This window comes from Ambystoma mexicanum, chromosome 2p (assembly GCF_040938575.1).
Source record: "Ambystoma mexicanum isolate Mex_15411 chromosome 2p, UKY_AmexF1_1, whole genome shotgun sequence".
NCBI lineage: Eukaryota > Metazoa > Chordata > Amphibia > Caudata > Ambystomatidae > Ambystoma > Ambystoma mexicanum.
The window spans coordinates 72903576-73423848 of NC_090923.1; the positions used below are offsets into that span (position 1 = coordinate 72903576).

The following is a 520273-nucleotide window of genomic DNA, read 5'->3' on the forward strand; positions in this document are numbered from 1 at the left end:
AAAACGCAAACAACACACAACCCAGACACTGGAAGTTACCGCTCCGGACACAACAGGTATAGTGCACACGACAAAGCACATTCAGAAAGCCTAACCGCACAGATTCCAATTCCTCCTGGTTCTGCAAGCATCAACAGAAGAGCACAAGCACTATCCTATCGCTCTTCCCCAATAACCTGCCCCGCCCTCTTTCTTACAGAGCCACGTGAGCGCCTGTAGACTATGCAAGTGGCAGCGGTGCGCAATATGAATCCATATTATATAAATCCTAATAACATAGGACACCGCCCATCACTCTAGTCTACAGTAACCCAAAGAGGAAACAAATACATGTCAGAGGAAAGGCCATATCCCCTGTCCTGATGTCACAGCACGCCATTATGAATTCCATAATCCTCTGCCATGACGTCACAGCAGGAAACACAGCAGCCAATTCCTAAGGCTCGGAGTATTAGGTGGGAACGGATGATAAAAACGTTGTATATAATAATAATAATAATAATAATAATTAGGCTTTTTTATATGTCCACCCGGAAGACATGATCCCCAGCTCCCTGCCTTATGCTTTTGAGTATGAGGTCTAGCCGCCTGTGCTGCGGCGAGAGGCCCAGGCAGTGGGCCAGAGGTGCTATGGCGACTGCTTGTTTGCTCTCTGCAAGTCATTAGCCGTTGCGGCCTCATTGTTCTTCACCGGGGCCTTTGCATGACAATCACCGCCTCTGAATGGACGCGAAACTGAAGAAGAGTCGACGCTCGGGGCGGGTTTTTGTCTCTCTCCCGGCGCACAATGCCTTGGGTTTTTGGGTTTCTGATGTCAAATGAAAGGGCCTAGGGAGCGGCTGAAAACGTCTTACCTGCGGAGGTGGGGCGGGCCGAGGCACAGGAGCCGAGAGTCCGCCTGCGATTTGCGCACGTCACTGTGCGCAAGCCCTGAGTTCAGGGAACCCAGAAGAGGGATTCCGGGCGCGCAATCTATCTAACACCCCCCATGACAGGCGCGCGAGTGACAGTGGAGGCGACTGCGCGGGGACTTGCATGCTCTCCAATCACGGCAGGTCTGGCTTCCCAATTCCGACTTCAACATTTGAATTGCAATATTTATGCATGTGTGATGCCCTCTACCACTGGGCCCGACGCTCTTGCGTGCCTGTCTTCGCTCACACCACTCGGTTTCTTGCATCTCGCTAGATAAAAATGTTGCGTAACTTCTAAATATCTTGTATTTTTAATGTATAGCGTGCTCGCTCATTTGTGCCCCATTCACAATGTTCCCATTCCTACCCCCTTAAAAGAACAATGCAATTTTAATTTATTGCAACGAGTAATATTTTTTTGTTAGAGTTAGACTGACCACCCACTAACATCATTGTGATTGGTCAGTTTACTCATAAACGTTTTATCAACAGCCACGTTAACCCGCCGAGCTACCCTCAACGCTACTTCATCTTATAAGGGAAATATGTTTTTATAACCCGAACAGAAATGTTATTTGCCTCGATATCTGGTATGGTTTGGTATTGTTTTTTTTTATATATAGCGCCTATACACAGGCAAGTGTTTCAAGGCGCTCATTGTATGCCCCTCGCCAGAGCTCTTCCCCTTTCTTCTGCGTGTTAACACTGGACGAACACAGGGATTTTTCCCCTGATATTTATTTACCCGGTTTCAGTCTGGCTGCTAGGGTGAGAGTCTGTGAGACACAGGATACGCCCACCCAGCATGGCATGGAGAAATTAGCAGACTGGGCGCACACCTTCGCGACTCTTTCCTGGTGCACAGAAACACTTAGACATGTGTGGAGTATGGTGTGGGTGAAGAACTTTGTTTAGGCAGCATACACTCTGGTTTCAGATGAATTTGTTTAGGTGGGAAATATTGTGTAGTAGGCCATGAACTTGTTTCTTTTTAATTATACATGTTTTCCTGAGCATGACATTGTTTTTCTGGGAATGTAAAATAACACTTTTTTCATACTAATGCATCATGATGAAAATAAATTGCAGAGGGCAACGCAGGGTGGTTTGCTAAATACAAACAGAGGCTTTGTTATGGGAGCGCAAAAAGAGCACGTGCCCCCGCATCGAAGGGAGCCCCCGCATCGAAGGGAGCCCCCACCTCGAAGGGAGCCCCCACCTCGAAGGGAGACACCACCTGACGGCATGATGTAAAGACGCCACTTATTTTACTAAATTTAAATATCACGTCTTGATATCCCGTAGGGTGCTGCTGTGGTTGTGTGCCTGCTGTCTGGCTTTTCTTAACAACCAAGTTTTGATTTGACCAATTAATCCCGTGCAGCATTCTGTGCTCACCAGAGTGCATAACAGTGTGTGGTTTTTACTATAGGACAACTTGTGCTGGGGTCTATCTTTCTTTGGAGAATGCATTGATCACATATATTCAAGGTTGGACTGCATATTTATAATCTCAAGTGTCACGATGGTTCAGGCGATAGCTCAGTAAGTTAAGCACTCCTTGCAAAGATCTGTGTTCATATGCAAGATGACAGGTAGGTTTTGCCTATACTCTCTCTGAGGTTAATACACTTTAGTATACAAACTTTGATGATAGTAACAATTTGAGTGCCGCAAAACAACACACTAATGTCTGTCAGAGACTCCCAGGACTCCCCTTTGTTTTATTTTTCATATTTAAGTAACTTTGTATCTTACCCTAAGTTACTAGGGGAATCCAGACGTGGACCCCTTGCTCACTATTCTTAGAGAGGCACAGCTCCTCCCTACTGATGAGGTCCAACCAGACCGAAACACGTGTCTGGGGTTGCTGTTGGTACTCTTGTTCAGAGGAGAATTGCCTAGCATTTCGGTGCTGGACTGCCCCAGGACAGGACAAAGACTGATATGTTTGGGATATTTCTTCTCTGGGAAAGATAGTGAGCTAAAGACTCTGGGTAAGTCTCTCGTAACCAGGACAAATGGCTGGCAGAGGTACTCCCAGGACCCCCCTCGTTTTTTGTGTGCAAAACAACACACTTGCACCTGAAAGCACTAGGCATAACAAATAACACAGCATCAGTGTGGTGCTGGTTTAGATCTTGGCCCCTCTTGGCAAGTGTTATAAAAATTGCGCAACCAACCCCCAATGAAAAACACAAGGGGCCTCATCAGGAGTGTGGTGGTAATTCCACCAGAATTTTGCTTTTGCATAACTTAATCCTATACAGATTTTGCCATATTTGTTTATCATGTAATTTGTGACAAAGTCATGTCTACAACCCGATTATTCATTTTAGTTTGCAAAAGTCAAACATCCCCAAATAATTGCACTTTGCTGAATGACAAGAAATGGCAAAGTGATCAAGTGCAGAAGTGTAGAGTGGGCTTGCATCTTAGATTCGCCACCTAATCAAAATGTGTTATCTTGGGCAACTCATTTAATCTCGTAATACCTAAACTATCAAAAGTATCAGTCCTTAAATATTTAAAAATGGTAAGCCCCTAAATAGGACTTAGTTTTCTCTTTAACAAATCCACACTCTTGTGTTAACTGGCGACATTTGTGCTTCATATGTAATCATAATGACCGTTGTCATATTGCAAGCAGAACGTCAGAAAGTCCTATTCTAATCCCAGTGTACGTTCAGATACGGGCACCCTGACTGTCATTTCAATTCTGTTATCTTCTATCTCTGCTACACCAGGTTTGTCTTCCTTGTTCCTTCAAATCTGTCCTCTGTGTCCTTTTCTATTCTGGCATCTGTGTTCCTTTTTGAAACGGCTACTGATCTTTGCCCCACTTTTACAATACCGTCTTTATACGTTGATTGTGTCTGGTGTCGTAAAAATGGGTTATGTGGCTATGCTGGCACACAAGTACCCACATAAGGCAGCTAAAGTTGCCCTTGAAATGAACACTTGTTTATTGTTTTCTTTCAAGCCATCATAAAAGGATTCCTGGAACTTAAAGGGAGTTTCCAGAGTCATATTAATAGCAGCTAAGTGTGACGATTCACAGGATCTCGTCACTTCTCCCCAGAAGGGAGACCTTCCCTGTGAGGCTAGGGAGGTGAGCCTGCTACACAACATTCCCCCTAGGGGTGGCGGTAAGCGGGAAGTCACAGGGGGAGAGTCCCCTCTGGGAGACAAGGACTCCCGTTCCGTCAAGGAACTCCGGACTCCCTCTATGAAGAACAATTGAAACCATCAAGCTTCAGGAGAAACATCCACCACAAATCAATGTTTTTTATTGTAATGTCACATTAACTCAGACTCCCTCTGCCTACTGAATTCGCTCTCTCTACTGACCGCACGGCATTGAACCCAACCTGCTCATTCCATGGACTGCCTCTGCCTTATGAATTTGTTCTGTCTCCTGACTGCACAGTATTGAACACAACTTGCTTGTCTCACGGATTGCCTTTTACTTTCACACTATTGCCGCAGTACATTTGTCCCTCTACTTGAAACCTTACATGAGAATACTCTTAAGTGCACAGAACTATGGACGCCTTGCACTAATTCCCTCGTGCACCATCCCGTTACTAGTGCATCCCTCGTGCCATCCGGGCTTCTAGTCCCTTACTAACCCCCCCTTTTCCCTTACGTTTTCAGTTGCTTCTTGGAATTTTGGACACCCTCCTCAGCATCACTTTCCCTCTGATTGTTTCCTTCTATGGCTCTCTACGTAAGACCCCATGCTTTGTCAAACCTCCTTCTGTAAATTGGTGTCATAAATAATTACGAATCACTCCTGTTCTTGTGTTTCATAGTGGTGAGAACCAAAGTTGGAAGTATGAATTACATAATCCGGAAATAGACCAAGTCTGATGCCTAGACCAGTAAGGTTAGTTTTCCTGCCACGTATTCCGGTGGTTCTTGATTCTGTGACTTTATTGTAAGACCTGCTCCTTTCTCTTGCAGCCAGGAGCACGACTGGTGGTGTTTGCACCTTCCCGCTCTTTCAATTGATTTACTCCTCTGTTCTTGTGCATTCCCAATGAATAGAGGGGTCTGTATCATTGGAAAAATCAGCTTCATTGAGAAGACTTTGGCCAAATCTGGTTCAAGTTACGCTACGCAGCCGTACCCAATCCACCTACCTTCTCCTCTAGACGTGGTGAGGACACCTAGCTACTATGTGACTGTGAAAGCGCGGGGCCCACCACACAATTCTTACAGCCTCTGGCTACTGGCCTGATGCAGCTCCAACTAAGTCCTGTGTCAGCTCAGCTGACAGTGAATTTATGAACTATATCAGCGCGTTACTTCCATATATTTATGGTCACAAGCGCTGATATATTTCATACATAGTTATATTTTTGTGTAACACATAACTTGTATCCGCCGCGATACACATATGTGTTGCACATATCCGACCCGCCGTCTGTGTTAATGAACTCGGGTCCAACCCACTGAGGGAATAGCAAGGACCTAGTAGTCATTCGACGCACTCACCGAAGGGTGGTGTTGGAATTGGCACATTCTCGTTTAACATCAGGTCACCAGGGAGTAACAAAAACCCAGAGTCAAGTCATCCCAAGGTTTTATTTGCCTGTGGTTCATGCCGACATTTAACTTTGTGACAACTTGCTCCACGTGCCAAAAACCGGCTAGCCCAATGATTTCACCAGCACTGCTCCAACCTCTTCCCATTGTTGAGGTACCCTTTTCCTGCATTGGAATGGACATTGTTGGCCCATTGGAACCATCCAAACTGAAATAAATATATGGTACCCGGAAGCATTTGCCTTTAGGTATAACACATTGCAACACATTCTGAAACACCTCATTCCCTTACTATCCCAGGTGGGATTCACTAAAGAGATCTTAACAGATCAAGGGACAACCTTCATGTCCAAAATAATGGCAGAGGTGAAAGAAATATTGCAGATCAAAGCACTCTGCACGTCTGTTTATCATCCACAGACGGATGAACTGGTTGAAAGCTTCAACCAGACTTTAAAGAAAAATCTTGAAAAAGTTAGTTGAAGCAGACGGAAGAAATTGGAATACAATGATTCCATAGGCATTGTTTGCAGTAAAGAAATCACCTCCGACCTCTTTAGGATTCTCACCCTTTGAACTCCTTCCGTCCCAGGCTCTGGGAGACCTGGGAAGAAAGGGAAGTGGCAGTAGTACCTATATGTCAAACTACCCAATGTCAAAAACAAAACATTACAACAGTCCAAGAGGTAGTGACCAAACACTAAAAACAAGTCCAAGCCAACCAGAAGATCCAATATAACAAAAAGACTGTCCTTTATTCCTTTTCAGTGGGATGAAAAGTATTGTATTATTGTCATGATGCCTACCCCTGGGCATCCGGATCAAGCCCATCAGCCCCGGGAGCAGGCATCCAGACATTTACAAAAACCCCAGCAGCCCCAGCTAGGGGCTGTCTTGGTTCAGTCCTGGCGCCATAGGCACCAGGCTCATAATAAAAATCAGTCCTGGTGCCATAGGCGCCAGGCTCATAGACATTACTTACCTCATGCAGACCATGCTGCAAATAAATCCAAGCCAACGTGAGGCCTGGATGGGACTATTTTACTACAGGGACTATTTTTTACTCGGGTGTGGTCATGGGAGCCTAGTGACCACGTTCATGCACCTCGGCTGGTGAAGAAATTCCATCGGAACTTCCCAGACAAACCAGGGCCAAGGGGAAGAACAACTTTAGGAGGGGCCTTGGGGGGGAGTGCTGTCATGATGCCTACCCCCGGGCATCCGGATCAAGCCCATCAGCCCCGGGAGCAGGCATCCAGACATTTACAAAAACCCCAGCAGCCCCAGCTAGGGGCTGTCTGGGTTCAGTCCTGGTGCCGTAGGCGCCAGGCTCATAGACATTACTTACCTCATGCAGACCATGCTGCAAATAAATCCAAGCCAACGTGAGGCCTGGATGGGACTATTTTACTACAGGGACTATTTTTTACTCGGGTGTGGTCCTGGAGAACTTCTTTCCTGGGACTACTTTGGAGGCTATTTAAACCACGCCCGAACAGCAGCACATGCTTCGTGTTATTCTGCATCCAGCAGCGTGACTCTCACCGTGCCTGCAGCCAGCATCCAGTCTTCTGCCACGCCCGCGTGCCTGCAGCCAGCATCCAGTCTTCTGTCACGCCCGCCTCGAATCCGGAGCTCCTAGAATAAAGAGGAAGAAAAGGACAAGGTTAGAAAACGAACTTATTTCAAATTCCTCACCTGATTCCAGATCCATTTCATCTCCCGACCTGGAAAGTACATCAGTCCTGCATGCGTCGCTTCGCCAGCTCCAGCACGGTGCCATACTCACCAGCTCTCACAGCATCTTTCGATCCGGCACTGTCTCCATCATTTCTTCGCCGTACTCCGGCACCTAAGGGCACAAGAATAACAAGGTGAGCCAAGAGAATCAACAAATACCTCTTACCACCATAGACTTACCTGATTTACCACCGGCGGTATTATTCTCCATATCTTCATATGACGCATCTGTAAAGAGGGAGAAAAACAACACGTTAACGCATGCAAGAGTTACCGGACAGCGTTGGGTAACACAGACTCTTACCTGAACGCCAGCAGCAGCTACGAGACCTTCTTCTCACAAACTCAGTTGCAACTTAAGGAAGGAAGGGGACAAGAGTGAACATCGGGCACATTGAACTCTTTGAACTTGATACTTACCAATCCCGCCTGGGACTTCAGAGTCAATGCTTACCGGAACTCTCCCAACGCCTGCAAACCAGTGAAGTAACTGGTATCTACGCGTCCCTGCAAGACACGCAGGATGGAGAGCTCATCTTTTACAAACATAAGGTGAGGTTACTAAGGGGATATCGGAGGTGATTAGAGGGGGAGAGCGAGAACAGTTGGGAGGCCATCACTAAAACCCACAGGTGGCTAATCCCTGTCTCCACTTGCAGGAAAATACTTCTTCGGGTCCAGCAGACAAGACTAGGCGGGCCAGTCCAGACAGTCATCTCTGCACTACGCATCACGTTGACGGAGACCGCAGCTGTCCGGGTCCGATCGACACCCCTGTGGGGTCCAGGTGAGCATAACAGAACACAAAGCCTTTCTAAAAATACCCACCAGGGTGTTATGGAAACCTCGTAAACCGACCAACTGGCCCAATTATTGGGGGAATTTAGAGCGGAAGTACATGCCGCTCACCAAGAGACTAATGCCCTCAGGAGGGAACTGATTGTCTCAAAGGAGCGCACTGATGATCTGGCTAGGCAACTACTGCAAAACCAAGCTGGGCAAACGCCCCTACCTGGATATGGGGGAAAACCAACCCCCGTTTCATCAAGCAATCCTGTGCAAGTGGTTTTACCAGGAAACATTCCGTTAGCTCCACCCGAACGCTTTGCTGGGGACCCCAAAAGGTTCGCCATGTTTATGAACCAATGCCGCTTGCACTTTTTATGCAGACCAGGAGCCTTTCCAAATGACCAAGCCAAAGTAGCCTTTGTATTGTCATATCTTAGTGGCAGCGCAGCGGATTGGTCCATTCCATTAGTCAACCAGAATGATCCTCTTCTCTGGGATTTTCAGGGTTTTCAAAGGAGCATGGAAAAACTATTCGCCAGACACTCACAGGGTCAAGCCCTGGACAACGAACTTTTATCCTTATGACAGGGTAACCAGGATCTGCTAACCTATATTGCAACCTTCAATAGGTTGGTGGTGGAAACCGGGTGGCCGGAGGAAAAACGAATTACATTGTTTCACCGTGGACTTCGGGGAGAACTCAAAGATGTCTTGGCTCAAGTTGTGAACCCACCTCAGGATTGCACAGAATTTATAAACTTAGTGGTCCAGCTAGACCACCGACTTCAGAACCGAAAGACTGATCGAGCTAAGTTCGAGATCGGGTATTGGTTAAACCCAACGTTGCCCCTAAAGGAACAGATGCATCTGAACCGATGCAGATCGGGGGGGGTTAAAGGACCCTTAACTCAAAAGGAAAGAGAAAGAAGACGACAGATGCAGTTGTGTCTGTTCTGTGGAACCTCAGGACATTTTCTACGGGATTGCCCTACAAAACCACCCAAGAAGGTGGTAGGAGTTGCTGATAAAAGCCACATAGAGCCTGATTCGGGAAACGACCACGCCCGACAAGCGTAGAGGTCCGCTTGCCGAGCTTAAAGAAGGACACTCAGGACACTCAGACCTCACATCTGATCATCCCAATGGTCCTACTTGAGCCCAGGCAGCCATCACGTATGCACGCAGTAAGGGCATACATAGATAGCGGGGCCGTAGGAAACTATATGGACCACGAATTGGTGTCAAGGATGAATCTACCTCTTTTCAAAAAGACCACTTCGGATGTCATCACCACAGTTGATGGAATTGAGATTGCCTCAGGGCCTGTAACTCATTCCACTACAGAGATGACACTGTTGAGTCAAGATGGGCATCGAGAGACTATTGTGTTTGATCTAATCAAAGCCCCACAGTTCCAGATAATACTGGGGATGCCATGGTTGGAAACACATAATCCTTGTATAGAATGGCGAGAGAAGTGAATAACCTTCCCGGATTGTGCACACACCTGTTACCCGGAGAAAACTTTGAACAATGGCCTGGCTACAGTCGTTAACCCAATCGTGTAGTTACCTCAGGAATACCAAGAATTTCAGGATGTTTTTCAAAAAGAACAGGCCAATACATTACCTCCTCACAGATCATACGATTGTCAAATCGACCTCCTACCCGGTGCACAACCCCCATGCAGTAGAATCTACGCCCTCACGGAACCTGAAAATCGTCACCTACGGCAATACTTGGACCAATACCTTGCTAATGGCTTTATTCGTCCTTCCAAGTCTCCTACATCCTGAGCTTTATTCTTCGTGCCAAAAAAGGAAGGTGACCTTAGAACGTGCATAGATTACCGCGCATTAAATCAGACTGCGGTAAAAAACCGATATCCATTGCCTCTGATCCCCGAATTACTAGACCAAGTAAAGGATGCTTGTATCTACAGTAAGTTAGATCTCCGAGGGGCATATCATCTGGTACGTGTCAAGAAAGGCGACGAATGGAAGACTGCCTTTCGCACCAAGTACGGTTTATTCGAATATCAGGTGATGCCCTTCGGGTTGTGCAATGCACCAGCAGCCTTCCAGTATTTTATGAACGATGTCCCTCGTGAACTCATTGACGTCTGTGTCGTCGTATACATAGGTGATATTCTAGTGTACTCCTCCTCAGAATCAGACCATGTTAAGCATGTGCGTGCAGTCCTTGAGAAACTACGCCAGCACAAGTTATATGCAAAATTGGAAAAATGTGTTTTTCATGCTACAGAAGTTGAATTTCTTGGATTTATCCTGACTCCAAACGGAGTCCGAATGGACTCTCGAAAGGTGGACGCAATTCTCAAGTGGCCATCACCCAGTTCAGTCAAAGGGGTACAAAGCATGCTCGGATTTGCTCATTTCTACCGCAGATTCATTCCGAACTTCTCCCATGTTGTACACCCCATCACAGCACTTTTGCAAAAAAACAAATGCTTCTTGTGGACCGAAGAGGCTGAAAATGCCTTCCAAAAGCTGAAAGCGAAATTCACATCAGCACCTGTCTTAAAGCATCCACGCCCTGAGCATCCATACATAGTAGAAACTGATGCATCCAGTTTAGCCATGGGAGCTGTCCTGTCCCAGAAGGATCCTGAAACTGGTCAACTTCACCCAGTAGCGTTTTGGTCCAGAAAGTTCTCAGCACCTGAGTTAAACTATGCGATTACCGATAAAGAGCTATTAGCTATCAAATCCGCCTTTAAGGCTTGGCGGCACTACCTTCTTGGTGCCAGGCATACCATTACCGTAATCACTGATCACCGGAACCTGCAGTATTTAAAAACAGCCAAAGCCCAATCATCGCGACAGCTTCGATGGGCATTGTTCTTTGCCGAATTCGATTTCGTGATCACTTATCGACCAGGCCGCAAAAATGGCAAAGCAGATGCCTTATCCCGAATAGGGATGGGAGAAGCATATGCAAACCCGGAACCGGTGCCAATAATTCCTGAGCAAAGAATTCTTGGCATAACTACTCAACAGACACTAGAAGATATTCATTCAAAAATCTAACAACTCTTCGATCCAGCAACCCTGCAGGACTGGGTAAAGAAAGGCCCGGACTACTCAGTCGTCAATTACCTACCTTACTATCAAGGACGACTATTTCTACCACACAAGGAAATACAAGAACTAGTCATCTCCAATTACCATGACACCCTGATGGAAGGGTATCCAGGTATCGCAAAAACTGAAGCGAAAATTAAGAGACAGTTCTGGTGGCCCACTTGGCAAAAAGACGTAAAGTCATTTGTGATGTCTTGTGGCATTTGCGCCCAAAACAAAAGCCAGAAGAAAAAACCTGCTGGCCTTTTACAACCTTTGGATATTCCACCTACGCCATGGCACACCTTGTCTTTAGACTTTATTACAGATCTACCTCCATGTAATGGATTTAACACCATCCTAGTTATTGTGGATCTTTTTTTCCAAGATGGCCCACTTTATTCCTTTAAAAGGATTACCTTCCGCTTCAATTTTGGCCAAGGAGATCCTCGAAAACATTGTTGGAATACACGGATTTCCTTCCGTATTGGTCTCTGACCGAGGCAGTCAATTAATTTCACAATTTTGGAAGAAATGTTGTCAATTGGCGCAAATCGACGTGAGGTTATCAACCAGTCACCATCCCCAGACCGGTGGTCAGACGGAGAGGACCAACCAGACCCTTGAACAGTTTCTACGTTGCATGCTGCACCAGACCGAAAGCAATTGGAAGGATATTTTATGGATTTCCGAAAATGCATACAATAACTCAGTACATTCTGGAACCGGACAAAGCCCCTTCTATACTATATACGGACATCACCCTCGAACCTCAGAACTCGATTCGCCTCAGCACTTAGAAATGCCTGCAGTTAGTCATTTACACTCTACTATTACACAAGCCTTTAAGGAGGCAACAGAACATTTGAAACAAGCGAAAGAGAAATATAAGAAGAATGCTGATCAACATAGAAGCGATGCTCCACGATATCAGATTGGGGATCAAGTTTGGCTGGCTACAAAACACCTCTAAAAGGAACTCAGACTTTTAATCCTAGGTATTTGGGACCTTACACTATTAAGGCCATTATCAACCCAGTGGCCGTCAAGTTGGAATTACCCTCTAATATGCGGATCCATCCTGTCTTTCATGTTTCACTTCTGAAACCAGTTCAACCCGGGACAAGACTTGCTAAACCACCTGACCCCATCCTAATAGATGGAGAACCTGAATTCGAGGTAAAGAATATCCTGGACTCCAAGTTGGTTAAATCAAGACTTTTTCATTTAATCGACTGGAAAGGTTACGGACCACAGGAAAGGTCATGGGAGCCTAGTGACCACGTTCATGCACCTCGGCTGGTGAAGAAATTCCATCGGAACTTCCCAGACAAACCAGGGCCAAGGGGAAGAACAACTTTAGGAGGGGCCTTGGGGGGGAGTGCTGTCATGATGCCTACCCCCGGGCATCCGGATCAAGCCCATCAGCCCCGGGAGCAGGCATCCAGACATTTACAAAAACCCCAGCAGCCCCAGCTAGGGGCTGTCTGGGTTCAGTCCTGGTGCCGTAGGCGCCAGGCTCATAGACATTACTTACCTCATGCAGACCATGCTGCAAATAAATCCAAGCCAACGTGAGGCCTGGATGGGACTATTTTACTACAGGGACTATTTTTTACTCGGGTGTGGTCCTGGAGAACTTCTTTCCTGGGACTACTTTGGAGGCTATTTAAACCACGCCCGAACAGCAGCACATGCTTCATGTTATTCTGCATCCAGCAGCGTGACTCTCACCGTGCCTGCAGCTAGCATCCAGTCTTCTGCCACGCCCACGTGCCTGCAGCCAGCATCCAGTCTTCTGCCACGCTCGCCTCGAATCCGGAGCTCCTAGAATAAAGAGGAAGAAAAGGACAAGGTTAGAAAACAAACTTATTTCAAATTCCTCACCTGATTCCGGATCCATTTCATCTCCCGACCTGGAAAGTACATCAGTCTTGCACGTGTCCCTTCGCCAGCTCCAGCACGGCGCCATACTCACCAGTTCTCACAGCATCTTTCGATCCGGCACTGTCTCCATCATTTCTTCGCCGTACTCCGGCACCTAGGGGCACAAGAATAACAAGGTGAGCCAAGGGAATCAACAAATACCTCTTACCACCATAGACTTACCTGATTTACCACTGGCGGTATTATTCTCCATATCTTCATATGACCATCTGTAAAGAGGGAGAAAAACAACACGTTGACGCATGCAATAGTTACCGGACAGCGTTGGGTAACACAGACTCTTACCTGAACGCCAGCAGCAGCTAAGAGACCTTCTTCTCACGAACTCATTTGCAACTTAAGGAAGGAAGGGGACAAGAGTGAACATCGGGCACATTGAACTCTTTGAACTTGATACTTACCAATCCCGCCTGGGACTTCAGAGTCAATTGCTTACCGGAACTCTCCCAAAGCCTTCAAACCAGTGAAGTAACTGGTATCTACGCGCCCCTGCAAGACACGCAGGATGGAGAGCTCATCTTTTACAAACATAAGGTGAGTTTACTAAGGGGATATCGGAGGTGATTAGAGGGGGAGAGCGAGAACAGTTGGGAGGCCATCACTAAAACCCACAGGTGGCTAATCCCTGTCTCCACTTGCAGGAAAATACTTCTTCGGGTCCAGCAGACAAGACTAGGCAGGCCAGTCCAGACAGTCATCTCTGCACTACGCATCACGTTGACGGAGACCGCAGCTGTCCGGATCCGATCGACACCCCTGTGGGGTCCAGGTGAGCGTAACAATTATTACCTACCTCGGAGCCAAAAATGCTATATGGTTGCCCAACCGGACCGTAGACAGAAAATATACATTTACCATATTAACTTTTTAAAAGAATGGAAGGTGGACCCCGCTGAGAATATCTCAGTAACCATGGCCACCTTACTTGCAGATGAAAACAAGGAAACAGGTCTAATTTCTCCTGAACTGTGCCCAAGACAACGGGGAGTCATTCAAGACCTATTACTGCAATTCTCTGATGTTTTCAGTGATCAGTCAAAAAGGGTCCACAATTTTGTGTACAACAACCAGACTCCTCTAGGAAAGGTGGTCAATTGAAAACCTTATTGGAAACCACAGACCCAAAAAGAAACAATCATCAAGGAAGTTGAGAGTATGTTGGAGGCCAATATAATCAAGCCATCGGAAAGCCCCATGTCTTCGCAAATAGTCCTAGTCGCAAAACCTGAGAAATCATGGATGTTTGCATTGATATCAAAAAGTAAAATTTCTTCTCTGTTTGGCAATTCTCCCATGCCGAGGATTGATGATTTAATTGACAAAGGGTCAAGCACGGTACATCTCCATGATTGATCTCACTAAGGTCTATTAGCAAGTCCCCTTAAATCCATCCGACCAAGAAAACACAGACTTCTTCACTCCCCTGGCCTTCTTTAAGTTTAAAGTTCTTCCTTTTGGGCTACATGGCACCCCTGCGACAAAGGTAGGTTTATCCATAATTACCCAACTATTACATCATGTCAGATGGAGACAATTAAAAACACAGAGCCCCAAAAGTTAAAATGGGGAAAACAAGACCAAGATAGCTTTGAAATGTTAAAACAAATTCTGTATCGTGAGGCCATCCTTAAATTCCTGAATTTCAACAGGGAATTCCTTTTACAAACAGATGCCTCTAAGTTAGGCATTAGGGCAGTGCTCTCTCAGAACATCCTGTCCTGTATATTAGCAGGAACATCTTTCTGAGAGAGCTGAACTGCTATACTATTGAGCCAGAGGACCTAGCTATTAAGTAGGCAAAAACATATTTAAAGCACTATCTAACTGGATGCAAATTTCAGCTGGTAACTGACCATTACCCTCTAACGGTGTTAAGCCTTGCGAAAGACACAAATCGTCGAATAATGCAGTGGTTTTAAGACCTTCAACCCTAGTACTGTGCCATAGAACACCGAAAGGGAAAGGAGTAAGGGAACTTGGATTTCCTCAGCAGGTTTCCAATCTCTTGAGAAGGTGGAAGGCAGGCTCATAAGGGAAAGGGTATGAGACGATTCACAGGATCCAGTCACTTCTCCCCAGCAGGGATCCCTTCTCTGTGAGGCTAGGGATGTGAGCCCGCTATGCAACATTCCACCTAGGGGTGACGGTACGTGGGAATTCACAGAGAGAACCTCACGTCTTGGGGGCAAGTAGCCCTATTCCGTCAGGGAACTCCCTAACTCCCTCTATGAAGCGCCATTGAAACCATCAACGCTTCAGGAGAAACATCCTCCACAAATCAATGTTTGTTATTGTAATGTCACAAGAACTCACCACCAGACAAACAAATACCTGAGACCCCTAGAGCCAAATCCACTTCATGTTTTGAGGATGTTCACACAAAGCACATTTGAATGCAGTGAAGCTAGACTGAATTTACAAAGTCAATGGTTATCCTGAAAACCTGGTGTGTTTGGGATTCCCCAGGCCCTGGTTTGGAAAAACCTGCTCTATGCAACAAGTAGAAGGTATGTCTCTAAAAATGACAAATCAGTGTCTTAGCATGGACAGTAGGGGAGAAGAAAAGAAAAGCCTTGGATGAAGTGGTTTTTAAATGTATACCAATAGCAGCAGCTGGTGGTATAGCTGGAAAGCAGCGGAAGAGAGCCAAGGTAAGTTTCCGATGTCGGCACCACAAGGCCTTATAAGAGGCAAAACTGAGGCTGGATTCTCTATGCCATGACTTCCTCCATTGAGGTGGGCAGTGCTCTTAGACAGTCCTTTGTACTACTTGGAGTATGGTTTGTTCATGAGCTCTCCTTCATGAAACAGAATATGAAAGTGGTAACATCGTGTCATTAATAACTCTCACTGAACCAAAGCATCATGTCTTCGGAAAAGCCATCACTGGACATCACTGATTGGCACCATTGGACTCTTTGAAAGCCTCAGAATAGGGCAGTCAGGACATTTTCAGGTTGGAAACTCATCAATGCATCAAAGCTGATATGGTGGGATCCAATGGCTGCTGGTGAGTAGAGCTCAAGGTGCCCTGCTTTGCCTCTAAGGCCTTCCAATTGAAATCCTCATCATCGGGAGGATAGCTCAGGGGCAACATGCTCGCCTTGGAAGCAAGACGACAAGCAGCAACACAGGTTCGATCCCTGGGTTCACGCTTAGAAACATCTGGGTATTAAGCGCATTATAAATAACCTATCATATCATATATAAATAGGCAGACGTCCCTGTGCACTATCTTTTGGAAATACAAACCAGGAAAGTCATTATCATCTAACTTGTTAAAAATCTTTAAAACACATAAAACTAAATTAGGAGGTTATACCTTGACAAACAAGGTCACCCAGTTATAGAATTATCTAGAGGAACCAATCGGGATGTCACGCAAGCAACCCAAGTACAGGACACTCATATGAAGAGAGTGTTTTACGATTGGAATAGGGACGACCACTGTGCCTCATGTTAACATAGGAAAGGAGGGCTAGACTTGTCAGAACAGTAGCTCAAGGATCTGCCTCCTATGGCCCTCCAGATTTATTGTTTGGACTCCAACTCCCATCAGCTCTAGCCAGCGTAGCCCATGATGAGGGATCATTGGAGTTGCAGGCCTGTGATGCTGGACATGCATTGGAGGGACAGGGCCTCCCTGTCCTTGTCCTGTAGTCCTTTTTCATTTTTGTTCTGTATTGTTTTCTGCCCAGGAGTCCATGTGGGACTCCTGGCGGTGCAGCTCTTCCTGTTTTTGGTTTGGTGTACAGACCCATGGGATACCCTTATGGCACCCATGGGTGGAGGTGCAACCCTGTGCCCCTAGTGTATGTTTTTGCCTACTTAATGCTAGGTGCTCTAGCTCAATAGTGAGCTGAAGGCAGAATTCTGTAAGGGACAGAGAGAGTGCCACTCTCTCGAGGGTCTAAGGCAACAGGCCCTGTCCCAGGCACAAGGAGAAGTGCCTAGGACATTCCTGATTTATTGGGAGGGTGAGCTCCTTGTTAGTGTGAACCTGGTGCCCTAAAGAGGTTGGTGGTACCCCAGGTTTACAGGCCCTTCCTGCTGCAGTTGGCGCATGAGGTGCCCTTGGCTGGTCATCTTGGTACCAAGAAGACTAAGCAGAGGCTCTCTGCCCATTTCTACTGGCCTCGGATGGGAGTAGAAGTGGAGTCCCACTGCAGGACCTGCCCAACTTGTCAGTTGTCTGGCAAGACTGGAGGCAGTGTCATTGCCCCACTACAGCCATTGCCAGTGGTTGGCACACCATTTGACAGGGTGGGCATCAACATTGTCGGTCCCCTGGAACCTCCCACTTCAGGTGGACATCGGTTCATCCTGGTCTTGGTAGATTATGCCACCCGGTACCCTGAGGCTATACCCCTTCGGACTGTTACTGCCAAGGTGGTTGCCAGGGCTCTCCTGGGCATTTTCACCCGTGTTAGATTCCCTAAGGAGGCTGTCTCTGACAGAGGATCCAACTTCATGTCTAGTTACATGAAAACCATGTGGAAGAAGTGCAGAGTAACCTACAAGTTCTCCACCTCTTACCATCCCCAGACCAATGGTCTGGTTGAGAGATTTAATAAAACTCTCAAGGGCATGATAGGTGCTTTGGAAGAGCTCCTAAGGAGGAAATGGGATCTCCTCCTGCCATGCCTGCTGTTTGCTTACAGAGAGGTACCTCAAGAGGGTGTTTGTTTCAGCCCCTTTGAGTTACTCTTTGGACATCCCGTGAGGGGGCCCCTTGCCTTGATCAGAGAAGGTTTGGAAGCCACCCCTCCAGGTCCCGCCAAGCAAGTGAGGGACTTTGTGTTAGGCCTCAGACAGAGGATGACACTGATGATGGATCAGGTAACAGCGAATCTCAAGGCCAGCCAGGAATTGAACAAGTACTGGCATGACCTTAAAGCATCGCAAGTGGATTGGACTCCGGGACAGGAGGTCCTCGTGATGGAGCCCCAAGCCTCAGGCGTTGGCAGATAAATGGACTGGACCCTTCAGGATAATCTCCAAGATGGGCGAGGTCAATTATCTGGTTGACATGGGAGCCCCTGGGGTAGCCCCTCAGGTATTCCCTGTTAACAGGCTCAAGCCTTTCTACAGGCGAGCAGAAGTTTCATGTCTCTTGCTAGCTTCAGAGCAAGAAGAGGATGAGAGTGAGCCTCTTCCTGATTTGCTGCATAGCAACCCTCAGGATGGCTCAGTGGAGGGAGTACATCTCTCTCCAGATTTGACAACAGAGCAGCAGAGAGCCTGCAGGGCTTTGCTCCAGCAGTATGCCTCTCTGTTTTCCCTGACACCAGGCCTTACACCGTGGTGTAAGCACGAGATTGACACTGGTGACAGTGTGCCTGTCAAAAGCAGGAGCTACCATATGTCAGATACAGTTAAGAACCTCATCCAGGCTGAGGTCGCCTAGATGTTGGATCTGGGTGTTATTGAACCCTCAACCAGTCCCTGGTCCAGTCCAGTGGTCCTTGTCCCCAAGGCAAGTTCTCAGGCAGGTACCAAGGATTGGAGGTTCTGTGTGGACTACCGAGGAGTCAATGCCGTCACCAAAACTGACACGCACCCATTGCCCAGGGCTGATGAGCTTGTGGACACGATAGGTGCTGCCAAGTTTGTGAGCACCTTTGACCTTACCTCAGGCTATTGGCAAATAGCTCTGACGGACCATGCCAAGGAAAAGACGGCGTTTTCAACACCTGAGGGACTCTACCAGTTTAGGGACATGCCTTTTGGGCTGAAGAATGCCCCTGCCACCTTCCAGAGATTGGTCAACCATGCGCTCAGTGGGCTGGAAGCCTTTTGTGTGGCTTACTTAGACGACATTGCCATCTACAGTTCCACCTCGGAAGAGCATTTGACACATCTGGATAAGGTGTTGCAGGCCTTAAAAAGGGCTAACCTCACTATCAAGGCCACCAAGTGCCAGATAGCTCAGGGGAAAGTCACATATCATGAGGTAGGAGGGGGTCAAATCCAACCTCTCCCCAGTAAGGTACAGGATGTACAGGACTGGGAGACTCCCACTACTCAAACCCAGGTGAGAGCCTTTTTGGGCCTCACTGGGTATTATCGCAATTTCATGGCAGACTATGGAACCATAGCTGCACCACTGACAGCTCTGACTTCGCCCAAACAACCGAGGAAGGTTAATTGGACTGAAGACTGTCAGAGGGCCTTTGATGGCTTGAAAGAAAGTCTGTGTAGGGCACCTGTGTTGCGTGCGCCTGACTACAGCCGACCCTTTATCGTCCAGAATCATGCCTGTGACACCGGAATTTAAGCTGTCTTGTCCCAGTTAGATGACATAGGGAGGGAACATCCTATCATCTTCATCAGTAGACAACTCAAGGGTAGAGAACTTAGGTGGACTACTGTTGAGAAGGAATGTTTCAGTATAGTTTGGAGCCTTAGGCATTTTAGGCCCTACCTTACGGGGTCTACCTTCAAGGTCCAAACAGATCATAGGCCCCTGAAGTGGCTTATGCAGATGAAGGGTGAAAACCCGAAACTGCTCAGGTGGTCCATTAGCCTGCAAGGGCTAGACTTCACCATAGAGCACAGACCAGGGAAGAGTCACGATGATGCAGATGACCTTTCCAAAAGGTATGTTGACCGTCTGGATGAGGGTGTCTATCTCGTGGGAGATTAGGCACCCTAGCCTCAGTCTGGGGGGGGGCGACTGTGATGCTGGAAATGCATTGGAGGGACAGGACCTCCCTGAACTTGTCCTGTAGTCCTTTTTCATTGTGTTCTGTATTGTTTTCTGCCCAGGAGTCCATGTGGGACTCCTGGCAGTGCAGCTCTTCCTGTTTTTGGTTTGGTGTACAGACCCATGGGATACCCTTATGGCACCCACGGGTGGGGGTACAACCCTGTGCCCCTAGTGTATGTTCTTGGGCACCTGTGGGTGGCCCACAGAGCAGGGTATGGGCTGGTGGCATCTCCATGCTGAAGTTGACAGGTGCTCTGGGTATCCTCCATTTTGGGATACTAGGCCCTGCCATTGGAATTAGTTGATTCCTGATAGAAAACAAGATGGCCCCTGTGGCCTCTTGCTTTCTATTGCCTGTTACCTTGTTTTCCCAAAGTCCTGGGAAGCCCTGACTCGGTCCCTTCCCCCTGACTGGCTGTTGGGGGGAAGTTCCATATATGGTGTTGTTGTGAAGTCCAAGCCAGACTGGCTGGAGCCTTCCCAGTGACTGTATGTTGTGGGTACACCCTGTGGGTGGGACTTGGGTGAATGGAGTGTGTGACCAATATGCACTTCTTGTTGTGGCTGTCTGGTTTCTGGTATGAGAGACAAAGACTGAGAGAGCCCTGCCCGAAACTGGCCTGAATGCAGTGTGTAGTGTTGAATGGCTGGGTACTTGCCCTAATCCACATTCCTTGTTGTGAGTGTCTGAGAGAGAGGAGGATGGCCTGAATGCACTGTATGCCTGATTGGCTGACTGACTGCATGAATGCCCTTCTGTATGATTGGTTGCTGAGTGTGCCCCAGCAGTGTGGATGAGAGGCAGAATAGTATATCTGGGGATCTCTCACCACTGGACATTTTTCAGAAGCTGTGTCTACACTTGAAGAGTAACTGGAACTGCTGATCCTCGAAGTCCAGCTGGAAGAAGAAGACTTGCTGTTGCATTTGCTTCGACACGATCTGAAAGCTGCCGAATTCGTCGAAGACTGATCCGAGAGAGGACCTGGTAAGGCGCCCTGTTCCCATGCTCCGAGGGACCATCGAGCACCGCTAACCTTTGCCGAAGTTCCCTGGAAGTCAGAACCTCGAAAGGCTGCCGACCGGGGACGGGGACCGCTGAGGAGAACGAAGTGAAACACCGGACTTTGCCGCTGTCGAAGTCTATTTCCGTCGATCAGGGTTCGCAGGTTTGTGTAACCGCTGGAGGCCCATCGAAGCCGTGTTGCCCCAGACGAGGGGACCGCTTGACGCCCGACCGCCGACGACCGGAGCCGTCCGCTCCTTTGCCTAAGAACATTAGAATCGAAGGACTCCCTTGTCCGCCCTGACGACCACTTACTCCTGCCGGAGAAAGTCGAGGACGCCGACGCGCACGAGGAGAATCCGCTGGTGGGTTTCCCGCCACCTGAAGACCACAAAGACTTCGACGACGAGACACCCTTGCTAGGCCACAGTTCTTCAGAAACTCTTTGCAGTCCAAAACTTTCAAACGCCGAGGTGCCCCGAACACCTCATCCTCGCAGGATGTCGCCAACGAGCATCGTCTGGATCGACGCCGTGGTCTCGGCACTCTCGAACTTCTCATCAACGCCGTCGATGCCAAATTCACCTTGTTCGACGCCTCTCGACGATCCGTGACTCCTGCTTGAAAGGGGGTCGCTCAAGAAGGATCCGTCGACGCTTCTTCGAAGAACTCTGCTCCACCAGGTACATTGGGGGGGTAAAAACATTATAGGAGAGAATAAGACTATTGATCAGTATATGGACTGGGCTTGTGCTATATCTTTATTTTACACACAGAACTGTGCTTAACGGTAGAGGCCAGTATTCTGCCTATTGTTTCAACCATCTTGCTTTCCCTCCTATCTCTATTGCTGGTTTCCTTGTTATTTATCTGTGTGACATTCTAACAGTATAGTTGATGCACTTTAATGAGATCTGATAATATTGGTGGCACCACTTTAGAATTGTATATATTTACCATTGTTGATTTCTGAGTACAAAGTGAGTTATTGTGATAGTGTACATACCCTTGAATATTAATTATATAAAGACTGTGTTTTCAGTAATACAGTGTGTGGACATTCCTTTGTGGGGGCTTGGGGACTACACTGTACTTAAGAACCAGCCTGCATCACCTCCTGAGAAGCTAGGCCTTGATTGCTCGACCACGTCTACCAATATTAGAGAATCTTGGCTGGGGTCCTCTGTGCCTCCCCTCTACCATATAGAGAGTGAAAGTACAGACCCCCCCTCCAGTCTTTACAATGCCAAAACATCTGGAGAGCCAACGGTTGCACACAAACCAATGACTGTAGGATACAACTGCATAAGCAATCAGCCAGTGGAATGGATGTGGCGCAGTATATAATGTGACAAATCTAGCGATGTCGTCACTCCTTCCCTGGGGAGACAACACTCATGAGAGGGAAGTGGATTCACTAGGTAGAGTCTGGTATCCCCCTTTTTCCTTAGAGCTTGATAACTCCACCTTAATACCCCAATCCTCCATGGCATGTTGTCTAATCAAACAAGAATATCCTATCAGGGACAATACGTTCGGTTGCAAAGGCCCATTAACCAACCCACGTGTTCCAAATGAATATTCAACTGTTAGTGACATTGACTTTTTTAAATTAAAGCAGAACACTGAGACGAGGAAGGCGACTGGAGTAGTGAGAATTACTGGAGCCGACGAGCAACAGACAGGCTCTAGTTGTTGTGCGCATGAGATGGGTGCCAGCACATTCAAATAGAACACACCTGAACCGAACTGAGGACTCACTTCTCCCAACACGGGTTGGGACACTGAAAGCAAGGAAGCTGCATTCTGAAGCAGAAAAGCCGACAAGGACGCCATCCTGGAAAGTTGAGCAGACGAAGGTTCGCCGAGCTACCGTCGTGGACACCAGGAGCTGTCCCACAAAGAAGAAGGCAGAGCGGGAACCGGCGAGCCAACAAGACACTCGCAAGCACACTCGCAAGCAGCGAGAACATAAAGACGTCACGTACGCTGAAGCCGCCGTTGGAGGCTGGTAGGCCTAGAGGTGGAGATTAAGGTTAATGGGGCACTTCATGGCAGATACTGCGCACCGTTCAGCAACTGTTAATGATTAAGGGTGAGCCAATGGCATATGAAAAGATTTTTCAACAGATCAAATCGTCCCGCTCCTTGAGTTATATCTCTTAAGACAACAAGGGTGCACTAATACAATACTAATCTGGTGGAACAAAAAAACCTCTAACGGGCTGACTTACGACAACTGAGTAAGTGGAACTCACCCGATAGAAATGAACTGATTAGGTAGCGGAAACAACAATACCGCAATTGGCTGCTCTCTTCAAAGGCATTGCGCATGCGGCACGATGCTGAGATAATACTTAGTATAATGGCGAATAAGAACGGCAGAGATCACTCGGCTGTGCTTAACAATAATGATATCCACCAATGGGCTAGTCTGTGTCCAATAGTATCCAAATGCAGATGGGTCGAGCACTTGCTTTCTATCTTTGCCAAGGGTCTGCCAAGAAAAATGTATTCTTCTGAGCTTAGATATTTGAAACTTATCGTGGCGTTAGAAGCTGAGAAGTGTTCGTCGGATTCAAATAATCCAGACTCAAAATGGGATATTCAATTTGAAAAGCATGATATCATCTACCTTATCAAAAAATTGAACACCTCCTGGGCCGCTGGCCCGGATGGCCTCAATAATAACATCTTAAAACAAAACCCGGAATTATGGGCAGATTTCTGTTCTGTACTTTTTACACAAATCCTAGAATATAACGAATTGCCTAGGTCCTGAAGGACGGCATTGATTATCCCGTGTTTAATTAAGAAAGGCTGTAGGGAAACGCCTGTGAACTACCATCCTATTGCATTGCTCCACACCTTAGGAAAGCTATTTGCTTGTCTCCTACTGCGCCATCTGCTTGCATGGGCCAAAAAGGCTGGGCGGCTCCCTTCGAGGCAGACTGGCTTTGTAAGAGGAGTGGGGACAAGCCTCAACCTTTTCCTTCTGAGCTTGTGAAAGACCAAGACCCTGCGGTCTAAAAAATGTTTATGTCACTTTCATTGATCTTGAGCAGGCCTTTGACAGCGTCAGTAGGGAAAGGATTTTGGGCAAGCTGTTGTGTTAGGGGTGCCCGAGAGACCAGGTTGAGGCCATCAGATGCCTTTATTCTAATACGAGCATGAGCGTGAGACTCTCTACCCAGGGACATCTCGCTAAAGAAATTCAGACCTTCAGATGTCTTAAACAGCAATGTTCCTTGGCCCCTGCCTTGTTTGAACTTATTCTGTCTGATATCGAGGAAGATCAGGGCCCTATCAGGGCCTTCCCCCCATGTTCTACCAACAGCCCATTCTCTGGATTCTCTATGCGGATGACATTGTGCTCTTAGATCAGACTCCACATTGGTTTACAGCAGAGAATCCACAAGCTGGTAAAATATTTTGAGCGGAATGATCTAAGAATCAATGTAAAAAAATCGAAAATCATGATCTGGGAACCAAATAGGGGAAAAAGAATTAGGGGCTCTAATTGGAGGATAAACGAGATCCCACTTGAGTGTGTAGAAACTATGACCTATCTCGGGGTAACGCTCAACCGTAGTAGCATTGAAAAGCTATGGTTAGATGCTATCAAAAGGTTAATGACTCAGGGTCTAATTCTACATAGAAGATTGGGAAAGTTTTAATTGCGACCTGTACGTACCTTCTATAATCAGAAGGTGGTCCCGATTTTGATGTACGGGACTGAGGTCTTCCAAAAGATGGCCAAAAACATTCTGGGAAACCATTGAGGGCTATTTCCAGAAAAGAGTACTGTGCCTTCTTCAATCTACCCTGAATGTATTTATTAGATTTGAACTAGGGCTTCAATCTATACTATCTAGGATCAAATGGAAGAGACTCGCCTTCCATGGGAAATGTGTTGACCCGGAGGCACCTCTCCTGTTTAAAATATTAAAAACTAAGTGCACCAAAGGGAAGGAAGGTCCCCTGGATGGTTGGAAAGCAGAATGTGTAGCTTGGTTAGAGGACCTAGGTTTTTCCCGAGGAGGTTCTGCTAAGAACTCCGGGCAAAATAAAGAAGCAGCTTCTATACCAAGACTGGATTGACACAAATAAGCAAAGGGCAAAGTGCAAACTAGCCCTCCAGTTGAACCTGGAAGGTAGAGGGGTGAACCACCTGCCTCCATACCTATCCAAATTCCCTTGTCCATGGTACCGGAATCTTTTCCTTAGGTTTATATTGAATGACTTGCCCAACCGAGAAGTATTAAATCAGACAAAAGTGCTGGGTATGGACCCTCCTGCCTGTCGTTTCTGTGGCCAGAACCTTTTGCTTGAATCGCTTTAGCATCTAGTATTAGATTTCCATTCCTTGGTTAACCTGAGAAAAAGGTATTTCTATGATATACAAAAGGATTGGTGTAAAATCCTCCTGGTTGGTGATAACAAAATTGCCATTGTAGAGGAGCAGCTGAATGCCTCTGCTGGAAGTCCCACCCCCCATTTTGCCCATACGTTGGAAGCTGGAAATTGCGAAATGCACAACACCCGTGATTGTTCCAATTTCACAGAGAGTCTTTGAGAAAAGGTATCCATTAAGAAGACCCTATATGATGTACCCTCGTAGAGATGACAATATCCTGGAGGAGATCCCCGAAGGAATATGAGGATGAGAGAAAGAGAGGACGGTGACATCAGAAGAAATGAATATGATGCACTGAGAAGAATGGTTGAAGAAGAAGATGCATAGTGTTATATCCTGCATGTGTATGAATGAGGTCTGAGTCAGTGTAAGAGCTGTGTTGGAATGCTAGGGGAGCTTGGAGTGTTGGGGCACCTGGGGATTCCAGGAGAGACGGTTGGGAACTTGGAGCTGGGCAGGGGATTCTACATACCTGAGTCAGCCTGGTTCCTGCTCCTTGTTAATACTGGCTCAGGGTAGATCCTGCAGGAGACAGGATACATCATTTGGCGACGAGGATCAAAGTGAACCTTGGGAGTCAGCTGAGAGATCGAAGGCTCTAAGGAGAGAAATGCCCATTACCAGCACCAAACAGCTTTACGTTGATGAGCTGGTGAGGTTGGAGTGTGTGCCATGAAGGAGATGTTGGTTGTGGCACCAGAGGTGGCGAGGAGTTAATGAGCCCACCTATGGCGCATGAAGAGTAGCTAATAGCTGTGCCAAGCTATCTTAGGAGGTCTGGAGTACCAGCAAGATATATCCGGAGGCTGCCGTGGTGAACTGTGCATTACCATGGAGCTGAGCGCCGCTGCGCTCGTTCGGAGTGGACGTTTCTGGGATTTGCGGTCCGGAGAAAGGATCACTGATCAAGGTACTGTCGTGGCATGAAAAAAAAAATATGAACAAGTATAATTTTGGGCTGTTTTTGAGGCTGCCTGGGGACCGTGGGTGGTGCGCGCCCATTGTTGCTCCCTGCGTTCCAGCCGTGCCGTTGGCTGGAACGCACATGAAATGCCTTTGCCATAGTTCCGGTGCGTGGAGCTCCGGAGCTGTGTCCAACATGCGAGGCCTAGTTCAAGGAAGGGGCCTAAGGACGTTTCTTCAACTTGATGACGTTGGTATAGTGAGCGTTTGTTCCGGGTTCGGAACGCAGGACTCGGAGAAGTGATCGGTAATCCATGGTATATGGAGCGGAAGAGCGGAGGACTTCTAATGAGTTACGAGGCGCTGACATGTGAGTTTGCGAGCTGAAACGGAGACTGAGGTACATTTTAATACGGAACCGCAGAGATGCGGATTTGTGGGGGAACACCGACATATGCTCTGAAATTGATTTTGGCCTTTCAGGATTTACCAACATGACTGGCAGTGTTATCGAAGGACTAATTTAGTCCAGTGCTGGCCGCAGTGAGTGAAGGATTGACTAAGTTTCGGAATGTTTTCCTAAGGTTTTATCGGCATGTTTCTAAGAGATTGTTGAATATATTCATACTTCATGAGTGTAGTGAAGATGAATGCTTTGAGGCTGTATTGAGTTGTGAGCAGTGTGTGTTTCTGAGCACTGTTTTTGGGGAAAATGCATCATACAGCAAATAATTATTGGGAGTAGCATTTAAGAATGCAATTTTATTATGATGAAGAAGTTTTTCTTTTAATCGGGTACACAGAATTTTTTGAAGCACACTGAAGTGCAAAATGTGTTAGATATTCGTGAAAGGCAAACATTTGTAAAATGCAAATCTTGACATATAACTTTGGCAAATGTGCACTTTTGTAGAAAATGCACATGCTATGTTTTTCTTGGGGAATCATTGATCTTTTGTATGCATAATGTAATGTGCATTTTGGGGGAAATGCAAATTTTGGAAAAAGCACAATTTTTGTGAAATGCAGATTTGGACATTCAAAATTTGTATTGTGTGTTTGCATGTGTTGAAGTTTATGCGTGATTGTTGGATTAAGTTTGCATTTGTGGGCGCAAGTGAAGTTTGGGTATGTGACGCAAGGGTGCGCACTGTAATTTGGAGTTGTCTAGTTGGAGTGAGTGTGTGAGAAGCAGCACATGAGTCTTGTAGTGTGTGCGTGTAGGTGTCTCACGCTTGTAGATGTTGACGTGTGGGTGTGTACACGTTCGTAGTGGAGTATATTGCGCAAAATGGGAGTATATTATTGGGAGTTGCATGCATGTAATGGGGTTTGAGCTTATACACCCTGGCCAGGTGTATTTAGCAGTTGTATCAAAACCTTCAGTGGGAACCCCAAGGAGTTTGGACACAGTAGAGTGTTCCATTATTGGAGACCTAAGGGCATGGGGCCCGTTTTTTTTTTAGGTTGTTGTGGAGTTCAATGCAGTTGTGCGTATGTAAAAGGAAGGAAAAAGACTTTTTATTTTTCTCAAAGTTTGTGTATATTTACAACATCGGGGCTACACCGTTTTGTCTGCGTTGAAGGTAACCGCACGGCAAAATGTTTTCTTTGGTTGTGTTTAGGGTTGATTTTAGGAACTCTGTTGTTTCCTAGGTTGTTCCGTGATGCCAGGCGGTGCAAGCGGGAGGAGAAAATGTATTGTTTTTGCACGCCAGAAATGCATTTGGTATTAAATAATAGTGGAGGGCACACAGTTTGTAGCCAGTGTTAGGTAATGTTGAAGTTGTGGACTGTATACTGGCGTTTGGGTTTCTGTATTGATTTTTAGAATTTTTCAAGTCACACCATTGAATTTTTTCCACTTTGTGGTGTGTCTGAATTGTAGATTTTGGCAAAATTTTGAATTTGTACTACACTACTGTTTTCTTTTAATCTAGTAGTGTTTATTTTTACACCTGAGTATGGGGTTTTGCAAATGGTGAAAATTGCAATGCACTACTGTTCTTGTCATCTGGTAGTAAATTCATGTTACATTTTTACGTACCTTTTGTTATGTAATTTTTAAGCCACAATTTCTCCTGTTGTGCTTGTGTTTCTGTGATCTTTGTATCGTGTGTCATTTTTCATTCTTTTTTATGTTCTTTGTAGGGGAGAGGGGATGAAGCATTGCTATATTTTGTTTGGCATGTTTAGGACAATTGTGATGGCCTTTGTGTAAGTTTACAAGATTTGTTGGCTACACTATTTTGGCAGGTAAGTTAGCCTCTTTGGGAGCGTTTTGGTTTGTGCTCAGGTGTGGCAGACCTGAGGCCAGGAGTGGCAGTCTTGGTGGAAGGTGTTTTGTCTAGGAAGGTTGTTGTCTGTAGTTTTGGGTTTTGTTTGTCCCTTCAGGCAAGGTTGTGCTTGGTGGTGGCGGCACCTAGACCCTGGTGTGGCAGGCCAGGGTGGAAGGAGTACTAGTAATTTGTGGTTGTTAGTCCTAGCATGGTTGTGAGTTTGTGTGTTTTCTTTTGATTGAAAAAGGGGAAGGATGTGTTGTATCCTACATGTGTATGAATGAGGTCTGAGTCAGGGTAAGAGCTGTGTTGGAATGCTAGGGGAGCTTGGATTGTTGGGGCACCTGGGGATTCCAAGGGAGACGGTTAAGGACTTGGAGCTGGGCAGGGAACCAGGGAAGAAGCTACTTATGAGGAGCTCTCTCTCTCTCCTATATTCAATACTGAACCTGTAACTAAGAGAATAACGCGTGTTTCCTTTTCTACATACCTGAGTCCGCCTGGTTCCTGCTCCTTGTTAATACTGGCTCAGGGTAGATCCTGCAGGAGACAGGATACATCACACAGACCTTATAGAATCTGATGACGAAGTAAAGAATTGAGTAACCTTTAATATGCGGAAAGAGGATTGCACGTGTATAGAGCACTGCAGAAAATATTAGCTGTTTTATAACTGTACAGATGCAGAAACACAACTAGACTAAGCAATATTAAAGGCTGGCTATATGTAGTGAATAGACTGCAGGCCTTGCCGCCATTGTATAGAATTCTGGACATCGGTGTCACATATTTAGTAAGCTCAGACCCGTGAAGGAAGACGCATCAGAGGGCTGTGTCACAGTAAGAAAACAGCGGAAGATCGGGAAAGGCCTGAAATAGCTGTCTGGCCTGGTGTCAAAGGATGGAGCGGCCAAGTGCCGGTTATCTATCCTTGAAGAACAGTGAATGTGAGAAGTTGAATCAGCCCTTGTTTAGGTGCAATAAAGAACATCATGAGTGTCAAGTTTATTAATTTCAAGACAATTAAATGATGCAAAACAGGCCGCAATACGGTCTCTCGTCAAGTGAGTCGAGGATGGAAATAGGAGTTGGGGCATACAGACCTGAACTGCGACAAGAGTATGCCCATACTCCCTTTTATTCTCAGCAGCAGTGATACTTTGCAAGGACAAGTTCAAAGACAATCTAAATGGCAGATGTCATGTGCGATGAGAGATGTAGGGCTAATTGGGTGGGGAGACATAGTCAAGTCCATCCGCTGGCACCTGGGGTAACAATATACGTGCTGCTAGTGAGCCTAATGTTCCAGAAGGGTACAAACATAACAACCAATTGTAGAAGGCCATATAAGAGAAGGCCTTCTAGTTTGATAGCCAATGGTGTATCTAGTAACTGATAAATATGACTTGCACTAGGGGTGGGCATAAGTTGTTCACTGTAGAGACCCAATCACAACCCGATCACTTAAAAAATAACATGCTTAGATGTTCCCCTTAAGCCAATCACAACCCCTGTAGGTCTTACTTAGTTTGCCACGTAGTATGATGTCACGTATGACACATTTTTGCTATATAAATGTGTTTTTTATGCTAAAAGATTTTGAGCACGATCGAAAGTCTGTTGATGTGCGTTGTAACTCCCTGTTTTAGACAATTGAAAATAAAACAAGTGGAGGAGATATTTTGCCAACTTCCTGAGTCGGTCTTATTATTTGGTGTAAGAGTTATTCTGCATCCCCATCCTTGTATGACGTGTTGCTGATTTAAAAGGACCCCGCCGTGGATTCACCATTATAAGGGTTATAACATATTTAGAAGATGATTTGAGGTTGCCCAAAAATAAGCAAATAGCGGAGGCATGGTGAAGAAAGAGTGTGACATTGTGATACTATGAAACTGACATTGGGAAATTGTAAACTATGTCTATTAATTGTGGATGACTAATGGCTGGAATGTATTGATTTTAATGTGATGGAAAATGTAGTGTGTAAATGTGAAAGGTTTGAAATAAACCAACCAAATAAATAAAAAATGAAAAATGAAAAAATAAAAATGAAAGACTGCCAGGCTGGATCTGCTGAAATGTGTGGTTGGAGGAATCTTAGGGGAAGAGCTGTTCTCCCCTAAGTCTGTGGAACACATTAAAGCAGCGCTGAAAACCTGGAGAATTCTTGGGGAAAGGAAACCTCTTTTTCCTGGCAGAACTGTATTGATTTCCTTGTTCGTCACTTTAAGAACTTTGTTCGGAACTTTGGAAAGAGGCTGCAGGTGTTCTGCCAAAAGACATTCCCCGCTTCACGTTATATTGGGGTTAGTGTGTGAGGGCTGTGAAAAACCTGAGGCTATTTCACAGCCCCCTTCTGGGGAATTCTTTATTCATGGGATTAGAGGGTGAGTGCAGAAACACCGCTTTCCCCCTTCCCTATTTTCCATCTAGCCCCTCTTCCTTAGTCAAGAGATATTCACATACACATTTCATCTCCTCTTACCAAATACTGAGACGAAAAAGAACAAAGAAAGAGGAATGAAGATTTCCATTTGGATTAGCAAGATCATGGTTTCCTATGGGAATCCACCATATTGTCACACTAATGAGGCCAGGCATGATCAGGCACTTCACCCCAATCACGTACACCTGCAACCAATTGACACCACCCAGGTGTCTAAAAGGAGTGGCCCCGTACAGAAGTTGCTCTTGGGAAGCCAGGAGGGAGGATGCAAGGCTGAGACAGGCAGATGATCGCTACCCAAATCCCAAAAACTCCAGTGGCAAGCCTGGACATCAGAAGGAGCAGCTCAGCAGGGGCTGACAAGGACCAGGGTACAAAGCACAAAATGCAGAGGGGCTGTTCAACTGCAAAGAAATGCCAGAGAAAGCCTTTCGAGAAAACCGTGCTTGCGAGAAACCAGAAGGGTTTGTGTGGTGGAGCCAAAGAGCTGGAGAAAGTTTTCTATTTGTGTCAGGAAGTAGGACCCTCTCCTCTCGGGTGAATTAGATTGTTGGAGAGGAGCAGAGAGGCTGATGCAGAAGGCCTTGACCACAACCGAGTCGAAAGAAGTGGAGAGCCAGAACACTAACATTGAGTGCGTGAATGAAATAAATGTCCGGTTGCCGAAAGGCACCAAAGATAAAGAAGGAAGAGCAAGGTTTTATGGGACTTGTAGTCCAGTTGGAAAAGAAGTAAAATTAGTAACAGAGTGGTCCTGCGAATGAAGCACATTTTCGAATGACACTGTTTGAACTTCACAAGAAAAACCCCTAACAAGTGAAAAATATAAAATGAAATCTGAAAGCCAAGACAGGTTTGGGCCCGACAGAGGGGAACCTAAAGTGCAACCAATCAGGATGACCTTTAAAAGGGGTGAGCCCATATTCCAAGATGGCCGCCGGGAGGACGAGTCGCGTCTAACCCGCGCTCTCCCCGGGCCGCCTAAATAAGCACACTAAAAGCACGAAACGAGCGGAACCAGCGCGAGCGGATCACCCCCCATCGCCTCCCGTAGCTGATGATCCGACTGCAAGCCTGAAGGGACGCAGGGAAGCAGTGGAACCGGGAACGACTGCGATCGCCCATCCCCCTTCGGGAGCTCCCGCCTGCAGAGCCGGCAACGACGCCGGAACAGACAGGAAGATCGTGCCGACGAAGGAAGCGAGGAGCGGGAGCAGCGGGACGGGGAAGGGCTCCCCCCCCGGTGCGCATCTGATGCGCTCACAACGGGGGCAGAAAAGAAAGCGGCATACCAAGAGGACCGAGGAGCGGCCGCGCCGACCCCTCCCCCACCCCCCCGTTGGGAAGATACGGCGCCGGGCGGCCCCTGCGCCAGACACGGAGGCCGCGGGTGGAGAGGCCGCATCCCCCGAAGGAGGTGCACCCCCACGCAGAAGAGAGCCGGGAGCCCCCACTCGGCGAGGGAGTCGCGGAGCCCGAAGTGAAGAACCCCCAGAGGTGAGCGAGGTGAGTGAGGTGGCGGGGGGTGCCGGGTCCTGGGATCCCCCGGCGTGGTGGCAACCTCGCGGGGGGGGGGAAGAGGAACCGCTAACCAGCAGAGGAGCACGGGGGCGTAATCGACCCCATAGACTATGTGAAGACACCAGAAGGCAGCAGGCACCGGTCTCGAGGAGCGCAGCCCAAACAGCACAACACTTAGACCCATAAGGGATAGGAACACCAAGGAGAGCGGGCAGCAGCGGCATACACATTTGACGGAGGCGGCGCGCTTTCGGCGCGGAGGAAGGCAAGGCCTCCCGCGTAGACTGGCCACCACGGAGGCAGTGAGAGGCCGGAAAAGGGGACGCAGGCAGAAACGATCCCCGGCAGGGAGAGAGCCGTGGCGCCAGGGGAAGAGGCTGATCCAGAGGCACAGGTCCCCCCCCCCCGGAGCCCACAACCGAAGTGCTAAACGCCCCAAGAAGTTGGGCCCTGCCCCTTGGTACAGGGAAGGTAAACCCATAGAAGAGGGCAGAGGAACGTCTCCCCCGGCAACGGGAAGGGCATAAAAACGTACGCGGCAAGGAAAGCAGCGAGACCTGGGTGAGGCCCTCACGGTGGCCCGACGGAGCCGGGGGGATTCACTCACAAGGGAGTGAGGGAACACTCAAGCAGGCCCCACCAGATACCTGCATAGTCGGGAGAGACCCGCGAAGCTCCACTCCATCGGCACTACACCGGGAGCGCATCAGAGGGGACTTTCTACAGCTCAAAGGGGCAACTACGAAACATGTCTAGGGCAAAAAACAAGAAGATCGCTTCCCAACAGCCCCCTCAAAACACAAGGCAAGAAGCAAATATTTTACAACTGTGGTCAACGGAATCTACGCTACCAGCTAAAGGGAAACCGCAGGACAACCAAATAAGCGAAGACATGCCGCAGACAAACCCACACCACCCACCCTCAAAGGATGACATGCAAGCATGGTTCCAGGATCTGCAAGAAAAATTCATGGCGACAGTTCAGGAACAATTCACGACGATGAAAAACGACATGAAACAGGCGGTTCAGGACCTCAGGGTGGATGTGGCAAAATTGGAGGAAAGAACAGACTCCTTGGAGAGAATGGTCCAGGGAATCGAAGAGGAAACGCAGCAGGCAAGTGAAACTCAGGAACACCTGGTGAGACTTACCCATAACCTGGAGATACAATGCGAGGACCTGGAGAATCGCTCCAGGCGATTCAACATCCGCATAAAAAATATGGCAGAATCAGTCCTGGACAAAGATCTAAAGACTGCGGTGACGGAGGTGTTCAGAGACATTCTAGATGCCCCGGATACAGATTTAATCGGAGTGGACAGGGTTCACAGGGTGGGACCCAAGAGATCTGGAGCACCAGGAGAAAGACCTCGGGACGTCTTGGTGGCACTATCCTCATACCCACAAAAGGAGCAGATACTGAGGAAGGACAGAAATATGGACCACATCAGGATGAATGGGCAAGAAATTCTATTATACCAAGACTTGGCTCTGATTACACTGCAAAAAAGAAGGGCGATGGCCCCACTCATCAAGGCCCTGGTAGCAAAGGAAATCCGGTACAAGTGGACCTTCCCATTTGGACTACTCTTCACATGGGAAGGGAGGCAGCGAAGAGTAACCTCCTGGGAGGAGGGCTTAAACATATTGGGACTCCAAGACGAGGGGGAGGAAGTGGAACAAACAAGACCCAGCGGAGAGCAAAGGAGAAGACCCAAAGGATGGGAATCGATCAAAAAAAATAAGGCCAATCATGGGAAGAGAGGGCCTTAAGGAAATGCTACGCCCGGAGACAAAGAAGAAGAATGCAGGGGACCCACATGAGGTAACCAAGGAAGACAACAGCGAGGGGGTAGGGGAGAATAAGGACCGCTACATAGGGGGCAGAGACGGCGGCCCGGGACGGGCCCACATGCTTGGAATCCGGTAAGAACAATCGGAGATGAGGGGTTTAGGATCCCCCACAAAAGTTTCCCCCGGGAGGTTGAAGGGCAGGGAGCACTGGGCGCAACGCCCTTGCTACACTAGGGACCCTTGCCCTGCTCGGGGGCATGTTTTGTTCATGGTTAATCGTTGGGGAGGGGTGTTCAGGGGAAAGGGACAAGCAGACCGGGGACACAAAAACAGCACTCAGGGGAAGACAGGGTCCTCAAGCACAATGATAAAATTCCTTATGGAATGGGGAAAATCCGCATAGTAACGTATAACATAAGGGGAATGAACCACCCCACGAAAAGGGTAAAGCTGGATAAAATACTTAAAAATGAAGGGGCGGACCTCCTGCTCTTACAGGAAACCCACATAAGGACAAAGGACAAACAGAAAATTCGTATAAGGGGATGTAAAATTTGGGCCCAAGCCAACACGAAAGAAAAAAGAGCGGGGGTCCTGATAGCAGGAAGGGATGGAAGGGACGCGAAAATAGAGGACACCATGGCAGACAAGGAGGGAAGGTTCGTGTTTGCTAACGTGGTACTGGGGGTGCAGCGCCTAACCCTAGCGTCAATATATGCGTCCAATACGGGACAAGATGGTTTTTTGAGAGACACCCTGGGAAAACTTGAATCCTTCGCAAAGGGGGAGGTAATCCTGGGGGGCGACCAGAATATGGCTTGGGATCCACAACTGGACAGGAGCACAAGCTGTGCACACGGCCACATACTTTTCACATGTACATAACACAATGTCAAGAATTGATTACTTTTGGGTCTCAGTTGGGCTTCTGGGCAAGATCCAGGGACTGGAAAAGGGGGCAATCGCACTCTCAGACCATGCTCCCCTATGGTTGGAGGTGAAAATCCCGGGGAAATCTCAAGGGCTGTGGAAATGGAGGCTACCGGAGGACATTATACGGGATCCGGTTACGGGGGAGTCCATAAGGGAAATGATAGAAGAATATTTCACTCAGAATGACACGGGGGAGGTCTCAATGAGCACAGTCTGGGAGGCGTTCAAAGCAGTGATACGCGGGAAGATAATAGCACTGAAAACCACAAAGGAGAAGCAGAGGGCTATATGGGAAAAGGAACTGGAAAGATCAATAACAGAGCTACAAGGGAAAATAGTGGCACAGCCCACTAGAGCCCTGAAGAAGGCACTTAGACATACCCAAGGTCAACTCGAGATGCTCCGCACGAAAGGAGCGGAAAAAAGCCTACTATACCTAAGACAAAGGTACTACATAAAAGCAAATAAAGCAGATAGGATGCTAGCGAGACAACTCCGCGCAAAACAGAAAGACACCACGATCAAATGCATCACAGCCAAGACAGGGGAACTCCACACGCACACACAAGACATAGGGGAAGTGTTCAGAGAATACTACCAGGACCTCTACTCCACCGATCACCCACAGGCAGAAGCACAAGACACATATTTAGAATCCCTTACCATCCCACAAATCTCAGAAATAGACAGGCAGGAAAGCAATAGATAGCCTCCCAGTGAATAAAGCCCCAGGCCAGGATGGCTTCACGGCCCCCTTTTATAAAAAATATGCGAATATCCTGATCCCAGTCCTGACCAAGCTACTAAACTCATTTAAAGATAGTGGCACAGTGACCCCCACAATGAACGAGGCGAAGGTCCTAGTATTCCACAAACCAGGGAAGGACCCTATATACCCAGCCTCATATAGGCCCATCTCCCTAATTAACATCGACGCAAAAATCTACACGAAAATTTTAGCCACCAGGCTATCCCCTCTACTCCCGAAGTTAATACATATGGACCAGTCGGGCTTTATCCCAGGAAGACAAACTCACGATAACCTGAGAAGGATAATCCATCTAGTTGAAAAAATTGGGATAAAGCAGACCCCGGCTATACTTCTTGCAGTAGATGCGGAGAAAGCCTTTGATCGGGTGGAGTGGTCCATGCTCTTCAAGACACTTCAATCCATGGGGTTTGGGGAGATCTTCATAGCTAGAATAAGAGCGAACTACATAGCCCCAACCTGGAGAGTGGCCGTTAATGGGGAGGTAACGGAAACGGTACACATAGCCCGCGGAACAAAACAAGGCTGCCCGCTCTCCCCGTTGTTATACGCTATTTTTCTAGAACCCCTACTTTTGAAAATTCAGAGAAGATACACTTATCAAAGGGATAGACATGGCAGGCACACAACACAAGGTAACGGCATACGCAGACGATATGCTGCTAGCAATAGAAGAACCGGCCCGAACACTGGCGACAGCGGTGGGGGAACTAGAAGTATTCGGGACCATCTCAGGCCTAAAAATTAATAGAAATAAATCGGAAATTCTAATCCTGGCGGGAGACAGGGGGGAGATTGCTAGAGTAGCTGAAGCACTAAATCTCAAGATAGCAGAGGGTGGCATCAAATATCTGGGAATTACGCTCACACACAGGGTAGAACAGCTCTATGGGAAAAATTACCCGCAGCTCCTAACGAGCATCCGTAGGGATATTGAGAAATGGAACCCATTGCTAATATCGTGGTGGGGCAGGATCCAAGCGGTAAAGATGACCATCCTACCAAAGCTTCTCTATTACTTCCAGGCCCTCCCGGTAAGTGTACCCAGTTCATTCTTTAAAACTTTAACCCGGGTAATATCAACCTTCGTGTGGAAGGGGAAAACGCCAAGACTGGCTAGGGCGGTCATGTCCACACCAACCAGGGAGGGGGGCCTTGCGCTTCCTCACTTCCAAAAATACTTTCAAGCGGCACAGTTAAAGGTACTACGGGAGTGGTTAGGTGACGATCCACAACCGATTTGGGCAGCACAAGATAGAGCAGTGGCAAGAACCCCGTTAGTGGAACTACTCTGGAAACAAAAACAGCACAGACACCCCAACATTGAGATAAGTGAAATAATGAAAACAACGATGGAGGCGTGGGACACGCAAACTCGAAGAGGCATAATGACCACCACGCTAGGCCCATTCACCCGCATCTGTAGAAACCCGCAGTTCCCCCCGGGGATGGAGCAAGGGGCGTACGCTAGTTGGGAGGAGGAAGGAATAACAAAAATAGGGGAAATGTTCATCAATAATGAAATAAGATCATATGAATCCTGCCTCCCGCTTGCAGTACGCTCCACTCGGGAGAAATACAGGCACGACCAACTAAAACACTGGCTGGGATCCCCGGATATAACGAAGGCAGCAACGAGAGCTCTCACCCCATTTGAGAAATATATTACGACGAACTCAGGGGCAAAGAAATGGGTTTCCACTATATATTCCTTCATTAATACACAGGATGAAGAAATTAAGTGGTCATATATAATTAAATGGAGCAGCACACTGGGGTGGGAACCCACAAGGAAACAATGGGAAGACCTCTGGACCCTAATCCCAAAAATGACCAGATCTGCTCAAACAAGAGAAATGTGGATAAAAATAGTTGCACAGTGGCACTACACCCCAGAGAGACTTCACACTATGTTCCCGAAAACATCAAGCCGATGCTGGAGGGAATGCGGAGAGGAGGGAACATGGAAACACATCTGGTGGACATGCAAAGGAATAAGGCCCTTTTGGGAAGAAGTCAAGGGAGAAATGGGCAAAATATTTCCAGATGCGGGACAACTCGGAGAGGGGGTCTGGTTATGTGGAATAAGAGACGACATGGCAAGAAGATATAATAAAGCACAATGGAGAACTCTTATGGCTCTCCTTATAGCGGCATGGACAACAATAGCCCACAGTTGGAAAAACAAAGACACCCCGCTGATCTTTGCATGGCTCCAAAGAGTCTGGGCCCAGATGGCGATGGAAAAAATCACACACTCAATCCAGGGAACGAAAGACAGGTTCGCAAAAGAATGGGGCGGGGTTTTGGAATACCTCCAATCAGACTACATGGAACAGTGGTGCCCACACAATATCAAAATCTCCGACATCTTTAATGCTTAATGTAATCCCTGTTCTTCAGCACACTTGTCCCCGGGGAGGGAGGGGGGGCTAAGGGGGGGCCGTTGCAGTTATGTTGTTTAATTGTTGTTTATTGAAAATAATAAAGACAATTTAAAAAAAAAAAGGGGTGAGCGCTTTCAGCTTGTTCTTTCGCTGTCCCCGACTGCTGCCGTGAAGACTGACTCCTACACAAATACTTTGCAACGCACACATTTTTTTAATGATAAAATCACAACTATCAGAGAAGAACTTGCTGCTTCATGCACTATTGTAAAGACTGGTAGGGGGTGTCTGTACTTCTGCTCTCTACATGGTAGAGGAGAGGCACAGAGGACCCCAGCCAAGATTCTCTATTATTGGTACGTGGTCGAGCAATCAAGGCTTAGCTTCTCAGGAGGTGATGCAGGCTGGTTCTTAAGTAAAATGTAGCCCCCGAACTCCCACAAAGGAATGTCCACATACTGTATTACTGAAAACACAGTCTTTATATAATTAATATTCAAAGGTATTTACACGATCACAATAACGCACTTTGTGCTCGGAAATCATCAATGATAAATATATACAATTCTACAGTGCCAGTCCATATATTGTTCGATAGTCTTACTTCTTCCTATAAGGTTTTACCCCCCCAATGTACCTGGTGGAGTAGAGATCTCCAACGATGCGTCGACCAATCCTTCTTGAGTGACTCCCTTTAAGGCAGGAGCCACGGATCGTCGAGAGGTGTCGGGGAACTCCGCGTTCGGTATCGGGGAATCGACGGCCCTTCTTGAGTGCCCTCCCTTTAAGGCGGGAGTCACGTGTCGTCGAACGTCCGACGGTGAACAGGTTGAACTATGGCCGTGAAGTGGCAGCTGCGTTCCTTGCAGTGCTCATCGACGATAGAGCGTTGGCGTCCTGTAAGGAAGAGTTGTGCGGGGCACCTCGGTGACGATAGTTCTGGACCACAAAGAGATGATGAAGAACTGTGGCCCAGCAAGGGCGTCGAGTCGTCGGCGTCTCTGTGGTCCTTAGGTGGCGGGAAACCCACCGGTGGATGCTCCTCAGCGCGTCGACGGTCGGGCCTTCTCCAGCGGGAGACAAGCGGGTGACGATGCAGACGAGAGCGTCCGATGATCAATGGAAGTTCTTAAGCAAACGGGAGCACGGCGGCTCCGGTCGGTGACGGTGGTCGTCGACAGTGGCGGACAACAGTCCGGGCGCTTCTCCTTGGAGTTCCGCAGCAGTCCCCGTATCGGGTCGGCAGCCTGTCGAAGGTCTGTCTACCAGGGAGCTTTGGCAAAGATCAGCTGTGCACGATGGTCCCTCGTAGCTCGGGAAGAGGGCGCTTTACCAGGTCCTCTCTGGGTCAGTCCTTGGAAACACAGCAGCTTTCAGATTGTGAGGGAGAGCGACAGCACTCCTTCTCCTCCAGCGGGGCTTCAAGGTCAAGCGTCAGTTACTCCAGTTACTCGTCGTAGTGGACTTCAGCTTCTGAACACGATTCCTAGCAGTGAGAGATATACTGTTGATCTCCCATTCATTCTGCTGGGTCACATTCAAGCATCCAATCACGACTACGGGAATTCAGGCAGGCAGGCAGCCAATCAGGCACACGAGGTATTCAGGCCATCACTTCTCTCCAGACACTCACAACAAGTTATGTGTATTGGGACAAGTACCGAGCCATTCAACACTCCAAGCTGCATTCATACCGGTTTCGGGCAGGGTTGTATCAGTCATTGTGTCAACCACCAGATACTAGACACCCACAACACAGAATGCATATTTGTCACACACTCTATTCACCCAGGTCCCACCCACAGGAGGTACCCACAACATACATCACCGGGAAGGCTCCAGCTAGTCTGGCCGGGCCTTCACAACAACACCATATATGGCATTTCCACCCAACAGCTAGTCAGGGGGAAGGGACAGAGTCAGGGCTTCCCAGGACTTTGTGAAAACAAGGTAATGGGTAATAGAAAGCAAGAGGCCACAGGGGCCATCTTGTTTTCCATCAGGAATCAACTGATCCCAATGGCGGGGCCGGGGTATCCCAAAATTGAGGATACTCCGCGCACCTGCCAACTTCAGCATGGAGCTGCCACCAGCCCATACCCTGCTCTGCGGGCCACCCACAGGTGCCCAAAAACATACACTAGGGGCACAGGGTTGTACCCCCACCCATGGATGCCATAAGGGTATTCCATGGGTCCGTTCACCAAACCAAAAGAAAGAGAGCTGCACCGCCAGGAGTCCCACCTGAACTCCTGTGCGGAAAACACGACAGAACACACGATAAAAAGCAGTCAAGGACAAGGATACAGAGGCCCTGTCCCTCCGATGCATTTCCAGCATCACAACTATCCTGCCCCCCGTCTTAGATTCTCTGAGCCCTTCGATCTCTAGCTGGTCTACCTTTCCGGTTTTCTCAGAGTCTAAGATTATTTCAGCTACTTTACGCATAAAGTCAGCCTCCCCTGCAGATCCCATTCTTCTCAGCATTCTTAAAGTTATTATACTTTGTATTGCGCCGCCCCTTACACTGGCAGTTAATGGTTCACTTGCTAATGCTTCCATACCGACTGCATATGAACACGCCTTAATTATTCCTCTTTTAAAAAAACCCAACCTGGACTCATCCCCTCTCTTTAATTTTTGTCCTATCTCTCTTCTCTTATTCCCTATGAAGCTCCTGGAAGCCCTGGTCACTCCTCTTTTGCGTTCTTTTCTGGAGGACTCAGGGGCATTGGACCATTTCCAGTACGGGTCCGGCCGAGCATGGGCAAATTAGTCAGTCCTGGTGGTGGTGGTGAATGATCTGGCCCCGATTGTGGATCGAGGCGGTATGGGTGCAGTATTGGTGCCCTGATCCTGTGCCACATAACACTGTGGACCATGTGATCCTTAGGGATAGACTAGCATCTTCTGGAGTCTTGGGCCAGGTCCTTCACTGTTTGGGTCTTTTCTTTCTGAACTTTCCCAGTCCCACTCACCTCCTCCTTTAACGTCGGCAGTATTGCCTCTTGATTGTGGTGTCGCGCAGGGTTCGGCTCTTTCCCCTCTTCTCTTTAATCTCTATATCTTACCCCTTATTAAGCTTATACACTATTTTGGTTTTCTGTGTTTTTCGTATGCCAATGATAAACAAATCTTGGTGCGGCTCAATCTTTCTGTGCCGGCTACTGCGGAGCGTTGTCGCTCATGTCTCCTGGCAGTTCACTCCTGGATGTGTAATAACTGGCTCCATCTCAATGCAGATAAAACAGAGGTGCTCATAGTCGGGTCATCGCCTGAATCCTCAGCGTGTTCCTCAGCTTTCTGGCCACTGGAACTTGGCCCTCCTCCCCAGCCTTCCTTGGTTGTCAAGAACTTAGGCGTGAAGTTCTCGTCCTCGCTATCCATGCAGGATCAGATTAACACTGTGTGCCAATTGGTTCATTTTAAACTACGGACGCTGCATAAAGTTTTGCCTTACCTCCCTGTCTCACTTCGCCCTGTGGAAGTTTCCTCTCTTACCTCGGGGTCACTGGACTACTGTAATGCTCTGTTTCTGGCCCAACCAGCCTTCCTCCTTCATCGGTTACAGCTGCTCCAGAACACGGCCGCCGCTCCTCAGACTCTGGTATCTTGAACTTTTTGCATTGGCTCCCGGTGGCGAAACAACAAAAGTTTAAATGTTTATGCTTGGTCCATCGAGCCTTCTATGAGACAGGCCTGGGGTATTTGCAGGTCAAATTCAGACGCTATGTTCGATCTCGTTCTACCTCCATGCCGATCGCGGTGCCTCAATTTAGAAACGCTCGCCTGGGAGGTCGCTCTTTGTCTGTGGCTGCTGTCCTGTTGTGGAATTCCATTCGGCTGCGTCTTCGGGAGACCAGTGATCATCTGTCCTTTAGGCAAGCTCTAAAGACCTTCTTGTTCCCCGCCTAAGCTCTTTCCCTGCTGTTAGCGTTAGCAATGTGTTTAGTTTCCAGCCTGAGCAGTGGCTGCTGGTGAGTTTGAAAGGTGGTGGGGCGTAAATTTCCCAGGGGGACTTTTGGAGCGTGCAAGCCCAAACCACCTAAGGGGGGTACAGTGGGTTCTCCCCCAGCAAAATATTTTGAAAAATAGCCTCCAAAATGTGAAATTTACTTTCCAATCCCACTGAAATATGACAAAAAGCATTAGATTTTACCTACTAATGGTGGTACGTTATTCGTATGTGTGCAGGGGTGATGTTGTAATTTACAAGCTTGTATTGAGCTGGAAATATGGTGTATGCATAAAGAAATTCATTATATATAGACCGTAATGATAGAAACATTGCCGTATGCAGCACACAATCTGCACCAGTGCCATTAATAGAAATTAAAGTAGCTGCTCGACGTAGGGGAGTTTTAGAGGTTGGCTATAATGCAGCACAAAGAAAGCATGGCTACTTTTTAGTGTAGATACTACTTGGATGGTGAAGGAACAGGCTTCTCCTCGCGAAGTCCCCCAAAGGAGTTTCCGTCTGTTCTCTCAATTCCGAGGAGTGCATTGGAGCAGAAAATTCAGTTTGTCCTAAGCACACAGAAAGCAGGCACATGCGCATGTTGAGGTACGCAGAGGCAACCTGTTTCGGTATAAACTTGTTTATATTTAGTGGAAGCCATAACGTTTAGACGCATCATTTACAGTGCATAAGTTTATGTTTATATGGGAAGCCATCAGTCTAGGAGGCAGGCTCTGAATAGGGTGTGGAGGAGGGGGGGACGGAACAGTCTCTCGGGTTGTGCTTAGTGGCTGATGTGTAAATTGCTGCTCCACCCGCGGTGCTCCACACAGACCCCACCCACACGCCTCCTACAACTCACACCCATACCTGGGTTCTGCTTTTCCCCGCTCCACCACAAACCTGTGTTTTAGAAAAGTTCTATCAAGACTAAAAAATACACAGGGAAGTCAAATGCATTTAATGTCCACCTTAAGTGTAAGTCATTGTCCCCACAGCATGTAGGCTTGTGCACCCTCCCACTTCCAATCGCACACCATAACCTGCACAGAACTCCGAGATTACCGGACGGTTTCCTGGCGGGCTCCTCATCGTCTGGCATACTTAGGCCCATCTGGTATAGACCTATAAACCTATTATGGATATTGAGGGTAGTATCTTTTTACAATTAAAAAAAAGTGTTTCGAGCTTTCCAAATTACCCCCAATCTTACACAGGCGGCAGGTCTGTTCATTTCTGGGGATTCCCCCTTCTGGGGCCCCCGACGCCCAGTGCACACAGTTGTTTAAATCAGAGACACATAAAGTGGCCAGCTGAACGCTTCAGGTATCCTGGAAGTGTATCGTAGCATGTCATCTAAATACCTTATGCTGGCACGCAATGGTCTGCGGCCGCACTTCCCACCCAGTCAATGTACTCAAAGTTGCCGGCACCCTGAACCCCAAGACCAAACCTTGTCCTTTCATTTGGAGGGAGCCTTGGCCGATTCAGACTAAATAGTCAAGTTTAAAACAGCGTATTTAGAGAAATGTGGCCGACTAAACTTGACTGTTTCATCCGCATATGTTGCCCGCCGCCCGACATTCACCAGGATTTCAAACATGGTCCAGGACCAGGATTGGAATCCTGGTGAAGGCCGGGCCGCGGGCACAATGGTTGATGGGCAACAGCGCGAGCCGTGACATGGCACGGCACTGCATCTCGCCATGGTGTAGGCTGAGTGCCGCAGCCCGCAGCCACACACAACGCCATTAAGCTAAGCACTCTTAGTCTTCACCATGCCGCATGGTGACTGAAGATTAAGAGTTTAGCAGCACCATGCAAGCCGGCAACAGGCCAATTAACTCAAGTACTTACCTTAAATCAAAGTGTTGTTGGACTCTTCTTGGAGACTGGGCTGGAGTCTGGGGTTGACTTCCATCGGAATAGGGCAGGCAGCAGCCACAGCACACATGGATGGGCCTAGTAAGGGTTGGGGCAGCTGGGCCTGGGCGAGAAATCCACGGCACACGCACGACCACCACACCAGCAAGGCCCGGCCTAAGATTAGAAAGAACGAGAAAGAGACGGTTCCTCTCTCCCGCCGTTACACACCCTTTCTCTTAAAGGGGCTCCCTCCTTTTCCCTCGCAACAGTGCTCATGACCATCACCCGACTCCACACACGGATTGTCATTGGCTGATAATCCGTAACCTACCTGTTGCTATGCTGCATGGCCTGCTAGCATACAGGTAGGGAGGAGTTTACAGGACTCACTCTGGTGATGCGCTGTTTGCGCACAATACCAAGAGTGCGGGGCCACCCCTCCAGCGCCCCGCCAGCCTCCTGAATGGGAGAATAGTTACGTAGAGTGCGTGGAGCTACGAGCTCCACGCACTCTACATTGAAGAAATGTTACTAAATCGGGACACGCCCCTCTGGACTCTGCAGCAGCAGGCCAGGCCCAGGCCAGCAGCCCAGCATTGCAGAGCGGCAGATTAATAAATAAATAATTAATCTGCTGCTCTGCATAAGTTAAATTTGCATTTAGTCTCGAGAAGAAGAGAGAGACTCTCTTCTCTTCTTCTCTCTTTGTAGAGGGGGGGGCCAGCGGCCCCCAGCCCAATGGAAGCAGCCGCCACTGAGCCTGAGCGCTATGATGGACTTGTTGGTGAAGGTGCGCTATACAAATTTGGATAGCTTAACATAACAGCCCAACAGAGGGAAACCCTGTGTTGAAACAAATGTGATAGATTAACCGTTGAAGTGTTTCCGAATTTTAGTTTGATTATAAGAAAAAGGCAGAAACTTTTGTGATTGCTTATAGAACTACGATACACAAGTAACCTGTTACGTGCCAGGGGCACGATTGGAAAACCGTCAAAAGTCACAATGCAATAATGTCAGAGTGGTCAGGCATGAAGGAAGAGAAAGTAGTACTTTTCGAAAGCCTCTGTGGGCCTCATCACGAGTCTGGCGGTAACCCTTAAATGCAGCTGTAGCGCTATTACCGCTGCATTTAAGGTTCCGCCAGATCATGGCCTTGGCGGATTTGCCCCCAGCTCTGAACTGGGGGCAAATCCGCTGCAAATTTGCTAATTTTCAGCGCCATTACCGCCGCCGGGAAATCCGCCGGCGGTAATAGCGCGAAAATTCCTCATTGGGCCCAATGGGGAATGAGGAATTCCCAAATGGGCCCAATGGAAAATGGGACCATTCCGCCAAACCGGTGATCCGGCGCTATTTGCGCCGGGGGTTTTAGCGCTACCGCCCAACTCGTGATGAGGACCGAAAGGATGTGATGTAGGAACATTGGGGAAGGGAACCCCGTAAAGTTGAAAGTTGAAAACAAGAAGGACAGGACCCAGACTCGAGGCGAGGGAAGCGAGGTCTGACTTTGAACAGTTGTCATTTTTGATATCTATGTTGAATAGAAGTGAGGGAAGCCTCAAGAAGATTGTGTTTTGCATAACAAGACAAGATGTATTGTTGAAAAACACGGGCAGAAGGAACCGGGTGAAACTGTTAATTGTTTAAACTTTGGGGAATACAATAAATAGTACCAGCCAGTTGAACTTTGGGAAACCAGCCACCTGTTGGAAAAGTTCCTCCAAACACCCCCCTTCTGTGCTTTTAAACGTGGGGAAGGGAGTTAAGTACTGGCTTCACCACCATCATGACGTCCCCACTATATTTTTGGTTTGACCCATACCCCATTTTATATGAGCGTGAGGTCCAAGCTAGGTTTATAATCCTTATTTGACAAAGAGACTGACACAGACTCCTTTTCCTTTGTTGATGGTTGAGATCTCTCCCATCGTAGACTTAGGGCAAGGTAGGAAATGTCCAACCCCCCCCTTTACAAGGCCAATAAACAAATTGAACTTGAATCATTGTGTCGGTCTCATACTTTTGATACCACGCCTACCTCACAGGGCCATTTTAGGATTTTGGACACAGGACAGAGCACACTTTAATTTGCTTGGACATTCAGCCATAGACGTTCCTTGGTTTGGTTGAGGCAGGGAACCCCTGACTTAAGATAGGGATAGGGAGACTTTTCCGAGCCCCCTCTTTTCTTTTGTCAATAAAAGGCTGTAGTCAATACCAAACAAGCCACTGTGTCCGAGTCTTACTCTTGATCCCTTACAATAAGCAAACTTCAAGTATTACATGATGGAATTTAGCTGACAGCCCTGCCAAACCTGGAATCTTCCACCCACACATGTGTACTAGAGTTTAGTTTCTTCTAATAACTCGCTGCACCTGTTCCAAGTGATCTCTAGCACCGAAGCCTGTTGGCACCTTATTGCTTAGAAACGAACACACAGTAATGTTAGAGAAGGTGGCGAAGTCTGTTTATTGCAATTTTAAAGCATCCTTTGATTCATTTCACAAAAACGAAGCCTTGTACAGATGCATGTTCCCAAACCACATTGTGATGTCCAACACACGTTTCACACTAAGTGAGTGTCACCAGGGCCAAGTTTATGACAAAGAATTGTCAATTGTTGCCCCAGTTATGACTTAATAAAATATCTTCAGACTGCAATAAAACTTTGATTACTCACTCATGGAATTCGGTGTGCCAAAAATCAGGACTTTGTGTGACAAACTGCGTGCGGAATCCTGTTGGTTGATTCATGGAATCGACTGCACAGTACTTTTATTGTACTTTGCGTGGACTTCGCGCAGTCTCGGCATGTGCTTGCGATAGGCCGTGTGCCTTGCGCGACACACCATGCAGAGCATGGGCGTGGCTTGCGCAGAGGGCATGGTAGTGGGCGGAACACAGATAATGAGGAAGAACAAGGCAAAAATTGGGAATTACGTGGGACAGCCCCGCAGGCAGTCCATCACACGCCCACTATTGCATGTAACGAAACGTATTCATGGATCCCAGCGTGCAACCTCTCAGCGAGGAAATGGCCATGCAAAGACCTCATACTATCGGTCACCTGAAGGCAGGCGCACAGACACTTGTGCATAGGATTCACTGCACAGGAGTAAAATCGGGTGCCGGATTTAGGGGTGCGTGTACACAGCCGTGGTTCCAATCTGACTCAGGGGTGCATGTACGCAGTGTAGCAGGGTACACGTATGCAGTGTAGCAGGGTGCAGGAACGGCTTAGGGGGGTTCTCTCGCAGATTTTCTGAGTTTTACCTGAGGTACAATAAATCATACGCATGTTGTCGGGATGCCCGTAACAGTTACGGGGACCCTGCGCAGGTTCCCAGAGATGCATGCCTGCGTGCAGGGGACCCCCAAGCACTGTTTGAAGAGTCTGTGTATTCACGCCCGGGGGAGCACGCAAAGGTAGCTGTTCTGGCTGTTTTTGTTTTGCAGGTGAGCATGTCGGGGGCGTTCCGGCCGCGACTTGCGTATACGGTTACTTTCCGCATTCAATTCCATGAATACGCGGAGCGCGTGTTTTTCATTCTGTGTGCAGGCTCGCGCATTGTTTTTCTTGGCACACGGCCTTGGCGGGCTAAATGCGCCCTTTCCCATGAATCAGGGCCTTGATGTAAAGTCTTGAGAAGATAGAGCATGAGCGACAGGGTTAAAGTAATAGGAAATGGAAAATGAGACAACATCCTGCGAAGGTGTGATAGTCTACACATTAAAAAAATAATATAGCCTTATATACGGAGGGTGGGTTCATTATCCCAAATTATAATGACCCTTCTTGACCTCTATAAGGCTATTAGCACACAGTACATCTCTTGGCGTTTCAGTGGTGATGTAAAACAGACGTTAAAATAGTAACTACAGTCAAGAGCAAACAGTGCTAGTAAATTAAATGTGATTTTGTTCTGTGGTATTTGTTTGATTTAAATCTATATTTGTATGTAACCTTGATTAATTCGGAATCTTTGTACTATTTCTGCTGGGCTTGGTACCATCATCAGATCACACCGCTCCTGAAGAGTATAAGCCTGTCCTTGGGCTCGCGCTACCAAATAAGGTGGCGGCGGTGTGCCTTTTGGGCTGTGCCTGTTGACCTTGATGATTGGGTCAGGGCTGGTTAAGTAGGACTGTAGGGCTGAGTAGGTGATTCAGCCAATACTCACCCCTCTACTTCTGCAGGGCAGTAGTGGTTCCATCACAGCAACACCCAGGAATTATTAATTTCCATCGTTGTGAAAGAGGTATCAGCCGCAGGTGTAATGCCTTTTACTTTGTGTGCAATTCATTCTCCATCAGTAAATTCTTCTAATTGAAAACCTCAGCGGATCTGTGCAATGCGGCGTGAATGGGGCCGAGATAGCTTCTATAAAATGCCACGGGCGCTGTGTTTATGAGAACAGGTTAGCCAATACCGTTGCTCGATCGATAGCAACAGACATTATGGATTGCATTGACTCACTCTTTTATTATTTACTGCCACTTCTTATTTGTAGTTTGACCCCCAGAGTGAGTTTAAAATCCACTTCTACTAATAGCGCAAAGGCTAAAGGATGAGATTGTGCATATCACATTGCATAGCTTTGACTCGGGGTCAACAGATAACCAGGTGTTTATGGCTGTCAGTGATGTCAGCAGTGATTTCACTGATTCCTTGTATTGAAGAAGCAGCTGGCGTGCCGGTAGTCACTGTGGCGTGCTGCTAGTCACTATGGCATCCTGCTAGTCACTGTGGCATGCAGCTAGTCACTGTGGCGTCCTGCTAGTCACTGTGGCATGCAGCTAGTCACTGTGGCGTGCTGCTAGTCACTGGGGCGTGCTGCTAGTCACTGGGGCGTGCTGATAGTCACCGGGGCGTGCTTCTAGTCACTGTGGTGTGCTGCTAGTCACTGTGGTGTGCTTCTAGTCACTGTGGTGTGCTGCTAGTCACTGTGGCATCCTGCTAGTCACTGGGAAGTGCTGCTAGTCACTATGGCATCCTGCTAGTCACTGTGGCATGCAGCTAGTCACTGTGGCGTCCTGCTAGTCACTGTGGCATGCAGCTAGTCACTGTGGCGTGCTGCTAGTCACTGGGGCGTGCTGCTAGTCACTGGGGCGTGCTGATAGTCACCGGGGCGTGCTTCTAGTCACTGTGGTGTGCTGCTAGTCACTGTGGCGTCCTGCTAGTCACTGTGGCATGCTGCTAGTCACTGTGGCGTGCTGCTAGTCACTGTGGCGTGCGGCTAGTCACTATGGCATGCTTCTAGTCACTGTGGTGTGCTGCTAGTCACTGTGGCGTGGTGCTAGTCACTGTGGCATGCTGCTAGTCACTGTGGCATCTTGCTAGTCACTGGGGCGTGCTGCCAGTCACCGTGGCATGCTGCTAGTCACTGTGGCATCCTGCCAGTCACTGGGGCGTGCTGCTAGTCACTGTGGCATGCTGTTAGTCACTGTGGCGTGCTGCTAGTCACTGTGGCGTGTGGCTAGTCACTATGGCATGCTTCTAGTCAGTGTGGTGTGCTGCTAGTCACTGTGGCGTGGTGCTAGTCACTGTGGCATGCTGCTAGTCACTGTGGCATCTTGCTAGTCACTGGGGCGTGCTGCCAGTCACCGTGGCATGCTGCTAGTCACTGTGGCGTCCTGCCAGTCACTGGGGCGTGCTGCTAGTCACTGTGGCGTCGTGCTAGTCACTGTGGCATGCAGCTAGTCACTGTGGCGTCCTTCTAGTCACTGTGGCATGCGCCTAGTCACTGTGGCGTGCTGCTACTCACTCTGGCGTGCTGCTAGTCACTCTGGCGTCCTGCTAGTCGCTGGGGTGTGCTGCTAGTCACTGGGGCATGCTGCTAGTCACTGTGGCATGCGGCTAGTCACTGTGGTGTGCTTCTAGGCACTGTGGTGTGCTGCTAGTCACTGTGGCATGCTGCTAGTCACTGTGGCATTTTGCTAGTAACTGGGTCGTGCTGCTAGTCACTGTGGCGTGCTGCTAGTCACTGTGGCATCCTGCTAGTCACTGGGAAGTGCTGCTAGTCACTGTGGCGTCCTGCTAGTCACTGTGGCGTGCTGCTAGTCACTGTGGCGTCCTGCTAGTCACTGTGGCGTGCTGCTAGTCACTGGGGAGTGCTGCTAGTCACTGTGGCGTGCTGCTAGTCACTGTGGCGTCCTGCTAGTCACTGTGGCGTGCGGCTAGTCACTGTGGTGTGCTGCTAGTCACTGTGGCATGCTGCTAGTCATTGTGGCGTCCTGCTAGTCACCGGGGAGTGCTGCCAGTCACTGTGGCGTCCTGCTAGTCACTGTGGCATCCTGCTAGTCACTGGGGAGTGCTGCTAGTCACTGTGGCGTCCTGCTAGTCACTGTGGCGTGCTGCTAGTCACTGTGGCGGTCCAACCTTCTTCCAAAACGTCAGGCTAACCATCAATTAAGGGTATTTGTAGGATTTCCATAAACTTGTTGTAACATAATATTGCTAGCTGTACACAACATGTACAAAATGTGTAAATGTGCTATGTAGCCCCGAAAGAGAATTTAACCAGCATTGCCACCCTCACTCTAATGGTCCATGCAATAGTCCTCCATTGGTCCCTTCTGGCCGCATCCTTGAACCCTCCTCCCCACCAATTGTAGACCCAGTGGTGACCCCTTCAGTGCTGCTTTCCCCCTTTTGAGGTTCTCTCTGTGTGTGCTTTTTTTCTCTCACTGCCTCTCTCCTGCATTCTCCCATGCTCTTTCTCTCTCGTGCCCTCCCTCTGCTCTCTTTCGATTTCAATACGACTTCTCTCTCTCTCCCTCTCTCTTTCTCTCTCTCTCTCTCTCTCTCTCTTTCTCTCTCTCTCAATCCCTCTCTTTCTCACTTCATATCACTGTCCTACTCACTCTGGGTGATAGTCACTTTGAAAGGTGTGTGTTTTTTCTAGAGCCACCCCAGTTGTAGCTAACAGATAAAAATAAACAGATACATTGAAGGAAGGTGGTAGGTGTGCTGTATGTTTTTATTGTTAAAAGTAGGATGAGAGCAGCATCAACAAAGGAATCGGCCGAGGTGGGTCTGGCCTGGTATTTTGGACCTTATTACAAGTTGCCCGGAGCAGAATAAAACGTGCCAGTATTAACGTATACCAACAAGTTTCCTCAACGGCCAACTCCAAGTTGGCCGGCGAGCTGGAGGTCATTCTGGCACCTTACTGGCAGTTAATAACGGCTAATCTGCTCATGGAGTCCATTGGGACTCAATGTAATATAGATTTACCACTGAAACCGGCACTTGTAATCAGGCAGAAATACCACCTCAATATTTCCGTTTCCAGTATCCTAGCGGATTTACCGCCAGTATGCAGCAAACTTGTAATGAGGCCCAATTGTCTTTGCATGTGTCCTGCACTGACCACACTCTCTTTCCCTGAGCTTAATTTCTTCCCCTGTTTGGCTTGGTCCGGTTTCCCCACGACTCCCTTCTGCCTCCACCAACCACTGCGGTCAATCCTGCAGCTTTAGGGTCTCTCCCGGTAGACTTTGGTCAGACTTGGGGTCTTTCTGTCTCTGTCTTCTGTAGTCTTCTCCCCTTCTGTTACATATTAAAAAAGTGACATGCCCCCAAACCCTTGTGAACGTTTATTTAACTGTACAGAAAAGAGAAACAAGCGCTTCCCTTCTGTGACTGTACCTCTAATGCCCCCCCCCTCCTTGCCCGTGTAATGCAAAAAAGAGTCAGAAATGACCTTATTGTTAATTTTAAAAATGGAAAGCGGTGGTCTGAGCGACTATCGTACAGGATCCATTTCTAGTATTAACAGGAGGGTGGGAATGAATTTCGATAAAACAGGTGAAGTAGTTCAGAAATCTGGCCAAGAATACTGTTACCATTAATACCGGTGCAGCGGTAATGCGGTCATGTGTTTAAAGAAAAATATCTTGGAAATGATGGGGCTTTTTCTATGTGTTATTTATCAAAATTGGGTAAAAGTGAATTGTACCAGACAGATAAATGGGCATAGGAAGATGGCATGGGATTGTTAATGATTTGATGCCTTGAGGGCAATTTGAGGGTTCAAAAGTGAGGAATTCTAAAACAGTCCTGCAGTTCAGAACTTGAGAAATTGCTTCTTATGGATTTCCTCTGTGCCACTTAAGGTCCACTCTCCTCGAATTAGTATTGCTTTGTGGTGGTCTTGTAAATGTACCCATCGTGTACTCTCTACGGAAGGTACAGCACTCCGTGGCTTCCCAGCTAGGTTTACGCTCAGCTAGGTTTTCGCTGTACAAAACACAAATACAATTGGTCAGATTATAGGAAATTCTGCCAGCGATGGTGGCATTTTGGCAAAAGTATTCCCTAAGACGCTGATTTTGTGGAAGTGCCATGCAGGGGGTTTAAGGAACAGCATATAATACTCAAATCCCTTGACCAGACTCAAATGGCCAACAGGAAGTAACCCCTGTGAAGGCTCTTTTGAGACTTGACCTTCTCCAGATCTCCAGCTAGAAGGTGCTTATTGACTTTGGCCCTGCACTCCACACGGCCCGCTCATTAGGTGGAGCTTTTGATTTTAGGCACAGCGAGTGGGCGCTAAGAATGCGAGGGCAGGGTATTTTCAGATGGTGCCAGCCATGTTAGCAAGTTCTTGGGCCCAATGGCATACGAGTCATGGCCATCATACGCGCTCAGCTTCGGCACCAGCAGGAGTAAGGGGGCAGCAACCCTGTGGAGAATTTGCAAAGTTGGTTTGTGCCGATTTCGAGGTATGGTTAGCGAGGTCCAAAGAGTGATTAGGATTGGTAGCAGATAATAACATCTAAATTTTAATTGCAAGAATGTGGATCACGTAAACATGTGTGAACGGGTTGTGTAGTCCCAAAAAAGAATTTAACAGCAGCGTTACTCACCATGCCCCAGTGGTCCATGCACCACCCCTCCATTGGTCCCCACGGACTGCATCCCTGCGCCTGCATTGTCCCAATGCTGCCCCTTTTTGCCCGTTGTGTTCCCTGCATGCCCCTCATGCTTCCTACAGCCCATACTCTTTTTTTTTTCATCGTGTCTCGTTGGCCCCCACAGTGCAGCTCACATCTTCCCCATTTTCCCTCTCTGGACACTCTCTACTGCCCTCATTCTATGGCCGCCCTGTGCTCCGCCCACATGCACTTCCTCCCCTGCCACCTCTACCCCTTCCTCAAGGCTGCTTTACAATCATACACATACCTACACAGGCCAGATCGACTGGCTCTGCCCCAGAGGACTTAGTTTTGTTTTTTTAACTGGTTACATGTGGGCCCTTGGGGATTTGAGAAGAAATAATTCAGTAAATAGTGGCAGAGTGCAGCTAGAGGGACACACCTACATCAATCCCTCTGTGTTGACAGATGGGCATTGGGAAATCAGGGATCACAGGCCCTTCTTTCATTAATAGCAGCCCAAGAAGGGCACAATATCCAATACCTGTCTTTCTCCTTGGGTGTTGTAGTGCTGTCACTACCCCACCACCCCGCTCTCTGTGTTATGGCAGGTGTGAGCACACACATCCACCCTGTCTGCATGCTAACTGGGGGAAATGGAATGAGGCACTGCTGGCTCAAACATATAAAGGTCTGCATGGATTTCCCCATGCCCACTATAAGAGAACTCTTTTGGCTAAAAAGCATGAGATGGAAGAAGGTGTCTCTCATTAAATTATTCAGTTAAGGTTTAACTTCTTTATAATTATAGTTCATTAATTATAATTAACTATCTCCTTCAATGTTTACCAGGTGGCGCTAGGACTGTCCCACTAGAAGCAAATCCATTCACTGTGTGCTCTAGGATCTTGAAGCCTCTCGTATGCTAGATGAAATTACCAATAAAGATCTCAGACCAAATAACCGGACAGACTCAGAAAATGGGGCAAAAAACAACTTTATTCCCAGTTCAATAAAGCAGGGCGAACTGGCGAACAATGGATTGTTGCTCGCACACTCACACACAAAATTGATTATATAGAGGTTATTTACCCCAATATGCGTCATCTATGTGGGCATCTGCAAAATCTATTGAAGGGAAGGGTTGGTTAAGGGAACATATGTACCTATGGTATACATAGGGGTTAATGCTTAATTAGCTGCCCCTTATCTGTAGGGCACGCCTTGAACTACCTCTAAATATGTATAATACTGATCATAGCAAAGAAAATGGCAGCGGATTGGTCTATGCAATAGTGTATAGAATGTTTCCCCCTAGACCCTCTGATTGGTTGGCATGCTCACCCAACCTTGGACATTCGGCTCGTTAGCAGCACGTAAGCAAAATGAAACCCAGGTGCTCGAGTCACGTCAGCTTCCAATTAATCCATCATCTCTCATCAGTCCAACCATGAGCCAACGTTTCCCATCTGTAGTTGACCTTGTAGCCTGCTCTCTGTTCTGGGACATTCAGGGAGTGGAAGCACATCACTATCTTCATCAGAAGATTAATGAGTAGCCCTTGTTTTCAACTTCGGAATGACGTGTGGGGAGACTGCAAATGTGTCAATTTCGACCTTTTATTTGCTGCTATTTGATTTACTTATACTGGGTGTTCTTGCTTCCCGCTAGAGACTTGCTCACTCCATCTTGTATAGACCATACCTACTGTTAATTGTCCAATACTTGGCTCTTGCAAATGTTTTCTTCTTCTTTAATCTAACAGAAATATGTCTTACGTACAGGGCTTATCCGTCTGCCTCCCTTTGTGCCTTGCAATTATTCCTTAAAATAGCAGCCTTGATCGGAGGCCAACATAGACTACTCTTTATTTTGCACACAAAGCTATTTCTCCACCGTCTCCTGACTCTGCATCCCTGGTCTGTCTGTGAAGTTGCTGGATTGAGTCTAAACACGAGCCGACGTCCATCTTCCTATCATTGTTTTCCTAGCCATGTTATATTTTCCTCTATAGCAAGCTTCTATATATCTCATCTACTTTGCGTTACTGCGTATTTACACTTATTGGTTAGCAAGTTACTATATCTTCTTTGTATATATGATTACTTTTTCACTTCATACATGTTTCTCTTGTCACTGCAGTTTCATCGTTACTCTTGAGTGTTTTCTTATCGTTTCAGTATGTCCTTGTATATTTTCTTCATGACATCACTCTGTCCTTGTCAGATTTCACTTAGTGCTACATGATGTCCATTGGTGTGTGCTGACATCCTTCCACTCTTTCAGTGCGAGGGTACATTCGGTATGGGTGCCTGAGTGCATATCGTCTCTCATACACTCGATACAGGATAGGGAATAGACATGGGAGCCCACATACAGCTCTTCTCCTGCTGTTCCAATATGACGGCGGTGAGGGGGCGGGAGCTAGGGAAAACGCACCCCCCTGCTCCTCTACAAGTGTTTTCAGGATATTCACACAAAACACATTTAGGTACAGTGAATCTCATTGGGACTTATTTATATGGTCAGTGGTTATCCTGAAAATCCGGTGTTTGGGATCATGGGGACTTGACTTGGCGAACAATGATCTTTACAGCATAGGGAGAACCTCTTACAAATGACAAAGCAGCACCTCAGGATTGGCAGTAAGGGAGGGCAGGTGTAAGGCTTTGGATGAAGAGGTATGTAAATGAGTACGGAAGGCACCAGCGAGTGGTACAGCTGAATCAGGGTGGATGGGATGGATGGTGACGTGGCGATGACAGAAGCAAAGGACATCAAAAGTGGCAGAAATCAGAAGTCATGTAGGTTGCCTCCTCAATGCCATGACATCCACCATTCAAATGTACAGTGTCAGTGGGGTTGGCCTATGTGGGTTTGATCCCAATTTCTTCTTCATATAACAAAATACAAAAGTGGTAAACGTGTGTACTTGCCAACTTCCTCTTGCCACAAGCATCACGTCTTCCTGAAAACCCATCACTGGACCTCACTGATGGGTACGATTGCACTCTTTGACAGCCTCAGAAGATGGCAGTCAGGGACATTTTGAGGTTGCAATCAACACATCAAAGCAGAGACGACAGGATCCCGCTGGCTGCCAGTGAGTGTAGTTCAAGGTGCCCTTCCTTGCTTCTGAGGCCGTCTTGGTGAAAGGCCAGTCTATTGGAACACTATATTTTGGAGAATTAGCCAGCACAGTCATTATGATTTAACATGGAAAATCTGTTAAAATCTTCAAGACTTAAACCAAAATCGGGAGGTTGAACGTACCCGGGCATACAAGGTCACCCAGTTATAGAATTACCTATTCTAGAAGAATCGGTTTGGGGCATTGTGCAATCACCCCCAAGTAGTGAGGACTCCAAAAAAGAGTGTGCTCTTCCAACTAAAATAGGGGTGACCATTAAGCCTCACACGAAGACAGTTAAGGGGTATCCTATTTTTTTTTTTATTGTAAATTTTAGTTTTAAATCAAACTTTTATCACAACATTTTTCCTTAATTTTATCAGAACGTTTTAAGAAAATCAACATCTTCCAATTCAGTTTATTAGCCCAGACTTAAATTACGTTGTCCAAACAGGCGTCTAGAAAGTTTATTGTCGAACATGTCAAATGGATAGAGCTTCCACCTAAGATTCTTTGCCACCATTCATCCATGTTGTCATTTTTTGGTGCGAATTGCCCTAGGTGGATTGATCTTAAAGTCTTAAGTTCTGGGCATTCTGTTATTAGATGTTTTGATGATTCTGTATGTGACTTACAGAATCTGCAACCATCGTCCTCTGTTTTTTCGATATGACGTGCCACTAGCATTTGTTTTGTCTTTATAGCGTTTAGTCGCAGTTTCAGGAACGCCTTTCGGTAGTATCTGGAAGGAAATTTCTGTAGGTATTGGGGCAGGTTGTTTACTTTTCATAACTTGATTATGGTTTAGTGTGGATGAAAGATCTTTTAATTTAGCCATATTTGTTATCCAAATCCATTGTTGTAGCTTTTTGTTTGCAGTTTGCGGCTGATCCAATAGTATTTCAAGTTTGATGTCACTCGCATTTAGTACATCTTCGAGATTTTGTACCCAATTCTTGAGCAGTCCTGTATGTTCTGAGTTGTCTATACTCGCTAGTATTTTGTACGCCGGTGCAGGATTTGCAATCAGCATTTTTCTTAACATCGCAAGTGATTTCCATACTGCACAGTCATACAGTTCTTCTAGTGCAAGTTCGTGTCTTATTGCGACAATTGAGATGTAATTAGGCAAACTTAACACTTCCCTCTAATTTTGCCCAGATTTTGTGGTCCAGGTTCCACGCTGTTTCTGACCCATAAGTGATTCCTGGGACCGCCTTTTGCACGTAGAATTGCTGCACTGGAATTAGGCTGAACTTTCCATACAAGTTGTGGATTCTTGTTCCTTGTAGAGAGAGCGTGTTCATTTTTTGCAATAAGTGTAATGCCCAATTGTTTTCGCGGATTGACGTATTTATTTGAACTCCTAGATATCTTATTTCATTGACAACTTCGATTTCATCTTTGTTGATCCTCCAAACGAAGTCTCAATTTCTTTTTCCCTTTACTGGCCCAAATTTCATTATTTTGGTCTTGTTTACATTAATTCTTAATTAATTTGCCTTCATGTATTGATGCAGTCCCTGTAGTAGCCGCTGTAGCCCTATTTGTGTTCGATCAAGCAAAACTAAATCGTCTGCATAAGCCCTGTACCAGATTTGATGTCCATTTATTTTTGGCGAGAAACGATGTATTCTGGTTAGTGCGTCAGGGATGTCAGCAATGAATAATTTAAACAAGACTGCAGCTAGCGGGCAGCCTTGTTTCACACCTCTATTCATGCTTATTGCTTCGGTTAGTTCTCCTTTTCCGTTTATCCTTACACGTATTGAAGTTTTGGCGTGAAAGGCCATTATGGGGTGTAAGATGTTTGTTGGACATCCCCAGTTTTTAAGTTTTCTCCACAGAAGATCTCGATTTACTGTGTCGAACGCCTGTTGCATGTCTACGAAGGCCAGATTTAAGTTTGTTCTTTTTAATATAGTTTCTAGTTTTAATAGATTTACTATTGTCAGGTTGATCTCTGTTCCCACTCCTTTAGTAAACCCAGTTTGACGACTGTCCATGATTCCTTGCTCAGTGGCCCACGATGTTAGCTTCTGTTGGAAAAAGGTTGCCATTACTTTCCCAATTGTATCAAGAAGGGCAATGGGTTGGTAATTAGCTGGATCAGCCCGATCACCCTTCTTGAAAACTGGTACAACAATTGCATTTGTCCATGAGTCTGGGAGCAGTTTCTGTTTTGCAATTCTTTCAAACAGCATGGTAATGAAGATGGCCCATTCGGCTTTATGTGTCTTTAGTTGTACATTGGATATGCCGTCGGGCCCTGCGGCTCTTGAGTTGTTTAACTTAGAGATGGCGTTTTGAATGTCTTCCACAGTTTCTGCTACATTCCAGTGAGTTGGTTACTGGTTCATGTCCAATGCTGAGACTTGTTGGGATTGATTAAAAACACCCGTAAAGTGTTGTTGCCACGCTTCCTCAGACACTCCATTAGCAAGCGTATTTGTTTGATTTGCGTTGTTATTATTTAGAATGCGCCAGATCTCACGCGTGTTGTTAGATTGAATCAAGTTCAACATCAGTTCTCCACGTTCTTGGTCTCTTATATAGGCAAATGACTTGTGCCAATTTCGATATTTTTGTCGCCGCAATTTGATTTGTTGGGCAGTGTGCGCTCCCATATTTCGCTTCAGTTTTCGTATGTCTTTGTTTAGCAGTTTCTTTTGGCATTTAACTAAATTGCTCCATTCATGCTTGTGTGTGGACTTGTTGTTTAGAAATCTGTGACTGCTCCTTTGTTGGTAGGGCAGTATCAAATCATAATTAGTAGAATTTCTTTCTTTATTGGCGATAAATCGAAATTTCTCGGTGAGGCCTTTTATTTGTTGTTCGTTTAGGCGTAGCCGATTTCGCCTTTGATTTATTTCAACTGAATATTTGTACAGAGCTGCTTCTGTTTTTTGAAGTATAGGCCATGACATTTCCAAGATGTCATGGTCACTTCGGTCTGTCTGGATGATGCGTAACTTTGAGATTTTGGTCCAAACGTTTCTTGATGTCCAGATGTAGTCTAGAATTTTTTTGTGGCCAAAATTTCTCCAAGTGTACATCGGAGGCGTATCTCCCGGTATTTGTCCATTAACCAGATCTCAATCTCTTGCGTCCATTTCATAGTCCCAGCACGCTCTCCTTTCACTGCTAGTCCGTTTTTCTTTTATTTCTGATGAGATACGTTTTCTCTCGTCATTGAACCATGATAGGTTCATATCGCCACATATGATTATTGATAAGTCTTGGTACTTCTTTTGATGTTTATTGATTATTTGTGTTACTGATTGGATACATTTTTCGGTTGATATCTTGACAGAATTCCAATACAGATTAATTAGGAGAATGTATTTTCCTGCTATTTCTTGATTTGTTGACTTTCGAATGAGTGTGGTCTGTACAAGGCTGTTTGGGTTTTCAGTTTCACAGACTTCCCACGCGGTTCCATGTTTGACCATGGTTATCAGACCTGACTGCGGGCAACCTCTAGCATTTTTTTTAACCGGATTGAGCAGCGTCAGGTACCCATCCTTTACAGGCGGACTGCGTAGCCATGTCTCTTGTAGACAAATTAGAAAATTATCAGACAAATTGACTGGAAAGTCTTCAAAGAGGTGCTGGAAGCCCCGTGTGTTCCATGAGATTAATGTGACCAGCCCTTCTCGTTCTTTTCTTTCTACCTATTGATTTCTTATCCTTGATTCCACTTCGCTTTTTTGCGAGTTCACAGACTGCGTAATTTTCATCTGGTTTCTCAAGATGTTGCGGCGCTGTTCCATGGAGTCAGTTGCCATTTTTCTGTAGTTCGTGCTTTTGGAGTTATTAGAAATGGATAAATCTTCATCTGAGATCTCAAAACCCATGAACAGCAGTTCGTCTTTTGCTCCCAAGAGTGTTTTTCATACAGCTTTCGAGTTTATATGTAGCAGAACTTGGTCTCCGCGTTCTTCTGAAATGTATTCTACTATTCCTATGTCGTTTGTTGTGACTGTTCTCAGTATCGGCACTGAGTGCAATAATCTCATGACGTTGCCTCTATTCAGGTTTACGTCATTTTCCTCATGGAAGATGTTTTCAATCCGTATTATGCCAGACTTATCGTTTAGTTCAATTTGTTTAGATTTATCAGCTGCACGAGATTTAATCTGCGATTGTGCGCGTGTTAATTTTGGATTTAGTGAGCCATGATGTTTTGTCCCTTTTTCTTCCTCTTGCTAATTTCCGACTCATGTTGATTATTTGATTTTTTCGTGTTGATCAATTTTTCTCTGGCTTCATTTTTATTTGTTGGACGTTCATTTGGTTTCCTCAACAGACGTTTTCCAGCTCCTTTCATTGATTCTTTCATAATTGACCGACAGGTTTCATCCAGCTCCTGTAAATCTGCTGTTGATTCATCTACAAGGTCGTCAGTATAGGTTGAAAGATCGCAGAGATCCACCGAAGATTGTATCGAATGTACTGAAGCATTGTCTGAATCCAATCTCAATCTTTTTTTTGGGTTAGTCGCAACCGGTTTGTCTGTTATTCCTGTTATTTTTATTAATGCTTTTGCTTTTTCTAACCCTTTATTTGGTATCAGTTTTTCTCTTACAAATAAACTTTGTTTCACTGGTGTGGGTAGGTTGCGAATAAACTTTCTTGATCCACTGGAATGTTTTTTTATCACCTCTAGGTTTTTTTTTTTTTTTGGTTTTTTTCCTCTGCGGATTTTGTTTTGCCAAGTCTTGTTGGTCCTGTTTGGCATCACATATGATGGTTTTTGCTGTTCCTCCAAATATGCCATAGGTTGTTTTTTCAATCGAGATGTGAGAGGAGCCCGCGGATGGTTCGGGTTGTGCTTTTCCTGTTTGCCCGGTTTGTGTTTTGCTGAAAGGCGGCTTCACTGCTAACTTAATCTCTGCCGCCTTTGGCAGGGCGCTACCGCCCACCTTATTGTTCTGTTGGTCTTCGAATGATGAGTGTTCATTATTTTGGATTATTTGGCATTGTTCTTCTGTCTCTTGATTTTGCAGTTCTTTTGTAACATTTTTGTTGTTATATGTATTGTGTTTATTGGGGCTCCATCTATCACCCGGCGGCTGATTTGTCGTGTTCTGTTCGAGATCTATCATGCACGCCACGGGTTGCTTCTCTTTTTCGGTATGCCACGGTCCTAGCATCAGGCTTCCCTTTAAAGCATTCAGTAAAGAGCTTTTTTCTACACAATCATTCCTAATCTGTGTACTCAGCTCAGTGTACCGTGACCAATTTTTGGATGCTTCGTTTCCCATTTGTTGTCTTAGCTCACTGTTTGTATTTTCCATTTTGTTCACTTTCTCATTTAGATGATTGAGTAATGCATTATTGTTTTGTAGTTCGTCATGAAGGGAATCATATAGTTTTATGAAAGGAATTAGAGCCAACAAGGTGGCAGCAAGTACATTGTTGTGAATTTGTATGGCCGCCGCCGTAGATATGTTAGATTTCAATACTGACTCGTAATCGGAGTCATGATGTTTAGGCTCTGTCCTCTCTGTTTCCTTTTCAGTTTTTTCTTAGTTACAAGCTGCTTTTGCCGGCAGTGACTCTGGACTTGTGTTGGCGGCTGGCTGCGTTGTTGCAGGCGTTGAACAACTTATCAACAGATGAGAGGAGTTGGTTTGACGACCTCTTTTCCTCTGAAGATCATGTAGCTTGATAATAGAATTGGTAGTGGGAGTTTCCTGAAATTGGCTTTTTGGCGTTTGCCTTTCAATGATCGAAGTACTAGGTCCTATTTGACCGTGTTTTTCAGGTGATATTTGAGTGTTTGTAAAGTCTTTATTCTTTGCAATTTTTTGAGGAGACTCTGTTATTACTTGTCTGTCTTTGCCTTTGTGTTCTTCTATGAAGCTTTCAGCTAATTTGTGCTTCATCACTTCAAAGTCGGCTTTGAGACGCTCCGTTAAGCCTGCTTCCTGACCTGCAAAGTCAAATCCACTGCTCTGCTTGTGGCCATTTTTCCGTATGCATTCGTTATTAGAGTGGCCGTTGGTTTGTTTATTCACGATGACTTGTCCTTTTGGAAAACTTACATCCATATTAGTCCCCATTTCATTTGCTCTTTTTGTCTTGTCTTTTTTTTCTGTGCCTTTATTGTTCTGGTTTGGTATATTATGTCCCGATTGTCTTGAATTTTCTTTAATTTTGTTTTGTGTCATCCTCTCTTCCGCATCGTTTAACTTGCGGTCTGTGGGTGGATATATGAACCGCATTAGGCTCTCTTCGCCTGATCTTTCTGGGATAGCCAGTTGTAATAGTTTGTGATCCGTTACATCAAAAGGTGTGTCAAACAGCACTGTGTTGATTTCAATTGTATTTACAATTGATCCATCTTCTACAATTTCGATAGGAATAACGTTCGCGCAGCTCGCGTTGGTTATTTCTGCGCATTGATTTAATTCGACAATAGGCACGATCTTAGTCATCGCTGTTCCTGTGCTTCTCAAAATTTTTCCACAAGAGTTGGAATCAGAATTTGACTTGTTATCTGGCTTGTCACCCTCAGCTCGCCCTGATGCAGAATTGCCATTTTCCTCAAGACACCTTGTTTGGGTGTTTGTTATTGAAATTTTAGTCAGGTATTTGCTGGTTAATTGAGCAAGAGAGGGGAACTCAGAGACATTGTTAATTTGCTTTTGTGGGATTGGTGCTATTTGTGGACCGTGTGTTATCATATCAGACGTGTCTGTGTTTAGCTTTTGTTGTTTTTGGTTTGACCAATTGTACCCCTCCAGTTCACATTTTTTATTGTTAGTTAGTTTATCATCCAACGATATTGATTTATCTATAACTTGTGCACAGGACTTTAGTTTTGAACATGTCTGCGGCCCCGCCTCTGCCATTTCGTTATTTCTTACCTTTTTGTTACAGGAATCGGCAGGCGTCTCCTGTGCAGTGTTTTTCCTCGACCGCCGAACGCCAAAGCCGCCAAACAGCCAAACAGTGAGTAGATCACAGCCCTTCTGTCGCAGGGCTTACGCCGCAAGGGCGGCGCTGAGCAGCTGATGTCTCCGGCTGGTGGTCACGTGACAGTCGCGTCACGGAAAGGGGGAAACCTCGGTCTTGCAGCTTAAAGCGGCGGCGTCCTTTTCACCGCTCGCTTTGCTGCCCGTGCGTGTAGACAATTGCTGGAGATGCAGATCCAAAATTCAGTTCACAATGGAACTGTAGAAGTTGCGCCGCTACAGCCAAACAGTGAGTAGATCACAGCCCTTCTGTCGCAGGGCTTACGCCGCAAGGGCGGCGCTGAGCAGCTGATGTCTCCGGCTGGTGGTCACGTGACAGTCGAGTCACGGAAAGGGGGAAACCTCGGTCTTGCAGCTTAAAGCGGCGGCGTCCTTTTCACCGCTCGCTTTGCTGCCCGTGCGTCTAGACAATTGCTGGAGATGCAGATCCAAAATTCAGTTCACAATGGAACTGTAGAAGTTGCGCCGCCACAGGCAAACTATTTCTGAACACAGCTGCATGTAAACCAGTGACGGTAGGATCCGATGCCAAGAGCAATCAGGCGGCGGGATGGATGTGGAGCAGTATATAAGCAAACATCGAGTATAATGATATGATATGATAGGTTATTTATAACGCGCTTAATACTCAGAGGTTTCTAAGCACGGACCCAGGGATCGAACCTCTGGTGCCCTGTGTCGTCTTGCTTCCAAGGCGAGCACGCTGCCCCAGAGCTATCCTCCCGAGATGAGTACATGTAATGATATCATTGACTGCCCTCCCAAATCTGGAATCTGCCCTGAGAGTCCACCCACACACATGTTTGGTGAATGTATGGACAGAAGCCTGTGGAGTAGTTTCAGCCCCAGATACAAGTGAACTGCATCAGGCTAAGTTAGGTCCAAAGGTGGAGAACTATGGCCAACTAACTGGGCTCCATGGACAGGGCCCGGAGGTACATGCCCTTTTCAGACACTGTTCCTGAGGCAGTGGAGCGCAGTTTTGCCAAATGAGCGACCCGTTGTGGGGAACTCTGCATTTGGCAGATTGATTGAAGATGAAACTCCACTGCCAGTGCAATTCAAAAATATGTTGTAATGTAGAGTTGGACACTGATGGCACGGCGCAGGAGCAACATGTATATTGTGGAATGCAATATATGGGTGCAGGCCTCACGTGGAAAGCTACTTTGGAAATTTAAAAAGCACCATTTCTGTTCATCAGAGCTGACTTGAAGCTGTGCCTAGCCCAGAGACCTTGCCCCATTTAATCAAAAAGGTTAAGCACTGTTCACCCCAATTACATTTGCCAGACGCATTCTGTCAATCTCTTTGTTGTGATCACTTTTGCTTGGTACTTGCCCTTAAGCCCACACATATTTATTTTTTGTGGAGCAAACTTTGGCAGTCCTTACATTGGCAAATGGCAGGACAGCTCTGGAGTAGGACCACTGAAACATTGGAGCACATAATAAGTTGGGCGGTGCAGTAAAAATTTAAAGATCGCGGGAATACCATTACCGCTGCATTACAGCACCGCTAAACTACAAGTTTTGGCGGTAAGGTGAAATAAAACCCGTCCGCAAGAAGCTAGAGGTAATTTCCCCACCTTACTGCCCAGAACGGCCAATTCGGCGGTATTACTGCGGGTGGTATTACTGCCAAAATCCCCAATGGAGTCCTAGGGACTCCAATTAGTGGGGACATACAGCCCTTACCATCACTTTGTTAAGATAGGGCCAAATATACCAATAAAACGATAAACCTCAATAATTAGAGTAACACTGGGTACAGGAGAAAACCCAGCTTTATTCAAAAAACAAACGGCTGCTGGGAGAGCACATGAAGTACAATCTCAAAATGGCTCCAAGAACAATAACATTATGTATCAAAAACTCATAAATGATATCACAATTGGTTATTATCACAAAACTTCTATTCTAGTATTGGATTGGATGGTAAATTAGAGAATATATGGTTATATATAAGCAAATCTCGTTATAATTGGCTTCTTCCATAACTAGTGGCGCCTCCTAAGTTCAACCTTCTACAATGATACAGTTCTACTTAACATTTCATTGGTAGGCATCATACCATGATAGTCAGTACGAGGAACACAAGGAGACTGGACAGGGCTTAGCTCATCGACCTTGGCCACCGTCAAGCAGTGCAGAGGGACATGGTGGTGTACCACTTATAGTCTAGTTTAAAGAACATCCATCCACTCCCAGGCCTAAGTTTTCACTGTCATTCTTGTTCGTGGCCTTGGTGCGCTGCCTCTGTGTCTGGATGTGCTAAGGAAATGGCAGGTGCACTATCTAATTGGCCCTGGTATAAATGACCATTGTTTCAGTCACATGGTAGAGGACCACTGTTCGGAGTTCACTTTTGTCTGTTTATTGGATTTTCTGCTACTCTAACGTGTGCATGTTTTCCTTCGACAGCCACTCGGGCGCTGTGTATTTGTTCATTATGCGATCAATTGCCACGGTAGCTGCTTGCACCTGGCATTCAAGGATTTGTATATTTCTCATTGCTACCAACTCAAACGAATTGGCTAATTGGGAAATGCTACATGGTGGGATTTCAGCTTTCTAAGCAAAACTCCCCTCTGTGCATTGAGTTTGTTGTCTGGGGTTCATCTGGGCATTGTGAGGCTTGGAAACGTGTTATACATAATTTTATATCAGGCTGCAATATTTCAGAATTGAGGCCTAGCAAAGTTTGGTTTAAGCAATGGCATCACTTCTGTTCATTCGTCGCCATGTTGTTTTCTTAATATCTTGCATATTAGTATTCTTCATGTATACGTTAGTAGTGTTCTTCACCCCTTCACGCAAGTGTTCTTCGTTTCTACGTGCAAGTATTCTTCACGCCTATGTGCGAATATTCGTTGTGTCTTTTTTTTTTTGTAAACTCTTTTTATTGAAATTTGCAACGTAACATACACAGTGTAAAAGAACCCGCTCTCCAACCCCCCTCCCCCCCTCCCACTCCCACCCCCACTTCCCTTGGCAACTAGCTTAACCTTCTTAGTTCCCCCTTCACTCGGGTTGCAACTCAATGTTCATTGTAAGTCCAACAGTTTCAAACGTTGTGGGCAACACATCACTCTAAAATCGTCCTTAAGCACATTCAGAACATCTCCCCAGTCAGCCGCAATGGACTGGACCATGTCATTCATGGCATAGGATGCCCACTCCAGGGCTACGATTTCCCAAACCTTCCGGAGTCAGTCTTGACATCTAGGGACCTCCGGGCCTTTCCATCTTTGCGCAATTAACAACATTGCTGCCAAGGTCAAGATTGCTTTCGCCTTCTCCCTCCCTCTAGGTTCCCCTGCCCCCGAGGCGTCCCGTATGCCCAGGGGGACCTGGACTGGAGTTCCCACCTCCTCCCAACCAAAGGCTTGTTCCTGTGTCTCCCGTATTTCTTCCCAGAAAGCTCGAATCTTCGGGCACTTCCACCATATATGCTCCGCCGTGCCTGCCATCCCTCATCCCTTCCAGCACTCACCCGATACTGAGGGGTATATCCTATGTAGCCGGTCGGGAGTGTAATGCTACCCAAATAAAATCTTGTACCATGCCTCTTGTAATTGGGAAGCTTTGGCCAATCTGGGTATTCTCCTCCACAATCCTTCCCATTCCAACCTACCGATTTCTCGACCCAGGACCCGTTCCCATGCCTGCATATAAGCCCAAGGAGTTCCTGCATTTACTGCATGCAATATTTTGTAAATGTTGGAGATAAGCCCTTTGGAGCCATCATTAGTGTGAAGAAATTTCTCAAATTGGGTTGGATCCCGAGTAGCCGCCTTTCTGACCTCTGGGTGAACAACCCAGTGACGTATCTGCGCATATCGGAACCTGTCGCCCTCTTGTATAGCAAATTCCCTCTTGCAGTCGCTGAATGATAACACTTCCCCACCCCGGAACATGTCACACAATTTCCTACAGCCTCCTTCCCACCACTTTACGAATGCCCCTCTCTCCAAGCCCGGGGTGAAATTCCCATTTCCAAAAATGGGGGTCGAAGGGGATGGGAAAGTAATAAGTCCCCTGGTGCCTGTCAATCTATCCCATGTATCGGCCATTAGTTTAGTAATATAACTCTGGTAGAGATGCTTGGGTCTATGCTCCTTAGGGAGCCACAAAACCTCTGCTAGGTCTCGGTGCGCCACCGCCCTATCCATCCTCACCCATGATTTATCTTGCGTTCCTTCATCTCGCTTTAGCCACTCTCTTATGATGCGCAATTGTGCAGCATCATAGTATCGTAGAAAATCCAGCAATGCCATATCTCCCTCACCCCTGGGTGCCCTCAACAGTCTAGCCCCCAGCCTGGCTCTTTTCCCCTCCCAAATGAACTCTCTCGTCAACTGATCCAGTTTCTTGAAGAAACTAGCCGGGACCGGTTGAGGGATCGCCTGAAAAAGATACAACAAACGCGGGAGCGTGATCATCTTAACTGCGGCTATCCGTCCCATCCATGACACCCTCAGATTCCTCCATCGCAGAAAATCCCTCTCAATTGCCTTAAGGAGTGGAGGGAAGTTCGCTGCGTACCACCCCCCTAAAGTCGCCATGATCCTCACCCCCAGATATTGAATCGCTCCCGGACTCCACTGGAAGGAAGTATTCTCTCCTAGGCTCTCTTGATCAACTGCCCCTACCATTAAATTCAGGATTTCTGACTTATTAGTGTTGATTTTTAACCCCGAGGCTGCCCCAAAGGTGTCTAGTAGAGTCACGCTCGCCTGAATTGAATCCCTTGATGCCGACAGCATAAGCAGCATGTAGTCTGTGAAAGCCGCAACTTTCTGTTGCTCCCCCCCAAAAGGAATGATCTCCGAGGAGTCCCTGATTGCTCTCAATAAAGGCTCTAGATAAAGCGCATAAAGTATTGGGCAAAAGCGGGCATCCCTGTTTTGTTCCCCGCTGCAAGTGGATTACCCTTGAGGCTGCCCCATTCACCATAATCGTAGGGGCTTGATAATTGGCCCTCACCATTGTCATAAACTCCCCACCGAATCCCATTTTTTCCATAACCCGAAACAGAAATGACCACTCCAGCGGTCAAAAGCCTTCTCCGCGTCTAAAGCTACCAAGACCGCGGGAGTGTTTGTTTTCTGGACTTTTTCAATTATATGGGCCACTTGCCTGATGTTATCCGCAGTTTGCGTACCCCTATTAGGCAAGGGAGGATAGAATCGAGCCTATTTGCCAGGATCTTAGGGTAAACCTTAGCATCGATGTTAATCAAGGCAATGGGTCGATAAGACGTTTTATCCTCTGGGTTTTTGTGTGGTTTGAGGATAAGGGTGACCTTGGCCTCTTCCATGGACGGGGCAATTCTGCCATATCGGCGGAATTAATTGAACATTGAGGTCAAATGCGGCGTGAGCTGTCAAATGAACAGCTTATAAAAGGCCACAGTGTAGCCGTCCAGACCGGGGGCTTTATGTGCTGGAATGGAAGGCCTCTTATTACCCCCCCTAACTTCCTCCTCCGAGATTTCCCAATTCAGGGCATCCCTCGTATCTCTGCTAATTTCCCCCAAGTGCACCCTTCGCAGGAACTGCTCCTGCAGGTCGTTATCGGGGTGCTGTGAAGCGTACAGGGATCCAAAGTACTCCGCTAGGGTCTCCTGTAATTCCTCTTGCCTTGTGACCCGGGCCCCTGAGCCTGTCTGCAATGCTGTGATCGCATTTCTCGCCTTTTTGCCCCGTAGTAGACGTGCCAAGAGAGCGTCTGCTTTATTAGCCTTAGCATAATACCTTTGCCTGACGGCTAGTAGGGCTCCCTCTGCTTTTTTTGTACGCAGGAGGTTCAGCTGCCCCAGTGCCTTCCTGTACTCTCGCATAGCTTTTCGAGAGGGGATGTCACCCGCTGCCTGTCTAGCCGCCTCCACCTCTGCTTCCAATTGGGCTTCCAAGGCCTGCATCTTCTTCGCCCGGTGGGCTGATAAGGCTATAAATTCCCCCCTGAGAGTGGCCTTAAACGCATTCCACCTTATACCCTCGTCGGTGTCCTCTTTCCTGTTACTCTCAAAAAACACCTTGATTTTCTCTTCAATCCTCTCCCGTACCTCTGGGTCTCTCAGTATGGCTTCTGGTAATTTCCAGCCCCACAAACCCTTTGCCCTCCGACCCAACCCCATCACAGACCGTTTTATGATCTGCTATCCCAATCGGTACGGTGACGACCTCCCGGACACTCCCCAACAAGCTTACCAAAACCCATTTGTAATCAATCCTGGATTGTGACCCATGCACTCCCGACAGGAAAGTGTAACCGTCCTCCTCCCCTTTCAATTCCCTCCATACATCTCGCAACCCCATCCTGCCAATTCTTTCCTTCAATACTGCCGACATTACTGCCCCTCCCCCTCCTCCTTGCCTTCCAGATCTATCCCTCTCCCTGTCCCAAGCGATGTTAAGATCCCCCGACTTTGTTCCTCTAGCAATTTTAGAAAACGTTGTAGAAATAGCTCTTGACCGGAATTGGGCACGTACACTTCGGCCAAAGTATATGGGGCCTCCTGGAATTTCCCCCTGACTACTAAATATCTCCCTTCCTTATCACTAAACACGTCACAAACCCTGAAATCAACCGTTCTTCTAATGGCCAAAGCCACCCCCTTCGTTTTAGTTTGGCCAGAGGCATGGAGAATCTGATCGAAGCCACGCAGTTTTAGTCTACCTTGGTCTGTACGCTTTAAGTGCGTCTCCTGCAGCCCCATAAAGTCAGTTTTTTCTTTCCTTTTGAGGGGGGTGTTCAACCCCCTCACATTATGTGATAGCCACTTGAAGTGTTACCCTTCAGGGGCAGTTACCGCTACCTGGGAGTGCCCCCCTGCCCATCGCTTCATCCAACTGCTAGTTACCCTCTCCCAACTGCTCCCCCCCTTTAACCCCTTCTTCCCCCCTCCCCTCCTCCATCTCCTCCCTCCCCCTACCCCCGAAGGATAACACCTTCCCGCTCTCTCCCCGATCCAAATACGGGCATCAACGCCCTTTCAGATTCCAACATGCTTGCTCCCCTGGTAACCCGCCAGCTTACATCCTCCTTTTTGAGCCCCACCACCTCTGACATTCTCAATACAAATTAGGGCTTAAACTTATTCTCGCCGCTCGGCGCGCCCGGCTTCCCTTTATTCTGTGGGTCACCATGCCTTGATCCTCTACGCCTTTTATCGCCGACAGTTGTCCATTCCCATGGTTGAGGCCTAGGTCGGCCGTGCCCACTTTTCTGGCTCGTGGTAGCAGGGGTTTCCTCTAGGTCTAATCCCAATAGGACTGCCACCTCCTGTAGGGAAGTAACCCGCCACTGGGCTCCCTCCCAATGAAAAATCAAGCCAAGATCGGCCACCAGGGGGCTCACGGATAGGAATACTTTCCGTGTAGGCTCCGCGCAAGTGTCCCGAAAAGTGGATTGAGCCCCCACCATGAGACCTCCCTCGGCCATAACTTTGACGGAAATAGGCGTTGGAAGTGTTCTGGACATACTGGGAGAAAACCCGGACTGAAACAAAGTCTTTTTCGTGGAGAAACCCCCTTTCCAAGATGGGGCGCACGAAGGAAGGGCAGGCCTACGAGATCCTGCCGCGCCCGTGGGAAGACTGCTGAGGAGCGGGCCCAGTTTATGCAGTCTCCGCTGTCCCTTCATGCATGAGCGTGTGCCCAAGTCACACTAGAAGGAGACGACCGGCTTCATCCGCTCGAAGCTGTCCCGGCCCTTCAAGAGTGGACTCTCCTCCTACGAGCAGGGAAGGTGGCGGGCCCTCTCCCGAGTCGCAACTTGGCTGGGGGGCTGCGCAGGGCACCTGGCCCCGGAGAGAATAAGCAAGCCGATGCGCCTCGGGTCCTATCAAGGGTGCTAGAAGATTTCGAACAGGTCACGAGAGAGGGTTGGGCCCCTGACAGTTAGGGCGTGTGCCCTCCTCGGAACCCACGCATACTCCTGAACCTGCAAGATCCGGGGATGGTAGCTGTGCAGGCCTCAAACTGAAATCTCTCTGTCTTGGGTACTGCCCAAGCATCGTGCCGTCCTACACCACGGAGAGCTCCCCAGTTGGATGAAGCAAGAAGATCTGAAGGGCGATTAGTTACATAAGAGGGGCTAGCTGTTTACGGAGCTCTTAACATCATCCCCCCGACACGCTTAGGCACTGGAGGACGGAGCCCACATACACAAGCGTATACCTCTCAATAGACCATTCCGAAGGGGCTCTCTGTGTATGGCTGTGACCTACGCATCTCGCCTTTGGGGTCCCGCCACTCATGGAGCATAAGGGCAAATTGGCGAAATATAGGTTTACACCAACTCACGACTCCCTGAGGCCACCCGCCGAGTCCAAGATGTCGACTGTAGGATCTGACGCCGCTCCTACTAAGGCAGATGTTGCTGACCTGCTTTACGAGATGAGAAGCATGAGAGCAGATATAGGCAGCAAAATCGATAAAATTACACAAAGAATGGACAAAATGGACGACAGGCTGGAACAGGTCGAGCACAATCAAACCTCTCTGAACACGTTGGAGGCTCAAACGGATCACCGCATCGCAGAAATAGAACACAGGGAAGAACAAATACGCCTAAAGATAGATGATCTCGAAAATAGGGAGCGCCGCAACAACATTTGTGTGTTCAGCGCGCCCCAAAAGGATGGTGAAACCGATCTTGACCTAAAACAAACCCTACACAACATTCTTAAGCTCTTATTTAGAGATGAATTGGTGGATGAACCGAAAATTTACCGTATCCATAGGGTTGGAGGCAGATCAGTAGGCCCGAGATCAATACTGGCTCGTTTTCACAATTACGCGGACAGAGCTAGGATCCTAGAAAAGGCCAGACACGCACCACAGCTTTCACTGGGCGAAGCGAACATCTCAATCTACCGAGATCTATCATCGCTCACGTTGGCAATGAGGAAGAAATGTTCCCCAATTACACGGATGCTGAAGGACAAAGGTATCAAGTACCGGTGGGGCTATCCGTTCTCACTCACCTTTGATTGGGAGGCCTCGTCAACGAAACTAGTTTCGGAAAAGGACATTGCGGTCTGTATAGTGGACCTTTTGGATCCCCAGGAAGAAGGGCCCTCCCTTGCTGAATCGAAAGGAGGTGAGGGTGAGTGGCGTTTAAGGGCCCGCGGCACAAGAGGATTCAGGGATCTAGAAAATTCCAGAGAATGAACAATTCACAAGACATGGAACACTGACCCGGATTCCAGGCTGTCACGGTAAGCAGCACGTGGCAAAGGTACAATGGGGTGTTTGGTATGGTTGAAGCTGAGCGCTCGAGCGCTGCCCACGAGAAAGTGGAGGGTTTTCGGTATGTGGGTGCGGGGAGCTCACGCGCAGCAGGCGCCAGCGGTGCACCCGACCATGGGGTCAGACTTTAGATCCCACTGTGTGATTTCTGTTACGCGTTTGACAAACGGGGACCTACATGTTTAGGGTGCCTGGGTGGGAAGGTGGAGTAAAATGGACACTGGAACGATGCCTAAGAAGGGGGTCGGAATTGACACTTGTATATTGCTTTTGTGGTGTATAGATTGCACGGTTGGGGGCTCACTGTTAAATATGTTTATGTTAGGATAGGACCACTTGTTTCGCGGTTTCCATTGGTGGTCCGAGGCCGACCGGGTGATGTCAACCTGGACGGGTCGGACGCTGAATGTTGGGGGGAGGGGAGGGAGGAAAGGATGGGCTGGGAAGAAGACACACGATCCATGAGAAGACGGACCTGGGGGGCGGAAATACACAAGGTGGGACCATGAGGGGTCAGGGCGCGAATTGGAGGGGTCTCCTTTTGGCCTCTTCAGGACTCGCGGAGACCAGACGCACGAGTAATGAGCCATGCATTGCATTACCGAGCACGACACGGACCATAATGCAGACGACATAGCCGCTTAAGCACTCACATGACGCTCAGGATGGCACCTACACTCTTTAACAACACACTACGAATATGCACACTTAATGTGAAGGGACTAAATTCCCCACGAAACGATCCATGGTGGCCAGAGAATTCAGGAGGTCGAACGTAGATGTCCTTTTTCTGCAGGAGACACGATATCAAAGGGGGGAGGAGAGGGTGATTCCATCGCATGAAGTGGATCCTTCTTACTGGAGTTCTGGTATTTCAAAAAGAGCGGGAGTGGGGATTCTAATTGGCAGGGGCCTTAGGATGTTGACCCTTGAGACTTGGTCAGACAAGGAAGGAAGGGCGCTCGTGGTTGTGGGAAACATTCGAGGCACAATTGTCACCCTAGCCACGCTCTACGCACCAAACCAAGGGCAGAATAGGTTCCTCCATAAAATTACCAAAAAGGTTTTTAGTATGGCCAAGGGACACATAGTGCTAGGTGGAGATTTTAATAAATGGATGGACAGCTCTGTGGATAGACAGACCAGGTCTGAAGCACACGATCCACCCACCTCCCGAGATGTGGCTGAAATCAAAATAACCTTGGACTTATATGGCCTCACTGACAGCTGGCGCTATTTGCATCCACAGGATAGGGGCTTCACCTTTCACTCCCTCCCTCATGACACACTCACACGCATTGACTAAATTTTCCTCTCCGAGGGCCTCCTGCGAATACTTCACGCCGCGAATATACACCCCACGGCATGGTCGGACCACGACATGGTTACGGTCGACGTGTACTGGAACGATCTGGCCCCTCGGATTACTAAATGGAGATGTAATGACTCCTTATGGGCAGACTCGGTTTTCAAAGAAACTCTTGAAACTGAGATTGATCAATTCTTTGCCACAAATGACACGGGAGAGGTTGGGAAGACGTCCGTATGGGAAGCAGCCAAGGCCTCTTGGAGGGGGGTGCTCATTAGGGAGGGGGCCCGAAAAAAAAGAGAACGTGCACTGATAGAAAAGAATATTAGGGAGAAGCTCTCCACAGCCCAAAAGTTAGCACAATCCTCCCCATGTGAGAGACCCAAGCATCTTGCCGAAGCTAAGAAGCTCAGGGAGGAGCTGAAAATACGTATTGTGGGCAAGACAGCTGAAACCCTACAATACCTCAAACAAAAATATTATGAAAAAGGCGACAAGGCAGACGTCCTCCTGGCGGCTCGTCTCCGTACACAGAAGACAGAGAGATGGGTCAATCTCATCGAGAGGACTGACGGCACCCTCACAGACACGACAGCAACATCCCCCGAAGGCCTACAAGAGGCATTTGCCTTCTTTTATGAAGACTTATATACATGTGACCCTCCCCCCCTCCCGAGAGTATCGACACATACCTTGAAGAAGTGCAGATCCCCACGCTCACATCCGTGGAGGCCGAATCCTTAGACAGATTTTGTACTTTTTAAATAATGCCACACCTGAGATGTATGCTCCTATTCTCCTGACCACAATGTTTTGTACACAGCTACTTAATGGCACTCACAGAACACAATTTACTTAACTTTCTGTGTGAATTCTCTGTTTGGTATAATCGTACTATATTCTGATGCCTTAAAACACTGACTGTACTAGAGAATACTTCAACTCTGCCAACAGACCACATCAGTAGCATAAATGTGTACACATACGATTTCAAAGTTTCCGGTTCAAATATTAAGAACCCTTTTCTGTTATATATAGGTTCATGTAAAGGTAATATCCCTCTAACTAAATACAAATGTTGGTTGTATTCCTGAATACAGAATCTATGCTTTGCTTTGAATTAGGACAATCCTAGTGTTCAACATTGTTTAATTTTCTTTGATCCACACACCATGGCAATACGTTGCACAATGAGTTCTTTTTGCCTAAAGATGTCTATGTGATTTTCCTTTAGACTACATGTAAATAAACACATGTCCCCTGATTGAAAAGGGTGTATAACAATTGACATGACTTACTCTGTTTTGTTTTTCCATAGAAAAATGCGAGTCCATGTTTAAGTTCTTGCAGTCTTGGAATAGGGTGATTACTTTTAAAACACCACTACAGTTTACTCTAAATAAAACATTCTAAAATCGAAGAATTGTTCAAACTTGATTGGCGGCAACCAACCCCCCCTAGTTATACGAATCCTTAGACACACCAGTCACAGAGGAGGAAGTCTCGGACGCCATAAAACGCCTGAAGACAGGAAAGGCCCCTGGGGATGATGGTTTCACACCTGGATTTTATATGACATTCTCTGCACTCATTGCCCCCTTTCTTGCATCTTTGTTCAATAACATCTTCGATACAGGCCAAGCCCCCCATCCTTCTCTCAGGCCCTGCTTGCTGTCATTCCAAAGGAGGGTAGGGATCCCAAATATTGTAGCTCCTATCGTCCCGTCTCTCTTCTCAATATTGATGCTAAGGTATATGCTAGAGTCATTGCGGCCCGGCTTGAAACACACTTACCTCGGCTAATACACTGCGATCAAGTTGGCTTTGTTATTGGGAGACAGGGAGCGTCTACCATGAGGTAAACACTTCACCTAATTCACGAAGCACAAGGAATGGGTGGGGATCCGTCTCTGCTGCCACTGGACGCCGAGAAGGCCTTTGATAGGGTGTCATGGGAATTCTTAGAAAGGGTTTTGGTCTGGAACGAGCTCGGGGGCTATCCACGCTGGTTTCCCTTGGAAAGGGGAACAAGGCATGGCTGCCCACTGTCGGCAATACTATTTGTATTGTCCCTTGAGCCGCTGGCGCAGAGGTTAAGGAACGATGGTAAGGTTAAGGGAATCATAGTGGGTGATCGCGAGTATAAACTAGGCCTCTACGCTGACGAAATATTACTACACCTAACTGACCCACTTAATTTTGTCCCAGCTGCGTTCGATATAATTGAGGAATATGGCGAACTGGCCGGCCTGAAAATTAATACTGGAAAGTCAATCCTCCTCCCAATTGATAAAAGTAGAGACTCAGAGTCGGAGCGCTTTGCCCCTCTGGGTGTAAAAGTCAGCTTCTCCACACTCCGATATCTAGGAATCAATGTTACACGCGACTTGGATTCCCTATATGAGGCTAACTTCCCCCCTCTGTCACTTGTCCTTCAAAACGATACCCAAAGGTGGTCCAGACTTATCATCTCCTGGCTGGGCCGTCTAAACGCAATTAAAATGGTGATTCTTCCCAAAATACTTTATCTGTTCCAAATGCTCCGCAACAAAATGCCCCAAGAATACTTCACAGATACTAGAAAGTCCCTCCTAACCTTCCTGTGGAAAAATCAAAAGCCAAGGGTCCCCAGATCTCTGCTCCAGCTTCGAAAAGACAATGCAGGGGTGGGCCTCCCGAAAATAGAAACATATTATAGGGCAGCCCAACTGCGTGTGCTTGTCCCGCATGTCAGGCAGCAGTCAGAGCCGCAATGGATAGCCTTGGACAAGTACCATCTCCGCCCTTTCATTCTGGGTGAATGGCTGTGGGTTCCGGGTTCCCAGCTACGCAATAATGTCAAAAATCACCCCATTATTGGAACGATATGGGCAATATGGAAGCCAGGCAGGAAAATGGTGGGAGTTACAACATGGCCCTCTCCGTTGGGACACCTCTGGTCGCCAGGGATCTGGGATGCAATCCCGGACCCAGGGAGCTATGACACCTGGTATGACACTGGGCTGGAAAGGGCTGGTCAACTCTGGAGGAATGGCACCTTCATTACTATTCAGGAGCTTCAGGAGGCACTTGGCATAGGCTCGCTCTCAGTCTTCCTCTACCTTAGACTCAAGGGGGTGATGACAAGGTCAATATGGAAAGATCAGCTACAAAGGGACCTCACCCCGTTTGAGAGAATTCTTGACACCTGTACAACCTCTAGAGGTTTAATTAGTGCTATATACTCAGCGCTGATTGAGGTTGATATTACGCCATCCCTCATACTCAAGAACGGATGGGAATCAGATATGGGCAGGCAGATTTCACAAAACGTATGGTTACAAATTTGTAGACGAACGGCAAAATCATCTATATCCTGCCAATACAAATTGCATGCCATCAAGTTGATGTATAGATGGCAGTATGATCCGACACGGCTGGCCAAAATGTACCAAGGGGTAAGCCCACAATGCTGGAGGGGCTGTGGTAAGCGAGCAGACTACTGGCATATGTGGTGGGGATGTGAGGTGGTCCAAGCTTATTGGTCAGAAGTTCTCAGCTGGATCAGGGAATTGGATGGAGATGTATGGGAGAAACAACCACTCCTGATTCTGTTCGGCCTGGTTGAAACGGACGACACGACCTTGAAAGCTCCCAAAATGATACAAGGCCTTCTAATGGCCGCAAGAGCCTGTCTCACCATGGCTTGGAAGAGACCCAAGCTCCCTAGCAAAACTGAGTGGTTGGGGGTCGCATTGAACATATACAGAATGGACAATCTGACTGCGGCCCTGCAGGGGGATCGCACCACAGTTGAGGAAGCATGGTCTGAATTTTGTGCTAAGTATGTCACATAAATAGAATATGTGCAGAGCGTTAATATGCCCAGAGATAATCTATGCGATGATTCATGTTGTCTGCTATGTAGCAGGACGTTTTGTGCTCATGTGTCCCATGTTGTGTATGTGGAAACGGTTCTAATGGAACATCTAGTGTCTTCTAGCCCATCAGTCGGCGACATGAGAATTGGGGGGATCTATTCTCCAAGTCCTCCATCTGAATCTCAAGGTTTCTCGTGGCTACATCCAGCCGTTCTATAGCCTCGCTGTTAGCTGCAATGTCGTTGCCCATCTCCTGCAGGCCCTCCTCCAGCACATCCGTTCTCTCCCCCAGCTGACGCATCTCTTGCTTCATCTCCCCAATGACTTCATTCAGATTGTTGCGCATTAGCTGGAATTGTTCCTGAAAGGTCCTCGCCAGATTTGCCTGCAGGGCGTGCAACTCCCCAGAAAGTTCTTGTCTGGGCAGAGGTGTCAGATCCTCTGCTTCCCCTCGGGCAGTGTCCTCTCCCTTCTTCCCTTGGGTGGCCCCGGAGCCTTCTCTCGCCGCCTGAGCCGGCCACATCGCCTGGAGGGTGCCCAGGACTTCCCCCGAAGAGTGGGGAGCCCTCCCCCCATTCCCCTTAACTTTCGTGGACATATTATTAACTTCTCCGCTGTATGGAGGATCCCAGGCCGCTCGTCCCACCCCAAAGGACCTTAGCACCCGGCGGGGACAGACACACTGCAGGCGTTATTTATTTTACTTGGGGGTTAGGGGGCGTCCCTCCTCCTGGTGAACCCCACAGTCCCACCAGTTAGGCCCCTGTGTGTTACTCCACCAAAAACTCGCTGTGCGGGATCAGTACGGCTACTGCCAGCACCTGGGGGAGAGCCCCCTCGATGATCAGAGGTGCCCGTGACACTCCTCCTATCCCTCGGGCCGGGCCGCTCCGCTTTCCTCCTTGAGCCCCTCCGCTCCAAACGGGGCTCTAGCAGCCCAAACAATGGCTACCAACTTCACAAACAGTGATTCAGGGTCCTCTAGTGCAGGGGGCGTGTGCGAGACGGTCCTGTAGCTGATAAGTGCCACCGGGTGTATCACGCTGCGCTCATGGGTCACCCACCTTCTTCCCTGCCCGCGTACCTTCACACGCTGCCGGCAGAGTGTCACTCGATGCAGCCTGCAGACCATGAAATCCCGCCGGGACCCGCTCCACTCCTCGGGTCATGCAACAGTCCGGACCTTGCTACAGTGACCCCCAAACGTCGCCGGGTATTCAGCCTTGGCACGCGGGGATCACCGGTGGTGCGCCGCAATCAAACCTGTGGCCGCTGAAGTCTCTGCCAGCACTGCGGATCCCCCGCTCCCTCGCATGCCCGGGCCTGAGCCTCTCCTGGCGCCGAGCTCACCAGGGCTCCTCGCAGGGAGCCGGGTCAGAAGTCGCCACCGCTCCGATGGGCCCCTTTCCGAGGAGCTCCTCAGCTGTCGACATGCACTTCCCCAGGGAGATTGTATTGCCGGGGCTCCCTGTCTCTTTCAGGCACGCCACCCTCTCCTCCACTCGCTCCGAGAGCGATGGCTGCCGACACTCCACAAAAGTCCCGCATACCCGGGGGCTTCCGACTGGATATTCTCTGGAACAGTTTTCAGCCCCAGTCGGAGATGTTCCCACTTAACTTCTCATCCAGCGGCACCGCGGGGAAAAAGTACAGCGCTCACAGCGGGTCCGCAGCCAGGGTAATGGGCACCTTTCATCGGCCAGGTCCAGAGAGCGCCATCAGCACGACTACACTGTGCCGGCGGCCATCTTGGAATTTCGTTGTGTCTTTTATGCTCTTCGTGTGTTGCGTGTGCTTCGTGTGTGCTCATGTCATTACTCATGTCATCAATTTAATGATTCCCTACCTGTGTATATAATAAATGCAACTACCTTACACTCTACTTGTGTCACACCATCTATTCTACTCTTAACGGTGCTACATGGATATCAATGTTTTATTAACTGTTTATGGACTAGTACTCAGCTCGTATCTTCGGAAATGAGTGTGGGCGTGGCCACACCTGGTGCAACCCTCATCTCCATTATAACTACTTGTAATCACGCGGTAATAACGCAGGACCAAGTGGTGGCATCTCAGCATATTTACCACTAGACTTATAATGAGGCCCACTGTTTCTATATCTGTACACCGAAGTCTGTGGAAGAACCCAGAAAGCAAAACATCACATAAGAAATAGGGTTTAGACAGTGAAAAAAGCATCAGTATCAAATAGGATTTGTAACACTTTGTGCAGGATTTTTGATTGATTATTATATGCTTAGTATTGAAAAATGGAAACCCATACTGAACTGTATTCTTCAAAATGTCAAAATGACAATCCAGCTATACGTGCAGTAAAAGTAGTTTTGCCTTTTATATAGCCATGGGATCCGCATGTTGCATGCACTGCCATAAGGGTATGTTCTCGCTACAAGATGGCAACAGCCTGGAAATGGCGCCGATAGCCGGGCATATTATGGCAGTGACTAACAAAAGCCCATCTAATGCCTATACAAGAGCCAAAACTGTTGATTTTTTCAGTGATTTCTTTTAACAAGAATTCAGTGCAAGGAATAAGTGCAAGGAAACTAACTGCTTATAAATCAAGTAGCTGAAGGCACACTTACAGCAGTTTTTTTTAACATCAGCAGCTGGTTTGACTGGCTTGTAGCTGCAGTTAGACCAATGTCTTTCAGAGGGTGGCTTAGAAAGCAGAGAGCTAGTCTGAGAGAGATCGTAGGGTGATATGTATTGGGCACGAAGCGTCCAGTAGGGGGATGGAATGACCATAGGGCCCAGCATGGCCATGGGTAGACAATGGAAGGTTAAATAACCAAACAACAAACGCAGGCTGTGTGCCCCTCCTCGCATATCAACTCTCTCCGCTCCCATGACAATGGCTTTTGCTTAAAAGCCGCCCTTTCAGCACCACCTAATAGCCAAAACTTACAAGTCAACTATTTGATTGTACTTACATTGTAAACTGACTGTTTCCAAAATTGTTCAATGTTTATTTCTAATGATTTCCAGTATGCATTTTAGTCATAATAATAACATGACTATTATTTTTAGTGTGTACAAGTTTCCTAAACCTAGAATAAACAAGTACATTATTTCCTGAAAAAACATTATCTTACCTCAATGGACAGTCTGGTACACTCCTATTGTACTTTTTCAAAATATGTCTACGAAAGGGGAAGGCAATAAATAGCACCAGCAAGGGTTACAGCCTGCTTTGCATAAACACGAGCGACATTTGGGAACATGAGGATGAAAACAGTGTTATATATTTCAGAAATATGTATGTGATGAAAGGGTTGCATGCTTGATTCACTAAGTACATAATGCATATTGGTCTTGGTTTTCATTGCAACAGTCACCCTAACATTAACAGGTTTGTCTAATTGAAGCATATTTAGCCATTTTCAGCGAGACCAGGGATTTGGATGTGAGGGTAAAATGATAGACATCAATAGTCAGTTCCCAATGCACAGATATCCTAAGAGAATATATATAGATAAAGATATGTATAGATATATATTAGCTAGCCAAAATGTTATGGATTAGATTTTTTTATTTACTTCCTCTTCATTTTTTAGTTTGGTCTCCAGAGAGAGTTTAAAGTCCACTTCCATAAATAGCACGCATGTTAAAGGGTGAGATTGTGCATATCACATTGCATATCTTTAACACAGGGTCAGCAGATAAGCAGGTGTTTATGGCTGTCAGTGATGTCAGCAGGCATTTCTCTGATTGCTGTTGGCAGGGGGAGCGCTGCTGCTCACTACTAGCCACTGTAACCATCTACCAAGATTTTAGACTATCCATCAATTAAGCGTATTTTGCATCTTTTGATGAACCAGCTGCGATAAAGAATAACTAGCTGCACCCGGCGTATCATACACCGATCTACCGCTCTCTCTCTTTCTTTGTGCTCTCTAGGGCCCTATGGTATGTTACATTTCCGCCGCCTCCTTCCTCTCCACCACACAAATTCTCCAGAATTGCTGCAGCATAGTTATCCATGCTGGCAAAAAAGCTAGGGATTCTGAAGGCAGGAGACCCCCAAAAATGCTGGGAAATCACCCAACAGAGTCAATAGGAACACATCCGAGGAGGGAATGAGACCAAGACCAAGTGAGAGGGATATTAAAAGCTTTTAATCTAAAATTAGGTCATCCACGAAGGGGGAGGCCTAGGGGGCACATGACTGGTCACTAAGGGCAGGCACCTATAGGTGCTATAGGGTCAGAGGCGACTGATTGGCCTGAGGGCACGTGATGAGATGACGTGGTGTCTGGGGTCACTCGGTCAGCTGGGCTCATCAGCCTGGTATTCCATGTTGCCTTTTATGTAACCGTCGACATCCTAGCCGCGCAACATTTGCCCTTGTGGCCATACACTCTCATTCATTCGGGACTCTAATCTGTTTGTCCAGAGAAAAGGCCTGCATCTGAGCACTTGTGAAAATAGGGTTCAAAGGCAGGTTATTTATTAGTAGTCATGAATTACCCATCTCCCATCAAATGCGGTGCTCCCCTTGTTCAGACCACTCTGAATATACTGGCTAGGGGGTAGAGTTCATGGGGTTAGTGCCTGGTTGGAGGTGTCCATTTAATAACAACAAGGGGGAAATTGTAATAAATGGCTGAGGTGACTAGGTCACACAAGGTACATATTATGAGGGGCATGCATTTCATTGTGGGGGGGTTCAGTGATGGAGTATCTAAACATCACTAACTCTCTGTTACTCTCTGTTGGCACCTAGGTGAACTTGAAGGAATCGAGGCCCCTTTGCTGTCTGGTTTCATATTATACAATAGTTCAGGGTGCTTCAGAACACAATTTTTACATGTAGCTTTAACACGTGGCTGGCTATTTTACGCTCAAATTACATTAGGTTAGGACATGCTTTATCTTCCATTTTACTGGGCACTCTCATCATAACACAAAGGGAATGCAAAGAATTCATCAAGAAGTGATCAAGAAATAAGACATATCTTTGACTTGAGATTCACCTATTCGTAAACATACAAGTCACAGCTCAGTGTCTATGGGTGTGTCTATAGCTGGGGATGAGGCTAGCCAGGAGTGATCAACTTCTGTATTATGCTTACATGACACTATACATGTATTTACATTCGACTTTATAAAGGTGAGGTAGCATGGTGCTGGTGTGTACAGATTAGCATTTGGTTAAGTATTATACTGTTACAGACTATTGCTATGAGCATTTCAGAACCATGCATCGTGCTTTCATCATAGCGGGGTGACATAAGAACTTCTAATTACACACGTCTGTATTTATATTGTTCACTCATAGGCCTCCTTAGTCTACCATTATACTTGTACAATTTTGCATAGGAAGCTTACTTTTATCCATATTGAAAGAAAACATAGGCTCACGGCTTAAGGGTCTGCTTAACTGTTGGCTCTGCCCAAGAGGGCACTGGGATTATGTTTTTATGGCCGGGGTCTGTGGGGCAGGTTTATAGAGACAGATAGCTTTTGCTCTGGCCCCTGCTCTGGGCTGCATCTGGGCCAGTGAAGCGAGACGGAAGGCAGAAGATACAGTGTGGGTTTTGTTGCATTCTCGCAGCCAGCCTTCTCATGGGAACCGAACAGTCGCAGGGACGGCACAGGGGAGGAGGTGGGGGGGGGGGGCCTCGCTCGCGGTGCGCGCCTGACGGGGAGAGTTGCAAGCCTGAGTGAAACCTCCACGACTGTTTTAACTTTGCAAAATGGAGTCGGCGATTTACAAATTGGAGTCATATTCATCTCTGGTCTTATATTGTTGTAAGGGGTGTATGCATGGGGGTCACGTTCCTAGAGATATTCCCGCACGAAAGGATTCACAGTTCTTAAAGATACTCCCACACGAGTGCTCCGGGGACGGGGCCCTGGACCCAAAGCAGCCGTGACTGGGCCTACCCAGGAAGTGTAGGAATAGGGGAGGAGGGGGTCTAAAATGCCGCCTCCTTCCACTCAATTCGTAGAGAGTCCACCAGTGTTTTGCAAAAGCAAAAAGTTGGCAGACTACATAGGAATCCTTTATCAACGCTGCCCGACATGCATACATGGCAGACAGTGTTTATTGCATTTGCTTGGCCAATAGCATGTACGCACACTTTTTGCCCTCCCCTTTTGCAAATCAGAAAAATGTAGCGGCGAGAACCCGTTTATACCAAAGTGTAAATGTACAGGTTCCCGCCACAGAATTATGACGGGGTTCAGAAAATGCACTGACATCCTTAGAGTATTATATCTATTCTAGCCGTGCCTATTGTACCACACACCAATCTAGTGCCCTCATTTTTCCTTCCTCGCATGCCCCTCTCCATGTGGGTAAGATTTGCGTTTGCTAGGGGGACCCCTGCTGTTGCTGACCGAGGCATGTACAAATAAAAAAATATATCATGAGTGTATTGTTTTGCAAAAAGAGCTATTAAAAAAAATAAAAAAATAAATGATTTATTTCTACCAACATTTTAAACGGACTCATTTTACAATGTTTATTTCTAACAATCCCTTTCAAGATATATTGTAGTCATAATAAAAACATTAACACTTTTATTACTGAGCAAAGCACATTTTCAAAATCTGGAAAAAACACACACATTCTTTTCTGAAAGAAGGTAATGTACAGGGTTTCCCTGTATAAAACAAAACGAAGAAACAAAAAAAGAAGGTAATCATTGCAAAATGGCCAGTTTGATATTCTCCTGTTGTACTCCTTCGAAATTCAGGGGGCAAATAGCACAAGTGAGGGTTCCGGCCTGCTTAGCAGGAATTCAAAAGGCATATTAGAAACATAAGAGTGACCATAGCTTTTTAGATATAACACATATGTCTTTCATACAAGTGTTGTACGCTCGAATCACTAAATAAACAATGCACACTGGGATTGGGATGCATTTCATTTTTCGAAAGGCACCTTAACTGTAAAATGATTTCAACACTGAAGCTGAATTCGGACAGTATGATATGATATGATATAGCATTTATAACGCGCCTATACACAAGTGTTTCTAGGCGCGACGAGGCAAAGGAGGGGGGGACAGAGGGAAGACAGACAACGATCCTACTAGGCCAGGTGACATTCAGATCGCGCAAGTGCATGGGAAAGGGGCGGGGGGAGAGAGTGGGGGGGGAGGGGACGATGCAGTACATGGGATAAAAGAATAAATAACAATAGTAGAAGTAGAAGAATAGTATCAGAATTTAAGTGTGAGGCAGAATTGATACAATATCAATCACCCACATTACCCCCTATCTACCTAGCATATCATATCCACTGTTGATAAAATGCTATAAATCTAGTTGTTACAGTCTACAGTTATTCAAAGTAAAATGCTGTGCCTAACTATGCTGAAGGCTAATCCATAGGGTCTATGCAGGCATATAGCCCATAAGGTGCATACAGAGACAGACATAGTTCAGACGCCCAGTGGCAGTCTTCACCTACGTTGCGACCCACCGCTGCCCCCCGCCCCCTCACAGCCAAAGCAAGTCATTGCAGCCTTGGAGGTATCGTAAATACTCTGGAATTTGCAAAATACCAGCATTTTTACCACCCGCCACATTAGATGGTCAGATGTATTTACCTCCACAAGGGGATACGCTCGGCATCAAATTCCTCCCTATTACAAGACAGCGATGCACCCTGAAAATACCCTCTAGTCCACCCCCCCACCCCAAAGCTAGCGATAAACATCTTCCCATTCACACAACGATTTTAATTTTTTTAACTGTACAAATGTACAATACAAGAACATCCCCTCAATAGAGGGAACAATTATGTCACATCAGGTGGGGGTTGTAAGCGGTGAGAATGTTGGCACCTGATACCCATGTAATGCAGGAAAGGGTCCGAAATTTTAAAAAAACTGTTCACTGGTAATTTGAACCACTATATACAATAAGGTAATGCTCCAATCAGGACTACAGTGTCATCTGAGTGTTCCAGGGCTCTCCGCCTACAAAAACAAAACAAATCCCTTAGAGCGTGAAAGGAGGCGTTAAGAGCGCCCGTCTTAAGCCCACCCATTTAGGCTATGGGAGCATTGAAAATTAGCTCTTTCCTGATTGCAGGATTGCTGTATGGTGCCATGCCCCAGTACACACAGCAGACACGGTCGTCCTGATTGAAGCATTACTCTATGGCGCCATGCCCCCAGTACACTCGGCGGACACTGTCGTCCTGATTGAAGCATTACTCTATGGCGCCATGCCCTCAGTACACACAGCAGACACGGTCGTCCTGATTGAAGGATTACTCTATGGCGCCATGCCCTCAGTACACACAGCAGACACGGTCGTCCTGATTGAAGGATTACTCTATGGCGCCATGCCCTCAGTACACTCAGCAGACACGGTCGTCCTGATTGCAGCATTACTCTAAGGCGCCATGCCCTCAGAACACTCAGCAGCTCCGGATTGAAGCATTACTCTATGGCGCCATGCCCTCAGTACACTCGGCGGACACTGTCGTCCTGATTGAAGCATTACTCTATGGCGCCATGCCCCCAGTACACTCAGCGGACACTGTCGTCCTGATTGCAGCATTGCTCTATGGCGCCATGCCCTCAGTACACTCAGCGGACACTGTCGTCCTGATTGCACTATTGCTCTATGGCGCCATGCCCTCAGTACACTCAGCGGACACGGTCGTCCTGATTGCAGCATTACTCTATGGCGCCATGCCCTCAGTACACTCAGCGGACACAGTCGTCCTGATTGCAGCATTGCTCTATGGCGCCGTGCCCTCAGTACACTCAGCGGACGCGCGTGCCCCCAGTACACTCAGCGGACACTGTCGTCCTGATTGTAGCATTGCTTTATTGCGCCATGCCCTCAGTACACTCAGCGGACACTGTCGTCCTGATTGCAGGATTGCTCTATGGCGCCATGCCCTCAGTACACACAGCAGACACTGTCGTCCTGATTGCAGCATTGCTCTATGGCGCCATGCCCCCAGTACACTCAGCAGACACTGTCGTCCTGATTGTAGCATTGTTCTATGGCGCCGTGCCCCCAGTACACTCAGCGGACACTGTCATCCTGATTGTAGCATTGCTTTATTGCGCCATGCCCTCAGTACACTCAGCGGACACTGTCGTCCTGATTGCAGGATTGCTCTATGGCGCCATGCCCCCAGTACACTCAGCGGACACTGTCGTCCTGATTGTAGCATTGCTCTATGGCGCCATGCCCCCAGTACACTCAGCGGACACTGTCGTCCTGATTGTAGCATTGCCCTATGCCACCTTGCCCCCAGTACACTCAGCAGACACTGTCGTCCTGATTGCAGCATTGCTCTATGGCGCCATGGCCCCAGTACACTCAGCGTACACTGTCGTCCTGATTGCAGCATTGCTCTATGGCGCCATGCCCGCAGTACACTCAGCGGTTCTATGGCGCTATGCCCTCAGTGCATTCAGCGGACACTGTCATCCTGATTGCAGCATCGCTCTATGGCGCCATGCCCTCAGTACACACAGCAGACACTGTCGTCCTGATTGCAGCATTGCTCTCTGGCGCCATGCCCTCAGTACACTCAGCGGACACTGTGTCCTGATTGCAGCATTACTCTATGGCGCCATGCCCTCAGTACACTCAGCGGAAACAGTCGTCCTGATCGCAGCATTACTCTAAGGCACCATGCCCCAGTACACTCAGCAGCATTGCTCTATGGCAAAATGCCCCCGGTCATTCAGCAAATGTGTATGCCACCAGGTCACTCAGCGGACACTGTCGTCCTGATTGTAGCATTGCTCTATGGTGCCATGCCCTCAGTAAACTCAGCAGACACTGTCGTACTGAATGAAGCACTGCTCTATGGTGCCATGCCCTCCATACACTCTGCGGAAACTGTCCTGATTGTAGCATTTCTCTATGGCGCCATGCCCCCAGTTCACTCAGCGGACACGGTTGTCCTGATTGTAGCATTGCTCTATGGTGCCATGCCCTCAGTAAACTCAGCGGACACTGTCGTCCTGATTGTAGCATTGCTCTATGGTGCCATGCCCTCAGTCCACTCAGCGGACACAGTCGTCCTGATTGCAGCATTACTCTAAAGCACCATGCCCCAGTACACTCAGCAGCATTGCTCTATGGCGAAATGCCCCCAGTACATTCAGCAAACGTGTATGCCACCAGGCCACTCAGCGGACACTGTCGTCCTGATTGTAGCATTGCTTTATGGCGCCATGTCCCCAGTACACTCTGCGGACACTGTCAGCGGACACTGTTGTCCTGATTGCAGGATTGCTCTATGGCGTCATGCCCTCAGACCATTCAGCGGACACTGTCGTCCTGATTGTAGCATTGCTCTATGGCGCCATGCCCCCAGTACACTCAGCGGACACTGTCGTCCTGATTGTAGCATTGCTCTATGGTGCCATGCCCCCAGTACACTCAGCGGACACTGTTGTCCTGATTGTAGCACTGCTCTATGGCACCATGCCCCCAGTACACTCAGCGTACACTGTCGTCCTGATTACAGGATTGCTCTATGGTGCCATGCCCCCAGTACATTCAGCGGACACTGTCGTCCTGATTGCAGCACTGCTCTATGGCGCCATGCCCTCAAGAACACTCAGCAGACACGGTTGTCCTGATTGCAGCATTATTCTATGTCGCAGTGCCCCCAGTACACTCAGCGTACACTGTCGTCCTGATTGCAGGATTGCTCTATGGTGCCATGCCCCCAGTACATTCAGCGGACACTGTCGTCCTGATTGCAGCATTGCTCTATGGCGACATGCCCTCAGTACACTTGGCGGACACTGTTGTTCTGATTGTAGCATTGCTCTATGGCGCCATGCCCTCAGCACACTCAGCAGACACGGTTGTCCTGATTGCAGCATTACTCTTTGGCGCCATCCCCCAGTACACTCGGCAGACACTGTTCTGATTGTAGCATTGCTCTATGGCACCATGCCCTCAGTACACTCAGCGGACACGGTCGTCCTGATTGCAGCATTACTCTATGTCGCCATGCCCCCAGTACACTCAGCGTACACTGTCGTCCTGATAGCGGGATTGCTCTATGATGCTATGCCCCCAGTACACTCAGCGGACACTGTCGTCTTGATTGCAGCATTACTCTACGGCGACATACCCTCAGTACACTTGGCGGACACTGTTGTTCTGATTGTAGTATTGCTCTATGGCGCCATGCCCTCAGCACACTCAGCAGACACGGTCGTCCTGATTGCAGCATTACTCTATGTCGCCGTGCCCCCAGTACAGTCAGCGTACCCTGTCGTCCAGATTGCAGGATTGCTCTATGACCCCATGCCCCCAGTACACTCAGCGGACACTGTCGTCCTGATTGCAGGATTGCTCTATGACGCCATGCCCCCAGTACACTCAGCAAACACAGTTGTCCTGATTGCAGCATTACTCTATGGTGCCATGCCCTCAGTACACACAGCAGACATGGTTGTCCTGATTGCAGCATTACTCTTTGGCGCCATCCCCCCAGTACACTCGGCGGACACTGTCGTCCTGATTGCAGCATTACTCTATGGCGCCATCCCCTCAGCAAACTCAGCAGACACGGTTGTCCTGATTGCAGCATTACTCTATGACGCCATGCCCTCAGTACACTTGGCGGACACTGTCGTCCTGATTGTAGCATTGCTCTATGGCGCCATGCCCTCAGTACACTCAGTGGACACTGTCATCCTGATTGCAGGATTGCTCTATGGCGCCATGCCCCCAGTACACTCAGCAGAGACAGTTGTCCTGATTGCAGCATTACTCTATTGCCCCATGCCCTCAGTACACACAGCAGACACGGTTGTCCTGATTGCAGCATTACACTTTGGCGCCATCCCCCAGTACACTCGGCGGACACTGTCGTCCTGATTGCAGCATTACTCTATGGCGCCATCCCCTCAGCAAACTCAGCAGACACGGTCGTCCTGATTGCAGCATTACTCTATGACGCCATGCCCTCAGTACACTTGGCGGACACTGTCGTCCTGATTGTAGCATTGCTCTATGGCGCCATGCCCTCAGTACACACAGCAGACACATTCGTCCTGATTACAGCATTACTCTATGGCGCCATGCCCCCAGTACACTCAGCGGACACTGTCGTTCTGATTGCAGCATTGCTCTATGGCCCCCTGCCCCCAGTAAACTCAGCAGACATAGTCGTCCTGATTGCAGCATTACTCTATGGCGCCATGCCCTCAGTACACACAGTAGACACGGTTGTCCTGATTGCAGCATTACTCTATGGCGCCATCCCCCCAGTACACTCGGCGGACACTGTCGTCCTGATTGCAGCATTGCTCTATGGCGCCATGCCCTCAGTACACTCAGCGGACACTGTTGTCCTGATTGCAGCATTGCTCTATGGCACCATACCCCCAGTACACTCGGCGGACACTGTCATCCTGATTGCAGCATTGCTCTATGGCGCCATGCCCCCAGTACACTCAGCGGACACTGTCGTCATGATTGCAGCATTGCTCTATGGCGCCATGCCCCCAGTACACTCGGCGGACACTGTCGTCCTGATTGTAGCATTGTTCTATGGCGCCATGCCTTCAGTACACTCGAAGGACACTGTCGTCCTGATTGCAGCATTGCTCTATGGCGCCATGCCCCCAAGACACTCGGCGGACACTGTCGTCCTGATTGCAGCATTGCTCTTTGGCGCCATGCTCCCAGTACACTCAGCGGATACTGACGTCCTGATTTCAGCATTGCTCTATGGTGCCATGCCCCCAGTACACTCAGCGGACGCTGTCGTCCTGATTGCAGCATTACTCTATGGCGCCATGCCCCCAGTACACTCGGCGGACACTGTCGTCCTGATTGCAGCATTGCTCTATGGCGCCATGCCCTCAGTACACTCAGTGGACACTCTCGTCCTGATTGCAGCATTGCTCTATGGTGCCATGCCCTCAGTACACTCAGCGGACACTGTCGTCCTGATTGCAGCATTGCTCTATGGCGCCATGCCCTTTGTACACTCAGCAGACACTGTCGTCCTGATTGCAGCATTGCTCTATGGCATCATGCCCCCAGTACACTCAGCTGACACTGTCATCGTGATTGCAGCATTGCTCTATGGCGCCATGCCCCCAATACACTCAGCGGACACTGTCGTCCTGATTGCAGCATTGCTCTATGGCGCCATGCCCGCAGTACACTCAGCGGACACTGTCGTCCTGATTGCAGAATTGCTCTATGGCGCCATGCTCTCAGTACACTCAGCGGACACTGTCGTCCTGATTGCAGCATTGCTCTTAGGCGCTATGCCCTCAGTACATTCAGCGGACACTGTCATCCTGATTGCAGCATTGCTCTATGGCGCCATGCCCTCGGTACACTCAGCGGACACTGTCGTCCTGATTGCAGCATTACTCTATGGCGCCATGTCCACAGTACACTCAGCGGACACAGTCGTCCTGATTGCAGCATTACTCTAAGGGGCCATGCCCCCAGTACACTTAGCAGCATTGCTCTATGGCGAAATGCCCCCAGTACATTCAGCAAACGTGTATGCCACCAGGTCACTCAGCGGACACTGTCGTCCTGATTGTAGCATTGCTCTATGGCGCCATGCCCCAGTACACTCTGCGGACACTGTCGTCCTGATTGCAGCATTGCTCCATGGTGCCATGCCCCCAATACACTCAGCGGACACTGTCGTCCTGATTGTAGCATTGCTCTATGGTGCCATGCCCTCCGTACACTCTGCGGAAACTGTCCTGATTGTAGCATTGCTCTATGGCGCCATGCCCCCAGTTCACTCAGCGGACACTGTCGTCCTGATTGTAGCATTGCTCTATGGTGCCATGCCCTCAGTAAACTCAGCGGACACTGTCGTCCTGATTGTAGCATTGCTGTATGGTGCCATGCCCTCAGTACACTCAGCGGACACAGTCGTCCTGATTGCAATATTACTCTAAGGTGCCATGCCCCCAGTACAATCAGCAGCATTGCTCTATGACGAAATGCCCCCAGTACATTCAGCAAACGTGTATGCCACCAGGTCACTCAGCGGACACTGTCGTCCTGATTGTAGCATTGCTTTATGGCGCCATGTCCCCAGTACACTCTGCGGACACTGTCGTCCTGATTGCAGCATTGCTCTTTGGCGCCATTCCCCCAATACACTCAGCGGACACTGTTGTCCTGATTGCAGGATTGCTCTATGGCGCCATGCCCTCAGACCACTCAGCGGACACTGTCGTCCTGATAGCAGCATTGCTCTTTGGCGCCATGCCCTCAGTACACTAAGCAAACACTGTCGTCCTGATTGCACCATTACTCTATGGCGCCATGCCCTCAGTACACTAAGCGAACACTGTCATTCTGATTGCAGCATTCCTCTATGGCGCCATGCCCCCAGTACACTCAGCAGATGCTGTCATCCAGATTGCAGAATTGCTCTATGGCGCCGTGCCCTCAGTACACTCAGCGGACACTGTTGTCCTGATTGTAGCATTGCTCTATGGTGCCATGCCCTCAGTACACTCAGCGGACACAGTCGTCCTGATTGCAGCATTACTCTAAGGCGCCATGCCCCCAGTACACTCAGCAGCATTGCTCTATGGCGAAATGCCCCCAGTACATTCAGCAAACGTGTATGCCATCAGGTCACTCAGCGGACACTGTAGTCCTGATTGTAGAATTGCTCTAAGGTGCCATGCCCCCAATACACTCAGCGGACACTGTCGTCCTGATTGAAGCATTGCACTATGGCGCCATGCCCTCCATACACTCTGCGGAAACTGTCCTGATTGTAGCATTACTCTATGGCGCCATGACCCCAGTGCACTCAGCGGACACTGTCGTCCTGATTGTAGCATTCTCTATGGTGCCATGCCCTCAGAAAAACTCAGCGGACACTGTCGTCCTGATTGTAGCATTGCTCTATGGTGCCATGCCCTCAGTACACTCAGTGGACACAGTTGTCCTGATTGCAGCATTACTCTAAGGCGCCATTCCCCCAATACACTCAGTGGACACTGTTGTCCTGATTGCAGGATTGCTCTATGGCACCATGCCCTCAGACCACTCAGCGGACATTGTCGTCCTGATAGCAGCATTGCTCTTTGGTGCCATGCCCTTAGTAAACTCAGCAGACACTGTCGTACTGATTGACGCATTGCTCTATGGCGCCATGCCCTCCATACACTCTGAGGAAACTGTCCTGATTGTAGCATTGCTCTATGGCACCATGCCCCCAGTTCACTCAGCGGACACTGACGTCCTGATTGTAGCATTGCTCTATGGTGCCATGCCCTCAGTACACTCAGCGGACACAGTCATCCTGATTGCAGCATTACTCTAAGGCGCCATGCCCCCAGTACACTCAGCAGCATTGCTCTATGGCGAAATGCCCCCAGTACATTCAGCAAACGTGTATGCCACCAGGTCACTCAGCGGACACTGTCGTCCTGATTGTAGCATTGCTCTATGGCGCCATGCCCCCAGTACACTCTGCGGACACTGTCGTCCTGATTGCAGCATTGCTCTTTGGTGCCATGCCCCCAATACACTCAGCGGATAGTGTCGTCCTGATTGTAGCATTGCTCTATGGTGCCATGCCCTCAGTAAACTCAGCAGACACTGTCGTACTGATTGAAGCATTGCTCTATGGCGCCATGCCCTCCATACACTCTGCAGAAACTGTCCTGATTGTAGCATTGTTCTATGGTGCCATGCACCCAGTTCACTCAGCGGACACTGTTGTCCTGATTGTAGCATTGCTCTCTGGTGCCATGCCCTCAGTAAACTCAGTGGACACTGTCGTCCTGATTGTAGCATTGCTCTATGGTGCCATGCCCTCAGTACACTCAGCAGACACAGTCGTCCGGATTGCAGCATTACTCTAAGGCGCCATGCCCCCAGTACACTCAGCAGCATTGCTCTATGGCGAAATGCCCCCAGTACATTCAGCAAACGTGTATGCCACCAGGTCACTCAGCGGACACTGTCGTCCTGATTGTAGCATTGCTTTATGGCGCCATGTCCTCAGTACACTCTGCGGACAGTGTCGTCCTGATTGCAGCATTGCTCTTTGGCGCCATTCCCCCAATACACTCAGCGGACACAGTTGTCCTGATTGCAGGATTGCTCTATGGCGCCATGCCCTCAGACCACTCAGCGGACACTGTCGTCCTGATTGTAGCATTGCTCTATGGCGCCATGCCCCCAGTACACTCAGCGGACACTGTCGTCCTGATTGCAGCATTACTGTATGGCGCCATGCCCTCAGTACACTCAGCAGACACAGTCGTCCTGATTACAGCATTACTCTAAGGCACCATGCCCCCAGTACACTCAGTAGCATTGCTCTATGGCAAAATGCCCCCAGTACATTCAGCAAACGTGTATGCCACCAGGTTACTCAGCGGACACTGTCGTCCTGATTGTAGCATTGCTCTATGGCACCATGTCCCCAGTACACTCTGCGGACACTGTCGTCCTGATTGCAGCATTGCTCTATGGTGTCATGCCCCCAATACAGTCAGCGGACACTGTCGTCCTGATTGTAGCATTGCGCTATGGTGCCATGCCCTCAGTAAACTCAGCAGACACCGTCGTACTGATTGAAGCATTGCTCTATGGCGCCATGCCCTCCATACACTCTGCGGAAACTGTCCTGATTGTAGCATTGCTCTATGGCGCCATGCCCCCAGTTCACTCAGCGGACACTGTCGTCCGGATTGTAGCATTGCTCTATGGTGCCATGCCCTCAGTACACTCAGCGGACACAGTCATCCTGATTGCAGCATTACTCTATGGTGCCATGCCTCCAGTACACTCAGCAGCATTGCTCTATGGCAAAATGCCCCCAGTACATTCAGCAAACGTGTATGCCACCAGGTCACTCAGCGGACACTGTTGTCCTGATTGTAGCATTGCTTTATGGCGCCATGTCCCCAGTACACTCTGCGGACACTGTCGTCCTGATTGCAGCATTGCTCTTGGGCGCCATTCCCCCAATACACTCAGCGGACACTGTTGTCCTGATTGCAGGATTGCTCTATGGCGCCATGCCCTCAGACCACTCAGCGGACACTGTCGTCCTGATAGCAGCATTGCTCTTTGGCGCCATGCCCTCAGTACACTAAGCGAACACTGCCGTCCTGATTGCAGCATTACTCTATGGCGCCATGCCCTCAGTACACTAAGCGAACACTGTCGTCCTGATTGCAGCATTGCTCTATGGCGCCATGACCCCAGTACACTCAGCGGATGCTGTCGTCCAGATTGCAGAATTGCTCTGTGGCGCCATGCCCTCAGACCACTCAGCGGACACTGTCGTCCTGATAGCAGCATTGCTCTTTGGACCCCTTCCCCCAGTACACTCAGCGGACACTGTCGTCCTGATTGCAGCATTACTCTATGGCGCCATGCCCTCAGTACACTCAGCGGACACAGTCGCCCTGATTGCATCATTACTCTAAAGCGCCATGCCCCCAGTACACTCAGCAGCATTGCTCTATGGCAAAATGCCCCCAGTACATTCAGCAAACGTGTATGCCACCAGGTTACTCAGCGGACACTGTCGTCCTTATTGTAGCATTGCTCTATGGCACCGTGCCCCCAGTACACTCTGCGGACACTGTCGTCCTGATTGCAGCATTGCTCTATGGTGCCATGCCCCCAATACACTCATCGGACACTGTCGTCCTGATTGCAGCATTGCTCTATGGTGCCATGCCCTCAGTAAACTCAGCAGACACTGTCGTATTGATTGAAGCATTGCTCTATGGCACCATGCCCTCCATACACTCTGCGGAAACTGTCCTGATTGTAGCATTGCTCTATGGCGCCATGCCCCCAGTTCACTCAGCGGACACTGTCGTCCTGATTGTAGCATTGCTCTATGATACCATGCCCTCAGTAAACTCAGCGGACACTGTCGTCCTGATTGTAGCATTGCTCTATGGCGCCATGCCCCTAGTACACTCTGCGGACACTGTCGTCCTGATTGCAGCATTGCTCTATGGTGCCATGCCCCCAATACACTCAGCGGACACTGTCGTCCTGATTGCAGCATTGCTCTATGGTGCCATGCCCTCAGTAAACTCAGCAGACACTGTCGTACTGATTGACGCATTGCTCTATGGCGCCATGCCCTCCATACACTCTGCCGAAACTGTCCTGATTGTAGCATTGCTCTATGGCACCATGCCCCCAGTTCACTCAGCGGACACTGTCGTCCTGATTGTAACATTGCTCTATGGTGCCATGCCCTCAGTAAACTCAGTGGACACTGTCGTCCTGATTGTAGCATTGCTCTATGGTGCCATGCCCTCAGTACACTCAGCAGACACAGTCGTCCTGATTGCAGCATTACTCTAAGGCGCCATGCCCCCAGTACACTCAGCAGCATTGCTCTATGGCGAGATGCCCCCAGTACATTCAGCAAACGTGTATGCCACCAGGTCACTCAGCGGACACTGTCGTCCTGATTGTAGCATTGCTTTATGGCGCCATGTCCTCAGTACACTCTGCGGACAGTGTCGTCCTGATTGTAGCATTGCTCTTTGGCGCCATTCCCCCAATACACTCAGCGGACACAGTTGTCCTGATTGCAGGATTGCTCTATGGCGCCATGCCCTCAGACCACTCAGCGGACACTGTCGTCCTGATTGTAGCATTGCTCTATGGCGCCATGCCCCCAGTACACTCAGCGGACACTGTCGTCCTGATTGCAGCATTACTGTATGGCGCCATGCCCTCAGTACACTCAGCAGACACAGTCGTCCTGATTACAGCATTACTCTAAGGCACCATGCCCCCAGTACACTCAGTAGCATTGCTCTATGGCAAAATGCCCCCAGTACATTCAGCAAACGTGTATGCCACCAGGTTACTCAGCGGACACTGTCGTCCTGATTGTAGCATTGCTCTATGGCACCATGTCCCCAGTACACTCTGCGGACACTGTCGTCCTGATTGCAGCATTGCTCTATGGTGTCATGCCCCCAATACACTCAGCGGACACTGTCGTCCTGATTGTAGCATTGCGCTATGGTGCCATGCCCTCAGTAAACTCTGCAGACACCGTCGTACTGATTGAAGCATTGCTCTATGGCGCCATGACCTCCATACACTCTGCGGAAACTGTCCTGATTGTAGCATTGCTCTATGGCGCCATGCCCCCAGTTCACTCAGCGGACACTGTCGTCCGGATTGTAGCATTGCTCTATGGTGCCATGCCCTCAGTACACTCAGCGGACACAGTCATCCTGATTGCAGCATTACTCTAAGGTGCCATGCCTCCAGTACACTCAGCAGCATTGCTCTATGGCAAAATGCCCCCAGTACATTCAGCAAACGTGTATGCCACCAGGTCACTCAGCGGACACTGTTGTCCTGATTGTAGCATTGCTTTATGGCGCCATGTCCCCAGTACACTCTGCGGACACTGTCGTCCTGATTGCAGCATTGCTCTTGGGCGCCATTCCCCCAATACACTCAGCGGACACTGTTGTCCTGATTGCAGGATTGCTCTATGGCGCCATGCCCTCAGACCACTCAGCGGACACTGTCATCCTGATAGCAGCATTGCTCTTTGGCGCCATGCCCTCAGTACACTAAGCGAACACTGCCGTCCTGATTGCAGCATTACTCTATGGCGCCATGCCCTCAGTACACTAAGCGAACACTGTCGTCCTGATTGCAGCATTGCTCTATGGCGCCATGACCCTAGTACACTCAGCGGATGCTGTCGTCCAGATTGCAGAATTGCTCTATGGCGCCATGCCCTCAGACCACTCAGCGGACACTGTCGTCCTGATAGCAGCATTGCTCTTTGGACCCCTTCCCCCAGTACACTCAGCGGACACTGTCGTCCTGATTGCAGCATTACTCTATGGCGCCATGCCCTCAGTACACTCAGCGGACACAGTCGCCCTGATTGCATCATTACTCTAAAGCGCCATGCCCCCAGTACACTCAGCAGCATTGCTCTATGGCAAAATGCCCCCAGTACATTCAGCAAACGTGTATGCCACCAGGTTACTCAGCGGACACTGTCGTCCTTATTGTAGCATTGCTCTATGGCACCGTGCCCCCAGTACACTCTGCGGACACTGTCGTCCTGATTGCAGCATTGCTCTATGGTGCCATGCCCCCAATACACACATCGGACACTGTCGTCCTGATTGCAGCATTGCTCTATGGTGCCATGCCCTCAGTAAACTCAGCAGACACTGTCGTACTGATTGAAGCTTTGCTCTATGGCACCATGCCCTCCATACACTCTGCGGAAACTGTCCTGATTGTAGCATTGCTCTATGGCGCCATGCCCCCAGTTCACTCAGCGGACACTGTCGTCCTGATTGTAGCATTGCTCTATGATACCATGCCCTCAGTAAACTCAGCGGACACTGTCGTCCTGATTGTAGCATTGCTCTATGGCGCCATGCCCCTAGTACACTCTGCGGACACTGTCGTCCTGATTGCAGCATTGCTCTATGGTGCCATGCCCCCAATACACTCAGCGGACACTGTCGTCCTGATTGCAGCATTGCTCTATGGTGCCATGCCCTCAGTAAACTCAGCAGACACTGTCGTACTGATTGACGCATTGCTCTATGGCGCCATGCCCTCCATACACTCTGCCGAAACTGTCCTGATTGTAGCATTGCTCTATGGCACCATGCCCCCAGTTCACTCAGCGGACACTGTCGTCCTGATTGTAGCATTGCTCTATGGTGCCATGCCCTCAGTAAACTCAGTGGACACTGTCGTCCTGATTGTAGCATTGCTCTATGGTGCCATGCCCTCAGTACACTCAGCAGACACAGTCGTCCTGATTGCAGCATTACTCTAAGGCGCCATTCCCCCAGTACACTCAGCAGCATTGCTCTATGGCGAAATGCCCCCAGTACATTCAGCAAACGTGTATGCCACCAGGTCACTCAGCGGACACTGTCGTCCTGATTGTAGCATTGCTTTATGGCGCCATGTCCTCAGTACACTCTACCGGACAGTGTCGTCCTGATTGCAGCATTGCTCTTTGGCGCCATTCCCCCAATACACTCAGCGGACACAGTTGTCCTGATTGCAGGATTGCTCTATGGCGCCATGCCCTCAGACCACTCAGCGGACACTGTCGTCCTGATTGTAGCATTGCTCTATGGCGCCATGCCCCCAGTACACTCAGCGGACACTGTCGTCCTGATTGCAGCATTACTGTATGGCGCCATGCCCTCAGTACACTCAGCATACACAGTCGTCCTGATTACAGCATTACTCTAAGGCACCATGCCCCCAGTACACTCAGTAGCATTGCTCTATGGCAAAATGCCCCCAGTACATTCAGCAAACGTGTATGCCACCAGGTTACTCAGCGGACACTGTCGTCCTGATTGTAGCATTGCTCTATGGCACCATGTCCCCAGTACACTCTGCGGACACTGTCGTCCTGATTGCAGCATTGCTCTATGGTGTCATGCCCCCAATACACTCAGCGGACACTGTCGTCCTGATTGTAGCATTGCGCTATGGTGCCATGCCCTCAGTAAACTCAGCAGACACCGTCGTACTGATTGAAGCATTGCTCTATGGCGCCATGCCCTCCATACACTCTGCGGAAACTGTCCTGATTGTAGCATTGCTCTATGGCGCCATGCCCCCAGTTCACTCAGCGGACACTGTCGTCCGGATTGTAGCATTGCTCTATGGTGCCATGCCCTCAGTACACTCAGCGGACACAGTCATCCTGATTGCAGCATTACTCTAAGGTGCCATGCCTCCAGTACACTCAGCAGCATTGCTCTATGGCAAAATGCCCCCAGTACATTCAGCAAACGTGTATGCCACCAGGTCACTCAGCGGACACTGTTGTCCTGATTGTAGCATTGCTTTATGGCGCCATGTCCCCAGTACACTCTGCGGACACTGTCGTCCTGATTGCAGCATTGCTCTTGGGCGCCATTCCCCCAATACACTCAGCGGACACTGTTGTCCTGATTGCAGGATTGCTCTATGGCGCCATGCCCTCAGACCACTCAGCGGACACTGTCGTCCTGATAGCAGCATTGCTCTTTGGCGCCATGCCCACAGTACACTAAGCGAACACTGCCGTCCTGATTGCAGCATTACTCTATGGCGCCATGCCCTCAGTACACTAAGCGAACACTGTCGTCCTGATTGCAGCATTGCTCTATGGCGCCATGACCCCAGTACACTCAGCGGATGCTGTCGTCCAGATTGCAGAATTGCTCTATGGCGCCATGCCCTCAGACCACTCAGCGGACACTGTCGTCCTGATAGCAGCATTGCTCTTTGGACCCCTTCCCCAAGTACACTCAGCGGACACTGTCGTCCTGATTGCAGCATTACTCTATGGCGCCATGCCCTCAGTACACTCTGCGGACACAGTCGCCCTGATTGCATCATTACTCTAAAGCGCCATGCCCCCAGTACACTCAGCAGCATTGCTCTATGGCAAAATGCCCCCAGTACATTCAGCAAACGTGTATGCCACCAGGTTACTCAGCGGACACTGTCGTCCTTATTGTAGCATTGCTCTATGGCACCGTGCCCCCAGTAGACTCTGCGGACACTCTCGACCTGATTGCAGCATTGCTCTATGGTGCCATGCCCCCAATACACTCATCGGACACTGTCGTCCTGATTGCAGCATTGCTCTATGGTGCCATGCCCTCAGTAAACTCAGCAGACAGTCGTACTGATTGAAGCATTGCTCTATGGCACCATGCCCTCCATACACTCTGCGGAAACTGTCCTGATTTTAGCATTGCTCTATGGCGCCATGCCCCCAGTTCACTCAGCGGACACTGTCGTCCTGATTGTAGCATTGTTCTATGATACCATGCCCTCAGTAAACTCAGCGGACACTGTCGTCCTGATTGTAGCATTGCTCTATGGCGCCATGCCCCTAGTACACTCTGCGGACACTGTCGTCCTGATTGCAGCATTGCTCTATGGTGCCATGCCCCCAATACACTCAGCGGACACTGTCGTCCTGATTGCAGCATTGCTCTATGGTGCCATGCCCTCAGTAAACTCAGCAGACACTGTCGTACTGATTGACGCATTGCTCTATGGCGCCATGCCCTCCATACACTCTGCCGAAACTGTCCTGATTGTAGCATTGCTCTATGGTACCATGCCCCCAGTTCACTCAGCGGACACTGTCGTCCTGATTGTAGCATTGCTCTATGGTGCCATGCCCTCAGTACACTCAGCGGACACAGTCATCCTGATTGCAGCATTACTCTAAGGGGCCATGCCCCCAGTACACTCAGCAACATTGCTCTATGGCGAAATGCCCCCAGTACATTCAGCAAACGTGTATGCCACCAGGTCACTCAGTGGACACAGTCGTCCTGATTGTAGCATTGCTCTATGGCACCATGCCCCCAGTACACTCTGCGGACACTGTCGTCCTGATTGCAGCATTGCTCTATGGTGCCATGCCCCCAATACACTCAGCCGACACTGTTGTCTTGATTGTAGCATTGCTCTATGGTGCCATGCCCTCAGTAAACTCATTGGACACTGTCGTCCTGATTGTAGCATTGCTCGATGGTGCCATGCCCTCAGTACACTCAGCGGACACAGTCGTCCTGATTGCAGCATTACTCTAAGGTGCCATGCCCCCAGTACACTCAGCAGCATTGCTCTATGGCGAAATGCCCCCAGTACATTCAGCAAACGTGTATGCCACCAGGTCACTCAGCGGACACTGTCGTCCTGATTGTAGCATTGCTTTATGCCGCCATGTCCCCAGTACACTCTGCGGACAGCGTCGTCCTGATTGCAGCATTGCTCTTTGGCGCCATTCCCCTAATACACTCAGCAGACACAGTTGTCCTGATTGCAGGATTGCTCTATGGCGCCATGCCCTCAGACGACTCAGCGGACACTGTCGTCCTGATTGTAGCATTGCTCTATGGCCCCATGCCCCCAGTACACTCAGCGGACACTGTCATCCTGATTGTAGCATTGCTCTATGGTGCCATGCCCCCAGTACACTCAGCGGACACTGTCGTCCTGATTGCAGGATTGCTCTATGGTGCCATGCCCCTAGTCCATTCAGCGGACACTGTCGTCCTGATTGCAGCATTGCTCTATGGCGCCATGCCCTCAGCACACTCAGCAGACAGGGTCGTCCTGATTGCAGCATTACTCTATGTCGCCATGCCCCCAGTACACTCTGCGTACACTGTCGTCCTGATTGCAGGATTGCTCTATGGTGCCATGTCCCCAGTACATTCAGCGGAAACTGTCGTCCTGAGTGCAGCATTGCTCTATTGCGACATGCCCTCAGTACACCTGGCGGACACTGTCGTTCTGATTGTAGCATTGCTCTATGGCGCCATGCCCTCAGCACACTCAGCAGACACGGTTGTCCTGATTGCAGCATTACTCTTTGGCGCCATCCCCCCAGTACACTCGGCGGACACTGTTCTGATTGTAGCATTGCTCTATGGCACCATGCCCTCAGTACACCCAGCGGACACGGTCGTCCTGATTGCAGCATTACTCTATGTCGCCGTGCCCCCAGTACACTCAGCGCACACTGTCGTCCTGATTGCGGGATTGCTCTATGACGCTATGCCCCCAGTACACTCAGCGGACACTGTCGTCCTGATTACAGCATTGCTCTATGGCGGCATGTCCTCAATACACTTGGTGGACAATGTTGTTCTGATTGCAGCATTGCTCTATGGCGCCATGCCCTCAGGACACTCAGCAGACACGGTCGTCCTGATTGCAGCATTACTCTATGTCACCGTGCCCTCAGTACACTCAGCGTACACTGTCGTCCTGATTGCAGGATTGCTCTATGACGCCATGCCCCCAGTACACTCAGCGGACACTGTCGTCCTGATTGCAGGATTGCTCTATGGCGCCATGCCCCCAGTACACTCAGCAGACACAGTCGTCCTGATTGCAGCATTACTCTATGGCGCCATGCCCTCAGTACACACAGCAGACATGGTTGTCCTGATTGCAGCATTACTCTTTGGCGCCATCCCCCAGTACACTCGGCGGACACTGTTGTTCTGATTGTAGCATTGCTCTATGGCGCCATGCTCTCAGTACACTCAGCGGACACTGTCGTCCTGATTGCAGGATTGCTCTATGGCGCCATGCCCCCAGTACACTCAGCAGACACAGTCGTCCTGATTGCAGCATTACTCTATGGCGCCATGCCTTCAGTACACACAGCAGACATGGTTGTCCTGATTGCAGCATTACTCTTTGGCGCCATCCCCCCAGTACACTCGGCGGACACTGTCATCCTGATTGAAGCATTACTCTATGGCGCCATGCCCTCAGCAAACTCAGCAGACACGGTCGTCCTGATTGCAGCATTAATCTATGACGCCATGCCCTAAGTACACTTGGCGGACACTGTCATCCTGATTGTAGCATTGCTCTATGGCGCCATGCCCTCAGTACACACAGCAGACACGGTCGTCCAGATTGCAGCATTACTCTATGGCGCCATGCCCTCAGTACACTCGGCGGACACTGTCCTGATTGCAGCATTGCTCTATGGCGCCATGCCCCCAGTACACTCAGCGGACACTGTCGTTCTGATTGCAGCATTGCTCTATGGCCCCATGCCCACAGTACACTCAGCAGACACAGTCGTCCTGATTGCAGCATTACTCTATGGCGCCATGCTCTCAGTACACACAGTAGACACCGTTGTCCTGATTGCAGCATTACTCTTTGGCGCCATCCCCCCAGTACACTCGGCGGACACTGTCGTCCTGATTGCAGCATTGCTCTGTGGTGCCATGCCCTCAGTACACTCAGCGGACACTGTCGTCCTGATTGCAGCATTGCTCTATGGCACCATACCCCCAGTACACTCGGCGGACACTGTCGTCCTGATTGCAGCATTGCTCTATGGCGCCATGCCCCCAGTACACTCAGCGGACACTGTCGTCATGATTGCAGCATTGCTCTATGGCACCATGCCCCCAGTACACTCAGCGGACACTGTCGTCCTGATTGTAGCATTGTTTTATGGCGCCATGCCCCCAGTACACTTGGCGGACACTGTCGTCCTGATTGTAGCATTGTTTTATGGCGCCATGCCCTCAGTACACTCGAAGGACTCTGTCGTCCTGATTGCAGCATTGCTCTATGGCGCCATGCCCCCAGTACACTCGGTGGACACTGTCGTCCTGATTGCAGCATTGCTCTTTGGCACCATGCTCCCAGTACACTCAGCCGACACTGACGTCCTGATTGCAGCATTGCTCTATGGCGCCATGCCCCCGGTACACTCAGCGGACACTGTCGTCCCGATTGCAGCATTGCTCTATGGCGCCATGCCCTTGGTACACTCAGCGGACACTGTCGTCCTGATTGCAGCATTGCTCTATGGCGCCATGCCCGCAGTACACTCAGCGGACACTGCCGTCCTGATTGTAGCAGTGCTCTATGGCGCCATGCTCCCAGTACACACAGCGGACACTGTCGTCCTGATTGCAGCATTGTTCTATGGAGCCATGCCCCCAGTTCACTCAGCGGACACTGTCATCCTGATTTCAGCATTGCTCTCTGGCGCCATCCCCCCAGTACACTCGGCGGACACTGTTCTGATTGTAGCATTGCTCTATGGCACCATGCCCTCAGTACACCCAGCGGACACGGTCGTCCTGATTGCAGCATTACTCTATGTCGCCGTGCCCCCAGTACACTCAGCGTACACTGTCGTCCTGATTGCGGGATTGCTCTATGACGCTATGCCCCAGTACACTCAGCGGACACTGTCGTCCTGATTACAGCATTGCTCTATGGCGGCATGCCCTCAATACACTTGGTGGACAATGTTGTTCTGATTGCAGCATTGCTCTATGGCGCCATGCCCTCAGGACATTCAGCAGACACGGTCGTCCTGATTGCAGCATTACTCTATGTCACCGTGCCCCCAGTACACTCAGTGTACACTGTCGTCCTGATTGCAGGATTGCTCTATGACGCCATGCCCCCAGTACACTCAGCGGACACTGTCGTCCTGATTGCAGGATTGCTCTATGGCGCCATGCCCCCAGTACACTCAGCAGACACAGTCGTCCTGATTGCAGCATTACTCTATGGCGCCATGCCCTCAGTACACACAGCAGACATGGTTGTCCTGATTGCAGCATTACTCTTTGGCGCCATCCCCCAGTACACTCGGCGGACACTGTTGTTCTGATTGTAGCATTGCTCTATGGCGCCATGCTCTCAGTACACTCAGCGGACACTGTCGTCCTGATTGCAGGATTGCTCTATGGTGCCATGCCCCCAGTACACTCAGCAGACACAGTCGTCCTGATTGCAGCATTACTCTATGGCGCCATGCCCTCAGTACACACAGCAGACATGGTTGTCCTGATTGCAGCATTACTCTTTGGCGCCATCCCCCAGTACACTCGGCGGACACTGTTGTTCTGATTGTAGCATTGCTCTATGGCGCCATGCTCTCAGTACACTCAGCGGACACTGTCGTCCTGATTGCAGGATTGCTCTATGGTGCCATGCCCCCAGTACACTCAGCAGACACAGTCGTCCTGATTGCAGCATTACTCTATGGCGCCATGCCCTCAGTACACACAGCAGACATGGTTGTCCTGATTGCAGCATTACTCTTTGGCGCCATCCCCCCAGTACACTCGGCGGACACTGTCATCCTGATTGAAGCATTACTCTATGGCGCCATGCCCTCAGCAAACTCAGCAGACACGGTCGTCCTGATTGCAGCATTAATCTATGACGCCATGCCCTAAGTACACTTGGCGGACACTGTCATCCTGATTGTAGCATTGCTCTATGGCGCCATGCCCTCAGTACACACAGTAGACACGGTTGTCCTGATTGCAGCATTACTCTTTGGCGCCATCCCTCCAGTACACTCGGCGGACACTGTCGTCCTGATTGCAGCATTGCTCTGTGGTGCCATGCCCTCAGTACACTCAGCGGACACTGTCGTCCTGATTGCAGCATTGCTCTATGGCACCATACCCCCAGTACACTCGGCGTACACTGTCGTCCTGATTGCAGCATTGCTCTATGGCGCCATGCCCCCAGTACACTCAGCGGACACTGTCGTCATGATTGCAGCATTGCTCTATGGCACCATGCCCCCAGTACACTCAGCGGACACTGTCGTCCTGATTGTAGCATTGTTTTATGGCGCCATGCCCCCAGTACACTTGGCGGACACTGTCGTCCTGATTGTAGCATTGTTTTATGGCGCCATGCCCTCAGTACACTCGAAGGACTCTGTCGTCCTGATTGCAGCATTGCTCTATGGCGCCATGCCCCCAGTACACTCGGTGGACACTGTCATCCTGATTGCAGCATTGCTCTTTGGCACCATGCTCCCAGTACACTCAGCCGACACTGACGTCCTGATTGCAGCATTGCTCTATGGCGCCATGCCCCTAGTACACTCAGCGGACGCTGTCGTCCTGATTGCAGCATTGCTGTATGGCGCCATGCCCTCAGTACACTCAGTGGACACTCTCGTCCTGATTGCAGCATTGCTCTATGGTGCCATGCCCCCGGTACACTCAGCGGACACTGTCGTCCCGATTGCAGCATTGCTCTATGGCGCCATGCCCTTGGTACACTCAGCGGACACTGTCGTCCTGATTGCAGCATTGCTCTATGGCGCCATGCCCGCAGTACACTCAGCGGACACTGTCGTCCTGATTGTATCATTGCTCTATGGCGCCATGCTCCCAGTACACACAGCGGACACTGTCGTCCTGATTGCAGCATTGTTCTATGGAGCCATGCCCCCAGTACACTCAGCGGACACTGTCATCCTGATTTCAGCATTGCTCTCTGGCGCCATCCCCCCAGGACACTCGGCAGACACTGTTCTGATTGTAGCATTGCTCTATGGCACCATGCCCTCAGTACACCCAGCGGACACGGTCGTCCTGATTGCACCATTACTCTATGTCGTCGTGCCCCCAGTACACTCAGCGTACACTGTCGTCCTGATTGCGGGATTGCTCTATGACGCTATGCCCCCAGTACACTCAGCGGACACTGTCGTCCTGATTACAGCATTGCACTATGGCGGCATGCCCTCAATACACTTGGTGGACAATGTTGTTCTGATTGCAGCATTGCTCTATGGCACCATGCCCTCAGGACACTCAGCGGACACTGTCGTCATGATTGCAGCATTGCTCTATGGCACCATGCCCCCAGTACACTCAGCGGACACTGTCGTCCTGATTGTAGCATTGTTTTATGGCGCCATGCCCCCAGTACACTTGGCGGACACTGTCGTCCTGATTGTAGCATTGTTTTATGGCGCCATGCCCTCAGTACACTCGAAGGACTCTGTCGTCCTGATTGCAGCATTGCTCTATGGCGCCATGCCCCCAGTACACTCGGTGGACACTGTCGTCCTGATTGCAGCATTGCTCTTTGGCACCATGCTCCCAGTACACTCAGCCGACACTGACGTCCTGATTGCAGCATTGCTCTATGGCGCCATGCCCCCGGTACACTCAGCGGACACTGTCGTCCCGATTGCAGCATTGCTCTATGGCGCCATGCCCTTGGTACACTCAGCGGACACTGTCGTCCTGATTGCAGCATTGCTCTATGGCGCCATGCCCGCAGTACACTCAGCGGACACTGTCGTCCTGATTGTAGCATTGCTCTATGGCGCCATGCTCCCAGTACACACAGCGGACACTGTCGTCCTGATTGCAGCATTGTTCTATGGAGCCATGCCCCCAGTTCACTCAGCGGACACTGTCATCCTGATTTCAGCATTGCTCTCTGGCGCCATCCCCCCAGTACACTCGGCGGACACTGTTCTGATTGTAGCATTGCTCTATGGCACCATGCCCTCAGTACACCCAGCGGACACGGTCGTCCTGATTGCAGCATTACTCTATGTCGCCGTGCCCCCAGTACACTCAGCGTACACTGTCGTCCTGATTGCGGGATTGCTCTATGACGCTATGCCCCAGTACACTCAGCGGACACTGTCGTCCTGATTACAGCATTGCTCTATGGCGGCATGCCCTCAATACACTTGGTGGACAATGTTGTTCTGATTGCAGCATTGCTCTATGGCGCCATGCCCTCAGGACATTCAGCAGACACGGTCGTCCTGATTGCAGCATTACTCTATGTCACCGTGCCCCCAGTACACTCAGTGTACACTGTCGTCCTGATTGCAGGATTGCTCTATGACGCCATGCCCCCAGTACACTCAGCGGACACTGTCGTCCTGATTGCAGGATTGCTCTATGGCGCCATGCCCCCAGTACACTCAGCAGACACAGTCGTCCTGATTGCAGCATTACTCTATGGCGCCATGCCCTCAGTACACACAGCAGACATGGTTGTCCTGATTGCAGCATTACTCTTTGGCGCCATCCCCCAGTACACTCGGCGGACACTGTTGTTCTGATTGTAGCATTGCTCTATGGCGCCATGCTCTCAGTACACTCAGCGGACACTGTCGTCCTGATTGCAGGATTGCTCTATGGTGCCATGCCCCCAGTACACTCAGCAGACACAGTCGTCCTGATTGCAGCATTACTCTATGGCGCCATGCCCTCAGTACACACAGCAGACATGGTTGTCCTGATTGCAGCATTACTCTTTGGTGCCATCCCCCAGTACACTCGGCGGACACTGTTGTTCTGATTGTAGCATTGCTCTATGGCGCCATGCTCTCAGTACACTCAGCGGACACTGTCGTCCTGATTGCAGGATTGCTCTATGGTGCCATGCCCCCAGTACACTCAGCAGACACAGTCGTCCTGATTGCAGCATTACTCTATGGCGCCATGCCCTCAGTACACACAGCAGACATGGTTGTCCTGATTGCAGCATTACTCTTTGGCGCCATCCCCCCAGTACACTCGGCGGACACTGTCATCCTGATTGAAGCATTACTCTATGGCGCCATGCCCTCAGCAAACTCAGCAGACGCGGTCGTCCTGATTGCAGCATTAATCTATGACGCCATGCCCTAAGTACACTTGGCGGACACTGTCATCCTGATTGTAGCATTGCTCTATGGCGCCATGCCCTCAGTACACACAGTAGACACGGTTGTCCTGATTGCAGCATTACTCTTTGGCGCCATCCCTCCAGTACACTCGGCGGACACTGTCGTCCTGATTGCAGCATTGCTCTGTGGTGCCATGCCCTCAGTACACTCAGCGGACACTGTCGTCCTGATTGCAGCATTGCTCTATGGCACCATACCCCCAGTACACTCGGCGTACACTGTCGTCCTGATTGCAGCATTGCTCTATGGCGCCATGCCCCCAGTACACTCAGCGGACACTGTCGTCATGATTGCAGCATTGCTCTATGGCACCATGCCCCCAGTACACTCAGCGGACACTGTCGTCCTGATTGTAGCATTGTTTTATGGCGCCATGCCCCCAGTACACTTGGCGGACACTGTCGTCCTGATTGTAGCATTGTTTTATGGCGCCATGCCCTCAGTACACTCGAAGGACTCTGTCGTCCTGATTGCAGCATTGCTCTATGGCGCCATGCCCCCAGTACACTCGGTGGACACTGTCATCCTGATTGCAGCATTGCTCTTTGGCACCATGCTCCCAGTACACTCAGCCGACACTGACGTCCTGATTGCAGCATTGCTCTATGGCGCCATGCCCCTAGTACACTCAGCGGACGCTGTCGTCCTGATTGCAGCATTGCTGTATGGCGCCATGCCCTCAGTACACTCAGTGGACACTCTCGTCCTGATTGCAGCATTGCTCTATGGTGCCATGCCCCCGGTACACTCAGCGGACACTGTCGTCCCGATTGCAGCATTGCTCTATGGCGCCATGCCCTTGGTACACTCAGCGGACACTGTCGTCCTGATTGCAGCATTGCTCTATGGCGCCATGCCCGCAGTACACTCAGCGGACACTGTCGTCCTGATTGTATCATTGCTCTATGGCGCCATGCTCCCAGTACACACAGCGGACACTGTCGTCCTGATTGCAGCATTGTTCTATGGAGCCATGCCCCCAGTACACTCAGCGGACACTGTCATCCTGATTTCAGCATTGCTCTCTGGCGCCATCCCCCCAGGACACTCGGCGGACACTGTTCTGATTGTAGCATTGCTCTATGGCACCATGCCCTCAGTACACCCAGCGGACACGGTCGTCCTGATTGCAGCATTACTCTATGTCGCCGTGCCCCCAGTACACTCAGCGTACACTGTCGTCCTGATTGCGGGATTGCTCTATGACGCTATGCCCCCAGTACACTCAGCGGACACTGTCGTCCTGATTACAGCATTCCACTATGGCGGCATGCCCTCAATACACTTGGTGGACAATGTTGTTCTGATTGCAGCATTGCTCTATGGCACCATGCCCTCAGGACACTCAGCAGACACGGTCGTCCTGATTGCAGCATTACTCTATGTCACCGTGCCCTCAGTACACTCAGCGTACACTGTCGTCCTGATTGCAGGATTGCTCTATGACGCCATGCCCCCAGTACACTCAGCGGACACTGTCGTCCTGATTGCAGGATTGCTCTATGGCGCCATGCCCCCAGTACACTCAGCAGACACAGTCGTCCTGATTGCAGCATTACTCTATGGCGCCATGCCCTCAGTACACACAGCAGACATGGTTGTCCTGATTGCAGCATTACTCTTTGGCGCCATCCCCCAGTACACTCGGCGGACACTGTTGTTCTGATTGTAGCATTGCTCTATGGCGCCATGCTCTCAGTACACTCAGCGGACACTGTCGTCCTGATTGCAGAATTGCTCTATGGCGCCATGCCCCCAGTACACTCAGCAGACACAGTCGTCCTGATTGCAGCATTACTCTATGGCGCCATGCCCTCAGTACACACAGCAGACATGGTTGTCCTGATTGCAGCATTACTCTTTGGCGCCATCCCCCCAGTACACTCGGCGGACACTGTCATCCTGATTGAAGCATTACTCTATGGCGCCATGCCCTCAGCAAACTCAGCAGACACGGTCGTCCTGATTGCAACATTAATCTATGACGCCATGCCCTAAGTACACTTGGCAGACACTGTCATCCTGATTGTAGCATTGCTCTATGGCGCCATGCCCTCAGTACACACAGCAGACACGGTCGTCCTGATTGCAGCATTACTCTATGGCGCCATGCCCTCAGTACACTCGGCGGACACTGTCCTGATTGCAGCATTGCTCTATGGCGCCATGCCCCCAGTACACTCAGCGGACACTGTCGTTCTGATTGCAGCATTGCTCTATGGCCCCATGCCCACAGTACACTCAGCAGACACAGTCGTCCTGATTGCAGCATTACTCTATGGCGCCATGCTCTCAGTACACACAGTAGACACGGTTGTCCTGATTGCAGCATTACTCTTTGGCGCCATCCCCCCAGTACACTCGGCGGACACTGTCGTCCTGATTGCAGCATTGCTCTGTGGTGCCATGCCCTCAGTACACTCAGCGGACACTGTCGTCCTGATTGCAGTATTGCTCTATGGCACCATACCCCCAGTACACTCGGCGGACACTGTCGTCCTGATTGCAGCATTGCTCTATGGCGCCATGCCCCCAGTACACTCAGCGGACACTGTCGTCATGATTGCAGCATTGCTCTATGGCACCATGCCCCCAGTACACTCAGCGGACACTGTCGTCCTGATTGTAGCATTGTTTTATGGCGCCATGCCCCCAGTACACTCAGCGGACACTGTCGTCCTGATTGTAGCATTGTTTTATGGCGCCATGCCCCCAGTACACTTGGCGGACACTGTCGTCCTGATTGTAGCATTGTTTTATGGCGCCATGCCCTCAGTACACTCGAAGGACTCTGTCGTCCTGATTACAGCATTGCTCTATGGCGCCATGCCCCCAGTACACTCGGTGGACACTGTCGTCCTGATTGCAGCATTGCTCTTTGGCACCATGCTCCCAGTACACTCAGCCGACACTGACGTCCTGATTGCAGCATTGCTCTATGGCACCATGCCCCTAGTACACTCAGCGGACGCTGTCGTCCTGATTGCAGCATTGCTGTATGGCGCCATGCCCTCAGTACACTCAGTGGACACTCTCGTCCTGATTGCAGCATTGCTCTATGGTGCCATGCCCCCGGTACACTCAGCGGACACTGTTGTCCCGATTGCAGCATTGCTCTATGGCGCCATGCCCTTGGTACACTCAGCGGACACTGTCGTCCTGATTGCAGCATTGCTCTATGGCGCCATGCCCGCAGTACACTCAGCGGACACTGTCGTCCTGATTGTAGCATTGCTCTATGGCGCCATGCTCCCAGTACACACAGCGGACCCTGTCGTCCTGATTGCAGCATTGTTCTATGGAGGCATGCCCCCAGTACACTCAGCGGACACTGTCATCCTGATTTCAGCATTGCTCTCTGGCGCCATGCCCGCAGTACACTCAGCGGACACTGTCGTCCTGATTGCAGCATTGCTCTTAGGCGCTATGCCCTCAGTACATTCAGCGGACACTGTCATCCTGATTGCAGCATTGCTCTATGGCGCCATGCCCTCGGTACACTCAGCGGACACTGTCGTCCTGATTGCAGCATTGCTCTATGGTGCCATGCCCCCAGTACACTCAGCAGCATTGCTCTATGGCGAAATGCCCCCAGTACATTCAGCAAACGTGTATGCCACCAGGTCACTCAGCGGACACTGTCATCCTGTTGTACCATTGCTCTATGGCGCCATGCCCCCAGTACACTCTGCGGACACTGCCGTCCTGATTGCAGCATTGCTCTTTGTTGCCATTCCCCCAATACACTCAGCGGACACTGTTATCCTGATTGCAGGATTGCTCTATGGCGCCATGCCCTAAGTAAACTCAGCAGACACTGTCGTATTGATTGAAGCATTGCTCTATGGCGCCATGCCCTCCATACACTCTGCGGAAACTGTCCTGTTTGTAGCATTGCTCTGTGGTGCCATGCCCCCAGTTCACTCAGCGGACACTGTCGTCCTGATTGTAGCATTGCTCTATGGTGCCGTGCACTCAGTAAACTCAGCGGACACTGTCGTCCTGATTGTAGCATTGCTCTTTGTTGCCATTCCCCCAATACACTCGGCGGACACTGTTCTGATTGTAGCATTGCTCTATGGCACCATGCCCTCAGTACACCCAGCGGACACGGTCGTCCTGATTGCAGCATTACTCTATGTCGCCGTGCCCCCAGTACACTCAGCGTACACTGTCGTCCTGATTGCGGGATTGCTCTATGACGCTATGCCCCCAGTACACTCAGCGGACACTGTCGTCCTGATTACAGCATTGCTCTATGGCGGCATGCCCTCAATACACTTGGTGGACAATGTTGTTCTGATTGCAGCATTGCTCTATGGCGCCATGCCCTCAGGACACTCAGCAGACACGGTCGTCCTGATTGCAGCATTACTCTATGTCACCGTGCCCCCAGTACACTCAGTGTACACTGTCGTCCTGATTGCAGGATTGCTCTATGACGCCATGCCCCCAGTACACTCAGCGGACACTGTCGTCCTGATTGCAGGATTGCTCTATGGCGCCATGCCCCCAGTACACTCAGCAGACACAGTCGTCCTGATTGCAGCATTACTCTATGGCGCCATGCCCTCAGTACACACAGCAGACATGGTTGTCCTGATTGCAGCATTACTCTTTGGCGCCATCCCCCAGTACACTCGGCGGACACTGTTGTTCTGATTGTAGCATTGCTCTATGGCGCCATGCTCTCAGTACACTCAGCGGACACTGTCGTCCTGATTGCAGGATTGCTCTATGGTGCCATGCCCCCAGTACACTCAGCAGACACAGTCGTCCTGATTGCAGCATTACTCTATGGCGCCATGCCCTCAGTACACACAGCAGACATGGTTGTCCTGATTGCAGCATTACTCTTTGGCGCCATCCCCCCAGTACACTCGGCGACACTGTCATCCTGATTGAAGCATTACTCTATGGCGCCATGCCCTCAGCAAACTCAGCAGACACGGTCGTCCTGATTGCAGCATTAATCTATGACGCCATGCCCTAAGTACACTTGGCGGACACTGTCATCCTGATTGTAGCATTGCTCTATGGCGCCATGCCCTCAGTACACACAGTAGACACGGTTGTCCTGATTGCAGCATTACTCTTTGGCGCCATCCCTCCAGTACACTCGGCGGACACTGTCGTCCTGATTGCAGCATTGCTCTGTGGTGCCATGCCCTCAGTACACTCAGCGGACACTGTCGTCCTGATTGCAGCATTGCTCTATGGCACCATAACCCCAGTACACTCGGCGGACACTGTCGTCCTGATTGCAGCATTGCTCTATGGCGCCATGCCCCCAGTACACTCAGCGGACACTGTCGTCATGATTGCAGCATTGCTCTATGGCACCATGCCCCCAGTACACTCAGCGGACACTGTCGTCCTGATTGTAGCATTGTTTTATGGCGCCATGCCCCCAGTACACTTGGCGGACACTGTCGTCCTGATTGTAGCATTGTTTTATGGCGCCATGCCCTCAGTACACTCGAAGGACTCTGTCGTCCTGATTGCAGCATTGCTCTATGGCGCCATGCCCCCAGTACACTCGGTGGACACTGTCATCCTGATTGCAGCATTGCTCTTTGGCACCATGCTCCCAGTACACTCAGCCGACACTGACGTCCTGATTGCAGCATTGCTCTATGGCGCCATGCCCCTAGTACACTCAGCGGACGCTGTCGTCCTGATTGCAGCATTGCTGTATGGCGCCATGCCCTCAGTACACTCAGTGGACACTCTCGTCCTGATTGCAGCATTGCTCTATGGTGCCATGCCCCCGGTACACTCAGCGGACACTGTCGTCCCGATTGCAGCATTGCTCTATGGCGCCATGCCCTTGGTACACTCAGCGGACACTGTCGTCCTGATTGCAGCATTGCTCTATGGCGCCATGCCCGCAGTACACTCAGCGGACACTGTCGTCCTGATTGTATCATTGCTCTATGGCGCCATGCTCCCAGTACACACAGCGGACACTGTCGTCCTGATTGCAGCATTGTTCTATGGAGCCATGCCCCCAGTACACTCAGCGGACACTGTCATCCTGATTTCAGCATTGCTCTCTGGCGCCATCCCCCCAGTACACTCGGCGGACACTGTTCTGATTGTAGCATTGCTCCATGGCACCATGCCCTCAGTACACCCAGCGGACACGGTCGTCCTGATTGCAGCATTACTCTATGTCGCCGTGCCCCCAGTACACTCAGCGTACACTGTCGTCCTGATTGCGGGATTGCTCTATGACGCTATGCCCCCAGTACACTCAGCGGACACTGTCGTCCTGATTACAGCATTGCACTATGGCGGCATGCCCTCAATACACTTGGTGGACAATGTTGTTCTGATTGCAGCATTGCTCTATGGCACCATGCCCTCAGGACACTCAGCAGACACGGTCGTCCTGATTGCAGCATTACTCTATGTCACCGTGCCCTCAGTACACTCAGCGTACACTGTCGTCCTGATTGCAGGATTGCTCTATGACGCCATGCCCCCAGTACACTCAGCGGACACTGTCGTCCTGATTGCAGGATTGCTCTATGGCGCCATGCCCCCAGTACACTCAGCAGACACAGTCGTCCTGATTGCAGCATTACTCTATGGCGCCATGCCCTCAGTACACACAGCAGACATGGTTGTCCTGATTGCAGCATTACTCTTTGGCGCCATCCCCCAGTACACTCGGCGGACACTGTTGTTCTGATTGTAGCATTGCTCTATGGCGCCATGCTCTCAGTACACTCAGCGGACACTGTCGTCCTGATTGCAGGATTGCTCTATGGCGCCATGCCCCCAGTACACTCAGCAGACACAGTCGTCCTGATTGCAGCATTACTCTATGGCGCCATGCCCTCAGTACACACAGCAGACATGGTTGTCCTGATTGCAGCATTACTCTTTGGCGCCATCCCCCCAGTACACTCGGCGGACACTGTCATCCTGATTGAAGCATTACTCTATGGCGCCATGCCCTCAGCAAACTCAGCAGACACGGTCGTCCTGATTGCAACATTAATCTATGACGCCATGCCCCCAGTACACTCAGCAGCATTGCTCTATGGCGAAATGCCCCCAGTACATTCAGCAAATGTGTATGCCACCAGGTCACTCAGCGGACACTGTCGTCCTGATTGTAGCATTGCTCTATGGCGCCATGCCCCCAGTACACTTTGCGGACACTGTCGTCCTGATTGCAGCATTGCTCTATGGTGCCATGCCCCCAATACACTCAGCGGACACTGTCGTCCTGATTGTAGCATTGCTCTATGGTGCCATGCCCTCAATAAACTCAGCAGACACTGTCGTACTGATTGAAGCATTACTCTATGGCGCCATGCCCTCCATACACTCTGCGGAAACTGTCCTGATTGTAGCATTGCTCTATGGCGCCATGCCCCCAGTTCACTCAGCGGACACTGTTGTCCTGATTGTAGCATTGCTCTATGGTGCCATGCCCTCAGTACACTCAGCGGACACAGTCGTCCTGATTGCAGCATTACTCTAAGGCCCCATGCCCCCAGTACACTCAGCAGCATTGCTCTATGGCGAAATGCCACAGTACATTCAGCAAACTTGTATGCCACGAGGTCACTCAGCGGACACTGTCGTCCTGATTGTAGCATTGCTTTATGGCGCCATGTCCCCAGTACACTCTGCGGACACTGTCGTCCTGATTGCAGCATTGCTCTTTGGCGCCATTCCCCCAATACACTCAGCGGATACTGTTGTCCTGATTGCAGGATTGCTCTATGGCGCCATGCCCTCAGACCACTCAGCGGACACTGTCGTCCTGATAGCAGCATTGCTCTTTGGCGCCATGCCCTCAGTACAATAAGCGAACACTGTCGTCCTGATTGCAGCATTGCTCTATGGCGCCATGCTCCCAGTACACTCAGCGGACACTGTCGTCCTGATTGCAGCATTGTTCTATGGAGCCATGCCCCCAGTACACTCAGCGGACACTGTCATCCTGATTGCAGCATTGCTCTTTGGTGCCATGCCCGCAGTACACTCAGCGGACACTGTCGTCCTGATTTCAGCATTGCTCTATGGCGCCATGCCCTCGGTACACTCAGCGGACACTGTCGTCCTGATTGCAGCATTGCTCTATGGCGCCATGCCCCCAGTACACTCAGCAGCATTGCTCTATGGCGAAATGCCCCAAGTACATTCAGCAAACGTGTATGCCACCAGGTCGCTCAGCGGACACTGTCGTCCTGTTGTAGCATTGCTCTATGGTGCCATGTCCCCAGTACACTCTGCGGACACTGTCGTCCTGATTGCAGCATTGCTCTATGGTGCCATGCCCCCTATACACTCAGCGGACACTGTCGTCCTGATTGTAGCATTGCTCTATGGTTCAATGCCCTCAGTAAACTCAGCAGACACTGTTGTACTGATTGAAGCATTGCTCTATGGCGCCATGCCCTCCATACACTCTGCGGAAACTGTCCTGATTGTAGCATTGCTCTATGGCGCCATGCCCCCAGTTCACTCAGGGGACACTGTCGTCCTGATTGTAGCATTGCTCTATGGTGCCATGCCCTCAGTAAACTCAGCGGACACTGTCGTCCTGATTGTAGCATTGCTCTATGGTGCCATGCCCTCAGTACACTCAGCGTACACAGTTGTCCTGATTGCAGCATTGCTCTATGGCAAAATGTCCCCAGTACATTCAGCAAACGTGTATGCCACCAGGTCACTCAGCGGACACTGTCGTCCTGATTGTAGCATTGCTTTATGGCGCCATGTCCCCAGTACACTCTCCGGACACTGTCGTCCTGATTGCAGCATTGCTCTTTGGTGCCATTCCCCCAATACACTCAGCGGACACTGTTATCCTGATTGCAGGATTGCTCTATGGCGCCATGCTCTCAGACCACTCAGCGGACACTGTCGTCCTGATTGTAGCATTGCTCTATGGTGCCATGCCCTCAGTAAACTCAGCGGACACAGTCCTCCTGATTGCAGCATTACTCTAAGGCGCCATGCCCCCAGTACACTCAGCAGCATTGCTCTATGGCGAAATGCCCCCAGTACATTCAGCAAACGTGTATGCCACCAGGTCACTCAGCGGACACTGTCGTCCTGATTGTAGCATTGCTCTATGGCGCCATGCCCTGAGTACACTTTGCGGACACTGTCGTCCTGATTGCAGCATTGCTCTATGGTGCCATGCCCCCAGTACACTCAGTGGACACTGTCGTCCTGATTGTAGCATTGCTCTATGGTGCCATGCCCTCAATAAACTCAGCAGACACTGTCGTACTGATTGAAGCATTACTCTATGGCGCCATTGTAAAGACTGGTAGGGGGGTCTGTACTTCCGCTCTCTATATGGTAGAGGGGAGGCACAGAGGACCCCAGCCAAGATTCTCTAATATGGTAACGATGGACGAGCAATCAAGGCCTAGCTTCTCAGGAGGTGATGCAGGCTGGTTCTTAAGTACAGTGTATCCCCAAGCCCCCACAAAGGAATGTCCACACACTGTATTACTGAAAACACAGTCTTTATATAATTAATATTCAAGGGTTATGTACACTTATCACAATAACGCACTTTGTGCTCAGGAAAATCAGCAATGGTAAATATCTACAATTCTAAAGTGGTACCACTAATATTAGACCTCATTAAAGTGCATTCACAATACTGTTAAAATGGCACACAGATCAATAAGAAGGAAACCAGCAATAGAGAGAGGAGAGATAACAGAGGGTTGAAAAAATAGGCAGAATACTGGCCCCTACCACTGGACACAGTTCTGTGTGGAGATCCCCCCACCTGGGCAACCTGTAAAATAAAGAGATATAACACCAGCCCAGTCCATATATTGTTCAATAGTCTATTTCTCTCCTATAATGTTTTTACCCCCCCAATGTACCTGGTGGAGTCGAGTTCTTCGAAGAGGCGTCGACAGATCCTTCTTGAATGACCCCCTTTAAAGCAGGAGTCACGGATCGTCGAGAGGCGTCGAGAAGCGTCGAGGAACTCGGTGTTCGGTGTCGGGGAATCGACGGCCCCCCTTGAATGCCTTCCCTTTCAAGCGGGAGACACGGGGCGTCGAACGTCCGACAACAAACAAGGTAGAACGGCGTCGATGAGGCGGCAGGCTTCGATCCGAGCGGTGCTCGTCGGCGTCGAGACGTCGGCGTCCTGCGAGGAAGAGGTGTGCGGGGCACCTCGGCGACACTAGTTCTGGACCGCAAAGATTGTGGGTGACGGTGGCCCAGCAAGGGCGTCGAGTCGCTCGAGTCTTTGGGGTCGTGAGGTGGCGGGAAACCCACCGGCGGATTCTCCTCGGCGCGTTGGTCGTCCTCGACTTTCTCCGGCGGGACAAAGCGGCCGACGATGCGGACGAGGGAGTCCTTCAAGGCAAATGTTCTTAGGCAAGGAGCGGACGGCTCCGGTCGTCGGCGGCACGGCGTCAAGTGGTTCCCACGGCGGGGCAACACAACTTCGACGGGCCTCCAGCGGTTACACAGACCTGCGAACCCTGGTCGACGGCAATGGACTTCGACAGCGTCGATGTCCGGGTGCTTCACTTCGATCTCCTCGGCGGTCCCGTCTCGGGTCGGCAGCCTTTCGAGGGTCTGACTTCCAGGGCGCTTCGGCGAAGATTCAGCGGTGCTCGATGGTCCCTCGGAGCACGGGAAGAGGGCGCCTAGCCAGGTCCTCTCTCGGGTCAGTCCTCGACGATTTCGACAACCTTCAGTTCCGTCGAAGCAAATGCCACAGCAAGTCTTCTTCTTCCAGCTGGACGTCGAGGATCAGCAAATCCAGTTACTCTTGAGTGGAGACTCAGCTTCTGAATGCTTCTGAACAATTTCCAGTGGTGAGAGGTCCCCAGATATACTATCCTGTCTCTCATCCACACTGCTGGCACACACACAGCAGCCAATCACACAGAAGGGCATTCATGCAGTCAGTCAGCCAATCAGGCACACAGTGCATTCAGGCCACACTCCTCCCTTTCAGACACTCACAACAAGGAATGTGGATTGGGACAAGTACCCAGCCATTCAACACTACACACTGCATTCAGGCCAGTTTCGGGCAGGGCTGTCTCAGTCTTTGTCTCACATGCCAGAAACCAGACAACCACAACAAGAAGTGTATATTGGTCACACACTCCATTCACCCAGGTCCCACCCACAGGAGGTACCCACAACATACAGTCAAAGGGAAGGCTCCAGTCAGTCTAGCTGGGCCTTCACAACAACACCATATATGGAACTTCCACCCAACAGCCAGTCAGGGGGAAGGGACAGAGTCAGGGCTTCCCAGGACTTTGGGAAAAACAAGACAACAGGCAATAGAAAGCAAGAGGCCACAGGGGCCATCTTGTTTTCTATCAGGAATCAACTGATCCCAATGGCAGGGCCTGGGTATCCCAAAATGGAGGACGCCCAGAGCACCTGTCTAATTCAGCATGGAGCTGCCACCAGCCCATACCCTGCTCTGTGGGCCACCCACAGGTGCCCAAAAACATACACTAGGGGCACAGGGTTGTACCCCTACCCATGGGTGCCATAAGGGTATCCCATGGGTCTGTTCACCAAACCAAAAGAGAGAGCTGCACTGCCAGGAGTCCCAAATGGACTCCTGGGCAGAAAACATAACAGAACACACGATAAAAGGCAGAAAAGGACAAGGATTCAGAGGCCCTGTCCCTCTGATGCATTTCCAGCATCACAGCCATGCCCTCCATACACTCTGCGGAAGCTGTCCTGTTTGTAGCATTGCTCTATGGTGCCATGCCCCCAGTTCAGTCAGCGGACACTGTCGTCCTGATTGTAGCATTGCTCTATGGTGCCATGCCCTCAGTACACTCAGCAGACACAGTCGTCCTGATTGCAGCATTACTCTAAGGCGCCATGCCCCCAGTAAACTCAGCAGCATTACTCTATAGCGAAATGCCCCAAGTACATTCAGCAAACGTGTATGCCACCAGGTCACTCAGCGGACACTGTCGTCCTGTTGTAGCATTGCTCTATGGCGCCATGTCCCCAGTACACTCTGCGGACACTGTCGTCCTGATTGCAGCATTGCTCTATGGTGCCATGCCCCCTATACACTCAGCGGACACTGTCGTCCTGATTGTAGCATTGCTCTATGGTGCAATGCCCTCAGTAAACTCAGGAGACACTGTCGTACTGATTGAAGCATTGCTCTATGGCGCCATACCCTCCATACACTCTGCGGAAACTGTCCTGATTGTAGCATTGCTCTATGGCGCCATGCCCCCAGTTCACTCAGCGGACACTATCGTCCTGATTGTAGCATTGCTCTATGGTGCCATGCCCTCAGTAAACTCAGCGGACACTGTCGTCCTGATTGTAGCATTGCTCTATGGTGCCATGCCCTCAGTACACTCAGCGGACACAGTTGTCCTGATTGCAGCATTGCTCTATGGCAAAATGTCCCCAGTACATTCAGCAAACGTGTATGCCACCAGGTCACTCAGCGGACACTGTCGTCCTGATTGTAGCATTGCTTTATGGCGCCATGTCCCCAGTACACTCTCCGGACACTGTCGTCCTGATTGCAGCATTGCTCTTTGGTGCCATTCCCCCAATACACTCAGCCGACACTGTTATCCTGATTGCAGGATTGCTCTATGGCGCCATGCTCTCAGACCACTCAGCGGACACTGTCGTCCTGATTGTAGCATTGCTCTATGGTGCCATGCCCTCAGTAAACTCAGCGGACACAGTCCTCCTGATTGCAGCATTACTCTAAGGCGCCATGCCCCCAGTACACTCAGCAGCATTGCTCTATGGCGAAATGCCCCCAGTACATTCAGCAAACGTGTATGCCACCAGGTCACTCAGCGGACACTGTCGTCCTGATTGTAGCATTGCTCTATGGCGCCATGCCCCGAGTACACTTTGCGGACACTGTCGTCCTGATTGCAGCATTGCTCTATGGTGCCATGCCCCCAGTACACTCAGTGGACACTGTCGTCCTGATTGTAGCATTCCTCTATGGTGCCATGCCCTCAATAAACTCAGCAGACACTGTCGTACTCATTGAAGCATTACTCTATGGCGCCATGCCCTCCATACACTCTGCGGAAGCTGTCCTGTTTGTAGCATTGCTCTATGGTGCCATGCCCCCAGTTCAGTCAGCGGACACTGTCGTCCTGATTGTAGCATTGCTCTATGGTGCCATGCCCTCAGTACACTCAGCAGACACAGTCGTCCTGATTGCAGCATTACTCTAAGGCGCCATGCCCCCAGTAAACTCAGCAGCATTACTCTATAGCGAAATGCCCCAAGTACATTCAGCAAACGTGTATGCCACCAGGTCACTCAGCGGACACTGTCGTCCTGTTGTAGCATTGCTCTATGGCGCCATGTCCCCAGTACACTCTGCGGACACTGTCGTCCTGATTGCAGCATTGCTCTATGGTGCCATGCCCCCTAAACACTCAGCGGACACTGTCGTCCTGATTGTAGCATTGCTCTATGGTGCAATGCCCTCAGTAAACTCAGGAGACACTGTCGTACTGATTGAAGCATTGCTCTATGGCGCCATACCCTCCATACACTCTGCGGAAACTGTCCTGATTGTAGCATTGCTCTATGGCGCCATGCCCCCAGTTCACTCAGCGGACACTGTCGTCCTGATTGTAGCATTGCTCTATGGTGCCATGCCCTCAGTAAACTCAGCGGACACTGTCGTCCTGATTGTAGCATTGCTCTATGGTGCCATGCCCTCAGTACACTCAGCGGACACAGTTGTCCTGATTGCAGCATTGCTCTATGGCAAAATGTCCCCAGTACATTCAGCAAACGTGTATGCCACCAGGTCACTCAGCGGACACTGTCGTCCTGATTGTAGCATTGCTTTATGGCGCCATGTCCCCAGTACACTCTCCGGACACTGTCGTCCTGATTGCAGCATTGCTCTTTGGTGCCATTCCCCCAATACACTCAGCGGACACTGTTATCCTGATTGCAGGATTGCTCTATGGCGCCATGCTCTCAGACCACTCAGCGGACACTGTCGTCCTGATTGTAGCATTGCTCTATGGTGCCATGCCCTCAGTAAACTCAGCGGACACAGTCCTCCTGATTGCAGCATTACTCTAAGGCGCCATGCCCCCAGTACACTCAGGAGCATTGCTCTATGGCGAAATGCCCCCAGTACATTCAGCAAACGTGTATGCCACCAGGTCACTCAGCGGACACTGTCGTCCTGATTGTAGCATTGCTCTATGGCGCCATGCCCCGAGTACACTTTGCGGACACTGTCGTCCTGATTGCAGCATTGCTCTATGGTGCCATGCCCCCAATACACTCAGCGGACACTGTCGTCCTGATTGTAGCATTGCTCTATGGTGCCATGCCCTCAATAAACTCAGCAGACACTGTCGTACTGATTGAAGCATTACTCTATGGCGCCATGCCCTCCATACACTCTGCGGAAGCTGTCCTGTTTGTAGCATTGCTCTATGGTGCCATGCCCCCAGTTCAGTCAGCGGACACTGTCGTCCTGATTGTAGCATTGCTCTATGGTGCCATGCCCTCAGTACACTCAGCAGACACAGTCGTCCTGATTGCAGCATTACTCTAAGGCGCCATGCCCCCAGTAAACTCAGCAGCATTACTCTATAACGAAAGGCCCCCAGTACATTCAGCAAACGTGTATGCCACCAGGTCACTCAGCGGACACTGTCGTCCTGATTGTAGCATTGCTTTATGGCACCATGTCCCCAGTACACTCTGCGGACACTGTCGTCCTGATTGCAGCATTGCTCTTTGGCGCCATTCCCCCAATACACTCAGCGGACACTGTTGTCCTGATTGCAGGATTGCTCTATGGCGCCATGCTCCCAGTACACTCAGCGGACACTGTCGTCCTGATTGCAGCATTGTTCTATGGAGCCATGCCCCCAGTACACTCAGCGGGCACTGTCATCCTGATTGCAGCATTGCTCTTTGGCGCCATGCCCGCAGTACACTCAGCGGACACTGTCGTCCTGATTGCAGCATTGCTCTATGGCGCCATGCCCTCGGTACACTCAGCGGACACTGTCGTCCTGATTGCAGCATTGTTCTATGGAGCCATGCCCCCAGTACAATCAGCGGGCACTGTCATCCTGATTGCAGCATTGCTCTTTGGCGCCATGCCCGCAGTACACTCAGCGGACACTGTCGTCCTGATTGCAGCATTGCTCTATGGTGCCATGCCCCCAATACACTCAGCGGACACTGTCGTCCTGATTGTAGCATTGCTCTATGGTGCCATGCCCTCAATAAACTCAGTAGACACTGTCGTACTGATTGAAGCATTACTCTATGGCGCCATGCCCTCCATACACTCTGCGGAAGCTGTCCTGTTTGTAGCATTGCTCTATGGTGCCATGCCCCCAGTTCAGTCAGCGGACACTGTCGTCCTGATTGTAGCATTGCTCTATGGTGCCATGCCCTCAGTACACTCAGCAGACACAGTCGTCCTGATTGCAGCATTGCTCTATGGCGCCATGCCCTCGGTACACTCAGCGGACACTGTCGTCCTGATTGCAGCATTGTTCTATGGAGCCATGCCCCCAGTACACTCAGCGGGCACTGTCATCCTGATTGCAGCATTGCTCTTTGGCGCCATGCCCGCAGTACACTCAGTGGACACTGTCGTCCTGATTGCAGCATTGCTCTATGGTGCCATGCCCCCAATACACTCAGCGGACACTGTCGTCCTGATTGCAGCATTGTTCTATGGAGCCATGCCCCCAGTACACTCAGCGGGCACTGTCATCCTGATTGCAGCATTGCTCTTTGGCGCCATGCCCGCAGTACACTCAGCGGACACTGTCGTCCTGATTGCAGCATTGCTCTATGGTGCCATGCCCCCAATACACTCAGCGGACACTGTCGTCCTGATTGCAGCATTGTTCTATGGAGCCATGCCCCCAGTACACTCAGCGGGCACTGTCATCCTGATTGCAGCATTGCTCTTTGGCGCCATGCCCGCAGTACACTCAGCGGACACTGTCGTCCTGATTGCAGCATTGCTCTATGGTGCCATGCCCCCAATACACTCAGCGGACACTGTCGTCCTGATTGTAGCATTGCTCTATGGTGCCATGCCCTCAATAAACTCAGCAGACACTGTCGTACTGATTGAAGCATTACTCTATGGCGCCATGCCCTCCATACACTCTGCGGAAGCTGTCCTGTTTGTAGCATTGCTCTATGGTGCCATGCCCCCAGTTCAGTCAGCGGACACTGTCGTCCTGATTGTAGCATTGCTCTATGGTGCCATGCCCTCAGTACACTCAGCAGACACAGTCGTCCTGATTGCAGCATTACTCTAAGGCGCCATGCCCCCAGTAAACTCAGCAGCATTACTCTATAACGAAAGGCCCCCAGTACATTCAGCAAACGTGTATGCCACCAGGTCACTCAGCCGACACTGTCGTCCTGATTGTAGCATTGCTTTATGGCACCATGTCCCCAGTACACTCTTCGGACACTGTCGTCCTGATTGCAGCATTGCTCTTTGGCGCCATTCCCCCAATACACTCAGCGGACACTGTTGTCCTGATTGCAGGATTGCTCTATGGCGCCATGCTCCCAGTACACTCAGCGGACACTGTCGTCCTGATTGCAGCATTGTTCTATGGAGCCATGCCCCCAGTACACTCAGCGGGCACTGTCATCCTGATTGCAGCATTGCTCTTTGGCGCCATGCCCGCAGTACACTCAGCGGACACTGTCGTCCTGATTGCAGCATTGCTCTATGGCGCCATGCCCTCGGTACACTCAGCGGACACTGTCGTCCTGATTGCAGCATTGCTCTATGGCGCCATGCCCCCAGTACACTCAGCAGCATTGCTCTATGGCGAAATGCCCCAAGTACATTCAGCAAACGTGTATGCCACCAGGTCACTCAGCAGACACTGTCGTCCTGTTGTAGCATTGCTCTATGGCGCCATGTCCCCAGTACACTCTGCGGACACTGTCGTCCTGATTGCAGCATTGCTCTATGGTGCCATGCCCCCTATACACTCATCGGACACTGTCGTCCTGATTGTAGCATTGCTCTATGGTGCAATGCCCTTAGTAAACTCAGCAGACACTGTCGTACTGATTGAAGCATTACTCTATGGCGCCATGCCCTCCATACACTCTGCGGAAACTGTCCTGATTGTAGCATTTCTCTATGGCGCCATGCCCCCAGTTCACTCAGCGGACACTGTCGTCCTGATTGTAGCATTGCTCTATGGTGCCATGCCCTCAGTAAACTCAGTGGACACTGTCGTCCTGATTGTAGCATTGCTCTATGGTGCCATGCCCTCAGTACACTCAGCGGACACAGTTGACCTGATTGCAGCATTGCTCTATGGCAAAATGTCCCCAGTACATTCAGCAAACGTGTATGCCACCAGGTCACTCAGCGGACACTGTCGTCCTGATTGTAGCATTGCTTTATGGCGCCATGTCCCCAGTACACTCTGCGGACACTGTCGTCCTGATTGCAGCATTGCTCTTTGGTGCCATTCCCCCAATACACTCAGCGGACACTGTTATCCTGATTGCAGGATTGCTCTATGGCGCTATGCCCTCAGACCACTCAGCGGACACTGTCGTCCTGATTGTAGCATTGCTCTATGGTGCCATGCCCTCAGTACACTCAGCGGACACAGTCCTCCTGATTGCAGCATTACTCTAAGGCGCCATGCCCCCAGTACACTCAGCAGCATTGCTCTATGGCGAAATGCCCCCAGTACATTCAGCAAACGTGCATACCACCAGGTCACTCAGCGGACACTGTCGTCCTGATTGTAGCATTGCTCTATTGCGCCATGCCCCGAGTACACTTTGCGGACACTGTCGTCCTGATTGCAGCATTGCTCTATGGTGCCATGCCCCCAATACACTCAGCGGACACTGTCGTCCTGATTGTAGCATTGCTCTATGGTGCCATGCCCTCTGTAAACTCAGCGGACACTGTCGTCCTGATTGTAGCATTGCTCTATGGTGCCATGCCCTCAGTACACTCAGCGGACACAGTTGTCCTGATTGCAGCATTGCTCTATGGCAAAATGTCCCCAGTACATTCAGCAAACGTGTATGCCACCAGGTCACTCAGCGGACACTGTCGTCCTGATTTTAGCATTGCTTTATGGCGCCATGTCCCCAGTACACTCTCCGGACACTGTCGTCCTGATTGCAGCATTGCTCTTTGGTGCCATTCCCCCAATACACTCAGCGGACACTGTTATCCTGATTGCAGGATTGCTCTATGGCGCCATGCTCTCAGACCACTCAGCGGACACTGTCGTCCTGATTGTAGAATTGCTCTATGGTGCCATGCCCTCAGTAAACTCAGCGGACACAGTCCTCCTGATTGCAGCATTACTCTAAGGCGCCATGCCCCCAGTACACTCAGGAGCATTGCTCTATGGCGAAATGCCCCCAGTACATTCAGCAAACGTGTATGCCACCAGGTCACTCAGCGGACACTGTCGTCCTGATTGTAGCATTGCTCTATGGCGCCATGCCCCGAGTACACTTTGCGGACACTGTCGTCCTGATTGCAGCATTGCTCTATGGTGCCATGCCCCCAATACACTCAGCGGACACTGTCGTCCTGATTGTAGCATTGCTCTATGGTGCCATGCCCTCAATAAACTCAGCAGACACTGTCGTACTGATTGAAGCATTACTCTATGGCGCCATGCCCTCCATACACTCTGCGGAAGCTGTCCTGTTTGTAGCATTGCTCTATGGTGCCATGCCCCCAGTTCAGTCAGCGGACACTGTCGTCCTGATTGTAGCATTGCTCTATGGTGCCATGCCCTCAGTACACTCAGCAGACACAGTCGTCCTGATTGCAGCATTACTCTAAGGCGCCATGCCCCCAGTAAACTCAGCAGCATTACTCTATAACGAAAGGCCCCCAGTACATTCAGCAAACGTGTATGCCACCAGGTCACTCAGCGGACACTGTCGTCCTGATTGTAGCATTGCTTTATGGCACCATGTCCCCAGTACACTCTGAGGACACTGTCGTCCTGATTGCAGCATTGCTCTTTGGCGCCATTCCCCCAATACACTCAGCGGACACTGTTGTCCTGATTGCAGGATTGCTCTATGGCACCATGCTCCCAGTACACTCAGCGGACACTGTCGTCCTGATTGCAGCATTGTTCTATGGAGCCATGCCCCCAGTACACTCAGCGGGCACTGTCATCCTGATTGCAGCATTGCTCTTTGGCGCCATGCCCGCAGTACACTCAGCGGACACTGTCGTCCTGATTGCAGCATTGCTCTATGGCGCCATGCCCTCGGTACACTCAGCGGACACTGTCGTCCTGATTGCAGCATTGTTCTATGGAGCCATGCCCCCAGTACACTCAGCGGGCACTGTCATCCTGATTGCAGCATTGCTCTTTGGCGCCATGCCCGCAGTACACTCAGCGGACACTGTCGTCCTGATTGCAGCATTGCTCTATGGTGCCATGCCCCCAATACACTCAGCGGACACTGTCGTCCTGATTGTAGCATTGCTCTATGGTGCCATGCCCTCAATAAACTCAGCAGACACTGTCGTACTGATTGAAGCATTACTCTATGGCGCCATGCCCTCCATACACTCTGCGGAAGCTGTCCTGTTTGTAGCATTGCTCTATGGTGCCATGCCCCCAGTTCAGTCAGCGGACACTGTCGTCCTGATTGTAGCATTGCTCTATGGTGCCATGCCCTCAGTACACTCAGCAGACACAGTCGTCCTGATTGCAGCATTACTCTAAGGCGCCATGCCCCCAGTAAACTCAGCAGCATTACTCTATAACGAAAGGCCCCCAGTACATTCAGCAAACGTGTATGCCACCAGGTCACTCAGCGGACACTGTCGTCCTGATTGTAGCATTGCTTTATGGCACCATGTCCCCAGTACACTCTGCGGACACTGTCGTCCTGATTGCAGCATTGCTCTTTGGCGCCATTCCCCCAATACACTCAGCGGACACTGTTGTCCTGATTGCAGGATTGCTCTATGGCGCCATGCTCCCAGTACACTCAGCAGACACTGTCGTCCTGATTGCAGCATTGTTCTATGGAGCCATGCCCCCAGTACACTCAGCGGGCACTGTCATCCTGATTGCAGCATTGCTCTTTGGCGCCATGCCCGCAGTACACTCAGCGGACACTGTCGTCCTGATTGCAGCATTGCTCTATGGCGCCATGCCCTCGGTACACTCAGCGGACACTGTCGTCCTGATTGCAGCATTGCTCTATGGCGCCATGTCCCCAGTACACTCTGCGGACACTGTCGTCCTGATTGCAGCATTGCTCTATGGTGCCATGCCCCCTATACACTCATCGGACACTGTCGTCCTGATTGTAGCATTGCTCTATGGTGCAATGCCCTTAGTAAACTCAGCAGACACTGTCGTACTGATTGAAGCATTGCTCTATGGCGCCATGCCCTCCATACACTCTGCGGAAACTGTCCTGATTGTAGCATTTCTCTATGGCGCCATGCCCCCAGTTCACTCAGCGGACACTGTCGTCCTGATTGTAGCATTGCTCTATGGTGCCATGCCCTCAGTAAACTCAGTGGACACTGTCGTCCTGATTGTAGCATTGCTCTATGGTGCCATGCCCTCAGTACACTCAGCGGACACAGTTGTCCTGATTGTAGCATTGCTTTATGGCGCCATGTCCCCAGTACACTCTGCGGACACTGTCGTCCTGATTGCAGCATTGCTCTTTGGTGCCATTCCCCCAATACACTCAGCGGACACTGTTATCCTGATTGCAGGATTGCTCTATGGCGCTATGCCCTCAGACCACTCAGCGGACACTGTCGTCCTGATTGTAGCATTGCTCTATGGTGCCATGCCCTCAGTACACTCAGCGGACACAGTCCTCCTGATTGCAGCATTACTCTAAGGCGCCATGCCCCCAGTACACTCAGCAGCATTGCTCTATGGCGAAATGCCCCCAGTACATTCAGCAAACGTGTATGCCACCAGGTCACTCAGCGGACACTGTCGTCCTGATTGTAGCATTGCTCTATTGCGCCATGCCCCGAGTACACTTTGCGGAAACTGTCGTCCTGATTGCAGCATTGCTCTATGGTGCCATGCCCCCAATACACTCAGCGGACACTGTCGTCCTGATTGTAGCATTGCTCTATGGTGCCATGCCCTCAATAAACTCAGCAGACACTGTCGTACTGATTGAAGCATTACTCTATGGCGCCATGCCCTCCATACACTCTGCGGAAACTGTCCTGTTTGTAGCATTGCTCTATGGCGCCATGCCCCCAGTTCAGTCAGCGGACACTGTCGTCCTGATTGTAGCATTGCTCTATGGTGCCATGCCCTCAGTACACTCAGCGGACACAGTCGTCCTGATTGCAGCATTACTCTAAGGCGCCATGCCCCCAGTAAACTCAGCAGCATTACTCTATAGCGAAATGCCCCCAGTACATTCAGCAAACGTGTATGCCACCAGGTCACTCAGCGGACACTGTCGTCCTGATTGTAGCATTGCTTTATGGCACCATGTCCCCAGTACACTCTGTGGACACTGTCAACCTGATTGCAGCATTGCTCTTTGGCGCCATTCCCCCAATACACTCAGCGGACACTGTTGTCCTGATTGCAGGATTGCTCTATGGCGCCATGCCCTCAGTACACTAAGCGAACACTGTCGTCCTGATTACAGCATTACTCTATGGTGCCATGCCCTCAGTACACTAAGCGAACACTGTCGTCCTGATTACAGCATTACTCTATGGTGCCATGCCCTCAGTACACTAAGCGAACACTGTCCTCCTGATTGCAGCATTGGTCTATGGCGTCATGCCCCCAGTACACTCAGCAGATGCTGTCATCCAGATTGCAGAATTGGTCTATGGCGCCATGCCCTCAGTACACTCAGCGGACACTGTCGTCCTGATTGTAGCATTGCTCTATGGTGCCATGCCCTCAGTACACTCTGCGGACACAGTCGTCCTGATTGCAGCATTACTCTAAGGCGCAATGCCCCCAGTACACTCAGCAGCATTGCTCTATTGCGAAATGCCCCCAGTACATTCAGCAAATGTGTATGCCACCAGGTCACTCAGCGGACACTGTCGTCCTGATTGCAGGATTGCTCTATGGCGCCATGCCCTCAGACCACTCAGCAGACACTGTCATCCTGATAGCAGCATTGCTCTTTGGCGCCATGCCCTCAGTACACTAAGCGAACACTGTCGTCCTGATTGCAGCATTACTCTATGGCGCCATGCCCTCAGTACACTCAGCAGATGCTGTCGTCCAGATTGCAGAATTGCTCTATGGCGCCGTGCCCTCAGTACACTCAGCGGACACTGTCGTCCTGATTGCAGCATTACTCTAAGGCGCCATGCCCCCAGTACACTCAGCAGCATTGCTCTATGGCGAAATGCCCCCAGTACATTCAGCAAACGTGTATGCCACCAGGTCACTCAGCGGACACTGTCGTCCTGATAGTAGCATTGCTCTATTGCGCCATGCCCCGAGTACACTTTGCGGACACTGTCGTCCTGATTGCAGCATTGCTCTATGGTGCCATGCCCCCAATACACTCAGCGGACACTGTCGTCCTGATTGTAGCATTGCTCTATGGGGCCATGCCCTCAATAAACTCAGCAGACACTGTGGTACTGATTGAAGCATTACTCTATGGCGCCATGCCCTCCATACACTCTGCGGAAACTGTCCTGTTTGTAGCATTGCTCTATGGCGCCATGCCCCCAGTTCAGTCAGCGAACACTGTCGTCCTGATTGTAGCATTGCTCTATGGTGCCATGCCCTCAGTACACTCAGCGGACACAGTCGTCCTGATTGCAGCATTACTCTAAGGCGCCATGCCCCCAGTAAACTCAGCAGCATTACTCTATAGCGAAATGCCCCCAGTACATTCAGCAAACGTGTATGCCACCAGGTCACTCAGCGGACACTGTCGTCCTGATTGTAGCATTGCTTTATGGCACCATGTCCCCAGTACACTCTGCGGACACTGTCGTCCTGATTGCAGCATTGCTCTTTGGCGCCATTCCCCCAATACACTCAGCGGACACTGTTGTCCTGATTGCAGGATTGCTCTATGGCGCCATGCCCTCAGACCACTCAGCGGACACTGTCGTCCTGATAGCAGCATTCTTCTTTGGCGCCATGCCCTCAGTACACTAAGCGAACACTGTCGTCCTGATTACAGCATTACTCTATGGTGCCATGCCCTCAGTACACTAAGCGAACACTGTCCTCCTGATTGCAGCATTGGTCTATGGCGTCATGCCCCCAGTACACTCAGCAGATGCTGTCATCCAGATTGCAGAATTGGTCTATGGCGCCATGCCCTCAGTACACTCAGCGGACACTGTCGTCCTGATTGTAGCATTGCTCTATGGTGCCATGCCCTCAGTACACTCTGCGGACACAGTCGTCCTGATTGCAGCATTACTCTAAGGCGCAATGCCCCCAGTACACTCAGCAGCATTGCTCTATTGCGAAATGCCCCCAGTACATTCAGCAAACGTGTATGCCACCAGGTCACTCAGCGGACACTGTCGTCCTGATTGCAGGATTGCTCTATGGCGCCATGCCCTCAGACCACTCAGCAGACACTGTCATCTTGATAGCAGCATTGCTCTTTGGCGCCATGCCCTCAGTACACTAAGCGAACACTGTCGTCCTGATTGCAGCATTACTCTATGGCGCCATGCCCTCAGTACACTCATCAGATGCTGTCGTCCAGATTGCAGAATTGCTCTATGTCGCCGCGCCCTCAGTACACTCAGCGGACACTGTCGTCCTGATTGTAGCATTGCTCTATGGTGCCATGCCCTCACTACACGCAGCGGACACAGTCATCCTTTTTGCAGCATTATTCTAAGGCGCCATGCCCCCAGTACACTCAGCAGCATTGCTCTATGGCGAAATGCCCCCAGTACATTCAGCAAACGTGTATGCCACCAGGTCACTCAGCGGACACTGTCGTCCTGATTGTAGCATTGCTCTATGGCGCCATGTCCCCAGTACACTTTGCGGACACTGTCGTCCTGATTGCAGCATTGCTCTTTGGCGTCATTCCCCCAATACACTCAGTGGACACTGTTGTCCTGATTGCAGCATTACTCTATGGCGCCATGCCCTCAGTACACTCAGCGGACACAGTCGTCCTGATTGCAGCATTACTCTAAGGCGCCATGCCCCCAGTACACTCAGCAGCATTGCTCTATGGCAAAATGCCCCCAGTACATTCAGCAAGCGTGTATGCCACCAGGTTACGCAGCGGACACTGTCGTCCTGATTGTAGCATTGCTCTATGGTGCCATGCCCCCAATACACTCAGCAGACACTGTCGTCCTGATTGCAGCATTGCTCTATGGTGCCATGCCCTCAGTAAACTCAGCAGACACTGTCGTACTGATTGAAGCATTGCTCTATGGCACCATGCCCTCCATACACTCTGCGGAAACTGTCCTGATTGTAGCATTGCTCTATGGCGCCATGCCCCCAGTTCACTCAGCGGACACTGTCGCGGACACTGTCGTCCTGATTGTAGCATTGCTCTATGGTGCCATGCCCTCAGTACACTCAGCGGACACAGTCGTCCTGATTGCAGCATTACTCTAAGGCGCCATGCCCCCAGTACACTCAGCAGCATTGCTCTATGGCGAAATGCCCCCAGTGCATTCAGCAAACGTGTATGCCACCAGGTCACTCAGCAGACACTGTCGTCCTGATTGTAGCATTGCTCTATGGCGCCATGTCCCCAGTACACTCTGTGGACACTGTCGTCCTGCTTGCAGCATTGCTCTTTTGCGCCATTCCCCCAATACACTCAGCAGCATTGCTCTATGGCGAAATGCCCCCAGTGCATTCAGCAAACGTGTATGCCACCAGGTCACTCAGCAGACACTGTCGTCCTGATTGTAGCATTGCTCTATGGCGCCATGCCCTCAGTACACTCAGTGGACACTGTCGTCCTGATAGCAGCATTGCTCTTTGGCGCCATTCCCTCAGTACACTCAGTGGACACTGTCGTTGTGATTGTAGCATTGCTCTATGGCAACATGGCCCCAGTACACTAAGCGAACACTGTCGTCCTGATTACAGCATTGCTGTATGGCGCCATTCCACCAGTACACTCGGCAGACACTGTCGTTCTGATTGTAGCATTGATCTATGGCTCCATGCCCTCAGTACACTCAGAGGACACTATTGTCCTAATTTTAGCATTGTTCTATGGCGCCGTGTCCCCAGTACACTCGGCGGACACTGTCGTCCTGATTACAGTATTGCTCTATGGTGCCATGCCACCAGTACACTCGCCGGACACTGTCGTTCTGAATATAGCATTGCTCGATTGCGCCATGCCCTCAGTACACTCAGCGGACAATGTCGTCCTGATTATTTCATTGCTGTATGGCGCCATGCCCTCAGTACACTCAGCGGACACTGTAGTCCTGATTGAAGCATTACTCTATGGCGCCATGCCCCCAGTACACTCTGTGGACACTGTCGTCCTGATTGCAGCATTGCTCTATGGTGCCATGCCCCCAATACACTCAACGGACACTGTCGTCCTGATTGTAGCATTGCTCTATGGCGCCATGCCCTCAGTAAACTCAGCAGACACTGTTGTACTGATTGAAGCATTGCTCTATGATGCCATGCCCTCCATACACTCTGCGGACACTGTCGTCCTGATTGTAGCATTGCTTTATTGCGCCATGCCCTCAGTACACTGAGCAGACACTGTTGTCCTGATTGCAGGGTTGCTCTATGGCGCCATGCCCTCAGAACTCTCAGCGGACACTGTCGTCCTGATTGCAGCATTGCTCTTTGGCGCCATTCCCCCAGTACACTCAGCGGACACTGTCGTCCTGATTGTAGCATTGCTCTATAGCGCCATGCCCTCAGTAAACTCAGCAGACACTATCGTACGGATTGAAGCATTGCTCTATGGCGCCATGCCCTCCATACACTCTGCGGACACTGTCCTGATTGTAGCATTGCTCTATAGCGCCATGCCCCCAGTTCACTCAGCGGACACTGTCGTCCTGATTGTAGCATTGCTCTATGGCGCCATGCCTCCAGTACACTCTGTGGACACTGTCGTCCTGATTGCAGCATTGCTCTATGGTGCCATGCCCCCAATACACTCAGCGGACACTGTCGTCCTGATTGTAGCATTGCTCTATGGCGCCATGCCCTCAGTAAACTCAGCGGACACTGTCGTCCTGATTGTAGCATTGCTCTATGGTGCCATGCCCTCAGAAAACTCAGGGGACACTGTTGTCCTGATTGTAGCATTGCTTTATTGCGCCATGCCCTCAGTACACTCAGCAGACACTGTCCTCCTGATTGCAGGGTTGCTCTATGGCGCCATGCCCTCAGACCTCTTAGCGGACACTGTCGTCCTGATTGCAGCATTGCTCTTTGGCGCCATTCCCCCAGTACACTCAGCGGACACTGACGTCCTGATTGCAGCATTGCTCTATGGCTCCATGCCCAAAGTACACTCAGAGGACGCTGTCGTCCAGATTGCAGAATTGCTCTATGGCGCCGTGCCCTCAGTCCACTCAGCGGACACTGTCATCCTGATTGTGGCATTACTCTATGGGGCCATGCCCCCAGTAACCTCAGCGGACACTGTTGTTCTGATTGCAGCATTACTCTGTGGCACCATTGCAGCATTGCCCTATGGCACCTTGCCTCCAGTACACCCAGCGGACACTGTCGTCCTGATTGCAGCATTGCTCTATGGCGCCATGCCCCCAGTACACTCGGCGGACACTGTCGTCCTGATTGCAGCATTGCTCTATGGCGGCATGCCCCCAGTACACTCTGTGGACACTGTCGTCCTGATTGCAGGGTTGCTCTATGGCGCCATGCCCTCAGACCTCTTGGCGGACACTGTCGTCCTGATTGCAGCATTGCTCTTTGGCGCCATTCCCCCAGTACACTCAGCGGACACTGACGTCCTGATTGCAGCATTGCTCTATGGCTCCATGCCCAAAGTACACTCAGAGGACGCTGTCGTCCAGATTGCAGAATTGCTCTATGGCGCCGTGCCCTCAGTCCACTCAGCGGACACTGTCATCCTGATTGTGGCATTACTCTATGGGGCCATGCCCCCAGTAACCTCAGCGGACACTGTTGTTCTGATTGCAGCATTACTCTGTGGCACCATTGCAGCATTGCCCTATGGCACCTTGCCTCCAGTACACCCAGCGGACACTGTCGTCCTGATTGCAGCATTGCTCTATGGCGCCATGCCCCCAGTACACTCGGCGGACACTGTCGTCCTGATTGCAGCATTGCTCTATGGCGCCATGCCCCCAGTACACTCTGTGGACACTGTCGTCCTGATTGCAGCATTGCTCTATGGTGCCATGTGTGATGCTGGAAATGCATCAGAGGGACAGGGCCTCTGAATCCTTGTCCTTTTCTGCCTTTTATCGTGTGTTCTGTTATGTTTTCTGCCCAGGAGTCCATTTGGGACTCCTGGCAGTGCAGCTCTCTCTTTTGGTTTGGTGAACAGACCCCTGGGATACCCTTATGGCACCCATGGGTAGGGGTACAACCCTGTGCCCCTAGTGTATGTTTTTGGGCACCTGTGGGTGGCCCACAGAGCAGGGTATGGGCTGGTGGCAGCTCCATGCGGAATTAGACAGGTGCTCTGGGCGTCCTCCATTTTTGGGATACCCAGGCCCTGCCATTGGGATCAGTTGATTCCTGATAGAAAACAAGATGGCCCCTGTGGCCTCTTGCTTTCTATTGCCTGTTGTCTTGTTTTTCCCAAAGTCCTGGGAAGCCCTGACTCTGTCCCTTCCCCCTGACTGGCTGTTGGGTGGAAGTTCCATATATGGTGTTGTTGTGAAGGCCCAGCTAGACTGACTGGAGCCTTCCCTTTGACTGTATGTTGTGGGTACCTCCTGTGGGTGGGACCTGGGTGAATGGAGTGTGTGACCAATATACACTTCTTGTTGTGGTTGTCTGGTTTCTGGCATGTGAGACAAAGACTGAGACAGCCCTGCCCGAAACTGGCCTGAATGCAGTGTGTAGTGTTGAATGGCTGGGTACTTGTCCCAATCCACATTCCTTGTTGTGAGAGTCTGAAAGGGAGGAGTGTGGCCTGAATGCACTGTGTGCCTGATTGGCTGACTGACTGCATGAATGCCCTTCTGTGTGATTGGCTGCTGTGTGTGTGCCAGCAGTGTGGATGAGAGACAGGATAGTATATCTGGGGACCTCTCACCACTGGAAATTGTTCAGAAGCATTCAGAAGCTGAGTCTCCACTCAAGAGTAACTGGATTTGCTGATCCTCGACGTCCAGCTGGAAGAAGAAGACTTGCTGTGGCATTTGCTTCGACGGAACTGAAGGTTGTCGAAATCGTCGAGGACTGACCCGAGAGAGGACCTGGCTAGGCGCCCTCTTCCCGTGCTCCGAGGGACCATCGAGCACCGCTGAATCTTCGCCGAAGCGCCCTGGAAGTCAGACCCTCGAAAGGCTGCCGACCCGAGACGGGACCGCCGAGGAGATCGAAGTGAAGCACCCGGACATCGACGCTGTCGAAGTCCATTGCCGTCGACCAGGGTTCGCAGGTCTGTGTAACCGCTGGAGGCCCGTCGAAGTTGTGTTGCCCCGCCGTGGGAACCACTTGACGCCGTGCCGCCGACGACCGGAGCCGTCCGCTCCTTGCCTAAGAACATTTGCCTTGAAGGACTCCCTCGTCCGCATCGTCGGCCGCTTTGTCCCGCCGGAGAAAGTCGAGGACGACCAACGCGCCGAGGAGAATCCGCCGGTGGGTTTCCCGCCACCTCACGACCCCAAAGACTCGAGCGACTCGACGCCCTTGCTGGGCCACCGTCACCCACAATCTTTGCGGTCCAGAACTAGTGTCGCCGAGGTGCCCCGCACGCCTCTACCTCGCAGGACGCCGACGTCTCGACGCCGACGAGCACCGCCCGGATCGAAGCCTGCCGCCTCATCGACGCCGTTCTACCTTGTTTGTTGTCGGACGTTCGACGCCCCGTGTCTCCCGCTTGAAAGGGAAGGCATTCAAGAAGGGCCGTCGATTCCCCGACACCGAACACCGAGTTCCTCGACGCTTCTCGACGCCTCTCGACGATCCGTGACTCCTGCTTTAAAGGGGGTCATTCAAGAAGGATCTGTCGACGCCTCTTCGAAGAACTCGACTCCACCAGGTACATTGGGGGGGTAAAAACATTATAGGAGAGAAATAGACTATTGAACAATATATGGACTGGGCTGGTGTTATATCTCTTTATTTTACAGGTTGCCCAGGTGGGGGGATCTCCACACAGAACTGTGTCCAGTGGTAGGGGCCAGTATTCTGCCTATTGTTTCAACCCTCTGTTATCTCTCCTCTCTCTATTGCTGGTTTCCTTCTTATTGATCTGTGTGCCATTTTAACAGTATTGTGAATGCACTTTAATGAGGTCTAATATTAGTGGTACCACTTTAGAATTGTAGATATTTACCATTGCTGATTTTCCTGAGCACAAAGTGCGTTATTGTGATAAGTGTACATAACCCTTGAATATTAATTATATAAAGACTGTGTTTTCAGTAATACAGTGTGTGGACATTCCTTTGTGGGGGCTTGGGGATACACTGTACTTAAGAACCAGCCTGCATCACCTCCTGAGAAGCTAGGCCTTGATTGCTCGTCCATCGTTACCATATTAGAGAATCTTGGCTGGGGTCCTCTGTGCCTCCCCTCTACCATATAGAGAGCGGAAGTACAGACCCCCCTACCAGTCTTCACAGCTGGTGGCAGCGGTGGGATGCTTATGGTTTTAAGACTCAGTGTATAACCGTGCCACTTACAAAATATCCGCACTTTTGTTAGATTAAGGTTCGGGTGTGTTCCAAATAACTGCATTACAAGCAATGGAGTCCATTGCAAATGGTAAATTGACTCGGATGAGCTTAGAGGCTCTCCAGAGTGCTTGCGAAGCCAGGGAGTTAGACTTTGTGGATAAGTCTAGGGCTGAGCTGATAGCTGCCCTGGTGGATTACCAGACTGATGGTGAAACTCTTGAGGAAGGGGGGGATGCAACCAGTGAGGACTCTGCCCCTGGGGTTGTCGCTGAATCTGTTTCTGGGAATGCCACCATTCCTGCTGCCTCTGTTCCAAACCCCAGCAATTCCATGGAACTTGAGTTATTAAGGATGAAGTTAGCCTTTGAATATCGCAAGTTGGAAATAGAAGCTGAGCTTAAGAAAGAGGAGCTGGCACAGCAAGTGGAACTCAAGAATAGGGATCTTGCGCTCAAAGAAAAGGACACTGAATGTCAGAGAATCCAGTTAGAGAAAGCTCGAGTGGAGACTTCAGCTAGACCAATTGAGAGTGGCAGGTCCCCAGCCACCAAGTTTATGAAAGATTTGGTTGGTGTGTTTGTGGAGGGTTCAGATATCCTCCAATGGATTGAAGCGTTTGAAATGGCTTGTGCAATTCATGATGTAGATAAAAGAGATTGGGCTAAGTGTTTGTTAAGCAGAGTGCCTCAAACTGGATATGACTGTATTCTGAAGCTGAGTGTGGAAGAAAGGGGTCAGTATGAGTGTATGAAGTCTGCTTTGATTGCCAAGTTTGGCAAGACACCTGCCCAATACCTTAAAAGGTTCAGGGAATTTAAGAAAAGAGAGAATGTGTCTTGGGTTGACTGGGTGAGTACTGCGCACATGAACATGATGGGGTGGATTGATGGATACAAGGTGAAAACTTTTGTTGAGTTGTCCCACCTCTTGTTTTTTGAGCATTTTTCTGAAGCCTGTTCACCAGAGCTGCGTCAGTATGTGGCTGACCAGAACATTTTGGACCCCTTTAAGCTGGCTAGGTTGGCTGACAAGTGGGTCTCCCATCGGGTGTCCCCTAAGGACCCCAGTGGGAAGGACAAGGACAAAGAAAAGGGGGCCTCTCAGAAAGCTGAGGAGTCCCAAAAGCAGTCACAGTCGGGTAAACCAAAACCTTCCTCTCCTAAGACCCAAAAATCTAGTGGGGATACGTCCTCTGTGGGTGGGAATAAGAGTAGTGGTCCACCTGCTGCAAAGCAGGTTCCCAGTGGTTCCAGTACCGTACCCCGCACTCCTGGCACTTGTTGGGATTGTGGGGCTCTGGATCACAAAAGGGGTGACCCCAAGTGTAAAGGTAAGGCACTTGGAGTACAGGCTGTCAGCCTGACCTACCCTTACCCCGTGTCTGAGGTGGAGGCCACTGTCCTCCCCTCCTCTACCGGAATCACCTTTGGTGCTCCGGTAGAGATTTCCTTAGTGTCCCTTGGGGCCTGGGACCAGTACGCAGAAGTACTGGCGACTATCCCACAGAACACCCGTAGGTTTTTGAGAAGTGTCCTCTTGAATGGCCAGCCTTCTACTGGTTTGAGAGACACTGGGGCAAGCATGACAGTGGTGGACAGGGCCCTGCTCAAGCCAGAGGACTATGAAGGTGCTCCTCTGCAAACCACCAGATTAGCTGGTGGGCCTCCCAAATTATCACCTGTAGCCTTAGTCACACTCATGATTGGAGACAAGACAGCAAAGCTTCCTGTCCTGGTTCAGGACAATGTCCCTGCTAACATTCTGTTAGGTAATGATCTAGTGGAGTTGGGGTTGATCTCGGATGGTCTTCCCCTGACTGCTGCTGCGGTCACTAGGTCACAGGTGACACCGGGTCTGGCTGTGAGTCAGGTACCCGAGCCAAAGGCGAGGCCTAAGGCAAGAAGAAGGAAGACCAAGAAGGCCACCTCTGTGGAGGGAACACCTTCTCTTCCTGCTGTTCCGACAGCACCCATTGGGATCCATACTCCGGACGGGCTGGGTCCAGTGGAAAACCCAAACTCAACTCCTGTGGGAGAAGAGACAGAAGACTCTCCTGTGGGAGAGGTTCTCAACCCAGAGGAGCACCCCGACCTTCAATGCTTGTTAGCTGAAGGGGGACCCTCCCGGGCAGACTTCTGTAAAGGACAGAGAGAGTGCCACTCTCTCGAGGGTCTGAGGAAACAGGCCCTGTCCCAGGCACAAGGTGAAGTGCCTAGGACATTCAAGGTTTATTGGGAGGGTGAGCTCCTTGTTAGTGAGCCCACTAAGCCTGAACCTGGTGCCCGCAAGAGGTTGGTGGTACCCCAGGTTTACAGGCCCTTCCTACTGCAGTTGGCGCATGAGGTGCCCTTGGCTGGTCATCTTGGGACTAAGAAGACTAAGCAGAGGCTCTCTGCCCATTTCTACTGGCCAAGGATGGGGGTAGAAGTGGAGTCCCACTGCAGGACCTGCCCCACTTGTCAGTTGTCTGGCAAGACTGGAGGCAGGATCATTGCCCCACTGCAGCCATTACCAGTGGTTGGCACACCATTTGAGAGGGTGGGCATCGACATCGTCGGTCCCCTTGACCCTCCCACTTCAGGTGGACATCGGTTCATCCTGGTCTTGGTAGATCATGCCACCAGGTACCCTGAGGCAATACCCCTTCGGACTGTTACTGCCAAGGTGGTTGCCAGGGCTCTCCTGGGCATTTTCACCCGTGTTGGATTCCCCAAGGAGGTTGTCTCTGACAGAGGATCCAACTTCATGTCTAGTTACATGAAAACCATGTGGAAAGAGTGCGGGGTAACCTACAAGTTCTCCACCTCTTACCACCCCCAGACCAATGGTCTGGTTGAGAGATTTAACAAAACTCTCAAGGGCATGCTAGGTGCTTTGGAAGAGCCCCTAAGGAGGAAATGGGATCTCCTCCTGCCATGCCTGCTGTTTGCTTACAGGGAGGTACCTCAAGAGGGTGTTGGTTTCAGCCCCTTTGAGTTACTCTTTGGACATCCCGTGAGGGGGCCCCTCGCCTTGATCCGAGAAGGCTTGGAAGCCACCCCTCCAGGTCCCGCCAAGCAAGTGGGGGACTATGTGTTAGGCCTCAGGCGGAGGATGACACAAATGATGGGTCAGGCAACAGCAAATCTCAAGGCCAGCCAGGAATTGAACAAGTACTGGCATGACCTTAAAGCTTCGCAAGTGGATTGGACTCCGGGACAGGAAATCCTTGTGATGGAGCCTACCAAGCCTAGAGCTTTGGCAGACAAGTGGACTGGACCCTTCAGGATCATCTCCAAGATGGGCGAAGTCAATTATCTGGTTGACATGGGAGCCTCTGGGGTAGCCCCCCAGGTATTCCATGTCAACAGGCTCAAGCCTTTCCACAGACGAGCGGAGGTCTCATGTCTCTTGCTAGCTTCAGGGCAAGAAGAGGATGAGAGTGAGCCCCTTCCTGATTTGCTGCATAGCAACCCTCAGGATGGCTCAGTGGAGGGAGTACAACTCTCTCCCGATTTGACAACGGAGCAGCAGAGGGCCTGCAGGGCTTTGCTCCAGCAGTATGCCTCTCTGTTTTCACTGACACCGGGCCTTACACCGTGGTGTAAGCACGAAATTGACACTGGTGACAGCGTGCCTGTCAAGAGCAGGAGCTATCGTATGTCAGATACCGTCAAAAACCACATCCAGGCTGAGGTCGCCAAGATGTTGGATCTGGGTGTTATTGAACCCTCAACCAGTCCCTGGTCCAGTCCAGTGGTCCTTGTCCCCAAGGCAAGTTCCCAGGCGGGTACCAAGGATTGGAGGTTCTGTGTGGACTACCGAGGAGTCAATGCCGTCACCAAAACTGACGCGCACCCATTGCCCAGGGCTGATGAGCTCGTGGACACCATAGGTGCTGCCAAATTTGTGAGCACCTTTGACCTTACCTCAGGCTATTGGCAAATAGCTCTGACGGACCATGCCAAGGAAAAGACGGCCTTCTCAACACCTGAGGGACTCTACCAGTTTAGGGTCATGCCCTTTGGGTTGAAGAATGCCCCTGCCACCTTCCAGAGATTGGTTAACCATGCGCTCAGTGGGCTGGAAGCCTTTTGTGTGGCTTACTTAGACGACATTGCCGTCTACAGTTCCACCTGGGAAGAGCATTTGACACATCTGGATAGGGTGTTGCAGGCCTTGAAAAGGGCTAACCTCACTATCAAGGCCACCAAGTGCCAGATAGCTCAGGGGAAAGTTACCTATCTTGGTCATGAGGTAGGAGGGGGTCAAATCCAACCTCTCTCCAGTAAAGTACAGGACGTACAGAACTGGGAGACTCCCACTACTCAAACCCAGGTGAGAGCCTTTTTGGGCCTCACTGGGTACTATCGCAATTTCATGGCAGACTATGGAACCATAGCTGCACCCCTGACAGCTCTAACTTCGCCCAAACAACCTAGGAAGGTTAATTGGACTGAAGACTGTCAGAGGGCCTTTGATGGCTTGAAAGAAAGTCTGTGTAGGGCACCTGTGTTGTGTGCGCCTGACTACAGCCGACCCTTTATCGTCCAGACGGATGCCTGCGACACCGGAATTGGAGCTGTCTTGTCCCAGTTAGATGACAAAGGGAGAGAACACCCTATCATATTCATCAGTAGACAACTCAAGGGTAGAGAACTTAGGTGGGCTACTGTTGAAAAGGAGTGTTTTAGCATAGTTTGGAGCCTTAGGCGTTTTAGGCCCTACCTTACGGGGTCTACCTTCAAGGTCCAAACAGATCATAAGCCCCTGAAGTGGCTTATGCAGATGAAGGGTGAGAACCCGAAATTGCTCAGGTGGTCCATTAGCCTACAAGGGCTAGACTTCACCATAGAGCACAGACCAGGGAAGAGTCACGATAATGCGGATGGCCTTTCCAGAAGGTATGTTGACCGTCTGGATGAGGGTGTCTATCCCGTGGGAGATTAGACACCCTCCACCTCAGTCTGGGGGGGGCGACTGTGATGCTGGAAATGCATCAGAGGGACAGGGCCTCTGAATCCTTGTCCTTTTCTGCCTTTTATCGTGTGTTCTGTTATGTTTTCTGCCCAGGAGTCCATTTGGGACTCCTGGCAGTGCAGCTCTCTCTTTTGGTTTGGTGAACAGACCCCTGGGATACCCTTATGGCACCCATGGGTAGGGGTACAACCCTGTGCCCCTAGTGTATGTTTTTGGGCACCTGTGGGTGGCCCACAGAGCAGGGTATGGGCTGGTGGCAGCTCCATGCTGAATTAGACAGGTGCTCTGGGCGTCCTCCATTTTTGGGATACCCAGGCCCTGCCATTGGGATCAGTTGATTCCTGATAGAAAACAAGATGGCCCCTGTGGCCTCTTGCTTTCTATTGCCTGTTGTCTTGTTTTTCCCAAAGTCCTGGGAAGCCCTGACTCTGTCCCTTCCCCCTGACTGGCTGTTGGGTGGAAGTTCCATATATGGTGTTGTTGTGAAGGCCCAGCTAGACTGACTGGAGCCTTCCCTTTGACTGTATGTTGTGGGTACCTCCTGTGGGTGGGACCTGGGTGAATGGAGTGTGTGACCAATATACACTTCTTGTTGTGGTTGTCTGGTTTCTGGCATGTGAGACAAAGACTGAGACAGCCCTGCCCGAAACTGGCCTGAATGCAGTGTGTAGTGTTGAATGGCTGGGTACTTGTCCCAATCCACATTCCTTGTTGTGAGTGTCTGAAAGGGAGGAGTGTGGCCTGAATGCACTGTGTGCCTGATTGGCTGACTGACTGCATGAATGCCCTTCTGTGTGATTGGCTGCTGTGTGTGTGCCAGCAGTGTGGATGAGAGACAGGATAGTATATCTGGGGACCTCTCACCACTGGAAATTGTTCAGAAGCATTCAGAAGCTGAGTCTCCACTCAAGAGTAACTGGATTTGCTGATCCTCGACGTCCAGCTGGAAGAAGAAGACTTGCTGTGGCATTTGCTTCGACGGAACTGAAGGTTGTCGAAATCGTCGAGGACTGACCCGAGAGAGGACCTGGCTAGGCTTCCCGTGCTCCGAGGGACCATCGAGCACCGCTGAATCTTCGCCGAAGCGCCCTGGAAGTCAGACCCTCGAAAGGCTGCCGACCCGAGACGGGACCGCCGAGGAGATCGAAGTGAAGCACCCGGACATCGACGCTGTCGAAGTCCATTGCCGTCGACCAGGGTTCGCAGGTCTGTGTAACCGCTGGAGGCCCGTCGAAGTTGTGTTGCCCCGCCGTGGGAACCACTTGACGCCGTGCCGCCGACGACCGGAGCCGTCCGCTCCTTGCCTAAGAACATTTGCCTTGAAGGACTCCCTCGTCCGCATCGTCGGCCGCTTTGTCCCGCCGGAGAAAGTCGAGGACGACCAACGCGCCGAGGAGAATCCGCCGGTGGGTTTCCCGCCACCTCACGACCCCAAAGACTCGAGCGACTCGACGCCCTTGCTGGGCCACCGTCACCCACAATCTTTGCGGTCCAGAACTAGTGTCGCCGAGGTGCCCCGCACGCCTCTACCTCGCAGGACGCCGACGTCTCGACGCCGACGAGCACCGCCCGGATCGAAGCCTGCCGCCTCATCGACGCCGTTCTACCTTGTTTGTTGTCGGACGTTCGACGCCCCGTGTCTCCCGCTTGAAAGGGAAGGCATTCAAGAAGGGCCGTCGATTCCCCGACACCGAACACCGAGTTCCTCGACGCTTCTCGACGCCTCTCGACGATCCGTGACTCCTGCTTTAAAGGGGGTCATTCAAGAAGGATCTGTCGACGCCTCTTCGAAGAACTCGACTCCACCAGGTACATTGGGGGGGTAAAAACATTATAGGAGAGAAATAGACTATTGAACAATATATGGACTGGGCTGGTGTTATATCTCTTTATTTTACAGGTTGCCCAGGTGGGGGGATCTCCACACAGAACTGTGTCCAGTGGTAGGGGCCAGTATTCTGCCTATTGTTTCAACCCTCTGTTATCTCTCCTCTCTCTATTGCTGGTTTCCTTCTTATTGATCTGTGTGCCATTTTAACAGTATTGTGAATGCACTTTAATGAGGTCTAATATTAGTGGTACCACTTTAGAATTGTAGATATTTACCATTGCTGATTTTCCTGAGCACAAAGTGCGTTATTGTGATAAGTGTACATAACCCTTGAATATTAATTATATAAAGACTGTGTTTTCAGTAATACAGTGTGTGGACATTCCTTTGTGGGGGCTTGGGGATACACTGTACTTAAGAACCAGCCTGCATCACCTCCTGAGAAGCTAGGCCTTGATTGCTCGTCCATCGTTACCATATTAGAGAATCTTGGCTGGGGTCCTCTGTGCCTCCCCTCTACCATATAGAGAGCGGAAGTACAGACCCCCCTACCAGTCTTCACACCATGCCCCCAATACACTCAGCGGACACTGTCGTCCTGATTGTACCATTGCTCTATTGCGCCATGCCCTCAGTAAACTCAGCAGACACTGTCGTACTGATTGAAGCATTGCTCTATGGCGCCATGCCCTCCATACACTCTGCGGACACTTTCCTGATTGTAGCATTGCTCTATAGCGCCATGCCCCCAGTTCACTCAGCGGACACTGTCTTCCTGATTGCAGCATTGCTCTATGGCGCCATGCCCCCAGTACACTCAGCGGACACTGTCGTCCTGATTGCAGCATTGCTCTATGGCGCCATGCCCCCAGTACACTCTGTGGACACTGTCGTCCTGATTGCGGCATTGCTATATGGTGCCATGCCCCCAATACACTCAGCGGACACTGTCGTCCTGATTGTAGCATTGCTCTATAGCGCCATGCCCTCAGTAAACTCAGCAGACACTGTCGTACTGATTGAAGCATTGCTCTATGGCAGCATGCCCTCCATACACTCTGCGGACACTGTCCTGATTGTAGCATTGCTCTAGGGTGCCATGCCCCCAGTTCACTCAGCGGACACTGTCGTCCTGATTGTAGCATTGCTCTATGGTGCTATGCCCTCAGTAAACTCAGCGGACACTGTCGTTCTGATTGTAGCATTGCTCTATGGTGCTATGCCCTCAGTAAACTCAGCGGACACTGTCGTTCTGATTGTAGCATTGCTTTATTGCGCTATGCCCTCAGTACACCCAGCAGACAATGTCCTCCTGATTGCAGGATTGCTCTATGGCGCCATGCCCCCAGTTCACTCAGCGGACACTGTCGTCCTGATTGTAGCATTGCTCTATGGTGCCATGCCCTCAGTACACTCAGCGGACACAGTCGTCCTGATTGCAGCATTACTCTAAGGCGCAATGCCCCCAGTACACTCAGCAGCATTGCTCTATTGCGAAATGCCCCCAGTACATTCAGCAAACGTGTATGCCACCAGGTCACTCAGCGGACACTGTCGTCCTGATTGTAGCATTGCTCTATGGCGCCATGTCCCCAGTACACTTTGCGGACACTTTCGTCCTGATTGCAGCATTGCTCTTTGGCGCCATTCTCCAATACACTCAATGGACACTGTTGTCCTGATTGCCGGATTGCTCTATGGGGCCATGCCCTCAGAGCACTCAGCGGACACTGTCGTCCTGATAGCAGCATTGCTCTTTTGCGCCATTCCCCCAATTCACTCAGTGGACACTGTTGTCCTGATTGCAGGATTGCTCTATGGAGCCATGTCCTCAGACCACTCAGCGGACACTGTCATCCTGATAGCAGCATTGCTCTTTGGCGCCATGCCCTCAGTACACTAAGCGAACACTGTCGTCCTGATTGCAGCATTACTCTATGGCGCCATGCCCTCAGTGCACTAAGCGAACACTGTCGTCCTGATTGCAGCATTGCTCTATGGAGCCATGCCCCCAGTACACTCAGCGGATGCTGTCGTCCAGATTGCAGAATTGCTCTATGGCGCCGTGCCCTCAGTACACACAGCGGACACTGTCGTCCTGATTGTAGCATTGCTCTATGGTGCCATGCCCTCACTACACTCTGCGGACACAGTCGTCCTTTTTGCAGCATTATTCTAAGGCGCCATGCCCCCAGTACACTCAGCAGCATTGCTCTATGGCAAAATGCCCCCAGTACATTCAACAAACGTGTATGCCACCAGGTCACTCAGCGGACATTGTCGTCCTGATTGTAGCATTGCTCTATGGCGCCATGTCCCCAGTACACTTTGCGGACACTGTCGTCCTGATTGCAGCATTGCTCTTTGGCGCCATTCCCCCAATACACGCAGTGGACACTGTTGTCCTGATTGCAGGATTGCTCTATGGCGCCATATCCTCAGACCACTCAGCGGACACTGTCGTCCTGATAGCAGCATTGCTCTTTGGCACCATTCCCCCAGTACACTCAGCGGACACTGTCGTCCTGATTGCAGCATTACTCTATGGCGCCATGCCCTCAGTACACTCAGCGGACACAGTCGTCCTGATTGCAGCATTACTCTAAGGCGCCATGCCCCCAGTACACTCAGCAGCATTGCTCTATGGCAAAATGCCCCCAGTACATTCAGCAAGCGTGTATGCCACCAGGTTACTCAGCGGACACTGTTGTCCTGATTGTAGCATTGCTCTATGGCACCATGCCCCCAGTACACTCTGCGGACACTGTCGTCCTGATTGCAGCATTGCTCTATGGTGCCATGCCCCCAATACATTCAGCGGACACTGTCGTCCTGATTGCAGCATTGCTCTATGGTGCCATGCCCTCAGTAAACTCAGCAGACACTGTCGTACTGATTGAAGCATTGCTCTATGGCGCCATGCCCTCCATACACTCTGCGGAAACTGTCCTGATTGTAGCATTGCTCTATGGCGCCATGCCCCCAGTTCACTCAGCGGACACTGTCGCGGACACTGTCGTCCTGATTGTAGCATTGCTCTCTGGTGCCAGGCCCTCAGTACACTCAGCGGACACAGTCGTCCTGATTGCAGCATTACTCTAAGGCGCCATGCCCCCAGTACACTCAGCAGCATTTCTCTATGGCGAAATGCCCCCAGTACATTCAGCAAACGTGTATGCCACCAGGTCACTCAGCGGACACTGTCGTCCTGATTGTAGCATTGCTCTATGGCGCCATGTCCCCAGTACACTCTGTGGACACTGTCGTCCTGATTGCAGCATTGCTCTTTTGCGCCATTCCCCCAATACACTCAGCGGACACTGTTGTCCTGATTGCAGGATTGCTCTATGGCGCCATGCCCTCAGACCACTCAGTGGACACTGTCATCCTGATAGCAGCATTGCTCTTTGGCACCATTCCCCCAGTACACTCAGTGGACACTGTCGTTCTGATTGTAGCATTGCTCTATGGCGACATGCCCCCAGTACACTAAGCGAACACTGTCGTCCTGATTACAGCATTGCTGTATGGCGCCATGCCACCAGTACACTCGGCGGACACTGTCGTTCTGATTGTAGCATTGATCTATGGCTCCAGGCCCTCAGTACACTCAGCGGACACTCTTGTCCTAATTGTAGCATTGTTCTATGGCGCCGTGCCCCCAGTACACTCGGTGGACACTGTCGTCCTGATTACAGCATTGCTCTATGGTGCCATGCCACCAGTACACTCGCCGGACACTGTCGTTCTGAATATAGCATTGATCGATGGCGCCATGCCCTCAGTACACTCAGCGGACAATGTCGTCCTGATTATTGCATTGCTCTATGGCGCCATGCCCCAAGTACACTTGGCGGACACTGTCGTCCTGATTGCAGCATTGCTCTATGGCACCATGCCCTCAGTACACTCAGCGGACACTGTCATCCTGATTGTAGCATTGCTCTATGGCGCCATGCCCCCAGTACACTCTGTGGACACTGTCGTCCTGATTGCAGCATTGCTCTATGGTGCCATGCCCCCAATAAACTCAGCGGACACTGTCGTCCTGATTGTAGCATTGCTCTATGGCGCCATGCCCTCAGTAAACTCAGCAGACACTGTCGTACTGATTGAAGCATTGCTCTATGACGCCATGCCCTCCATACACTCTGCGGACACTGTCGTCCTGATTGTAGCATTGCTTTATTGCGCCATGCCCTCAGTACACTCAGCAGACACTGTCGTCCTTATTGCAGGGTTGCTCTATGGCGCCATGCCCTCTGAACTCTCAGCGGACACTGTCGTCCTGATTGTAGCATTGCTCTTTGGCGCCATTCCCCCAGTACACTCAGCGGACACTGTCGTCCTGATTGTAGCATTGCTCTATAGCGCCATGCCCTCAGTAAACTCAGCAGACACTGTCGTACTGATTGAAGCATTGCTCTATGGCGCCATGCCCTCCATACACCCTGCAAACACTGTCCTGATTGTAGCATTGCTCTATAGCGCCATGCCCCCAGTTCACTCAGAGGACACTGTCGTCCTGATTGTAGCATTGCTCTATGGCGCCATGCCCCCAGTACACTCTGTGGACACTGTCGTCCTGATTGCAGCATTGCTCTATGGTGCCATGCCCCCAATACACTCAGCGGACACTGTCGTCCTGATTGTAGCATTGCTCTATGGCGCCATGCCCTCAGTAAGCTCAGCGGACACTGTCGTCCTGATTGTAGCATTGCTCTATGGTGCCATGCCCTCAGTAAACTCAGCGGACACTGTCGTCCTGATTGTAGCATTGCTTTATTACGCCATGCCCTCAGTACACTCAGCAGACACTAACCTCCTGATTGCAGCATTGCTCTTTGGCGCCATTCCCCCAGTACACTCAGCGGACACTGTCGTCCTGATTGCAGCATTGCTCTATGGCGCCATGCCCTCAGTACACTAAGCGAACACTGTCGTCCTGATTGCAGCATTGCTCTATGGCACCGTGCCCTCAGTACAATCAGCGGACACTGTCTTCCTGATTGTAGCATTACTCTATGGCGCCACGCCCCCAGTAGACTCAGCGGACGTACAATGCCTCCAGTACACTCAGCGGACATTGTCGTTCTGATTGCAGCATTACTCTGTGGCACCATTGCAGCATTGCCCTATGGCACCTTGCCCCAAGTAAACTCGGCGGACACTGTCGTCCTGATTTCAGCATTCCTCTATGGCGCCATGCCCCCAATACACTCGGCGGACACTGTCGTCCTGATTGCAGCATTGCTCTATGGCGCCATGCCCCCAGTACACTCAGCGTACACTGTTGTCATGATTTCAGCATTGCTCTATGGCGCCATGCCCTCTATACACTCGGCGGACACTGTCGTCCTGATTGCAGCATTACTCTATGGCACCATGTCCCCAGTACACTCAGCAGACATTGCCATCCTGATTGCAGCATTACTCTATGGCGCCATGCCCCCAGTACGCTCAGCAGACACTGTCGTCCTGATTGGACCATTGCCTTATGCTGTAATCCACTGGGACATTTAGAAGGCACTGCAAACCTGTTTGAAGCATTACTCTATGGTGCAATGCTCCCAGTACACTCAGCACTGTTGTTCAGATTGGAGCATTACCCTATATTGTATTCCCATGGGACACTCAGCAGCCCTCTCAGCCTCTTTGGACCACTACCTAATAGTGTAGTCCCCTGGGAAGATACTGTCGTCCTGATTTGAGGATTACCCTACATTGTATTCGCGTGGGACACTCTGAAGGCACTGCCATCCTGATTGGAGCATTATCCTGTTGCGTAATCCCCCACAGCCCTCTCAACCTCAAGCTGCTGGGAGACTCGGAAGATACTGTCGTCCTCATTTGAGGATTACCTTATGGCGTTATCCCCCAAGTATCCTCATCAGATGCTGCCATCCTAGTTGGAGCTTTGCAATATTGGTTATCTCTTGAGTATGCGCCGCAGAAACGTCATCCTGATTGGAGAATTATCCTATGATGCCCTCTCCAGCACTTGCCCCTACCACTTCACTATCCCTTGACCCCTTACAGCTGAATGTACTACCTAAGAATGATGGGAGTGGTCCAAATCATCAGGTAGATGAAAAGTTGACTACCTCCCGTGTGATCTGTCACCAAACTGGTCCTCCCACCCAGTGGTCCAGATAATTTTTTAAAGTGGGAGTATTTGAACCCCTTTTTTTAAAAGTTGGGAGTAGAATGATTTTTTAGGTAGTATAATAGTACGTCCCATTCCCAGTGGGAGCATTTCATAAGCGAGTCCAAGTATGTTTTACTTGTAAAACAGAAATGTGTTGTAAGAAACATTTCTTTGCACCAAGTTATTCATGCACATGAAAAGGTGCATTTTTACCTCTTCAGATTAGGAGGTAACAGTAGCGCTTCATCCAGTGGCACTACATTTACTAGCGGTCCAAACATACCCATGTGGCTGTGAGGATGAAAGCAGGGGTACGTGCTCTGATGTGTCTGTTTCCAATTTTTGTTGGGAGTATTTTTACTATCCATTTTTGTTTTTAGTGAGGATTCGCCATTTGTTTTAGGGAGTAAAAGTGGCTGATAGACCCCTTATCTGTAGGCCTGATCTCACCACTCATGCTCACACTGTCACTCAATTTAGAAACAAGGTGCTGACATGCAACCCCTTACAAGGAGCTATTCATCCACTACCACTGAACCCCTCCACCCAATGTATGAAGTCTGCGGTTCTGAATAGTTCCATATCTGATAGCAGCGATTAACTCTGTTTACTCTACCCGGCCCTTAGATCCAACAGCAAGCTCTTCATAGCTTAGTTTAGGCCTAAAGAAATAAAAATATAAAAAAACAAATCCTGACAAAGGCTGCATCTATTCATTGTTCGGCAACAATACACACCTGGAGAATTGGAGCCTCTATTCGGGGAGGCCGGAAGTAGAGGAGCCTGACGATAAAGATCAGGAGAATTGCCTCCTTTTCACCTCGGTTATCTCAAAGTATTAAAATTGTAGGTAGCAAAATGAGGAGTCGGTGGAAAGCTGCTCACTCAGCACTGGAGAAATTGAACAGGTGTTGGTCATTTCAGCCGATCTGTTCACAAAGGACACCAGTGTGATAAATCTTCTCCCTGGCTGCTTTTAGTTTCAAAAAATATATTTCCAAACAATTAATGAACTTAGATAAGTGACGAGGACTTCCAGTGGATTTCATTAATCTCCACATGTGCTCTTTGCGCCACCTTGGTGGATATCCAGGTGGCACTAAATGACCTTTGGTCTATAAAAATCGATAACCTATGTCTTAAAGCTTATCCTCCCGCACACAGTCACCACCACCTGACATGCAAATTGCCTTTATTTGAAGATGACTAGCCCAACTAACAAATCTCTCTTTGAAAACCTCTCCCGCCTCTACAGACAATCCATTCACAAGGATCATACAACAGAAGAATTACCAAATCATCCTCCAATTCACGCAAACTCTTTACATCCTTCAGGATCTAGAAACCCCCTCGATCCCCCCACCACCATCCACAAAGATGACACATGGTGTAATATCGTTCAAGACACTCTCACCAACAAAATCACCCTACTACAGCAAAAGATCACAGTCAAGAAGGCTAACGCCACAGCCCCCCTGCCTCACCACCCCAGGAGATTCCTCCTTTGAAATTCCAACCCATCAATGATCACACCCTGGGTAAGATCATCAAAGTCTTCAAACCTACTTCATGCAAAGGGGATGCTTGCCCAGCCTCAATCGTAAAGGATGGTGCAGAATCCTTCCTCCCCCTTATCTCCACCATCATCAACTCCTCCTTTACCTCCTGCACTGTCCCCGTGGCCCTCAAAGAATCTTGGGTATCCCGATCTTCAAGAAACCCTCCCTTGACCCCACCATCCCCACTAACTACTGCCCCATCACCACTGTCCCTTTCGTGCTAAAGATCGACAGGACTTCCTGGAATCCCACTGCATCCTGGGCTCCCGACAGTCCAGATTCCAACCCAAACATGGAACAGAAAAAGCATTACTAGACCTCAAAAATCAACTTTATGATGCCAACGATCAAGGCAACTTCTCATTACTCATGCTGTGAGACCTCTCTGCTGCATTTGACCTTGTCAACCATAAAACACTATGGGCCTCATCACGAGTCGGGTTCTAACCCCGGCAGTATTACCGCCGGGGTATTAGCCCTATCGCCAAATCCCCCAGCACTATAAGCACCGGATCACGGGTTTGCCAGAACGGTAAATTCCCATTCCCCATTGGGCCCATTCAGGAATTTCCCATTCCCCATTGGGCCCAATGGGGAATGTTCGGCGCTATTAACGCCGGCGGTAATAGCGCCAAAAATCAGCAAAATCATGGCTGATTTGCCCCCAGCTCATAGCTGGGGGTAAATCCGCCAAGCCCGTGATTTGGTGGACCCTTAAATGTGGCTGTAGTAGCGTTACCGCTGCATTTAAGGGTTACGCGAAACTCGTGATTTGGCCCTATGTGAGCAGCTCACGTCCACAGCACACTCTCGCAGCCAAATGGGTCAGATCGTTCCTCGCTGACAGATCCTCCAGAGTTTTTACTGGAGAAGCATTGGCACGCCCCACTACCACAACATGTGGAGTATCACAAAGCTCATGCGTCTCCCCAACACTCTAGAACATTTATACCAAGCCCCTATTCGACCACCTTGGCTCGCTAGAAGTCTCATACACGAACTATGCGGACGACACCTAGCTCCTCGTCTCCCTCTCAGGCAACAACACACAGGATGCACTCAAGATTAACCTCCTCTATGAAACGATCCAAACCTGGATGGCCACACAGTGCCTCTGTCTCAACGATGAGAAGACAGAGCTCCTGCTCGTGGGCCCCCCGGCAAGATTATCAAAACTTCTGCAGACCTACAATTCCTTCTGCATCGATGGACATATAATCCCTGTTGCCTCCACCTTCAAAACTCTCAGCGTTTACCTTGATTCCACCCTCAACATGACACGTAAAACCAACCACATTGCCTCTCCTTTGTGGCATGCCCTATATAGTGCCTCTAATGCCTCTCCTTTGTGGCATGCCCTATCTAGTGCCTCTAATGCCTCTCCCTTGCGGCATGCCCTATATAGTGCCTCTAATGCCTCTCCTTTGTGGCATGCCCTATCTAGTGCCTCTAATGCCTCTCCTTTGCGGCATGCCCTATATAGCGCCTCTAATGCCTCTCCTTTGTGGCATGCCCTATATAGTGCCTCTAATGCCTCTCCTTTGTGGCATGCCCTATCTAGTGCCTCTAATGCCTCTCCTTTGCGGCATGCCCTATCTAGCGCCTCTAATGCTTCTCCTTTGTGGCATGCCATATCTAGCGTCTCTAATGCCTCTCCTTTGCAGAATGCCCTATCTAGCGCCTCTAATGCCTCTCCTTTGTGGCATGCCGTATCTAGCCTCTCTAATGCCTCTCCTTTGCAGAATGCCCTATATAGCGCCTCTAATGCCTCTCCTTTGTGGCATGCCGTATCTAGCGCCTCTAATGCTTCTCCTTTGTGGCATGCCCTATCTAGCGTCTCTAATGCCTCTCCTTTGCAGAATGCCCTATATAGCGCCTCTAATGCCTCTCCTTTGTGGCATGCCGTATCTAGCGTCTCTAATGCCTCTCCTTTGTGGCTGGCATGCACTATCTAGCACCTCTAATGCCTCTCCTTTGTGGCATGCCCTATATAGCGCCTCTAATGCCTCTCCATTGTGGCATGCCCTATATAGTGCCTCTAATGCCTCTCCTTTGTGGCATGCCCTATCTAGTGCCTCTAATGCCTCTCCTTTGCGGCATGCCCTATCTAGCGCCTCTAATGCTTCTCCTTTGTGGCGTGCCCTATCTATTGCCTCTAGTGCCTTGCCTCTAGTGCCTATCCTGTGTGGCATGCCCTATCTAGCGCCTCTAATGCCTCTCCTTTGTGGCATGCCATATCTAGCGTCTCTAATGCCTCTCCTTTGTGGCATGCCGTATCTAGCGTCTCTAATGCCTCTCCTTTGTGGCTGGCATGCACTATCTAGCACCTCTAATGCCTCTCCTTTGTGGCATGCCCTATATAGCGCCTCTAATGCCTCTCCATTGTGGCATGCCCTATATAGCGCCTCTAATGCCTCTCCTTTGTGGCATGTCCTATCTAGTGCCTCTAGTGCCTCTCCTTTGTGGCATGCACTATCTATCGCCTCTAGTGCCTCTCCTTTGTGGCATGCCGTATCTAGCGTCTCTAATGCCTCTCCTTTGTGGCATGCCCTATCTAGTGCCTCTAATGCCTCTCCTTTGTGGCATGCACTATCTATTGCCTCTAGTGCCTATCCTGTGTGGCATGCCCTATCTAGCGCCTCTAATGCCTCTCCTTTGTGGCATGACCTATATAGTGCCTCTAATGCCTCTCCTTTGTGGCATGCCCTGTATAGCGCCTCTAATGCCTCTCCTTTGCGGCATGCCGTATCTAGCGTCTCTAATGCCTCTCCTTTGTGGCGTGCCCTATCTAGCGCCTCTAATGCCTCATGCCCTATCTAGCGCCTCTAATGCCTCTCCTTTGTGGAATGCCCTATCTAGCGCCTCTAATGCCTCTCCTTTGTGGCATGCCCTATCTAGCGTCTCTAATGCCTCTCCTTTGTGGCATGCCCTATCTAGCGTCTCCAATGCCTCTCCTTTGTGGCGTGCCTTATCTAGCGCCTCTAATGCCTTATGCCCTATCTAGTGCCTCTAATGCCTCTCCTTTGTGGCATGCACTATCTATCGCCTCTAATGCCTCTCCTTTGCAGCATGCCGTATCTAGCGCCTCCAATGCCTCATGACCTATATCGCACCTCCAATGCCTCTCCTTGCAGCATGCCATATCTAGTGCCTCTAATGCCTCTCCTTTGTGGCATGCCCTATCTAGCGTCTCTAATGCCTCTCCTTTGTGGCATGCCCTATCTAGTGCCTCTAATGCCTCTCCTTTGTGGCGTGCCCTATCTATCGCCTCTAGTGCCTATCCTGTGTGGCATGCCCTATCTAGTGCCTCTAATGCCTCATGCCCTATCTAGTGCCTCTAATGCCTCATGCCCTATCTAGCGCCTCTAATGCCTCTCCTTTGTGGAATGCCCTATCTAGCGCCTCTAATGCCTCTCCTTTGTGGCATGTCCTATCTAGCGCCTCTAATGCCTCTCCTTTGCGGCATGCCGTATCTAGCGTCTCTAATGCCTCTCCTTTGTGGCATGCCCTATCTAGCGTCTCTAATGCCTCTCCTTTGTGGCGTGCCCTATCTAGCGCCTCTAATGCCTCATGCCCTATCTAGCGCCTCTAATGCCTCTCCTTTGTGGAATGCCCTATCTAGCGCCTCTAATGCCTCTCCTTTGTGGCATGTCCTATCTAGGAACTCTAATGCCTCTCCTTTGTGGCATGCCCTATCTAGCGTCTCTAATGCCTCTCCTTTGTGGCGTGCCCTATCTAGCGCCTCTAATGCCTCATGCCCTATCTAGAGCCTCTAATGCCTCTCCTTTGTGGCATGCACTATCTATCGCCTCTAATGCCTCTCCTTTGCAGCATGCCGTATCTAGCGCCTCTAATGCCTCATGACCTATATCGCACCTCTAATGCCTCTCCTTGCGGCATGCCATATCTAGTGCCTCTAATGCCTCTCCTTTGTGGCATGCCCTATCTAGCGTCTATAATGCCTCTCCTTTGTGGCATGCCCTATCTAGTGCCTCTAATGACTCTCCTTTGTGGCGTGCCCTATCTATCGCCTCTAGTGCCTATCCTGTGTGGCATGCCCTATCTAGCGCCTCTAATGCCTCATGCCCTATCTAGCGCCTCTAATGCCTCTCCTTTGTGGAATGCCCTATCTAGCGCCTCTAATGCCTCTCCTTTGTGGCATGTCCTATCTAGCGCCTCTAATGCCTCTCCTTTGCGGCATGCCGTATCTAGCGTCTCTAATGCCTCTCCTTTGTGGCATGCCCTATCTAGCGTCTCTAATGCCTCTCCTTTGTGGCGTGCCCTATCTATCAAAAACAAACAGGGTGATGGCTGGAAGGTTTAGAATGAATCTTAACCACTGGCAATGCTCTGGGCAACCCTCCAGACCACCGTTCTTCGCCTGCCAAGCCATTACAGAAGGGGAAAGACCATATACAAATCAGGCTTGGCCCCACCCCAAAAGGGGCAGTCCAGCCCAAACTGCTAGGCCACATCCCTTCTGCACGAGACCACAAGCATCCCCAAACATGTTTCGCCCTTGTTGGGGCTCATCAGTGAGGAGTAGCTTGGGTCTCTAGGTCCAGCAGGCACGGGACCCACGTCTGGGCATACCCGTCCCACTCGGGGTGACAAAGCAAAAACAAAGAGGTGATGGCTGGAAGGTTTAGAATGAATCTTAACCACTGGCAATGCTCTGGGCAACCCTCCAGACCACCGTTCTTCGCCTGCCAAGCCATTACAGAAGGGGAAAGACCATATACAAATCAGGCTTGGCCCCACCCCAAAAGGGGCAGTCCAGCCCAAACTGCTAGGCCACATCCCTTCTGCACGAGACCACAAGCATCCCCAAACATGTTTCGCCCTTGTTGGGGCTCATCAGTGAGGAGTAGCTTGGGTCTCTAGGCCCAGCAGGCACGGGACCCACGTCTGGGCATACCCGTCCCACTCGGGGTGACAAAGCAAAAACAAAGAGGTGATGGCTGGAAGGTTTAGAATGAATCTTAACCACTGGCAATGCTCTGGGCAACCCTCCAGACCACCGTTCTTCGCCTGCCAAGCCATTACAGAAGGGGAAAGACCATATACAAATCAGGCTTGGCCCCACCCCAAAAGGGGCAGTCCAGCCCAAACTGCTAGGCCACATCCCTTCTGCACGAGACCACAAGCATCCCCAAACATGTTTCGCCCTTGTTGGGGCTCATCAGTGAGGAGTAGCTTGGGTCTCTAGGCCCAGCAGGCACGGGACCCACGTCTGGGCATACCTGTCCCACTCGGGGTGACAAAGCAAAAACAAAGAGGTGATGGCTGGAAGGTTTAGAATGAATCTTAACCACTGGCAATGCTCTGGGCAACCCTCCAGACCACCGTTCTTCGCCTGCCAAGCCATTACAGAAGGGGAAAGACCATATACAAATCAGGCTTGGCCCCACCACAAAATGGGGCAGTCCAGCCCAAACTGCTAGGCCACATCCCTTCTGCACGAGACCACAAGCATCCCCAAACATGTTTCGCCCTTGTTGGGGCTCATCAGTGAGGAGTAGCTTGGGTCTCTAGGCCCAGCAGGCACGGGACCCACGTCTGGGCATACCCGTCCCACTCGGGGTGACAAAGCAAAAACAAAGAGGTGATGGCTGGAAGGTTTAGAATGAATCTTAACCACTGGCAATACTCTGGGCAACCCTCCAGACCACCGTTCTTCGCCTGCCAAGCCATTACAGAAGGGGAAAGACCATATACAAATCAGGCTTGGCCTCACCCTAAGTTACTAGGGGAATCCAGACGTGGACCCCTTGCTCACTATTCTTAGAGAGGCACAGCTCCTCCCTACTGATGAGGTCCAACCAGACCGAAACACGTGTCTGGGGATGCTGTTGGTACTCTTGTTCAGAGGAGAATTGCCTAGCATTTCGGTGCTGGACTGCCCCGGGGCAGGACAAAGACTGATATGTTTGGGATATTTCTTCTCTGTGAAAGATAGTGAGCTAAAGACTCTGGGTAAGTCTCTCGTAACCAGGACTAATGTCTGGCAGAGAGACTCCCAGGACCCGCCTTGTCAATTTGCATATTCAAGTAACCTTAGGTCTCACCCTAAGTTACTAGGGGAATCCAGACGTGGACCCCTTGCTCACTATTCTTAGAGAGGCACAGCTCCTCCCTACTGATGAGGTCCAACCAGACCGAAACACGTGTCTGGGGATGCTGTTGGTACTCTTGTTCAGAGGAGAATTGCCTAGCATTTCGGTGCTGGACTGCCCCAGGGCAGGACAAAGACTGATATGTTTGGGATATTTCTTCTCTGTGAAAGATAGTGAGCTAAAGACTCTGGGTAAGTCTCTCGTAACCAGGACTAATGTCTGGCAGAGAGACTCCCAGGACCCGCCTTGTCAATTTGCATATTCAAGTAACCTTGGGTCTCACCCTAAGTTACTAGGGGAATCCAGACGTGGACCCCTTGCTCACTATTCTTAGAGAGGCACAGCTCCTCCCTACTGATGAGGTCCAACCAGACCGAAACACGTGTCTGGGGATGCTGTTGGTACTCTTGTTCAGAGGAGAATTGCCTAGCATTTCGGTGCTGGACTGCCCCAGGGCAGGACAAAGACTGATATGTTTGGGATATTTCTTCTCTGTGAAAGATAGTGAGCTAAAGACTCTGGGTAAGTCTCTCGTAACCAGGACTAATGTCTGGCAGAGAGACTCCCAGGACCCGCCTTGTCAATTTGCATATTCAAGTAACCTTGGGTCTCACCCTAAGTTACTAGGGGAATCCAGACGTGGACCCCTTGCTCACTATTCTTAGAGAGGCACAGCTCCTCCCTACTGATGAGGTCCAACCAGACCGAAACACGTGTCTGGGGATGCTGTTGGTACTCTTGTTCAGAGGAGAATTGCCTAGCATTTCGGTGCTGGACTGCCCCAGGGCAGGACAAAGACTGATATGTTTGGGATATTTCTTCTCTGTGAAAGATAGTGAGCTAAAGACTCTGGGTAAGTCTCTCGTAACCAGGACTAATGTCTGGCAGAGAGACTCCCAGGACCCGCCTTGTCAATTTGCATATTCAAGTAACCTTGGGTCTCACCCTAAGTTACTAGGGGAATCCAGACGTGGACCCCTTGCTCACTATTCTTAGAGAGGCACAGCTCCTTGTTGAATTCAGGGTCCGGCCACAAATGACTCTGACGCTCAGTGAACTGTTAACTTATTTACTTAAGTTCATGTACATCAAATACAGTTCTTAGAGTCAGGTAAGTAAAAGGGGACATAGGACACCCACCGGCATCCTCTCTCAGGGCTTACATCCTTGCAACTAACAAACCTGGAACTCACTCATAGATAAACATTCTAAGCCCTGCATTCCATCTCAAGATTCTAGTCACTTGCACCAGATGAATGCAAAGTTAATCACAACACATCTTTCCCCTATAGGAACAACAACAAGAACAGTAAAGTATCGGTGGCAAGATCAATATTTCATCAAAAGATTTGTCCAGTAAAGTCCCACCTGAAAAACAAAAGATTATTCAAAGCATTTCATATATAACCACAACCAACATATGCCAAAACAATGGCACCAACGTCTAGGAACAACATTTCCCTTTTTATACAGACAGTGTAATGGACAGTAGTCCGCTCAATGGTTCACCACAACCATTGCACCTTTTCACACATGCAACACATGTAATGGACAGTAGTCCGCTCAACGGTTCACCACAACCATTGCACCTTTTTACACATGCAACACATGTAATGGACAGTAGTCCGCTCAACGGTTCACCTCAACCATTGCACCTTTTTACACATGCAACACATGTAATGGACAGTAGTCCGCTCAACGGTTCACCACAACCATTGCACCTTTTTACACATGCAACACATGTAATGGACAGTAGTCCGCTCAACGGTTCACCTCAACCATTGCACCTTTTTACACATGCAACACATGTAATGGACAGTAGTCCGCTCAACGGTTCACCACAACCATTGCACCTTTTTACACATGCAACACATGTAATGGACAGTAGTCCGCTCAACGGTTCACCTCAACCATTGCACCTTTTTACACATGCAACACATGTAATGGACAGTAGTCCGCCTGTGGAGAGAAATATGTTAAACTACATAACTCAATTAAAGAGAGAGACATGTACCTACAACATCACTCTAATAAACTAATATATATCAGCTCTAGTGTCTCAACTCTCATCGCCTGCACCTCTGCATTCTCTCCTACTTCACCATTGCATAGAGAGTAGCGGAGGAACACAGCGCTCCCATCCCCATCAAACTTCATAACTGAGTCAGGCCTCCCGCTGCAGCACTCATGCCGAACTCCAGGACTCCACTCAAGCCAACCGCAGCAACCTTCGGTTCCAGTGAAAGGTAAGCGCTGACATCGGATAACTTTGTCAGTGATCTCAGCTGCCTTCACTATGACCAATAGCTTGTAGCCTTGGCGCAACAGATGTTTGCACAGTCCATGGGCCCCAGGCCCCTCATAGATCCATTAACAACTTCCAACTCTTCTGAATGTCTGTACAGTCTCAATTCTCTTAAATGCTTTATGAGAGACCGCCACCTTGAACTTCACCATGTCAATGAATGAATGAACCTTGCTGCTCCAATGAACTTCACAGCTCCTTCTAATAACCATAAGTCTCACAGAGCCCACTGCACTTTACAGCAGACCGTTGTAACTTTCAACACTAGAACTTCTTGTCCCCACTGCCCTTTGCAGCACACCCTTGTCACTGAAGTGCCTCTTCACTCCCTATGCAGTGCCTCTTCACTGCCCCGTGCAGCACTTCACTGCCCTCGCAGCGCCTCACCTCTTCACTGCACCATGCAGCACTTCACAGCCTCTGCAGCGACCACTCACTGCCTCTTGCAGCGCCTCTTGACTGCCTCTTGCAGCACCTCTTAACTGCATCTTGCAGTGCCTCACTGCCCTTGCAGAATCTCTTCACTGCCTCATGCAGCACCTCTTCACTGCCTCACGCAGCACCTCTTCACTTCCTAACGCAGCACCTCACTGCCCCTGCAGCGCGTCTTCACTGCCTGTCGCAGCACCTCACTGCCCTTGCAGCACTTCTTCATGCAGCGCCTCACTGCCTCTGTAGCATCTCACTGCCCCTAGCAGCGCTTCACTGTCTCTGCAGCACCTCTTCACTGCCTGTTGCAGCGCCTAACTGCCCTCGCAGCACCTCTTCATGCAGCGCCACACTGCCTCTGCAACATCTCATTGCCCATTGTTGCGCCTCACTGCCCTGGCAGAACCTCTCCACTGCCTCATGCAGCACCTTTACATCCATAGCTGCTCTGTTATTCCAGTGCCTTCGTAGCGCCTCTGTCTGGGCCTTTCTTGCCCCCTCTGCCTCTGTAGCACCTCTGTCTGGACCTCAATTGCCCTCACTGCACTTGCAGTGCCTCACAGCCATCCAGCGCTCTTACCTGAGAAAGGATCACTTCTCTTAGGGGGGCGGTGGGTGTCTCCCTTTGGTGCTGTCCCCCCAGCACAGCCAGCTTCATCCTCGTCGCCAGTGTTGAATTCAGGGTCCGGCCACAAATGACTCTGACACTCAGTGAACTGTTAACTTATTTACTTAAGTTCAGGTACATCAAATACAGTTCTTAGAGTCAGGTAAGTAAAAGGGGACATAGGACACCCACCGGCATCCTCTCTCAGGGCTTACATCCTTGCAACTAACAAACCTGGAACTCACTCATAGATAAACATTCTAAGCCCTGCATTCCATCTCAAGATTCTAGTCACTTGCACCAGATGAATGCAAAGTTAATCACAACACTCCTCCCTACTGATGAGGTCCAACCAGACCGAAACACGTGTCTGGGGATGCTGTTGGTACTCTTGTTCAGAGGAGAATTGCCTAGCATTTCGGTGCTGGACTGCCCCAGGGCAGGACAAAGACTGATATGTTTGGGATATTTCTTCTCTGGGAAAGATAGTGAGCTAAGGACTCTGGGTAAGTCTCTCGTAACCAGGACTAATGTCTGGCAGAGAGACTCCCAGGACCCGCCTTGTCAATTTGCATATTCAAGTAACCTTGGGTCTCACCCTAAGTTACTAGGGGAATCCAGACGTGGACCCCTTGCTCACTATTCTTAGAGAGGCACAGCTCCTCCCTACTGATGAGGTCCAACCAGACCGAAACACGTGTCTGGGGATGCTGTTGGTACTCTTGTTCAGAGGAGAATTGCCTAGCATTTCGGTGCTGGACTGCCCCAGGGCAGGACAAAGACTGATATGTTTGGGATATTTCTTCTCTGTGAAAGATAGTGAGCTAAAGACTCTGGGTAAGTCTTTCGTAACCAGGACTAATGTCTGGCAGAGAGACTCCCAGGACCCGCCTTGTCAATGTGCCCTATCTATCGCCTCTAGTGCCTATCCTGTGTGGCATGCCCTATCTAGCGCCTCTAATGCCTCATGCCCTATCTAGCGCCTCTAATGCCTCTCCTTTGTGGAATGCCCTATCTAGCGCCTCTAATGCCTCTCCTTTGCAGCATGCCGTATCTAGCGCCTCTAATGCCTCATGACCTATATCGCACCTCTAATGCCTCTCCTTGCGGCATGCCCTATCTAGCGCCTCTAATGCCTCTCCTTTGTGGCATGTCCTATCTAGGGACTCTAATGCCTCTCCTTTGTGGCATGCCCTATCTAGCGTCTCTAATGCCTCTCCTTTGTGGCATGCCCTATCTAGCGTCTCTAATGCCTCTCCTTTGTGGCGTGCCCTATCTAGCGCCTCTAATGCCTCATGCCCTATCTAGAGCCTCTATGCCTCTCCTTTGTGGCATGCACTATCTATCGCCTCTAATGCCTCTCCTTTGACCTATATCGCACCTCTAATGCCTCTCCTTGCGGCATGCCCTATCTAGCGCCTCTAATGCCTCTCCTTTGTGGCATGTCCTATCTAGGGACTCTAATGCCTCTCCTTTGTGGCATGCCCTATCTAGCGTCTCTAATGCCTCTCCTTTGTGGCATGCCCTATCTAGCGTCTCTAATGCCTCTCCTTTGTGGCGTGCCCTATCTAGCGCCTCTAATGCCTCATGCCCTATCTAGAGCCTCTATGCCTCTCCTTTGTGGCATGCACTATCTATCGCCTCTAATGCCTCTCCTTTGCAGCATGCCGTATCCAGCGCCTCTAATGCCTTATGACCTATATCGCACCTCTAATGCCTCTCCTTGCCGCATGCCATATCTAGCGCCTCTAATGCCTCTCCTTTGTGGCATGCCCTATCTAGCACCTCGAATGCCTCTCCTTTGTGGCATGCCCTATCTAGTGCCTCTAATGCCTCTCCTTTGTGGCGTGCCCTATCTAGCGCCTCTGATGCCTCATGCCCTATTTAGTGCCTCTAATGCCTCTCCTTTGTGGCATGCACTATCTATCGCCTCTAGTGCCTCTCCTTTGTGGCATGCCCTATCTAGTGCCTCTAATGCCTCTCGTTTGTGGCATGCCCTATCTAGTGCCTCTAATGCCTCTCCTTTGTGGCATGCATTATCTATCGCCTCTAGTGCCTCTCCTTTGTGGCATGCCCTATCTAGTGCCTCTAGTGCCTCTCCTTTGTGGCATGCACTATCTATCGCCTCTAGTGCCTCTCCTTTGTGGCATGCCATATCTAGCGCCTCTAATGCCTCTCCTTTGTGGCATGCCCTATCTAGCGTCTCTAATGCCTCTCCTTTGTGGCATGCCCTATCTTGTGCCTCTAATGCCTCTCCTTTGTGGCATGCCCTATCTAGCGTCTCTAATGCCTCTCCTTTGTGGCATGCCCTATCTAGTGCCTCTAATGCCTCTCCTTTGTTGCGTGCCCTATCTAGCGCCTCTAATGCCTCATGCCCTATCTAGCGCCTCTAATGCCTCTCCTTTGTGGCATGCCGTATCTAGTGCCTCTAATGCCTCTCCTTTGTGGCATGCACTATCTATCGCCTCTAGTGCCTATCCTGTGTGGCTCTCGTTCCCTTTGAAACCAGGGCAGGTCGTTCCCACAGAAACTAGCCAGTCACAGTTGGGCTGGGGAAATTCTCCGGTGCCTTAGGTTTCCAAGCTTGGCGTCCAGTCTGCAAGCAAGTGGCTCTTTGCCCGAGCTTCCGGTGCCCTGTGCGCTCACCTGCGCGGTCCCCGGGAGGAACGCCTCTGTTTGCACAGCACTCGCCCGGCCGCAGCAGGAAATAGAAGCATTTGCATGCGGGCGGAGCAGCTCGGAGCACACGGCGCACCTGCTAGAACTCGAGGGGAGCAGGAAATCTCTGCCTGGGGGCGACTGATTAGTAGCTGGATCCCTGCCCCCTAGGAATACCCATGGTGCAGGCAGTGGGCACTGCCCAGGCTGCCCGTGGCCGCTGGCTCCTTTGATACCAGCTGGGGCTTGTCCTGGCAGCAGAGAAAAGGCTGGATGTGGGACACAGAGAGGAACGCCCTTCTGATGAGCACTGCGAGGTCTGCAAGGTATTCCAAGGCAATTTCATTCTGTTCGCGAACTTTGAATGTTCTTTTCCAAACTAACATTTTGTGTCCCACTATGAAAAAAAAAAAACACACCTTTATGTCAGCGCCCGCACGTGTCTCCCAGCCTCTACAGGGCTGGGACACATGTGTTACTTGCATGTTGTCGCATTTTATCTTGGTAATGTACCCTATAGTGCCTGTTGTCATCTTTTTAAAAATGCATGTTTTTGCATATCAGGAACTGAAGCCACTTCACATATGTGATAAAGTATCCACGACCTTGCGTTGCATGGAGATTGCAAGTCACAGAGGAGTGCCATGACCAAATCATGGAACGCAACAGTAGGCCAGCTCCTTTAGAAGGTCACAAACTCTGAGCGGAATTTCAGTATATCCTCAGGGAGTATTGTGTTCCATATAATACACTGACTTTTAGTATATCCTTAGGGAGTATTGTGTTGCATATAATACGCTGACTTTTAGTATATCCTTAGGGAGTATTGTGTTGCATATAATACGCTGACTTTTAGTATATCCTTAGGGAGTATTGTGTTCCATATAATACACTGACTTTTAGTATATCCTTAGGGAGTATTGTGTTGCATATAATACGCTGACTTTTAGTATATTCTTAGGAAGTATTGTGTTCCATATAATACGCTGACTTTTAGTATATCCTTAGGGAGTATTGTGTTCCATATAATACGCTGACTTTTTAGTATATCCTTGGGGAGTATTTTGTTCCATATAATACACTGACTTTTTAGTATATCCTTGGGGAGTATTTTGTTCCAAATAATACACTGACTTTTAGTTTATCCTTAGGGAGTATTTTGTTCCATATAATACGCTGACTTTTTAGTATATCCTTGGGGAGTATTTTGTTCCATATAATACACTGACTTTTTAGTATATCCCTGGGGAGTATTTTGTTCAATATAATACGCTAACATTTAGTGTATGCTTAGGGAGTATTGTGTTCCATATAATACACTGACTTTTTAGTATATCCTTGGGGAGTATTTAGTTCCATATAATACGCTGACTTTTAGTTTATCCTTAGGGAGTATTTTGTTCCATATAATACGCTGACTTTTAGTATATCCTTAGATTTTAGAAAATACACTTATGTGCAATATTAAACACTATTATAAAAAGGTAAACAAAAGTAAGATGTTTTTGTTTCTAATTGTAATGCAATTATGCCCAATGAGTTCCTGGGCATCTTCTCATTTTAGTGAGGTGGGTGGAGCTATGCTAATCATTCACATCTTTGGGAGTGGCACGGTGCCCAAGTGACCCTCGAGCCCACTGTGAAAGGTTGGCAAGGTGTGACGGGATGGGTGAAGTGGAAAAAGCGGGTTTAGAACTCCTGGTCCCAGTAGCAAAAACGAGAGCATTTTAGACCCTCTGAAATGGGGGCAGACTGTTGGTTTCCTGGTTTTACAGAGGTACATAGCTTCATTGTGCTGTAAAAGACTGTTACATATTATACAACTATTAGGCCATCATATGCTTTTCCAACTCCAATTGTGACATCACAACTCGCTGCTTATATTAGAATCCCCTACGTGTGATATCACAACTGGCAGATTATGCTAAAATACTCACGAGTGGGGACGTCACCACTATTAATTATATAATAATCCACTATTTGTGGCACCAAAACTGACCAATTGTATTGCAGTGCTTTTGTTGGAATGTCGGTGCTGTGAGGAATTCGACCATCCGCACGGTGGGGGGTGGTCGGTCATTTTTTCGAAAAAAAAATGTCGAAAAAAAATGTCGAATTCCGTTTTTTTAAATTATATATTTATTTTGGGGTTCGGGATAAAAAAAAATGGGTAAAACAAAAATAAAAAATTAAAAAGGGGGGTTTGGGTGGGACCCCCCGGTGGGACCCCCCCCATTTCGAAAAAAAATGCATTAAAAAGAAAATTCAAATATTTTTTTTTCGACATTTTTTTTGTTGAAAAAATGACTTTCGGCATTATTGGTTTCGACATTATGACTATAAACCATGGTGGGGGTGCGCTGACCTGGGCTTTTTTGAAATTTTACATGAAATTAAATTATGGTAGATCAACCGTGTGTGGAGCTAATCCAACACATTTTCCTATGCTCACCTCACAACATACACATAGACCAGTGTACTGGGTGGACACAGCCTACAGGCACTGTCCTCCCTGTCATATTTAGTTGGTATCTGACAGGTGGAGTACACAATGCATTTCAGAAGGGGAAGAGCCAAAACCTTCCTCCTGCCATGGCCAGGCTAATTAACTATCAAAGGCTCCATGGATCCACCCTGTCCGTTTGTTTACCCTCAGCAGATGATGGCAGCAATTAACATAATTTACATACTAATAGAGTATGCTTCAAACAGGCCCACATGGGGCCTAGCTGCAAAGGCTAAAACAAAGGAGACAGGAAGCCCCAACAGCCTTTTCATACCCACTGTGTTAACCTGAAGCCAGCTCCCGCCCTAAAGTATCAATGACAGTGAGCTGTCATGTCTGGGACTATGTGTTTACAATAGGCAACCCCTGCAGAGGGACCCCATTCAGACTGTACGAGAATGTGGTTTGTAGGAGACAGAAAGTCTATTCTCACCACAGTTTCAAGGGAGACCTGCTGCTTTAATCAGTAACCACAGAGAGCTCAGTTTACCAGAGAGACCCTTTGATCCACAACAGACAGGAAGATGGTTGGACTTAGTAGTACGTGTTTTCACCCCTTGACTTTTTCAGTTGCAAAGCACTCTGGTTATGACGTCATGCATACAGGATATTGTTGGTGGGGACCCATGCTTGGTTCATTGAGGTAAGCTTAGCCTACATCAATCACTGTGGTCCATTTGACTTTAAAAGAGGGCTGAGCCCCTCTTTTGGGCAGATCATCTAAAGACTTCACAAGGAGCAACAAGAATAACTCACTCAGCATTGGACCCTGGCTGAAGGTATAGTCTGCCTTACAGCTTCTGCCAGTGAAGAAAGGCCAAGATTTCCAAAGAGGGAATAAAGACCCCTCCCCTAATCATCTCCCAGGGAACAGACAGAGATACTAAATCCAGAGGACTCTCCAGCAGCTCCTGAACCGGGACCGAGCCAGCACACAGCGTGCCGTGCTAGGCTCTGCAGCAAGCTTGTAAGGTGAGAAGTGCCAGAGAGTCTCTGAACCAAACCCAGGACAAGGCTGGTGCCTGCAACACTTTCCTCAACTTTGGGCCGTCAGCCTTAAAGATGACACAAGCTCAGTGAAGAAGCTAGGAGGAGTGCATCAACAAGCATCAACCAGCCTCTGCCTTAGAGGACATTTTTGAGCCAGTTGAGCTGCAGACAACTTCACCGGTGACTGTTGTCACGCCCCAGTCGCTAACGTCGTCCGAGATGCCTCGACCAGTGCTTCAGACCCACCGACCAGCAATGAGATAACAATTCCTTATCCTGAGCTGCTGCGTAGGCTAACCTGCAGCCATTCGTCCAGCCTCGCAGCTATCTCCCATCTTGAACTCGGTCACAGAAGCTGCAAAGCGCCCTGAAACCAACTCTACACTGTTGAGCACCAAGAACTTCTACAAGCACAAGGTACATTGTGGTTCTCTTCCACTGGTCCTTCTCTGAAGGCCCCAAACAATTGCAATGAATTGCTTTACCGACTACCCTCCTGTCAGTATCCAGAGTGCATCCATTTTCTTAATTGAAACAGTCTGTCTTCTGCATTCGTCTACAGGGTGGGTTTTATTTTATAGTGTGCTAGAACTGTCTGCTGTGATAATAATAAAGTATATATTTCTATACAACCTTGTCTGGAGAGTCCCTTTTATCATTGGGTTATAATTGTATTTTCGCTGTGTTGCAACTTATCAACGATCCACGACCTTGCAGAGATAAGCCTTCCATTCCGTCCACGTTACCAAAATTAGACAAGGAGGTCTATAATTTTCTTGTCTTTCCAATCTGTTCGGATCCCTTCTGGTGTACTAGAGGTATGGGGCTGATTGATGGTTTAGTAACCGATATTCATCCCTGGACCACTGGTGCCCGGAAAGTTGATTTGTCACAGGCGCACACTAACATTGTCCACCCTATGAAAGCAAATATCGGGTACATTAACTTGCAGACAGCGGCACTTTCTAGAAACAACTTTTATTTGAACAATATTTAATTACATAATTATATCCCCAGACTACTTGATAATGGGGATCCCCATTTTTAGGTTGGCTTTTTAACGTGATAGATAAATCCTCAGGGGATGGGTAAAAACAGGGTTGTACAGGAACAGTACATTTCCTCAGGTAGATTCATACAGTACAGCGTGTGCATGAACTATGGAATTCACTCCTGGCCACGTTGGATGTCACCTCACTTTATTCTAACATTCCTTGTGAAGATGGAACAGCAGCATGCCTGAGTTTCCTGCAAAACACGACCAGCAAGACCGACAGCCCAGTTACCAGCAAGACCGACAGCCCAGTTACCAGCAAGACCGACACCCCAGTTACCATCACGACGACAGCCCAGTTACCAGCAAGACCGACAGCCCAGTTACCAGCACGACCGACAGCCCAGTTACCAGCACGACCGACAGCCCAGTTAGAGCCATAACAGATCTCATGAGGTTCATACTTGCACGCAATCATTTCTGCTTTAAAGGAAGACATTTCCTACAAAAGACTGGAATGCCCATGTTTTCACAGAAACTGCACCCCTAGTATGAAAACCTTTTAATGGCAGAATGCGAACTGTGGTTTTTACAAAAACAATACCAGAAACAACTAACACACGTGCAGCACATCAATGGCATTTTCATGATTGGGGGGGAAAGCAACGATTCCCTAAAACAATTCCAGGAATCTCTAAATGGCTTCCACCACTGCATTAAGTTCACCATGGAATGATCCAAGAAGAGGGTGCACTTCCTGGGCACCCCCTTTTCTGTTGGTAACAGCAGACACATAGCAACTGCTGTATACAGGAAGCCAACAGGCAGGAACAAGTATCTGCACAGGTCAAGGTTCCATTCAACACAAACAAAACAATCTGTTATCTACAATCGGTCGATCAGATACCAGTGTATAAGCTCCAACAGGAAGACAAGGGACAATCAACTTGCCGCACTCCATACATCCTCTTGCAAAAGGGCCACGCAGCCAGACAAATGAACAGAGAATTCGATCAGGCATTGAGAATACCCAGAGTAATCTCAACCTGAAAAATGCTGGTCTGCATGTAGATACAGGATTAGGGCAGGTTAGGGCCAAATTAAAGTCAACCACATCCACTGTTCCAGAAGACGACCTGCTGAGACCACCTTTCACATACAACTGTTGAATGATATGATATGGCATTTGTAACGCACCTATACAAATGTTTTTCAAGGCGCGACAAGGCAAGGAAGGGGGAACAGACGGAGGACAGAGACAACGATAGTACTAGGCCACGTGACATTATTGAGATTGCGCAAGTGCAGGGGAGGGGGAAGGGGAAGGTGCCAGGGGAAAGGGGATTGGGCAGTGCTGTACATGGGATCAAACCAATAACAAGAAGTGCGGCCAGCAGGTGGCAGGTGCAATTGTAAGTGCAGACAGCAGGTGTCCAAAAGTGCAGGTAGGGGGACTGTAGGGTTACAGATACAGACCCAATTGCAAGGGTTGTCCGGAGGCAGTGCGGGTGTGCAACTGGGCGGGCAGGGACCTGGGCCCGAAATCAGAGGGTAGCCAGGTGACCAGTGCAGTATCAGACAGGAAATCAGCAGGGGGGAGGAAGAGAGAAGGCAGAAGCAAATAGGAAGGTTTTGAGGTGCTTCCGGGAACCTGAGATGGTTTTCCTCAAGTTTCTGAGATGGTTTTCCTCAAGTTTCAGAGAGGTAGGGAGTCTGTTCCAGAGGGAGGCCCCAGCTGAGGAAAGAGATCTACCACCAACTCGTTACTTAGAGAAGCGACTGACTCTGAGGGAGTTGGAGGTGGAGGAGCGAAGATCTCGAGTAGGAAGGTATTTACGAAGAGAGAATTGGAGGCATTGAGGACCCAGGCCCCAGAAGGCCTTGTGGACAATGCAGAGGGACTGAACACAATATTTCGTAAACTCTGATGAGTAAGAGCACAGGCAGCTTGGATGTCTGAGCACAAATGATTGGTACCCATTATCGAGGAAGAAGCACGCTCTGTCAGTAGATGACATTTCACCATGGTAACCGTGGTGACATATTTTTGTACTTGCCAGTTTGTATGCAAGTGAGTGAGGCATTATGAAACATGAGGCACACCTAGGGTACAATTGGACATTGTGTCCTTGAAGCTTTTGAAGTATTTCGGTATTTGTCCTATCATATGCACTCAAGTGGACCTAAGTAACTCTGGCTGACCTAGTCTAAAACCCTAGCACACCTTGGAGGCTGCAAAAATCTGCACTCCCCTCCGGCAATGTTTTAGTTTTAACACACTGGGGCAGGGTACCGTTATTGTGCCACTTTGGGCATTACTACAACAGCAGGCAATTGTGTGGTTGCCACAAAGATGTTCTTACACATTTTATTTGAAAAATCTGGAAGATGGTGGAAACATTGAAAATGTAAGCTCATTGCATGTCTGATAAACCTTAGACTGTGAAAAAGCAGTGAAAAAAACATACTTTTTTTTCATACTGTGAGTCTTTGAAGCGTACATTTTGGAATTTTCTCTTCAATCGAATCACTGACTTTTTTGTATTGGGTCGAACTTTTTGGACTCCTCGTGCTTAAGTGTTTGAACACATAAAATACTGCATGCCCTGCTTGACATTCAATGTACCTGCCCCGCAGATGGGACCTGCTTCTAAGTAGTTGGGCATGTGTCTCTTTCATCTTCCTAATTGTATTACCCTATAAATAGAGGGGATGTGCAGAACTGAGATCCTCACCTACTTCTTCCTGCAGCCTATACAGGTTAAAGGGAGAGAGTCTTTGGTTTTTTACTATGTAGACGATGTGTACAGCTCCGTGTGTGTCTATTCTGTGATTTTATCATATGGCCAAAATCTGATGAAGAAGTCTATCAGACCTTTGAAAGCCTCTGCATCTATCACCCCAGCATAATATTTTCAGTTAGTCCAATAAAAGCTATCACAACTTGGATTTTGCTTGGGGTCGATAGGTAGATAGGATAGATCGATAGATAAGTAGATAGATAGATAGATAGATAGATAGATAGATAGATAGATAGATAGATAGATCGATAGATAATAGATAGCTGGGTAGATATATAGATAGATAGATAGATAGCTAGGTAGATAGATAGATAGAGAGATAGGTAGATAGATAGATAGATAGATAGATAGATAGATAGATAGATAGATAGATAGATAATAGATAGCTGGGTAGATATATAGTTAGATAGATAGGTAGATAGATAGATAGATAGATAGATAGATAGATAGATAGATACATGGGTAGATAGATAGATGGGTAGATAGATAGATCGATAGATAATTAGATACAAGGGGTGATAGATAGATGGGTAGATAGATGGGTAGATAGATAGATAGATAGATAGATAGATAGATAGATAGATAGATAGATAATAGATAGCTGGGTAGATAGATAGATAGATAGATAGATAGATAGATAGATACATGGGTAGATAGATAGATGGGTAGATAGATAGATCGATAGATAATTAGATAGATGGGTTGATAGATAGATGGGTAGATAGATGGGTAGATAGATAGATAGATAGATAGATAGATAGATAGATAGATAGATAGATAGATAGATAGATAGATAGATAGATAGTTTACTACCATCAATACCATTTTATATTAAGACACCCTGGAATTCCATTCCAGTATTTCAAACATTTCAAAAAAATGAGTATTGAAATGCTCAGGCTTTTAGCCTTGTGCTTTATCAGGTAATCTTTCAGTTCTCGATTTTTTTTTTTGGATTGTTATTAATTAAATACCGTTTTAACATTTTATAAGATTTTAAAAACTTCATCAAAAACACAATCTCTTAAAAACTTCATCAAAAACTCACAATACAGCTTTACACAAAACAGTCTGTCACATAAGATAACATATACACTTGTTCCTTTCTCTTTAATCTGCACCACAGCCACTCTTCCTAAGACTTTGAATGCTGCAATGGTCAGTAATGCCTCGTGTCCAGTGACCACTCTATGCCAATGTCATTGTGTACCAAACTTCCAAATAACAAGTGTCTTATGTCGCGTGTAGCTGTACATCCCTTTAGCAAACAACCCTGTGTCTGCATGGTATCTACCTCTTTACGCAGGTTGCACCTAATTAGCTCCAGAGATGTGTCTGCTCTCACATAGAACAATTCCTCCAGTTGGGGCGACGTTTATCTTAAACCAGAGGAATTGAGTCCTCCCGTCAGAATTCAGCAACTTTGTCAAGTATTTTTGCAACAGCCCCAATGACTTGTCTACCTTGCTGGGACTTTAGTACAAGCTACAACATCTCATCTCAGTTATTGTATTAGACTAATCTGCAGCAAGAAATAGGTTTTTAGCTTTTGCTGGATTAGACAGCAAACGGTATTCAGTGCCATTGGACTGTGCCATTATTTTTTCAGGGAACATGATATGATATTGCATTTATAACCCACATGTACACACGTGTTTCCAGGCGCCCCAAGATAAGACCAACGATCTTACTAGGCCTTGTGACATTCAGATCGTGCAAGTGTGACAGCGAGTGGTGCAGGGGGAGGAAGTGGGAGAAGTGCGGTCAGGACCAGAGGCTCTGGGTAAGTGCAGCCAGGGCAGTGCAGCTCTGGGGAAGTGCATGACGACAGGGTGCTGCAGCGGTTACATATTACAGCCCCTAAGTACGGAGTAGGCCAGGCGGCAGTACAAGGAGGACTGGTCGTAGAGGAGCCTGCTACCCAATGAGACTCTGAGGGTACCAGACAACCAGTCAGCACTTCAGACAGGAAGGCTAGCAGGGGAGCGAGCGAGAGAAGGCAGAGGAGAAAAGGAGGGCCTTGAGCTGCTTCTGGAACTTCAGGTGGTCCGTCTCAAATCTGAGAGAGGAAGGGGGGCCGTTCGAAAGGGAAGCACCTGCAGAGGAGAGAGAACTACCATCCACTCTCTGTCGGGAGAAGTGTTTGACCCTTAAAGAGTTGGAGGTAGCTGAGTGGGTATACACGCATTACACCGCAGTATTTTTCATCGTGTGTTTTTTCATCGCCGTTTGTATTTCGAAAAAAATCATCGTTTTTTTTGGGGGGGGTTAAAAAAATAAATATATGGTTGTGGAATGAAAAAAACGCGATGAAAAATGCTGCGGCGAAATCACGTAGAACCGATGAGTGACGGGCTCGAGAAGTTAGTTAAAGCGAGGTGGGTGTACTGCTGGCCCCGACCCCAGAAAGCCTTGTTGACGATGCAGAGGATCTCAAACTTATCCCTGGCAGCTACCGGGCATCCAGTGGAGTGATTACAGGGCTGGAGAGAGATGGCGCCTGGGCTTGAGGCCACGGATAGGTCTTGTAGTCCTGTTCTGGATTAGTTGCAGAAGACACAGAGCAGAGGCAGACAGATTGAGAAAGAGGCTGCTGCAGTAGTCCAGCCTGGAGAGAACCAGAGTTCTGGCGACAGTGAGCTTCTGGGGGAAAGTGAGAACTGGAAGAAAGGAGGTGCAGTTGGAAGTGGGCCTTCTTGGCAAGGTCCGTGAGGAGAGAAGGAGAGAGCGCAGTCGAAGATGACACCAAGGTTTTTTGCCTCACTGGAAGGCAAGGTAAGCGGGCCCAAGTAGGGCGGCCAGAATGAGTAAGGGAAAGCGGGAGCAGGAATTCCAATGACAAGGACCTCCTTCTTACTGACATTAAAGCAGAGAATGCTGGAAGAGCACCAACCCTGAATCGTGGATAGACAGTCACGAATGAGCGAGGAAGGAGAGGCAGCTGAGGGAAGCCTGAAGGAGAGATGAGTGTCATTTGCATAACACTGAAAGTTGGGGGAAAAGGTGGAGATCAGGTGGGCCAAAGGAGCCAGATAGACATTGAAGAGCCAGGGTGAGAGGATAGAGCCCTGGGGGACACCATATATAGAGAGAGTGGTGGTGGACCGGAAGGAGCCGAGTTGGACCTGAGAGGGTTGGTCGAAGAGGAAGAAGGTCAGCCATGCCAGAGCCTGATCCGAGATGCCCAGGTTCTCGCAAAGTCCATTGATCAGGGTGGAGTGATTGACTGTGTCAAAAGCAGAAGAAAGGTCAAGGAGGATGAGGACAGAAAGAGAGCTAGCATCAAGATTAGAGAGCAGATCTGCACGGGTGTTCAGGAGAGCAGTTTCCGAGCCTCTGGCTGCTCTGAAGCCAGACTGATGGTCGTGGAGGCAACCAACAGATTCAGTGTGGAGAGTAAGCCAGGAGATGACCAACTTTTCCAGGAGTTTGCCCAGGAAAGGAGTGGTAGAAATCGGGTGATAGTTTCCCGGACAGATAGGAGAGACAAAAGGCTTTTTTAGCAGGGGGTGCACAAGGGAGTGCTTGAGGGGAAAGATCCAGTGGCGAAAGAGTGATTGCAGAAATCAGCCAAGCCTGGAGCGAGGGTTTCAATGTGGTCCTTGATGGTTCTGGAGGAGCAGCGGAGCACCTGTTTGGATGAAACGTTCATAGATCAGACTTGTCTCGAAACATTGTCATGTGTCGTGAGAGAGAAGGAGGAAAAAGAAAGAGGAGAGGGAAAGATAGCCAAGGGGCCGGAGAGAGGTAGAGGGAGGGAAAGAGGAAAGTGAGGACAGGATGTCCTGAGTTTTAGTGGTAAAATGAGACACCAGCGCCATGCAGAGGGCCTGGGAGGGGACAGGAGAGGTGGAGACTGCAGTAGGATTGGCCAGCTCCTGCCAACAAACACCCTGATTCATGGAACAGTGCAAAGACACTTTGCACTGTTCCATGAATCAGGGTGTTTGTTGGCGTTGCAAAGTTACTTTGCACCAGTGAAAAGTCACTTTGCACCGTTCAAAGAATTCCATTAATCAGGCCCTTAATATCCCCTCTCAATTCATTAAATGGTGATCCCAAAACAGGGTCCAAAATTGTCTTCGACATAGTGAATACTTCCCAGTAATACCATTCCAGCAGGCCTGGACTGACACACCGGGACACCCGGACTTTCCCCGCTAGGCCGTAGGATATAGGGCCTCTTATTCTTGGTGGAAGGATCTGTGGTTATTTTCCATGATTTAGTTCAGCAGCGATAACCTTGCGCGGCGCAGGGCTGGCTCGCTTCACACCTGCGCATTATGGTGGTGGGAGGGCACCACACTGGCGATCGGCACGTGCCCTCATGTGCTGCTGCCTGCTGCTCGCATGCGCAGGTTCAGTCCTTAAGTCAGACAGCGAGACGTGAGCTCAGCAGCTGCCGGCCGCCTGTTGCCTCTCCTTCAAATTTCGGAAAAAGCCAAAAGGATTCGCTGGCAGTGCCAGCAGCCTGCAGAGCGAGTTGGGCAGCTTTTCCAATCCTGAAGCCCGACCATCTGACGTCCCCCGCACCCGTTACTTCCACTTGGGGTTTCAGCAACAGCTAGCGATGCCTGGTGTGCCATGGTTGGGATGCAGCTGGCAGCAGTCTCAGCTCTCCGGCCTCTGGATGCCGACTGGACGTCTCCATGTGAAGGTATGCGCATGCCTGCTAAAGAATCAACAGTCCACAAATTAATGTGAGCAACAACAATAAAATCTCATAGCATGGCCTAGTATGACGTACTGTGATATGATCGCATGACATGACGTTTGTCTGCAGTCCCCCCACCCTCCCCGCCCCCGTCGTGTACATTTAACTGGAACTTGTTCAAACTTTATTTGCTCATAAAAGCTGTTTGACCTGCCCAGTGCACTCTGTTTTCTGAACTGATAGTGAGCAATTATTATTCGGCCACGAGACCGTCTGCTCGAAACCCTCATGTGATTTGCTTAGAACACACCATTGCTTGTGACCATCAGGAAAAAATGGGGTGTAAAAAAAACACATGGTGAGAGGGCGCTTTAGAGGTGGAGAGGTGCGTTCTTCAATATGGAGCCTGTCTGGCTGCTGCCTTAAAGATGGAGACTTTGGGGGCCTACAGGAGCCTCAGATGCTGTCTGGGCCTTACGGGATAGAAGCGTTTTGGAGGCAGAAAGATGCTTTGGAAATCAGAGATGCTTTGGAGACAGATGTGAAGTGGGTCATTTTTTGCCTTCCGGTTTGCTTTCGAAACAAGCGGGATCGGACTGAAAGTGAGGTAAGGCTGAGACGAGAGTACAAGGGTGGCATGGCGTGGCTCACGGGGCCCAAGGACCCCAGACAGCACTGCTGGGGTTAAGGTTAGGCACTGAGGAAAGGTTAGATAAATGTTGCTTCCCAGCTGGCGCTCCACACGTGTGACAAAGACGGTTGGTAACAAAGCAGCTACTCGTTACCGAGTGTGACATCTCTAAGCACTGGTTTTAATTTTTGCCTGCTAGTTTATAGACTAACCTGTTGTGATAGGTATGAAGAAATCATTCAGCGCATCTAGAGGTTCGTCTATTGAAGCACATATCTGGCATCCAAAGCATGTTGCAATGTGTGTCTGCCATGCGTGGATTACAGACTTTATATTTTGTATTAAAGACGGATCCAAGTCCAAGGCAACAACTGCTGCTGGATCAGAAAGGAGACACTAAGGGCCTGATTCATTGAAGTGTATTATAATGGTGCAATCCCATAGGAAAACGTTCCATGAATCAGGCCCCAAAATGGCTACTTTACAAAGTAATTTCCCTTCGCCTAGCTTATGTGGTGAACTACACTTTTATTAAACATTAGGCAACTGTACTTGGAAGTAATGGCCATTCACTTTTCACTCCTATGGAGGGCCTTCCTGCATTTGGTCCGGGAGCGCACCCCGGCATGATGGCAATAGCCTGCTGCCATTCATAATATGGCACACAGCCGCTGTACTGCCAGCGAAGGCACACTTGGTCATCGCCGCCTGAGGACGGGTCCCAATGCTTTTGCACGCTAGCCATCTCACATATGCCTTTGCCCTAGTAAAGCCATCTAGAGGAGAGTGTTGTTTCTCGTTATATAAGGAGTCTGCAGCTCTACAGATGTTTTGTACTGCAACTCTGTAATTCCTCGGCATTGACTATGAAGGCTAGTAATGATGGAAGTTGTAGTGAAAAAGATGTGGGAGCCCAAGATTGCAGACCCAGGGTGTAAATGGTTAATTCATATGGTTTACGTTGCGCTCTGTTGAACTTTTTCAAGGATGGAATGCATGAGGATAAAGTGTATTTTTTAGATGTCCGACTACAACTGATAAACAGACACAAGGGATAGAATTAAGGCACATTGGAACATGAGCCATCACATTAGCACATGCACAAATTATATTTGAACTTGTGCTATCACATTAGCACATGTGTAAATACACCACAGCTAATTTGCACTGTAGCTAATATAGTTGCAAACATTCAAATACCTTCTGTTCAGGTCAACATGTTTTCTAGTATGGCCCCAGGGGTCTCATTACACAAACGTTGCACTCGGTAAAATTCGCACAAAAATAGCCTCTTTCAAGGAATTTTTCTCTAGGGTGAACTTTGTTGTAATGTTGACATGGCACAAATTTGCCCTGTTGCAAACATTTATCGAAATAATGTATTTTTGGCATTGGGGCAATTATTCCCCTTGTGCACATGTGGTTCAAAATCACGTTTGCACCAGAACAACTTTTCTGTAAAACAGCCTCTGGTATTATACACATTCTGTGATGCACATTATAAGTTGCAAGCCGCAGACATGGTTGCCTGCCCACGCCAGCAGAAGAAGGGTTAAAGCAAGGAAATGTTATGAATTCGAATGTGCAGGTTGCTGGGAATACGTAAGTACACTTCCAGGGTGTTTTATTTTGCACAGCAATGTGGTTTGCACATTTTATTCCTAGTGCTTTACTCACCTTCCCCCTTCTTCGCTACACGTGTTAATCAACAACTGAGAATGTGATTGTAGGATGGGTAAGGAGTTTGGCGGGCTCTGCCTGGGCTCTGAAGTTTTTCTTACGGTCTCCACGTTTAGTTTGCTCCTCCACACAATCATCACCATGGAAGAGGCATGCGTTGGGAACAGGGCTGGACTGGCCTATAGGGAGGGATCTCTGGATATTTCACAGTAGGCCTCTGCACCCTTGGCCTATTTTCCGTGGTAACCTATTTTATTTCCACATTTTCCCTTAGGAAAAGGGTTGGGCTTGCTGAAAATGTGTAATATGGGCCCACTTTGAACATTATTTCCAGGGCCTGTTTTGGTTCCCAGTCCACCCCTGCATTCCAGGAGAGAGACCAAGGCCAGTTCAAAACGTAATGACACTGGTACACAATTCGGAAGTCCCAGCATTTGCTTGCCAAATTAGTGACTCAATTGAACCCCAATGAAAGTCTCTAAATAAACGATTCATTTCGAGGCCGTAGAGTAGTGCTGGGATAATTTGTTATTTGTAATAAATCTACAATATCTTGCTTTGAGCTTTTTCATTTAGCCGAACTCTGGCCTTCGTTTTAATTCGGCCCATAAGTATTTCCTTCTTTGGACAAGTGTCAATGAGGAGATCTAAGTATTTCACGTGTGTCACAGGGCACATGTTTGCACCAGCAAATATCCATGAGGTTTCATATGGTGGTCTTTTGTAAGCCGGGTTATGTTGGTGTTGGCACTGTTTAAAATCGAATCATTGGCCTCTGCATATTTAACACTGGCTTTGATCAATTGCTTGAGTATTGATTGTCCTGGGAGGATAGCTCAGCGGCAACGTGTGCGCCTTGGAAGCAAGATGACACGAAGCAACCCAGGTTCGATCCCTGGGTCTGGCTTAGAAACCTCTGGGTGTTTAAGTGCTTCTAAATACGCAACTACAAAACAATTCCTGTAACAGCGCCTCCATGCCTGCGGGGCCTCCATGCCTGCGGGGTGTGTGAGCAGCTTTAAAAATGTAGGAATAAATAAACTGTAAAATAAAGACAAATAAAGACGTCCTTCCTGTCTTTATGCATTTGTAAATAAAAGACAGGCAAGAGGAGCCACCATGGCACATTCAATGTAGGCAGGCAGTGGAGTCCCTTGCGTGCTAAGGGCGTTTATGTTCCTCCTGAAGGAATCATTGTAGACCTCTCAGCGAGGTGTGGCGGGCGGTTTACATTCTGTTTCCGGTTCCGGAAAGATTGGAGGTCAAATCTCTCCATGTTGTTCTAGGGCCACGAGTGCTGGACACATCACTAAAAACTGGGCTTTCCAATCGGTGTTTGCAGCCTGGCAGGGGTGCACGCCCCAGCCAGCATGCATGCAAGAAGATAAGGGCGCGGCCTCTGACAGCATTTCTCTCTGCAACCTCGTTGCGCCACACATACGTCAGCTGTCATATAATAACAGGACCATGGCCCAGCGACATCACTAAATATGGCTGTGTTCCGCATTGGCTCGGGGTCAGGAGCCTCACGGTTGGAAACAGTCGTGTCTTTGCACCAGTGCCAAGCCTCATAGATTGAATGGTGCTGGCCTGCCATAAATACACAAACCTCTCATGGCACCGTGTTGGTACACTTCCAGTTCGGAGGGGAACTACTATGACATTAGATCATGACATGTATTGCCATGTCATGAGCTGTCATGTTGTGGTACAAGACAGGATATATCAAAACACGGCATGTCATGACATGATGCTTTCTGTTTTCAGGCACAATTAAAGTTCAAGGTTTTATCAAACAGAAATGACACATTTTTGATGTGAATACAGAACTGATTTTTCACCAATTCCTTCTCATTTTTAGTTGGGTCACCAGGTCCACAATGTTCAACTTGGAGACGGAATGTGGCTTATCAGTTGCAATTAATTCCCTTGTCTTTAAAGTCTGGCAGCTTTGAACCTTCCCAGCCAGCAGACAATACGGTTTATAGTGACATTTTCGAACGTCACATTTTCGAAATGCCATTTTGTCGACACAAAAATGCAGAAAAAAAAGAATTTCGAATGTTTTTTTTTTATTTAATTTTTTTAATGGGGGGTGAGGGGGACCCCCCCAAACCCCTGTTTTTTTTATTGACACTTTTTTTTTACTAACGAAACAAAAATAAAACATAAAATAAAAAAGAATACATTCGGATTTTTTTTACGCCATTTTTGTGTCGACAAAATGGCATGTCGAAAATATAACTGGATACCAGACAATACAGATGACGTACTTCTCTATGATATGGCATTTATAACGCGCCTGTACACAAGTGTTTCTTTTAACATAGTCTGGTTTCCTCTCTCCCCAGGAAACCGCATACATTGTTGTAGCTCCTCCTAGTCTTAGTGGCATTTTGTTTAGCGTAATATGACCGACAGCAGTTCCCTTCATAGATGCCATCTACCAGCGAACAATATCAAAGACTTGTTTCACTGTGGGTGGTCTCTTGAGGCATAGCTACCACAATGCATCATGAATAATGAGTTCATTTAGACTTCAGCATAAGTGACTGGTTTCCCTTGTCTAAAGTTCAGCCGGCAACTTGAACATCTGCCGGCATGCAACATTAATCCATTGCTTCAGACCTTTAGAGTTGGTTTGGCAGCTTGAATAACCATCTACCAAAATGCGACATTAATGAATGCCTTCCCTTCTTCAGACATGGGCTGTCAACCTGAACCACATCTTCCAGCATGCAACATGGATGACTCGTTTCAGTCCTTTCAACTTGGCTTGACAGCTTAAACGAACATCTACCAACATGAAACATTAATAGATCATGCAACATGAATGACTAGTTTCAGCCGAACAAACTTGAGTTTGCAACGTGAACCACATCTACCAGCATGCACTATGAATGTCTTGTGCTCTTTCTTTAGACTTTAGTTGCCAATATGGAGTACAGCTACCAATATGCAATATGAACACCTTGTTTCACCTTGGACCACATATACCAGCATGCAATGGGAACATAGTTTCTGCATGCAATGGGAACAGAGTTTCTCTGTTACAGTTCATTTATGCTTTAGCTAGCACTGCGGGCCACGGGACCACATACACCAGCATGCAATGGGAACAGAGTTTCTCTGTTACAGTTCATTTATGCTTTAGCTAGCGCTCCGGGCCACGGGACCACATACACCAGCATGCAATGGGAACAGAGTTTCTCTGTTACAGTTCATTTATGCTTTAGCTAGCGCTCCGGGCCACGGGACCACATACACCAGCATGCAGTGTGAATAGCGTATCTCTGTTACAGTTCATTTATGCTTTAGCTAGCACTGCGGGCCACGGGACCACATACACCAGCATGCAATGGGAACAGAGTTTCTCTGTTACAGTTCATTTATGTTTTAGCTAGCGCTCCGGGCCACGGGACCACATACACCAGCATGCAATGGGAACAGAGTTTCTCTGTTACAGTTCATTTATGCTTTAGCTAGCGCTCCGGGCCACGGGACCACATACACCAGCATGCAATGTGAACAGAGTTTCTCTGTTAAAATTAATTTATGCTTTAGCTAGCACTCAGGGCCACAGGACCACATATACCAGCATGCAATGGGAACAGAGTTTCTCTGTTACAGTTCATTTATGCTTTAGCTAGCACTCAGGGCCACAGGACCACATATACCAGCATGCAGTGTGAATAGCGTTTCTATGGTACAGTTCATTTATGCTTTAGCTAGCACTCCGGGCCACGGGACCACATACACCAGCATGCAATGGGAACAGAGTTTCTCTGTTACCGGGCCACGGGACCACATATACCAGCATGCAATGTGAACAGAGTTTCTCTGTTAAAATTCATTTATGCTTTAGCTAGCACTCAGGGCCACGGGACCACATATGCCAGCATGCAATGGGAACAGAGTTTCTCTGTTACAGTTCATTTATGCTTTAGCTAGCGCTCCGGGCCACGGGACCACATACACCAGCATGCAATGGGAACAGAGTTTCTCTGTTACAGTTCATTTATGCTTTAGCTAGCGCTCAGGGCCACAGGACCACATACACCAGCATGCAATGGGAACAGAGTTTCTCTGTTAAAATTAATTTATGCTTTAGCTAGCACTCAGGGCCACAGGACCACATACACCAGCATGCAATGGGAACAGAGTTTCTCTGTTACAGTTCATTTATGCTTTAGCTAGCGCTCAGGGCCACGGGACCACATATACCAGCATGCAGTGGGAACAGAGTTTCTCTGTTACAGTTCATTTATGCTTTAGCTAGCGCTCCGGGCCACGGGACCACATACACCAGCATGCAATGGGAACAGAGTTTCTCTGTTACAGTTCATGTATGCTTTAGCTAGCGCTCCGGGCCATGGCACCACATATACCAGCATGCAATGTGAACAGAGTTTCTCTGTTAAAATTAATTTATGCTTTAGCTAGCACTCAGGGCCACGGGACCACATATGCCAGCATGCAATGGGAACAGAGTTTCTCTGTTACAGTTCATTTATGCTTTAGCTAGCACTCAGGGCCACGGGACCACATACACCAGCATGCAATGGGAACAGAGTTTCTCTGTTACAGTTCATTTATGCTTTAGCTAGCACTCCGGGCCACGGGACCACATACACCAGCATGCAATGGGAGCAGAGTTTCTCTGTTACAGTTCATTTATGCTTTAGCTAGCGCTCCGGGCCACGGGACCACATACACCAGCATGCAATGGGAACAGAGTTTCTCTGTTACAGTTCATTTATGCTTTAGCTAGCGCTCCGGGCCACGGGACCACATACACCAGCATGCAATGTGAACAGAGTTTCTCTGTTAAAATTAATTTATGCTTTAGCTAGCACTCAGGGCCACAGGACCACATATACCAGCATGCAATGGGAACAGAGTTTCTCTGTTACAGTTCATTTATGCTTTAGCTAGCACTCAGGGCCACAGGACCACATATACCAGCATGCAGTGTGAATAGCGTTTCTATGGTACAGTTCATTTATGCTTTAGCTAGCACTCCGGGCCACGGGACCACATACACCAGCATGCAATGGGAACAGAGTTTCTCTGTTACCGGGCCACGGGACCACATATACCAGCATGCAATGTGAACAGAGTTTCTCTGTTAAAATTCATTTATGCTTTAGCTAGCACTCAGGGCCACGGGACCACATATGCCAGCATGCAATGGGAACAGAGTTTCTCTGTTACAGTTCATTTATGCTTTAGCTAGCGCTCCGGGCCACGGGACCACATACACCAGCATGCAATGGGAACAGAGTTTCTCTGTTACAGTTCATTTATGCTTTAGCTAGCGCTCAGGGCCACAGGACCACATACACCAGCATGCAATGGGAACAGAGTTTCTCTGTTAAAATTAATTTATGCTTTAGCTAGCACTCAGGGCCACAGGACCACATACACCAGCATGCAATGGGAACAGAGTTTCTCTGTTACAGTTCATTTATGCTTTAGCTAGCGCTCAGGGCCACGGGACCACATATACCAGCATGCAATGGGAACAGAGTTTCTCTGTTACAGTTCATTTATGCTTTAGCTAGCGCTCCGGGCCACGGGACCACATACACCAGCATGCAATGGGAACAGAGTTTCTCTGTTACAGTTCATGTATGCTTTAGCTAGCGCTCCGGGCCATGGCACCACATATACCAGCATGCAATGTGAACAGAGTTTCTCTGTTAAAATTAATTTATGCTTTAGCTAGCACTCAGGGCCACGGGACCACATATGCCAGCATGCAATGGGAACAGAGTTTCTCTGTTACAGTTCATTTATGCTTTAGCTAGCACTCAGGGCCACGGGACCACATACACCAGCATGCAATGGGAACAGAGTTTCTCTGTTACAGTTCATTTATGCTTTAGCTAGCACTCCGGGCCACGGGACCACATACACCAGCATGCAATGGGAGCAGAGTTTCTCTGTTACAGTTCATTTATGCTTTAGCTAGCACTCCGGGCCACGGGACCACATATACCAGCATGCAATGGGAACAGAGTTTCTCTGTTAAAGTTAATTTATGCTTTAGCAGCGCTCAGGGCCACGGGACCACATATACCAGCATGCAATGGGAACAGAGTTTCTCTGTTACAGTTCATTTATGCTTTAACTAGCGCTCCGGGCTACGGGACCACATACACCAGCATGCAATGGGAACAGAGTTTCTCTGTTACAGTTCATTTATGCTTTAGCTAGCGCTCCGGGCCACGGGACCACATATACCAGCATGCAATGTGAACAGAGTTTCTCTGTTAAAATTCATTTATGCTTTAGCTAGCGCTCGGGCCACGGGACCACATATACCAGCATGCAATGGGAACAGAGTTTCTCTGTTACAGTTCATTTATGCTTTAGCTAGCACTCAGGGCCACGGGACCACATATACCAGCATGCAGTGTGAACAGTGTTTCTCTGTTACAGTTCATTTATGCTTTAGCTAGCACTGCGGGCCACGGGACCACATACACCAGCATGCAATGTGAACAGAGTTTCTCTGTTAAAATTCATTTATGCTTTAGCTAGCACTCAGGGCCACGGGGCCACATATAACAGCATGCAGTGTAAATAGCGTTTCTCTGTTGCAGTTAATTCATGCTTTAGCTAGCACTGCGGGCCACGGGACCACATACACCAGCATGCAATGGGAACAGAGTTTCTCTGTTACAGTTCATGTATGCTTTAGCTAGCGCTCCGGGCCATGGCACCACATATACCAGCATGCAATGTGAACAGAGTTTCTCTGTTAAAATTAATTTATGCTTTAGCTAGCACTCAGGGCCACGGGACCACATATGCCAGCATGCAATGGGAACAGAGTTTCTCTGTTACAGTTCATTTATGCTTTAGCTAGCACTCAGGGCCACGGGACCACATACACCAGCATGCAATGGGAACAGAGTTTCTCTGTTACAGTTCATTTATGCTTTAGCTAGCACTCCGGGCCACGGGACCACATACACCAGCATGCAATGGGAGCAGAGTTTCTCTGTTACAGTTCATTTATGCTTTAGCTAGCGCTCCGGGCCACGGGACCACATACACCAGCATGCAATGGGAACAGAGTTTCTCTGTTACAGTTCATTTATGCTTTAGCTAGCGCTCCGGGCCACGGGACCACATACACCAGCATGCAATGTGAACAGAGTTTCTCTGTTAAAATTAATTTATGCTTTAGCTAGCACTCAGGGCCACAGGACCACATATACCAGCATGCAATGGGAACAGAGTTTCTCTGTTACAGTTCATTTATGCTTTAGCTAGCACTCAGGGCCACAGGACCACATATACCAGCATGCAGTGTGAATAGCGTTTCTATGGTACAGTTCATTTATGCTTTAGCTAGCACTCCGGGCCACGGGACCACATACACCAGCATGCAATGGGAACAGAGTTTCTCTGTTACCGGGCCACGGGACCACATATACCAGCATGCAATGTGAACAGAGTTTCTCTGTTAAAATTCATTTATGCTTTAGCTAGCACTCAGGGCCACGGGACCACATATGCCAGCATGCAATGGGAACAGAGTTTCTCTGTTACAGTTCATTTATGCTTTAGCTAGCGCTCCGGGCCACGGGACCACATACACCAGCATGCAATGGGAACAGAGTTTCTCTGTTACAGTTCATTTATGCTTTAGCTAGCGCTCAGGGCCACAGGACCACATACACCAGCATGCAATGGGAACAGAGTTTCTCTGTTAAAATTAATTTATGCTTTAGCTAGCACTCAGGGCCACAGGACCACATACACCAGCATGCAATGGGAACAGAGTTTCTCTGTTACAGTTCATTTATGCTTTAGCTAGCGCTCAGGGCCACGGGACCACATATACCAGCATGCAATGGGAACAGAGTTTCTCTGTTACAGTTCATTTATGCTTTAGCTAGCGCTCCGGGCCACGGGACCACATACACCAGCATGCAATGGGAACAGAGTTTCTCTGTTACAGTTCATGTATGCTTTAGCTAGCGCTCCGGGCCATGGCACCACATATACCAGCATGCAATGTGAACAGAGTTTCTCTGTTAAAATTAATTTATGCTTTAGCTAGCACTCAGGGCCACGGGACCACATATGCCAGCATGCAATGGGAACAGAGTTTCTCTGTTACAGTTCATTTATGCTTTAGCTAGCACTCAGGGCCACGGGACCACATACACCAGCATGCAATGGGAACAGAGTTTCTCTGTTACAGTTCATTTATGCTTTAGCTAGCACTCCGGGCCACGGGACCACATACACCAGCATGCAATGGGAGCAGAGTTTCTCTGTTACAGTTCATTTATGCTTTAGCTAGCACTCCGGGCCACGGGACCACATATACCAGCATGCAATGGGAACAGAGTTTCTCTGTTAAAGTTAATTTATGCTTTAGCAGCGCTCAGGGCCACGGGACCACATATACCAGCATGCAATGGGAACAGAGTTTCTCTGTTACAGTTCATTTATGCTTTAACTAGCGCTCCGGGCTACGGGACCACATACACCAGCATGCAATGGGAACAGAGTTTCTCTGTTACAGTTCATTTATGCTTTAGCTAGCGCTCCGGGCCACGGGACCACATATACCAGCATGCAATGTGAACAGAGTTTCTCTGTTAAAATTCATTTATGCTTTAGCTAGCGCTCGGGCCACGGGACCACATATACCAGCATGCAATGGGAACAGAGTTTCTCTGTTACAGTTCATTTATGCTTTAGCTAGCACTCAGGGCCACGGGACCACATATACCAGCATGCAGTGTGAACAGTGTTTCTCTGTTACAGTTCATTTATGCTTTAGCTAGCACTGCGGGCCACGGGACCACATACACCAGCATGCAATGTGAACAGAGTTTCTCTGTTAAAATTCATTTATGCTTTAGCTAGCACTCAGGGCCACGGGGCCACATATAACAGCATGCAGTGTAAATAGCGTTTCTCTGTTGCAGTTAATTCATGCTTTAGCTAGCACTCCGGGCCACGGGACCACATATACCAGCATGCAATGGGAACAGAGTTTATCTGTTACAGTTCATTTATGCTTTAGCTAGCGCTCCGGGCCACAGGACCACTTATACCAGCGTGAAATGTGAACAGAGTTTCTCTGTTACAGTTCATTTATGCTTTAGCTAGCACTCAAGGCCACAGGACCACATATACCATCATGCAATGTGAATAGCGTTTCTCTGATGACGAATGTCGGCCGTGCAAGGAAAGCATAACCCACTGTATTAAGGCAGGTCCTCCAGGGGACAAAAACAAGTTACAAACCCTTAGAATTTTATACAAAGCAACTATCAACAACAAGAAAAAGATTTTTTTCAATCAAGGTGGGGCACTCTCCTAGATGCCTGTAGAAACAATGATATGAGTACTGTTTGGAAACGTGTGGTGGGTAAAGCATCCAACGCACCAGGTGCCTTACAATGTAGTCTAGCTCCCGGCACCTGGTCGGGCACTGGGACTCACCAGGGACCTGTATTCGGGGCCCTTTGGATTCACATACCACTGTGAAGGAGGTAGAGAAGGCTATTCGTGCCCTAAGGAGTGGTTAAGTGCCCTCCCAGGTGGTATACCTATTGATCTCTTCAAAGAAGAACCTAAGATATGGGGGCCGGTTTTGTCTCGCGTCATCAATGCAGTAACCCAGCTAGGCACAATTCCCAACACATGGCGGGAAGAGGTCATTATTCCCATATATATAAAGGGAGAAAGAGAGTGCCCAGGGAATTACCACCCCATTTCATTGCTAGATGGTGCTGGGGAAATGTATGCCAAGGTCATCCTTGGTCGTCTTCAGGACTGGCAGGAATAATTTATCACCTTCAAGCTGGATTCCTAAAGGGCTTGAGCACCCCTGAGCAATGTTTCAGGCTTGACCTCATAGTGAAAAAAGTTCACAGTCCTAAACAATGCTAAATTGTTTGCTATTTTTGCAGATCGTCGAACAGCCTTTGACTGTGTACCCAGAAATCAATGATGGCAGGTTTTGCAAGAATATGAAGTCCCAGCAGCCCTCTTGTCCATCATCCAGGCATTATATTCCAACAATAAGGCCTCTGTGCGAAGTGGGGGTTGAGTGGTGAATGCACAGAGAGATTTGAGGCCCAGTGAGGAGTGAGGCATGGATGCGTGTTGGCCCCACTCCTCTTAGGATAGACAGCTCTCTATACGGAGCTCTTTTCTTGTGGATATGACACAGTGCCACTATCCACAGCGCTGATGGATATGAGGCAAGCTCTAGCCATATTTGCAAAGAAAGGTAGTGAACTTCGTTTGGAAATTAACAAAAGCAAAACAAAAACATTGGTCTTTAGGCACAGGTCAGCGAGGCACACAACTGTAAACATCGAAGTTGATGGTGAAACACACGAACAGGTCACGGCATAGGTTTATCTGGGTTTGGGGTTCGCTGAGAGTGGTTCTTGGACTGAACAAGCAACAAAAGGCACTGTGATTCAGGGAAAATACAGCAGCAGGATTAAGGAGTTCTCACAGTCCTATGGGGATCATGGTGGGAGCACTGACTCCAGTTTTAGAACTATTTAGGTTGCAGGCCGTGTCCCAGCATTCTCTGTATGGGGCAGATATCTGGGGTGGTACTAGATCAAGCGCTCTGGGAGTGGTGGAACACAACTTCTGGAAATCCCCGCTGATGCATCCAAGTGCTGCACCTGAGGCGATTATACCTCTCCCATCTCCCATCTTGAATGTAACCTTGGCCCTATTGGCAATTCCCCTAAAACCACTCGTATTTGGGTTCGTCTCTGCAAGGTGCCAAGTGTACCTAAATTCAAACAACTCCTCATTAACTTTCTGGCACTGGAAGTCAGCCGTTCAACTCCTTGGCTAAAACCAGTGGCGTCCTCAGGAATCCCATTTGTGGGGGAAAGGGGGTCACAGAGAGGGCCACAGACAAAAGTAGGGGGGGCCGCCTATGAAAAGGAATTTGTGACATCACAAACACTCCTGCCGAGAAGCTTTTGTGCACACCAACTACCAAACACCAGTGCACCTCCCCTCCCATCAGAATGTAGGCACAAAACCATTAAGTCACTAATGACCCATCATTCAAAGTTGTGTGGGCTACCTTCTGATTGGAGGGGCTGGACTTGACGGCAGAGGGAACTGAACAGCTCTTCATTGTTGATTGCTGCCCTGTGTGTGTGCCATGCGGGCGAACACAGCACTGCAGACAGTGCAGAGTGAGTAGCCCAGCTGACGTGGTGGGGGGTGGTGGTCAGGGGGGGCAGGATTTCAGAGGAGGGGCCTGAACCCCCCACCCCTCCTTGGGACGCCACTGGCTAAAACACGTAGAATTCTGGTGCAATAGACTGAGTCTTGGTGCTTTGTGGGATCAAGCGCCTGCCATGGAGGCGGACTCCAAGGAACTTGCCAAAGTGGCAGGCATCCAGGAATGTAGAAGAATCATGCAGGCCGCATGTCTTAAGCTCTCCTGTGGGCAGCGGTGCTTGAGGATTAAGCAAGACTTTGGCTATGAACAATACCTGGACGTTATAACTCCGATCTACTCCCGGTCACCCTTCTATGGGTAGCAGCATTTACAAAGAACTGGAGTGTGTTAAACGAGCCTGAATGTCTGCTATGCGGGGCCCCTCTTGAATCTGTTGCCCATGTTATGCTGCTATTTTTTTTAAGTGTATTCGCATTTTTATAGCGCGTGACAGCCCTTAGGCATCGTGGCGCTGTTACATAAAGTCTTACTGGTTACATAGGATAAGAATTGTCATTGTTACATAGCAGGCATAAAATACATTGCATAGTTTCGCTACATGGTTAAATGGCGATTAGAATTCCATAACTTCATTTCCTCCAGTTGGTTACACCGATAAGACGACATGGGAAGGTGGTTACAAGAGGAACCTATTCAGCTTTACAGGTTGGCGGGTGAGGGTAGACTGCAAGAGGGCTCAGAAGGCCAGTAGTGGCTAGATAAATAGAGTGGTCTTGAGGGATTTGCGAAAGATGGATAACCCATCAATGCCCCGGCTAAAATGATTTTAGAGCGAAGTACTTTCTATTTTTAAATTGAAAGGCATCTGTAGGACCTTTGACACGGTGGATCTCTGCAGAAATACTGGAGTGTTAAACTTGACATTCTTTGTTGCCAAATACCTACACAGGGCGTGGCTACCGAGATCAAGAGTGATTCCTACTCAGGGGGATATAATGACAGAGGGCGTGGCTACCGAGATCAAGGGCGATTCCTACTCAGGGGGATATAATGACACAGGGCGTGGCTACCGAGATCAAGAGCGATTCCTACTCAGGGGGATATAATGACACAGGGCGTGGCTACCGAGATCAAGAGCGATTCCTACTCAGGGGGATATAATGACACAGGGCGTGGCTACCGAGATCAAGAGCGATTCCTACTCAGGGGGATATAATGACACAGGGCGTGGCTACCGAGATCAAGAGCGATTCCTACTCAGGGGGATATAATGACACAGGGCGTGGCTACCGAGATCAAGAGCGATTCCTACTCAGGGGGATATAATGACACAGGGCGTGGCTACCGAGATCAAGAGAGATTCCTACTCAGGGGGATATAATGACACAGGGTGTGGCTACCGAGATGAAGGGCGATTCCTACTAAGGGGGATATAATGACACAGGGCGTGGCTACCGAGATCAAGAGCGATTCCAACTCAGGGGGATATAATGACACAGAGCGTGGCTACCGAGATCAAGAGCGATTCCTACTCAGGGGGACATAATGACATAGGGCGTGGCTACCGAGATCAAGCGCGATTCCTACTCAGGGGGATATAATGACACAGGGCGTGGCTACCGAGATCAAGAGTGATGCCTACTCAGGTGGGATATAATGACACAGGGCGTGGCTACCGAGATCAAGAGCGATTCCTACTCAGGGGGATATAATGACACAGGGCGTGGCTACCGAGATCAAGCGCGATTCCTACTCAGGGGGATATAATGACAGAGGGCGTGGCTACCGAGATCAAGCGCGATTCCTACTCAGGGGGATATAATGACAGAGGGCGTGGCTACCGAGATCAAGTGTGATTCATACTCAGGAGGATATAATGAACGAACTACATTTTAAATGTCTTCGTTTTAGTATAATTTTAGTAAGAATGACAGATTTCGTATGAATTCAAGTATATGAACAATGTCATTTTATCTTCATATGTTTATATATTTGAATGGTGTTTTTATATGGCTACACTTATGCAATGCGCTTTGATGGTTTGACCACGGAATAAAGCTTAATCATCATTTATGTTTCTCTGTTTCAGCTCACTTCATGCTTAAACTTGCACACAGGACCACAAATATCAGCATGCAATGTGAATTGCGTGTCATGCTTAAGCTAGCAAACAGGGCCACATATACTAGCATGCAATGTGAATAGCGTTTCATGCTGAAGCTAACACTCAGGACCACATATACCAGCATGCAATGTGAATACCACATATACCAGCATGCAATGTGAATAGAGTTTCTATTTCAGCTCACTTAAAGCTTAAGCTAGCACACAGAACCACATATACCAGCATGCAATGTGACGAACGTATCTCTGTTTCAGTTCAAGTCATGCTTGCGCTAGCAGACAGGACCACATATACCGGCAGGATGGGGTTGAAAGCCCGCAATCCTAATGTTTGAGGGAGAAAACACCAAAGATTATTTTTCCGAAATAATCTTTGGTCTTTTCTCCCCTGAACATTTACAACTTGGCCCTTACCACACCTACACCCCTACAGCCCTACACCCCTACTTACCTTGTGTCCCTGCAACACCTGTTCCCTTTCATTTCCGTGATTGGGAACCCGCACCACAGGGTCCCTTTTTTGTTTTTTTGGGATGGCCGCGGGGGAGACCCGTGCAACCCACGCTCGCAATATAGTGAGCAAGGGCAAGGGGGCACTCCCGCAGCCCTTTTTTTTAAATAAAAAAAAGTTTTTGGGATGGCTGTAGGGGACACCCCTGCAACACCCACTCACAATATAATGAACAAGTTGGGGGGACAACCCCGCAGCCCCCAGCACCGAATGCGTGATTTGGTCGAACTTTTCAGTCGCTCAGCATTTTCAAACGGCCGAAATTCAGCCAAATCAAGCATTCAGGCTTTTATGTTCGGTCTTTTTTGGCAAGTTCCATACTGGCATGCAATGTGAATAGTGTTTCTCTGTTTCAGCTCACTTCAGGCGTAAGCTTGCACACAGGACCACATATACCAGCATGCAATGTCAATAGCGTTTCTGTTTCAGCTCACTTAATGCTTAAGCTAGCACATAGGACAGCATATACCAGCATGCAATGTGAAGCGCATTTCTCTGTTTCAGTTCACTTCATGCTTAAGTAAGCACAGAGGACCACATATACCAGCATGCAATGTGAAGAGCGTTTCTCTATTTCAGCTCACTGCATGCTTAAGCTAGCACTCAGACCCACATATACCAGCATACAATGTGAAGAGCTTTTCTCTGTTTCTGATCACTTCATGCTTAAGCTAGCAGTCAGAACCACATACACCAGCATGCAAATCCATATACCAGCATGCAATGTGAAGAGCGTTTCTCTGTTTCAGCTCACTTAATGCGTATGCTAACACTCAGGACCACGTATACCAGCATGCAATGGAACGACTGTTTCATGCTTAAACTAGCACTCAGGACCACACATACCAGCATGCAATGTGAATAGCTTTTCTCTGTTTCAGCTCACTGCATGCTTAGGCTAACACTCAGGACCACGTATACCAGCATGCAATGGAACGACTGTTTCATGCTTAAACTAGCACTCAGGACCACACATACCAGCATGCAATGTGAATAGCTTTTCTCTGTTTCAGCTCACTGCATGCTTAGGCTAACACTCAGGACCACAGATACCAGCATGCAATGGAAAGCGCGTTTCATGCTCAAGCTAGTACTCAGGACCACACATACCAGCATGCAATGTGAAGAGCATTTCTCTGTTCCAGGTCACTTCATGCTTAGGCTAACACTCAGGACCACACATACCAGCATGCAATGTGAAGAGCATTTCTCTGTTCCAGGTCACTTCATGCTTAAGCTAACACTGCCGGACCACATAGCACTCAGGACACCATCTACCATCATGGATATCAGGTCTTTGTTTCAGTTCGTTTTCCCTTTACATTTCTGTTTCTCAATCCCACGTTTTGGGCCAAACCCCTGATTCGTGAAACTGCCCTCCTCTGTGGCATTCGGGTTCTTTCTCATACCACATCTTCGCCTTGGTCCTCCTGTCTCTCCCGCAGGCCTCACTGGCCCTGGTATTGGAGGCACTTTCGGGATTGCGACCCCGGGACTCTCCAGCTTGACTCTGCACCCGGGTTTGCCAGACCCTCAGCGGGCAGAATGCATCCCCTTCCTCCTCGGCTCCTCTCAACGCTGCTCGGGCCTCTTCCACTGTAGCGCCTCCCTCCACATCTGGCGAAAGGCCTCTCAAAGGCGTATGCAGGCTCACTTTACACTGCATACGCCGTGATGTGCCATAAAGCATGCTATGTCCCTCGTATCTCACGTGATGATATGTAATGTCAGGTGCTGATATATGCAGCTATGGCACGTCATGATATGTTAAGGTACGTCATGGTAGGTTTTGATATGTTCTGTGCTGATATGCCATGACATGTTTTGCTTGGCTGGGATTGGCTTTCCATGCAGCCTGCACCTGTGTGATTTCCATTGTTCTCGCAGTTTGGTGTTCCCAGTAAGCTTTACATTCCCAGTATAATTTCAGTTTGATATCTCTAGTGAGCACGACATTCCCGGTAACCTCCCATTCCCACCCTGTGTGAAATTCCTAGTAAGTTGCTTGTTTAAAATGTCTGATACACTCCCGGGTTCAGGGCCGGCCTTAGGACAGGGCGGGCCGGGCGACCACTGAGGGCGCCATAGCCCCCCAGGGCACCAGCTTCAAGCTGGCGTGATGGGAGAAGTCTCCTTTTGAAATTAAATGCGCTCGCGGGTGCTGGCCCCCCATTGAGATAATCAGCTGCCGGCAGGGACGCAGGAGCGGGACGGTTTTCATTAGAATAGGGCGCTGATGTTTGCATCAGCGCCTTATTCCAATGATTAACTCCCTGCTCCAGCGCGGGAGTGGAGAGATAATCATCTTAATAAGGTGCTGCATCACCCTATTCTTGGTAAATACGCCCGCTCCCGTGAGCACATTTAATTTCAAAAGGATGCCTTCTTCCACCACCGAAAACAAACATTTGGCGCCCCCCCCCTAATTTACCAGGGGCGTGGACGGGGGAAGGCAAATTGTTCTTTTTCTGCCCGGGGTACTGCCGCCTCTAAGGCCGGTACTGCCCGGGCTGACATTTCTCGTAAGCCACAGTTTACCATTACCATAAAGCTCCCAATATCACATTCCTGGTAAGGTTGCAGCTTGTTAGTCCAGTAAACTCAATTCCAGCGAACAGCACCGATAGTCCCCACATCGCGTCCCCAAAAAAGCACAACGATATAGCCTTTAGAGAAACCCTGCCGGGGCGGCTCAACCAGAAAAGACGCAATACATGTGCTCACAAGACATCAGGGCAAGCCGTGTGCTCAGGCTTGGGACCCACACACTCAGAAAAAAAGGTAGTTGTGCAAAACCATGGGGTGACAACAGCATTACTGTTTGGCACATTGTGGAGGCGCGGCTTCGCACAAGTCTTGCCCCGGCGAGATCCCGCGATAAACCTCTAAAAGTATTCTGCATCTGCAGAATACTTGTGGTGCTCCGTACGGAGTACCAAAGGCTTGTGTTTTCTTGCTGCCCAGGCAGCTCCTTATATCCTACCAGATCTGCCCTAGGCTATGCATGATTGTGAGGGCTTTGCTGCGCCCCTGGCCGGCTGGCGCCGACGGCTGTTAGCACCTCGTAGTGACCATTGTTGGTCACCTGCGACTTCCTGCCTTCCTGATGGTTTTGGCCAAAATGACCGAATCTATATGACCTACACCACCAAAAATTCGAAAATAGATACTACTAAATATCCTACTGACTAAATGTTTATAGGACATTTTGTAGTATCTATTTGGTGGTATAGGTAAAAAAAAAAAGCCTCCAGGACGTGTGTCCCGCGCAACATCCCTCTCACTATACTATACAGTACAGTGAGCGGGGGTTGCCAGGACACCCCTGCAGCTGACTGACAAGGGACTTCTAATACCCGTGTACGGTATGGTTGAGTCGGGGTAAGGGGATGAAATCCTTCTACTTCACCACCCGCTTCTGTTCCAGCCTGCCTCATCCCCAGCTCAACCAATCTGAGTGGCAGGAGTGTTCTGGCCACCTTATTGGCTGGAATGGAGGGAACCCTCAAGTCTATCATGGCTCTGGAAAGGGACCGGCGCTGTGATTGATCAAAGTATCTCCTCCCCTTATTGGCTGGAGATTTGCATCTCACGGTTTGAGCACAATTGTGCCAAATCTTTTGGCCGATAGGTGTCAAAACCTGAATTCCGTGCCATGCGCGGAATGGCAGACGGGCCCGATTTGAATGCCTAATCTGCTCTTCCAGTCCGTTGGGTGTGCATTACGCATGCATGAACTATATTTCATGTATGTCAGAAAATCAGGCCTGACAGCCTCTCAGATTAGCCAATGGTTACACCTCAAAATGTGCACTCTGCGCTAGCCATTGGTTAGTGATTATTGACTCTTGGCAAGTAAGAAATGAAGTGCTGTGTGTATTTGTAGCACTGGAGTGGCAAGTGGCTTTTTATGCCAGGTTAGTAGTTTGCAACTGGGAATGTGCACCCCGGAAATAGTGTAGACACGTGGTTTAAAGACCTCTGCATTGATGGAGCTGAAATGTGTAGTAACTATAGAAGAAATGTTCTTTTTCAGGTAGTAACCTCTCTTCTCCAACCTTATCATCAGTCTATAAATATGTACAATATGTTGATATATGTATGCAGTGCCTACTATGAGCTCGCCTTCGTGCCTAAAGGTCCTTGTAAACTTGTTTTCATTCCATTGTTGACCTAGTGCAGAAGGGAGTGTATTGACTTACCGGCTGATTTGGGCAAGGTCAAACTGAACGCTCTGCGCAGTGCTTAGTTAGGGAAATAGAATGCACCGGATAGCTCTGTCCTGTGCTCTAACAAGAAAAACACATCTCTTTTTTTCTGGACAGTCTTCAGCTCCTTCTTTGCCCTTTACACTATAATTGCTCTTCATAGAACACAGGCTGGTGTAGGTATAAGGAAGTGCGTTGTACATTTTCACTAAAATACTTTAGGCCTCATAACAACTTGGGTGGTATCCCGGTGGTAAATCTACCAGAATACTGCTCAACGTAATTACTGTTACCGCCACGTGCCAGTACACAAATGGCAGTGGCAGTGTAAATCCCCATTTTCTTTAGTCTATAAGACTCCATGGGGCATTTTCGGTGCAATTACTGCAGCGATAATTGTGTCTCGAAAATGGGCGGAAAGTTGGTGCATTCACCTCCAGCCATCGTTTCCCTGGTCTATTGACCGCTTACACATGTAGACGTTGCCCAGGTGTCTTGACCTCTTACTAGTATTCCCAGGTGCTTTGACCTCTTACACAGTTTGTCATTTCCCAGGTCTCCTGACCTCTTACACATGTACACGTTGCCCAGGTGTCTTGACCTCTTACTCGTATTCCCAGGTGCTTTGACCTCTTACACAGTTCGTCATTTCCCAGGTCTCCTGACCTCTTACACATGTGCACGTTGCCCAGGTGTCTTGACCTCTTACTCAATTCCCAGGTGCTTTGACCTCTTACACAGTTTGTCATTTCCCAGGTCTCCTGACTTCTTACATATGTGCAGTTGCCCAGGTGTCTTGACCTCTTACTCGTATTCCCAGGTGCTTTGACCTCTTACACAGTTCGTCATTTCCCAGGTCTCCCGAACTCTTACACATGTGCACGTTGCCCAGGTGTCTTGACCTCTTACTCGTATTCCCAGGTGCTTTGACCTCTTACACAGTTTGTCATTTCCCAGGTCTCCCGACCTCTTACACATGTGCACGTTGCCCAGGTGTCTTGACCTCTTACTTGTATTCCCAGGTGCTTTGACCTGGTTTCGTTCACATCATGTTGCCTTTTCCCACTTGGAAATTGCCACATAGCCATGTTTCGTTGCCCTTTATTGCACCGTTCTGCTGTTAGCGGCATCCTCCTCGCCCTCTTCATCCCTCTCCTGCTACTCATGCTACACTTCTCCACACTTCTCTCATGCTACTCTCTGCCTTCCTTATCACACCCTTGTATCTACATGCCGATTCCTCTAAAGCTTCCCTGATGCCCATTCTCATGATTGCCATCCTCGCCTCCGACAAGTGCACCATGTCCGTTGCAAAGTAGCCCGGCGTCCTCATGGTTATTAATGTGTGCCTTATGTACCCCATGCCCATCCCTTTCAAGAACTCTGCATGCAACCTCTTCCTGGATTCCTCCACTCCTTTTTGGCTGCGAGCCCCTTTCCAGCTCTGTCTCGGTATAATCTCCGACCAAGATAATTCAGGGGACTGCAACATATTGCCCACCCGTACCATCGTTCCTGCATCTTTTGCAGCAGCCCCCACCCCCCCTTCCTAAGTTAAATCGTTCCCACCCTGGTGTATCGCCAGTATGTCTGGTGCTCCGTACAATTTGATCTTCTCCCTCACGTCCAACTCCAACTGCCCCCAGAGCATACCTCCCTTTGCAAACCAATACAATTCAGAATTCTCAAGGCCCAAGTTGTGCCTCCATTCTCCTTTTCCTGCTCCTTACGCCGCTCTTGTGATAAAAGAGTGGCCCATCAGCCACGACATCTTGATCCTGAGGAGAGAATGAAAGAATCCATGTTAAGGCAATACTCTCGTCCATCATCCAAACGTATATCCCCCTTGGCCTAACTAACCCTAAATCACCCGCGAGCAGTGGCTCCCCTCTCCCGTATAGTTTCTTAGGTTCTCTTGCTTTGCAATGGCCCCTCTCCCAGGTGTCCCCAAATTCTCATGTGTTATTTCCCTTATGTCGCTTCCAACCTCCCGACCCTTTAGCCAACCACGTCACGGTAGAGTTCCCCAACTTAACCTCAGTATTACTGCTGGACTTCATGACGCCCTGGCTCCCTCAATGGTATCGCTTCTGCTGCCTCTCCTTCAAGCTCCTCATCTTATTATATTTTGTTTTATTTTTACCGCCCCCCTGTTGCTTCCCCTCGCTGTGTCTGATGTACAATCTGAACCTGTCCGATTTCCACCTCATGATGTTTCTTACTACCTCCTCCCTTAGCCCTTCGTCACGTGCAGCTGTTGCAGCACCATTTCTGAATGAGTAGGCTGTATATTTCCCACTCAGCAGATTTGTCTTGTCCACCGTCATCTCTACTACCCTCCTAAACTGCTATTAGGTCAGTGGAGTCCCGTCCTTCTGTACAAGGAGGTAGCCCTCCACTGCCGGTCTGACTTCCTCGTTTATACAACAGGTCAGTACTTGCTCACCCCAATCTGTTCAGTATAAACTCCTTCCCCTCCCCAGCCTTGTCTATCTTGAATGTCCTTATTTTTATCCTGATCCTTTCACCCTCCTCTGTTATGTCTTCCCGGAGTAGCGCCCCTTTACTACCATCTTTCTTTGATCTGGGTACAACCTCACTTATCCTCAATGCCACAACAAATGCTGAAGTGAAACAGACTTTGAATAAGATCTCCTCGACTGCTGAGCTGCACACTTCTCCCAATGTGTCCATTAACCCTTGCAAGGTCCCCACTGGGATGGATAGTCTGCTATCCTTCGCTCTTGTACTTCCTTTGCCCCATCCTTGGGCAGTCATTCTAAACTGAAAACCCGTTGTTGGGTTATACCCTCTCACCTTGTTCCTCCCCCATTCCCACGTCCCCATGGTTAATCCTTGCACGCCAGGGCGAATCTGGGTCCCCACATACTTGTTCCCCTCTGCTAACCTTGGAAATTAAGTACCACCACCCCCCCACACCCCCTCTACCTCATATCATATTTGTGTCCTTTCTCCCAGGCATTCTTAGCTCTTACCCCTGACCCGTCCTTCGATCTTCTCGGCCATCCTTGATCCAACTGCTGTGCCCTGTGGAATCCCTTGTCCTCAACTGCAGATCCTGGAAAAGGAGGGTGTCTGCCTGCGGGTTCCGGGGCAGTCCTTCCTTCTATTCTCCTTCCAAGTTCTTTTTTCACCTTGGGTCCCTCACCAACTCCCCATTTCTTTTTTACAAGGCAACCCCCTGTCTACCTCTGGTGACACCATATGTTTAGGGGGCAGTGTCCTCCCTAGGCTTGTTGTGCGCCGTGGCTAAGGCAGCATCCAGAAAAGCCTCCTGCAGGGCACGCAGCATTTACAATTACAATTAAATGCTACCTGCCTAGCACGCATGGCACTCAGCAGTTAAAGTTAAACACTGCCTGTGATGCGGGCTCGGCAGGCAGCATTCATTTATTTTGCAAGGCAGAGTGCAAAAATGCAGGGCAAAAGGAGGCGCGCATGCTTCTACAACTCCTTGCGCCCCACGCATTTGCACTTCTCTATGCAAATAACCAACATTTGGCAATGGGGAGCTGCCTACGTGTATGTGTACACATAACAACTCCCTGCTACCAAATTACGGGGAACTCCAAAATGAGCGCCTTTGTCATAAAAAATAAACATGGTTACAACAATGACATTTCCAGGAAAGATTTCTTTTTAACAAGCACTTCCTCTTGGGGAGGAGCTTTTTTTTTGCTACTACCTCCTATTTAGCCCAAGAAAGAGAAAGTTAAAACATGGGAAAATGCTTCAAATTTCATAAAGAGCAATTGTTTGCTTTTGTATGACACCTAATGCATGCTTGTGTTAAACCTGCTCCAGTATAACCAAGTTAATACTTTCCAATTAAATTCTTAACTTCTGAAGACAACCTTATTTAAATACTACAAAATTAAAAGCAATTAAATTTACTCAGTTTGTCTATTTACTGTTGTTAAGGTGATTATCACGTGAATGTTGCGTACCTGTCTGCTTGGTTGCTGATCTTGACGTGGCAGCCAGACTGACAACAGTTGCTTGATGAGCGAGTGACGCGAGGAACCAGCCTCTCCACCACCGAAGATTGATACTGGGTGGAAGATGGACCGACTTCCAACGTCACGGGATGCTCTCTCCTGATTAGCGTGACGTAGGGACAGTGCAAGCACTGGCAGGAGAGGCAGAAGTTCAAAGTCCTTAGTCTGAAGATTCTTGCCAAAGGGTGAAATCCAGAAGAGCCAGTCCCAGAAAAGATGAAGCTGATGCTTAGGCCGACCCTAGTCAATTGCTTGCCGGAGGTGATCAACGAGGAGAAGACAGAGGCTGACTCAAATCTGTCCACAGGAATGTGAGGGTCTTGCAGGCAATTGGAAACAGATTATGGTAGGACAGGCCAGACAGATGCCACAACTGATTGTCCAAAAGTCCGGGACTGAAACTGGAGAGGACTCAGGCAGGAGGAAGGGAAACTGATCCAAGAATAGGGACACCCAAGAACCAGGGAGAGAGACAGCAAACAGGGAAGGGAACCCAAAGGGAGCCCAGGAACAGGAAAAGGGAACCCACAGCAAAGCTAGGTCTGGACAAGTAAGTGTCCCCAAGGACCTACTGGAGAGGATGAACAGGAATGGGAAGGAAAAACCAGGGACCAGGGCTGCAGACAGGAGCAAAACAGGAAGGACTCGGGAGCCGAGCGAGCGGGCAACACGATCCGGAACAAACTGCGTTGAGACGCGACTTGCTCCTGATCACAGCTCCCTTTTATGGGTCACCGGCACCCGCGAGGCTTGAGACGCAAGCCGTCTCGTTGCCGGGTGCTGGCGGACCCAAAGCGAGGCTTGGAATGCAAGCCCTTCTAATCGCGAGGGCCCAATCCACGGCGCATGCGCAGAACCGTGACTGCGGTTTCCCGCGCATGCGCAGAGGGATTCCAGCGCGGACCCCCAACACTCTTCCCATGGCGGATCCCCATGCGCGAAAGCGCGGGTAGATACGCCAAGAGGAGGAGGGGAAAGCTGGTGCAGAGAATCCCGGTCTCCAGGTAAGTGGCGTGACACTATGCCCCCTCCCAGGAAGGCCCGGGGCCCCAGGTTTACAAGGAAACCGACCATAGAACTCACGCACAAGGCGGGGAGCGTGCACATGCTGGTGCGATTCCCAAGTGCGATCACAAGCCGGGTACCCCTTCCAATCCACCAAAAAGTGGAGCACCCCCCTACGATAGCGGGCATCGCAAATCTCCTGAACCTCAAATTCGGGGACACCTTGCACTAGGACAGAAGCTGGGCAAGGACAAGAACGACCATAGGTGTCGTCAACATAGGGTTTCAAAAGGGAGACATGAAAAACAGGGTTTACATGCCAAGAATGAGGCAACTGGAGGCGGAAGGCCACAGAGGACAGACGCTTGGTAATCTTAAACGGGCCAAAATATCGGGGAGCCAGCTTTACAGGCAAATTGCGAAGCGGCAGGTTTTTAGAGGACAACCAAACCCTATCCCCAACTTGAAAATCAGGTTCCTCACTCCTCCTCCTGTCAGCCTGAGATTTCATACAATCTTTTGCCTCCTTCAAAGTCTTGCGTGCCATTTCGTGTTGCTGTTGAATGGTTGATATCAGGGCATCAGCAGAAGGGACTGCACTGGAAGGCACGGGATGAAAAGGCATCAACTTCGGATGCAGGCCTGTTGAACAGTAGAACAGACTGACTCCAGTAGAGGAATGGACAGAATTGTTGTAGGACACCTCAGCAAGATCTAGAAACGCCTTCCAGTTGGACTGGGTAGCGTTAGCAAAACAACGGAGGTACTCTTCCAGAGTCTGATTAGTTCTTTCAGTGAGGCCATTGGTTTGTGGGTGATAACCAGAGCTCAAAGCTCTGTGGATGCCAAGATGACCACACACCTTGCTCCAGAAAGAAGAGAGGAATTGAGATCCTCGATCCAAAATGATCTTTTCAGGAAGGCCATGTAACCGATACACTTCATGTGGGAAGGCAGAAGCCATTTGGGTAGCCGTAGGTATCTTGTTGAAAGGGATGAAATGAGCATATTTAGTGAAACTGTCCACCACGACCATTATGCAAGTATACCCATCAGAGGGAGGCAGATCCACAATGAAATCAGTGGCGATGGTGTGCCATGGATATGGTGCTAATTCCGTCGGTAAAAGTAATCCCAAAGACCATCTCCCGGGATACCAGTTCTTGCGTTGCTCTAACTCCTCAATGACCCCCAATTAGCAAATCATGAAAGCCATGCAACATGCCATCACGAATCGCCCCCTTGGGAATGTACAGCCTTTTCTGGAAAAACAGGAGGCCATCATGTTCAGATACTGATGTTCGTCGAAGCAGAGCCGGCCGTTCGGGATCTGTTCAGGTGGCATCTGATATAGACTGTAGATGAGGAGACAACGTCAACAAGAATTGATGAGGAGAAATCAGTGGCTGATCCAGGCTGGAAATCCCTTCCTCCTTCTCCAGGGATCGGGACAAGGCATCCGCCTTCAGGTTTGAAGTACCGGGGACGTAAGTGACATGAAACACAAATGGGTAGAAAAAGAAGGCCCACCTGGCTTGACGAGGAGTTCGACATTGTAAGGAACGTAAGTACTGCAGATTGCGATGATCAGTACGGACCTCCACAGAAAAGCGACCCCCAAGTAGATGATGTCTCCATTCTTCAAATGCGGTTTTTATGGCCAACAGTTCTTTCTCAATAACCGCATAATTCCTCTCACTGGGGTTCAGCTTGCGTGAGAAGTAAGCCACTGGATGTTCAGCAGCGTCACGGGATCCTTCTGCGGGAGGACAGCCCCTACAGCGAAGTCCGAAGCGTCTGCCTCCACAATGTAGGGTAATTCTTCCTGAGGGTGACGCAGAATAGGAGCGGTCATGAAAGCTGACTTCAGGGTGTTGAATGCCCGTGTAGCAAGAGAATCCCACTTATAAGTAATCTTGCTGCTGGTCAACCTGGTGAGAGGCGCTGTGATTTGAGAAAAATGTGGGATAAAACGCCTGTAAAAATTAGCAAATCCCAAGAAGCGTTGTAAAGACTTTACATCATGGGGTTGTTTCCACTCTTGAATAGCTTGAACTTTCTTGGGATCCATTTCTATGCCAGTATGATTCATCACAAATCCCAGGAACTCTATTCTAGGTTGATGAAAGAAGCATTTCTCTGCTTTGGCGAACAAATGATTGAGAGATAAGCGACGAAGGACCTGACGTACATGCCCTACGTGTTCCTCAAAAGATTTGGAGAAGACCAAAATGTCGTCCAAATATATCCAGACCGAAATGCCTATCAGGTCACCGAAGATGTTATCCATGAATCGTTGGAAAATAGCTGGGGCATTGCACAGACCAAAGGGCATAACCCTGTATTCATAGTGCCCAAAAGGAGTCTTAAATGCAGTTTTCCATTCGTCCCCTTTCTTGATACGAACCAGATGATAGGCTCCTCGTAAGTCGAGCTTGGTGAAAATCCGGGCCGTGTGGAGGGTTTCCAGGATACTGCGAATCAAAGGTAATGGATATCGATCCTTTGTAGTTATATCGTTCAATTGCCGGTAATCAACACAGGGTCTCAAAGTGCCTTCCTTCTTTTTCACAAAAAACAAGGGGAATCCTGCAGGCGACTTGGACGGCGTTATGTATCCTTTTCTTAAACAATCCGACAAATAGTCCTGTAACACTTGTCTCTCGTCCTGAGTTAAAGCATACAGTTTCCCATGGGGAATCTCAAAGCCTGGCAACAAATCTATGGCACAATCAAAAGAACGATGAGGTAGCAAGGGTATATCCCCTGGCTCAGAAAATACATGTTCAAACTCGGCATATACTTGTGGAATCTGGGAAATGGAACAAAGACTAGCCCCCTTGCCAAGGGATTCCAAGGGAGTTGAGGAGACCTGAGTTGGAGCTGGCAGACTGCACTTCTGAACACAAAAGGTGGAAGAAAAGGACAGGGTGTGAGTTCTCCAATTAATAACTGGATTATGATGTTGCAGCCAAGGTAACCCCAAGACCAATTTGTAGGTAGGAGACTTAATCACATCCAGAGCGAGATTTTCCAGGTGGTCGGCAATCCGAAGAGTCAGACCCACTGTGTGTAGTCGGACGGGTCCAGAAGACAAAGGGGTACATCGATGACTTCCACGGGTAGGGCTGTGTGTCTGGACAGGAGCGGGATCTTGTTGATGGTAGCAAATGTTTCATCGATGTAATTGCCTGAGGCCCCACTATCCAACAACCCGAAAACTTCCAGGGTATTGCCTGGCAATTGTATTTGAATCTTCAAGGTCAGTAAAACAGCTGGTTGCATGGGGTGGAGCACAGAACAAGACGTGGAAAGGTCTGAAAAAGGGATGAGACCTGTCGTTGCCCTTCCAATACACAACAGGTCCTCTAGTTTTCCGCCTTCTTCTTCTGAGGGCGTAAAAGACACGTACCCAAGTAATGCCCAGCGGCCCGCAATAAAGACACAGGCATAATGTCCTTCTTCGTCTCCTCTCTTCCTCTGATAAAGGACCCCTCATGGCTCCCAATTGCATAGGCTCTGTTCCAGACTCCGTAGAACCAAACGATCCGGCATGTAAACTGGTCATTCTGGGATTAATTCTCTCAAACCAACGTCTCTCTGCCTTTCGTTCAGCTAGTCTTTGATCAATCCGGAGCACCTGATCGATTAGGCTTTGGAGGGTCTCTGGCTCTGGAATATGGAGTAGCTCATCCTTGTACTCCTCTCTCAGCCCTCGGCGAAACAGGGTCTTCTGTGTGATTTCTGGCCATTGAGAGTCGGTTGCCAGTTGTTTTATGTCCATCAGTTGGTTCTGCGCAGCTGAGGCCAGGTTAGGCATTTGAAAAACCTCCAGGAAAGCCTTCTCAAAGGCTACAAAATCATTTAACATAGGACTGTTAGTAGCCACAAAAGGTGTTGCCCAGGCGAGAGCATTCCCAGTTAAATTACCCAAGATGTATCCAATCTTGGCCTTATCGTTATTGAAATGAGTAGACCTGAAAAGAAAATGAATTTGACAGTGATTACAGAATTCCGCCACTCGTCGCGGATCTCCATCAAACTTGATTGGGGTTGTGTGCGCCAGAGAACCTTCAGCCTGTGAGGCACTCATTGCCCCTTGTGTAACCATTTGGCGTAATGCTTGATTCTCCTGGTGTAGCGCGGTCATCTCAGCTCTGAGAGCTTGTAACTCATTCCGCATGTCTTGAGAGTCCTCCATCTCCAAATCTGAAGGCAGACGTCTCAATCTGAATGTTGCGTACCTGTCTGCTTGGTTGCTGATCTTGACGTGGCAGCCAGACTGACAACAGTTGCTTGATGAGTGAGTGACGCGATGAACCAGCCTCTCCACCACCCAAGATTGATACTGGGTGGAAGATGGACAGACTCCCAAAGTCACGGGATGCTCTCTCCTGATTAGCATGACATAGGGACAGTGCAAACACTGGCAGGAGAGGCAGAAGTTCAAAGTCCTTAGTCTGAAGATTCTTGCCAAAGGGTGAAATCCAGAAGAGCCAGTCCCAGAAAAGATGAAGCTGATGCTTAGGCCGACCCTAGTCAATTGCTGGCCGGAGGTGATCAACGAGGAGAAGACAGAGGCTGACTCAAACCTGTCCACAGGAATGCAAGGGTATTGCAGGCAATTGGAAACAGATTATGATAGGACAGGCCAGACAGATGCCACAACTGATTGTCCAAAAGTCCGGGACTGAAACTGGAGAGGACTCAGGCAGGAGGAAGGGAAACTGATCCAAGAATAGGGACACCCAAGAACCAGGGAGAGAGCCAGCAAACAGGGAAGGAAACCCAAAGGGAGCCCATGAACAGGAAAAGGGAACCCACAGCAAAGCTAGGTCTGGACAAGCAAGTGCCCCCAAGGACCTACTGGAGAGGATGAACAGGAATGGGAAGGAAAAACCAGGGACCAGGGCTGCAGACAGGAGCAAAACAGGAAGGACTCGGGAGCCGAGCGAGCGGGCAACACGATCCGGAACAAACCGCATTGAGACACGACTTGCTCCCGATCACAGCTCCATTTTATGGGTCGCCGGCACCCGTGAGGCTTGAGACGCAAGCCATCTCGTTGCCGGGCGCCGGCGGACCAAAAGCGAGGCTTGGAATGCAAGCCCTTCCAATCGCGAGGGCCCAATCCACAGCGCATGCATGGAACCGTGACCGCGGTTTCCCGCGCATGCGCAGAGGGATTCCAGCGCGGACCCCCGACGCTCTTCCCGTGGCGGATCCCCATGCGCGAAAGCGTGGGTAGATACGCTAAGAGGAGGAGGGGAAAGCTGGTGCAGAGAATCCCGGTCTCCAGGTAAGTGGCGTGACAACTGTACTCACTGTTAAAGAACATGATTACTTCACCACGAAAACATGCATTGATATAACCACTATGTGCTTATATACCTTGTGAGGGGTCATTATTGCTTAGGATAAAGACCCCTCCCTCTGCCTATAAGACTATATTATTTCAGTCCCTGGACACACAGGGGAGCAGCAGATCCCCTGACCCTGCAGCGCCTGCTCTCAGGATTCTTCCTTCCTTCCCGCTTTGAAGGATTCTCCTCGCCTTCCAGGATTCTGCCCTCCTTCGAGGATTCATCCCGCCTTCCTAGGACCACACGCCTAACAGCTACTTCCATGACCACCCCTAGGCTTCCTCAATATGAGGTGTCCTCCGTGAAGGACGTACGAGGTAAAGGGCACTGCTTGTTTGTGTTTGTGCCTGTTTGTGCCTGGCATATTCAAGACAGAATCTTGCCACCTGCATTTGATCCACAAAGTAGTCGCTATACAATTACACGCCAAAGACTTTGCCACGTGTCTCCTCCCTCCACCACCCATCTCCACCCTCAGTAGGGTTCTAAGGTGCAAGTGCCTGAGCATGCTAGGCAAGTGACCTCATCAATATCCCTCTTCCGCCATACAATCCCCAAGGACCACACCCACATTCTCCCTCATGCTGGTCAATGCTTGCTCAGCAGCCACTCATGTCACAGAGATCGCCAACCTCATCTTATTCAACAACCTTGATGCCCTTCATCACTGAAACCTGGTCTACCAATCCTCCACAATGTTTTCAACGTCCCCCTACACTCCGGCTACTGCATCCAACATAATGACCAGCATTGGAAGGGCAGAACGCAGAGTAGCAATCATCCACAGGAGCAATTGGTCATGTTTCATCATCCTCTCTCCCAGAAGAACCTCATTCAAATCATTTGCCTGACAACATCTCCAACTTACTCTCTCTTCCCAATTAGCACCCATTAATAATGTCTTTCTGTGAGATGTTAATGTCCCAGAGTCTCATGCTGACAATCACAGTTGAAGTGCACTACTCGCAATAACCAGATCCATGGACCTTAAGCAAATTGTGCTCTCCCCCAGGCACAACAAAGGCAACACCTGTGAGAAACCTCCCATGCAGACTCAGAGAAACCTCTAATCAGGTGGCAAGGGGGGGCCATCACTTTTGGATCCCAACCCTGGGGGCGGACAAGCGAGGGAGGATCACCTGGGTAGGGGAGTCTGGGGTTGCAGCAGGAGAATACCCTGGCGAGATGAAGTATTCCAGTTGGATAAAAGGTGGAGAAATACCAAAAGCCTTTATAGGTTATGTAGACCCCATTATCCCTAACCCAAGAAAGAGACAAAACCAGAATCTTAATTCCAACGTTTCTTTGTCTTTTCCCCATTCAAATCATGGGAAGGGTTATACCGACCCGTACTCGCATATCCAGGCAGATAACATAGGGAATACATCATTACAAAAGGATTCACCTTTTCTCTACCACATTAGGGCCAAGGGGTGTTCCCCTATTCACTACCCATCACTTGGTATAGACCGTCCATGTCAAATTCAATTTGGCCCCAACTCCCCCCCCCATTTCCAAAAAATACTGAGATGAGGAAGAGGCAACTAAGATCAATGAAGATTACCCATAGGAATAACATGGTGAAAATAAGGACAACCTACCCTAGAAAGAACCCAAGCTGTCTCACTAATAGTCAGGCAGGGTCAGGCATTCACTAGTAACTATTCACACCTGACTCCACTTTACTGGGCTTTTTGCTATGAATGGTGTCTCATATAAAATGATGAGCGAGTAGGAGAGCAAGCAGAAGTGCGATTTCGAAGAAGAGCCGAGATGCCAGAGACCGGGTTGCTGAGATGCTAAGGAGCTGCAGTTCGTAAGTGCAGAAGCGTGGCGAGGGAGTCGTGTCTCCAGTGTGCCCAGGAGTGTCTGCGTATGGGAGCAGAGGGGCATGCTGGTATACTGCAGCAACTGTGGATGCAAGAACTCATTCCCCATGGCCGGTGAAGCAGCCCAGGAGTGTCCATGGGGCAGGTGGTGTGATCCTGACCTTGGAACGAAGAACTGTTGAGAACCCGACAGCGAAAAAGTCAGCTGGGTGAGTCGGAAAGCATTGCAGAGCGCGATACAAAGTGAAAAGTGTAAACACGTAAGAAAGAGGACCGCGTTTGTTAAAGCGTTCAAGTGAAGTTAAAGGGAAGACTTCAATGATGTGAAAGTAACAGTGTCATCTCGAAACTAGAGATATGCACATGTGTGAACTGATAAGTGAAATAAAATCAGTCATTGAACTGATATTCTATAAGGGGCCAGAAGCCCACAGAAAAGGTGCAAGAGCCTCAAAAGTGTAAAAAGGGGCAAGAAACCTACGGAAAAGGTGTAAGAGGCACGAAAGCAAAAGAAACTGGAAAAGGGGCCAGAAACCCACAGAGAAGCGGGCAAGAGGCACAGCCAAGAGGAGGATTAAAAGAAGGTGCAAGTGTTGATGGGAAAAGGAAAGTAATGCATGAAAGTGGTGCAGGAAGCACCCCCGGAAGATAGAAAGTGTAAGAATTAAGAAAAGAGCCTAGCATTTTTGAAGGCCTCTGATTCTACCCCATGAGCGAATGATGTGTAAAAGAGACTTTATGTGAAGTAAAGGCATATCCTGACCAGTTGAATTGGCGTTTGTGCCTAGACGGGGCTAAGCTTGAGGAAAGGTGCCCTGAGAAACTAAAAAGGAACTGTGAAATATGGTCTTTTGTTTTGAAAGCTGGAAGAGGCCTGAGCTTGGGAAAGGGATCCCTGAGAGGCCTATCAAGGAATCTGACTTTGTATTTTGTGTTTTAAAAGCTGGAAGAGGCCAGAGCTTGGGGGAAGGGAACCCTGAGGGGGCTATTGAGGAATCATATTTGTGGCATTAACCAAATTGTAAATTAAGAGGTGATCCCACGGAAAGTATAAGGAAGGAAATCCTGGAAGTTGCTCTGCGTGCCAGGGATGAAGGGGCGATAAATGAAAAAGAGTTTTTATTTTTGACGGCTGAGGCTCCTGGTCGCCCTATAGTGTCACTTTGCAGTTCAGTGCTGGAACCTATAGGTCAATCTTAGGACTTTTTCTTAAAATCACTTTCAGCATCCACCGATACTTATCTGGCTGATACAACGGATGCCATTACACTCTTGGAAGGTCAACCTTTTGATTACAAAACAGACATTTTGTTAACATTGGATGTGGAATCGCTCTACTCCAATATACCACTGAGTGAATCTCTCCATATCATCAAGGAATTTTTGGATCTCAGGCCGGGGGGTCAGCAAATTTCTAGTGACCTTCTAATAGAGCTATTGGATATAGCTTTATCTAAAAACTACTTCCGTTTTAAATCCAGCTACTACCTACAAATCAAGGGGACGGCTATGGGGGCAGCTTTTGCCCCCAACTATGCCACTCTTTTTATGTGGCATTTTGAAAAGCTATTCCTCCTTACTGACACCAACCCTTTTAGATCGGCCATCAGACTTTACAAGCGGTATATCGATGATATTATTATCGTATGGGACACTTCCAAAGGTGATCACTCTGAGTTTCATACATGAATAAATACATTGAACATTAATTTAAAATTTACCATGTCTGTTAGTAATTCATCTTTACCCTTTTTAGATCTTCTAGTTAAAGATGGAGGAGGTCACATTATTGTCGATCTGTATCGAAAAGATACTGACCGCAATACGATTCTCAGATTCGATAGTTTCCACCCTTAGTCTCTGTGCGAAAGTTATACCATATGGCCAATTTTTGAGGGCCAGGAGAAATTGTTCCAGGACAGAAGATTATACCATACAGGCAGACATTATTCAAGATAGATTATGTGCTGGAGGATATCCTTCCCACTTATTGCGACAATCTCGTAAAAGGCCAAATACCAACATCGGGAAACTCTTTTAACCAAACCTATTTGTGAGAATATTACTAAGGACCGAATAGTTTGTGCCATGACTTTTAATACCCATCACTATAGAATTAAGAAAATCATTTCTAAACATTGGCACCTTCTCCAAATGAATATTCCGAGTTTACAATGGCCCCTTTACGCTTTCAAAAAAGGAAAAAACTTAAAGAATTGGCTGACTAGGGCTGATCGAGCATCTATCGCCCCTAAACAGAATACCTTGACTAGCCTATGGGGGGCTACTCCTGTCAGAGGACATTTTCCTTGTGGCTCTTGTAGCCAATGCACATATACCTCAGCCTGTTCCACTGTCACTATAAACGGAAATATTTGGCAATTGAAGCAACACACTACATGTAATACAAACAATTTCATTTATGTCATATTCTGCCCTTGCCAAAGAACATATATAGGGAAAACATCGAGACCTATTAAGCTAAGGATTGGAGAACATAAATCTAAAATACGGACCAAGACTCTCACAGCCCCTTTAGTAATGCATTTTTTGGATAATAATCATAATTGTACTGACCTTACATGGTCAGTTTTGGAAAAAGTATTGGGTGTAGACGCGACTAACATAGCATCTAGATTGGTGCAACGAGAGCAGTGGTGGATGTACAATACCCACAGTTATGATCAGGGTCTAAATCGCCAAGAAGAGTGGCTTCATTGTATTCCATAAGATCTTCCACCACACTCCCAGTAATAGCCTAGTGATTGTGATTATTTATTTATTTATTAAGTCTCTTTGAGTTTCTGGGAGTTTAATATCTATTCTATGCCACTGAGATAAGCATTATATTGATGCTCCTTGCCTTTACCATACTCCCAGCTACAGTCATTTTGAGTTTGCCTATCTATTCATTCTTTTTTGAAGTTTTGGGCAGTGCTAGATCCACCTTACACCAATGAGACAACTATTAAACCGATGTTTCCTGGCTCAGCGCTATATTTATATATATATATATATATATATATATATATATATATATATATATATATATATATATATATATATATATATATTGTATATATGTATATGTATATAATTTTTTGAGTATTACATTTTCTTCGTCAATTATTCTATCTTTCTCTTATCACCATGTATAATTGTTTGTCATTTCGCCTTTTCTTTTTCTTTCTATATTTTTGCTTTTTTGGTTCATTTTCCGGCCATTAGTTTGGAGGCTTGGTTCCATTTGCCTTAGTCCATCCTTTACCTTTATTATCGAGTTGAGGCTTTTTTAGTCCCAGTCCTACTACTATCTCGTGTCAATTGATTTGAGGCACGTATATTCTGTGAGTCCGTACGGCACTGAACGCTAAGGGCTGAGTGCACAGCCTCAATCCTGTGCAACTTACTCTTCACCGTGCGCTTGATCCACAATTGATACAAACGGATTCCAGCGTGTTGCGCGGTAAGTTAACAAAGGTTGTTTTCCTTCCCCCCGCCCTTTTTCTATGTATTTATGGTGAAGGCGGCTACAATGCGAGTGCCGCCTGTTCTGAAACTAGAATTTCGGGTCGCATTTGTTTTTCACGTTGCTCCTGTGAATTTGCTTCCCATTGCGGGCTGATGCATGCATAGGGTTTTAAGGTCCCCCACCACCCCCCTGTTTTTTACTCGCCTTTGGTATAGCATGAGCTGGGGCATGCAGGGTGTCTTTTGGCGAACAATATAAACAATTGCGAGCTTATTTAGTTAATGCAATCATAGATGTTTGCATATTAAGTCATTCTATTCGGACAGCTTCCCTTTGTTGGTTACTTGGGGTTTGACGGCTGTTTTTGAAACACTCATTGAGATCCAGTTCCCATAGCATCGAAATGTGGATTCTGGTTCAGAGTTGAGCCATGGGGCTCAATAGACTTACATGATAGAGATTGTTCTGTTCAGTCTTTTGGCTATTCGAGGTAGATTCTTTTTCCAACATGATTTTTCCTCTATTTTAAAATAAATGTTGTTTATTCTAGAGGGAGCACCTGCGGCCGTAAATCTTCACGGCTATATGGACAGCGACTCCTCTGAGACATTTTGTACCCAATCTAACTTAATGATTATGATATCATTGAAGGCCATTTGGTTGATCTTTCGACTTATGGATTTTCATCCATGTTTATAAGGTCAGTATGGAGTTTATAGATCTAGACCTGGGCATGTCCCTTGCCAGATTGCTCAGTACAACTAGGTGGGAAATAAGGGTTTTCAAGTCCCTTTCTTTCCCTGTTTTTGTCTCTACAGATGATTAATTACGGGTTATCATCAGTACGTTATTGGGCAGCGCAATTGAATTAACTGTTTTCTGCGTCCCCCATGGACTGTCCAAGGTGAATTTGGTTAACTTGTTGTTGCTAGTCCTAACAAACTGAACTCGAATGGGTGATGGGTATATGTGGAGCCATGGTCAGGCTCAATCAAATTCTACTTTTTTGTTTTTAAAATTAAGTTTGTTTTTATTTTGTCTTTCTGTACCAGTATTTCTACTAGAGGCATAGATCTTCAATCAAAATTGAAAAATAATGTACCAACTATCATGTGACCGTCTGGTGTATTACTGTTTTTTATAAATGTTGTGGGCTGTTTAAAGATTAAATGTTATGCTACTAGTGTGCACTGATGAAGACGGCTATCAGCTTTCTCTATTTTTTTTTCTTTTCTTGTGTTCGATTAGATTGGTTTTCTGATGTCAAAACTACGTTGAGGATGATATCTTATAAATGAGATATTCGTAGTAGGCACTTAGCACTTTTCTGATAACCTTTATGCACTGATTCTTTTGTCCAACTGTTTTAGACATACAGTGGCTATATGTATTATATTTAGCAGTGCTTGATTAGATAGTTTTTTAGATTTATTTCTAGAACCTTTTTGATATATGTATTTATATGCATTTTAGAAAATGTTACTGTGTGGACAAATAAAATGGTTTTTATTGTCATTTTTGTACAAATTGAATAAAATATGTGAATTTGATTTTTGACCTGTCTATGCCTCCTATTACCCCTCTACCCACCTGAGCCATTGAATGATCCTGAAGAAAGCGGTTAACTGTTCATTCCCGCTGAAACCAGTTGACCTAGAAAGGTTTAGGGTGATGTCCTGATCCACTCGACTCACATAACAAACAGTGAGCACGGTTGAAGTGCATCATTTTAAGAATAACAGTGAATAGTGTGACAAAATTCACCACACTCTCACTCTTCTTGGTATAGACCTCGTAGAGATCACTGATAAATCACACTGAATGGAAGCACCATAAAAAAACATATAGTTGTCTTTGACTTCCAAACAGTGCACTCCTATTTTTAGCATTTGAGGAAAGTAGAGAGTAAGTATATGGCTAGACTTCTCTTCTACCCCCTCACCTAGACAGGCGACACACCAGTGCCCCACTAGGGACAGTACTATAAAGGGATAGTGCGAAACTCTCTGTAGGGACATTTAGTTATCTTTAGGAACCAGAGTTGGAGGAATGACTTTTGAATACATTTATTCTGTCTATAATGTGTTACAAGATTTATGGGTTACGACAGAATTTGAAAACCCCATGACTTCAGTTGTACTGAACTCTCTTGATACCATGTTTGTTTCACATATCCTAGACCTACTCTTTACAGGATCCTCCCTCAACACTGGTGCAGACCTTCTCCCACTCAACGGGTCTGACCAGGCTGCAATCATACAGCCGATCTTCCACTCCACCACGGCCCACACAGGGCACACCCTCATTCAGTTTGTCTCATTCAAAAACTTCCTGCTGAAAGAAAACTTTGCATACTTCTACACCACATGGAATGCCTCGGCCCTCCTAGTATTATTCAACAAATCTGCAATGAAACTGGTGTTCATTCGTGCCCCCCCGGCCACACGAAGATCAAACCATCTGCCCCTTGCTAAACCACTGAGCTTGCCTTCAACAAATGCTCAATCAGAGCCATAGAGAAATGGTGGTGCAACAAACATAACCCCAGAGATCTCACCGACCTCATATCTCTCGGCACCAACAATAGGATTCGGATCACCAAGGCCAAAGCTGATTACTAGTCCATCGCTATCGCAACGGTCTCTAACAGGAGCAAAGCCCCTTCAAAGTAGTTAAGCATTTGTACCAAGTCCTCAGCTGTCAGGAACACAGAAGATATTGTAAAAATAGAACAAATCTGAGAAATCCTTGAAAGATCCTCCCCTATTGTTATCCCGTCTGTATCCCATCATGTTCACTGTCACTTTAGACTAAATGCTTTCCTCTTTCTACCCCAAGACCTGCTAAATTGCTCACCTCCCTCAACTTTATCTTCTCTTCTGACAATATTATCCAGGCCTCCACCATTAAATGCTTTATTGGCCTGGCGTGGAAAGCATTCCTCAGCATCATTAATGCCTCAGTCACTGAAGGATAATTCCCGAACACCCTCAAGGCTGGTCTCATATGACCTCTTTCAAAAAATCCGACCCTAAACACAGACAACCTGACCCACAACCATCCCATTATGAACCTCCTGCTTAGCAACAAAATCTTGAGAAAAGTAGTCGCTATACAACTAGTGCGCAGAATCGAAAAACTACACCTCCTACACAACAATCAGCAGGGGCTTCGCCCCAAGTTCAGCATCGAGACAGCCAACATCTAGGTGGGTGGGCGATGCCTCCAAATAACATGTAATGGCTACTCATGCTTCCTTACCATACTTGATATCTCAGCTGCATTCTTCCTCTCCTTCCTTGCCAACAGGATTGGATTCTCTGGCACTGTCCTGAATTGGCTTACTTCCTACTTCTCACTCAGAAGCAACGCTGTCCAGAGGAACACAGTCCCGCATCATCCCACAGCCTCCTGCAGAGCCCCCGAGAATCCATCCTCTCACCAATCCTCTGTTACGCTCACCTGGCTCCCACAGGGGCGTCGATCTGAACTGTACAGCTGCGGTCTCCACCAAAGTGACGCATAGTGCCGAGATGACGGACTGGACTGGCCCACCTAGCTTCGTTTGCTTGGCCCGTAGGAATATTCTTCTGCAAATGGAGAAAGGGAATTAACCACCCGTGGAGTTGAGCGTTAACCCCCCCCACTCCCACTGTTCTCCGCACTGATCACCTTTGATGTCCCCTCTTATAGTCCCACCTGATGGTTTGGAAACATGAGCTCTCCATCCTGCATTGAGCGCAGGGGCGCGTAGATAATCAGTTGCTTCACTGGCTCGAAGGAATTGGTGAGTTCCAGAACAATATTGACTCTGAGATTCCCAGCAAGACGCCGTATGTAGTTCGTAAGAGTTCAAATGTCTGACTTTCACTCTGTCCGATTCCTTGCAGGTTGCAGCTTGACCCTAGCGAAGAGTTCCTCGTGGCAACCGGTAATATTCAGGTAAGGATTTGTATTATCCAACACAGTTCGATAAAATAATGTCAATATGTAACCTGTTGCTTTCTCCTTTATTCAGGCCCTGAGAGAAAGTATGAGGTCTCGGGGAATAATGCCTCCAGCGGTAAAATCAGGTAAGTCTATTGTGATGAGGAGGTTTCCCCTTGTTTGTCCCTTTGTTTCACCTTGCTGTCCTTTTGTTTCCCCTTAGGGGCCGGGGTTCGGCGAGGATGCAGTGGAAGCTGCGCCAACCCGTGAAGAGGAATAGTACCCCCGGTGGTAAAATCAGGTAAGTCTATGGGGGTAACTAATATTGCCTCTGTGTATTCCCTTGGCTCACCTTGCTGTTCTTGTCTTCCCCTTAGGTGCCGGAGTGCGGCGGGAACATGCAGAAGGATGCAGTGGAATGTGAAGATGCTGCGAAGGCCTGTGAGTTCAGCGTGGCGCTGCTGCAGGCGAGGTGACGCGCATAAAATAACTTCTTTCTTCCAGCTCGGGAATTCAGGTAAGGATCAAAGGTATTGCTCTTGTTCTAACCTTTTCTCCTTCTTTCTCCCTTTTTCTAGGAGCCCAGACTCGAGGCGGGCGTGGCAGAAGACTGGATGCAGACTTGCAGGCACGGTGAGCGTTACGCTGCTGGATGCAGAATAATGCGAAGCATGTGCTGCTCTTCGGGCGTGGTTTAAATAGCCTCCAAAGTAGTCCCAGGTAAGTATTCCTCCCCAGCCCCACCCGAGTAAAAAAATAGTCCCTAGGTAAAGTAATCCCTTCCAAGCCTCTTTTGGCTTGGAGCTCTTGCAGCATGGTCTGCATCAGGTAAGTTTGCAGCATGGTCTGCATCAGGTAAGTTTCAATCTATGAGCCTGGCGCCTATGGCGCCAGGACTGACTCTCCATATGAGCCTGGCGCCATAGACGCCAGGACTGCACCCAAATAGCCTCTAGCAGGTGTTGTTGGGCTTGCTTGGAATAACTTGATGCCTGCTTCCGGGGTTGCTGGACTTGGTCTGGGTCCCCGGGGGTAGGCATCATGACATCCTCTTTACCCTTTATATGGAGTCTTTAGGCACCCCCCACAAAGATCACAATATTGCCATCCACAAATACGCAGCTGATAATCAGTTATACATGAGAGTAATACGCTGACAGGACATCAGTTGTCTCCACGATTGCCTACCAGCATCCAGTCCTGAATGTCGACTGCCTAGCTCCAACATAACCCCTACAAGACCGAAATGCTCCTCATTGATTCTATCGCTAAACAACAACTAGTCCAACAACGACTGAATGATATATGACTAGAAAGGTATGATTCAGAGCTCCCGACTTTATCATCGACATCAGCCTGATCTTCCAAAAACAAATAGCCATGTAGGCCCAAACGGGCTGGCTCCAAACCGTTCGCAAAATCAAAACCTTCATGCCGCTGCAGGACTTCCAGACAGTAATGCATGCCCTTGTGGTGCATCAAGGTCACGTGCATCAATGAGTAAAACACTCTCCTGATGGGGAGCACAGCTTCTCATCTGGCATTCCAACACGCCACAGAATGCACTGTCACAGGTGCATGGCAGTTAGACCGAATCATCTTCGTCCACTGAAAACGACACTGGCTTCCTCATGGCCAGGATACTGCTCAAGACTGCATGTATCATCTACAAAGCACTCCCGAGTAGCACACCACCAGACCTGGGGGCTAAGCTATCTGGTGACAAACGCTCCGCGCACAGAAAATTGATCAACCAGCTTGAATCACAACTCGTCCGCAACAAAAGAGGACTTTCAAACAGTCGTCTCTTGTCATACACCTACCCTCTGGAACTCGATCCCGGTCTTGGCTTAGAAAACAATTCTCGAATTCCACCAACCTCTCAAACCGTGGCTTTTGCAACAATGCCTGACCAAGGACTAATCTTGATTGACACACAGACTAATGCACAGACCACAAATCACAGTACTGTGCGATTGTGAAATGGTGCCAACCTAATTGCTGGCTACGCACACCCTGTAAAGTGCTCTGTTGCTTTTGAGCTAGGTCAAAACTTTAAACAATAGAATTAATTTTTTCCACCAAAACAGAATTTAAGTTTTACTTGCCATAAAATGTGAACATAATGTCCTCCCTTCCTGTGTTCAACTAATACAGGGGTCTGCCACCTTTGGCTCTCCAGATGTCTTGGACTCCAACTCCCATCAGTCCCATCTAGCATAGTCAATTGGGAGGGCTCTTGGTATTTATCTGGAAAGTAGAAGGTTGCAGGCCCCTGACCTCATACTTATTTACCTTTCTCACAGTGGTGTGAGTTATCAGACTGTCTTCCCCTCTTGCTTCTGTTTCACTTCGATCACAACTGCCTGAGGATGTGGAATGGTTTTTACATTCAATTTCAATGTACTGGATACTGGCTCCCTGATGCAGCCAATACACGACAGAGCAGTCTTGCAAAACAGGCAATAAAACAACAAAAAATGAAAAACCATTGGGCCCCATTACGAGTTGGGCAGTATTCCGGTGGTAAATCTGATGGAAAACTGCCCATCGGAATTACTGTTTTCGCCACTTGATCCAGCAGAATTATCGCTGGATTCCAAGTGGCGGTGGCAGAGCTAATCCCCATTGGGTTCTATGGAGCATTTTTGGTGGAATTACCACAGCGGTAATTCCGCCGATTTTGCCGATTTTCAGCAGAAAGTGGGAGGATTTACCTCAAGCATGATTCTGGAGGTAAATCCCACACGCCAGTGCCATACTCGTAGTGCGGCTGTGTGGGAAAAGTGGCGGTAATTCCGTTACCACCAATTATGTCCTGCACCGCCGTACTTGTAATGAGCCTGAACGCCCAGCATTGAGATGGACGGATGCTGACTGATGTAAAAATGAAGTCTGGTAGCTAGCACCAAATAGTCCAGATGTGGCATGATTTTCGGCATAAAACGTGCCTGGTGTGGCATGATTACTGCCACCAAACATGTCTGATGGGGAATAATTAAGGACATGAAACTTGTTTGATGGGGACTTCGTTACTTCTTTGGGCCATCTTGCAGGATCCTCGCAATCCGGTTCAATCCAGTTGAAGTGCAATTAGCAAAGTTGCCCCAGAGAAAACACATAACCTTTTTATGCAATTATGCACTGGGGCAATGCTTGCCCTAGTCATAGTCCTTTGCCCGGGTGCAACAATGCATTGTAAGATTGTGTTTTTTCTCACTCGGGCAATGTTTACCCTAGGCTAATTCAGTTTAACCGGTGCAAAGTTTCTCTAATTCCATCAAAATATGGCTGTAGTGGCACGATGACCGACAAAAAAGTGCCCCATGGGGGGTTACCATTGTAACTGTGCCTACTGCTTGCTAATGTAACTGTACTCTTATGTAACATGATCAAAAACATACGCGCCCGTATGCCCCTGGGCCTGGTTGCTTTATAAATAAACCAAATACAAATACTTGACAATTGGCACAAAACGTGTCTGATGTGGCAATAACCATCTACTTGTATCTGTGTCACAGTCAGACAAGCTATGTATGGCAATCCTTTGTGTTGGCTGTAATATGCAGCAAAAAACAAGTTAGTTGGTGGACAGTGCCTACATAAGAGTCTCTGGGACCTCGCGGCACTTACAAGGCCCCTACTAAAAATGTGTACGGTTTATAAAATGAAGATAATGCTTACTTGTTTATATAGCGCTTTTTTGCCAAAGCGCTGTACGTAGAGCATATAGCGCGCCACTACCACACTGGGAAGAGGCTAATCGTAAAGCATATGCCTGTAGAAATTATAGGCGCTTTACAAACTGTGCCGGGTGATGTAACACACACCATTGCCCTAGGGTAGTTGGCAAAAGATGAGAACCATAATGACCACGGGTAATTATCTACATCTGTCATCCACTCTACCTGATCACCCCCTGGTCAACCTACATAACCTTCCGACTCCCCTTCAGGGAACTCCTTTGATCCCATCTTCCTGTCCTCCACCCACCCCATCCTTTGTTTTTCACTGTCACCTGTTTGCCAATGACACCACGATCTTTCCTTCCTTTTTCTCTTTCACCCTTGGCGCCCCTGAACACCTGCCCAGCTACCTCTCAGCCACCCACCGCCCGATAGCACTGCCCTGCTCAATGCTAAACTCCTCCGAGATGCAAGTTATCCATCTCCCGGCCTCCAAGACCAACACATTCCCACATCTCCGATCTCCTTCCCTCCGGGCTCCATCAAACCTTGTGGTCCAGTGTGAAAGTGGCCGACGGCTCCAACAGTTCCTGACGGGCACTGCCACTTCGGGCAGGGTTACCATCCACGTACACATATATCTTCTTGAGGCTGTGCCATTTGCTAGACAGAGCCGGAAAACAAGCACAAATGAATCTTATCCAAGGATTACCTCCCTCTGTTATCTGCACTGCTTCCTATGCTGCCCACTTCTGTCTACAATGCCATCACCATTGAAATATCCAAGCATACAAACGCTGGGATTAAAACCAGGACTGGATGAGCTGCCCGCCAAAGTACAGCTGGAATGCCCCACTCCTACATGTGACCTATTCTGAACCCCTTCCGAGGGAGTGAGTTATACTATAGTGATGTGCTCTTGTGAAATGAGTGAGTTTTCCTTCCACCAGCATCTTCTCCACATTCCACTCTGCAACTAATTTGCATGCCAGTGGGCCCCCAGGGCATGCGACACACTCCGCGCTGCACCCTCCATCACCACTTTCAGAAAGAGCCTCAAAGCCTACCTGAAAAGCGGGGGTGGGCCCTAGTATTGGAACACTCCTGGCGCTTCGCTCTGAGATAGATTTAATTAGGTAGTTAGATGCAAGTTCACGGGCAGTGGGAGGCGGTGCCCACACCTCTAAGTAGAGATTAAGAACAGGGGCCGATACCGAGCACTTAGCTTGTAGAGAGGGCTGAATAGCCGCACACTTGTTTGAGTGAGTTCAGTGGTATTTATTTAGAAGAGACATATACTCATATAGTTATCTAACCTCACCCGGAGCCGATACATGCACCCTCATCCAAGGACATCAAGGCCCAATCACCTACATGATAGCCTTGATGAAGACCCTAGAGGTCCAAACACGTGTCGGCTGACCACAAAAGACTATGGGCCTCATCACAAGTTGGGCGGTATTCCAGCCGTACTAGCGCCGGATCACAGGTTTGGCATTAACGGTAATTCCCCAACGCAATGCAGAATTTTCGGTACAATTACCGTCGGTGGTATTGCCACTCTGTAATTGCAGCGAATATCGGGAATTTTCCCGTGCATTTACCCCCAGTTCAGAGCTGGGGGTAAATGCAGCCAAATCTGTGATTTGGTGGACCGTTACCTGCGCCGGTAATAGGGTTATCGCCGCATTTAATGGATACCGCCGAACTCGTGATGAGGCCGTATATCTCTCTTCTAAATAAATACCACTGAACTCACTCAAACAACTGTGCGGATATTTATCCCTCTCTACAAGCTAAGGGCGAGTTATCCGGGACCCTGTTCTTCATCAAAACATACCTGTTTCCGCACACATAACCCCGACCCTCCACCTCCCCCTGCCACCGCCTGTCTGTTCTAATCTTCCGATCCTATCCTGAAAAAATGTTGTGACTACCCGCCTTCTCAACCTTTGAACCTTGTAAGGTGCTCCGAGACCCTATGGGTAGGGCTAGCGTTGAACAAAAATTCCAAATAAATAAATAAATAAATAAATAAATGCATAATACATAATCTGCCCGTTCACCTAAAATAATTGGGTTATAGGCTCTCTGGGGCCTTCAGAGGGCATTCAAGGATTCCTCCATGCCATCTCTCTGCTCTCCCGAATCAGGTTTGACCAGTGACACCATGTTGTTACAACAACATTGATCCAGTCCTGATTTTGTAGCCAAAGGTGGTTTGCATGCTGGGACTTGCGGCTATGCTTTTTCCATGATGGCTATGGGCCTCGATGTTCCAGTATGCAAAGTGACACTGATGGGGGAGTCAGAGATCCCTGATAAGCTCTTCTGTTCACTTGAGGCCTGAAACATTGCAGAACAGAAATAACGAGAGGGGGAGTGGGGGGTGGGGGGGGCAAGTTTCCAAAATCAATTTGCAGGACACTTTATACGCGCATGCTCATAGATAGGGTTTGCGATGATTTGTTCAAAAATGACTTTAGGGGCGCAGTGTTGCCTCGTACACCCACAAAGTGAAGGGATTTTTGTGCATAATTTTGTAGAAGCTTTTCAACACAGTGTACGGGTTTGTTGCATGCAGGTGGCCACTGGCGTGATGATGACTGCACATTGACACAAGTATTTTTTTTTAAAGTCAAATGCATTGTTCAAGTTATTTATTAATATCATAGTCTTGATGTGTTCCAGCACAGACCCATGACTCAATCTCTAACTCCTCTCTGGACACACACGGTGCCTATTCATTGTATCTTATATAACAAGCATTGGCTTTTGTGTAGGCATGCCAAAATGGTACTACCAGGACATAATATAGCAACAGCTTGCAACGCGTGTGAGAAGCTGGGCATAGAATGGCAGTGCCTATCTAGTACCCAGTCATTAGCTAAATCTGTTTTAGCTTGTTTGTTGGTTTTAGCAGGATTTCAATGCTATGAACAGTTGCAAAGACACACATATTACCTATGAATCAAATGGCTGAAGGCACACTCGGTTAAGATAATTGTTTTACAACAGGATCTTATTTACACCTTCAATTAAGCCATTAACTCTCGGATGACTGCTTACAGATGACAATGGGAACACCAATAATGGCACAATGTAATGTTACTGAACAATACAGGCAGCTCAAAAAGATCGCAGGCAGGTGTGATGTGGGCAGGGAGAGTCGGTTAATGGTTGGGAATGACCAGAGTGATTGGGATTGCCATGGGTGATGAGTAAGTCGACAAAAAGTCAAGAAAGGCCCATAAAATGTGTCCCGCCTGCAGCCCATCTCCTTCCTATCTGTACTCATATGCCAGTAGTTTTGGTTTAAGGTGGCATCAAGGCGCCACATGATATCCAAACTAAAAAGACATCATAAGTCTTTAATACCGGAAATACTGCAGTTGGTATCGCGTTGCAATAGGTTCATTGTGCTGCTCACCAACTCACCGGTCAACAATTGCAGTGATTACTGACATTTTGCACAAAAAGTGGAAATCAAAAGTATGTAAAACGCAAATAGTCTCCAATGTACAGAATGCACAGTCAAAAAGTTAGAAAATTGCAATTTCAAGTAAAAAGAAAACGAAGCATCACTTTTAGCATGTTGCAGTCTTTGAAATAGGCAAAATGTGCATGCAGACAACTAACTAGTGCACTTCCAACAACACAAGACATGTGGCTCAGATTACTGAGGAGAACGAGAGAGTGTGGGGTGCCTGTCCTAGAAGCAGTGGGGCCTAGCTGTCGAGTCTTGGGCTGGAGGGGATAGAGCTGAACCAAGGGAAGCCGCCTGAAGAGGCAGAGATGGGCTTGAGTCCAAGGCAGGGCCCGGCACACATTCAGAGAGTGAGGGAGGCCGGTGAAGATGAGGGTCAGTCAGTAGGCAGCCAGCACGGCCCCATCAGATGGGGTGCCACGGGGGGCTAAGCCCCTTTTTCTGCAGGGCGCTGCTGCCCCTGTTGGAGTCCTTCTGTTCTACAGTTCTTGACTCCTGACACGCTTAGTGGACCTAAGTAGTCCTGAAGCGAACCAGGGCCCCGGCTCTTGCGGGTGGAGACCCACTAACATCCATCTTTTTCCTGTCGCACCCATGTTGCTTGCGGGATGCTACACTCACCCTCTAAAAATGCCCCTGTCCTGCAAGATATGGGAGGGTCAGCCATCCTGGACTTGTCAAGGAAAGTGGCCCTTGTTATTGCAGTGGACTTGGTGTGGCATCGAAACTTCGCGCCCTATGCACGTGCCTAATGGGTAACCGGGCACTGCGGGAACATCCACGTTTGTAGGTGGCTGACAGAACGCAGTGACTGCATGCAGCCCCAAAAGTAGAGGTTGCTTCACACCTGCAACAAGGGGGCCTTCCAATTGAAGGAGGACACCTTTTAGTTTTTGCTTGAAAATGTCTAGGTTGGTGATGGACCTGATCACAAGGGGCAGTGCATTCCAATGGCGGGGGGAGGGCGGGTAGGGATGGTTGGCACCAGAAACAGGAGGGGACACAGGATTCTTTCAAACTGGTGACATTGTGGTGGGTTTGTGGTAGGCGCGGGCAGGGAAGGGTGCAGCGGGAGAATGTCTCGGATACATAGAGGAGCAAGTCCATGCATGACCTTTACCACTGAGGTCAGGACGTTGGCATGCAAACAGTGGTGAGTTCTCCAAGGGCGTGTGCCCCTCACCTGCCCCCCCACCCATATGTGAATGACTTGGTGTGCAAGGGCCACTTTAAGAGAAGCTCTTTGTTTTCTTATCCTAATCCTTCCTTATTTTCAAGTGGCCTGTTTGCAGTGTGCTTGCAAATAATTCACACCAGTCACCCAGGGTGAAAGGGAGTGGTTCCAGCAGTGCGAGCGGAACAGAGGGAGTGGTTCCTGCAGTGCGAGCGGGGCAAAGGGAGTCGCTCCTGCAGTGCGAGCGGGGCAGAGGGAGTGGTTCCTGCAGTGCGAGCGGGGCAGAGGGAGTGGCTCCTGCAGTGCGAGCAGGGCAGAGGGAGTGGTTCCAGCAGTGCGAGCGTGACAGAGGGAGTGGTTCCAGCAGTGCGAGCGGGGCAGAGGGAGTCGTTCCTGCAGTGCGAGTGGGGCAGAGGGAGTGGTTCCTGCAGTGCGAGCGGGGCAGAGGGAGTGTTTCCTGCAGTGCTCATGTGGCAGAGGGAGTGGCCCCTGCAGTGCAAGCGGGGCAGAGGGAGTGGTTCCAACAGTGCGAGTGCGACAGAGGAAGTGGTTCCAGCAGTGCGAGCGTGAAAGAGGGAGCGGTTCCAGCAGAGCAAGCGGGGCAGAGGGAGTGGTTCCTGCGGTGCGAGCGGGGCAGAGGGAGTGGTTCCTGCAATGCAAGAAGGGCAGAGAGAGTGGTTCCTGCAGTGCGAGAGGGGCAGAGGGAGTGGTTCCTGCAGTGCGAGCAGGGCAGAGGGAGTGGTTCCTGCAGTGCTAGCAGGGCAGAGAGAGTGGTTCCTGAAGGGCTCCCGTGGTAGAGGGAGTGGTTCCTGCAGTGCGAGTGTGACAGAGGGAGTGGTTCCTGCAGTGCGAGTGGGGCAGAGGGAGTGGTTCCTGCGGTGCGAGTGGGGCAGAGGGAGTGGTTCCTGCAGTGTGAGCAGAGCAGAGGGTGTGATTCCTGCAGAGCAAGCGGGGCAGAGGGAGTGGTTCCTGCAGTGCGAGCGGGGCAGAGGGAGTGGTTCCTCCAATGCAAGAAGGGCAGAGAGAGTGGTTCCTGCAGTGCGAGAGGGGCAGAGGGAGTGGTTCCTGCAGTGCGAGCGGGGCAGAGGGAGTGGTTCCTGCAGTGCGAGCAGGGCAGAGGGAGTGGTTCCTGAAGTGCTCCCGTGGTAGGGGGAGTGGTTCCTGCAGTGCGAGTTTGGCAGAGGGAGTGGTTCCTGCAGTGCGAGCGGGGCAGAGGGAGTGGTTCCTGCGGTGCGAGTGGGGCAGAGGGAGTGGTTCCTGCAGTGTGAGTAGAGCAGAGGGAGTGATTCCTGCAGTGCTAGTGGGGCAGAGGGAGTGGTTTCTGAAGTGCGAGCGGGGCAGAGGGAGTCGTTCCTGCAGTGCGAGTGGGGCAGAGGGAGTGGTTCCTGCAGTGCGAGCAGGGCAGGGGGAGTGTTTCCTTCAGTGCTCTTGTGGCAGAGGCAGTGGCGCCTGCAGTGCGAGCGGGGCAGAGGGAGTGGTTCCAGCAGTGCGAGTGTGAAAGAGGGAGTGGTTCCAGCAGAGCAAGCGGGGCAGAGGGAGTGGTTCCTGCAGTGCGAGCGGGGCAGAGGGAGTGGTTCCTGCAATGCAAGAAGGGCAGAGAGAGTGGTTCCTGCAGTGCGAGAGGGGCAGAGGGAGTGGTTCCTGCAGTGCGAGCGGGGTAGAGGGAGTGGTTCCTGCAGTGCAAGCGGGGCAGAGGGAGTGGTTCCTGAAGTGCTCCCGTGGTAGGGGGAGTGGTTCCTGCAGTGCGAGTGTGGCAGAGGGAGTGGTTCCTGCAGTGCGAGCGGGGCAGAGGGAGTGGTTCCTGCGGTGCGAGTGTGGCAGAGGGAGTGGTTCCTGCAGTGCGAGCGGGGCAGAGGGAGTGGTTCCTGCAATGCAAGAAGGGCAGAGAGAGTGGTTCCTGCAGTGCGAGAGGGGCAGAGGGAGTGGTTCCTGCGGTGCGAGTGTGGCAGAGGGAGTGGTTCCTGCAGTGCGAGCGGGGCAGAGGGAGTGGTTCCTGCAGTGCGAGCGGGGCAGAGGGAGTGGTTCCTGGGGTGCGAATGGGGCAGAGGGAGTGGTTCCTGCAGTACTAGTGGGGCAGAGGTTTTTTGTTTTTTTATGTTTCACCCCTGAAATATGTGGGGGTGGGGCCTTAAACAAGTAATTATCAATAGTAGTCATCAAGGGGGCTCACACCCCGGCACACTCCATACCTGCATATTTGGGGCAAGGATGCCCCAGGAAGCTAGTTGGGATCAATCCATTATTTGACAAATATCTAGTTTATTGACGGGGCAAATGTGTGGATGGGAGTCCCCCAAAGGTCTATGCACTTTGGTTCCTCAATCGGCTGCTGTCGGGAAAGACGTATTTATTTAAAATTACTACATAAGATAATCATTTGAGGAACTGATCAATGCATCGTTTTGGGCGAGCATGGAGGGCGAGGTATCGATCATAACCCCCGGCGTGTGCAGCTCATCCTTGGATTTAATGCATATGTTAGAAATAGAAAAAGAAGACTACTGTTTTTCAATGGAAGCTTCTAGTCGCAAGAATTTGGTTGATTCAGGCTTCACCAATTATTTCCCATCCAAGTATCAATGCTTCCAAAGAGGGTCTGGATGCGAGTGACGCTGGTCTGCACGCGTCCCTTTAAGCTGAATCATACTTGTGTATTATCTCAATAGTTGTGAAATGACACACCTTCCCAAGTCAGCAAATCATGCACAGGCTTCCTGTAAATACTAGGATCCGATTCATGGAAATGTGTGCCGCAATCCCGCAGGACAATGTGCGAGCCTGTGTGCAGAAAGAAAAATGCGCGCCCCGCGTATTCATGGAATTTACAGCGGAAAGTAACCGTATTCTCAAGACGCACACGTTAACGCTCCTGACACGCCCACAGGCAAAGCATAAACAGCCAGAACAGCTACTTTTGCGTGCTCCCCCGGCCGCGAATACACGCACCCTTCAAACAGTGCGTGGGGTCCTTCGTAAGCAGCCCTGCATCTCAGGGACCCTGCACAGGGTCCCCCGTAACTGTATCCAGCACCCTACAACATGCGTATAAAAAATCTTAACTCAGTAATAACTTGGGAAATCTGCGTGCAAACCCCCGCAAACCGTTCCTGCACCCCGCTAAACTGCGTACACGCACCCCTAAGTTAGATCAGAACCCCGGTTGAGTACACGCACCATGAACTCCGACATGCAAACCCCACCACTGTGTTGCGAATCCTACGTACAAGTGTACTTACGGCTGTCTTCGGGTGGCGGATAGTATGTAGGACTTGCCCTGCCCTCCATGAATATGTTTCGTGCCGCACAAGTGTGGGCATGCGAGGGGCTGTCTGCAGACCCTCCCTCGGAACGCCCACATTTTCGCAAGTTCATCCCCATTTCTAGTGTTCTGAGACCTGCCGAGCCTGTGCGAACTCCACGCAAGTCCAGGAAAGTACCGTGCACTTGCTTCCATGAATCGACAAAGGGGGATATGCATGCAGTTTGTCATGAAAGTATCCCTTTTTTCACGCAAATAATTCCATGTATCGGAGATGTGCATGAACCTTGCAGGGCTCCCCTCCACACAAGTGTAGAAGGGTTCAAAAGAGATGAAGATCCAGCATGTGGACTGTACGATTTAGAGTCACGGCCGGTCAGAGACTTAAGCCTCACCAGCAAGAGATTGACACTGTGTCGAAAGTAGCAGCCGATAGATCCAGGAGCACAGGTGCGCTAGATCTGTCAACTTCCACAAGCCGGAGGAGATAATCCCTTGCATTGCGGTGTCTGGTTTCAACACCTCTTAAAGGGCGAAAGCTGGACTGTTTCTCCAAAAGTAATTTATCTAGGCCATATTCAGGAATGTTGGGGCTGGAAGCACATACACATTTAGAGCCCCACCCATTTAGGGCCCTGCTAAAACCAAAGGAATTAAGGAGTCTGAAAATCTGACCCACCCCCAGATCTCGTCATTGTGATCAAAACCCAAAGCTTGATATTCTGCCTGTAAGAAACTCATGGTGGCAACAGTAAAGACAGACACTAGTGATCACAGTTCAAGGGTGATTATTAAACTGTTTCTGCAGGTTAAAAAAAGCCTATTCTAAACCTAAATCTAAGAAGGGAGCAAGCTATGACCATCAAATGAAAAATAAGGCAGCCCTAATGGTGTTGTGTCAAATAAAAGGGCCTATACTAAGAAAACCTTTTGCCAATCCTTACAACTAATACAAAAAGGGTGTGGGATAGTTTTCAAGAAAAGAAAGAAGTGTTCACAAACAATATGTCAGGAGGCAGTAGCCTGGGTCTCCCTTCTGCAGGTTTTGAGCACGGGGCAAGGCGGGATCTTGGAGCATAGTTCACTCTCGAGCTTGCCCAGCAGGAGACGACAGATCCACTTTCAGCTACCAGGGCTGTCAATGGCCAAGTCTCGTTTCTCCTCAAAGTCTCTTGCCTTCGAGGACCTGATGTAGTCACGATAACAAAATAAAGTTCCTTTAACAAATTATAGTTTGTATTCTTCTGACACTTAGGATGAGGATTTCTCACCCCTGGGTCCCCCTCTTCTTGGCGCAGACCCTTCTCAATTCTCAGCCTCCCTCCAACAGGTTCACTATGGTTTTTCTCGTTCACGATTCTTAATATCTTTATAAACAGTTCCAGTGGACATCCCTCTGCCGGGTTCACTTTTGTCAACACACTGGGGGTCATTACGAGGTTGGAGGTAGCCATGGCGCTATTAGCGCCATGGCTACCCCCTTACCGCATTCCGGGTCCGTGTTCCCGGAATAGGGACTTACCGGGTCATTCCGACCTTGGAGGACCCGGTAAGTCCCCATTCCGGGAACCATTCCCCATTCCCATTTGAGCCCCCGTAGGGCTCAATGGGAATGGGGATGGAGCTAATAATGGGCCCGCTATTATCGGGCCCGTTATTAGCTCTGAAGTCCCTTAACGGGTCCCTTCTATAACGCCTGGTAAAACCAGGCATTAAGGAAGGGACCCGCTAAGGGACCTCGTAGTAGGGCGGTAAGGGATTACCGGCACCGGTGCCCTTACCGGTGCCGGTAATCCCTTACCGCCGACCTCGTAATGACCCCCACTGTTTCTTGGGACTTTAGACTTTGCCCCCTTTTTGTCAGCCTCCCTCCGCCGGGTTCACTCTAGCCAACTTCCCATTTGTTTTCAACGTCTGCGGGATTCTTCCCTTGCTTTCTCACGAGACAGGATTCACTTTCCTTACTTTCTGGACAGTTCTTAGGTCAAAGGCCTTTGACTGTACAGGGATTTTGCTTGACCTCCTGTATGACCGCTTTGACCTATCTTGTCGGCTCTCCTACACCCTTCTGGTATCTGTAGTTTCATTCGGACAGGGCTTCACGAGAGTTTCTCGGAGCAGCACCCACGTGGAGCCAGTTCCTTTCTGTAGCTGGTCTCCCCTTTACAATTCTATAGTTCTTTGAACTTCTCTCACTTTGCCACTTTCATTCACCACTTTCATTCACCACAGCCCAGTTCTTATCGGCTCTGTGTTCGACTCACTGGCTGTCATGAACCGCTTGGCTTTCCTTGTAACTGGAGTCAAGGTTGCTACAACGGTAGTAGGAGTTTCCCTCGCTCCTGCTTATCATCGTTGACACGCTGGGTGTACCGTTGACCTCTGCTGCAACACACTTGTGCTAGTGTCCTCGGTTTTACAATTCCTTCTGCAGAGGTTTCGCGGGTCTGCATCGAAAAGGGCAAGGTTGTGTCTCTTCTTGTTAGCCTCTCGATTTTCGCCGCCTTTCTCCTCCTCTTGAGCCGTCGTTGTAGATTAGCTGTCTCGTTGTGCGTTCTGCTTTGCTCATACTGTGCTCTCTTGCTCTACCTTTTATCCCTGTGGGGAAGGGAAAGAGCCGTCAGGTGTGTGTGATTCTGATCAATTGCCTGACTTTGCCTGACGCTTGTATTGGGACATGTCAGGTAAACGGCTCTGGTGTTAGTCCGTTCTCTTGCGTGTTGTACGAAAGTGTTGATATCGGAAGGGGGGGGGGTAGTGGTTTTGAATGTCCGATGTGGTAGGATGAGGAAAAGGTGTTGAAAGAAGGGGGATACTGCATCCCACCCGTCAGTGTCCCACTTCCACTCCATGAGGACCCTACATCTAGGTGATCCGCCCTCACTGGTCCACCCCCAGGAACTGGATACAATAGCGATGGCCGTGTCCTGGCCACCTGGATGACAGATCCCCAGGGACTAGCTAGTGAGACACCTTAAGGTTTCTCACATCTGGCATCGACACAGGCGCCTGCACAGCAACCTTTGCCAATTTCTTTTCTACCAATTTTGCTTCCTCCACCTGACGCCTTTGGGCTGTTTCCCTTTCCTGCTCCTGGGACGACCTTCCAAGCATCTCAGCCTTATACCACCCCCCATCCTGGAGTTCAGAGAGGAATTTAATATTCTGCCCTTCCTACTTTCCACTATTGCCCCTGTCCCCCACTGCACCGTTTAACTTTACTTGTGCACCTCTACATGTTTTAATCCAGTGCTCCCTTTCTACCAGCGTGGCTCACACTTTAGAAATCCCTACACATGCATGCATACTGTATGTGCGTAATATCTGCACTACCAAAGGACCACTGGAGCCGCAATTAAGTTCACAAGTAAGTGCCAACATTAAGTTTATTTCATTATTTATTTTATTGTGCATTTGTAAGGTGTTTATACATCAAGTAAATTGTGTTTCAATGTCATGTAGGACCCACTGGTGCACAACGCCAAGGTGACTCTGCCCCCTGGTCACTGGTGGAACACCAGGGAGTGGGACATTCCACATAAACTCACATTCTACACGCAACCTCACACAATCTCGCATCACACTCACAGGCCTCCGCACATGCAGTCAGAGACAGTGGAAACCAGACACCACAATATCATTTTACGATAACATTTGAAAACTTGGCATAGGGGTACCATGGGAACACAAAGGGCGTCATTTATTTTACATGAAGTGCTAGTTGCATGCAAGCAGCTCTACAGATAATGATAATGATAATGGGTCTCATTACACGGTAGGCACTGCCTTGGTGGAAAGGGGAATTACCGCCTCATTCCAAGGTTGGCGGGGCGGTAATTCCCCCTTCCACCATTGCCCTTCCCCATTCCCATTTTTGCCCCATAGGGCATAATGGGAAAGGGGAAGGTGCTAATTACCGCACCGCAAATTGCGGTACCATAATTAGCTCCCTGGGTCCCTTTTGGGGTTGGTTTTTAACGCCTGCAAAAAGCAGGCGTTAAATTCCCCAACCCGCAAAGGGACCTCGTAGTAAGGCGGTAAGGATTTACCGGTACCGGTAAAATACCGGTACCGGTAAACCCTTACTGCCTACCGTGTAATGAGGCCCAATGATGTGTTATTTATATAGCGCCTTAATCCAAAGCTAAGCAAAGATAAGATTTTGAAGTGGGAGTAAAACTCCCTATTTTTTTAATTTTGGTTTTTAAGCGAGTAAAAATGTTTAACTGGAAAACGGAAATGTTTTTGTAATTTTTATTTTTTTGCAGCTAGTTAATTCATGCCCATTAAACAGACACTCCAGGATATTGTGTCATGAAGTGGCACATTTTTCAGCACAAAACTTTATTTATTGCAGCATTTTTGCAGCACATTTTTTATTGACTGGAGGGTGTAAGATTGGCACATTGCAAGAAAGAAGCAGTGTCCAAGGCTACAAGAGAGCCAGGGTGTCATTGATGTTAATTCCCCTTTTGTATCAATTTCAAATGAAGAGTCCCAGATATCTCTGGCGTGGCAGAGCAGTGTTTGTTTTGGCTATGTGTGCATGCCTATTGACAGTATTGTGATCGTTATCATTTGTAATGCTGACAATATCCCCCCTCTGTGTTTTTCAAACCCCACCCACACATCTCTCTCACCAACACACCTCACATGTCTCACAAATTCCCCATCACAACTTGCGTTCCAGACCCTCTCACTCTGTCATACGCATACTCATGTGCTCTGTCAAACTGCCAAGTCACAATTTGCACTCGCCAGTAGCTGCCACACTCCAAATCATACTCGCAACTCACACCGTACGCTCCCCAATTCCTCCCATTGTATACAGTGCTTCATTCTTTCATGCTACTTCTTGCACTCTTTCTCTCATTCTATCACACTTTCCCTTCATTCTTTCTCCCAATCTGCAGCTCACTTCCTCTTTCTGGCCAATCGCTCCCTCTCTGCTTTTTGGCTCACTGCTCCCCCTGAACTCACGCTCACCTCTAGTTTCTGTACCTCTGCTCCCTCTCTGATTTCTGGCCCATTGCTTCCTCTCTGCTCTCATGCCCACCGCTTCCCCCGCTGACTCACTGCTCTGCCTCTGCTTCTTGCCTACCACTCCACATCTCACGCATCAGCCCCCCCCCTCCTGTCCCTCTCATATTGTCACCATTTTAAAATAAAATTAAAAAGTAGTTTCAGGACCAGATCCTCAAAAAATGGGGCATCTAAAGAAAGAGCAGAGGATATGCTATTTTTAGATAACCCATTTTTAAAAAAAGAGCAGGTCACCTTATTCTCAAAGGTGACCTGCGCATTTTCACAGCTGTGGCACAAATGATGTGCTGGCCACTGGCCAGCCACTTTTTGTGTCGGAAGCGCTCTCCCAATAATGTCCTACAGGTCGCAGCGCATTCTTCGTGACAGGTTTAAGGGGCCTGCCCCTGTAAAATGCGACCCAAAAACTGCATTTCTATCCTATTCGAGGAACAGAAATGCAAGTGAGATAACAGCGGTTAATAACATTGCCGTCACAAAAGAAAAAAAGTAGGACCGGGTCAGGAGGACCCTCTCATGCAGTGGCACCGCCGTGTTGCTATTCAAAGTAGTTGCATAGATACCCTACAATTTCTGCACATTCAAAAGCGTATCTTGTTAGTAAATTTGAGATGCGCTTTTAAATGTGCAAAGACAGACCCTAATTTACGCAAAGGGGTGAAAAAGGCCACCTGAATTGGCGCATTCAGATGCCATAGTGGAGTGGGCTGCTCTTCTTTTGGCGTAAGTGATGAGATGTGCTTGCCCATTCCATTTCTTGCGTCAATTTTCTTTTTTTTGGAGAACCTTGCCCTGTGTGTCTTTTTTTTTAATGGTCGTTTTTGCTAAAATATCTGATTTCACAAAACAGCCGTTTTTGCGCTTTTTTTTAAAAATACTGCTGTTTTCTCAGCATTTAGAGGGATCGCTAAATCGCTATTAGCTGGAGGGTTTGATTAAAAGACACATCTTTACCTCTACGGATTATGCAGTGATAATAGTATGTTCTTCCTGTGGCACTGCGTACTACTAGTCCAAACACATACATGGAGCTGTGTGGGGGTAGAGCGGGGGCCCAAGGTCCTAAGTGTCTGTTTCATATGTTTTGTTCAGAGTATTTTTACTCCCTATTTTGATTTTTGGGGAGTGTTTGCATATATTTAGGGAGTAAAAGTGGCTGATACACCCCTTAACTGTAGGGCTGACTGCAAGGAGCAGCCAACGTTAGCACATACCTGCTGTTGGGCGACCTAAGTGCAATTTTCATTTCTTGCAAGGCAGAGCGCAAAAGTGTAGAGTAAAACCAGGTGAAACTTTTACGCTCCGTCTTGTAAAAACGAAAATGCTGCAAACACATTATTGCTTGCAGGTAGCATTGGCAAATGGATTCCATAGGAATCTGCCTGCTTTTGGCACGTGCTAAATGGAGGCGGAATGCACAGGGATCTGTTTGTTTTACGCCAGCAGGAATAACATCACATGGTGGCGTAAAACAAATTAACTTTCAAGATGAAGGGGGAAATCACGGTTCTATGTCATTTCATCAACAGTTGTTATTTCGATGTTTTTTTAACAAATATTTTTTTTGGGTGGATTCCACCCCCAAAGCCCCATCCCCTATTGTTTTTTTAACTATTCTGGACCCCCCCCCAACCCTTATATACACTTTCCCAACCCCCCCTTATATATTTGGATGAGTTTTTTCATTACAAATTATTTGTTAAAAAAACATTAAAATAACGACTGTCAATGAAAGGACGTTGTACCGAAATCACAGCAGCTCTACTTCGGGCTCTGTCTCCACCTAAATGGCACAGGTAGACCAGAGCATTGCCCATTTAAACATGCACTGCCCCCATGCCAATTCTAAGGGGACAGCAGAGTGATGAAGAACTTCTACTCCGCTGCCCTTCTTTCCAGATATTCAAATTAAGTGTGATATGGACAATGTCCAGTATTGCCTTGTGAGCCTGAAAATCAGTCAATATCAAAAAATATAACCGGTTCTTGACCAATCATATGCCAAGAAAGAAATCACAGGGGGATCCATAATATGCATAATGACTGTTCTTCTTTTCCCACCATGAGACTTTCACAGGTCAATCACATCCCTGCGAAAGTTACATTTTGCCTGTTGCAATTAATGTTTCTGTTTAATTCCGTAAAGCAAATGGGGGAGAGCGGTAATTGTGCCTTTAAGGAACAAGAAAGAAAATAATAAACTAAACTAAACTAAGAAAAACAAATGTGGAAAACCATCAGTAATACAAGTATTACGTAATGATTCAAAAATTGTCACAGGAAATGACTGCAAATTATATTAGAGGATGTGCTCATAATGCCTTTTTCAGCAGTGCGAGAGTGTGCAATTCTAATTCATTTCTTATTTGGCATCGGGAAAGTCACTCCGCGAGTTTTGGCCAGACGTAGGAGTAGCTTACTCCAGGCGTAAATTACGCGAGTTTTGGCCAGACGTAGGAGTAGCTTACTCCAGGCGTAAATTACGCGAGTTTTGGCCAGACGTAGGAGTAGCTTACTCCAGGCGTAAATTACGCGAGTTTTGGCCAGACGTAGGAGTAGCTTACTCCAGGCGTAAATTACGCGAGTTTTGGCCAGACGTAGGAGTAGCTTACTCCAGGCGTAAATTACGCGAGTTTTGGCCAGACGTAGGAGTAGCTTACTCCAGGCGTAAATTACGCGAGTTTTGGCCAGACGTAGGAGTAGCTTACTCCAGGCGTAAATTATGCGAGTTTTGGCCAGACGTAGGAGTAGCTTACTCCAGGCGTAAATTACGCGAGTTTTGGCCAGACGTAGGAGTAGCTTACTCCAGGCGTAAATTACGCGAGTTTTGGCCAGACGTAGGAGTAGCTTACTCCAGGCGTAAATTACACCAAAAACGGGCTTCTGTGTGAAGCATCTCCTAGGAAAGCAGTAGGCCTAATGATAATTGAGAATCAACTACACCTGCATGTGATTGTGATGTGTTATGTTATATGACATATGTATAGTGCCTATTACCATTGGTATGGCCTCAAAGCGCTGTGGGTTGAACATCCATGGATAACCGAGATGTGGGATGTGGAAGAGGATTCTAGAATGCATGTGTGCTTTTTTAGTCAGCACAGAGGCAGGTAGGGGTGGCTAAATCCCTGATAGCGTCCCATGGAGATCTAACTAGTGGCTGGCTGGGTGCTGTGATGGACTGTCAGGAGGGTGGCTGACTATGGGCCGAGCTTGATTGAATTGTGGGATTCAGCTGCATTCTATTGGCAGCGGTGATATGTGTTGTCAAGTCGAGTAGTGATTGTTGCAGATGCATCCAGGTGGCGGGCTGTGCCCCGGCAGGGACACAGCTATGTTCATTTCTGGTGGAGTGCTAGACGTACCAGTGAATCAAGGCTGATATCTATTTACCATGAGGTTATGCAGCTCGTATCATAAGGTCAGACTGGAGTCCTTTCCGTGGGGCCTGGGTGCGACTAGGCTGTCTCCTTGGGTGACTCATCCGGGGCCCCTGCCTTCCTGCCTGAGGTGATAGTTCATCCAGAAGGTGGACTAGGTCAGTCAGATGTAGACGGAAAGAGCCAGCTCTTGGGAGTCTTCCGGAAAACAAGGTGATGCTCTGTGCTGGCTGCGGATGTTACATGGAATGGAGTTCCAGACAGTGGGTGCTTGGACTGAGAAAGAAGATCCCCCTATTCTGGTCGATTTTGCGACTGGGATGACGAGGGGGAGGGCTGTGCCGGATCCCAGGCTTGTGGTGGGCCTGTAGGGTGTGAGTTTTTGTTGCAGAGATTCTGGTTCTGTGTTGTGGAGTGATGGGTGGGTGATGCACATTGCCTTGAAAGTGGATCGTTGCCTGATCGGCAGTCAGCGAAGGACACTGAGGGCGGGTGTGATGTGTTCTTTAAGGCCTAGGGCAAGAAGGAGCCTTGCTGCAGTGTTGTGTACCCCAGTTGGAGCTTCCTAAATTGTGATGCGGGGGCCCGGAGCTATAGGGTGTTAGCATAGTCTAAGTGTGAGAGACAGTGCTTTATGTGTGAGGAGGAATCGAGGGGGAATCACAGGGCGGGCCTATGTACTTGACAAGGAGGGTGGTAGTAGACCGAGACAAGAGGTGGCATGTTTTTTTAAGGGATGAAAAGGAGAGGCATGCACATTGCTAGCCTAGGTTTTGCTGCACCTGCCTCTCCTTTTGGCTCTTAATCTGCGGCGCCAACCCATGCAGCAGTCCTTCAGCTGTTGTGAAAGGGCTGCCTGTAGGTGTCGGCAACGCAGATTCAAAAACAAAGGAGAGGAGGGTGCATCAAAATTAATGCTAGTAATGTGCTCACCTCTCCCAGTGACCCTTGTAATAGTTCTGTGAGAGAGGCAGGTGCTTTGCTAGCACTCATTTGCTGCACCTGCCTCTCACTTTGTTTTTTACTTTGTGTCATTAGTGGGTGGAGCCCCAGTGGAGTCTGGCTAAGGGGATGCCTTTTGGAGACTACCAGGGCTCTGCTCCAGCTAGCTGCAGCCCACTTAAAGCCCTGCGACAATAGCTTTGATTAAAGAGCTTTCATGGGTCGTGAGACATTATGCATGATTATATGGTTCCCTCTCATACTCAGCTCTCAATGGGGGTTCACTGTATCAGGTCGGTGGGAGATTCTGGCCCATTGCTAGAACTTTTTTTGATGCACCTGTCTCTCCCTTTGTCTTGTAATTTGTGGCACCACCCCCTTCCGAAAACCCTTTCACTGTGCACTGTGAAAGGGCTGCCTGCAGCGGCCGGCACTAGTGGGAGGAGCCCCAGGCAGTGCTGTGGCCCAGGTGTACATTTTGGAAACTGACAGGACTCTGATCCGACTAGCTCCTGCCCACTTAAAGCCCTGTGACAAGAGCTTAGATTAGAGAGCTCTTATGAGCCCTGCGACATTGTACATTATTATATGTTTTCCCTCCCTCCTACCCATTTCTCATTGTGGGTTCACTGTATCAGACAGGTTTCATGAGAGAGAGCCATAGTGGACGCCACACGTGGACATCATGGATGAAACCACGGACAGCAGCATGACAGGGGAAGACATGACTGGTGACGGCTCAGCTGCGGAGGCAGAATTGGAGGTACTGTACTGTAATATTACTTATTTCCAGAACAATGGCGGGTAACATTATAGTGAAGTTAGAAGATGCCAAGCCAGGCCAGCAACTCTGATAGTCCGATAGGGATTAGGGAACGTCCCCTTGTTGTCGACTGACTGTGCCCCATTCCTGGTGGCCTTTCAGAGATCCCGGACTTCTTGGCAATAATTCCATGTCCTTATGTCCCAGGCTGTCGCCGCCCCAGAAAAGGACTTTATGGAGTGTGAGGTTTACAGACAGAGCATCCCCCATTCATGCGGAAAGCAGATAGGGGCATCTAAATGATGGGGTAGCACCCTATATTCATAGCTTCTGGCTGTACATTGGAGAGACACAGCATGATTTCACAGAAGTGCCCACGGCAGGAACGAACGAGAAAGAAGATGGAGGTGGAGCGTCTGTGCTGCTGGAATGGGAGTTCTCACCTTGAGTTGTGGCCTGGTGGCATTCGTGTATTTAATGCTTTTCATTGTTGCATTTGATGTATTGGACTCTGCAGCCAGGGGAGTTGCTAGGTCTGGAAAAGACCCGGGGCTACGCTACTGTCGGAACTGTTGGGACTGGGGGCTAGCTAGTCTTTTGGCTGTAGCTCCTGAGATTCTATCCGGTGCTACAACAAAAACATCAGGGACTATAGCCCCCTTAGCCACCCCCCCCCCCGTAGCTTCGCCCCTGTCTGTAGCATTTGCTAGCTATGCCTTGTTCTGATGCAGTAAAGTGTGTCTGTCTTTGCAATGCTTACACAATTGCTTTGGTGCAAACATGTATAGAAACGGTGCACATCTGGAGAACCACTTTTGGTCTGATGTTAATTACTATTGGTTCAAAACGTCACTCGCTGATGTAAAGTGTATGTAATGCGTGTATGTTTTGTGCACTGGACTTTGCGTATTCATTTAACAATGATTTCATGGTACAGATGAGACACACTCTTCATCTTATAACAATCTGTCGTGCCCGCTGACGAGCAGAACGGCTATCATTGGAGAAAGTATTAGGAAAAGTGCATCCCAGATTCACAAAGGGTTATGTTTTGATCCTTGGCAGTTTGCAAGTCTTTCCTTTATGCCTGCTCTAAAACTGCCTCTTCATTGGCCGGCTCTTTGATGCCATGTTCTCTTTTCTATGGACTGCTGACTGATCGTAGCCATCAGGCCAGAGGAAGAACACCTCCCAGCCAACCCCCAGCACACACCTGCTGAAAATGGGAGAGTTAACCAAGGCCTAAAGCAGTGGTCTTCACACTTTTTTTAGGCCTGCCCCCCCTCCCTGAGCAAAATACGGGAAGTCAGGCCCCCCCAAAAATGCCAAATGGACAGTAAATTCAAATGTCTGTGAACTATTGCACGCTGTCACAGTGCCCTACTCCCGGTATAGTACATGGGCTCCCTCACCTGCTCCCATCACAGTCTCTGGGCTCCTTCAACCCACTCCTTCCCAGTACCTGGGCTCTTCCCCACCCCACCACAGACCCTAGGCTCTCCCCACCTGGCTCCCACCACTATCCCTTGGCTCCCGCTCATCCTGCTACCAACACAGTCCCTGGGCTCCCCCACCCTGCTCCCAGCAGTCTCAGGGCCATTGGCGGCTGGTGATTTTTTTTTAATGAAGGGGCATACATATTGCCTCTAGATATGCCATAGCGACTGAGCATAGCAGGCGAGCCCGAATCAATCAAGGGGGGGGGTCGGTGTCTTGTCCCTGGGAATTTTTGTTTAAATAATAGGCAAACTGTTGCATTTTAGAGCATACTTTAAAATAAATTGGGTCAAAAGCCAAACAGTTTGCAATTGCCACTCTGGGGGGCAAGGGGGGCAAGCATGATATTTTTAGTTCACATGGATGCAAGATCAGGGACGTCATGTAGGAGTCGCCAGAGGTTTCCCCTGCTACCCCCAATTGTTATTTTTTTAACTGTCTTTTTTCCCAATGCAAGCTCCTGGGCTGTGGCCAGCGCCATGTGGCTCTTTGCTTCTTGGGTGGCTGGATTTCTTGTTCAGGCTTCTGAAATAGAAAAAGAAAAAAGAACGAGCGTTCCGCAAGTCTAACACTTTCAGCAGCGACCCTAAATAAGAAAGAAGAGGAATACCAAATAATGTGTCTTTCTGGAATTCTATACAATAATTGCTAGACTCATTAAACCTGTATTTCAGGCACACTTCAGGGGGTGAGTCACTGATTTAGTCTGTTCTTAAACACCTCAACTCAGCCTTTCATCCTTCTGAGGTCGGTCAGTGAGTACCAACACTGGTTGGGTAATATTATATTCATAGGTTTTCTAGATATAGTGCTTAAACGTAAGTGCTTTATAATAACACATCATTATCATTGGGCCATGGACTGCTTGCATTCACAGTAATTTGATAATATGGGCTTATACACACTGATATTAATGATACATAAGGTGATCCATTCTTGTATGATATGCATATCACATTACAGCAGAGGTCTTCAAACTGTGGGGCGCGCCACCCAAGGGGGGCGCGGCCGCATCCCAGGGGGGGCGCCAGAGCCCAGCATAAAATGTTAAAAAAAAAAATCTTTTTTTTTTTTAGATTGGAGGAAATGGGAAGGGGCAGCTCACATGGCCAGACTAGACCATAAAACGGTCTTAGGCACCAATGAAAAAATGGCCAACAGTTGCAAATGGATATTCAGTCCTTTAGTCACATACTGTTTGAATAGTACCCATGGGGTTGTTTTTTGTTCAAATGTAAACAAACTGTGACATTTAAAGAATATTTATTCAGCAACAATGGTCAAAACTACTAGCTGCATAGTGAAGAATTTCCTCAAACTGGCCCACATTGGCCAAAAAAGTGGCCCATTTTGACTGGCCTACACTAGCATTTTGCATTTTTGGTACGGTCTTCCCTGCCGGCTCATCCATAATGGGTGAGGGGGCGTCCACCCACTTGCCACCTCACCCATTATGGAGGAGCCAAGGAGCCAGCCCAGTAAAACACTGAACACTCCCTCAGCTGCTTTTTCCAGCTGAGGGAGTGCTCCTGGACTGGCTGAACTGTCAAAGGGATACACTGTTTGCCTTTGACAGTTCAGTTCCCCAGCCGCACATGCTCACTGAGCCATGCAAGGCTGGGGGTGTTTTGCTTCGCCAGCCTTGCATAGCTCATTGAAAATTCTGGCTGGGGGACTGCATGTATGTATGTGCGAGGGGGTGCTCCTGCGCCTCCTCGCACATACGGGCAGAGAAACCTGGAGTGGGGCATTTTAGCAACCACGCGCAGGCCCCTGCAGAAGGTACGTTTATGGCGATTTATTTCTTATTTTAATGTGTATGGATGTGTGTATGCTTGTGTTATGGGACTGTGGTGGGAGCAGAATGGGCAGCAGCACTGAGATAGTGGTGGGAGTAGGGTGGAGAGAACCCAGGGTCTGTACTGGGAGTATGGTGCGGTGACGGCACGCAAAAGTTCATAGCAATTTCTACATACTGTCCATCTGGCACTTTTGGGGGGGCCCGGCCTGCCCAAACTATGCTCAGTGGGGGCCCAGGCTAAAAAAGTTTGAAGACCACTGCATTACAGTGATATCGTAACCATATTTTTCGTAGTGCACTTAGAAACAATGCTATGTGAAGCTACTACCTGTTTTGTCAAGGGGTGAAAGGTCGTGTTCCATCGATTCCCGCAATATCACTTCTGGGTGGGGTCAAATTACATCACTTCCCTTCGACGCCAAGGGTCGAGTGATGTCACTTCCACTACCCCTGGCATTTTGGTGAAGTGACGTCCCTGTGCAAGTTTGGAAAGGAAATTAACCTCCATGAAAAAGTTGCCTTGGTAAGGCGCTCAATTTCATGACATCCTAAGCGTATGGTTAGCAGGCATGGCCCCACTCAGGGTAATCCATGGCTTGCCCCTACCAATTCCTGACCAATAAGATGGTGGGAAAATCATCCCATATCATGCACAATTACTTGCAGACTACCTCTCTAAATTACACTTCATAGAAAATACACACACACATTGCATCACTCCTGAAACCCCCCAACCCATGAGTGTATCTCAGTGACACGGCAACTTCTTTTGTTTCACAAGATTGCCATTACTCGGGGTGCATTTGTATGGGGTCCCATTACACTCTCAGATCAAGAACTCAAAATGGCACCTAACAAGAGTGCTGTAGTCTGAGCCGAGTGTGCACTGCAACCCCCAAATCGCCTTTCTGAAACAGCAACCCCATGGGCAGCAGCAGCCAGCAGCCAGCCATTGGTCTTGCACCCCAATACTAGACAGTAAAAGATGGCCCCCAGTAATTTCTTCTCTTCAGAACACAGCTAGGTTAAGTATACAACTTATCCTCCACCAACCTGTCACCAAACCTGAAAATGTTTAGGTGCTGTCCTTGCACGGATGGTGGTGGGGCTTCGCATGCCAGGGCTCAAGTCGAGGGCCCACTTTTTTGAGTGGGCAGACACCGTCCGCCAGTTATTTTAGAGGCCGCGGTCGCAGCTGAAGCACTTCCCCACTGCACCATATAACCCGATGAAATAGGCCAAACAACTAAAGGTGTCACAATTTGGGACTGCATGTTCCAGGGAACACATTGGCATTAGACACCTTTTAACATGTTCAAACATTATTAGAAGAAAATATCCTCCCTTGTTTTTGTGTGTGTGTTGATTTTATGAAAAGCAAATGCAATTCGTCCTGTGCAATTTGTTTGGTTATGCAAAGCCAATCGAATGGACTTTGCATATTTCACCTTGATATGTTCTTTTCTGGTGACCTGGCATCTTATTGCATATGCTAATGCGTCCCCTGACTTTTATTTTTAGGAATTGACCCCTGCATGATGTATGTCTATGAAGGGACCCAAGACATGCCAAGTTTCTCGACTAGCTAGGAGGGATATTTTGCTCCAGAAAGCGAGAGACAGGAATTTCCCTATATGATTGCATTGGGATTTAAATTATTTTAGACGGGACCGAGTGCTGGAGTTTGTATCCCTCAGCTGGAGACTCCTGCAAGTTGCGGCAGACTTGGGGCATGTATGGCTTGAACCACTGGACTGATGTGCCGGTCCCTTTTCCAGGCCCCCTCTGCGCGCCTCATTGATTTCTCTTCAGGAGAGGCCAGGGTTGAACCCCCACTCTCAATGGGGAGTGCACCGGCGTGCACAGTCCTCCACTCATTCGCGCACCCTCCCGGTTGCTTAGAACATTTGTGGAAAGTTCCTCGTCCTTCCTCGCTTTCACCTCACCGCGCCTGCACCACACTCTGGGGCAGCTCCTTGATGACTCCCGGCACTCTCCTTTCAGGACCAAAGCAACGGGTTCCCTTCTACAACAACACTCCCTCCGCTTACAGGGGCTAGCACTAGATCTCCAGTCCTATGCCCCCCCCCCAATTCATCGAATTCACCGCTCCCAGTCATCATACTTGCCACCCTACTGATTTGGGCTGTAGGCTACTATATTTTACGCAGACGGCATCAGGGCCTTTCAACTTTTTCAGTTAAAGGGGCCATGAACCTCACGGATGCCCCCAGCAACTGCCCCATGTTGCCATTTAGTAGTCTTATTAACACAGCAATATATTTCTCTCTATATTACTTTTGTTCTGAGGCTTGCCTTACAAGCTGAATCTGTGCAAGCCCTTGTGGCTGTCTCTTCGCTTGGGTGTACAGAAGTGTTATAACCTTATTGTGTTATCACACCGGTTCCTCGCAGCAGGCAGTTGCTGACATAGAAGGATTTATAGCTTTTCAGTTCCTTGCTGCCTGGCCATATCGTGATAATCAGTGGCTTTAACCTCCAGAGTATTTCTTTGTTATTTCATTGGGTAAAATTGATGTGACATCATTTCCTGTGATGTCATCATTATGCTACTTACTGTTTTTGAAATGTTAAGATTGCTACTGATTTTTTATCATAGAGAGTTGGCATGTTGGAGTATTGGGTGTCTGACCTTCACCAGAACATGGAGGTGCTGCACACAGCGGCTTCTAAACGACTCCAAGTGCACCACCACGTTGGGTGATATAGCGTGAGCTGTGGTGCTTACCTCCTCCCGGGGCTATCCACTCTCCGCAGAGGGGAAGAAAACTACGGTGCTGGCCTTTTCTGTACTCAGAGCCAAGACTATTGACAATCACTCTGAAATGTGGGTTAGGCTTACTGCCGAAGTATCTACTAGATCTTATCTCTAATAAGACCAATAGCCGATCTCTTAGGCCTAGCTCCCAGAAGCTAATGACCATACCCAGAAGTAAGACTAAGAAGATGGAAAAAGGAGCCTTTTCTATAGCTGCCCCTACGGACAATGAGAGTCTTTTCCCCCACTGCAGCTACGGACCCTATCCCCTTCACTTGCGGAGTGCTTCAGGGATCCTGCGTCTCACCACCTTTATATCATATGTCACAAAGCCCCTTTTCAATGCTCTTGACCTTCCGGGTGTCACCTACACTAACTATGCAGATGATACTCAGATCCTCCTCCCACTTACTGGAGATTATGACAAGGATTTGGCCTTGGTGCACAGGGTATATCACATCATCTACAGCATGTATATTGTTCCTTCCTGAATAACTCCTATGTATTTTATTGCTCTTATCCGTAACTAAGCTGTAAGTTGTTTTATGAAATGCGCCCTGATACCCACGTGCCTGGTGCACAATACAAATTATAAAACAAACAAACAAACAAATTAAACGCTCTTTCTTTAGATCCTCGAGGTCAAGTACTGTTTACAAGCTTTAAGAAAAAACGAAAAACCTGGCTATTTACTTAGCTCCTGCTCCAACTTCGCCATTTTGCTTTGCTTTAGCTACGGATCTTCTCGTGTTTTATTTGTTGGTCACGTCTGCACCCTAACGCCCAAGGGTTCATGGTTGCGCTATATAAATGCTATAAAGTAAAGTAAAAGTAAAGTAAAGACCACTGGATCAGTAACAGGCATGAAGGTCTCCCTTTGGGGGCACCCCTGCCAAACTCCCCCCCCCTCCCCCCCCGCTCCAGATGACCCTTTTTTTCACTATCCTTCCTGCAGAGCAAATCATTCTCTGTTGTTATCATGGGGCTGACCAGTCCCAGTGCCAGTGCCCAGAAGCAGTCAGGCTTCCACCCGCCCCTATACCATGGTTCCTTCAGACCTTTCCATTATCAGTCCACATTCCAAGGGGTCCCCAACTCAGTCTGAACCATTAGCAGTCTCAAGATACATGTGATATAACTGTGCAGGTGCAAATACAATATGAGAATTCTCTGCAGGTGGTACCATAGAAACATCAGGATATATGGCTCATTAGAACGGGGGAGGGGGGGCTATGCTACCCGATATGGCGGATGTGCACCCAGATGCAGGGAGAAAATGCACACTAAGATATTGGGAGTGGCTGCACGCCCCTTGCACCCGCAGCCGGTTCGTCTGTTCATGGCCCTGGAACGGCATGCATGCCATGGAGTTGGGAGGCCAGGACATTAAGCTGCTGAGGTAAAAGTTCTTTCATCCAGCGCATTGAGACTATAATAATGGCAAAAGGCGCTATATAAATTATACGTTTTTTATTTATTTTTTATTAATGCTTTTGGCTAATAAAATTAAGCTTTTTGCATGTACCTCACAATGAAATATAAAAAAATGCAATATAAAAGAAAACAGCAAACTGCACTTTACATATAGAATCATCAAAATATGAAATCATCAAACAATTCATTGAGTTATTAACATAAGTATAAATCCACATTTAAATTCTTGTCGCTACACCCATTAATAACAATAATGTTTGTCCGTACCTATTATGTTGGCAATAAGCAGTGGTACCCCATAGAAAGTTAAAGTCAATGGGCATCATTACGGGTCCGGTGGCCGGTAGCCGCTGTACCCATAATTAATTAACGGCACCTGACTTCCCGGTGCCACTGGGCTATTCCAAGTCAGACGCCAGTAATTTTGTTTGTCCACATTCCCATGGAGTCCCATTGTTAACAATGCTGCCGGTGCTCCTGTGAGAACTCTGCGAGCGGGTGCCGTCCCGCCCGGCAGGTCTGACCCTGACGGGTGGGTTGGCACCCGCCCGCAGAGTTGTACTGTTCCGGTCCAGTAACAATGCTGCCGGTGCTCCTGTGAGAACTCTGCGAGCGGGTGCCGTCCCGCCCGGCAGGTCTGACCCTGACGGGTGGGTTGGCACCCGCCCGCAGTGTTGTACTGTTCCGGTCCAGTAACAACGCTGCCGGTGCTCCTGTGAGAACTCTGCGAGCGGGTGCCGTCCCGCCCGGCAGGTCTGACCCTGACGGGTGGGTTGGCACCCGCCCGCAGAGTTGTACTGTTCCGGTCCAGTAACAACGCTGCCGGTGCTCCTGTGAGAACTCTGCGAGCGGGTGCCGTCCCGCCCGGCAGGTCTGACCCTGACGGGTGGGTTGGCACCCGCCCGCAGAGTTGTACTGTTCCGGTCCAGTAACAATGCTGCCGGTGCTCCTGTGAGAACTCTGCGAGCGGGTGCCGTCCCGCCCGGCAGGTCTGACCCTGACGGGTGGGTTGGCACCCGCCCGCAGTGTTGTACTGTTCCGGTCCAGTAACAACGCTGCCGGTGCTCCTGTGAGAACTCTGCGAGCGGGTGCCGTCCCGCCCGGCAGGTCTGACCCTGACGGGTGGGTTGGCACCCGCCCGCAGAGTTGTACTGTTCCGGTCCAGTAACAACAGTGCCGGTGCTCCTGTGAGAACTCTGCGAGCGGGTGCCGTCCCGCCCGGCAGGTCTGACCCTGACGGGTGGGATGGCACCCGCCCGCAGAGTTGTACTGTTCCGGTCCAGTAACAATGCTGCCGGTGCTCCTGTGAGAACTCTGCGAGCGGGTGCCGTCCCGCCCGGCAGGTCTGACCCTGACGGGTGGGTTGGCACCCGCCCGCAGAGTTGTACTGTTCCGGTCCAGTAACAATGCTGCCGGTGCTCCTGTGAGAACTCTGCGAGCGGGTGCCGTCCCGCCCGGCAGGTCTGACCCTGACGGGTGGGTTGGCACCCGCCCGCAGTGTTGTACTGTTCCGGTCCAGTAACAACGCTGCCGGTGCTCCTGTGAGAACTCTGCGAGCGGGTGCCGTCCCGCCCGGCAGGTCTGACCCTGACGGGTGGGTTGGCACCCGCCCGCAGAGTTGTACTGTTCCGGTCCAGTAACAACAGTGCCGGTGCTCCTGTGAGAACTCTGCGAGCGGGTGCCGTCCCGCCCGGCAGGTCTGACCCTGACGGGTGGGTTGGCACCCGCCCGCAGAGTTGTACTGTTCCGGTCCAGTAACAATGCTGCCGGTGCTCCTGTGAGAACTCTGCGAGCGGGTCCCGTCCCGCCCGGCATGTCTGACCCTGACGGGTGGGTTGGCACCCGCCGCAGAGTTGTACTGTTCCGGTCCAGTAACAATGCTGCCGGTGCTCCTGTGAGAACTCTGCGAGCGGGTGCCGTCCCGCCCGGCAGGTCTGACCCTGACGGGTGGGTTGGCACCCGCCCGCAGTGTTGTACTGTTCCGGTCCAGTAACAACGCTGCCGGTGCTCCTGTGAGAACTCTGCGAGCGGGTGCCGTCCCGCCCGGCAGGTCTGACCCTGACGGGTGGGTTGGCACCCGCCCGCAGAGTTGTACTGTTCCGGTCCAGTAACAACAGTGCCGGTGCTCCCGTGAGAACTCTGCGAGCGGGTGCCGTCCCGCCCGGCAGGTCTGACCCTGACGGGTGGGTTGGCACCCGCCCGCAGAGTTGTACTGTTCCGGTCCAGTAACAACAGTGCCGGTAGGCTTAACGGCACTGTTGTTACCGGACTGGCACAGTTATAATGAGGCCCAATATCTCTTTTTTAGAAGTGTGGATTGGAAACTGCCCCAAACATGCATTGCTGCAGCAGTCCTCACAAGGGCTTCTGCCCTCACAATCGTGGACCAAAACTGGTCCGTTGCAACGCTGTTTAGTGAAGTGCAAAAACGCTCATATACCATGCGATAAAAATTAGTGCACTTTTTACATGCAGTCGAAAGGTGCCTACTAGTTTCTATAGAATTAGCACACATACGCCATGTTCTTCTTTCACAGGGAATATTCTACCACGCACCAGTGTATTCCTTAACCAGCAGTATATGTAAGCGCAAGTACAAAATAAAGCGCCTTAATGTATATGTACATGCCGTAGTCAGACATTGACAAGGCTTTTGGATCTTCTAAACTCTGTGTGTACTCCCTGTAGCGTTTTTATTTTCTCTAGTATCCCAATGCATCTCACTCTATCCCATTCTGGTGTCTTGAGCTTAAGTTTGTGTAAGTAATAGCCTATATTGGGTTGCTCTGCCAGAGGCAGTCCAATATTCTCCAAATGGGTTTGTACAGAGTCAGTCAGTTCAAGATGGGCGCTATTGCACCTCCGATGATGAACGTGATCATTAGACTTCAGGAACATGGCTGGCAAATCCACTGAGCTGTAGCTTGATGTACGTTTACGAATAACGAGCTTCAGGTCAATTTCCTAGTTGTATATATTGACGTGGTGCCAAGTTCCATTCTCATAGAAGCTGTGGACACTGCTGGTGGTAAACCTAACAGTAATCTGAGTATTTTTCCTTCTAACTTATCCAGCCAACCCACATGCTTTTCTGGAATAGTTTCTAACCCATATCAAATATGTGAGATGATTGATTTAGTGAACACTTCCCTTAGTCCCTCAACAGAATCACCTGCAACTCTTTTAATAAATCCCTTCAAAATCAGCCATCGTCTAATTGCTTTTGCTTTAATAAAGGAATAATATTTGGAGGTGGTGGGGACACTATAGAATGGTAGACCTAGGTAGACATATGTGTTGACCAGCTCCAACTTAGTACCATTAATGTACCAGCTAAACCTGGTAATGCGAGAATATGCATAACTTTGGTCTTTGCATGATTAATCTTCAATCGGTTTGCTTCCTCAAACTGAGTCAGTGTGTCAATAGCTCTTTGCAAACCAAGTGGGGTGTGGTCAAGTAAAACTGTGTCATCAGCATAAGTGATCCACGCCACCGCAACCCCACCAACGCGTGGTGGAAATGGCAGATTCAAAATAGGCATCTCCCCCATGTCAGCCACATAGAGGTTGAATAGTAGGGGCGCAAGAACACACCCCTGCTTCAATCGACTATTGGTAGGCTTGGGATAGGCAAACCGTAACAATTGTGTCAGTGTATAAGACCCTTATGAAGTATAAAGTTGTTTATCTATACCCCATCTTCTCAGTTTAGACCATAAAATATGGCGATCGACACAATCAAATGCTGTCGAATAATAGAGAAAGCATAAGAAGAGGTCTCCTCCGTCTGTCCCATTTAAAACATCAGCCGCCAGAAAGTGCAAAATCCACATGCCCTGTTTAGTGGAGCAGCCTTTCCTAAACCCCAACTGATGGGGTTTAAGTGACTGTTTGGCGCTAATCCACTTGTTTAGCAAATTTAATAATAGCGTTGCAAACATGTTGCTGCTAGTGTCTAGCATGGCTAATTATTTGTAATTATTATGATCTGCTCGCTAGTCATGTTTATATATAGGCACCAGAACAGAATTAAGCCAGCTATGGTGGATATCTCCCCAAGTACATATTTTAGCATTGTGCTAGTCCACAGGGATATCTCTCTCAGGTGGTCAGGGCACGGCCATCTCCTTTGGATCTAGACCCTGAGGGTGGACCAGTGCGGGAGGATCAACTGGGTGAGCGATCTTCTGGGAGTGGGGGTGAGGCAACCGATGGTGAGATGTGGTATCCACCCCTTTCCCGTGCCCATACCCCATCCAATTTTATAGGATTCTACAATGTCCTAACGCCCCACCCCTTTCTACACAAACACTGGACCGAGGAAGATGGCAACTGAGAGGAAAGAGGCTAACACTTACATATCTCATTGGACATGTCCTGTTAATCAGGTCAGGTAAAGTCAGGCACTTGAACTTAATCACATACATCTGAGACCCATTAGTTCCCCACATGGATGAAAGGTGGAACATAGAGACACACTCTGAGCAAGGTGAGACACGAGAAGGAGCAGATCTTCCAGTGCAAAAGCAAATACACCATAGCAGGACAACCGATCGAGGGACCAGAGCGAAGGGTAAGGAAACCCGGAAGATCCCTGCAGGAGTTTGCTGCCTCCGCGAAACCGTGAATGAGATGAGGAGAAAGCCAAATCACAGACAAGAAGAAGCCTGCATTGTGTTTTAATGATGCCAGCTAACCTCCTGGGTGGACGACAGAGTTGGGGAGGCGAGGACAAGCCTGTGGTATCAACCTTGACTCGTGAATCAAAGCCACAGAGACGAGAAAGGAATGCACACAACTGGTGAGTTAGTAAAAGACATGAAAGGCTGGTTTCTGTCAAGGAAAGATTGAAGCCACAATACTGTATCTTACAATTGAAGGTTGCGTGCATGGCGATAAAACACAAAAGAAAGCAAACCAGTAATTAACTTTTAAGACAGAGTAGCGGAGCCGTCCAGCGAAAGGAAATAGCCCACTTGAAAGTCTCTGTGAAATGATTGATTTCTTGTTGTTAAGCGGAAGAGTGACAGAACTTTGAAATGCGCAATAGTCAAGATTAACCCAGACGAAAAGGCAAGTTAAAAGGTGATTTCTTTAAAAGGAAGATTTCTTATAACTTTTCTGATTGTGGTATGGATCTACCAATACCAAAAGACATTAGGGCAAATAACATTAAATGAGAACTGAAGTGAGAGTCGAAGTAGTCCTGCCGAGGTCTATGGTAAAAGCCTTGCACATTCAAAGGTCTTCGTCATCAGGGAACGGTCTGAGCCTGATGGAGGGACACCTTAAACATGAAATAAGTTTGGGGAAGGAAAGTTTTGGGATATGAAAGAATGTGAATGAAGCTTGGGGAAAGGAACCACTGCAAGTGCTGTGATTACAAAGTCCGAGCCCGGCTGAGGGAGATCTAAGCTGGATCAGGTACTTTTTAGTTGAAAGGTCTGAGTCCGACAGAGGGAGACCTACGTGAACTTTTGTCATAGCATGGGAATTAATGGATCACACCGACCTATTTCAGAGGATCCCGTTGTAGGGCCTGAAATAAATTGCTGCTCAATGCAAGTGATATAACTTTTGTTCTTTCTAGAAGCATTCATTTCTCCATGTAAATTAGTTTAATCACTTCACACACTCTGCAATAGGTGTTTGTGTGGAGGATCTCCATTATTGGGAAAGATTGGGCGGAATCATGAGTTCCACCACAGCAATGGGTAATAGCAGGAATGTTCATCCAATCAAAGGGGGAAGACCACTTCACCTTCTCTGAGCCACTCTTAGCACATGTAGGGGAGGCGTCAGCAAATCTGCGAGCCAGGGAGGCATACTGAATCGAGCAATGAAAGCCTGCAGTCCATTTTAGTCACCGGCACCTCAACTGCGGACCACCATCTTCTTCGCCCCTTTCCCACTTGACTTACTCATGGCCCTAGCTCCGCGTCAGCGCCCTCTGGCCACCGCCTCCCCGACCATTTACCTGCCCTTTCCATGCTCAAACGATATCTTCTTCCTCGCTGGATGACCGCAGCACAGACATTGGAAAAGCAAAGGGACTCAGTATGACCTCTCTTTACAATTTTTAGTGGCCATCTTTGTTTGTATTTTACCCCAGATGTTTTCTCTGGATGCTAATAGAGTTAATGGCCATTGAGGCAGACTCACCAGACCCGTAACTACACTAAACATTAGGTTAAAGGGCCGGTGGTAAATTGACAGCCAGGTAACCATGTAACCTGTAAGAGGATTCAATTCAATACTACAGCTAAGTCAATGCCTAGTCTGGGATACTGAATGGAAACCCTTATTGATATATCTTTATGTCCAGTTCATGTGTTCTGGATGACTACCCCTATATAACACCCCTCTCTTAGAATCCCCTGACCCCACTGAGCCAAGAAGTAGTTCTGTTTTGCAAGTTTAAAAGGTTTATTTGATAATTTAAACAATATATATATATATATCACGCTTTATAATAAATTAATAATTGAATACCACACTTAATCTGAGCAGTAATCAATAATGGATAGTCCGGCACTAGCACACTTCTTTATAATCAATGATGAGTGGTTATAGGATGGATAAGATAGCAACAATACTTTGATGGTTTCAAATGGATGCAATGTGGAATGAAATGCAGTACAGAAAATAACTTGATAGGATTTCAGCAAAAGACAATGTAATCACTTTCTTGGACAATTCAACCCCCCCCCTTTTATGCAATGCAAGGAAATGGAAGGAAAGCACACAGTTCTCAGAAATGCAATCAAATGTAATTCAGTTCACCCCAGCAAGCTTAGACTACAGAAGTTTGAAACACAGGCCCAAAATGCTTTTATATGTGCTGGCAATGAAGTGAAAAATATGCTAAAATGCTTTTAATTCCCTCTAGAGGTTCAGGATGAGTGGTATCTAGTTAATATTAGTCCAGGCTCACTCTAGAAATGATTCAGGGATGGTTCTTAAGAGGCAAACGAATTTTTAGCAAGGAAAGCAAAGAAGCTGCTGTTTTCACACGTGGAGAAATTTGCAAATCGCGGTAAAATTCGCGAGTGCGTTTTTCGCGATTGCGGCAAAAGTATAGAGAATAGGAATGCGGTTCTAGGTTCGTTGCAAAGCCAAGATTCCCAGCTTTCAGAGGAAAGTTACTGCAAGTCTCTAAGACAAACGGTCACAGAGATATGAGCGATATGGTAAAGGTCGTTTTTCAGATTTGAAATTTTAAAGTTCAAAAAGACAAGTGACAGCTTTGCAAATGACAGGTGACAGTTAGGAGGCCGTTCTACTTAGATTAAAATAGCTTGGATTAGATTATTTTAACTAAGAGATTGGTTCTGCACAGTTCTGCTAGGTACTCACAATATATTTAGAAATAGAATGGGCCTCACCACGGATCTGGTCAACAGGTTTTCTTCACTCGCCACGGACGGTCTCTGCGCACAGCGTCGGGGTCAGCTCTACTCTGCTGGTCTGGTCTGGGTCTCTGGTTCTGATCAGGTCTGTGGGTCCGGATACAGCGGTCTCCGGTTCAGCTGGTCTCTCTCTGGATACAACACTGCTCTCTGGCAAATGGCAAGAGTTCTTGCAAAGAATTCAAACAGCTCACCTGGCTGTGATAATGGCAATGATTTGAGGCCTGCTAAAGAGGGATTTAGCTTGTAGTTGACCTCTCTGCTACAAATTCTGAAGTAAAGTCTTGGTCTCTGAAGGTGGATAGATTGAAGTCTCTATGTTGGCTCTCTGGAGGTTGATGGAGGTAAAGTATGGATTTTCCCGGCAGAACGTCCCGCAGCAGATGGAATAGAATGTCCCTATCTGTCCTGACTGTCTGCTTTTATGTGTTTTGAAAGTGGGTGGATAGGCTAGCTTCCTAGGCCCTACCCCTCTCCACTTGTCATTGGCCACTTCCTCCTCTTCCCCTTGATTGGGGGAATGAAATGAAGTGTCATCATGATGAGGTCTGTTTATGATACAGAGAACCCACCCCTGTGAACTTTACACACAATCTATATTTGATCAAAAAGACATATTTCATAGCTACACAGTGGTTTGAAATTACATGCACCCATCATGCATATCACATGAGATATACCCTTCTCAAATCTGCTCTTCCTGAGAGCTTGCATTGAGAAATGGCAACATATTTCACTTTTTGGTCAAGTTATCAATATCAGATTCTTACTCAATTTTACCCAAATGTGTGCAAGGCATGTAGGCATTGATTGATGAAGTATCAGACTTTTCACATGCAGACATTTTAAGTAATACCCTCTTAACTGCTAGTTTGCCCCCAGAACATCACACAAATTGGAGTTTGGGCTTGAATTGAAGGTACATTTTTTAAATTAAGGCTCTCAAAGTTATACATTTCTGTCATTTGATTACAAAGAGTTATCAGTGTTTCTGTAATATATATATTTTGCTTTCAATTCAGTTCTCAGAGTGTTGGAGTCCGCCTCCAAGACTTGGGTGGGTCAGTCACATGTGTCTTCTGGCAGGCAGGCCTTTGTTGACAGGAAACAGTCAAAATCAACATATCCTATTCAATTGCAAGAGATTATTGTGTGGTCTCCAGGAGGCTCCCAGCCAGTCTGCCTTCTATCAATCAAGAGGTCATGTGAGATTCTAACTCCTGGTGTGAATCTCTGGAGGTGAGAGGGTTTCCCAGGCTTCAGGCCTCTGGGAACAGCAGATGGCTAATTTTGAATTAAAATGCAGCCTTTGAAGTCAGCTGAGTCAAATCCCTTTGTCAGCAACTGCACTCAGTTCTCCTGTCAGAGTTTAGACTGCTAGCGCCGCCTTGAGGATTTTGTTGGTACTGCATGCAATTTTGGGATCTTTCTTGGATTAATGCATTCTAAACAGGAATGGTTCTTACATGGTAGTAAATAATCCTTGCTTAACATTGTTTTGATGGGGCTCCTTACAGTAAGATGGTTATGTGGAACCCCACAAAAGGGTTGAATCTTTAAAGTGGTCCAATGAGCCACGATTTCAGCAACTTTTTGACATCAGTAACAGTGGATTTTGTTAACAAAGATCTTTCTTTACACTGGTGGGCGGCAAGTTAGGTAACCATTTTGGTGTGCGCACAAACTGCGTGGTTCTCCTGGATTCTGGCGCACTTGTGGGCTTTTTGGTCATCTTGGATTTTCTAAGCCCAGAGCGCCAAATGTTGTAGCATGATAGCTCAAACGTGGGTAAGGACACCCAACAAACCGTGGCCATTAACGCCATAGTCATTCCATTCGATTGACTGGAACATTAGAACCACTTGTTTTGTCTAACACATTTAGCGTCTAATTGGCGACCCCTCCACCATTTTTGATTAAGAACCATGAAGAAGTCAATGGATTGTGCTCCCCTGGGCTGAATGCAATCCGTGATATTTTGTACCATTTGCCTTTTGACCGCAGACTCCTGGCCAACTATAGTTGATTCATTAATGTTATGGTCAAATGCCCCATCTTTTTTAAATGACCCAATTTATTTTGTTCTAATACATTTATTTATGGGTGCGTCCCAGCTGCAAGAGGGAATTACATTTCTCTTCTTCTCTGTAAATAACCATATCTGTGCATCCCATTGGCTATTACTACAAGATTAGTTAATGGAAAAATGGAAAAAAAGACTCCAGGACTCTGCGCCAGTAAGTCACAGTTGATTGAAGTTTATTCCGTGCATGTGCCCTGGGCTAGTATTCAAGATTGAATTAACAGCTTGCAGCAAAACCAATGTGACATTGCATCTTATTCACTCTTAGAGTTAGTAGTATTCCTTTGAATGGGATTAATCCCACAATAACTTCCGTAATGGCGAAAAATCACTCGCGTCGGTTGGACTCGATTCAGAAGTGTTAGACTGGAGTCTTTTTTCCATTAACTATGAATTAACAGGTTAGGCTTTATACCGTTGCACTCCAGAGAACTGCGACATTTTTCTCTACATGGACTCACCACAACCCGGTTAATTTCTTTTCTATGATTTGAACATTGGATCAAGATATTTTGGTTTCTTAACGAGTCGCCCAGTAGACCAGCTTTACAAAAAGCCAAACCCTCCTATTAATACAAGATTAGCACCCAAATGCAAGATGATATGGTCATGCATAATACCAATTAAAAACTGCAATAAAAAACATCACTAACTATGACCTTAATGCTCTCTACTGTTTTCATCCCATACTCATTGGGACTTCCAGGAAGAGGAGTTTCTGCGCTGGCTGACTCCAGAGGAGCGGGAATGCCTCCAGTACCTCCTGGAGACAATCAAATCCTTGGAAGCGGGCTTAGGTGAGGATGGCACAGAGGATGGGCCCAGCTCTGAATTCAACAGCGGTGAAAATGCACATGATTATCCAGGTGAGATACTCACACATGCATTACATTTCTGTGGTGATTCAAGTTGGCACTAATGAAAAGTTCTGAGATGTACGAAATTGATTTAGATGCGATAGACGTGAAGGAAAAATCTACATATGCCGCACCATCTGATAGGATTGAACAGACAGTGATTTCCACGCCATGTGAGATTAATATGGTGCATAATACATCCATAGACTGTGGGGACCAGTTCGAGTTTGCTGAGCAAAATTAAGATAATAGTAGTCCAGTGAATAGGAGTACGACCGGTTTATAGTTTTTGGATCGAAACAAAACCATCGAAAATGACATCCATCGAAAGAAATGTAACAAAAACAAATGCATTGAATGCTATCTTTTACATGTAAAAGTACATATCCATCGAAACTTGTCCATCGAATATATAGGAATGGACAAGTTTCGATGGATATGTACTTTTACATGTAAAAGACAGCATTTCAATGCATTTTCTCCCCACATTGAAACATTACATGGAGCTGTCCGGTGCTGAAATCTTCAAAGTATTCCCCCCCAAGACCCCTAACCCCCATGGGCACCCCCCTAACCCAAACCCTAACCCAAACACTACCCTAACCATAACCCAAACCCTAATCCTAATTTTCGATTTAAAAAATCCAGCTAATTTTGTTCAATGAAAATGCATTTCGATGGAAAGTATATTTAATGAATAAAATTTGATGTATTTGAATTCGATGACTCCATTTTCAATGGATATACTAGATACCGTATGACCTCTATTACAATGTTTAACATCTTTGAAGATGTACTGCAGTGGTGGAAGATGTGAACGATTAGAGAACAAAATTGACGTACAATATGTACTCTTATATAAAAGTATTAATAATGCCCCAAAAGTCACAAAAAGAAACAAATAGCTCAAGCATTCATGTACAGTAATAAAGGAACGATGCCCCCAATGCATGTGTAATGCCTGAGATCGAAGCAACACGTATAATATCCAATGATGATCCTGTGTCTGATATCACTCGTCCAAAGACTACTGTGAGTGTGACAAAACAGCAAAATCAGCGTTTTTGTAAAGCCACCAACAAATTTGAAAAGCATAAAAATAGTAAATGCCGATGCTCTAACATAGACGGTGCATTGGAAGACATTGAATGTCTGTTTGTGAATGAGCACGTAGAGATACTAAGTGATGGGAATAGAGAAAACATTGACAGAAGCAACACCCACGAAATTACTTCTTTAACAACAAAATATAGTGAATCAAATACATATATATATATATAAATATATATATATACCTGCAACTAAAAAGCCAGATCAGCATAATCGCAGGATTTACACTGAGACTGATAAAATGTACGCAGCAGTATTCGAAGCGTTAGAACTCCAGGCTGTCCAATAAAGAATACCCTCACCCTCTGAACCGGCATTTATTCTAGACCTATTCCACTGCGTAGTAGCTCTTAGCACATCAAAATAGTAGATCAACATGAACATTCACTGATCTCAGTATCCAAAATCTGGTTTACTTCAGAGGATACGCTCCGGTACATTATTAATTATGAATCTGAACTCGTAAAACTGGGATTTAAAAGTAAAATTGTGCCAATCTCCCCGCAAAAAAGAGACTGATTAAACCCTCTGACCTCAAACTCACAGAGTCTCTATTTAGTTGCCAAAACTAAACCAGGAAGACGGGCCGACCAAATTGTTGCTGGAAAAACTAGTAATTTTGAAGGAAATAACAATGTTCATGTGAAAAGCCAGAGTGAACTCAATAGTGAGGGCTACTGGCATTGGTTGCTGACGATAATCATGTCCCACTTCACAACTATATGTCATTGACCTTGCTTTTTATGCTCTTGGCATACTAGGAGAAAAAGTCACTTAACGTCTGATGGTGGATTTTTGACCTATATTGAGTTATTCTGGTTGGTGGTGCTACAAGAAACCGGGTTAATAGAGAATGTGGAATTAGATGGACAGATTATCATCCAGCAAAAAGCCACTAAAGGTCGATTAGGTAGACCTAAGGGTGGCCTGCTGCTATCTCTTCGCCTCTCCTGGATTATGAAAGTCTTCTCCAATGGTATTGGTGGCAACTGCTTCATATCTGAGTAAACATTTTATTATAATAAACATTCATGATCCCATGGGGCAGTTGCCACAAAACAGAATGTGAGACCTGTTAAAAAGCTGATACAGGCGTGTTTTCCTAATGTCCCGCTAGTGATTGTGGGAGATTTTAATGCCCACATAGAAAATAATGAAAGTCTGTCTATGAGGTTAGTAAGCTTCTATCCTACTAAGTTACGCCCAATGAAGCAACAAGGAAAGGCTTGGGTAAAGCTCCTCTACTCTTATTCGATGGCAAAACTAAATGTAATTGTCAATGTTACTCAACTAGCGCATTTACCCGAATTAGTGGAAAAAGTGCACCCACGATTGACTATGTATTTGTGAAACCCAAATGCGATGTAAATTCTCTTAGATATGCCCATAGTATTGCGAGAAGAAAGCGACCACCTTGTCTGTCACTCTAGACATTGAACAAACTGGGACTCATAGTAATGACTACGATGAGAATGGAGACATTTTCACTAATAATAACCAAAACCGAATACAGTGGAATCCAAAAAATATGGACAAAGCAGATGCATTGGCTAAGCTGCTATTGCCAAAATGTATTGATCAACATAAAAATGGTCAAATAAATGTGACTTCTAGTATCATAGATGGCATCACTACACTTTTAAATGAGATTAAGACAACAACTGTACAACGTAGAGTTGCTAAAAGGGTGTCCCATCAAAGTTTTCGAAAAAATAGTTTCGAAATACAATAATTTGGAAACAAAAGCACCGAAAACATTTTTTTCGAATGCATTTTTTTTATGTACTTTTTTTTTTTGCTTTCATATAGTAAAAGTAGTGCTTTTTCCTCAAAAAACAAGGGTTTGAGGGTGCCCCCCCCCCAAAAAGGGCATTAAAAAAAAAAATTCCGATGCTTTTGAGTCAAAACTGTTGTATTTTATTTCGACACTATATGACTGTTGAAACTTTGACTATAAACAGCTAAAAGCCTTCAGGAGCACTAGAACCTGTCTGGCATCAAAAAGGTGCGCTTTAATAAAAATATTTAAAAGGCTAAAATATATTGAAATTTGCAAACAGCTTAAATACAGAGTGGGAAACACGCAGGTCCATTAAACAAGTACACATTTCGTATAAGAGATGGCTAAAAGCCTCCTGCATAACCTGTGAAAGAGGATGATGGCATCAATGTGTTAATCCTATTTTTAGTGGGAATACCCGAGGAGTTTGGGCAGTCATTAGAGGTGCAGTACATCGTGGGCCACCCCAACAAAGCATAGCAGAAAATGTATGGGTTAAACACATTGATACAACGCTAAACAGCCAGACCCCCACTAGATGCGACAATTGAATTACCATCATGTGTATGGAAATGAAAATCTTCAGTTAAAGATCTAACATTGATAATTAGTCAATTAAATTCATCTCGCGCAACAGGCCCGGATGGCATATGAAATAGTTTAATAAAATCAATCAGCTACATTTTGGGCCATGGCACTATATCTCCTCTTTGTGGGGATTGGACGTCCTGGGACACTACCCCGTCATGGAGCGCTAGCCATATTCTCCCCATATATAAAAAAGGGAGCTGGACAAGCCCGGCTAACTACAGGATGTTAGCAATGCTAAATATCCCTGGAAAACTGTTTGCAAAAGTCATTTGAGTAGAATTACCTACAAGGATTAGTACGAATAACATTCTTCCACCCAACCGTATTGGCTTTAGGCAAAACTCTAATACCACCCACAATGTATTAATGCTAGTGTCTGCAGTGGAGTATATGAACAAGATTTTAAAAGTCTGCAGTATACGGTGCATAGACAGATTTTAGCGTGGCCTTTGCCACCGTAATGCGAAATAGGCTGTGGTCCAAACTTACAGCATGGGGAATGCCAAAAGTTTGCTAAACATGCTAGTACTGCTATATCGCGACACTAGAATATGCATACATTTGAATGTCAAAGGCAAACTATCTGACTCGATTCCGACCAGCAGAGGAGTTAAGCAGGGTTGTACCCTGGCTGCCACCCTTTTTAATCTGTATTTGGCAGACCTCCATGCAGCTTTTCTCAACTCCAAGTCTTTCGCAATTAAGATTGGGACACAGAGAATAAACTGGCTGGGTTATGCTGATGGCTTACTATTTCTTGATCAAACACATAAATGGCATTAAGGTAAATATCAGCAAATGGAAAATCATGGTTTTTAAAGGGAAATGTACTGAACTTAGCTGTAAGTATATATGGAATTATGAGTTGCAACCACTCAAATGTGTAAAACAGTATAAATATCTAGGGGTGGTAATTGATGAGACATTAAGCTGGAAATTCCATTGGATAGAAACGCAAAATGAATGCATGAGACGTATTCAGTTCATTAACCAGCACCCTTTTGGACTAATGTAACAGTCAATTGCTGGGTATTCCATCCAAACAACTTCAGCGACTCCAGAAAGCACAGAACGCGGCTGTCAGGATGATATACAAGCTGAGCAGAACTGCTCATGTGTCTTCATTTCGTCGTGAGCTACGTTGGCTTTCAATTGAAGATCGCATCAGGTTTAAGGTAGCCTGTATTATTTTTAAATGTGTAAATGGTATCGCCCCTTTGTATCTGAGAGAGCTAATCCAGCCATATCACCCCGTGAGACAATTAAGCTCTAGTGATGGTCACCTTTTGGTTGTCCCCCATTTAGTATACAATTTCCCGGGCGACAGAAGATTTTCTGTTTTCGGCCCAAAATTGTGGAACTCCCTACGCTTAAAAATAAGGATGTGAGTTCACTTCTTCTGTTTCGCCGAGCACTAAAGACCTTTCTGTTCAGATAGAGAGGCCTTACAACTAGGGGGTCCTGTATGGACTTAGCTGTGTTCTCTGTGAATTTTTGTTGTCATCTGCGCCGCTAAACGGTTTACTCTGTTCTGTGTGCGTTATAAATACAAAAAAAAGAATAAGAAAAAAAGTGCATTTATTGGGCGGCAAGGAGGAGTGTCAATCCATACAATTATATTGTTATACACAGCAAAGATCATACCAGTTCTTATGAACAGAGTCGAAGTGTGGGACCATGGTCTAACCTCCAAAATGAATAATCTTGAAGCGAAAATGCTAGGGATATTATTTAGAATGCCCAAGAGCCTACCAGTTGAATACCCTAGACTTGAATTTAATATAAAAGGCATAATGGCTGTCTCCACATCTAGAGTAACCCTATGGTACGAAAAGCTCTTGATGTTAGAGAATAACACTATCATAGTGAGTTACTTAAGAGCTAACGCATCTATTGAAGCATATACTCATATGGGCACACTGTCCAAAATCAGAAAAATCCATGACAGATGGCTCCTAGGGTTTAGGAGAGACAGCCGTTTGAACCATCAGTGGTGATGTAAAAGGTGGTTAAAACAGAAACTGGAGGCATACAGCTATGAAGCAGATCATGTTAAACTAGCAACACATGTGAATAGCAGTCGCTTCATAGCATATATAATGAAGCAGGATGTTAGCCCAAATTATATAATGGCGTACACAAGTAGCTGGACCGTAAGATATTATCTGTTGATTAAATTAAATATATGTCTGTGCTTGAAATTACAGGGGCACCCACTAACATAAGGCGCGCAGACCGCTGGTGTTGACTATGTGGGGTCAACAGAACAGTCAGCAGAGCACATCTTAGTTGACTGAAAGTTTAACCACCTTACGCGCAGAATTGAATAAATGTTACAATAACAAATGCGATAGCACAATAACGGTGGACATGAGGAAGAAATGTATGAAGGGAAATGATATTCATTTTATCTATTTCTTTGTCAAATTTTTATGGAATGCCTAGAGATTTTAAATGAATTATCATGAGATGTTATATAATTCTATCTAAGGAAACTTTTTATATTGTAATATTCGATATTGTTGGATAATTAAGGATAGCGTATATTGAGTATATTATGTTCATTTATGTGGGAAGACGGGTGTCATGTTATGTAATCTTAGTTTGTGATATGGTAAATTCTGATGATTTTAATGAGCTATTGTAACAATGTTGTGTATATACAAAGCTGATTTGGCTAAAAGTATATCAACAAACAAATACAAATACCTCACATTTCTAATGTCCACCAAAGGAAATCCACCCTATCAAAGGCATTTGACAAATCTAAAAATACCATGTACACCGCATATCATTTTTTCTACTATGTTTTAATACTAAATGATTTAAAACTGCAATATTATCTGATGTACTATCACCTTTTATAAATCCTGTTTGGTGAAACAGAACTATCTTATTCGCATTAGCCCATTCTACATATTTTTCCAGTATTATCTTTCTAGAGAGTTTTGCAGCAGGATATTGTAAAGCCACTAACCTATAATTCTTCAGCTGAGATTTTTCACCCCCATCCTTCCAATTATTAGAAAGTACAGTACATTTATATAAATAGTAGAACAATGGAGCAACAACGTATGACTACAATTTGGATTAATTTTGCGTGAATCCATTGCTAATTGAAATTGGCCAGAGACCCTATACCTTTTCATGCTTTCTTTAAGACCTATTGGCTTATCCTTTGAGCACATTGCAGAAATCTTCACCTTTACAAATAGTCTCTCTAAAGAAATATTTACCCACCTTTATACAACCAGATTAAGTGCTTTAAACAATTATTATGTTGATATTTTTCAGAACCTGCTCATTACAGGAGCCCCACACTGTTATTTTACACAATATCTTAGATATCATCCTCTTAATACAAAAATCATCTTCCATATCATGTTGTAGTCAAAATAGATTGATCTTAGAGATTCAATATTTTCCTGAAGGGCACATTCTCAAAGTATTGCTAATGTCAATATTCTCATGGGGAGGTATTGTATATTCTAAATGCCAGTGGATCCAACCTAATTGGTGGTGAACCAAGTGATCATCACTTTATACATTAGGGAAAACATCCAAAGATAAAACGTGATTAAATGGTCTCATAGATAAAATACCAATATCCATGAAAGACCTAGCTTTGTGTTTTACAGAATTACTTACTGCTGGATTGTCCTTCTCAATACAGCCATTCACAATATGGAAATAACGTTCACTGCACATGTTAACTAGTGCAACACCTCTTTTATTGCCCTTACATCTGGGCCAATTAGCCCCTTGGAATATGCAATAGTTCATCCTGTATCTCAATGTATAATTTAAAACATCAATTAAATTATTATATCTATTACCGGGTGGAAAATATGTGTTAATGACTTCAACCGTATGAACAGCATTCATTTTATTTCCTATTCTCACACTTAATATATATTTTAACTCAAAATGTATTTGTTCAAGCAATCCTACCAAATCTGTTCTATGAATCATAATCAATCATTTCCAGGTTTTCCTTTTAAAGCAGGTTTATACACTCACAGAACATTTTAAAAGTTAAGGACAGTGGTTAACTAGATCACATGCAACATATTCTATTTTTGTATTGAAAATCCTCATTCACTTGATCAATCCTTAGCTTGAAGACATCTGCAATATTCCATGATATTATTTGTATATCTTTAACCTTGTACATCTTAATATTAGCGATCATTTCACATGTTCGATTGTAAAAAAAAACCTGATAGCCAATTCCAATTTAAATCTTCATCCAATTTACTTTGCTCAATCTCTTTATTGAATACATTGGACGTCCTTCTTTTACAATGGCTAATACTACTTTGTAGATCTAATTTAACTTCTTGATTTACACTCGATTTATCCTGACCTTCTCTTTGATTACTTTCATTTTCCACTACTGTTAAATTTAATTTCATAAGTACATATAGACTGATTCTTCTCCAATTCGGTTATATTGATCACCATTTTTTTAAATTAATATGCTACGTTCATAATCATATCAGTCCCTATTTTCAACTGACAATTAATATAACCTATACCAGGGACCCATTCTTAGTGAACATTCTTAAAGCTACCAGATCGATACCTTATTTTGTCATGATCTTGAATGAGGGATTCCATGTAACAAACTAAGAATTTTAGTTCTGTTGAAAAATCACATCATTATATATTTAACCCCTTAAGTTCCCAGGACGACCATGCTCGTATTTCTTGCATAGACTTGCGGGGTTAAACAACATACAGAATATCAACTAACTGGATTTATTAAACTATATATCTATTACTGTTTCCATACTGTCATACACATCCAAAATATTTCATTTGAATTTAATAGGGGATTTCATCGGATGAATTATATTTAAATGTTCTCTTTTCCAGTGGCTATGATTTTTTTTCAGATTTACCGACCTCACAAATCATCTGGTACATGCACCATTTTACGCTAGATATTGCATTTGTTTTAGCCTCTTCCTTTTGTGGTGGCTATTTTTCTTTTTAGTTAAAAAAATGAATGTATACTTTCGATAGCACGGTCTATAAGATTATGGTTTGTTTTTTTCATTTTTTATTTTCCATCATTCTTTTTCCTTTGTTACATTATATCCCTCTGCCTTAGACTGTTCATCTTGTTGATTGCTATCTAAAAACAATTCTGGCAAATATTTCCTTCTATGTATTCTTTTCTTTTAAATTCTTAACAGCTTTAGTATTTTGCACATTCCCTTTAACCTCCTGTCATCTTTCATTTGGCATTTGCCTGAACTAAAGATGACAAATCATTGTGAGCAAATAACTCATCCACCATCCATGCCATGCAGTTGTTCGACCACATTTCAGATGCTTCAACATTATGATTATTAATTGTATTAATACCTATTTATTTCTCACAGTTTTATCTTTTTGCAATCTCTGTAACTCTCCTGTTGCAGCTAACATTTGTCATACATTAGTTTATAGGGACGCTTAGATATCAATACCAACATGATTTCTTTCTAGTACGACCATGATTGATAATAAAGTCTTAAGGTGGGTGTCTAATAAAATAATCATAGCAGGTGATAAGCCAGATGCAAAATCTTTATCTAACTATTTAATTTCTTCCACCAAATTGTTACATTGATTTAATATTTGATTTTTGTCTGATTTCTCCTCTTCTTGAGCTGCTAGAGATTTGCCATTTATTTTCTATTTTGATTTATTTTCATTTGCTAACTCCTGTTTATCCACATAAACCATCTTTTCAATTGGATTATAATCTAATAAAGTGTATTCTCCATATTGAGAATCACGTACCAATTCATTTGTATCCAATGTATATATATATATTTATTATTTCTGAATACTTTTTGCAGAATATATTCTGCATTTTTATTTGTAGCAGTTTTACTTGCCATCTAATGAAGCATGAAGCAGAAGTCCCTTATCATATGTTATTCACATTTTAGTGTCAATCTAAACACCTAAATCAACTAGATTCTTTATAATTTATTTATTTAATACCAGACCACTCTCCTTTCATTTATTTATAATACAAAATCTCAAATTTTCTGAACACACAATAGAGGTGAGATTTGGATTATTCCTGAAATATGAGTTCGAATTTTAAACTCATTTAATGAACTTTCTTTTAATTTAATAGGTCTATTTCTTATGCATTTGTATTTATTTTCATTTATGAAGCACTTTCACCAAAGTGTTTTAACAATAATATAGTAAATCAACAACATTACAATTGAGGGTCTGGAAAAAAAAGCAGAGTTAAGGCATGAGTCAGAGACTTGAAGTAAATGGGTTTTGAACTGAGTCCTGAAAATATGGTAAAACGAAGCAGAGTGAATATGTAGAGGAAGGGATATCCAATGTGTGGGTGCCAGGATAAGGTTGTGTTTCATAGAATGCAGAACAAATCTTCTTTAGAAAGGAGTTTATTAATTCACCTTTTGTATTACAGTCTTTCTTTACAGATATATTTTGCATTCATATTCAAGTTCAAAAGAGCACCAGATAATTAATCAACACTACCTCCGACCTTGCTGCCCTTAAACGCAAATGTAGGGCGTCGTAGAGGAAGTGGAGGGCATCGGGCGCATCCCCTGAGAAGCTGTCCTGCTGCCTGCTCCAAAGACAGTACAGCCTCTCTGTCCTCTCTAGGAAGAGAGCCTACATCCAAAACCACATCTCTGTGACATCTAACAACTTGGCCAAACTTTTCAATAGAGCTGGCCAATTCTGTTGCAGTCTCTACCTCTCCTGTTCCCTTCCAGGCCCTCTATGCAGCCTTGGCCTTTCATTTCACTATTTAAACTCAGGACATCCTACCCACCCTCTCTTCCTCTACCTCCTCTTCCTCCTCCTCTACCACTCCTGGCCCGTCTGAGGCTGTGTCACCTACTCCTTTCTTCTCCTTTCCCCTGTTTACCCGTGACGATGTTTCTAGACAAGTCTGATCTATGAAAGTCTCATCAAAGCAGGTTCTCCCCTGCTCATCTAGAACCATCAAATACCACATCGACACCTTCGCTCCAGCCTGGGCCAATTTCTGCAATCACTTCTTTCCACTGGAGCTTTCCCTCCCCCCTTAAGCACTCTCTTGTGAACCCCCTTCTAAAAAGCCCTCAGCCGATCCTTCCTCTCCGGCTAACTATAGCCCGATCTCCATCACTCCCTTCCTGGGCAAACTCTTAGAAAAGCTGTCCGTCTCCCAGTTTAATCTACATACTGAACCTGTTGATTGCCGCCATGACCGCCAGTCTGGCTTCAGAGGTGACAGAAGCATGGAAACTGCTGTCCTGAACACCCGTGAAGACTTGCTCTCCTATCTTGACTCTAATCTCCCTTCTGTCTTCATTCTCCTCGATATATCCTCTGCCTTTGACACGGCCAACCATGCCATCCTGCTCAATCACCTCCGTTACAACCTTGGTATTACGCATCAGATCCTGGCCTGAATGACCTCCTTTTTCAGTGAGTGACCCTCTCAGGTCCGACTGGGGTCTGTCCTCTCTTTTATCACTCTCTCTACTTGTGGTGTTCCCCAGGGGTCTAAACTCTCTCCCTGGCTTTTCAACCACTACCTGGCACCTCTTGCCCACTGCATTGCTACTTTCTGCTCCAATTTTCAATGTTATGCGGATGTCTCTTTCAGGCTCCCCTCTGCTCTCATACCAGACTGTCTGACAGCAATTCAGGAATGGTGTGCCATCAATTATCTCTGCCTTAATGCCAGTAATACCGAGATCCTCCTCATTAGGCCACCCACTCCCTCCTTCTCTCTCTCTCTCTCTCTCTCTCTCTCTCTCTCTCTCTCTCTCTCTCTCTCTCTATATATATATATATATATCTTTCTCTCGCTCTCTCTCTCTGGCTGCCCACTCTGGGCTCTCTTTCTGCTCCTTCCTATGAGGCTAAAAACCTTGGTGTCATCGTCGACTCCACCCTCTCCTTCTCTCCTCACATCTCTGACATCTCTAAGAGTTCAAACTATCAGCTGCACCTCCTCAGAGGTATTGTTCCTTTTCTCACTTTCCCCAAGAAGCTCACTGTCTCCAGAGCTCTGGTCCTCTCTAGGCTGGACTATTGCAACAGCCTTTAAATCTTCCTGCCTCTACTCTTCGACCTTTACAACTTATCCAGAAAATGACTGTGAGACGTGTCCTTGGCCTCAAGCCCAGGGATTGTATCTCTCCAGCTCTGAAATCTCTTCACTGGCTCCCCGTGTCTACAAGGATCAAGTGCAAGACCCTCTGCATCATCCAGAAAGCTTTCTGGGGCCTGGGACCGCTCTACCACCAACTTTCTCTTCCAAAACATCTTCCTTCTCAAGCTTTCCGCTCATCCACCTCCAAATCTCTGTGGGTCAGACCCTTCTTTAAGCAGAGATTTGGGGACAGATCTGTCTCCTCGGCCTGGACCTCCCTCTGGAGCAGCCTCCCTGCCTCTTTCAAACTTGAGCAGAATCACCTCCTGTTTCAGAAGCAACTCAAAACCTTCCTTTTTGCTTCCGCTTTCTCTCTTCCTCTCCCCTGCTGATGCACCTGACTGCTCTTCGCACTGGTCACATGGTCACCCTCTGAACTTGGGCCCAGGCTTCTGCATTTCCAGTTGCCTTTGCACTGCCTCCGGGCTTCGCAGCACTTAAGGGTCTGTATCTGCAACCCTACAGTCTCTTCTCTATGCACTTATGAGCCACCCGCTGGCTGCACTTGTGAGTTAACTGCCCTTCCCTCACCCCCCTGGCACTTCAACCGTTCCCTCTTCCCCACACTTGAACAATCTGAATGACACAAGGCCTAGTAAGATCATTATTTTGTCCTCCCTTTGTTTCGCCCTCCTTGTCTTGTTGCGCCTAGAAAGACTTGTGTACAGGCGCGTTATGAATCTCATATCATATCATATAATATCATACCTACTACAAACCAAATAATTTAAAATGATACACACAAACTTTCAAGATGAAATATAGTAATATATTAAGTTAAATTAATATATGTTTAATGTTTAAAGGAGATTCAAAACCTATTAATGTAGACCAAATAGACAAGCATATAAATTATCTGCAAATACTAAAATACCCTGCTGCAAAACGGCCTAATATCAATCGAAAAGCCCTTCCGTTAAAACTACACCAAAATACCAGAGACTCAGTATATTTATTTGATAGTTAATATATGACAGGTTTCAAACACTAAAATAGCTCCACAGCAAGGCAACCTATTTGAAATATAAAATATTACTAAACATATCAAGCTAGCCAGTCCTATTTAAAAGTTCAAGTTACTAATTGCCGTCACCTGCTACTTTGGTGCCTCCGAATCGGATTCCAAGGCCCAAAAAGATTCCCCAGTCATCAGATAATTATTTACCATCAAAAAATCCAATTGATGTGCATTACAATCAGATTATCCCACCAGAGCCCCCAGTCATCCACAAATTAGAAAATTTAAAGATTAGCGTCCCTGCACTCAGAAACCCATATAAAGCTTCATGCAAAGGTGCCATAGTAGGAAACATTCTTAGTTCCAAAAACTCTCCCAAAGCACCATTTGGACCCTGCACCACCTACATCATGCATCCTTCATATGTACATGCAAGTAGGAAAGCCTGTGTACACTGGCTAATATGCGTAAAGGAAGAGATTTTCAGAGTGTAAATATATTATGTGGTATATTTTTACATAATGGAGGTCATTACAACCCCGGCGTTAAGGGTTAACGACGGCGTTAACCCTTAACGCCGGATTCCCACTTTAACGCCTGCTTTTGGCAGGCGTTAAAGTCCATGGCGCTATCCCGCCATGGTGCTAATTACACCGCCGTAACTTACGGCGGCGTAATTAGCGCCTTCCCCACTCCCATTATGCCCTATGGGGCAAAAATGGGAATGGGGAAGGGAAAATGGGAAATGGGGATTTACCGCCCCACTCACCTTGGAATGGGGCGGTAAATCCGCCATCCACCATGGTGTAAACATAGTTTACACCATGGTGGTAAAGTTGGTGCACTTAGCACCAAGGTTGTAATGACCTCCAATGTATGTTAATAGAAAAAAAGAAATTGCAAAGGATCTTGCTCCTTTTAAATGGAGGAGTAGTAAACTCAAAAAAATCTCACAGAATCCGTTGAAAGTTCAACAAAGTACATACAACCAGTTGTTGTATCTGCTCCTCATTGTCTTGGATTCCACTTTTTGGACTCAAATATATAATGTTCAGGGATGTCAGAGTGATACAATTCATGTGCAGCATGGTTTGAACGAGACATGAGATCATAAAATAAAGTAAATTGAAGTCAAATAAAGTTTAAAGCATACATGAAGAATATTATTGATATAATAATACATACCAAGAAATATTGCAATAAATAATTACATAATACATAAGTAGATTGAAAAACAAACTTAATTTATTTTGTTAGAGCAAATGTGATTAATTAAATGAATTTCTGTTAATATGTTTTTTTTAAAATGTATACATTTTCTTAGTGTATGCAACTTGAAGTATGCTGTTAAAGTGGTATCACTGACTTGAGCCTTTTCTGCAGCAAATTGTATGTTATCATTGTTGAAATACACATTTTGTTCACTTGGAAGATGAACTTGAAGTCTTATTGTTGTATGCGTAAGGAAACAGCGCCCTCTAGTGGTGATAACATGCGAAGCGGGCAGGACGGCTTCAGACAAACATACATCTGGCCTTTTATTATATAGTATGATAAGATATTAATTTCAGTTACTTTAGGTGCTTCCTGCAGTACCAATAAGTGGACGGGCTCAGCAGAAAAACAAGACGTTTCAGTATGCAATTTAAGGTCAAAATAAACGAAGGTCAAAATGGCCATGAAAAAAAAAATGCCAAAATGAACTTTTCTATGTAGGTAAAATATAAAATGTTTGTGTGTTGCACCTGAATTCAATTGAGCCATCACAGTTTTTCACAGACTTTGATATTCCTGTGTCCTGCAACACCCAAACAGCCCATAAAACGTGACATGGATGTCAAGATCCTTTAAACAAAAAACGCTGACGATCTCTGTGCAGATGTGCAATATGCAGTTAAAATCGTCCTATCAAATGATTGCTCCTTGCAGGGGCATTGACCATAATGCGAAATGGACACAGCACAGACTGCTTTGGCTCGTGGCTTCAATCTGCTTCACTTCATAGAACCCAGTATAATTTGTGGAAGGGTCAGAGGGTTCAGAACGTTCAGCATAGCATCACGTCAATTTCGCCTCTGCTCCCACAGAATGTGCTAGATTGTGATTGGTCATTTAGAACGCGTTTAATATCCGGAGGTTTCGAAGCATGGACCCGGGGATCAAACTTGTGTTGCTGGGCATTGTCTTGCTTCCAAGGCGAGCGCGTTGCCGCTGAGCCATCCTCCCGAGATAATAGACCCAAAACACACCAACAAAAACACACCAACACCTGCTGCACTGGCTGCTTTGCTCCCAGTTTCTGGTCCTCCTGGCTGTGCTCTTCTCTCTTTGGTTGCATTCATACACAAAAGAAACAACACAGAATTAAAGTTCAACAAGGATTATTCGGGATATTTACAAGGTTGAGCAAAAGAAAAATGTAAAAGAACTCGACTCAGCATTCACTATGGTTCCTCATTCTAAATCTTGACCATATAATATCTCTAACTATTACACTAGGGATTCTATGGGTACACACTCTATCTATCTATCTATCTATCTATCTATCTATCTATCTATCTATCTATCTATCTATCTATCTATCTATCTATCTATCTATCTATCTATCTATCTATCTATCTATCCATCTATCTATCTATCTATCCATCTATCTATCTGTGTTCTTGTATTGCACCACTAACGCAAAGGCCAGAGGCAATCTTTCAATGGCTTTGTAGTGTCCTTTGATAATGTGTCTGCTTTCTGGGCAGAATGTTGTGTAGCTTGCGTACAGTGTGGAGAACGTCTGCCATGGTTTTGGGCCCAGAGTAGAAATCAACAATTTATATTTAGTAGCATATTGGACAGAGGGTAAAACACAGAGTCTGAAGGAACAGGATGCCAATTCCTAGTTTCCACTGGCTGCTTCCTCAGCATCTTGCCACTCCGCAGGCACCATTGTCCACCAGTGTCTTCTTGCTCTTCTCCGTAACTTCTCACAACATGCTCACACCTAAAGGTCTATCTTCTATTCCCTGTCTCAACTCCTCTCTTCCCTTGTTCTTCAACTGTACCTCTGCCCACTCATCCCGGTTGGTCTTGGGATTTGCCTCTCTCCACATACTATCCTCTTTGCTATTATCAACCTCAGCATGTAATAAACCCATCGTTCTGACCTGCTATCCCCCGTGAATGTGTACTCCAAACACCTCTCTAAGTATCGCCTATGTTTCTCCTCTGCTCGACTTTACTCCTTTCTTCACTACTCTCACTCTCCTACTCCCAAATACTGTCATCATTCTCCAACTCACTTGTTCATCCTTGTTCCTTCTCTTTCTCGTGTGTCAAGCTTCCTCCCCTTCACCGTCTTGCCTCCATGAAATACATCTACCGCTCTTCAAGAGCCCAACGCACCGAGCAGGTAACAGCAAAAGCAGGGAATTGCCTTTACTCATGGTTTACAGATATAGCAGTCTGATGTGATGCATACATGTTTGATTTCAAAGCACCCTCAGACTTCTGGTCCATAGTTCTGACCAAAGTGTTCTGTTCAATCTCATGTGGTGGGTGAACAGCCTACTTTGCTACTCCACCAACCACGCGTAAGGAGCAGGCAGGGGGGGGGGGCTTCTTGACAGCTTCTATTAGCAAATGAATATGTAGCTGGTGGAATGATTCATCTCAGCTCAGGCTCTTTTTAACATGCCTTGAAAGCAACTTGTTAAAGGGAAATGTATATTTATGTACTGCGTTCATTGCCCCTTTTTGGGGTGGGACCAAGCCTGATTTGCATATGGTCTTTCCCCTTTTGTAATGGTTTGGCAAGCAAAGAACGATGATCTGGAGGGTTGCCCAGAGCAATGCCAGAAGTTAAGATTAATTCTAAACCTTCCAGCCCTCACCCCTTTTGTTTTGCGTTTAGGCCTTAGAGCCTGGGCGAAACACCTCAAAATCACATTTGTGATCTTGAGCGCCTGAGACAATCTATGCCTCATGTATGATATGATATGAAAGTTTATTTATATAGCACCTATTCACAATGTGTTTCAAAGCGCTTCAAGGCAAGGGAAGGAACAAGGGAAAATATTGATATTGATATTGATATTTTATTTCTATCGCGCTCGTACACAAGTGTTTCAGAGCGCAACAAGGCAAGGGAGGGGAACAGGGGAGAACAAAACAGCGATCTTACTAGGCCCAGTGACATTGAGAACGCGCAAGTGCATGGGAGAGGGGGAGGGGAAAAGTGCATGGAAGGACAGAGAAGTGGAAAGTGTGAAGCGGAGGAGAAACAGATAAATAACAATAAATAAATAATAAAGGCAACAAACAGTGGTAGTGAAGCCAGCAATGTGAAAGTGCTAGGTTTAAGGCAACAGACAGGGTAGGTCTGATAAGTGCAGGAAGAAAATACAATTACATTCTTACAGGCCATGAACAGAAAGGATGCGAAATTAACTATGGTACTCGGCCGGACGACATTTCAGATAGTGCAAGAGCTATGACATAGATAAGGAAGGGAGGGGGAGAGAGGGAAGGAAATGGAAACAGACAGGTGGCTACCGTACTAGGCCTGACAACATTTCTGGTAGAGCCTGAGAAAAACAAAAAGGTGGGAGCATGCTCTAGAGTGTTGTGGCCTTCAATTAATTTCCAATGTGTGAGTTATTTGTATGGCCCTAGAATCCATGGTTTGTACGGGTATTGCGTTCTTACAGCGACAGGAGTTTTTTTGATGGAATTCTTTAGTACCAAGTTCCATCAAAAATCTCCTTGAAATATAGAGAGGGAGCTAAGGGGATTAAAAGGGTAGGGATTTGGGGTAGGTGTAGAAATATTGGGACGGAGGTTTGGGGGAACCGCCAAATAAAAAAAAAATATTTCAATTAATGTTTTCAATAGAATTGTTTCCGTAAAAAATCCATCGAAAAAACTCCTGTTGGCAAAAGGACATAGAATCTTTGTGCGTGTGTGTGTTTTATATGTCTCCTATGACAACCGACCCCACATGACAGTGGGAGCATCAAGTGGGATGACCAAGTGGATGGCCCAGAGCAGTCAGTAGGGGATGGATGGCATACTCACCCATATTTAGTCCCTGCCTTAAGGTGGAGAACTGTCAAATGAGGCCAGGTAAGGACGCTGGCTTCCATCTCTATAGTGCTTGCTGGGCGAGCCCACCCAGACATCGAAGGTACATTATATTTGTATGGACCGCTTGCTCAATGAGCCCAGTCATATATTAGAGGCACATCAGACTTTCTTCTGGCCCCCACGCAGCAAGCCCCTGCCCAGACATCCAAGGTACATACACTATAGTTTCACAAGGCACTTGCACGGCGAGTCCGTTCTTATGTCAGAAGCCTACAGTGCTATCCTGTAATACTTACAGAGAGAACTTGCTGCAAACTCAGACACTGTATTCACTTCCCTGCGGTGCAAGCTCAGAGCTTCTGCAGAGACATGGTGGTATGCTTGACAGTGCTTTTAATCTGCTCAGCTGATTCAACTGCAGAGCTTGAGTACAGGCTCTGTGCTGCTGACAGCAAAAGCCGTGCTCTGGTCAACCTGGGGCGGCGGTATCCGCTCACGCACCACCAATACAATCCAAGTCGGCGGACCAGTCCCAAAGCTCCAAATTGCACACAGGTTAATCACTTAAGTCAAGCCTTTTACAGTCCCTCACTCATTCAGATCATCAGGTGTAGGCCCTTATAGACAGTCCAACCCCATAGGAGGGGGACGCTAGGCTATGTAAACTCAGAGGCTTTGTCAGTTATGATATGATATGATGGGTTATTTATAACGTGCCTAATACCCAGAGGTTTCTAAGCGCGGACCCGGGTATCGAACCTGTGGTGCTCCGTGTTGTTTTGCTTCCAAAATGAGCCTGTTGCCCCTGAGCTATCCTCCCGAGACTAAGGGCCTCATTACGAGTAGGGCGGTAAGGGATACCAGGCACCGGTAAGGAGATCGGTGCTGGTAATCCCTTACCGCCCTATTCCAAGGCCCCTTGGCGGGGACCGTAAGTAATGTGTGGTCAGACCACACGTCCCTTACGGGTCCCGCTAAGGGACCAGGGCGCTAATAACGGGCTTGCACGTCGCAAGCCTGTTATTAGCGCCCTCCCCATTCCCATTGAGCCCTATGGGGGCTCAAATGGGAATGGGGAATGGCATGTTCAATGGGTACCGGTCCCGCCAAGGTCGGACTAGACCCGTAAGTCCCCATTGAACTACACCGGTGCCGGACCCGTTATTGGTGGCAGTCATGGCACAAATAGTGCCATGACTACCACCAATCTCGGAATGAGGCCCTAAGACTTAGTGTTAGTGTGAGTTTTTGTACTGTGAATGGATACCAGGAGTTCGGAGGATATTGGCGAGTAGATAGGAGCTTGGAGGAGGCTGGAGAGAACATTAGGAATTTGAAGGAAAATAGAGAGTGGAGTTTGGAGGTGGTTGAAGAGAGAGGAATGACTTTGGAAGAGTTTTGGTGAATGAGGATGAGGTTGGAAGGGGAGGAAGGAGCTTTAAGGAGGTTGGAGGTAGAGGAAGTAGCTTGGAGGAGATTGAAAGCAAGAGGGTCAGATAGGTCATCTCAAGGAGCTTGTGTTAAACAGAGGCAACATTCATTTAGAAGATAGAATTCAGGAGGAAGCACAAAAGACTATTGGGATTGTCAGGATTATACAAAAGGGCACACTTGGCCCAAGGAAGCAGTTAGGGGTGAGACCATGATCAGTGTTAGGGAGAATTCTCCAGAATGGCTAATGTCCCTTACCTAGTAAGAGACCTTCAGCAGCTTTTCTGGATTTCTAGGATTTATTTTTTCACCTGGTAAGAGTGTCAGCCTTTTTTCCCCACTCTTACATATGTTTTGCTGTGTGTTTTACATGTTTGTGTTCATAGACTGTGGAGCCTCACCTACTCCACAGGCATCATCTTTTTACTGTGTGTTACAAAGCATCTTTATTGCAGTGACACAGAGTTGTCTTTTTCAGATTTCCCACTCTAAACTCCATTTTCTGGCACTGGCTACTGTCTCCCAGAACATGTAAAGTTGCCATTGACTTTATTAGTCTTTTTAAATTCACAGACCCAGTACAAACTATCTTCCATAGTGTACTGGAAAGGGTTAATAGTTATCCCTTTTCGTCTGTTTCTCATGGAACATTATTTAGTTCCCCTTTCTTTAAGATTTGGCTGGTGCAGTGGTAACTATCATATGTTTCCTACCCCGGTCTATGAAAATAGCCTTGGTACTATTTTAGGCTATGTTAGTAGCCTCAAACTTTAATCCGCTGTCACGGAATTCCCCCTTTCTCACCTGAGAGCGATCCTTGCAGGATTTCTTGGGCGGTGTCTTCTTATGCACGGACCTGGCCTTGTATAAGCCCGCGCGAGCCTCTTCTGGCTCCAGCGTGCGTTCAGAGTTCCGGGATACAGATACTCCGGGGATCCAGGAAACGAAGAAGGTGCGCAAGCACGGGACACAAGTCCAGGAAGTAAGGAAGAAGGAAGAGGGGTAAGGGAATAGAATTAGAAGGTCCAGGAACCAGGATAACAGTTCAGCGAACTACGGAGCACACGTCCAGTCGCTACTTTCAATAGCATTGAGACGCGCCGGGCCGTGGGGGCGCAGTCTATTTGTAGATTACGCTACGTCCGACGTGAAGACCGATGAAGGCGTTTCACGTTAGATGGCCATGTTGGAAGTACCAAGGAGTGCAAGCCCCCTTATGATAAGGACCATGAAGTCCAAAAAGGGGCGCGTTCTGTGGGTCATGACAGCATGCCTCTTCCGAAGACCTGTTCCACCAGGTTTGCCTGGGTGTATGAGATGGTATCTTCTGAGCAATCGAGGGGTATTCAGATTAGAAATTGGTTCCCAGGTTCTTTCACTAGGAGGATATCTTTTCCATTCAACCAAGTATTGAAGCTGACCCCCTTTATACCTGGAGTCGCATATTCGGGACACTTCATATTCCAGTTGGTCGTCCACCACCACAGGAGTGGGTCCACAGGATTTCCGGGAGGATCGGATGTAGGGTTTTAATAAAGAAGTGTGAAAAACTGGGTGAATTTTCTTCCAGGAGTCTGGTAGCTTGAGCCGGTATGAGACTGGATTTATGATTTCCTTGATGGAAAATGGACCATAGTACCGGGGGGCCAATTTGTTTGGCCGCAAATGTCAGGGTAGTAGTTTCGAGGACAACCAGACTTGATCACCAACTGCATAAGAAGGCCCTCGTCTTCTTTTGGAATACGCATATCGCTTAGTATGTATTCTGGCCTTCTCTAAGTGTTCTTTGGCTTCCTTGTGTATGTTGATGAGTGTTTCAATCCAGGAGTCGACGGTAGGTACTGGTATGGGATGTGGAAGAACAGAGGGTAAAACTGATGGATGGATGCAATAAAAGGGGCTGGTCTTAACTGCTGAGTGATCGGAATTGTTGTAGGCGAATTCAGCCACGGGTATTAGGAGCGACCAGTCATCCTGCACCTTAGTGGCGAAACAACAAAGGTATTGTTCCAGGGTCTGGTTTACACGTTCTGTAGCTCCGTTGGTTTGTGGATGATAACCTGATGAGAGAGCACGTTGGATTCCTAGAATGCGACAGAGATGTTTCCAGAATTGTGAGACGTATTGGGGTCCTCGGTCTGATATGATCTTGGAAGGAAGTCCATGAAGGCGGAAAATGTGTTCCAGGAAGATTCCAGCGAGTTCTGATGAGGATGGTAGTTTATACAGGGGTGTAAAATGAGCCATATGAGTGAACAAGTCAATGGTGACCATGATAGTCGTGTATCCCCTGGAAGGTGGCAATTCCACAATGAAGTCTGTAGCGATGAATTCCCATGGCCTTGTTGGTATTGTAGGTTGCAGTAGGAGACCCGCCGGTCTCTTGTTATCGTGTTTGTTTTGACTACAGATAGAACAGGCTTGGATGTACAGTTGTACGTCAGTCTTCATTCTAGGCCACCAAAATTGTCTTTGTATAAGACGAAGGGTGTTGGTGATGCCACGATGTTCGGAGTGAAGGGTATCATGGCAGAGGTTTATTATCCTTTGTTGTAATTTCTGTGTGGGGATGACTAGAGCATTATCCTTGAACAAATATCCGTCCTTGGTTCTCAGATTCCATTGATTCTTCCTTGAAATATCCTTCCATAGCTCAGAGGATTGGGTTTGCATCCGAACTTCTTCCAGAAGACTGACTGCTTGAGCTATAAAAATCGTGTGGGGAAACATCTTAGGATAGGCCTGATCTTCAATAGTTTCGTAGTCAGGACGTCGAGATAAGGTGTCAGCAATTATGTTTTGTGATCCAGGGACATGACTGATGTGGAACTGGTACTGGGCAAAGAAGAAGGCCCAACGGGCCTGACGACTGTTCCTACACTCCAAGGATTGTAGAACTTGAAGATTTCGATGGTCCGTGCGGACCTGGACTAGATGTCTAGCTCCCAGGAGTAGATGTCGCCATTCTGTGAAGGCTTGGCGGATGCCTAATAGTTCCTTTTCCAAGACGGAATAATGTGTCTCCCTGGGAGTCAGAGTTTGTGGAAGGTAAGCAATGGGGTGTTCCAATTTGTCCTCAAATTCTTGCTTCAACACTGCTCCTATTGCGTAGTTAGAGGCATCCGTCTCCACTAGGAATGGCCGATTAATGTCGGGTTGGGCCAGGATGGAGGCTTGAGTAAACTCTGTCTTTAAACATTGGAATGCCTTGTCTTGAGGTGCAGACCAGAGAAAGGGAGTGTCTTTCTTCAATAGAGCAATGACCGGTTTGAACAATCTCAGAAAAGGTGGGTATGAACTTCCGGTAGAAATTGGTAAGCCCCAGGAAGGATTGAACTTGTTTCACAGAAGTGGGAGCCGGCCAAGATAGTATGGCCTTTACCTTCGAATGATCCATACCAATTCCTTCTGGACTAAGGACAAATCCTAGGTAATAATCAGAACGTGAAACAGGCATTTCTCGGGTTTGGCTAGGAGTCTGTGTTCACATAGTCGTTGTAAGACTGCCTTTACATGCTCTTCATGCTTTAGAAGGTCCCTGGAGTAGATCAAAATATCGTCCAGGTAGACGATGACGAAGAGGAACAGCATGTCAGAGAACACCCTACCCATGAAACGTTGAAAGACTGCGGGGGCATTACCAAGTCCAAAGGGCATGACCAGATATTCGAAGTGTCCAAAGGGTGTTCTAAAGACTGTTTTCCATTCGTCTCCTTCCCTGATACGAATCAGATGATAGGCACCCCTGAGATCCAGTTTCGTGAAGATTACAGCTCCTCTCACCGCTTCCAGGATATCCGAGATCAAGGGTAAGGGGTAACGGTCCTTGAGGGTGCATTGATTTAATCCACGATAATCGAGGCAAGGTCTAAGTTCCTTGGTGTCCTTCTTGGGAACAAAGAACAACGAGGCTCCAGCTGGGGATTTCAATGGTCTTATGGTGCCATTTTCAAGGTTGGTATCCAAGTATTCTCGGAGGGCCTTTTTTTCAGGTTCGCATAGGATGAACATCCTCCCAAAGGGAATCACTGCTGAAGGCTCTGTGTCTATGGCACAGTCTTCAGGTCTGTGAGGGGGTAGAGCCTGAACTATGGCAGTTGAAAACACATCAGCATAACCCTGATAGGCCTTTGGGACCTGTATGATATTGGAAACCATGAGTGGTACTTGCTGATCTATTGATGGTTCTTTGGAAGGTGTCAAGGAGGAATCCAGGAATAGACAGTGAGACATACAAAACTCGGAGCCGAAAATCAAGAATCCTGCTGCCCAGTTGATATAAGGATTATGTTTCTGTAACCAGGGCATACCCAGTACCATGGGGTAATGAGCCGACTTAATGATGTCAAATCTGATCACCTCTTGGTGATGGTTTATTGAAAGCTGGATCTCTTTAGTCTGCAGGCTTATGGGTCCTGAAGTGAGGGGTCTTCCATCGATCGCTTCCACCGGTTGCATGGTACTTCGTGTCTCGTATGGAATGTGGTGACTAAAAACCCAATCTTGATCAATGAATACTCCCATAGCTCCGCAGTCTACCAGGGCCAAAATGGAGTAGGTCTTATTCTTGGATGGCGATAGGAAGGCCGGTAGAATCACTAGGCTGTATTGACCAGGAGAGTTCAAGGACGGAATAGACGTGGAGCAAACATCTCTCTCCCGAAGCCGTGCTCCATCTAGTATCGGAGCTGTCATTTTCCGAACGCTGAGGAGGGGCTAGAGGACATTCTCTAACCAGGTGTTTATCCGAGGCACAATACATGCATAACCCCGTATGAATCCTTCTCATACTCTCTTGCGGGGATATGGGTCCACGGAAGGCTCCTATCTGCATAGGTTCTGGTTCAATAACTGACCCTGGGTTTGTGTCAGTTTTGGAAGTAATTTCAAAGGACACCTTCGGGGGGGTTACTTTGGATTTTTTCTTCTCTGCCTTCCTTTCCTGGATACGAAAATCTATTTGCATGGCAAGGTCCATAAGAGCCTGGAATGAGCTTGGGCGAGCCACTCTGGCCAACTCATCTTTGATCTCCTCATTCAGTTCTCTTCTGAAAAGAGTAAAACTTGCTTCAGGAGACCAGTTAGCTTCCTTGGCCAATTGCTTGAATCGGGTTACAAACGTAAGCATATCCTGGGATCCCTGCTGAAAGTCTAGCAGGCGTTCCTGGGCACTATAGACCTGCTCTGGGCGGTCAAACATGGTTTTAAGGGACTGTATGAAACCGTCGTAGTCATCCAGGAGGGCATCTCCAGAATTGACTAAGGGCGTAGCCCAGGTTAGAGCATTTCCGGAAAGGTGTGAAATTATGAAGCCCACTTTAGACCTGGGAGTTGAAAAGTAGTAGGGCTTAAAAGTAAAGTGAACCAAACAAGAATCAAGGAATCCACAAAGGGTTTTTGCCGACCCATCGTATTTGTCCACAATGCCGCCCAGTAATACACTTTCCTTTGTGGCAGAATCACGGGATAGAACTAATTGTTTGAGAGCAGCGTTTTCCGCTTTTAAATTCTGTACCTCGGTTGTAAGTTCTTGCATGCCACGCATGAGATCCTGAACGGCCGCTTCCATGTCGACTTCGGTCGTTTGGCATCTCAAACTGTCACGGAACTGCCCATTTCTCACCTGAGAGCGATCCTTGCAGGATTTCTTGGGCGGTGTCTTCTTACGCACGGACCTGGTCTTGTATAAGCCCGCGCGAGCCTCTTCTGGCTCCAGCGTGCATTCAGAGGTCCGGGATACAGATACTCCGGGGATCCAGGAAACGAAGAAGGTGCGCAAGCACGGCACACGAGTCCAGGAAGTAAGGAAGAAGGAAGAGGGGTAAGGGAATAGAATTAGAAGGTGCAGGAACCAGGATAACAGTTCAGCAAACTACGGAGCACACGTTTAGTCGCTACTTGCAATAGCATTGAGACGTGCGGGGCCGCAGGGCCGCTGTCTATTTGTAGATTACGCTACGTCTGACGTGAAGACCGAGGAAGGCGTTTCACGTTAGACGGCCATGTTGGAAGTACCAAGGAGTGCAAGCCCCGTTGTGATAAGGACCATGAAGTCCAAAAGGGCCGCGTTCTGTGGGTCATGACATCCGCTGGACCCCATTTACTTTTAGTTGGTTCCGGCTGGGTTTATTCACCATTTCTTTTTGTAAAAGTCTTTCTCGTGTTTTACTCCAGGTTTGGTTCCTTTGTTTTCCAATGCACTAAACAGGTCAACTTGTGACATTAAAAAAGAGGCTATCTTCACCCTACCCCATCACCATTAAGTGCATAACATCATGTCTAAAATTGACAAGATCATACCTGTCCGTCTGTTTATATATACGGAGGAGAGGCACATTCAATTTCAGCAGTGTTGCCACTTTCAAATGGTCAAGTTGAGGCGCCTAAAATGGTACTTCGTCTGCAGCATAAGAAAACTTATGTTATATTATCTGTTTGTGTGTTCCCAGGGTACCACATCACCTTGTCCAAGGATATGTTCTCCCCACGTTTTTAAACCTATTTACCTCGCCGCTCATCAATCTCCCTTTGATGAAGTGAGCTTCTTGTGATCTCGCAATTTTGTTCGTAATGCTTTTTCGTAATGCTTTTGAAGGAATCCTGCAAGAAGGGGAATTGAGGAGCCTCAGTCGCAATAAATCTTTTCAGTGATGTTTTGTATTATCTATTGCCTTTGTTACAAAGGTTATGCCCATATTACGGGTGCATCCACCAAATGCTAACCAATCACTTATAACTCCTGATAGTTATGCCCCCGAGAACCCCATTATGTGCACTTGTTCGACCTGACTTCTCACGCCACACCCAGTAGTGCAATCTTGTTTTATATTTTGAACAGGATTACTACAAGGGCTGGAAACCCATTTCTGCTTCCTAGCAAGCATTAACATGCACCTATTCAAATTTGCGTGTGCCCGGGTGGACCCCATTACATGCACTTGTTCGAACTAACTTATCAAACCGCACCTATTGAAACAGTCTGATTGTATATTTCTAAAGAGATTTGAACAGGGGCTTGGAACCCGTTTCCATTTACTCTATAACAAAAACATGCACATAGTCTGATTCGCATGTACCAATCATTCTTACTTGTTAGTTCCTCGGTTCCCCTGCGCAACTTCTTCCGTTTCGTTTGTAATGGGTCGTTCCTCGCGGTAGACGCTGGTGGCGTTCCTCGCGGTAGACGCTGGTTGAATCCTCCGCGTCTTGTACATCCAATGACAGCGGAGGATGGTCTTACCAATGGCCAATAGAAACCCACAGCGGGGTCATATGTCCCGGCAGCCATTTTAAGTTGGGCAACAGTGCATTTTCCCTGCAGCCATATTTAACTAGTTAAATAGCGCGCCAGTTATCATTGAATTTCTCGCATGGACATAATGGCAACCATGCTGTCCTAAAGTAACGGACATCACAAACAATATGAGACACATTAATTCTCCCTACACATATTGTTCGAATTGTGGCTTGCAACCGCTACCATAATTGGAAGATTTTTTGGGAAGAATTTTTCTGTTAGGGCGACAACTGTATGGCCCTCAAATTTTTGCTAAGCGTGTGGAAATACATCTAATGCAAAAATGGGACCATATACAAGGGTAAGAGACAAGGTGAATGAAAAGTGGATGCCCAAAAATTCTGTTTTTGGCGGCAATTGTATGGCCCCCAATTTTTGCTGAGCGTGTAAAGACACATCCGGAGGAGCCTGAGAAACTCGGAAAGAAAAACCGCAGCGTTTTCCAACACAACCGCATTGTTTCTGCCTGAATCTGCTTTCCCATTTGGGGCTCTCGGGCTCCCCACGGGGAGCCCGAGAGCCCCAAATGGGAAAGCAGATTTAGGCAGACACAACGCAGCATTTAGCATTTCCCATTTGGGTCTCTCGGGCTCCCCATGGGGAGCCCGAGAGCCCCAAATGGGAAATCAGCTGTAGGTAGAGACACTACGCGGCATGTAAACATAACCGTGTTGTGTTTCTGTCTGCTGTGGCTTTCACTTTGGGTCTCCGGTTCTCCCCTGGGAGCACCGGAGACCCAAAGTGATAGCCACAGCAGGCAGAAACACACGCGGTTGTGTTGGAAAACGCTGCGGTTTTTCTTTCCAAGTTTCTCAGGCTCCTCCGAGCCGGAGGAGCCTGAGAAACTTGGAAAGACAAATCGCAGCGTTTTCCAACACAATAACGTTGTATTTATGTTTGCGGTCGCTTCAAAAGCGACCGCAAACATAAATACGTTTTTAAAACTGCGGTTTTATTTCTACGTTTTCCGGGCTCCTCCAGCCTGGAAAACCTAGAAAAAAAACTGCAGCTAGTGCTTATTTAAAAAAAAAAAAAATTGCACTTACTGAGATTCAGCTGCAGCTTTCCTGCTCTGGTCTCCGGTCCCCGTCCTCCGCCTACAGCACTAATGAAGGGAAAGCCACCCAGCGGTAGCTTTTGTTTACTACAGCTGGCTGGCTTTTCCTTCATTAGTGCCGCAAAAGCAAAAGCCAGCACAGGAGGGCCTCCATTTCACAACATGGATGCGCCCATGTGCTTGCTTTTGCGAAATTTGAGCTTGAATAGCTCAAAATTTTACATAGAAAGTTTTACAAAAGAGAATGCTAGTATTTTTTTTTATGTTGCCTATCTATTTTTTAAATAAAAATTTTTACTAGACCATCCCTTTAATAGCACAATAGAATAAACAGCTTCGTTGAAGCTTTTGTTCCTTACTCTGTTTTGTGTGTTACAGTGTATTTCTGATAACAGAAAGGACGCATACCCGTCGTTAGAGGTAATGTGCATTTGAGTAAAATCCCTGTGTGTTAGTTGGTTCCTTTGTTTGCCATCCTTTGGCGGGCATCTGCATAGAAGCCCCCTTTAGGCGCTTGAGAGTCTAGGTAGACAGGATGTGAGGGAGGGCTTTTATGTCCCCTGCACAGGGTCTCTTTGGAGACCCAAGTCACACTCTTGTTTGATTGGCGAGGGGACTGTCCTGCCAGGACAGTCACCTTGTTGTGTGATTGACAGCCAGGCTGTGTGAATGGGAGAAAACTGCATAAAATGCAGGTCTCTGGGACTTGGAAGGCAGAGTCGCCACTGGATCGAGAGAATGGAAGAGAAGCTGAAGGAAAAGGACTATTGCAACTACTGAACCTCCTAGTGAAGCCCTGCTGTGGGTCCGAATCTCCTAAACTTCGACGACAGAGAAGATCTGCAAGGAATCTGCTTCCCTTGAGCTGAATTTGCTGTGCAGCGCTGCAGTAAACAGGGTAGCCAGGAGGACCGGACCCTGTTTGGATTTTAAGGAGTGCACCATTTATTCGTTGCTTTGCTCTGCTGCTGGTTTCTTCCCTGTGCTGGACAGGACCCTCCAGCCTTCCTCCTTCGTGTCAGTCTGACAATCGCTTCAGGAACCGTGAGCCTGCAGGATCTGCCAGGAACTTCTGCCTTAGCTACAGCATTCTTCTTCTAATAAGGTACTGTTCAAATCTGGTCGTTCGTTCCGTCGACCGCGGTGAAAGTGTTTGAACTCTTTCGCCAATCCGAGGGCTTGTCCTTCTCTACTGTTTTAAGTAACTTTTCCTCCGACCAACTTCGTTTCAAACTTTTGACAAAGACTTAACCGCAAACTACTCTGAACTGTGTGATCCTCTGCAAAGACTCTGAACCATTGACATTGGCCCACGCCTATTGATTTGAATCCTAGTTGTAGTAAACCTTTTCTAGATTGCCCTACCTACTTACTTGTTGGTGCTGCTTGAGTTTGAATAACCTTGTCTTTTCCTCCCTTTTGAAATTGCTGGAGTGCCATTTTGCTCACACTTCATTTTGAGCTTAACTTGTCCAGAATTCATTGGGTGGTGTGTAGTGTATTAAGATTGTGATTTTCTGCTCCTTTACATTAGTGAACTATTTTACAAATGATTGTGTAAATAAATGTATATTCTTTTACTCAGAAACCTTGTGTCAGTGTTTGTTTGAACCATAGCAATTGCTGTCCTTTGAGTAACTTCTGATACTGCTCACTTTACTCTTGAGATAAGTCTGGCTGCTCAGCCATCGCTACCACTTTACTGTGTACTAAAGGCTTGTACCAAAGGTGAATTTGTACTGTCACTTGTAGTCCTAATTGTGTGTGGTGTTCCCAAAGGGTACTGCATATAATTCTGCCTAACAATCAGAAGGTGTCAAGCCCAAGGTGAGTGGAGGAACAAGCACATAGCACAGTGGCGAGTACATGAAGGGCAAGATTAGGAGTATAGAGATGGTGAATGACCCCAAGGCAAGGCAGTGACAAAGGCCCTCTTAACCTTTGCCTTTGTGAAAAGCCAAGAGGTAAACGGTATTGCTTACATAGTGAAGTAAAAAGGAACCAGAAAAGATCATAAGAAGACCAGCGAAGGGTGAAGGAACAGCTTCACCAGAGATTGAAAACCAAGGAGAATAGATCCAGACAAGACAAGAGAAGAAGGGTGCATGAACCACTCTAAACCCGAGATTGAGAACAAAAGAGAAAAGACCCCAAGGTGACAAGAGAAGAAGGGTGCATGAACCCCTCTAAACCCGAGACTGAGGACAAAAGAGAAAAGACCCCCAAGGAGGCCAGAGAAGATGGATGCTGGAACATCCTTAACCCTACATTCCTGATGTTAGGGAGATTCCCTGAAGAGGGGGGATGAAGGGTGTGTGAACTCTTTTTTATTTTCTATAGTTATTTTTGTTTCTATTGGTCTTGTACAACAATACAAAAAGCAAAACTTGGGAGGCCGCAACATTGTATAAACACAAGCAGTCGTATATATTCACAAACATTTTGAGACATCCCTGAAAGTCCTCATCATCGTGGAGGAGCCAGTAAAATCTAATAGCTGAAAGTGTTTTTTCGGTACCCACAGTTAGAATACAAATGACAAGAAAACAAAAATAGCTAACTGCAGAATAATCAGCACAGATTGTCCATTTCTTAGGCAACTAGACATCTCAACTCAGCTTTTGAAAAATGCACTCAATTCTACGTATTCTCATTTAGACATAGTTTCGAGATTGACCCAATTGCTCTGATCTTCTACTTACTTTTCTAGGTAATTAACGACCCTCCACCCATAAGAATATTTCTAATGCATAAACTTTCAAGGTAAAACCTCTCCTGTCCCCTTTTCAATTCCTCGCTGCTCAGTATGGTCTTTTGAGGGCCCCATGGACGTGTCGTTTTCCTCCCAAACTAGGACTCTTCAACCATCCAAACCATCTATAGATCCAGCCTCACCACTGAAAAAGCTAGGCATCACTGCTGCACTACTTTACCCCAATAATTAGACCAGCCAGCGGAATTCTAAATTCGTACCTATGCAAAACTAGCTTAGAACATCTTTATACTAGGGAGAAAGACAAACCCATTTGTCCTCAGTAGAAATCATCAACCGACAGCAGCTCAAGTGAAACCTTGTCGCTATCGATAGGTCCCACTTTGGGAATTGATTTCAAAAGCTTCTCTGCTCTTTCAGCGTCCCAAAAGATGTATTCCTTATCTTTCCAAGTCACTCTTAATTTAGCTGGTCTCAGCATGCCTGCTTTTACTCCTTGGTCCAGGAAAGATTTCTTGAGAGCATTCAATCTCTTTCTTATTTTATCCATCACCGCTGCCAGGTCTGGGAAGAAAAGCTTCTTCTGCTGGGTATATTCACGAATCCCATTAGCTTTTGCTGCTGTTAAAATACTATCTCTATCCTACTCATCTTATAATTTAACAATAAGTGCAACTCCTTTTTCCTGGCGGCTGAGGGCATCTTAATTCGATAACATTTATCAATGTATATGGGTTCGCCCTCTGTTTACAAATCAAGTATTGGTGGAATCCAAGTCAAAGCAAAGGCCACTGGATCATTACCCTCTGCAACAGGAGGGAGCCCTATAACCTGATTTGCTTTGCTCTGACCACTTTCTCCAGGTACTGCAACCTGCTTTCCATGACTCTGTTTCCCATGATTCTTGCCTCTAGGTCTTTCCTCAGCTGTTTCACAACTGGGAGTGCCTGCCCACACAGTTGGTCCACTTCATTGGTCCTCTGCTCAAGGGTAGAGGTTCTAGATTCCAGCTCTGCTACCTTCTCAGCCATTTTGCCATATTTGTTCTCTAGTCATGTTATCGACTTTTCAATCGGTAACAGTGGGACTATCGCCGGGTCTCGTGCAAGGGAGAACATTCTGCACCCTTCCTGACCTTGCAGCGTCTTAGTTAAACTTCTGGGACTAAAGAAGTTGCAATCAGCGGATTCATCCTTCTTTTTATTATTTCCTGGTACCATTGTTGTTGTCGCCTTCTCTCTTCTTAATCTGCTCAGACGTAAGGATCCTAACTAAAGGTCTCGGGAGGATAGCTTAGGGCAGAGGTCTTCAAACTGTGAGGCGCGCCTTCCCCAGGGGGGCACGGCCGCATCCCAGGGGGGACGCTAGAGCCCAGCATGAAATGTAAAACATTTTTTTTTTTTTTAGATTGGAGAAAATGGGAAGGGGCAGCTCACATGGTCAGACTGGACAATAAAACGGTCTTAGCACCAATGAAACAATGGCCAGCAGTTACAAATGGATATTCAGCCCTTTAGTCACAGACTGTTTGAATAGTACCCAAGGGGTTGTTTTTTTGTGGAAATGTGAACAAATTGTGATATTTAAAGAATATTTATTCAGCAACAATGGTCAAAACTACTAGCTGCATAGTGAAGTAACTCCTCAAACTGGCCCATATTGGCCAAAAAAAGTGGCCCATTTTGACTGGCCTACGCTAACATTTTGCATTTTTTGTATGGTCATCCCCCTATTGCCCTATAGGCCAGTACAAGCCTGCTGGATCATCCATAATGGGTGGGGAGGGCGTCCACCCACTGGCCACCTCACCCATTATGGAGGAGCCGAGGAACCAGCCCAGTGAAACACTGAGCACTCCCTCAGCTGCTTTTTCCATCTGAGGGAGTGCTCCTTGGCTGGCTGAACTGTCAAAGGGAAACACTGTTTGCCTTTGACAGTTCAGTTCCCCAGCCGCGCATGATCACTGAGCCATGCAACGCTGGGGGTGTTTTGCTTCGCCAGCCTTGCATAGCTCATTGGAAATGCTGGCTGGGGCACTGCATGTATGTATGTGTGAGGGGGTGCTCCTGCGCCTCCTCGGACATACAGGCAGAACAACCTGGAGCGGAGCATTTTAGCAACCACGTGCAGGCCCCTGCAGAAGGTACGTGTATGGTGATTTATTTTTTATTTAAATGTGTATGGATGTGTGTATGCTTGTGTTATGGGACTGTGGTGGGAGCAGGATGGGCGGCAGCACTGGGATAGTGGTGGGAGTAGGGTGGGGAGAGCCCAGGGTCTGTACTGGGAGTAGGGTGCGGTGACAGCACGCAAAAGTTCATAGCGTTTTCTACATACTGTCCATCTGGCACTTTTGGGGGGGCCCGGCCTGCCCAATCTTTCCTCAGGGGGGGCCCAGGCCAAAAAAGTTTGAAGACCACTGGCTTAGGGGCAACGTGCTCGCCTTGGAAGCAAGACGACACAGATTCCTGGGTCCACGCTTAGAAACCTATGGGTATTAAGCGCGTTATAAATAACCTATCATATCATATCATAAAGTCTGTATGGGCCTATCCTCTACCTTTCCTTGGTAATAATATCTGTAGGAATTCAATGTTGAGAGCCTTTGTACATCCACCCTGTTTGTAATTCTCACATTTGTAATTAGAATTGTGACCGTACTCTTAATTAAAATTCAGAAGATTGTAGCGTTCCATGATCGATCCCGCCCTGAAATGCAATGTCAGCCTTCAAAGCGACTTCAGTATGGCAACACACACTGTCTCAGGCTGCCCTCGTTAAAGATGGCATCCACCGCAATAGAAAAGGGACTATCATCGTACTGTGATGTCGTAGGAGTCACATGTTGGGATTACGTGAAGCGGGATGGAGCCGGTAGGCACAGGGAGCAAGGCGAGTGGAAGAGGAACGGTATGTTGGGGTTTGAGCATGAAGAAATAAAGATGGTGTTCTAACTCCTATGCGGTGTCGGCGTCTCTTTTGCACAGGGAGCCATGTGGCAGTCGAGGAAACAAGCGCATAGCGGGTCGTTGGTTGCAACCTCACAATGGTAGCGAAGAAGCAGAGGACCCGCTCTGTGTATTCCAGCTGTACTGAAGTAATCCGCTGTGCAGTGGGCGGGCGCATACACTGCAGACCGCGCACGAGTGCTGGAGAGGATGCTGATGCTACCATGCGTGGCCGGGTAGAACAAATAAATAAATAAAAGGTACAGAGCTGCAGAGAGTGGCCAGAAAAGCTTGTGGGAGTGTGGGGGACCCACTGGAACTATTGAGGCTTCTATGCCTCCAACCTTAGGCATCCAAAATTGCAGTTAGGTGAAGAGAAGAGTGGCTGCAACTCCTTGATACTGCATCTAGCTGCTGAGCACTATTGCAGTAACACCTGGCAGGTTGAAGACAGACCAAGAGTGCAAGCACAGCAGTTTTCAGGCGCAAAGGCCACAGAGATTGTAGCTAAACAGGCAGCATAATGTCAGACCATGACAACATTGTGGTGCTCGTCACAATGCCCGCTACGTGCAGAGTGACCTACATCGCGTCTGCAGGACAGCAGCTACCTGGCCATTTAGATGTCATGGAAACCAGCAATCTTGGGCCCAGGTGGTCGAGGTGGGCTAGGGACTTTGATGTATACATTAGGTCCATAGGCCCTTTGGATGATGACAAGAAGCAAAGGCTACTGTCACTGGCCAGAGGGCCCAATGTAAGAGACATTGTCGATGAACCCCCGGTAGATGCTATGGACTCGTATGTCAGACTAAGAGCGGCACTTACAGAATATTTTGCCCTGCACCTAACGTGGGCTATGAGCACCATATATTTCACATGAAAAAGCAAATAAGGGTGAGTTCATGGATGCATGTTGTGATGCGTTGCGTATCCACATGAAAAACTGTGATTTCAACAATTACTCCAACGAGGAAGCCCTGTGGTCCCAGATCATAGCAGGATGTGAATCTTCAGTGTTCTGCAAGTGTCTTCTTCAGAAGCAGCGGTCGTTGGACGATATCTTGTGGCTGGCTAGGTCTGACACAGTGCTGGAGCTTCAAGTTGAAGCCATTAGCAACATCAAAGTGTCTGACCAAGTGCCTGAGGCCATTCACAAGGTAGGGATGTCCGTGACACATCAAGACGACAGCAACCCTTTCTGCTATCGCTGCAGATATGAGTACCCGAATGAGGGCATGTACCCTGCACTGGGTCACCAATGTGAAGCGTGCGGGGGAGAGAACCATTTTAAGGCTGTATGTCGCATTTCCTGCAGGCATCCAAGAGGGAAAGGAGTGAGTTCTGGGACTCCAAGACCGAAAGAAAGGACAATCGAACGGCAGATGGGTATGTCAGCGTTTTATGAACCCCACACAGACAACACAAAGAACGTAAAGAGGAAGGATGATACCATGGAAAACCCTGTACCAGAATGTTTCTCTCATCGTGCATCTGGTTTGCAACCTCCAAGGAAGCCCAAACACTGTGCAATACCTGGTGGAGCAGTCTGCCTCGGACAGTGGCTCCAGCTACTCGTCAGCAGAAGAACTAAGTAGAGGAAACAGCTCCAAGCATTCAAGAGCAGAAGAAACAAAAAGAAAAGGGTACTTGCACACACTGGGGAACCATACAGCCCAAGAACGCAGCCCATCCTATATCTCCAAGTGAATATGCTGTTGGAGGAATTCCTAGTGGACATAGAGGCGACCGTCAACATCATTATGAGGAGGTATACAGAAAAATGCCACATGCCTCCAGACTCAAAGGGCCTCATTACGACCCAGGCGGTAAGGGGTTTACGGCAGCGTAAACAGCGCCGACCCTTACCGCCTGATTACGAGGTCCCTTAGCGCCATGGAGCTTTTAACACCTGCTTTTAGCAGGTGTTAAAATCCGTGGCGCTAAGGGACCATGGAGTTAATTACGCCACCGTAATTTACGGTGGCGTAATTAACGCCTTCCCCACTCCCATTATGCCCTATGGGGCAAAAATGGGAATGGGGAAGGGTAAATGGGGATTGGGGACTTACCGCACCGCCAAGGTCGGAATGGGGCGGTAAGTCTGCCAACCACCATGGCGTAAACGTAGTTTACGCCATGGTGGTAAAGTCACGGCCCAGGCGGTAACTTACCGCCTGGGTCGTAATGAGGCCCAAAGTGGCGTAATGTGAACGTCTACCCTTACGGATTGAATATACTCTTATCATGTAAAGGATACTTCATGTCCGAGTGCAGATACAAGGGCCAAGCCAAGACACTACCAATCCATGTGCTAGAGGCGGCAACGGAAAGCGGATGTATCCTGAGCTTCAAGGCAGCTCCGGACATGGGATTGATCCACATCCTGTATAGACTCATGACACACAGGTACATAGACCCCACTGAAATGATGGAACAGTTGTTCCCCAAACTGTTCAAAGGACCCGGAAAACGTACAAATAGACAAATCAAGCTCCATATTGATCTGGAGGTGTGCACGGTAGCACAACACTGCAGGGCAGACCTGTGAATATCCAACGGAAGAGCTACACAAGCTTCTTGCACAGGACATTATAGAATCGGCAACAGGGCCCATTCCTTCAGTCTCACCCACCATCCCAGTCCCAAAGAAAGGCTCTGACGACATGAGGATCTGCGTTGACATGTGCATGCCCAATGAGGCTATCATGAGGGAAAGACAACAAGCCCTGAGAATCAGGGACATAATTAATCTGTTAAATAGATCCCAAGTGTTCTCCAAGCTGGACTTGAACAATGGATGCCACCAGCTAGAGCTGATTGAGCAATCCACATATATGACAACGTTCGTCACACACCTTGGACTTTAGGAATAAGCGTCTCAGCTTTGGGGTGTCCTCAGCCACCGAGATCTTTCAGGCTAAGATCCATAATATCATCAAACGTATTCCCAACTGCCTGAACTATAGTGATGATATATTGGTATTTGGGAAAGATCGGGGCCAGCACGACAACATGTTAGCAAGAGTGTGCATGGCACTAGAATCTCCGCACCTCACCTGCAACAAGGACAAATGTGAACTTTGTAAAGGAACTACACAATTCTTCGGACATGTGTTCTCAACCCAGGGAATGACCCTGGATCTGGAAAAAGTGGCTGCACTCACCAACACTGACCCACCCACCAAGGTGTCTGATCTGCGTCCATTCTTGGGATTAGTCAGCTACTGCACGCTGCCCGAGGAAACTTTTTAGAGACAACTAAGACCTGAGAGAGAGAGATGCCTGTGCCAAAGAAAGAATGAAGGGCCACGTCGATACCCAAAGACAGACCCGATAAATGGGCTTGCAAGAGGTGGGGCACTGTAGTGCTGGGACAGCCTTGCACCTATAAGCAAACGGTAGCCTTCAACAGTACCCCTCTGACAATCACCGGAGTCAAGGGATCATTGGTAACTGCAGGTGATGGACGCTGGCAAGTAACACGGAATTCCTCGAATTTCAAGGAGCTCCCTGAGACTATGGAGATGAGAGTAGACTGCGAGGATGCGAATGCAGAGGAGTCTGAAGATTCTTATGACGGAGATGGAGAAGAATCCAGCAGTGACCACTGGGCACTCCCGGGTGGCGCTAGCCCCGAAAGGGTCCTGGTGAGTCATCCTGGTCGGCCTCAGAGAACCAGGAATAGACCTCATAGACTCATCAAGGAAATGGACTGAAATTTTGATTATTTGTTTAAAATGGGGGAGGTTGTGATGTCGTCAGAATCACATGTTGGGGTCAAGTGAAGCTGGAGAGAGGCGGAAGGCATGGGGAGCGAAGCGGGCAGAAGAGGGGGGTAATTTCGGGTTTGAGTGTGATGGAGTAAAGATGGTGTTTTAGCTCCTATGCCGTGTCTGCGTATTTTTTGCATAAGTGCCGTGTGAGAGGTGAGGAAGTGAGCGCACAATACAGTCCGGATTATTCTCTTCTATGTGAAATGACCTTTTTTTGAAGGTCTCAAGACCGATTTACTTCGAATGATTTTCTTTTGATCAGAAAACCTGCATTGCAAAGGTCTTTTTGTCTTGAGGCCTTTAAAAAGCGTGTTTCCCTTTTTTTAATATTCGTAGGGTTTCTCCCCCAAACCCCCATTTGTTCTCACCGCCTTCCCATGGGATTTCAGGCCCAGCCCCCTGCCGCCCAACTCCCCACTCTCCTGTGGGATTTCAGTCCTAGCCCTCCCCCTCCCAACACCCACCCCACCACCAACCCCTAAACTAAAACACATACATACAACATACACACCAACACACACGCGCACACACACACAATTACACGCTCTCTTCGCCCTCCACTTCCTGGTCCCGCAGAGCCTGTCAGCCCCTATGCGCACTTGTTTGAGGCATAGGTGTGACAGTTCGCTTTAGAAAGACCGCTCCATGCGGTCACAAAGCAGTCTTTCTAAAGCGGCCTTTTAGTGAAAAGATCAAAGATCTTTTCACTGGGAACGGATTCTTCCATTTTATTCTGACTGACTGATGCGGGCGGCTATCTCTCCGCCGTGTGTTACGATCCGCTGTACCGACCCTAGGAGCTAGACTTAGTCAGGGCCCACCTCCAATGTCAGCGCACACCAGCGCGTTCCACGCTCGAGTCACCAATCCGTTTATCCACTCAGTGTCCAGGAACTTTGGGACTGTCCCCTCCCCGTCACCACCTCTACCGCTCATCCCCAAGATGGCCATCCCAGTGAGTCAATTGTTCCTCTCAGTGCAAGTTATCCTGGGTCCTAAACATGTTCAATGAATACCCCAATGAACGCATTTTTGTGATATTATTAGACTTGCGAGTCAGGAGCCCCCCCACTCCCTTACCTGTTTGAAATCTTTTAAACCAGAACTTTTTGCCAGCCTGCATGTCAACGCAGAGGCACCCAGGGTCCAAATGGCTACTTTCATTTAATTTGTCTTATAAAAATACAGCCCCATACTGTTTTGCCCGACCGCTATTATATTCCCACAACACAGAATAGTTTGCACTGTATTTTCCCTGTCGCAGACGTGCCTCTTAGCCATGCTGAGCCTACGTGCAGCTCTTGTTTCACTATGTCGTCGTGCATAGGAGTATCACTTTACATGACTCTTCCGAGTGCATTTGCCCTGCCTGCTTCTGCAGGGTGTGGCGGACTTCCTTTTGTTCAATGCCGCTCGTTTGCCTGGAGACATGAAAGTGACTCTGGCTTGTTTGGTCTGGCTTTTTGATTTTGCGGTATTTACTTTGTCTAATCGCTATTTTGTAACTGCTGTTGTCAACTCCCTGTAACCACGTCAGTTTCTTTTTGGCAACTCTCCCACTTCACAAGCAGTTTCAAACCAACTTGGCCGAGTACGTGTTTGCTTGTATTCTTTTTTTGTTGTGTTGATATACAGTTTGTTAGAAACTTTGATCAAAACATCTTTAAAACGAAAGAACTTTTATCAAAACACCACCAGACGAAGAAAAAGTGCCAATCTCAGCACCCTAAAAATGTACATTGGACTACATCTCTCAAGTAAACTTTCATAAGTCAGCCTTAACAAAAATATACTCATCCCATTCAAACCTCTACTTCAAATGAAAAGAATTGCTTTGAAAAATGTCACCAAGCTAAACATTGCTGTGCGTTCATTTGCTCCTATTAGTAGGTTCCAGAATGTTTCCGCGACTTAGCGTTCACTAATCCAGATCCCATCAACCTGGATCTGGCTAGTGTCAACTCAGTGCAACACACTGTGATTTTTTCGTCTTCGTGACCACAGAATCTACACCGAAGATCTCCCTCTTTCTCGTACATGTTCAAGATCTCTTTCGTAGGATGAGCATTCAGACGAAATCTGAGGTATTGAGTCCGGTACCAAGGCCATAGGAAAAGCTTTAAATATCTTGGTATGTGATCAAACGCCTTACACTCATTAATAAGGGCTGATTGCAACCGTATTCCATTCTTGACCTCTAGCGTGGCGATCCAATCATGTTGCCACCATTTTTGTAAAGTTTTCTGCTTGTTAACACTTCCAAATCGAATCCACGTGATCCGACCGCAGTTGCATTTACTGCGGCCGGAATGTTCGCATGAGAAAGGTGTGAACTACCAAATGTTTGCATCTTTCTCATGCGAACATACATACATACCCTAACTCCCACCCACACCCACAACACACCCATGACACCACCCCCCACCCACACCCTCCATACACCTCCACCCACACCCCAACATAAAAAAAACCCACTTACCTTCCATTCATGCTGTGTCCCTGCTGCGACAGTTCCCTTTCACTTCCGTGATTGGGAACTGGCGCTGCAGGGTCCTTTTCTTTTTTTTCTTTTACGGGGGCTGCAGGGGTTTCCCCCGCAACCCCTGCTCACTATACTGTTAAGTATAGTGAGCGGGAAGTTGCGGGGGACACCCCTGCAGCCCCCGTTCCATTTTTAAATTTTTTTTATTCGCGAGTGTGCTGCGGGTGTGTCCCCCGCAACACCCCGCTCACTATACCACACAGTATAGTGAGCAGTGTGTTGCGGGGGACACACCGCAGCCACCGGGTTTTTTTTGTTTTTAAACTTACCTGCAATGCTAGCACCAAAAGTTCGAACTTTTGGTGTTTGAACTTTTGGTGCTAGCATTTGTAGAACTTTTTGTACATGCAACCGTTTAGATACAGTCTTTTTGTACAAAACCTCCAAATCCACACCCAAAGATTCTAAGATCGTCCAGCAACAGGCCATCCATTGATTTACGATGGCCGGTCTATGCTCTCTCGACCCCACGCTCAGAATCAAAAAAGGCGGTGCTGGAGGGGATCTTATGCATTTGCGAAATAAGGCCAATGTCTTCCAGACCATTCTCGCATATACGAAAATCAACCGCAGTCCATACCTAATTTCTACTATTGACATCCCGTTTGGCATCCTCAAAATCCTCCTCCAAAATAAACCCTCCACCGTGGGCCAAATTATTCGCAGAGGTAAACAAGAAACCCTATGCCCCACATGTCAATGTCGGGACCAAATATATATGACTGATAAAAATCCATCACGGGCACCAACAAAAACGTTCCAAATGTTTTGTTAGTCAGAATTCCCTGTGATGTTTTGACTTTCTTTTCAATGCCTTTATATGGGGACCATCATTGACACTAGTATTTATAGGAGTGCCTAAGTAAGTCATTTCCTTGACTTGCACAGGGGGTGTTCCTTCTAAATCCCATTTAAATCCCATTCTGCCTCTGTTAGACTTTGGACGTAAAACAAACATTTTAGTTATTCACGGTTGATTTCCAACCTGTTATTGGTTCCAATAATGCCTCCAATGTCTCTTGGAGTCCAATTGGTGTTTGGTCCATTAAACCAGATCATCCACAAAAGCATTCGGGATAGTTTCCGGGTGCCCAACTTCGGCGGATATACGTTAGCTCTTTCCAATGATTCCCACTAATCAGTGATAAACAAATGAAAGAAGGTTGTAGCGAGGGGATAACCCTGCTTCAGGCCCCGCTGAGTAAATATAGGTCATGTTAATAGACCCTGGGCACTTATCCTTATCTGGACATTAGTAGCGGTGTAAAGAGATCTAATAGATAGAATGTAATCAGAGGGGACATCCCAAGCTTCCAACTTGGTCCAAAGTAGACCTCTGTCTACAGTATCAAATGCCTTAAAAGCCATGTAGATGTTAGCCTCCTCTTTAAGGGCCTTACGTTTCAGAACACTTAATAAGAATACTTTGAAATCCGTTCGCACCTCCTTGGTAAAACCTGTTTGCCGAGGGCGTATCTCTTTGTGCTCATTATCAATTTTTGGAGTTGACCGAAGTCCAAGCCTCCGAAGAGTTTACCCAAAGAATCCAAAAGGGCTATCGCTGATAGTTAGTCAGGTCATCTCTGTCCCCACTTTAAAGATAGGCACAATGATGGCAGAGTACCACGATTCTGTGACCAAACCCGTCTTCAACAGTTGGGCGAAAAGGATCTGTATAAAAGTCAACCATACCCTAGGAGCAGTTTTAATCATCGGATGTGTAACACACTCAGGTCCTGAAGCCCTCAATGCACTAGTTCTATTGATTAGGCGATCTAGGTCCAGCCTGTTAAATGGAATTGTCCAGCCCGTTGTTTCTTGCCCCTGGTTGATATTCCATCGTACCTACATTTGCAAATAGTTTCTCGAAATATTCAACCCATTTCGGAGCCGCTACCATATTTGTGAGGGGGGGCCAGAGTTTTACTTGTGCATTCATTCAATAATTGCCATGTAGTGGCAGAATCTGTGGACTTAAATGAGAGCAACATGGCTTCAGCATCCTACTGCCACATTATCGCCTTACGAAAAGTCATCCAATGTTTGAACTTTTGTTTCCTTTTTTTCACTACCACACGTCCCTGAGCATTTTCTTCCTGTCCAAGCAGTCTAAAATGTTTCCCCAACTTTTTTTCTTAATGAGGACTCCCCCATCAAAGGTATGTTCATGATAAACCGTTGCATTGGGTCCTTTGCCATCTTTCCCAATGTACTCTAGGAGAAATGGTACATAATCTACTCCATCCTCTTGCTCAACATATTTAGCAATGCGCCCTTGTATAACTTCGAAATCATTCTGTTTTAGTTCGAAGACGGTTTCCACTAGTCAGAGTTATCACGTAACTTCGCCTTTCTTCAACTACCCAACCTTTGAAACCCCTCCACGTCACCCGCAATAAAGCATGATCACTCTTCTTTTTCACCATCACTTTTAAGGAAGGTATCTCATTCAAGAGAGAAGGGGATACAAATACCTAGTCCAAAATGGATGTTTGAAGCCCATTTGACCAAGTTCCACCCAGAGGACAGTCACCCTCACATTGTCCATTCAGAATATGCTTATCTCTTTCACTCATAAGATCCATCCATGCGGCAGTCCGCTCCATTCTGCTGCATTTGTTTCCCTTTGCATCCATCTGGTTCTTCAGTCAAAAGTCCTCTGTAAGCTATACATGGGCAGTTGAAATCGCCACCTATAAACGTAAACTGAACATCATAGGAGCCATGAAATCTATCGATCAAATCGATTATATCCCTCAAAAATACCTGTGACATAATTGCCATTGGATTCCAATAAACATTTAAGATCATATCCCATTTGTATATATCGATGTGATCGATTGTCCTCAAGTCATACACAAATGGCTTGGATAAATAGATGCAGACAAATCATATCCATTACTTAAATACCCCTTCCATTCTTCACCAAAATCAAGAGACCCGCCGTCCGGCACCTCTTAACCCACAGCTAGCTGGGTTAATGTACAAACTACAGCCATCAAACACTGAGGATTCTGTAAGCCAGGTTTCCAGCAGGCATATAATGTCCAAGGATCCAGTAAGGATATCTACATCGCTTGCAAGATGGGAAAACACCCTCGTTTTCCAGAAGCTCAATGACCGCAAACGGTCTCGTTGCTAATAGCCTAAGTCGTCCAAGTCGGTCTCCCTTCTTGAACACTGGCTCTACAGATCCCCTCTTGATGACTTATTCTTTAGTTTAATGTTTCGAATGGCCATATTTGTACAGCTAAAGGGGGCCTTCCAATCTCTTCACTGAGCTCACCTCCTAATCCGTTCCACGTTTCTTAGAAGAGGTTTCTTTTTTTGTATCTTTCTCAAACCTCAAAGATGGAATCTGTGGCTTAGAGGAAAGCACCAACTGGCTTTTCCTAGAAAAGGCAACCCTTTCTTCCCTATTGGTTGTAAGAGCCAAGGAAATACGTTATTGTTTTTCTTCCAACGTCAGAAAAGGATGATCTTCGGACACTGCATCGTCCTGTAAGTCTTTCTCCTTTCTCCTATCCTCCTCCATTTTACTGGGTCTAAGAACGACCATCACAGGGGACCCTCTGCGGGTAGCCCCCCTCACCCTTCACCATCGGCAGGCTAACCTAGTTGAACATGTCCTGCTCATCGATGCCCTCCTCCTCTTCAGAGTCGTAGACAGAAAAAAATGGGAGTGTCTATCTCGCCAGCTTCATCGAGTGAGGCCCTGCAATCTCCTAAATTCTCCACTTGGCTTCACATCCCATCCACGTCTTGGGACCTGGCCATATGAGGTTGACTGGAACTTGTTCACGTTTGAGCATTTAGGGGTCTTTCTGCGGAGATGGCGGAATTACCAAATTTCTCAAAAAACCCTAGAGCCATTACATCTACTTTAGTTCATTGTCTGCATATTTTTAAACTTTTGCTTCAGGACAATTAGTTTGGTTGACTCGTTCTATAACTTGCGCTTCTTCCTTTTTTGGAATAGCGGAAACGAAGAAGGATTTGCTTCTCTTTTATTAGAATCTCAGCTTGCCCTGAAGGTTCAATTGGAGGCCTCCCTGGGCTTTTTCGAGACGCATCCACTTTTGGGAAAACCAACCCCTGCAAGACCACTTCCGACAAGCTGTTTGTCACTTGAGTCATCCAAACTGGCCCCTCTCCCTGAGTCAAGTCCACCTTGTAGTTTCCAGTTGTTTCTTTTTCCATAGGCGCTCTGCTCTTGGTCCCATTCAATTTGACTGTAATTTAATGTGACAAATGGGCTGAGAGTTTGGCCTTTTGGCTTTGAATTGAAGATTTAACTTGAACAAGTTCCAAAAGGGAACCCAGGAGCTGTTCCTTTCTTCTCGTCCCGCATTGAGTGCTAATTTAAGGTTTTGTTGAATCTGTTTAGAGCTTTCAGCTTCTTGGCCAACTCTAGTTTGGAGTGCGGAAACAAAGGTTTCAATAAAGATCACGTTCCAGTTAATCAAAGCCAAAATCGTGGCTTGGGCCTTAAATTGATCATTTATTGATTTGTACAATTTCAAGGAAGGGTTCAGTGCTATTGTTAGTGCTGACATCATGCTATAATTATCTTTAAAAGTTGTTGGATTTTGCACTGTGGCCGGTCCTCTCTATTTGGGGCGAAAAAGCAGAATCATCCAGGGTAGATGCAAACAAAATAGAGACGTTCTTAAAGGCCGTAGTGGAGGGATCCTGCTATGCTCCTGAAATGGACAGTAGTTTGATAGGCTGGGAACCACACTTTGTCTCCCGTGTTCCGGGATCCGGCCCATTTGAAGTAACAGACTGAGCCGACTCATGCAACACATAGGGGCCGCCAGCTTGCCACATTCCTTCAAAACTCCTGCACCTTTGTTCGTCTTCTGTGGAGTCATCAAACATATTGGTTTCTATTTAAGGCCCAGGTGTCCTTTGATGTCAGCAATGTCTCTCGTATGTATGGAGGCCAAAGGGTACACCCTCGATGGACTTTGAAAATGTATTATATTAGATACCAGAGTTTGAATGGCTACCCCATTGTAGGCCGTCCCACTTTGTCTAGGTGGAGACGTTGCCCTACGTGGAGATCGTAACTTTGAACCCTTTACACGAGAGGCAGAGGAGGGCCCCTGGAGCCTGCTCCTACTGTCTTTTGATGGTGCAGCCACCTTCGGGATTCCCAGCAGATCCGGCTCATTTACTCGAGAAGGGAATGTTCTGTCACTCACTATGCCAGTGACTACTGTTGTGGCTTTGAACGGTTTCTGCTCTTGTTCATTCGATTGACCCTCACTCTGAGGGATCCTCAAGGGATTTAAGCAGGACATCACTGCTAATATTTCTGCAACCGTTAAGTCCATTAGGATGCCATGAACCACAAACTCTGTATCCATCCTGCCAACCGGCAATAGTGTACTGTGATCATTTAAAGAGATTCGGGGGGTAGTGGGGTAGTAAGTCCCGAATTGGCCCCCAAACCTGATCCAAACGCACACCGAGTGGATCTTTAGCTACCAGAGATTTCTTTCCTTTTAATACCCTCCGCAGACCTGTACATTCAATGCCCTCTCTTGAATCGTTAAACCACATTTTAGTGTCCTTCAACAGTATTATGGAGGAGTCCTTATGAAAAGAACCTTGCCTAGGTGAGGGACAAGCTTTCTAACATTGTAAATGCTTAAATGTTGTATCCAACGGCAGTCTCGTACCGCTCACCTTGTTTGTCAGCTGCTGACGAGTGCGCGGTGGCTGCGCTACTACTGGGGGGGGAGTCCATTGTAGCTGAGGCCCAGTCCTCCGGTTCCTCCCACCCGGTGCCACAGAGCACGAAAACGGTTGGCATACTTCCCCTTTATTCACGCCGGGCACTGAAATGACACTAAGCTTACTTATTTACACCCAGTCAGTTGGCTTCCAGCTGGTCAAGACTGGAACTTACTTACTTATAAACAGCGCTCCCCATAGGTAGTTAAACAGAGTTCCTGCATCATTTTATCAAGAGCTTGTCATTTGAGCAATGGTCACTAAATAAATATTCACACTCATTCACTAACTCACTCACTCAGCCACCTAATCTATACCCTCACCCAACAAACCACTCACTCACTTATCATCCACTGACTGACTGACTGATTACAAACTCTCTCACCTAAGTCAGACATGCACTCAACCACTCATTCACTCTCCTAGTCATTTAACTCATGCACTGGCTCACCCATGCACTCGCCCACTCACTTTTTCCCCTAACTAAAACTTACCTCCCAATAATCGATTTGTGTATTTGCCCACTCATTCATTCAACCATCCAACTCACTCAATCACTGTTCTCCCACCATCCACTTACATGTGTGTCCACTTAAACCCACAACCAATTCACCAACCACCCGCACTTCAGTGTTCACCCATTCACTCACACATGCACTCTAGAACTCACCCACTGAACAGACCTCTATTGACTCACACTCATGTTCTCAGATTCATCCTACCACCTGCCCCCTACTCACTAGCTCACTACCCAGCTCATCCTCTCATGTACACACTGACTCATTCTTCACTCGCTCAATCAATTACACCCCCCAACCCCTTTAATGTATTTGTGTTTCTAAAACATTGATGGATGTTGTGTTTGCTATTCGAAACCATATTGGGTAAAGAAAAGCCCAGAAATAAGCTGGCGTATAGGAGCTGGATATGAACCTGTTGAACACACTAAGGCACTGGTGGCATGGCATGAGGGCTCGCCAGGGCCAGAAAGCAAACCCCCTGTTCTGCCCCATGCATGTGTGAGTATGGGGGCAGATGATGGTGGGATGTGAGTTGATAAATAGGGAGGCTTAAAAAGGCCCAAAAAGAGCGAATAACATCTCCTGCAGTGCGTGTACCCAGGTCACGGGGCACAAACGACGAGGTGGCAGTGGTCAGACTGGTAAAGCGGAGACATGTTGTTGCATGGCCCAATCAAAATGAATCATGCCAAGCCCCTGCATTAGAATCTGGTGGGAAAATGGTGCCCAGGTATTCTCGTGAGATGTACTGAACTGTGAGTGGTGGACAATGTAGGTGTGTGCAGGCAAAACATTTTCCAACTAGGATTGTCATGTGGGGGAAAAATATGAGACTGATACATTTTCTGCATCCTCTGGACTATGTTGTCTATTGTTGCATTGTGTAGTCTTTGTCCGTTGTCTCCTAATTAGTTGCTTGCTAATCATCTGACTTCTATTCCTCTGCAGATGGCAAAGTGGAAAGTAGCAATGCCAGCAGGCTATCGAGGCTGGAGTCTGAACCAATGAGCTCAGAGGAAAGTGAAAAGTCAATACACACAACTTCACTCCTTCGAAACGACCCCAAAGCAAAGCTGTCCAAGTCCCTTTCAGCCGACTCTACAGGGGATCCCGCAACCGCCGGGCAAGAGAGCCTGAACAAATTAATCAAATGGCACCCAAGTTACCTAAGAAAATTTGACACCATCATGAGATCGGGGGTCAACGTGCAAGAGCTGAGGGCCCGGTTTGTTTCTCAGCATGGGTCTCCAGCACTGGAAGAAGACGCCAAAGGTACTGATCCTCCATCTTCTTCCAAGACTGTTCTTCTGTTTCAAGGAGGTCATACGTCACCCAGGGAAAAAGCCTTGCAGAAATTGGGTCTACTGAAAAGGAACCAAACCATTCGGAGTGCAACAAGTTCTCCAGAGGCCTACCCTTGTCAGGTTCCGATCCCCCAGGCTGCAGTGCCGACAGCAGGAGGTCTTACTGGTGCCAACGAAGATTCCGTTCCTTCCTTCACAGCAGATTCTGCAGCATCGTCGTCATCGTCAGATGACGTTGACCATCAGGAAGCTTTAAAGAAACTAAGGCTCCTTCACCTCTAAGTCGCGGGTCTCAATGATCTTCATGCGTGCCCGACAGAGGGGCCGATGGCCGATTTCCTTTTTAATCCAATGGATGAAACTACATCTCAGTGCCAAACGTATCACAGTTTCTCCCTGTCTGCTCACAAGAGGTAATACAGCGAGGTGTTACTCTTTAATGCCTCCATGGACGTGGCACCTCGTTTTCCAGCAGTGATGAGATGGAGGCGAGGCATAGAGCCGAGATGACATCTCCGCCATGCAATCCTCCTCTCTCTCATCAGTGTGTTTCGTTGAATGCCTGCATGAGATTTTCATGCAGGCGTATAACAAAGGGATTCCTAAGACCAGGTGGATCCCATAGGAATGGATTATAAACAGCACCCGCAAAGTGTATTTGCAGACAGTGTTTGCCTTTCCACGAGACAGGATTGAAAAATGAAAGAGCAATGGCAAGTTTGCCTCGCTTTTACTCTTTCCTTGTCCACTCCGTGGACTAAGGCTGTAAGACCACTAACCTGAAGGGATATGGGTATTTTAAATAAGAACCCAAATCTTAACATGGACAGACCCATAAACATCTTTTGATAAACCAACTACCATCAGCTCCTGACCACAGTGGGATACACATTTTCTTGTTAGGTACTGACATTGATTAATTTGCATCTTCTTCCCCAAGAGAGTGTTTCTTTGCACTCTGCTGCCCTCGCCTTGAAAAGTCATGGGCCTAACGTGATCATGAAATATGTTTAAAAGAAATTACAAAGACAAAGCGAGTAAGTGAGACATATACACCCTCTTCTTGGACACCGGTCTCATGCACTGACCTAGCAATCTCAGAATGGGGGCCGTGGAGCGATGCGGTGCCAAGGAAAGAACCCTTCGGCACGATGACAACTTGGCATGCGTACATGACCGGATCCTCTACGTTCCAAGTCTAACAATGAACAGAGAGAAACTGCCTTAGAAGAAAAGAGGTGTTGAATTGTTTCAATTTAGTGGCACACAAAACTATGTTCTTCTGCGCCTCAGTATATGACATCCCCCTCAACCCCTACGTCTGAAGGACAATGTCAGTACAACTGATAACATGGAGAATGTACTTCGTAGAGTCCTCACGATCATTAAGACATTAAGTCCTTTTGTTTTGTATCTTCTTCATTTCTTTATCATAGTAACATGTTATTTTAAAAATTAATGCATCGCAAAAACTGTCAACTCCCATATAATGCCAATTTTTGTGGATTGTATTTATTGTACTTGATATATTTGATATTATCTTCTTAGTCTCAAATCCACTGTATATAATAGTGGACACATGTGGTTTAATGTCTATTCACTGTTACACTGAAGAAGTGCAGTTTCAGTCATTATTGAAAAGTGAGAGGATCTTTCAGAGTTGTTATTAGAGATTAACCTGGTTGAATGCAGTGCATGAGTTCTAGGATCCAAATTGATCACAGATTAACCACGTTGAATGCAGAGCATGAGTTCTAGGATCTGATTTGATCAAAGATTAACGTGGCTGAATATAGAGCATGAGTTCTAGGGTCCGAATTGATCAAAGATTAACATGGCTGAATATAGAGCATGCGTTCTAGGATCCAAATTGATCGAAGATTAACCTGGTTGAATGCAGAGCATGAGTTCTTGGATCTGAATTGGTCAAAGATTAACATGGCTGAATATAGAGCATGTGTTCTAGTATCCAAATTGATCGAAGATTAACCTGTTTGAATGCAGAGCATGAGTTCTTGGATCTGAATTGATCAAAGATTAACATGGCTGAATATAGAGCATGAGTTCTAGTATCCAAATTGATTGAAGATTAACCTGCTTGAATGCATAGTATGAGTTCTTGGATCCGAATTGATCGAAGATTATCCTGGTTGAATGCAGAGCATGAGTTTTTGGATCCGAATTGACAAGTCTCAGCATAAATAAGTTGAGCCCAACACAGCAGCACGTAATCACCAGCACACACTATGAAGCTTTGCTGCATGATGGAGGAAGCGGAAGTGAGTAGGCGGGGGGAGGGAGATATCGGGGTGGGAAGATAGAGTAAAAGGGAATGGAAGAGGGAGATATGATGCAGCTGTGGCTAAATACTGACAACGTTTACTGCCTATCATTGACTTTAGAACCCAAGGCCTTTTACTCTACTCAGCCGCATTATGTGTGTCTCAGAAAGCTGTGCACCTTCTGTATTTAACTTTTACATTGCATGTTTAATCAATAGCTATGAGTAATTGTACTTTAAACATCTCAGCCCCCTCCAGGTCTGTGGATGGAAATGAGCGTGATGATAAAAGCAACTGAGAATATTGTCATAAAGTACTTTCCAGGACATTAACTATGCTGTGATGTGTGCTGGTCGATATGCAAATTTGGAGAGTTCCTGATAGTTTTGAGTCTCTGAATTGCTGATTGGGCTTGGAGAAAATGACTGTTCTGTTACCTGTCAGTATTTAATCGTCACAGGAAGGAAAGCTGCAAGTTGCTGCTTGCAGAAAACACCAAAGTGGATCCCCCATTCACGCCGTCATCTCTAACTTATCAAGCCCCAGAGCTGTCCCATCTAGACGGTAGCTTCAGATCCGTGTGGTGGTCCCAGCTCCAACTGTGGCCACTGAAAGCTGCCCAATAATACTGCAGCCCGCCTTCTCACAGGACTGAAGAAAGCCCAGCAAGTCACCCAGGCACACAATGAACTCGACCCCTCCAAACTATGCCACCTTCAAGACGCCAAGCATTGCCCACAAACCACTGATGACCAAGATAGCTTCAACATCCCACGAAGCCAACACAAGAGCCAATATGTGTCCAGAATGAAAGCCAAGAAGCTCGAAAAGGAAAACACTGGTAAGCAGGCTTACTCCTTCTACGCTCCCATACTCTGGAACAACATACCAGCCAACGCCAGGTTGGCTGCCTCACTCCTGCAGGTCAGGAAGGAACTGAAAACCCTGCTCTTCAAGGACGATTACAGCAACCTATGATGATAGGTCACGGGCATCAATGCCCCTTTTCCCACTCCTTCTTATCTTTATGTAGCACATCTTCAGGTTGTACAGTGCACCGTTGCTTTCTAGCTAGGTTTGCACCATATAAATAGATTACCTACATATATATCAGGGAATGTTCCAAGTGCCTTACAGAAGGCACTGACAACGTATGGTGCAATAATATATGGTGGACCCCCTTATTATTCAGTATATACATATTGAGTAATTGTCTTCCTCCATGTGCAAACATTTGAAATCTGACAAATAAAGGTATGATTATAGGAGAAACAGACTCCATTGTTATCTAAATTTGTTGTGTCTTTTAAACATGTGATGTGGTTGAGAAGTTATAGAACAGATACTGCACAAAAAAAGAGTCCACATCTGATGAGAGTTTAGTAAGTGTGCTAGTTAAGGTGACCTTTTAAGAAAGCTGCAGATTAATACGTGGCCAATTTTAGCTGCTGAGTTCGGACTCAAATCTCAAAGAAGTTAACCCCTGGACCAAACAAATGTTCAATTAACATGTAGGCTCAGAAATTCTTACACCTATGATTTTTGATACATAAATTGACCGATCTCTGATTAGGTCAGTGCCATGTCTGTGTTTTCCCAGTAAAACACGTGGTCAAGCATGCTGGACATTGGCAGAATAGCTGACCCATTTCACATATTATTTGCACTTTTTGTGGGCCAGTTGTGATTCAAGCATGTGGGTCCCTTTCCAGCGCGAGGAGCATGTGCCACAATATATGAGGCGCTTATCCGCTGTGTACGCGGGTGTGCTACTAGTGACTGATTTGTAGATGATACATGCAGTCTTAACGCGTTCCTGGCCTGGAGAGGAAGCCAAAGAGGTTTGTGTAGGACCACGGTTGAATTGATCACATTCCTGAGCACCCATAATGAGGTGCAGTGGCCACCTTTCCTCATGCTCTCCACTCCTAAAAGTGTCAAGCTGGCCTATCCATCAGCCTACCATCTCACCCTGGCCAGAACCCCTCACTCTGACCCTCCATCTTCTCCTAATTCCCCATAGCAAAAGGTTACACTAGGCACATAATGTGGTGCCTCCTTCCACTTACTGCATTCCCACTCCATAAACACAGGGCCACAAGAATAGTAGAACACACACCCAGACCTCTCGGCTAACCCCCATCCTTCATAGGCAGCAAGAGTAGGAACCACCAGGCAGAGACATTCATGAGCAATGCCCCTTGCAGAAACCCCAATGTCTGAGCAGTGGTATAGGACCTGTGGGACAAACAAGGCAAGTTTCAGTTATCAGGACACCAACTCTCCTGCTAGTGAAACAAAGAGTGGTACCAGGTTAGTGAGATAAACTGGTGAGAGCAAGGCAGAAGGTTATAGGTATTAAATTGTTATTTTTATTTTATTCTGATTTGAGTATGAAAATATATATCAAAATCACTAAACATTTTTAATTAGAACTTTTTAAAAAAAACATCCTAACATCAAACATTCATACATTCATTCAAACTAATTTAGTTCCTAAAACATTTCATTATTTTAAGATTTTGGAAAGAGCTCCAATTCATTTCCACTATGTTTCTAACAGTAGTTCACTCCAAACAAAGTATCGACTATCTGTGCCCAAATATGTAGATCTTCTTTAAATAGGGCTTCCCAGTTGGCAAATAGTTTCGACTTGACAGATTGTGCTTGTCTTCATCAGGATAGGTGAACGTTAACAAAGTTTCTGCAAACCCAAATTAGTTTGCCGTCTAACTTTTACTCCAGTAGTCTCTGGTATAGATTAGTGGTAATATTTCCCAAGACTAAGGCTTCAATCAGGGGGGCTTTCCTTCCTTGTAGGACATAAGTAAACCCTATCTCACAAGTGTTTACGTTAGTGTTTCTCCAACTCAATCCCTTCTAAAGCTAGTGACCGCCTCCCATATGCTGTAATGCAGAGGGTAAGCGGAAGTGTTATATCTTCTGGGGCCGTAGCGCAGGCTTGCACCTTTTCGATCTCACTAGGGTCCCGAACAGAACACTCGAAGGGTTGACATCCGGTTCACTGCCAGATCTCCTTCACAGACCACTGCTTACTTGATACAGGGAGGGGTCTCAATCATCTCTAGTGTTTGGAGTTCTCATGGGGCAGATACTGGATGTCCACCAGTTCGTTTACAGACTGATGAGTGGCATCTGTAAGGAAGGCATGGCATCAAAAAGTTAGACTGACACAAGTGATCACAGTTAAAGGGTGTTTATTGAACTTCAACTGGGTTTGAAAAACTCCTATCTAATCCTAAATCTAAAGATGGAAGCAAGCTACGACCATCAAATAATAATAACGCAGTCCTAGTCGAGTCTGTCAAAGTAAAAGGGCCTATACTAATAAACCTACTGCCAATCCTTACTTCTAAATACAAATAGTGTGGGAAACAGTGTTATGCAAAAGATAAGTGTTTAAGAAATGTTATGTCAGGATATTCAAGCCATTGGCTTCCCTTTCCCATGCTTTTAGCATGGGGCAAGGCGGCACACTCGAACTTAGCACACTCTGTGGCTTCTCTAGTACGAGGGTGCACTTCAAAAATTCAACATCAGGAGCTTCTGTGCCAAAGTCTCTTTGCCATTTAAAGTCTCTTATTTCACAGGGCCTGATGCAACAAAACAAAACATTAAAGTCCCTTTCGTCTCAGGATTTTCACTTATACACCTCCTCGGGTGATTTACTGTTCACCCTGGGTCTTCCTCTGCCAGGCTCAGACCCACTTTAACACAAAACCTCCAAATGGTCTCTCTCTTCGGCCGGGCTCAGACCAAATTCATGTAATTTTCCAAACTTTTTCTACTTCATTAAAATCGAAGACCTTCGACTGTGAGCGGGATTTTGCTTGACCTGTTGCAGGGCCACTTGTGAGAGGTATGGAGCAATGCATAGGTAATGGTAAATGGTGTGGAGACATTCAGGGGGCAACCACAGTGCCTCAGGGCAATACTGAGGCCAAAGGAACATGGAATGAGGATGTACCAGGTCAAGAAGAGGGACATTGAGGAATGGATTACGGTATGGAGATGTTCTGGGGCGATGGTACTGCTTTTGGGTGGACAGAGCAGCTCTGAGGGCAACAAGAGGGACGTGGAGCAATTCAAGTGGCACTTGGATGTGGCTTGCAATATGTCTGATGGTAATGAGAGTGCCATGTGGAAATTCAGTGTGGAATTCTGTGGGCAATATTGGTGCTAAGGGGGCAATTGGTGGGGAATGTGGTATGGTGTTGTGCAATTCTTGGACAATGTTAGTGCTATGCAGAAATTCAGGGGTCACAGAGATGTGGCATGAGGCAGTTCTGTGGGCACTGTGAGTGGTATATATCAATTCAAAGAGCAGTGTGGCTTGCAGTGGTTCATTTCCAGGGGCAATGGTCAGGGTAGTGTGTCCTGGTATGTCGCAGTTCTGGGGTAAATGAGGGGTACATGGAGCAATGCAGGGGTTATTGTAAATGATGTGAGGACATTATGGGGGCAGCTGGAGTGCCTTGGGGCAATATAGTGGACAAAGGAAAATGGAATGAGGATGTTCTAGGCCAGGGAGTTGCATATTGAGCAATGGATTACAGTAGGAGGTTCTGATGCAATGTTAGTGCTTTTGTGAGAATAAGGTGGGAAATGGATTGGGCAGTGCCAAGGGCAATGAGACTGACATGGTGCAATTCAGGTGGCAGTTGGGTGTGGCATGAAGCAGGTCTGTGTGGCAATGTGAGTGCTCTGGAGTACTTTCGTGGGTTTGGAAGTGAGGCATGGCAGAGTTCTGGGGTAAACTGATTGACATGGAGCAATTACAGGCAATGGGATGTGTCATGGGGTGATTCAGGAGGCAAAAGAGCATTGCCCCTTACATCGATGGAGGTCAATGTGAGTGTCACATGGCAAACCAAAGGGCAATGGAACGTGACTTAGAGCAGTTCTGAGTTTAATCACTGTGCCACAGGGATATTTGGGCAAATGGGATATTGGATGGAGCAGTCCGGGACAAAGCGGATGTCCATTGGGCAATTTCACAGGTAAGTGTGTGGCATGGAGCCATTGTATGAGGAGTTTTAGGGACACTAAAAGTGGCAAGGCAATGCAGGGGGGCATAGGATATGGTATAGGGCAGTTCCTGTGCATATTGAGTGCCCTAGGGAAATTCAGGGGTGTGGTATGTCAAGGGGCATGAAAGGGGCAATGTCCCATTGGTCAATGTAGTGTGCAATGGCAGTTCTAGGGTCGCAGAGAGGGACAGTGGGAAATTCAAGGTGCAGTATGATGAGGAATGAGGCAGTTATAGGATCAATGAGACTGTCATGGGACAATTCAGTGGAGTTGGACAGGGCAGTCCTGAAGCAATGCCAGTACCATTGAGCAAATCTGAGGGCCATGAGGCGTGGCATGGACCAATCCTAGTGACAATACATATCGTGTGGCACAATCCAAGAGGCAATAGGTTGCCTCATGGGGCATCCCTATAGACAATGCCATGGACAAATTCAGAGAGCAAAGAGAAATGCCATTGGACAGTTCTTAGGCAATGGGTGTGGCATACTGCAAATCAGCGAGCATTAGAAGTTGGCATGGGGCAGTTCTGGTGACAATGTGAGTGGCAGGTGGAAAATCAGGGGGCAATACGATGCATTAGAAATATGTACCAGCAAAAATAAAGGGCCATGTGTCAATTCAGAGGGCAAGGGATGTGACATTATGGGTGCCACGGCTCAATTCAGGGGGTAAAGTGTTGTGGCATGGGAAAGGTCTGGTGGTAGGATCACCATGCGTTAATTCTGGAAGAAAAGGGACATTGCAAGGTGATGTTCTCGAGATAACGTGGGTGCAATGGGAAAAACGAGGGTGCAATGTGTCATTGCATGGGGTAGCTCAAGGGGTAATGACATGGCACTGGTTAGCTCTGAGGCCAGTGGAAGAGCCCCTGGGGCAATTCATAGGTCAAATGAATATGGCATATGGTAGTGGCAGGATCAATTAAGGTGATATGAGTGCATTCTGTTGCCAATGGGACATGGTATAGGACGGTTCTGGAGGTTCTGTGAGACTCGTCGAGGGTGAAGACGATTTTGGGGTTACGAGGGCTACTTTTAGGCCTCGGGATGGGGAGTAGTGGAGGGAAATCTGCCGCGCTAGGCGCGCTTCCAGATAGCTGCCGTCTAGCCTTGTGTACGCAGGTAGACACTGACCAACGAGGTGGAAATATCAACCTTTGTAATCGTGGTTAGTACCCTCAGGTGGTGCATTGTTACATTGACTTGCCAGCATGCCAATGCACACTTGCCAACATTCTGTGACCAAAAAGATGTAGGATTTTTGAAGTTTCAAAAATAATAATTCCCAAAACAATGACATCACAGGAAAATACAAAACATACATTGTTGGCACCATTGAAGCATTCTAAAATACACAACCCATCAAACAGCACAACATGGAAAGATGTTCAAATGTTAAAAATGTATAATTCTGAATGGTAACTTACCACCATATTCAAATACCTAGCTTCACAGAAGGTAATCACACAGAGCTGGTAGGCAACGTTTGCCACTGCTCTGTAGCAGCCGCCCGGGCAGTACATATTTATTGGAAGTTGAACACTGAATGGCATGGCGACTGATACCCCACGCAGTCTGATAGGCAGATGCTGTGTGATGGTGTTACACTCTGCCACTTGCCTTCACTGGTGGTTCATCTAAGGGTTGTCCCAAGTAGCTGTCAGGTCAGTGGATTGGTCTGAGCCCAATCAAAGTAATCACCTATCAGTCAACTGTACAGACAGACTAATTAATGTGGTGTATGCTTTGTCCTGGAGCCTGCCATAGAGTCACATAAATGACTTGCCACTGTAAAAAGCAGAAGGAGCTGTCACCCAAATCTGTACGCGGTAGGGCTGCTTCAAAAGCAGTAGCCTACTGCCTAGATCTGTAGGGTTGGCAAGTATGCCAATGTTGCAATTAAGCTTTATAGACCTGGTACTGAGAGTTATGTCTTACCTTCAGCTAATGTAGGTTCCTACAGTGGATCTTCAGCTGATGATGGATGGTCCTTTCCTTGGTGATCTGACTTCCTTGGTTCTGGAATGGAGTCAACGAGTGAAGAGATAGGGACGATCCCCGCCAGTCGCCACTGTGCCTGCCTACAAAGAACAGGCCTAGACAAAGAGGGAACCAGAGCCTCGCACCAGCGCCTTGTGGAAAAAGCCGGTTGATATTTAACGCCAGTCTGAGAACCCTGTTGATATTTAACGCCAGTCTGAGAGGTGCCAATATCCAGCAGTATCAGAAAAAGGATAACCAAGAGGAATGCAAGGAAGGAGGGACAAGGAAAGATCAAGGGAATCAGGAGGAGAAAGGAGAATGTTGCAGAATCACAATACGGGAGGACACAACAGCGTCTTATTCGAATGGAAAAGGGTTGCGATGCTGTGAGGATGGGGGTTGTGTAACGGTTTTATAACACAGCACACTCCAGCCAGGGTCTCCTTCCCCTGACAATGAATGTGGCGCACAATTAAAACGCCATTTATCTTTAATCAACCCCAGGTTCTTCTTTTGAGTAGGCCCCCAACCCGTCTCGCACCGACCTTCTCAAACACCCCGTGTCACAATGGACCAGGAATCAGCTGGTGTGTATTAATATGACATTTATTAATTTTATGGTTCAATGAAAATAAATTTAAAATCAAACATTTGGACAGCCACCACCAAGGTAGTGGCAATACAATTCAAAAGGTTTCTTCAACAGTCAGTTTGAAATCCCCACAATTTACATGCATCGTTAATGGCACACACTCACCCCACACCTCTGCTAACTTAACTCTTTTTGGATAGGAAGCAGTGGCAAGGAGTCAGGATAAAGAGGGAAACATTGGATTGTGAATTCAGCCTACCACCCCAAAATGAGAGGACAAAAAAAGAAAATGAAAACCTGATTTAGGAGCAAAACAGCATAATCGGATTTCACTTATTACTCGCACAGCAGTTTACAACCGCAGTGAGATAGCTAAGACAGAAGTTCTTGTTGCTACACTTGAAAGATAAGGAAGCTTACAGACTACTAGCAGGGCACCAATGCAACATGAATACAATGTAAGAATATCGATTTTGGAATGAAAACAGATGCAAATAGAAAACACACGCAGCAAATGGCAATTTTGTTTTCACACAGGATTGGTGTTGACAGGCATCCAAGAAGAAGGCTTAGCTGTCAAAATCAGAAATCGATTTAAAGGAAAAGAAAGCACATCTAAAGGGAAACTATACACGGCAATGAAATCCATTTTTACAAAGATTTTTAAATGACAGGCAGCTAAGTAAAGTGGCTTAGCTGTCAAATCGAAAATCGGTTTTCACGGGCAAGGACAGATGCACATGTAGGTAAGATTCTAGAGAATTGAGTTTGCTCACAATGACTGCTGTTTGAGTTTTCAATGGAACAGCTACCAATCGGAATTCGTGGGAATGCACACAGTACACGGGAAAACCTGGTTTTAATTCCACCAAGTCTATTCTGTGGACTGTATTTTAAAGACTATAGTTATTAAAGTAAGGCACTTAGCATAAGGTGGTTCATTTCAAACTTTAACCAAATTACACCGTGAGTCTCTTTATAAGGGAATTAATTGATTTACTTGAAAACAAATGCTAAGGACTTATACAGACTACTGAAAGATTTCTCAAAGGAACACGCTAACATACACAGGCTAATTCGGATTTTACAAAGGAAAGGTAAATAAATGATATTGGCAGTTTGGGATTTGCAATGGGTTTTCGTATGGGATGCAAGATTCAAAAGAAAGGGGTATGCAATTTGGGACTTTCAATGGGATGCAGGATTCAAACGAAAGGGGTGTGCAATTTGGGACTTTCAAGAGGATGCAGTATTCAAAGAGAGGGATATGCAGCTTGGGACTTGGGTATTTGCTACTTACAATGTAAGCTTGAGTTTGGGATTCTGGAAAGCCAGCAAGGTATTTGGTCACTCTGGAAAGCTAGGCCAAGGGATCTGGTCACTCTGGAGAGCTAGGCCAAGGGATCTGGTCACTCTGGACAGCTGGGTCAAGGGATCTGGTCACTGCACTCTCCTGGATGGAATCAGATATGCAAGGTCTGGTCACTGTTCTCTCCTTGATGGGGTCAGCTAAGAAAGGTCTGGTCACTGCTCTCTCCTAGATGGGGTCAGCTAGGCCTCCTGTCTCCTTGGGTCCTTGTGTGTCTTGCTGTGGTTTGATGATCTGATCCTTTGTGCCTCTCTGTGCCCCCCTTAAATAGCCTAAATGACATAATCCATTTTACAATCTGATGGGCGTACTCTGAAATTACTCATGTCCTAGGATAGGACAGTTTACCCTTCCTCTCTCCTCCCCCTGCCCCCATTCGTTCAGGAGAAAGAGCATAATTTTACTGTTTGTATTTGCGATCTTTCTTTGTCTCTCAAACCTATTTCTTCACAAAAATGAGTTATGGATCAAAACTTCAGATTTAAACTAGCCACCGCCATGAGAAGTAGATATGCGGATTCTATGGGTCACAGGGAATTGGACAAACCTTTTTATGAGATGCATAATATTTAAAATGCTGAGCATGACTACACATAACCCCAATAAAATGTAGCATCTTTTTACCAAGTTTAATATTGGTCCCATTTATAGATCAGCCAAAACCGCCTTTTTCCTGGCTGTTTCAGTTCACCCTGGGCTAGAAACATGCACATAGTCTCCTTACATTCCCTGAAACCTTACATAGAAAACTATCATAATATAAAATTATTACTCATTCAGAGTGCTGGGAGAAATGTCTTAAAATGGAGAAGTCCTTTACTGTCAATGTGGAGGATTGGTCACATTGGAGGGCGATGCTTCAAACCCTCACAGCCAAATTGTCTCCTCTTGGCTCAGCTTGCACAAAGGACATTGGGGTTATGTGTAGTCATGGTCAGCATTTTAAATATTATGCATTTCATAAAAAGGTTTGTCCAATTCCCTGATAGAAGTTACTAGTATGGAAATATCTCTGGACAGTCTTGGGGAATTTGCTGCAGGTACCCCCTACACATTCGGATCAATCTGCGGGCTATACTGGTTATAGCAGATCTTGGTAAGTAGGACTCAAACCAGTTAATGCCTCTTGGCACTATAACATAATTTAATCAATATTAAGAACAACTGTGGAGGTGGAGTGGCCCTTATTTTCTCTGAGTGGGTTCCCACCTCTATCATACCCCCTTAAGCCTACTCCTCTTTCGAACACCTCGTCTGTAGGCTTGGTGCCTCTCCCACTCTCTCACTTACTCTTGCGACCATCTAACAGCCCCCTGGCCCTATCTCTCTTTTTTTCCTATCTGAATGGGCTGATCTCGAGCTCCTCTCATTTGACCTCTACCTCCAAGCCAGAACTATCAAGGATGACATCTCCTCTCTTACCTTGGTTCTTACCTATCTCTGCAACCACTCCTTTGCCACTGGCTTTTTCCCTCTATCCCTCAAGCACTCCCTTGTGCACCCTCTCTAAAAGACAAAAGCCATCTGCTGACCCTTCCTGCACGGCTAACTACCACCCCATCTCTACCACCCCCTTACTGGGTAAACTCTTGCAAAGGTAGGTCTTCCCCCAACTGATCTGTCATATTGAACTTGCTGGTTGCCTCCACAACCATCAATCTGGATTACGGGCATCTAGGGGTACAGAAACCACTCTCCTGAACACCCGTGAAGATCTGCTCGCTAATCTTGACTCCAACTCTCCTACTTCTCTCATTCTCCGCGACCTCTCCTCTGCCTTTGACACGGTCAACCATTCCATCCTCATAACACAGCTCTGTGACACCCTCGGCATCATGGACCGGGCACTGGAATGGCTGACCTTCCTAACTAACCGCCCTTCCCAGGTACAACTAGGCCCTTTCTCCTCCACCACCTCACTCTCTACCTGCGATGTTCCCCAGGGCTCTATCCTTTCACCTTGTCTTTCCAACATCTACCTCACCCCTCTTGCCCATCTTATCTCCTTCTTCGCTCCTAATTTCCATTGCTATGCTGATGACACACAACTTCCCTCTACTACCTCCTCCTCCTCTCTCATTCCCAGTATCCTGACTGCTATTCAGGCTTGGTGTGCTGCCAACAATCTCTGTCTCATTCTTCCTACTGGGACACCTGCGCCCTGTTTCCCTCCTGCCCTATGGCCGCCCTCCTTGGGATCTCTACCCTCCAGTGAGGCTAAACATCTCGGAGTCATCGTCATCGTCGACTCCTCTCTCTCTTTCACACCTCACATTTTGGACTTTGCTGAGAAACGCTCACTTTCAGCTTCATCTCCTTAGAGGCCTTCTTCCTTTCCTCACCTTTTCACAGAAGCTCAGTGTCTCCTGAGCGCTGGTCCTCTCTAGGCTGGACCAATGCAACAGCCTCTTCCTCAATCTGCCTCTTTCTTCCCTCCACTCCCTTTAACTAATCTAGAATAGGGCTGCAAGACTTATCCTTTGCCTTAAACCCAGGGACTGCATCTCTCCAGCCCTAAAACCTCTCCACTGGCTCCTGGTGGCCACAAGGTCAAATGAAAGACCCTCTGCATCCTCCAAAAGGCTTTCTGGGGCCTGGGATCCCGCAATCTCCAACTCTCTCACCCCACTAAACTCCCTGCTCAAGCACTCCACTCTTCTAGCTCAAACTCTCTGCTGATCAAACGCTTCTCAGAGCAGAGAGTGGGGCCTCTCTCCTCGGCTAGCGCCTGTCTTTGGAATAGCCTCCCTGCCCCTCTCAGACTTAAGCCAGACCTCTTTAAGTTCCGAAAACTGCTCAAAACTCTTCTTTTCTGCAACTCCTTTTTCTGTCGCCCTCCTCTACTAATCAACCCAGCGCCGCTGAGACTGGCGGCCTGGTCCTTATGAGTCCCACAGGTTACCAGACCCTCTGCCCAGTCGACACCAGCACCCTCAGCATTTCCCTCTGGGCCCCCTGCGGGCGGCAGTGCACCCCCCTGTGAGAATCCCACCCCGACACTTAGCCAGTGGTTCCCTCCCCTGGCACCTTTCGGCACTTCCCCTCATGTGCTTCACTTTAGCATGTGTGCTAGCTGTTCCCTCCCCTGGCACCTCTCGGCACTTCCCGGCACCTCTCGGCACTTCCCCTCTTGTGCTTCACTTTAGCATGTGTGCTAGCTGTTCCCTCCCCTGGCACCTCTCGGCACTTCCCCTCTTGCGCTTCACTTTAGCATGTGTGCTAGCTGTTCCCTCCCCTGGCACCTCTCGGCACTTCCCCTCTTGCGCTTCACTTTAGCATGTGTGCTAGCTGTTCCCTCCCCTGGCACCTCTCGGCACTTCCCCTCTTGCGCTTCACTTTAGCATGTGTGCTAGCTGTTCCCTCCCCTGGCACCTCTCGGCACTTCCCCTCTTGCGCTTCACTTTAGCATGTGTGCTAGCTGTTCCCTCCCCTGGCACCTCTCGGCACTTCCCGGCACCTCTCGGCACTTCCCCTCTTGTGCTTCACTTTAGCATGTGTGCTAGCTGTTCCCTCCCCTGGCACCTCTCGGCACTTCCCCTCTTGCGCTTCACTTTAGCATGTGTGCTAGCTGTTCCCTCCCCTGGCACCTCTCGGCACTTCCCCTCTTGCGCTTCACTTTAGCATGTGTGCTAGCTGTTCCCTCCCCTGGCACCTCTCGGCACTTCCCCTCTTGCGCTTCACTTTAGCATGTGTGCTAGCTGTTCCCTCCCCTGGCACCTCAGGGTAGTGTGTCCTGGTATGTCGCAGTTCTGGGGTAAATGAGGGGTACATGGAGCAATGCAGGGGTTATTGTAAATGATGTGAGGACATTATGGGGGCAGCTGGAGTGCCTTGGGGCAATATAGTGGACAAAGGAAAATGGAATGAGGATGTTCTAGGCCAGGGAGTTGCATATTGAGCAATGGATTACAGTAGGAGGTTCTGATGCAATGTTAGTGCTTTTGTGAGAATAAGGTGGGAAATGGATTGGGCAGTGCCAAGGGCAATGAGACTGACATGGTGCAATTCAGGTGGCAGTTGGGTGTGGCATGAAGCAGGTCTGTGTGGCAATGTGAGTGCTCTGGAGTACTTTCGTGGGTTTGGAAGTGAGGCATGGCAGAGTTCTGGGGTAAACTGATTGACATGGAGCAATTACAGGCAATGGGATGTGTCATGGGGTGATTCAGGAGGCAAAAGAGCATTGCCCCTTACATCGATGGAGGTCAATGTGAGTGTCACATGGCAAACCAAAGGGCAATGGAACGTGACTTAGAGCAGTTCTGAGTTTAATCACTGTGCCACAGGGATATTTGGGCAAATGGGATATTGGATGGAGCAGTCCGGGACAAAGCGGATGTCCATTGGGCAATTTCACAGGTAAGTGTGTGGCATGGAGCCATTGTATGAGGAGTTTTAGGGACACTAAAAGTGGCAAGGCAATGCAGGGGGGCATAGGATATGGTATAGGGCAGTTCCTGTGCATATTGAGTGCCCTAGGGAAATTCAGGGGTGTGGTATGTCAAGGGGCATGAAAGGGGCAATGTCCCATTGGTCAATGTAGTGTGCAATGGCAGTTCTAGGGTCGCAGAGAGGGACAGTGGGAAATTCAAGGTGCAGTATGATGAGGAATGAGGCAGTTATAGGATCAATGAGACTGTCATGGGACAATTCAGTGGAGTTGGACAGGGCAGTCCTGAAGCAATGCCAGTACCATTGAGCAAATCTGAGGGCCATGAGGCGTGGCATGGACCAATCCTAGTGACAATACATATCGTGTGGCACAATCCAAGAGGCAATAGGTTGCCTCATGGGGCATCCCTATAGACAATGCCATGGACAAATTCAGAGAGCAAAGAGAAATGCCATTGGACAGTTCTTAGGCAATGGGTGTGGCATACTGCAAATCAGCGAGCATTAGAAGTTGGCATGGGGCAGTTCTGGTGACAATGTGAGTGGCAGGTGGAAAATCAGGGGGCAATACGATGCATTAGAAATATGTACCAGCAAAAATAAAGGGCCATGTGTCAATTCAGAGGGCAAGGGATGTGACATTATGGGTGCCACGGCTCAATTCAGGGGGTAAAGTGTTGTGGCATGGGAAAGGTCTGGTGGTAGGATCACCATGCGTTAATTCTGGAAGAAAAGGGACATTGCAAGGTGATGTTCTCGAGATAACGTGGGTGCAATGGGAAAAACGAGGGTGCAATGTGTCATTGCATGGGGTAGCTCAAGGGGTAATGACATGGCACTGGTTAGCTCTGAGGCCAGTGGAAGAGCCCCTGGGGCAATTCATAGGTCAAATGAATATGGCATATGGTAGTGGCAGGATCAATTAAGGTGATATGAGTGCATTCTGTTGCCAATGGGACATGGTATAGGACGGTTCTGGAGGTTCTGTGAGACTCGTCGAGGGTGAAGACGATTTTGGGGTTACGAGGGCTACTTTTAGGCCTCGGGATGGGGAGTAGTGGAGGGAAATCTGCCGCGCTAGGCGCGCTTCCAGATAGCTGCCGTCTAGCCTTGTGTACGCAGGTAGACACTGACCAACGAGGTGGAAATATCAACCTTTGTAATCGTGGTTAGTACCCTCAGGTGGTGCATTGTTACATTGACTTGCCAGCATGCCAATGCACACTTGCCAACATTCTGTGACCAAAAAGATGTAGGATTTTTGAAGTTTCAAAAATAATAATTCCCAAAACAATGACATCACAGGAAAATACAAAACATACATTGTTGGCACCATTGAAGCATTCTAAAATACACAACCCATCAAACAGCACAACATGGAAAGATGTTCAAATGTTAAAAATGTATAATTCTGAATGGTAACTTACCACCATATTCAAATACCTAGCTTCACAGAAGGTAATCACACAGAGCTGGTAGGCAACGTTTGCCACTGCTCTGTAGCAGCCGCCCGGGCAGTACATATTTATTGGAAGTTGAACACTGAATGGCATGGCGACTGATACCCCACGCAGTCTGATAGGCAGATGCTGTGTGATGGTGTTACACTCTGCCACTTGCCTTCACTGGTGGTTCATCTAAGGGTTGTCCCAAGTAGCTGTCAGGTCAGTGGATTGGTCTGAGCCCAATCAAAGTAATCACCTATCAGTCAACTGTACAGACAGACTAATTAATGTGGTGTATGCTTTGTCCTGGAGCCTGCCATAGAGTCACATAAATGACTTGCCACTGTAAAAAGCAGAAGGAGCTGTCACCCAAATCTGTACGCGGTAGGGCTGCTTCAAAAGCAGTAGCCTACTGCCTAGATCTGTAGGGTTGGCAAGTATGCCAATGTTGCAATTAAGCTTTATAGACCTGGTACTGAGAGTTATGTCTTACCTTCAGCTAATGTAGGTTCCTACAGTGGATCTTCAGCTGATGATGGATGGTCCTTTCCTTGGTGATCTGACTTCCTTGGTTCTGGAATGGAGTCAACGAGTGAAGAGATAGGGACGATCCCCGCCAGTCGCCACTGTGCCTGCCTACAAAGAACAGGCCTAGACAAAGAGGGAACCAGAGCCTCGCACCAGCGCCTTGTGGAAAAAGCCGGTTGATATTTAACGCCAGTCTGAGAACCCTGTTGATATTTAACGCCAGTCTGAGAGGTGCCAATATCCAGCAGTATCAGAAAAAGGATAGCCAAGAGGAATGCAAGGAAGGAGGGACAAGGAAAGATCAAGGGAATCAGGAGGAGAAAGGAGAATGTTGCAGAATCACAATACGGGAGGACACAACAGCGTCTTATTCGAATGGAAAAGGGTTGCGATGCTGTGAGGATGGGGGTTGTGTAACGGTTTTATAACACAGCACACTCCAGCCAGGGTCTCCTTCCCCTGACAATGAATGTGGCGCACAATTAAAACGCTTTGTATCTTTAATCAACCCCAGGTTCTTATTTTGAGTAGGCCCCCAACCCGTCTCGCACCGACCTTCTCAAACACCCCGTGTCACAATGGACCAGGAATCAGCTGGTGTGTATTAATATGACATTTATTAATTTTATGGTTCAATGAAAATAAATTTAAAATCAAACAGTTGGGCAGCCACCACCAAGGTAGTGGCAATACAATTCAAAAGGTTTCTACAACAGTCAGTTTGAAATCCCCACAATTTACATGCATCGTTAATGGCACACACTCACCCCACACCTCTGCTAACTTAACTCTTTTTGGATAGGAAGCAGTGGCAAGGAGTCAGGATAAAGAGGGAAACATTGGATTGTGAATTCAGCCTACCACCCCAAAATGAGAGGACAAAAAAAGAAAATGAAAACCTGATTTAGGAGCAAAACAGCATAATCGGATTTCACTTATTACTCGCACAGCAGTTTACAACCGCAGTGAGATAGCTAAGACAGAAGTTCTTGTTGCTACACTTGAAAGATAAGGAAGCTTACAGACTACTAGCAGGGCACCAATGCAACATGAATACAATGTAAGAATATCGATTTTGGAATGAAAACAGATGCAAATAGAAAACACACGCAGCAAATGGCAATTTTGTTTTCACACAGGATTGGTGCTGACAGGCATCCAAGAAGAAGGCTTAGCTGTCAAAATCAGAAATCGATTTAAAGGAAAAGAAAGCACATCTAAAGGGAAACTATACACGGCAATGAAATCCATTTTTACACAGATTTTTAAATGGCAGGCAGCTAAGTAAAGTGGCTTAGCTGTCAAATCGAAAATCGGTTTTCACGGGCAAGGACAGATGCACATGTAGGTAAGATTCTAGAGAATTGAGTTTGCTCACAATGACTGCAGTTTGAGTTTTCAATGGAACAGCTACAAATCGGAATTCGTGGGAATGCACACAGTACACGGGAAAACCTGGTTTTAATTCCACCAAGTCTATTCTGTGGACTGTATTTTAAAGACTATAGTTATTAAAGTAAGGCACTTAGCATAAGGTGGTTCATTTCAAACTTTAACCAAATTACACCATGAGTCTCTTTATAAGGGAATTAATTGATTTACTTGAAAACAAATGCTAAGGACTTATACAGACTACTGAAAGATTTCTCAAAGGAACACGCTAACATACACAGGCTAATTCGGATTCTACAAAGGAAAGGTAAATAAATGATATTGGCAGTTTGGGATTTGCAATGGGTTTTCGTATGGGATGCAAGATTCAAAAGAAAGGGGTATGCAATTTGGGACTTTCAATGGGATGCAGTATTCAAACGAAAGGGGTGTGCAATTTGGGACTTTCAAGAGGATGCAGTATTCAAAGAGAGGGATATGCAGCTTGGGACTTGGGTATTTGCTACTTACAATGTAAGCTTGAGTTTGGGATTCTGGAAAGCCAGCAAGGTATTTGGTCACTCTGGAAAGCTAGGCCAAGGGATCTGGTCACTCTGGAGAGCTAGGCCAAGGGATCTGGTCACTCTGGACAGCTGGGTCAAGGGATCTGGTCACTGCACTCTCCTGGATGGAATCAGATATGCAAGGTCTGGTCACTGTTCTCTCCTTGATGGGGTCAGCTAAGAAAGGTCTGGTCACTGCTCTCTCCCAGATGGGGTCAGCTAGGCCTCCTCTCCTGTCTCCTTGGGTCCTTGTGTGTCTTGCTGTGGTTTGATGATCTGATCCTTTGTGCCTCTCTGTGCCCCCCTTAAATAGCCTAAATGACATAATCCATTTTACAATCTGATGGGCGTACTCTGAAATTACTCATGTCCCAGGATAGGACAGTTTACCCTTCCTCTCTCCTCCCCCTGCCCCCATTCGTTCAGGAGAAAGAGCATAATTTTACTGTTTGTATTTGCGACCTGTCTTTGTCTCTCAAACCTATTTCTTCACAAAAATGAGTTATGGATCAAAACTTCAGATTTAAACTAGCCACCGCCATGAGAAGTAGATATGCGGATTCTATGGGTCACAGGGAATTGGACAAACCTTTTTATGAGATGCATAATATTTAAAATGCTGGCCATGACTACACATAACCCCAATAAAATGTAGCATCTTTTTACCAGGTTTAATATTGGTCCCATTTATAGATCAGCCCAAACCGCCTTTTTCCTGGCTGTTTCAGTTCACCCTGGGCTAGAAACATGCACATAGTCTCCTTACATTCCCTGAAACCTTACATAGAAAACTATCATAATATAAAATTATTACTCATTCAGAGTGCTGGGAGAAATGTCTTAAAATGGAGAAGTCCTTTACTGTCAATGTGGAGGATTGGTCACATTGGAGGGCGATGCTTCAAACCCCCACAGCCAAATTGTCTCCTCTTGGCTCAGCTTGCACAAAGGACATTGGGGTTATGTGTAGTCATGGTCAGCATTTTAAATATTATGCATTTCATAAAAAGGTTTGTCCAATTCCCTGATAGAAGTTACTAGTATGGAAATATCTCTGGACAGTCTTGGGGAATTTGCTGCAGGTACCCCCTACACATTCGGATCAATCTGCGGGCTATACTGGTTATAGCAGATCTTGCTAAGTAGGACTCAAACCAGTTAATGCCTCCTGGCACTATAACATAATTTAATCAATATTGAGAACAACTGTGGAGGTGGAGTGGCCCTTATTTTCTCTGAGTGGGTTCCCACCTCTATCATACCCCCTTAATCCTACTCCTCTTTCGAACACCTCGTCTGTAGGCTTGGTGCCTCTCCCACTCTCTCACTTACTCTTGCGACCATCTAACAGCCCCCTGGCCCTATCTCTCTTTTTTTCCTATCTGAATGGGCTGATCTCGACCTCCTCTCATTTGACCTCTACCTCCAAGCCAGAACTATCAAGGACGACATCTCCTCTCTTACCTTGGTTCTTACCTATCTCTGCAACCACTCCTTTGCCACTGGCTTTTTCCCTCTATCCCTCAAGCGCTCCCTTGTGCACCCTCTCTAAAAGAAAAAAGCCATCTGCTGACCCTTCCTGCACGGCTAACTACCACCCCATCTCTACCACCCCCTTACTGGGTAAACTCTTGCAAAGGTAGGTCTTCCCCCAACTGATCTGTCATATTGAACTTGCTGGTTGCCTCCACAACCATCAATCTGGATTACGGGCATCTAGGGGTACAGAAACCACTCTCCTGAACACCCGTGAAGATCTGCTTGCTAATCTTGACTCCAACTCTCCTACTTCTCTCATTCTCTGCGACCTCTCCTCTGCCTTTGACACGGTCAACCATTCCATCCTCATAACACAGCTCTGTGACACCCTCGGCATCATGGACCGGGCACTGGAATGGCTGACCTTCCTAACTAACCGACCTTCCCAGGTACAACTAGGCCCTTTCTCCTCCACCACCTCACTCTCTACCTGCGATGTTCCCCAGGGCTCTATCCTTTCACCTTGGCTTTCCAACATCTACCTCACCCCTCTTGCCCATCTTATCTCCTTCTTCGCTCCTAATTTCCATTGCTATGCTGATGACACACAACTTCCCTCTACTACCTCCTCCTCCTCTCTCATTCCCAGTATCCTGACTGCTATTCAGGCTTGGTGTGCTGCCAACGATCTCTGTCTCATTCTTCCTACTGGGACACCTGCGCCCTGTTTCCCTCCTGCCCTATGGCCGCCCTCCTTGGGATCTCTACCCTCCAGTGAGGCTAAACATCTCGGAGTCATCGTCATCGTCGACTCCTCTCTCTCTTTCACACCTCACATTTTGGACTTTGCTGAGAAACGCTCACTTTCAGCTTCATCTCCTTAGAGGCCTTCTTCCTTTCCTCACCTTTTCACAGAAGCTCAGTGTCTCCTGAGCGCTGGTCCTCTCTAGGCTGGACCAATGCAACAGCCTCTTCCTCAATCTGCCTCTTTCTTCCCTCCACCCCCTTTAACTAATCTAGAATAGGGCTGCAAGACTTATCCTTTGCCTTAAACCCAGGGACTGCATCTCTCCAGCCCTAAAACCTCTCCACTGGCTCCTGGTGGCCACAAGGTCAAATGAAAGACCCTCTGCATCCTCCAAAAGGCTTTCTGGGGCCTGGGATCCCGCAATCTCCAACTCTCTCTCCCCACTAAACTCCCTGCTCAAACACTCCACTCTTCTAGCTCAAACTCTCTGCTGATCAAACGCTTCTCGGAGCAGAGAGTGGGGCCTCTCTCCTCGGCTAGCGCCTGTCTTTGGAATAGCCTCCCTGCCCCCCTCAGACTTAAGTCAGACCTCTTTAAGTTCCGAAAACTGCTCAAAACTCTTCTTTTCTGCAACTCCTTTTTCTGTCGCCCTCCTCTACTAATCAACCCACCGCCGCTGAGACTGGCGGCCTGGTCCTTATGAGTCCCACAGGTTACCAGACCCTCTGCCCAGTCGACACCAGCACCCTTAGCATTTCCCTCTGGGCCCCCTGCGGGCGGCAGTGCACCCCCCTGTGAGAATCCCACCCCGACACTTAGCCAGTGGTTCCCTCCCCTGGCACCTCTCGGCACTTCCCCTCTTGTGCTTCACTTTAGCATGTGTGCTAGCTGTTCCCGCCCCTGGCACCTCTCGGCACTTCCCCTCTTGCGCTTCACTTTAGCATGTGTGCTAGCTGTTCCCTCCCCTGGCACCTCTCGGCACTTCCCCTCTTGCGCTTCACTTTAGCATGTGTGCTAGCTGTTCCCTCCCCTGGCACCTCTCGGCACTTCCCCTCTTGCGCTTCACTTTAGCATGTGTGCTAGCTGTTCCCTCCCCTGGCACCTCTCGGCACTTCCCCTCTTGCGCTTCACTTTAGCATGTGTGCTAGCTGTTCCCTCCCCTGGCACCTCTCGGCACTTCCCCTCTTGCGCTTCACTTTAGCATGTGTGCTAGCTGTTCCCTCCCCTGGCACCTCTCGGCACTTCCCCTCTTGCGCTTCACTTTAGCATGTGTGCTAGCTGTTCCCGCCCCTGGCACCTCTCGGCACTTCCCCTCTTGCGCTTCACTTTAGCATGTGTGCTAGCTGTTCCCTCCCCTGGCACCTCTCGGCACTTCCCCTCTTGTGATTAACTTTAGCATGTGTGCTGGCTGTCCCCCCCTCCCTCTCTCTCTTTTTTTTGCACGACTGCATGTCACAAGGCCTAGCAGGAATGTAATTGTTTTTATGTACTGCTTTTTGCTACTGTTTTTTACTCCCCTGTTGTCCCCCCGCTTCTGCTTTGTGGTGCCTGGAAACACCATTGGGTTGTATTTCTTGTGACAGCACCAATATAGGGGGTCATGACTGATGGTGTGAGTTAATGATAGTTTTCTGAATGAGACCCATTGTCTTGCTGCTCGGTTTTTACGGGCTGGTACGGTTGTCAAGACTGGAAGGGGGGTATCTGTACTTTTTCCCTCTATATGTTAAGATAAAGTCACATAACACCCCGGCCAGGGCTCTCAATTTGATAGCAATGGATGAGCAGCCAGGGTTAAGCTTTCAGGAGGTGATGCAGGCTGGTTCTTAAGTACACTGAGTCCCCAAGCCCCCACAATGGAATGTCCACACTATGGGCCTGATCACGACTTGGGCGTTACCGCCGGCCGTATTACTGCCGGCGGTAATAGCCCTACCGCCGAACTCCCCAGCGCTAACAGCGCCGGATCACGAGTTCGGCGGTAAAGTAATTCCCCATTGAGCCCATTGGGGAATGCCCCATTCCCCATTGGGCTCAATGAGGAAAATTTGCGCTCTTACCGCCGGCGGATTTTAGCTGGGGGGAAATCCGCCGAAGTCCTGATTTGGCGGACCCTTAAATCCGGCGGTATTAGCGCTACCACCGGATTTAAGGGTTACCGCCAAAGTCATGATCAGGCCCTATGTTAGGTGATAACACAGCTTCTATATATAAAATAAGATTCAGCAATATATATACATTTTAATAATAACACTTTGTATTTGGAAATACTTATTCAAAGAATGGCAAATGTATACATTCTATGTGGCAGCAAATAATATTTAAATTCGTTAATAGATGCACTAACTGCAGACACTTTTAAATAGGCATGTGAATTCTTAAGCGAGGTGTAACAGCATAGAATAGGGAAGAAAGGCGGGTTAGTAAGGGTTGTTGCTGACATGAACATAAGACATGGGCTATCTCCTACGCAGCAATATTGTGACAAGACAAGATCAACGTTTGTTATGCGACGTCCAGACCATCTGGGTGATCATCAGTCTCCTCCAAACAATTCCACCACGCCAGCATACAAACGAGAACGGCAAGGGAATACAAACTGACATGCTCCTCAGGTCTCTGGTAAACCTATTTGAAAACCAGGATGTGCTTCTGATGGTCATCACTCCACATGCAGCAACCAGGACATGGCCAGTTGCCACTGATTGGGAGCCGAGTTGGACTCTGAGGTGAGGGTCTTTTCCCCTACGCCGTGAGGAGCCCACAATTGTGGACATGCCCCTTCACACCCTTGCATGAAATACAGGGGTATTTTTCCTGCCCTGAGGAATGCGTATAAGGATGCCACCACCAATGCCACGCCGAAACATGTATTAATGCCCGCAAGATGAGAAGGGGCACTGTTAAACATTTGATTTGAAATATTCACGTAGGCAGTTTTTCAGACATGATTATTGACTCGTGTCTCAACATTCAGGTTAATGACAAATATACCCTGAACGTAGTTTTCAGGCGGGATTATTGATGAATCATGTTCGAAACTTTATGGTAATGCCAAGGATACCCTGTAGTAACTCATCATTTAGATTGAGTAGCATTATTTGATGCACGTTAATTTCTTCAGAACTCTGTTTTTGGATCAACCTTGTTCTTTACCTTTTTTGTGTCATTATACTATATTATGGTTTATAGTATTACTGTTTTGATTTAAAATTGTCTCACAATTTATATTGTGTGATATGTGTGTTTTCAGTTGGATATGTATGCCATCAAAATAAAAAGCTATAATTGAGAAGTATTTGAGATACTCATCGTGACTTCTCCAGCACATTATTAAATTCATCAAATGATTAGAATATATACAACACATTGAGTTGTTTGCAGTGTCGGCATGTTTGTTGTTATTGAACTGTATTTTGACCCGAACCACGCCTGCCCACAAAGGGTTTCTTCCCTATTTGTAATAGTATAGTTGTGAACAGTGGCAGAAGGCTTTCTTTAGAGTAGATATACAATTCTGTGTGAAGATCCCCTACCCAACCTGGGCAACCTGTAATGAAAAAGTTAGGGTGTAACTTATTTTGTCTTTTACAGTCCAGTCCAATAATGTTCAATAACCTTCTGCTTTCTCTAAGGTGCTACCACCCCAATGTACCTGAGCGGCCACAGGAGAACAGGATCCAAGACGAATCTGTGTCCCCTGGAAGTCGCCAGAGGCTAGAAGATTCCCATCCTCGTCACAATACCTTTGGTGCCTTGGCAGGTGAAGTGGCAGAGTTTCTCAATTTCACTCGACGATTCCCTCCGAGGATAGACCCCCTTGGAAGAAGGAGCCACTGGGATGAAGAGTACAAGAAGAAAAATGGAACCAAAGTATTTCTGAAGTGCAGCAGTTTTGCTCTTTGAGGTGCTCTCCTTTGGTCTATGAATTCTACGACTGTAGAAGTCCTGTGAAGGTGACACTTGTTCAGTCAGGGCTGTCTCAGTCATTGTGTCACACACAGAAACCAGACACCCATAATAGAGAATGTGAGTTCACCTCAGACTCCATTCATACAGTACCACCCCCCTCCCCGCAGGGTGTACCCCAAACACACAGCCTCTGTGAAGTCTCCAGTCAGTCTGACAGGAGGCAACCCCAGAACCATAAATGGTATTTCCACCCAACAGCCAGTCAGGGGGAAGGAACAGAGGCAGGGCTCCCCAGGACTTTGAGGAACAAGGTAAAAAGCAATAGAAACCAAGAGGCCGTAGGGGCCATCTTGTCTTCTATCAGGAATCCATTTATTCCTATGGCAGGGCATAGGTGTCCCAAAATGGAGGACACTCAGAGCCACTGCCAATTCAGCATTTAGCTACCACCAGCCCATACCCTGCTCTTTGGGCAACACACAAGTACCCAAAGGGTATCCCACGGGTGTTGTTCACCAAAGGCTCCCTGTTGCCTCCCCGCAATGCTAAACAAAAACAAAATAAAAGCGCCACCCGGGGAAGGGCTTTCGGTGGCTGGTACAGCGGGCAGGGATTATGAATTCTCACCCACTGCTCCAGCCATCTGATTGGCTGAGTGTCGTTCCCCGGGTGCTAATGAATTGCATACCCATAACATCTGTACTGTGTGGGTTTCTGCTCTGACTGGGGACAAGTGCTGTTGTTCCTGAAAGAGGACTTTTGATTGCCCGATATGCCAGGGAAGACTGAAACTCTTGAACATTGAATGAACAACGCCGAACACTATTAACAGGAGACGTATGTCTTGAAGCTTTAATAAATGAAGGAATGAGGGGCGGAGGGGTGTCTTTCTGTACATTCTTTGCTTTACAAAAATTGAAAATGCTATAAAAAGATTTGTTTTTAAGGTTAAAGTGGCAAAAACCATGGCTCTGGTGGCCTCCATTTTGTGTGACATGTTCCAGTATGGGAGGTTGCACTTCAGGAGGTGTATCTGATATTGGGATTATATTGGGAGGTCCTGTATTTGTCTGCTGAAGGAAAGCTTTTCTTCAAGGGTGATCCCCAATTTCTTCACCGGTGTCGAGGGAGGATCCATAGTCTGAGGCCAAGAAAACAGGAGTTGATCTGGAATGAAAGGGGACAGGAAAAGCATGTTTTCTAAAACATTTGTTATTGTGTTGTTTAGTTCAAACTATACACAAATGAAATTCATAAAACAAAAGAAAAAAAGTAAGAAAAAGCATAGCAAAATCATTTCGAGCTTGGGGGCACCAGGAAGCAGGTCACTGTCAATCATCCACTCTTGAAGCATCCCATGATAGGTTCAGGATTGTTACTAATTTCCTGGAGTTTAAATGTCCTCTGAATATCATCTGCGCACATATGGAAGGAGTTGTCAAGAGAAGCAAAGAGGTCTGCCAGTGGTTTTATACAGAGGTTGATGAGCCATAATCATTGAGATTCCACACGTAACTGGCGGGAACTCAACATGAAAGTCATAGCCCGACCATTGCTAAACTGTTATTCTGAAAGAAGGCGTTCCAGTCTAAGGCGGACCATTTAATGCCCATCAAGGATTCAAATGTGGTCTGTATTACTTGTTTACTCTTTCTTCTCCTTTCTTCACAGATTCCATCAGTAAATAGGTGTAGCTGCCTTGGCTAAACGCTTGGGACAAGGAAGGCAGAAGCTAAAGGCGTGGGACAAGGCAGTCAGAAGGCAAAGACTCGCAGATGGTCTTAGGGTCGTGCCTGTCCTGTTTACATCTGGGTCTGCCACAAACCCGATCAAAAAGTGTGCACACCCTCTTGCTGATCCAGAGCCTAAAGTCCAAGGAGGCAACTCGACAACCTCAGGCCCAACATTAAATGGGTCTCACCGGGAAAAACAATCAAGTAGACAAAACCCCTAGTCAAGTTCCTTCAGGCCTTTGGATTACTTTGAACTCAGAAAATCTGGATATCAGTATAAATTCTCCCAAACTCAGCACCATCAAACTATATTGTGGTAAACACGCGCTTTAAATGAATATACGATCCAAAAAAAACATCTGAACTATAGGACCAAGAACTAAGGGAATGTCCATTCCATGGAAAAGCCATATCTGCAATATGGAGAGACCAAAGTTAACGTGGGCTGAAGGGCTTCACTACAGATTACTGGCAAACCCGCCTTACAGTCTCCGCTGCCTGATAGCCAGTATTAACGGAATATTGGCAGAGTGACTGTAAATTCCCCCACGGGACGGAATTAGTACCGGAGCTGGTTATTCTGGCATTTTTCTGCCGGTAGGGGCCGGAACTACCGGCGAGTCAGGCCTGCCGGTAGATCAGTGCCCCTACAGACATATGCTTTGCCGGTCTGGAAAAAATGCTGGTGCCGGAATTACCGTCATTTTTTCTGCACCAGCAAAGTTGGAATGACCCTTAGTCTCTGGATCAAATGTTCCTCATTTGAGCGCCACCATGCCCTGTTCTCTCCCTGACTCCGGCATAAGACTCTGTTGCACAATGACAAAGGTTGGCATGTTTTAAGGTAAGGTAAGTGGTCTTAAATGGCTCCCTTCTGTCAATATTGTTGGCCTCCTGTGTGTGGCTCTCTAAGAAAGGTGGATTAGTGGTGTTAGTCGGCCAGCGGGGGGCAGATGCAGAAAACCTGTTCCCTTGATGGCCTCATTACAAGTATGGCGGTGCAGGGAAACACAGTGGTAATGCAGTGGTAATTCCATCACCACCACATTACCTCTGCATGCTGCACCGCCTTACTAAAGGTTTGATGGTGAGGCGAAGGATTTACCGCCAGCAAAAAGCTGAAGGCAAATCCTCCACCTTAGCTGCAAAAATTAGCAAAAGCAGCAGTAATTCCGCGAAATGCCCTGGTTGTCCTATGGACTTCGAGAAGAGGGATTAACATGGCACTACCACCACTTGTAATACCGTGGGACAAAGTGGGGTAACGGTTATCGAGTTTGGCAGTAATTCAGCAGAGTTACCACAAAATTGATATGATATTATAGGTTATTTATAACACGCTTAATACCCAGAGGTTTCTAAGCGCGAACCCGGGGATCGAACCTGTGTTTCTTCGTGTAGTTTTGATTCCAAGGCGAGCACATTGCTGCTGAGCTATCCTCCCGAGAAATTACCACCAAACTCATAATGAGGCTCTTTGTGATGAGTAAAGCCAGGGGAAGGTGTGATGTAAGGGCAGCCCCCGGGTTTTGAAGCATTGATGGTCAAAGACTGCTGAAATATTTAATGCTGTCCATCCAAAACCTAATAAATTTTATACAAGAAAAAGAAAATGCATTGAAGAATAAGACTCAATGAGCCACAAACCCCAAACATTTGGAGCATGGGAGCATACCTACTGGTTCTCCATATGGTTTGGGCCACATCTCCTATCAGCCCCAGCCAGCATGGTCAGTGTTTAAGGTACATGGGTGTTGTAGTCCAAAACATCTGGGTGGTCGTCAATAATATGCCCATTGTCTAGAGCGAGAGAACACTGCAATGAAATAATGTAAAGGTCCCAGGACGCACATAAATTCAAAAGGATTGCCCTAAGTATCGCCTTGAGGGGCTTATTCCCTTGTTACCAATGAAAACAGTAGGAGGAAAAACACATACAAGGACTGTCCCAATGTCACATGTGGTGTGCCACACATTGTGATGCTAATTGCATCATCATACTTCTCTAAGAATTTAACAAGTGGAAGGACACGCGGGAATCACTCTGGCAGTAATCATTGCGCTGCTCGGCCGTTGAAGTGGGCCATTTCCCCCACATTTCCAATGATCTAATCTATAGATAAAATACATAAGCAGAGGAAAATTATGAACAGTGAGTTGCAGCTTCTCTTGTGCCTATAACTCTCTGGTGCTGAATAATGTGAAAACTGAGCTTCTCATCATCGTTTCCAGTCCTCGTCTTCTCCATCAAAGGCCTTCAAATCCCAGTAAGCAAAGTTCTATTATTCCCAGGATCGGAAAAAATATGTGGGCTGATAGATATGTTGTGCACCAGCAGGAGATTGTTATTTGATCGCCTGGAGTATAGATGAACACATAAAGAAAGCTGGCCACCTGAAGGGGTGACAAAAATATGGGTTCCAAAGAAAATATGATGAGATTATTAAAGAAGATGAAGCAGAAATTGCAGAAGAGGAGACAAAGAGTCTGGTCGAGAATGCGATCAGAGGGGGTAATGTAGAGGAGCAAGTGGCCACTTCTCCATAGTCAACACCCCCTAACCCCCACCCTATTGGAATGACAGACGAGATGCCACAATTGGGAACCCATGCACAAGTTTATGCAACATGTCTTTACCAGTTACATGTGATTTTAATGAATCACAAACCAACTAATGAATTTTTAACAAACCAAAAACACCAACAACAAAAACAAATTTTTGTTGTTGTTTTTGGGGGGTACCCTCTCCACCTCCCTTATTATTATTGATACTTACTTTTCACCACCCCCAAAAATATTATTTCCATTCCCAACCACATATATATAGTTTTTAAAAATAAGTTATTTATTTTTAGGTGTTTTCGGTTTGTTAAACATTCCATTTGTTATTATTAATTCGTTAAAATCGCTGCATACCATCCATACCACGTCGACAATTTGAAAAACAATATGCTCTCAGTCAGCTTTTCAAAAGATTGCCTCTTGTTGAAACAGTGGAGGAAACCTATCAAGAAGGATATCCCTTTCCGAGTTTTCGGAAAGCAGCCATGAATAAAATGGTGCGCGACGTGGATGTACGTTAAACAAATTTTAAAAACAACAAAAGAATGTCAGTAAGAAGATATATAAACCAATGTTGAAACGATATGTAAATACTAAGGAATTACGATGTAATTGGAATACTAAGAGAAACATGTACCCCATGATACAGTATTTACGAATAAAAAGAAGAATTAAATGTTCACTGGTCAATAAATGTAAATATGCTGGAACGCAAGGTAGAAAGAATACATAGAAGCTTGCTTATGAGAGGTGTACATTCAACATTTAGGACTACAATCAGAACAAGATGGACGACGGCTCATGTCAATCAACCCAACTACCTCAAAATACGAGCCATGAGTTTTAATATGGAAAGACCGCGAAGAAGTTGTTTTTTCTTGCGAAATAAGGGAGTACATTGGCTTTGAACCAAGGATGCAATTTCGAGAGATGAAGGAAAAGATTAGGAGGAATAAGAACATTTATTGATGCCAAATATTGGACAATTAAAAAAGCATAAAGTCAATATGGGATAGAGTGAGCAAGTCCCTAAAGGCCAAGAGGAGAACTGCACCAAGCAAAAATTGAAACAAATGATGTTAAAAGCACCGTCAATATGGACAAATTCATGGCCTTGTACCATGTGACAAAGAGCTCACAAACAAGGGCTATTCATTAGACCTCAAGCTAAAATAGCGGTGTACCTACACTCCCTCGAATTTCCTGAGACAGTGCAGACTGGCAAGGTTCGTCTTCAATCAGAAGACACTGGCATGAAGCCTACCGATGAGAGAGGGAGGCCTAATTGGGAATGTGCGTGTACATGCTGTTAACAAGCCGAATGTCCATGGTTGGATTTGGGTTGCCAACCCAATTAGACTAGCCTGCCATGCACTTTTACATACAATGTTGCAAAGTATTAGTCCGCTGCCACATTTTCTGCTATGACAGGTGCCCTAAACCATGTGATTAGAAGTAGCTCAGGGTGTGTTTTACAGAACAGAGACCACCAATGAGGGACTAACATTCACATTTTCGGAATATACAGGATCCCCTAATCCAAACCAACCCCTCAATAGGATTTTGAACTTTTCCACGTAGGATGACGACATCACCGACATTTCTAGCATTATATAAACTACAAATACATGACAAGAAAATGTGATCTTGAATGAGTCGTATTAATGAGTGTTCATTCGCTCTGCTGTACTTCTTGAGATTAACCAGTATTTTACCAACTTTTTTAAGTCTGTCCGGTTATTGGGTCCAAATAATTTAATAGGTAATTCCATCTAGCACAACAAATGCTTCAAGGTGGCAGAGCACACCTCCACCAACCAATTGGTGTGCAAGGGGAGCAGGGGGAGGGTCAGGAGGCTCTCGGCAACTCAGCGGTCGAACTTAGGTCGTCCTGCTGGCATGCATCCTGCTGAAGGGCAGTACGTGGATTTTCAGCAGCAGAGCCTTGACTATGCCCACGCAGCTGTGCACGCGCCAGCGATGAAAAACAGGTGACAAACCTTGAGCAGGACAGGTTACTGGTTGGTGCCACCAGGCTTAGAGAGGAAGGCACCTTGCAGAGGTCTTCCCTGTCGAGTAGAAGGTCAAGGTGGGCTATGCTTACTGGATCAGTACTGGTCACTGCAGAAATCCTCTGGCGTCCCTTGGTCATCTTCTTCATTTCCAGTGGTCGCCTTGGTACCATGGTCGAACTTGTCTCCTTATATCCAGAAAAAGGGCTGGGAGCGGCCCCAGTCCTCCAATAAGGACACTCTGCAACATTCAAACCTAGAAGTAGCTGTCCAATTGAGGACAGACAGTCTCTCAGAATCTGCCCAGCAACAGCCAAGTCCCTGGAGTAATGTGGATTCGAGGCAGAAAGCTCCCATCACACTTCCTGCCAGCTCGCACACAAAGGAGATCCTTCACAAGAAGCCCCCCAAGGTGCATGCATACAGAGAACCTTCCCCCACCTGGAAAGGAAGAAGAATGGACACCTTGAACAAAACATTTTTTTTTAAATTTATTTATTTATAGAGCGCCAAAGCCCACAAGCTTCAGGGCGCTTACAAGAACACAGAAGACCAAGAAAAATGACAGGACATAAATCATCACATAACGCAATTACCAAAATGGAGGCTAGGGGACAGAGGAGCAGCCTCGGCAAAAGATTATAAAATGGGAAAGTTTTAAAACATTTCCTGAAAGCAAGATACCCTGGTTTCAGGCGCAAGTCCATAGGCATCCTGTTCCAAGCTTGTGCTGCCGGGACAGGAGAGGATCGGCCAAACCTCTAGTTCTTTTGCATCTTGGTACAGTTGAGTATCCACAATTACTCGAGAGGAGTGATCTTAAGGGGGGCGTATAGGATTGCTGATTCCTTGAGATTTTTAAGAGACAAGAAAGGTTTGGCATGCCTCTGAACCTCTAGGTGGTACGTTGTGCCACTGCCCACTCTGTCCACGTGATCATCGGCGCAAGGAGAAGCTTTGGCATACCCCCCCAGCATCTTGACCTTATCCATGATGTCGATGTGATTACCTTCAATGTACATGTGAGAGTACTCTGAGCCGAAATTGGCTGTAGCCTTCGTAGATCCAAAGATCATTAGCTCCATCCTGGCACTGTTTAGACACATCCAATTACAGGACATCCAACTTTTTATCGTGTCATAGGTATGAGCAACTCTGATAGAGTCGACCTTGTAGTCACCACTCAACACCATCAGAAGTTGAGTGTCATCTGCATAGTTTGTAAAGTGGAGACCATGAAAAGCTTAGAGAATGCAGAGGGGCTTTGTGTAAAGATTGAACAGAGTGGGCGACAAACAGACCCCCTGTGGAACACCACAGTATATTGAATCCGTTTTGGAGAAGGCCTCACCCCAGCATACCCGTGAGTTCCTATCCCTCAGGAAGGAACTGACCCAGTTTCTCACCCCCACCCTGCTCCGAGGACTCACCGGTAGTACTCAATGAGCCCAAGGCGCTGATGGTTGAGCAGGTCGAAGGAGGCCGACAGATCTAAAAGGATCAGCAGCCCAGACCTGCTCTCTTCCAGCACCTGAAGCATGCGCGTCTATTGGTCTAATAGGGCGTCTCTGTTCCGTGATTTGCTCGGAAACCAGATTGTTTGGAATAGAAACTATCAGCAACTTGAAGATGTTGCTGAAGCTCGGAAGTTGCTACCTTATCTCTAATTATTAATTGAAACAGCAAGTTCATGATGTGGCACAGATTACTGGGATCTTCTGGGTCCAGCCCAGGTTTCTTCAGCAAAGGTGTTACAACGACCCGTTTGATGGTATCAGTGACTGAGCCATAGCTGAACGAAGAATTAACAAAACGTGTCAAGAAAGGAGCAAAGAGTTCAGAGTAAGACAAGAAAGGTTTAGTAGGCAAGAGGTGGGGCGCATGCAGTTTAGAAAGGTACATATCTTTACCTCAGATGTTGGTTCAAAGGAAAAACCAGAGATGTCTTTGTTCCCCCGATTCAGGGTTTCCTGCTGGATGTTGGTGGTCAAGGAATTAAATATTTTATTCTGAGACGTTTTGATCTTTTGGCAAAGGCATGTTGCACACAACTACAGTCCTCATTGGTTGAAATAAAAGACTGGAGCCGGGACATGGGTTTCTCAAGATCTTTGTACTTCTCTGAAATGTTTCTTGGTATGGGTGCCTGCCAGCTCAATTTCCTTGTTATAAAAGTTATTTTTTAACTCATAAATGAGGCTCTTATAAGCTTTTCGTAAGAAATTCTAGATAGCCTTATTTCCAGCTGTTTTGTTTTGGAGCCATAATCATTCTGCCTGTCTTTTATTTTTCTTTACCTTGAAAAGGGCAGGAGTAAACCAAGTCTGTTTATATGTCTTATTTCTGACCGTTTTGGATTTTAAAGGAGCCACTCTGTCTAGAAAGAGTGTAAACTGGGTATTATATGTGGCCACCATTAACTCAGGCGAGTCCCCATCTGAGGTATTGTCCATAATTGTTTCCAGACCCAATTCCAGCTCCTCTTGGGTAATCTTTTTCAGATTCCTGCTCACATTGTTTTGGGCAAGTTATGGACTTTAGATGGTTTGCTTGGAAGAGAAATAAGACATTACACCAAGAAGTGGTCGGACCAGGCACAGGACTTGGTGTTTACAATATTTATGGGGTCATTTATAGAGGCAATCCAATCCAGAATGTTTCCACCAGACTAAGTTGGCCTGGTGTTATGGACAGCAAAGTCCAAGTTTTTAAAAAATCTTTCTAGCTCTGCAGGGTTCTTCAGCCAACAGTTGAAGTCTGTCAGTAGGATGGTACAACAATTGGGTTTATCAAGAGGGCCTAGGAGAAGTGCCAGTTCTTCGTTGAAATCGGGCATATTCTCAGGATGTCGATAGACCAGAATGAAGTTTATACAACAATTGTCACTGGGAAGGAACTTTAGATGTATGATCTCACAGCCTGCACATCCGATGGCTGATTTAAAAAAGTGCATGTTGTTATTTGCTAGAAGCGCAACTCCGCCTCCAGCCCCATGAATGCGATCCTCACCAAAGAAGCTAAAGCCTGGGGGAATGGCCAAGCTTACTATAGGGCCACTTGAATCCTTGAGCCATGTTTCCGTAAGGCACATCACATTCAGGTCTTTGTCCTGGATGTAATCATGTACGTCAATAGCCTGGCTCTTAAGTGAACGGCTATTCAAGAGTGACATCTTAATGAGAGGGGAATTTGAGGGCGTACCCCTAATCTTAGTCGGGTCTGTATTAATGGCGTTACCAGCCGATGATATTGAGGGCACATGGCACTTGTGAGACCGGTCTACGAGAGTCAGCAGATTTGCTGCGTCGATCACTAGACCCTCTGTGGGTTGGTCCACTAAGGTCGGTAAGTGTTTAGTATGTAGGTCTTTGAAAGAAGACAGTGGAAAAGCACTATCTGTAGTTTCTGAAAATGTGGTATTCTGGTTGTTAGAAAAATTCACAGCAATCGTATGGACAGGAGAGAGTGAATTGAGTAAGTTGTCCTCATCCTGCCTTGGTACACTGGTATTATTCGACAAAGTTTGGAGTGCTGGTGTCTTACTGGAACTTAACTTGAGCAGATATTTTTCTAGTGTTCTCTCTTGCCGCAATTTCCAGGTGGCGCGGAATATCTCAAAATCCAAGAGGTAGCCCATGTTTGACAGAAGTGGGGCCGCACAGCAGAATACATGGGAAAAAAATGCCCGGAAGCTTACTGGAGTATAGGTACCAGCCAAAGAGCGCAACGCAGCAAGAGGCATGTCCGGCACAGACCGGCGAAGACCGGGCTTGGCTCAGGTGCGTCAGCGCAGGTGTGCCTGGTCACCTCTATAGTAGCAAACGAGGGCAGCTGGGAAAGGTAGTTCTTTTCCCTGCCCAGAGTTCCAAACACGCAAAGCACGGGTCAACCAATAAAACACTAACAAAAATGTATCCACTTGTGGAGTTCAGGCCGTGAGTGCAAAATCAGCCAGTAGCACACATTTCGAATTTAGCTGTTTTAATATACTCATTACTTTCTTGCACTCTCCGAAACAACAGGTCTAGTGGTTTGAAGCACACAATCGATTCTGAGAGGAATTCTTTTTCAGGGTACTGTTTAAAAAAATGCAATTCAGGCACACAATTAATTTTGCCAGAAAATGTTCACACAATGGTGTTTCAGGCAAACAGAAAATGTTAATAGCTTTAAATCTGGCAAGAAACGTTGTTCATCAATTTCGATGTTCAGGCAGTGCTAGATGAGTTCAATCCAACGTGCCCTATCACAGTTAATGTGCAGACAAGCAAAAAAACGTTTTACCCCAATTGAGTGAGCCTCACAAAAACAATATTTCTTTATTTATTTGGATTTGTAAAGCGCACTAGCAGCCCACAAGCATCGAGGCGCTGTTGCATGAAGTTGTCTCAGTGACATAGGGATACTTGGCTCATGGTGACAGTGAGCATGTTACAGTTACAATGAAAGGTACAGAAATAGTCAGACTAGAGAATGCAGTCTTCATAGGGCAATGGTACAAAAGATACTTAGTTAGATAAACAACATGGTTTTAATTATTTTCCTGAAGGCTAAATGTGACCCGATATTTCTAGCATAGGGGGTAAAGAGTTCCAATGTGTCGCTGCCAGAACTGGGAAACTGGAACCTCCTGCACGCATTCTCAAGGTCTTGGGGACAGATATCCTATTGGTATAAGCTATTCTTGGGGTCTGGTAGATACAGGCTTGACAACTCTTTGAGTCAGGTACAGTGGTGCCCGGTTGTAGACACATTTATGTGTTAAGGCGAGAGCTTTAAAAACTATCCTCTCTTTAATGGGGAGCCAATGAACCTGCTTCCTAGTTTCATAAATATGTTCCCTCTTGGAGATGCCAGTGGCAGCCCTCAGGGCATTATTCTAGACCATCTGGAGTTTGGTGAGGTTTTTAGTGGACGTCCCCAAAAAGAGGGCATTGCAATAGTCCAACCGGGAACCAATTATTGCACTTGTGATGGTGAGACAGTTCTGTTCTGACAGAAAGGGTCTGGCTGCATCAATCAATTTAGAATGGTAGGCTGAGGTAGATGCAGCGGCTTTGACCTGCCGCTTCATAGAGAGGTCAGAGTCCAGGTAGTCCCCAAGGGTCTTTACAGCTTGTGATACGGAGATTGACGAGTTGTCAATTGTAAAAGAGCTGTATTGGTGGTCCAGTTTCCTAAGGGTGGCAGGTGATCCATCTAGCAGAAGTTCGGTTTTGTCACCGATGAGGCATAACCAGTTTTCTGCCATCCAGGTTTGGATGGTGGAATATGTGGACTTAAGGGTGGCCATATCGGCTTCATAGTAAGGGCGATGAGGACCTATGTATCATCAGAATAGTTTGTGTAGGTGATGCCCAACGAGTCCAGTATGTGGAACAATGGCTTGGTAAACAGGTTGTACAGGGTGGGTCAGATGCAGGAGCCCATGGGACTCCGCATTTAATGAAGCTTGGGTGGGCACAGGCTGAGTCAGAGAAGTCTTTCATAACCCTTTCCAGGAGAAACGAGGTGATCCAAGCCAAGGCCTTATGGCAGCGGTAGAGAGACAGTGACAAAGGGTATTATTATCCACCAAATCAAAAGCTGCGGACAAATCAAGGAGCAAAAGGAGTGCAGGTTTGCCCGCATCTCTGAAATTGTCCATTTGATTTCTTAAGTCTAGGAGTGCAGTTTCGGTGCTGTGCCCCAGCCCCAGAATATGTCAATCCCTCAAAAGAGTAACGCTAAAAATTCAGTTTATGGTCCACTTTAGTGCACTATCAAAACAGCTGCAGCCTTTTGGTGATATACTTAAAAAATAAGGTAAAAAGTATCGACTGCCACCAGCTGGTTCAGAGGTTGCCTGAAAAGTAGCCAAACTGCTACTTAGCGAGACGTTAAGGGGATGCAAAGTGTCCTCACAGCATTCAATTGAAGACTTTTGCTGCAATTGGCAAAAGCAACAATCACAACAAGAAAGTGGCTACTCCTGTACTAGGGAGTCTATGGACTAACTGGTGAACCCTAAACAACATTGCACTAGGGACCCTGTGGGTGCCGGGTAGCCCACCAAATATGGTGGGGGAGTGCTTCTATAGGAAAGCATAAGCCACAGATTTAAGGGGGGAAGTCTCATCTTCACTGGATTCTTGTATGAAAGGGTACAGTGGTCCCAAAAACTAAAGTGCAAAGCAGGTCGGAGAGATAAAAGGGTTCACTCACCTCTGGAGTCAGAATAAATCCCAGCGAGTCCAACAGTAGTGCTGGGAGGCTCAGAACAGAGAGGGTAAGATTTGCAAAAAGAAAATCTCCTTAACAAACGTATTCTGAGGAGAGATATTTACAGTTAGTCATTAAGCATTGTGACTCATGAGCAACTTTTCTAGCTGTGCCTGTAACATCTGCTGTCCCTCACTAAACACATCAGTCCAGAGATGAGCACCATGCCATGGGGCTTTCTGATTAACAAGGGGGGTCCTGGGAGTCCCTCTGCCAGACATTAGTCCTGGTTACGAGAGACTTACCCAGAGTCTTTAGCTCACTATATTTCACAGAGAAGAAATATCCCAAACATATCAGTCTTTGTCCTGCCCTGGGGCAGTCCAGTACCGAAATTCTAGGCAATTCTCCTCTGAACAAGAGTACCAACAGAAACCCCAGACACGTGTTTCGGTCTGGTTGGACCTCATCAGTACGGTGGATCTGTGCCTCTCTAAAAATAGTGAGCAAAGGGTCCACGTCTGGATTCCCCTAGTAACTTAGGGTGAGACCCAAAGTTGCTTAAATAGGCAAATTAACAAGGGTGGTCCTGGGAGTCCCTCTGCCAGACATTAGTCCTGGTTACGAGAGATTTACCCAGAGTCTTTAGCTCACTATCTTTCACAGAGAAGAAATATCCCAAACATATCAGTCTTTCTGGGACTTTCTGACACTGGATATTTCTTCACTGAAATCCAGTAATGTCTAATCCCTCTCAGAATTTCCCTCGTGTGTTCTGTCAGCTACTACCACACCGGTGGAAAGACACCCAGAGAAGAGGGTAATCAAGCAAAGCATCAGAATGGACATTTGCTGTACAGCACAGTATTCTGTACCTGGTTGGGGTGCTTCATACGCAGTTGTGGGAGGTGGGGATGCCCATATGGTTCCATGTCATTTCATCGCAGGATGTTTTTTCGCTGGGTTTTTTACAGTGATTATTTTAACGAAAAAACCCAAGGATTTTAAAAAAAAATATTTATGCGGGGTGTCTCTGTAATCCCCCATTACATTTAATTGTTTATGTATTCACAAACACCCACACCCATATATATAATTGTCTAAGCCCCCCCTAAAAAATTCGATGGGTTTTTTCATTAACAAATGTGTGGTAAATAAAATCACGAAAAAACATCCGGCGATGAAAGGACGCCGTACTGCCCATACTTGGCAACGATCCGTATTTATTTTAGCCCAAGATTGTGCTATTTTCCATATATATTTCACAGCTACTTTTATTTTTGTGTGTGCCTAAATGTATGCGTCTGTGCAAGATAACCGATGATCAGGTGCAAAGATAAAATGAGCATCCTGTCTAGGTGCTAAAGATGAGCCTGCTGCAAGCTCACGGGCTGAAGGTCAGCATAGGTGTAATCTATCTGCTGCCTGGACTCTAGGCTGGAAGTGGAGCACTGCAGGTTCAGCTATATTTGGCTAGGAACCAGAGCAGTTTTAATTCCTTTTATTATAGCCATGCTTTATTCAAACTCCTTGAGCATTCCCCTCCTAGACAGTATATTTGGGTGGTAGCCAAGACAGTGTTTCTTTCTTTTATTATACGACTGCCTTATTCTGACTCCTTGGGCTTCCGGGCTTTCCTCTCTCACTGTGCATTATGTTTCAGAAGTAACCAGGACAGTATGTATTTCCTTCATCACAACAGTGCCTTATTCTGACTCGGCAGGTTATGCCCTATGATCAAGTATAATAAGGTTAAATCAGGTAACCCACATGAAGACCTTATGCTCATGTATGGGGCTGCATTCCAGGGGAAAGCTACTAGATGTCATAATGATTTACCACTCTGGAGCAACACTACGCACACACCCTGAATCATATACTCCCATAACTCTCCCAGGTGGGATTGCCTAAGAAGGTTTTATGGATCAGGGACCAACCTTCATGTTGAAATATATGCCTAGCCTGAAGAACATGCTTCATATAGATACCATATGAACTACTAGAGATCCTGATGCTGTTCCACCCAGGAGTACTAGGAACACATCCTGAAAAATGTGGTCCCATACTTCTCCTGGTTGGGATTTCCCAAAAAGATTTGATTATAAAATGACCTTCATATTAAAAGATATGTCTGAACTGAAGAACCTCCTTCACGTAGATATTGTACGTAACTCCATTTACCATCCCCAAGCAGATGGCTTAGTAGATAGGTTTAATCAAATACTCAGGAAACTTGTGGGAAGGCTGATTGACCAACACACCCAAGACTGAGATAAACTGATGGCATGGGCCCTTTTCACTGTGCAGATGATACCACAAGCTTCCGACAAATGTTCCACCTTTGAACTGGTGTATGCCAGGGACGTCAAAACATCTGGTACGTGCTATGAGACGATTGGGAGAGCCAGGAAGTCACTAGGCAGAATCTGGCCCATTTTGAGCAAGATATGCTAGCACACATTGCTATAAGCCCAGCCAGGTCTATCATATAAACCGATATAAACTGCTTGAAAGCCTCGACAGAACCCCAAGAAATACCATCTGAAAATCCTGGGCAGTATTCCTTGCAAAGGCTCTGCCCGAATGGCTCGGGCAGATGATCCTGAAGGATGCGGAGGGCTACACAAAAGAGAAGCCCCTACTGTCAGGAAATGGGGATGAACCAAGCAAAACACAGAAAATGTTCCTGGCATTAACCCAACTTCATTATTACTTCATCTCTTTAACTTAGCAACCAAATTCTATCAAATTCCAATTGACAGTTTTGGGTTAGTTATGCATTATTTATCTTATTTCTTCAATATCTTTTTTTCATGTTTTCATAATGACTTATACTTTACAAAAATAATGGGCCTCATTACGAGTCCGGCAGTAACCGAGCTGGAAAAACCGGCAGGTTACCACCAGAATCGTATTACCATTCTGCCTCTGTGATTCCCGGAATTACCGGGGCATTATGACCCCGGTGACCCGGGAATTCCGGAGGCATAATTGTGTAAGTCCCCGTTCCCATGGAGCCCCATAGGACTCCATGGGGATGGGGACCATGGAAACACTGGTTCCGTTTATGACATAGCCTTTGTTTCCATGACCGCCTGCAGGCGGATGGTGTTAAACCCGCCAGGTCAGACCTGGCGGGAGTGACACCTCCCGCCTGCAGGACTCTTAATCAGCCGGTACGGAAAGAACGGTGGAGGTGGTTTTACCACCACTGTTCTTTCTGGACCAGCAGGGTCGTAATGAGGCCTAATGTATTCATCACCTATCTAAAAGGACACCGCATTGCTACAAACAATTAGTTAAAAGATAACTGAGGGAATAAATCTGTAGGGTTAATTCACAAATCTATCAGGCTTACTTCAAACCCAATGTGCACATTCACAAAGTGCAAAATACAGATACACATGGCATTAGACTATGGACAAATTTAAGTCACCCCTAAGATGTACAGTGGCCATGGCCAAAGGCCATGGCTAGTGGGTCCCAAAGGAATTGTGAGGAATCTGATGAAGTCATCACTCCTTTCCCTGAGATGACCTCCCTCTATGTGGCCAGGGTACGACAGTCGCTACGTGATTTGGACCCTGTGGGTGGCTATATGAAGAAGGACTACCTCGGGGGAGGTCACCCACAGGGAGAACAGATGACATTGTTGGGGAAAACGAGATACCCCCCATTCTCTACTAGGGATGTTTCCTCTTTCCCCCATTCTTTAATGGCTTTTTGTTACACTCCTCCCAACCTCCTGATAGATCTACTGTTATTGCTCCCCAAACTCCCATTGGGGTTAGTACATTGTCAAATGGGACAAGGAAGAGGCAGAAAGTAGTGAGGATCACTTCCAAGAAGGCTCAGTATCCACTTGCTCAAAGCCTTACAGGAAATGGTCCCAGAACTACGGACACGAGAAATAACAACAGAATAATGAAGACCACAAGGACCGGGCGATCAACACAATGGTCTAGTTGTAGGAAAATGATTAAGCAACCCGGGAAGTTCAAATACAGGCTGGCTACAGCTGACGCTGATAGGGAGAAAGGAGAGCTGCCGTTGCCAAACTGCATTGCAGGCCATTACCACGCTAATCAAAGTGCTGGGGAGAGACCCGCCATGGCTGGCGATGTGAGGACGAGCCCAGAGCAGGGGAAGTTAAGCCTGGGTGCAGGCGGTCCACCACGGAGAGAGAGCAGTGGGAACAGGCACAGCGAAAGGAGGCACAGCATGAGTGCAACACTTGATGGACTACATACAAAACCAGTACGCTGAAGCAGGAGAGAGCCACAGAATGCTGGAGGCAACCGGTAAGCCCTGGGAAGGAAAGAGGGTTACTGGGTTGCCCGCATTTGAATTTCGATTGGTAGAAGTAACGGAAACCAAAGGGAACTGAAATGAGGGGAAGCCATAAACCAACAGTGAACCTAATGAAAGCAAGTGGGTTACCGGATGGCCAAAGAAAGTAAAGCACTGCTTGACAACGCAACGAGAAGTGAACAGCAAACCCAATAGAGAAGTGAAAGTAATACTACAGAAAGACATTAATGGGTTATTAAACCTCAACCTTGAAGAAAGAGTAATTTATGCATCGCATACAAGTATACGAGGTGAAGTTAAGCATTTGTGTAATAAAGTCCTGACAGAAAAGTATACCAGGCAAAGCCAAGTGTCTGTGTAACAAAGTCCTGGCAAGGAATAATACCAGGCAAAGCTAAGTATCTGCGTATCAAAGTCCTGGTAGGGAGAAACACCAGGTGAAGTAAGAGTTAAACATTTGTGTAACAAGTCCTGGCAGGAGAGTATACCAGGTGAAGACAAATATAGACAACAATAGTAAATAACTTCAAGGAAGGCCATGCCATTGTAATCATGAACTGTTGAGAACAAGCCCAGAAGAAAGGAGAGTCCTTAGGAAGAGACATACCCTTAGGTATTAAATGTTAAAGGGGAAGAGAAAGCCTGGGCAAGGAACTTGAGACCTCAATGAAAGTGAATACCCCAAGGGGAGAAAGTAATCCTTTTGGAATTTGATTATTCTTTTAACTAAGTTCTATAAAGTCAATACCTCATTCACAAAAATAGATAAACGACTAGGTTCACTACTGAAATACCTTATCCAATTTCCCTGCGCCTCTGGAAGGGAGCAATTCCTGCGTTTGTGTCTAAATGTACTGGCAATTGAGGAAGTACTATATATCCGTGTCAAGGATGGCACTCTGTCCAGAGTGGCACAGGGAAAGAAAAGTAGGCAACTGTAGTTGTGAACAGAAAGGGGCAGGAAATACAAAGATACAAACAAACTGGATTCCCTCTTGGGGTGTATGCAGATATGGAAAAAGAGTGTTCCACGGACATTTGGAAACTCCAGCCTTCTGCACGGATTACTTTTACAGAGGGCCACTCTGTCTGCTCATGGCTGGGAACAACAGCTTGGGTGTCTGTTAAACAGAAAACGCGACAAGGGAAGGGGCAGAGGTTGCCTGCCGGAAACCAACAGTCAAGCTCTGTACAAAGGATCAACATAAGACACAAGAGAGACAAGAACAGAAATAACCAGGGACGAGGAAGTCTAAGAGAAATCTAGGAGAAGGGAATGAAGGAAGAAACAGTACAACAGAAATGGGTAAATTAAAGGGGAGGACAGAGGAGTCAAGAAAGAAGGACAGGGATCAAGAACAAGGGGTTGCAAACAAGAAAGAGAGCAAAGGAGCAGCAGCCAGGAAAGAGGGGAGCTGCAAACAAGGAAGCAGGGCTGCAGTACCAAATGGTACAAGGTACAGAAAAACTGTAGTGGATTGCAGAGGACTGTAGTAGGCTGCTAGGCAGAGAGTCCAGAGGAGCAGGACTGAGAGCTGTAGGAGGCGGCAGACAGAGAGCCCAGAGGAGTAGGGCAGCAAGGAGCGAACCCAAAGGAAAAGGGCGTAGAGGCAGAGAGACCCGAGGGTCAGGGCAGGAAGCCCAGTGGAGCAGGGCTGTGAGGCAGGGAGCCCAAAAGGCTAGGGCTGTAGGCAGCAGGGTGTAGCAGGAAGCCCAGAAAAAGCACTGGAACGAAAGCAGGAAAATGCAGCAGCAGGAACAGCATACAAATTCGAGACAAAAGGCAAAAAGGGGCTGGGAGGACTCTTGATGCAAGAGACTGAGCTCCTGCAGGCAGCTGCTTAAATACCGCCCTGCCCTGTACTGAGGCAGGCTAATTGGCAGCACCTGGAGCAGCACACCTGAATACAATCTGCCTCCTCCCTCTCTGGTCCTGAGATGGTGGAAGCAGTACTGATCCCTAGGGCGTCTGGGGATTATGGTTCCAATGCTGACGAATGGGAATGGCCAGGAATTGATAGCTCTAGCAAGGTGCATTGTGGTACATGTAGTTAGTTGAGTTATGTAAGAAGGCACCAAAGTCACGCAAATGGGAATTAGGTACCAAAGTGTGAATAGGGGTTGTTCCAAGAGTATTCTGAAGATAAATGAATAACAAATAGTCCATGATGGTTGCCAATGTGTGCGCCCATGGCTGAAGACAGGAATGGGTGGGTTTATAGTGACATTTTTGGATGCCTTTTTCTCGGATGAAAAATGCCTGGAAAAAAAATGTAGAATTTATTTTATTTTTTTTAAATGGGGGGTTCCTCCCAACCCCCTGTTTTTTTTATTGACCCTTTTTTTTAACTAACTAAACCAAAAAAAAATATATTCAATAAAAAATATATATTCGGAATTTATTTTTCAAAATTTTCTTTTCGACAAAAAGGCATTTGAAAATGTTCAATCTGAAATTTTAACTGGATACCGAATGAGTGAGATAACATTTGTTCCTTTTGTAGGGGTGCTATTCAAACTTTGAAACACATTTTGGTGGAATGCCCAATGCTGATTGAGATCAGAACGAAATATTTGGGTCGCTTTTTTCGAATGTGTTCCCATGGTAATAAAGAAGACATTTGAGATCGTATGAATGCAGGGCAGGGACTTTTTGTTAATCACTGAGATAGTCAGGATGCTATGTTTAAAGTGTATTATTAAAGTGGATTTGGTTTCATCTTCATGAAATGATCTGTTTAACTTGTTTAATCCGTGGGAATTGACAGGGGCACGCCTTTCATCAGGGCAGCAAGAGAAATGCACCATCCAATCGGAAGCAGGCTTTTGTGAATGGTGCCTCTTTCGCTTTTTCATGAAGGCTTTTCTCAATTCCCTTTATTTAAGGCCATTATCGGCGCTCAGTTCCATAATTCCTCACAGACTCCTGAAGTGATCAGAGCATGCAGGTGTGAGCAGAGTAGTTGCATCTGGAGAACACATCTGCCTGCGTATAAACACTTCCACACAGAAGGATATCTCTCACCCAGGTGCAATGTACTAGGGAAAAAGCCACAATAGGGGTGGCATAACTTCCCAGGACAGACCCACTTCAGATAAAAGAGGCGATCTCTTATGTGTCAGCTAGTAACTCTCTCTCTCTCTCTCTCTCTCTCTCTCTCTCTCTCTTTCTCTCTTTCTCTCTCTCTCTATCTCTCTCTTTCTCTCTATCTCTTTTTCTCTCTCTCTCTCTCTTTCTCTCTATCTCTCTATTTCTCGCTCTCCTTTGAAAATGCAAAAACTATTCGCTGCTGCCAGAAATTGTCGTTTTTCATATAAATGTATTTTGCTCCCCCTCCCCCTTGCTGATCTGATCTCTCCGCACTGTGCCACCGTCTGTCTCCTTGGCTCAGGTGCCTGCTCACCCTGCCACCCTCCTGCACCACTGCCTCCGGGCCACCCCTTGCACTGGGGACTGTATCTGTACCCATACAGTCCCCCACACCCTGTATTTTCTTCTTTTTATGCACTTATCAGACTTACCCAGTTCTGCTTCCGTAAACACAGCACTTGCCACCTGCTGGCTGCACTACACCTGCTTATTGCTCCATTATCTATTTAATTTGTATTTATTATTATTTATCTGTCTATCCTCTGCTCCGCACTTTCCACTCTCCCCCTTCCATGCACTTTTCCCCTCCCCCCTCTCCCATGCACTTGTGCATTCTCAATGTCCCTGGGCCTAGTAAGATCTTTGTTTTGTTCTCCCCTGTCACCCCCGCCCCCTTGCCTTGTCGCGCTCTGAAACACTTTTGTATGAGCGCGATGCAAATAAATTATCATATAATATCATTTACTAAAAGAAAACGCTAGGAAATAAGAATTAGCATAATGTGACAGTTTCATAAAGCACATCTCAAAGCCTTTAAAGGTGTAGGTGCTGGAGCACAGACTTAACTAGCAGAGTTCAAAGGGCCCAAGAAGTCCAGAGTTCTGTAGTTGTTATGCAAATATGATGAGAATTGTAGGAAACTACCGCTCAGAGGACTTGCAGATGTCCTATTATATACTGACCATTGTCTTACTCCAGTGAGGTTTCACTTCCTCTTGTAGGGTTAGACACAGTTCAGGAAATAAAGTAAGGACGGAGCGAACCCCAAAGCCAGGTGTCCGGGCACTGATCCAGCATCGCTAATTCATTCCGTTCTGGACATGCGGTAACGTAATGGAAAATAAGGACTGAAAACAAGCAGAAATATAAGGAGGATGTAGTTACTAGCTCTGAACAGCAGGTGGCAGTTTTGTATCACAAATGCGATTAGATAACATTAAGCGTCGTCATCAAGTGCAATCCTTGCTTATTAACCAAGCTAGCACTTAAGGGTCAATACTAATACGAGTATTTCAAAACGTGTATTTCGTTTTTAAGTCTGCATAAAGGTTTTCAACATTTTCCCTTCGCTTTACAGTTTACAGGACATCATCCACAAAGCGCAACCATCCTGATCTTTAGGGTGCATGGGCAGTTAATATTCGTGGTTCATGGGATCAGCCTATTTCTGAATTGCAGAAGTGGATATCTGTAGTAAACAAGTATCAGCACACACTTTGGGCCTCATCACGAGTTGGGCGGTAACGCCAGCGATATTAGCGCTGGCGCTAATAGCCCTACCGCCAAAACCCCCGGCGCTATTAGCGCCGGTTCACAGGTTTCGCGGAACGGTTAGTGCCCATTCCCCATTGGGCCCATTCGGGAATTCTTCATTCCCCATTGGGCCCAATGGAGAAAATTTGCGCTATTACAACCAGCGGATTTCCCACTGGCGGAAAACGAGCCAAAAATTGGCAAATTTGCTGCAGATTGCCCTCCAGCTTAGAGCGGACCATTAAATGTGGCAGTAATAACACTACCGCCGCATTTAAGGGTTACCGCCAAACACGTGATGAGGCCATTTGTTTTGAAGGCAAACAATGTAAGTGTGGTGTTAATTGTACAAGCAGAGAGTATTTTTCTCCATATATAGAGTAGGTATGCGTCATCACAATATTCTTTGTTCAATACACCCATAAATGCTGGCAGCAAAATATGTCTCTCATTCGGATCTTCAAGTCCCATAATTCCCTCAGTACTGAGACGAGGAAGATAGATACCGAGGCACAAAGAGGTAGAAGTGGTCAGTTAATTGACAGCAATGACCTACACATGAGGGCGAGTGGGAGGCATAAAAGGCACCCCCAGGTGCAGGTAGTGAGAGAAGGAGGAGGAGAATAAGAAACAGAAAGGGAAGAAGCAGAAGCAGTTTGTGAAGCAGGAGACGCGTGGGCCTTGTATGCTTCACAAGAGAGGAGTAGAGAAGATGGAAGACGCCGTGACCTCTATGAGTCCTGAGAGGGGCTGTGCCTCTATCATCCTAAACTGCAGAGGTCACACAGCGGGACGCGTGTGGAAGAAACGCTTACCCCAGAAGACTACATTGTGTAGAGCTGCTGCAGCGAAGGCATGCGTAGTGTGAGCAGTCGAGAGGTCTCAGCTGGTATGGTTGCACCAGACACTCTCGGGATTCCCGACGGGTCCAAACCAATGTGGCTGAAGTGGTGGCGACCGAAGGGAGAAAGTGCGCCTGTTCAGAGGGAGCCGCAAGTGCAGCAGACCTGCGAACGCGTAGAGGAGCCACCGGAAGCGAATTTCCCAGTGAGTTTAAAGTCCCAGGGCGCTCCAGTGCCTAACACGAGTGCAGAGTAGGTGGGATCACTTGCGAGCGAGTGACAGGCAGACTAAGCAATGCTTCCAATACTAAACTGTTGTTTGATGTACCAAGAGAAGCATTACAAATACCGAACAGTTACAGAGTTACATAGGCAAGCTACTAACGCTTGCGGATACTGAACCATTGTACCTTTCAGAAAACAAATTCATAAACCTTACAAATACCGAAGTGTTACAGACTTGGGAAAAAGGCTGATCTTGAACCAAATGAGGTCCAGGAGTGAAAGAGAGAGTTTGGCCAAATGTCCAAAATTTGGTTGGAAGGCCATGTTAGAAATTCAGAGATAACACCAATACCCAAGCCAAGAGACCTTCAGAACTCAGTTCAATAAGGGTTGCCAAACACAAGAGGGGAATATTAAGACACCCACAGTTGTAAAGGTTGCCATTCAGGTTTGGGAATACCTATCATTGTGGTTGATTTAGACTCACATTGCAACAGCCCAGAAAGAAGCGGGAGAAGGCTTGATCCTGGGCATTATTTAAGGTATTCATGCAGAAGGGATGTGAATGGTCTATCACCTGGGAGCTGTTAACCTGCTTATGTGAAGGAAGGCTATTGAAGTTGTTATAATTCTGCTGAGAAAGTTCCCATTGAAGCACTCATTTGTCTTGGTAGATGGGCAGGCGAGTAGACCCGTAGGGCAAGAGGTGATTGACCTGACGAGACCTGATAAAGGGTTATGCCAGGTAGTAGAATGCACGGGTTCTATCAAGTGGTACTATTGTAAAAGCAAAATATATTCGTGAAGCAGGCCATTCAGACCAAACTGCTGTTGCCCAACTTGAAGCAAGCTATTCTGACCACACCATTTGTTGTTGCCTAAGATGTGAAGCAGTTCTCCTTCCAGGAGACGTGAGAGCTTTTGACTTTTCTTTCCGTTGCCTAAGATGTGAAGCAGTTCTCCATCCAGGAGCTGTGGGAGCTTGTGACTTTTCTTTCCGTTGCCTAAGATGTGAAGCAGTTCTCCTTCCAGGAGCGGTGAGAGCTTATGACTTTTCTTTCCGTTGCCTAAGATGTGAAGCAGTTCTCCATCCAGGAGGTGTGAGAGCTTTTGACTTTTCTTTCCGTTGCCTAAGATGTGAAGCAGTTCTCCTTCCAGGAGCGGTGAGAGTTTATGACCTTTCTTTCCGTTGCCTAAGATTTGAAGGAGTTCTCCTTCCAGGAGGTGTGAGAGCTTATGACCTTTCTTTCCATTGCCTAAGATATGAAGGAGTTATTTTCTTTTCAAGATACTGTGGGAGAACTCTCATTCCAGGAGGAGTGAGAGCTTTTGACTATGGCAAGTTAACCAATTGAAATCATGGAACTTTCTGTTAAAGCTGGATTTCCTTGGTTTTCCTTTGAACTGTGAAAAACACCTTGTTTGAATCTGGGTAAGGTGTGTTCACCCAGTCCATGACAAGAAAAAGTAATTACCCTGTAAACCAGTCTGTATGTTGTCTACATTTGTGAAACTAAGTTGCCATTTTATGTCTTTTTATGTTGACTGTTGTACTAGTGTGAGGGTTAGAGATCCCGTTGTTACAGTGCTCCCTTTTAGTTTACAGTAGGCAGGGTAATCCACGTTAGGGTGAGGATAGTGAGGCCTTTATTTAACTTTTTTTATTTAATAAAATGGCAGAAGTTAAAACCTCCTTACAAAGCTGTCCACCTCATATTGCTGGCCCCTCACACACAACGCCACAAAGGGGTACCACAATGGTTTGAGGAGCTCATAGCCAAAGAGGGGCCAACCCCAGAAACACACTCTCATGGAGGGTATTATGATATGATATGATATGATATGATATGGCATTTGTAACGCGCCTATACACAATTGTTTCAAGGCGCGACGAGGCAGGGAGGGGGGAACACGGGGAGACAGACAACGATCCTACTAGGCCAGGTGTCATTCAGATCACGCAACTGCAAGGGAGGAGGGGAAGGGAAATGTGCAAGGGGGAAGGGAAGGGGATAAGTGCATTACAGGGTTGGTAGAATACATGAAAAATAAGGGCCCACTGGTGGCAAGTGCAAGGTAAGTGCAGATAAGTGCTGGGAAGGGGGGCTGTACTGATACAGAGACAGTCCCACAGTGCAGGGGTTGCCAGGGAGGCAGTGCAGGGGAGAGTGGCTGGGCCAAATACCGAGAACGGTGGGTAGCCCAGTTGCAGATTCGGTGCAGTTTCAGTAATTAGCAGGGGGGAGGGGGAGAGAAAGCAGAAGCAAAGAGGAAGGTTTTGAGGTGCTTCCGGAACCGGAGATGGTTCTCCTCAAGTTTTAGGGAGGCAGGAAGGCTGTTCCAGAGGGAGGCCCCTGCTGCGAAGAGAGATCAACTCGTTGCTTGGAGAAGCTGCTGACCCTGAGGGAGTTGGAGGCGGATGAGCGAAGAGCTCGAGAAGGAAGATATTTAGGAAGGGAAAGTTGAAGGTATTTTGGCCCCAGAAAGCCTTGTGGACAATGCAGAGGGTTTTGAACTTAATCCTCCCAGCCACTGGTAGCCAGTGTAGCAATTTCAGTCCTGGAGAGATACGGCCTCTGGGCTTGAGGCCAAGGACAAGTCTTGCAGTCCTGTTCTGGATGAGTTCCAAAGGGCGGAGAGTAGAGGCAGGCAGATTTAGATAGAGGCTGTTACAGTAGTCCAGCTTCGAGAGAACCAGGGTTCTAGAGACAGTGAGCTTCTGGGGAAAGGAGAGGAAAGGAAGGATACCTCTGAGGAGGTGTAGCTGGTAGTGTGACTTCTTAGAGACGTCAGAGATGTGAGGAGAGAAGGAGAGTGTGGAGTCGAAGATGACCCCGAGGTTTTTTGCCTTGCAGGAGGGAGCAGGAAGAGGGCCAAGAGAGGCCGGCCAGAGGGCTGCAGGGAAGGAGGGAGTGGGTGTGCCGATGAATAGAATCTCAGTCTTCCTGGCATTAAGGCAGAGGTCGTTGGCGGCACACCATTCATGGATAGCAGAAAGACAGTCAGAGATGAGGGAAGGGGACGAGGCGGCCGAGGGTAGCCTGAAAATGTGCTGGGTATCATCAGCATAGCATTGAAAGATGGAACCGAGAGCGGCCATGCGGTGGGCAAGGAGTGCCAGATACTGGTTGAACAGCCAGGGAGAGAGGTTAGATCCCTGGGGGACACCACAGGTAAAGAAAAAGATGTCAGAGAGGAAGGACCCCAGTTGGACCTGGGAGGGTCGATTGGAGAGGAAAGAGGTCAGCCACGCCAGAGCCTGACCAGTGATACCCAGGTTATCACGGAGATGGTTGAGCAGGATGGAATGGTTGACAGTATCAAAGGCAGAAGAGAGATCGAGCAAAATGAGAACACACAGAGTGTTAGAGTCAAGGTTGGAGAGCAGGTCCTCACGGATGTTCAGGAGAGCAGTTTCCGTGCTTCTGGCAGCTCTGAAGCCAGACTGATGGTCATGAAGACTACCAACAGATTCAGCATGGAGATTAAGCTGGGAGATGGCCAGTTTCTTCAGGAGCTTGCCCAGGAAGGGAGTGATGGAGATAGGGCGATAGTTAGCTGGGCAGGAGGGGTCGGAAGAGGGTTTCTTAAGAAGAGGGTGCATAAGGGAGTGCTTGAGGGGGGATGGGAAGACTCCAGAGGCGAAGGAGTGATTGCAGAAGTCAGCCAGGGAGTCGATGTGGTCTCTCCCTCCTCTTTGGAACAAACTGTGCCATTTTGTGCATGTTTTGAGAAAACAACGACTTCATGGAACCTTAGGTGTAAGGTGAGTGAACCAGTCAGCTCCCTGGGTTAAAGGGAACCCTCATCTAAGCAACAGTTTGAAGTTCTTTATCTCTTTCATTCTAGAAAAGAAGGTTAGCGTTAGGTTAGAATAGGTTTTGAGACTGAGGACTGGTTTAAATGTGGGACTTCCTGATGTGCACTGGTTTATTCTTTTCTTTAGTGTAGGGAAACTATCTTAACTACAGGGACTAGAACAGGCTTTTCTCCTTTATGTTTATCAATATAAAATTATTGAACCATGTCCTTGTGTCTGTCTCCTATAGCTGATCTACCACAAGTGGTGTCAGAAGTTGGATGCAAACAACCTGATACAAGGAAAGGACCCGTGTTAATGAAATGGATACAATCCCTTGCCAAGCTCCCCATAAAAGCCACTCCCACTCCTTTGAGTTTGACTTCTTTAGTATACAAGACATAGATATTCCCATTGGAGAAAGGAGACTGGTCGCTACCGGGATGAGCCTTGTCCCTCCCAGAGGCAGCTATTTTAGGTTGGCTGCTAAGTCAAGCTTGGCTTGGCAACACTCTCTTCCTGTCGCAGCAGGGCTTCTAGACCCGAATATTGAGCCGAGATTCAGGTGGTTTTGCACAATGTGGGACGACAAGCCTTCACCGTAATAGAGTGGGGACACATTGCCCAGGGGATCTTAGAACAAGCTTTAAGTCCAGTCTCAGAACTGGTGGATGACATCTCCCAGACCACTCGAGGTACCCTACACTTTGAGGAAGCTGATAAAAACCTAACTTCCTCAGTCCAAAGCGAAGGGGATAACACCAACACATTAGAAGAGTTGTCATTTGCACAGTGCAACAATCAAAACCTAGCAGAGGCATCGGTTTTATCTAGCTCTATCTGAAGGCCAGGGCTGGGAAAATAAGATGCCTTTTTTCTTTAAACTGAAAGGCCTACTTTATAGAGGTTTTAGCGAGTGGGACAGTACTCTGAGAGCCCAATTGGTGATTCCCTAGAGCCATAGGAAGTTGGTCTTAGAGTTGGCCCCCTCTCATTTGACGGCCAGGCACCAGGAAAGCACTGAAACCCAGGACCAAGTTCTGAACAGGTTTTGCTGGCCGGGCATATAAGCCGATGTAAAGGTCAAGGAGTGTGAGAAACCTGAGGTAACCCCTTATTCAGGTGGTCACAAAAGGGGTAGCCCTCTCTTATCCCAACCCTGAAGGCAAACGAGCAGGGAAAGCTCACCTGGGTTTGGGAACCTAGGGTTATGGTCCGGAGAATGCCCAAAGGGAAACGCGCTATGTTACAGAGGAAGGAGAAGAGGAGGGTGACATCTCTGAGACCTTTATGGGCTGTGCCACATCTGCCCCCCCCTCATCCCATTAAATCTCTCCTACACAAACCCAATAACACCTCGGAACAGAACCGATCCCCTAGGATCTCAAACCACTGTCATCCTGGTCACTATCTGAATATTCCCAATAATTTTTCTTCCCCTCCCTCTGATTATTATTTCCCATACTCCCAACCTACTCTGGTAAATTACTACAGTTCCCTCAGTCCCTCTTCTTTATTTCACAGTCCCAGCTATTTCCGTTTGTCCCACAAACCTACCAAACCTGGCCCTCTGATTGTCATTTTCCGAACACCCAATGCCCTATGACAGAACACTACCGTTCCCACAATCCCCTCTGTTCTGTTCTCCATCCTGGTCGTTCTCGTCCATTTCACAAACCTTCCCTGTCCCATCCCATAGGATACTTTGACACTTCAACCCCTGCCCTTTCCTATACGAAGATTATAATCCCTGATAAAACCTCATCCCCATCCTACCATGCAGAACATGTAGAAACTCTACCTCTCCCCTTTTCCAACACCAACACTTTTCCCTGATGTAGAAAAGACCGGCCTTGTAATAAAACTGTTTACCTGACATGTCCTGACACGAGGGCCAGGCAAAGTCAGGCAATTGACTTAAATCACAAACACCTGATGGCCCTTCCTTTTCCTCACAGAGATAAAAGGTGAAGCAAGAGAGAACAGTATGAGGAAGGTGGGCACGGAAGACAGCACAACGGCACAGCTAACCAGGCACGCCAGTTCAAGAAAAGGAGAAAGGCTGCAGGGGAATCGAGAGGGTGGCGAGGAGAGAAGCGACCTTGCCCTTTTCATCCCAGGCCTGAAACACATTTGTGGAAGAGGAGATAAGACCACAAACAATAGCACAAGTGTCTTGCAGCAGATGTCAACGGTACACACGGCAAGCCTACGCCGATAAGCAGAGGCGAGGGAAGCTCCTGCAACTGCAGGACAGGCCTTGGCTCCAGTGAAGCCGCAAGCTAAGCAGTTCATCACAGCCGGTGAGTTGAGGGAAGAGCCGATAAGAACCGGGCTGTGTTGAATGAGAATCGCAAAGTGGCAAGTTTGAACCAAGTTCAATGAACTGTGAAAAGTGCTAAGGGGATTCCAGCTGCAGAGGGAAATCGGCAACATGTGGGTGCTAACTCGAGTGACTCTGGTTGTTCCCCATTTGAGCAAAACTACAAGTACCAAAATGCCATAGGAGGACCGCCAAAAGAGGTTGAAGTGGTAATAGAGGAGGTCTAGTAAAATCCCAGAACAATTAAAAGGCTTCGATCTACAAACTGTATGAAAGCCAGGGAAGTAAATCCTGCATTGAGAAGAAAGCCAGGGATGTGAATTCCCCAACACTTGAAAGTAAAGTGAATGTGAAGTTAGCAAGATGAATCCGACCGAGGGAGGGCAAGTCTAAAGCCCCAAGAAACAGTGTGTTGAAAAACGTGAACCAGGCCGAGGGATGTCCACAAAGAACTGTACAAAACGACTTAGAAAAACACATTGACACGTGAGAAGGGTCCGAGCCCAAATGAGGGCGATCCAAGGGTGAATCCATCACCCAAGAACAGCCAGAGTGAACCCGGCACAGAGTGGCTGAAAATAGAGAGAGCATCTGTGCCCAGAAGAGGGGGAACAAGGGGTGAGCCGCTATCACCCTGATCAAGTGAACCTGAGAAAGGGAGGTTCACAGTGAACTGTGTTTTAAAAGGCAGAGAAAGGCAAGAAGTGCACTGTCCTGCTTTTCAATTGGGGTCCGAGCTTGATCAAGGGAGAAACCAAGGGACATTGTGAAGCAAGAGGAAGTAAACTATCCCGCTTGTCATTTGGGGTCTGGGCCTGGCCGAGTGAGATCCAGAGGTGAAGCCGTCACCCAACGTGAACTGTAGAAAAGGAACTTTGTGTTTGTGTGTTGTTTTACCGACACCTCGAAGGCAAGAGAGTTTTTTTTGGTGAAAACAGACTTGGCGTTGAGGCTTCCAAGAAGTTAAACTGTCAGGGAAAGCTTGAAACTGTGCTGTGCTCCAAGATCCCACCTTGCCCCGTGCTCAAAACATGGGGTAGGGAGACCCATGCTGCTGCATCCTGACATATTATTTGAAAACACTACTTTCTTTCTTTGAAAACTATCTCACACCCCTTTTTGTAGTAGTTGTAAGGTTTGGCAATAGGTTTCTTAGTATAGACCTTTTTATTTTGACACAACGCTACTAGGACTGCATTATTTTTTGTTTGATGGTTGACGTGTGCTCCCATCTTAAATTTAGGTTTAGATTAGGCATTTTTCCAACCTGATTACAACATTAATTGTTCTATAAACACCCTTGAACTGTGATCACTTGTGTCTGTCTTACTTGGTGCCACCATGAGTTCCATACAGGAGGAACTGAATATCAAAACATTAAGAACCTTGGTATACCACCCACATACCAATGGTCTGCTGGAATGTTTCATCCATTCAATCGGACCTTGAAATTTATATTACATAAGATGGTAGAAACAGATGGAAAACACCTTTGCTGTTAGAAAGACTCCCCAGGCTTGTTGGGGATACTCCCCTTTTGAACTTCTCCATTGGAGCGAACCTAAGACTTTCTATATATGCTGAAAGATACATGGTAAGAAAGGAGGAAGCAGCAATACCCATATTTGCCCATAAAACCAAAGTGTGCATGAAGGCACTAAGGGATATTGTTAATCGACATCTAACACAGTCCCAGGGACATCAGAAGACCATCTATGATAGACAGGCAGTGACTAGGTTCTTTCCCATAGAAGAACAAGTATTGGTCCCCTTACCCACTACAGAATATAATATGAAATCTAGGTGGTATGGCCCTTACAAAATCCAGGCGCAAAAAGGATGGCTTAATTACCTTGTTTCCCAGCCTGACGGATGACAGAAGCCCTAGCTTTATCATGCTAATCTCCTTAAGAGCTAGATACCATAAAACAAAACACTGTTACCATAGCGACTCTCTGGGTGGAGCCAGGAAAAGGTTTAGACCTGCTCCCAAAAAACCTAATCCCCTCACAGAGAAGGGATCTCCATGAACTATTAGAACAGTTCCTGGATGTATTCTCGGAAAGGCTTGGAAGGGTATGAGGGGAAGTTCGCTCAGAAATGTTATTGTCGTAATCAATCGGGCATTTATTTTTACGCATACTGGAATCGATCTCAAAAATGTTTAGTGTGCATCTTATCTTAGTTTTCATCACATTTGCACATGCGAAAACAATGGGTTGGGTGCCACCATCTTGTTCTAATGTTATCTGTTGATACATCGCCCTAAGTTCAAGTGTTCTCACGGCACTAAATAATATCACCCACTATCAAGGAAGTGGTAGAGGGGCCTGAGTATAGGCAGAGGTGGTAGAAGGAGGTGGCATAGTAGCCAGATAGAAGGAGGAAGGTGCCAGAGATGCGGTGGAAGAAAGAGGTGGCAGAGGAGCTTGAGAGGTGCTAGTAGGAGTAGCAGGAGAAGAAAGGAAGTTGATACGACATGGGAGACGTCTTTCGAAGAGGAAGAGATTGGGCTGAGGGCCCCGGACCTAGACGGTGCCACTCAGATGGACATACATGATGGTCTTGGAGGAGTGGAAGGAGGCATAGAGGACCTCCAACTGAGTGCCACCATTAATGGGAGAGGAAGAGATAGGAGAGAGAGAGCTGAGACCATATGAGGAGTCCACAGGTCTGGTGAGGGAACGACAAAGAGGATGTTGGTGGGAATCTGTATGGTGGAAGCACTGCTGTAGCGATAGGGAGGCTTGGGTTGGAGACCAGGATGTTCCTCTTGAACTTCCTCTTGAACTTCTTCCTTCCAGACTTAGTGAGAGGGATAGGATAGGAGATGGATTAGCAGTTAGAGCAGATGGGAGAAACGTAAAGCACCATAGAGGGTGCAAGGAGTAAAGTAGGAGGAGGGTGCGAAAGACAGAAGGAGAGATGCACAGTCCAGTGCCACACAACGCAGGAAGCACAGAGGAGGGGTCACACAGTAGTGAACACCTATGAGGAGAAGACAGGTGACACACAATAGTACAATGGAACCCCCTGCTGGGTGGGAACCTAGAGAGTGGGAGGGAGCCTAATGGGACACAGTACACAGTACAACAGTAACCACAGTGGATGGGAACATGGAGAGTGGGAGAGAGCCTAATCGGACACAGTTCACAGAGCAACAGTAACCACAGATGAAAGGGGACCTAGAAAGTGGGAAGGAGCCTAATGTGGCACAGTACACAGTACAACAGTAACCACAGTGGATGGGAACATGGAAAGTGGGAGAGAGCCTAATGGGACACAGTTCACAGAGCAACAGTAACCACAGATGAAAGGGGACCTAGAGAGTGGGAGAAAACCTAATGGGACACAGTTAACAGTACAACAGTAACCGCAGTGGGAGGTAGCATAGAGAGTGGAATAGAGCCTAATGGGACACAATTCACAGTACAACAGTAGCCACAATTGAAGGGGACCTAGAGAAGGGGCACAAACACAAAGTACGGCTAACCGTTAGAGGGGAGAGCCTAGGGTTGCACAGAGACAGAGTACATGACGTCAGATGGTTAGAACGGAAGTACATGCAAAGGCTGGGTAGTTTAGTAGAGAGCAGTAGTGGCAGCTCCCACTTTCCGCACCTTTCTTACCTTTCGGTCCCTGCTGGTTGACGGCTGCGTGCATGCTCGCACTCTGCGCTGCTACCGCTTCCGGTCGCTCCTGATTGACGACTGTGCAGCGTGCTCACACTCTGCAGTGCTACCCCTTCCGGTTGCTGCTGCTCGACGGCTGCGCAGCATGCTCACAATCTGCGCCGCTACCCTTTTGTTGCCAGACACCTGCGCCGCTCAACACTGCTGCCTTTTCATGCGTGGGCTTTGCCGCAGAGGGTCCGATCCTCGGTTTATAAAGGATACACTGCATGGACATAGCGCAACATGTAACGTATCAAATAGTCAACATCTCCTGATGTACACAACACTGCAGCCCTTTCCTGCGCGGGCTTTGCCACAGAGTGTCCAATATTCAGTTTATAAAGGGTATGCTGCGTGGTGTAGTGCAATGTGTGACATATCAAATGGCCAGTGTCTCCTGCAGTCCTGCGGCACACAACACTGCATCCTTGCCCTGCGCTGGCTTTGCCACAGAGGGGTCGACCCTCGGTTTATAAAGGATACTCTGAGTAGATGTAGCACAATGTATCAAACGGCCAGCGTCACCTGCAGTCCTGCAGCACACACAACCACAGCCATGTCCTGCACAGCTTTGCCGTAGAGGGTCCGATCCTCGGTTTATAAATGATAAGCTGCATCGACATAGCGCAACGTGCAATGTATCAAATGGCCAGAATCTCCTGCAGTCCTGTGGCTCACAACACTGCGGCCATGTCCTGCGTGGGCTTTGACGCAGAGGGTCCGATCCTCGATTTATAAAGAATACTCAGCGTGGACGTAGCACAACGTGCGACGTATCCAACGGCCAGAATCTCCTGCAGTCCTGCGGTGCACAACACTGCAGCCTTGTCCTGCGCATGCTTTGTTAGGGAGGATTCTCACAAATGTGCTAATTCCCTCCACCTTGGAGACCCCCAGCAACTTTGCTGGATTTTGAGGACTTGATTTTTTTACCTGGAGTGAGTGTGACCCTTTTTTCCCACTCTCTCGTGTATTTTAATGTGATTTTATACCCTGTGTTTCTTTTTGGTTATGGACTCTAACAAACTCCATAGGCATCATCCTTTACAATTGTGTCACAAAGCTCCTTCAGTGCAGTGCCACAGGGAAGTGTTGCAGATTTCCCAAAGTTTAAATACCTTCCATGGGATTAACTACTGTTTTCCCAGATCAGTAAAGTGAAAATGACTTTACTTAGCATTGTACTTGCTAGACCCAGCACACCCAATCTTACAAAAGAGGGCTGGAGGGGTTACTTAGGATCACCTGTGTCTAAATGCTCATGTAACATTTGTTATGTTACCCTTTCCTCAATTGACTGGCTGGTGGCAGTGGTTTTGTTTTGAACTACCTTGGTTTGCATTAACCATGACCGTTCACGGTTCCGGTAAAGTAACCGTGGGAGCCATCTTTTTTAAAACGGTGTACAGTCATCTTTGCTAAAGTGGTGCCCGGTCTTCTTTTTGCACCAGGTCTTTGTAGAAAGGTCCTTCTAGAGAGTTTCTCTGTGCGCCAAACCAGGTTTGGTCTCTTTGTTCATTTCGCCTTTGGTGGGGTTTCAGGAGTGAAACCCGCCTCTGGCTCCAGAGTGTCTGGAGTAGGCAGGAAGTGAGGGAGGTGCCCGAAACTCCCTGTGATTAGTCTCCTAGGAGACCCAAATGCACTCTGTGGTGATTGGCTGGCTAACTGTCCGGCAAGGACAGCCACCCTGCTGGGTGAGTGACAGCTAGGCTGGAATGAATGGGAGAGAACTGAATAAAAGGCGAGTCTTTTGGCTTGGAAGGCAGAGTCAACCACTGGATGAAGGAACAAAGAAGAGCTTGAAGAGGACGCCTGCTGCAACTCCTGGACCGTTGATTTGCCCGGTGAAGCCCTGCTGCAGTGCCTGCTTGCCAAGTTTGCATCAACAGTGAAGCCCCAATCATTCAACTCCAGAGTAAGCCACCCATCTCGCAGCCGGTTGAATTTCCTCAGAGTGTTGCAGGAAACCGTATAGCCAGGGAGAGGAACACCAGATTGTGTGCGTTACTTTTAAGCTGGCCTAAATCTTTTGGAAGATCCTCCGGACTCTCACGAATCAGGACTGACCAAGCCTGAGGCGCCTAAGCAGAGTGCAGAACCACAAAAGGAAGGACAGGCCACCTTGATAGCCAGGAACCACGCTTATTGTTATTTGCTGTACCGCAAGGAGCTGAAACGCGAAACAGCCACTGAAAGTAAAGGTTGCCGGTTGCCAGTTTTGACAGTGCCAGTGCAGTGCAGGAGTCCCCCGACGTCCTCGCTCTTGTCCCCCCGACTAAGGCCCTGGAACAGCGAGATCTGCAGAGCTGCACAGGAACAAATGTCCTCAGCTGCATCTTTTCTTCATTACCAAGGTGATGTAAAACAAGTCTAAGAGAACTTACCTCTTACTGTAGAAGTGCTTGTAACTTCCACAACTCACAAGTCTAATCAGCTTGTGGCCCTACATTTGATTCTTCTTTTCATCAAAGACTCCTAATAACGTGTGCAAAGACTTTTCCATTACTTACCAGAAGTGCTTTATCCATCCAAGACTTTTGCCCATTGACTTTGGTTTAGCCTATTGAATTGAATGTCTCTTCTAGTGAACTCTGAAAGTATCTGCACTGCTTAGGAATATTTGTGGTCTCTTTTGTTTTACTAACCTTTACCTTTTACAACTTTTAAAGAGTATTCTGAATGTCAACAGTAAGGTATTAATGTCCACAGCACCCTTGTTACTGAAGTCACCTGTGGGTGTAGGTTGTGTCTGTGGCCATCCCAAAAGGGCCTTGTCTGATTCAGAAACTCCAAGTTTACAGTATTGAAGTATATTTGAGTGTTACTATTCTATTGCTCCCTTCTGAAGAAGGCTTTATAACTGACTGATAAATACATTATTAATTGTTTATGCAAGAAACCTCGAGTGTGAGAGTTTATTTGAATACCTGTAATTGTAAATCTTTGTGTAACTCCACTACAGCTCACATTTCCCCTCTTGAGATAAGCCTGGCTGCTCAGCACGCTACCAAAACTGTGTAGTACAAGCTTATACCAAAGGTTGGGTTGCCTATACCTGGAGTCATAGTTGTTTGTAGTGTTCCCGGAGGGTACGGCATTCAAACTTTGCCTAACAGACTTTGCTACAGAGGATTCGATCCTCACGTTTATAAAGAATACGCTGCGTGGACGTTGTGCAATGCTCAACGTATCACATGGCCAGTGTCTCCTGAGGTCCTGTGGCGCACAACACTACAGTCTTGTCCTGTGCAGGCTTTAAGAGACGGGGGGCAGAGAGGGAGAGAGAGAGAGAGAGAGAGAGAGAGAGAGAGAGAGAGAGAGAGAGAGAGAGAGAGAGAGAGAGAGAGAGAGAGAGAGAGAGAGAGAGAGAGAGAGAGAGAGACACAGACAGAGAGGCACAGAGAGAGGCAGAGAGAGAAAGAGAGAGGGATAGAGTGAAAGAGAAAGAGGATGAGAGACAGAAGGAGAGAGCGAGAGAGAGGAACTTGTTGGGAATCCTTTGGGCAGAATCCTGTGAATCAGATAAGAACTTTTGAAACTTTGAAACCTCAATAGAGAGGTGAGTCAGAGTAACTCCAGAGGGAACCACTAGATGTTCAACCCAGCAAAGACATAACTAATTTTGATATCCTATGGGAAAAACAAGGAGATTTTTCAGTAATGGCCGATGGCCACGAGGCTGAAATCCTCTCCTTTTCTCCTTCTTTGTATGTATCTATGTGTGTATGTATGTATGGGATTTATAAAGAGCAATCCTCGAAGGGAAGCAATGGAGCACTGCACCCTGCAGCGCGATACATAGGAGCACTGTACATAGCAGCATTGTACACAAGAGCACTACACAGAGGAGCGCTGTGGACAGCAGCTCTGTACAGAGGAGACGCGCCTAGGGAATTAAAGTAAGTATGCAGTGGTAGAAGAGCTGGGATGGATGTGGAACAGGAGAGAGTGGTAGCTCCAGAGAGGGAGAACTAGGATCGAGCGATCAGCGAACAGAAAGATGATCTTTGAAGAGTAGACTGTTTTGGCCCTTCCAAATGTGAAGACCGGAAGGAGCCCCTCTTATCTTTGCCAGAGGCTGTCAAAACACTGGGTTTCTTCTTGGATTCCATTGTCAGCTCCAACATGCACGTGGAGAGAGCACTAAATGAGCTGGCTTCCGACTGCATTTGGTGAAGCCTTTTCTAGCAGCTTTAAGTTTAAGGACCAAAGCTCTGGCTTTAGTACTTGCACATGTGGATGGTGGTAGATGGTTGGTGATTGCTGATGGATGCCGTGGGCACTTTATGTAAGATGCATGCCATCTTTTCGTTCCTCATGGCCCTGTTTCACTTAAGAGGCAAATGTTCGTAGCCGAGTCATCCCCTGTGTCTTATGAGGCCAGTGCCTTTGCTGAGTTTTGTTTCCTTCGCACCTTGGTACTTATTCCTCCGTGCATTTCCTGTTCCACGTGACCAGAATTGCCTTGCCTGGCTTGTGCAAATGCCCTTGGACAATTCCACCAGCTAACGTCGGCTCTGCTACTGTTGCAAGTCGTGTGCCCTTGAGACAGCCTCCCAGTGACTGGAGCTGCCCCAGAATGCAACCTTGATCCGACATTGCATAACGAATAGCATTGTATGCATGCATTGCATAGAGGTATGCATTCCAACATTTGTCAGGTTTGGTTACACTGGCAGCAATAACCACACATTGCATGACCGGTTGCTTAACTTATCGACGGCGCATAGAGGTCTATCCCTCAAACGGGGTCTGCCAGAACTGTGAGGCTGCAGGAACTACTGGGTGCAGAGTGCTGTGTGCTTGGCCAGTGGCCTGGAATTAATGCATTTCACCAACTGAATTCTTGGGCTACACAGCCATGAACAAGATATTGCAGTATCGATTGCATAGCTATGAATTGGCGTTGAATGCCAGCAAAGTAATGTTGCTGGTTGCGGGATAGTGTGTGGTTGCTAATGTCTGTTACTAGTTCTATCATGTTGTGGTCCTGTCCTGCAGGTTAGGCATGTACATGAGTTGTGGGTGACAGATGGGAACTCCTTGCCAGATTGAATGCAACTGTGGGTAAAGCAGAAATGCACAGCAAGGTTTTACAGCATTTGGTGGCATTGCAAACGCAGTGCTGTGCTATGCATCGATGTATTGCAGGCTGATAGACATTGCACCCATTGTGTTGGCGTTTCGTCTGCATGCACAAGACGTTGCATGGGCGATCGCAAAGCATAGCAATGGCACAGAGGTCAATCGCTTGAGCAGTGTCTACAGAGCAGTTATAGCTGGATGCTGTGTAGGTTATTGCAGGATAGTGGGGTGCTACTTATGTCAGTTACTAGTTCCGGACGCACCTGTGGCTGTCCTGACTCTTCTGGGGGATTAGTGGTGCTGAGTCTAAGCATGTATGTGATTTGTAGCTGAGGACTGGGGGGCCCTTCTTCAGTTGTGTCAGATAGCAGAGTGAGTGCTCACTTTGACATCGTGCAGAGCCTGCTGACACAGGTTTGAATCCCTGCAGGGCCAAACTCAGCCTTTCATCCTTCTGAGGTCGATAGAGCACCACACACTGGGTGAAATAAGAAGCGCTCAGAGGGTTCGTAGCGCTATATAAATGCCCAAAACAAACAAACTTCATGCCTTGTTGGGCTTGTACATAATGGGCCGCTGATACCTGCCACCTTTTACCCCATTATGGCGGAGACACCAGGCCAGATAAAAGGAGGGAGAGAGCAATGCATAGAGAGGTGGGGGACTGGGGAGGGTACCCCCTGCCCCTGTAGCATTCGAGCGCATTCCAAATCGGCCATAAATGACTGGGGCATTCTGAACTCCCAGCCTGGCATGGCATTGGTCATGCTGACTGGGCTACTGTAGCAAGAGAGGGGGGGGGCATTTTTCAGAACCCCAATATGCACAATGACACCCCAGTGTTTCCTGGTTCGCAGGCATCAGTGGTTTGTTTCCTGGCTGGGCAGGATCTGTTTGGTGGGATCAAAAGAGGGACAGGGCTAAACTGTCCGGTATGTTACTATGCTTGTGTGTGTGTGTCAGGAGGAGGGGCCAGCATACGTATGTATGTATGTGCTGGCCCATGTCTGAATATGTACATGTGTGCATCTGTCTGTCTGAGTATGTGTATGAGAGGGTGCCAGGGGCAAGTGGCTGTGCTTATGGGTGCCAGTGTCATGAAAGTGTTTAAAGTGTCAATCATGGCATATATTGTGGACACCAGCGTCATGAACATGTTTAACGTGATAATGATGCCAGTTGCCAGTGGCACCAGCATCAGGAGCATGTTTTAAAGTGACAATGATGGCATATATTGGGGAGACCAGCATCAGAAACATGATTTAAAGTGACAATGGTGGCATATATTGGGGAGACCAGCATCAGAAACATGATTTAAAGTGACAATGGTGGCATATATTGGGGAGACCAGCATCAGAAACATGATTTAAAGTGACAATGGTGGCATATATTGGGGAGACCAGCATCAGAAACATGATTTAAAGTGACAATGGTGGCATATATTGGGGAGACCAGCATCAGAAACATGATTTAAAGTGACAATGATGGCATATATTGGGGAGACCAGCATCAGAAACATGATTTAAAGTGCTAATGATGGCATAGATTGGGGGCCCCACTGTCATGAAAGTTTTTTTAACTGGAAATGGTGACATATATTGGGGCACCAGAATCCTGAAAATATTTGAAAGTTGCAACATTAACCTATACTTGAGGCCCAAGAGTCATGAACATAATTTAAAATAGCATAATATATTGATGGTACTAGTAAATTGAACGAGTCCTAGGTCGGCAAAGGGGCAGGGGTAACCGGTGTCATGAAGAGGATTTGAAGTGACACGGGTGACGTATGAGAGCGCCAGTATCTTGAAAGTGTTGAAAGTGGCAAAGATTGCATACATTAGGGGCAAAAGCATCATGAAAGTGTGTAAAAGGACAATTAAAGCATTATGCAGGCTCTATTACTATGAGAGTGATTCAAAGTGGCAATTGTGAAATATATTGGTGACACCAGCATCACGAAAGTGTTTCAAAGTGATAATGATGGCATATATGGGGGGAACCATCAAGATGAAAGTGTTTTAAGTGGCATGGGTGACTTATAGTGGGGGCTCAGCATAATAAAAGTGTTTTAAGTGGCATTGCTGACTTATAGTGGGGACTCAGCATAATGAAAGTGTTTTAAGTGGCATGGGTGACTTATAGTGGGGGCCCAGCATAATGAAAGTGTTTTAAGTGGCATTGGTGACTTATAGTGGGGACTCAGCATAATGAAAGTGTTTTAAGTGGCATTGGTGACTTATAGTGGGGACTCAGCATAATGAACGTGTTTTAAGTGGCATTGGTGACTTATAGTGGGGACTCAGCATAATGAAAGTGTTTTAAGTGGCATTGGTGACATATTGGGTTCTCAGCAAAATGAAAGTGTTTTAAGTGGCATTGGTGACTTATAGCGGGGACTCAGCATAATGAAAGTGTTTTAAGTGGCATTGGTGACTTATAGTGGGGACTCAGCATAATGAAAGTGTTTTAAGTGGCATGGGTGACTTATAGTGGGGACTCAGCATAATGAAAGTGTTTTAAGTGGCATTGGTGACTTATAGTGGGGACTCAGCATAATGAAAGTGTTTTAAGTGGCATGGGTGACTTATAGTGGGGACTCAGCATAATGAAAGTGTTTTAAGTGGCAATGCTGTCATATATTGGTGGGTTTAGAAACAACAGGGTAAGTTGAAAGACTATCTAGATGGTCAATTGCCTTCCTTAACCGTTACCTAAATCAATAAGTTATCTCAGCAACGGTTCTTCTGGAGACTAAAGTTACAGTGAGCATTTTAATCGTATGGTGAACACATAATGAATGGAAAAACAATGTGCTAGCTGTGCCTAGAGGAAGAACACCCTATCCCTGACAGGAGTGCCTGGCCCTAGGTGGCGTATGGTGTAACGTCTATCTAAGAGGGATATCCAAGAGAGTATGTCCCTAGTCCTTAACAATTATCACATTCAAGTACAATAAAAGGCTTGTTTAGCTAGACAGGAGCACAACCAATCAGCTATTGTTTAAATTGACAGAACTGAGTATTAGATTCTGCCAAAACAGCTGAAAGTGCTAGTGCAGCAATAAGTCACACAGGGGACATATATAATTATCGTTTAATTCACCCTTGGGTATTAGAGTCTCCAGGTGCGATTGGTAGTGTTCCAAAAACGGAAGTGTTAAAAATAAACCCATCTACATTGGGCACCTAAAAAAACTCACTCTCCGTGAGTTATGGCTATATTAAGTCTTGTTCGTGTTCCTTTCGTTAGTGTTAGGGTTATCAACAGGGTCATGAGAGTCCTCATGATCCAGAGGGTCGACCGGTTTCAATGGCGTTCCAAATCAGCCATCTTCTTTAGGACCATAGTTGTAATTGAGAAATTAATTCTGGATCCCGCGTGCCTACACGTTAGATGTCATGGGCGAACACCTTCATCCCCTGTAGGGAGACACAAAGACATGCGAAGAGCTGGGTATTAGTGGACCCATAGCTACGTCTATTTCTGAGTGCAGCAGCTAGGTAAACAACATCATTCATCCAACCAGAGTGAATCTCTATCTAAACTGGCAGCCATTCACCCTACCATTAATATGCGAACTGTAACTTTTTTCTCCTGAAGAACCGTTGTCGCTGTGATGCCATATATTGGTGGGACCACCATCATGAACATGATTTAAAGTAGAGGTGTGCCAAGTAGTACTCAGCCAAATACCGAATAATTCTACAAGTATTCGGCTGTAGCCAAATACGGAGCCGAATGGTCGCCTTTTTAATGAATAAAGTTATGTCAAAAAGCAAAACACTTAAACATATATCTATATATATATATATATATATATATATATATATATATATATATATATATATATATATATATATATATATATATATATATATATATATATATATATATATATATATATATATATATATATGCCATAAGCCACCCAAAAAGTGCTCTTTCTATGGAAACAGCAACTTATCCACAACTGCACGGCCACGTTAGTAGCCGTGTAATATATCCATTCTATGTTGAACAGTCAGCAAGGGGTCCACGTCCACGACAGTGTGGGGACCAGTAAAACGAGGCGTATTCCAGCGCCTTGTGAAGTTCTTTAGGAGAAATTTGTCTCCTACATTAATTGGCAGTTCCTTTTGTGTTCACAATATATTGTCGTCTTCTTGTGCGTTGTCATCCGACCTCCCCTTTATCCGTTGTACCTGATGAGAGATAAATGAAGTGCTAGAAACAAGTGAATTCACATAGGCATACATTTCATTTCCCAAATCTTCTGAAGCACCCTCACAATCCTTTACCCCCCTCGTGTGTGGCCCTAGAGGACGTGCATGCAGTGTGGGGAGTCTGATGGTGGTCAGACCCAGGTTTGTTTCATAATTCGAACAGGGCCAGAGGCAGGCAGTGTAGCTTGTTTATTTTGGTGCTTTACTGAGTTTTGGCTATGCTTTCTTTCAGGAGTCCATTGAGGCGCTCGCACACGTCATTTGCTTGTGGGTTATAGGCACATGCAAACTTGTGTTTTATCCCTAGCAGGGTAGTCATGTATTGGAACATTTCATTGGCGAAGTGAGGACCATTGTCGGATCGCAGGACTTCACAGACTCCCCATCGTGGTAATACTTCTCAGACCAGACATTTGGCTGCTCTGAGGGCATCTGCATGGGAGCATGGTCCAGCCTCTATCCACCTTGATAAGGGACAGACCACCACGATCATGTATCAGTAGCCTTGACATATGTTGATCATGTCCACGTAGTCAATATGGAGATGTAACAAATGGGCCTTCAGGACGAGGAATTGCTCCTCTTATAACCATTAGTGTGTGTCCAGCAGTAAATTGTTGGCACGTAGGGCAATTGCTGATGAAGTTAGCAACATGGGCATTTAAATCAGGGCAGAGCCAATGGTTCTCCAATGCGTGTTGCAATGACCTGTTTACCTGTATGTGTGGTATGATGCAGTTGTGTTAATACTGTTTTCAGTAATTACAGAGGCATTACTACCTTCCCTGTATTATTTTGTCGCCATAGGGCGTCAGTAGGGGACATTGAACCCAGAGTTCTTTTTCATCCATTGGTGAGCCTGCCTGTAGCCCCATTATTTGGGTTTCTGGTAGTTGATTGTACCCATCTTTCATTAACATTCGTCTCACCCCTCCCCTTTCTTTTTGTTTTTCTTTCAAATCCCACATCTCTCAAAATATGATGCACACTTTGCGTGGTTATCTGCTGCTTTGTTTACCTTTGAGATTGGGTCCTCCCCATTAGTGTGTGCTTGGCACTTTACTAATGCTTGTTCCACTGGATATGTAACAACCTCTATTCATTCTCCCAACAGTAATGCATATTGTACAGGTGTTCAGTCTGCTCTCCTGAACCCTCTTCTCAGCCATCTTACTAACCCAGAGTGTACTGTTGATGTTACATAGGCACTGTCAGAGTAAATGCTAACCATCTTCCCTTCACATTCCCTGAGGGCTAGTATCAGTGCCACTAATTCTGCTGCCTTTGCTGAATATTGAGGAGGTAATTGAACACTCTTCACTACTTCGCCTGGCCAGTCCTCCTTCAATCTGACCACTGCGGCCCCTGTTCTCCTGATGCCATCACCTTGATCAATTGTTGAAGACCCATCAATGTACAGCACTTCTCCACCTCAAGCGCCTCTTCCTCTACTTTCTGTGTTTCTGTGTAAAATTCAATGTTTTTTGTGCAATCATGAGCCCATTCTCCTGTCTCATATTCTTCTGTCAGGAATTGTGCTGGATTTACCTTTTTGCACCTCACTATCTTTAATTCAGGCCTGGATAATTTAATTTCATACCCAGTTGCTCTCTGTGTAGTCAGTGTGCTCTTTGGCTTATTCAGGATCGCAAGAGGGCATGTTCCACATAGAGTGTTGTGGGGCACCCAATAGTTATTGATGAAGCTTTTTCTACTGCGAAAGCTGCAGCAGCCAAGTGTTGTTCACAAGGGAAGTGTCCTTTCATCACCGGATTTAATTGCCCACTGTAGTAGGCAATTAGCTTATGGGCCATGCTCGTCTTTTGTGTTAGTACTGCTTTCATGACCACCCCATCGGAGTGCGAAAATTGGAAGAATTCCCTTTTGTAGTCTGAGGTCCCTAGAACTGGAGCTGTAGATATAGCTTCCTTCAGCTTGTTGAATGCGTCTGTCATTTCCCTAGTACAACCCAGCTGTTTTCCTTCCCTCCATGCATCCTTAAGTGCTGCAATAAGGGGACATGTATAAGTGCTGTAATCAAAGACACATGCTCTGCAATAGTTGTAACTCGCTTATTGTTTTTGGTTGGGGTGTGTCAAGTATTGTGTGTGCTCTTTTTGGCGCTATGTGTCTACCATTTTGAGAGAACATCTGTCCAATGTACAGTACTTCCTTCTGGCAGTACTGTAGTTTTGACTTGTCTACCTTTTACCCTTTTTCTGCCAGAACCGTAAGCATGTGTACTGAGTCTTTCCTACATTCTTCCTCAGTGGTGCTCCAGTTGAGAATATCATCTACATACTGTAAGACTGTGCTGTCTGTTTGGGTATTACCCTGTTACAAATGGTGTGCGATTCACAATACCTTTGTGGTATTCTCGTGGGTTTCCATTTTTGATTGCAGTACATAAAACCTGTGAATCTGGGTGCAAAGGTATTCAGAAAAACACATTTTTTAGGTCGATAACAGTGAAACACGTTGCTTCAGCTGGGATGCACAGAGGATCGTGGCAGGGTTAGCTGCTACAGGGTACTCTGCTTCTACAATGTGCTTAAGGGGGCGTAAATCCTGAATGGAACACCACCACCACCAGTTCACCTTGCGGACGGAGTACACTGCTGTGTTGCATGGAGATTCTGATGGTACCAAAATGCCTCTATCAATGATGGCACTGATTGTTTCATAAATGCCTTCATCTGCTTCTTTGGTCAGGGGGTATTTTTTAACCCTTGGCAGAATTTGTCCAGGTTTCAATTTTATCTGCACTCCTCCTATGCTTTTTATGCACCCTAAGTCATAGGGACACGTCCATAATGTGTTGGGTACTGTTGCTAAATCTTCTTTGCAGAAGGGAGGTGGTGCTTCTAATGCCATGGCCATTTTCTGTGCTACTTCTCTGTATGTCACGTGCAACCAAATATATACACTCATCCCCAACATCATCTCTGCTTGACCTTTATCTGCTGTAAACAGTCCCTCATCTGATACATCTTTTAACCTACATCCCTCTGCCACTGCATTGATTGCTCTCGATGCTTTACTTTTGTCGTGGATTTCATGGACAGCAACCCAATCTTCCCTTGCCACAATTCCTTCTATGTCTACCGACACATGTTCCCCCACCTTCTCTTCTGCTGGTGTCTCTGGTCAGAATAGGTACTCACCTGGCCTCCACCACACCTTCCCTGTGATGCCAGAAAGTCATGAAAGGGCCATGTCTGTTCCGTACTGGAACATCTCTGGGTCAACTGGTTCCCCCTCTGCACAGGTTTTCCACAATATGCCTGGAGTATTTGTCTAGCAGTGAGCATGTGTATCCCTGGTGTGGAGCATACTGTGCCTTTGTCTGTGAATGAGATAGTCATGTTTAATCTGCTCATTATGTCGCATCCCAATATGTTTACAGGCGCTTGCTTAGAGTAAAGTAAAGGTAAAGATAAGTCGTGATCTCCTATAGATAAGGAGATATTATCAGCAAGGAACCACTTCTCAAGCCCCAGTGAATCCTAGAGTGTTCATGGCATCGCCTGACAACGTGTATTTCCCCTCCTGTATACATGACCAAGTCGCCCGGTGTTACGTTTTGTCACCTATCGCCATCCTTATAAGAGGTTCCTCCGCAGGATTAGGTGAGACCGACAGGATGGGACACAGCAAGATTGTCTGTGGGATGTCCTATTGTGGGTACAATGATTGTCCATTTTCTGTGTATGGGTTGTGTCCCACTATCGTTACCCCTCCCGTTCTCATTACTGGTAAGGTTGCCATTGAGTCCATGGGTTGTGGCGAGTTGTCCTGTAATTATGTCAATTGTTGTGCTGTTTGTTGCTGTTGGGGCAACTGTGCTGCGATTTGTTGTGTTGTATGTTGGGGTCCTGGCATTTGTTGTGTCATTGGCATCGTCTATTGTTGTGTCTGTGCTACATGTATGTTTTGCTGTGGCATAGTTTGTTGTTGCCCTGTCTGAAGGTACTGCATGTAGTAGCCTGTCTGCCCCCTCTGGTTGTTCTGTTGCCCTTGTTCACCCCACCCTTGTTGCATCCCTCTGCTCCTACATGTGCAAGAAATAGGACCTAGCTGTCCGCAGGTCCAGCATTGGGGTGGTTCACGTGCTTGCCATGCGAATCCTCCTCCTCCGTCACCCTGTCCCTGTTGCATTTGCTGTGCGTATTCCCTGAACCCCCCATTGATTGGTTTGATTGTGGCACAAAGCCTGCCCCCGTTGGAATCCTCTCCTTCCCCTATAGTTGTTCTGATAACCAGCCATTCCCATGTATCCTCCTCCCATTTGTGGTGCATATTGCTGCACTGTGTTGAATTGTTGGTCGGGTTGGAGCTGAGGTTGGGGTTGTGAAATTGCTGTCTGTGCTTCTGGGGCTGGACTTGTTATGAGTGTGCATTCTAGTGCATATTTGGATAATTTCTTTTGGACCAACTTAGCTTTATCTGCCTTCCTGTCTTCTGCCTTTTGCTTCCTCTTTTCTTGCCATAGCCTACAATGGTGTACTATAGTGAGTTGTATTTCTGACCACGCCTTAGCCTCCATCTCTTCCAATTTTTTAAAATGTCTTTGTACTGGCTCTGTTAACCCTTCTATGAAGATGTGATAGAAGATAGCTATAGTTTTATCCCACGGCTCTCTAGTTTTGAGACGCCAAATATCTTGAATCTCTTGGATGTAATTAACAGGACCTTCATCGCCACATATCTTGCGTGACATGGTAGCTCCTATATCTGACGTGATGGGATATTGTGTCCATATTGCCTGCCATACTGTGTGCCTGCAATTTGCAAATGGTGATCCGTCGTGTGAAGTGTTTTGGCTGGTCACCCCAGTGAACCCCGCCCTTTTCCAAATGGCATTGTCTGCGTCACCCAATAAGGAGACCAGCAGGCCCTTGACATCACCCACTGCTAATTTAAGTCACGCCATTCATTTCTCCATCTCGTGAATCCACTTCCCGGCTCCCTCACTTAATGATGGTAACCTGCGCTTAATGTTTTCCTTGTCTTTGTGCTTCCATGGCACATACTGTGGTCATGTCCCTCCTTTTCCTAATAAGGGCCTCTGCGAGTATGCTGCCCTTTCTTCATGTGTCCGTCTTTACTGCTGTATCTGGATGGCCCCCTTTCATCCTCATATTCTGCACATATGTCTGTTAGTCCTATTGCGTGGGACGGATGTTGTGTGCCCTGTGTCCCAGTCAACCCTTCCGGCAGCCATGAGTGTCTTCTATTTTGTATGATCGTGGCCCCACCCCTCCTGCGTCCTGGGAGATCCCGGAGCCTGTGATGGTAAGGTGTCTGCGGGGCCACTCCTTCTGTTACATCTTGAGTTATGTTGTCAGTGTCCTGTCCCCTTCCTCTCTCTTCTTGTGTTCTGCACTCCCAGGACTTCCCACCTCTTGTTCGTGTTATTTTAACTTTACTGGGCCCCTCCCTCTCTTCGTCATTAATTTTACCATCCCCGTCTAACTCCTCCTCCGCATCGCTACAGAATCCATTACAAAAGGTCAATTTGCGTGTAATTGGATAACGTACTGTTACTGTGTCAAGATCGATGTTCGTGAAGTGACATGCATTTTCCTCCACCCGTACCCCCATGTGTGCAACCTCGTTCCTTGCTGTCTGTACCTTAGATGTACTCGTGCTGCCCACAGGGCATCCTTTAGACGCGTGTCTATTATCTCGTCCTCCCCGTTCTTCTTCGTCTTTTCCTATCTAGCTCTTTCTTTATCGCTTCACTCACCCTTTTGGGTGCCCGCTCATCCTCATCCCTTTGATCATGTTCTCTTACCATCCTTGCCAATCTTAACTCCTTCAATCTCTTTTCTTCATAATTAGGCATTTGTTGTAACAATAATGTCTTTCTCCATAATGCCATTTCCCTCTCTGTCTCTTCCTCTCCCTTTTTCCCTATTTCCTGCCTTACTTTCCCCATCTCCGGATCTTGCTTTGCTCCCTTCGTGATTCTCTCTATTATGTCTCTCTGCCCCCTTTCCAACAATGCCAAACGTTCCTTCTGTTCCTGCTCCTTCAGTTCAAATTTCCTTGCTAATTCCCTCTTCCGCTACCTTTCCTCCTCGAATTTCACTTTCTCATCTCCCCACAGTTGCTCTTCCACTACCGCATGCGTTTCCCTTCCCCTGCACCCATGTCCCAGCTCCAATTCTTCTATTGCCCTTGTTGCACCTACAACCTCCCCTGTGGTGACCCCCTTTAATTGCAAGAGTATCTGTGCCGCTACCAATTCTTCCAGACCTATTCCTGCAAATTCAGTTTTTGCGCACTGCAGCCCTTTCTCGTTGAGGCCTGGGCTGACGGCCTCCTCACCCGTCCCTTTTTGTTGGACATTTGGGCCATAGACCCTTAGGGCATATCGGGGTGGCTTATACGTAGGGTTTGAGTACTCTTCTGCTGCTTTTAATTCCTGTGACTCCTCTATTGCTTTTAACTCTCGTAACGGGTATAGGCCCTGCTCCTCCTCCTCCTCCATGTCATCAGATGATATGCTAGGCGGCGCGGGAGGCGGAGCTGTGGAGTCTGCTCCGTCCTCCTTCCGCCCCTGCAAGCTCATCATCCATGGCCTGTCCTCCTGGAACGAACGACACAGTTTGAATATCTCCATGTGGTTAGCTAATTCTTTCCCTTGTATGTGTTCTGTAAGTGGGTTAGCGGTGATTGCAGCGTCTTTGGAGAAACCGCTGTTAGGCGGCCAGGATCTGGCTATCTTGCCTTCCGTACTTTTGGACCATTGTATGCTATATTTTACGATCTTGTCCTTGAAAGGAGACTAGGGGCCTCATTACGACCCAGGCGGTAAGTTACCGCCTGGGTCGTACCTTTACCACCATGGCGTAAAGTACGTTTACGCCATGGTGGTTGGCGGACTTACCGCCCCATTCCGAGGTTGGCGGGGCAGAGAGTCCCCTTTAACCCATTTATCCTTCCCCATTCCCATTTTTGCCCCATAGGGCATAATGGGAGTGGGGAAGGCGTTAATTACGCCACCGTAAATTACGGTGGCGTAATTAACAACAAGGTCCCTTAGCGCCATGGATTTTAACACCTGCTAAAAGCAGGTGTTAAATCCTCCATGGCGCTAAGGGACCTCGGAATCAGGCGGTAAGGGTCGGCGCTGTTTACGCCGCCGTAAACCCCTTACCGCCTGGGTCCTAATGAGGCCCAAGGTCTTGTACATGTGTTGGATGGGAGTGACTGATCCGCTATACATTACCCCTAAACCCCCATGTGGATACATGGCAGTGTTCCGTTACCTGATCTCTAATTGAGGATTTCGATGCTCTGCTGTCACAGGGGGAGAAACATTTATTGTATCATACAATTGTGGTTTACATGTTATTGTCTATGTGCCTCTGCGGCACTTCTCCTTAGGCAGCGTACTCTCTGTACCACCCCGTCTTCACAAAAGCAGCTGTTGTTGGGCACACCACCTCAATCATGAGCATGCGCCATCCACGCACCGCCACTTGTTCACCTGTCGAGCGATTCCAATGCCGTACTGCTAGCCCTTCACCGTTTCCAACACAAGTCCATGCAATGACCTATGGGTGACGTCACCAAGCTGAAGTTCACATAAAAGAAAACACTTTGTGCGTGCACAAAACACCAACCCGTTCTTCACGCCTGACATCAACAACCCATACAACCCCACAGCTGTCTTCCCACCTCCCAGGAGTGACGTATGCTTGTCAACTCTATGTGATTAAACTTCACCCGCCGCATCGCCTGGCATGTGATATGCCTCTCACCAGGGAGACTTAACCAGTTAATGCACCTTCTGCAATCTAAGATAGCTCCAGCTAACTATTACGGGAATACGTCATCTATGCACCGTACTAAACCGTCTGACTTATAGGAATCCACCACATCTACATATACATTCATGATCCAAGCCTATCGAGCGACCGATCCTACTTAACACAGCAACCTGTTTCCTCACAACTTGAACACTCACTAAATATAGAAACGGGACTTCTGCCTCCGCTCCGATCCCTACGACCATACACGTGCTACCAAACACTTCAATGCCAAAACTTATTACAAGTTTACATTCCCCTCGTTCTATTTACACATCACCGCACCCACACAAGAATGCGTTGCTAATTGCGTGGACCACACTTACTTTTGTCCCATGTCTTCCGGCGCAGCTCGGCCGCTGACTCCCCGCTCTGTTTGTTTCGACCCCTCTGCACTGCGTGGACACCTCGATGACCGCGGCAGGATAATTTTGAAGTCAGCTCCCGACGACCAATCTCTGGGTGCACTGTCTGGTTGTCTTGTAATTCCCACGAGGGTCCTGCAGTCCTCCGACGTTTGATGACCGATGAGACAGAAACTGGTCAGGCTGATGTCACAAACGATCTTGCTGGGGCCTCCAACTTGTTAGGGGAATTTCTGGCAGGCAAAGTCGTGCCAAGGGTCCACGGACTCCCAGCTCATGGAAGGCCCTAACTCATGGGTGCACAACATACGGCCCGCGGGCCAGTTGCGGCCCGCCATGCTCTTTTGTCCGGCCCGCGAGGCACAAAGACTTTCCTAATGGAGGGCGGCCCTCCGGACAAAACACTGGCCCTCATTGGCTCAGCACACACACGCACCACGTCGCTCCTACGAGCCACGTAATGCGTGTGTGCTGCACCAATGGAGGGCCAGCACTACGGCTGGCGTGGTCCATAAGGCTTGATGCCGGAAGGCATTTCAGCCTTGGACCACGCCAGCCGTAGTACGATTCCAGCGTTCTGGCTTACCTGCCTTCCAGCCTTCCAGCACGTCCCCGGTAAGTGCTCTGTTTGTGTTTGTGTGTCGGGTTTGTTTTGCTTTATGTTTGTGTGTGTATGTTGAGATGCGGGGGCGGGGGGGCGTGTCGGATGTGTATGAATGTTTGTATTTGAATGTATTTTGTGTGTATGTTGAGATGTGGGGGTGGGGCGGTGTGTCGAATGTGTATGAATGTTTGTATTTGAATGTATTTTGTGTGTATGCTGAGATGCGGGGGTGGGGCGGTGTGTCGGATGTGTATGAATGTTTGTATTTGAATGTATTTTGTGTGTATGTTGAGATGCGGGGGTGGAGGGGTGTCGGATGTGTATGAATGTTTGTATTTTAATGCATTTTGTGTGTATGTTGAGATGCGGGGGTGGGGGGGTGTGTCGGATGTGTATGAATGTTTGTATTTGAATGTATTTTGTGTGTATGTTGAGATGCGGGGGTGAGGGGGGTGTCAGATGTGTATGAATGTTTGGATTTGAATGTTTTTTGTGTGCTAAGTTGGGGGGTGGGAGTTCGGGTCTGTATGGGTGCATGTTTGTGTGTGTGCTGAGTTGGGGGGTGGGGGGTTCGGGTCTGTATGGGTGCATGCTTGAGAGTGTGTGTGCTGAGTTGGGGGGTGGGGGGTTTGGAGTTGGGGGATTCGGGGTTCAGGTCTTTATGGGTGCATGTTTGTGTGTGTGTGAGTTGGGGGGTGGGGGTTTGGGTCTGTATGGGTGCTTGTTTGAGAGTGTGCTGATTTGGGGGGTTGGGGGGTTCGGGTCTGTATGGGTGCATGTTTGTGTGTGTGCTGAGTTGGGGGGTTCGGGTCTGTATGGGTGCATGCTTGAGAGTGTGTGCTGAGTTGGGGGTGGGGGGTTTGGAGTTGGGGGGGTGGGGGTTCGGGTCTTTATGGGTGCATGTTTGTGTGTGTGCTGAGTTGGGGGGTGGGGGTTCGGGTCTGTATTGATGTTGGTTTGTGTGTGCTGATTTGGGGGTGAGGGTTCAGGTCTGTATGGGTGCATGCTTGAGAGTGTGTGCTGAGTTGGGGGTGGGGGGTTTGGAGTTGGGGGGGTGGGCGGTTTGGGTCTTTATGGGTGCATGTTTGTGTGTGTGCTGAGTTGGGGGTGGGGGTTCGGGTCTGTATTGGTGCTGGTTTGTGTGTGCTGATTTGGGGGGTGGGGGTTTGGTTGGGGGTGAGGGGGCCATGGGGTGGGGGGTTTGGTTGTGGGTGAGGAGGCCATGGGGCATAGTGTTTGGTTGGGGGTGAGGGGGCCATGGGGCATAGTGTTTGGTTGGGGGTGAGGGGGCCATGGGGCATAGTGTTTGGTTGGGGGTGAGGGGGCCATAGGGCATTGTGTTTGGTTTGGGTGTAAGGGGGCCATGGGGCATAGTGTTTGGTTGGGGGTGAGGGGGACATGGGGCATAGTGTTTGGTTGGGGGTGAGGGGGCCATGGGGCATAGTGTTTGGTTGGGGGTGAGGGGGCCATAGGGCATTGTGTTTGGTTTGGGTGTAAGGGGGCCATGGGGCATAGTGTTTGGTTGGGGGTGAGGGACATGGGGCATTGTGTTTGGTTGGGTGTAAGGGGGCCATGGGGCATAGTGTTTGGTTGGGGGTGAGGGACATGGGGCATAGTGTTTGGTTGGGGTGAGGGGGACATGGGGCATAGTGTTTGGTTGGGGGTAAGGGGGCCATGGGGCATAGTGTTTGGATGGGGGTGAGGGGGCCATGGGGCATAGTGTTGCACTCCAAGAGTGAACCCAATAATAAAGCTAAAACAGGCACAGTTAGGAGATGTTCATCTTTGGCTTTTTGAGGAAACCTGACTCAACAAAGGCCATACTCCTCTTGGGCAACCCAAATAGCAAACTGTAGCAGTCCAAAATAACGGCATGTCCAATCTAGGGTCAATAAAATATATATAAGTTAATTAAACAGGCGAGATACAATAACTAAATAGAAATAAATTATAACAATGGAAAATGTGTAGTACAAAATGTATGTTTGAAATGCAAATAAAAATCGTTACCCCTCAAACTTTCTTTTTCCATGTGTTTAGTACAACTTGGGGGTTTAAAAAGCCTCCTGCCATGCCCCGCCTACCGCCCCCCCACATTTACTTTTCGGCCCACTATAGCCCTCATGTAAGGTACTTTCGGCCCTCTGTCAAAATCAGTTGTGCACCCCTGCCCTAACTCCTTCCCTTGTCCCAAAGAAGTCGAGATCCACACAAGTAGCAAAGGGGTTACTGCGGTTTTAACATAGACAGCAAAACACACAGGGGTTTAGTTTAGATTAGTTTGTTTATTTGTAAAGCGCTGCTGAACCCTAGGGTAACAGGGCGCTAAGTCTTTAGGATCAACAATGGTTACAAAAGATTGCACATATTGCACCTAGCCGGTCAAGTGGCACAGCGAGTAGAGCGCTCGCTTTGACATCCAATCCCGGCAGGGCCAAACTATAAGCAGCGCTCAGATACCTGAGGGTTCGTAGCGCTATATAAATGCTACATTATTATTATTATTATTATTATTATATAGTGGCAGGCGAGAAAGATACAGTACCGTGAATGCTGAAAGGGACCAGGCTACAGAATAGTCCGATAAAAGGGCATAGAAGATAGTGGCGGGACTGGGTTACAGGTTGGACTGCCACAAACATGGCATACATTTAAACAAAGATACAGGGCCTCATTACACGGATGGCGGAGAACCATGGCGCTATTAGCGTAGACCTCATAGTAAGGCGGTAAGGATTTACCGGTACCGGTATTTTACCGGTACCGGTAAATCCTTACCGCCATCCGTGTAATGAGGCCCACAGTGTCAGAATGATGTACATGGTGGCATAGATTCGATAGTGGTACAATTGAATATAGCTAAGTGTGGTTGACAGACTATGGTTGGTTTATGACTATTGTTGGGTCATATGCACAGAGTGAGGTCCAGGCACATCTCGTCGCATTCTGGCTCGCAGGACAGTTTTCATGACATGTGACATCACATCCTGCGGCACTCATTGGCTCCCTTTCCACAAACCTAACACCACTCAGAATAGGCCACTGAGTGGTAGGTCCAGCATAGGACCCTATAGAGAGATGATATTAGTGGATGCAGCTGTGTCAGGTGGTGTACTTGGATCATCCCTAAAAATTGATACTCTGAAAATGTTACATTGGGTAAGCCCTGTGATTGGTCGATAGCCCCCGCCATCTGCCCTTAGACCCGAGTGTCCTGAATGGTCAGGGCGCGGGCCCCTACGCCTGGGACAAACTCTGTTCCCAGCCTGCGAGACACCTGTTTGCACTACATGTATACTATGTGTCTGCAAGGTGCAACTATGTGTCTGCGTTATACAATAGTGTGTAGAAGAGCGTTCCATTTCTCATCGAACGAGGTAGCCAGAGAGTAGCAAGTTTGTTGCGATCCGTTGTCTAGCCATGGGACGACTTCTCATTCCCAGCCTCCGAGCCTTGGCCCAATGTCAACTCGGCCAAGCAACGGGGGTGGAGACCACTCTTGTTGGCTCAATTGCTTCGAATTAGCGTGTATTTTGCAAGGAATATTCTTAGCTGCAGCTGGTGTTACCTTGGCTCTATTTGTGGAATTTCATTTGCTACATCATGGCCTTGGCTGCCGTTGCTCGTGCCATGGCTGTTCTTCTTGCACAGCATCTTGTGGCTTGAGACTTTTCTGGGACGATCGTAGCCTACTATATTTTCCTAATGCCTGCTCTGGCTTCTATTATGTACCCTCCATAGTGCCCATAGGTTAGTGTGTGTCCTGGCCGGTCAGGTCCCTTGAGTTCTCCAGTCGTTCCATAGGGTTAGTTGCATGTAAGCATTTGCAAGCATGTACACAAGCTATTCTGTCTTCTTGCGTTTCTTCGTTGCTGTAGCAAGCCTAATGGCAAAATAATAAATGTGCCGACAGTATGTACATGTCATTGTCCTCTAACTCATAGGGCTGTACACGTGTGTTCTTCATGTATATTGGGTGTGTGAGTGTCCCAAATGTGCGGACTGGACTGCACGTGTGCTTCCTGTCTAACATAGCTGTGTCGCCATGAAGTCTCTAACGGCCTGAGGCATGGCTTCTTGGTACTATTAGTCAATTCTGACCATGTAATCTTCTACAGCTCTGTCTTGTCTCTCCTCGTCCACTCTAGATATGGTTCGTATTACTGAAGGCTTGTATGGTCTGCTGGCAGGGTACCTTTCGTGGTACTTATCCATAGTGGGAGCAGTGGGGATTGATACAAGCTCATAGGATTGGCGGCCATGTTGTCGTTGTTTCTTCTTTCGATTGGGGGGTCTCTCAGAGACAGAAGGCGTTCTCGGATTTTCCCCCATCAAGAGTGCTGGAGAAGGTCATTATATTAGTGAAAGAAGGGGACTGTAAAGTAGTGAGTTCACAGCAGAGATTGCAAGGACAAATAAGTGTACACCTGCTAACACTAATCAAAAAGAGGTATAGTTTAGTCGACAGATTCTGAAGGTTAAGTCTGTCTACCAGCTATGCAAGTTAGAGATCCTGGAAATAAATCAGAACATGATAATACCCACCCACCGTATCAATATACTCAGTGTTGGTGAACATATATTTATTACATTCAGCAAAAATCATAAATAAATGTTTCTATAGACATTTGTGACATAAATAGTATCTTAACCAACAATTATGACAAATTACAATAGTTTCTTGAAAAGACCAACACAACAGTGCATGATGTACATAATGGTGTGCCAGTGTCAATTATACTCCATAGTCTAGATACTATTGTTACGCTCACCTGGTATCCACGGGGATGCCACCCAGCCCTGGTTGGATGATTTGCACTTTCGAACCCTCTCCCGGTCCCTTGGTAAGGCCTCTGGTTAAAGATGGGTCTTAATATTGTAAAAGGTGGATTCTCCGTCCTGCTCCTTGTGGCAGGGTCGCCTAGATGTGGGGGCGAGCAATGACCAAGTTACTTCACTGGTGCAAGCCCCCCTGTGGGAATCCAGGCCTGCTGCGACTCCGTAGGTTTTCTGGTTTACAGTCTTTATATGCAGGTCTTATGTTCCACTTAGTTTGAATAATAATGTCTTGCTTCTTTCCTTTTAGGTATGGAAAGGTATTTTGGTGTTGCCATGCAGTTTGAAGATGAGCATGGGCCGGTAGGCGAAAGCGCGGTGTGCACGATGCTGTCCGGTGAGTAATGCACGATGCGTAGCGCTGTTTCGCATTTTATATTGCTAACTTGTGTCTTTTCTCTCCTTGGAGGTTGCGATGTTCCTCGCCGAGCGCCACAATGTTCCAGCAATGATACTGACCAGGAGATGACAACCCAGGTAAGAATTGTGTGGCTTTCTTCATTCGGGTGGAAACGCATTCGGGAGGAAACGTGAGCAAACGCTTAGTAATGCTGTATTTCTTTCTCCTCTTTCCAGGTTATGGTATTCCAGGATGCACGCAGTGCCGGATGATGGAGTTTGTACCTTCAGGTGAGTGGAACTGAAGTCAGCGATGGATTGAAGACAGGATACTGTTCCAGGTAAGTTTCGTAGAGTTCTTTCTCTCTCTGCAGGTCCTTGGTTTCAGGTAAGCTGGCATCAAAGAACTGGACACGGTGAGCGTTACGCTGCCCACAGCAGGATAACGCAAAGCATGTTCTGCTGTTTGGGTGCGGTTTAAATAGTCTCAGGTAAAGTAGACCAGGTAAAATAGTCCCAGGCCTGCCACACCCAAAGTAGTCCAGGTAAAGTAGTGCCAGGCCTGCCACACCCAAAAGACTAGACCGCACAGCTCAGTTCCTTGTAACTGAGCTATGTGTGTGCCTCCATGTTGGCTGAACCCCACCAAGTTAAATAGTCCCATTCTAATGTTGGTCTTCATGATGGTTATGACTCCAAGAGAGTCTTGGATGAGGTTTTAAGGCCTTTGACCTTGCCCTAACTGGAAGGCTGACTTGCCAGTGAGGGCCAGGGGCAAGGGTCATGACAACTATTCATGTCACAACTGTCTATATAAACATTTATTTATGATTTTTGCTGCATGTAATAAATATATGTTCACCAACACTGAGTATATTGATCCGGTGGGTGGGTATTAACATGTTCTGATTTATTTCCAGGATCTCTAACTTGCATAGCTGGTAGACAGACTTAACCTTCAGGATCTGTCGACTAAACTAGACCTCTTTTTGATTAGTGTTAGCAGGGGTGCACTCATTTGTTCGCTTACCCTATGGCCCAGTACCCTTGCAGCTAGGCCGTTCCATATCAACCCCTGTGGGTTTCTTTGTTAACACAGCAGAGATTGCAGCATATTGTTTGGAGGTGAAAGCACTGTCAGTTGAGATTGGGAGAGTTAGGAAGACAACTATGAGGTTGATAGTGGAAGTTGCCAAATTCAGGGTGGAGGGAGCACCTATAGAAGGAAAGAGAGGGTTAAGTATTTACAGGTGAATGTGTTGAATTTAAGGACGGCAGCATTTCTCCTCAGTTGAAGGTGGAATGTGAACAATAAAAGACGAGGAAACACCTAAAAAGTCAAAGAGAGGGACGAGCAAGGCTGAGTTCCCGATCCTAATGGGGTAGATCTCGGTAGTGTAGAGACATGAGGCAAGAGTGGACTATGAGTACGTTATCTTCAGGTGTAAGGGAACTTAAGGTAGAAGGGAACAGGTCTAGGCCTGCTTTCCAGCCTCCCACACTATGTGACCCAGAAACCTCACACAACTGGGCAGATGGACATGGCCGCGTTCTTTGAGATAAGGATCTACTGGGGGTCACGCCTTGACATTCGGATTACCCTGGAACCTGTGTTCTCACCGCTTGCCACATGTACACCATAAGGAAGGTCTTCATAGGAGATACAGGATCTCACCAAGCAAACCTGGATCTGGGAACTTTAAATGAGAATATCAATGATGATTTGTCCAGACTCTCAACCTGAGATGGTAGAATTCAGAACTGGAAGTGTTATCTGTATCCCTGAGACCAAAGGCTCCTCGTGTATGAAAGGCACTAAATAAAACCCTAGACAACCATATACTGCAGTCTGTCTGCTCTCTTGATCCTTGTTGCTTATGTTAGGGGTTCGTAATGCGAGGCAGATAATGTGTTAAGGATTTATCAAAATATTGCATTTTATTCTCAAATAAAATATAATAAAATGCCTGACTATCCCTACTCTGCTGAGGATTTCCCTGCCTAACCAAAGCCAAGGGAATACACTCTAACACAGGATAACTGGCCCTCACACTAAGCAACAAAATACACAAATAAAATATATGACAATGCAAGATAAAATAAACAGCATTAACTGTTTCTTAATGACCTTCTAATGTCCTGAGTAAATCCCCTTTCCCAGGATTCAAGGTCAATTTCATTCATGTTCAGCCAAAGAAAGAAATGTCTCAAATAAGTTCTTGATGTTTCAAAGTCAATGTCAGGGAGTGTTAACCAAAGTTCCAATGATGGCAAACCTTTTCTTCTTGGTGAAATATCCACTTTCCACTTCCATCAAATAGCCCCAATTGTAATCCCAGCCACAATGCTGTGTCACCTCTTCAAGACGACTTGCCACAGTCCAAAAGGAAATGCAATATCTCCAACTGTTAGTAAGACACAGTTCTTGGTTAACAGTCAGTATTTCCTTATTTACAAGTTCAGAATTGAAAATGGTACATTTGCCAGGATGACTTCTAAGTGCTAAGGGCTGCTGCTTCCATTTCAAAAGCTTCACTTCAACTTGATTCACTATGAGAACAGTTACCTTTGTCTCACAGTACTCCAACTTGTTTAGACTACCACAATGTTGCATCTACTGACAAGATATACCACCACAGCTTCAGTACTTTGGGCTACTACCACAGTTTTAGTGATTTGTATTTCTAGACAGGCTTCGACAAGATATACTTTAAAGTATTCTACACCTTCAGGTAGGCAAGGCACTCTTGCTCTGAATATCTCTCTTTAAAAGGGGCAGCCTCTTTGCCTCTCTTGTCTGTCTGCCACAATAACAGCCTTGGTTTGCATTTAGAAATCCCTTCTCTCTGTCTTCCACAGTCTCTGGCCCTACAGGTTGTGTCCACTTCAAAATAGCCTTTACAAACAGCCAGTTTCCCAGTTTCACTTCCCCAACGTTATGGCACCTTTCTGCTAGCAATTAGCCCAACTAATTACCCAGAAGCCTTTGGTGCCACTCTCTTAGCTTCAGGTAATGCTTGCACACTTGTATTTTAGGCCAATTGAACTGTTATTGTATTCACAGTAACATTGAGACCGCTTTTTAACTCTGAGAAAGGCAGGTTTCACTGTTAATATGGGGGGACTCTTGGCTTGGGCAATACTTGCTCTCTTCTTCAATAATATATACACTTTAACTTCTAATATATGAAAGATATGCCGATTTCAGTCTTCCTTTAGGAATCACAATTAGGCACACACAACCATTTCTAAATGTAGTTTTCAAAGCTCAAAGATTGGTATTGAATTGTATTCCTGTATGATAGTGAAGGATAGAGTTCAGTCCTCCTTTGGGATTCACAACTAGGCACACACAACCACTTCTTGATGTCATTTTTACAATTTAAAGATTGCAACAATTGTGTTATCAAGATTAGGGTTTCAATAATGGTCTTTACAACATTCACTCTTACAAATTAGTGATACGCAACCGCTCCTTCAGATAGTAGCAGTCTCTAAAGGGTTGAACAATGAATTTAAGCAGCATTTACTTTTCACATGAGAGAAAGGATTTTCACATTATTTTTTTTTTTTTTTTTTTTTTTTTTTTTTTTTTTATTTGTATTTAATCAAAAGATTTTTACAAGGTTTGAGGTTTCTGTCTGTGTCTGTAAGCGTGGCGAAGATAAAAAGGAAAGAAGATGATAAAATGAGAACAGCTCTCTAAAAATGTGCCTTTATCGGCCAGTTTATGGCTTCCAAGATTTTGTAGGATGCTATTTGCCATGATGTTTTGTCGCCTCCAATCAAACGAGACCAACATGTTTCTTCGTCCTCTATGATGAAATCTGAGAAGGTTGCTTTTAAGTATCTTCTTCTTATATGTTGGTTTGAGGCACATTTTAGGAGCAAGTGGCGGATTGTTTCCTTTTCTTGTGTCTCACAAAATCGACAATTATTGTTCTCCGACTGGCCTCTAATTGTCAGGATCTCATTTGTCTGCAAGACATTTAGACGGGCTCTCATCAGCATGTCTCTCCCTTTCCTGGATGGGAACTTCTTTATATATTCCTGGAGTTCATTGAGTTTTTTCGTGGTTGACGGCAGGTGTAAGGTTAGTTTGTTTTTTCCTGCTGTCTCCAGGGTGCTTATCCAGTCGAGTTCTTTGATTTTGGTGAAGGTTCTCTTTGGGTACTTTATTAGTTGTTCTTCGTCTGCATTGACCTGTTCTAGCAAGCTGAAGTTTTCTTCTTTCCATTTTTTGAGGGTTTTGCTTGTATTCCTTTCTATTTCGAGGTTGATGAGAAAGTATATTGATGGTGGTTCAGCCATCCGGCATTTCCTGAACAGTCTTAGAGACGATTGTGAGACTGAACTTCTGAGAGAGGGTAAACTGAGCTCTCGTCGAATTGAGGCTATTGGGGTCGAGTTTGGGAGACTGAGGACTTTTCGCCAGAACTTTGCCTCAATTTTTGTCCAAATGGATCGTGGTAAGTTCATCATAGCATCTCCCCCATATGTTAGTGTCGGCATCACCTTTTTCTTGTAGTATTCTAGCACTGGGATAAGTGAGAATCTTCCAAACTTTTTGTCTATGGCCCTGGCTTGGGCTGCCAATTTGTTGGCTTTGGACATCAGGACCGATTGCATGGCTTTGTCTTGCGAAGAGGAGTCTAGGGTTACTCCTAGGTATTTGAAGTTAAACACTCGCTCGATCAGTGATCCTTCCAAAGTTAGTTTCAATTTTTCTGTTTTCCTGGTCGCTTTTTCCAGTACTAAGAATTTTGTTTTCTTTACGTTTATTTCCAGTTTGTTTTCTTGCATATACCCTTGGAGCTTTGTCAGTTGACGCTGCAGACCAATCGGTGTATGATCCATTAGGACCAGGTCGTCTGCATAAAGCAAACGTGTTATCGGGGTTTTGCATATTTTTGGGGGAAATGCTCTAATTGTTGGGTCCTCGTTTTGGATGTCTCCAATGAATGCCAAAAACAGGGCCGGGGCCAGCGGGCACCCCTGCTTCACTCCTCTCGCTGTTGGGATGGGTGCTGATAGCAGGCCGTTTTGGTCAAGTCGGATGCGTATTGAGGTGTCGGTGTATAGTGCTTTGATCGGGTTTAGTATAGACGGTGGACATTCCCAGGTCTCCAGTTTGGACCATAGGCGGGCCCTGTCTATCCGATCGAATGCTTGTGTCAGATCGATGAATGCCACAAAAATTCTCGTTCCACCTTCCAGTACTCTGTTTTTCAGCACGTTTAGCATTAGAATGTTGGCTGTCGTGCCCAGGTTTCTTTTGAATCCTGTTTGGAGTGGGTCGTTACAGGGTGATTCCTCCATCCAGATCTTGAAGCGATCGAGAAGCATTGAACCAAACACTTTGCCGATGACGTCCAGGAGCGCAATCGGTCTGTAATTTTTCGGGTCTTTTTTGTCTCCTTTCTTGAATATTGGAACGATTGTTGCTTGTTTCCATGAGGGTGGTATCGTTTTTAAGTTGCAACTTCTGCCAAAGATTTTGCTTAGCAGGCTTGGCCACTCATTTTCAAGTGTTTTTAGATCGGAGTTTGTGATCCCGTCGGGTCCTGGGGCGTGAGAGTTTTTTAAGCCTCTGATTTTCATTTGGATTTCCTGTGGGTCGTCAATGATTATCCATGGCTCCGTAGACATTCCGACCTGTAATTTTAAGTTGGAACTTGGTGCCTGGTACATAGTAGTGAAATGTTTTGTCCAAGTAGTTTCCCCAATCTCGTTTATGATTGTATTTTCTTGGGTTTCGTTAGCCGCTCTCAAGATTTTCCAGAATTCTTTTGTGTTCTTGCCACTTATCGCTTTTAGAATGATTTCAGCATCTTGTTGGTAGAGAGACAGTCTGTGGCCTTTAACCCATGCTTTGTATAGTTTGGTTTCCGCTTCTGCCGCTCTCACAGCCCCTGGAGATCCTGAAGATTTTGCTTTGCGCTGTATTTTTCGCAGTGCCCGACGTTTCTCCACCAGTGTTAGGTCGTACACATGTCTTGGGGGATTTTCACTGTTTGTTTTTGTTTTACGAGTCTTCTTAAACTTCGTCAGGAATGGCGTATAATCTGTAGTATTTTTGCCCAAGTGATTTAGCATTGAGCTGAATCCTTTTTCTATTTCCTTGATGGCCTCAGTTGTAAGGTATAGACGATTTCCCTTCGAGTTGGCTATGACTTGGTGCTCAACATACTCGTTCTGTGGCCTTATTGACATCCAGGTTGTTGACAGGGGGTTGTGGTCGCTGGCTGTGACTCTTGTAATTTCAAAATCTTTCGTTATTGCCAGTAATGGTTCAGTGACGTAGATGTAGTCTATTGTACCTGCCAGTTCCTTCATTTCCCATGATGGCGGGCGATTTGGGTCTGGGAATGCTTCGTGCAAATTGTGAAGGTTTCTTGAATTCATCAATTTGACCCATAGGTTGCCGCGTTGTTTGCCTGTTGAGTTGTGGCCTAGGTGCGCCACTCTTTCTTCCGAGCTCATACACGTAGCGTTCAGGTCACCGCATATGAGGAAGTATGTTACCAGATGTTCCGATAGTGCCTCATCTATCGCGTCCTCCATTTTTTCTATGTAGGCGGTGAAGCTTCACTTCAACTTGATTCACTATGAGAACAGTTACCTTTGTCTCACAGTACTCCAACTTGTTTAGACTACCACAATGTTGCATCTACTGACAAGATATACCACCACAGCTTCAGTACTTTGGGCTACTACCACAGTTTTAGTGATTTGTATTTCTAGACAGGCTTCGACAAGATATACTTTAAAGTATTCTACACCTTCAGGTAGGCAAGGCACTCTTGCTCTGAATATCTCTCTTTAAAAGGGGCAGCCTCTTTGCCTCTCTTGTCTGTCTGCCACAATAACAGCCTTGGTTTGCATTTAGAAATCCCTTCTCTCTGTCTTCCACTCTTGGCTTGGGCAATACTTGCTCTCTTCTTCAATAATATATACACTTTAACTTCTAATATATGAAAGATATGCCGATTTCAGTCTTCCTTTAGGAATCACAATTAGGCACACACAACCATTTCTAAATGTAGTTTTCAAAGCTCAAAGATTGGTATTGAATTGTATTCCTGTATGATAGTGAAGGATAGAGTTCAGTCCTCCTTTGGGATTCACAACTAGGCACACACAACCACTTCTTGATGTCATTTTTACAATTTAAAGATTGCAACAATTGTGTTATCAAGATTAGGGTTTCAATAATGGTCTTTACAACATTCACTCTTACAAATTAGTGATACGCAACCGCTCCTTCAGATAGTAGCAGTCTCTAAAGGGTTGAACAATGAATTTAAGCAGCATTTACTTTTCACATGAGAGAAAGGATTTTCACATTATACGCGCATGCTACATTCCATTGTTCAGGTACTTCAGCTTCAAAGAACAACTTCTACTCGCTTTAAAACATACGTGAGTGAATAGGGAACTGGATACTGTTGCCGGCAATGTTTGCAGAAGGTATTAGAATGCTGTGCTTCACTCTCCGGCTTCTTTGACCCTTGCTCTGTTGGTTGCACTGCTTCCAGACTTCTGCCACAACTTCTACTGCTTCTGGCTTCTGGCCTCTGTGAAGGCGTCTCCGGTCCGGCCAGACGTTTATGGAGACCTCTCGCTCCTGAGACCCACGGCTTGACAACTGTTCCTCGTCTCGGTCTCCAGCATGTTCACTGCACGGCAACCACAACAATCTCACATGGGGAAAGACAGCTCTCCTGCACACCTTACGCTGCGCAGCCTCTGCACTTCAGAGTTTGGGGGAACATGACCGTCTCAGAATAAGCAGGTGAAACTGTAATCTCCACGTTCTGGTGTCCCTCTTGTTCTCCCACTTCTGCTTGGTGTGCAGGCCTCATGCCTTCTTCCTTCTGCTACTACTGCTACAGTTTGCATTCCAGTCACAGTTCCAGCTCCTTCCAATTGCTTGCACCTGAAGGGGCCTTTTATGCCTCCCAGGTTCCTTCAAGTGTGGGCTGTTAAGCTTAATTGCCTGACTACTGCAACTGCCTGCCTCTTCAGCCCTCTTCCTCATCCCAGTACCCCTGGAATTATTGGATGTGTAGTCCCCTTCAACAAAGTTAGCTCTTTTAATAATTTAGTTCATTTTAAGGGTAGAATTATTTCGCTTAAACTCATTAAAAGATGGATTGATGGGCTGATAGAATTGGCTGTGACAGAGGAAGGCATTGGATGTAAGGCACTTTCCCTAGATCATTTTACATTATACCTTTGGCAGAAAGGAGGATGTTTATCCTGAGATATCCTGAGATACCATGGAAGATCTTTTTGCTAACAAGGTTTGCGCAGATTTACAGAACTTGTATCCCGGGTCATTGATCTTAGATGTGCGTCAGGGACATTATAATGGCAACATGCCATTACCTGGTTTGGCAATCCAGAAAGGCAATTCCCTTTACAGGACAAATACTGTGTCTCATCCCACAAGATCTTCTCACCACCCTGGGCCTTGTCTCCTCCCAGGTGATCCTCCCACAGTACACCCCCTCCACGGTCAGGATCAGGAATCATCTGCCTTCCCCAGGCCACGTGGGAGGAGACTTTAGGCAGGGGCTCAGGGAGGGATCCATGGGATTCTTCACACTATCCTAACAGTGCATTCAGACATCACTAAACGGTGCTTTACAATGGCAGTGCTGTCATATCATGAACATGTGTTGTAAAATGGCTCCGAGTAGTGTAATCTGTATTGTAATGTGTACTGTAAATTGTATGGGGTTATTCCCAATATGCTGTAAAATGTCACTTTTTTAAACCATTATTTTAAAAGAATTTGGAGATAGGAAACCTTGGAACCCACGAGCTCCGCATTGGTTTCTTTGAGCATATTCGAGAAGTCCAGTAAAGTGCTAGTACACGTTATTAGCTGCACTTTATTTCCAGACCAACCAACTTATAAATAGGACCCTAGAATATTAATGACACGGCAGGACACACAAACACAAATGTATAGGTGCAGAATACCTCGCAGCAATAGGGACCCTCATGGGCACAGAACACCTCTATATATAGGTGCAGGATATCTGGCTGTACCAACATCACATGTGTATATATAGAGAGCACTTTGACTGGCGGTGGGGCACGTACGCGCCGGTCGCTCTTTATTCAACTTTTATTCATTTGTTTATTTATTTATTTTTGTATAGTGCTGGGCGGCCCTAGGGCATGGTAGTGCTTCGTACAGTAGGCGTGTTGGTTACATAGTTTAGATACATACATGTTACAGACTTACATGTTTACCTAACTCAATGGCGCTAAACCTATGCAGAGACTTCTATATGATGGGCACATGCCCCGGGGACCAACCAATGCTGCCTAATTCAAAGAAGTCACTGCCCATAAAATAACACATTGCAGCTTGTTTTGTGGTGCGCTGCTGATGTTCGAAGCCTCTCGGCCAGGCTGCCTCTCTGCCAGGCTGCTGCTGCCTCTCTGCCAGGCTGTTGCTGCCTATCTGCCAGGCGGCTGCTGACAAGTGCATTCCGCTCTGTTGAATTCATCCTGCAATGCTTTTTTGTGTGCACTAGGTACGCACAGCTTGTAGGTTCACTTTAGCACAACTCCTGTAGCCTTCTTACCCTTATGTGTGAAATGGATTGATCACGTGCAATGCCAGAGTTACTACATGGTGACAAATGCGAGTGCCACCATTATTCAGAAGATAGCTCAGTGTGTTAAGCAGAGATTTCTGTTCATATGCCAGATCACAGTACCACATTCCAGAAAAGTCGACTTTTATAGGTCTGGGGTTGAGATAAACTAGTGAGGATACTTACTTTTGTGATAGCAAAACCTACTGTCTCATAAAACAATATACTTGCCCGAGACAGCGCTATAAAAACATATCATAGCCTCAGTGTGGTGCAGGTTTAAAGGTTGGGTTCCCCAAAAGAGGGTTCTTAAAACTGGCAGCCACCCCCAATGAAGAGTATAAAGTGTTATTCGGTAAAGGCGATTAGGAAGTCAACTACAGGACTGTGGAACCAATGTGCTTGGGCCCATATTCCAGATTTTCCTGAAGATGAAACAGTGATCTTGGACAAATCATCTCATGTCAAAGTATAGCACTGTGCTAACGAGTTGGGCTGCTTGTTAAATTTGGGGGTATTACCGTATACCACTGCATTACTCTCGGGAGGATAGCTCAGCGGCATTGTTCTCGCCTTGGCAGCAAGACCACACGCAGCAACACAGGTTCGATCCCCGGGTCCGCCGCGCTTCGAAACCTCTGAGTATTAAGCGCGTAATAAATAACCTATCATATCATACTGCAGAAAGTTGGGGGATTCACGTAAATACACCAACTTTCTGCCCAATTTCGGGGCAATACCGCAGCAGAATTACTAGCGCAGTAATTCCACCGGAAAAAATCCCCATAGAGTCATATGGGCTAAGCAAATAATGGGAATTTACACTGCCACTGCTACTGCTACTTGTAATCCGGTGGTCATACCGCCGGACCAAGTGGTGGTAACGCTAATACAGTTTGGTGGTATCTACCAAACTTATAATAAGGCCCATATAGGGTAAAAATACCTGGCCGCAGGTGAGCGTAAGAGCCCCCCACAAATCAGACACACAGTTAGGCAATACTTGGCAGTGTGTGGTAGTGTAAGGCACCCAGCCCAGGCTATGAGGGTGCAGGTATAAAACACCCACGAGTGTAGTTCCTCGATGTCCATCTGGATGCATGTAGCACCCAGAAAACCAGCACTTTACACGAGAATGGCACCGGCTGATCAAGAACACTTTTAACCCAACACATGGGTCCTACAGAATAAAGGCAGGTCCTTCCGGCCGCAATCTCCCAGCACCCACCAATCTTTCATGTCACAGAGGCCCAGCCCCACTGAGCACAGACCACAGACCCTTTGAAAGTAGCATGCCCAGTTCTCAGAGCCGCCCCCCTTGGTCACTCCCCATGCACATCAAAGAACTCCTTAGCAATGTGCAAAGGGCCCTCCCCACTTCACACTTGAGTGTGGAAGAGGCGCCTCGGGGAGGAGGGGCGTGCGACCAGGACTCGGATGGGGCAGGAGGCGGGGCGGCGGGGCGGTGGGGCTGGGGGGGGCTTAACACGTACACAAGAAGTGTGCACGGATGAGCCCATCATTGACTTTGGGGTGGCACACAGGACATCCGGGCACATCCTTAACTTTAGGGTCCATGCAGGAAATTTGGTTGAGGGGGCCTGCGAGCCGCGAATGTGTCGCCCCTCCCCCACCCGCGCAGATGAAAGGCAACCCGTCACTCTGATGTAGATGAAAACTCCATGAGCTCCCCGCCTTGTAATCCTTCAGCTGCTGTTTGATAGCAAGTCCTGTTTGGCCTCATCAGAGGAAGGTCCCAGATTGCACAAGACATCGGGCCTCATTACGAATTTGGCGGTAGCGGCATGGCTGCCTCCAAAATCGGGTCCGGGTTCCCAGAATGGGGAATTACCGGGTCATTCCGAGTTCGGAGGGTCCGGTAATTCCTCCCTCCAGGAACCTTGGCCTGGACCTTGCCCATTCCCATTTCAGCCCCAATAGGGCTGAATGGGAATGAGGGAGGGAGCAAACAACGGGCCGATTACGAACGGCCCGTTGTTTGCTCCCTCTTCCTCTCGCGGGACCAGGTAAGCACGCCTGGTTTGACCAGGCGTTACTTACCGGGTCCCGCGAGGGGAGCTTGTAATGAGGCGGAACAAGTTTAACAGGTCCGCCTCCTTTAGCGGGTCCCGTTAACCCGTTCCGCCTCACTTGTAATGAGGCCCATCCTCTGCATCCCATAAGTACTTATGGGGCTTCATTACGAGTTTGGCCGTAATTCAGAGGTAAATCTGCAGGATTACCGCCAAACTTGTTTACCATTACCACCACTTGGTCCCCTGGAGTTACCACTGGATTACAAGTGGTGGTAGGGTGGTGTATTTGCTGGATTTTTGAGTCTATAGGATACTATGGGGATTTCTCTGCAGATTCACTGCCGGTTAAAATACTGCACTGAAATCCACTGCACTGGGAAGCCAAGTGGAGGATATCCCTCCAGAAACAAGCCGGTTGGGCCTATAACTATGGGCCCCGGGGCATTACCAGACTCTCTAAGGCCCTCCTCCCTGGCTCGAGGATTATTGCTTAAATATAGACAATATTAAATATCGGTAGTTGCAGTTATGCCGGTATAAATTGCTGTAGATGGGTTGGTAGGTAGTTGCGATTATGCAGGTATAAATAGCTGTAGATGGGTTGATAGGTAGTTACGATTATGCAGGTATAAATAGCTGTAGATGGGTTGGTAGGTAGCTACGATTATGCAGGTATAAATAGTGTAGATGGGTTTGGTAGGTAATTACGATTATGCAGGTGTAACTAGCGTAGATGGTTTGGTATGTAGTTGCGATTTAGCAGGTCTATATATCATAGATGGGTTGGGCGGTAGTTGCGATTATGCAGGTATAAATAGCGTAGAAGGGTTGGTAGGTAGTTGCGATTATGCAGGTATAAATAATAGCTGTAGATGGGTTGGTAGGTAGTTACGATTATGCAGGTATAAATAGCGTAGATGGGTAAGTAGTTCCACCGAGGAGGCCAAGTGGAGGATATCCCTCCAGCAACAAGCTGGTGGAGCCTATAACTTTGGGCACCCGGGCATTAACAGACTCTGTAAAGCCGACCCCCCCTCACCCTCCCTCCCCGACTCGAGGATTATTGCTTAAATATAGAATGTACACCACCAAAGGATTACAATTGAAACAAAGGTTAATTATGCTATCACTTGGAAACATTCCCTTGTTTGTAGCTATTGAGGTACAATTATGACAGTATACATATCTGTGGTGGGTACACACTGTTCAGTTTTAGTTGTAAGGGCAAGCATAGATTTTGGACACAGACAGGCTTTTAAATTGATCTTTTTGACCCAGACTTTCCTTAGTCTAGGGAAATCCCACCTTAGTATAGAGCAAGATAGGCCTTCTACCATCCTGACATTTGAGTTAATAAAGTATTTGTTTGAACTTTGAATCTGTCTGTGCCTTGCTTCATGATGCCTTCACACTGTCCCGCACATGAAGGGCAGGGACTTTGCTGGCACTTTCTCACCTCTGCTCTGCCTGCACTCAATCAAAGAAGTGACAGCAGCTTTTTTTGATGATCCTTTTAAAGGATAAACATGATATGCCTAAATGATTCCAGGCGCACAGTCAAAGCAGTACTTAGGGGGTCATTACGAGGTTGGAGGTAAGGGATTACCGGCACTGGTAAGGGTGCCAATGCCGGTAATCCCTTACCTCCGTACTCCAAGTTCCCTTTGCGGGTCCTTCCTTACCTCCTGCTTTTAGCAGCAGGAGTTAAGTACGGGACCCGCAAAGGTATCTCGGAGTTAATTACGGTACCGTAATTTACGGTGCCGTAATTACCTCCTTCCCCATTCCCATTGAGCCCTGTGGGGCAGAAATTGGGAATGGGGAAGGGCAAAAGGTGAATGGGGAATTACCGGTCCCTCCAACCCTGGAATGGACCGGTAATTACTCCATTCACCATGCCGGATTTGGGACGGTTTCGGAGGCAACCATGGAGCTAAATACTCCATGGTTAGCTCCAAACCCGGAACGAGGCCCAGTATGTGGTAAGATCAATGTTACATGATACAGCAGCGCCCAAATACGATCTAGTTCGTCAGGTGCACGGTATAAATTCCTCAAAATTCATGTATTCAGCCGAAGCCGAATATTTCATTTTCAGACGGAATTCGGCTGAATACTTACTCGAAGCTGAATTTCGATACACCCCTAATTTTAAGTGGCAATAATTCCATATACCGAGACACCAGCATCATGAAAGTGTTTCAAAATGGCATTTCTGACAGGCATTGATGACACCAGCATCTTGGATGTGATTTAAAGTGGCAATGATGAGGCATACCGTTGGCACCATCACCATGAAAGCCTTTTACAATGGTAATATATTGTGTGGGCATCATCATCATGAAAGCCTTTTACAATGGTAATATGTTGTGTGGGCATCATCATCATGAAAGCCTTTAACAATGGTAATATATTGTGTGGGCATCTGCGTCATGAAAGTGTTTCACAGTTGCAATGATAACTAATATTGTGATGTGATGAGGTGCACACTCTTGGATGTGTGTGCAGCCATGCAATGGCCTGAGGGACTAGGTACCCTCCCATGCATCCGGATGGTGGCCTCAAAGATGGTATAAGTGGGTAATCCCATGGGGCATTGTGCTGTGGTCCCCCAGATTGACAGGGACCTTTCACATGACCAGGACCATAACTCCTGGCTGACATGATCAGACTCATCCCCAAGGGTAGAAAGCCAGACAATAAGCCACCTCAACCCAGCACCAAAGGAAGCATGGCCCATTTAAGAAAAATGACTATGGCCAAACCATGGTGGAAAAATGAGAAAACGACCTACAAGTCTCACAGTCCTTGGGATTCACGGATCTTTACCCGTGGACTCACAAAAAACTCCGAAAGTTAGCGACCACACTCAGACAACCTACCCAGGATGTTAGGGAAAGAAAGGGGTATGACAAGACCAACAGTTGGAGACCAAAACTCACCACCAACTCCTCTGAGAAGAACCCATTGGCAACAAGGAAAATCAGACAGAAAAATGGAATTCAAGGTTGCTGCCCCACCTGATGTAATTTCTATTCCAGGAAGCCCCTCCCCATACCAGGCACAGGAAGGAAGATTGATAAACCAATAACATGCAGTCTCACCCTGTCCAGAGAAAGCCCTTCAGAGGAGAGATTACAGGGCTATAAAAGGAGCTCACCACCCAGGCTGTGTTTCAGTGGATGGAGTAAATGAAGGTCGTAGAATGAAGAGAGTAGAGGATTATTGCTGGAAAAAGAAGGAGGGTGTAAGAGCGGAGTGTGGTAGAGGAGAAAATGAGATGAGCTGGAGGGAGAGAAGTCAGAGGAGGGTGAAGGTGAGAGGAAAGAAGAGGTTAGGAAATCTTCAAGGCCGGAGGACGCTGAGTGATATCAAGGAGGAGGTAGAAACAGAAGGGAGATTCCGGAACAATGGAATAGTGTGGTGAAGAGGAAACAGGTTGGTGAGAAGCTATCAGTGGAGGACAGAACTGTAATGAAGAATGGTGTAAGCAGAGAGCCGGAGAAGGTCACTATATTAGTGGAACCGTAAAGTAATGAGTTCACAGCAGAGATTGCAGCATATTGTTTGGAGGTGAAAGCAGTGTCCATTGCGATTGGGAGAGTGAGGAAGAAAACTATGAGGTTGAAATTGGTATTGGTATTATTCATTTATAAAGCGCCTATACACATACAAGTGTTTCGAAGCGTTCAAGGACGGCGGGAACACAGGGAAAAAACAACAGTCACTCAGAGTCCTTGAATTTCTGAAGCGTTATTGGTCTGCACAGGCAGATTAAGTGAATATGGTACATTTAAACAGTTAAGATACAACAAATAGGCCTGACAACAATTCTGTGGTTTTTCCAAGTGCACGTTAAGGGGTAAGACAAGGAAGGACAGAAAGATCTACAGGCAGAGTTGTAGTGAAAATGCAGGCAGGACAAGGGAGAGGCAGGGGACCAAGTGCACCGAGTCAGTAGAGACTGGGGAAGTGCAGAGAGAGAAGCTCTCATGATTTTATTACAAGTGCAGTAAGGGGGGGCGTGCAGGGCCTTGAGGCAAGTGCAGAAGGACTGGCAGGGGTGCCTGGGACCTGTGAGACTCTGGGGTACACAAGGCGGCCAGTCAGTGAGCTGTATGGAAAGGAGGGAGAGAGGGAAGAGCAGAGAGCTAGGTTAGCAGAGTGAGAGAGAAGGAATAGAAGAGGAAGGTAGTGGAAGTTGCCAAATTCAGGGAAGGGGGAGCACCTATAGAAGGAAAGAGGGGGTTAAGTATTTACAGGTGAATGTGTTGAATTTAAGGACGGCAGCATTTCTCCTCAGATGAAGGTGGAATGTGAACAATAGAAGAGAAGGAAACACCGAAAGGTCAAAGAGAGGGACCGACGAGGGTGAGTACCCCATCCTAATGGGGTAGATCTCGGTAGTGTAGAGACATGAGCCAAGAGTGAACCATGAGTACGTTATCTTCAGGTGTAAGGGAACTTAAGGTAGAAGGGAACAGGTCTAGGCCTGCTTTCCAGCCTCCCACACTATGTGACCCAGAAACCACACACAACTGGGCAGATGGACATGGCCGCGTTCTTTGAGATAAGGATCTACTGGGGGCCACGCCTTGACATTCGGATTACACTGGAACCTGTTCTCTCACTGTTTGCCATGTGTACACCATAAGGAAAGACTTAATGGGAGATACAGGTCCTCCCAAGCAAACCTGCATCTGGGAACGTTAAATGATAATATCTATGATGACTTGTCCAGACTCTCATCCTGAGATGGTAGAATTCAGAACTGGAGGTGTTATCTGTATCCCTGAGAACAAAGGCCCCTCATGTATGAAATGCACTAAATAAAACCCTACACAACCGTATACTGCAGTCTGTCTGCTCTCTTGATCCTCGTGGCTTATGTTAGGGGTCAGTAATGCGATGCCGACAACTGTTTGATGATTTATCAAAATATGGCATTTTATTCTCAAATAAAATATAAAACAATGTCTCACTATTCCTACTCTGCTGAGGATTTCCCTGCCTAGCCAAAGTTAAGGGAATACACAGTAACACAGGATAACTGTCCCTCACACTAAGCAAAAAAATAAACAAAGACAATATGTGGCAATGCAAAATAAAATAAACAACGTTCACAGTTTCTTAATGACCTTCTCATGTCCTGAGTAAATCCCCTTCCTCAGGAGTCAAAGTCAATTCCATTCATGTTCAACCAAAGAAAGAAATGTCTCAAATCAGTTAATGATGTTTCAAAGCCAAAGTCAGGATTTGTTAACCAAAGCTCCAATGGTAGCAAATCGTTTCTCCTTGGTGAAATATCCACTTTCCATTTCCACCAAATAGCAACAATGGTAATCCTGGCCACAATACTTTGTCACCTCTTCAAGAAAACTTTCCACAGTTCAAAAGGAAATGCAATATCTACAACTGTTAGTAAGACACAGTTCTTGGTTCACAGTCAGTATTTCCTTATTTACAAGTTTAGAATTCAAAATAGTATATTTGTCTGGATGACTTCTCAGTGCTGCTGCTTCCACATCACCAATTTCACTTCTACTTTATTCACTATGAGAACAGTCACCTTTGTCTCACAGTACTCCACTTTCTTTAGACTACTATAATGTTGCATCTACTGCAAACCAGATATACCACGACAGCTTCAGTACTTTGTACTGCTTCCACAGCTTCAGTGATTTGTATTTCTAGACAGGCTTCGACAAGATATACTTTAAAGTACTTCAACACCTTCAGGTAGGCAAGGCAATCTTAATCTGAATATCTCTCTTAAAAAGTGGCAACCTCTTTGCCTCTCTTGTCTGTCTGCCACAATAACAACCTGGGTTTGCCTTTAAGACACACTTCTCTCTGTATTCCACAGTCTCTGGCTCTACAGGTTGTGTCCACTTCAAAATAGTCTTTACAAGCAGCCAGTTTCCCAGTTTCACTTCCCCAACTTTACTGGCACCTTTCTGCTAGCAATCAACCCAACTAATTACCCAATTACCCAGAAGCCTTGGTGCTACTCTCTTAGCTTCAGGTAATGCTTGTACACTTGTATCTTAGGCCATGATAATATCTATGATGACTTGTCCAGACTCTCATCCTGAGATGGTAGAATTCAGAACTGGAGGTGTTATCTGTATCCCTGAGAACAAAGGCCCCTCATGTATGAAATGCACTAAATAAAACCCTACACAACCGTATACTGCAGTCTGTCTGGTTATTAATGTCACAGTAACAGTTAGATTTCTTTTTAACTCTGAGAAAGGTAGGTTTCACTGTTAATATCGCGAGACTTTTGGCTTGGGCAATGCTTGCTCTCTTCTTCAATAATATATACACTTTAACTTCTAATATATGAAAGGTAAGCTGTGTTCAGTCTTCCTTTAGGAATCACAATTAGGCACACACGACCACTTCTTAATGTAGTTTTCAAAGCTCAAAGATTGGTAATGAATTGTATTCCTGTATGAAAGTGAAGGATAGAGTTCAGTCCTCCTTTGGGATTCACAGTTAGGTACACGCAACCACTTCTTGATGTCGTTTTTACAAGTTAAGGGTTGCAACAATTGTGTTATCAAGATAAGGGTTTCAATAATGGTCTTTACAACGCTCACTCTTCCAGATAGTAACAGTCTCTTAAGGGTTGAACAATGGATTTAAGCAGCATTTTCTTTTCACGTGAGGGAAAGGATTTTCACATCATACGCGCGTGCTACATTTCCATTGTTCAGGTACTTCAACTTCAATGAACAACTTCTACTCGCTTTAAATCATACACCAGTGAATAGGGATCTGGCTACTGTTGCCGGCATTCTTTGCACAGGGTATTAGAATGCTGTGCTTCACTCACCGGCTTCTTTAACCCTTGCTCTATGGGTCGCACTGCTTCCCGACTTCTGCCACAACTTCTACTGCTTCTGGCTTCTTAGGGACCCCCACGTTTCCTCTGTGAAGGCGTCTCCGGTCTGGCCACATGTTCTTGGAGCCCCTCTCGCTCCTGAGACCTATGGCTTGACAACTGTTTGTTGTCTCAGTCTCCAACACGATCACTGCACGGTAACCACTGCAATCAGTCTCACAGGGGGAAAGGCAGATCTCCTGCACGCCTTCCGCTGCACAGCCTCTGCACTTCAGAGTTTGGGGGAACAGGATCCTCTCGAACAAGCAGGTGAAATCCACTGTCTCCACATTCCGGTGTCCCTCTTGTTCTCCCACTTCTGTTTGGTGATATGATATGATATTTGTAACGCGCCTATACACATTGTGCCTTCTTCCTTCTGCTACTGCTACCGTTTGCATTCCAGTCACAGTTCCAGCTCCTTCCAATTGCCTGCACCTGAGGGGACCTTTTGCCTCCAGGTTCCTTCATGTGTGGGCTGTTAAGCTTAATTGCCTGACTACTGCAACTGCCTGCCTCTTCAGCCCTCTTCCTCATCCCAGTACCCCTGGAATTATTGGATGTGTAGTCCCCTTCAACAAAGTTAGCTCTTTTAATAATTGGGTTCATTTCAAGGGTAGATTTATTTCCCTTAAACTCATTAAAAGATGGAATGTTAGATTTGGCTGTGACTGAGGAAGGCATTAAGGCACTTTCCCTAGGTCCTTTTACATTATACCTTTGGCAGAAAGGAGGGTGTTTATCCTGAGATATCCTGAGATACCATGGAAGATCTTTTTGCTAACAAGGTTTGCTCAGATTTACAGAACTTGTATCCCGGGTCACTGATCTTAGATGTGCGTCAGGGACATTATAATGGCAACATGCCATTACCTGGTTTGGCAATCCAGAAAGGCACTTCCCTTTAAAGGACAAATACTGTGTCTCATCCCACAAGATCTTCTCACCACCCTGGGCCTTGTCTCCTCCCAGGTGATCCTCCCACAGTACACCCCCTCCACGGTCAGGATCAGGAATCATCTGCCGTCCCCAGGCCACGTGGGAGGAGACTTTAGGCAGGGGCTCAGGGAGGGATCCATGGGATTCTTCACACTATCCTAACAGTGCATTCAGACATCACTAAACGGTGCTTTACAATGGCAGTGCTGTCATATCTGGTGGGCAGAGGCATCACGGACATGTGTTGTAAAATGGCCCCGTGTAGTGTAATCTGTATTGTAATGTGTAGTGTATTGTACATTGTATGGGCTTATTCCCATTCTGCTGTAAATGTCTCCTTTTTAACCTATTATTTAAAAAGAATTTTGAGATAGGAGACCACTGAGCACTGAGCAGGCATGGGTTTCTTTGAGCATATTCACCAAGCATGGTCGCACATACAAATTTGTGGGAAATATTTATGCCCCTCCACTGTAAAATGTCATTAGCCGCTACTGGCTCCATGGATTCATGTGCACCAATATGTTTACCGGATTTGCAATATGTCAGCATCCTGATTGGCCGAGGACAGAGATGACAGCTGTGATACATATGCATAAGTAGGTGTGCAGAAGGCAGTAAGACACCATGGAATGATTAATATTGCAGGATCGGGTAGCAATCAGGCTAGATCCGTTAACAACGTTGGAAGTATCACCAGGAAGAGTGACATAATGGCAGAATTACATTGTCATCATTTGGCGGGCACCGAACACAAAAACCAGGTTGTGTTTATCTCAATCAGAGTGTATTCATTAGAAAGAAGTGCAGCTCTTTGTATGGATGGTATGAAGAGCATCCGAAGTTCTGTGATTTTAGGAAGGATTGATGACTGGAGATGGCAGAGTGTGCTTCAAGAGGATACACTCACAAATCTAGGCTAATGGAGAGGCTGGCATAGGTTTACATCAGTTACACCTTGTTGATGATGACTAAGCTGGGGGTAATAATGTGCCATCCGTCTTTGCATGCAATCGTATGGCAAAATCCTTTTCTGGGTCAATAGAGCACAAGCAAGGGACAACGGTTTCAATGTGCTATGTCCACATTTGTACCACAACCTGGCACAGTGGAGTATACAGGGATGTAATTTCACCAAAATGCCAGGGGTAGCAGAAGTGACAACACATGACCCTTGACATCTGATGACATCACAGAAAGTGATGTCATTTGACTCCACCCCAAAGTGACATCATGGGAAGCTATATAACACGACCTTTCACCCCTCTGATGAGTCTAGCAATTATTGTATAGAATTCCAGAAAGGCAAATTATTTGTACTCCTAGTATTTTTTATTTAGGGTCACTGCTCAAAGTGTTACACTTGTTGAACCCCCTGCTTTTTAAGAGGCCCCAACAAAAATGCCTGCATTCCAGAAACAAAGAGCTACATGGCACAGGTCACAGCCCAAGAGCTTCTTATTTTAGGGGTAGCAAGGAAGACCACAGGGGTAGCAAGGAAGACCACAGGTGTAGCAAGGAAGACCTCAGGGGTCACAGTTGCGACCCTTGGAAACCCCTAAATGACGTCCCTGGGCATATACCTCCTTTGACCTGGTTTGAAAAAGTAGGCCGAGGACAGACTATATGGATCAGAGATGAACATCAGCAGAGAAAGCGTACGTTAAAAAACCATAATGCAGCAAGTACAAAAATAAAAGTAATATTCAAGCAAAGTTCTAAAAAAACACATCTTACTGAAAATACAGACTGTATCTATATACTGCTAAGGAAGCTGAATACATTTGAATTGTACGGCAGGAAGGAACAATTGCAAATGGTTTAAAGTTAGAAAACATACAAAAAAAACCTTTAGTTACGCCTTTCAACTGGGGCCTAACCCGTCTCTACGAACTGTCACAGATAGCACAGGAGCCAGTTCCAGGGTCCTAATATCCTTGTTCCAATGGTGGTTCCCTACATGCAGGGCAGCAAAATACCCTCAGGTACTTTGTTAAGGGCATATAGTTCTATATTGGTATCTCTGCTGCCTTTCTGACTTTCTGAAAAACAACCTGTTTTCTGTGAGCATTTCCGCTTTCAGACATGTCCTGTTTCTCTCTATGCTGTGTTCTAACTTTCGCTCTGCAGTCCCAGTCTCTTGCGTTACTTTCATTTGCTCCTGTTATTCAATGATATACATTTGCTGAGCTAACAGCATCCTCCAGTATTATGATGTCCTGTTTGTTTCTGTGATGCTGGAAATGCATCAGAGGGACAGGGCCTCCGTATCCTTGTCCTTTACTGCTTTTTATCGTGTGTTATGTTGTGTTTTCCATGCATGAGTTTGTGTGGGACTCCTGGAGGTGCAGCTCTCTCTTTTGGTTTGGTGAACAGACCCATGGGATACCCTTATGGCGCCCGTGGGTAGGGGTACAACCCTGTGTCCCTAGTATATGTTTTTGGGCACCTGTGTGTGGCTCACAGAGCAGGGTACGGGCTGGTGGCAGCTCCGTGCTGAAATGACTGGTGCCCTGAGCGTTCTCCATTTTGGGATGCCCAGGCCCTGTCATTGGAATTGGTAGATTCCTGATGGACCCAAAATGGCCCCCATGGCCTCTTGCCTTCCATCACCTGTTACCTTGATCTTCCCGAAGTCCCGGGAAGCCCTGACTCTGTCCCTTCCCCCTGACTGGCTGTTGGGTGGAAGTTCCATATATGGTAGTGTGGGGAAGTGCCGACCAGACTGGCTGGAGCCTTCTCAACGACCATATGTTGTGGGTACGCCTGTGGGTGGGACCTGGGTGAATGGAGTGTGTGAGGAATATGCATTCTATGGCATGGGTGTCTATTATCTAGTGTTTGACACAATAGTTGAGACAGCCCTCCCTGAAACCGGTATGAATGCAGTATGGAGTGTTGAATGGTTCGGTACTTTTCCCAATATACATAAGTTGTTGTGAGTGTCTGGAGAGAAGTAAATTGCCTGAATGCACTGGGTGCCTCATTGGCTGCCTGCCTGCATGAATGCACTTAGTCGTGATTGGATGCTTGAGTGTGACCCAGCAGAATGAATGGGAGATCAACAGTATATCTGTAGACCTCTCACTGCTAGGAATCGTGTTCAGAAGCTGAAGCCCACCACGACGAGTAACTAGAGTAATTGAAGCTTGACCTTGAAGCCCTGCTGGACGAGAAGAATTGCTGTTGCTCTCCTTCACAATCTGAAAGCTGCTGTGCCTCCAAGGACTGACCCAGAGATGACCTGGTAAGGCGCACTCTTCCTGAGCTGTGAGGGACCATCGTGCACAGGCTGATCTTTGCCAAAGCTCCCTGGTAGACTGACCTTCAACAGGCTGCCCACCCGATACGGGGACTGCTGCGGAACTTCAAGGAGAAGCGCCCGGACTGTTGTCCGCCACTGTCGACGACCGCCATCGCTGACCGGAGCCGCCATGCTCCCGTTTGCCTAAGAACTTCATTTGATCCAAGGACGCGCTCGTCCGCATCGTCGCCACTGTATCCTGCTGGAGAAGGCCTGACCGTCGATGCGCCGAGGAGCATCCGCCGGTGGGTTTCCCGCCACCTAAAGACTACCGAGATGCCAACGACTCGACGCCCTTGCTGGGCCACAGTTCTTCCAACTCTTTGCCGTCCAGAACTAACGACACCGAGGTGCCCTTCATGCCTCTTCCTTGCAGGACGTTACCGCTTCCCCGTCAACGAGCATCGCTAGGAATGAAGCTGCCACTTCACCGCCGTAGTTCACCCTGTTCTCCGTCGGACGTTCGACGACCCGTGACTCCTGCCTTAAAGGGACTGCACTCAAGAAGGGCTGTCGATTCCCCGACGAGGAACGCTACAACGCCAGGTACTTTGGGGTTGCAGAACTGTTGGGAAGTCTAGTGTGAACAATATATGGACTGGGCTTGTATCTTTATCCTACAGGTTGCCCAGGTGGGGGGATCTCCACACAGAGCTGTGTTTAATGGTAGTGACCAGTATTCTGCCAATTGTTCAACCATCTTGCTTTCCTTCCTCTCTCTACTGCTGGTTTCCTCTTTATTTGATCTGTGTGTCATTCTGACCGTATGCAATTTAAAGAGATCTGATAAACGTTTGTGGTACCACTTTAGAACTGTATATATTTACCATTGTGGATTTCTGAGCACAAAGTAAGTTATTGTGATAGTGTACATAACCTTGAATATTAATTATATAAAGACTGTGTTTTAACTAATACAGTGTGTGGACATTCCTTTGTGGGGGGCTTGGGGACTACACTGTACTTAAGAACCAGCCTGCATCACCTCCCGAAGAGCTAGGCCTTGAGTTCTCGACCATGCACAAATAATAGAGAATCTTGGCTGGGGTCCTCTGTGCCTCTCATCTGCCATATAGAGAGCAGAAGTACAGACCACCCCACTCCAGTCTTTACAGTTTCTTGCTTTCCTAATTACAAGACTTCAGTCCATACTTTAAGTGCCTGCTCTTAAGTGTACTGAGTTTCCTGAACCTGTCGTATTCTCTGAGTTGACAGTGGTAAGTGTTGTCTGAGCCTATTGCCTTGTGTGTTCTGATATTCCAGTCTCTGCTTTGTACTGTCTTTCTCTACCTCTCCTGTACCTGGTTATTTATTTCAATGCTGCTTTCCGCCTTAATTACATCTTGGTCCACTGTTGCGCCTCTGCTCTGTATCCATTTACAGTGTGACCCCTGGGTTGGTCTCCATTCAGGTCAGTCTGTTGGAGTCTTACCTGCATCAGTATATGGTCTCCAGTTTTACCCTTACACTTAGCACAGCAGTCTCTTTGGCATGCCTAAATCATGACGCTGCTGTATGACAGTTATTATCATTATTATTATTATGGTATTTATTGAGTGCGGACCTGGCTCCGAGAGGCAACGGATCACTTTTCAGAGGTATACAACAGTCATGATGCATAACCGAGCACTTTTCATAGGTAACAACAGAACAGATATACAGCGGAGGGTTGGATACAGAGGCGCACAGGGGGCAATGTGATGGCCTTGCTGTGTAGGAGGAGAGACTCATTGAAGAGGTGGGTCTTGAGTTATTTTCTGAATTGTAGGAGCGTGAGAGCGATTCTGATGCTGACGGGGAGGAGGTTCCATAGTCTTGGGCCGTAGGCAGGGAAGGCGTCATGACATGTCCTTTCCTTTTTGCAGTGGTGGATTTCAAGTCTGCACGTGTCCTGGTTTCTGGTGGTGTGCTGTCCTCTGGAGATGCTGTGTTTCTCTGTGAGGTAGCTGGGTGATTTGAGGGTGACTGCCCTGTAGATGAAGCAGCAAGACTTTGTGTCGGTTTGTGCATGCAGTGGGAACCAGTGAAGGGCAATGACGGACAGGGTGATGTGGTCGTATTGGTGTAGACCCTTGCTAAAAGTGTGCAGCCGCTTGTAGGATGCTTCTCAGGGAGGAGGGCATTGCCCCGTCCAGGTGGGATAGGACTAGCACTTGAACAGTGGATCTGAAGCTGTCCAGTGGGTGGAAAGGCTTGACTTTCTGCAGGAGGGAGAGCTGATGCCAAGCTGTCTGAGATTTCTTTGCTATGTGTGTCTTGAAGGAGAGTTGTTTGTCGATGTGGAATCCGAGGGACTTGGCACAGGAGGTGAGTTCGGGTGTGAAGCCCTCAGCATTCATGGTTGATAGCCAGGTCTGTGTGTCTGGGTGTTCGGTGTTGTTTGTGAGGAGTAGGAATTCGGTATTGGAGGGGTTGAGCTTCAAGTATGCACTGGACGTACAAGACTGGATCAGCGAGAGGTATGTTTTGAGCTTACTTATGTCCTTCATGGAGTCGATCTTGAGGTATCGCTGTGTGTCATCAGCATATTGATGGATGTGGATGTTGTGTCGGGCTAGGAGGGCTCCCAGCGGCTCCATGTATAGATTGAACATCACTGGGGAGAGGATGGAACCCTGCTGGACTCCACAGGTGACGGGTAGCAATGGTGATCTAGAGGAGTCCATCTGAAGAAACTGATGGCGGTTGGCCAGGTAGGACGAGCCAGTGTAGCACATGATCACTGATCCTCATGCGCCGATAAGGGTGTCCGTGAGCGCATGGTCATCTACTGTGTCGAAATAGGCCGAGAGGTCAAATAGAACCAGGCGGTAGAGGTGGCCGTTGTCAAGGATGGTGAGGGCATCGTCGACCACCTGTATGGTTGCCACCTCCATGCTGCATCTGGGTCTGAACCCGGATTGGTTGGTTTGGAGGAGATAGTTGGTGTCGATGTGTTGCTGCAGTTGTGCGGCTACTGCTTTATCAATGATCTTACCTAGGAAGGGAAGATGGGTGATGGGGCAATAGTTACCTAGTTCGTTCTGAACTAGAGTGGGTTTCTTTAGTAGAGGGAGGATTTGTTCTGTCTTTAGGGTCGATGTGAAGGTGCCTTGAGTTCAAAAGCTGATGATGATGTCCAGGTAGGGAAGGAGAGCTTCTGCAGGGAGGGTCTTGAGGGTGAATGCTGGGACAAAGTCATCTGTATACAATGTAGCTTTGATGGTGGGCAGTGTTTCTACCAGGTTCTTTGTAAAGAGTGTCTTGAATGGTGTGGAGATTTTGCAAAGCGGGACGTGAGATGGGTCTGTGGATGCAGAGCCAATGTCTATGTGCTGGTGAATCTTGCTAAATTGTCGATGAAGGAGGTGTTGATGGTGGTGGATTTTTTGATGGAGTGTGGTATGGCAGGGTTGGGTAGCAGGCGGATGCAGTGCTTGACTACTTTGAAGAGAGCTCTGCTTTTGTTGTTGGCTTCTGCTATGGTGTTCTGATAGCACAACAGTTATTAAGAGTAATCTGATGGTACCGATCCCAAGGGCTTTCCCTAATCCCTGGAGATCCCTTAACATATTCCAGTACACCCTTTATTCTGATCAATCTTGTTGCCCAGTATATTTGCTTGCTTTAGCTTCCTCTGTGTCTCTTTGTTTACAGCCAGCTCCTGCACCTGCGGTTCCAGTGAATACCTTTTCAACTCAGATTAGCTTGACATGTGTCCTGTTTCTGTTATATGCTAGTGTTGCCTCGGGAATCTCTCCTAATCTACAGTGCATACTCCGAAGTATAGCTTTTGCTCTGTGCTCTCTGGGCCAGACACTAGACACTCTTCTACTACTCCCCTCCTCCACACATCTTCTCTCCTCCTGCTTCTAATGCTCTCCACTTACTACTACCCTCCTCCTCCCAATTACTACTCCCCTCTCTCCACTAATAACTTCCTCTGCCAACCACTACTCTCCTCTGCCTACTACCACTCTCCTCCAACTCACTACTCAACCATGCTCCTTTCAACCCTGTACCATTTACTTCACATTCACTCCTTGCACTACATTATCAGGCCTTACAAATTCTTAAAAATCCCACTAGACCTGCAGTGCGAGTTCCTTAGGTTACATACTCGACCTAAGAGAAATGCACTCGCCCCGTGGTGATGGATGACAAAATATTTACCAGTGATTTCTGTTAAATGGTGCCTGTGACCATAAGCACCCTTCAAATTTGGTACAATACTGCCACCCAGAGGCGAGCCATGCACAGTGAACATTCTATTTGCCAGTTAGTGCAAACAAAGCCCTTGACAGGGTTGATTAGTGGCTCAATCATGAAGAGGGCTTTTTCTGGTTCAGGTGTTGAATTTGGCCAGCAGCTCAACGATGCTTAATTGCAGCATCAATGGCATCGGACGAGGTTGACTCAACTGGCTCTTAAAACTGGCATCAGAGAGCTGCCTGTCGGGTGCAACTTCAGCCCCTTGAGCATAAGTTCTGCGATACACTAATTGCTCCACTCTTTTTCAGAGCTTCCACACGGCCTGTCAAATCCTGCAGCGTGGCCCATCCGGCACACTGTTCGGAAAACGGCCCACCATCACCATCTTGGAGGCCAGTTGTGCTTCAAGGGCATTGCCCCTACAGGAGCGGCCATTAGGGTACTAGTTATTTTCTTTGATGTCGACAGTTTCATCTCTGTCGATCCACAATATCATGGTCTCACTGTTGACGTCTATTTCCATTTCATGGCCGTGTTCATTTCTTTGTCGGACACTAGGTATGCAAAGTCTCGGGCCTCCTTTGTGCGTGAGTTCTGCAGACATGCCTCTCTTAATGCGCACGCCTTTGGAAGATGTCACCCGCCATGGAGTCAGTTCACTCACCTGCCAAGCCCCTTATCCATCCTTTGACTACAGTGAGATCACACCCTCAGAATTCTCTGTTTTCATCCAAAGGTTGAGAGGTGTGGGTGGGTGGGTGGTGGTTCTGGTGCTAGGTAGCAGCGAGAGGTGAGTATCTAGTGTTAGGGTAACCAGACTTAAAAAGTTAAAATCCGGGACAGGGCAACGAGCATAAAAGTAGGACTAAGGGCCTCATTACGAGCATGGAGGTAATGAAAATAGGAAGGCGGAATGGTATTACTGGCATCGTTAACGGGTCCGGGCCATTACGACCCGACAACCCGCCAATACCGTCACTGCTCGTACCGTGCCCCTTCATACCGTCTTGCGCGCGTACATGCACCCCTTCACAGAGGAAATACCGGGATGCCGGTAATAGGCGGACATCACAAGTTACGCGGGTATGCACTTACCGGCATCCCAAAGGTGGTAAATAGGGCCTGCACGACGGCGGCCATACAGGCATCGCAGACATCCCGTAAATAGCAACCTGCAGTGAAGGCAACTGCCACAGGTGCACACAATCACCACAGGTGGAGTTAATGGAGCCTGTCCCAGCATAAAAGGAGTACACCCACACACCACACCCCTTCCCACACCAAAATGATACCACTAGCTGTTGCAATTATGGGCCTGGAGGACATGCCTGTACTGCTACAACTACAGCAACAACAGCAACTACAACAACAACTACAGCCACAACAACAGGCAGCACAGAGGAGACGCCGGAGGAGAAGGAGGGTGAAACAGGCCCAGCAATTACCACCAGTGCAGCCAGTAGTACCTCGTAGGCAGCCATCAATCCCTCGCATCAGACCCAGTCCATTCAATCTAACCTCTGAGCAGATCAATACCCTGTACCGGATAGACTGGCACACCATCACCACCTTTGTGGACATGATACATGAAGAAATTGTCAGCCTCATTAAAATATGCACTGCCATCCCCCTGCTACTAACGGTGGTGTTTGTGCTCCACTTCCTGACCACAGGCACCTACCAGCACACAGTTGGCCAGCTGCATGGTATATCACAACCACTCTTTTCACGCATGCTGACCCAAGTGCTGGATGCCCTCCTGAAGCATGCAAGCATCCACATTTTCCTACCACGGACTGCACATGAGTTTGCCGACACTAAAGTAGGCTTCCATGCACTGGCAGGCATGCCCAATTGCGTCGGTGCCCTCGACTGCACCCATGTCAAATTGGTAGTCCCTCATGCCATAGTGGCGGCGTACCACAATCGCAAGCTATACCACTCCATCAATGTGGAGATGGTATGTGACTCCAGCAAGATCATCACACATTGTCGAACCCGATATCCAGGATCGACACATGATGCCATGGTGCTGCATAACTCCACACTACCCCATCACATGAAGCGACATGCTGGACGACGTGCCTGGCTGCTTGGTGAGTTGCCTGAATGGCCCATGGCAGTGCATCGGGGTTGTGATGTGGGGGGATGCATACTCCACCCTGGTGGGAATGGGCGGTGAGTGGACAATGCACTCAGAGCTAAACACTTCTGACCTGAACCTCCCAACCCCAACATGACACATCACTGCCACACATTGACCAATGCCGTACATCAATGACAACATGTAAGACGCACAACCAGGCCATGGGTATGTCAAGCGATGCATGACTAAACATGATTACAACTGTGCCAATGTAGCTAGTGTGATTAGGCACAGAGTAGCATACACTGCAATTATGGGAGGCAAGACATCGTTCCGCATCCACAGTACATCCGCATCAGCATGCAAGTTAACACCCTGCATCATCTGTACAATGCCATCCAGACTAGCAGACCATATTGCAGTACACAATGCGTACAAATAATCTTTGTGCATACGTACAGGGACACATGCATGTCAACAGCAAATAGCTGGGCCATAGCTGTGAATCCTGAAGATGGCAGCTCAGAATGACTCACACAGACCTCTCTGTACTACCATGCAGGTGATGGAGGATATCACTAGAAGCCGTGGCTACTAACCCCTGTGCGGAATCCGCGTAACAGGCATGAAGAGGAGAAAAATCGGGTTCATACCCGTACCCCTGTCGTGATTGAGCAGACCTTTGGCCTGTTGAAGGCGCGGTTCCGCTGCCTAAGCAGGTCTGGTGGAGCACTCCTTCACAGGCCTGAGAAGGTGGCAAAGATCACCATGGTCTGTGCCATGCTGCACAACATGTGCATCCGGAGAAATGTACCACTGCCACCAGACATTGACATGCATGCACCAGGTGAGGATGATGAGGATGAAGATGGAGGAGAAGCAGCACCCCTGCCAGTATGTGATGCACAAGATGGACGTACGGTACGCCAATCACTGATTGACAAATACTTCTGAACCACAGGGACGTTGATGGATATGTGTCAGTGCTACACTGAGCACTGGGTCCATGTGGACATGCACACAGGATATGTAGGGAGTTGGGCACTGTGCACTGTCATGAATACAATGAATAGACATGAAATGAACACTGTCCAGGCATTAAATCATTTTTTACACAATAGGTGTATTAATGAAAACTACAGAAAAGTGCCTCACCCCTCCACCACTCACATGCCCTCCCTCCTCCACCCTCCCCCAACACACCAAAACTCCCCATACCCCCAATGAACTCCCCGTACCCCAATGAACTCCCCATACTCCCCAGTGAACTCCCCATACCCCCAATGAACACCCCCTTATTCCCCTATACACCACCAACACCACCTCCCCCCACCCCCATTGTTGTCCCACACTATTTGCATACTTTCTTTGTGTCCAGGGCAGCTTTTCAGACTGCCTCGCACTCCGCCTTGTCAGTCGCACAGGGCTGGAGGGTGCAGAGGATGCGGGTGTGGAGGATGGGGTGGATGCCGTAGGGATTGGCACGGCTGGCGCAGGTTGTTGTTGCTGCATGTGATGCAGTATGCCAGTCAGGACCTGCGTGACTGCCCCTAAACTGTCATGGATCATTGCAGAACAAGCATTGATTGCGGCAGTGTTCCCTGCAATGGCCTGACGGATCTCCCGCCTTGGCCTCTCCCGGTCAGCCACATATTGGTGCACAATGTCTATCATGGTGTCCTGCCTTGCCTCCACCCTTGACAGCCGTGCCTCCAAGTCAGTGGGAGCAGCAGAGGTTGATGGTGCTGCGGCAGGGCGTGGAATTGCAGGGCTGGCCTCTGGGGTGGTACTGAGTTCGGGGCTGTGCAGCAGAACTGCAGAATCCAGCATGGGGCTGGAGAGTGAGGACTGAGTGGCGTGTTGGGCGTTGGATGGGGGGGCTTGGGGTGTGTGGACATGCCACATGGATCGCACCTTCCTGGTCCACGTACTCCTCCGCTCCTCAGTCACTGAGTGGGGCGGTGGCTGCTACCTCACCCACTGAACTTGTTGCAGCAGAATGGGTGCCGCTGGCCTCCCCTTCCACAGTTGTTGGCTCTGTGCTTGCAGTCTCATCCGCAGCTGTGGGGCCCTCATGTGCCGGCATGGCCTGTGCACTCGCCCTGGCTTGTACTGTGGGCCGCGATGCTGCCCCAGAGGTGGTTTTGCCAGTGCCAGGTGGTTTGGCCCGCGACGTGGATGGCCTTGGGTCTGGGTCTTGACTGCCATCTTCTCCATCGGTGCCTGGGGGTGGAGAGAGATGCAGGGCATCAGTGATGCTGTTACATGCAAGATGCAGGAGATGGTTCTGTGGAGTTTTCCATTTCTCATGCATTCATCTCTTACAGGTGTGTCACACAGGGTAGTTTGAAGGGGGGAATTTTGGTATTTGCCATGATGTCTCAGTTCAGAAATGCTGCATGGCAGGTGGCATGCCGTTGTATTGGGGTTTGTGTGATGTATGACATGGGAATGGTCCCTGTGTGTTGGCTGTATGTTGGTAATGGGATTGGCACTCAGCATGCATTTCAGTGTAGCAGGGTTTGGGCCTACATCTGGACATGGATATGTTTATGTGTGTGATGGGACATTGCCTTGACAACGCTCTTATTCCACATCACTTGTGCTATGTCATGGTTTGCCCTACTGGGGTTTGCAGGATCACTCACCTCCATCTCCAGATGTTGCAGCACCCGTCTTCATCTCCCCGAAGTCCTCGATTGACTCCATCTGGGTGGTAGTGCTGCATGTCACCTCCCAGCGCATGAGTTTGACCGGGGAGTGGGCACCCCCGCATGTGGCCATGGCCTCCCGACGATAGCTGGGCACGATGTTGCGGACCCTGAGGCGGCGGTCATCCCACCTTTTCTTGCAGTCTTTGACTGTGCGTGGGGTGGTGCCGACTGCAGACATCTTGCGGGCTACCTCCTCCCATATCTCCTTCTTCCTCTGCTGCACCTCCCTTTTGAGGTTATGGGTGAAGACCTCATCAGCATGGGCAGCAAGGGTGTCTGCCAACATGTTCAATTCTTCATCTGAGAAACGCTTCTTGCGCAGGTGGGGGTTGGTTTTTCGGGTTGCCTTAGACATGTTCTTTTCAATGGCCCTGGTCTCTCCTATGCAACACTGGTGGTTTGGGAGGATTGCAATGGATTGTGTTTTTAAAGATGGCCGCCGGCGCATTTCCCGTTCCGACGCGATGCCGTTACTTCCGGGTCCGGTATTACGAGCACAGTATTTACATTGTGTTATTACCGGGTCGGTATTAATGGGTGCCTCCTAGACGGAGGCGGTATCGGCAGGTCCCGTGATGCAGCTATCGGGGGGTTGGAGGGCCTTTAGCGGCATGGCGGTATGGCCATTACCGGCATCGGGGTTTTCGCGTGCTCGCGCACTCGTAATCAGTCGCTATTAGCAGCGTCAAACGAGCACAGACCCGCTACTTCCTCCATGCCGGTAATGGGCCCGTTTTTAGCGGGATTCTCGGAATGAGGCCCAAACTCTTAAAAGTGGCTGTTAAGGCACTACACTTCAGTAGTGGTTGGGGGAGAAGGGAGTTTAAGTGTTACTGTTTAAAGAAACACATATTATAATTAATGTATCACAAACTAACACTATCTTAAGTTGTAAAATGCAGCATTTCTTCTGTGTGACATTGTGCATTCTCACCTGCCAGCTATGAAGACCTACTACAAAATACCAGGACCACTGCAGTTTCCAATGGGAACATAATCTTGAAAAAGTGGCACAGAGCACCAAATACCGGCACAGTCCCAGCAAAACCAGGATGTCTGGTCACCCTACCAGTGTAGCCCGGCCCACATAACCTGATCGTCAGTCAAGATGTTGACATCTGTTTCTGGTGCATGAATGGCAGGCCCGCCACTATGCGTCTGCCCGTGTGATAATGCCCAGTGCAGGGGTGTTGCTAGGTCTGGAAAAGATCTGGGGCTACACTAATGACTGGACTGCCGGGACTTGGGGCTAGGTAGCCTTTTGGTTGTAGCTCCTGAGCTTCCATCCGGGCTTCAACCAAACGACCTGGGTCTATAACTCCCCCACATCCTAGCAACGCTCTGGCCCTGAACATGCAATAAGGTCAGACACCAGCGGTGGAGGCAGAGTCGCTGGGATGCAGGCAGAGCAGGGTAGCCAATCTCCGCCTCGTTGCAATTTGTTGTAAAGGAGACACATGTGAACAGGTGGCGGTTTGCAAGTATTTGAATAGTCCTTTTTAGACAGCAGGGATCTATAGCTAACTATAGTGTTTCGTCATTCAGCGACAGAAGAGAACCTCCTCCACCCCTACCCTCGATTAATATCATTTCAGGAACACATCTTACCCTTCCTACGGGTCTCTGGAGGGGACATAAAAGTGACGACAAGCCAAGATCTCATTTTGCCTGCCTTACAAATACCTCTCGAACATCAATGGATGGGTGAATTGGGTTAGATTTTTTATCTGGTAAATTCATTCCTTGTCCTAAGGGGTGTCTTTCTTCTCCCTTGGTTGTTTGCATGTGAACAATGTGTAAGGTGCACGCCATCGTTTTGTTATTCGTGGCCCTGTTCACTTAAAAGCCAAATCTAGTTAGCCGAGTCGTTCGTTGTGTCTTATGAGGCCAGTGCCTGCTCTGAGTTTTGTTTCCTTCAAGGTGCTATGTGGGTGAGGTCTTTTTTGTCTTGCATTTGTCAGTTGCATACATTGTTTATCTTTTTCCTCCATGCATTTCCTGTTCCGCGTGACCAGAATTTGTTTCCCTTGCGTGAGCAAAGGTCCTTGGACCATTCCACCGGCTACGGTTGGTTCTGTTGCAAGTCATTTGAAACATGGCTTTTTGTCCTTGATCCAGCCTCCGAGTCCCGGGAGCCGTCATGGCCTTCAGACTTGCTGTGGCCTGTGTTTCTTTAGTCCGACATTACATAACAAATGGCAGTGCGCACATACCTTGCAGAAATGTATGCATTCCAACATTTGTGGTTACACAGGCATCCATTATAACAATGCAAACACTGGCAAATGTCAACATTTGTGGTTACACAGGCATCCATTATAGCAATGCAAACACTGGCAAACGCCTTGCCTGCCCCCATGGGCAAACATCCCAGAAGGCCACTGAGCACAGCACATGTTAGTGTGAGGTTTGAGGCATCACTCAGCCTGCCAACCAATATTCCAAGGAAGGAGAAATGCATGTCTGCGGCCCTCAAATGTCCGGCAGCTCTTCCTCTGAACCAAGTGCTGTTGCCTCCATAACACTTAATCCCATAAATAAATAAATAAATAAATAAATAACCCTTATTGTAATTTCTCATGTTTACTGACTGCCCCTTGCCTTCATCTGCCAACTCACAGATGCTGTTGTGTTCCTAATTGCATACAATGTATCTATCTGAGACAGAGCTACAGAGGGTGAAAGCAAGAGGGGATTGACTGGTGGCCCCTGTGAGCTAAAGAAATAGGACCTGTCTGCAAATGGCCAGGAGGCAGGAGTGCAGGGTTGCACTCTGCATCCTTTGCATAAACGTCTGTTACACAGACCAATGCTCTAGAAGGTCTGGCAGAAGGTCTTGAATCAGACAGTATCATTTGGTGTTTGATCTGCTTTTACTCCTACTATTGGGAAGGGGTATTTGACAAGAAAGGGATTCCCAGTGTGGGAAACCAGTGAAAAAGGTTTCATTATATCATTTTTGCTATTCACATGGTTGTGAAACAATTCTTGTGATTGGGTGACCGCTCTTAATTTTAATCGTAGGTCCATGAGTAATTCTGGATACGTCAACCTTCACAAAAATACATGATAACCAGTTGACATGCTACTGTATTCACCTGCATCAGAACAATTATCAATGTGAATATGAATCGACTGGTATTATCATGATATCTTGGGCCTGATGAAGGCAACAAAGTTAATATGCCGAAACATAGTACATGTTGAACAGTATTTAATTATTTTTGCCTGATTAACAAATCTGCATTTGTTTGTGTTCTGATTCAATTTATATTATTTTGTTCTGTTAAAACCTGTTTGTTTGTCCTATGAACATTTTGTTAGCATTAGCACTTTTGTATCTGACGACATCAGCACTTTCACTACACATTAGCACATTATAAACAGTGGATGCTCTAAAATGATACATTTATGTTTGTATTGTTCTTGTACTTGTCATATATTTGCCATGTGATTTTTCTATGATGCATTGTCAAAATGTAATTCTAAGTGGTGCTTAATTCCATATTATTAAATAATTGAGTGAGCAGTAAAATCTTACAAATTAACAAAACACTTTAGCAGTTATTTTGGGACCAAAATGTTGACAGATTCAGACTATGGTTCAAGTCTATTTAAAAATGCTCATTATTATTAAGGAACAAGTGCATTCATGTTTTTTTTTAAACCAGTGAAAAGGACACAATAACTGTTTTTTGTTTAATGTGACAACGCGTTTAGTACATTTTTAAATAAAATTGCTTTCCTAATCTTGTTAGATGGTGCTTCAGGTCATGAAAGTCTATAATAATAGATAGTTTATAAAATTCTTACAAATACACATTTTATAAAATGAGGTTCTATTAGTAGGATCTTGAAGATATGATTTGAATGTCATTATTATGGTTTTAATGCAACGCTGTTTTCACATGTATTTTCACAAACTATTAACTTAAGTTGTATGATGTTATTTAATGTCTGTATATTTTTAATGATGATTGTTTTGTGACGCTTATTTTAATCTGTTGTAACAATAAACAAAATCTCTAATAATCTCTACGGGATGTCCTGTAGTTTCCCAGAGTACTTAGACTACACTGCCCACTATTCAGCGTCAAAGCTTTCCTTCTCTCACAGTCTATTTTAGGCTCTTTTGTACGGTTTGTACAATGGCAAGAATTCAGTTTCTAATATTTCCCTTCTAACCGGCTTCAGAGGTTGCTTTGGTATTTTGTCTATATTTCCAAACATACAGCAGCAGAGCTTTCTTTGTTTCTCAGATCTCATGGCGGCTTTGCTAGTGTTTCTTACTCCGCAGGTGACGCGATCTCCTGGATACTCTGCCAGTTTCCTGCTGCCTCCTCTTGGCCTCAGAACCCTTTTAACAACCTGAGTTCTCTGGTACTGATTTCCACCTGGATCTAGCATAGGCATAGACAGCACACTGCCTAATCACACCATTCTCTGGGATACCCCTTCTCAAGCCACGGTAGCGGACGCCTGTGTGTTGCCTCTTCCTGGTATCCACAGCTTCTCCCTGCCACTGGGTCTCTTACCTCTCATGACTACAAGTCTTTGAGGGGGAGTCCTGTGACCTGTTCTCACTGGTTTCACCGATCTACTGGTATTTGGCTCCTCCTCATTTCCCGTCAAAATACCTGAAGCTGACCTCTAGTAACATCTTATGTATAAAGCGAAATGTATGTATGTGTGTATGTTTGTCCGGCTATACAAATCTACACCGTTGAACCCACGTCTACCAAATTTTGCATGGATTCCTCATTTGTCTGGGGCAAGATTGAAGTCTATGTTTGGATGCAAATAATTTACTCCGTAGACACCCTCATTTACTGATGATCACCCCGATTCACTGCAGTAGGTACTAGAAGAAGGCAACATTTAGAAAAGTGTCTGAAGCAAAATGTTTGATGTGTTGGTTATTCCTTTGAAATGTATTACTACTGTATAACGTTCAAAAGTGTTTATTAAGGCATTTTTAAAGGGAATTTAAAAACAAAAATGTAAAAAATGCATCACGCCACTCCAAATATGGGAAATAGCAAGGTTACAGCTTACTTAAGTTCATTCACGAGAAGAGAGCACAATCAATCAATCTTTCTTGGACATTTTCTCAAATGTGCTGAAGCCATTGAGTGACTGAAACATCCCGCACAAAAAACAAACATCACTTGGAAAACCTCCATCTGATGCAAAGCAAAAATCAATATCAAGAGCTTCTGAAACACAACAACAAGCAGCAGCATGACTTGCCAACCAGAGGACAAGAGCAACTTTTTCCAGGGCAAATGAGATCCCAGAGCAAACTCAAGTGTGACTTGCTTACATGAGGACAAGAGCAACATCCTCCAGGGCACATGAGACACCAGAGCGAACTGAAGCAAGACTTGCTGACATGAGGACAAGAGCAACATCCTCCAGGGCACATGAGACACCAGAGCAAACTGAAGCAAGACTTGCTGACATGAGGACAAGAGCAACATCCTCCAGGGCAGATGAGACAACACTCGATCAGGACACAGGCAACGCCGGGTACCTCAGCTGGTAGACTATAGATTCATAGTCCATCTATGAATTCTTTTTAGCTAATTGTTTGCCCCATGACATTATCATCGATTTTACCTTATTTAAATTTTTGTTTTCTTTGATGTTTTTTGGGATTGAGCAGACTAAATCACCAGGGTAAAGGACAAAGGTCCTCTAATATGTTGTTTCTTTTCAGGTGGTCTTGTAAATTCACCAGCATCATGTCCACTGAATCGAATGTATAAATTAGACAGGAAGGGGGCCAAGGGACATGCTTCTGGGATACTTGTGTTGGTGTACTTTTCCTGTCAGGTGTCCAGTTGTGTCATGTTATAAGTCGCTTGCACTGGAGGGTCAGAGAGAGGGAGTTGCTGCGACTACCCCATGGGGAGGAAGGCAGTGGGTGGGGGTGGCCCTGTGGCATGACAGCAGGGGATTGATTAACCCAGCCGTATTCTTCGTTGGGTACATACCTAAGACCAATAGAGCCTCCATGACACAGTCACCCAGGTGGCCTAGGGTCTGGCCTTAGCCGCTGGAGTGAGTCTTGTTTCTCTAGGTCTAGCCTAGCAGCTCAACCTGTCACATAGCTACCTCTGGAGGATAGCCATCCTGGCACCTTGGTGCCCTGGTTCTCCCCGCACCTTCATGACCTGGCAATGGTCTTCTTAGGGAAATGAAGGGGACATAGGAAGTGTCCCCAACTCTCCTTCCTTTAGGTCTGGCCTTTCTAGACTCAGGTTAAACCTATCTACAGAAAGATGGCTGGTCTGTCAGCAGACACTGTAGGACAAAATAGGAAGAGAACCGCTGACCTGAAACCTTTCTGTCCTTGCCTGTCCCTGACTGTTCTAACTCCCTGGAGACCCTGTGCCTTTTCACCGACCCCCTGATTATCCCGCTCACCTCAACCCTCTCTCCCAGTCCTTTCGCCATTCCGCCTACATACACGATACACTGACCAGCCCCTTGCATACATGGCAATCATGCGTGGTGGGTGTGCATTATACAGTGACAGCTCAGAAAGGGCTCATCGTTGTGAAATGTTAAAAAAGATTTACAAAACGTTCCATTCCTGTTTGGACTGCATACGCACGGGGACACGATCAGTCCATACCTGCTGCTGTCCCACTTAAAAGAAAACTGTGTGAAAGGGTCAGATGGACCCTTTTGTGTATTGCAGATTCCCATGTGCTTGTTCGAAAAAAAGGGACAAGGCTCAGTGCATTTTAAAGCGATGGATACTCCTTGAAAAAGTGCCGCCATGCCCCCGTATTTAGGCAATTGTGCAAAGGGTGTGAAAAAAATCGTCTGACTGTGTGCATCTGCCATGCGCACATTGAAATGCCCTTTGTGAAGAGGGTGTAACTTTTTTTGGCACATCAAATGTAAACAATGCGTAATCTATCTAATTGTGGCTGCCCTCCTGGAAAAAGTGACTCATAGTTCCCTTTATTGGTTGGTGAGTCATCAGACAGAGCCATGACTATTGCATGAGTCACCTTCGCTTGATGTAACTGCTCTTTGTCACAGATTAGTGAACACTTGTGTGCATCACAGAGGTAAAGATCTCTCACTGAACGATTTCAACCAACCTGGACGGCTCTTAAAGTCTGGGTGTCCATGAAACAATCAATTTCCCAATATAGCAGTGGCAATTACATCCTTGTTTGTCATTCCAATCATTCCTTGCCAGCTGATACATTTGTACCCCCAAAGAAAGGGGTGTCTTCAATCTACATGGGCTTCAGAATTTAATTTGTGAGGCTGAGCACCCATAGAGAATACCCATCAGTTGCAGTGTCCCAACTCTTAACACCATGCTTCAGTCAATATCCCCTCTTTATTTCACCCACAAAACCTCTTCTGCACTTATCTGGAAGGAAGGCCTGGTATCAAACAGTAAGACAGACACAAGTGATCACAGTTCAAGGGTGTTTATTAAACTGTATAATGGGTGAGAAAAACGCCTAATCTAAACCTAAATCTGAGATGGGAGCAAGCTATGATCATCAAATAATAGGCAGTCCTAGTGGCGTTTCGTCAAATAAAAAAGGGCCTATACAAAAAAAAACGATTGCCAATCCTTACTTCTAAATACAAATAGTGTGGGAAACAATGTCATGCAAAAGAAAAGTGTTCAAGAAATGATATGTCAGGTTATTCAAGCCGTTGGCTTCCCTTTCCCATGTTTTCAGCACAGGACAAGGCGGCACACTCAAGTTTAGCACAGTCTCTGCCTTCTTTAGCACGAGGATGCAGTTAAAAATCTCAATATCAGGGCCATCGTTGCCAAAGTCTCTTTGCCATTGAAAGTCTCTTATTTCAGAGGGCCTGATGCAACACGACAAACATGAAAGTTCCTTTCTTCTTAGGATTTCACATATACAACTTCTCGGGGTAATTTACTGTTCACCTCGGGTCCCCCTCCGCCGGGCTTAGACCCACTTTAAAACCTTCAATTAGTCTCCCTCTGTCCTTCTCGGACCAAATTCATCTACTTTTCCAAACTTTCTTTACTTCAACAAAATCAAAGACTTTCGACTGTGTGCAGGATTTTGCTCGACTCGTCGCAGGACCACTTCGATTCACAATTACTCCTTCTCTTATATATACAACCTTTTTCTCACTTTCACTTTTACCACTTCTCAGCTGAATACCTTACAGAGACCTTCGATTGAGCACCCACGCGGTGCGGGACCACTCTGTCAAAGGTATTGTATCTTTCTTTTAAAGTTCACTCACTCATCAGCAGTTCTCTGTGCCACTGTGTCTCTTACCTTGTCGAAAAGGTCAAGGGAATTTCCCTCTTTGTGATCCCCTTCTGTTTTGCCGTCTTTCTTCTCTCATTTAGGTTCTGTCTCGAAACTGCTGTTTCCTCGTGTGCTTTGCCTCACTCAGAGTGTGCTCTTGTGTTCTGCCTTTTATCCGTGTGGGGAAGCTTAATGGAAGACAGGTGTGTTTGATGGTCAGTAATTGACTGACCTCCCCTGACCATTGTATTGGGACACGTCAGGTACATGGCTCGGGTGCTAAGCTGTTTTCTCCCATAGCGGGCTGTCCGTGTGAAAGTGTTTGTGTTGTAAAAGGGGGCGGGGGATTGAGTTCCTAAATATCTTACCTGGTGAGGTGGGGTAAATGTGTTACAGGGAAGGGGATACCTCGTCTCACCATCCGATGTCCCACTCCCACTCCCCGAAGGACACTCACCCAGGTGATCCTCCCTCACTGGTACATCCCCAGGAACTGGATACAAAAGCGATGGCCGTGTCCTGGCCACCTGGAAGACAGATCCCCGGGGACTCGATTGGGTGAGACACCATCTGATTTCTCACATATCACTTCTACATTCAATCCTTCTTGATTTTACTTCTTCTTGCATTTAATTCCTCTGACGTCAATATTTTCAGACATTTACTTCTTATTTTTGCTTTTACTTCTTGGAACATTTAATTCATCTCACTTTTACTTTTTCTTGTGTTTTCGTCTTCTTGCTTTTACTTCTTTAGCCTTTTACTTACTCTTGCTTTTACTTCTTCGCCCATTAACTTCTTCTTGCTTTTAATTCTTCTTGCTTTTACCTCTTCAGACATTTACTTCTTCTTGCCTTTACTTCTTCCTGCATTTACTTCTTCTTGCCTTTACTTCTTCAGACATGTACTTCTTCTTCTATTTACTTCTTCTTGCTTTTACTTCTTCAGACATTTACTTCTTCTTGCCTTTACTTCGTCCTGCATTTACTTCTTCTTGCCTTTACTTCTTCAGACATGTACTTCTTCTTCTCTTTACTTCTTCTTGCCGTTACTTCTTCAGACATTTACCTCCTCTTGCTTTTACTTCCTTTTGCTTTTATTTCTTCTTGACTGTACTTCTTACTGCATTTACTTCTCCTTGTCTTTACTAATTATTGTCTTTATTACTTCTTGCCTTTACTTCTTCTTGTTTTTCCATATTTTGCATCTTCAAATCATCAAGGTGGCAATGTAAATGGTTAAGGTTAGATGTAAGGTTATGTTTGGTATAAAGGGTGGAATAGGGGAACAAATATGGGTTACAAAAGAAAGAGGATTACAGGGGGTGTCCCCAGTCATTCAGAAGTGAATGTTAGAGAAGAGGGGAATACAGAAGAAGTAAAGTTAAGAAGAAGTGAAAGTGGCATAGTGAATGTATGGTGAAGTGAATGCAGAAGAGATAAAGCCATACATCCGTCTCATCACTCTGACATCCACTTCAGTGAAAACCTAATGTAATCTCTCATTTCCTACACCCCACACAACTTTGACGAAACCTGATCCTTTTCTGATAGACCACTTTTGCAAATTCTTCACCACCACAAGCCCTACTGAAGCCATTACAGATACAGTGGCAATTGCTCGACTTTTAACCATACCTGGCTGAACCAAAGATAACAAGACGAAAACGGGAACTAGATTGATTCAAAGAAGCCTCTTATTTTAATGATTTCATAGCATTTAATCTCTTAATCAAATTGAGATTTCATGTCTTGCTTTTTTCAGATTTGGGGAACCAAAGTCCCTTTTCCCCCTCTGAATAATCCAACTCTAGATTGATATATCAGGAAAGGTTTTCACATAATTTGTGTTGCTCAGCATCTTGACAATGACTCTCACAAATCCTCCCAACCAGGTATAGGTCAGTATGAGTTAGGTATAGAACTATTGTCTTCTGTGTAATGCAGTTTCTCAATTCAGGCATCAGCTAAAAAGGCAACTAAGTTATAGCAAAAATGTATTAATAGTGACCAAAAGGCTCTAAGAACCAAAATTCAGGCCAGCATATTTATCCTACACATATGCTTTTTCGTGCAATTTAAAAAAAACTGTTCTTGCGTCCAAAACATTCTAAACTGCCCCCCACACTAGAAATAAACAACTAAGGGTGTAAGGAAATGTTTCTGACTTTTGTTTAGCAAAACATGTTCATGATCAAAGTAAATAGGTAAATCCAACAGAAAAGTATTTTCCAAGGATAAACCCTTGGATCCAGAGGGTGGTTCCCTTCCCCGGGATATTTAGGAAGGATGGCAAAGTGTCTCTTTCAAATATTGCAAAAGTGTCTCTTGGTTCAACAGTTCAAAAGTTCAAAGGTTCTTATTCATGTGAGAAATTCTACATTAGGCTTTCTTTAACTTCTTTTGTATGTTGGCCGCTTGCTTGATGTGTTTCTTTACCCAGAATCCTCTTCTGAGCTCTTCAGATCCCATGGTATGTTCCCCTGCTAGGTATCTTGCAGCATTGTTAATAGTCTATGTACAACATCCAATGCCTAGTGAATCTTCTTCCAGGACTTTTCAGATTACCTGATTACTTCTCTACCAGGTATTTCTGTAACAGGGTTACATTTCCTTTTACAACCTCCTGGTATACTCCCCTGCCAGGAATCCTCTTGTGGGTTCTTTTGGCTCCCCTAGTGTACTCCCCTTCCAGATATCTTCCCACAATTTCTCATTCAGTTTCAAAATGCCTGGTATGTCTAGTTGCCAGGACTTCTTTTATTGACTTCCTATATCCCCTGATGTACTTTTCTGCTAGGTATCTTGCCACAATGCTATAAAACATTATACACCTTTGGTGGACTACCTGGTATACTCCCCTGCCAGGCATCCTGTTTTGCCCGAAGATAACGAGAAAGAAAATGCTGACTGTGCTTTTACTGCACATTCGGCGGGGACAAAAAAATTGAGTCCCATAATGCCAAACATAGGGAGCGGATGTTGCGGGAGGGGTAGAGGGGGAGCTGGGTGATAGAAAAAAGTGACCTCGCGACAGAAGTTCCAACTCATGGGGGAAGGAACCAACGTTTCAGGGAAAGGGCCTGCAGGGAGAGGGCAGCGGAAAAAGCAAACAAGGTAAGTGTGCAGTGTTTAGGGGGTGAAGGGGTGGCGTGTAGAGGGAAGCAGGCAGTCAGTATTTTCGTTATGCGAAGCTTCACACTTCGCTGAAACAGCCTCGTTCTTTTTGGCTTTCTACTTTTCACATAGATCAAGGAATCCTTCTCTGCAATGCTGTAGATCCCCTGATATATTTCTCTGCCATCTATCATACTCCAAATGTCAACTGCCTGTTATAACCATTTCACTAGGACTTCTTATCAGTTTCACTGATTCTTTTAATATGCCATAGTTGTATCGATCGATTTTGATGGGTTTCTATTTATTTGTTTAAGGTTATTACCTACTTTCCACACATTGAAAGCAAACATAGGAACTTGTTCAAGTTTTGTCACTGCACTTTATCTTCTCTGTATTAGTTTACATAAGGAAACACTTGCTCCAATTTTCCCCACCTTGACATCTCACACATAGGGATTTGTTCAAGTTTTGTTTCTGTGCTATATCTTGTCGGTATTCAAATATCCTTAATTAATTCTCTTTCTTGCATGCCTGTCGGTACACCCGGGGTCCCCAATGGATCTAGGATGACTCACGGGTAGTTTGCAGCGCCTCTGCGGTGAAGCCTCTTCCATAAAACAGCCTCCTCCACGATGTGTTCCCTTCTCCAGCATTTCCGGCAGCTCCATACTCACCCGCCGGCTTCCTTGCTCGACCGGAGAATGCTGCTACCTCTGGTGTGCCCTGCACGTCTCTCCTTGTTTTGCGCCATGCTAGTATGTGTAACTGGCATTGGCGAGCAGCTGCATGATTGTGCCTTCTCTCGACTTTCTCTGGCACCGTCTTTCCCTGTTTCACCTCGATGTTGAGTGTGGATGCCATTTGTAAATGTCCCCCACAGCCGTGGTTTAATCAAACGACTAGTCTGCACATTAGGGTTTGGTTTCTGTCAATCTGCATTGACTCCTTTCTTCGCTTCTTCGTCTTAGTACATGAGGCTTTATGGGAGCTAATTCATTAGTAAAGGTGTTTGAGTTACTTAGCGGAGAAGTGAAAGGTCAAGCACTAACTCTGATGGACCTCCAAAGAAGTATTTTATCATTAACAGTAAGAAAGAAAAGTGAAAGCGACATTTCTAAAAAACAGGAACAAATTAAGGAGGATGTAAAAAACCAGGCAGCAGTTTTGGTTGATATCCAGGGGAAATGAACACGCCTGGAGAAAATAAACAAGGACAGTGAGGGCGACTTTAATCTGGTGAATATCAAAAGCTTATTGAACTTGCAACGAGATGAATTAATATCTTAATTTAGTGGGCCAATTATTGTACGAGAGCCCTCAATTGAAGATCAGGTGATTAGCCGGGGTGTACCATATACAAGGGCAAATTCACAAAAGCTACCCCGGCATGACGGACAATCTTCTGAAATGGATATGACACTCCTCCCTCCCCCTTGACCCCGTCGCTGTCCTTTACGGATGAATTTGCCTGACTAGGTTCGATTATATACGTAGAGCCGGATTACATTATTTCCTGTGAAGTTGTTCAGGGATCTCATTGACAGGATCACAGGGAATAGATATGGACCTGAGGGAGTTCCAGCCCACAGGTTATGTTCAAGCGGCCGCCTTCTCCAACAAGGGGAGAGGAAGGAAGGTAAAAGCAAATCCACTACCAACGGGCCAAAATAAAACGAAAAATCAAAAAGCAAAAAAGAAGCAACAAGGCTTGCTGAACCGATTTGTTAACATTATTGAAAGGAGAGGAATGGGGGGAGGTGCTGTAAAAAGGACTGGCATACAAGGAAGTAAGATCAGAACTGTGGTGCCAATTTTCCTAAAACGCAAAAATAGAAGGAGGGACCGAGCGTGTACCGACGAAACTGGTAAGAAAGTCTGATGTAGGTGGTATTGACAACCAGGCCTGAAGATTCAGAGATGAGGAGATCAGAGGTGGCAGAAGGGATTGGGGCCAGGCATGTCATGTTGCCACCCAATATGCAGAGAGCATTAACCGGGTTGCTCAGGAAGAAACAGTCCAGAGGGTGGGAATATGCTACCCCGAACTTTACGGCGGTGAAAGCTACGCCGGCCCGCAAAGCAGATTTACTACAGGAGAGAGGAATAAGCCAAATAGAAATGGAGGACAGATGGTGTGAACGCCACCTGATTGGCGGCCAGTACTTGATGATGTACAGTCAGATTGTACAAACCTTGAGCGCCTCACAGAAGCTAGTGGAGAGGGAAAACCTTTAGGGAAATGAGCAGACTTGTTAGGTTTTAGAATCAATGATTGCAAATGAGGACATCTGTCTACACTGCTGGACGATTCTAGCGATTTTTCACAACATACACCAGTTGGGGCTATTGACATCAAGTTATATTGCATGTGTGGATATTATCTATGAAAATGGGCAAGATATTGTCGAAATAACCCTGCCCTCAATATTGATGAGGGAGCTCCGGTTGTCATCAAAATATGAACTGAGACTACAAGGTTTTGACTTATTTGTTAAACACCCTTTAAAAAATGATTGCGCACCGCCTTTTTTATTCCTATTTCCTGCACGTCAAATCCGACAACTATAGACTAGTAGCTGTGCAGGACATTGGTAAAAACTTGCAAAAGGACGTAGAGGATTGGTCTTGGCCGGCTGGCAGGCTGGCTGCTTACGGGGCCAATGGGGGGTGTAAGTGGCCTGGCTTTTAGCATATGCGGTTGGAATATGAATGGTTTCAGTCATATTTTAGAGGACAAAGTGATTGGATTGGTCACAAGTAAAAATGATGTAATATGTCTGCAGGAACCATTTCTCTGTGAGGAAGTGGTTTTGGACAGTTTCCACACTTTCCAACAAAAATCAGTGAAGGGTATGAGTGGTAGGCCAAAAGAGGGGCTTTTGATTTTGGTGCCCACTTCTAAATCTGTGAAGGCTACGGTCTGGGATAGTACATTGGCGGGAGTGCTGGCAGTTGAAGTTGTTTGTGGTTTGGAGAAAAAATGGAAAAAGTACAATTGGTGAATATCTATTGTAACTATTTAGAGCGTAATGTAGAGAGTACGTTGGCCCATATGGAGTGCATTTTGTATACCTGGTATGTCAAAAATTCAGGGGAAATCATACTGCTTGGGGACTTCAATGCAGACTGTAGACCCTGGATAGACCATGAGGGTCCCCAAGGTGGGAAGTTCCCGCAGTACAGAAAGAGGCAATCCATGCAGGGTTTGAAATGGGCTCCATATAATAAAGATCTGAAGCATGATAAGAAATTGGTCGCATGGCATCCTATATTGACTGCATTATAATAACAGAACCTTTAGCACTGAGTTTGGGGCACTTTGAGATTGACGACGGGTACCCAGGAGACCTCCATCGGTTATGTGCATCCTTCAAGGGTGATGTTGCTCTAAAGAATAAGTGTACTGGTGGAACTTTGTTTGTAAATATAGGGAAACATACCTTGAAATGGCTCCCAAAGAAAATTTGAGAATTTAATCGGCAGGTAAGTAAAACGGTAACAGACTTGAATAATCTGAGGTTGGGGGGGGGCTATTGTATACCAGGGGCGTCCCCGCTCTTCCTTAGGGAACATCAGGCTGATGGTATAATACGGCCTCCTGTAAGGGAGAAGGTCTTTAGCAGAGAGAATTAGGACTCTTAAAGATATATGAGAAAAAGCCTCAAATGGGCGAACAATAACATGAAAGATAGAAGGGAGCAGTTGGGAAAGATTAAAAAAGTGAAACAGAGCGACAAGAATCGAATAAAGATTTTACACGCAGTGCAATACCAAATGGATGGGGAAAAAATATGGACCTGCAAAAGTTTAAAAAAAGACTGGGACTACTGGAAGTTAGTTAACAATGTAGATCATTTCCTGTCCTTGGTGCATGCAAATCCAATTGACGAGTCCACTTGGGTAAACCATTATTCGGAGTTGTATGGGAGTAAGCTCAAGGTTGGCAATTTAAGAGTGGTAGGGTGTGATATGAAATGGGAAACAGCTTTCTCTAGAGATAGCATGGAGAATAGTATGAGGAAGAGCAATAAATCAAGATCTGGGTCCGAATGAACTCTGTAATTTGGTCTTGAAATAAGACCCGAAATTGTTGGTAGGAATTGCTCGAGCAATTTCAAGAAATGTTACGGCTCGAACAGAGAAGATCCGCTAAACTACCGCCCAATAGCCCAACTGGATGTGGACTCGAAGATCTTTGCCTCCCACATCCTGAAAGAACTCAATTTCTCGGCAGAGACAAATGAGATACTGAGTCCGAGCCAAGTGGGCATTCAGGCGGGGGTAGGCACAATTGATGCAGGTTATGTTATCGATCCGGTACAGAAGTTTGCCTGGAAGCAAAATGGATGGAAACGGATGGTAACGGATGGTGTGGATGAAACGGATTGAGTTGATGGAACTGATTGAATAGGTGGAACACACGGAGCTGATCGATTGAATAGGAATGATGAAATGGATTGAACACATTAAACAGAGGGGAAGGATGAAATGGGTCTACAGAATGGATAGAGTAAGCTATGTGGACGATGGGTTGAGTGGATGGAATGATGGAAGGATCAATGGATTAAATGGATAAAACAGACAGAATGGATGAAAAGACGAAGTAGAACGAACGGACAGAGTAAATAAAACGGATAAAATAGATGGTACAGATGGAATGCTCGATCCTAAACGCCTTACTAATAACCAGATGGATGCAACAGATGAAATAGATGAACCGACGAAGTGGAAGGAACAGACAGAGTAAATAAAATGTATAGAATAGATGGTACAGATGGAGTACTCGATCTCAAGAGCCTAACTGATAATTACCATATTACACTACCATGCTTACTCTCTCCTATACACCAACACTCAACTAGAACACAGCAATACTATGACACATTCGGTATAGCTGTTCTCATACTAACACCCGCCACATACTCATCATCCTAATTAAACACAGCAAGCTGAGCACACCACTAGCTTAAGCGTCTCCTCAGGCCTAACGCAGCCACAAATCAGTCTGGGCGTCATCCCTCCAGAATGAACACATATCCCGGACCTCCCAACCACTACACCTACCGCTAAGAAGCATCCAAAAGGACGATGACATACGCATATGAGATCCATGGGGTTTTAGAACCATTAATAATAGGAGCAACTAAGGATGCTTCTTTAATATGTTCCCCCAAATCTGTCAAATAGATGCTAAATAGAGCGGCGGCTAATATGGAGCCTTGATGTAGACCACAGCTAGTTGATATGTTACTCGTAAAAGTCACCCTCCAGATTCAGACGATCTCACATATCTGTATGTAGGTGAATTAGGATCGCCAGCAGTCCCTTGGAAAGACCCCAGTCCCTCAGCCTTATCCATAGCATTCCTCTATTGATGCAATCTAAAGCCAGTGACAAATCCATCATGACCGCATGGACATTGTTATGTTATGTTATGTTATGTTACTTGGCATTTATATAGCGCCTTATGTATCATTGGTATGATCTCAAAGCGCTGGTAGGTTGAACAACCTCGGGAACCATAGTTCAAGTCAGTAGAGAGAGGAAGAGTTATAAGGTATGCCTAGTTGGTTTTGGGTCATTAGGGCTTTGGGTGTTTGGGTTATCTTGTTGCTGATTGGATGATGCAACGTTGTGCTTGTCGGCTTCTGTGGCTGTACGTAGAGGTGAAGTGGGTAGGTTATAAATGTTCACATCGTGGAGGTGATTCCAGGCTGACTTCCCCTGTAGCTTCACCGCCCTGTCTGTTATTGCTTCTACAAGATGTGGACCGGTAAAGCGAGGTGCATTCCAGCGCTGGACAAAGTTCCTTAGCAAAACTCTATCCCCCACTTGAATAGGAGCTTCTTTCTGTGTCTCTGTGTTGTCGATGACTTCTCGAGTGCCGTCCTCGTGTTTCTCTGTTGTTCGTTGAATCTGGTGAGAAATGAAAGAAATGCTAGCAACAAGTGAAGTCACATAATCATATTTTTCCTGTCCCAACACTTCAGCAGTATTATGGCAGTCTCTCAGGGCCCTTGTAGGTGGTGCTAATGGGAGATGTATTCTGCATCCTGTCACCACCTCATGGGGCATTAGGTGGTGGTCGGACCCCGGTTTATTTTGCAGTTCGGATAGGGCAAGGGGTAAGGAGTACAGCCAGTTCCTTGTGCTTTATTGGGTTTTTGCAATACATTCTTTCAGGAGACCATTGAGGCATGCACACACCCCATTTTCTTGCGGGTGGTACGCACAAGCAAATGTGTGTTTTTTTCCCAGCAGAGTGGTAATATGTTGGAACAATTCATTGGCGAAGGGAGGTCCGTTGTCACATCGTAAGACCTCACACACTCCCCATCTTGGGAACACTTCTCTGACTAAGAATTTTGCTGCTCTGAGGGCATTGGCATGGGAACATGGCCCAGCTTCTATCCACCTAGAGAAGGGGCAGACCACTACAATCATGTAACGATACCCTTGACATACCTGGATCATGTCCACGTAGTCAATGTGGAGATGCAAGAACGGCCCTGGTTATTGTTCCTGTTATCACTCTCAAGGTGCAGCCAGCGGTAAATGGTTGACATGTCAAGCAATTGCTTATAAAGTTTGCTACGTGGCTAGTTAGGTTGGGGCATAACCATGATTCTCCAATGCGAGCTGCAATTACTTCTCTCCTAGTATGTGCAGAATAGTGCAAATGTTGTAATGCTGTTTGTAAAAGCGCTTGTGGCATGACTACTTTCCCCATGAGGTTTTGTCGCCATAGGGCATCTAGTTTGCTTGGTAATCTGCTGCTTCATTACCTCTTGATATTGGCTCTTCGCCATTTGTGTGTGCCTGGCATTTCACTAGTGCTAATTCGTCAGGGTACGTCATAATGTTTATTAGTTACCCTAGAGTAAGGCATGTTGCACTGGTGTCCCATTTCCCCTTTTGAATGCCCTTCTGTGCCATCTCGCGAGCCCAGAATGTACTGTGGAGGTGACATAGGCACTATCAGAATATATTGCCACTCTTTTGCCTATGCTATTTTGTAATGCCTGTATTAGTGCCACTAATTCTGCGGATTGTGCTGAATAATGGGGGGTAAACAGACACTATACACTACTTTACTTGTCCAATCTTCTCTGATCGTTATTGCTGCTGCACCAGTTCGCCTCATTCCGTCTGTCTGGTCAATTGTTGAGGACCCATCAATGTACAGTACTTCTCCCCCCTCAAGTGCATCCTCCTCTACCTTGCGTGTCTCAGCGAAAAACTCAATATTTTGTGTGCAGTCATTAAACCCACATCTGGTTGTTGGACATCGGCTATAAATTGTGCGGGTCAACATTTTACATCTCACTATTTTCAATTCTGGTCTTTATAACAGGATTTCATACCCCGTTGCTCTCTGGGTTGTTACTGTGATTTTTGGTTTATACAGTATCACAAAGAGGGCATGCTCCACATAAAGTGTTGTTGCGCATCCCATGGTTATTGATGAGGCCTTTTCTACCGCGAATGCTGCAGCAGCCAAATATTGTTCGCACGGAAAATGTCCCTTCATTACTGGGTCCAACTATGCACTGTAATATGCAATTGGCTTGTGGCCCATGCTGGTCTTTTGGGTCAATATTGCTTTCATAACCACACCATCAGCATGGTAAAACAGAAAGAATCATTTTTTGTAATCTGGGGTCGCTAGCACTAGTGCCGTGCTTATGGCCACTTTAAATTTATTAAAAGCATCAGTCATTTCTCTCGTCCAGCCTAGTGGTTTTGCATCTCTCTGCTGGCAATCTAGTGTGGTTCCACTTTCAGTTACGATACATGAAACTGGTCAATTCTTGTGAGTCTGGGTACAATGGGATTGAAAAAAACTGATTTTCGAGATCGATAACAGTGAAGTATGTGGCTTCTGCTGGAATTCCGCACAGAATCATTGCAGGGTTTGCTGCCACAGGATATTCTGCTTTCACAATGTGATTAAGTGGGCGGAGATCTTGGATAAAATGCCATGACCCACCATCCACCTTGCACACGGGGTAGACTGCTGTGTTGCATGGAGACTCTGAGGGTACTAGAATGCCTCTTTCAATGAGTGTGTTGATTGTTTCGTATATGCCTTCATCTGCTTCCTTTGTTAAGGGGTATTGCTTGACTCTGGGCAATATTGCACCGGGTTTCAGTTTTATTTTTACTCCCCCTATGCTTTGGATGTATCCCACATCATAGGGACTTGTAGTCCATAAGTCTCTGGGTAACTTGGCTAAGTCTTTTTCCAAGAATGGGGGTGGAGCTTCCAGCGCCATTGCCATTTTCTGGGCTATTTCCCTGTATGTGATGTGTAGCCAAAAGCGAATACTCATTTCCATTACTGTCTCACTTTTATCTTCTGTAAAAAGCTCCTCATATGTTACCTGAGTTAGCCTGCAGCCCTCTGCCGCAGCAATTATTGCCCTCCATGCTCTCTATTGGTCGTCCACTGCATTCACTGCGATACAATCCTGTCGTTCTACAATCCCTTCAATGTCTACCGCTAGTGCCATTCCTTCTTCTTCATCTGATGGTGTTTCTGGTCTGAATAGGTACTCACCTGGTCTCCTTAACACCTTTCCTGCAATCCCTGGTAACCATGCAAGGGCCATGTCTGTGCCGTATTGGAATCGGTCGGGTCAGCTGGCCCCTCTGTACCTTTTTCCCACAATATGCTTGGAAAAGTTGCCTTACTGTGAGCATGGTTATCCCTCGGGTTGAGCATATTATGCCTTTATCTGTAAATGAGATGGTCATGTTGAGACTGCATTTTATTTTTGGGGGCTTGGCCCAACTTTCCACCTCCTCAACCTATTTGTAACTATACCAGACCCCAACAACCCCTTATCTGCCCTTTCCCATCCCCCCAACTATTTTGTTATTCTTTACACATTTAAAAAGCAGGCTTTGAAATGCCTGGCGATGAAAGAACTTTGTACCATTGACAGGTGCATGCTTGGAGTAGAGTAAGGGTAGTGACAGATTGTGTTCCCCGATAGATAAGGAGATGTTATCAGTAAATGGAACCACCTCTCGAGCCCCAGGGAATCCTTATGTGTTCATGGAATCGGCTGACATCGCAAAAGACGCTTGATGATCTGGTCGCCCCACTGTCAACAAGAAAGGAACAAGTTTTGCCACCTATCGTCACCCTTATGTGAGGTTCCTCCGCATGGTTAGGTGTGACCAACAGGATGGGACACAGCAAGTTCATCTGTGGGCTGTCCTATTGGGGAAATAAGGTCAGTCCATTCCCTGTATAGGTGTTGTTTCCTATTTTAGTGACCCCTCCCATCTTCTGAATTGATACTGTTGCTGCCGTGTCCATGGGCCCTGGGGAATGGGCATGTACTTGTGCTTACTGCTGTGTTGGTGTCATTCCTTGTGGCACCATCATCTGAAGTGGTGGTGCTGTTGCTGGAGGTTGTGTCTGCGGGATTAGTTGTGTCTGCATATTTTGCATCAGTCCATGTTGCTGTTGTATGTCTGGGATGTAGTAGCCATTCTGTCCTCCTTGATACCCCGGTTCTCCCCATCCTTGCTGGATTTCCCTGTTCCTGCATGCTCGGGAAATGTGTCATAATTGTCCACAGGCCCAGCACTGCAGGGGCTCTCTTGTCTGCCACAGGAATCCCCCTTCAACTCCCCCTAGCCCCTGTTGTATTTGCTATGTGTAGCCCCGGCACCCTCCTACATACTGGTGTGACTGGGGTCCAAACCCTTGTCCTCTCTGGAAGCCTCCCCTCCCCTTGAAGCATTGTGGGTAACCGCCGCACCCTATGTACCATCCTCCCATGGGTGATGCATATGTTGGCTGTGGGTGAAGCTGCGTGTGTGGATGAGTGTTCGTGGTTTTGACTGTTTGCTGGGGCTTGTGATGAGTGGTCATTCTAAAACGTACTTGGACAATTTCATCTGCACTAACTTAGCTTCATCTGCCCTTCTCTCTTCTGCCTTCAGTTTCATTTTTTTTTTGCCACAACCTGCAATGGTGTACAATGGTGAGTTGTATTTCCGGCCATGCCTTGGCCTCCATCCCCACCAATTTCTTCAAGTTTTTCTGAACTGGTTCTGGTAATCCTTGTACTAAGATGTGGTAAAATATCGCTATCGTTTTATCCCACGGCTCTCGAGTTTCGAGGCACCAAAGTTGTTGAATCCACTGAATATAATTAACAGTATCCTCGTCGTCACGCATCTTGCGTGACGTAATGGGCCCTATGTCTGATGTGTCTGGGAATTGTGTCTATAATGCCTGCCATAGTGCAGCCCTACATTCTAGGAATGATGCCCCATCATCTGCTGTGTTGTGGATAGTCAACCCTGGGAATCCTGCCCTCTTCCAGATGTCATCAGCAGCGTCGCCCAGTATGGATACTAGTAGTCCCTTGATGCCACCTACTGCTAACCGGTGGCCTGCCGTTAACGTTTCCATTTCATAAATCCATTTCACTGCTCCCTCGCTTAGTGAGGGCAGTCTGCATTTAATGTGTTCCTTGTCCATGTGTTTCCATGGAACATACTGTGGTCATGTCCCTCCCCTCTCCAGCAACAGCATTAGTGTGTATGTGGCCCTCTCTTCCGCTGTACGCCTATACTGCCTTATATGAATAGGTCCCCTCTCGTCTTCTACCTCTGTACTTATGTCTATGAGTTCTATTGTGTGTTCTTGTTGTGATGTGCCATGGGGCCCTACCACTCGCCCTATGGAGCAGGAATGTCCTCTTGATTGTTTGATTGTCGCCCCATCTCTCTTATGCCCGGGGAGGTCTCTAAGTCTACTGCTGTACAGTGTTTGTGGGGCTCCCTCCACTGTTGCTTTTTGTGTCGGCCCGTCATGTGGTTTACTCCTCTGTTCGTGTGTCTTGCACTCCAAAGAAGTCCCTCCATTAGTCCTTGCGAGGTAAAGCTTATTGGGCCCCACCTTTTCTTCGTCACTGTGGTCATCGTCTGTATCGCCTTTTCGGCATCTATATGGCTACAGAAACTAGTTGAGAGGTTCAATTTTTGCTTTACTAGGGCAGCGTCATGTGGTACATTAAGGTCGTTATCTGCTAGTCTACATATGTCCTCTTCCTCCTCCACTCCCAAGCGTGCTGCACCATGTCTACTTGGCCCTCCAGTGTACTCACCTGTATTCACCTTCTTCTCGTTGCCCCTCTCCATCCTGCCTTTCTCTGGCTGATTCCAGTTTTATCTGATCACTTACCTTTTCCAACTTCCGCGCTTCTTTGTCCTTTCTAGTTTGTTCTCTCACCTACCGTTCCATCTTCAATTGTTTCAATCGTTTCTCATCATACTTATGTGAATCCTGCAATAATATTTTCTTCCTCCACAATGTCATCTCCATCTCTTTTTCTTCCTCTAGTATCCTTTCTAGTTCCTCCCTCTTGCTTACCACTTCTCTGCACCGTCTTTCCATCTCTAATTTTCCTAATATTGTTTGTTGTCCCTTTTGTGATAAGATCGGATATTCTCTCCTGCTCTGCCCTTGCGACTCAGATTCATTTACTGAACCATGTTTCTGTACCCTACCTTCCCCTTGTGCTCTCATGTTTTCGTTATCTTGAAGTTGCTCTTCTTTGTTCCCCTTTGTCCTATTTGGGCCTCCGTGACCGTGCCCTAGCACCAAGCTTTCTATTGCCTTTGATGCACCCTCTGCCTCCTCTGTGGTGGCCCCTTTTAATTTTAGTATTTGGGCAGCTATCCATTCTTCTGGTCCTATACCTGCAAGCTAATTGTTTTGTGCACCGTAGCCCTTCCTCGTTACTGTCTGGGTCATTGTGTGCTTGCCCTGTCCCTTGAGATAGTTTGGTTTGGGCATATGAGGGTGGTTTATATGTTGGGTTTGAGTAACCATCTACTGCTTGTAATTCTCTTAATGGGTATAGGCCCTGTTCTTCGTCCGCATCATCAGATATTACGCTCGGCAGTGTCAGAGGCGGAGCGGATGGATCCGATCCATCCTCCTTCACCTCCCGTAAGCTCATCATCCATGGTCTATCCTCTTGAAACATACGCCACAGTTCAAATATTTCCATGCGTTTAGCTAACTTTTTCCCTTTGTACGTACTCTGCAAATGGGTCAAAAGTAATTGCAGCACGTCTTTGGAGAAACTTCCGTTGGGTGGCCATGGTCTCGCTAATTTGCTTCAGTGCTTTTAGACCATTGTTTGCTGTACTTGACGATTTTATCTTTATACGGGGGTAGGGTTTTGCAAAGGTGCTGGATGGGAGTTATCGCCCCACTATACACAGCCCCTGTTCCCCCATACAAATACATTACAACTGTTTACCTGTCCTCTAGTCGAGGCTTTCGATATCCACTGTCAAGGAAGGAAAAGGTTACAGTATACTTTTTATCAATGGTTTTCACTACGAGCCTCCACAGCCCTGTACTTTACATGGCGGGCTTCATACAAAGCCCTGCCTTCACTAGCACTGCCACTGTCCAGCAAACCACCTCAATCGTGTGCAGGCGCCTTCCGCGCACTTCCGCTGGTTCACCTGTCCTTCGATTTCACTTCACAAAACCAACTCCTCATCTCTCCACACAGTGTCCTATGCAACAATCTAAGAGTGACGTCACCAACTAACGTTTAAGCAATTGAAGAGACAATTGTGTGTACACGATAAGCGCAGCTATCCCCACTCCCCGCAATACACCCCAAAACCAAAATAACCCCACAGCTGTCTTCCCACCCCTCCAGGAGTCGAGTATTCTCTTTTATCTCTTGTATTTGCTGCAACCGGCGCGTCACCTGACAGTTGAAACACCTCACTCCAGGGAGACTTAACCAGACAAACACCTTCCATAATCTAAGATAGCTCCAGCTAACTCTGACGGGGATCCGCCATCTATGCTCCGAACTAAAACGTCCAACACATAGGAATGCCTCAAATATACAAGTTGTCACAGTCCAAGCCTACTGAGTCCACAATCCTTGCTCCTCACCAACAGAGCCCTTCACTGCGATGCTCAAACAAACACATAAAGGGACTTGTACCTCCTCTTCGGTCCCTACCAACATGCACATCAAACAATTTCAATGCAAACAATAATTGCAAGTTATACCTCCCTCCTCCCACCTATATGAAACCCACCCACTCAATATGTTGCCTGTTATGTGGACCACACTTACGTTCTCTTGGGGCTGTCGACGCTGCTCGGCCACTGGCTCCCCGTTAACCGCTTATCTCGCCCTCCCTCCCCCCGGACGGTGTGTACACCTCGCTGACCGCGGGCGGGATATATTTCTCAAGGCGGCTGCCGACGGCCTATCTCCAGTTGTGCTGTCCGGTTATTTCGCAATTCCTGCGAGGGTCCTGCAGCATTCTGGGTCTGATGGCTAAGGAAGCAGCATCTGGCTGGGTTGGCACCACACCCAATCTCAGTGGGACCTCCAACTTGTTAGGGATGGACCTCCAAGTCCGACCTAGCCACTTTGGGGGCCAGCTAGAACAAGTCTGTGGAAGGCCTAACTCCTTCCCACAGTCCTAATCAAGAACGCCAGGTCCACAGAAAAGGCAAGGAATACTGTGGTTTATTATGGCAAACACACCAAAGGGATCACATACATGGAGGAACATCCACAGAGCTCTCGACGGAACCTGGCTCACAGGCCAGTTTTGCTATCATCTGACGTCACGATTGATCAGTGTAGTGATTTCAGTCCAGGAGAGATCCGGTCCATGGGCTTGAGTACAAAGAAAAGTCTCGCAGTCCTGTTCTGGATGAGTTGCAAAGGGCGGAGAGTAGAGGCAGGCAGATTTAGATAGAGGCTGTTACAGTAGTCCAGCTTCGAGAGAACCAGGGCTCTAGAAACAGTGAGCTTCTGGGGGAAGGAGAGGAAAGGAAGGATACCTCTGAGGAGGTGTAGCTGGTAGTGTGACTTCTTAGAGATGTCAGAAATGTAACGAGAGAAAGAGAGTGGGGAGTCGAAGATGACCCCAAGGTTTTTTGCCTTGCAGGTAGGAGCAGGAAGAGGGCCAAGGGAGGCCGGCAAGAGAGCTGCAGGGAAGGAGGGAGTGGGTGTGCCGATGAGTAGAATTTCAGTCTTACTGGCATTAAGGCAGAGGTCGTTGGCGGCGCACGATTCATGGATAGCAGAAAGACAGTCAGAGATGAGGGAAGGGGAAGAGGAGGCAGAGGGTAGCCTGAAAATGAGCTGGATATCACCCGCGTAGCACTGAAAGTTGGGACAGAGAGCGGCGATGCGGTGAGCAAGAAGTGCCAGATACTGGTTGAACAGCCAGGGGGAGAGGTTAGATCCCTGGGGAACACTACAGGTAGAGAAAAAGATGTCAGAGAGGAACGACCCCAGTTGGACCTGGGAGGGTCGATTGGAGAGGAAGGAGGTCAGCCAGGCCAGAGCCTGACCAGTGATACCCAGGTTATCACTGAGACGGTTGAGCAGGATGGTGTGGTTGACAGTGTCAAAGGCAGAAGAGAGATCGAGCAAAATGAGAACACAAGGGGAGTTAGAGTCAAGGATTGAGAGCAGGTCCTCACAGATGTTCAGGAGAGCAGTTTCCGTGCTTCTGGCAGCTCTGAAGCCAGACTGATGGTCATGAAGACTACCAACAGATTCAGCATGGAGATTAAGCTGGGAGATGGCCAGTTTCTCCAGGTGCTTGCCCAGGAAGGGAGTGATAGAGATTGGGCAATAGTTAGCTGGGCAGGAGGGGTCGGAAGAGGGTTTCTTAAGAAGGGGGTGCACAAGGGAGAGCTTGAGGGGGGAGGGGAAGACTCCAGAGGCGAAGGAGTGATTGCAGAAGTCAGCCAGGGCAGGAGCCAAGGAGTCGATGTGGTCCTTGATAGTTTTGGAGGAACAGGGGTGGACCTGTTTTGACGAGACTTTCATAGATCGGACTTGTCTGGAAACCTCGTCAGCAGAAAAAAGGGGAAAGGCAGAGAAGGAGGGAGGAGGGGTGGCTGCAGAAGGGCCAGAGGAAGAGCAGGGAATAGAGGAGGGGAGGCGTTAGGAGGAGAGTGAGGACAGGATGTCCTGAGTTTTTGAAATGAAGTGAGAGGCCAGTGCCGTGCAGAGGGCCTGGGAGGGGACAGGAGAGGTAGAGACTGCAGCAGGGTTGGCCAGCTCCTTGCAGATTTTAAAGAGTTCGGCCGAATTGTTAGATACCACAGAGATGCGGGCTTGTATAAGGGCTCTCTTCTTGGTGAGAACAGAGAGCCGGTATTGCCTTTGGAGCAGGCGGCAGGCCAGTTTGTCAGAGGAGGAACATGAAGCACGCCATTTCCTCTCTGCCACCCTGCACTTGCGTTTAAGGGTGACGAGATCCGAGTCATACCATGAGTTACATTTGGCTTTGGGCTTCAGGCAGATTCTCATGACAGGGGCAAGGATATCAAGAGTATCAGATATAGCAGAGTGGAGGGTGGAGAGGGCTGTGTCAAGGTGGGAGTCAGCCGAAGGGGGTGGGGGGGCGAGAAGGTGGTAGCGAAAGCCTCAACTGACACGCGCTTCATGGGTTGGATGACCGCGAAGGTGGGTGGCAGTGATGTGGGGTAGGGAAGATGAGGTGGGAGGATAGTAGAAAGTGATCACTCCAGGAGAGAGGAGTGGAGAGAGGGACAGAGAGGGGAAGGTCAGATGAGATCAGGGTATCAAGAGTGTGCCCTGCAGAATGGGCCCAGACGGGAAAATAGAGAGTGAGAGAGAGTTGCAGAGGTCGCAAAAGAGTCCAGAGGGAGGACAGGAGGCATCAAGGTGGATGTTGTTGAAGTCTCCAAGAAAGAGGAGTTGAGTGGTGGAGGACAGGAGTGAGGAGGAGAGGTCCGCCCACTCAGAGAGGAAGGAGGAAATTTGACCAGGTGGCCGATAGATAGTAGCCACGGTAAGGGAATGGCTAGGAGAGAGGGAGAGTCGGCAGACAAGGCATTCAAAGGAGGAGTAGGTCTACGTAGGAGTGACAGTGGCAGGAATCCACTCAGGGAAGATAAGGGCCACGCCCCCCCCCAGCACGGTTGGGCCTGGGCATGGAGAGGATCTTGTAACCATCAGGTAGGAGTGTGTCTCAGCTGGTGACAGAGCTGGCCGTGAACCATGTCTCAGTGAGACCGAGGATGCCAAGGTCCAATTCCTCAAGAATGCGACAGATATTAGAGGAATGTTTGACGGCAGAGCGAGAGTTGAGAGTGGCAATGTGGAGAAGGTTGCCATCCTTGCAGGACGTCCAGCAGGGGTACAGATCAGGGGTACGCCCTGTGGAGGTGAAGAAGGAGCCCGAGAGAGGGCAGGGTGAGAGGGTGGAGGCAAGGTAGCCGAGGACAGAGAAGAGGGGACAGCAGGAGAGGAAAGGAAGTTGATGAGGCGCGGGAAGCGTCTGTCAAAGAGGTGGAGGTTGGCCTGAGGGCCTTGGACCAAGACGGTCCCATTAGCGTAGACATTAATGATGGCCTTAGAGGAGCGGAAGGGGGCCAAGAGGACATCCCAACGGGTGCCACCATTAATGGGAGAAGAGGAGAAGGGAGAGAGCACAGAGACCATATGAAGGGTCCATAGGTCAGGGGAAGGCACGAAAAAGAGGATGTCGGTAAGAGTTTCCTTGGAGGAGGCATTAGTGTAGGTGTCAGCGATAGGGAGTCCTGGGTTGGAGACCAGGATGTCCTTTTTAAACTTTTTCCTACCAGATTTAGTGAGGAGAGCACCATGGAATAAGGAGGGAGTGGGGGGGAAGACAGACGAGAGCAAGCGGACAGGAATGAGCGGCAAGCCCTAGTTTACCACATTTCAGAGCAAAAGTAACAAAGTAAATGCGTATTAGGTACCCAGTGTAGAGGCCACCTAAGTTTGAGAGTCCTGCGAGGGGAGAAAAGGCCCTAGTTTAACCACATATCAGAGCAACAGTAACAAACTAAATGCGTATTAGGTACCCAGTGTAGAGGCCACCTAAGTTGAAGAGTCCTGCGAGGGGAGAAAAGGCCCTAGTTTAACCACATTTCAGAGAAACAGTAACAAAGTAAATGCTTATTAGGTACCCAGTGTAGAGGCCACCTAAGTTTGAGAGTCCTGCGAGGGGAGTAAAACAGACCTAGTTTACTACAAATTGCGAAACACAGTGAAGTGTAGAACCATGCGAATGAAGTGAACAGGTGTAGGTGGGTGGGCTCGGCGAGCAGGTGTAGCTAACCAGATAGACGGCGGAACGGCACCTGGCGTCCCCTGTGGACACCATGCAGACACACTGGGAGCCGCAGCTGTAGGAGCCGCCCTTTGCCTAAGAGGCCCTAGGCCGAGGGGGGGCTGCCGGGCAGGGAGGCTGCCCAGGGGGGGTAAGATTTAGAGGCAGGAGGAGAGGAAGGAGGGGTTGTGGGCGGGCAGGTAGGCGGGAAGGGAGAGGGGAGAGGAGGACCAGGAAGTGAGGTGGAGGGAGGAGGCAAGGGAAGCACAGCACGCACGGAGCGCCCAAAAATAACAACAGTGCCGGAATATTTTGAAAAGAAACACTCACAGAAAGCCCAACAGGGCCTGGAAGGGCAGCCTCACAGCTGGCTACACAGGGCTACGGGCAACCGGTCAATCCCGCTCAGCTCAACAAAGAAGCGAGCGTGGAGAGCGGTCGTCGCGTAGTCCTGGAGGGACCACGAGGACAACCAATCAGAAGGGGGTGGGCAGTCAGGGAGGCGGGAAGGGAGGGCGGAGAGGAGGACCAGGAAGTGAGGTGGAGGGAGGGGGCAGAGGGCAGCACAACGCGCACGGAGCGCCCCAAAAACAACAACAGTGCCGGAATATTTTGAAAAGGAACACTCACAGAAAGCCCAACGGGGCCTGGAAGGGCAGCCTCACAGCTGGCTGCACAGGGCTACGGCGACTGCTCTATCCCGCTCAGCTCAACAAAGAAGAGTAGTAGGTCCCATATGAAGACGTACAGAGGTGCTGTGTTATGGGCCTGTGTAGTGTCAAGTAGTAGGTTTAGCCATTGCTCAAAAGTTGTTACTGCAAAGTTGCTACAGTGAGTAAGCCCCGTGATTGGTTGGTGACCCCCACTGTCCACCCGGAGGGTCCTTGGCTATGATTGGATGAGCCAGGAACCCCCGAACCTGGCACTAACTTTGTTCTCAGCTGCGGAACACATGTGAATCGTGCCTTGTGTAATTATGTATCAGTAAGGTGCAACTATGTGTCTGCATAATGTCGGTGTGTAGCCCATAGCCGTAATGAGTGCTCTCAGATTCCCAACACAGTATGGTAAAGTAACTGTAGCAATGTTGTTGCAGCTATTGTCTGGGCGGTGGGACTGGTTGCTCTTCTCAGGCCGCAATCTTGGCATCCCATTAACTCGGCCTGGTCACGTGCATGACCACTGTAGTTGTGAGCGCCGGAGCTCTGAATTATTCGTTATTTGTTGGTGTGCTCGCTTCTCCTGTAGCCGGTGTTACTTAAGTTCAGAGTGAAGAATGTCATTTGCAACATTGCTACCTTGGTGGTGGCTTCGCTGCTGCCACAGTAGTCCTGCTAAGCATGATTCCGTGAGGGTTGGGATCCCGTTTCTAGGCCGATCACAGCCTGCTAGTTTTATTGAACCATGGTCTGGCTTCTACTATATACGTCTTCAAAAGGGTTTACAAGTTAGTGCGTTATGGCTGTCAGGTCCCTTGGGTGCTCCTGCCACACCACAGGGTTATTTGCATACGAGCATCTGCAAGCATGTAAACAAACTCTTCTTGCTTCTTGCGTTACCGCAGTGCTGTAGTGGGCCTAATGACAAAATAATAAACATGTATTTGCTGTGTATATGTCACTGTCCTCTAGCTGTAGAGCAGTATTCCAGTATTCTTTGTATATTAGAATGTGTGTGTGTGTACAAAGTGTGCAGATGGCACGTGTGCTTCATGTCTGACGCCTCTAAGGACAAGTGGCTTAGTATCTTGCTGTTCAGTCGAGTCTGTCCATGTAACTGTCTCCAGCTCCGTCCTGTGTCTCTTCATTTACTCTGGGCAGGATTCGCACGACTGCTGGATTATAGGGCCTGCTGGGAGGGTATCTATCATGATAATTGTCCATCGTGGGAGCAGTTGGAATGGGTGCGAGTTCATATGAGCGACGGCCATATTGCCGCAGATTCTTCATCCGGCTAAAGGGTCTTCCAGGACGGAGGGTACGTTCTGGTTCTCCCTCTTCACTAAGGTTGTAACACCCAAGCAAATTATACCAAACAAAAGAAGTCTTTTGGTTCCTAAAATCAAATGCCCTACTCAATACCAAAGGTACACTTCAAAGAATGGCAGACATGTTGTCTTCTCTTAATCATTTTCCTCTAATAAAGGTAAAACAGCCTTTGCAAGTGTCAGGTAATTGAAATCAATGACTCACACCTGAAGCCAATTGCCAAACCTGTGAAGCATAAAAGCCTGCAGCAGGAGAGGGAAGAAGGAAGGATCTGGAGCAGGAGTTAGAAGGCTGGCAGCAGCAGCAGCAGTAGCAGAAGAGCACAAGGCTGGCAATTCATGAGGAAGTGTAATCACAGAAAGGATGCCGGGATGTGGAGACAGCAGATTTCCCCTGCAAGTTGTGAGCGGGTTCTTTGGTCTCAAACCCTGCGTTGCCGTGACTGCACTGAGAAGGACACGCTGAGAGTGGAGCTTCCCCAGGTGCGCCGAGTGGCTGTGATTGCAGAGTCGTGTCCATGCTGTAGCCCGAGGCCCATAGCAGAAGGCAAGCCGAGTGACTGAGGAGTAAATGAGACTCCCAATTGACGTGGTCTGACTGGAGACACACGTGCTGCAGAAGGGTCTGTGTCCCAAGAGTGCCCAGAGTAGTAGTAACAATGGTCTGTTCAGCTACATTATATGTGGAACAAGCTCTATTTGCCATTCTTGAGAAACCCAAAAGTACATGGATTACACAGAGAGCATCAGGCTTTGAGGTCATAATCTCAATTCATCGATCAAAATTGTTAGGTATCGCACAGTGAGCCCAGCAAGGTTCATAGCAGAAACAGTAGAAGCAGGTAATTATGTACATGACTGCATTACCTATACTGATGTTTATAATGACGTGCCTCACATCAAGGAATACGCGCTAGGAGGGGGTGTAATTCTCTTAGTTGATGGATTTTCGATGATAGATCAAAGCAGTGGCTTACAACATAGTGGAACCACAGTAGTGAAGGCAATCGACAACGTAAAGTTTAAAGTTGTGAAAAATGCTAAAATACCAGCACATTATTCAGCGCAAGCAGCAGAGTTGGTAGCTATAGTTTTAGTGCTTGGGGAGCATGAGAATGAGGCGGTGACAGTGTACTGTGAAGGAAACTGAGCCTCTTATATCTGAAAAGGCCGACATGTGTGACAAATGTCGTGATGTTCCTGCTGTCCGGGTGTAGAACTAGCTGATGGTAACCCTTTTGTAGATCCAGTTTGGAGAACACCTTAGCACCATTCAGCAGGTGTATCATGTCAGTGATTCTTGGTGCGGGGTGCCTTTCTCTCTTGATGGCCTGATTAAGGCGTCGCATGTCTACGCATAGCCTTATGGCTTCGGAGCCTTTCTTGGGGACTGGGACAATCGGGGAGACCCATGTGGTGGGTCCGGTGGCTCTCTCGATGATATCTTGCTCGAGCAGCTTTTGGAGTTCGTCTTCCACCTTTTTTTGAATGTTAACCGGAATTCCCCAGTATGGCTGGGCGATGGGGCGGATTGATTCGTCCATGTGGAGCCGTATTTGTCTGTTGCAGAGCTTGCCTATTCCTTTGAAGATCTTGGGGTAGAGGTTGTTCACCATTTCCACTGGATCTATATATTTGTGCACCATGATGTTGTATAAGATGTGAATTAGCCCCATGTCTGCCGCTGACTTAAAACTCAGGATGCACCCACTATCTGTCGGTGGCTAGCACGTGAATTGGCACTTTCATTTCATGGCCTTTGTATCTGCACAGACCATTGAACTGTTCCAGGCATTTCAATGGTGTCTTGGCTCCATATGCGTATATGTTCACGGTTGCCGGGTGCAGTTTGGGTTTTTGTGGGAGATCATTGTAGACTTTCTCACTTACCACATTGACGGTGGCGCCCGTATCTATGAGAAATTTTGTGAGTCTTTCCTGTAACTTGATGATGAGTGTTGGGCTGTGGGCGGTCGCGGTGGGGTTTCCCAGGGCGTACACATAGGCTTTCCTCTTTTGGTCACTCTCTGATGAGCTGGGGTCGGATTCTGTGGGGGATTGTTCCACTAGATATCGCACGTGGCGCCGCGATCTGCGTTCCATTCTCGGGCGCATGATGAGTTTTCGTCTTTCTCTCCTCCTCTGCCAATCTTCTTCAGACTCTCGGTCTCTCTGGTCACCTGCGGTTCGGTGTTGAGCCGCCACTGTGGTGGGGCTGGGGTTGTTGCCCATCGACCCTCCGTGCCTACTGCGAGGGCGAGAGGAGTTTTCCTTGGGCCTTTCTCTGCCACGGTCCCGAAACAGCCTGCAGACGGCTTTGAAGTGACCCTCTACGCCGCACGAGGTGCAACGCTGGCCTATGGCTGGGCAGGTCCCTTCGTGCGGGTATTCGAACCAGCACTTGTAGCAGAAGAGTTCTTCAGGTTTCCTCTCTAGTTGCAATTTATTGACATTCTCCCCTATGGTGGTGTTGCCGAAACTTTCGACCTGGGAGTCACTGGCTCTTTCCACGCGTGCCAGTGCCAGAATTTCTTCTAGCGTGCGGGATTTCTGTAATAGTTTCCGTCTGAAAGTCTGTGATTCACACCCCGAGATGATCTGCGATCGTAGTGCCTCTGTGTTTGAATAGTTGGCAAAGTCACAGTGCTTTAGCTTGGGGGGTAGTCGCATGACGTAGGCGTCCATGGACTCCCCTTTCATCTGCTTGGTGCTATGAAATAAGCTAATGCTTCCTTGAGGTCTTTGATCGAATCTATGGAGTCTTGGGGCATCTCGTCAATGATGTCTCGGGTTGCCGGGCCCACCGCTAGCTTTAAAAGACATACCTGGCGTGCGTCGGCGACTGGGCCTGTGGCTCCCATATATAAGTCCAAGTCTCGGATCCATTTGGTCCACCGGGGACCCATGTTGCTGGTGTCCGTCACGTCAAATGCTCCCGGCATCTGGGCCGCCAGGGTATCTGGGAGGTGATAGGGCACGTGGTCTGGTGCAGGTGTTCCTGGGGCTGGGAGTGCATTCCCTTGTGCCTGCCCCCCTTGGCCATCATCTTGTTCAGACATGGTGGCGTTACAAGCTTCTTCACCACGTGGTCTGCCTGGAAGGCTGGTTCCTGCTCTTCTTTTGTTGTGTGGGCCCTTCCTCTGGTCTTGGAATGGCCGCCCCATGGGGCACGAGCACCATCAAAGAGAGGGGGGGTTACCCTGCTTACTCTTTTCCGGGCTCCTTGGCCTTCAGCCTGGCGCACTGTGGCCTCCGTGCTCGCCTGCCGAGCTATGGGCGTGGGCTCACGTGCCTCTAGCCCTCTGCAGGCCTGTAGAGCAGGCGTGGTCTCCCTGCTGCGTAGGCCCGATGTTCACAGCTGCGAACCGGCGGTCTGCGTGAGGTCCGGGCTTCCCTCTGGCGCTGCGGCATCCTTTAATGGTGAGCCGGGCCTCGCCCGAGGCACCGGAGCGTTGTCTCAATGTGGCCCCACCGTCTCGGCCCGGGCCGCGTATGATTTCTCCCGCCGGCTGGGCTTGCGGCTGCGAGCGGTTCTGTGTTCGAGCAGGTTGGGCTGCTGGATTCCTACAAGCACGGCCCTGCCCCCGATCCCATCCTCGTCGCCATTGTCGCGCTTAGGTTCGAGTCGGGCGCGCTGCTTATAAAACAGAGGCGGGACACGGAGCGTGCAATGCAAACGTCTTCTTTATTCACCGGTCTTCCCCAACTCCCCGATCCCGCCCCCCGTTACATCACTTCCCCAATGCAACTTCCCATCCCGCCCCCGCGTAACACTGGAGCGTCAACGTGACAGCATCGTGAAGCAGACACACAACAGGTTCAAGTTTGGTTCACAAAGGTTTTCATTAACTTAAAAGGCAGGATGGAGTAAAGCCTATTTTGCCCCATGCTCGGGTGGAATTTTCCTACCTAAAGAGAAACTAAGGATAGTCTGTGTCAGGAAGTACAAATCCAATGTCTGACTGTGTCCAAAATCCATACTTGGCCTCACAACTAACTGTATTAAATGTGTAGCGATGTCAGCATCAAAATCAGAATTTTTCAAAATAAAGTTAAGAGCTCACAAAGCACCAGGTTTCGTTTCCCAAGAGTTCAAATCTTCCAGCTTTTCAAAAGCAGCACAATTCCCTGGGCCACTTCCCAGCCCTTTCTATATTGGCACTTTTCACTAGTTAACATAGGCAGTTCAGTTTCTTGACTTCAAAATAACCTAAAAGGTTGTAAAACACAAATTTCCTTATGGATGCTTTCAGTGGCTTTTCCATCCGGGGGCAATCGGTTTAGGCACAGTTGTTGGACCACATGGTCCACCCATTACAGGTCACACAACCGAGACCCCTTCTTGTCACCTTTCCATCAACAATATGCCACTGCTTCAATTTGACAGTGATGCTTGCTTCATTCACCCGTGCCACACTCTCTTTACACTGTACCGTGGCTCAGTTAGCCCCCATGGCACTTGTTGCACTTTTTTGTATGCTCCTGGCTCTTGCCAACGCAGGTTTCCTTATAACATGCCGTTCCTTGAAGTCTCTTGGCTGGTGCTGCTGCTTTTTTTCCCATATAATGCAATTCCTTGAACTCTATTGGTTTTGGCCAATACTTAGTTTCTCATACCATAACTTCATGGTATTCTCTTGACTTTGCCAATGTTTGTGTTTCAGATAATACAGTTTGTGGTATCAGCCATATTCAACAACTTTCTTTCAATCCACTCAATGTTCACGAATGCTTAAAACTTACTTTCACTCTGTTTGGGATTTAAAAGTACTTGTAATGGCATTAATTTTGTTTGGCATTCAAAAGTACTTCTAATTCCTTTCACCAGTATTCAGAAGTACTTATAATTGTTTTTACTTTGTTCAGTATTCAAAATAAGGTGCAATGCCTGTTTTCCATATATTTGCTTGCCAACCTGGTGGTTCCCCTTCTTTAAGCACTCTGCAGTCGGAGTTTATGGCCCTGCAAGGTCCTCTGCTGTCACAGGTTCTGTCTTCCCATGCAGTACCTTGCTTCTTATCCCAGCAGCTCTCCATGGCGTTGCTCCCCCAACGATGCTCCAGCGGCGCCGGTCTACCTCTCTCGGTCTGCTTCAGCTTTGCTTCCTGCTGCATAATCTCAGCGTCTTTGAATAGGTCTCGAGGACTCCGCTTTCCACACCGCTGCTCCAGCATTGCTTTCCCGGCTGCTGCCTCCATTTCTGGAATGATTTCGGCTTTTAAATTTCCCGTCATCATGATTGGACCAAAAAGGACTAGACCGCTCACTGCTGAAATGGTAGTCCTGCCTTACGCTTGCTGTCCTTCTCCTCGTCTCAGTACTCAGTTGAAATCTAGACATGTGTGCATTATTAAAATGAGGATGTGTTACTCAACGGAAAAGGGGAAGATGGTAGCACCGGCACCGTTCATTACAGTGCTGGGGCTACCATACAAAAACAAAAAAGGTCTGTGAGGGGGTGTTAGACCTGGCGGGTAGGAGGGCATCTGGCCCGCAAACATGTACTCTGCTGGTCCAGTAACAACCGTGCCAGTAAGCCTACTGGCACCGTTGTTACCGGATCGGCAGGGTCATAATGACCCCCATGGCATCACAAGTATGACACTGACAAAAGAGATACAATTTCTAAACCTTTACTAGATTTGTGGGGTTTGAAAACACTCCTACTTTGACCTATAGCTATGATGGGAGTAGTCTCTACCATCAATAATAAAGTAAACACAGTGCTATTCAGTCTCTGTCAAGTCAAAATAGACTATACTAACACAACCTAATGCCTGCCCCATCTCTTATACAAAAGTGTGTAAAGGGGAATATGTATGCAAAGGAAAATTAGTGGCATAACATAAGGAATCAACATCACTGAGTCAGCTCTCCTTCCCACGTTGGACAGCACAGAATAAGGCGCCCCCCCAAAGGCAGGATGACACACTCTGGCTCAGGTTATCAAGAAGCAATTCAAAACTTGGGTTGAGGTCCACTTGGCCTTCAATGTTAAAGTCACTGGTTTTCTAGTTCACCAAAGTTCTTTCACAGTTCAATAAAAAGTTCAAATAGGTCTCCCTCTGTCTGGGTTTGGACCTATCAATAAATCATAGTTCAAGAAAAAGTTCATGTAGATATCCCTCTTTCAGGTGCGGACCTCTCAAAGCAAAAAGTACCTTATTCAACTTAGATATCCCTCAGCCAGGTTCGGAACTCACAATCACAGCACTTGCAGGGGGTCCTTTCCCCAATCTTTAGTCACATTCATTAGGGGTTCCCTTCCCCTAACTTATTTCACATTCCAGGTCTCCCTCAGTCTGGTTAGTACCTTTCACCGATGTCAAAGACTTTCAAATGTTCAAGACTTTTACTATGTACCCCCAGGCCTCTAATGCACTCACAGGCCCAGTGCCTTCGCAGCCTGACCTCCTTCTCAGGGTTCCTTCCCAGGGTCTCTGCCGCTTCAACTTGGCGCCTCTGGACAGCATGATCCTCTCAGCCTCCCCAGCTCACTCAAAGTGTGCCTGTGTGCTCTGCCTTTTATACTGATTGGGAGGCTTAACAGGTTTCAGGTGGGAATGATTGTGGAGGGAGGCCTGACCAGGGCTGACCAGATTGTACAAAATGGGGCAGTTAGAGTTGTGGTTGGCCTGGCATGCCGCGATCATGTCTCAGATGCCAGGCGCTCCTTGCATTGGCTACCCGTAGAGGCTTGGCATTATGCCTTCTTACCTGCAGGCTCACATCATTGAGAAAGTCAATGGAAGGGAAATTAGATCCTGTGCCAGAACTACTGGTTCCACCCTCGAAGCAGAACAAAGAAACCGACAATGGTGCGTTCTACCTGGCTGCTCCTAAGCTTTGGAATCAGTTACCTGCACTCCTAAGAAGCCACTGTGTTACGCTCACCTTAGCTCTGCAGGAACACCAGAGCCTCTTCACTGCGATGAGATAAGCCTGGACCCTCTGAAGCTTGGATTCTCTGGGGCTGCTCCTACGAATGAGGGTACAGGGACAAGCTTATGATCCTGATGCGTGCGGGACTATACCCCTGATGTCACCCCTCGTGTTACCAGGATAACTGTATGTTTTGACTCACCGGGTATATGTGGAAGAATGGCTCTCCATCCTGCTTTAACTCCAGCAGGGTCACAAGTCTGTTCAAGGTGGGAACCAGTTACGTCACTGATTTGTATTTCCAAGCCCAGCCCTGCTGCGGCGTTGGATGAGTGTTCTTTATCAGGTGAGCCTGAATGTCAATGCGAGTAATTCCTCAGCGAGTGTTCATACTGTCTATCATGTTCTTTGTCTTCTTCTTGTTCTGTACCTATTGCTGGGTTTTCTTGTCTCTATGCACTGCTTTCTTGCTGTTTACCTCTTGTGTCACTTATTCAGCACTTGTTCTCTACTTCTCTGCGCTTTCTGTCTTCATGCGCCCACTGTCTCGCTAATGCATACTGTTCTGTATGTTATAGATGTGTGCCAGAGCCGTAGTGATGGAGTAGAAAGAGTTTACAGCTGTGACAGGGTCCAGGTAAGGGTTTCTGTATATGCGCTATGCCTTCTGTATGCGCGCAATGCATTGCTATTGCCTGGCGTTTGCTTACTGTTCGTTTCTTTACAGGTGTCTGCCGAAATCGCGATGATGGAGCAGAGCGAATCCGCAGCTGTGACAGGAGCCAGGTAATGGTTTCCACATGCATGCAGTTCTTTTTATATGCGTGCAATGCTTTGCTATTGCCTGGCTTTTTCTTACTGTTCTTTTCTTTACAAGTGTTTGCGGAAGTCACGATGATGGAGCTGAGCGGGCTCGCAGCTGTGGCAGGAGCCGACCGGAGCCCTGATAATGGGAACTGGAGACTGGTCACAGCTGACTGCCTGGATGAAGCTGCGTAAGAATTCCAGAGACCGCTGTATAGTTCTGGACAGTGGACTGCAACGAAGCAGATGAGAGTTAACGAGGAGTCCTTGGGTAAGTACCTTCAGTGCACACAGGAGTTGTGTCGGTGAGCGTCACGCTGCATTGAGCAGAGGAACGCAAAGCAAGGGCTTCATGCCTGGGTGTGGCTTATATAGCCAGCCACACCCAGCCACACCCAAAAGGCAGGTCCGCAGTCTATCTGTTCTGCCTAGGCTATTCCTCCTCCACGTTGGGGGAACAGGAAATGCTTGGATTCCTAATCATCCAAAGGGTGATGCATATGATGCCATGTGTGCCAGGCATGGCCCCAACCAAACTTTCTCTGTCCCCCTACCCAGTGGCTTTCTAGGAGAACAAGTGTCCGTCTGGGAGATCCAGAACTTTGTGTGTGTGTGTGTGCTGAGGAATTGAGACTGGTACAAGATGTACAGCCATGACTCGTGACACACTGTTCCCTGATTGCATTTAAGAAAGGTCTAAAAACCTTGCTATTTTCTTAAATCTCAGGTATTCGACTTTCATAGTTTCCTGCCATGGTTAGCTTGTGCTCCTTATGCTTATATCGTTTCTGTTTTTTGTTTAGTTCTGTTGCCTGTCCACGCCCTAATGCCTCCGGGTCCAAGGTGCACTCTATAAATAATTAAAGTAAAAGTAAAGTAAAGCAATGCTCCTTACCTCCTATCTTTTCTCTGGCTTGGAAAACAGCAGTAAATGCCAAGTGTTTGCAAATAGCCAGATGGGAGCTGTTGCAAACAGTAATGCAACTATAAAGGGGTTTAATGCAATCAAGGAAGGGTTGAGAGTCGTGAGATTAATGACTCTTTAAAATAAGTATGTCCTCAATCTGATAATGGCCATGGAAGGAAGGAGGTGTTTGCGCTAAGATTGGCCTCACTTTCTGTATATACCCACTAGCATACAATGAGGAAAATGGAACCCTTACAGAGGCTATCACCACCTTACAGGAACTGCACACTAAGATGGTGTCAGAGATGGAAGATATTGAAGCTGATGGCTGGTTTGATTACCTATTTACATGGGTAGCCACCTGGTCGGTAAAAGCATTCAAAATATTGGCCAGAAACCAGTGCCCACTCCCCATTGACGATTTTGGCCCAGCAACGGGCCGAAAGGCAGAGGGGCTAATTCGACCCTGCCAATGCTCTGTAATCTGGTACGCAGCTTAAAACAGCAACAGCGCTCAGATACTATCAGGCGGGATCAAACATTTGATTTCAGGTAATTCATGTCTGAAAAAGGCTGGTTTGCAGAGGTAGGCAATCACTTTGTTCACAGTGCAGATACCCTCCATGTCAAAGTGTTGTTCCTAACTGCACACCTGACATGGCACACCTACATTCAGGACAGTTTTTAAAAGCTCTTACAACAGTCTCAGCCAGCCACTGGAGTCACTGCACATTTCACAATTGCACCATCTGTAAAAGTACATTTTTTCATCAAATAATTAGATGCCTCTGTAACAGCCTTTACATTGCAGCATTTAGTTTAGCTACTTTTTTATCAGGATCACAGACGTGCTTACCTTTGAAAAATGATTTTCATAAATTGTGTGTTATATGGCAAAATGCCTCTCATTGTTACTCTTTTTTTCCCATCATAATTTGGGCCCTGTAGATTAAAGATGCACATTTTTACACTGGAATACAAAGAAATGGGTTCCCACTCTGGCCGGAAATGGTTTGTCTATTGCCTTTTGTTGGATGCATCTGCATAGAGGTTTTCAGAAGTGGTAGTTTATTTGTTTCTTTTGGGGCTGCATTTCAAAAACAATCTGAGGTGTATCTCACTTAGGGAGAATTCTCAAAAATGTGCTAATTCCCTCCACCTTAGTGACCCCCAGCAACTTTGCTGGATTTTGAGGCCTTGATTTTTTTTAACATGGAAAGAGTGTGACCCTTTTCCCCACTCGTTCATGTATTTTAATGTGATTTTTTCATACACTGTGTTTCTTTTGGTTATGGAGTATGACAAACTCCATAGGCATCATCTTTTACATTGTGTCACACAGCACCTTCAGTGCAGTGAAACAGGGAAGTCTTGCAGATTTCCCAAAGGTTTAAATACCTTCTCTGGGATGAACTACTATTTCCCAGAGCAGTAAAGTGAAATTGACTTTACTTACCATTGTAACTTACTAGACCCAGCACCCCCTATCTTACAATAGAGTGCTGGAGGGGTTACCCAGTATCCCCTTTGTCTAGTTTCTCATGTGACATGTTTTATGTTACCCTTTCCTCACAGAATGGCTGGTGGCAGTGGTTTGCATTTAGCGCCGGCTGAGTTCACAGCCTAAGAAAAGCAACCACGGGAGCCATCTTTGTCAAAATGGTGCTCAGTCGTATTCTTTCGCTATTTCTTTGTGGAAAGATTTTGCCAGAGATTTTCTCTGCGAGCCAAACTTGGTTTGATCTCTTTGTTCATTTGTGCCTTTGGCGGGATTCAAGAGTGAATCCTGCCTCTGGCTCCAGAGAGTCTGGGGTAGGCAGGAAGTGAGGGAGGTGCCCGCAACTCCCTCTGCTTAGTCTCCTAGGAGACCCAAATGCACTCTATGGTGATTGGCTGGCTGACTGTCCAGCAAGGACAGCCACCCTGCTGGGTGAGTGACAGCTAGGCTGGAATGAATGGGAGAGAACTGAATAAAGGGTGGGTCTTTTGGCTTGGAAGGCAGAGTTGAAGGAACCGAAGAAGACCTTGAAGAGGACATCTGCTGCAACTCCTGGACCGTTGGTTTGCCCGTTGAAGCCATGCTGCTGTGCCAAATCGCCAAGTTCGCATCGACTAAGAACCCTTGCAAGGATGACTTTTCCCCTTGAGTTGGTGGGACCAATCATCTCCAAAGTAAGACACCTGGACATCCATCTCGGAGCTGGTTGAATTTCCACAGAGTTGCTGCTGGAAACCATATAGCAAGGGAGAGTAACACCAGATTGTGTGCGTTGCTTTTAAGCTGGCCTAAAGCTTTTGGAAGAACCTTTTGGACTCCCAGGAAGCAGGACTGACCAAGCCTGAGCTCCCTCAGAACAAGGAGTTGAAACGCAAAACAGCCACTTAAAGTGAAGTTTGACGGTTGTGGGTTTTGACAGTGCCAGTGCATTGCAGGAGTCCCCCAACGTCCTCCCTCTTGTCCCCATGACTGAGGCCTAGGAACAGTGAGATCTTCAGGAACTGACAGGAACAGAAATCACCAGCTGCATCTTTTCCTCTTTACTAATATACTGTAAAACAAGTCTAAGAGAACTTACCTCTTACTGTGGAAGTGCTTGAAACTTCTACAACTCACAAGTCTAATCAGCGTGTGGATCTATATTTGATTCTTCTTTTCATCAAAGACTCCTAGGAACTTGTGCAAAGACTTTTCCATTTACTTACCTGTGCTTCATCCTATCCAAGATGTTTGCCCATTGACTTTGGCTTAGCCTATTGAACTGAATGACTCTACTAGGAAATTTTAAAAGTACTTACCTGCTTATGAATATTTGTGGTCTCTTGTTGTTGTAATAACCTTTGCCTTTTACCAACTGTTAAGAGTATTCTGAATGCCAACAGTAAGAGATTAATGTCCCCAGCACCCTTGTTATTGAAGTCACCTGTGGGTGTAAGTTGTGTCTGTGGGCCATCCCAAAAGGGTCTTTTCTGATTCAGAAACTCAGAGTGTACAGTATTGAAGTGTATTTGTGTGTTACTATTCTATTGCCCCTTTCTGAAGAAGGCTTTATAACTGACTGATACATTAATTAATAAATGTTTATGCAAGAAACCTTGAGTGTAAGAGTTTACTTGAATACCTGTAACCGTGAATCTTTGTTTAACTCCACTACAGCTCACATTTCCCCTCCTGAGATAAGCCTGGCTGCTCAACACGCTACCAAAACTGTGTAGTACAAGCTTATACCAAAGGTTGGGTTGCCTATACCTGTAGTCAGAGTTGTTTGTAGTGTTCCCAAAGGGTACTGCATACAAACTTTGTCTAACAATGTGTTAATTTATTCAGCATATGACATATTCTGCTTTGTCAACAAATAAAATCCACTGCCAATTTAGCATATTACAAATCATACAAATTACTCACATTCCAGGTCACAGAATTCAGCCAAGGAAAAGTAATCCAAAGCCAACTTTGATGACTACCTTTAAACGTTTTTAGGGCAAAATAAACATGTGGAAAAAAAGTGCCAATCAAAGGGCTAAAATAACATTCAGTTTTATAGCGATGTCTTGTATCAAGCACGAATCAAAGATCAACCCAGACAGACAATATATGAATTGTTATAATATGTTTTGAGCAAAGAGTAGGATTGTAGGGAGGGGCAACCTTTTGATAATGGGTGGCGACCTGCCATCCGTTCGCCCTTTATGAAGAAGGCAGTATTCGAGAGAACAGCTCACCGGATAGCTAACTCTTCCTGCAGGAATCATACAGGTCATGCTGGCTCAAGACAAATGGGTCATGTCTGGCTTGCACGTACAGCTCTCTCAGACTCATTAAGGGCTCCAGCATCACAAAAATCATTTAAAATGACAGTTCTGACATATTGTTCGCAATAGCATCAATATGTGTTTTACATTGGCAGTGCCGGCATATCTGGTGCACTCTTGAAGACAATGGCATTTACTGGCATTTTCCACAAGTTGGATTAAATGTAATTTCTATGTTGTTTTGCCCATTTTTTTAGAAAAAATAATAGTCATCATTTACACCATCTCAACCTAGTATTGAAAGACAGAAAATCCCCCGCCAGGCTGTAAACACATGCAAACAGATCTCTGTAGACCTCCCGGTTGGTGTACATAGCCACTGGCATCAACCCCATTAATTGTTCTCCCATCCCATGGTCTCCTCAATGTTCTATCCCTGTATTTACCACTCTATCCCTGTATTTTGTACAGTGCTCTGTGTGAGAAAACTGAAGGTGTCTCACCTGCTAGTCACTGAGGATCTGTCATCCAGGTGGCCAGGACACGGCCATTACTTTTGGATCCAGTTCCTGGGGGTGAACCAGTACGTGGGGTTCACCTGGATGAGGGGGCTTTAGGGAGTGGGACACCGGAAGGCGAGATGTGGTATCCCCTTCCCTGTAACACCTTTACCCCCATCCTACCAGGTAGGATATGTATGGACTCAACCCCCACCCCTTTTCCGACACAAACGGACTAACACCCATGCCATATACATGACATGTCCCAATACAATAGTCAGGGAGGGTCAGTCAATTACTGACATTTCACACACCTGACTTCTATCACACTTACCCACACAGATCAAAGGCAGAGCATGAAAGCACACTCTGAGCGAGGCGAAGCACACAAAAAAGCAGCAGTTCCAAAATGACAGTTTAATACAGGGCGGAAGATGGCAAGAGAGAAGAGGATTGCAAGGAGGGTAGTGCCCTTGACCTTTTCACCGAAAGACTGCATCTTTCATGAGCCCTCGATATTAGGAAACGTACAATCTGGAATTAAAGATGAAGAAGCCTGCATTGTGTGTCAGATGTACCTGGGGCTCTCCTGCATCGATAGTCAAGGCGGGGAGAAGCATTTGCAGCTGTGATACTGTGCTTGGCTACTACAACAAAGCAGCACGAGTGAAGTCAGCACAGCAGGTGAGTTAGGGAGATTGATACCAGACCGGTCTGTGTGGAAACCTAGTTTGTAAGCAGCAACATTGTATGAAGAAGATTATTAAAATGGCATCTGAGTGAATGAATTTTGAATTTGAATTTTTGAAGCTAAGATACAATACCATAGACAGAGTTGTCCGGCATCACAAGGGAGGCCATTCGAAAGTCTCTGTTAGGTATCCAACCGAAGGGGTGCAAACGATAAAAGAAAGAGAATTGTGAAATTGAAGTGGTCCTGCAACGGTTCAAGATAAACCTTGTGCACATTCGAAAGTCTTCGATACTTGATGTAAAATTGAAACTAGTCCTAAAGGAGGGAGACTAATTGTGTTGAAGAGATCTGAGCCCGGATGAGGGGGATCTGGATGAACCGTGAGTCACCAATAAAGGAACAACCTACAAACATTGTGTGATAAGGTGAAAGGTGGAAGACAGGCTTGGGCCCGGTAGAGGGAAGCCTGTGCATTACTTTCTGCTAAAAGAATCTGAGCCCGGCTGAGGGAGATCCGGGGTGGAGTCTGGGGTGGAGAGTGACTCACCCAATGTGAATACCTGTGAAAATCTGAAGAGGAAAAGAACTTGTTGTTTATTTGGTTGCATCAGTCCCTTTGAGTGAAGAGACTTTGGGAAGCAAGGAGACTTACACTCCGAAGGCCCCGACGCTGTTGATTGAACTATAACCTCATGCTAAAGAAGCCAGAGCCTGTGCTACGCTTCAGTGAACTGCCTTATGCCGTGCTGAAAACATGGGTAAGGGAGGCCAACGCCCTGAAAACCTGACATATCATTTTTGCACACTTCTTTCCTAACATTATCCCCCCACACTATTTGTATTTAGAAGTAAGGATTGGCAATTGTTTTTTTAGTACAGGCCCTTTTATTTTGACAAGACACCACTAGGACTGTGTTATTATTATTTGAGTCGTAGCTTGCTCCCATCTGTAGATTTATGTTTAGATAGGCGTTTGTCATTCCCTTTTTGAAGTTCAATAAACACCCTTGAACTTTGGTCACTTGTGTCTGTCTTACTGTTGATGCCATGCCTTCCTTACATGTGGTGTCAGAGTGGGATGTGACTCAATTGAAACTAATTGGGGAACCCTAACATTCCAGAAGATTATTCGTAGAGTCTCAGACCCATCCGTTGCCACAAAAGAATCAATAGGCTTTGATATTTTTAATTGTAATTGTAATTGTTTAATGTAGAGTGCTTATACACAAGTGAAGTGCTACAAAGCGCTTCAAGGCAGGAAGGGAACAAGGAAATACAGTTGCCATTCTTAGGCCTTGAAGTTTCGGAATGATCTAACAAAAATAACTAGCATACTAGGCCAGAGGCATTTCTACTAGTAGTGCAAGTGCATGACAGGAAGGAATGAGATGGGTGGGGGAGAGAAGGAAGGAACATGCAACCAATAAACTACACTACTATGCCTAACGACTAGTCAGATAGTGCAGGTGCATGACAAAAAGTGGGGAGAGAAGGGGGGTGGGGAGAAGGGAAAGGACATACAGAACAATAAGCTACTTTACTAGGCCTGGCAACATTACAGATTGATTGGTGGTTGGTATCACTAATGCGTCTATGCTCGGGTATATAAGCACACACAACATAGCTATGGAGGGGAGACAGAGGGAAGACAGGACAGACCACTTTGCTAGGCCTAGTACATTCAAGGTCATGCAAGTGCGCAGACACGAAGTGCGAGGGAGGGGGAGGGGGACAAGTGTGCCCAGTCCATCAGGGGCCTGGTTAAGTGCAGAAAGTTGCCCCTCTCATGGAACGTATTCTGAGTGCAGTAGTGTCAAGCAGAGTGCAGAGGCCCGGAGGCAAGTGCAGGACTGGCAGGGGAGCCTGGGACCTGTGAGGCTTTGGAGGTGCACCTGGCGATCAGTCAGCAAAATGAGCAAGTTGGGGAAGAGAAAGAAGGAGGGTATCAGGAGAGAAGAGAAGAGAGGGTAGCAGGGGAGAGAGAAAGAGGAAGAGAAGAAGAAGGTCTTGAGGAGTTTCCCAACCTTAAGGAGGTCCGGCTCAAGACAAAGAGAGCCAGGGAGGTTTTTCCAGAAAGAGGCACCTGCAGAGGATAAGGATCATCCCCCCAAATCTCTGTTTGGAAAAGCGGCTCACCCGCAGAGAATTAGCAAAGGCTGAACGGAAAGCTCTAGAAGGACAGTATTTAGGAAGAGAGCGTTGTAGATAGTACGGGCCACGGCCCCAGAAAGCCTTATGGACTATGCAGAGGGACTTGAACTTGATCCTTGCAGCCACATGGAGTCAGTGGAGGGATTTCAGCACTGGAGAGATGCATACCCTGGGCTTAAGGACAAGGATAAGTCTTGCGGTTCTGTTCTGGATAAGTTGAAGAGGTCGGAGAGTAGAAGTAGGAAGATTAAGAAAGAGACTATTACAGTAGTCCTGTCTGGAGAGAACCAGGGCTCTGGAGATGGTGAGCATCTGGGGGAAGGTTAGAAAAGTTAGATTACCTCTGAGGAGGTGCATCTGACAGTCAGACTTTTTGGAGATGTCAGAGATGTGAGAAGAGAAGTTGAGAGTAGGGTCGATGATGACCCCGAGATTTCTTGCTTCACTTGTGGGTGAGGGTGCAGGAACAAGGAAGAGCGGCCAGAGGGAAAGTGGGAAAGTGGGAGCAGGGGTGCCAATGTAGCAGCAGAGAAGCTACTATCCCTCCAGGGAAAAGAGGAATTATTCCCACAGACTTAGTTTTGATAGCCCTCCTGGGTGATATATAAGATTGGCCCCAAAATCTGGCCTAGCCTGGAAGTTCAGTCTGGATATTCTGACGGGCATCATAGATCCACACTTCCGGGGAGATATAAAGGTTCTCTTACAGAATCATAGTGAAATTTCATTTCGAATACATTGTGGGGACATCATTGCAGAGGGAATTCTTGAAAAGGCTCTATTTCCTCGTTTTAAAGAAAGTGAACCGGAAGATACTAAGAAAGGTACCTTAGGCTTTAGGGAGGCTGATGAACCTTCTGTGACTGAAGAGAAAAGGGAAGAAGAGCTTACCATCTTTCACGACCTAGCCTTCGCTCAGCGAAATGATCCAGCTCTCGCTGAGGCTTTCTTACAAGGAATTCCCAAAGGATAGGTAGTAGAAAAAGGAAGTCATTTGTTTCCCCTAAAAAATGATTACTGTATAGAAAGGAAACATCCACAGAAGGCCTTAGTAAAACTCTGTTGGCAAACCCCAAAACCCACCAGAAGATCGTACCAGAAATTGTGCATTCTCATCTAACAGGCGGTAACTTAGGACAATCTAAGACCCAGGCACACATCAGTGGGAAGTTTTACTGTCCAGGTATACATAGTGATATAAACACCTTTATTCAAACATGTGAAGTATGCCAGAAAACCAGCGCTCACATTCCCTTGCCTGCCCCTCTGAATCATTTACCAATAATAGAAGGTTTTTTCTCAGAGATTGGAATGTATATCATTGGACCTTTGGAAACATCTAGACTGGGCAACAAATATGTACTTGTGATTGTCGATTACGCGACCAGATATTCCGAGGCATTTCCTATGCGGAAACAAACCCACCCAGCAGATTTTAAAACACCTATTACTGTATTTCTCCAAAGTTGGTTTTCCTAAAGAAATCCTGACGGATCAGGATACAATTTCATGAGCAAGCTCATGGGTGAAGTCAAGGAACTACTCCATATCACCACCCTAAGAAATTCATTTAACCGTCCCCAAACAGACGGATTGGCAGAAAGATTCATCAAAACCCTCAAAATGATCCTGAGAAAGTGGGTAGATAAGAATGGGAAGGACTGAGACCGTATGATCCCCTGGGCACTATTTGCAGTAAGGAAAACCCCTCAGGCACACACTGAATTCACTAATTTTGAATTACTCTATGGTAAAGAACCCAGAGATGTCATGGACATGCTCCGGGAGACCTGGGAAGAAAGAGAGGAGGCACCTATTGCCCTTTCGTAAACCGCTACCCGATTGCGAGAGCATAAGAAACCTCTTCAAAATCTAGTACATACTCATATGGAAAAAGCCAAAGCACAACAAAAGTCCACTTATGACAAAAAAGTAAATGTAAGATCATTTTCAGTAGGACCAAAAATATTGGTCTGCTTACCCACTTCGGAAAACAAACTTGTCTCTAAGTGGCACGGGCCATATGAAATATTGGAACAAACAGGAAACTGTACTTATAAGATAGCCCAACGCGACAGGAAACAAAAGACCCATCTGTACAATGTAAATCTCTTAAAAGAGTGGAAGGAAAATCCTTTAGCCGCCAATGCCACAATATTACCCTGTTTGGCGGCAGAAGAAATAGATAACTTTGAATTAATTCTGGAAGATGTATCTAATCAACAACAATAAGATTTAAAGGATTTCGTTTTATCCTTTCCTGATGTATTGTTAGAGAAACCAGGAAGAGTGAAGGGCACCTATAACTATACTGGATCACTTAAAGAACAGGTCGTCAATCTGAAACCATATAGACTCCTGGAATCCCATAAACAGATAGTGGTTGAGGAAGTAAATAAAATGTTAAGGGTAAATATTATCGAACCCCCCTCAAGCCCTTGGTCCTCCACTATAGTATTGCTCACCAAACCGGACCATTCCTGGAGGTTTTGCATAGATTTCCGCCTAGTTAATGCCATCTTCGATTTTGATGCCTATCCCATGTCATGCATCTACAACTTGTTTGATAAACTCGGAAACTCCACGTTTCTATCCACCCTAGAACTGACCAGGGGGTACTGGCAGTTCCCAGTGCATGGACCCGATCAAGAGAAGACAGCCTTCTTGACGCCCTGGGGCTGTTTCAGTTTAAAGTCCTCCCTATTAGCTTACACAGTCCCCCGCCACTTTCCAACAACTTATGGATAGAATATTACAGCACTAGTCATATTTCTGTGGAGCTTATATTGACAACATAGTAAATTATAGTAAAAACTGGGAAGACCATGTTTTCCACCTCTTTACCATTATGGGAGCCCACAGGGAATCTGGCTTAACTACCAATACATCCACATGTAGACTAGCCCAATATGTTTTGCAATACCTCAGCTTCTTTGTAGGGAATGGTATTGTCCAATCTCAACACGAGAAAGTGGAGACCGTCCTCCATACCCCTATGCCTAAAACCAAGAGAGACCTTAGAGCATGCTTAGGGTTAATCAGTTATTACTGTAGATTTATCCCTAACTTCTCGGACAGGACAGCTAAATTGACAGACAAATTAAAAAACGCCAAACCCCAGAAAATTCATTGGACTGACGAGGACGATGTATGTTATGACAACCTAAAACAAACCCTCTGCTGGAACCCGATCCTAAAGGTAGGAGATTTCTCAAAAGAGTTTGTCTTACAGACTGACACGTTTCTTACAGGGCTAGCAGCAGTCTTATGCCACATTTTCAACAGATTGGAACATCCAATCTTATTTACTAGTCGCAAACTCTTTCTGCATGAAAGAAATTACTCTGTTCTAGAATTAGAGGCCATTGTCATCAAGTGGGCCACTACCTTAGATATTACCTCCTAGGACGTAAGTTCACACTCGTCACAGATCATTCTCCACTAATTTGGACCAGGCAACGGAAAGATTGTAACCCTCGAGTCATTCAATGGTTCTTAGACCTGCAACCCTACTGTTTCACTGTGAAGCAACGAAAAGGCAAAGATCAAAGGAACGTGGATTTCCTTTCTCCGTTCCCTTGTGAAACAGATGCGGCTACATTGCATAGGGGAAAGGTATGTAATAAACCTGAAGGTGTCTCACCCGCTAGTCCCCAGGGATCTTTCATCCAAGTGGCCAGGACACGGCCATCGCTTTTGGATCCAGTTTCTGGGGGTGGACCAGTGCGGGAGGGTCACCTGGATGAGGGGTCTTCGGTCTTTGTTTTCCACACAGACCGGTGGGGTGGAGAGCAACTCACCCAATGTGAATACTTGTGAAAATCTGAAGCGGAAACAATCTTGTTGTTTATTTGATTGCATCAGGCCCTTTAAGTGAAGAGGCTTCGATAAGCAAAGAGACTTGCGCCCCGAAGCCCCCGATGCTGATGATTGAACATGCAAAAGAAGCCAGAGACTGTGCTATGCTCGAGTGAACCGCCTTATCCCATGCTGAAAATGTGGGGAAGGCAGGCCAATGGCCTGAAAACCTAACATATCATTTTTTAACACTTCTTTCTTTTTTCATAACAGTATCCCTCACACTATTTGTACTTAGAAGTAAGGATTGGGAATAGGTTTCTTTAGTATAGGCCCTTTTATTTTGACAAGACACCACTAGGACTGCATTATTATTATTTGATGGTCGTAGCTTGCTCCCATCTATAGATTTAGGTTTATATAGGCGTTTATCACACCCTTGTTGAAGTTCAATAAACACCCATGAACTGTGGTCATTTGGGTCTGTCTTACTCTTGATGCCATGCCTTCCTTGCATCTGTTACTTAGTAACTAGGTTTAAGCTATATTAATTCTATGCATATCGAACTTTGTACTATGTACATACAAACCACTTCTAATTACTTAATTTGCACTCTTTTTCATAGAACATAGGATCAAAATCATGTTTTAAGTCCATGCATTGATAGCACATGCCATTTTACATTCCTCTTTAGTTTTATAAATGTATTTGTTTTATTTATTTATTTGGTTTTTTATACCGCCGTGCGGGCCTTGGGCATCGTAGCGCTTGTTACAGAAGGCTTTTTGCTTACATTCTTTAGTTGCATACAAAGTTACATACGTGCAGGGAAGCTTGCAGGTTCCTTACAAGGTTACAGTGGAACAATGGCTTGGTTTGGCAAGAGTTCAGGCAGTTGTGCAGAGTACTTAAATAAACAGTTTGGTTTTGAGCATTTTTCTGAACACAGTGGATGATTTTTCAGTTCTCAGGGCTGTGGGGGGGAGGGGGCCTTCCAGTTTTTAGGTGCTAAGTGATAGAAGCTGGTGCCACCCGCTTTGGCTCTTTTAAAAGAGGGGCGGGATGTAAGTGGACAAGCACCAGAATGCAGTGCAGCTAAAGGTTTTGCATATTTACTTAAAAGTAATATTGCTGTTAGCGCTTGAATTCCTGTGCTTGGACTCGCTTAGAGGTGGGCTCCTCCATGACTGCAAATGCAATCTTAACCTTAAATACCATTGTGGTACTACTGCCTTAAAACAGAGAACTCAGTACCTATAAATAAAAAAAAATTTAAAATTTTTACCATTAACAACACACACCACCAGATGAACCGTTTTTTTTGCAAACTGGGCCTCACACTAGTTTTCTTTTTTCTGAACACACACACACTGAGCAAAACAGGATTCACTACAATGGCAAGCAAAGTAATGCTAACCAAAATCAATTTAGAAAAACAGAGTGAGACTGAAACAATAACAGCCCCAGCTTTATTTCACATGGCATGCAGATTTATGCACCCTTACTTTTATAATCAGCCATCATTTGCACCTTTTGGTGACAATGGACGCAACACACATTGCCCAATAATCTTTGTTATTGATAGTTTAGCCCTTGTTGGGACACTTCCTGAGCCATTCAAGTCCAGGCACAGCCCCACCTCTCACTATGCACACATCTGTTCACTGGTTGCTTTGCAGGAAGAGGAGAGGGAAGGGGGCAGAGGAAGAGGCCCATGGACTTCAAACGCCAAAATAATCTGTGCTTATTTTAGTGTCTGATATAAGGAGCTACTGGGAAGCCTCAGGGAAGTGTGAAGAATCCTGCTGATACCTTACCAAAACCCTGCCTATAGTCTCCTCCCAGGTGGCCAGGGGAGGGCTGACGCTTCCTGATCCCAATCCTGGGGGTAGTGTACTGCGGGAGGACCACCTGGGTGGAGACAGGGCCCAGTGTAGTGAGGAGCATCGGTGGGATGTATTTTTCCTCTGAAAGGGATTCACTTGCCACCATGCCAGAAAAGGTTATGAATTAATTACTGTCATTTTAAGATCTTTCAACCTCATGGTAAAGCTGAGATGGTATATTCTAGGGTTGTAGCCCCTGCAACATATTATAACAAAAGAACAAGAGGGTCATTCCGAGTTGGGCGGTAAGGGGTTACTGGCACCGGTAAGGATGCCGGTGCCAGTAACCCCCTACCGCCCTATTCCGAGGCCCCTTAGCGGGTCCCACCAGGAATGGCTGGTCTGTCCAGCCGTTCTTAGCGGGACCCGTTAAGGGCCCTTGGAGCTAATAACAGGCCCGCAATTTGCGGGCCCGTTATTAGCGCCTTCCGATTCCCATTGAGCCCTATGGGGGCTCGAATGGGAATGGGGAATGGTATTTGGAATGGGGATTTACCGGGTCCGCATAGGTCGGAATGTCCCGGTAAGTCCCCATTCCACCTACCCGGACCCGGATTTGGAGGCAGCCATGGTGCTAATAGCACCATGGCTGCCTCCAAACTCGGAATGACCCCCCAAGTCTTTTGTGTCCCTAAAGACAAACATCCTCCTCAATAACGAAGGTATACTACAAGGATTGGCGGAATGTGACCTTTTCTACACCACCTTTCTCCAATAAGTTTGAAACTTACAATCCCTCTTTTAGAAAGATAAAGGGAATTAGATCTACCCTTAAAAGTAGAAAAGAAGTAGAAAAACTCTTTGTCAGCTTCTTGACTTTGCCATTATGGATTACGTAACTCTGTGCCAGTCTTTGGCCTTTTAGCAGTGTACTCATTCATAATGTTCACTATATTGCGGGAGTCTGGTTCATGTGACACTATTTCACACTTGCGCTTTTAATTAGGCACTTTCAATTTTTCGTTTAATCCGTTATAGCTTTTGCCCATATTCAATATGCATAAATTGTTCTTGTTTCAGGTTTTAATTCAGTTTAGTATTATATTACACGGCCCGCGGTAGTGACCTTGTAGTTATGGTTAAGTTGCTAAACTCATAGGAGAACACTTTTTCGGCGGTTTATAACTTTGCTCCTCCTAGGGGGGAATCCTCACCAAACTTTGCAAAAGAAGTATATGGGCGGCTTTGAATCTTTTCACCAAGTTGGGTGAGGTTTCGTGCAGGGGGGGCAAAGTTATAGGAGGTCCCAAAGAAATGTTTTTTCCCATAGACTGAATGGGTAAAAACTTTGCGCACGGCACAGACCGAACGCTGGACAGATTGTCATCAAATATGCGGCCTACCCGGATTTTGGGTCAGTAAGAGTGCTTTTGTGTGTTTGGTGGATATCCGAATAGTACTTTTGTTGCAAATTACTGAAATATATGTCCCAAAAATGTGTGATATCTGGGTCTGCTCTGCGGCCCCATTTCCCTGTTCGTTCCACAAACCGAAGTGTCATTGGCCTGCGGTATGCCGTGATGTTGGCAACCGTTTGGACGTGGCCAGTGGTTGGCTGGAGGGAAGCATGCTGTGCGTCAAAGTTTTTGAGAAACGCTGCCATGGTGTATCAGAGGACAGTGCAGTGGCAGAAGGATCTGGAAAATGTACCGTATGGCATGTGTTGGTGGCAAGAAGGTAGGGAACGGGTGGGGGAGTGAGAAGTGGTTCATGTGACATATGTAGGTAGGTGGAAGAAGACAGAGGAGTGCCTGCAGTTTTCGCATGCATGTACTGCGTCAAGTCGCGAGTAGCTAGACAGGCGAGTACTTTGTGTGGTGATTGGAGGCAGGTGCCGTAACTTCCTGATAGTCTCTCCCGCGACCTGTTTGCAGCCACCTCTTTCCATGGTGAGTGGTGGCAGGTCAATTTTAGTAGGGGAATCAAGTGCACATGGTTAGGTGGGAGTGCGGGTTGCTGTGTTATGTGGATGGAATACGGTAGTTGGGCACAAGGTGGCATGCATGGGTGAAGGAAGTTGCTTTGGGTCTGTGGTGGAAGGATTAGACTATTGGGTGCATGGGCGAAGGCCGTAGACTGTAGGGCATGCACTGAAGAGTGTAGGGCTTTAGCATACCCACCGCAGTAACGCAATTGTGGGTGTGCATCCAGTACAGGGTAGTGCTTGCATGGTACGGTGTGTGCACATTGGTTGCAGTAGGCCAGTGTTGCGAACCAAATGTGGATACTTTGGCAGTGGCACAATAGTTTGGGAATGGAAGTGGGGGCGGCCATAGTATGTGAATGAAAGTGCACAGGGGTGCACGAGAAAGTGTTTTCTTTCTACATTATGGTAACTGGTGCAATTGGTTGCTGCATAGTTCCATGGCAGTGCGCAGGTTGGGTAGAGGTGCTGGTGGTAGTGCTGTGTATGTGGATAGTCGAAGTTGGTGACATGGTCAAATGGATGGTGCCATTATGTAGCAGTGAGAGTCTTGAAGGTCTAGACTGTTGGGTGCATGGCTGAAGCCCGTAGGCTGTAGGCAATGCACTCAAGAGGCTACGACTTTAGGACACACACACAGCAGTAATGCGTTTTGGATTCTGCAGCAGTTAGAGAGTGGTGACCTGTGACGAATGGGTGTGGAGCACATTTCAGACACAATAGAGCAGGCAAAGTGAGCTGCCAAGAGTGCATGTTTGGTTTTGCAGGTGAGGGCAATGTTACAACATGGTAACGTTTTTGATGTGTACTGGTGATGTGCTGTGAAAAGTCATGCAGTGTGGGCACTGGGTGCTGGCTTTGCATACTGTCAGTATGGAAGAGGATATGGTAGAAGTGCACCTTAATTGTGCCTGGCAACTATGCTGTGTGCTGAATTGTTGAAGTAGGGCCAATGTTGTGAAAAGTTGTGGTTAGGTTGGTAGTGACACAATACTTTGTGAATGGGTGTGAGTAGGGGTAGTTGAGGCTGTGGTATGTTTGTGTATTCTGCTTATAGCAACCTGTTTTCGTGGATGGGTGTAATGCAGAGGTTCAGTATGTGATTGGTGGATGGGTGTGCATGTTGGGCAGAAGTGCTGGTGGCAGTGGTGTGTATGTGGAATGTCGCAGTTGGTGATATGGTGAAATGCATGGTGCCATTATGTTGCAGTGCATGTGTTCAAGGCCTAGCCTATTGGGTGCAATAGAGCAGCAGAAGTGAGCTGCCATGAGTGCATCTTTGGTTTTGCAGGTGAGGACACTGTTACAACATGGTAACGTTTTTGATGTGTACTTGGCGATGGTGCTGTGAAAAGTCATGCAGTGTGTACACTGGGTGCTGGGATTGCATACTGTCAGTATGGAAGAGGATATGGTAGAAGTGCACCTTAAATATGCTTAGTTACTATGCTGTGTGCTGATTTATTCAAGTAGGGCCAATGTTGTGAAAAGGTTGTGGGTAGGTTGGTAGTGACACAATATTTTGTGAATGGGTGTGGGTAGGGGTGGTGGAGGCTCTGGTATGTTTGTGGATTCTGTTGATAGCAACCTGTTTTCGTGAATAGGCGCAATGCAGAGGTTCAGTATGGGATTGGTGGATGCGTGTGCAGGTTGGGTAGGAGTGCTGGTGGCAGTGGGGTGTATGTGGATTGGTGCAGTTGGTGATATGGTCACATGCATGGTGGCATTACGTTGCAGTGACTGTGTTCAAGGCTTAGCCTATTGGGTGCATGGCCGAAGGTCGTAGGCTGTAGGCCATGCATTGAAGAGCCTAGGACTTGGGGAAACCCACGCCACTAATGCAATGTTGACTGTGCATCTGGTAGAGGGTGGTGACCTGTAAAGAATGGTTGTGGAGTACGTTTCAGACGCCATAGAGCAGTAGAAGTGAGCTGGCAGGTGTGTATGTTTGGTTCCATAGGTGAGTTCGCTGGTAGAATATGGTAAAGTTTTGGATGTGTGATTGGAAATGGTGCAATGAAAAGTCACGCAGTGTGGGCACTGGGTGCAGTGTGTGCATACTGGCGGTATGGCAGAGGGTATGGTTGAAATGCAGCTTCTATGGGTTCTTTACTATGATATGTGCAGATTTGTTGAAGTAGGGCGAATGTTGTGAAAATGTTGTGGTTAGGTTGGTAGTGACACAATACTTTTTGAATGGAAGTGAGTAGGGGTGATGGAGGCTGTGGTATGTTTGTGAATGCTGCTAATTGCGACCTGTTTTTGTGAATGGGTGCTTTATGGTGTGAGGCAGTTGGGTTGAAGTGCTGCTATGTATGTTAAGTTTGTGCACAATATTAGCTGCCTACATGGCCGCATGCATGGATTTATAGTGTTTTGCTGGGTGTGGGCTGTTGTGTGCATGGCAAAAGGTGTGCTGGGTGCACCGTAGGATCATTGTGGATGCTTAAATAGGGCATCCTGTAGGAAACGTTTCTGGTGGAGGGGCTTTGGAAGCAAAGGGAACGTGTTCTCAGAGTGGTTAACGGGAAATATGGAGTTGTGTACAGAAATGATAGTGTGAAATACCGAGGTTCAGTATGTGATTGGTGCAGGCGTTTTTGAAAATGTCATAGTCACCAATAGGCGCCACTAAGGGAGTGTTGGAAAATTCGAGTGCAAAGGGAAGAAGTATTGTGTCTGCTTTACTGGAGCGTGGCCCTAGCTGTAGCTGGGAAAACACACATGCCACATCATGGCCTGAGCATGCATGGAACTGTGGGGATTCTCCAATGAGGATTCGAGGATGTGGTTCACTGGACGGGGCGGTGACATTATTACCCAAAGTTCGATGCAGTGAGGTTGGCAGAGATGGAAAGACGGCGAGTGCTTAAAGTCAGTGATACCTTTGTGCATGATCTGCACAGGTATGACGTGGAAAGAGGCTTCGATACTGACTTTCAGTAAGAAGGAGTGCAGGCTCTTTGGGGCACAGTTTATGAGTGGGGTTTTGGGTGCATGGATCTCCTTTGCAAATGTGTGGCCTTTGTTGGTACTGTAGATGTGGTGGTCGTGCATTTTGGAGGACTACATTTGGGGCGCATGTCGTGCTCACGTTTTCTCACTTACTTAAAGAAGTTGATGACAGCTGTGATGCAGAAATTTCCTACTGCAAAGGTGATTTTCTCAACGATGACACCAAGAGGACAATGGGAGCATGCCGGTGTAATTTGTCCACAGCCAGAGGTTGGGAAATGTTGGATAAACAGTAGCAGGTGTGACTTTATGTGCAGTGCTGGGTTGTTCTGCACCGACTATGAAAGCATTAATAACCAGCAAGATTTCCAGTGGTTACAAGGAAATGGCATTTTTTAAATTCCATTGGCAATGCTGTTGTGTTTGCCACTTTGCACGGAGCGTTGCAGAGAATCCTGTAGAAATGTAAGATAAGCGTTCAGTCGAGAAAAATATCAGGACGAGAAGCAAACAGACAGTGAGCAAAAAAGAGAAAAACAAGAAAAATAAATGTATGAATGTACGTACATAACAAAAACACGACAAAAAGAAAAAAATATATATAAGAGTTTTTAGAGACAATCCTAAAGACATAATCCCCACCCCTGTCTTTCATTCCCCCCTCCCAACACCCCTCAACCCCCTCACCGTTGTCCTCCAGTTTCGAGCATGGTAATGCCGTGGATTTTGCGGGACTTTGACGTGGCACATCCAGCTGTTTTTAGCATGGCAGCTACAGCATTGGCACTGTGGAGGCTAAGCCATTGGGCAAAGTGGTTGCTGATTGTGGTGTGTACACAAACACTGTGACAGAAGGTCTGTTTGTGCAGATAAATGTAGGAGGCTATGGTGAAAGTGTGCAAGGTAAGGGACATGCATCCTGTTTGTATGCATGCACTGCATGCACTTGCTTAACGTTGCTAATATACATTCCCTGCTGCTTTTGTGGGATCACTTTTCCGACATTTGTAGTACATGCAAAACAATGGGAAGACCATATTGTGAAGTGTACAAGGTACGTGGCATGCATCATGTTGTTATGAATGCAGTGTGTGCATCATATGATATGAAGTGCTATGGTATTTTGTGCCATTTGTATCGCGCCTACATTCAAGTGTGTGAAGGCGCGCCGAGGAAAGGGACAGAGGCCACACAGAGACATTGATTCCTCTAGGCCAGCTGACATTGAGAGTGCGCAAGTGAATGGGAAGGGGGAGGGCAAAGTGCAGTACATGGGAACAATAAAAAAATAGAAATACATGCAACTACGGCCGGTGCTGGCAAGTGCAAGCATAAGTGTAGACATCAAGTGGTGGCAGGACTGTTAGGGTTCTAGAAAACAGTCCCCAAGTGCGGGGGTTAGCAGAATGCCAGTACAGGGGTGGAACTGTAGTTAGGGAGATGGCCTGGGGCACAGATTATAGGGTGGGTAGGAAACCAGTGCAGAATACAATTTAGCCAGGAAGTGAGCAGGGAAGAGGAGGGGGAAAGGAAGAAGCACGTGGAAAGGTTTTCAGGTGCTTTCAGAGCCTACGATGCTTCTCCTCAAGGTCCAGGGAGACAGAGAGTGTGTTGCACAGGGAGGCCCCAGCAGAAGAAACACATCTAACATCATCTGGTTGCGTGTAGAATCAACTTACCCACAAGGAGTAGGAGGTGGATGAGGGAAGAGCTGCAGCAAGCAGATATTTAGGAAGTGAGAGTGCAAGGTAGTGAGGTCCCAGGGACCAGAAGGCCTTCTGCATAATGCACAGGGCTTTTATCTTATTGTTCGCAGCCACAGGGAGCTATTGCAGACATTTTAGTCCAGCAGAGATACGATCCCTGACGCTCAGGCCAATGACAAGTTGCACACTCCTCTTATGGATGAATTGCTGAGGGCGCAGAATGGAAGTTGGCAGATTTAAAAAGGGCCTGTGGCAACAGTGCAGCGTACAAAGCACCACACCCGTGCAGACTCTGACCTTTTGGAAAGTGACTGTAGGTTGCTAATATACATTCAGTGGTGGCTTTAGTGCCTTCTTTTTAAGAGTTATGTAGTAGGTGGGTTAGTGGGGAACAATTTTCGTACCATTGTGGGAAGGAAAGAACAGAGTTCCTGTTTCGCTAATATAGTGTATGATATGGGTAAATGAAAATGTTACAAGCACATACCAACAAATTGCCACTTTATGATATGATATGATATGATATGGCATTTGTAACGCACCCATACACAAGTGTTTTATGGTAGGAGATGGGAGGATCATCAGTATGCTTTTTAAACACGTAGTGGACGCTTAGAGGCAGATATCGTGTGCAGAGGCACTTATAACAGAGTTGTGAACATACTGCCAAAAAAATGTTCATACCTTTGTTTTGTCGTGATGGGTGTTTATGTGGATGAATGTGCAAGTCTTGGAGGGCATTGGTGGATGCGTGTGTGAGTACTTAGCAATACCTAATGAAGGCGTGGTGGGAAGAGGATAGTGTAAACGGAAGAAGGACTGTTCATGATTTACTGGGGCGCGGCTCTCACAATACTTTGCGAGGCGCACGTGCTACATTCTGCGCTTTTGACCATGCTGGCCAATGGAAATGCGATTGTTGCAATTGTCCAATCAGGTGGTTAGAGTGTGCGTCACTGGAAAGGGCGGCCATATTTTGTTTCATTACTCTGTGTAGTGAGGCTGGCAGAGATGGTGAGACGCAGTTTCATAGTGGGTGATCGCTTTCTGCTAGATCTGCTCCAGTATGCTGTGGAAAGAGGCCTTAATGGCAATTTGAATTTGGACGAAGTGGAGGCTTTGTGGTGCGGTGTCCCTGTCCGTACTTTCAACCATTTGCTTTCAGAATGTCGACGAGTGGCCACTTTAGGTACTGTACACGTTGTGGTAGTGCACTATGGAGTATTGCTTTTGGGTTTCATTGCTTGTGAAAGTGTGTACCGTCAACTCAAAAAGATGATGAAAGAAGTGCAGTGCATTTTTGCCACTGCGAAGGTGCTTTTCTCATGTATACCACCGAGTCCTGTATATAACAATTCCAATGAATGTTGTCGGCAGCCAGAGGTGGGAAGTTGTCTTATCAACAGAAGCATGTGTAACTTTTTGCGTGCTGCTGGGATGTACTCCTGTGAGAATGACAACATTGGTTATCGATAGGTGCACCTTCTCAATGGAAATGGCATTTCATTGTTGCCCTGTGGAAATGACATTTGGTTTTCCGATCTACAGGCTGCACTGAAGAAGCTATTGTAAGAATGTGAGGTGCAGTGCAACAAATAAAAACAATTATAAAAGCCCGAAAAAAGAGTTGTTGCTGTGAAAGCTGATTTAAAACATTAAAAAAAAAATGGCATCAAATATGATATCACAAATGTCATTGATGACATCAATGATGACATCACATGTCTGGCTCCCTCTTCTTTTGTTCACTGACATATGTAGGGCAGGTGGTTTTCTTCACAGAGAGTCAAGAAGTGAACATTGAAATGGCACTATGTTTGCAGACCTTACCCTTGTCATATGTTCTTACACTAATGTTGTAAGGGTTCAGTGACAGCATGTGATACATGTACATAAGGGAAGAAAAAATCAGGCCTGCAACAGAGCAATCATTTGTGTGCATAAAGATAACAAGTTAGGTTAAGAACACGTTCTGGTAATATTCATGCTTTGTTGCCTTCTGTATTTTCCCTGTTTATGGGTGTATTCGTGTGCATTGTGGTCTCTTTGTGTTTTGTGTGTAGTAGTAGAAATATGTTGTAAGAGAGGCGCTATTAGCTACTTATCACATGTTTCACAGTACGCAAAACCGTGACACAAAAGCCTTCTGCATTTTACTATCCAATGTGGCAAAAATTCCAACATTGATCCCCTATGGTGCATGCTGCAGACAATGCGTACATTTCTGCATGAGTTGGCTCCTACACCGGAAAGAACTCTGTACTGAAATGGTGTTTAGAGCAATTGATTGTGCAAGGACGTGTGTTCCTTCTGCTGCTCTCTGGTTTTCCATGTATACACCTGCAACCACTTGACAGTTGCAGGTGTGGATTCCTAATTAGATTTGCCTGACAATTATATTTGCCTGATGATAGTTAAAGGGACATGCCTGACCCTCACAGCTCTCTGCAGTCATCTTCTTCGTCCCATTACCAACGTGGTGAAATGGAGTTTGAGTGTTTATTGCTCTTAGTCGTCTCTTCCTCGTCCTAGTATTTTACGGACTCAAATGTGGGGAAATGAGGGATGCTGATTTAGAATAGCCTATAAAGGCGGGGGAGGGGTAGGTTGGTCATCAATAGTGTAAGGAACTCATGGTGGTAACAGTAAAGACAGACACAAGTGATTACAGTTTAAGTGTGTTTATTGAACTTTATAATGGGTGATATAAACGCCTAATTTAAACCTAAATCTAAGATGGGAGCAAGCTATCACCATCAAATAATTATAAGGCAGTCCTAGTGGTGTCTTGTCATATAAAAAGGGCCTATACAAAAAACCTATTGACAATCCCTACCACTAAATTACAAAAAGAGCGTGGGATATTCACCAGAACAGAAAGAAGTGTTCACCAAATGATAAGTCAGGATGGTATGGCTGGGTCTCCCTTCCACACGTTAGAAGCACTGGAAAAGGCAAGACTCTCGAGCACAGCACACTCCTTGGCCTCGTCAGCACGAGGTTCACAGTTCAGTTCCACAATATCAAAACCTTCAGAGGCTAAGTCTCCTTGCAAAAAAGTCTCTTGCATAAGAAGGCCTGTAGATTTTCACATTGACAAACAAACAAAAAGTTCTCTCAGTGATCTTGCCTTGGGCGATTGCTCTTCGCCCCCAGGATCTCCCACCGTCGAGCTCGGATCCTTCTCGCTTTTTGGACCTCCCTCCATCAGGTTCACTATGGCCTTTCTTTAACACAGTTCATGTATTTTTAACACAGTTCATGCATTGCTCATTTTCATCAGAAAGCAAGGTTTTCCTACTCCTAACTTTCTTTCAGCAACCTTCTGTTGCGTTCACACGTGCCACATTCCACTATTCACAACCTTATTGGAAAGCGGGGTTCCTTCCCCTAGCTTGGCAACAGGTCTGAGACTTTCAGTTGTACGAGGGATTTGACGTAACCCTGGTAGGACCACTCTGACCGCCTTACGCCACCCTTTCCTAGGGTCTTCTGGTTCTTGTAGTTTCAAAACCGGTCCCGGTAAGAGCCCTTCGAATGAGCGCCCACGTGGTGCCTGACGGTGTCTAGTCAAATGGTCGACAGACAATTGGTCGACAGACAAATGGTCGACACAATTTGGTCGACAGGTCAAATGGTTGAATTTTTTTTTATTTATATATATATTTTTTAGGTTTTCGTTTAGGGAAAAAAAATTGTTTTTAGCAAAAAAAAGGGGGCTGGGGGGGACCCCCCCAGACCCCCCCCCCCCCAAAAAAAAGGGAAAAAACAAAAAAATAAATATTCGACCAATTGACCTGTCGACCTTTTGGTGTCGACCATTTGTCTAGTCGACCATTTAGATTCAACCAAATGACCTAGAACCGTGCTGACCCCTCGGCACCTGGACCTCAACTGAGCTTTCTTTAAAGTTCAAACACACATACAAGTTCTTTGTCTTGCGAATTCCTGGCATTCAAAAATGGTGCTACTTGCAACCTTGGGCTCAACACAGTTTGCTATCAGTTTCCTCTGACTCACCGGGTGTGCGGTACCCGTTGGCTTCTCTGATCTCTGGAGTCAAGGATAGTATCTGTCACGACCCTCGCCCAAAACCCCCTCTGGCAAACCCATTGGCCAGGTGGAGTCAGGACTCGGGCCTCTAGAGCCTGGCATCCTCTTCAAAAGCCCTCATGGGGCCAGTCCTGGCGCCAGGCTCATACACCATGAACAACAATGTGCTTGGGAACTACTTTATTGTATTGTCAGCCAACATGGAGGCATCCACATAGCTTGGTTCCCATGAACCAAGCTATGCGGTCTGGTGTTTTGGGTGTGGCAGGCCTGGAACTACTTTCCCTGACTGCAGAACATGCTTCGTGTTACTTTTCAGCTTGCAACGTGACGCTCACCGTGTCCAGCTATTCCCTCGAACCTCGGAGAAGCAGAACCTGCAAGGAGACAAAAGGAACATCATTAGCAGCAGCATTTTACCTGCAGTCTTCATCTTAAAACACTCGCAACTACTGAGAACAGCTTCCTCGAATCTGCACGCCTCCCGGACAGAACGACCTGAAAGAGGAAGATAGAGGCAACATTAAAGAAAGCTGTAGAGACATTTACAAATTACGAACTGCTCAAAAGGCTTACCTGGCTGGTCGCCTCTCCTACAAGGAAGGGAAACACAGGTTAGCAAAGACAAGACTTTGCAGCGCTGCGCATAGCGCTTACTTACAGCATCATAGCGCATTTAATGCGCCATCATTTACCAGCAGGGCTCAACCAAGCCAGTTTGCCGCGCTGAAGCTCTGCATACCTTACTCTCCGCCCTCTGCAACTAATCCAGAACAGGACTGCGAGACTTGTCCTTGGCCTCAAGTCCTGGGATCGTATCTCTCCAACTCTGAAATCTCTCCACTGGCTCCCAGTGGATGCAAGGATTAAATTCAAAACCCTCTGCATTGTCCACAAGGCTTTCTGGGGCCTCGGTCCAAAATACCTTCAGCTATTCCCTCCGCAAATACCAACCCTCTCGAGCTCTTCGCTCCTCTACCTCCAACACACTCAGGGTCAGTCGTTTTTCTAAGAAATGAGCTGGGGATAGATCTCTGTCTTCGGCTGGGACCTCTCTCTGGAACAGCCTCCCTGCCACTCTAAAACTTGAGGAGAACCATCCCCGGTTCCGGAAGCACCTCAAGACCTTCCTCTTTTCTTCTGCCTTCGCTCCCCCTCTCCCCTGCTGATCTGTTCTCTCTTGGCACCGTGCACCTGGCCACCCAGTGTCTTTTGGGCCCAGGTACCTGCTCATCCTGCCACCCTCCTGCACTGCCTCCGGGCCACCCCTTGCACTGGGGTCTGTATCTGTACCCATACAGCCTCCCCTTTTTCTTCCTGCACTTATCAGACCTACCCTGTCTGCTGCCTTAAACCTAGCACTTGCAAATTGCTGGCTGCATTACCACTGTTTGTTGCCTTTATTATTTATTATTGTTATTTATCTGTTTCTCCTCTGCTTCGCACTTTCCACCTCTCCCCCCTTCCATGCACTTTTCCCCTCCCCCCTCTCCCATGCACTTGCGCGTTCTCAATGTCACTGGACCTAGTAAGATCGCTGTTTTTTTCTCCCCTGTTCCCCTCCCTTGCCTTGTCACGCTCTGAAACACTTGTGTACGAGCGCGATAGAAATAAAATATCAATCAATCAAAAATACCTAAGGGAGAAAAAAGAGACATTTTAAACAAAGAAAGGCATGCAGGATAGCAACAAAACTAAAGAACAGCAATAAGACCTACCTGAACAATATCAAACGGGCCGGCTTCAGTGAAGTAACTGGACCGCACTCACCCATGAAAGACAACGCGCCCCTGCAAAGAAGGCAGGACGGAGAGCACGCCTAATTCTACCACAAGGTGAGGAGAGGGCACCAGAGGGACTGAAAGCATACGGGGTGGAGGGAGGATACTTACCCCAGTCAGTCAGTCTTGAAGACAGTCCTCCTGAATTTTCAGGCACAACCTTCCCCGCAGACCACATCAGGGCAAAGCTGAGATGCATACCAGCGAGTAACCCACCTGGGTGGCGTCCCTGTGGATACCAGGTGAGCGTAACAGTACCATGGTAGCCAGCTTGCCTCTCCGCCTGCGTTATCAATGCGGGAGGCCCCTGTGTATCGTTGACACCTGCTGCTCTGCACACCAACTGTAAATCCCGGTCTTATGATTTCCCTTTCTGAGTTTTCGTGGACATGAGTTGAAAAGGGCAAGGGCCATTCCCCCTTTCTCGTCCTTCCAGGTCTCGCCGCCTTTCTCCTCTGTTTGAACTGGCAGTTTGGTGTAACTGCCCCCTTGTGCGTTCGGCCTTGCTCGGCGTGTGCTTTCGTGCTCTGCCTTTTATCCCTATGGGGATGGTAAAGGGCTGTCAGGTGTGCGTGGTTATTGTCAATTGCCTGCCTCTGCCTGACCTGTGTGTTGAGACATGTTAGGTAAACCAGGCTCTGGTGTTGGTACATTGTCTGCAACAGTGTAGGAAAGTGTCTGTGTGGGAAAAGGGGGGGGTGGTAGGGCTTCTAAATATCCTACAAGGTAGGATGGGGAAAAGGTGTTACAGGGAAGGGGATACCGCGCCTCAACCCTCGGTGTCCCAATTCTACTCTCTGAATACCCCTCGCCCTGTTGATCCTCCCCCACTGGTCCACCCCACTGGATCGAATAGCGATGGCCGTGTCCTGGCCACCTGGGCGACAGATCTCCAGGGACTAGTAGGTGAGACACCTTCAGGTTTTATTATGTCTCGTCTGTGGGCACCCCCCTCCCAATCCCCAAGGACCCTCCACCCAGGTGATCCTCGCTCGCTTCTCCACCCCCAGGGTCAGGATCCAAAAACAATGGCCTTTCCCTGGCCACCTGAAAAGCAGATCCACGGGGAGCAGGAGTGAAAATACCCTCAGGTTTCTCACAGGCCTGCACCTGAAATCAGGTACCCCACCTGTGAAGCATAAATGGCTGCAGCAGGAAGGGGAAGGAAGAAGGAGCTGGAGCAGGGGCTGGAACAGGAGCTGGACCAAGAGCTGGAAGGCTGGCAGTAGTAGCAGAAGGAGAGGAGCACAAGGCTGGAATTTCATGAGGAGGTTTGATCACTTAAGGGACGCCAGGACAAGAGGAAATCAGACTATACCCGTAGGTTCTGAGTTGGTCATGTGTTGACAAACCATGCCTTGTCGTGGCTGCACTGAGAGAGACGTGCTGAGATTGAAGGTCTTCCCAGGTGTGCCTAATGGCTGTGATTGCAGCCATGATCGTGCTGCAACCCGCGGTCCATCGGCAGAAGCAAGCTAAGGGACAGAGGAGTGAAGGAGACTCCCCGTCATTGAGGCCGGACCGGAGACACCCATGCTGCACATGCCCTTGAGTCCCAAGAGCACCTAAAGTAGTAGCAGAAGGAGAAAAAGTTGGGAAGTGGAGCCATCCCCCCACAACCTCAGTGTTCCTGGAGCCGGTGAGTGAAGCTCAGTGGTCAGGTTCACTTTGAAAATCTTGCCGGTAACTGTTACCAGCTCAATATTATCTTGTGTAAGAGTGGGAGCGAGAAAAGGTTGTTAAGCCAGTAAGCAAATCTTTTCTACAGTGTAACCAGCCGTATTGAAATCCAAACTCCTGCATTCTGAAGTTGTTAAAGTTGTTAAAGGTCCAGTGTCCTCAGATACAAATGTGACAAAGTTATCCAGAGCGAGAAGAGTGGCAATGAAGCTTCGGGGTGGCATCTGGAGCCAAGAGGGTGTGAATAAGGCTGGGGAAGGGAGCTGGGCGTTTGTAAGAAGATTAAGTCAACAATCATTAATGCTGAGACTGTTGAGGTTGAGAGAGAGGCAGTCTGGAAGCAGAGGCAGATTATACTAGTGGCAGTGGGACAGGCAGAAGGGGCAAAGAGGCTGCCCTTTTCTTACAACGCAGGAGGGAAGGGTGCCTTGCCTAACCGTGGAGGTCAAGGAGTCTTGTCTTTAAATTGCCTAACAATCATAAAGTCCCACGTTGAAGCAGAACTATCAGAACTGTGGTTGTGTACTAGACTGTCAGTGAATGCTGTTTTAAAGGTGGTTGACGCAGTAGCATACTGTGGAGCAAAGGAGCCTGCTTCCACAGTAACCGTAGTAGAAGGGGGTTGTCTAGAGGAGACAGCACCCTGAGAGGAAGCATTCTGACAGTTATACCAAAGACACTGCAGAGGTTATAAATACAAAAACAGTTGTTGAAGCTGAAGTTGTTCCTTTTACCTTTGAACTGTGGCAACAGAATCCTGGAAAGAGGATATCCACGATTTCCATTGGTGCTATTCTCTTTGCTTGAATTGGAAGCAGAACGTTTCAAGAGAAAGCAAAATAACTGTTTCCAGTGGAGTTTTGTTTGAGTGAACTGAATCAAGACTTTACTTTACTTTGTGAACACTTGTAGAGATTTACTTTGGACAATCCTGGGAAAGGTATCTGCCCAGGACAGATGGGTGCCATCCAAGTCGCTGGTTGTTTGGTGGTCACTTATTTATGTTATGATTTACTTTGAATGTTTTATTGTTTGGTGTGAGGGCCAATTTTGTGTGTGCTAGGAGAAATCCTCTTGGATCTTGGACTGGGTAGGGAACTGCGCTAGTGGAGTGGGATAGGTGAGGATTTATTTTACAGTTTTTGTTATTAATAAAATGTCTAACACTGAGACAACCACATGCAGTGGTCCATTTCACATTACTGACCCCTGCCCGGGAGGCATGGTATCACAAGTATCACACTGACACAAAGGATTCAATTTGTAAAATCTTTATTTTTTTTTTATTTTTTATTTTTTTTATTTGTATATGGTTTACAAGAAAAAAAACTTAAACCTTTACAAAATGATTTATAATAAAATAGAAAAAGAATTATTAAAATAATTTTGGAAAAAAAACATCCAATATGCAATATGCAAAAAGAAATAGAAAAATAAAAACACGATATTTAAAGATACTAATGCAAAACATTCAACATAATACATAAAAGAGGCTTTATTAACTTTGTGGGGTTTGGAAAAACTTCTACTTTACCTTATAACTAGGATGAGAGCCGTCTCGACCATCAAATAATAAAAAAAACAGTCTTAGTTGTGTCTGTCAAATTAAAATGGCCTATGCTAATAAAAACTAATGCCTGTCCATTCTCTTGTACAAAAAGTGTGTAAAGGAGGTGTGTATATAAAAGGAAAGTCAGTGTTCAACAAAGAAAGAAATGTGGCTGAAGTAGGCTCTCCTCCCCACGTTTCGATAGCACGGAATAAGGCAGTCTCTATAGGCAGGCAGACACACTCGAGCTTAGGCTTTAACACTGAAACAGTTTGGAACGTGGATCCAGGCTCGCCTGGCCTTCCACGTTAAAGGCTCTTTTTCCAGTCTTCCCCAAATAACGAAACAAAAGGTTCACACTGGACCCCTCTGTCAGGCTCAGACCTCTTAAAAAAACAAAAGCTCAACATTGGTCCCTCTCTGCCGGGCTCCGACCTTTCACACTTCAACATTGGTCCCCCTCAGACAGCTTCAGACATTTCACAGTTCAACAACACTTGTCGGGGCTCCATTCCCCAAGCTTTTTACACTTCGGGTCACCCTCAGTCATGGTCAGACCGCTTTATGGATTTAGAAGACTTTTGAATGTGCGGGCTTCCTTTACAGACCACCGCAGGACCACTTTGACTCCAAATTTAATGTTCAGCTTTTCATCTCGCCTTCTCTCTGGGTTAACTTCATTAATTTTTTCGTTTTATAGTTCATTCACTTTTATCACCTAAAACAATGCTCCTTTCACAGAGACATTCGGGTGGGCTATGCCTTTTCACTGGACCACTCAGTTACTCAGTATCGCTGATTCCACAGTGCCTTTATCTTAAAGTTCATTCACAGGTCTGCCTATCCTCGTGTCTCATCCACACACGTGCATCCTTTTCTTGTGATATAGTGTTGCAAATTTCAATCTTTCTTAGCACATACCGTTCTCTCAGGTCACTTGCCAACTCACTTGCTGTGTGCAATTCTTTTTTACTTTTTCTATTTTCAATTCACGAGTAAAGGTTAGTACTGCAGGCTTGGACTCGCATCCCCAACTCGGCCATTCACCCGGGAGGGTCGCTGGCATCCTTGAAACACAATGCAGTCTTCGATATTGGGATCTGCCTTTCTCCACGTGTCTTTCGTGGCCTTGTGGAGGCAACAACCTCCTGAAGGGAACTCTTGGGGTTTTTGACCCGCTGCTTTGATCCATTTGTCTGTCGCTCTGCTCCAGTAGGTTCGCCTTTGCCCCAGGAGTTCTTCTCGTATTCGTGTTCCACCTTGCTCAGAGTGTGTCTCTAGGTTCTGTATTTTATCTGTGTGAGGAGAGCTAATTGGAATCAGGTGTGTACACTTGAAGTCAAGTGCCTGACTTTGCCTGATCCGATTAGCAGGACATGTCCAGTATGACGTATAAGACATAGGGCCTCATTACAAGTGAGGCGGAATGGGTTAATGGGACCTGCTAAAGGAAGCGGTCCCGTTAAACCCGTTCCGCCTCATTACAAGCTCCCCTCGCGGGACCGGTAAGTAACGCCTGGTCAAACCAGGCGTAATCTGCCCGTTGTTTGCTCCCTCCCCCATTCCCATTCAGCCCTATGGGGGCTGAAGTGGGAATGGGGAAGGTCCGGGCCCGGGTTCCTGGAGGGAGGAATTACCGGGCCCTCCGAACTTGGAATGGCCTGGTAATTCCCCGTTTCGGAAACCCGGACCCGGACCCGATTTTGGCGGCAGCCATGCCACCAATAGCGGCATGTCTACCGCCAAAATCGTAATGAGGCCCATAGTCTTGTTACTTTCAGTCGCCCTCTTCCTCGGCCAAGTGTTTATGCAGAAAGGGGCTAGAGGGTTGGGACATCGTATCCTAAAGAATAGGAGGGGTTGGATGTACAAAAAAGGGGGGAAATACTGTGTCTCACCATCGTCTGCCTAGTCCCCACTCCCTGAAAACCCCTCACCCTGGTGATTCTCCCACACTGGTCCACCCCGAGGGTCTGGATCCAAAGGTGATAGCCGTGCGCTGGCCACCCGCGAGAGAGATCCCTGGGGACTAGCGGGTGAGACACCCTCTGGTTTCTTACATACCCTTCCCCTGTGCGCTGTAGCCGCATCTGTTTCACAGGGAAAGCCGGGAAAGGAAATCAATATTCACCTATTCTTTACCTTTTCGGTGTTCCGCAGTGAAAAAGAAGGGTTGCAGGTTTAAGAACCATCACATGATTCAATGGTTAGAGTCCTTTCGTTGACTTATCCATACTAAAGGTGAGTGGTCGGTGACAAGTGTGAACTTTCGCCCTAAAAGGTAGTATCTTAGATGGACAATTGTCCATTTTATGGCAATGGCCTCCAATTCCAAAACAGAGTAGTTCTTCTCAGGTGGGAGGTTTTTCGACTAGTGAATAGGATGGGGTGTTCTAACCCTTTGCATACTTACATATAGAACTGCTCCTAACCCTATGAGAGAGGCATCAGTTTGTAACACAACTTCTCTGGAAAAGTCTACTACTTATAGGATTGGGTTCTGACATAAAGTGTGTTTTAGGTTATTTTAGCATGCATTGTCCTCATCATTCAAATGAATCTACTGGGGTTCAACATTTATTAGCTTGACTGTTAATCTGGCTGTTCTATATGAAGGGGGCGTGGCCTGGGCTCATGCAGTTAGGATGTGATTTGCAGGTGCTCCGACTGAGATCCGGACATTTGACAGCTGTGAACAACGCTTGTGTTTTTTCCCTGGAAGAAATTGGTGCCTGCAAACCCTCAGGGTGCATGCAACGGGTTGCGAGAGCCGTGCTCCAAAATGGCAGCCGGAACGTACTTCAGAGGTTGATGGGACTGTAGCCCCTTATAAAATTGCAGGGTGAATGACGCTGGCAGGGTGCAGTGATCAGAGGGGCCGCTGCACTGCCACGACCTGGAGTTGTACCAGGTGCGGCATTGAGGGAGACGTTGCTGGTGCAAGGTGCGGTGGGGGATGCTGCAGGAGGCTGAAGGTCGGAGACTTGGAACATCACCAGAGCAGTGAGGAATCGACAACGGCTGGGTGTGGCACTGCTCGGGGACAAGTGACCGGAACAGCGGGTGTGTGGAGCTTGGCTCCATTCGTCCTTGTTGGACAGGAGGTGGGGGGCCCCAGTGGGTGTGAAGCAGTGAGTGCTGGCAGTATTTGAGGGATTGAGCTTGCCGCCTGGCCTAATATATTGGTGCCGCAAGGATGAACTCCTGGCGCATTTGCCGCAAGCGGGCTGCTTCTGTTGACCTTGATCACAAAGGATATCATCTTTGCGGCTGTAGCGGGGGCACTGGGATATGTTTGTGCCACAAATAAGCATTGAACAGCAGGCAAGCTGCCTGTGGCTGCCCTATTTACAATTTGAAGCATAATACTCGACGCTGCATGTAAGGCACATCTTCTACTATTAATGCTGACATTAAAGGTAAGGTGCACTGGGGTGTTGTATTGCGCCAGTCTCCGCCGGACGGTTGTGTGGGAAGACTGACATATGGCTCATGCACTGATGTCACTTGGGGACTCAAGAAGTAGCTGCACCTTTACAATATACTTTAGAGACTGTGCACGTTTGCCGGGCCCCCTGGCAGGCAGGGTTAATCTGTTGGATTCTTCTAAAGGTGATCCGAACACTGGGCAGTGTAAGGATAATCTGCTGACCTGGGCACTACCTATTGAGACAGTTTTCATATAATACTTTGGCATATGTTGACATATTGCATCCCTTGCAGTACTGTGAGTCTCCACCAGCATATATTTTCTGACATGTCTCCCACCAGAAATAAGCACAAAGCCACAGTCATGGAATCCTTTGTCAGTCAGGGGAAACTTTGAATTCCGGATACTAACACAGAAGCTAGGCAAGCCAAGACAAGGTGCTAGCAGCTCTAGTCGCCCTAAATTCCTCTTTGGAGAATAAAATAGAAGAAGTAAAGGTAAATGTACAACTGCTCCGACACGACAGGGTGTGCGGTCGCTTGCGGAGGGGGTGACAACAATGGAGTGGCTGCTGAAAGACACTGTTATTACTACTGAGGATTTGGTCTCCCGGATGAAAACACTGGAATCGAGGAATGCTCAGCTGGAGCAGAGGGCTGAAGACTCGGAAGGACGGTTACGTAGGAATAATGTACAAATACTGCGTCTACTGGAAGGTATTGAGTGACATGGCCCAACAACCTACATAGAGAATCTGTTGCTGCATGAAGTGGGCCCTGGGAAACGTTCACAAGGATTTGCTGTTGAGCGAGCGCACCGAAAAGACCAACACCTGGATCACACCCTCGCCCCATTATAGACAGAATAATGAATTCCAGGGACCGAGAGGTAATCCTACAGTTCTCGCGGGAGGGTGAGTTGATAAAGAGGGGAAGCTCTAAAATCGGTATGTATCCTGACAACAACAAAGAAATAGGTTTGTACATCTCAAAGTGAGGCTTCATCACATTTGGCTCAAGTACATGCTTATGTATCCAGCACGTCTAAAGGTACTACGTGATGGTAAGGCACATTTCTTTGAGAGTCCAGAAGCAACAAACATGTGAATGGAGCACAGTAATCTGGAAACTAAGGGAAGCACAGATGATAGAACGGAGGAAGTTTGATCCCCATGGGAAGTCGACTACAGGCAGATGCCCGGTCCCTGTTGTGAATCTGGTCATTATTAGACCAGACTATGTGCCAGTCAATGCGTATCATATGCAATCCAGGGGGATTTATTGAACACATACATGTTATAGAAATGTGAAGCATCTACGAAGGGGACACAAGAGATGTTGCATACAGCCATGATGTGCTGGAGATCAGTGGGGGCAGGAATTGTCGCCCACTGGATGATACTCAGAACTTCTCCGTCAGTATAGACAGTCGGCAATACAAGACTGCTGACTTAATTACCTGGTACCCGACTGCTCTGGCATACATGGAAGGTACCAGTGAGCCAGAACAGAGGAATTCTGTTGGGCACTGTTTGTACCCCACGTTTTGGGGTTTGTTGTTTTATTCAGGGTGTTTGAGTTATGGCAAGGGGCTTGCATTTCACGTTACAGATGGTTGGGGGTTGGGTTGTCTAAGAAAGTCATGGGGACTCATTATGAGAATGGAGGTAATGAAAAAAGGAAGGCGGAATGGTAATACCGGCATCGTTAACGGGCCCGGGGCATTACGACCCGACAACCCGCCAATACCGCCAATACCGCCACCACCCGCAACGTGCCCCTTCATTCCGACTTGCGCGCGTACATGCTCCCCTTCGTGGAGTAAATACCGTGCCACCCATAAACAGCAATCTACAATCAAGGCAACTGCCACAGGTGCACACAATCACCGCAGGTGGAGTCAATAGAGCATGTCCCAGTATAAAAGGAGTACACCCACACCCCTTCCTACACCAAAATGATACCACTAACTGTTGCAATCATGGGGCTGGAGGAGATGCCTATGCTGCTACAACTACAACAACTACAACAACAACTACAGCCACAGCAACAGGCAGCACAGAGGAGACGCAGGAGGAGAAGGAGGCTGAGACAGGGCCAGCAATTACCACAAGTGCAGCCAGTTGTACCTCGTAGGCAGCCACCAATCCCTCGCATCAGACCCAGTCCATTCAATCTAACCCCTGAGCAGATCCACAGTCTGTACCGGTTGGACCGGGACACCATCACCACCATAGTGGACATGATACACAATGACATCGTCAGCCTCATAGAAATACGCACTGCCATCCCCCCGCTACTAAAGGTGGTGTCTGTGCTCCCCTTCCTGGCTACAGGCACCTACCAGCACACAGTGGGCCAGCTGCATGGCATTTCACAACCACTATTTTTACGCATGCTGACCCAAGTGCTGGATGCCCTCCTGAAGCACGTTAGCACCCCCATATCCCTACCACGTACTGCCCAGGAAATAGCCAACACCAAAGTAGGCTTCCATGCACTGGCAAGCATGCCCAATTGTGTTGGTGCCCTCGACTGCACCCATGCAGAATTGGTAGTCCCCCATGCCGTAGAGGTGGTGTTCCGCAATCGCAAGCAATACCACTCCATCAATGTGCAGATGGTATGTGACTCCAACAAGATCATCACACATTGCTGCGCCGGATATCATAATGCCATGGTGCTGCGTAACTCCACGCTACCCCGTCACATGGAGCGACATGCTGGACGACGTGCCTGGCTGCTTGGTGAGTTGCCTGACTGGCCCATGGCTGTGCATCGGGGTTGTGATGTGTTGGGATGCATACCCCACCTGGTGGGAAGGGGGGATGCATACTCCACCTGGGTGGGAAGGGGGGGTGCAGACTCCACCTGGGTAGGAATGGGGGGGATGCATACTCCACCTGGGTGGGAATGGGGGGGTGCATACACCACCTGGGTGGGAATGGGTGGGGATGCATACACCACCTGGGTGGGAATGGGGTGGGGAGATGCATACACCACCTGGGTTGGAATGGCCGGTGAGTGGAGAATGCACGCAGAGCTAAACACTCCTGACCTGAACCTCCCAACCTTAACATTACACATCACTAGCACACATCGGACCAATGACGTATATCAATGACAACATGTAAGACGTACAACCTGGCCACCATGGGAATGTCAATCAATGCATGACTAAACATGATTGCAACCGTGCCAATGTGGCTAGTGTGTCCATGCACAGTGTAGTATAAACAGCAAAAATGTGAGGCAAAACATCGTCCTGCAACCACAGTACATCCACATCAGCATGCAAGTATTCACCCTGCATCATATGTACAATGCCATCCAGACTACCACACCATATTGCAGTATAGAATGCATCTAAATAAAATATGTGCATACGTACAGGGATATGTGCATGTCGACAGCAAATAGCTGCGGCCATGGCTGTGAATCCTGAACTCCCAAAACCATCCAATGAAATCACAAAACCCCCCAATGAACTCCCAAAACCCCACAATGAAATCCCCCTAATACACCCATACACCGCCGACATCATCTGACCCACTCCCATTGTTGTCCCACACTATTTCCTGGATTTTTTGTTGACCGGGGGCAGCATTTCTGAGTGCCTCGCACTCCGTACTGTTGTACGCACAGGGCTGAAGGGTGCAGAGGAAGCGGGTGTGGAGGATGGGGGTGTGGTGGATGGGGTGGAAGCCGTGGTGATTTGCATGGCTGGTGCGGGTTGTGGCTGCTGCATGTGATGCAGGATAGAGTTGAGGACCTGCGTGACGGCCCCCAGACTCTCTCGCATCATCAGCGCTGAGGCATTGACGACAGCTGTATTTGCCGCCATGGCCTGTGCGATCTCATGCCTCGTGTCCTCGCCATCCACAACATATTGTCGGAGTAGGTCCAACATTGAGTCCTGTCTAGCTTCCACCTTTGCTAGCCGTGCCTCAAGGTTGGTGGTGGGAGCAGCAGTGGTTGAGGGTGCTGCCACCGGGCCTGCATTGGCAGTGCTGTCCTCGGGGAGGGTGCTGAGGTCTGAATCATGCAGTAATGGATACGCACTGCTGATGGTGGGTGAGGGCTGAGTGTGGGGTGGATACAGGGCTTGGGGAGTGTGGACATGCCACATGGGTTACTCCATCCTCGTCCACATACTCCTCCACTGCAGTTTCTATGTCGCTCAGTGGGGCAGTGGCTGCTGCCTCGCCCACCAAACTTGTTGCTGCCGACATTGTGCCACTGGCCTCGCCTTCCACTGGTATTGCCAGATCCATGGTCCCGGTGTCAGGTGTTGATGTGGGGCCCTCATGTGCAGCCATGGCCTGGGCACTCACCCTGGGTTTTGGTGTGGCCTGCAAGGCTGCCCCAGAGGTGGTCTGGCCTGTGGGAGCAGTCTTGTGCAGGTCGTGGATGCCCTTGTGGCTGTTTCCTCACTGGCATCCTCTCCATTGGTGCCTGCGGGGGGGGGGGGTAGAAAAGATGCAGGGCATCAGTGATGGTGTTACTTGCAAGATGCATTATATGGTGCTGTGGAGAATTACATTTATCATGCATTCATATCTTACAGGTGTGTCACACAGGGTAGTATGAAGGGGGCATTTTGGCATGTGCCGTGACCTCTCAGTGCAGGGATGCTGCATGGCAGGTGGCATGCCGTTGTATTGGGCTTTGTGTGATGCATTACATGGGCACGGTGTGTGTTGGCTGTATGTTGCTGATAGGATTGGCACTCAGCATGCATTTCAGTGTGGCAGGGTTTGGGCCTCCATCCGGACAAGGATATGTTGATGTGTGTGTTGGGACATGCATTGCCTTGCCTAGACTCTCTTCCACATCACTTGTGCACCGTCATGGTTTCCCCTACTGGGATCTGCAGGATCACTCGTCTCCATCTCCCCAAATCCCTTGATGGACTCCATCTGTATGAACGTGCTGCACGTCTCCTCACAGTGTGAACGTTTTGTGGGTGAGTGGGGACCCCCGCCTGTGGCCATGGCCTCCCTCCTATTGCTGGCCAGGATGTTTCGTACCGTGAGGCGGAGGTCATCCCACCTTTTTTTACAGTCCTTGACTGTCCTTGACTGTCCATGCAGTGGTGCCGACTGCCGAGACCTTGCGGGCTACCTCCTCCATAGATCTCCTTTTTGCGTTGCTGCACCTCCCTTTTCAGGTTGTGACTGCATGGGCAGCTGGGTTTCCTCCAGCATGTTCAGTTCTTTGTCTGAAAAACGCTTTTTGCGCAGGCGGGGGTTCGTTTTTCTGGTAGCCTTGGACATTTTCAATAGATAGGCCCTGATCTCTCCTCTGTAGCAGTGGTGGTTTGTGAGGATTGCAATGGATTGTGTTTTTAAAGATGGCTGCCGGCACATATCCCATTCCGACGCAATGACGTTACTTCCGGGTCCGGTATTACGAGCCCAGTATTTGCATGATGTTATTACGGGGTCGGTATTAAGGGGTGCCTCCTAGGCGGAGGTGGTAGCAGCGGGTCCTGTGATGGCGCTATCGAGGGGTTGGAGGGCCTTAGCGCCAATGCGGTATGGCCGTTACCGGCATGGGGGTTTGCGCGTGCTCGCGCACTCGTAATCACCCGCTATTAGCGCTGTCATACGAGCACGGACGTGCTCGTTCCTCCATGCCGGTAATGACCCCGTTTTTACCACACTTCTCCTAATGAGGCCCATGGTGGCAAAAGTAAAGACAGACACAAGTGATCTTTTCCGCATCAGCTGTCAGAATCTTCGGGGGCCAAGTCTCTTCTCAATAAACATTCTCTTGCCTTTGAGGCCTGATGCATCCAACAAACAAACAAACACAAAGTTCTGCTTCCTGTATACCTTGGGGGATGTTCTCACCGCTGGGTCCCCCTCTTCTGGGCGTAGACCATTCACAAAATCATATTCAACAATCTATCGAACAGATCCTTTTCAATGCACTTTGGGTGTCAACTTTCCACCCCGGATCGCCCTCTTTCGGTCTCTGACCCCTTTCAGACGATTTGCCTCCCTCCTTCTGGTTCATTGTGCTTTTCTTTCTTTCACGAATCTTAATGTCTTTTTAAACAGTTCTTCGAGCTTCGCTCCTTTCGTCGGCTTCCTTTTGCTGGGTTCACTCTCGCCACGTTTTACAACACATTGTTCACAGGGACTTCAGACCTTGCCCCTTTTCGCTAGGATCCCTTTGCCAAGTTCACTCTTGCCAACTTTTACCACACAGTTCATGTACTAGTTTTTCACTATGAGACTTCAGACTTTGTCCCTCCCAGTTAGCATCCTTCTGTCAGATTCACTCTTGCCAACTTGTAACAGCCAATTCATGTACTAGTTTTCCCAATGCAGGATTCATTTCCCTTTCTTTCACACTCATAGGTCGGTCAAAGACTTTCAACGATACAGAGGATTTTACAAGACCCCTGTATGACCACTTTGCCCTCTTTTTGCCTCTTTCCAAGGCCTCTGGTTATGGTAGTTTGTTATCATTGGGTAATCACCCAGAGTTTCGTGCGTGAGCACCCACGTGGTACTGGTCGCCTCCGTTACAGGTTTTCCCCTCCTTCTATCAATAGTTTCTTTATATGTTTCACAAAGTTCAAATTAGCCGTTGGGTACTTTCCGTTCGAAACAGTTTGGTTTCTTATCGATTCTCTCCTCGACTCACCAGCTGTGATGAACTGCTTGCTTTACTTCTTCTTTGAGTCAAGGTTGGTACCATGGAGACCTGTGTCTCTCCCCGCCTTGGTTATCAGAGAAGGAGGGTCTCATGTACCGTAGAAATCTACTGCAACACATTCTATCTATTGTTCACAGACTTATGTTTCCGTCCGCGGAGGTTTCACAGGTCTTGATCGGAAAGGGCAAGGTCACTTCTCTCCTTGTCACCCTCTCGGTATTCGCCATCTTTCGCCTCCACTTGAACTATCGTGCTGAGTTAACTCTCACATCATGCGTTCTGCCTTGCTCTTCCTGTGCTCTTGTGCTCCACCTTTTATCCCTGTGGGGAAGGGAAAGGGCCATCAGGTGTGTGTAATTCTGCTCACTTTCCTGACTTTGCCTGACCCTTGTACTGGGACATGTCAGGTAAACAGCTCTGGTGTTAGTCTGTTGTCTTTAATGTTGTGAGAAGGTGTTTGTGTAGGAAAATGAGGGGGGCAGTGTTTTGGAATATCCTACGTGGTAGGATGGAGAAAAGCTGTTGAAGGAAGGGGGATACCATGTCTCACCCGTCGGTGTCCCACTACCCTACGACCCCCATCCAGGTGATCCTTCCTCACTGGTCAACCCCCAGGGACTGGATCCAATAGCGATGGCTGTGTCCTGGTCAGCTTGATGACAGATCCCCAGAGCTAGCTAAGGAGACACCTTGAGGTTTCTCGCATATCCTTCCCCTATGTCCGGTGGATGTACCTGTTTTTTGGTTAGATTTCCTATCGTTAAGACTGGCCAAAGAACAGGGGTGAGAGATGTCCAGGCACTCTCGCATTTTCCACTGATCGGTTTTAACAGGTAGGGGTGAAGTGATCTTATCTGACTCTCTACAATGACCTACACATTGGGTTTCAAAGTCTTTCTTGGGCTTCATGGGTTTTGAGTTTTTCCAATTCAATACTGGAGAGTTTTGGGAGTTGTAATTTTTCTGCCAGGACCTTTGGAGCAGAAAGTCTCCAAAGGGATGTGGAGATTCCTGTAGAACAGTAGAGAAGATGGGGAAGTGTCCGCACAGAATAACTTCTTCAGGGAGCCTTGGGATTATGGTTGAGGGTATTTTACATGTCTTGGCCCGGATTTCTATGTGTACTGGTATCTTAGGATAGATGTGTTTGTCTCCATGTACGCAAGCTACTCGGACTAGGGTCGAGTGGTTTAGGTCTTGTGGCGTAACTAAATCAGTCCGTATAGTGGTTTGTTTACTACCTGAGTTGATTAAGGCTTTTACCTGTTTCCCATTTACCCTAGCCGTTTCATAGGTGAACTCGGTGGGTGTTTGACATAAGCAGATGCTTAAGGTCTTTAGCTCTTCCTCAGCTTCTTTCCACTCTTCACCCTTTAAGCAGCCTATTTCTATAGGTTTGTCTTTTATTTTTAGGGCAGGGTCTAGCTAGATGTCCGATTTCTCCACAGGAAAAAACAAACCAGAGGAGGTGGTTTGTTTCTTTTTACGTCTTCCCTTCTGCTCTCATCTTTAGGGCTTGGATCCAGTTTTTCATCTCAACTCTTTCTCGAGGCACCCCTTCCATGACTCTATATGACCCCCCTTGTTTATCTATTCCCTGGTATGTGGGGTGATCGATTGGTTTATGATCTCTTTCATCTTCACATGGATGGGCTGACTGGAAGTATTTAGCCGCTTCTGTGTGGTTTTGCACAGTGGCAATGGCCATAGTTAGGTGCAGGTCAATCTAATTAAAGAACAGACTTTTGCAAAAAAGGGGCTAAGGAATTTGTAAATTGTTCTAAAGTAATAATTTCGGTCAATTCTTCTAGAGTTTTATTATGAGTCCATAGCGTTACTGTGTTTTGATCCATTCAACCATCTCTAAAGGAGTTTCTCCCGGGTTCAACCTAATGGCTTGTAATATCTGTTGATAGAAATTGCAGCTTTGCGCTACTCTTTTCAACAAGCCTTCCTTGATGGTTAGGAAGGTTGATCCCTGTGCAAGGTTGAGTAGTTGATAAGACGTTTGGAGTTCCCCTTTCAGCAAGCATCCCAAATAGCATTTCTTACGTTTTTCTCCCCCAATGCAGTTAGTCTAGTTCGATTTTTCTGGAGTCTGTTTTTGGCTTGTATCTGATGGGCTGCCAACTGTTCGATGATATTGGTTAGATCAGTCATTTCGTCCGGAGATGTAAGGGTTCCCCCTGTGGTGTCTGAATCAGCAGAAAAACAACTCTCAACCCCTTCAGATAAGGTTTCAAAATCTTTGGAGTGGTCCGATTCTGAGTCTGTCAAAGGAGTGGACTGGGATAGATTAGGTTTTAATCCTGATGATCCCGCTATCGATGGAGACTGTATACCATGAACAAAAAATAGGCTTGGAGGGAAGAGGATTTAGGGCACTAGGCCTGATGAAAGAAAAGACCCTTCTGATTTTTCGAATTATTAGGTCCCATGGTTGTATGTTATAATGAGAGGGTGGGAGGGTATCTAGTAAAACTTGAGTCTTATAGAACAGATCCTGTTGACTAGATGGAATATGTGAGTGGACAGTACCTCTTTTAAGGTGGTTACAGGATTAGAGTTTAGGAGATCAACTATTTTATTTACCCATTCTGGTGGTACCACATTTATTAGCATGGGTTTCAATTTTTATCAGTTGAATCATATCCCACTCTCACACCATATGTAAGGAACTCATGGTGCCAACAGTAAAGACAGACACAGTTGATCACAGTTCACAGTGCGGACCGGAAGAAAAGAGTACGGGACACCAGAGTCTCTGCCTCTGGGAAACCTCGGAAGACTGCACTGTGGTAGGACTGGTCTGACCGTTGAACTGTAGTTTAAATAGAAGTCCCGTCGTTTGGCGGAAGTGTAAGATTGACTCGTATGATATTGAAGAATGATCGTGATTGAGGTTCCGAGGCGACCCGGAAGTTTCCCTTGGAAGACAGAGGGTTCGAACGGCGAGTGGAAGCACCACAGTAAGGGTGCTGCAGTTTGTGAAACCGCTGGGAAGTAACGGGAGGTAGCGTTGGTAGGTAGGAGTAGCAACGCGTCTGCTTGTTGTGAAGTGAGGTTGATATGCTGTGCTTGGTCGAGAGGGTGGCGCCGAGTTGCTGTGCGGGAGCCAAGCAGCTAGACTGTAGCGTGTGGTAGCAGCCGCCATCTTGGGTTTAAAAATGGACGCTGTATGTCTCTGAACCCAACGGCGCCATAAAGACCAGCATTTTCTAAGAGGCGTGACAGTATGCCCCCTCCGAAGGGCAGGGGAACCCGGCTTACCAGGATGAGAACGATAGAAGCGCCGAACCAAATCCGGGGCATGTACCGCAGAAGCAGGTTCCCAAGACCTGTTGGCGGGTGAATACCCACGCCAATCAATCAGAAACTGAAGACAACCCCGATGTATACGGGAGTCACAAATTACAGCCACCTCATATTCATGACCCAATGGTGTAGAGACAGGAGGGGTACGAAAAGCCTGGTGTCTAGAAAAGCGATCCTTCACATCCTTCACATTCTTCTTAAGCTGAGAGACATGGAATACTGGATGGATCCGGGATCATGTGGAAGGGAGTCGAAGCCGGAAGGCAGCAGACCCTACCCGTTGAAGAATAGGGAAAGGACCAAAGAACTTGGGTGACAGCTTGGAGGGCACCGGATGGCGGGGTAGGAAGCGAGAAGCCAACCAGACATCATCCCCTGGAGCAAGCTGCGGAGCCACAGAGCGGTGTCTATCGGCAAAGTTCTTGACACGTTCCAGGGTAGCAAGAAGAGAGGATCGAGCCGCCCGCTGACAATCCCGGATGCATAAGAGCAGACTGACGACATCTGGAAACTTAGATGGAGAAGTTAAACCCACAGAAAAACAGATCGGATGAACTCCGTAAGAGCATAGAAATGGGCTAGTCTTCAGAGCTGAATGTTTCGAGTTATTTTAAGCAAATTCAGCCAAGGGAAGAAGTTTGTGCTAATTGTCCTTAGAGGCTGAAACATAGCAACGTAAGTAACCTTCCAGTGTCTGATTGAGATGCTCAGTCTTGCCATTGGTTTGTGGATGGAATCCAGAACTCAGGGCCTTATTGGACTTCAGGTATTTACAGATCTGACTCCAGTATCGAGAGGTGTACTGCGGACCACGATCCGAGACTATGGTTTCCGGAAGTCCGTGGAGGGAAAAGATCTGGGCGATGAAAATTCGTGTCATTTGAGTGGCCGTGGGTATCCGAGGAAGTGGGATAATATGGGCCATCTTAGTAAAATAGTCCACTACTACCATTATCACGGTGAATCCTTTAGAAACCGGTAGGTCAACCACAAAATCGGTCGATATGAATTGCCAGGCATTCTGGAAAGGAGACCCTGAGAGCTGTACGTAGTGTCTTGGTTTGCAAGCATATAGAACAGGCCACGACATAATCATGGATATCCTTGACCCATTCAGGCCACCAAAAATGTCGCTGTACCAGTTCCATGGTGTTAGCTCTTTCATGGTGTCCTGCCATTTGTGAGTCGTGGCATAATTGTTACTACGGAATCCAGACGTGGACCCCTTGCTCACTATTCTTAGAGAGGCACAGATCCACCCTACTGATGAGGTCCAACCAGACCGAAACACGTGTCTGAGGTTTCTGTTGGTACTCTTGTTCAGAGGAGAATGCCTAGCATTTCGGTGCTGGACTGCCCCAGGGCAGGACAAAGACTGATATGTTTGGGATATTTCTTCTCTGTGAAAGATAGTGAGCTAAAGACTCTGGGTAAGTCTCTCGTAACCAGGACTAATGTCTGGCAGAGGGACTCCCAGGACCCCCCTTGTTAATTTGCATATTTAAGTAACTTTGGGTCTCACCCTAAATTACATGGGGAATCCAGACGTGGACCCCTTGCTCACTATTCTTAGAGAGGCACAGATCCACCCTACTGATGAGGTCCAACCAGACAGAAACACGTGTCTGGGGTTTCTGTTGGTACTCTTGTTCAGAGGAGGATTGCCTAGCATTTCGGTGCTGGACTGCCCCAGGGCAGGACAAAGACTGATATGTTTGGGATATTTCTTCTCTGTGAAAGATAGTGAGCTAAAGACTCTGGGTAAGTCTCTCGTAACCAGGACTAATGTCTGGCAGAGGGCCTCCCAGGACCCCCCTTGTTAATTTGCATTTTAAGTATCTTTGGGTCTCACCCTAAGTTACTAGGGGAATCCAGACGTGGACCCCTTGCTCGCTATTCTTAGAGAGGCACAGATCCACCCTACTGATGAGGTCCAACCAGACCGAAACACGTGTCTGGGGTTTCTGTTGGTACTCTTGTTCAGAGGAGAATTACCTAGCATTTCGGTGCTGAACTGCCCGAGGACAGGACAAAGACTGATATGTTTGGGATATTTCTTCTCTGTGAATGATAGTGAGCTAAAGGCTCTGGGTAAGTCTCTTGTAACCAGGACTAATGTCTGGCAGAGGGACTCCCAGGAGCCCCCCTTGTTAATTTGCATATTTAAGTAACTTTGGGTCTCACCCTAAATTACTAGGGGAATCCAGACGTGGACCCCTTGCTCACTATTCTTAGAGAGGCACAGATCCACCCTACTGATGAGGTCCAACCAGACCGAAACACATGTCTGGGGTTTCTGTTGGTACTCTTGTTCAGAGGAGAATTGCCTTGCATTTAGGTGCTGGACTGCCCCAGGGCAGGACAAAGACTGATAGGTTTGGGATATTTCTTCTCTGTGAAAGATAGTGAGCTATAGACTCTGGGTAAGTCTCTCATAACCAGGACTAATGTCTGGCAGAGGGACTCCCAGGACCCCCTTGTTAATTTGCATATTTAAGTAACTTTGGGTCTCACCCTGGGTTACTAGGGGAATCCAGACGTGGACCCCTTGCTCACTATTCTTAGAGAGGCACAGATCCACCCTACTGATGAGGTCCAACCAGACCGAAAAACATGTCTGGGGTTTCTGTTGGTACTCTTGTTCAGAGGAGAATTGCCTAGCATTTCAGTGCTGGACTGCCCCGGGGCAGGACAAAGACTGATATGTTTGGGATATTTCTTCTCTGTGAAAGATAGTGAGCTAAAGACTCTGGGTAAGTCTCTCGTAACCAGGTCTAATGTCTGGCAGAGGGACTGCCAGGAGCCCCCTTGTTAATTTGCATATTTAAGTAACTTTGGGTCTCACCCTGAGTTACTAGGGGAATCCAGACGTGGACCCCTTGCTCACTATTCTTAGAGAGGCACAGATCCACCCTACTGATGAGGGTCAACCAGACCGAAACACGGTGCTGGACTGCCCCAGGGCAGGACAAAGACTGATATGTTTGGGATATTTCTTCTCTGTGAAAGATAGTGAGCTAAAGACTCTGGGTAAGTCTCTCGTAACCAGGACTAATGTCTGGCAGAGGGACTCCCAGGACCCCCCTTGTTAAATTGCATATTAAAGTAACTTTGGGTCTCACCCTAAGTTACTAGGGGAATCCAGACGTGGACCCCTTGCTCACTATTCTTAGAGAGGCACAGATCCACCCTACTGATGAGGTCCAACCAGAACGAAACACGTGCCTGGGGTTTCTGTTGGTACTCTTGTTCAGAGGAGAATTGCCTAGCATTTCGGTGCTGGACTGCCCCAGGGCAGGACAAATACTGATATGTTTGGGATATTTCTTCTCTGTGAAAGATAGTGAGCTAAAGACTCTGGGTAAGTCTCTCATAACCAGGACTAATGTCTGGCAGAGAGACTCCCAGGACCCCCCCTTGTTAATTTGCATAATTGTAACACCATCCTTCTCAAATTTTCAGAGGGTAAAAATAGCCGTTTCTCTCGGTAGGCACATCCCTGGGATAACATCATCTTTAAGTCTTGTAATGCTGTCGGGTTATTTCTCAGAAACTGCGTTGTGGCCTCTGAGACGGATTCTAAGAAGGTAGTCACCACAAGTAGGAAGCGAGCCCTGGGGAACAAAGGCTCTGACCGAAAGGGTTTGGAATAGGTGGAATCCTTTCTTGACAAGGCGTCGGCCTTGAGGTTGGTTCTGCCAGGTATGAATGTGAAAGTTATATCATAAGGGGAAAAGAAGTGCGCCTAACGGGCTTGTCTACTATTTCGAGTCTGTGCATACCGCAGGGCTCGAAGGTTGCTATGGTCTGTTCGAACTTCGATAGCATGCCGTGCACCAAGTAGTAGATGGTGCCACTCCTCGAAGATGCGTTTGATAGCCAGTAGTTCCTTTTCAAGGACTGTGTAATTTCTTTCAGAAGGTGAGAGAGTCTTAGACATATAGGCCACCGGACACTCTATTCCCTGCTTGTTCTCTTGTAACAGTACGGCTCCCAAGAAATGGTGTGAGGCGTCTGATTCCACAATGAACCTCTTAGTTTGGTCTTGAGTAAGAAGTATAGGACCAGAGACAAAGCGCATTTTAAGTTTATCAAAGGCTAGTTAAGCCTCATTCGACCAAAGAAATTGCACTCCCTTCTTAAGAAGAGCAGTCATAGGTAGGATTTCTTCTGAGTAATTAGGAATGAAACGTCGGTAAAAGTTTGCAAATCCGAGGAATCTAAGAAGGTCCTTTAGACTTCCTGGAGTTGCCCAATCAGTAATTGCAGATACTTTCCGTGGATGCATCGATGTTCCCTGTGAAGAGAGGATGTAGCACAGATACGCCACTCTGTCCTTGTGGAACTCACATTTATACAACTTCCAGTAAAAAAGGTTATTGGAAAGTCTTTGGGGCACCTCCATGACATGTTGAATATGTTGAGAGAGGGAAGGAGAGAAGATCAGTATGTCGTCCAAATAAACGACCACCGAATGAAGAAGAAGATCCGCGAAAATATGGTCCATGAAGCGCTGGAAGACGGAAGGGGCATTGGAGAGACCAAAGGGCATGACCCGGTATTCAAAATGCCCGAAAGGTGTACGGAATGCCGTCTTCCAGTCGTTGCCAGCTCGAATCCGGATGAGGTGGTAAGCTCCACGGAGGTCTAATTTTTTAAAGACTGTGGCACCTTGAACGGCTTCAAGTATATCAGGGATTAGAGGCATTGCATACCTATCATCGATTGCAATCTTGTTCAGACCGCGATAATCTATACATGGTCGTAGTTCTTTAGTCTCTTTTTTTGGTACAAAAAATAAAGAAGCTCCTGCTGGAGATGTTGATTCTGCTATAAGACCATGATGTAAGTTCTTTTGTAGATATTCCTTTAGAACTTCCTTTTCCTATGAGGACAAAATGTACATACGCCCGAAGGGGATAGGAACATCCAGAGTCAGTTCGATAGCGCAGTCGTCCCTCCGGTGAGGTGGGAGTTCTGCATATTCAGTTTCCGAGAAAACCATGTTATAGGGTTGATAGACGTCTGGAATGCCCTGAAGGTGGTTAAGTATAGTAGAGCTTGGACAATGTTCTTGCAAAGAAGGCCCATGATGAAACCCTACAGCCTCGTTAGCCAGGCAGTACTTGATACAATGTTCCGACCCCATAAAAAGGGGTCCTGCCGTCCAGTTGATATACGGATTATGGATCTTGACCCAAGGTAATCCAAGTATGATTGGATAGTGAGCGGTTCGAATGAGATCCAACGTGATGGTTTCACTATGGGAAGCTATTCTCATATGTAGAGGTTGAGTTTGTTTAGTTATAGGGCATGAAACCAAAGGGCTTCCATCAACTGATTCGACTGGGATGGCTAGCATCTTAGAAGAGGAAGGCACCCCTGCTTGTTGAGCCCATTGAAGATCAATAAAATTTCCTGCAGCGCCACAATCGACCAAGGCGGGTACATCCACGGGCTCAGCATTATTCCATTGAAGAGAAATGTTCAGAATGACAATGTGAAGATTAGAAATTTCTGTGACTTGAGTGGGCATATGCAAAGGCGAGGAACCATTTCTCAATTCCCTATCCGCGGTTCCCCTGACGGTAGAGAACAAGCGTTTCCCGATCTCCTTACTGGAATGATGGGACATTTCTGAACAGTGTGATCTTTGGCCCCACAGTAAATGCAAAGATTCTGCTGTCTTCACCTGTTACGTTCTTCTGGGGTTAGACGACCCGTGCCAAGCCAATCTGCATCGGTTCATCGGGTGGAACCCTGGTGGGAATAGGTGTGTTATCTGAAGTAGAACATGAATTTCTGGGTCTACGACGTTCTCTATGTCTTTCCTGTATCCGGTAATCCATTTGTATTACCATGGAGATTAGTTCTGCAAGATTGGGGGGACGAGAGACTTGAGATACCTCATCCTTAAGCTCCTCATTTAGGCCTCTTCTAAAAATAGGAATGAGAGCATCATCAGCCCAGGAAGAATCGGTTGCCAACTGTTTAAACCTAGTGATATAGGTCAGTATGTCCTGTGAACCTTGCCTAAAGTCCAGGAGTTGTTCCTGAGCAGAGATAGTAATCTCTTGCCTACTAAACATAGTCCTAAGGCTATTTAAAAAAGCGGGAAACGAATCCAATAAAGGATTATTATTAGTGACCAATGGTGTAGCGCAAGCTAAAGCGGGACCGGTTAAGTTCGAGATTATATGGCCAACCTTATCCCTATCGGTCGGTATGAAAGAAGGCAGCCTTAAATGAAAATTGGATGGTACAGGCCTCAATGAATGCCTTCAGTTTATGGGGATCACCATCGAATAATCCTCCAGGAATCGGGCCAGGAGGTAGCTCCGAGCAACTAGGGGCTCTCCCCAAATGTTGGCGTAAGATAGCATTTTCTTGTTTGAGGGATTGAACCTCGGCGGTCAGAGACTGCACCGCTGCTTGCAATTGTTTCTGTTGGGCCGGATCCATGTTGGGGTATACAACCGGAGAGTAACCCAAAGAATCAATCCGCGTCACAACCACTGATTATTCCTAGTAATCTTTTTGAGCGTTGCTAACTGTTATAAATGTACCATTCAATATGTTAAAACAGTGGTCATGACAAGGAAAGAAACCTTAGAGTGTACTCACCGAAAGAGCTGAGGATTCGCACCCACTTGTGACCAGGATTCGGGAAAGACAAAGCTGGTGTGGATTCCACTGAACCCTCCCTCTTCTCCCGTGGCGAAGCCCCGGAGGTGGAGAGAGAATCCAGGAAAACCCTCGGGGGGAAGAAAACCCTGGGTGTCAGTCAACGTCTGCTTCTGGTGTCCTGTGGCAGTGGGGATTCCAGGTGAGTTTACCTCGTACTGTAGACTTGTTGTGGACTGAAAGAAAAGAGTACGGGACACCGGAGTCTCTTCCTCTGGGAAACCTCAGAAGACTGCACTGTGGTAGAAATGGTCTGACCGTTGAACTGTAGTTTAAATAGAAGTCCCGTTGTTTGGCAGAAGTGTAAGATTGACTCGTATGAGATCAAAAAATGATCATGATTGAGGTTCCGAGGCGACCCGGAAGTTTCCCTTGGGAGAGAGAGGGTTCGAACGGCGAGTGGAAGCACCACGGTAAGGGTTCTGCAGTTTGTGAAACCGCTGGGAAGTAACGGGAGGTAGCGTTGGTAGGCAGGAGTAGCAACGCGTCTGCTTGTTGTGAAGTGAGGTTGATATGCTGTGCTTGGTCGAGAGGGTGGAGCCGAGTCGCCGTGCGGGAGCCAAGCAGGTAGACTGTAGCGGGTGGTAGCAGCCGCCATTTTAGGTGTAAAAATGGACGCCATATGTCTCCGAATCCAACGGCGCCATAAAGACCAGCGTTTTCTAAGAGGCGTGACAATGGGCCTCATTACGAGTTTGGAGGTAGCCATGCAGTTTTTACTGGCATGGCTACCCCCAAACTCGGGTCTGGGTCCCGAAAAATGGGAATTACCGGGCCATTCCAACCTTTACAGGCCCGGTAATTCCCATTTGCGGGACCCGGCACGTCACCATTCTTATTTGAGCCACCATAGCGCTCAATGGGAATGGGGAGGATGGTAACAACGGTCCCGTTAACAACGGGACTGTTGATACCATCCTGTTCTGCTAGCGGGTGCCGCTCTGCACGTCTGGTTTGACCAGGCATACAGAGGGGCCCGCGAGCAGAACTCGTAATGTGGCAGTAGAGTGATAACGGCATCGGTAGCACTACCGGCGCCGTTATCACTCTACCGCCAGGGTCGTAATGAGGCCCAATGTGTCGCTTACCTCTGTCAGCCACATCATAAATTGCTGATTGCTTTAGATGTTTTGGGTGACTTTGCCAGATTATCCAGGATTTCCTTCAATAAGCAGAAATCTACTAGCGGGACTGCGCAGCGAGGGGGAAATACCTTTACTGGACTGGGTATTGAAATGGGAGACACATACTTTTAAATATTTGGGAATACAAATTGCACATACACCCAGGGAGATGCATATGCTTAACACAGGTAGGGTGGTGGAGGGTGTTAAGAAGTCAATAACATTTTGGGCTCAGTTTCCCTTCTCTCTTATGGGTAGGGTTGCTATTACTAAAATAATTGTTCTCCCTAGATTTTTGTATTGTTTTACAAATGTCAATTTTTATCGCGACCTTGATGCCATACTCCGAGACTTTTTATGGGGCCCAAAATGACATAGATTGGCACTTAATGTTCTATCTCTGCCCTATCAGGAAGTTGGGGTACAGTTCCCATGACTGGAACTTTAATATTTGGCCGCTCAGTTAAGCTTTATAGTGAAATGGCTTTCAGACAAACTCATGTCTGAACACAAGCTACTTCACACATTGGTGAGACCCGCATGGCTAGGAGAGGCCCTATGGCTCCCGACTAGTCAAACTGACCCTCGGCCCCTGATACTACGATTAGGCAGACAGATTTGGTACAGAGACTTAAAGGTTCTTCGGATACATCCTCCCTACTTCCCTAATGTCCCAATGTTGGCAGATACATGTGATACCTTGGGTGATTTAAGTGCTGTTAGGTGCTGGGATAGAGCAGGGATAACCACTTGGAGCGACATGTATGAAAATGGACTATTCAGAGAGCAGGCCAGTCTCATGCAACGAGAGGGGCTTCCTAAAGATCAATTTTTAAGATACATGAAGGTGGCAAGGGTCGCCAGATGTAACTGGAATGAGGGGACTGCTGAGCTGCAAGAGAACACCTTTTTGACTTTAATGTATGCAATGGAAGATGGGTAGAGACCTGTATCTCGATTGTATAAATTATTATTGGATGGAGCTAGTGTCAAACCCACTAAACTGAAAGCCTGTTGGGGCGTTGATTTTGGTTTGGAAATCACAGACAAGCGATGGGAATTGGCGCTGAGCTTTGTCAAGAAGATGTCTCGCAATTCTAGGTTAGGTTAATTCAAGTCAATTTACTACATCGTACATACATGACACCTAGCACAGTAGACAAATTTAAAGCTGGTACGTCTTCCACCTGCCCTTAGTGTAACCAAGAAGATGCCGGCCATATGCATATGATGTGGACATGTATGATGGTGCAGAGCTTTTGGTCTCGAATTAAGCAGCTCTGCGTGAAGGTCTGAATTAATAGGTACCAATGGAATCCACTTGAATGCTTATTGGGCATATATCTTAGAACGCCCAGGCATAGACATATTACCAAATACTCATAACCTAGTATGCATACTTGCCAAAAGACAAGTGGTAATGTCATGAAAATCTAATAAGGGCCCTCATTATGGTATATAGTTCAGGGAGCTTGGAATTTTGTGCGAGGCTGAAACAAGGGCATGGCTGGGGCGATACAGGCGTAGGATGATGATATTGCAGCTAACTTTGTGGCCTGGAAAGCTCTCACTGAAACTGTCTTCCATCCATCGGATGATAAACTTCACTGAATGCATTTTTGGTTTCTGTCTGTATGCTTTTGTTCGTATCTTTGTCATTGAGTAAGCATAACATAATAGCACTGGAACCCTGTACAGGTATGGCTGTCATGAAGTACCGGATTGCCCATAACTCATGTGCTGTATTTATTTGTAACAACCAGCAATCATTTGCCCTGGACTTGCAGGCCCTAGTTACTCGTTGGAAATATTTAAGTTTATGTATATTGGTTTGAAATGCTCAATGCTGAATGTAATGGTTGACGAACTGCTGAATTATACCTTGATTACTTAAAGTGTAACTGTTAAATGAAGCTGCAACAATTGCACCAATAAACAAATTTAAAAATTAAATTAAAACTGGCTGTTCTATGTGAACCTTCTCCCTCGGCCCCACAGAAATTGGAGTTGGATTGTAGTATCCTGTCCATAAGTCATTGGAAAGTGGCTGGGTCCCCATGCAGTCCAAAAGGGAGGACTTTGAATTGGAAGAGTTCCATTGGTGTCGAGAAAGATGTCTTTTCCTTATCAGGTCCATGTACTGGGACCTGTTAATATCCCTTGGTTAAATCTAGGGTTGACAGGAAGGTGGCATTTCCAGGTTTATCTATTAACTCATCAATGCATGGCAGAGGATAGGCATCGAAGACGGAGATGGCGTTAACCTGCCTGAAGTCTATGCAAAACCTCCAAAAATGATCGGGTTTTGTTACCAGCACAATAGGGAAGAACCATGGAATCAAAGAGAGCTCGATAATGTTGGCCTTCAGCATTTTTTTTTACTTCCTCAACCACTATTTGTTTTCATGCTTCTGGGAGTCTATATGGTTTAAAATGGACCACTTTTCCCTTTGGAGTTCTGATATAATGATAAGTACCAAGTACTCTCCCTGGCTTCTCGCAGAATACATCGGGGAGTACCATAATAAGGTAATTCAAATCTTCTTATTTCTGTTTAGATAGTTCTTGGGGAATAGTTTCAGAGTTGTCTATCTCCTCGAGTACCAAACAAGACAATATAGAGGAGGTGGCGGCGGAAGGATTTTCTTTCCGCTCCTTTAAGAGGTTTACATGGTAGAGGTGGGTCTTTTGCTTTCTATCAGGTTGGACTATTTTATAGGTACAGGTTCCTGTTTGCTCTGGCACCTCATAGGGCCCATGCCACTTTGAGACAAGTTTATTTTCAGAGTCAGGTAAGAGGACTAATAGCTTCTGTCCTACTGAAAAAGATGTTAAATTCACCTGCTTGTCGTAGGTGGACTTCTGTTGGGCTTGGGCTTTCTCCATGTGGGTGTGGACCAGACTCCGGACGATTTTCATGTTCTCTCAGCAATCAGGTAGCTGTCTGTGAGAGGGGAATGGGTGCCTCTTCTCTCTCTTCCCAGATCTCCTGCAGCATGTCTAAGACATCTCTTGGTTCTCTAATGTAGAGTAGCTCAGAAGGGGAGAATCCGGTGAATGCCTGAGGGGGACTTTCTTACTACAAATAGGGCCCAGTCCTTCCCCTCCTCATCTACAAGTTTTCTCAAAATCATTTTAGGGGTTTTGTTAAATCTCTCTACCAATCCGTCCATTTGGAGTGGTAAACTGAGGTCCTTGACATGGCAATCTGTAGTAACTCCTTGACTTCACCCATAAACGTACTCACAAAATTAAATCCGCGATCTGTCAGAATTTCCCTGGGGAATCCATCCCTAGAATAAAATGGTAGTTGGTCTTTTAAAATGTGCTGGGTTGTGTTGTTCCGCATGGGAAATGCCTCTGGGTACCGGGTGGTGTGATTAATGATTATGAGAACATATTTATTACCTTGTCTAGAGGTGCAATGATATCCAACCCAATTCGGGAGAAAGGAACTTCTATTATCGGTAGTGGGTTTAGAGAGGCAGGTGAGGGAATATGTGAGCTGGTGTTCTAGCCTATTTCACATATCTGAATGAAGCTCTTTATGTCAGCGTTGATACCTGGCCAGTAGAATGCCCTACTACTGTGAGCTTGGTTTCAGACTGTCCTAAATGTCCCCCTGTCAAATGAGAGTTTGCAATCTCTAGCACAATCTTCCAATGGGTTTTGAGTATTACTAACTGAGTTTTACTTAGGCCTTCTCTGGAGGTTTCCCTTCTATAAAGCAATCCCTGTTTCAGAAAGAATAAGGGACTTCCCTTTTCTTGTCCCTCTCCGTCGGGTCTCACTTGTAAGAAAGCCTCTGCAAGTGCTGGATCATTTCTCTGGGCGAAGGCTAGATCGGGAAGGATGGTAGGTTCTTCTTTCCTTTTTGCCTCAGTGATACGTGTCTCACCAGCCTCTCCAAAGCTTAAGCTACCTCTCTCAATTTCCTCTGGTTCACTTTCTTCCTTAAAACAGATAGAGTCTTCTCAAGAATTGCCTTTGCAATTGTGTCCCCACAGTGTATTTCAAACCGGGTTTTGCCATGGTTCTGTATGAGTACTTTTATGTCTCCCCAAAAGTCTGGATCTATACGCCTACTAGGACATCTAGGCCAAACTTTCAGGCAAGGCCAGATTCTGGGGCCAATCTTAAACAACAATTTGCAGGGGGTATTAAGACTACGTCCGTGGGAATCATCCTTCTTTTGCCGGGAGGGATAAAGGCTTCTCGGCTGCTACAAATATCAAAGCCTATGGATGCTTTTGTAGCGGTAGAGTGGTCTGAGGCTCTGTATCTCCGTTTCCGGAATTGTATGGTCCCCCAATTTGTCTCAATCGAGTCGTATCCCACCCCTGACGCCATGTGTAGGGGAGGAATGGTATCAAAAATATGACACTGACGCAAAGGATACCATTTGTAAAACCTTTATTAACTTTGTGGGGTTTGGAAAACCTCCTACTTTTCCCTATAACTAGAATCAGAGTCATCTTGACCATCAAATAATAAAGAAAACAGTTTTAGTCATGTCTGTCAAATCAAAATGGCCTATGCTAAGAAAAACGAATGCCTGCCCTATCTCTTGTACAGAAATGTGTGTAAAGGAGGAATGTATATAAAAGGAAAGTCAGTGTTCAACAAAGAATAAAATGTGGCTGAATCAGCTCTCCTACCCACATTTAGAGAGCATGGAATAAGGCAGGATGACACACTCTGGTTCAGGCTTCCACACTGAAACAGTTTGGGACCTGGATTGAAGTCCGCCTGGCCTTACGAGTTAAAGGCTCTTGTTCCAGTCTTCTCCAAATAACGAAAGAAAAAGTTCACAACGGTCCCCCTCTGTAGGCTCAGACCTCTTAAAAAAAACAAACGTTCAACATTGGCCCCCCTCTGCCGGGCTCAGACCCCCTTGGCTGGGCTCAGACCTTTCACACTTCAATATTGTTCCACCTCTGCTTCACTTAGACCTTGCACAGGTCAACGTTGGACCCACTCTGTCGGCTCAGACCTTTCACAGTTCAACAACACTTGCCGGGGCTACCTTCCCCAAGCTTTTTACACTTGGGGTCTCCCTCAGTCGTGCTCAGACCACTTTTTGGATGTCAAAGACTTTCAAAAGTGCAGGCTTGCTTTACAGACCACTTCAGGACCACTTTGTCTCAGAACCTAATGTTCAGCATCTCCTCTTCTCTTGGGGTTAACTTCATTCACTTTCGTTTTACAGATCATTCACTTTTATAGCCTCAAACAATGTACCTTTCACAGAGACTTTCGAGTGGGATACTCCTTTTCACCGGACCTCTCCGTTACTCAGTATCGCTGATTCCACAGTGGCCTTTATATTAAAGTTAATTCACAGATCTGCCTTTTCTCGCGTCCGATCCACACGCGTGCTGCCCTCACTTTCGATATATTGTTGCAACCCTCAATTTTTCTTAGCACACACTGGTCTCTCAGGTCGCTTGCCAACACATCGACTGTGTGCCGTTCTTTCTTGCTTTTTCTATTTTCAATTCATGAGTCAAGGTTAGTACCATAGGCTTGGCCTCACCTCCCCATTACTGCCGTTAACACGGGAGGGTCGCTGGCGTCCTTGAAACACAATGCAGTCTTCAATATTGGGATATGACTTTCTCCATGTGTCTTTCATGATCTTGTGGAGGCCGCAACCTCCTGAAGGTAATTCTTGGGGTTTTTGACCCGTAGCTCTCGTCCCTTGGTCTGTCGCTCTGCTCCAGTAAGTTTGTCTTTGCCCCATAAATTCTACTCGTATTTGTGTTCCAACTTGCTCAGAGTCTGTCGCTAGGTTCCGCCTTTTATCCGTGTGAGGAGAGCTCATTGGAAGCAGGTGTATGCACTGGAAGTCAAGTGCTTGACTTTGCCTGACCAGATTATTGGGACATGTCCAGTACAATGTATAAGAGTTAGACTTGTGACTCTCAGTCACCCTCTTCCTCGGCCCAGTGTTTGTGCAAAGGGGGGTAGGTTGGGACATCAGAGCCTGAAAAAATAGGAGGGGTTGGATGTAAAAAAAAGGGGGGAATACTGTCTCCCCATCGGCTGCCTCACCCCAACTACCCAAAGACCACTCACCCAGGTGATCCTCCCGCACTGGTCCACCTCCAGGGTCTGGATCCAAAGGCGATGGTCATGCCCTGGCCACACGAGAGAGCAATCCCTAGGGACTAGCGGGTGAGGCACCCTCTGGTTTCTCACAAACCTCACAGGACCTACCAGTGGCTTTTGATTTACTGATTGTAGCCCGTCATTTTGGACCTCCTTGGACATTGTCCCCCACAATTACACCAAACATTGGGTGGATTGTGAAGCTGATGGGGATTGCTGCTTCATGACTTGTGGTCTAGAAGAATACATTGCACAAGGAGGCAGCTTGAGGGGAGTGAGCAAAATATGAATACCCAAAGATGACTGTAATGGGATGGGCAGAGATATGGGTGTGGTTGAAAATCCGACCAGAGGGGGTAATGTGATGAACGCAGATGAATACGTCAGTAATACCTTCTACCCGGCCCCACCCCAGTACCACAAAGGCAAGCTGTGTTACAAATTTAGACCTGCCCAGAGTGCTAAGTCAACTCTCTCTGAGGCAGGCACAGGTACTGGTGGGAACACGTCCAAACATACGCCCAATCAACTGAAGGCTGACATCGGACCAGAACTGCTAACACTGCCTCGACAGGAAGACAGTCATGCCATCGCAGTCACCCGGAAACTGACAGAGAGCCTAAAAAGACTCCCTTCACAGCTGCCTCTAGCCGCCCATCTACAAATTTAACTTCACATGTGCTGTCGCCTAAGGAAAACACGAAAATAAAAAATAGCATAAATTTGGTGAGCCCCAACTCAAAGGGAACTAAGCTAAAAGCCAATCTGAAAGTAGCAAAGCCCATGGCAAATAAAATCTACACGAAAAAACATCGTAAGGGGGCAATAAACCCTCGGGAAGGACCAAGTCTTTGTCAACACCACTGATCTCATCCTCCGTAAAAGAATACTTCATAAAGCAACACAAAAGGAAATTCGACCAAGATACAGAACGGTCAGACGCAGAGATCCTGGAGGCGATTCAGTGAACAAATCATGCAAAACAGACTTAATTGAGTGCTCATCCTTTCCTAATCAAAAAATCTCATCCATCAACGTTCAAGCTCTAACAAAGTTACCCAAAACTGTGACCTTGGATAAGCAAATTATGGCAACAACTGGAAAATCTACACCACACAATCCCGCCCAATACAGACTTTAGAACTCAGCGTTGAATATGAGGAAGACAGTACATCACAGAGCCCAGGTTTAGAAACAAATCGCCTGACTAGAGCAAGTGTAACGATGACCTCCCCAGCCAAGTCACCTAAAGATCGGGAGCACAATGAAGCCAGTCTGGCTTGAACTAAATCACATGTTCAGGGGGGACAGAGGGAAACCGGTGAGCCAACCTGCAGAGCTCCATGACCCACATACATGTGAGACTCCAGTCAGTGCAGTACAAGTGCCCATTACCTCACCGGAGGCAACACTACCGGAACGACACCTTCCATGTCTTGGTATATCGACCTCATATACCCCGGTGAAAAATAGACTGCTTAGCGGAATGCCAACGTCAGTCCAAAAGGACTCACCCAGCAAAAAAAACGATCTACTGTCACTCATGTCAGCATTAACGATCGCATTAGCCCCTTTTGGAAAACTTTATGAGGCAATCAATGACTCTTTAAAGGCCAACACTTCAATGATAGCTACAATGACTTCTAAATTGACCTTTGTCGAAGGATACATAACTGCCCTAGAAATCAAAACCGCTAAGCACCATAGCCTGATGGAAGCCAAAATTGCAACACTTGAAGAAAAGCTTAATAAAAAAAACACAAATCTCGGATCGTAGCAAGCTCAATTTCAAAGGATACCCAAACTTCCACAGACCACACACAGTGTGAATTGGCCCCTATCTTCACCAAAACCACCACACGGCCGCCCATGCCAAAACTCCTCTCCTCGACAAAAAGACCATTAACAACTAATGCACAAGATAAACATCAGATTAACAAGAAACAGCCTAAGAGGATACAATCAAGAGAGGCCAATGAAGTAAAACAAATGTGAAAAGTCGGCACAGGTCCTGCTTCAACGGAGGCATGACGATTCCCTACTCAAAATAGCAACTATGGATGGAAGAATTAATAAGCCTAGCACTCCATCTAAAACTCCCTCCAAGTCTGATCGTTCACCCCGATCAATATAAGAATTCCAGTCTACCAGCGAACTGATAAACTTGTCCCAGCATTGGGACTCCTCTGAAGCTTCCACAAATATACTGGTAAATGGGAACCACAAAGACAAGGAGGGCCCCTCCTCCCATGCTCCTCAACCGCCTGTATGGCAAGATTCAAGCCTGATTCAAACTAATGAATCTCATACGCCAGACCAACAAAGGCACTCCCTGAGTAGTGCTAAAGGAGTAAACTCCGGAAAAAGACGACTCAGTGATTTCACTTCGTGACTCAAATGAGGGAATTGCCTAAAGCACCTGACCAGGGCAAGGCTAAACCACAATCTAAACATCTGGTCAATGCAACAGTGACCGATAACAAAGAAAAGGTAACCCTTAACACGACGAACGAGAAACTGAATGAAATCCGTTTTTCAAGCAAATTTCGAGTAAAGAGGGTTACATAGAACTGAATAGAAAAACCGTCCTAAAAACTCTGAGTAAAGTAACCACTCTGTGACATCTGAAAACAGAAGACTTCCTGTTGATCGAACCGTACCACAGGGAACATAAAGCCAAAGCTTACCTACACATTAAGGACAAAGCTCTGCGTGAAATCTCACAAGACGTATTTCGAGATCTAACACTTCTGGGTTTTAATTTGCTGGAAATACAGGAGTCACATACCACCCAGACCAAACCAGAAGTGACAAAGGGGATATTGCCATCAAAGTTGCATTACGTATCCCAAACTGAAGACCTTTACAAACAAAACCGATGGAACCATAGCTCAATTTGTGCAGAAAACCGTCACTACAAAACAAATACCCCCCATGAAGAACACAGAAGGCGCCACAGTGTTCGTGGAGTGGCCAATGTTGACAACAGAAGAGTGGACCGCAAAACAAATACCCCCCATGAAGAACACAGAAGGCGCCACAGTGTTCGTGGAGTGGCCAATGTTGACAACAGAAGAGTGGACCGCCAGGGGCCTCATCACAGCCCAACACGTACAAGATCGCGTACGACCAGGTTCCAATCGCCAGATCACCACCCGAAACACGAGCAGAAAGAATCAGCAACAGAGAAGCTAAAAAATTCTCCATCGCGCAAAAATCTGAAAAGAAGACATACTGAAAGCGCCTCAAAAGGGCACTGGAAGTAGCTAAAAGACACCTTTGGCTCAAATCAAAGGAGATAGCAACGACCATCACGATCCCTCTGCCCCATTGAAAGACTGCAACTACAATCCACAAAAGCCCGAAAGAAACCATTAACGATGGGGTCCTGGAACACCATAGGGCATACACACTTGACCCGTCCTAGCGACGTGAACTTGGGGGCATTTGACATCCTATGCCTCCAAGAAACTTGGCTAGTCGACAAACCCTTCCTGGACGGGTTTTGTGTAGAACTTTCTCCGGCATCCAGGAAACTGATGAGCAGGCCATCATCTGGCCTTCTGACAGCGATTCGCATGGGCTCAGGCATAACCATAAGAAGCAAAATAATAGAATCCTACGGAATACTCACCATTTCAACTGCATGGCACTGTCAATTTCCAGGATCCAATGCCTAGACCACCTCTGACTCGGTTATCATTAACCTATATTGGAACCCCCAAAGAGCAACAATCAAAACATTCTGTATGTCAGTCGCCAACGCCATTGACACCATCTATGTGGACCACGACGTTGCAAACATAATTATCTGAAGCAATGCTGAAAACTTTAGCCACCAAAAAATCAAGAGACTTCTGGAAACTGGTAAAAAGTGGCAATGGCCAGAAAGTGAATACATCATCCAACTCGGTTTCTGAACCACACTGGATCAGCTATTTCACGGACCTGTTCCAGTCTCCATCATCCTTCGCAAATTATGTCCACCCATTCTACGCAAACTACCTGGACCTCCTTGACAGATGAAGAAGATATCAAAAGAGTTATAACAAACCTCAAGTCCTCGAGAGCCCAGGCCCGGACGGCCTCACAAACATTGACCTCAAAAGCCATCCAGAAGAGTGGGCGTCGGTGATTAGCAAAATCTTTGCACAATGTGAAAAAACAAAACTAATTCCCATATCATGGACAGAGGCTGTAATTGTCCCCATATACAGAAAAGGGATGCAGAGAAAACCCAGTCAATTACAGGCCAATAGCGCTCCTTGATATTATTGGCAAAATCTTTGCAACTCTCCTGCTTTCGCACTTCCAGAGATGGGCACGAAGATCTCCGAGCACGGATCTTTTCCAGACAGGCTTCCTAAAAGAGGCCAGTACTGCAGTAAACTTACTGCTTCTGAATATAATAAAATCCAACGCAAAGTCTGGCGCACCCACGGTATATCTAGCACTTATGGACCTGTCACAGGGCTTTGACAAGGTCGACCGCAGCCAACTGTGGTCCAAACTAAAAGCCTGGGAATGCCCCCCAGCAATATTCTAGCCAATTACGGCACTCCGCACAAAAACAACTATGCGAGTCTTCCTAAATTAAGAGGGACTGCTTTCAGATAAAATCCCCTCAGAGCGAGGGGTAAAACAAGGTTGCCCGCTAGCACCGGCGCTCTTTATTGCCTTCTTGGGAGACTTTCAAGCATCAGAGAACCACTTTAGAGCCTTTACTCCTAAAGTTGGCAAGGTCAGAGTTTCACGACTGATGTACGCAGTTGATCTGATCCTATTAGACCAGACCCAAATTGGACTTCAACGACAACTGTCCAATCTGGCAAGCTACATGAAAATAAACAACTTGGAAGTCAATAAATCGAAGACTAAAGTACTGGTGTTTTCAAAGACCCACCTAAATAAGGAAAGAAAAGCTCATCCAGCCTACGCAATCTAGCATGCACCGAAGATTTACTCATCAGCAACCCCCAGAGTTAAATCTAAAATAGAGCAGCAAGATTGGATCTCCACAAACGACAAAGCCACAGCCAATAAATTCTTAAAGCATCTTCCACCTCTGTTCAACAAATTAAAAACCCCTCTGAAATACTGCAAAAAATTCCCAGATAAAACACTGAGGAAGCTCTTCATGAGAGCTCATCTAAATGTACTTCCTACCAGGGAAGTTCTGGTCATCAGACTATTGGCAGCTTCAAGAGAGTGTCGTCTCTGTGGAAATCCTGAACGACCAGAAACCATAAGACACCTACTCAGGATTTGCCCCCAAATGACCAAGGAGAGAGAGAGGCTTACTTAACCCCACTTATAGCAAACCTGTCAACTATAGACGAATAAACCTGCTGGAACCGCCTAATGGCTGGCGAATACGCCAGATGGACTAGGGCGACTGCCAAACTGTTGGAACTGGCCCTTAAAACGACTAAACAACAAATGCTGGCTCCAGATTCCTCATAATTGTAATCGTTTCTCTGTTACGGTGTATCATCCTTTTTGACTTGATCAATGTCACTACGCACTTCTATGTTTGAAATGATTTTCCAAAGAGATTGTTTTTCTTCTTTTAGATAAGTGGTGCTCTAGGTACTAAAATATGAATTCTGTTTCTTCAATGCCACTTGTAAAGATCTTAAATGATTGAACACAAGAATAATAAAAAAATTACAAAAATTGTGTAACACAGTAGAAATGGACAGGAGGTTCCTGTGTACCAAGAAAGGGGCACACTACACTGATAGGGAAGTTGGATTATAGATAGATAAGATGCTGAATACACAGGCAGGGACATCATCGCATGGCAGACATATAAGACGAATAGACGCAGCTATAGATTGCCAATATGGAAAAATGAAGACAGGGGTGCAGCCATTTTCCTAACACAGAGGCCACTGCAGGTCTCAAAATTAGCAAGGCCTCAGAACTCAAGAATTTATAAAAACACATGTATTCTAGAAACTCAACAGAGCCCAGACAGTGGCTCACGGCCAGAGCCAAGGTCAGGAAAATGGAAGGGTGTAATAGATGAAAAGAAAAGCAGGCACAAGATAATGGTTACCAGGATGAGAAGCGGTGGACCAAGTAAATTAATTTAATAAGAACACAAACCAACTATTGTTGTTCAGGTGCATGAGATCAGTAAGCCAAAAGACTTTATGGAAAGTAACCGACTAGCGCCCTAAGTGGCCACAAAGAACACAACATGCATGTTAGAATTAGCTAAAACATTAATAAATGGACGGGAATTCACTCTCAGACACGGTACCCTAACACGTGATCAAGGCATGAAGAACACTAGCTATTCATTACAAGAAAGCACAGATAAGACACCTGTAGAACTCTCTCAGTACACGCACAGACATCAGACGGCACACACGGACAAGTACAAAGGAAAGGGAAGGCTTCATTGCTTCGGGATGACCTGGATTATTCTTTAATTGGAATTATGTCAGACTTCAGAATTCTCTTCCCTCACTTATGTCTCGCTCATATCTTGACGCCTCGTCAGAGTATCCACAGTTGGTAAGCTAGGGGCCAACCAATATAAAGTCCTCTTGCCACACCGCCTATGATTGATAATGTCAACCAATTAGCTGTCTCTGTAGTGATATATTAGAAGCAGTATCTCGAGTGCGATGGGTCCAGGTGGAGGCATCAGATAGGCATAGACCAATAATTGATTTTAAAAAAATATTTGTATTTTGATGTGTCAGAAAGAAATGAGTTATTCCAACTTTCAACATAATTGGGGAAAACTGATCTTACAGATTTTTCAATTGAAAGCATGCCTGAATATATGTTGGCAGAGTTTGTTTGATAGTCACTTAAACAGAGATTTGAGGGTATTCTTACGCACTACTCCAAACAATCCCTCCTTTTAAAATCTAATTTCTACTCAAATTATGTTTGGGTGGTACTATTTCGTGTTAGGTTAACACTACATTGACTAGCTTACAAACCATGTTATGATATTTAAAAATAATTGACAACTCACATTGTAATATATACTTATACTGGAATCAACTTTATGGAGAAGATTATTTTCTATGCACTTTGTCAGTAGAATATTTGTTTTAAATTAATTTATAAAGTCATTTCAGACATGAACATGCTATAATTAGTTACCACATATACACGATTAAATGGACTGTTCTTCTGTAGTGCATGTAGAATGATAATAGCTTAATCTATTTAAAACATACTTTTCTTATTTCATAGAAAAAGATACTTCAAATCTAATACTTTTTGATTTCATCCTTCATACATACATTCAACAATTTTCACATTCATTGCTCTTCTACACAACATGTTTCATTCCTTCTCACACTATTAGACTCCAAAGTGTTCAGGACATTCTTCAGGGGTATGCACTACACCGGTTTTTACAGTCCCTGAGTTTCTCTTTTAAATTCTATTTCCTTAATTATAAAATTGTACATTTTAATTTGTCAAATCGTCTAGACTTCCATTGTATTAAGTCTTCCTCTTTTAAGCTGTGTAGCCAATGTTGTGTTCGCATCCACCGACCGATGGCCGCTGCATAACACGGCATGCTTTTTACTTCATAACTCTTTGATCCTTTATTTTTCCATCTTCATATTTAGACGAGGGTCGCGCATGAAACGACCGATATTCACTTCTCTATCATAATTTGTTGTTGATATACACGATTCACGTGGGGTTATATTTAATGCTGCATTAAGATCAATTCTTCGTCTTCACTTCTGCACCATTCCTATTAGAGTTTCATACTTAATTTGTCAAGTGATGGCAATTCATTTTGAGTGGGCATTGCTTTTCGCCATACATGGCATATACCTTTATTTTTGTGGATATCCCTTCTTTTTCAATCATTTTTAAATATCAGAACATGGCCTGTAAGCTAGTCAATGCAGTGTTATCCTCACACGACATAGGACCACCCAAACATAATATGAGTAGAAATTAGGCAGAGTTTGTTATGATATGGTTAGGTAATTTATGGTGTGTTTTCTACTTCTGTTTCCTAAAAGATTTTTAAAAAAGGATCCTTAGGATTTCCAAAAATTGGCATTGTCATGAGTTGGAGATAAGTTAAAAACATATTAATTGCTGATTTGCTATCAACTTTAAAGGTAGAAACACTTAGTAGAGGTTTCGAGAAAAAAAATCAAGCTTTCATTTCTTTTTCCACCTATGTATTTATATATTTTGCTCATTTATAAAATCTCAGATTTAAAATATTTGATGGAAATGTTTAATATCCTATATGCCTGTAGGTAGGAACATTTGGTTTCATGATGATCACGTAGAAACTTCATGAAGTTTTGAACAAAGTATTACTGAGGCATATATAAGTAAGGCTGGGAAATATATAAATCACTAGCCATGCCCGAAGCAATTAAAAAGTATACAAGTGTGTATTGTACATCTATGAACGTTTGAGAAACTGAATCTGAGTGATATTAGATTCATATTTGAAATTAAAAACATCCCATTAATTTATATTGGAGGAATGTAATTTTATAAAGGAAACTCTTGACTAGGAAAAATGTTGGGCTAAAAAGGCACATATTAAAAGGATGTTTGAATATGAAAGGAAAGTTTTGAATTGTGTAATGTAACGCATATTTCTTTTAAAATGATTTCCAAGACAAATGTTCATATTTCGATCTCACTTAAAAACATGTTATAGGGACATTGATGTGAAATTTAACAAAATATCATAATCGACCATTGCCATGGCATTTTCCATTTTCATGGTGAAGGTAGTACACGCATCACAAAAAGAGGTAGCAAATGTATAAAAACTACAAAAAAATAGGTATTCCAGATGTTATGTCATTTGCAAGCAAAGAATACAAACATAATTGTCGATTGTGTGTGTA

At 47.3% G+C, this 520273-nt stretch overlaps 1 protein-coding gene across 2 annotated transcripts; it reads left to right on the plus strand.

Moving 5' to 3' along the window:
* Positions 1-902: 902 nt before the first annotated feature.
* LOC138566219 (uncharacterized) lies at positions 903-307010 on the plus strand. 2 transcript variants are annotated; one of them, XM_069643275.1, is made up of 4 exons: positions 903-1055; positions 238428-238552; positions 256264-256423; positions 303099-307010. In XM_069643275.1, exons 2-4 carry the CDS (start codon positions 238475-238477, stop codon positions 303734-303736), a joined length of 876 nt encoding a protein of 291 aa, XP_069499376.1. In that variant the 5' UTR covers positions 903-1055; positions 238428-238474; the 3' UTR covers positions 303737-307010. The 2 variants fall into 2 exon arrangements, with proteins under 2 accessions (XP_069499376.1, XP_069499375.1); XM_069643274.1 differs by lacking the exon at positions 903-1055 and adding an exon at positions 164981-165227.
* Positions 307011-520273: the final 213263 nt, after the last annotated feature.

Excerpts from the sequence above, each read along its gene's own strand:
- LOC138566219 (XM_069643275.1), top strand. The coding sequence starts at position 238,475 with ATGGATGAAACCACGGACAGCAGCATGACAGGGGAAGACATGACTGGT. Across the intron at positions 238,553-256,263 it reads CTGCGGAGGCAGAATTGGAG|GAAGAGGAGTTTCTGCGCTG; the intron begins GTACTGTACTGT and ends TGGGACTTCCAG. Across the intron at positions 256,424-303,098 it reads AAATGCACATGATTATCCAG|ATGGCAAAGTGGAAAGTAGC; the intron begins GTGAGATACTCA and ends ATTCCTCTGCAG.